This window comes from Watersipora subatra, chromosome 6 (assembly GCF_963576615.1).
Source record: "Watersipora subatra chromosome 6, tzWatSuba1.1, whole genome shotgun sequence".
Taxonomy (NCBI): Eukaryota; Metazoa; Bryozoa; class Gymnolaemata; order Cheilostomatida; family Watersiporidae; genus Watersipora; species Watersipora subatra.
Window position 1 is genome coordinate 54,372,004 of NC_088713.1, and position 523,527 is coordinate 54,895,530.

The 523,527-nt window shown below is 35.7% G+C and overlaps 6 protein-coding genes and 2 long non-coding RNA genes across 8 annotated transcripts in view; 6 read left to right on the top strand and 2 right to left on the bottom strand.

Annotated features, from left to right (window-relative positions):
- The window catches only part of LOC137398366 (M protein, serotype 6-like), a 526,470-nt gene extending 488,185 nt beyond the window's left edge, over positions 1-38,285 (bottom strand). Inside the window, exons 1-2 of the mRNA XM_068084474.1 lie at positions 38,138-38,285; positions 37,241-37,303 (exon numbers count right to left, since the gene is read on the bottom strand). Coding sequence (XP_067940575.1) covers positions 37,241-37,303; positions 38,138-38,285 — 211 coding nt within the window. The remainder of the gene's footprint in view (positions 1-37,240; positions 37,304-38,137) is intronic.
- A 63,300-nt stretch (positions 38,286-101,585) lies between these two features.
- LOC137398367 (ankyrin repeat and sterile alpha motif domain-containing protein 1B-like) lies at positions 101,586-107,557 on the top strand. Its single transcript, XM_068084475.1, has 5 exons — positions 101,586-102,267; positions 103,166-103,228; positions 103,556-103,639; positions 106,890-106,973; positions 107,425-107,557. The coding sequence occupies exons 1-5, from the start codon at positions 101,586-101,588 to the stop codon at positions 107,526-107,528; spliced, it is 1,017 nt and encodes a 338-aa protein (XP_067940576.1). The 3' UTR covers positions 107,529-107,557.
- Positions 107,558-174,526: 66,969 nt separating this feature from the next.
- LOC137398368 (integrin-linked protein kinase-like) lies at positions 174,527-404,279 on the top strand. The gene is made up of 7 exons (XM_068084476.1): positions 174,527-175,211; positions 176,368-176,433; positions 177,166-177,228; positions 177,488-177,522; positions 403,387-403,426; positions 403,649-403,723; positions 404,176-404,279. Exons 1-7 carry the CDS (start codon positions 174,527-174,529, stop codon positions 404,277-404,279), a joined length of 1,068 nt encoding a protein of 355 aa, XP_067940577.1.
- LOC137398936 (uncharacterized) lies at positions 185,823-276,238 on the bottom strand. Its single transcript, XR_010979069.1, has 3 exons — positions 276,128-276,238; positions 274,514-274,625; positions 185,823-185,912 (listed from the first exon to the last, which is right to left on the bottom strand). It is a non-coding gene; the product is annotated as an uncharacterized lncRNA (long non-coding RNA).
- Positions 245,594-246,229, top strand: LOC137398459 (uncharacterized). Its single transcript, XR_010978935.1, has 3 exons — positions 245,594-245,737; positions 245,980-246,054; positions 246,182-246,229. It is a non-coding gene; the product is annotated as an uncharacterized lncRNA (long non-coding RNA).
- Positions 404,280-429,560: 25,281 nt separating the features above from the next.
- LOC137398369 (uncharacterized) lies at positions 429,561-430,310 on the top strand. The gene has a single exon (XM_068084477.1). The coding sequence runs from the start codon at positions 429,561-429,563 to the stop codon at positions 430,308-430,310; it is 750 nt and encodes a 249-aa protein (XP_067940578.1).
- Positions 430,311-462,548: 32,238 nt separating this feature from the next.
- On the top strand, positions 462,549-468,622 carry LOC137398370 (serine/threonine-protein phosphatase 6 regulatory ankyrin repeat subunit B-like). Its single transcript, XM_068084478.1, has 6 exons — positions 462,549-462,653; positions 465,344-466,034; positions 467,009-467,071; positions 467,610-467,693; positions 467,985-468,068; positions 468,519-468,622. Exons 1-6 carry the CDS (start codon positions 462,612-462,614, stop codon positions 468,620-468,622), a joined length of 1,068 nt encoding a protein of 355 aa, XP_067940579.1. The 5' UTR covers positions 462,549-462,611.
- A 40,280-nt stretch (positions 468,623-508,902) lies between these two features.
- LOC137398371 (serine/threonine-protein phosphatase 6 regulatory ankyrin repeat subunit B-like) lies at positions 508,903-519,297 on the top strand. The gene is made up of 9 exons (XM_068084479.1): positions 508,903-508,939; positions 511,471-511,663; positions 515,237-515,336; positions 516,028-516,715; positions 517,857-517,922; positions 518,072-518,134; positions 518,394-518,468; positions 518,605-518,679; positions 519,117-519,297. The coding sequence occupies exons 1-9, from the start codon at positions 508,903-508,905 to the stop codon at positions 519,218-519,220; spliced, it is 1,401 nt and encodes a 466-aa protein (XP_067940580.1). The 3' UTR covers positions 519,221-519,297.
- The last annotated feature ends 4,230 nt before the right edge of the window (positions 519,298-523,527 follow it).

Consider the following 523,527-nt stretch of genomic DNA (forward strand, 5'->3'; position numbering starts at 1 on the left):
ACGGAATTACATCTTTAACAACCTTTACTGTGTATAGACCACATTGTAAAGTTCAGTAGCGGTATTCCTTGTCATGTACATTAATATCTTTTTGAGGAGGATAGTTTATGAGGTAACCAGATCTATTGTGCCCTTTACAATGGATATGGTTGAGGATAGGTTGAGTAGCTATAGAGGTAAATTGTTTACAGTTAGCGACCATTTTAACTTATTGAACTTTGCACTAAGATATGATTGTTTCACAAACCTGTGTTAACAGATTAGCCAACTGTTTAGTCAAATATGTTAGAGCCCAGGCTCTCTTGACATCTTGTGATTAACGCTTATTTTATAGACTAATTGGTTTTGTACTGCATTTTCAATACCTTATCAGCTAGCGTGACAGGCTTGGTTGAAGACAAATGATTAACTGACTTTCAGCATTCATCCTGTGTTTGGATGGACAGATTAGGGGCATTTCAAACACCAGATTTCTGACTATTCACAAAATGAACGAATTATTTTATTAGGCACTGCTTGTGAATGACTAGAGTCCTTCATGCAATTAGTTATAAAACTATTAACAACATAAATATATAGATTGCTGGTTGATACACTTTAAACTGATGATATTTAATGTTGTCATCTAATGTTAAAATCCTGTGTCATTTCTGCAGCTTCCTTGCCTTAAGCGGTAAGAGAGAGGACAATAGATTCTAATACAAATCTATGAAACTGGTCAAATTCTGTACTGAGTCTTACATTTAAATGTTCATGCGAGTATTGAGTAACTATTCACAGAATAAACTGAATTTTTTTAATGAAATTTTGCTTTACTCGCCCTTCGAAATGTCTAAAGGTGTTCACATATTGTTCAAGTTCAACAGCACTCTCTCTCTGTCAAGTGTTGCCTAAGTATTGTAAGTAGGAATACAAGTTTTTAAATTCAGCGATTAGAGTTGTGCCGAGTTACTCAATTATATTTTGTCAGCTAAGATATCGTGATACCAGTAGCAAGCATGATGATTTTTCACCAAATTTAGGTGTGGCATATTGCCCTTTGCTTGGTGTGTGTTGTATTTGTAGTGGACCTAAGCACCTTCTGCCTGAAGTAAAACTTCTAGGCAGAAGCAAGTCCTTAGATGACTATGAGATCAAAAATATTATCCTGTCGGATGACCATGAGATCACAAATATTATCCTGTTCAGCATTAAAATGCATTTAATCTTTGTTACAGTTCTTATGTCAGATAATAACGTGCAAATACGGGAAGTCAGTTAAAGTACCTAATTGTACCCGGCAATACAAACATGATACTGACTAGCATGCTCTTAGAAGCCCAAGTACTTGCTTGCCGTTGTCATGCCAGCAAATTATTATCTATTTTTTCATGTCAGTAATCTCTAGTTTGTTACCTGCAGCAATGATATACAGCCCCGAGGATAGACGACGGCTATCATATGGGCTGGGTTTAATGATGGAGCTCAGTTAGGATTGTGCTAGCCTGGGTTTCGGAGCAAACACAACTCTTGCGGGGCGGTCGCGTTGCCTTGTTAGGTTTTAGAAAACATGACTCGCTGTTATCGTTTCATTAGCTCATTCAGTCAGTAGACCTGCGGTTCATAATAGCAAACCTTGAATTTCTACAATGTAGGGGTGATACCAAACTAACATAATGGATCCATGCAGAATAAAACATTTCAAATTACCTACTTTTAGTAATTTTAAAATTGGTAAAAGTCGTAATATATGCTTAAAGTTGAATATAATTTACCCAAAATTACCCGAACAACGACCTTTTTTTCCTAGTTTTTGATTAATATGTTGCCACCCCTAATAGAAAATGACAAAGTCTTTCATCGTTCTTACTTGTTTTACCTGACCAATAATATGGGTCAGCAGGCAAAGCTGTGCAGTGTAGTTTGTATACTCAAAATCTAAATACAAAACTGAATTTGGGCTATTTTACGATTGTGACTATTAATATCACGAATGCTTGCGAATGGCAACTGACTGATCATAATGGTGACAATATTGGAATACTATACTTATTTGACAACAAAATGAATTCAACAGATAAGTAAAATAACCACTACAGTTCATAATATTTGTAAATTTACAGGGGGCTTTATTCAGCATATTTGTTTGTTCAAGTGCCGTGTTCGGGTTCATCCCAACAGAGCTCCATCATCAAACCCCGCCCATATGAGAGCCGTCGGCTATCCTTGGGGGGCTGTATATCATTGCCCGCAGTGAGGTTTAATGGAAAGCTTTGCAAGTTGAGCAAATCCATATCACTTTTATAGCCTCGTTATCAATGCAGAATCGGTAGCCACCAAGACTACACATAAATGATCAAGTATTTACAACTATTCCATTCAGTATTGACAAATTATCATATATTGCCTTTGCCAACCTAGATCAAATACTTTCAAAATAGCAGGATTCTGCCCGAAAGACGCTAAGCATGTTTAAATACGACAAAAACATTAAATTTTGTAGGTTGGGCAAAATATGTCAGAGTGTCTGCTATCAACTGTGCCCAAGATATGAACCAAGACATATGTAGAAACCACAATGTTACAGGCTACCCTACTCTCATGGTATGGTTCTATTTTGTGATCGTTTCCCTAGCATCACCACTAGCAAATTAAGAAGGGAGGTGACTGTTTAGATTATTGTGTCCTAGTATACTCGCCAGTCCTGTGCATGAGTAATCAGTACACGAATTAGTATAGTCCAAGAAATGCATTACGACGTACAATAAAAGTACCAGTGCAATTCAACATAGTACATATGATGCAACTGCTTAGATTGTGCTATTGTTGGCTTTTATCGTTCGTACACTATGGCTACAAATCGTTTCTTTTTTAATAATAAGAATTTTCATTTAGCAGCAATTTTTCTGTTGTAAAAAGAGTTGCCATATTTAGCGCAATCAAGTCAGTTGCATCGTATTAACTATGGAAAATCAGCGTTGGTATTTTTCTTGCGTGTCGCGTTATGTGCCTCGGACTATATAAATTTCGAAAGTTGCTAGATTCGTGCTCGCTAATAATTTGTTTCTAGCCAATTAAATGCATTTTAGTGTGCATGCACAGCTCTGACAATTCTGTGAAGTTCGGCTGAATAATTCTGTGTTTTTCCTTCATTTCGTGATTTCGGTCAGAACCAGCGAAAAATCGTTACATGTGGCTGTACCTTTCGAATTTCCTACTTTTTTCTGTTCTTGCCTTGTGCAGTCTTTCACATGAATACTGTAAAACCTGTATTTGAATGCCACCTTTATTTGAACGCCACCTCCATTTGAGGACCACTATCGAAGAAGGCTTGAAAAATAGAGAGCCACCCTTTAATTCAACGCCACTTTTACTTGAACGCTACTTCTATTTGACTGATACTATTTGACATTCTCAATCTTTACGAACCCATAATAGCAAGTGATCATCAGAAGTGTCCACAAAATGATGCTAATAATGTCTCAATCACATCAATAACAATTAATTCGTTTGTTGTGTCTTTTCGTATCGAAGTCTATTGCCTAAGTTTTTACGTTTTTTCAATAGAATCTTTGATTGCAACGGCGTAGAAATAATTAGTACATGTCTGCAACTGTTTCAGGCTTATAGTAGTTTTTTGAATGTGCTCTGTATGCTTCAACCTATGTGGGAAATAATAATAATACAGACAAACTCGGATAACTCAAACTTCATGGGACCGAATGACAGCATTCGAGTTATCGGGGCGTTCAAGTTATCAGAGCATTCTCCATGTATTTATGGATAGATAAATGTACATATACAAACTATATACATCAAATGCATAGATGGCTTGTTGCAAATTAAAAGGCTTCTAGTGTAAAGTTTAAAAACAATTTCATCAGAAAGTATAGAAACTTTTCTATCACTTGAGATTGGTTTGTCGTTTTAGGTGATGTGATTGCCAGGATGTTTTCAGATAAAAATTGGCAAAACTTGATCGCTGTTGAAATGCTCAGAAGAAAAGACATCTTTTCTTGGTTGAAAAATGGTTGAAAAATAGAGCGCCGTGGTGTTTAAATAAAGGTTTTACGTGTATATGAGATTTTTTCAACTCGTCAGTATTTATATGTGACTACAGAGTGTTGTCTTCTGTTGGCAGATCCTTCCTTCCCACACCAAGGACACAACCTCTGCTTCACTTATCGACAATAAAATTACCTTATCGAACGAAACTCTTATGAAGTATGTCATCAGTAGAATCAAGGACGCACATCCTGAGGCTATATCCAGGTACCGTGCCCAGTTGCTACTATAAAATAATCATTGCTTACTGAAGATTACTGTAAAACCTTCAATTGAACACCATTGTGCTCTATTCTTCAACCTTCATCTATTAATAATGGCAGTATCACAAGGCAGTAACTTGCTTGAATTACTGCTTGTGTCCCGATTTTCTCGGATGTTGGTGTACTCATATGTTGAGGTATGACTGTAAAGTGGTCCCTTCAGCAGACCCTCATGTCGGCCTTCACAGCAGCACACTATACACAATCTTTTTATGCTTTTTGAATACAAGTCTTTTTTTCCAAAAGTGCAGCAAAATCAAATCTTGTCCAAAAAATATTTGTCGCTCTAGAAAATTATATTTAGTTTTACATAAAACACTAATGCAGTCAACCATGGATAATCTGCCCACAAATAGCTCAAATACATGGTTAACTTGTAAGGTTTTGGTTGCTCCCTTTCCATACAATGAATATATTGCTTTAGATAACTTGAATATAATATTATTAACATCAGACTCCAACAGTTTTTGTCTCTTTTGTTCACACGGAGACATTTGTAAATATGAAAAAGAAGAGCGTTTGGCGTGATGATTTTTAGCTCAGTGGCTGTTGAGACTGGCATTATCATTTCAGAAGATAATTTCATTCCGAGCAATAGAAATGAACATTTACTTGTAATATGTTGTAGAGGCATCAATATTTAATCATGTCCTTAAAGATGTGGTTGCGTCAAATTTGAGTTGATCTTAAAAGAAAGCATTTTTTTTTCTCTATCAGTTGATATGTTGTTTGTTGTGTTACCCGATCTTATACCAAGATATTTGAAGATTAGAATCAAATAAATCTGATCGCGGTAAAAAAGCTCAGGCCACAAAAATGTGCCCAGACTTGCCCAAAATGATGTCACGCTTTATACAACCTGTCTCTATCTCTTGTATTCACATCGGCTATTTGCGATAAAAGTCTAGTCTTACGCGACTCTATTGGCATATATCTTATTTTGTATTTGCTCATGTTGGCTAGAATAAAATTTTAAATCCGGTAGTATTCTTACTGAATACTACCGAAGTAAAATAAGCAAGCCGTGTCTTTGAAAAGAGTATAGACAGGGATAGAGTTTTAAGGATGAGAAGTCTGCTGCAAACTGGATTTGAACTCACATTCTCCAGTTCTGCGGACATCCATATACCATATTCAATTCACTACAATATTCTGCAAATCATGTTTTGCATTATCTTCAACAATATTGTTTAATAATATAATTCTTACAAACAAAATATTTTCATCTCGGCATAAAGCTTTTATTAAGAATATTCATCAAGTCGTGGCCACTCACATAGTTTTAGCTGATACAAAAAAACAAATTCAACAAACATTTGATTACCTTTGCAATAGAAAGAGTTGAACGTACATGCCAGTTTGAAATCTTTGAGAAGGTTGTAGCGGGAGAACAAAACCTATCAGCAATATCATAAAGGGAAAGTTTCTTAAAAGTGCAGTGTTGACATAGGTTAAAAAGAAAGAGAGGATAAAGGCGCTGTGTGACCTGAGTTTATCAAGGCTAAGAGATAGTTCAAGGTGACACTGATCTGGATGGTGTGTTATTGATTCTGGTAGAGAAGTTGAAAAAGATTCAGAGCTTGTTGAACCTGATCCATTTGCAGTAATAGATCTGAACGAGGCTTCAGATGTTTTATAGTCACTAGAGAGTTTAAGAACTATTATAACAGTTCAAAGTCTGTAGCTATACTCAGTTACACTGTTGATTCTTCTCAACCAAACATCTTATTACAGACTACACTTGATAAGTATTTCAGATGTAGCAACTGATCAACTGTAAAACATGCTTTGTTGCAATGGTCTTAATTTACCACCAATAAAGTGCTTCTGTATTTCACTATTGTTTGTGTATATACATGTATCATCTGGTTAATACACGCACTCATGGCAATGCATGGATAACTCGATTGCTCCGATAGACCAAACACCTTCACTCAGTCCCTTTAAGTTTGGGTTATTCATGTTCAACTGCAATTTTTATCAGAAATGTATTCTTGCAGGCCGTACACTCCAATACCAGAAAAGGATGGAAACATAACCACACTGCTCATGGACACTTTAGTCACTGGCAGGAGGTGAGTCCAGATTTGTTCATAGTTGTTTCTCATAAATACATATTGTACTTATGTTGGTATTTCATGAAAGGTTTAGTTAGGTCATTGTCATCAAATTGTGTAATGTTAAGTTGATAAAACCGTTATTGAAATAATATAAACACCGAAAGTCCGTAAATGTTTGTTTCAAAAAAGGCTAAAAGAATTGACTGTTTAAATTTTGTGATTATACATGTAGCTGCGTAAAGTGTACGGTTGATGATTGTATAAACCTTATGGGTGCTGACTGTATAAACCTTATGGGTGCTGACTGTATAAACCTTATGGGTGATGACTGTATAAACATTATGGGTGCTGACTGTATAAACCTTATGGGTGCTGACTGTATAAACCTTATGGGTGATGACTGTATAAACCTTATGGGTGCTGACTGTATAAACCTTATGGGTGCTGACTGTATAAACCTTATGGGTGATGAATGTATAAACCTTATGGGTGCTGACTGTATAAACCTTATGGGTGCTGAATGTATAAACCTTATGGGTGATGACTGTATAAACCTTATGGGTGCTGACTGTATAAACCTTATGGGTGCTGACTGTATAAACCTTATGGGTGATGACTGTATAAACCTTATGGGTGCTGACTGTATAAACCTTATGGGTGCTGACTGTATAAACCTTATGGGTGATGAATGTATAAACCTTATGGGTGATGAATGTATAAACCTTATGGGTGCTCACTGTATAAACCTGATGGGTGCTGAATGTATAAACCTGATGGGTGCTGAATGTATAAACTTTATGGGTGATGACTGTATAAACCTTATGGGTGCTGACTGTATAAACCTTATGGGTGCTGAATGTATAAACCTTATGGGTGATGACTGTATAAACCTTATGGGTGATGACTGTATAAACCTTATGGGTGCTGACTGTATAAACTTACTTTATACTCAGTTACGCTGTTGATTCTTCTCAATCAAACATCTTATTACAGACTACACTTGATAAGTATTTCAGATGTAACAACTGATCAGCTGTAAAACATGCTTTGTTGAAATGGTCTTAATTTACCACCAATAATGTGCTTCTGTATTTCTATATTGTTGGTGTATATACATGTATCATCTAGTAAATACGCGTACTCATGACAGTGCATGGATAACTTGATTGCTCTGATAGACCAAACACCTTCACTCAGTCCCTTTAAGTTTGGGTTATTCATGTTCGGCCGTTACTTTTATCAGAAATGTATTCTTGCAGGCCGTACACTCCAATACCAGAAAGGGATGGAGATATAACCACACAGTTCATAGACACTCTGGTCACTGACAAGAAGTGAGTCTTGATTTGTTTATAGTTATTGCACATAAGCACATATTGTATCTTTGTTGGTATTTCATTAAAAAGTTTAACTTGAGTGGTTTTTTAAACTTGCATAATTTGTAACTTGTGACATTTTATTGAAATTAATTTCAAGAGCTCTGTAAATCATTTGAATTATTTTTAAGGGCAATGTCGTTAACAGTACAAAGCAGGGATGGCATTTGTTGTTTGAAAAGGTGTTATCGACTATCGTTGGAGTTGCCCCACCGATAGCGACGGTATCGAATTAACAATGAGCAGACACTGTTCACCGATAGTTATCGCGTGACTTGGCAGCTGGTAAAACTATCGTATTATCGTGCCTGAAAAGATCGAGGATTGTGGGAAGGGATAGGAAAAAGTGTTAGAGTTATCAGAGCGTGCAAGTTATCAGAGCACTGTCATAAGTCCATGTATTTATTAGTAGATAAATGTACATATGCAAACTATATATAAATCGAATGCATCGATGGCTTGTTGCAAATTAAAAGGATTCTAGTGTGAAAATTAAAAAAATTTCATCAGAAAGTATAGAAACTTTTCTATCATTTGAGATTGGTTTGTTGTTTTAAGTGATGTGATTGCCAGGACATTTTCAGATTACAATCGCCAAAACTTGATCGCTGTTGAAATGCTAAAAAAAACATCTTTTTCTTTTGAGCATTTTAACCAAAATCAAGTTTGCCGATTTTTCTTTAAAACACTTGAATTACATAATTTTTTATCATATATTTCAATACATCAGAGTCTTGACTTTCGAATGAGCCAATGTTTGACATGGTGAGACAGACATTGGTTGATGTTGATAGGATTTCCTCAAAGCTCTACCACAGAATTGTTCAATGGTATAAGCTCGAAACTTGTGACATCACAATTTCCATATTTGGTGTTGTGTGCTCTTACCGCTTATTTTATCGCTTACTGCTTATATTTATCATTTACGATAATGATGGTAGTGGCAGGCGAAAGTAGGACAACTCCACAGAACCAATGAAGATGACAAAGGAATTCGTGTCATTTATTAGCTCCCTATGTACAGATTATTTCTATGATAAATAACTCGGATTCCAAGCACTATACCATGTTTTCCCGATGACATTATGCACTTGCCCTCTCTTTTCATTGTGATGTTGAGGGGCACGACTGAGACTAGTTAATTTTAAACATTGCGTGATCTTGCGAAAGTGATCGACATATAGTCCAGCAACTGCAGGTCACAATTTAATCGATGTGATTTCTTTACCTTTATCAACGACAGTATATTTATTGAAGCATAGTTAATTAACCCTGAACATGTGTTTGTATTGGTCGGGCGTTAGCGCGATCCCGGGCATTGTTGATTATTTAGAATTCTGGTTTATCATTAGCGCTCTCTGGGTTCAACAGCACCGATTGTCACAGAAAAGCGCAGCCTCAATGGCAGCGAAAGGGATCGACTACCTAAGGCTAAATAATAATTATGACATATAATGGGAACCGCAACCAGATGTTTTTCATTGCAGGACATACTTTTGACACCCTGGTTTTCATAGTTCTATTATTTTTGTGTGTATTGAATATGGGCTCATTTAAAAGCCAAGACTGATGTATTGAACTATATAATAAACAAATTATATATTTTGTGTGCTTTAAGTTTATTCGAAGGTTAGCTCACTTTTCCTAGCTTTCGGAGGTCCATCGTTAAGCGGATGTTTGGTAAAATTTGAGTTTTGCAAACCTTTAGAAAAGTCATTAACAAAGATATTTTGCCAATGATGGTAATAACGATGTCTAAGAACTACTAAAAGTTTAGTTTTATCTCTATGTTTCTCTCTACTGTTCGAGTTAACCAAGTTGAGGTCGAGTTATGTAAAGCAATTTGTCATTGCGTGGGAACGGACCAAACAAATCCGTTCAAGTTAACCATATGTTCAAGCTATCCGAGGGCAATAAGTATCAGGTTATACTATTTTTTATTATTCGATAACGATATATTAGTTTCAGATCTTTCTATAGGTTAAAAGTAGGCAACATGTTCATATCGAGAAAGACAACTATCGCAATCGACTATCGAGCTATCGTGCAACCCTAGTATAAAGCTTGAAGGTGATGAGGGTCTAACGATTTGCACTAGGCATGCTAAGAAGCTGAGATATCAATATTCTTTCTGTGAAGTGTATACTGTAAGTGGTCATCAGAATCTCTTTTCAAAATGTCTCAAATGGAATGTAGATGAACGAGATGGTTTGTTAGAACTTTCATGCAACCTCATTCCTCAAAATATTTTCACAAATACAGTGCACCCTCGAGATATGATGTTAATCCGTTCCAAGGTTGGCATCGTATAGTGAAAAAATTGAATGTAGGGGTATAGAAGCCATTGTAATTACATAATGCAAAGATAAATCGTAAAAATTGTCCAAGATTTTATAAAAATGTTGTACATATTAAAAATTAGTAACAAAATAATATGTTAATTTTCGTAGCTATAGTTACCTATAGTAGCTGCATTGTATGAAGTGCACCTAGTGATTATAATCTGCAGAACTGTAAAATGCAACATCATGTGTGTACGAAATGCAGTACGCATGGTAAGGAGTTCTTACTATCAAGACGTACGTACAACATAAGCTTTTAATTCACTTCAAATTTGTTTATCTTACTAAACACACATTCAAAGTTAGTTAAAGCTGAGTTTCAGTATGTATTTTTAACTATTTCATTAAGTTTTAACTTTTCATCACTAAAATCTTTTCGCTTCCCAGCTTTTACTATAGCCTTTAGCGAGTCTGGTTAAAACCTTTTTAAACCTAACTTGACCGTAAAGGCCGTGCGTTGCAATTCTCAAAAGCGGCCTCTCGTACACTTGACCATATAATTGTCATCAAAAAATGAAATTTTATTTACTATACAGTAGTGTACGCACATACCTTTGGAGTAACGTGACTTGAACTGTTGATCAAGTTTATTATTTTTGGGTCGTGAAAAGCAGAAATTGCCAGGAAGACACAACTTTGTTGCTGGTACAGAGAGTGCTCGAAGAAAATAAGCTAACTTATGCGGAGTGCGGATTATTACTTATTGAGGATGACGCTTGCTCGTGCACTGTAAATGCTGGTGCAGTGCAGAAAATTGCTAGCTAGCTAACATTTGTAAAAGGATTCAGAGAAGGTTGTACAGTAGTTTGTCTTGAATGACACGTGCACAAAAATCAATGTGCCCATACATACAAACGTGTGTACGTATTTATACCCTAAACGGCATGGTTTTAGCATCTTCTAGAAAGTAATATGGATGCGTCAACTATCTTGAGTAGCTAGTTATATATTAGTTACATACATAGGATGATTTGTATTTACGTAGTAAAAAACAAGCCCATCTACAAAGACATGGTTAAACAAGAAAATAAAACATAAAATCAAAATGAAATAAATAAAACATAAAATTTATTGAATCAAGCACGAAAAAAATGCCAAACAAGGAAGATAAATAATGATATGCATTGTACAGTAATGTTTTTATGTACCAGTTCACAACGGTAAATCAACACTTCAAACTTTTCTGTCGATGTAGGATTTTATGTCTCTTCTACATCTCGTGTATTGCTTTCAACTCCTTCAAGTCGTCAGTCGTAAGCTCCTCGTGCTTGCTTTAACGAATTTCTTATTTTTAATAATTGCAATTGTTGACTGGTTGCAAACATATTCCTTAGCAATATTAACAATACAGGCATCTTCTTATTTATTTATGGCCTCCAACTCTGTTGTCATGGAAATCATTTTTCCTTTGTCTTGTAGAGGGATTATAACGCTAAAATTGGATACTCGCTCTCGATTATGTGCTTGTCATAAAATTTCCCTTGTGGAATGCTGACTTGAGAGAAGTCAGTCATCGTGTCTCTTCTAAACGTTGTGAAATGTTTTCGGCAGACCGCATTTCGTCGTCTTTGTTATTTTGATGTGCGTTATGAGCACACCGGCTGCCAAATTTTAACTCGGGCAAAACTTTTCTCAAATTCGTATGGTGAAATAAAATTTGCATAGCGAGGTGATGATCTCACGCTGTTCAACTTCGTAAGGTGAAAAAATTGTATATCAGGTACTCGTATCTCCAGGGTGCACTGTATAATAGAGACGTTATACTTACCTGCAGGTACTCTGTAGGTGATATGCTTGCTGGCTGTATTATATTTTAATCTTTATTAATATTTTCACAAATATACTTCATGCATTCAATAAAACCGTGTCTATTGTTCTTACGCATCTATTTCATCATCATTGTAATGCTGTCACTTTCAGCACTGATATCTTATAACCTACCGTGAAAATTCGTTTAATTTTTCAACCCTTGGCTCGAAGGAGTACATATCAATGTCTGATAAACATGACGAGCCTGTTGGTTACCTGTGATAATCAAAAAATGCTGCAAAAATTATTTGTGCTGTTTGGCAGGAAGTATGGGTCACATGATTAAATTATGACTAGACGATTAGACCAAGCCGAAACAAAACTGTCAAGTAGCGAGCATTTATATTTGATATGGGGTCTTCGGTAAAACCCGAAGTTTTTGTCATAAACTAGTGCTACAAGAAGTTTTATATTGAGCCCTTTATTGACCTCTAATTTCACCTGAGAACATTACCTTTCAAAACAATAACGAGTTGGATTAACTACGTCAGAGAAATAAACTGATTCCGATCTACGCCGTTTCGTGATGGCGGCGATTAACTCTTCATTTTTGAGCTTTTAAGAGCGTGTAATCACATTTCCACATATTTTGCACGTACAACATAGCAGAGTAAGACATAGTGAATGTTTTGATACCAAATAACTGTAATGTGAATTTTGTTGCAAGTCAACCTTTAAAGATGATGAGGGTATAATGATATGAACATAGGCATGCTAAGTAGCTGAGATATACATACTCCTTCTGTGAAATATAGACTGTGAGTCATTCTCTTTGATGTTTTAACACATTTACTCTTTTCTATGAGGACTTAGTCTATGTCTTACGCTACTCTATGGTCAAGGAGATCGGAGGTCAACTGGTCATTTCTGAAGAAGCTAGGCATACCCTTTCCAAGTATCTGTATACTATATACATGGTGAGTTCTTGTTTCATGTATCTATAATAATAGTCTGTACTGTAGTATAATACAATGCATGTACTTTGTGTGCTTGTTTATGACTCTAATGCACATAAGTGTGCACTTATTTCATAATAACATCTTACTAAGAGCAGAGGTGATATTGATATTCTGTTGACTCTCATTAAACCTTTTCCACCCCGTTCCCGTAACTTTACGTGTTGAGAGCGCTGTATCAGCGCATCAAACCTGTGTATGCCCGTCGGATCTGAGTCTTCGGTAGGTCATTTTTAAATTCATTTAGTTATTTTAAAAACGACACTAAAATGTTTAACTAATAATTTGAGGAGTTCTAAAAGATATCATACTACTATTTTGAGGCTATATTTAGTCCCTTATACGCATATGCAAAAAGAACACGTCGCTAGAAGTTGAGCGTTCTTCATGGACAGCTTATCATCATGAACGGGCATGATATTTCAAGCGCTGCTAAAAAGATTCGTCTACCGGAACATATCAACTGGTTTGAAAGTGAAGCAGACGATTTTAGTGCAGAAGAATGTGAAGAAGACGATGAAAGTGAAAAAGAAGATCAACAGAGTGAATCGGAGTGTGAAAGTGAAACGGCCAGCGTTGAAAGAGGGTGTCGTGACGGATTTCAAAGAGGAGCCGATTTAAAACCCAAAGAATTTCATTTTGTTGGCAGCTTGGCAGGTGTAAGAAACCGAATTCTTGGACAGATAAGTATTTTTGGCTATTTAAAGCTGTTTATTACATCGGCCATCATGAATGTTATAATTAATGAAACAAGTAGATATGGCCTTCAAAAACATGGCATGCCTGGCAGCTTGTCGATGAAGAAGATATTTGGCGAGTTTTTGGTTCAATTTTGCTTATGGGTATTGTCAAGAAGCCTGCTCTGTCGTCTTACTGATCTACCAATCATTTGTTATCTACCCCAGTGTTTAGTAAAATGATTTCAAGAAACAGGTTTTCAATGGTTGTAAACAGTTTACATTTCACTGACAATTCGGGAAACCCTGCTGGCAATAAATTGTTCAAGCTAGGAAATGTTTTTGCCATGATATGTGACCGATTATCTTCTGTTTTGCTGCCTGGTAAATTTATATCTATAGATGAAAGCTTGCTAGCTTGGAAAGGGCAACTCAGCTGCAGGCAGTATATTCCATCTAAAAGATCTAGATTTGGAATAAAGCTATTTGCTCTCTGCGATGCTGTCTCTGGCTATGTGCACAAGTCATCTGATTACATTGGTGATGAGCGAGAGCAAGCCGAAGGAACTGGTAGAGGAATCACTCACAACATAGTCATGAAATTAATAAGTGGTTTACTAATATTAGGTCATTGTGATTTATGGATATTTTTTATAATTCGCCAGAGTTAGCAGCTGAACTTATAAAAAATAACACTCATATTTGTGGAACTTTGCGTCCAAACAGAAAATGTATCCCCAAAGATTTTAAAATGTGTAATGGAAAAGTAATTAAAAGAGGTGAGACAAGCTTTTCTAATGGAGAAAGTATGGTTGGCTGTTGGAGAGATAAAAAATATATTTCTTTAATTTCAAATATGCATAAAAACATGGAAGTCGCAGAGACAGGCAAAGTAAATTATATATGGGATATAGTTTGCACGTCAGCTGTTAGTTGGATTACAACAAATACACAGGAGGAGTTGACAAATCTGATCAAAATTTGCATATTATAACCATGAAATGATAGAAAAACTGTTTTTTCATTTGTTAGATGTTTGTGTATACAATGCGGCCATAGTTTAGAGAATCCTTAGCGGCTGTAAACTAACTTACTTAGAGTTTCGACAGAAATTAATTCATCAGATATTTGAATATACCGGTTCTTGTCGCAAAAACAGTATTCCACATGCTTCAACTTCTTCTACTCATCGAATAGTGCCAAATAGTTAAGGGAAAGGTAGACCAGCAAAATACAGAATTTGTAGTCACTGCAAAAGGCGCGCTGATGAAAACACCCCTAAGTCAAGCAAAACCAAATTTAAATGTCTAGCATGTGGAGTACCTTTGTGCGAGTCATGTTTTGATGCTTACCATGCTAAATAAATTCATTTCAAATTTTATCTAGCGTCTGCAAATGCTTCATTGCTTTGTATCACTTGCTTTTGTACATACACTTGCTAAAATGTTATTGTCTATGTATTGTATTTGTTGTGCCTTTACAGGTTGTATTTGTTGCAAACCGCCGTTTTTTAGGGCACCCACATTATCAAAGAGTTCAGTTCTCATGCTTTCTAGCAGTCCATGATTTGCTGTTTGTGTTTGTAACAAATGTTGCCTCCTGTCTTGTGCTGCTTCACCAAATGTGCCAATGCAGGCTCACAACTCAATTCTTTTTATGCACAATAATTTGTACTGCAGCACACATGAATTTGTGCAATGTGTTTATATGCAAAATTGTTACATAAATCTAGTTGCAAGAAATGCATAAGATCATAACTAAAGTCAGCAAAAATCATAACTATCAATATATAGATCTCAGGTTGTAAAGGCTTCACAAGCTGTCTGGAGGAGGAAAAAATCAGTCTAGAAAATATCTCGGCTTTCAAATGCATATTCATATGCATATTTCACGAAAGTTATAGCAGAGTTTGAACAGCCATGTCAGGTCTTGTAAGCTATCTCGTGCACTGCTTATCAACATGGCGTCATGAGCATTTCTAAGATCTGCACCCGCAATGCACAGGAGCGCCTGACTCTGCTTTTTTCTGCACTCGGACAACCACTTTTTTTGCTACATATTGCAAACATATATGACACCGTGCAGATGCTTATCATAAACAATTTTCTTAGAGCTTTTGCTTTTGAAAAATGTATCTATTATTGTTATTTTATGGTAAAAAGCTGACAGCTTCGTCCAATCAGAATATTGACCAAAATGTTTACAGCCGATTTGCAGGGAATAATTGGCTGCCTGTTGAGAAATTTCTAAGCTTTCTAATGCATATTCATTTGTAGCTGTATGCCAGTTTGCATGCAAGTTATAGCCAAGTTTAGGTGACCATGTCAAGCCTCCATTTTTCGCTGGTCATTAGCCCTTTTAAACCCATTGTAGCATATATGCTACATGTACTTTGAACCCTTACTGCTCTTTGCTAGTTGGTAATCCATTTGCTTTACTGGCATGAAAGCCCAATGTTGTCCATGTGCTACACAGTTTATGTGAAATATGATTGGACACTGCAGTCATGTGACCAATATCCACCATTTTGAAAAGCAACTGTGACATGTGGACAGACTGAGGAAAAAAGGGCTTTTCTCTGAGTGAATTTTCACCCTAAAAAGGTATGTAATCATATATATTTTGTTTTATTTGTGAAATAGACCTTCTATTTAACAAATGTTTATTGCAGTTTTAGAGATATTTTATACCAGAAGTACAGATTATATCACCTCATTTTCATGTTGCACCGGTGCTACATTGGGCTATTAGCAGCACATGATGATGGAATTCCTCCAGCATAGTACATATGTGCATATGATTGGCATAGCAACTAAATATACATTTTAGTAAAATAGTGAGATAATTGTACATAAAACTTATAATGATGAATAGTACTAATCATAATAAATAAAAGTAGTGATAATAATAATAGAATTTTTGGTAATACTTTTGTATATATATATATAGTAAATTTAGGGTATGTATAGAGTAAATTTGTTTTACATCAAAATTTCAGTAGGAAGAATAACAATTATAATAGCTATATAGACATTAATTATTAATATTGAATTTTCGTAAGAAACTTTCTTCTTTACAATTTATAAATCAATTGCATGAATCAAAAGAGACTATTGACATGTCTAAAAACTTGGTATAAAATAACCATAAATTTTGGATTTTTCACTCATTGTTCCATTTTTTAGCTTTATGGGGCCATGTCTCAACGAATATTAGCTGAAGATTTGATCAACAGGATAAACTGCGAGCAGAGTGAAGACGAACTAGAAGATATTGATGACAGTGATGAGGATGAAAACTACGAGACACCTCAAATTGAAGTGAGACATCGCAAATCTCAAGCTGTACAAACAAAAAACACAGGGTGTTCACATTCTATTTCTTCATTGAGAATCTGTTATTCTGCAGTTGTATACCCCTGTGGCAATAATTCTACCCAAATATGTCATTACTTCTATTGAAAAATGCTTGTATCTCATTCCAGGAACCACAGATGGAGACTGAGGATGACGAAGATGACATACCTTTAGTAAACTTTGCCAGAACTTCAACATCAAGCTGCAACCCAAGATGGCGAAAAAGAAAATTTGCATCACCCAATTCAGTTTTTCTAGGTGCTACACCACAGCCCCCTGTAAGCGCAAAAATCGACACACCCTATGAATATTTTCGACGGTTTACTCCAGACAGCATGTTCAACAATATTGTGAGCAATACCAATTTATACAGCACACAAAAGTGTGGAAAACCAATCAACATTAGCAACAAAGAACTTGAACAGGTAATTGGAATGTACTTTCATATGGGTCTAGTGAAGATGAATTCTGTCCGGCAATATTGGGAAACGGAAACATTTTATCCTCCTGTAGCGAGTGTGATGAGCAGAAATCGGTTTCAGGAAATACTAGCCACCTTGCATTTTGTCAACAACCTTGCAGTGACTGAGGATGACAAGAAAGATAAATTGTGGAAGCTGCGACCTTTTCTTGATCAAATGAAAGAATGTTGTCTGAAACTAACACCTACAGAATTTGTCTGCATTGATGAGATGATGTGCCAGTTTCGTGGCAAAACGAGCAAAATTCGGCAATATCTGAAAGGTAAACCACATCCTTGGGGATTCAAAATCTGGGCACGAACTGATCCGAGCGGAATTCTATATGACTTTGAGGTATATCAAGGTGGCACCGGAGTTCGGACAGAGCATGGTCAAGGCACGGATGTTGTTTTGAAGCTGACATCATCACTTCCTGTCAATGCCAACTACAAGGTTTATGCGGATAATTTTTTTACCAGCATTCCACTACTGAAGAAGCTAAAGGAAAAAGGTATGTTCTACACCGGAACGGTTAGAAAAAACAGACTAGCTGGCTGTCCACTTCTTGAAGACAAAGAACTGAAAACAAAAGGTCGTGTTGCACTGGATTACAGCGTTGAAGAAAACTTTCAAATTGCTGCTGTGAAATGGGAAGACAACAAATCAGTAACAATGCTGTCATCTCTCACAGGTGCACACCCAGTTTTAGAAGCAAAGAGATGGGATAAACAAAAAAAGTCATATGTCAAGATTCCCATGCCATCAGTAGTTGGAGATTATAACAAAAAAATGGGTGGAGTAGACCTTTTGGATTCGTTTTTGGCATCATTCAGGTTCAAGATGCGATCACGCAGATGGTACCTCTATCTCTTCTGGCATTTCATGATGGTAGCCTTAATAAATAGTTGGAATGTCTACAGAAAAGATTTTCAGTTGTTGAAACTACCCAAAAAGGAGATGCTAAGTCGTCGTCGATTTCAGGTATTGTAGAAGCTACATACACAATCAACACTGTCTGACATATTGTGCTACACAAAGTTTGTGATTTCTATACAGGTTGATGTCTTTTTTTAGTCATATCTTGCCTCAACACTAATAAAAGTCAACAGTCAGCCAAAGAGAGGACGTCCCTTGAATGCAAGTTCCAGTCCAGCATCACCTGCGCAACCACAAAAAAAGAGGCGTCATGCTCCAACAGATGATGTACGAAAAGATGGTTTAGCTCATTGGCCATCCAAAATTGATAAAAGAGGCAGATGTCAACTTTGTGAGACAAATTTCACAAACACCATATGCACCAAATGTGATGTGAGATTGTGTTTCAATGAAAGCCGAAATTGCTTCATGGACTTTCATAAATAGTTCTAGTGATATTCATATAAAAACATTTTTTTTGTGCTTCTACAATTTCGTGAACCCATAAATATTTGTGTGCTGCATCATTCATTTATTATCTTTCAGTTTAGTACTATCATTTTTGTAATTTGAGTAATAAAAGTTTGAACAGATATTATGCCCAATGCATATACTGCTATGCTGCTTTATGCCCAATGTTGCGTATATGCAACATTTTGAAAAATAAATCCAGGTTGCTATGATGGTGAAATTTTTATGTATATATGTTCAGTGCATGGTATACAATTAAATAATGCAAGAAAAAAAATTTTAGCATTGGGATTTATACTTGTGGGTTTAAGAGGGTTAAGGCGACACGCTGAGAATTTTGAGCGGCGCTCCTGCATTGCATCGAAGATCATAACTCCACTTTCAATGTTCTTGGACGACCAATTTCTTTTACAAATTGTTGTGAACATATGAATCCATGTAAATATTATTTGTACAACATTGTCAATTACTTTTATTAATTAGAAAACACAATTGAAAATGACGAACAAAAATAAAAATTTGGTAGCTTCAACAAATTGAGACTTGCAGGCAAACAATTGCAAGCTATCTACAAAAAAAGTATGCTTGTAATAAATTGTTTGTAAAATTGTAAGCTTGTAGAGAACTTTCTCAGCATTCCTATGCATGTTAATTTATGTATCTACCTCAATTTTGATGAAAGTTGATGCAGTTTTCACGCAGTCGTGTCGAAGGTTCAAATCTCCCTAGTAAATGCTCTGGTGCGCTGGAAAATTTCAAGCCGTAAGCGCGTGGTCGCTAAAGGGTTAATAGTTACACATTTGAGTGCTTTTCACACAGAATCCGCTATATAATGATATAGATCGGATCTCTTACATTCTCCTGTCAAGGTTTCTTTATCATTTGTTGCATTATGGGAAATCTATGCTGTTCTTTTAGTTTTTCCAGAAGGCAATCAAAAATATCTGAAGGAATACAGCAACTATATTTATCCATAGCCAAGTTGAATGGATCAATCTCACACAGCCTCTGGTCTGACCATCTTCAGGTGTGACAGATACTTCTCTATAATTCATTAGACTTTTCCAGTATTCTACTCCAACTCTCTGTAGTACAGCATATACATGAACAAACTAGACTAGTTGTGACTAACAAAAACCAGCAGCCTTGCATCGGCTTTAATAAATACCTCAGATCAGAATCATTTATGTCCTCTATCACCTCAACTCCCTTTCCTAATAAAATAATTTCCTCAACTTCAACCAGCTTTTGATCAATCGATATCTTATCAGGTGACCGCAGCTTTGTTCAAAATGTGTCCAAGCAAGTTTATTTTTATGTCACCTAATCCTCGAGGGATTATGACTTTGGGGATCTCCTTGGCTGATGAAAATCATAAACCTGAAGATTGTTCAAGTACTACGGTTATTGAGTATAATTATTACTAGTACTCAGGCAGTTCTGTGTGTCATGAGAGATTGTCATATGTAATAACTATGTACACAATTATTCTATTATTATTTAATGACAGTATATTTTATTATGGCTAGTACTCTGGCAGTTTTGTGTGCCATGAGAGATTGTCATGTGTAATAACTATGTGCATAATTATTCTATTATTATTTAATGACAGTATATTTTATTATGGCTAGTACTCTGGCAGTTTTGTGGGTCATGAGAGATCATCATGTGTAATAACAATGTGCATAATTATTCTGATAAGTTTAAAGTTGTAAGCGTAGCTTCGGATGGACAGATACGGCTCCTATTATAGTGAACATTCCTATTGTTATTGTCCTTCTGCACTGAACTTGTAGTATACAGAACTTTAGTCAGTACTTTGTAATTAAACTGTTTTCTAACAATTACACATAATTATTACTAGTACTCTGGCAGTTCTGTGTGTCATGAAAGATCATCATGTGTAATAACTATGTGCATAATTATTCTGATAAGTGAGGACGTAGCTGAGTGGTACAGTGGTTAGAGTGTCGGTATGCAAAGTCAAATATCTGAGTTGAATTCTCATTTGCTGCATTTTCTTTTTAAAGTTGTAAGCGTAGCTTCGGATGGACATATACGGCTCCTATTATAGTAAATATTCCTATTGTTATTGTCCTTCTGCACTGAACTTTGTGGTATAACTTTAGTCAGTGCTTCATAATAAAACTGTTCCCTAAGAATTACACATATAAATATATATTTACAGGCTAGTGGTCTTCTTACTGCTACGGAGTCTCATGCAAAGTTGTTGCGATGTCGGGGAAGTCAAGCTAAATACAGAGGGTTTCCTTGTACCTTGTGGACCCTTTTTCACACATTAACTGTAAATGCAGGTATGTGATTTATTAAACCTGGCCAAATTAAATTTGGAGTAATTAGCACAATATTGTGAGGAAGCAATTCCTCTTGTATTATTTGTTATTTTACTATATTAATGATTCTTAGCCTAATAAAAATACTGATAAAATATTTAATCAACAATGTTATTTTATCTGATAATATGCAAAGTGAAAGGGTCAGTATTCCTTCTGTAAACAATACAGTTGAACCTCAAGGTGTGAATTTAATTCATGATGTTATTAAACTCGTACATCAATCAACTTGAATGTCAATCGAATAAATCCCATTTACAATCACTGATATCAAGTTAGTTTCTGACCTGGAAAAAATGAAATCTGTAATTTAGGGAAATAATCAGGTTTTCTAAATAATAAATACTTAAATATCATCTAACAGTGCATGATAAAAGCAAAGAAAAATTGTTACTGCGTCAAAGAAGGATATTATTTAGTTGTCTAACTTTAGCAACGGATTATTGCAGCCAATAGTAGTGTAGGTGGCTGAAGCAGAGCATTTTCTCAACTTTAAACATGAGGGGCATTTTCCTTGGTGTCAAAATCAACAATGATATCGATTAATTCCATGTTTTTCAACGAATACAAGAAATCATGTATTTGCAAGAGAATAATCTGTTTTATTAACTTTCAACTTAAACTTAACATTGTATATTTAATCATCACTCTTATTGTTAGTTATATTCTCATCGGTTTCAATTTTAGGTCTTTTGAACGAAAATCTATCTAATGAAATTTGCTTTTTCCTGCCTTTTAAACTGTTTCCATCCTGTCTTAGATGGTACGAAGGATGCAGAGTGTTTTATACTTGATGCAGATTAAACGCGTGACATATACCAGTCCTTGATTGGCTTTCACTTCATATACGTCATGACAGCTTGTTAAAATATGACTGGCATTTCAAATTTGACGAAATGAAAAACACAAAACTCAACTTGAATCATGGCTCATAAATCAGAAACGCTTGTATATTGAGCTGCTTTGTTCATAAGTCAAGGTTTGACTGTACGTAACTTTTTGTAGCATCAGCAGCTGCTAGAAAAGATGAGAAGATGAGGAAAACTGAAGATGTCTGCTATGAGGCACTCGAGTCCGTACGTGGTTTTGTGGCACACTTCTTTACCTGCGCTGACTGCAGGATTAACTTTGCTCAGATGGCTGTTGAAATTCCTAAACTGAAGGGAAAGTCTAACAGTGATTGCGCTCTATGGCTCTGGGACGCCCATAACAAGGTGAGATTTGCTTCTTTCTATCTTCCATATCAGGGATCGTTTGGTTCAAATATCATGTTTGTACTAGATATTGATTCATTGAGTTTATTTTGAGTATTTAAGGAAGAGCGAGGAATTTAGTGCTTGTATTAATTTACATTAGCAACAGTTGGTTTATATAATACATAGTTGCACTTTTAATTTAACTGACTTCTAAAAGCCTTTTATTGTGCAAATCACTTAGTATACATAGTAACAATAATTCAATATGATTATTTATAATTTATTACTTTAAATTTTGTAAACATTTGATACTGATTACTGATTTCATGTGGACTGTTGCCTCCCTCCGTGTCACGTTTGATAGAACTGTTGTTATTAATGAGTCTGCGAAGCTGTGAGGATGTGAAATATGTGACGAGAAATAGCAAGAGATTACTGTATTTACATTTGCGAACTGCTGATATCAGAATATGTTAATATAATCATAAGTAGAGGTTCAACTATAGCTCAACTGCATACTCTATAGCAATAGTTAGTTCTGTTATATCAACTGTTGCTATTCACGTCTATAATAACAGAGGTAAAATGATAGTATATATGAAAATTCTTTACTCTTCGTTATCGAAACTTAGTTTATTCATTGTGGCCAGCTTCGTAACCTTGACCCAAAACCTTTTTTCACGGTAAAACTAATCATTTCCAGATCCCTCTGTTTTGCTACATTTTGGTTGGTAGCGTTTTTGATTTTGTGTTAAGATAAGTAAGTAAAGATTTAGCTTTAGCTTAACTGCATACTCCGTTGTTTGGTTTGTAGCGATTTCGGTTTTGCTTTGATCTCTTTGTGTATCAACACAAAGTGTCTAATCATCTACATTTTATTATACTGTCAGGCAAATAAGAGGTTGGCTGGAAAGACCAGTGAGGATCCCGTTTATCCTAAAATTCAGTTTCCTTCTAAAGAGTTGGGTCCTTTATGCAGGAATCCCAAAGGAATGTGGATTCAAGAAACGGTAAGGTTTAAAAGCATCAGTACGTTGAGCTCTCTAGCCTGTGAGCAGGCTTAAGCATGTATGTTTTTGTCTAAACCATCAATCAGTAAAATATTCTATAATTTGAGTCACCCGAATACATAACAATGATATAGACATAGAGTTACTCTCATTGTGAGCTATCACAGTTGTGTTGGTGTATCCATCAGGTTGTTTTCTATCTAAACTATTGTTATTGTCACAGTCAGCTTATTATAAACCTTATCACTCAATCATGATTATAAGCACTGATGATAGAAACTTCCTTAACCTTGTAAGTATGGATACACATCTCTTGTTTTCCTTTCATGGGTTGATTTGTTTGGTGGGTTGACTCTGTTCACTCATCTCGTCATAAAATAGACATAAAAAGTTTGTGGTCAGCAGCCAGATCTGTTTCATTGCTGGGTCAATTTTTGAAAATTGCTTCCCAAATGTTTTTCCAAGTTTTGTTCGAACAATGTTGATGGTGGCACAGTAATATCAGGTTGAACTGTCATTCAAGTGTGTTATTTTTACTGTATGGACGCCTCACAGCAGTTCGTGTCAGCAATTCCCTCTGAAAACTTCTCTTCTTTTGCACTTCACCTCCTTGAAAATTTGTTGAAGCTCTTACTTGCTTCAGATGGAAAATACATGCCAAGATTGGGCGAATAAATCTCTGTAGCAAGATTCACTTTGGCCACTTATGCTTGCGTTCCTTCATGCATGGATCTTATCGGTTTTATCAGCTTGCCAGTGGAAACCTTGTTTTGAGATCGCATCAACGGCCTTGGGTGAAGTCATTGAAAACGGAATGCAAAGGCATGACATGTTGTAGACATTTGTCCTGCATCTATTGAGGTCAAACACTCAAAATATTGTACTACATCCCTCCATTGGTATAAACCCCTCCTCTCCTACATGATTGGTCACGGTCATCATGTGGGCGAGGTTGGGGTTGGGTTATGAACATGTCGAGCTCTGTTTGGATGAACCCGAACATGGCACCAGAACAAAGAAATACGCCGAATAAGGCACCTTACAAATATTTACAAGTTTACAAATATTATGAACAATTATAGTTATTTTACTGATCTGTTGGTTTCATTTTGTTATCAAATAAATATAGTTGCCCGATATTGTCACAATTATGATCAGTCAGTTGCCATTTACAAGCATTCATGATATTAATAGTCGACATTGTGAAATGGCCCACATTTGGTTTTAGATTTAAATTTTGAGTATGAAAACTACACTGCACAGCTTTTCCTGCTGTCCCATCTTATTGGCCTGGTCAAACAATGTGACAACGATGAGAGACTTTGTCATTTTATGGTAGGGGTGGCAAAATATTAATCTAAAACTAGGAAAAAATGCCGTTGATTGTGTGAATTTGGTTAAATTATATTTAACTTTAAGCATATACTAAGACCTCTACCAATCTTAAAATTTGTAACAATAGGTAATTGGAAATGTTTTATTTTCCATGCATTCATTTTTCTGGTTAGGTACTACCCCTACGTTGTAGGAATGCGAGATTTGCTGATTTATGGTTTGTTATCCATTATCAACGCATATCTGCAATAAAAACCTAGACCCAAAAACCTAAAGGCAGCGCAACCACCCAGCGAGAGTTGTGTTAGCCCCGAAACCCAAGCTAGTGCAATCTCAACGGAGCTCGATCAACAAACCCCCCCCCCCCCCCCACATGATGGCCATGGCCAATCCGATGTCAATATCATTGGCCCCTCACAAAATCCATACTATGTCTTGAACAGTATTTTTTATTCTATGGGACAGTTTCTCCATCAAATGTTTTTAGCAGGAGTGTTCTTTTCTTCTTTGGGTGAGAATAAATACTTCTCTGAGACCATGGCAGAATTTTTGTATTGCTGCAATGGGCAGTGGATAGTAGACTTTTTTTTCTGATAATTGTGGTTTTGGCTCTGTGATGTATTGCTGGAGTTTACTCCTTACTGTTAAAAGTTTTGCCTTGGTTCACTCTGGCACAACTCGACAGATACTGACTTCTTGCAACATTTCTCTCTTCAAGTTGGTAGTTTAACTTCACATCGTCCTCTCTGAACCAATCTTGGTGTCTTTCGAACAGTTGGTCCAGTACTTCATATGCTGGGTTTAAAGTCATAGTCTTTAAAGTCCCACATCGTTCAGTGACCTCTTATTATCTTCTCATGTAACTTTCATTTATTTTCTCCTCTAGGCTTTCTCGAATCTTGCTGTATTTTGGCTTTCCAACTTTTAGGTTCTTTCGTGGTTTTGAATGGGTCCCCCCGGTTTCGCATGTATTGCGACTGTTATCATGGAATAGACTATGTTTTGGTCTGCACATCATTATTTATCTCTATGAACACAGGTGTCTAAACATGTCTCCAGTCTACTTACTTTGTAATCACAGTCTAGTAAGTGCCAATGTTTGGACTGTTGACGCATCAATGATGTCTTATGATGACCCTTGTATGTGATGAATTTATGCTCTGAGCAGAAAGCAAGTAGAAGTTCACTGATAGAGTTAAATTTGCCTAGACCAGGAGCGTGCAACATGTTTCCTTTGAGGACCACTTTTCAATATTTGAACAATACCTAGGGCCAGCAACCCATAATGATGTGATCTAATGGAAAATTGTGTCTAGTTGAGGAGACTGAGAAAATGTTGTAATATAAGTAAGTACATTTCTTGCAAACAATAAATACAAATTATTATTAGCATGAATCTTTAATATTGGAACAAGAAGTTGAGACAAAAAATAAAGTGCAGATCGGATAATTAGGGTGAAACTTGGTACTTTACACTTTCACACAACTTTTCAATGTCCGCTTTTACCGATGTAGTTGCAACTCGAAGTTGACTGGTCTGGTGTTCATCGGTGATTTGACTTTGGTACCTGTCTTTAGTCAATTTCATTTTTGAAAAAAAACTTCGCAAAAAAATGTACTGCCAAAAAGTAATAACATGTTTCTAGCATGCAGCTCTAGATTTGGATACTTTCCAAATACATATTTCTCATAAAAGTTACTAAATCCTTATTAGTATATGCTTTCCTCAAATCAGCATTTGATTTTAATTCTATCATCTTCATTTTATAGCGGTCAGGACTGTCTTCAGGTACCATGTCAAAGGGCTGAGAAAGTAGTGTGAACTTAGGTTCACATTTCCTAAAATCAGTAAACTTTGTTGAAAATTCAGAATGCAACTTGTCAAGTTGTTCAGTATATTTGAAGCAATCTCTTCCTGGCAGTTCTGCTTTTCTGACTGCCAAACAAGGAAAATGAGTAAGTTGTGTTTTACTCAGTTGATTCCGAAACAGTTGAAGCTTCTTTTCAAAGGAACATATGTGTTCAAACATCTTGTTTACCAACTGGCATTTATCTGGTAGTTTAACATCTAAATTTGAAATATGTTGTGCGATGTCAGTTAGAAAGGCAAGGTCATTTATTGAGTCATCATCAGTTAAACAAGCAACATCCTGCTGCTTATTAACCATGAAAGTCACAATCTCCTTTCTCAGATTCCCAAATCTTTTCAGTGTACTAGCTCGGCTCAACCAACGCACTGCAGAGAAGTACACAACATCTAGGTAATCTGAATCAAGTTTATCTAAAAATGCCTTGAATTGGCGATGATTGAGTTCTCGAGCACGAATGTAATTCACACATTTAATAACACTTTTCATAGGCTATCAGCCGAGATATAAAAAGTGCTAGTTTTTTGATTTCGTGGCCACCTCCTTTCAGATGGAAGATCCCTTCAATTTATTCTAACTCAAGTATGTAAATTTCAAATCAGATGAGTGACTCTGGATTTGATTCCCATTTCATTGTAAAACCAAATTTGTGTATAAGTCAGCAGTTATCTACACCTAATATATGAACATATGTGATTTTCTGGGCCAAATAGCAATAAAAATACAAGTTAGTGCGAATAACTTACCTGCATGAACAGTTTCAGCTCCCATGAGTTTGTCAAGTACTGTCTCCGATTTTACAAACAAGTATCTGGTGTGTTTCTCGCAGATCGCACATACTCTCTCAGTACATGTTTACTTGTGGACAGCTTCACGTTACTTGCAGATCTTAATGTTTTCTTTGGCGGAGGGGATACTGAAATGTTTCCTGGGTCATCTGCCACTGACAACTGTGGTAAAAAATAAAGATAATTTTTCAAACCACATGACAAAACAGGAACATAACATGCATTCACAAGCCAAATCAACCTTACTGTGATGGTAACCCAATTAGACTGGAAAAGTGGATATCATTTTTTATCTTTTTTAATCTCACTTCTCAAGGACTTAACTGCAGTGAGTTTGTCTGTACTCTGTGCAAAAGGGAATTAAAGAGATACACTGAGAACCTGACACACTACATAATATGACAGGATTTCGGCAGGATTGGATAGTGCTACTTAAAATTACCTCTGAGTAGTTTCTCTCTGCTTTCTCAAGCTTGCTTTTATTAACTAGTCTGGAGTAGCAATTCTTGTGGATAGTTGCTGTAACCACCAGTGAATCTCCTTTTACTTTAGCACACACAGTCTTCTCAGGTTCTTTGTTAAGTTCCATCTGTTGTTGGACAGTATTCTGTAGCACTGGGGATTAATAGTCAGTTAAATTAATTAAGGCACCTTTGTTGTCTTCAAAGTGAGCCACACGAGCCATCACTGACAAGCAACACAGATGAATATCATCATGCTTACAGTTCTGTAATGTGATAACTTGACCCGGCTGACCTGTTCCAATTATAGAATGAAATCTGATTGGTTAAGAAGAAAAAGTTGCCGAAGCTGGTTAATCCTGCGTGCCACTGTAAAACGAAACAAACTGGTTTGTTGCAATAACTGCCTTTTTTCTGGACAAGTGAAATCAGTAAATATCCTCAAGCAACTTTTTACTAATTCTCCATCCCTAAATGGCTTCCCTTTTTCTGCAAGTAACACACAGACTTTGAAGCTTAGGTCAGTTACAAGCTCAGAGTCTTTCTTATATGAAGTAAACACCCCTTGTTGCTTTTTAATTGCCAGGGTCATCTGTTCCAGTTTGTCTAATCTAGCTTGGCCTAACGAGGTGTCATGCGTGGCTGAATGTATTGATGTGTAATGTCGTTTGATGTTGTATTCCTTCAATACAGCAATTGTAGCTTGGCAGATTACACATATAACACCTTTGTTGTGCTCAACAACAAAATATTTGCTACTCAAGTCTTTATTGAAAACTCTGCCATTAACGTCAACTTTTCTTAGTAGCATAGATGTTTAGTTACAAAAAAAATTCACTCGACTGTTGTATTACCATTGCGAAAAACTTTAATGAGTACAATCAGCTGGCACAGAACTGAGCAGAATCGGTAAATTTCATTTAACTTTGTGATATAAGTTTAAGAAAATATTTCTAAAATATTTTAATAAAAATTTATTAAATTTTTGGAGGAATAATCTGGCCCGAAAAGTTAAACTTTATGTTGGGTATTTTACTCCATTCTAACAGAATGCCCAAATACACCCCAGTTTGGAGCTGGTAGTGCCAGTTTAGTCTCCAGCAATACGACCCTCGAAGCAGGTTGTGTATTATCCGATAGCAGGTGCAAGTATCAGGTGCAAGTATCAGGTGCAAGTATCAGGTGCGACGGGTAAAGTTAATATACAGTAGACGCTCCTACACCGTAAACAATCTATTCCAGGAACCTTTACCTTATAAGATTATTTATAGTAGTAATGAATTGTCAAGGCCATTTATTATGAGTGTAGTTGGTGAGTACAGTGACTATCTGTTAGTTATGTACACCCAGTCAACAGTTACCTGTATCAGCTAATATTTATTTGATTGTTTTGTTTCTTCCAGGTTTGTGATTTTCTACATTCACTCTATGCAGATGTTAGACCCTTCAACTTTCCTAAACTCCTCTCTCAGGCTCCGGAGTGGAAACACTTGCCAGGCGTGGACTCACTGCGAGATTGGGAAACCAAAACAGCCATAGGTCATGCAGAGATGTCGATGTGCTATTTATTGTATATCACATCCGCTATTGTAATTGCCGGTTTGTTCTATTTTGTTGTCATCAAGAGAAGACTTCGACTACGCCCCAGAAAGTGTCCCCCACGAGCTGAGTCAAACCTTGACTATAATAAACCAATTTACTAACCAAATAAAAAGCTATGTCACAAAAAATATTTATATTTTTTCTTGCAAATTTTGTGCTAGCATACATGGCATCTTCTTGTATGTAGAAGTTTGTCTACTGGTGCTTCTTTTTTTAGCCAATGAACTTTCTGCTGATCTGTTATAAGTTTTTACACTAGCTTTGCCAGAAAATATATCTGTACCGATATTTTTAAAATTAGCAATAAATCGCTGCAAACGATTGAGTGGATAATAACAGCTATAGTATTATGAGCACATGAGGAGTTGCTGTAGTACTATGGGCAAGGAATCAATGAGTAGGTCCGACTTACTATAGCTGTTCTAGGAGTAGTGGTTAATGTAGAGGGAGCCACCGTTCTACTATGAATAAAAAGGATACTTTGGAGAAACATCAGTACTTTGTGTCTGATGTAAGTTTATTAGAAGCTTACATCAGACACAAAAACTCACAACAGAAACTTACCGTGTGCCAGTGCGAGGCTCATGCTGCAAGATGTTGCTTGATAAGTCAGAGGCAATATCATGAAACTGGGTGAGAATTTTTTTAAATTGGAGGATTTTAATTGACTGATACCAAAATCAATAAAATTGCAGCTGTTCTAGCAACCCCAGCTTCAGGTGTTCTGCAGTTCAATAATACCCATGTTTACACACACTTTGATCTTTGGAGTTGTTGGCACTATCGATTATTGAAGACGACTCCAAATACACTTTGTATTCTCAATTTTGTACCTTGTGAGCACTGCTTGTGCAGCTCACATATCAATCATAGCTTCCATATCAACTGTTTAGTGATGTTTTATGCACATCCTGTAGTACTGAATAACATAAATGCAAGGGTCGTGGCTTTTCAGCCTCTACATGAAATAGATTCTATATTTCTGAGCTAGCTTTCCAGTGAAATTGTCAAATATAAACAGCTGACTAAGACACAATAATATATTTTTACATTGTGTTCTCATGTGATCTATTGGGGTATTTCAACTAGCATAAATATTATTACCTGCAACCTAAGAGAAGGTTATTATATTTTACGACTATAAGAGAAAGCCTCAACTTCCTAGTATTTCATGTGATCCATATGAATAGTCAGTAAATCCATAATGGCCCTTAGTACGCTGTTCTATGAGCTGTCACCTTGTGTCACAATATGTTTTAATGTATATGTACATTAAAACATTTAATGTATATACATGTAAAACACAATTTTAGTTTTAGTATACGAGTCATTCATAGCACTATTATAATACATGTCTTAGCTCTACCTTTTATTGGTTATACTTTATACATTTTATATTTCAACTGACTGAGCAATAAAACTATCAATAGAAATACTCGTACACTCTATGAAAATTCAAATTCCTTCTATCCTTTTAATGTATCTGTTCCATTTGTTACCAACTCATGCTTTTTACAGATTTTCTACAAATTTTTCTATATTGCTAGAATTTTTTCTGTCAACTGCCTACTACTCTAAAAAAATATCTGTAGATCTTTGTGAGTGTTTCTAGATCTCTAAAAGTAATTGTTCATCTAACACAGTAAACTTTATAACTACCCAGGTTCCTAGTCATGTGAGAGTCTGGTAGTTGTCATCTCTCTGACAACATTAATACCAAGCATTATGACAGATATTTAATCACCAACTCAAACAACACACCTCCTGGCATTTAGCTCTAATGTATACAATGTATGTCATTGATTAGCTAATCAGAGATCTGCTCAACATGCCGGCTGTTGCCATGAAGTAGTAAGAAGAACATATTTTTATCTTCATTGCTTTTAAAAATACCATTATATGGTGACAATGCATTTTCTGACTTAAATAGCAAAGCATTTAATATTTTTACTAATCATTTTAAGATAAGAATATGATGACTGCTGCCATAAAGCAATGGGAAAAATATATTTATCTTAAGGATTTATTTCAACTCTTCTTCCTTGTCATGTGGTAGCAGGTGCTACTTTGAATCTGTATAATAAATAGTTCAGTTTTTATGATTCATTCCACGATAAGAATAATATAACTATTTGAGAACCATTGAAACAGTGAAGTAATGTCAGGAGTCCTGTTTAATTGTCATCATAGTAACAAACTTACACTTCAAATACTTATCAAAAGTCTTGGTGAATTACACAATAATTTTTACCAGTAAGACTCTGAGAGCATATATTAACATGACTCATTGCTTTTATAACAACGTATTCTTTCTCTTTAAGATTTGTCTCCTCGAACTTATTACCTCTATTGTTAAAGAGTTAATATTCATAGTCTTCATAAACTTGTCAGCTGCACAGTTACAAATCACTTTCCTATACAAGATATCTTAACTACCATTCAATACCTTATTATGACATCAATAGTGGATCTGTTTAGCTTTCGACCTGCCATGTGATAACTGCGGAGATACCTGCACACTTTGTCAAAGAGATACTAAGTGTTCATATTTGAGTATTAAGTTGCCTTTTGAATAAGTGAATAAAATATATTTCGTTGATCAATTCTAAATCAATACAATAAAGAATGTTGGTACCCATATTTGCATTTTAGACTGCAAAGGTATCACAACTCCTACAGCATCAACTGATTATCTGCATCACATGTCAGCCCTACATATAAAGCTATTAAACTGAATTCTCTAGCTGACAGAGTGAACTTTGTAACTAAGCAGGTGTTTGGTCATGTGAGAGTCTGACTGGCGTCACATCTATGATAACACTGCTATTTTCAGCGTGTCAAATATTTTATCACATCTTAAACGACCACCTTCTGACCTTTAAGCTCCTTATGTAAACAACTTATCCAAAAATTTATCTTATCAGAGTTACACAACACCCAATATGCTGCCTGTTATCATGAAACTCTGGAAACAACTTACTTGGTATTTGATCTCCCACGTATACAAGCTAAGTACTGTAAAACCTTTATTTGAACGCCATGACGCTCTATTTTGCAACCTTTTCCTTAGAGTGGTTCCTTTATTAGAGGTGACATTCAAATAAAGAGTAGCCCTGTATTTTCAAACACCTTGTCAAGTTGTTGAAAATATAAATTTAATCCTTTCACTGGTAAAACGAATGTCACCCGTGTTTTACACTTTTCTTCAGGCAGTGCAACAATAACTCTTTTGGATGCAATAAATTTGCTAGCTTAGCTCCAACTTGTAGATACATGTATATAAATAAATATGCACTTGGAAGCTGATACACATGTCTACCAGTAGATATCTATTGCTTACAATTAACCTACAACAGTTTAATAGCCTGCATTGCAGTTTATTGGAGCTCTAAAGTTTTATATTTTATTTTAAACTTCAAGACATATTTTCATTTCATAACTATATTTAACAATATTGCATAAAACCGTTTGGCACTCATTGATATGTTTGCTACAGTTTGCAGTCAGAACTAGCATTTTCTGTACAGCAACAGTTATGAGCGTTGATCTGTGGTAAGTCGAGTTAGATAACGCAAGGACGCTATCTTATAATAGTTTTTTGCAGATTTGATCTAAATCTTTTAATATGTCTAGATTTATTTTTGTCAACTGCCCACTATTCTCAAAAGATCTATGTAGATCTCTGTAAATCTTTCTAGATCTCTAAAAGTAGTTTGTTTATTTAACAGAGTAAACTTTGCAACTACACAGGTCTCTAGTCATGTGAGAGTCTGGTAGTTGTCATCTCTCTGATAAAATTAATACCAAGCATTATGACAGATATTTAGTCACCAACTCAAACAACACGCCTCCTGGCATTTAGCTCTAATGTATACAATGTATGGCAATGATTAGCTTATCAGAGATCTGCCAGCTGTTGCCATGAGGCAATAGGGAGAACATATATTTATATCCATCACATGAAAAGACCATTATATGGTGACAAGTGAATTTTTTGCTTACTCAGGAATATTTTAGCCTTCATAGTAAGGCATTCCATATTTTTACTATTCATTTTAAGAGGAGAATATGATGACTGCTGCCATGAAGCAAAGGGAAGAATTTATTTTAACTCAGTTATTTAGCCTATTTCAACACCTCTTCTTTGTCATGTGGTAGAAGGTACTACTCGGAATCCACTTACACAATGATATTTACCAGTAAAGCTCTGAGACCATAATTATAGTAACATGACCAATAGCTTTTATATGAAGTAATAGAATCTATTTCTTAGGATTTGTCTCCTCCCACTTAGTACGTCTATTATAGACGTAAAGTGTTTCAACTGTAAAGTTGAAACATATATGTATGCCATAAAGATTAACTCTTTGACAATAATTGTCAAAGAGTTAATCTTTATGGCATACATATATGTTTCAACTTTACAGTTACGAATCACCTTCTTAAGCAAAATTTCTTGACTACCATTTAACATTTGTCACAATATCAATAGGAGATCTTTTTAGTTTTTGAAATGTCCAGTTATAAATTCGAAGACACAAGCAGGACTTGTCAAAAAGGTACTAAGTGTTTGTGTTCAAGTATTTAATTACCCTTTTAATCAGTGAGACATGAAGTTTAAATGAACACAGATTGAACTATGTTTTATGGATCAATTCTAAATCAATACAATTAGGAATATTGGCACCTATATTCAGCTTTATACAGCAAAGGTATTTAAAGTGCAAATATGAAAGTGGACTTCACACTGATGACGAAAAGGTCGACCTTCCTAACCACTCTCTGCTGTGCATACTTTGTTGTAAATATGGTCCAGGAGTCTCTAAGTGTATTACTTAATTAAAAAACAATGAAATCAGTCTCTGCAGATATTCTTGCTTTGAACCAGCCAACACTGAGTTGCATATTGCTATCTCAGCCAAGAATGAATGTGGGGTTCATGCTAGTAAGCACACTGTTTTTACTAAAATGACTAGTAGTCCACTTAGACAAAAGGCTAAAAGTCAGTATAAATATCAAGGTAAGCCAGTATACAGACTTGTGTTTGTATATGTGTACGCTATATGTGTCAATGTGCTAAACAAGGTTGTTAATCCTACAAGTCAGTTCAGTCAATCATTCCAAGGAAGCTGAATCATCGAAAAAAAGCAAAACAAATATCACATATGAACAGTTTGTATGCTCTCAAACATCCATGAAGAATATGCTACAGCAGCCCAGTTTAGTGCTACCTGGTAGACTGAATGGTATATTCAGAGAAGCTACAGATATGTTGGCTTCACACTTGACTAAAATACGTGTACAGCCAATATTGTGAGACAAGTTCTTATGCTGAATCTTTGAAAGTCAGCAGCTCTAGTTTTAATTGACTGTCAAAGTTGCTGTTTCGTGGAGTACACCGCTGTAAACCCATGTCATATTTATGCCGGACTTGTCAGCGGAACGACACCATTATCAACCAGTAAATATTTGACTGTTTGCCCGTATACTCTAATGTGTGATGCGGCTAAATCTTGAATTAGCTTTAAAAACCTTTTTGCAAGAAAATTGGTCAATTTTTTTCTGCTTAGCAACTATTTAAATTATAATAGTTTCAAATTTAAGAACACTTTCCGAGGTCATGACCCATATATTATGTATATTACAATGGAAAGTATAGCATCAGAATTGACTCCTCACAACAACTGGATCTATTGTTGAAGAATTATATGTTCATACCAGACATGAATACTAAGGCTGTGTCATAGATCTGACATGATTAGAAAGGCTTTCTGTCAAAGATTTGACATGAACACCAAGGCTAGCTGTCATGATTGCTAAGGCTATCTGTCATCAGCCTTTGCATTGGCCCTAAAGTATCACGTCTCCTGGTAGCAGCAGACAAGCATGCTATTTGTTGGTATGTGTTAGACATTTTCTCTTTGTTTTAACGTGGCAGTTTTTTAACGCATGTTTACATAAGAGCCAAGAGCTTGGCAAGAGATCATTTGGTGTAACTTGTTTCTCTAATAATACCCATTATCTTTGGCTATTAGAGATGAATTTTACTGCAATTTAGATGGTCTACCTTATCATTAGACAATCATTGATGTTCCTGTTAGCTACTCTCTTACCAATGCTAAGGAACTGTTCATATTTAATGTTAGAAATTTGGCCAGCTGCAGCAGTAAGACCAGCTCTAAAGCATTGAAAGGTCCACATTGAGTAGGGAATAGCATCTGTTAATCCAGTCTACAAGATTTGGAGTTTTGCCAAGCTATGCAGGTGGCATTATATAGCATGAGTTCGGTTCAAAAATGGACGTGTGTGTTCATAAAAATCCCTGCTAGATCAGTAGAAAGGAGAAAACGTATCAAGTACAAATATAAAATTGTATTTACTTATAAATCTTAAACAAGAACTACAAGTGCTTTGCATTAAAAAAAGAGAAAGGTATCAGCTCAGAGGCTCATGAAGCTGGTCTCCTGTCTCGTCTGTATCAGTGGGAGTACGCAGATAAATATCTAGTCTGTTAATTCTCTCCATCATGGCAGCCATATCTACATAAACATATCTTTATCAGTGTTTATTATAAGCAATAATGTAATGTTTCTCTTTTTATGAGAATTGCACAATCTCACAACCACCTTGTGTAAACCAACCTTCAGACTAAGGGAATGTTTACAGAAGATGGTTTAGAGCTGTAACTACTCTAGTCTAATCTGCTCAGTTACTGTACAGCAATACAATTTAGCCTGTGATTCACCTGTTCATAGCTACCAATTTTGAGTGATTTGCTCCATTGGAGCATTAACCAATAGAATTAACTGCTGACCAGCCAATAGCAATGATAAAACAATACTCATCATATCCATTCCTTATAAGTTAATAATTAGCAAGACGAAGTACAGATGAATCATGGCTTATGTACTACTATGAGACTCTACTGTTACACAACTACTTACGGTTAATACTTGTAGTTGTACAGCAAAGTTCCTAAGGGTATCAATTATCATTTCTCCACAACAACAGACTAAAGATATAATTTACCTGCTGTCTTGCAATTATCTGCTTCCTGAAGATCTACAATCTGCTGCTTAGACTCCACTAACTCATATTTTAGTTTGGTCAACTCCTCCCTCTGATTGGCCAACTCTAGAACAACAATACAATCAAGGCTCATGTACTGGTACTGTTACATTTTACAATAAGAAGCAATAAGCAAACGTAACATTACAATTAGACAGCTTTATTAGCAACTGAACCAGAGTTAACACTAGCCAACTCAACACTGAACAAGGTCAGCTGACCAGCTGGTAAGCCAAAAGATAGGGGAATGACTCTTCCTAAGCTATTTATAGATCACTAGCTGCACATGTCTGGGCAGGAACTAAACTGAACTCTAGTGATAGTGCATACATATCAGGTACTACATACAAAGGAGGTGTAAATATGTCATCTATATTTTATGACTAGAAGGAAGTCCAGTTCAACAGAAATTAAAAACTCACCTGCTGTCTTGCGATTATCCTCTTCCTGCAAGGCTCCAATCTGCTGCTTAGACTCTGCTAACTCCGCTCCCTGATTGGTCAATGCTTAAACAATCATATGATAATAATAATAGAACAATCATGGCTCATACATTGAGGAAGTGTAGAAACATCAATATTCTGTTAACAACTATAGAATCATGGCTCATGTACTGTTACTACATGAGACGGAGATATAGAGAAACACAAGAGGATAGACTCAGAACTAGTGCAAAGAGTTTATGGTGAGGAGTAAATTAGTTTTGGTATAAATTTACGAATTAACACATTTTTAAAAACTAACAAGAAATAAAGTTTTGTAAAAAGAGTATTTTCATGAGCTCAGGTACTGTTGTTCCGGTAACGGCTTAAGAACTGTAAATCCTACCTTTTGATTTTTTATTGTCAGCTTTGTGCAGGGCAGCGAATTTTTGGTAAGTAGCTGAATGGGCTACAACAAAGTAAAGATAAAGACTTCATTATAATAAAATGATCAACAGACAAACCATCTTATAGATAGGAAGCCTTCCCTCTTATTTATTCTAGCCTCAGGTACATGTGGAAAGAGGCAACTGGTGCTGTGGGTGTAATGTTAACAATATTAGTTCAAACTATTTGAGCAAATGTTAAAATATAGCCTGAGAAGAGCTTATGGTAAGAGTTATTAAAAATGACAATCAACTAGTATGGCGCAAAACCTTCCTATTGCATGTTGTACTGATCTTCTCTAAGGCTACAACCAGGTGTATGGCATCAGTGAGTAATAGACTAAGAACCTGCCACAAAACTGAAAAAACTTTTGAGTACAAAATTATACAGCCTCACGCTAGTCTCAGGCTCTTTACCTACTGCTATAATTCTAGTAAATAGCTCATGTTTCTATTCAAAACTGTAGTGAGTAATAAGAATATTCATGAATCAGGAGAGTTCAGCTAAGTGCTGACTAATAGCTGCCACAAGGTGTTGAGCTGCTAACATCACTTTAATCCTATCAGTTTTGAATAAGGAATTAAAATACTAAGACTATAATTATCCAAGAGAGAGCAGAGGTGATGAGTGATTAGCAAGGGCTTAGTGTTGGCTGAAGAGAAGAGGCTGAACTGACAACATTTAATACAAATACAGAGCTGAGCTGCTTCTACAGCCCACTGCAGTCTCTATGCAAGGAAAATGTAGATGGAATTCCCCAGGGTATGTTTATAAAAATACCCTGGGGACAAACAATGAGTTATGCAATAGAGTAGTACAAGTGAGTAGCTGGTATCACACTGTATAATAATCCTACCTGCTAATACTGGCTTGCTCCAGCTCTTAAGCAGCTCTACTGACTCTTTTCTCCCCTCAGACTCTGCATACTCCAGAGGAGTTCTACTGTCCTCATTCTTTATATTGAGGAAAGCAGACACTTTATCAGGAGGGATGGAGGTCAGCATTGACTGTAGAGCTGCTGTGTGTCCCCAGTAGGCTGCCTTGTGCAGTGCTGTGTCTAGGTAGTAGTTAGTCTGTATGTTGAGCAGGGAGACTCGTTGCTCTGCTGACAGGTGGACCAGTAGAGTCTCTACTATCTCTGTATCTCCTCTAAATGCAGCCCTTGTTAGAGCTGTCAAACCCTTTCCATCCTTCACTGCTATCAGCTCATACTTCTTACCAGAGGATATAGTATGAAGTATAAGCTCTACTAACCCTCTATCTCCCTTCAATACAGCCCTGTACAGAGCTGTATATCCACCCTCAACCTTCTCAAACAGCAACTCATCTGCTACTCCTCTCAATGGAGTGAGTAACAGATGAGCTACTACAGGGTGGCCCCAGGAGATAGCCAATAGCAGAGCTGTATACGACTCACTGCCTCTGATAGTTGTTATAAGTCGAAGTAGCTGATCAGGAGGGGTGGCTATTAGAGCAGCCCTAAGAGAGGTAATGTCAGGAGCTCCACTAGCTTTAATATATTTCCTAATCCATTGCTCCATTGTCTCCTGTAAAATACTCCACACAGTAAAATATCATAGAGAAATGAAGACAAATTGTGACTCAACTGCTGACTCTGTGTGAGCTGATGACTTATAAAGCTGCCAACCATAACAAAGTTGCTGCAGGTGAACCCTGGATATTCACAGAGTATAAAAAGGAGACTAGGAATGTGATACTCAGAGCTGGGAAATGAAACATAAACACTCCTGCAATTTGCTCTCTCATGTGTTAAACTAATGGAAATAAACTCAACGAAAATTTTATAATGACAAAAGCGAATGAAAAATCAGGAAACAGCAATAAAATTCATGCATTCTCCTACTTTAACCACTAATTTCCTATAAAACTGCTGACTAAATACAATCAGTGGCCTGCAGCTTATTCTGACCAGAATAAAGGCAAGAGAAGCAGCTAAAAACTCTAGTTTCAGAGCTCCTCATTCTATTCATAAGAGGAATATGACATATTTACAGTAGGAAATGTTTGCAGGTACAAAAATGACTGAGAAATGAAACCAGAGACTCCTGACCTTAACTTAACCTCACTAGAGGATACTCTATAAGTCTCCTCAGGGTAGAAAGTGATAGTCTCAGGTCAGAGTTATATTATAATAACACTGACTCAGTCTCTCCTCATCTACTCTATCAATCCTAGTAAGTATAATACCAACAGATGCTAATATAACAGAAAAGTTATACTTACCTGTAGGGTGCTCTGTAGGTGAAATGCTTGCTGGACGCTCCATGTGTTTTATAGCTTGAAAATTTCTCCGCCCCTTATTCAACAATCTGCCTCTTGATTAGCTGAAACAAATACAACTTGTCCAATTACAGAATAGTTCGGAGGCCAGTAATGACAATGAACAGTTAACATTGTAATAGTTTTGAATAATGTACACAGGAAACAACATTTAAATAATTCATCATGTGTGTCTATTATATGAAAAAGACATCTGATGAATGTTTAAAGGTTGACTTGAAACAAAATTCCCATTACGGTTATTTGGTATCAAAAGATTCATCATATCTTACTCTGCTGTGTTGTAGGTGCCAAATATGTGTAAATGTGATTACAAGCTCTTAAAAGCTCAAAAACGAACAGTTAATCACAGCCACACGAGACCGCCGTAGTTTGGATTCCCTTTCCAAAACGGCTCAAATGTGATGTACATTAGTTGTTATAAGATGGTTTCTGTTTACACTTTCATGCAACCTTATTCATCACATTATTTTCACAAATATACTTCACGCATTCAATAAAACTATGTCTATTGTTCTTACGCGTCTGTTTTATCGTCATCGTAATGCTGCCCCTTTTAGCAGTGATATCTTATAACTTACCGTAAAAAATCGTTAAACTTTTTAATCTTACCTCGAAGGAGTACATGTGCATATCATTGTCTGATAATCATGACGAGCCTGTTGGTTACCTGTAATAATCGAAAAGTGCTACAAAAAATATTTGCGAAGTATTGTGTCACGTGATCAGATAACGACTTGATGATTGAATAATGCCGAAACTAAACTGTAAAGTAGTGGTGTATCTATATTTGATACAGAGTCTTCGGTAAAACCCGAAGTGTTGGTCATAAACTTGTACTACGATAGGTTTTATATTGAGCTTTGTATTGGCCTTTCAATTCGCGTAAGACCATACATGACAAGACAATAAACAAATCACGTGGTTACGTCAGAGAAATAAATAGATTACAATCTATGACGGCTTTTCGTTTTTGAGCTTTTAAGAGCTTGTAATCACATTTCCACATATTTGGCACTTACAACACAACAGAGTAAGACATGGTGAACCTTTTGATACCAAATAACTGTACTGTGAATTTTGTTGCAAGTCAACCTTTTTAGCAAATCCATGACTAAAGCTAGTTATATGTGTGAGCCTAGCGTCACTAGTGTTTTGCTGCAGGAGATTACTGCCGGGTCTCACTGCCAATATGGGAACCAAGATTTACATGCTGCTGTCTAAGAACACAGCAATATTATATCCCTATTTCAGTAGTTCAAACATCCACAATTTTCAATATAGTTTGAACTATTGACTAGGTGAACTGTCTATATTACTATCAACTATATTATTATATCAGCTTCCCGACTCATGAAACAGCATAATACTCTTCATTTTCCAACATTCCAGAAATTTGAATATGCCTTAGCTACAAGTAAATGCTTTACATGCGAGCTCTATTTTTCAATTTAACTGCACTAGCGAATTCCTGTACTAGGAAGTTTTGAACTGTCTTCCATCTTTATCAGGAGCTCAAAAAAGTTTTTATATTAATATCGTTGTTGTTAAATATAATTTTTGAACAAAAACTTTGAAGTTATTGCGATCATATAGCTTCCTGCCATATTTTTAAAATCCTAGAGTGTTCAGTGAGTTTAAAAAGTGCATGATAGAATACAAAGGTGTTCAGAGCAAACACTACTATGCTGAGACTTGTACAGATGTCAGTGAAAAAATGAAGCAAATACATCAGGATTTATAAATTGTTCATATGAAAGGTTGTACATATATACTCACCATAACAAAAGTAGATCTCCAGCTCTCTACATCCAACTGAAGCTCTCTCCGCTCCCCTCTAGTGATGAATGTAAACTGACAGTTATAAAGCTATTGCCACACAAGAAGCCCAGACCACTCCGGGGTACCAGATAAATACCAGACAAAAAGGCCACCCAACTGTAACAAGCCACTGTACTTGAAGGCTACATGAAGTAACAATGAGTACACAACTCCAATGTGATATACTGGGAGCAGCTCATCTATCTACAAATATTGAATGGTTGCACTGCTTGTAGGACAAAGATAAACCACTTAATGGATAACAATTCCTCTTTCAGTTTCAGCATATGCTAGAACAGGCTTGTGAAATATGGCCTGTCAGCAGGACCTGCCCTGTTAGATGATTCAATCTGGCCTGGCATCAATTTCTGAGAAAGTCAAAAAAGAAGTGAGTCACTTACTACTGCTCTGCACTGCTATTGTAACTATATAGATAGCCAAGCAACAATTTACTGCAACTGTAATGCATTTCACATATAAACATCAGCAAGTACTTATCAATGTGCAATGCAATTTTTATAATGGACAGAAGCCTGTTGTTAAGACAAGTTGACAAAAATCTAAACATGGAAAAACTATATTAAATCTTGTGTACAAGTCTAAATATAAAGAAGTTAGGCAGTACGAAAACTTGAAAAGTGCTGTGTCTCTATTAAAAAGAGATTTAACAGCTGCACAGTACACGAGCCTTTTAAATTCATCTAATGGTTTCAAGCTGACAAATTTTATTTAAGCAAGAAAAAGATTTTCAGATCACGATTGAAGGCCATTTAGCATAGTTTTTGAGCAGTAGCAAAAGTCAAGGACAACTGCGAATCACCGTTACTATGGTTACAATCTATATGGCAAAGGAAAAAAGATACTCGATGTACTACCTGTATTATTTCTTCAATGTGAAGGTTTAGGGCCATCCAACTCAAGCCATTTCTGCTCTTCGCTGGTGATGAGTGTAAACTGATTGCTATAAAGCTATTAGCACACAAAAAGGACCACTCAAGTGTTAAAAGCCGCTTTATTTAAAGGCATGAAGCGATACCAATGAAAACACAACTCCGATGTGATCTGCTCAGACCAGCTCACTTATCTACGAATACAGAATGGTTTTACTGCTTATAGGACAAAGTTGAGTAACTGAATGGATAGCAATTTTTCTTTCAGTTTCAGCATATGCTAGACCAGGCATGTGAAACATGGCCCGAGGGCAGGACTCTGAGTATGTAAAAAAAGAAGTTAGTCTCCAGGTATTTCCATCAAAATTTGTGATTTTTGAAGATAAATACAATCCAAATGCTTTCTACATCTGCTTGAGAATATGAAATCTGTAAAAGCTCTCATGTCCAGCATTCATGCCCAGTCTGATGCATTGACACGAGTTAGCCACTATAAAAATTGCATATAAAACTAAAAATACAACTATAGTTGTATAATATGCATCTATATAGTTTTATATTTGCAAACTATAACACTTAAGATATTCTAATGCACTATGAAAGTCGCATACGAACACAAAACATCGCATTATTTTCGGACTCTTGTTATACCATTCAGTCAGAAGAAAAATATATCACACATTTATAGAATTTGTGTAAGAGATTTAGGTGTTCATTTTACACTACCACCAGTAATCACAGTACTAGCTTCATAATCACGCGTCACCTTCCATTAATGCATTCTCTATGTGGCAGACAAATAAATGCATGCATCGTTTTAGCAGTTCAGTGAAGCTGTGCAAAAAAGCTTCATTTCTAATGACTCGCTGAGTCAGTTCGAACCGGTTTAAACCGGTTTGAACTGACTCGCTGAGTCAGTTCGAACCGGTTTAAACCGGTTTGAACTGACTCGCTGAGTCAGTTCGAACCGGTTTAAACCGGCCTGCTGATCTCACTGAAGCCTACTGATATTTCTCAACAGGTGGTCTCCATATCCAACAATAATGAAACTAAGTAGGGATCAAGATTAACAAATAAACAAGTGAATGAAATTGTTAAATGTGCTGCCAATCAGGATATCACACCCATAAAGTTATCTCCCCTTAGAGTGATAACTACACGAGCGTTTCCGGTGCCAACAAGGAGCGTTTAGGCCACGCCTCTTTTTTGTGCTAGTCAGTCGTAGTGATTGACTAGATCAATAACATTAGCCATGAGAATGGTTAAACAAGGATCATGAATTTCCAGTTAAGATAGTATTTAATGCTCATATTAAAGAAATGATGATTATAGTTTATTACTATAATATATGCATATTATTTAAAGCAATTCAATACCTACCAGGGATCGCTAAACCTATTATGGAAATGTTAACTTTTCCATATTCATTTCCATAAACATAAATATTTCCATAACTTTAGGGAAATGGATATGAAAATTTTATTTTAGAAATATGAAAATGGTATGGAAATAGAGATAATATGAAAATGAAGTAGGGAAATGCTATGGAAATGGAAATAATATAGAAATGAATTATGGAAATGGAATTAATATGGAAATAATATGGTAATGTTACGGAAATGGAATTAATATGTAAATAAATTATGGAAATTCTATGGAAATTGAAGTAATATGGGAATGAATTATGGAAATGGAAATTGTAACATACACGTAATCCCTGATACCTACATGACTTGTGAAGGCACTGAATAGATAGTGTTAAGTAAGTGAGGTAATGCAATCAGTTACTCATAGATAAGATAGGTAGTCATACTGGGGTTGTATTACATTGGTGTGATGGGAAGCTAATCAACTGCCATAAACTATGAGCTGTACTACTCGGGTTGCCCGAGTAATAAAAAAGTCTTTGGACAGAGAATTTATTTTTATATAACATTTACCATTCTAACTTTTAAACTTCATATCATGAGAAAATATTTTTAAGCAGTTTAAATGAATTAACTCATTCGCAACCAGGCGCGAGTTAACTCGCATATTTATAACGTTGCTATGCACCCAACGAGAGTTAACTCGCATCTGAAATTTGCCAACTCCTTGCATCGTTATTTTCCTTAAATATAAAAGAATAATTTTGATTAATTAGAAAGAACAATTTCTGGCCAATCAGACAAACTTTAAAATATGCCTCTATGACAACTCCAACAAATGTTATAACCAAATTAGTACACCCATCTCCGTTTCTACCAAAACCGGAAATCATCATGCCGACTTGAAATTTTATCGTTTGTGATATTTTTTTCAACTCCAGAAGTAAATATGTAGATTCAGAAGTGGTAAGACATTGAAAGACTGCATAAATCAAATCAAAACATTATTTTTAGGGTTTCAAATTTTTTATTAGCTTTTAATTTTGCCAATTTGAATCGTTATGCTCAAATAAAAATGCACTCTTCACGCTGCCAGCCGTAGTCGGACTAACGTTATCTTTCGGTTTCGATAGGATCATATCAATTCTTAGAGCTGTCTACAAAGTCTGAAAAGTCAAAAACAGAGTTATTGAACATATTTTTATTATTTGAAACATTTTCATGATGTTTTATTTGAGTTATATTGGCATATAGATTTGCAATGATTTTTTTTTAAGGATGATGCTCGTGAGGAAAAGTTCGAAGTTAGAGTTTCATGATTTTCATGTTCATGACTAGCTGCATATGTATATTCGTGTTTCAGTTCAATTCGTGTTTGAATTTTAACATCTACATATTTACTGTTCATCAGTAACAACATGTATTCATTTACCTTCATGCGTACAGCAGTATATGAGCCATGATTCCATTTTTGTTGTAGCATTGCCCAATCAGAGGGAGGAGTCTCAGCAGCAGATTGTAGCCCTTCAAGAAGTAAACAATCAGTTGATGGCAGGTAAAGTTTTTACTCACAGTTCAACTCGTGTTTGAATTTTAACATTCACATATTTACTGTTCATCAGTAACAACATGTATTCATTTACCTTCATGCGTACATCAGTATATGAGCCATGATTCTATTTTTGTTGTAGCATTGGCCAATCAGAGGGAGGAGTCTCAGCAGCAGATTGTAGCTCTGCAAGAAGCAAACAATCAGATGACAGCAGGTAAAGTTTTTACTCACAGTTCAACTCGTGTTTGAATTTTAACATTCACATATTTACTGTTCATCAGTAACAACATGTATTCATTTACCTTCATGCGTACATCAGTATATAAGCCATGATTCTATTTTTGTTGTAGCATTGGCCAATCAGAAGGAGGAGTCTCAGCAGCAGATTGTAGCCTTTCTTGAAGCAAACAATCAGATGACAGCAGGTAAAATTTTTACACACAGTTCAACTAGTATTTGAATTCTAATATTCACATATTTACTGTTCATCAGTAACAACACATATTCATTTACCTTCATGTGTACTTTGTCTTGCTAGTTATTAACTTATAAGGTATGGATATGATGAGTATTGTTTCATCATTGCTATTGACTGGTCAGCAGTTAATTCTATTGGTTAATGCTCAAAGGGAGCCAATTGCTCAAATCTGTTTTTATGGTCGTATGAATTCCATCTAAATTGTATTGCTATACTTAACAAATTAGACTGCAGTGTTTACAACTCCAAACCATCTATTTTAAACATACCCTTAGTCTGAAGGATGATTTACACAATGTGGTTGTGAGATGGTGCAATTTTCATAAATAGAGATGAATGATATTGTTGCTTACAATAGATGCTGATAAATATTTGTTCCTTTAGATATGGCTGCCATGATGGAGAGACTTAACAGAATGGATAATTATCTGCGTACTCCCACTGATACAGACGAGACAGGAGACCAGCTCCATGAGCCTCTGGGCTGATACCTTTATCTTTGTTCAATTTAAATCACTTGTAGTTCTTGTTCAAAATTTATAATTAAATACAATTTCATATTTATACTTGATACATTTTCTCCTCTCTACTCATATAGCAATGATTTTAATGAACACATCTGTCCATCATTGAACTGCACTCATGCTATATAATACCGCCTGCATAGCCTGGCAAAATTCCAACTTTCTTAGACCACCATAGATTAACAGATGATATTCCCTACTCATTGCGACACTTCAATGCTTTAGAGCTGATCTCACTGCTGCAGCTGGCCTAAAAAGGCTCTAAAAATGGCTAACAGAAACAGCCATGATTGTATAATGTTAATGTAGAGTCGTAGACCATCTAAGTTGCAGTAAAATTCATCTCCAAAGATAGTGGGCATTATTGGGAAGCAAGTCGTACTGAAGGATCTCTTGTCAAGCCACACGCTTGGCTCTTATGTAAACGTATTACAAAAAAGTACTTTTTAAAAAAAATAGAAAGTGTCCAAATTGCACCAACAAATAGCACACTTGTCTGCTGTGGCCAGGAGAAGTGATACTGTATGCCAACACTAAGGCTGATGACGGATAGCCTTAGTATCCATGTCTGATCGATGACAGATAGCCTTAGTATGCATGTCTTATCTATGACACAGCCAAGTTTCTATGTCTGACTTATGGTAGGTAGCTTTAGTATTTGTTTGATCTATAATAGATATCCTTAGTATTCATGGCTGATCTATCACAGATATTTAATGAGTCATGCGTGATCTATAACAGATAGCCTAACTATTCATATCTGCCATCAACATATAATTTTTCAACGATAGATGCAACTGCTGAGAGGAGACAATTCTGATCTCATACTTTCCAATATAAAATACATAACATATAATTTAAAAAGTTAAAGTTATAGCAATTGTATGACTTTGTTAGATTTATTATTATATAAATAAAATTTATTTTTGCTGTGAAGGTTATTGACATCAATAAACATGCTGTTGAAATGCCTGGAAAAACTTTGCAGTAGTATAAGCTCTCGTTTACAGCAAGTAATCTGAATCTATTATAACCAACAGGTTTACATACACATTCTATGGAAGTTGACTCGTTGAAGAAGGAAATGTTAGTTAAGAGAATATAATTCCTTGAACAGATTGGGACCAACAAGAAAAACCAACAAGTTCACAGATGGTGAGCATTTCACCTTTCAGTAGAGTTGCCGCAAACACTAGGAGTAACATTAATTCTGGAGATCTTCAGAACTACATTAAATAATTTTAAGATATTTTAGATATTTGGGATGTCTTTAAGATAGTTTTATATGACACTATGGTGCTAAATCACTATGATGACAGGAATAAAGTCAATGTTTTATTGAAGCTCACATTTTGAAATATCACCCCAATTAACTGGAGCGTTTTATTATGGAAGTTGAAAACAGAGTTTGTCACTAAAGGGTATGTCAATAAGTGATAAATATTTAAGGGTATAAAGGTTAAAGTGTATCACTCGGGTGTCTCATGTCAAAAGTAAACATACATATTGGCTTGTATATGTGAGAGTTCAAATACCATGTGAGTTGTTTCAAGAGTTTCATGATAACAGGCAGCAATTTGTTTGTGGTAAAACTCTGATAAGATAAACTTTCATGTAAATTGTATACATAAGGAGCTTAAAGGTCAGAAGGTGGTCGTTTAAGATGTGATAAAATGTTTGACACGCTAGAAATAGCAGTGTTATCACAAATGTGATGCCAGCCAGACTCTCACATGACCAAACACCTGTTTAGTTACAAAGTTCACTCTATCAGCTAGAAAATTCAGTTTAATAGCTCCATATGCATGGCTGACTTGCGATGCAGAGAATCAGTTAATGCTGCTGGAGTTGTGATATATTTGCAGTCTAAAATGCAAATATTGGTACCAACAGTCTTTATTGTATTGATTTAGAATTGATCAGTAAAACATATTTCAATCACTGATTCAAAAGGCAACTTAGTACCCAACTATGAACACATTGTACCTTTTTGACAAAATGCGCAGGTGTCTCCACAGTTATCACATGACATGTCAAAAGCTAAAAAGATCCACTACTGATATCACAAAAATGTATTGAATGGTAGCTAAGGTATTTTGAAGAAGTGATTTGTAATTGTGAAGCTGACAAGTTTATACAGACTAAGAAGATGAACTCTTTAACAATAGAAGTAACAAGTGTGAGGAAATAAATCTTAAAGAGAGGGAATGTATTGTTATAAAAGCTATGAGTCATGTTAATATATGTTCTCAGAGCCTTACTGGTAAATATTATTGTGTAAGTCATCAATACTTTTAATAAGTATTAGAAGTGTAAGTTTTTTAACATGATGAAAAACTTACCATGACTCCTGATACTACTTCACTGTTTCATTGGTTCTCAAATAGTAATATTATTCTCTTTATAAAATGAACCATAAAAATTGAGCTATTTATTATACAGACTCAACATAGCACCTGCTACAACATGACAAGGAAGAATCCGCGAATAAATTCATCATGTAGGGTAGAATAAGTATTAAAATAAATCTTTGAGATATAAATAATTATATTCTTCCCAGTGCTTTGTGGCAGCAGTCATCATATTCTTGTTTTAAAATGAATAGCAAAAATATGGAATGCTTTGCTATTCAAGTCAGAAAATGCACTTGTGGCCATATAATTGTATTTCCATAACTGATGGAGACAAAAATATGTTTTTTCCACTACTTCATAGCAACAGCCGGCATAGTGAGCAGATCTCTGATTAGCTAATCAATGACATAAATTGTATACATTAGAGCTAAATGCCAGGAGGTGTGCTGTTTGAGTTGGTGATTAAATATCTGTCGCAATACTTGGTATTAATTTTATCAGAGAGATGACAACTACCAGACTCTCACATGACTAGAGACCTGTGTATTTACAAAATTTACCGTGTTGGGTAAGAAAATTACTTTTAGAGACCTAAAAATACTCACAGAGATCTACAAAGATCTATTGAGAATAATAGTGGGCAGTTGACAAAAAAATCTAAAGATATAGAAAAATTGGTAGAAAATCTGTAAAAAGCATGAGTTGGTTACAAAAAGAACAGAGATATTAAAAGCATAAAAGGAATTCGAATATTCATAGAGTGTGTGAGTATTTCTATTGATTGTTTTATTGCTCAGTCAGTTAAAATATAAAATGTATAGTGTAGCTAATAAAAGGTAGAGCTAATAAATGTGTAGTGCTTTGAATTACTCATACACTAAAACTAAAAATGTGTTTTACATGTATATACATTAATTAAATGTTTTAATGTACATATACATGTACATAAACTAAAACATAAAATGTACATAGACATGTACATATCATGTACATGTACATTAAAACATCTTGTGCTACAAGGTGACAGCTCATAGAACAGCGTATTAAGGGCCAACATGGAGTTTTTGATTATTTATATAGATCACATGAAATACTAGGAAGTTGAGGCTTTCTCTTAGTCATAAAATATAATAACCTTCCATTAGGTTGCAGGTAATATTTATGCCAGTTGAAATACCCCAATAGACCACATGAGAACACAATGTAGAAATATATTATTGAGTGTTAGTCAGCTGTTTATATTTTACAATTTCACTGGAAAGCTAGCTCAGTAATATAGAATCTATTTCATGTAGAGATTGAAAGGCCATGACTCTTGCATTTATGTTATTCAGTACTACAGGCTGTGCCTAAAACATCACTAAACAGTTAATATGGAAGCTATGGTTGATATGTGAGCGGCACAAGCAGTGCTCACGAGGTACAAAATTGAGAATACAAAGTGTATTTGGAGTCGTCTTCTATAACTTCTAGTGCCAACAACTCCAAAGATCGAAGTGTGTGTAAACACGAGTATTATTGAACTGCGGAACACCAGCTGTGGTTGCTAGAACAGCTGCAATTTTATTGATTTTGGTATCAGTCAGTTGAAATCCTCTAATTTTAATAAATTCTCACTCAGTTTCTTGATATTGCCTCTGACTTATCAAGAACATCTTGCAGCATCAGCCTCATACTGACACACTGTAAGTTTCTAATAAATTTACATCTGACACAAAGTACTGCTGTTTCTACATTGTATCATTTTTATTCATAGTAGAACTGTGGCTCCCTCTACAGCAACCACTACTCTCAGTACAGCTACAGTAAGTCGGACCTATTCATTGATTCCTTGCCCATAGTACTAAAGCAACTCCTCATGCTCGTAGTATAGCTGTTATTATCCACTCAATCGGTTACAGCGATTTATTGCTAATTTTAAGAATATTGGTACAGATATATTTCCTGGCAAAGCTAGTGTAAAAACTTATAACAGATCAGCAAAAAGTTAATTGGCTAAAAAAAGAAGCACCAGTAGACAAAATTCTACATACAAGAAAATGTCATGTATGCTAGCACAAAATTTGCAAGAAAAAACATAAAGATTTTGGTGACATAGTTTTCTATTTGGTTAGTAAATTGGTTTATTAATAATAGTCAAGGTTTGACTCCGCTCGTGGGGGACACTTTCTGGAACGCAGTCGAAGTCTTCTCTTGATGACAACAAAATAGAACAAACCGGCAATTACAACAGCAGATGTGATATACAATAAATAGCACATAGACATCTCTGCACGACCTATGGCTGTTTTGGTTTCCCAATCTCGCAGTGAGTCCACGCCTGGCAAGTGTTTCCGCTCCGGAGCCTGAGAGAGGAGTTTAGGAAAGTTGAAGGATATAACATCTGCATAGAGTGAATGTAGAAAATCATAAACCTGTAAGAAACAAAACAATCAAATAAATATTAGCTGATGCAAGTAACTGTTGACTGGGTGTACATAACTAACAGATAGTCACTGTACTCACCAACTACACTCATAATAAATGGCCTTGACAATTCATTACCACTGCAGATAATCCTATAAGGTAAAGGTTCCTGGAATAGATTGTTTTGTTTTAGAAAGGTCTACTGTATATTAACTTTAACCATCGCACCTGATACTTGCACCTGCTATCGGATAATACACAACCTGCTTCGAGGGTCATATTGCCGGAGACTAAACTGGCACTACCAGCTCTAAACTGGGGTGTATTTGGGCATTCTGTTAGAATGAAGTAAAATACCCATCAAAGTCTGACTAGACTTCCCAGAAAGCGCGCTATGGCTGCACTCGAAAACACGAAAAGATAGAGTTAGTCTTAAGCTAGTCGCAGCAGCAGACCAAAGATGACAGTATGTGTTGACCTGTTTTTTCTTGCTCGATCACATCTCTGTACTGCCAAGATAGGGATTCTAGCAGAGCAAAAACTGGTGTTTCTTTAAACCTTATACATGCAGATATATGGAAATGATTCGAATCAATACTAATCATACCAACTCAACCATCGTCCGGCTAGAACAGGGTTCTAGCTCTGGCGCCATCACTCAGTGAAATATCAGCTAGGAAGGAAACAAAGGAGTAACAAGACCATCTTGATAATTGCAGAAGAGTTCTTGGTAGTGATAGCTCAAATCAATCATAATGAAAAATTGCACTGGTGGCAACAACACTTTAGATCTACCAGATTAATATCACAGCACTCTGCGAGACCCGTTTAACGCTGTCCAAAACAGAACTTTAGATATACTAGATTATTATCGCAGCACTCTGTGAGACATGTCTAACGTTGTCAACAACAGAACTTCAAATGCACCAGATTGATATAGCAGCACTCTGTTAGACCTGTCAAACGCTGTCAACAACATAACTTCAAATACACTACATGTAAATTAATATCACAGCACCCTGTGAGACCCGTCTAACGCCATCAACAACAGAACTTCAGATAAACCAGATTAATATTGCAGCATTCTGTGTGAGACCTGTCTAAAAGTATGGCCACACGTAACGAATTATTCACCAAATCTGACCAAACTCACGAAATTCACAGAGTTCACAGAATTATTAGGCCGAATATAACAGAATTATTTGAGCTGTGCATGCACACCGAGTTCATCGACGAAACGCTTTAAATTGGCTAAACAAGTTATTAGCGAGCAGGATTTTAGCAGCTTTTGCGATTAGTATAGTCCAAGAAATGTATTACGACACACAATAAAAGTACCCGTGCAATTCAGCATATGTAGTACATGCGATACATCTGCTTAGATTGCGCTATTGTTGGTTTTTATCGTTCCTACTCTATGGTTACAGATCGTTTCTTTTTAATAATAACAATTTCCTTTTAGGCCGCAAAAGTTCCGTGGTAAAAGAATTGTCATCTCGAGCGCAATCAAGTCAGTTTCATCATATTTACTATGGCAAAGTGCCGTAATAATTTTCTTGCGTGTCGCCATATGTGCTTCGAACTACATAATTTTTAAGAGATGTAAGACTCGCGCTCGCTAACCAACAATCGTGCAACCTAAGCAGTTTGGTAACTTTAGGCGGTTGAATTGCACTCGTACTTTTATTGTGTCTCGCGATATCTGTCTTGGACTATACTAATTGCAAAAGCTGCTAGAATCTCGCTCGCTAATAACTTGTCTAACGAATTAAAAACGTTTCGTCAAAGAATTTGGTGTGCATGAACCGCTCAGACAATTCTGTGATATTTGACTAGATAAGTCTGTGAATTCTGTTAATTTCGAGGATTCGGCCACATTGAACGAATCATTTGTTACGCAAGGTTGTAACTTAATGATGTCAACAAAAGAATTTCAGATATACCACATTAATATTGCAGCACTCTGTGAGACCCGTCTAACGCCATCAAGGAGTTTAGTGAGCAACAGCAACACATTCTATTAGATTGGCAGATAAGTGCAAAAACAAAAAAGGCTGGAGTTGGCTTTGCTACCAGAAATGACATAGCCTAGGAAATAGAGCATGACCCAATCACAGTGATTGACAGGATAATGACTCTGCACATGCCATTACAGAGAAATATGTACTTGTCTATCATAAATGCCTGTGTTTCCATTATGAAAATTTTTGATAAAAACCAAGAAAACTTTTGCAATCAGTTGAAATGCATGATAAAAATCAACCAAGCAAAAATGAGTTGCTCATTGCAGGTGATATTAATGCGAGAGTTGGATTTGATCACCATAGATGGCAGAGTTATTGGATATCAAGGTCTAGAGAAATTTAACACTAACGGTGAACTTCTACTTGCTTAGATAGAAACATGTATGCTTAGTGCTATGTTAGAGAGCTCAATGTTTTGATACTTTTAAACATAACCGTTTCTTCATTCCACATTCCTTTGGGATTTCTGCACAAGGGGCACATATCTTTAGACAGAAGCTCAATTTTAGAATACACGGGATCCACACTGGTCTTTCCAGTCAACCTCTTATTTGCCTGACAGTATAATAGCTTGTAGATGATTAGACACTTCGTGTAGATACAGAGGGATCAAATCAAAACCAAAAACGCTACCTACCAAAAGGTAGCAAAAAAGAGGAATCCGGAAACAATTAGTATTGCCGTGAATAAAGGTTTTGGGTCAAGGTCACCAATCTAGCCAAAATGAGTAAACAAAGTGCTGATAACTTCGAATAAATAATTATCATATATACTTCCATTTTATCTGTTAATACAGAAGTGATTAGCAACAGTTGATAAAACAGATAAGAATATAACTAATAATAAGAGTGATGATTAAATATACAATGTTAAGTTTAAGTTGAAAGTTAACAAAACAGATTATTGTCTTGCAAATACATAGTTTCTTGTATTCGTTGAAAAACATGGAATTCATTGATATCATTGTTGATTTTGTCACCAAGGAAATTGCCCTTCATGTTTAAAGTTGAGAAAATGCTCTGCTTCAGCCACCTACACTACTATTGGCTGCAATAATCTGTTGCTAAAGTTAGACAGCTAAATAATATCCTTCTTTGACGTAGTAACACTTTTTTTTTGCTTTTATCATGTACTGTTAGATGATATTCAAGTATTTGTTATTTAGAAAACTTGATTGTTTCCATAATTCACAGATTTCATTTTTTTCAAGTAAAAAATTAACTTGATATCGGTGATTGTAAATGGGATTAATTCAATTGATATTCAGTTTGATTGATGTACGAGTTTGATCACAGTATAAATTAAACTCACATCTTGAGGTCCAACTATATTGTTTACAGAAAAATACTGACCCTAACACTCTGCATATCATCAAATAAAATAACTTTATTATTGACTAAATCTTTGACCAATAATTTTGTTAGGCTAAGATTCGTGAATATACTGAAATCAAGAGAGGTACAAGAAGAGTTGTTTCCTCACAATATTGTGCTGACTACTCCAAATTTAATGTGGCTAGGTCTAATAAATCACATACTTGCATTTACAGTTAGTGTATGAAACAGGGTTCACAAGGTACAAGGAAACCCTCTGTATTTAGCTCTACTGCCCCTACATCGAGACTCCAGAGCAGTAAGAAGACCACCAACCTGTAAATATATATGTATATGTGTTATTGTTAGAGAGCAGTTTTATTATGAAGTACTGACTAAAGTTATACTACAAGTTCAGCGCAGAAGAACAATAACAATAAGGATCTTTACTATAATAAGATATGTGTCTGTCTGTCTGAAGTCTCGCTTGAAGCGTTAAAAAAAGAAATGCATCAAATGGGAATTTAACTCATATACAGTCAAACATGGATAACTCGTCCACGTATAGCTCGAACGCATAGTTAATTCGAACGGTTTCTTGTGTGAAGCGCCCAGCATTTGTAATCTTTAGTTACACAGCCCATGAATACCTGTCATTGTGAAACAAAGGAACTCATCATGTTAATCAACTTCTATATTAGTATTTATGTATCCTGTCGTAAGAGCATTATACACCTCTTACGGAACTACTCATCCCCTTTTATTTAACCATTTTTGATATAATTAGGAAACAGCTTTCTGGACTCTTGGTAGCCTGACACGCCGGTTTGTTATTCCAACTTCCTAACACCTGCTATTTTATTGCTTAGCATAATTGTTATCTGCTTCTTTGTACTTACTCGCTTACTTCCTAGGAAGCTTTGCAGCGCCCAATCGTCTGTGATCTACGGATGTAATGATTGCTTGACTGATTAGGCAAACATATATAAGCCTGCGTAGATCAGAAACAATTCGAATTCCATATTTTACTCACGCTCTACGTATCACTCTGCTCTTGTATCACTCTTTATATTTTTAGACTTGCGCAATTAGTATCAGCCATTGACTTGATTAGCCTTCATATATTTTATGTTTTTGCAATTGAAAGTTTGAATTTTTAATAAATATCTGTTTTTAAGTTTTCAGCTAAAACAAACCAGTCTAATTCTTGACCTTAAATCTACACCTGAAATACAGTCCTTTAAATTCGCAAACCATAAACCAACTACTTGAACCACCAATCTAGCACTTATAGTTAATAATCCTTTTAAACAGAGGGTCATTACAATGGTCCCGCGAAGCGGATAGTTGGCAGAAAATTTCAATTTTAATTGTGAAAATTTTTCCTAACAAGTGTATTAAAAATCATGTCTGCTCCTACGACTGAGGATATTTTGAATAGCTTGAAAACATTTAAACAAGAAACTAATGGAAGATTTGAGGAATTGGAAGAAAAGTTGTTAGTTCAGCAAGAGCGGAGTATAGGTAAATTACGTGAGGAAGTCGATGAAACTCTAAACCGACTTGAAAGGACTTTTGGAGATATGGTAACTCGACTAACCGATACTGTGCAGGAAAGTTCGATCTCCTTCAACAACAAGCTGAAGATGCTCGCAGGCTCTGATGCCAAAACAACTCTTGCCAGAACTCCGACCTTAGGAGATCTATCCAACGAAGCAGACGATGCAGACGGTAAGTCAATTATTTCTGAAAACTCTTTTAATTCAAATCCAAAAGACTGGCTAAAATTTTCATTAAAATGTTTTAATGGCGATTACGCCGAATTGACATGGCATGAATTTCTGTGCAAATTTGAGACAAGTTGTGTTTTCAATTCAGTGCCAAATAACAGCAAAGTGGCTGTGCTGGGATTTTATCTGCAGGGTATTCCCAAGACATACTATGACGAGATCATTAGCGATGATAAGTCGATAGAGTTTAGTGGACTGTGCATAAGACTTAGGACTAAACTAGATGCTAGTCGCGGCTCTGATCAAGCTGCGCTGGAGGTATCGGTAACTCACCAGAAACAGGGTGAGCCCGTTAAGGATTATTACCGGAGGTTTCGGCAGGTGGTGGCCAATAGTGGAGCACGCCTTTCCGACCCATTTGTATCATTACATTTTAAGCTTAATTTATGTGATAGCATTAGAGAAAATATGCTTACAGTTTCAGAAAGTTCAATAGAAAAGCTAGTAAAAATGGCATGTTCTGTAGAGACTGGTCAACAAGCAATTAATAGACTGGGCAGTGGCAAAAGTAAAGCTGCCGAAACTAAGGGGTTTGACATGCCACCTCAAAACCGAAATTTTGAGAAATCTGAAAAGGGGTTCAAAGGTCAAAATAACCCATATGATTCATATGAACATCTGCAAAAATTTGGTTTAGCGTCGCGTCATACAGGTGCTGCAACACGGCCCCCATATAACGTTTTCCAACATGGGCCGGAAGAACCATTTGGGCAAAACCACAAACCACCGGATCATTTTCCTGTTTTGAGCAATGGTTGGCAAAATTCAAACCAATACTACGATGTTCCAATGTATTTGCCACCACAATACCCACAGCATCAAAGGGGGCCGACCCCACACCATGACCGCCAAGCATACCCTACTCAGACTAAACCACCTGCCAGACGACCCCCGAATGACAATATGGCTTTAGACAATTGTGCAGTATTTGATTGCAATTCTTTTGTCGAAGTAGTTGATTTTGCTGTGGAAGAGAATAGTGACAACTCCGATGATTTGTGCATCTACTCATTTGATATAGACAGTGACATTGAGCCAGCTGAGACTGACAGTATTTGTGCACAGATTAACTCTAAGAATGCCATCACACTGACTGACCCTATAAGCAATAAATCAACTATTGTTGACAGGCGTAGAGCGTTTCCTAGATTTTACAACCAAATCACTGATGCGCGAACACTACTCACACTTTTGATATTGTTTGTGTCATGTGGTGTAACAAGTGGTCAGAAACCTATGCTATGCAGAACGGATCACGCTATAGCCGGATTTAAATTTCCTGAAATTCCTGTTTGCATACTTCCTGATGTTGGCGCTGTACACAAACCATATGAGCTGAACTTTGACTTGTACAAAAGAAATTTAGTACATTACCGCACCAGTGCTTTCCACTGCAAAATTGTAAAATTGGTGATTGTCATATATGCAGATTTTGTTGTGCAGAAGTCAATTTATAGAACCCTCACGGTACATAATATAGCCGTGCTAGCTGCTGATCTTGCGCACGTGTCACTAGCAATAGTATGCATAAATAGAACAAAGACCAATGCTTTGATAGACAGTAGCGCTCAGACCAGCGCGATGAGTCATGAACTCTGTAAGCAATTAACCTTGGATAAAACGTTGAAATGTAGCTCTAGATCAATTAGATTCGTGAGCAACCATGCAGAAAAAGACATAGGTCAAGCATACCATAAACTACATGTTGAAGATGTAATCGAAACCATTGGGACAATTTTGGTTTCAAGTGACTGCCCATATGCATTAATTATTGGAATGGACTGTTTGAGTAAATTTGGATATGTCGGCGTAGATCATGGCTCAGCAAACCTATGGCTTAGGATCAACGTGCCCTCGCAAATAGATGCTTTAGTTGCTAATGGAAAGTATTAGAAATAAGACAACAGTTTTATTTTTTTACTTTTAAATATATTTTGATATAGAGATTATAGTATCCATGGAGTATTTTATTCGACTTTCTCAATTTGAATTGCGCAGTACCACAATTTTGGCTAGTATATAATTTTGTTTGTATTCCCATTTAGCTATTTTGATACTTATCAGGAATTTCCTCCTTTGACACGCAAGCTAGTTCCCTAAAAAGCAAGATGATTGTTTCTCATTCTGGTACCCTCCCCTTTCAAGCATTTCGTAACCATGCTTTGAGTTTTAGCTTAAAAACAATGATAGTGCTCAAGCCATGACGCAACACATACTTCCTATATGACACCGGAGTCCACCTAACTGAGCTAGCTGGTAGCCAGAATACCAGTCCCATCTGGAGTTTGGCAGGGGTTGTGATATTTCTATAAGCAACCCCTAAATCAGGTACTTTATCCTGTACTCAGAAATGGCCAACTCCTCTGCTAAAAGTTTAATGACAATGTCAAGAGACCCATTGAGCTGCAGCTGCACTGATTACCATTCGCATATAAAAGGAACAAGAACTGTTGTGCTGGCGCTAGAATGATTTATGTTTAGGAAATATAGACACACAGATATTTGGAGGAGTTGCCTTCCCACATTTGCCCCCTCTCAACTATACCATGGAAGATACAGCTATCAACACTATTTCTACGACAATTATGAGGATTGACACTGACTATAACCACATTCATTCACCTGGCGAGTTTCTACGCATATTTACTTTACTTCAAAATGCCGTCACATTAATAACCAACACTAACTACACATCTGCACAGCAGATTGCGATTGAAGGGGGAGAGGAGGAAACATTAAATTTAACTTTATATTTAACTCATGGCATATAAAAAAAAAAAAAAAAGCTATTGAGTCTATAATCTATATTGAACTATATTTCATTGAGTCGAGTAGACAACCCCTTTATTTAGAATTGATTTGTAAAAGCTTTATAATTCCTATTTGATAGCCTACCCCGTTTTGAAGTAGTAATAAAATGTTTTTGATACAGAGGTAGTGCAAAAATATGGATTATAAGGTTTACTTCTATAAGGTCAAATATAACATTATATTAATTAGTTGCATACTTTCTGCTGCTTCACTGTTATTGTAGATCTGCATGGACACAGCACCATTATTGTAAAGGAAGGACAAATCCGACGTGTCAATTACCAATAGTCTAGAAACTACCAATAGTCCAGAAACTACCACTTTAAACTTCAACTACCAAGAACGAACAATGATTCTTATACAATTATTTTTTATCCGACAATGGAAGCCACACTACACGGACATCACCACACGGAATGTGTACCACAAATTATTATACTCTAACTGTCTATATATACCTATATACATTTTTTATTCTTTACTATTCTGGGACAGAATGGGTCTCTAAGCTATATGTAAAGCTAGAGACTCATTGGCTGGGGAGGTGTGAAGCGCCCAGCATTTGTAATCTTTAGTTACACAGCCCATGAATACCTGTCATTGTGAAACAAAGGAACTCATCATGTTAATCAACTTCTATATTAGTATTTATGTATCCTGTCGTAAGAGCATTATACACCTCTTACGGAACTACTCATCCCCTTTTATTTAACCATTTTTGATATAATTAGGAAACAGCTTTCTGGACTCTTGGTAGCCTGACACGCCGGTTTGTTATTCCAACTTCCTAACACCTGCTATTTTATTGCTTAGCATAATTGTTATCTGCTTCTTTGTACTTACTCGCTTACTTCCTAGGAAGCTTTGCAGCGCCCAATCGTCTGTGATCTACGGATGTAATGATTGCTTGACTGATTAGGCAAACATATATAAGCCTGCGTAGATCAGAAACAATTCGAATTCCATATTTTACTCACGCTCTACGTATCACTCTGCTCTTGTATCACTCTTTATATTTTTAGACTTGCGCAATTAGTATCAGCCATTGACTTGATTAGCCTTCATATATTTTATGTTTTTGCAATTGAAAGTTTGAATTTTTAATAAATATCTGTTTTTAAGTTTTCAGCTAAAACAAACCAGTCTAATTCTTGACCTTAAATCTACACCTGAAATACAGTCCTTTAAATTCGCAAACCATAAACCAACTACTTGAACCACCAATCTAGCACTTATAGTTAATAATCCTTTTAAACAGAGGGTCATTACACTTGGGTCTGTTCCCACGTAATGATGAATTGCTATAGATAACTCGAACTCAACACTGTTAATTCGAACTGTTTTTTGCCCAACGGCTACCGAAACGGTTGTTATCGCTTTAAAAAATCATTTTATTCAAAGCCATAGAGGTAAACCTCATCTTTTCGTAATTCATAAGCGTTGTTATTACCACCATCGGCAAAATAATTTTGTCAACGACTTTTCTAAAGGTTTGGTCAAATTTGATTTATACTGCTATACGATTAATAGCACGGGCTTGCCGGGTCACGCGCACAAGGATTTTCGCCACGCACATACAAAACAAAAACAGCATGTTGTTTTGTATGTGCGAGGCGAAAATCCTTGAGTGCTTGACCCGGCTAGCCCGTGACAAATAGTTTTCCGACGTTAAATCTGTGTTGAATCAACGTCGGAATGTTGAATGTTTAAAACGTCTTAAAAATTGTTTTTGTTAAACATATACGTTGTCTTAGCTAAAAAAAATTCATCGTTTGACCTAAACACAGAATACGTGTGTACATTCAATAAGTATCCATTCAAAAAGCGTGAGTGATATACAATGTACCGTTAAACCTCGTAAAACTTTTAATTGAACTGCCTCGGAGTGTTGCTCTTAACGAATCCCAGGTAAAGTAAGGGATTTTTCTTTGGTAACTTTTTCTTGATGTTGCATAAACTTCAAGAAAAATCGGCAAAATTGATCGTGGGTAAAACGCTCAAAAGAAAAAGATGTCTTTTCTTTTGAGCATTTCAACAACGATCAAGTTTTGCCAATGTCAATCTAAAACAACGTCCTGGCAATAACATCACCTCAAACAACAAACCAATCTCAAGTGACAGAAAAATCTCTATACTTTTTGATAAAAACGTTTTAAACTTTAAATTAGGAGCATTTAATTTGAAACAAGCCATTTGTGCTTTTGATTTATATTATAGTTTGCATATGTACATGTATCTACTAATAAATAAGTAAATACATGGACTTGTGACAGTGCTCTGATAACTTGAACGCTCTGATAATTTGAACACTTTTGCTTGGTCCCGTGAAGTTCGAGTTATCCATGTTTGGCTGTATTTGACTTTGCATACCGACACTCTAACCACTGCACCACTCAGCTACCTCCTCACTTATATCAGAATAATTATGCACATAGTTATTACATATGACAATATCTCATGGCACACAGAACTCCAGAGTACTACCCATAATAAAACATACTGGCATTAAATAATAATAGAATAATTATGCACATAGTTATTACATATGATAATCTCTCATGACACACAAAACTGCCAGAGTACTAGTAATCATTATACTCCATAACTGTAGTACTTGAGCAATCTTTACAGTTATGATTTCGTGATATTTTTGTTAATTTCATATTCTATGAATTTTCTTAGAGCTTTCATGCACACGCTCTGTTCTGTTTGGTTTGCTGGAATATAGTCACCGAATTATATCTTAACACATGTTCTCTTGGAGTTCTGTAGTTTCCTACTGTATGTGTCTTCTACTGTTTAAATCATAATTGCCGCGTAGAAGTTTTATTGTATTTTATAAATAAATCAGACATGCTGATTCCGATTTTGTACTCAAAATAAAAATCGGTCCACTAACTTTCAAAGTAATGGAGGCTTTTTTATAGCGTTTTAATATCGGTCTCGAAAACAACACAATCGGCCCAACAAGCCCCACCCATAAATATGTGACGCAGCCTAGCTTTTTAGGACTGGAAGTTAGGGATGTTTAGTTCGAATTAGAATGATACAGATGGGCGTCTTAAAACCCACTATTATCTAAATTCAGCCTTCAAAATAATCTCAGTCTTTTCTTAAAGATAGGTAAACTATTCAAAATTACTTGTAGCTAGTTACAAGATGTTTAATAGGCTGAACATCAAGAAAAATGAGCTGAAAAAACACGATTTTATCACAAACTAACGTTGTTATCGCGCTTTACTGAGCTTATTTTTAAATATGAAATGTTAAATAGCTCATCTACCTTTCAGAAAAGACTCAAATTATTTTGAAAGCTAAATTTAGATAATAATGGATTTTAAGACACCCATCTCCATCATTTTAAATCAGACTAAACATCCTAATTTATGTTCCTAAAAAGCTAGGCTACGTCAAATATTTATGGGCGGAGCTTGTTGTGCCAATTGTGTTGTTTTCGAGACTGATATTAAAACGCTGTAAAAAAGCCTTCATTAGTTTGAAAGTTGGTGGGTCAATCTTAATTTTAAGTACAACAAAATCACAATCAGCGTGTCTGATTGACCTAAAAATATGATAAAAAGTTGTACATGGTAGTTATGATTTGAGCTATGCGGCGTTGGAGTGGCCAAGCTTGTTTACTAAGCTATGGTATTTTGCTTTACTATAATCTCCCATTGTTCATGTATGTGTTCTCAGCCTACAGCAAAAGATTACAACTCCTGATATAAAATAAATATATAAACAACTTTATAGACAAGATTTAACCTATAGAGACACTCCTCAAACTGTCATCAATTGTTCCTAGCCTCACTTCCAACTGTCTTACAAACACTTTGGATGTCATGAAAACTCTACTTGTGCTATAGTAGAAGTAAGGCTAGGCTGGAGGCATAAACATAAATTTGCTTTGAAAAATGTGAACAAAACTGTTGCCAGATGCCGTCACCTGATAAGATATTGATTGGTCGGAAAATGGAAAGCATGTGAGCCAGAAGTTGATGATATCATTTTATTAAGAAAGAGAGTAGATGTGAGGACATCAATGACTGTGATCTGGTGTTTTTGTAAAAGCTGATTCAATGATGTTGACTTTTTTGAAAGCATCTCAAAGTGTTCCTAAATTAGCTCATTTAAAAGATTGAACACTAACTGAAGAGAGAAAACAGGAATAATATATCAGCAAACAATTATAATTATTATTGTTATTCTCTGTTTTATTATGATAACTCTTCTTTGACATGTTTTTATCATGTTTATGTTGTACTACAGAAAGTTGGAATGCAGAACACAGAAAAGCTCAGGCTTGCTCAAACCTTACCATTTATTCATCTGACATTCATTTGCAACTCCTGAAAGAAGGAGACGACTCTCGAGAAGGAAACTCAATTTTAGAATACACGGAATCATCATTTGTCTTTCCAGACCAGCCCCATTCTCACCTGTCAGTATAATAACGTGTATACGAGTAGACCCTGGTAAGTATATTAACAAAAGGTAGCAAATGGATGGAACAGGAAATGACTTTTACTATGTCTAATTATTTAGATAGACTTCAAAATAATATTATGTTTCTGTAATTCTCAAGTCAACTTAAAGAGGTTTAGAGTTGTCTACTCTACAACCTCTAATATTTACTACAGAAAGTTGGAGTAGAATACTGGAATAGTATGATGACTTATAGAGGAGTATCTTTCTTACCTGAAAATGATCATAGAGATTAGTTTATTTAGCATGGCAATGGATAAATATAGTTGTTGTATTTCTTCAGATATTTCCTGATTGCCTTCTGGGAAGAGCTAAAAGAACAGCATTGACTAAATACAATGTGTTCTATGATAAAGATACCTCGATGGGAGAATGTAAAATATACGAATACATATAATTATATGGAGGAGTTTATGTAAACACCTGACTGTATACCTATTAAATGTAAGTCACAGTTAGAATATATAATATCACCTCTGATCCTAGTAAGATGTTATTATGAAATATATGCACACTTATGTGCATTGGAGTCATAAACAAGCATACAAAATACACGCATTGTATTATACGATAATCTATCTATTATTATACAGATCTCGAAGTTTGTGTGGTAGTACTTCATTTTGTCCTGCTATAGCTATTGATATCCTGAAATTAAAAGCTTGCAATCTGCTGGACTTGATCTCGGAACCTTCCGTCGCGAAGAAGATATCTTACTAATCATTCTACACGAGATTGGTGGATTCATTGGGCGGCATATGTCGCTATGTGGGTGAAAAAAGTTACCGCTCTCCGTTACGGCGCAGCGTCATTTCGTGCTTGCTTTCACGACTCTTTTTAGTAAGAGCCGTAGATAACTGCCTTACTCAAATTAACCATTGGCAATGTGCCAGGCTAACGACAAACGTCAAGCAACTACATTACTTGTCATTGTTCATGAGCTGAATTTTAATACTCGTGCAACGCCGGACATTCTGCTAGTACAGGCTATAGATTCATGAAACAACGACTCACCGTTACTATGGTATGAAGATACCTAGAAAGGGTATGCCTAGTTTCTTCAGTCATGACCAGCTGATCTCCTTGACCATAGTGTAGCGTAAGGCAGGGACTACGTCTTCAGAGAAATGAGTAGATGTGCTGAAACAACAGAGAGTCCATATTCTAGTGAAAGAAGATAATTGATATCTAAGCATTCCTAGTTAGAATCATTATACAGTAGGTGCTCCTACAACGTAAATAATCCGTTCAAGGAACGTTTATGTTTTCGGCAATTTATGTTATAAGAACACTAAAATACATGTTAATTGTCTAAGCCATTCCAAGATCTTTCCAAACTCACCCCTTTGGTCATGCAAAAAAGGTAAAAAATTACTTAACTCTTTAATTCATAGGCTGTACCGTAACTGCAGAAATATTTGTTTGCATCAACAACTTTTCTCCTTTTTTTGATCAATCTCACTGCTTTAATAGACCATGATTGTGGTAAATTTACACAAGTTGGTAGGAACTGTACATTTTCGACGTTAATTTACAACGATTTGCGTATTTTTTTAAACGGTAAAGTCTACTTTGCAAAGAAAACTAATAACAAATGTTTTGTATGTCTACAATAAGGCAAAACAACAAAATATTTTTTCTATAAAAAGCAGTTCTACCTGTTCGTCAACTATTACTATCCAGGGGTCAAGGCTACGATAAAGATAATTTTCGACGATACTCCAGCTCGTGACAATAAAACTGGTAAACCGACACTTTAACACCTACACTTACGTATCGCCTTTGTATTTGTGAACCATTGCGCAGCTATTCTATTCGTCTATTTGTCGATGCATTTAACGATTTATTTCGACGAGCTAGAATGTCGCGAAAGTCATATATAATAAATAGTACGCTAAGCGCACAGTGTTTTTTCTTCCGCGAATGCGGCTAAATAAACTAACACTCGACTAACACTTTAATCGATTTTGATTCGAAAACATTTTTAATCGAAAACTTACCCGGCTTGACATTTTACGTTAAATGGAATTTTTTTCGCAGTAGGAAGCAACAACTTCACATAATCTCTTTTACGTTATCTGAATTTTACGTTATAGGAGCGTCTAGTGTACAGTCATCACCCGTACACTTAATACAGTCATCACCCACAAACTTTAGACAGTCATCACCTGTACACCTTATACAGTCATCATCTGTACACTATATACAGTCATCACCCGTACACTTTATACAGTCATCACCCATACACTTTATACAGTCATCACCCATACACTTTATACAGCCATCACCCACACACTTTATACAGTCATAACCTGTACACTTTATACAGTCATCACCCGTACACTTTATACAGTCATCACCTGTACACTTTATACAGTCATCACTCATACACTTTATACAGCCATCACCAACACACTTTAGAACATCATCACCTGTACACTTTATACAGTCATCACCTGTACACTTTAGACAGCCATCACCCACACACTTTATACAGTCATTACCTGTACACTTTATACAGTCATCACCCGTACACTTTATACAGCCATCACCCGTACACTTTCTACAGTCATAACCTGTACACTTTATACAGTCATCCCCCGTACAGTTTATACAGTCATCACCCATACACTTTATACAGTCATCACTCATACACTTTATACAGCCATCACCCACACACTTTATACAGTCATCACCTGTACACTTTATACAGCCATCACCCGTACACTTTATACAGTCATAACCTGTACATTTTATACAGTCATCACCCGTACACTTTATACAGTCATCACCCGTACACTTTATACAGTCATCACCCATAGACTTTATACAGCCATCACCCACACATTTTATACAGTCATCACCCGTACACTTTATACAGCCCTCACCCGTACACTTTATACAGTCATCACCCATAGGGTTTATACAGTCAGCACCCATAAGGTTTATACAGTCATCACCCGTACACTTTATGCAGTTATAATCGTAAACTTTAAACAGTCAATTATTCTAGCCTTTTTTGTCACAAAGCTTTACAAACTTTCGGTTTTAATTTTATTTCAATAACGGTTTATCAACTTAACATTATACAATTCGATGATAATGTTCTAACTAAACCTTTATTGAAATATACCTACCAACAGAAATACAATATGTATTTATGATAAACAACTATGAACAAATCAGGACTAACTTGCTGTTAGTAATTAGAGTGTACATGAGCAGTGTGGTTATGTCTCCATCTTGTTCTAGTACTGGAGTGTACAGCCTGCAAGAATACACAAATAACTATAATTCAACTATTTAACCATGATATATAGAAGTTCAGCTGTAGTTAATACAGTTAAATCTGAATTAGAATGAGTCTACCTTTGTAAAACTTGAGAAAGATGAGTTAAAGGCAAAAAGTACTAAAGATGAAGTCTCCTAAGGCAAACTCCATAAAAATATACCAATTAACATTATGAGCTTTATTATCCAATGTTAACTGATCAATCTAAACCTTCTCTTGTCGTGAAAAACTTGTCAATCCAAAAATATCATGACAAATAGTATTGTAGGAATGAAAGAATAGAGAATGATAGGACTGGGTGATCCTTAAAATATTTTGAATTGCGCAACTGACCAGAGTTTAGTATAATAGGCTGGAACTCTGAGGCTACTACAAAGCTACACTGTGTGAAACTACACAAGCTAATCAATTAGTTAATCAATCCTACATCATTCAAGAACTGATATGATAGAAGCATCATGAGGCCCCAATGAGAAAGCACAGGCTAGCTAATCATAAATCATTGGTTATTGATTGTGAGCATTGTAAGAATGAGTTAAGAATAAAATATGGTAAACATAATAAAACATAACACGTTGGGTTGAGAATTCAAAGATTATTTTTAGATTTTGCAAATAACTAGTCACCATACATTAAGTGAATGCTTTTTGAAATTCTAATGTAGTGTTGTCAGAGTTGAAACATCGAAAGTAGAGTCGGCCGCAAACAGCGTAACAAAAAGCAGCAATCAAGCTAAGATTGGCATCACAAGAATTGTAGTGCTAAAATGAAAGCGTGAAAAACTGCTAAGCTAGAAATGCCTCAGCGCCGAAAGCATGAGAAACCAAGAAACTAGGAATGCGAAGCATTGTACATGACAACTAATAATAATATTGTAATATGGTGTTATAGCAAAATCCAGTTTTACAAATCAGTGGTTGATCATGGTTTGCAGGTTATGGCCAATCTTGTACAAATTATTGACTTAGTATAATTACCCAGGCGCACCGCATCATCATGAAATCTCATAAGATGGCAGATGTCAAGATATATCACATGTCAGAAAATAATGCTGAATGACATCAAAGACACTTTAACTAGGCGTTACAAGAATAGTGTAATATTCGCAAAAATGAACTTAGGCAATCAATGACACTAGGCAATCATCTGAGAATGAGTATATAAGGAAAGGCTGGCAGCGAGCAAAAGAGCGATAAGTTGGCAGCGAGCCAAGTAGCAAAAGAGGGTGCAGCAAGAAAGGAGCCAAGACATAGAGAGGCTAACATAATCCAAAGGAGCCTGCAGCAAATGGCATGTAGAGGATCAACTCATCAAGAAAAAAAACCACACAGCTGACGCAATTTACTCAAAAAGGTGGAAAACCAGGAAACTATAAGGCCCCGAAAAAAGAGAGTTTATTAAGCCTCCCTGCCAACAGAAGGAGCCATCATCGCATGCCTAATAAACACGTACTTATTAAAAGGTCATAGCTAATAGAGCTAAGTATAAATGCATACTGTTCTGTTTGTTTTGACTAGGGGGTAATGACAGAATAATTGTCATTTTTGACCATCTGAAGAAAATAGAGTTCCCATATACTTGGAAACAAAATACTGGCGTGTTATTGTTGATTATAAGATAATAGCTTACAGAGAGTCCTGCGCCTCGCCTCGCAATCTCAAGACTAATTGTTGGAACATCGATACTTATGTTCATTATTGCAACAGCGCGTTACTGTCAAAACTAATTTCAGAAAAAACTATAGTAGTGCCCATCTCCATTGATTGAGTTGTTGTTTCAATTTTGTTTTATAGCAACAGTCAGGTTTTTTTGGGGTAGCAGTGCCACTTTATTTGTGGTAAAAATTTGTCTTGGATGAAATTGAATTCAATGTCCATAGGCTAACCATTACACATAAAATCATTGTAGTATTTCACTCAAAAGAAACACAAAAAAAACAATACATTTCACATCAATATCATAACTAGAAATTAAAAAATCAAAAGTATGATCATTAATATCTAATTCGATATCTAAGTAATAGTATATTATTAGTTAGATATCAATTTAGAAAATTCTGTCATACAGCCCACGACCAGAGTGATAATGGAAAAAGAAAGGGTACTGTTGGTTGTTGATAAAGTAGTTCTCAGCAGGAATTGACAGAGTATAGTGTAAATGAGACTTGTTTGAAATAGAAATGTTCTAGAAATAGCTTGAAAAGCTTGGTTTAATACAATAATAAATCGCACCTAATCACACAAACAATCACACCTAATCTACTACTATCTCAAATATGTTTTACAACGATAAAAACAATATTAATTTAAGCTGTAGGCCTAATCTATTGTAATGTATGTAATTCAACAACAATAACGAAATATGGTTATTATAACTCTGAAATGCAAAATTAGAAGTAAAATGGCAAGCTTCTGTGTACTATACACAGTTTGAAAGTTGGTTGCGTTGAATGTAGAATGGTTTCGATAGCGATCTTTAACAGAAAGCAAGTATGAGCATTCACGCGTCTGAAACTGCAGCAAAATAAAAAAATGTTTTCGTCATAAAGGGGCATTGTAGTTCCGCCCTAGCTTGTACATAAGTTGTAAAGAATTTTGGCTAAAGTTTTAAATAATGCAACCTTCGGTGATTGGACAAAAAACAGGCTGATAAACTGTGTACCACAATTTCGTACCTGTAGTTCGGTCTACGCTTCAAACAGTCTACATTTATTACAGAAACCTTCGAATAAATTCGATTACAAGTAAACAATGTCATAGACTGGTGAAATGGGACGAGTACGACTGGAGTGGCTCAGAACCTGGTCACTTGACAGGGGATTTTCTGTTTTTGTCACATTTTCTGTTCTTGCACATGCCCAGTTGCATTTAATCATGATTAATATTAGACACTGGCCACAATGCTATATTCTATCACAGCAATATTACAATAACCCACTACTAATAACCCAATACTGTTAAGAAATATAAGATAAGATTTTATGGAAAAATGTGCATAAATATTTGCAGAATCTTGCATAAGATTATCGTACACAGAGAGGTATTTGAAAAATGTATAGTAAAATAGAGAAATGTATCAAAAATATAAATGTCAAAAAAATTGGTAAGATTTGCCATGAGATATTAAATATTAGAGAAAAACAGAAAATTCCCCTGTCACGTGACCAGGTTTTGAGCCACTCCAGTTATACTCGTCCGGTAAAACGAGCACGGTTTTCTCGTGAAATGCGCGCTGCTAAATAGTTCTACTATCTGTCGCACGGCTTTATTGGCATATCATAGGCCGGTCTTACCTTTTATTAACCAGGCTTTTCAAGCATTTTTTGGCGATTTTCGTCCACACTAATCTGTCTATTTGTGTATAATCCGATCAGATGGGTAAGTTTTAAGATAATGCCGACGGTTTACAAAGACTTGGTAAAATATTTAAATAGGCTTAAATGTGTTTTGTATCGTTATTATACTTTAACGACTCTACAAAACGATGGTTAAATCTGTTTATGAGATTTCAAAACAAGGGTTCGTCTCATTGTTGATGAATAATTTTCGTAAGTTAAGTGTGTGTGATGCATAGAACAGGATGTCCGGTTTGCGACAGGAGAGAGGAATGCGGCATCTTAACTGCGAGAACGAGAGAGGTAGGAAGCAAGAACTAGGAACTTAAACCAGGTACGTTAGAGTGTGCACATGCATTTATCATAAAAAAAATCTCAAACTTCGTTTCGCTCGTTTGGTTGTGGTACAATATAAAATAGTTATAACAAAAAATTTCTCCCTTGCCTAGGTATGACTAAAGTGTTATTATTATATTTTCCCACCTAGTCGGCACAGCAGGTGCGTAAGGGGCGTGGAAACACGGTGTGTTTACACTAATAAGTGGTTTCAAAATAAGATTTTTTTTTAAATTATATTGTGTTTTTCTATTTATTTATTTATATATACATATATATATATTTATTTATATATACATATATATATATTTTTTTTTTTTTACATCATCTTATCATGATCTTAACTCTCTTAGTGTACAGGGCCAAAAGTACTGATAGAATACATTAGTTCTTATATATGGAGTATAGGTGTTTGATTTTTGGCGGGTTTTGTATCCTATGTTTTCGCATTTGAATGGTGGTTCTATGCCCTCGACAACACATCTTACAAAGAGTTTATGCCTACCCTCTCTTGTTCTCTCCTGTAAAGACTAAACACTTGTATCTTTCGTAATTTTGTAAAACTTATCTGGCCCTTAATGTTAAAAATAAATCGTAGTGCTTTATTTTGAAACTTTTCAAGCTGTTTGACATGTTTACTTTGATAGGGATCCCAGATTTGTGAGGCATATTCTAGCGTTGGCCTTACTAAAGAAAAATAGGCAATCTTTTTTGTAGGGGTATCTGCAGATTTTAGCACCCTTCTGATCATTGCCAACTTCTGTGTAGACTTAGTTGTTATTTTGTCTATGTGTTCAATCCATTTTAGATCTGCTTGTAGTTGTAATCCGAGATAAGGAAAAGAAGACACTTTATTTAGATTTTGTCCACAGAAAGTATATCCAGGGTGGCAATTAATGTTTTTACCAATTTGTAAGAATGTGCACTTGTCAACATTAAATTTCATTTGCCACTTAGAAGCCCAAGCCTCTAATGCAGAAAGGTCTTGTTTTAAAAGCGTTAATTTGTCACACATGTAATACAGTATTGCATCATTGGCAAAAAGACGACACTGTGATTGAAGACAAGATGGTAAATCATTGATATATATCAGAAAAAGCAAAGGGCCCAAAACTGAGCCCTGTGGCACACCTGAACTGACTAGTTTTGTGTTAAACCTCTGACCCTCGATTTCAACAAATTGATGTCGATCGCTAAGAAAGTCAGATATCCAGGAAAACAAGACATTGTTAATACCAATATGTGATAGTGTAAAGATCAGTTTTCGATGATTAACGGTGTCAAATGCTTTAGAAAAGTCTAATATTAAAACATCAGTGGTTTGTTTTTGATCGTATAGGTGTGAAAGGTGTCCAACAGTATGAGCTAATTGAGTCTCGCAAGACCTATGAGATCGAAAACCATGTTGACTGTCTACAAAAATGTTACCTTCCTTAAAAATCTTATACAAATATGAGGAAACTATGTGTTCTAAAAGCTTGCACACTATGCTAGTGAGGGAAATAGGTCTATAATTGTTTGGTATTTGTTTGTTTCCCTTTTTGTGTAAAGGTTGGACTCTACCAAGTTTCCAAATCGAAGGTAGCTTTGCTATTGCCAGAGAGTATGCAAAGATTGAAGAAAGGCTATTATACACTACCGAAGCAAATGTTTTAGCATGATGCCTTGTCACATGCCACTCTGCCACTTGTTACCTAAGTGGCAGACCTTTATCTGTAGTAGACAGTTTTAGATACCTCGGAGTTTTTATATCAAATGATTTTAATTGGGATTTACATATAGACTCAATCATATCTAAGGCAAGTCAGCGATTGGGAATGATGAAACATGTTTTGTTTAATGCGCCGATGAGGGTTAGAAGGGTTGCATATCTCACTCTGTGTAGACCAATATTGGAATATGCGAGTGAAGTATGGGACCCTCATTTGATGCGACAGGTAGCATCATTGGAAGCAGTTCAAAGAAAGGCGGTTAGGTTTATATCTGGTTTGAAAGGTAGGCAGAGTGTTACAGAGGCAAGAATTTTTATAGATCTAGAACTTTTAGAACTAAGACGCAAACATGCAAGAATGTCTCTCATGCTAAAGATTTTATCTGACGACTGCCATGAATCTCTTATCGAAAGTTTTAACCAAATACAAAATGTTCTTCACAGTCATGAAACAAGACTGGTTACGGGGGGGTGCTCCTTCAGCTGTATGTGCAAACACCGGGTTTTATATGAATAGTTTTTTACCTAGAACATCGCGCAACTTGCGCGGCTTACCATAATTTTATGTTTTATTGACTATTCTTAAATAAAGTTCTCAACGGCCTTCTTTTGCCCGATTTCGGGATTTACGGGTTCTTAAAACACCTAGACCTAGACCTAGACATTGTCAGGTCCACAGGACTTGGTGGTGTCCAAGTTATTGAGCAACTGTAGGACTCCTAAGCTATCAATGTGAATTAATGTTTTATCAGAGATATCTTTAGTATTGAGGCTATGACATTGGGTTCCATCATCAACTGTGTTAACGACACTAATTCTATAAAAAAGATTGGCAAGCATGATAAACGTCTTCAATGATTAGCTGTGTAATTAAAACTTCAAGTGGGCTACATGAACTCTTACCTTTACATTTGATTTTCGTTATACACGTGTAGTAAGCATTAGGCTACAGTATTCACTAATTAAATCTCCGATACGCAAAGTCACCACTAGCGCGCGACGCTCATTTCAGTTCCACAATGACATAGCGCAAGTTTCAACAATGCAATATTTAGCTGCTCTGTCTTTTGAGATTCCTCAAACTTCAGAAAGACGTCAACATGTTAGGTCGTGGGTTACGGTTGGCCGAGCACAATTTTGTCTTGTCACTGCATATTTCCGCCTTATTTAAATCAGTCCTTGCGCCGTCAACCTGCTTTCACATTTGTTACTTACAAGTAAATATTGCTATGATAATGTTGGTTATCTACTTTAACCAGTTTTATTAATTGTTAGTTTTTAATTAAATTGAAAACGTTGTACTGAACAGGTTTGTAGACTAATTACATTACTATTTCAAGTTATAGGCCAACGACTGCACTCATTCAGTAAGAGTAGGCTAGATTGCATTTCAAGCTGTGAGTTGTTCTAGAGTATTATGATTTAAAAGACTCATAAATTTTTAATCTATTCATAAAATGTGCAAGGCTTACAAAACACTGTTCAAGAGTAGAATTGTGCAAGTGTGATTGTTGATTGCAAGAGGTTCAGTATGCCTGACATCAGATATATGAGCAATCTTTATTGTGGTAATCAATGCTGAATGATATTCGTTCAATGTTCATTAGTTGCTGTAAAGATATTTGAATGCTGTGATCTATACCACGGATTAGGCAGCCCTAATTGATCACAGCAAACTAATATACATAATGTATTTCTACGTGTGTTTTCAATTCACATTTATTTTGTTTAGACCCAGGATAGGTAGCCAAGTGGGTTAATATCACCAGGTTGATTATATTGCAAATTGTTTCATTGCCATTTACAATGCACCTCATAAGAAGGATATACCCTGATTTGTAACCGAACTATCATAAAAGAAGGCCATGCTGAGATAAGCTAGGGTGTTTTTGGATTTGCTTGGCATAGTTGATATGCTTTTATGGTAATCACCCACTTGATAATTGTATAAGAGTTAAGATAGTTTCTGTGAGGATGAAGATGAAACATGATGGTATGTTAAAAAACAATGGTAAAAGCTTATCAAGGGTGCATTTGTGTGCCTCATCATATTATTTACAAACCATGACCTGAGGTCGTTGACATAATCTATTACTAGAAATTCCACTGTCATACAGCCCACGACCAAAGAGATGGCCAGAGATATTGGCAAAAAAATAAAGGGTACTGATGGTTGAGAAATGCAATATTAGCAATCAAATGGCTCTGCAGTGCAATAGGATAACTGCAATGGTAGCTGTAATGTACTGGGTGTGGGTGTTATTATATACAACAATAAGCAATAATGAATGGAAAAGATGTTTATATTTTCCCCCTGCAACAGGAGAAATGCAGTATTGGCCAATATTAGAGGTAAAATGCACTGATATTCTTAGAATAATCAATTTATTAATATAGTAATAATAGAAAACCAATACACGATTTTGTTTACATTTCAAAACGTCATAGGTAGCATATCGAGAAGTTGTGGTATTTATATAGGTTTTTAGAAAATTTATTTAAAAAGTGTTTGGTCATGACAAACAACAACAATGAAAGGAAAATATTACACGTTTATATCTCTCCCTTGCAATAGGAGAAATGCAATGTTGGCCAATATTATAAGTAAAATGCACTGATATTATTAAAATAACCAATATTGTTAATATAGTAATACAGCAATAATAGAAAACCTATGAGGGTTCATGCGTCTCGAAGATTTCTGCAAACTGCAGCAAAATAAAAGCTGTTATAAAAGTGTTATAAAGCTGTAGGCCTAATTTACTGTAATGTATATAATTCAACAACAATAAAGAAATATGTTTATTATAACTATGAAATGCAAAATTAGAGGTAAAATGGCAAGCTACTGTGTACTATACACAGTTTGAAGGTTGGTTGCGTTGAATGTAGAATGGTTTTGATAAGCGATCTTTAACAGAAAGCGGGTAGGAGCATTCACGCGTATAAAAATGTAGCAAAATAAAAAATGTTCTCATCATGAAGGGGGCGTTGTAGTTCGGCCCTAGCTTGTACATAAGTTGTAAAGAATTTCGGCTAACGTTTCAAATAATGAAACCTTCGGTGATTGGACAAAAAACACAGGCTGATAAACTGTGTACCACAATTTCGTACCTGTAAATCGGCCTACGCCTCAAACGGTCTACGTTTATTACAGAAACCTTCGAATAAATTCGAATACAAGTAAAATGGCCATAGACTGATGAAATGAGCACGGTTTTCTTGTGAAATGCGCACTGCTAAATAGTTCTACAATCGGTCGCACGGCTTTATTGGCGTTTCAATTTTCGGTCTTAACTTTTACTAAACCGAGCTTTTCAAGCTTTTTGTGGCAATTTTCGTTCAAATAAATCTGTCTATTTGTCTATAATCCGATCAGATGGGTAAGTTTTAAAATAATACCGACGGTTTAAAAAGACTTGGTAACATATTTAAATAGGTTTAAATGTGTTTTGTATCGTTATTATACTTTAACGACTTTACATTCCGATGCTTAAATATTTTGATGAATTTTCTTGACGAGGGTTCGTCACATTGTTGATGAATAATTTTCGTAAGTTGTGTGCACATGCATTTATCATAAAAACTCCCACACTTCCGCTCCGCTTGTGTGTTCGTGGGATAAAATAAATAATTAACTATCTCAAACTTATGTCTTACAATAATAAAATAAATATTAATTCAAGCTGTAGACTCAAACTACTGTACGTAATTTAAATAACAACAGCAATAATGATATATGTTTATTATATCTCTTATTATATTGAAATGCAATATTAAAAGTAAATGGCAAGCTGCCGTGTAATATACAATTTGAAAGTTGTTTGTTGGTTAAAATAAATATTAATTCAAGCTGTAGACCTAAATTACTGTAAGTAATTAAACTAACAACAGCAATAATCAAACATGTTTATTACATATCTGAAATGCAATGTTAAAAGTAAAATATATTGTAATATACAGTTTGAAAGTTGGTTGTGTTGAATGTAGAACGGTTTTGACAGCGATATGTAACAGAAATAAATATTAATAAAATAAATATTTAACTATCTTAAACTTATGTTTTACAATAATAAAATAAACATTAATTCAAGCCGTAGACCTAACCTACTGTACGTAATTTAACTAACAACAACAATGCCAACAATAAAGAAATATGTTTATTATATCTCTACAAATGTAAATCTAAATGCAATATTAAACGTTAAGCGGCAAACTGATGTGTAATATAAAGTTTTGTGTAATATAAAGTGTTTGAAAGTTGGTTGTGTTGTGATGAATGTATAATGGTTTTGACAGCGATATGTAACAGAGAGCAAGCGTTGGCATTTACGCGTCTGGAAGTTTTATGCAAACTGGAGTGAAATAAAGAAATATTCTTGTCATAAAAGGGCGTTGTAGTAACGCCCTACCTTTTAGATAAGATGTAAAGAAATCTGGCTGATGTTCTAGATAATTTGAAAAACCTTTGGTAATTGGACAAAACCGTAGGCTGATAAACTGTGTACCACATTTTCGTACCTGTGAATCGGTCAACGCCTCTAACAGTAGACAAACAGTACACAGTAAACAGTTCTACTATCTGTCGCACGGCTTTTTTGGCGTTTCGTAGGTCGGTCGAAACTATTAATAAACCAAGCTGTTCAAGCGATTTGTGGCAAGACTATCGTTCTATTCTCTGTCGCTCGGCATTTCAATTTCCGGTCTTAACTTTTATTAAACGAAGCTCTTCAAGCGTTTTGTGACGATTTTCGTCCTAATAAATCTGTCTATTTATGTATAATCCGATCAGATGGGTTAGTTTTAGGTATTTGCGTCAACCTTCCAAAGGCTTGGTAACATATTTATATAGGGTTATATGCGTTTTGTATCATTATTATACTTAAACGACTTTACTGAAAAATAGTTAAATTTGTTGATAGGATTTCGTTGCAAGGGTTTGGTGACAGCCGTTAACGGATAATTTTTCGGGAGTTGTGTGCACATGTGCATTTATCATAATTCTCCCAATCAATCGTTTCACTCTTGTTTGGTCGTGGAATAAATAGATTAAAGTGGCCGACCACCTGTTGTATAGCAAGTGTGTTTGGTGAATGCTGTTAATATTGTCTGTCGTTAACTCACTAACTATCCTTCAACTAATAGAGTGGTTCAATTACCTCGTTGATTGCTAATCATTGTATGGGGTGTGTAGAGAATAACTCCAAGTTTATGAGTTTGCATGAAGATCTATGATATATTTGACTTATACACGAGGTGGTACTCTTTGGGAACCCAAAAACATTCTTAATTTAATATAAAACTGAGTCGTATTGCGTGACCTAAACTTTATACTCTGTCTTGATAAGCTATTAGGGCACATGAACTATATTTCTCTTTTTAAATACTAGGATCAAATTTGATGTTGCTCAGAATTTCTTTCATTGTCAACACAAATCCATAAACATGTTCATTGAGAACAATTGTCCTTAAATATGAACTTACACAATAGTTTAGTAGATTTCATAAGTGTTCATATTTAATGTGTTACCGGAATGCAGCACTCTTTGCATGAAAGTGTGTTACCATCATGGAACATCAAGTATTTGTTATCAGACTATCATTTTTATTATACTAAAGATGGCCAAGTGGTAGAACTTCGCACTTCTAAACTGAGTGTCGCAGATTTGAGTAGCATGCTGCGAAACGATTGTGAAGTGCTACAATTGCTGTCATTCAGCAGTTCAACATCAGTGTGAGGTTGCATTTTGTAATTGGTAGATTTCAATAGCCTAGTTTGACATAATTTTATGTCAAACATAATCACAATTATTTTAGAAGATTCTATAGTGCAGTATTCCTGAGTCATTTCCACATTTGATGGTTACTTTATTCATAGCACTTTAAGCAAAAAATACAGTTAATCATACAAAAGCTACCGACTCCAGTCATTCAAATAAAGCATTTCAGAGTTCCTCATAGTCATAGGGCGGGCCAACCACCTCGCCAACCTGACATCACTCAAAGAGTCACTGCTAAGGATTGCTGAGCTAGCTGATAGGTGCATATAAGACTCCTTCTGTTATTTTAATCAACTCCATAATTAACTAACAAGTCCATCTGTGCCAGTTTGAGAGTTGCTTGCACTTAGTCGCCTGCAGAGTTGCTAGCCTCAACTATCTGCCAAGTTGTGATTGCTCTCTAGGCATCCGTATTGTCATTATGTTGGGTTATGCTGAGTTATGTGATAACATGGAAATATGTACCTCATTATATTCTATGCATTGAGTGCTTTTGGGTTTCTCAATACATCGGAAGTATTTGTATGCCATATGGGTTCTAATTGTGAATGTCTCACAATTAAAAAGAATTTGTGAAAGATTTTACAATAATGTGGGGGCAAAAATGCTGTAGTTTTTACTATAGTAAAGTCTGTGTCTGTCTGAGGTCAGGGTTAAAGGTCAGGGTAAATGATTGCTTTTCACAGGACTCGATCTCATGACATTCAGTGTGTTATATCGACACTAACACCCGCACTAATCAAGAACTTCTTTAGCAGTTCAGATTAATTGTGCAGATTTTGTACACTTTGCATTTTATGTCAGAAAAAGTATGTGGAAATGACATTTGAAAATCGATGATTTATTGATACTGGAAACTGGACTTTTATAATTAGAAATTTGGATAAAATACAAAATAAAAATTATTAAACAAGAAATCTATTAGTAATTTGAATTAAAAGTTGATTCTTTTATTCAAGAGTGCATTTTTATAAAGGAAGTTTTATTTACTTACCTTTTTGTCAGATGTATGCATTTTGTTATTACATTTACAGGTACTAGTAAATATTGATTCATGATGTTAGGTTAAGAAACCTTGCTTGAGATCCTGGTCAGTGTTTATGGCTTGCAGGCTACTATGTATATCAAGCGTATTTAGTGAAGGTTAAACAGTTTACACTGTATCCATGTACTGGTCATCACCTGATCGGTGAAGTAGTCATTGTGTTGTTTACTAACCCCAATAGTCAATATGGAGAGGATAACTCCTAGCTATTGGCTGTCAGTATCCCTGTGCTAAATATATTCCTTTGAACTTTCTGAGGAGACTTTTATTCACTGTGTAGTGATTCATAGTATTTGTTGCCTCACTAGTTCTCAGTTATGCTTTTGTGGACATTATTTCGTGAATAAAAATATTCACTTTCAAATTAAATTGAACTAAATAACTAAAACACATAAATCTCTCTCATACTCTGACCCTGGGAAATCTCTCAATGAGCATCACGAAGATAGCAGTGGTCATGGTTCAGTTTTTCCTGTCATAATTTGTAAAGTATGAACCTGCAGACTAGTTGTGCATCCACTTCATCATGTTTTTCAAGTGCCCTTGACCTTCAAAATCAACTAATGAACATAAGAAAAAGGAAACCCGCCTACAAACAAAAAAGAGTATTTCTAGTATATTGAAAAAAAAACTGTCTGTGGCAAAAAGGCTGTGGCTGAAGGAATTTACACTTATACAGTATCAATAGCATTATAATTTGACTTTTTATTACTTAAAACCGGGTTGATAAATATTCATATTATCAAAATTTCTTCAAAAGTACATATAGGGATGAGATTACATGGCAGATTTTCACCTATCGTGAGGGTGCTGGTTCCCATTAACTTTGATGAATGAGGGAACCCTGTGAGCACTATTAAAATCCTGATAGATGTATTTTTAACTGTACTTATACTGTGTTGGGCAGCCATCGCATTTGCTTTAGGTTTTTGGTAAAAATAACTTGTATTAAACCCGGCAGTTAATTTTACGACCTCCTAAGGATAAGAGCTTATATGGGAGTAATATTTTGATGTCACAATATTTGGAATTTGGAAGGCAGGCCTGTACTCCCTGGTTGCAAGTTGGGGCGGCAAATCTTAAGCGACTAGTTATGAAAACCTGGAGGTTTGGGGGCAGTGTAACCCCCAACAGGTTGCTCTCATGTAGGTCTTCAACAGGACCTCTCGTGTACCATTTAAAATCTTTTTATCGGAAAGTATAAACATTTTGCTACTATTTGAGATTTGTTGTTAAGGTAATGTGACTGACAGGATGTTTTCAGATTACAATAGGCAAAACCTGATCTCAGTTAAAATGATCAGAAAAAGGCATATTTTTCTTTTGAGCGTTTTAACAAAGATCAATTTTGCTGATTTTATTTTAAGTTTATCCGAAAGTTTCTACGCTTTCGCTGGGCCATTGCCAAGCGGATGTTTGGTAAACCTTGATATTTTGCAAACCTTTAGAAAAATCTTTAACAAGAATATTTTTTCCGATGATAATAACAATGATGCCTAAGAACTACTAAAAGTTGATGTTTATCTCTATGGCTTGGAATAAAGTGATAATCTACAGCGATAAAAACAGTCCCCACAGCTTTTGGGCAAATAACTGTTTGTCCAAATGTTAGACTATAGTTCACAGTGAAACAGACCCAGTAGTTGATACACTGGTTGGCTTCCTAAAAGACCCTCATAGTTGAGATATGGTTAGCTAAAACAAACTGCGCATAAAAGCATAAAAGGTTTCCTCACTTTTATCATATACTGAACATGACATGAAGTGTTTCTAGGCTGCTCTTATTGTCAAAATCTTGCATGTCACACAAAGTATTGGTTTCACAGACATACATAGCCATAACTCAATATGAACACCTATAAGGTTTCAGATCCTGAACTGTGATAATTTACTTTAAAACAACCTTCATAGCTAATATATTTACCAGAACTATTCAATGAGTAAATATCCTGATGAGGGGAAGACAGTCAAGAGGTTCCTTTAAAAACAAAACTATTTTTATATATGATGTAAATCCACAGCATGTGTGTGGACCTGCCTGCACAGTGTGCACCCTTCATCATACCTTTTAAATACCCTTGACCCTCTAAAATCATCTAACAGACAATGAAAAGAAACAAAATTTCTAGGATTCACAGTTTAGTATAATCAGAATCATAGTACTTTACATTTTGATGAGTTTGTTTTTGCAGGTAGAAAGCCTGAGTTTTTTGGCTCTTATATACCTCGGGCAGTTGTCAGCCCAACCACAAGAAACACAAATCCTTCTGAAGTACACTGGCAAGCACACTCTTCTAAACTTCTCCATCGGTAAGTATTGCAAGGAATTCTAATCGCTAAGTTTATCCCCCTAACTTGTTCTATTATGTCTTGCACTTGTCATGTCATGCACCTATTATGTCACGCCCTCGTCCTGTCACGCCCTCGTCCTGTCATGCCCTCGTCCTTTCACGCCTTCGTCCTGTCATGCCCTCGTCCCGTCTTGCACTCGTCCCGTCTTGCACTCGTCGTGTCTGGCACTCGTCATGTCTGGCACTCGTCGTGTCTGGCACTCGTCGTGTCTGGCACTCGTCGTGTCTGGCACTCGTCGTGTCTGACACTCGTCGTGTCTGACACTCGTCGTGTCTGACACTCGTTGTCTCTGACACTCTTCATGTCTGGCGCTCGTCCGGTCTTGCGCTCGTCCGGTCTTGCGCTCATCCGGTCTTGCACTCGTCTTGTCATGCACTTATGACGCCATGCACCTATGACGTCATACACTTATGATGTCATGCACTTATGACGTCATGCACTTATGAAGTCACGCACTTATAACGTCATGCAATTATGGCGTCATGCATTTATGACATCATGCACTTATGACTTCATGCACTTATGACGTCATGCACTTATGATGTCATGCACTTGTGACGTCATGCACTTGTGACGTCATGCACTTATGATGTCATGCACTTATGGCGTCATGCACTTATGACGTCACGCACTTATGACGTCATGCACTTATGACGTCACGCACTTCTGACGTCATGCACTTATGACGTCATGCACTTATGATGTCATGCACTGGTCCTGTCAAGCCCTCATCATGTCTCGGACGAGCCCCTTTGTGTAATTTATTTGTTCTGTCACGCACTGGTCCTGTCATGCCCTTGTCCTGTCGTGTCATGCACTAGCCTTTTTATGCAATGTATTTGTCTTGTTTTACACTTACGATGTCATGCGATGGTCATATCATACATTGGTCTTGTCATGTCATGCACTAGCCCTTTTATGTATATAATTTGCTTGTCCTCTCCTGCATTTATGATGTCATGCACCGGTCCTGTTATGCACTTGTCCTGTCAGGTACCTGTCCTGTCACGTACTTGTCCTGTCACGTACTTTTTCTGTCACGTACTTGTCCTGTCATGTACTTGTCATGTCATGCGCTTGTTCTGTCATGCACTTGTCATTTCATGCACTAGCCCTTTTGTCATTCACTCAGATCCCTGCTGAAAATGTGTATGAATACTTTTTATTAGTTCAATCTGAAGTATATGTGAACCTTATTAAAACATTCAGCAAAAAAAAGTTAAATGTTTAGAACACAAACAGACGCAACACACTAAAAATTAAATATATACATGTAGAGCATGTCACATTATCCTAAGATTTCTCTACATTATACTAATTCAGCTAATATCTATTCACCTGCAGGACCTGCTGTTTAGCTGCCACCTGCTTAGCTTGTCATGTCACCATAGCTGAGAGATGCTTTCAGGTTACTATCAGCAAATACCTGCTTCGTCTGCCATGATTCCTAGCCATAGCTGATATACTGCATTATTGTGGCACGCTTACCACTGTTTTGTACCGTTGATGGAACTGCATAGATATCCATACATAAAATTTACTGCAACTGTAATGCATTTCACATATGGACAGCAGTGAGTACTTATCAATGCACAGTAGTGATTTTATAATAGTCAATAATAGTTCATTTAAATTTTAAATGATTTTTTAATGAGTTTTTGTTTAATTGTTTATAACTTCATTACCTATCTACCTATTCAATTCAGCTCTCACACATAATCTATATTTCTAATTAAGTAAGACATCTTAGTTTTTGAGTATACTTATGTGTAAATGGCTGATGTCTGCTAGGAGTCAGTGTGTTTAATTCTGTCTCTGACTACATATTTGTTCTGAGGGTAATAAGTTCTCATCAGGTAAATAAGTATACAGACTCAGTACCACTAACACACCTTCAATCTCAAAATAAAGACCCGTCCCTCAACCTGTACAGTGCTGTTAAGCTATTATTTCCTCAATCGACTTGCTGAGTTATTTGTATCAATAGGAAATCTTTGTTCATGTCATAGTCAGTAGTCTGACTATTCAAACCATAGTCAGACTATAAAAATATTTCTAGGCACTGTCAGGTGATAGAAATATTTATATCAGGGGATAACCAATGTTTTTTAATGTTTACATTTAAAGTTCCTATTCTATATTCATGTATTTTGAGTGACTGACAGTCATGTTCTGAGTCTATTTGATTGTATCTATTAGCTGGTCTGTGGAACAGGAAGTCAAGTAGTAAATGTATCTCTTCTTGTTAGCTTGGTTCTTGTTCACGTTCATCTTATCATTCATTTTATATTTCCTATTATGGCTCTGTCTCTAGTCTGAGAATGTCATCTCTCCTGATACATCCCTATTAAGCACCCCTTAGTCAAATGATATAAAGATTTCTAGGCACTGTCAGGAGATAAGAAATGCTTTGTAATGTTTACATTTAAAGTTCCTATTCTATATTCATGTATTTTGAGTGACTGACAGTCATGTTCTGAGTCTATTTGATTGTATCTATTAGCTGGTCTGTTGAACAGGAAGTCAAGTAGTAAATGTATCTCTTCTTGTTAGCTTGGTTCTTGTTCACATTCATCTTATCATTTATTTTATATTTCCTATTGTGGCTCTGTCTCTAGTCTGAGAATTTCATCTCTCCTGATTCATTAGCATCTTTTTCTTCTGTTTATGGGCAGGTCATGTGCCACTCCTTCAGTTTTTTATTCTAAAGAAAAGAAACTGGAAGGAAATTTCGGGCTACCCTTAAATCTCTGTTGGACCACTCTACTCGACACTGACTAGATACTTGAGCTACAGACCTCCCATACTATGACTATTCATTGGCTCACAGTCTACAGTCATCTCAACTTCTTTGAACTTTTCTCCTTATTCTCTTACAGCTTCAAAGTGTAAGTTTCAACTTCCTTTTTCTACCTCCTCAACAGACCTACTATGTTTATCCTAGTACATCCTTTCTACTTCTCCAGTGTGACCAATGCTCTTTCTCGTTGTATTTCTGTAGAATTCCTACTAAATATCTAATGCAAACAACCCCTGGTAAAAGCCATCAAGATTTTATATAAGTATTGTCCATTTTAAAGATTTATAACAAAATAATATGTTAACCTTTGTAGCTACAGGTATCTACAGTAACTTTGGTATATTCAGTGGTTGTGATCTGCATTAAAATGTAACTTTACAAGGCACTATGCGCAGTACGTACTGTAAGAAGTTTTTACCTTCGAGGCAGACGTATAACATAAACTTCAAGTTTAGCTTAATGGATTTATTCAACCAAACACCTACTTAGAGCAAAGTTTTAAGTATTTTTATCCATTTTACTGAACTTCAACATTTTTATCGGTTAAAATTTTATTATCTGTGTTTGCGGTTTAATTTTTTCAATGATTAATAACAAATAACGCCAAACTAAGTGATAATAAGCATCATATTATTTCAGTTGTTGTTAGAAGGATTTCAGCAAATAGTATATTGGCATATTAGTAATTCCGACATAATCAGCACACCGGCTGCCAAATTTGAAATCGAGAGAAATTTTGTCATGTTGTATGGCGAGAAATATTTTGTATGGAAAGGACAAACAATCACTTTGTTCTAGATTGTAGGGAAAGAAAATCGTATAACGGGGCCAATCGTAGCCCGAGGGCGCGCTCCAGAGAGAGGTGTGACTGATAGTCCTTCTCCTTGTTGTATCTCTTTCTTGCTTTCTCCCAATATCAGCCTTTCTCTCTCCTGTTCATGAATAACCATGAATAATGTTCCTCTCTTCTCAGGTAACAGACTGATGTAGAGCTGATTATTCTCCTCTAATGAATGTTCTGGAGTAGTGAGAGTTGTGGCATTCTACATCAATAGGTAAGACAACTTGTTTTCTTCATAATATACCTCACTAAAGGTTAATCAACTCCTTTACTGCTATCCTTTGCTACTAGCATTTGTAGAGCTGGGGTTGTGCCATTCTATTTGTAAAGGTAAAAAAATATTTTTTCCTCACAATAAGCCTCAGTTATAAGTATCTCCTTCACTACCATACTGTACTACTAGCATTGGCTTATTGAACACTTCAGATCTGTTAGGACTTTGGTAGCAACACCATAGAAATAATCAATAATTGCATCAGGATAATAGTAGTTCTTTGTTCAACGCAGTCTTGGTACTTATATGGATCTGAAAAATGGTTTACATTTGCGATGGTTTATGAACAACTAGTTTTAGGCTAAAAGTTGTGCCTAGCGCCCATCCGGCTAAAGGTTTATCATTATTTATTTATAAAAGTTTATTATTATTTGTGGGAAAAATGTTGATTTTTGTACCTTATAAATTCGCAGATTTATAGGATATTATTTGATAGCATCCTTGCGTTTATCCTAACTCCTCTTACAATGGATCGATGCTCACAACTGCTTTTCTATTGCGCATATAAAGCTAGTTTTGGCTGCAAGCTGTAGTAAACATAACAATGAGTGCAATGGAATTTTGTACGACATTGTTAAATACAATTATAAAATCAAAATATAGCGAGATTAAACCTTTTGGATGCAATAAATCTGCTAACTTACCTCCGATCTTTCAAAGATCTCCTAATAAATGTACATCGAGAAACACAGAAATATATCTACCAGTTGATATCTATTGTTTGTAATTGACCTGTAATGATATTATAGTCTGTGACCTTCTTTGCAATTTGGCATTTCCAATTTTGGTTTGATTCCAAATTTGAAGACACATTTTGTAAGCAGTAGGTAAGTACCTACTACTTTGATGACGCAATGATTTAAATATTCAGTGGTTTGAATCGCTTCAAAAAATTAAATTTGCAACGTTTGAAACCATTTCCAAACTAAAAAGATAAAAATTATGACAACAATTCATAGCTTGTACAGTGGTAATAGAGTGCAGATATATGCTAGGTCGTTACATAATACACCCGTACTTCCCATTTGATATTCTCTAACAAGAGGAAATAACTCTAAAGCTACCATAATTGCTTCAACTTGCTCAGTTTTTTCATAAGACAACCTTTCTCTCTAATATCAGATGCTGGAGTGTAATTGATTAAGGTATTGTCACCATATTGCTGTAGTCTGTGAAGTATTGAGTTTATCATTATCAAGTACCATCACAATTCCTTTAACACTCTGCTAGGCAAGTTTATTTTCAGAGTTTCCCTTCATGTGGGCAAAATAATTTCAAATAACTATTCGTTACGTTTCACTAATTTAAGCTGACACTAATTTGACCTTTGATTCTCATGAACTATGCAGAAAAGGGATCTGTCAAAAATCAACTACCAAAATACTAATACTAGCACTGATGAGTTTGATACTAATGATTATCAGATGCTTAGCTAATCCGAGCAGATCATTTATCTATAAAATTTGTGGATTTTTAGCCCACATTAACTCCATCTTTATGAACAAGGTTGTGGAATGAACTTTTGCAATTAACGAAAATCTCATTGAGCAGTCAAATTCCAGTTTATTCATTTCTAGTGTTTGCACGGCTTTGGTAGCTCACTTTAAATTTGTTGTGATTCTTTGACCTTCACTCGTCCTTACCAACTCTGACCATGAGTGAATGTTTACTTGATATTTGTCAATCTCGGCCTCTTAAGGACGATTAGATGGTTTCTGCATGCTTGGTTCTCTTCTTTGCTATCGGTAATTAGCAGAGTCTAGACCAGTTGTGATGTCATACACATGAACATACGTACATTTTTATACATTAAGTGCGCGTTGCAGTGACCTTGCTAGGAGGTACCAGCAAGTAAAAGAGATGCTAAGAAGAATAACTGTAAAACTCTACAAATCAGCAGAAACTGCAGGAACCCGAGTCGACCTTAAATTCTCACCATAAGGTCAGTAGCATGTCTCTCATCCCTTATATCAAGAGTGTCAGGTTCGATGTACATGTCTTTATTGATGAGTTAGTCAACACAAGTCATGGTATGCATCCTATCCATGATGCACTTAGACATTTATTCCTCTTTGATAGAGATTACTAGGGTCTTCTGTTCTCTGGCTGCATCCACTTCAAGTTCTGGTATCATCTGTCTCCTGACCATATTGTTACTCTATATAATAAATTGTTAAGTAGTCAGAGGTAATTCAGGGCAAGTTTCCATTCACAGATGCTACCCAACTTCTTAAGTTTTCTCATGAACTAGCAGTCCATTAGGTTCATGTTATCAGACCGAGTCCACTTAACCCTTTTAACCAGTAGCCCATTTATTACAGCCTTGTCCTGGTTCAGCTACCGGGTAGCTAGGAAAGGGAGCAGTGGTTTCTCGGATCTCACGGTCACCAGTGAACTCCCCTAATAACTGAGCTATACTTTCTATATAGATATTCACATAAATAAAATTATATAAGGTTTTTATATAATTTTATTACATAAATAAATATACATTATACATAAATACAATAAATAAATATACAATCTATATAAGGTTAATGTAAGGTCTTTTCTGAACACCATTATTGTAGTTACCCACTGAGAACATCTTGTACCTGTTGTGCTCTGTAGAAAAGCAGGAAGGTAGGCCACAAATTAATAAAGGAAATAAGGAAAGTAGGAAAAAGGTCAGAAATTAATAAAGCAAAATACTTAAAGATTGAATTTTATTGCAGAGTTTTGAGTACGATTAATAACTCAGTCTATTTTTAAATGAAATAGTGTGAATACATGGACGTTATTGCTGTGTATTGCTATTAGCAATAGAGAAGGCAATTTCATGTTGGTTCAACTCAAGTCCTTAATATATTTACTTAAGCATAGTAGAGTGGACAACTCCATCAACTACACCCATCACTCGCTACATCTACAAATGTATCTTGTATCAACTAATCATTTCAAACCTCAACCTGAGTTATTGACTGTAATAAGTTGACCAATCAGAGTTTACAATCATTCTCATCACACGACTGTCTACATTCATCTCTCTTTGTTTCTGGTAGGTTACATCTATGTTTATGACTATCTTCATTCATCTTTATTTGTTTCTGATAGGTTACATCTTTCTGATAGGTTACATCTATGTTTATGACTATCTACATTCATCTCTCTTTGTTTCTGAGAGTTACATCTATGTTTACGACTCTCTTCATTTATCTCTATTTGTTTTTGAATGGCTACCCTAGGACACTTATGTATTCGCGGCATCTAACTTTCGCGTTTTCGCAGTGTCATCCTCTCGCGAAAGTTTCATGTGCGAAACTAAACTATCATAACAAACTAGCGAAAAAGCGAAACTAAATAGCTTTGTTCGTTGATACAGTAGAATGGAATTTTATAACGACATTTATTTTAACGTCTTTAACGACCACCATAGCATCGTTAAAATATAAACCAACAAAATAATTTGACTGCCAAAATTTTATTACGTTATTATTTTGCAATTAATTATGATTATTTTCCCATTAAGAATGATTTATAATGATAAGAATTTGATGTCAATGCGCATGCATTAGTAGCGCTATCGTTTGCTGGGGACATCAATCAATGCAGCGAGCACCGTGTGTTGAAAGAACATAAGACACACTGACACTCGCAGTACTACACAAGCAGCATGGCTCTGAAAAGGTTTGGATTCACCACTGACACCTCTTCAATAACTTGTCATTTTTTGAGATTTGTTTTGTTTTAAGTGATGTGACTGCCGAGACGTTTTTAAATTAAAATAGGGAAAACATGACCGCAGTTAAAACGCTCAGAAAAAAGACATCTTTTTCTTTTGAGCGTTTTAACCAAGATCAATTTTGCGGATTTTATTTTAAGTTCATTCGGAGGCTTTTACGCTTTAGATGGGACATGGCCAAGCGGGTGTTTGATAAAACTTAATCTTCTGCAAACCTTTATAAAAGTCGTTAACAAAAATATTTTGCCTCTGATGATGATAATAATGATGCCTAAGAACTACTAGAAGTTGATGTTTGTCTCTATGGCTTGGAATGAAGTGATATTCTACAGCGATAAAAACCGCGTCCATGGCCGTTGGGCAAATAACTTTTCGAATAAATGATGTTGAGGTCGAGTTATCTGAAGGAATTTATCATCACGTTGAAACTGACCAAACAAATCCGTTTGAGTTGACCTTGTGTTTGAGATGAAATGTTACATTTTATCTGAGGGCGAGTTATCCGAGTTGGACTGTACTTACCGTAAAAAAATTCCCAAAAAGATGGGGCGGCTCAGCCGGCCAGTGAAAACGGGTCTGTTGATAGTCCAAGAAACAAATGGCAGCAAGCGATCAAATTGCATTATCGACCTTGCCCACACCATTCTACCTGCGGTTCACAATTACAAACTAGTCGCAAATTTAATTTTTTTTTCGGTGAACTTAACCTGAGGAATCTAATTATGTTTGTTCCACTGCATTTATTTTCACATCACTATATTTTCGCACTCATCAGAGCTGCGAAATTAAGTTGCTTCGAAATTTTACTCTGTGAGCTACTCACGAAACTAAATACTAGCGAAATATAAGTGTCCTAGGGTACATCTATATTAGGACTGCCCTGTTACCTGCGTCATTACAGCGTAGCATGGTGCAATTTGGCAGAGCATTATGACTTCCACTTGAAATTTTTACTGCACAGTGCCTACTGCCATCTACCATACATTTACTTCCATGACACATTATCTGAAACCAGCCCTTAAGCCTGGTTTCCATATGACAGCGAAAGTCCCGCAACAAGGCGCACGACGTCGTGCGTAGGCCAGCTGTGATATGGAAACGTCAATGTGGGACGATAGCGCGGCGTGCGTACGCTGATCGCAAGGATCCAACAGAATAGATAATTGCGATGGGTGCTGACAGTGATGTATCCCACAATACACCGCTAGACCTTTTCAACCTATCCAACAATTCAAACGGACGGCTGTTTTCCGAAAAAATCAGTCTCCCGTACGAAAGAGTAAGCCTGGTTTTCATATGACAGCGCAATGTCGCAACGGAGGGCTGTTCTTTCCGAAGAAATCTGTCTTTCCTACGAAAAGGTAGGGAAATTATTTAACCGGTCCAATACAAGCATGGCGCCTACGCACAATATGGAGACACTGCATCACTATTTTAATTCACTTGATCACTATTTTAATTCATCTCTTTGTCTCTGATAGGTTACATCTATGTTTACAAATATCTTCATTCACTTCTTTTAGTTTTCGATTGGTTACATCTATGTTTATGACTCTTCATTCATCTCTATTGGTTGATAGGTTACATCTATGTTTACAATTATCTTAATTCATCTCTATTAGTTTTTGATAGGTTACATCTATATTATAACTGCCTGTTACCTGTGTCATTACAGTGTAGCATGCTGTAACTTTGCTGAGCAATACAACTTCTAACGCACAGTAGACATTTACTGTGTCAATATAATCTGCATCAGACTCTTACCTTTGTACATGCGTGTTGCGCAATAGTTAAATTGCTGCCGTAGTATTGCGCAATCCATGGTTGCGTCATACTATTTCTTTATTAACACAGTTCACTTACTCAGTTATTACGCAATATTCTATTTTTAGCAACTGACTAATAATGCTGTTTTTGCTGGAAATTACTGGAATAATGTTTTTAGTATATAAAGACTGACATGCTGCTGGCTAGGGACATTCATTATTCACTTGCAATAAAGGCAATGATAGACCGCGCACAAGGGGTCGTATATAAGAACTTGGGGTGTCACCACATCTACTGCGTGACATACTGCTACCACACACAATTGAGCATCTACTGCACAGTGCCCACTGCCATCGGCCATGACACATAACCTGAAACCAGCCCTTCATGCATGCAGTGAATACTCATTCTTTCAGCAACCACACATTAGTGTGAAGTTCATACTGCAGATCAACAGCCACTGCTGGCTCTCTAAAGCCTGGTTCCCATACCTGTCGCAAATCACCAACGACAGCACCGCAGGCTATTACCATTGTAATGGAAACCTACGTGGTCCTCGGTTGCCGCCGAGGACCGCTGGTAGTTGTCGGCTGCAACGCAAGTGTTTAGCGCTGTTCAAATTTCGCGAAGAGTCGCAGGAAAACCTTCCCGAAATGCATTGTACAGGTGAAGGTCAACATTATCGAAAGGGCATGGCGAGCGAAGATTTAATTCCGTTATTAGCGATGCAGCTTTATGTGAAAATAAGCCGTCGGGCCTAGCGTCGCTAGCGTTTTGCTGCACAATTTTACCGCCAGAGTCTCGCAATCAATATGGGAACCAGGCCTAAGCATCTGCTCTGTAATTTCATTGTTACTGCACATCACACAAAGTTTTCTCCACAGTCGTTGGTGTTTAAAAGTTGAAAATGGAACTAGACTAAGTACACACCTTCAGCTAGGATTACCTCCAGTAATTATCATCAACTAATCAAACCTATGCTTTAACATTCATATCATTTGAAAATAGGGAGTCAGACATTATCACCTGATTCCTTAATTCATTGTGATGAAATTTGGGTCTTTATGTTGTACTGTGATGGACATTGTATATTAAAAGGATAATATATTTTTATTCAACTCTACACAATGTGTTCATTGTGATCAATTTGTTTGTCAACTCACACTCAAATTTAACCAGAATTCACATCTAGCAATTGTATTGTGGTTACACTAATGTCAACTCAATACTTGATTTTGTGATGAGTTTTCACGAACATTTACTGCGCATATATGTACACTGTAACGCCAAAGTTCCTACTACATAGTACACTGCAAAATCTGCACTAGCAACACACCCACTCTATCCAGCGCTACATATTGTACTGTAGATAATACCACCACTATAACAATACTGCTTCATGAGCATTAGCAAATAATGTAGTTGTAATACATTTATAGTGCATATCATGCAGTAGTAAAACTACGCAAAGCTGTAATACTGCTTGGTTGTGGCACGCTTACCACTGTTCTGCACTGCTAATGTACCTACATAGATATCCATGCAAAGATTTACTGCAAATGTAATGCATTTTACATATAAACATCAGTGAGTACTTATCAATGTGCAGTTATAATTTTTATAATCGTCAGATATACTCAGGTGCTTCTAAAGATCATAACATGAGGTAGATAAGATTTAAAGTTGTGTCCCTCCTTCCACTTATATATTGCTGTACTTGCTCTGAACATCGACTAAGATGAGGTATATTCTTATATAAAAATAGGGCTTATGTAGGCACCCCATATTCAGATAATAGAAATCACTCTAAGCACTAATATTTATATAGTAATACTGATAGCACTGTATAAACTACAGTAATTTAATAATTATCAAATATTTAGTAGAGTTTTTCAATATCTGTTCATGTGCCACACATTAAGATGTTGAATCTCACCATATGAAATTGAGTCACTGACAAAGTCATATTCAGGGCTCATTTGAATATGTCTTGTTAGCAGGGCAGTTAGAAAGGAATTCAATTAGTATCATGTCTCATCAGCTCATCATGTTTTGTCTGTATTCATCTTATCATTCATTTTATCTTGTTAATTGTTGTTCTCCTTTAGTCTGATAATATCAACTTTCTAGATTCTTTGGTACCTCTTATATTTTATTTATGGGCAGGTCATGCACCACTGTCGCAGTTTTTATGTTGAAGTTCAGAATCAGGAAGATCTCAAGCTACACATTGAGGACCTCTCCACGCCACCCTACCCTAGATCACTTAAGCTATAGACACCTCACACTAATCACTGACTCACCGTCTACAGTCATCCCAACTTCTTTGAATTCCTCTGCTTCCTCTCCTGCAGCTTCATAGTGTAAGTTTCAACTTCCTTTTTCACCTCCTCACAATACCTACTATGTTCATCCCAGTACCTCCTTCCCCTCAAGTGAGAGGTATGTGACTTATACTCTTCTCCTTGTTGTATCTCTGTCCTGCCTTCTTCCAATGTCAGCCTTTTTCTCTCTCCTGTCTATGAGTAACCATGAATAACATTCTTCTCTTCTCAGGTGATAGGCTGATATAGAACGGGTTATTCTCCTCTAAGGAATGTTTGTATAGTGGGAGTTGTGACACTACTTAAAAAGGTAAGACAACTTTTTCTCAGTGATATACAACCCTAGCAATAGACATTCTTCACTACTACTCTTTGTTGCTAGCATTGTCTTATCAAACACTTATAATATCAACCAAATATTTTTAATTTACACAATTTTATTTTCTTTCCTACTGCTAATTTTTCTCTCTTCTCACTTTCTTATGACTCACTGTATTTTGACAAACTCAGAGTCGTGTCCACAGGCCATATGATAGTCTATAGATATGTTTCATGTGTATTTGGACCATATGACCCACAAGCCATATGTTTCACTTACCTCGTCTAGCATATGCTGAAACTGAAAGAAGAATGGTTATCCATTCAGTGACTCACCTTTGTCCTACAAGCAATAAAACCATTCAGTATTTGTAGATAAATGAGCTAATCCGAGGAGATCACATCGGAGTTGCATACTCATTTTTACTTCCTGAAGCCTTCAAGTACTGTGGCTTGTTATACCTGGGTGGTCCGCTTGTGTGTGGTAATAGCTTTACAAATGTCAGTTTACATTCATCACTAGAGGAGAGTGGAGAGAGCTTGAGGTGGATGCAGGGAGCTGGGATCTACTTTAGTTATGGTGAGAATCTATATACAACATTGCATATGAACAATTTATATTATGATGGAACTAGAACATATTTGTCAATGGAGAAGAGTGGAAAGGGTTTGAGTTGGACGACTTGAAATTGTCACATAGAAAACTAATCCAGCTTTAAAATTTATCATATAGATAGTACACTTCGTAACCATAATAGCATCGAGTCATAATAGTCCTTGACTTTTTCTATGGCTCCAAAGTTTGCTAAATGATGTTCAATGATAATCTAAAAAAAATTTCTGCATGCTTGAAACTTGTCTGTTTAAAACCATTTGATGACTTTCTTAAGGTGTATGCACTGTGCAGCCATCAAATCTCTTTTAAAAGAGAAGAGCTATTTAACTTTTCAAGATTTTATGCAGTAGCTAATAACTCCACGTTTGCACTTTGTGTTAAAACCGAGATTGTTACCATTATAAAATCACACTGCACATTGATAAGTACTCACTGATGTCTATATGTAAAATGCATTGCAGTTGCAGTATACTTTATGTATGAGTATCTATTATTTTGTACATTCATGCGCAGCACATTTTCATAAGATTTTGTACCATAATCAAGTATTGAGTGGAACCTGTTGCAACTAATTCACTAGTGTAAGAAGTAAATGTTGCTCAAACTAGAGTTTGGGTGGGCAAAGAACTTCTTAATCTGTATAAGCGCTTTTAAACTTCAAACTTTTTAAAAGTTTTAATTTAATTGAAAGCCTCCGTACTGTTCAAACGTTCAAATTCCTAGAAAGCTAGTGCTACAATAGCCATTCCAGCACTAGCTTTTTAGTAGTGTCAAGCTCAGGAACTTGGGCTCATAGATCTTTACAAACGATAACAATATATGACGCCCTATTTTAAAGTGATATGGGAGTTAGCATATGAGTTCATATGCGTGGTTGAATACAGCATCTGACATTTTCATAAGATGCAGTGCAGATGCTTAGAAATCCAGCTGTTTTAGGTGATTCACCGTATCAACTTCATACCAATGCGCAGTTGCAGTACATATGCAGTTTCAAGTTATACAAAATGCGCAGTTGCAGTACACATGAATCGCTGGTTTGTAGGTAATGCTTCACACAAGTAGATTGCAGTCAGCAATTTGCAGTAGGAGTGAGTTTGAAGTAGCAGTAATTGTCTACCACACACTAGAAGTTGTAATGTACTGCAAAATGACTGCACTGCAATGACAGAGTGCAGCTCTATTGCGTCACATCCCTGGTTAAAACCAAGTCTAGATTGATTTTCTATGTGATGCCTGTTGAAATGCTAATGCCTCATTCTAGAAAGCATGTGGAAATATTACAAATTGTTCTCTGAAGAAACTTCTTCTGATTACACAAAACATATCTGGTTGCTTTTATCAATAGGCAGTGGCATACAATAGACCTAAATTTCTTAGCAATACTTAGCTGAATAGTAAGTTGGAATCACGACCCACCCATAATTATATTAGTAATATTATCTGTTTTGGCTACAAATGTTAAGCTATTTTAAATAAAGCCTTTCAACATATTTGGTCAACAGCAAATGGCACAACAGCATTGTGTTGCCCTGACCATTGAATTGGAGTTAGTCAAGTAGATAGCTGGCTAAATGACTATAACAGCTCAACTTAATATTTGTCCTTGACATGTGTTATTGATGACTGGAAACTTGTAGGAAACTACTTTCTATTAATATAAAGTTGTTTATAGACTGTTTACTTTGGAGTTGTCACACTTCCTTAAATGCAGGACTAGAATTATATTTATGTAGTTATTTGTTATTTGGTGAGCACAGGTGGTGAACTGTAGTTGAGTCAGGGTCAATAGTTAACAGGGGTCAACCAGGTCTACAGGTTGAGTCGAGTCAATGTAATTAGGGTCATTGTGAACACTTACAAACATGTTTTTCTGTTATGTTTAGGTTTTAGTTTGGAGGAGGTCCTTTTCCAAGGGTTGGAATAAATTAATTTGTATATAGTATTTTTGCATGAAGAAATTTGAATTGACACAAAAGAGAGTTGACATACTCACTTTATCCTGGAACCCATTAAGCTTGTATGTTGAGGTATGACAGTATATGCCTATGGCTGTTGGTTGTTACACCAGTTCCATAACTGGTATCTTTCTCACTGCTATTATATTGTTCATAGACATAATTGAGGTCACCTGCTCCTACATGTCAGAAGTCTACCAGGCGATCATCTTGGCTGTGATTGAACATCACTTTAGTAATAATTATTCTCTACTTCACTGCTAGCTCTGATGTGTGAGGGTTGAGAGAATTCACTGTGGTAAGTACAACTATTCTTTGGTATTCAGTTATAATCAAAACAAGAAGTAGTATAGACACTATTGTTCATATGGTTCAAATTCAATACAGTAGACGCTCCTATAACTTGTACCTCCTATAACCCTAATTCCACATAACGTAAATAACTTATGTAAAGTTTTTGCTTCGTATTACGTAAAAATTCAATATAACTAAAAGCGTCAAGTCAAGCGGGTTCACAAATTCTATTTGAATGTTAATCTAACTCGCTGCATTTGTGAAATAAAAAATGAGTTTATATCATTATATATATTATATATACTGCTTACATCACATTTTAGTTCATCGTGATAGATCGTCACATGTGTCAGCAACACAGAGAATAAGACAGCTGTGCAATTATTCATAAATACAAAGCCGATCGGTGCAGGTGTTACAGCGTCGGTCCATCAATCTTGATGTCATGAGTTGGATTTTTGTCAGAAGTTCTTTTTTATCCCAACCTTAACCTCTGAAAGCAGATAGACGACAAGCAGGCAATACTGTGCTTTTATAATAAAAATAATTTGTTGTTTTGCTTAATTGTAAACGTATAAAATAGTTGTTATTAGTTTTACTTTGCAGAATACACTTTGCTGTTTAGAAGAAAATGAGATAATTTTTTGTAAATAAACATTGAAGTTGTTTGCTCCTTATTAACCTATTGTTGAAGTACTACAATAATGGCATATGAAGCCAGTGAGATGGATCAGAAACAAGAGAAAACTTGTCGATGCAAACCAATCCAATAACACTGCGGTCACAATACAGCCTATAATTAATAATGTTAATTCTAGTTTTTTCCTTTTTGTATGGCGAAGGGGAGAGTTTGGCAAGATCTTGGAATGGTTTAGACAATTTATTTGTATTTTACTGTTCTTATAATGTAAAATACCAATAATGTAAACTTTCCTGGACCAGATTATTCACTCTGTTGGAGTGCCTATTATAGTTTTATCTGCATGAGTTTCATAATTAGCAGATAGATGATGGGTTGTTACATATTACGCACAGACTTCCTATGTAGTATTCTCTAGCAGAGGAGACAACTTCAAAGCTACCATAAGCTATTCTTGTACAGTATATCCATAAGACAACCCTTATCTCTAGTATCAGTCACTAGAATATTATTGATGAAGGTAGTGTCACCCTTTTGCTCCAGTCTGTGAAGCATGGAGAAGATGTGAAGCAAGATATTGTCAAATTACTGGTATTGCTGGAGTCTCTGAACCATGGAGTTTGCCATTATCAATCAGTCAGTTTTTACACAAATTGCAACGTGGTGATCACAACTTAACAGTTCCGTAGCAGTGGGTGGTCTAGAGTTTACTGATATATGGAACACCCTATTTGTAGTCCTTCAGCTATAGCTTTGTTCCTTTCAAATTAGCATTAGTACCGGCATCGAGTAGTGAAAACAGCATAGCAATTTGTGTTAAAATCTATTTGTGTATTTCAGACTATCTAATTGAAAATAAAACAAAGTTCCGGCATACAACTGAATAACATTTTCATGTTTACACCTACCTATGTAACACTAAAACAGGACAGGAGGAGACAAGACAGACTGGAGCTGTAAAAAATAGTGTGACTCTTACTGTCATACTGCTTTGAAATATATAAAATTATTGGAATAATTTGCTGAAGCTAAGGATATACTCTAAAATATTAACTGCTTTTATGTTAAAGCAAAACAACCTAGTTTTTAATGTTTGCTATTCATGAGTGTAAACAGTTTCATATCATCTGCCCCTTTTTTCTCTCTCACTACACTCCTGTAGTCTATCTGCTACTGCCTGTTTCTTTAACCTGGCATCTTATTGCCTTCACAAATGTATCACTATTAGGTGTGATATTTTGAGTAGCTATGGATCATTCTCATGGCTGATGTTATTGATCTAGTCAATCACTACGACTGACTAGCACAAAAAAGAGGCGTGGCCTAAACGCTCCTTGTTGGCACCGGAAACGCTCAGGTAGTTATCACTCTAGGGGGAGATAACTCAATGGGTATGATATCCTGAGTGGCAGCACATTAAACAATTTCATTCATGTGTTAATTTGTTAATTTTGATCACTGCTTAGTTTCATTATTGTTGGATATGGAGACCACCTGTTGAGAAGTATCAGTAGGCTTCAGCGAGATCAGCAGACCGGTTCAAACCGGTTCGAACTGACTCAGCGAGTCATTAGAAATGAAAATTTTTGCACAGCTTCTCTGAACTGCTAGAAACAATGCATGCATTTATTTGTCTGCCACATAGAGAATGCATTAAAGGAAGGTGACGCGTGATTATGAAGCTAGTACTGTGATTACTGGTGGTAGTGTAAAATGAACACCTAAATCTCTTACACAAATTCTAAAAATGTATGATATATTTTTCTTCTGACCAAATGGTATAACAAGAGTCCAAACATAATGCATTGTTTTGTGTCCGTATGCGACTTTTATAGTGGATCAGAATATCTTAAGTGTTATTGTTTGCAAATATAAAATTATATAGATGCATACTATAAAACTATAGTTGTATTTCTAGTTCTATATGCAATTTTTATAGTGGTTAACTCGTGTCAGTGCATCAGACTGGGCATGAATGCTGGACATGAGAGCTTTTACAGATTTAATGTTCTCAAGCAGATGTAGGAAGCATTTGGATTGTATTTATCTTCAAAAGTCACAAATTTTGATGGAAATACCTGGAGACTAACTTCCTTTTTTACATACTCAGAGTCCTCAGGCCATGTTTCACATGCCTGGTCTAGCATATGCTGAAACTGAAAGAGAAATTGCTATCCATTCAGTTACTCAACTTTGTCCTACAAGCAGTAAAACCATTCTGTATTTGTAGATAAGTGAGCTACTCCCAGTGGATCACATTGGAGTTGTGTACTCATTGTTACTTCCTGAAGCCTTCAAGTACAGTGGCTTGTTATACCTGGGTGGTCCGCTTGTGTGTGGTAATAGCTTTACAACTGCCAGTTTACATTCACACTAGAGGAGATTGGAGAGAGCTTGAGTTGGATGTAGAGAGCTGGAGATCTACTTTTGTTATGGTGAGTATCTATGTACAACATTTCATATGAACAATTTATAAATCCTGATGTATTTGCTTCATTTTTTCACTGACATCGGTACAAGGCCCAGCATAGTAGTTTTTGCTCTGAACACCTTTGTACTCTATCATGCTCTTTTTAAACTCATTGAACACTCTATGATTTTTAAAATATGGCAGGAAGCTATATGACTGCAATAACTTCAAAGTTATTGTTCAAAAATTATATTTAACAACAACGATATTAATATAAACACTTTTTTGAGCTCATGATAAAGATGGAAGACAGTTCAAAACTTCCTAGTTCAGGATTTCGCTATAGTGCAGTTAGAATAAAAAATAGTGCTCGCATGTAAAACATTTACTTGTGGCTTAGGCATATTCAAACTTCTGGAATGCTGGAAAATGGAGAATATTATGCTGTTTTATGAGTTGTGAAGCTGATATAATAATATAGTTGATAGTAATATAAACAGTTCAACTAGTCAATAGTTCAAACTATATTGAACATTGTGGATGTTTGAACTACTGAAGTAGGGATATAATATTACTGTGTTCTTAGACACCAGCATGTAAATCTTGGTTCCCATATTGGCAGTGAGACCCGGCAGTAATCTAATGCAGCGAATCACTAGTGACGCTAGGCTCACACATATCACTAGCATTAGTCCTGGATTTGCGATAAAGGTTGACTTGCAACAAAATTCACATTACAGTTATTTGATACCAAAAGATTCACCACGTCTTACTCTGTTGTGTTGTAGGTGCCAAATATGTAGGAGTGTGATTACAAGCTCTTAAAAGTCTATTGTTCTTACGTGTCTGTTTTATCGTTATCGTAACGCTGTCCCTTTTATCACTGATATCTTATAACTTACCGTAAAAAATCGTTAAACTTTTTAGCCTTACCTCGAAGGAGTACATATGATGCTGTCTGATATTCATGACGAGCCTGTTGGTTACCTGTGATAATCGAAAAGTGCTGCAAAAATTATTTGCGAGGTATTGTGTCACGTGATCAGATAACGACTTGACAATTGAATAATGCCGGAACTAAACTATGAAGTAGCGAGCATCTTTATTTGATACGGGGTCTTCGGTAAAACCCGAAGTGTTTGTCATAAACTAGTACTACGATAGGTTTTATATTGAGCTCTGTATTGGCCTTTCAATTCACGTAAGAACATACGTGACAAGACGATAAACAATTTACGTGGTTACGTCAGAGAAATAAATAGATTCCAAACTATGACGGCTTTTCGTTTTTGAGCTTTTAAGAGCTTGTAATCACTTTTCCACGTATTTGGCACCTACAACACCACAGAGTAAGACATGGTGAATCTTTTGATACCAAATAACTGTAATGTGAATTTTGTTGCAAGTCAACCTTTAAACATTCATCAAATGTCTTTTTCATATAATAGACTCACATAATGAATTATTTAAATATTGTTTCCTGTGTACATTATTCAATAGTATTACTATGTTAACTGTTCATTGTCATTACTGGCCTGCGAACTATTCTGTAATTGGACAAGTTGTATTTGCTTCAGCCAATCAAGAGGCAGATTGTTGAATAAGGGGCGGAGACATTTTCAAGCTATAAAACACATGGAGCGTCCAGCAAGCATATCACCTACAGATCACCCACTGGTAAGTATAACTTTTCTGTTATATTAGCATCTGTTGATATTATACTTAATGGGAATAATAGAGTAGATGAGGAGAGACACTGAGTCAGTGTGATTATAATGTAACTCTGACCTCTTGAGACTCTCACTCTCTACCCTGAGGAGACTCATAGAGTCTATCCTTTAGTGAGGTTAAGTTAAGGTCAGGAGGCTCTGGTTTCATTCCTCAGTCATTTTTGTACCTGCAAACAATTCCTACTGTAAATATGTCATATTCCTCTTATGAATAGAATAAGGAGCTCTGAAACTGGAGTTTTTAGCTGTTTCTCTTGCCTTAATTCTGATCAGAATCAGCTGCAGGTCACTGATTGTATTTAGTCACCAGTTTTATAGGAAACTAGTGTTTAAAGTAAGAGACTATGAATCTTATTGCTGTCTCCTGCTTTGTCATTGTTAAAATCTTACTGAGTTTATTCCCATTAGTTTATCACATGAGAGAGCAAATAGCAGGAGTGTTGATACTTGATTTCCCAGCTCCAGAGTATCACATTTCTAGTCTCCTTTTTACACTCTGTGAATATCCAGGGTTCACCTGCAGCAACTCTGTTATGGTTGGCAGCTTTATAAGTCATCAGCTAACCCAGAGTCAGCAGTTGAGTCACAATTTGTCTTCATTTTTCTCTATCATATTTTACTGTGTGGAGTATTTTACAGGAGACGATGGAGCAATTGATTAGTGAATATATTAGAGCTAGCGGAGCACCTAACATTACTTCTCTTAGGGCTGCTCTAACAACCACCCCTCCTGATCAGCTACTTCAGCTTATAACAACTATCAGAGACAGTGAGTCGTATACAGCTCTGCTATTGGCTATCTCCCGAGACCACCCTGGTGTAGCTCTTCTGTTACTCACTCCATTGAGAGGAATAGCAGATGAGTTGCTGTTTGAGAAGGATGAGGGTGGATATACAGCTCTGCACAGGGCTGTGTTGAAGGGAGATAGAGAGTTAGTAGAGCTTATACTTCACACAGTATCCTCTGGTAAGAAGTATAAGCTGATAGCTGAGAAGGATGGAGTTGGTTACACAGCTCTAACATGGGCTGCAGTGAGTGGATATACAGAGATAGTAGAGACTCTACTGATCAGCCTGTCAGTAGAGCAACGAGTCTCCCTGCTCAACATACAGGATATCTACCTGAACACAGCACTGCACAAGGCAGCCTATATGGGACACACAGCAGCTCTGCAGTCTATGCTGACCTCCATTCCTCCTGATAAAGTCTCTGCACTCCTCAGTATGAAGAACAGAGGCAGTAGAACTCCTCTGGAGTATGCAGAGTCTGTGGGAAAGAAAGAGACAGTAGAGCTGCTTAAGAGCTGGAAGCAGCCAGTATTAGCAGGTAGGATTATTATACAGTGTGATACCAGCTACTCACTTGTACTATATTGCATAACTCTCTGCTTGTTCCCAGGGTATCTTTATAAACATACCCTGGGGAATTCCATCTACATTTTCCTTGCATAGAGACTGCAGTGGGCTGTAGAAGCAGTTCAGCTCTGTCTCTGTATTAAATGCTGTCAGTTCAGCCTCTCCTCTTCAGCCAACACTCAGCCCTTGCTAATCACTCATCACCTCTGCTCTCTCTTGAATAATTATAGTCTGAGTATTTTAATTCTTTATTCAAAACTGATAGGATTAAAGTGATGTTAGCAGCTCAACACCTTGTGGCAGCTATTAGTCAGCACTTTGCTGAACTCTCCTGATTCATGAATATTCTTTTTACTCACTACAGTTTTAATAGAAACATGAGCTATTTACTAGAATTATAGTAGTAGCTAAAGGGCCTGAGACTAGTGTGAAGCTGTATCAATTTGGACTCAAAAGGTTTTTCAGTTTTATTGCAGGTTCTCAGTCTATTATTACTCACTGAGGCTGTACACATGGTTGTAGCCTTAGAGAAGATAAGTGCAACATGCAATAGGAAGGTTTTAAGCATTAGGAATTAGGCAAGAATGCAGTAGGAACTTATAAAATATTTGTTCCTATCAACCATACTAGTTGATTATCATTTTATTAACTCCTAACATAAACTTTTAGCGCTAGTTTTTCAGGCTATTATTTAGCATTTGCTGAAATAGTTTTAACTAATAGTAATAACATTGCACCCACAGCACCAGTTGCTTCCTTCCACATATACCTGAGGCTATAATAAATAAGGGGAAGGCTTCCTATTCATAAGATGGTTTGTCTGTTGATCCTTTTATTATAATGAAGTCTTTATTTTCACTTTGTTGTAGCCCATGCAGCCACGTACCAAAAATTCGCTGCCCTGCACAAAGCTGACAATCAAAAATCAAAAGGTAGGATTAACAGTTCTTAAGCTGTTACTGGAACAACAGTACCTGAGCTCATGAAAATATTCTTTCTACAAAACTTCATTTCTTTTTAGTTTTTAAAAGTGTGTTAAAAATGTGTTAATTCGTAAATTTATACCAAAACTAATTTACTCCTCACCATAAACTCTTTGCACCAGTTCTGAGTCTATACTCTTTCGTTTCTCTATATCTCATGTAGTAACAGTACATGAACCATGATTCTATAGTTGTTAACAGAATATTGATGTTTCTACACATCCTCAATATATGAGCCATGATTGTTATATCATTATCATCATATTATTGTTTTAGCATTGACCAATCAGGGAGCGGAGTTAGCAGAGTCTAAGCAGCAGATTGTAGCCTTGCAGGAAGAGGATAATCGCAAGACGGCAGGTGAGTTTTTAATTTTAGTAGAGCTGGATTTATTTCTTGTCATAAAATATGATGACGTCTGTACACCTCCTTTGTATGTAGTACCCATAGACCTATTAACTATACTAGACTGGGCAATCCATTGCATCACGGCTCAGCATTGTGTCCCACTTAAATAGCCACATTCCTCGCGACGTAACGTCAACGCTTTGTTCACTTGCAGCTGGTCAAGCAAGCGAGTCATCATTGTTTACATTGAAAGAATGGCTGAGACAGCTTTGTTGCTACATGTAATTTAACATAACTACTAAAGTACACAAGATATTGGTTTAAAATTTTAGATGCAAAGCTTATACACTATGCTTTTCCTATCCTGCAAATTTGTAAACATAAAGTTGAATATTTCATATGTAAAGTGCCAGTAAAAATGTATATATCTATTCAAAAATATTGCAAAATTATCAATGTTGCCCTATGCTATGGGCTAACATGTCAGATAGCTAGGTGCACAAACTGATTTCAAATGCATACCCACTGGTAAATGGTACACTGATCGCAGTCTGCCATGAATATAAATGTTGGGTCTTAGGTGTTATGCAAACAGCATCAGAAAATAGGTCTATGTTCACTTTGTTGCTTTGTTCACTTTGCCTAGTCCAGGCCATATTTTTAAGTAGGAAGCCATGGAGAGTGGAGCAACTACCAGCACTGGAAATGATTCAAAGGTAAATTTTACTTAAATTGTTTTCAAGTGTGGTTGTGAGAGGTACCTAGATATGAAGAGCAAGAAATCTTGCGGATTTTTTCGAGATATGCATACAAATAATAGTTATTCCAAAATGTTTTCCTAAAGTTCATTGCTGGCACTAATATTTGAAAAGTTGCTTTGCACAAAGAGGTGCCAACCGCGAAGTAGACAAAGTGTTGCCCATTTCATGAAGTTATTCACGACCATGGCAGGTGGACACGGGCTAGTAAATGAGTATGGTGATGACTGCCATACTAGAACCTACTGCTGTACTAAGGGTATTTGATTCTCCGCCAAAATATTTACAACCGACTCAACCAAAGCATAGACAACTGTTATGCCGACCAACACTATCTAAATCATCTCCACCAGACCGCAATGAGCCAGTCCTGGAACCTTCACTTTGCTATGAAGAGCCAACAGCCGCCAAACAATCTGAAGAGATCATTTCCGACCCTCTACATAAGCATACCTCATACCTTGGAATAGGGAATTAAATTTTTCAAACATTTCGCGAGGCCAAGTATTTACTTCTGTACAAGCTTAGACAAGAGCATATAGAAACACTGTCCTCAAAGAATCGGGCCAAGGAAGGTTTCAACAATAATCCAGATATCCGTAGCTTCAAATCTGCACTGAAAGCTCGACTAGTGAAAACACACATCACACCAAGCACGAGTGCTAACTGTCTTGATTGTGATAGCTCAGATGGCCCCTGCTCCCTACTTCTCTCATCTAAACGAAGAAAAATTCTTGTAGAAAGTGACGATGACTTCCATGATTATTTGGAATCAAGCGAACGGCTGGAAATCAATCTGTCAAAATCTGTCTCGGACATAGTGGAGTACATCGGTAGGTAAATACAACCAATTCCTCCAAATTTTCTACAATACAAGAGATCTGGCACACATTGCAGCCTTGCTGCATGTGCTAAACTGCATGACTGCCCATATTGTGGTACATGATTTAGGTATGTACATGTATTTTGGTATTAGCTACTTTCACTTATTGTTAGTCTATAGAACAGATATACAGGTAGCAGAGTGGCTTGGTATAATACTGCAGCAGATCAGTGAGATTTAGGTAAATTTATTTTACGGTTGACACATATACTTTTTATAATAATATTAACATATAATATTTATTTAGCAGGTTATGTGGTACGGAGCTTAAAACTCAACTGCAATGACTGTACCAGCTTTATAGCCTCCTGTTCAGGTTTACGCACCAGGGATGATGCGACACTAATCAGTGTAAAAGATAGAGGTGGTCTGTTTACACTTCATCCTGTCATCACAAAGATATGTCTAGGCTCAGAACAGATTATCCGGCGGTGTGTCGACTTACAAGGAATCACTGCGGACATACACAAGCTGGTGGTCACTAAGACTCTTTTATTGGTTTTACAAAGCAATTTGCATCAGGAATTTCCATGCTCAAGTCACAGCACAGCCAGCGTTAGTTAAAACTATCACATCCAGATATTTCAGAATTAGAATTCACCACAAGGCTACAAAGGTAGCAGCTAACAAAAGTAATCTTAGATCAAAGCTCAGCCGACTGGTCATCTTTAGTCATGTGTAGCCTGTCAAAATAATTATGTCTAGAAAAGTGTACCATTTGTCGTTTGTTTTCTATGATTTTTCTGATGCTGTTTGCATAACACCTAAGACCCAACATTTAAGTTCATGGCAGACTGCGATCAGTGTACCATTTACCAGCGTGTATGCATTTGAAATCAGTTTGTACACCTAGCTATCTGACATGTTAGCCCATAGCATAGGGCAACATTGATAATTTTGCAATATTTTTTGAATAGATATATACATTTTTACTGGCACTTTACATATGAAATATTTAACTTTATGTTTACAAATTTGCAGGGTAGGAAAAGCATAGTGTATAAGCTTTGCATCTAAAATTTTAAACCAATATCTTGTGTACTTTAGTAGTTATGTCAAATTACATGTAGCAACAAAGCTGTCTCAGCCATTCTTTCAATGTAAACAAAGATGACTCGCTTGCCTGACCAGCTGCAATTGAACAAAGCGTTGACGTTACGTCGCGATGAATGTGGCTATTTATGTAGGACGCCGTGGCTTCGCATTGCCCAGTCTAGTATAGTTAATAGGTCTATGGTAGTACCTGATATGTATGCACTATCACTAGAGTTCAGTTTTGTTCCTGCCCAGACATGTGCAGCTAGTGCTCTATAAATAGCTTAGGATGAGTCATCCCCCTATCTTTTGTCTTACTTAGCAGCTGGTCAGCTGACCTTGTTCAGTGTTGAGTTGGCTAGTGTTAACTGTGGTTCAGTTGCTAATAAAGCTGTCTAATTGTAATGTTACACTTGCTTATGTCTTCTTTTTGTAAGATGTAACAGTACATGAACCCTGATTAAAGTGTTGTTTTAGCATTGGCATTAGCATTGTACAATAACAAGCATTAATTGTAAGTATCAGTTGTGTAGCAGTAGAGTCTCCTAGTGGTAGCAGTACATAAGCCATGTTTATATTGTTTTAGAATTAGCCAATCAGAGGGAGGAGTTAGTAGAGTCTCAGCAGCAGATTGTAGCCCTTCAAGAAGCAAACAATCAAATGACGGCAGGTAAAGTTTTACTCGCAGTATAACTAGTATTTGAATTTTAATATCCACCTATTTACTGTTCATCAGTAACAACATGTATTCATTTACCTTCATGTATACTTTGTCTTGCTAGTTATTAACTTATAAGGAATGGATATGATGAGTATTGGTTCATTATTGCTATTGGCTGGTCAGCAATTAGTTCTATTGGTTAATGTGCAAAGTGAGCGCATCGCTCATAATTAGCTGTTGTGAATAAGTGAATCACAGACTAAATTGTATTGCTGTACAGTAACTGAGCAGATTAGTCTACAGTAGTCACATCTCCAAACCATCTCTTGTGAACCTTCCCTTAGTCTGAAGGATGGTTTACACAAGGTGATTGTGAGATGGTACAATTCTCATAAAAAGAGAAACATTATATTATATATTATTGCTTATAATAAACACTAATAAATATCTGTTTATTTAGATATGGCTGCCATGATGGAGAGACTTAATAGACTGTATATTTATCTGCGTACTCCCACTGATACAGACGAGACAGGAGACCAGCTCCATGAGCCTTTGGGTTGATACCTTTCTCTTTGTTTAATTAAAATCACATGCAATTCTTGTTCAAGATTTATAATTAAATACAATTTCATATTTGTACTTGATACATTTTCTCCTCTCTACTCATCTAGCAGTGATTTTTATGAACACATGTCCATCATTGAACTGCACCCATGCTATATAATGCCACCTGCATTGCTTGGCAAAATTCCAAATCTTGTAGACTGGCATAGATTAACAGATGGTATTCCCTACTCATTGTGGACCCTTCAATGCTTTGGAGCTGGTCTCACTGCTGCAGCTGGCCACATTTCTAATATTAAATATGAACAGTTCCTGAGCATTGATAAGAAATTGGCTAACAGGAACAGCAATGATTGACTAATGTTAAGCTAGACTGTCTAAATTGCAGTAAAATCCATCTCGAATAGCCATAGATAGTGGGCATTATTGAGGAAACAAGTTACACCAAATGATCTCTTGGCTCTAAATCCTGGTTTTCATATCACAGTGCAAGGCGTGCAACAAGGCGCACGATGTCAGACGAAGGCTGGCTGTGATGTGGAAACGTCAACGCACGACGACCGTGCGCCGATCGCAAGGATCCAACAGTAGATCCATGCGACGGGTGCGCATAATGATGTATCCCACAATACACCACCCGTCCTTTTCAACCTATCCCACAATTCGAACGGAGGGCTGTTTTTTGAAAAAATCTACAAAAAAGTAAGGAAATTACCCACCCTGTCCAAAGCAAGCATGGCGCCTACGAGCGCTATGGAAACACTGCATCACAGCCCAAGCAATGCATAGCGTGCGATCACTGGGCCGCACGATCAGTGCTCTGTCATATAGAAACAAGGCTTTATGTAAACATGCATTATGAAAATTGCCTGGTTAAATCAAAGGGAAAATGTCTGACACGTACCAACAACTAGCATGCTTGTCTGCTGCTGCCAGGAGATGTGATACTGAAGGGACAATACTAAGACTGATGACAGATAGCTTTAGCAATCATGTCAGATCTATGACAGATAGCCTTGGTATTCATGTCAAACCTATGACAGATAGCCATTCTATTCATTTCATATCTATGACACATAACCTTAGTAGGCCTATTCATGTGTGGTATGAACATATAGTTTTTCAACAATAGATCCAGTTGTTGTGAGGAGATAATTCTGATGCTATACATTCCAATATAACATATATAATATATGGGTCATGACCTCAGAAAGTGTTCCTAAATTTAAAAAGATTATAATTTAAATAGTTGCTTAGCTAAGCAGAGAAAAATCTACAAATTTTCTTACAAAAAGGTTTTTGAAGTTAATTCAAGATTTAGCTACATCACAAATTAGAGTATATGGGCAAACATTAAAATAATTACTGGTAGATAATGGTGTCGTTCCGCTGACAAGTCCAGCATAAATCTGACATGGGTTTACAGCAGTGTACTCCAGGAAACAGCAACTTTGACAGTCGTTTAAAACTAGAGATGCTGACTTTTAAAGATTCAGCATTAGAACTTGTCTCACAATATTGACTGTAGAGGTATTTTAGTCATGTGTAAGCCAACACCTATGTAGCTTTTCTGGATATACCATTCAGTCCACCAGGTAGCACTAAACTGAGCTGCTGTAGCATATTCTTCATAGAAGTTTGAAAGCATACGGACTGTTCGTTTGTGATACCGTAGGACACTTATGTATTTGCCTCATCTAAGTTTTGCGTTTTCGCGAAGTCATTCTCTCACAAAAATTTCATGAGCGAAACTAAACTATTATAACGAACGAGCGAAAATGCGGAATTAAATAGCTTTGTTTAATGATAGTTCAAGAAACAAATGGCAGCAAGCAATCAAATTGCATTATTGATCTGGGCCACACAATTCTACCTGTGGTTCACAATTACAAACTAGTCTCAAATTGTTTTCTTACCGATGAACCGAACCTGAGAAATCTAATTATGTTTGTTCCACTGCATTTATTTTCACATCACTATATTTTCGCACTCATCAAAGCTGCGAAATTAAGTTGCATCAAAATTTTACTCTTTATGCTACTCAGGAATCTAGATACTAGCGAAATATAAGTGTCCTAGTGTATTAATTTTGCTTTTTTTCGAGGATTCAGCTTCCTTGCACTGATTAACTGAAGCTTATATTAGACACTAATAAATATATGTTTATTTAGATATGGCTGCCATGATGGAGAGACTTAACAGACTGGATATTTATCTGCATACTCCTACTGATACAGACGAGACAGGAGACCAGCTTCATGCGCCTCTTGGCTGATACCTTTCTCTTTGTTTAATTGAAATCACTTGCAGTTCTTGTTTAATATTTATAATTAAATACAATTTCATATTTATACGTGATCCATTTTCTCCTTTCTACTCATCTAGCAGTGATTTTTATGAACACACATGTCCATCATTGAACTGCACTCATGCTATATAATGCCAGCTGCATAGCTTGGCAAAATTCCAAATCATTTAGACTGGCATAGATTAAAGGTAGGGCCACACGAGACAAAATTCTCACGAAATCGGCGAAATATGGACGAAACGATTCGTACGAATGGACATTTGGACGGTTTCGTCTATCGTTGTTTGCGCACGATGAACGAATCCTGAATTGGACGAAACGTCAGAAATTCCTCCTGTTTGATTGGTTGGTTGAAAAGGTTAGTTGAATGTTGAAGGCCGTTTTCTTTTGCGCATGTTTGGTCAGATCTAAAAAAGATAACGATTTGCGAGTTTCTAGCCCGCAGTTCCTAACTCGGTTTGAAACTGTGTACGGTGTTGGCGATTATATGTAATCAGTAGTACCATGGACGTAATGGATTTATTTAACAGAAATATAACTGTTTTGTAGCTAGACTAATATTTGCTGAAAAGTCAGGTTCCAATATGTATTTAATAGAAATATAACTGTTTTGTAGCTAGGCTAATAATTGCTGAAAAGTCAGGTTCAAATTTGTATTGTAATTAGAAGAAAAAGTAAAACGGTGTTGTGGGCAAGCCAAAACCTGCTGTAGTCATACAAAATAACCGTTTTGCAATGTAGTACATACGTAATAGTTAGTAATAATATTATCAATGTACAAGCTCTATTCAAAAGTATACTAAAACCATTTACAACAACAGCCTACTACAACTACTCAGTGCAACTAGCATTACCAGTTTTGTAGTTGCGTAGAAACGACCTTATTAACGCGCAGTTATATTGTAGGCCCAAAATTAATTTACGTGTGCATTCCGCAACCGATTTTAGGAATAAGGATATTATAAGGAATAGGAATTTTAGGATTTTAGGAATCGCGACTAGAAACTCACAAATCGTTATCTTTTTTAGATCTGACCCGCATGTTTGTACTGAAGCAAATGATTGAAACGGAATCGGCTTCAATTTATCACCGCGTTATGATTGGCTAGTTGAAAGTTAGTTTCGTACGAATACGTGGTGGGAAAACTCTGTGTGGCAGGTCAGAAATTTGATACGAATGGAATTTCCCAGAATAGTTGAAATTACACGATACGTGTGACCCGGCCTTAACATATGGTATTCCCTACTCAATGTGGACCCGTCAATGCTTTAGAGCTGGTCTCAGTGTTGCAGCTGGCCACCTTTCTAATATTAAATATGAACAGTTCCTTAGCATTGATAAGAAAGTGGCTAACAGGAACAGCAATGATTGTCTAACAATAAGGTTGTGCATATAAATTGCAGTAAAATTTATCTCTAGTAGCCAAAGGCAATGGGCAATATTGAAGAAACAAGTTGTACCAAAGGATCTCTTATCAAGGCAAGTGATTGGTTCTTATGTAAACTTACATGACAAAAAGTGATTAAATCTTTAGAATTGAGACAAAATGTACTAACAAACAGCACATTTGTCTACTGCTGCCAGGAGATGCAATACTGTAGGGCCAATACTAAGGCTGATGACAAATAGCTTTAGTATTCATGATTGATCTGTAACAGATAGCCTTTGTATTCATATCTAATCTGTGACAAATAGCCTTAGAATTAACAAAAAGGTTCAATATAAACAGCAATGATTGGCTAATATTGAAGTAAACTGGTTACAACTAGGTCAATCATCTTCCTTATAACCAGACACACTGGTAATCAGGAATTGTCCAACATAGCAAGGACACCTAATAACTTGTTGTTAAGCCATGGAGAAGGCTCAGGTACAAACTTAGAAAATGTAAAAACATCGAGTGATAACTAGGAATGGGAAGTCAACTAGTCATTTCAAATAATGTAAGCAGTGCTTGCCCAGCGCTGCCAGTGCACTCTGTTCTGTAGGGTCACAATCCGTATATATATTTATCAAAGTATGTGTGTCGTATGTCTGCCTTCCAGCAATAGATATAGCTATAGCGCACGCTGATTATTTTACTATGCGGCACGACGCCATTGTTAAGAATCTTTTTTCGTAGGGTTAAATTACTATATTTGGGGTCAAGGCCAAATTTTTTCGCCTGGACAGTTAAGTTTTTTTCTACGGGAATAGTCTTCGTAGAATAGGAATGTCTCTGTATTCAAAGGTTTGATGGATAGCCTCTGCTAGAACGGCAACTTTTTTTATACGCACACGCTTCCATGCAAGAATTATTATTAATAATTCTACATATTTAAGATTTTTATTTTGTTTTCTCAGTTCGTACTAATTGTATCATAACCAAATTACCAAATCATGATTTATTGTAATCATAGCAAAACCGACTTAATTTAACTATTAATTGCTAATTATTTCACATTTACCTCTAAACTTTTTTATGGTCATTTTATTTTTTTTAATTAATTTGACACGCACAAAACATTTGTCTCATGATATGAGGAAATATGGGTTTAAAAGGTGTTTGACAAAGTTTGAAAATCTTTTTAGCTGTTTTTGGTTTCCATTAAATTATTTCAACTAACAATTTTCTCATGATATGTAGTTTGAAAGTTAAAATGGCAAATGTTGTTATATGTTAAATACAAATCCATTTTCTGATCAAATATTTTCTATTACCCGGGCAACAGCGGTTTGTAAAGCTAGTCTTTTATAAAGCTATGAAAGATGATTCTATGATAATAATACTCTCATGTTGAGAAGGGACCAGTATTTCAAAATGAACTCCATCTAAAAAAATGAAACTGATGTCAACTGTATTACTGATTGACAAAAGTACTTTGTTGTATCTTATCTTCAGAACCTAAAACCTATTTTAAAGAATTTGTTTTTTTATATACCAAAATATCCTTCTAGATTTAAATGGTTTATAGCCATGCTGTACATCCATATCTTCTACAGCTGCTATATTACCAGAGGACTGGTATTGAGAGGGTAGATTATGGTTAAATTATGAATCCTACAGAGAGTGCTTGCAAGTGTTTAGCCCCAGTAATTCTGTGTGACAAACATAAAAGCTCTTTATACATACTTAAGATAATGAACAAACATACCTGCCACTGCACTGTGTATATAATACTTCAGCTATTGTACTCAAATTACCATATAAGGTAATATCATAATCTGCACATCACCATGATATTTTATTACCAAAAGATCGCAGGCTCTCAGAAATCTATTCATCGACCTGACTCTTTCCATTATGTAAGAAGGAATGTGGGATCACCATCTCAGACTACTTCATTGCAAGGGTCCTGCTATTGTTTGAACGTGGTCTAAGATAAATACTACATTGTGGAAGATGAGTATACAATCCCCCAGGGCTTAGCAACCAACCAAGAGAAGAGCAAACATTATTTATTGTCGTCACGGGAGTAAAATTGATCCCTGGATTAGTCCTCTCACATTCGAGAGCCAGTCATAATACAGGGAAGATATGATGATGGGTGGTCTAGAGAGGATGTAAAAACTTGTGTAGGCAGACATGTGTAGAGTAATCCCTCACATGTTTCTATATAAAAGTCTCACACAAACAACCAGGCTAATGTTTATATAATATGGTTTGTACCTCATATTTAACATATTATTTGATGGATTCACAATATATGATATGATAGAAAACTACAGTAATATGCAAAATACAGATATAGGTGTGTAGGCTATTTTGATGTTTTAATTATATTTAGTGAGAGATATATTGTACAATATTTAAGTTATTTAAAAGTCATAACTTGAAAATACAGACAGTTTGTCAATGTTTGAGATATTATGCAATAGTTAATCATTGCTGTCAATCAATGTTTGCCACAACCTTTTAAAGAAATGAAAGTAAATCCTAAGAGATTAAAGTATGTGTTTTTTGTCATTGTTGGCTATGTGAAGCAGTACATCTACACTAATCACAGCTAAGAATATGAGCCCGAGTGTTTTGCTATGGACAAAGATTATATTACAAATATGATTGAAATTATACCTTAATTGACAACATTTTATCCATACTAGTATGATGGTAGCCCATGCACTGAGAGAGATCATCATATATACTAGCATATGAGCACAATTATTACTTCAAGGTAGTAGAGTGATGCAGGGGGCAGTGTGGTCGGTGTGTAATCTGAATATCTAGGTTTGATACCCATGCAGTGCAATCCTTTATCCTAATGCTGTTAGCTTGGTTTCTAAGGAACAAACCGGGCTAGCATTATAGCAAAAATTCTTAACTAATCCATTCAGAGTAAAATGAAGGAAGGGTAGAGAGTCCACCCGTACACATGATTTAGCCACTACTAAATATCATGAGCATAACACAATGAAACATAATGTTAAAGACACTCCCAACCAAAACTGCTAGCTTTTCCACTAAACATTATTCCAAAATTTTATAAGACTTACGTTTGCCCGACTGCTACCGAAGGCCATGAGAAATCTACCTACAACTTTTACTGTTGCTGTTACATCAAGAGCCTATTTGTCATCAACTGAGTGTATATAAAATGCCCAGTTTTGTTTCATTGTACCAGTCTGTAGTTTGCCTTTAGAGTATAATAAATCAAATTATGGAATGAAACTTACCTAAAACCCCACGTATCTAAATAAGGCCAATGCCCCCTTAAAGAAATGAATATTTGTTGAAAGAACTCACCAAAAAAAAGATCGGACTTGATAAATTTGAATAATAAAATAACTCCAGCAAACAGCATTTTTTATAATAGGCCTATAAATTTTAACTAAGCTAAGTTAATCCAAACTGCATGGTTTGAGGAAGATGTAGGAACTAGCATTGTGACATAACGTTAATATATACTTCTGTTAGCACTCCTTGTTTAATCACCAGAGTTTACAGTAATTCAAGTAGAGAGAAGAGTTTTAGCTGACAGCTCCATGGTTCCTAGCATATGCCATGTAGATTAGAACCCGCGACATTTACTATAGCTTTTAGAAAGGCTAAGAAGGTGAATGGATGATGACATGAAGATAGAGATTAGCTAGCCTGGGCATGGCTCTCGGGGGGGATTGGGAGAGAGAGCCTGGGACACATAGCAAAAAAGAGGTAAGATAACTTCTGCAAAACGAGCGACATATGTTACATATGACGCTCAGACTGATACTAATAGAAGCATGTCGTTAGATTCGGATCTCACGATGTATTAGATGTGGCGCGTTTAAAAGCCTATCGTCACGGTCATGTGACTTGATTTAGTAAAATGCCCTATATTTTTGGTAGGCTGGGTGGTTACGTAACACCCCGCTTGATAAAAAAACGATAAGAACCATAGGTTACTATTCTCTAGCGTTTTCACGCTAGCAGTTTTATTTCCTATACTGATAAAAAATGGAGCGATTCAAAAATTACTATCAAAGCTTTTTGCTAGACAAACTTTTCTTTACTAGCAGCTTGCGGTTCATTTTTGTTGTTCTATTGCTATTCGTTTGCTATGTTTGTATTGTTATTGAGAATTTTTTTATTCAATTGATTTAATTTTTTATTATACTTAGGTTAAAACATAATTAATTGAATTTATAAAATAATATAACTCTCGTGATTGATTTATTATGCGACCAACATTTCGTACTTACTAACCAGCGTTTGTTCGCTGCCAATTCAGATTAAAAATAATACATAATACTTGCGTAGATCATAAATAAGACCGTCACATGATACTCCTTCGGAAATAACGATTGTGATATTAGCGACTTCAGAAGTCGACTTTTAGAATTGTCTTCCCCGCATGTGGGTATGTGTCCAGGCCCTCTCTCCCAATCCCCCACGAGAACCATGCCCAGGCTTTTAGAAGGGCTAAGAGGGTGAGTGGATGATGACATGGAGATAGAGATTAGTGACACGGAGAGATTAAGTAATGAATATGATGAACAATGGAATGAGTATTATAAAAAAGGGAAAATAGAGAAACGAATAAGAACCTAATGAGAGAGTTAAAAAGAAAAGAGAGGAAGTTGATGATAGTGTTAACTAGCAGTAACTGTTATTATAAGAAGAAAGATGGTTGCCGGCACAGATGAGTACTGTAAAAGACTGATTGATATTAGCACAAATTTAAAAGAAAAGGACAAGTGTATTCATGAATATGTTAAGTGCACCGAAATTGGCTCCCACCAAAAGTGCATTATTTCTAATTATTGGCCATGCCAGCCATGTCAGTGGTCAGGTGATTAGAGGGTCAGTGAGTCAGATGATCACCAGGTCATGGATCAGTAGTTTTTGAATATATCATTTGCTTTATAACATTTTTTTCATTAAAAAGTAGGGTTAATTGAATCAACAGTTTAGAAAAGTTGGACTTTTTCTAGAAAATATGCAAAAGCTGCTCTCTGAAAAATAACCTTTCCTCGTGTCTATCTAGTCATGCAGTGTGGGCTTACTTGAATATGTTTCAGTTGATTAAAGAGATACATGTATGACCACAACATATGAAGTTTATATTCTAAAAATGTTTGTAATTTTATATTATATAAACCTTAACAGTTATTAGGAGAATAATCTTCAGATAAGAACTCACAACAAGGTGCAGCAACTTTTAATATGAAAACTAGAAGACAAGCTATGAACAATACAAGCAAGAGTGAAATGAAAAAGCCAAGAGTAGATATATGTTTGGTAGAATAGGTTGGTGGAAGAATATAGCTAAAATATTTCAAGTACCTGACATAAGAGTATAAATCAAGATATGTTATAATTGGGGTCATGACCTTGGGTTAGAGTTGTCAGCACCTTCTTATGAACAGGACGTTAGCATAAGGAACTAAAAATAACCATGGCAACCAGTGACCCTACATAGAGAATTCACAGAGCTAGGAACAGTAGTAGCTCAATAGATTTGTTATATATAAATCACTAATCGTCTAAAACTGGGGAGTGAACTAGTTACTATCTGGTTAGATATCTTGTTAAATGTTTATCTTATATGAGTATAACTTACACTTACAAATGTACAATATTTATCATCTATTTTGTAGAAAATGATTGAAGAGAAAGTATACCACTAGACAAAAATTTGTCTTATCTTTATAAACAGAATGCACAACTCCTACTATATAAATATGGTTTAAGGAGATTATCTGCTCTATATCAGTCTGTTACCTGGAAAGGGAGGAACATAACCCATGGTTATTCAAAGGCAGGAGAGAAAAAAGGCTGATATTGGAAGAAGGCAAAACTGTCCAACAAAGATGAGTAAAAGCCACACCTTTCTATCAGGTAAGGAGAAAGAGAATACATCAAAGAGAAAGAGTAGAAGTCACACTGGAGAGGAAGGAGGGAAGTACTAGGATGATTATAGTAGGTCTGGTGAGGAGGTAAAAAAGGAAGTTAAAACTTACAAGAGAGGAAGCAGATGAGTTCAAAGAAGTTAGGATGACTGTAGACTGTGAGCCAATGAATAGTCATAACATGGAGTTGCTGTAGCCTGGGCATGGCTCTCGCGGGGATTGGGAGAGAGAGCCTGGGACACATAGCAACACGCGAGGAAGACAACTCTAAAAGTGGACTTCTTAAGTCGCTAATACCACAATCGTTATTTCCGAAGGAGTATCATGTGACGGTCTATCCCTAAGAGGCATTCTCGGAAATGGCAGGAAGTGGCAACAGAACACCGTAGAACGCACAATTCTAGTAAAGAAAAGCTTATCTAATAATCTAAGTTTTGTTTTATTTATGATCTATGCGAGTATTATTTTTAATCTGAATTGGCAGCAAACAAACGCTGATTATTAAGTATGAAATGTTGATTGCATAATACATCAATCACGGGAGTTATATTATTTCATATGCTTAATTAATTGTTTTGTTTTAATTATAATAAAAAATTAAATGTGTTAAATAAAATCGTTTCACAATAACAATACAAACATAGCAAAGGAATAGCAATAAAACAACAAAAATGAACCGCAAGCTGCTAGTAAAGAAAAGTTTATCTAGTAAAAGTAATCTCAGTTGTATTTTACTCGCGGTACACGCGAGTATTATGATTGATATTTATTATAAAAAAATAATTACTACTCCGTAATATTATAACTTTGATTTGCAGCAAACAAACGCTGGTAGGTAATTATGAAAGGTTGGTTGGATAATAAATCAATCTCGGGAGCTATAGTGTTTTAAATAATTATGTTTTGATTAAATTATAATTAAAAATTAAATCAATTAAATGAAATCTTTTCACAATAATAACACAAACATAGCAAACGACATGAATTTATTTAATTATCAATATAATTTTTCATATTTTCACTCGATCAAGATGTTAATTAAATTAAATATGATGATAATCAATCATTCACTTTATGGACATGAGTTTTTACATAATATAATTAAATATTAATGTTTATATGATCATAGCATTAATTACTATAACATAAAAGTATCTAGTTGCAGGTTTCAGTGACAAAGATAAAGCATCAAACATAAATTTGATATAGTTATAATAACTAATTATAATAATAATGGAATGGAAGTCACATTATAATTATGAGTTTTTTAATCAACAGAACAAGCGGATGTGTAAACATAACATGTTGTCACAAATTTGAACAGCAATGAATACTTGTCATTAGTTCCCATTATTTATTTCTTGGCAAATAAAATCAGTATAACAGCAATAACCTGTATGTGATCGGTTACTGTATTAGGTAGTAATACAACAACATTGTCCTCTTATTTGTTTTAGGTCTTGTCTTTCTCTGTGTATGAGATGAGTAAGCGATTACTAGAAATCTGTCAGTCACCCACAGGTTACACTCCCACTAAAAAAACAATAAGACGTGTTAAACCAAAGGGTGCTCATAGCAAGGTTGTCCAGAATGATATACAGGTAAAGACATATCTGGATTTCTTTTAACATTTTCTATCTCCAATTAACAATTCTCCTTCCTTCTTCTATCAAGATGATGCTACCTAGCCATATGTGTGGTTTTGTTAGCCTGAGAATGGCATTGCCATGCCCAGGTTAGTTTGTATTCCATCTTGCTATCTACCTACTATTAATTAGGCATGCTTCCTCAGTAAACCATGTACATGTTAATATATACTTATCAACAGTTGACATATGTTCCTATCCTTGCATGCTTTGTATTTTGTCCCACTCTGACTATCTCGTTACTTTCTTATTCAGTGGATGACACAACACAGCAAGCTGGGACTTTTCATTGTTTGTGCATAATGGAGCTTTTTTACTTGTAAGTTTTAAGATGGTGGTGTCTCTTTTATGACACAGATTAATCCGGCGCTATAATATTCTGACAGATAGCTTTACTTTGGTGTAGAAAAAACTTCTCTGAAGAGCATGTTGTTTTTACTCAGAAATTATTTTGTTAACATGTCACACTCATTGCAGGCATGGGTTTACGAGAACGTCGAGGTTGCAAAGAACAGGAAGTACAAGCTGTGGTTGCACGTAATTAAAGAGGCACTTATGAACCGCTTCACTGATCGCAGTTTGATCTATGGCGTTAAGGCTGTTTTTCCAGACACTATATATAGCAGAGGGTTTGTTAATTTAAACCTCGCCAACCATTCAAAATAATTCAAATCAATCTTTATCTGCAAGTATAGTTTCAGGTGTGACTTTGTACATACAATGTTGGAGAAAGAATATGACCATATTATTGTTATGTTTATAAAATAAATGCTTGGATGATTCAAACCAGCAACTGTCTATGCTCATGTTTTACAATGTAACGATTAACCAATGTTTGATAGTTTAACCATGGAGTTAACTCTTTGGTTCAACCAAGAATTAACCAATGTTTGATAGTTTAACCATGGAGTTAACTCTTTGGTTCAACCAAGAATTAACCAATGTTTGATAGTTTAACCATGGAGTTAACTCTTTCGTTCAACCAAGAATTAACCAATGTTTGATAGTTTAACCATGGAGTTAACTCTTTCGTTCAACCAAGAATTAACCAATGTTTGATAGTTTAACCATGGAGTTAACTCTTTCGTTCAACCAAGAATTAACCAATGTTTGATAGTTTAACCATGGAGTTAACTCTTTCGTTCAACCAAGAATTAACCAATGTTTGATAGTTTAACCATGGAGTTAACTCTTTCGTTCAACCAAGAATTAACCAATGTTTGATAGTTTAACCATGGAGTTAACTCTTTCGTTCAACCAAGAATTAACCAATGTTTGATAGTTTAACCATGGAGTTAACTCTTTCGTTCAACCAAGAATTAACCAATGTTTGATAGTTTAACCATGGAGTTAACTCTTTGGTTCAACCAAGAATTAACCAATGTTTGATAGTTTAACCATGGAGTTAACTCTTTGGTTCAACCAAGAATTAACCAATGTTTGATAGTTTAACCATGGAGTTAACTCTTTCGTTCAACCAAGAATTAACCAATGTTTGATAGTTTAACCATGGAGTTAACTCTTTCGTTCAACCAAGAATGTCCACTAGTTAGTTGAACATCCTTGGTTCAACTGTATTCATTCAATTCATTTTTATTGATTAAGGTCTTCATTTGCGCATTCAGTGTTCATTGATATGGTTGTTTTATAGATCTTTTTTGGGTATCCAGCTAAATCAAGCCAAGCTTACTACTCAAAGAAGACTTGAATATCCTGATAATGAACCGCTCTCTTGCCTCGTCACAACTTCTGAGGATGATGATGGGAATGTGTTGATAGAACCAGAGTTGGTGTTTGATCAGAAGCAGAATGATGATGAGACAAGTTGCTGTGATTGTCTGACCAACACAGCTAAGTAAGTTTCTGTTGCACAAATCAAGGTCTCCTTACCTGATGCTTTTATAATACAAGGACATTTGAGTGACCTGTTCTGATAATTTGTAGAATATGATATGAGGTCGGCCTACATTTTGATATAAGCTATTGCAATTGTACTTCAAAAGATTTGGCTGTATTCTCCTGCTATAGCTATTACGTTAAAGCAAACTTTAAGGTCAACCAAAGGAAAACCACATTCATATTTATATGTATCTATGTGAATTCATGTTGAAGGTTTGAATGTTCATTGTTATAGACAAATCAAAGAAGAGTTAAAGTTGCTTGCCAGTACAAAGAACCCCTCTATACTTCGTACATCAAACACCAAACTAGACACTATAAGTATAGCAGATATGGAAGATGAGTTTAAGTTAAGGTAAGACTTTATATACAATATCAGTCCATTCGTTGCTTGGGAGTCACGTGTCGCTTCCTGTATAGGTATAAAGGTATAAGTGAGCATAACGAAAGGTCAATCAGCATCAACCATTGCTTCCTACAACCAACAACATACACGGCCTGATATGTATTGCTGATGCAAGCCATACATAAATTGAGATGCAAATGTCATCGTTATTTTGATTTTCATTTCAGAACACCAGCACTCCATTTCATTCTGACAACAGCATTAATAAAAAAAGGCAAGCTGAATCAAGAGAAAGCTACATCAATAATATCTGTGATTAGTAAAATAGCCCATATCAGCTGCCTTCATCTGTCAGCGTATGCCAAGATGGTAGGCTTGAGCCTTCGAACCTCTGGCACTACAAAAAGTCAAATTAACAGAATGAGTAAACTATACGACTGTGTGAGTTACACCAGAACGACTAAAATCTTGGATGATTGTGCTGGTGAATCCAAAAGTCTCATTGAGGCGTGGAAAGGGATACCGGTCACCCATTGTGGTGACAACTTGGATGTGAGGGCCAAGGTTCGCCATGAAGCTGGTGGCATTAGCGGCTTCGATTGCCACATGTATAACAATATGATATATAAACTAAGATTTCCAGTCATGCATCTTAGCCCGGCTCTTCCATATGTTCCCCGTAAAGATGATTTAGATTACAGCCAGTTTCTTCTGAGCGATTCTGAGGAAGAACAGTTCAAGAAATTGATGACATCACAGATTCTTGCCTCATGGCGTCAGAATGACTTGACGACGGCAACTCCATCTTACCCACCAAACAAGTATTCTAGTGAAATGTCATCTAAATCACAGAAAGTATCTATTTTATCAATCTGTCTGTTTATGTTACCCCTGTACTAGGCCAAATTTTCTTTTTGATCCATTTAATGCTTTCAATCAATTACTGACTTTTACAGTCTAAGCTTTCTTACTTAAAGTTGCGTTCAAGTTGAAGAGCTTGAATCTCAGCCCTTATACATAGCCTATGATTTCTCATTATGTTTGACACTTATTTGTAACTCTTATTATTTTCCTTTCTAAGCTACATGCTGGAGTCATCCTGAAAAATGAATCGAAGACTGGAGATATGCATGATATCCTAACATACTGAACCCAATATGTAGCTCCGGAAGAAAAAAAGGTATGTGTGTTTGTTGAGCTCTGATTTTTTTTGTCATTTACGTGAGGCTGCTGTTTTTGAACCACCATCTGGGTGTATCTATGTGTTGCAATATCCAATGTTTTATGACTAGAAACACTCATATTGTAGATACCATATCGAGGAGACGTTGGAACCTACAAGGTAGCGAAGAAGGCTCTGAATGTTTCTGACCAGGACTTACCTTTTGTACCATGTATCGGTCCATTCCATCTCTAGATGGAATGGTGTCAGGTGTGTAATACTTCAGTTACTCCTGTGACATAACTTATCTTATTCAAACCTTTGTATTGTCAAAATTGAATGAACTTTTTTCATGCTTTTGTATTGTGTGTGCTGCCCAATTTGGTTTATGGAACCTTATAAAAGATAGACATTGTTATGTTTGTAGAATTTGAATCTATTTTGTAGCTGGTATTTGATCTTTTCTACGATGAGACCAGAGGAAGAGATACCAGAGCCCTTCATGCCTTGAGAGTGATTCTGAATGCTAAGCAGGTACCTCCACCCACAGAGATAAGGAAGAACTATTACGCTTCAAACCTTTTCCTCGACAAAGTGCTAGATAGCTTCCTAGTGGAGCTGTTCAAATTGAAAGACCTCAGGAATGGTTGTAGTCAGGAAGATGGTAAGTGTTGGCGACCCATTGGTTAATCGTGAACCAATAGTTTTGATTGAACCATGAAAAAAACTGGTGTCTGCTTATTTGGTTTTTCTACATATATCTGCTGTAATCTGTTGGTAGTTCTATTGTTGCGATTTAGTAGGACTGTTGATGTAATTACATGTATATTATAGGCTTTTGTAAAATAATATTAAAATGATGCATTGGTCTCTCACTGGCAAAGCAAGCATTTTACTGTGTTTTTTTTAAATTTCAGTGGACAAAGCTGGTATAGAGGTGTGTGACTTGATCTTCAACAGTAAAAAACTGCCTGAGCTACTCTCAAATCGATGCCCTGTTTGCCAAGGTAGAGGTTACAAAAACCATAACACACTAAGAACTCATATACTGGATAAACACCCTGAGGTATGTCTGATTTGGACGTTGCCTTAATGAATGCATTCAATAAAATTTCTTCTGTCCATCCCATAAGGGTTATCAAAAAGTTTAACTTTAAACTCTAACTTTTAGCTACTTGGTTATTAAGGTTAAATTTTCTAACACCCTTGTGAACGAGAGAGACTGGTCATGATACGAATGAAGGATTGTATTCCCACCAACTTTGACAATTTTTTATCTGTTTCATAGCATTTCACCTTGGAGCGAGACGAGAATCCAGACGCTGTATATAATTCTGCCATGGCCTTGCTCAAGTTCCTCCTCATCAAGCGAGCTTTGAACTGGAGTATAAAGACAGCAAATGGCAACATGGTCACACTACTAATGAAGAGGATGATGATATACTACCGGGTATCAGGAAAGGTACATTATGCCAAAGCCTGCTTTGAGCATGTAGCCCAAGTACAAATATTTTTATCTCAGCGAATGAAAGAGATGGTCATATATGGTGCATTTGTTAACAATCAGGGGGGGATAAGCAACAATATGGGAATGGACCTGGATGTCGAACATAGAAATCGGTTTTTCAAAGAGCATTTCACTCTAACTTCACATGAGCCAGAGAGCAAAGTACTAGACCGCCTGTCATTCTCACAAGATAAACTTCAACTAATGCTAGACAACTTTTACAACCAATTTGCTATCAGGTCTGCTAGGTCAGCCCATAAAATGAACAGGAAATTTTATCATGAAGATGTAGTCAAATTGTGCAGGCAATTAGCAAATCACCAACTTTTCATTCAGACTCCTGGTAGAACACTTTTTAGCTCTAAACTGCTCAAATCAAGCCATGATCCTCTATTGAGGCTAGACATGTACAACTTCAAGCAGTGGTTATCAGTCAGTTATGGCTCCATGTGCAAAGATGTGTTCATTAAGTAGAATCAGGTACCCATAGTTATATATTTTTGTATTCCATTGTTTTAAATACTTATGCTTCAGTGCTCTGCCTAGCCAAGACAATCATTTTAACAGAAACTGAGTGATATATATGTATTTTGGAGACTTTTTTACCACAATACCTAAACCATAGTTATATATGCCATTGTTTCAAATAGTCAATCAGTTTTACAATAACTGAGCGATATATATTTTGTACCGTTGATTTACCACAATACCTAAATCATAGTTTTATATTCCATTGTTTTAAATTCTTATGCTTCAGTGCTCTGCCTCGTTAGCCAAGTCAATCAGTTGAACAAAAACTGAGTGTTATATTTTGTAGACTTTTTTACAATACCTAAATCATAGTTCTGGCTTCCTTATTTTTGTACAATCTGACATTTTGTCTTAGCTTTGGCAAAAGCATAATAAACACAGATCACTTCAAGCTAAAAGTGATATCAAGTACTAATATAAATCAATGCTTCTCAGTCTCTGAGCAGTTTAGCTATGTACGCAACCCTCTCTTTGCATAGTGAATTGTTTGCCAAATTGTCTCCCCTGTATCTAATAAAAAACTTAGACAAGATTTATTGTAATCATGCTATGAAACTTTATTGAGACTTGACATGTATAAACTTAAGCAGTGGCAGAAATGGTATGAAAATATAATATGAGATATGATTTCATTAACGCATGGTTGGCAGAGTTGGTCATCTAGTCAGAATCAGACATAGTTGTATCACTCTCTGTATCAGAAAGCACAAGAGATGCACAAGAATCACACAATGTAAGCTTGCTGTGCTTGTTAAAAACATTTAATATAGCTTGAGCCTGTTCTAGAGAATATGCCCCCATGCCATGATGTTAGCTACATGGTTATCAATGTATTGATGACGTGCCAATATTTTGTCTATCAGTTCTGGATAAATAGATGTAACATTATGAGGTACACTAGTTGTAGGAGTATTTAAAAGGTTCAAATCATTTTTGCAAGCTTGTATAGCAGAAGGAGATAACAAACTTCTACAAATGACTGATGGATCCTGCTCTTTAACCGGTTGCATATAACATGGCATCACAGCCTTGACACAATAGCATTTGATGGCCTTGTCATGGCAGCATGATGTTGCTGTCTTCAAACAATTGTCACAGCAGTTAACAGTAGGCGAAGGTTTCGGCACATTTGAAACGAACGTTTTTAGTATGAAGTGGCGACGGCAATCTTCTGTCTTTACATAGGCCTTAGACTCATCATCTACAGAACCAGATAGAGCATGTCTGTGTAAAATGACAGCGGCTTCACATTCTTGACCATCTCTCCCACCTCGTCCAACTTCCTGCACGTACTCATCTGAAGATGAGGGTGCACCATAATGCACAATGCGCCGAATATCAGCTATGTCCATTCCTAAAAACAACATCTGTCAATAACTAAAGACTTATTACTGCTATGTGTATAAAAGTCTATGCCTAGAATTTTCCAATTTTGCACATAAGCAATGCCTGTATCATCCTAGTCAACAAACACATCAATTCGACTATAAGTAGCCTAGGCATGGCTCTCTTGGGGGTGGGGCCCCCAAGAGAGCCATGCCCAGGCTAGACCATAGGTGTATTATTGCGTCTGATATTCAATCTTCCATTTACCATTAAATTCTGACAGAGTTAAGATAAAGGTTGATCATTAGCTTACCCATAGAAAATGCGCTTGTGCAGACAACACACTTTAACACGGAGTCTTCAGTTGAGCAAAACTTGGCTGTAATATATGCCTTTCCCTGTTCTGATATCCTACTGTGGTACATGGCAATGCTACCCTCTGGCACTTCAGCTTCAAGGTGACGGAATATCTTTCCAACATGATCCAACCTTAAGAACAGAAAGATTGATAAAACATCTATCGTTTGCTTACAGTGTCAGTGACGATAAAAAGCCATGGACAAAAAATGGATTTGGCACAAGTTTGCATGCTTTGTGATAAGCGCTGAACAACCTATACTTTTATAATCCTCAGCTATGGTAACACTCACACAAATTGTTAGAGGCAGTTAGCCTGGGCATAGCTCTCTTGGGGTCAGGCTAAAAGGCAGTGGCTTAATTGCTCATTAATCATATAAGTTCCTAATTCAATTTAGTCTTCAGACTTTACAAATTACAAACTACAAAAATGTACTTACATTCTAACAAACACCAGAGTTTTTGGGCATGTGCCAGAGCTAAGTTCCTTCGAAAGCCATTCAAAACACTTGTCAACACCACCCTCTATCTTCACCACAGAATATCTAGAAAAGAATTACGCTCCACAAAGTTAATCATTTGATAACTAACATGGAATACCAACAGTTAGCTTGATTAGTCTTTATGAATTAAACAGTTTTCCCCCAAATTATTGCATATTAATGTAGTTGTTATATGGTTAGAGGAAAATGGGTGGTCAGTAGTCTGGGTATGGCCCTCTACCGCCAACCCCTCCCCAAACAGAGCCATGGCCAGGCTAAGAGGTCAAGCTTCCTATCTCAATAACATAGTGGTCTAACATTTAAAAACCAACCGTAGATTTGATTTGTCAGGGGATCTCCTCAAGGTCTTATAATCAGTCATCTGCAGTAGATCACAAACTTGTCTCTCCACTGCAACTGTAGCTGTAGCTGTCATGGCTACCATGGCAGCCTCAGGCATTACACTCCGAATTCTACCGATGAGTGCAAACTTGCCCCGGAAAGCAGTGGTACGTTTGTCCGATAATCCCCTGTAATAAACAACATAATATTTACATTCATATACATGTATATGTATACAGTTGAATAGAATACATCATGAAAAAGGCCGCTGTTTACAACACAAGTCAAACATTGCTGGGGCTTGCCAGATTATGATTAATAAAACAATAATAATAGATCAGATAAACTAAAGGCTGCTGCAAAAACTGCTACAAATACAGAGTTATGCCCAAACTGGTAACAAACTAGCAGTAATATCTAAATTTGTCTATCTGTCTGCATATGCATATAATTATGTTGTTGATTTACTCACCAATTGGCAACACAGTGACTCTCATCAACAAAACCATGGCTGAAAAGGGATGTATCTGCAGATTCTATGGCAGCTGGAACAAAGAAGTCACAGAACACTTCTGGTGATATGAAAATGTGGGTGACCATAGCATCCTTTTGTAATACGGAGTGGGCATCATCTGTTGACTTGACTATCACAGCATTAAATCCAGATGAAAGCAGTCTCTGGTGCTGTTGTTTCATGAGCGCCTCCAATGGCATAATTATTATCACCTTTGAAGGTGGGTCTACAACAACAATAAGAATACTACACAAAATCCGAGTTCAGCTCAATGACTGCTGCATCATATCATCAATAGCAAATACTTGATGATGAAGCTACCAGCATGCGCATGGCTTTCTTAGGAGGCATGGGGCCTACCTGCATGCATGTGTGGACAAAACATTGTGTAGGTCTAAAATTTAAGAACATCAATGTCACCATGGATGGGAGGAATGTATCAGTAGCTAGCCTTGGGCCACGCATTCCATATAAGGACAAACATTAAATCTTGGTAACTACAAAATATTCGATTGGACTTCGGGTAAAGTGTGTTTGTAAATTTGTAAGGGGTGATATAGCCCTACTACAACAACACGGTCCCATACATGAATAATACTAAGGCGAGGAAGAATTAATATCCTGTTGTTTTGTCTACCATAATACTCAGATTTTGCAAACTAATTCTGTACCATCACTTCTAATAATTCTATTTCTAATAATTCAAAGTGAATGGCTTAAAATTTTATTAAATCAATTGGGTGATTGATTGAATCAGTAAATTGAAACTTATTTCAACCAAAAATCACAAGATAAAGATTTATGATCCTAGCTTACGATTTTTTATAGGCTTTTTGTAGTCATTTATTTAGTATTAATAAATAACAAACCTATTAAAAGGTTTGTGATTTAGTATTTAGATTAAATTCTAAAATTGTTGGTTGAAGATTTTATTAATTCATAAAATATAAATTTAATAACTTTTTTGGAACGATACCATCTGCCATGAACTTAAGCTGTTGATCCTTGAACGAGAAATTATTCAATTTAGATTCAAGGCTGTGCTAAACCCAGTACCCAGCTCGAAGATAGCATGGTCTTAATTTGATGATGATTGATTAAACAACTCGGACCTACCACTGCAAAACGGTGCCATCTGATAGCAAATACTCTTTCCGAAGCCAGTGGGAAGAACTATAAATTGGTCAAAACCTGCGAAAACATGTTGTAGAGCTTGAGACTGCTCTGGTCTCAGTGTGACTATGCCTAACTTTGATAGATGATCCTTGAATCGCTCCATTTTTTATCAGATAAATGTAATGAAATTGCAAACGTTGAACTACTGCCTTTTACTAGATCGAGTCACGTGACCGTGACGATAGACTTTTAAACGCTCCACGTCTAATATATCGTGCGATCTGAATCTAACGACACGCTTCCATTAGTATCAGTCTGAGCGTCATATGTAACATATGTCGCTAGTTTTGCAGAAGTTATCTTACCTTTTTTTCGCTATGTGTCCCAGGCTCTCTCTCCCAATCCCCGCTAGAGCCATGCCCAGGCTAGAGTTGCTGGCATTCAAGTCAAACAGAGCACTGTTGAAGCCTTCTGTTAAAAGCAAAGAACAAATGCCTTTTGATGGCGTTGTCAAAAAAAGCAAAGACCTTGCTAAAGCATTCCAACAACCTATGACTGAGTGTGAAAGATGAGAAATGGGAGTTATCTTACCAAAAGCATTTAACTCAATATTTTATCAAAATGGTATTGTAAGGTGAGCGAAACGTCCTTTTGGCACAAACCACCCAACAACTCAACTAAATGTTAAAATAGCTTTAGAGTCTCTTAGAGGGTGTGGTTAACCTCTGTATGTTGAGATTGAAGGTGTGTTAGTGATACTGAGTCTGTATACTTATTTACCTGATGAGAACTTATTACCATCAGAACAAATATGTAGTCAGAGACAGAATTGCAAGTACTGACTTCTAACAGACATCAGCCATGTCAGTATATCCGGGTACTGAGATGACCTGCTTTATTACAAATGTAGAGTACATGTAGATGCTGTATTAAAAAGCTAGATTAGGTGCTGCAATTGTAAAAAATTTCAAAATAATCGTTTGATAATTTTTTATGAAAAACTAGCCCAATTCTGGGCATGGCATAGGTATTAAAACAGCTGATAAACAGTGACAGATTATGTAGTCACCTACCACTGTCATTAGCCTGGCACATTGCCAATGACTAATTTGAGTAAGCTACCATCCATATTGCTAAACATACTACTTAGAGCTGTTAGAGCAAGCTTTAGTGACGTTGCATAACTCAGAGTGCTAGGCGCATTTTAACCAGCATTTTAACCACTATAACAACGCATATCACCTAATGAATTCATTGAATCTTGCTTAGCTTAATCGGTTGCACTATCACTGGGCGAATGGGAGGTTCTAAGATCAAATCCAGTACCAAGCAGATCTGTCATTCTCAGATTTCAATAGCTATAGCTAGACACGACAGAGTTTTAAATTTATACATATGCATTATGTAGGCTAACTGACTATTACAAAAGAATCACAACTGTGTATTGATACTCACAGATGCCTGTATGTAACATGCATTGCAGTTGCAGAATGGTTTTCCCTGAATATCGATTTAGTTGCACTAGCTGTGCAGTAGCAAGTGTGTCAAAGCCATGTAGTATACAAAATAATTGCATTGCATTCTTTTACTACTGCATGTACAAAGACATAACACAAAGACCCAAATATCATTGAAATGATGATAATGCCTGACTCCCTATTTTCAAATGATATGGAAGTTAAAGCATAAGTTTGATTAGTTGATGATAATCACTGGAGGCAATCCTAGCTGAAGGTGTTTACCTAGTCTAGTTCCATTTTCAACTTTCAAACACCAACAACTATTGACTATTGATTATGTGATTATTGATTTAATGCACTGCAAAGTTACCAGTCAGTTATTGTGAAAGAACAGAGAGAGCCCGTAACAAACATGTCTTCATATCCATACCTTTATAATAATACTTTTTATAATGAACTTAAAATTTATCTTGTATATACAGTGAAACATGGATAACTCGCCCTCGAATATAGCGAACACATGGTTAACTCGACTGGATTTGCTTGGTCCGTTCCCACGCAATGATAAATGGCTCTATATAACTCGAACTTAACACTGTTAATTCGAACTGTTTTTTGCCCAATGGCTACCGAAACGGTTGCTATCGCTTTAGAAAATCACTTTATTCCAAGCCATAGAGGTAAACCTCAACTTTTCGTAATTCATAAGCGTCGTTACTACCTCCATCGGCAAAATATTTTTGTCAACGACTGTTCTAAAGGTTTGGTGAAATTTGATTTATACTGTTATACGATGAATAGCACGGGCTAGCCGGGTCACGGGCGCAAGGATTTTCGCCACGCACATACAAAACAAAAACAGCATGTTGTTTTTGTTTTGTATTTGCGTGGCGAAAATCCTTGAGTGCTTGACCCGGCTAGCCCGTGATGAATAGTTTTTCGACGTGGATTCCGTGTTGAATCAACGTCGGAATGTTGACTGTTTAAAACGTTTTAAAAATTGTGGTAATTAAACGCATACGTTGTCTTAGCTAAAAAAAACTATTCATCGTTTGACCTAAACACAGAATACGTGTGTACATTCAATAAGTATCCATTCAAAAAACGTTAGTGATATACAATGTACCGTAAAACCTCGTAAAATTTTTAATTGAACTGCCTCGGAGTGTTGCTCTTAACAAATCCCAGGTAAAGTAAGTTAATCTTTGCATAAACTTCAAGAAAAATCGGCAAAATTGATCGTGGGTAAAACGCTCAAAAGAAAAAGATGTCTTTTCTTTTGAGCATTTCAGCAACGATCAAGTTTTGCCAATGTCAATCTAAAAAACGTTCTGGCAATAACATCACCTCAAACAACAAACCAATCTCAAGTGATAGAAAAATCTCTATACTTTTTGATAAAAACGTTTCAAACTTTACATTAGAAGCATTTAATTTGAAACAAGCCATTTGTACTTTTGATTTATATTATAGTTTGTATATGTTCATGTATCTACTAATAAATAAGTAAATACATGGACTTGTGACAGTGCTCTGATAACTTGAACACTCTGATAATTCGAACACTTTTGCTTGGTCCCTTGAAGTTTGAGTTATCCCAGTTTCACTGTAGTTAGTAATTGAATATAGAGTTTTTAGTAGCGGTAAATCATCTGTGACTTTCTAGCTTGACTAGCGCTAAGCTTCATAGCTTGGAACTTTTATCAAATGCTATCAATAACAGCATACCTGATTGGCTGAGTGGTGAAGGAGGAAGCATATGCATTGCCTGGTGTGAATTTATAGCAATCATGGCAGACGAAGCAGGTAGTTGCGGATAGTAATCTGAATGCATCTTTCTCAGCTGTAGTGACATGACAAGCTCAGCAGGTGGCACTAACCAGCAGGACCCGCAGGTGGATAATAAATGATCAGCTGAAATATAGTGTAAGGAAAACATGAGAAAATATGAAATGCTAAAATTTAATTCAAGCTTGTTATTTGTGTTCTGAATGTTTTAATAAGCTCCAGATATCCTTCAGATTGTACTTAATAACGTTTCCATAAGCTTTTTCAGCAAGTCTTTTTATAACTATGATATTCCTCCTCCACAGTTAACTCCCAGAGTTATAGCTGCAGAGTTATAGAATTATAGCACACACAAACAATTACAATAACATTGAACAGCAAGAAAATCATAAAACATCTAAGAATTAGGTAACTAAGAGACGATCCACTGATAATAAATGAAATAACAAAAAATTAAATTTCTTAATAATAAAATAAAATGATAGGGCAAGTACATTATGTCTGGTTCCGATTGCATTAAGCCAGGCATCGAATGCAAGACTCCAACGGTAATATTGCGCAGCAAAACGGTTGGGATGCTAGGCTCAGCGACTTACGTTCCTATGAAGACGCATCGCTAATAACGACATAAAAATGGTCGCTATCCATGCCGTTTTAATAATGCTGAACTTCACCTCTACAGTGCATTTCGGGAAGGTTTTGGCTACGGCATTGCTGCTGGCAACTACCGTCGGTCCTCGGTGTGTAGGTTAATTCCCATTTCACCGCTAATAGCATGTGGTGCGGTCGCTGGTGTTTGCTGCGTATATGGGAACCAGGCTTTACAAAGCAGAGCAAGTACATGGCATGACGAGTTCAAAGAGCAGGACATGCCCAAACAAGAACATACCATGACCAAACAAGGACATGAAAGGGTTAGTATGTGGCATGACAGAGCAAATACATGACCAAACAAGTTATGAAACTTCACTTAGTGCATAGACTTGGTTTCTATACTTACTGATGAGCTGTAGGGGAAGTCTGAAAGAGTGTATTTACCATTGTAATTCAGAAGGAACTGTGTTTCTTGTGGTTGGGCTGACAACTGCTCGAGGTATATAACAGCCAAGCAACTCAAGCTTTCTACATGCACAAACAAACTCATTTCAAACTAGTGGAAAAATTGGACAACATATGAATTATTAGGATTTTAATCAATCTGAACTGTAAATCCTGACATTAAGTATATATCTAGATGTTTTTATTTGAGGGACCTTTGCTTCACCTCATCAGAATATTTATCACTTAAATAGTTCTAGTAATTATATTAGTTATGAAGGTTATTTTAAAGCTGTTTATCACAGTTCAAGGTTTCAAACATTACCGATGTTCATATTGAGCCATGGCTATGTGCGTCTGTGAAACACATGCTTTGTGTGTAAAATGCATTGGCCTAGACAAACAAGTTGGTCTACTAGCCGCGAAAACCGTTGCGTCTATGATGGCAATGGTTTCCCTTCATCATTTAAAAAAAAATGATGAAGGAAAACTGTCAAACCGATGAAAGTCAAGGACATTTAGAAGATATGATGAAGGGGGTGGACAAGCAGTTTATCAGTTTACATTTTAAGAAAGGTAACAGGAGAAACTGAATCATGACAACTGCTATCATAGTGATGCTCATTGAGAGATTTCGCTGGGTCAGAGTATGAGAAAGATTTATGTATATTAGTTATTTTAAATCAATTTAATTTTGGAATAAATATTCTTTATTCATGAAGTACTGAGTACCGAAAAGAGCAGAACAGAGAAGTATTGGAGCAACAGCTACTATGAATCACAACACAATGATTAAAAATGTCCTCAAAAAGTCAAACCTGAATTTAGTACAGGGCTACGGATAGACAACAACTGGAAGTTATCTTCTCCATATTGCCTTTAGTGGTTAGTAAACAACATGATAACTGCTTTACAGATTAGGTGATGACCAGTCAATGGATACAGTGTAAAAACTGTTTAACCCTCACTGATCACACTTGATATACAGATCCCTAATAACCTGCAAAGATCAAATACTGATCTAAGACCAAGTTTCTTAACTCTTTTGCTACCGTAAGCCGATGTATCGGTTTTCACAGTTATATAATTACAGACCATGAGCCGATGTACCGGCTTATCAATAAGGTTTCACTTTTCTTTTCATTGCAAAGCTTACACATTAGCTTGGCCAATCAACTTTTGTCTCCCATGAAACAGCTTTGTTGGCAATCACATGCAGCCAATAAAAATCGAGCCAATATGAAATAGAGTGGTATGAGATGAAATGGAATGAAATGTAATGGTACGAGATGTAATGGTACGAGATGTAATGGTACGAGATGCAATGGTACGAGATGTAATGGTATGAGATGTAATGGTATGAGATGTAATGGTACGAGATGTAATGGTATGATATGTAATGGTATGAGATGTAATGGTATGAGATGTGATGGTATGAGATGTAGTGGTACGAGATGTAATGGTACGAGATGTAATGGTACGAGATGTAATGGTACGAGATGTAATGGTACGAGATGTAATGGTACGAGATGTAATGGTACGAGATGTAATGGTATGATATGTAATGATATGATATGTAATGGTATGAGATGTAATGGTATGAGATGTAATGGTATGATATGTAATGATATGTAATGGTATGAGATGTAATGGTATGAGATGTAATGGTATGAGGTGTAATGGTATGAGATGTAATGGAATGAGATGTAATGGTATAAGATGTAATGGTATGATATGTAATGGTATGATATGTAATGGTATGATATGTAATGGTATGATATGTAATGGTATGATATGTAATGGTATGATATAGCATGATATGATATGTAGTGGTATGACACGTAGTGGTATAATATGGCATGGTAAGAGATAGAATGGTACGATATGGCATAGTATGAGATGGCACGGTAAGAGATGGCATGGTAAGAGATGGCATGATAAGAGATAGCATGGTAACTGAAAACATGGTACGAGATGGCATGGTGAAAAATGGAGTGGTATGAGAGGGAATGGTATGAGATGGCATGGTTTGAGATGGAGTAGTATGAGATGGAGTGGTATGAGATATAGTGGTATGAGATGACACGGTATGAAATGGAGTAGTATGAGATGGCATAGCATAATTTGGAGTGGTATGAGATGTAGTTTTATGAAATGGCATGGTATGAGATGACACAGTAAGTGATGGAATGGTATGAGATAGCACGGTAAGTGATGACACAGTATGAGAAAGCATGATATGAGATGGCATGGTATGAAATGGAGTGGTGTAAAATGGCGTGGTATGAGATGGCATGGTAAGAGAAGGCTTGGTATGAGATGTAGTGGTATGAAATGTAGTGGTATGAAATGTAGTGGTATGAGATGGTATGAGATACCATGAAATGAAAATAAAATGGCATATCGAGCAACAACAATGAGCACAGGCCTAGGCGTAGGTCATCATATGCCATCTTGTGAGACTTTTATGTGAAAAGTTCGTTTTAGTTAAACATTTCGTAACCCAGAAGGTCTTAAAACTTATCACATCAGCAAGTGGATACCATTTTCTGAAACAAAAAATTCTAATATTCGGCAAACCTTCGGAAGCATTTAAACCTCCCTAAGCTATAATATCAGGCTTTTAGAAAGGTGCAAGCCATCCTGCATATCAACTACTGGGTCTGTTTCATTGTGAACTAGTCTAACACCTGGACAAATAAACATGAGGGATTCATTGAAGTGGGAGACAAAACGCAATCTTGCTTTATTCTTGGAAGAATTTAACCTTGACAATTACTGCAAAATAATTCCACTGAAGTCAAGAAGGCGCAGACTAGCATAAACATAGAGTGCCACAATATAATATAGTAAAATATCTACAATCATTCTAGTATTGAAGAAATGGATGAAACGTTGTATGAAATAAAAAAATGTAACAAATTGGTAAACATCTGATCACCTTGTGACTGGTTTGAGAAGGCTGTACAAAACCCAGCTTATTTCCGCAATGATCACCAACAACCATATAAGAGCTTTAATCACCTCGTCTATTGATTGGCGACTGCTCAGGCAAATCTCAATGGTGATTGGCCCAGCTTCTGCAAGTATGGATATAATTGGCTAGTTACTTTGTTAATGCTCAGTTCTCATACTTATACAAAGCATTTACAGATATTGCGTTACAAACATACTACTCATATATAAGCTCTTATTTCTAGGAGGTTGTAAAATTAACTGTTGTGTTTAATATGAACTATTGTCAACAAAAACCTAAAGTGAATGTACAATGGCTGCCCAACACAGTATGGGTACTACTAAAAAGACATCTATCATGATTTCCATATTGATTACAGGGTTCCCTCATTCGTCACAGTTAATGGGGACCTGTACCCTCATGATAGGTGAATGTCTGCAAAGTAATCTCACCCTTATATGTATTTTTGAAGGCTTTATTAATGATTTAACGGTCTTAATACTTATCAACCTGGCTTTATAAGATAAAAAGCGAAATTAAAATGTTATTACTACTGTATATGCATAGAGTCATTCAGCCCATATTCCCTTACTACAGATGTTATTGTCTGATTTTTCAGTCTAAAAAAATTACTTTTTTATTATTTGAAAATGAATTTATTTTGTACTCAAGTTCATTGCGTGCCTTTGAAGGTCAAAGACATTTAAAAGACATGAAGAAATATATGCACAAGCAATATGTAGGTTTATGCTTTACTAAATGTAACAGAAATTACTAAACCATGACTACTGCTATCACAGTGATCCTCATTGAGCGATTCCACTAGGCCAGAGTATGAGAGAAATTCATGTATTTTATTTTTTTAATTCATGCAAATAATCAATTTAATTTTGAAATAAATATTTTTATTCACGAAATACTGAGTCCACAGAAGCAGAATCATAAAATTGTGAGGAAACAACTACTATGAATCACAAGACAGTGATTAAAAATGTCTTCAGAAATGTCCAATGGCATAATTTTAGCACAGGACTATCGGGTAAACATCAACTAGGAGTTGTCTTCTCCATATCGACTTATGGGTTTAGTGAACAACATATTAATTACTATACAGATTAGGCAATGACCAGTACATGGATACAGTGAAAACTGTTTAACCCTCACCTAACACACTTGATATGTACGTAGTAGCCTGCAAGTCATAAATAGTGACCAAGATCTCACGCTAGGTTTATTAACTTAACGCCTCAAATTAATATTTACTAGCACCCGTAAATGTAATAATAAATTAATTTATATCTGACGAAAGGTAAGTAAAAAAACTTCCTTCATAAAATGCCTTCATTTAATCACAAATTCAACCTTCAGTTCAAATTACTAATACATTTCATATTTGATATTTTTTATTTCCCGTTTTATCCAAACCTGTGACTCTAGAGAAGTCCAGTGTGTCATGAGAGATCATCAGGTTGAAATATAAATCAACATATTTCAAACTTCATCGATATTATCTCCACTTACTTTTTCTGTCATAAAACGCAGAGCATATGTATCTGCACAATTAATCTGAACTGCTAAAGAAGTTCTCGATTAGCGCAGGTTTTAGTGTCGATATAACAAACTGAATGTCATGAGATCGAGTCCCGTGAGAAGCAATCATCTACTTTGACCTCTGACTCCAACTTCGAACATACAAACAGAAAAAGACGGATTTTAATATAGTAAAAATTGCAGCATTTTTGCACTTTCGTAAATGCAAAATCTTTCACAAATTATTTTTAATTGTTAGACATTCACAACTGGTAACCAGATGGTATACAAATACTTCCGATATATAGAGAAACCCAAAAGCACCCAATACATAGGATATATGAAGGCACTCTCACTAAACATTGTCCATTATTAGCAAATGATCTCTAATGACAGACCAAGTTTTTATTTACACATTATTTAGTAAAATGAGACTGATGTGATAATTTCATTGCTATGGCAACTTGTTTAGTTAGAGCGGAAGTTATACCTGAAAATATATATTATTATTCAATGACACACGGCTAAATGTTATAAAAATCAAATAAAAGAATTTACAGAATTTCAAATTGCAGAAGCTATATCGTCAGACCCTTTAATAGGGATAGCCTTAGTGTATAATTATGTAAGGGCTAGCCAAAAATGACATTTTAATGTTAGCTCGGACTAGAATTATGCTGCATCTATTCATTAAAATTATAAAATATCGTGTGCTACAAGCCCTCCATTATCATGAAGCTGCAGTACTATGAACAAACCTGATTATTAAGTATTTTCTCTCAGATCTGTAATGGTGAACATTTCAATTGTATCAACACAAAGAAATGAGCTAAACAATTGTTTTTTCTCAATATCACATAATCCAACATATTCTAACAGTTTGTTACAATATGCATTCCTTGAGAGTAAATACATCGCGTCATATGGTTGGCTAATGGCAACAAGTGCAGACAACTTCCAAACAGACACAAAAACACTAGCTAATTAATTATGCGATTAATTAAAATAATAGAGACAGTCTGATATGTGCCTACCAGCAAGGTCAGCAATCCTTAGCCGTGACTCTTTGAGTGATGTCAGGTTGGTTGGGTGGTTGGTCCGCCCTATGATTATGAGGAACTCTGAAATGCTCTGAATGACTCGAGTCTGTAGCTTTTGTATGATTAACTTTACCTTTGCTTATGGTGCTATGAATAAAGTAACAATTAAATGTGAAAATGACTCAAAATACCGCACTATAGAATCTTCTAGAATTGTGAAAAAAGTGATCATGTGTGAAAAAGCATTATAAAAACAGACCCATCCATTTTATTGAAAGTGAAAAAGCTATGCCAATATCAATTGACCATATATGGTAAAAATGTGCTAATGTCTGTCTGATTAAAAACTCAAAAGCCTACCTTAACATGCTTTCAAGATGAACTTTCACAAAATCTTATTATATTCTATCAGAAAGTATCGGTAATTCTCTAACAATTGAGATTGTTTCTCAACTTTGAAGTCATCTGACTACCAGATGTTTCAAAATTAACATAGACAAAACTAAATTGCGATTAAAATCCTCAAAAGAAAAATACATGCAAAATAACATCACTATTTGCGATTGTGAATATAAAACTAGCAAAATGCTGTTACTTTATGATGCAATCTACTAGAATATTGTGTAAGTTCATATTTAAAAATATTTATAACATATAACATTTATATTCATATTTAAAAATTCTGATAACTTCAGATGAAACATACTAAAATTTTGTGTAAGTTCATATTTAAGGACAATTGTTCTCAATGAACATGTTTATGGATTTGTGGTGAATATGAACAAAATTCCAACAAGGATAATAAAGGACAATTGGTGAATCAATCTAATGAAAATATTTGCAGCTTTCTCCTAACACACTTGCTATACAGCGGGTGGTTGGCTACCCTAATCTACTAACACTAAAGTATGACAAAGAACTTAGGCTATGGATTGTAAATAATATGAGGCACACAGATGCACCGTTTAGAAGCTTCTACTATTGCTTTTTAAAAGACCACCTTGTTTCCTCATCATCACAGAAACTATTGTAACCTTATGAGTTATTAGGTGGGTGATTACCATATATGCATACCAACTACACCAAGGAAATCTAAAATTACCGTAGCGTATCTCGGCATAGTCTTCCGTTATGATAGTTCAGTTACAAATCTTGATATATCGCTCTGGTGAGGTGCATTGTGAAAGTCAATGAAACATGTTGTTATATAATCAACCTATTGATGTAAACTCAGATGGTTACCTCCCCTGGGTCAAAACTAAATAAATGCAAATTGAAAACAGACGTAGAAATCCATTATGTATTGGAGTTTGCTGTAAGCAATTAGGCTTGCTTGGTCAATGGTATTAATTACAGCATCACAGTATCTATACAGCAAAAAAGAAACATTTAACATATATTAACTGATTGATAAACAATTAATATTATTGGTATCAGGCCTACAGCTGCACTTCTTGCAATCAACAGTCACACGCGCACAAAATTTTGCACTCTTGAACAGTGTTCTTTAAGCCATGCATATTCCAATAAATTGAATAAAATTTTATAGGCTATTTAAATCAGAACACCCTAGAACAATTCACTGCTTGAAATACAATCTACTCTTAGTGAATGAGTGCAGCCGTTGGCCTATAACTTAAAGTATTGATGTAATTAGTCTACACACCTGTTTGATACAACATTCTCTAATTAGTTAAAATTTAGCAATTAATAATGTTCGTTTAAGTAGGCAACTAATATTATCATTGCAACTTTTCCTTGTGAGTAACAAATGTAAAAGCGAGCAAACTGGTGTCCGAGGTTATTTAAATAAGCCGGAAATAGGCAGTGACAAGACGCAACTTTGCTCGGTCAGTCGTAACCCACGATACAATACCTCGCATTTTCTCATACGTTTTTGCATGACGCCCCGTAAAAGCTTATAAAGCTGAAACTTGTGCGCTTGACCAAGACATAAGCTTCTAATTACGCCTGATACAATTAATATAATTTATTTACCAGGTCTGTGGAAAACGAAATATCAGTTTTCGTAAAATGGAGCAGGAATATTACCACCGAGTGCTGTTTGAACCCTTGGAAAGGGGTGATAGCAAACCATTTTACTCTTTTTATAGGCGGAAAACTGGAAAAAACTCACAAGGCACTGCGGTTTTCAAAAATAAATCAGCCTTAGAATCATCTGAGATTTTTAACGAATTTTTTCAGGGTGTTTTTTCAAATAGTGACTGTTTTTCCACAACTCAAACTGAACTTTCTGCAGATAAATGCCCTATACAAGTAACAAGTGATGGAGTTCTCAAACTTCTAAATACTCTTAAGCGCGGGAAAGCCCCGGGCCCAGATAAGTTTAGAAAAGAAGATCTTTGCCTAGAACCTGAAATTATTAGTAAGATATTGGCGAGCATATTCCAGTACTCGTTGAACATTGGAAAACTTCCAGATATCTGGAAAGTGGCCAATGTAGTTCCGGTACATAAAAAAGGCAGTCGGGAAGATCCGGGAAATTTTAGGCCCATATCTCTGACATGCATTGCTTGCAAATTGTTAGAACATATTGTGCTTAGTAACATCAATAAAGATCTGGTAAATGTCATATATTCTAACCAACACGGTTTCAGAAAAGGCCTATCTTGCTCCACCCAGCTAGTCTCTACTGTGAATGAAATAATGAAATTAGTAGATAACAATAATATAGTACATGCAGCGGTACTGGATTTTTCTAAGGCATTTGACAAGGTGTCTCACGGCTTGTTGATCGACAAATTGATAAAATCAAACATAAACCCGTACATGGTAAATTGGATTAGGGACTTTCTGTCAAACAGACTCCAAAGAGTAGTGATAGAGGGTGCTGCATCTTCTGACCTGCTGGTTTCATCGGGCGTTCCACAAGGGTCTGTCCTCGGGCCCACCCTATTTTTGGTGTACATAAATGATATCTCCGATAATCTAAATTTTTCTACTATCAAGCTTTTTGCAGACGACGCTTTACTTTTTTCTCAGGTAAACACCCTTCAGGATTCAGTGAATTTCCAGGAGGATTTAAACATATTAGACCAGTGGGCCTATAACTGGAAAATGAATTTTAACACTGATAAATGCCAAATCGTTCGTTTTGCAAGGCAGAGTAGCGGAAACCCAGATGTGGTATATTACCTAAGTGGCAGACCTTTATTTGTAGTAGACAGTTTTAAATACCTCGGAGTTTTTATATCAAATGATTTTAGTTGGGATTTACATATAGACTCAATCATATCTAAGGCAAGTCAGCGATTGGGAATGATGAAACATGTTTTGTTTAATGCGCCGATGAGGGTTAGAAGGGTTGCATATCTCACTCTGTGTAGACCAATATTGGAATATGCGAGTGAAGTATGGGACCCTCATTTGATGCGACAGGTAGCATCATTGGAAGCAGTTCAAAGAAAGGCGGTTAGGTTTATATCTGGTTTGAAAGGTAGGCAGAGTGTTACAGAGGCAAGAATTTTTATAGATCTAGAACTTTTAGAACAAAGACGCAAACATGCAAGAATGTCTCTCATGCTAAAGATTTTATCTGACGACTGCCATGAATCTCTTATCGAAAGTTTTAACCAAATACAAAATGTTCTTCACAGTCATGAAACAAGACTGGTTACGGGGGGTGCTCCTTCAGCTGTATGTGCAAACACCGGGTTTTATATGAATAGTTTTTTACCTAGAACATCGCGCAACTTGCGCGGCTTACCATAATTTTATGTTTTATTGACTATTTTTAAATAAAGTTCTCAACGGCCTTCTTTTGCCCGATTTCAGGATTTACGGGTTCTTAAAACACCTAGACCTAGACCTAGCGCGTCTTCACGTTATGAAATATGATCTCATTCAAACGCTTATATCTCTGAACAGGGCTGGTCTACCAAAACACAAATTACACCAAATTGTAGCTGATGGTTTAGCCTTATATTGGTCCTAATTTCTTTCGAATGAGTTCAATGGTGCAATTACATCTTTAATAATGTAAAACTATGCTGAGACTGTTACGCTATAGTATGACATAGTGCCTGTTTAATCATATTAAATATTAGCTTTCGATGATTTCACGGGGCGTCCCCATTAACTCATAAAATAAAGTGACTTGTTAGATTGTCGGTTACGATTGACCGAGCACAGTTTTGTCTTGTCACTGCATATTTCCGTCTTATTTAAATCAGTCTATGTACCCGCTTTCGCATTTGTTACTTTCAAGTGAATATTGCTATGATAAATTGGTTATTTACTTGAACAAACTTTGTTAACTGTTAAATTTTAACTAACTAGAGAGTGTTGTATTAAACAGGTTTGTAGACTAATTAAATTAATACTTCAAGTTATAGGCCAACGGCTGCACTCATTCAGTAAGAGTAGGCTAGATTGCATTTCAAGCAGTGAGTTGTTTTAGGGTATTCTGATTTAAATGACTCATAAATTTTTAATCTATTCATAAAATATGCAAGGCTTAAAAAACACTGTTCAAGAGTCGAATTGTGCAAGCGTGATTGTTGATTACAAGAGGTTCAGTAGGCCTTACATCAGATGCTGAATAATATTCGTTTAATGTTCATTACTTGCTGTAAATATATATCACTGCTGTAATCTATATCATGGATTAGGCAGCCCTAATTGCCCACAGCGAACTGATAAACATAATGTATTTCTACGTCTGTTTTTAATTCGCTTTTATGTAGTTTTGACCCAGGGTAGGCAACCAAGTGAGTTAATATCACCAGGTTGATTATATTGCAAATTGTTTATTGTCATTTTCAATGCACCTCATACTAGGGATATATCCTGATTTGTAACTGAACTACCATACTAGAAGGCCCATGCCGAGATAAGCTAGGGTGCCTTTGGATTTGCTTGGCATAGTCGATATGCTTTTATGGTAATCACCCACTTGATAATTGTATAAGACTTAAGATAGTTTATGTGATGATGAAGATGATACATGATTATATGTTAAAAGCAATGGTAAAAGCTTATCAACGCTGCATTTGTGTGCCTCATCATATTATTTACAAACCATGACCTGAGGTCGTTGTCATAATCTATTATAAATAGATTAAAGTAGCCAGCCACCTGTTGTATAGCAAGTGTGTTTGGTGAACGCTGCTAATATTGTCTTTCATTAACTCACTAACCATCCTTCAACTGATAGAGTGGTTTAATTACCTCTTTGATTGCTAATCATTGTATGTGGTGTGTAGAGAATAACTCCAAGTTTATGAGTTTGCATGAAGATCTATGATATATTTGTTTTATACTATAGTATTATCGCTTGTTACATGTTGGATGTCGTTGGATATTGGTAGAGACTAATTAAGTAACAACCGCAAGCATTGAGTAGTGTGTCGGAAGAGAGGGTGAAGTGTATTTGTTCCGAATACAATCAGCAACATTCGAGTAAACAAATAGCATGTGAACCAAAGTAATATGATAATGCTACATCTCCCTTATCATATAAAGGCACCAACATAGTGTGAGCATAAAACAAAATGATAATATAAAGCGTATCTATTGAACTACTGAGTATAATAAAATGACTAATACAATAGTAAACCTACATCTACAAGTCGAGACGGTTTGTCGGTTTACGGGTTCGAGTGCTCCGATGAGGAGTTGTCGTAACCTGCGGTCTGGACGAGCTAGATAAGTGTGGTCTACTTTCTGTAGGTTCAGGAGTATTAGATATGCGATTGTCAGTACTCTGATTGTCAGGTAGAGGTATTATTTGTATCCTTAGATATCACACCACTTGATTCCATTTCGTCTAACTGTCTCTTTACTATCGGCAGTCTAGGAAGTGAAACATCATACGGAACGTGTAACGCCACAGGTTCGACATCGTACCTAACTTCTATGTTGTATGATTCGGAAAGTTTACCTAAGCCTACAAAAACTTCAGGATATTCCGTTTTAAATCTACAAAAGTCAGTAACATGTGTAGCATCAGTAACATTCATAACATGCTCAGTATCACAATGAACTAAACCTAAAGAAACACAAGCGGTTTTGCTCAACAAATTAGTTTGCTGGTTTTCTACAATGTATAAAACTTCATTTACATGCCTATCAGCTATTCTCAATCTAGCATTTACTTTGCCTAAAACAGGTAATACAGTGTTGCCAAGGCCTATGAGACATCTATCTGACGGGCATATTTGGCTGCTACGCCAACATAAGTCACTACAAACTGACACATCCGCGCCAGTGTCAAGCTTAAAATCATGTTTTACTTCATGTCTGTCATCTAAGGATACAAATAATGATGCAGACCAAGGCTTGTTTGTAATGTTAGCATGTCTAACTTCACCTAAGAACGTGTCAGGTAAGTTTACTTCAGTTACATTAGCAGTTTTCTTATGACACATAATCTTCCAGTGGCCCGCGAGGTTACAAAAGTCACATTTGGATTAGATGGCTGGACAAGACTACTTGTTGTGCTGGGGAGTTTTGCCGCATCGAGTGCATCTAGAGTTATTGTCAGAGTTATGCTGTTTATACGTAGTCTGTGTTTGGGCCCTGTGTTCTGCAGTTTTGGGTCTCTGTGTGTGACTATTCTGGCGTTTATCTCAATTATTGTTGTAACCTTTGGATCTCACCATGTCCACCGTACCGGTACCACCAGCAACGTTAGCTCTTACTACAGGTTGTGATTCCTTAGCAGCTTCAAATCGCCTACATATTTCTACAGCAGCAGCTAGAGTTAAGTCTGCTTCCGACTGGAACTTTTCACTCAGTAGGTCATCACTAACTCCTACGACTAACCTGTCTCTTAATAGTTCTTCTCTCAATGCTCCATACGCACAATTCTCTGCCTGTCTATAAAGTTTATGTATATAACTGTCCATTCCATCTTGACCTCGAATTAGTTCATTAAATTTAGCACGTTCTACTATGGTATTATTTATGACGCCAAAGTAGTCGTTGAAGGCCGTGATCACGTTATCATGTGCGTCTTCATTTATATTCCTGGCTAGTATAATATCTTCTGCTTGCTCTCCTAAAGTATATACTAATGTATTGATTTGTTCGATTTCTGGCTGTTCGGATAGCCTGCTGGCATCCCTATATTGTAACCACCTTGCCCTCCATCTAGTCCATTGAGCCGGATCTGTGAAATCGAATCTATCTGGAGATGTCAATCTTGGTGCATGAAACCTAGGAATAACAGCCGCTTGAGGGTTCTCCTCTTCTCCCATGATGAACAACTGGTCAGGAAGAGGAGTTTCGCTGCCACCATATAGTATTATCGCTTGTTACATGTTGGATATCGTTGGATATTCGTAGAGACTAATTAAGTAACAACCGCGAGCATTGAGTAGTGTGCCGGAAGAGAGGGTGAAGTGTATTTGTTCCGAATACAATCAACAACATACGAGTAAACAAACAGCATGTGAACCAAAGTAATATGATAATGCTACATATACTCAAGGTGGTACTCCTTGGGAACCGAAAAACATTCTTAATTTAATATAAAACTGAGTCGTAATGCTTGACCTAAACTTTATACTCAGTCTTGATAAGTTATTAGGGTACATGAACTATATTTCTCTTTTTAAATACTAGGATTAAATTTGATGTTGCTCAGAATTTTTTTCATTGTCAACACAAATCCATAAACATGTTCATTGAGAACAATTGTCCTTAAACCATAACTGTCACGAACAACTTTTATCGTATTTACTAAGTAAATCAGACACGCTAATTCCGATTTTGTACTCAAAATAAAGATTAGTCCACTAACCTTCAAAGTCATTTAGGCTTTTTTAAAGCGTTTCAATGTTCGTTTCGAAAACAACACAGTCGGCATTACAAGCTCCGCCCATGAATATGTGACGAACCTAGCTTTTTCAGGAACGGAAGTTATGAATGTTTAGTCCGATTTAGAATAATAGAGATGGGTGTCTTAAAACCAATTATTATTTAAATCCAGCCTGTAAAATAATTTCAGTTTTTATGAAAGGTATATAAACTATTTAAAGTTGCTCGTAGCTTGTTACATGACGTTTAAATGGGCTGGACACCGAGAAAAATAAGCTCAAAAAGCGCGGTGTTATCACAAGCTAGCGTCGTTATCGCGCTTTTTAAATATGCAATGTTAAATAGCTCATCTACCTTTCAGAAAAGACTGGTATTATTTTTAAGCCTGAATTTAGATATTAATGGATTTTAAACCATCCATCTCTATTATTCTAAATCGGTCTAAACATTCCTACGTAACTGCTGTTCCTAAAAAGCTAGGCTACGTCACGTATTTATGGGAGGAGCTTGTTATGCCGATCGTGTTGTTTTCGAGACCGATATTAAAACGCTGTAAAAAAGCCTTCATTACTCTGAAAGTTAGTGGACTAATCTTTATTTTGATTACAAAATTGGAATCAGCATGTCTGATTTACTTAGTAAATACGATAAAAGTTGTTCGTGACAATTATGGTTTAAATAGGAACTTACACAATACTTTAGTAGATTTCATAAGTGTTCATCTTTAATGTGTTACCGAAATGTATCACTCTTTGCATGCAAATGTGTTACCATCATGGAACATCAAGTATTTGTTATCGTCACGGACTATAATTTTTATTATACTAAAGATGGCCGAGTGGTAAAATATCGCACTTTTAATCTGATTGTCGCAGATTCGAGTCTCATGCTGTGTTAACAATTGTGAAGTGCTACAATTGCTGTCGTTCAGCAGTTTATCATCAGTGTGAGAAAGTATTTTTGTAATTTGTAGATTTCAATAGCCCACTTTGACCTCACATAATCACAATTATTCTAGCAGATTCTATAGTGCAGTATTCCTAGTCATTTCCACATTTAACGGTTACTTTATTCATTGCACTTTAAGCTAAAGATACAGTTAATCATACAAAAGCTATCGACTCCAGTCATTCAAACAAAGCATTTCAGAGTGCCTCATAATCATAGGGCGGGCCAACCACCTCGCCAACCTGACATCACTCAAAGAGTCACTGCTAAGGATTGCTGAGCTAGCTGATAGGTGCATATAAGACTCCTTCTGTTATTTTAATCAACTCCATAATTAACTAACAAGTCTATCTGTGCCAGTTTGAGAGTTGTCTGCACTTAGTTGCCTGCAGAGTCGTTATCCTCAACTATCTACCAAGTTGTGATTGCTCTCTAGGCATGCATATTTTCTTTTTGTTAGATTATGTTAAGTTATGTGATAACATGGAAATATATACCTTATTATATTCTATGCATCAAGTGCTTTTTGGTTTCTCAATACATCGGAAGTATCTGTATGCTATATGGGTTCCAATTGTGAATGTCTCACAATTAAAAAGAATTTGTGAAAGATTTTACAATAACGTAGGCGCAAAAATGATGCAGATTTTACTATAGTAAAGTCTGTGTCTGTCTGAGGTCAAGGTTAGAGGTCAGAGTAAAGGATTCCTTTTCACGGGACTCAATCTCGTAACATCCAGTTTGTTATATCAACACTAACACCTGCGCTAATCGAGAACCTTTTTAGCAGTTCAGATTAATTGTGCAGATTTTGTATTCTCTGTATTTTATGACAGAAAAAGTATGTGGAAATGACGTTTGAAAAATGATGATTTATTGATACTGAACACTGGACTTTTAGAGTTAGAAGTTTTGGATAAAATACAAAATAAGAATTATTAAATATGAAATATATCAGTAGTTTGAACTAAAAGTTGATTTTGTGATTAAAAGTGCATTTTATAAAGAAAGTTTTATTTACTTACTTTTTGTCAGATATATGTATTTTATTATTACATTTACAAGTACTAGTAAAAATTAATTTATGACGTTAGGTTAAGAAACCTAGCTTGAGATCCTGGTCACTATTTATGACTTGCAGGCTACTATGTATATCAACGGTGTTAGTTGAGGGTTAAGCAGTTTTCAGTGTATCCATGTACTGGTCATTGCCTAATCTGTATAGTAATTATCATTTTGTTTACTAACCATGCAAGTCTTTATGGAGAGGATAACTCCTAGTTGTTGTCTATCCATAGCCTGTGCTAAACTTAGATTGGATGCTATTTGAAATTTCTGAAGACATTTTTAATCACTGTGTTGTGATTCATAGTAGTTGTTGCCTCACTACTTCATGCTTCTGCTTTTTGGCCTCAGTACTTTTTGAATAAAAATATTTATTTTAAAATTAAAATAAGGTAGGGTTGAAAATTAGATTATGCTAGTACGTAGTTACGCTTTTGTAGGCATTACTTTGTGAATAAAAACATTCACTTTCAAATTAATTTGGACTGAATCACTTAAACATATAAATCTCTCTCATACTCTGTCTCAGTTGAATCTCCCAATGAGCATCACTGTGATAGCAGCCATCATGGTTCAGTTTTTCCTGTCATAATTTGTAAAGTGTAAACCTTTACAAATTTATATACTACAACATTTTTATATCACACTATCTTATACCACACCATCTCATACCACACCATCTCATACCACTCCATCTTATACCATACCATCTTATGTCATACCATCTTATACCACTCCATCTTATACCATACCATCATATACCACACTATCTTATGTCATACCATCTTATACCACACCATATCATACCACTCCATCTTATACCATACCATCTTATGTCATACCATCTTATACCATACCATATCATACCACTCCATCTCATACCGTGTAGGATTACATATAAAAAACACAAATTTGAAATGTTCGTTTCTATGTATGTTTTTCTAGCTTCAAATTTAATATAGTGCATGAGAGCTCAGGTTCTCCATCTCTATTCATCTTCAGAGACAGGGATTTTAGCTTGTTTAATTAATCATTTGTCTAATATTGCCTATCAACTGTTTTAGCACTGATCTACAGGAGAAGGTGATTTAGTGGATTTCCTTAACGCAGGTTGGAAGGAAGATTGGGAAGAAACAGAGAAACAGTCAACTTAATTGAAACATGTTTATATTTTATCTTCTGCTTGTTTCCTCACTTTTATTATATACTGAACATGACATGGGGTGTTTCTAGGCTGCTTTTATTGTCTAAGTCTTGCATGTCTTCATTTTCAGAGAGAAAATTGTTGCATATCACACAAAGTATGCGTTTCACCGGTGTACATAGCCAAATCTCAATATGAACATTGATAATGTTTTAGATCCTGAACTGTGATAACTAACCTTCACGGCTAGTATATTGAACAGAATTATTCGATGAGTAAATATCCTGATGAGGTGAAGATAGTCAAGAGGTTCCTTTAAAAAAAGCTATTTTTTATATGATGCAAATCCACAGCATGTGTGTGGACCTGCCTGCACAGTTTTCACCCTTCATCATGCCTTTTAAATGCCCTTGACCCTCAAAATCATCTAACAAACAATGAAAAGAAACGAAATTATTGGGATTCACAGTTGAGTATGATCAGAATCATAATATTCTATATTTCTATGAGTTTGAAATTAGTTTGTTTTTGCAGGTAGAAAGCCTGAGTTTCTTGGCTCTTATATACCTCGGGAGTTGTCAGCCCAACCATAAGAAACACAAGTCCTTCTGAAGTACACTGGCAAGCACACTCTTCTAAACTTCCCCATCAGTGAGTGTTGCAAGGAATTCCAATCGCTGAGTTGATCCACCTAACTTGTTCTATCATGTCATGCACTTATCATGTCTTGCACTTGTCCTGTCGTGCACTTGTCTTGTCATGCCCTTGTCATTTCATGCACTTGGTCTGTCATGCACTTGGTCTGTCATGCACTTGGTCTGTCATGCTCTTGGTCTGTCATGCTCTTGGTCTGTCATGCACATGCCATTTCTTCCACTTGTCATGTTTTGCACTTGTCCTGTCATGCACTTGTCCTGTCATGCACTTGTCCTGTCATGCACTTGTCCTGTCATGCACTTGTTCTGTCATTCACTTGTCCTGTCATGCACTTGGCCTGTCATGCGCTTGTCCTGTCATGCGCTTGTCCTGTCATGCACTCGTCCTGCCATGCACTCGTTCTGCCATGCACTCGTTCTGCCATGCACTCGTTCTGCCATGCACTCGTTCTGCCATGCACTCGTTCTTCCATGCACTTGTTCTGCCATGCACTTGTTCTGTCATGCATTTGTTCTGCCATGCATTTGTTCTGCCATGCACTTGTTTTGCCATGCACTTGTTCTGCCATGCACTTGTTCTGCCATGCACTTGTTTTGCCATGCACTTGTTCTGCCATGCACTTGTTCTGCCATGCACTTGTTCTACCATGCACTTGTTCTGCCATGCACTTGTTCTGCCATGCACTTGTCTGGTCATGCATTTGTCTGGTCATGCACTTGTCTGGTCATGCACTTGTCCTGTCATGCACTTGTCCTGTCTTGCACTTGTCCTGTCATGCACTTGTCCTGTCATGCACTTGTTATATCATGCACTTGTTATTTCATGCACTTGTCATTTCATGCCCTTGTCATTTCATGCACTTGTCATTTCATGCACTTGTCATTTCATGCACTTGTCATTTCATGCACTTTTCACGGGACTTGATCTCATAACATTCAGTTTGTTATATCGACACTAACACCTGCGCTAATCAAGAACTTCTTTAGCAATTCAAATTAATTGTGCAGATTTTGGTATTCTCTGCATTTTATGACAGAAAAAGCATATGGAAATGAAGTTTGAAAAATGATGATTTATTGATACTTGACACTGGCCTTCTAAGGTTAGAAGTTTGGATGAAATACAAAATTAAAATTATTAAATATGAAATATATTAGTAATTTAGACTAAAAGTTGATTTTATGATTCAAGAGAGCATTTTTATAAAGGAAAGTTTTATTGACTTTCCTTTCGTCAGATACATGTATATTATTATTACATTTACAGGTACTAGTAAATATTAATTTATGATGTTAGGTTAAGAAACCTAGCTTGAGATCCTCGTCAGTGTTTATGACTTGCAAGCTAATATGTATATCAACGGTGTTCCATGCAGGTTAAACAGTTTTCACTGTATCTATTTACTGATCATCACCTAATCGGTATAGTAGTTATTGTGTTGTTTACTAACCACAAAAGTCAATATGGAGAGGATAACTCCTAGTCGTGGTTTATCCAAAGCCTTGTGCTAAATTTATGCTATTTGACAATTGGACACTTCTGAGGACATTTTTAATCACTGTGTCGTGATTCATAGTAGTTGTTCCCTCTCTACTTCATGATTCTGATTTTTGGCCTCAGTACTTCTTGAATTAAAATATTTAATTCAAAATTAAAATAAGGGGAGGGTTTAACAAAAGATTATGCTAGTTCGCAATTATGCTTTTCTGGAAGTTACTTCGTGAATAAAAATATTCACTTTTAAAATTAAATTGATTTAAAATAACTAAAATACATGAATCTCTTTTATACTCTGACCCAGTGAAATCTCCCAATGAGCATCACTATGATAGCAGTTGTCGTGGTTCAGTTTCTCCCGTCATAATTTTTAAAGTATCAACCTACAAACTAGTTGCGCATCCACTTCATCACGTTTTTTCAAGTGCCCTTGACCTTCAAAAGCATCTAATGAACATATGAAAAATGAAACTCCGTCTGTGGCAAAGGAGTATGGAGTGTTTTTGTTAGATTGAAATAAACTCAGTCTGTGTCAAAGGAGTGAATGAATTTACACTTATACAGTATCAATAGCATTATAATTTGACTTTTTTATTAGTTAAAACAAGGTTGATAAATATTGACATTATTAAAAATGTCTTAAAAAGTACATATAGGGATGAGATTACTTGGAAGATTTTCACCTATCATGAGGGTGCAGGTTTTCATTAACTGTGATGAACTAGGGAACCCTGTGATCAATACGAAAATCGGGATCTCTTTTTAGCAGTACTCATACTGTGTTGGGCAGCCATTGCGCATTCGCTTTAGGTTTTTGATAAAAGTAACTCGTATTGAACACAGCAATAAATTTTAAGAGCTTATATATGAGTAATATTTTTGTATCACAATATCTGTAAAGGTTTTGTATAAGTATGAGAACTGAGCATTAACAAAGTCTTGTTTGTTGTTAAGATTGTTAAGATATGGTTAACTAAAACAAACTTTGCACATAAAAATATCACAAGATGGCGTATGATGGCCCCCACTTAGGACTGTGATCGTTTTTGTTGCTCGATATGCCATTTCATACCATATCATACTATGCCATTTCATACTATGCCATCTCATACTATGCCATCTCATATCATACCATCTCATACCATGTCATCTCATATCATGCCATATCATTCCATGCCATATCATACCATACCATCTCATACCATGCCATCTCATACCATGCCATCTCATACCATGCCATATCATACCATGCCATACCATCTCATACCATGCCATCTCATACCATATCATCTTATACCACACCATCTTATACCATACCAACTTATGCCATTTCATATCATCTTATACCACTATCTCATATCATGTATCATTACATATGAACACAGAAAACTTTAAATGTTTGTCTCTATGTATGTCTTTCTAGCTTCAAATTTAGTATAGTGGATGAGAGCTCAGGTTCTCTATCTCTATTCATCTTCAGAGGCAGGTATTTTATCTTGTTCACTTAATCACTTGTCTAATATTGCCTATCAACTGTTTTAGCACTGATCTTCAGGAAAATGAGATTTAGTGGATTTCCTAAAGCAGGTTGGAAGGAACAATGGGAAGAAAACAGGGAAACAGTCAACTTAATTGAAACAGGTTTTTATTTTTATAATCTGCATGTTTCCTCACTTTTATCATGTGGGTCATGATCACAGAAACCATGGTTAAGTTGAGATTGTAAGATTTGGAATTATCTACATTAGCAGAAGGAGGAAATTCTTGCTGTTATTTCGCAAAACGAATTTTGATTCTAGCTTAATTACAGCAGATTTTATGGTCAATAAACTGAATGCACGTTTACCATCAGTGCAAAAACATCGTTCTGAGAAAACTGGTGTTAGAATTCAAGAATCGAAAACTAATGCACAATTTTGTTTACGTTTCAAAACGTCATAGCAACCAATATCAAGAAGTGGTGACATTTATCTAGATTTCTGTTTTTATATCCAAAAGGTTATGCTGAATTTAAAAATCTAAACAGATTTTAGCTGGTTGTCATAAAAATACTTGTACATTTATAAGGAAATGTATTACTTAATTTTGCAGATATCAAAAACGGCTTGGCAGCACCGTGATATCGGACGCAGCCAAATTATCAACAAAATCCTTAGAAAAATAACAACAGTACCATATTGCACACCATCGGTATCTACTTCGATCTTGGAAATTCGAATAATTATTCTCATAATTAAATCTGATAATAATCCTATAAAATCGAATAATTATTCTTATAATTAAATATTGTAATAATTTTGTAAGAATCGTTAAGAAAATATCATCGTAATTCCCTTGACTTTCACTGCTTTTGACATCAGTTAGAATACCATAGTACTCATTACATGTGTCCAAAATGTCAGAGTTATCTTTAAAATAGGCAAAAAAGAAACAATAATATTTATCGGATGCCATTTTTCAGTACTTCCTGTTTAGCATAGCAACGGTTTCAAGGATTTTTTTTCGATGGTTAAGGACTTTTATTGGCTAAACTGACTTCAGATTCAGAAAGATCACTCTTTGATTAGTCTAGAGGCACGTGTTACAAAAATCGTTACCGATATTATACATTCAGTTGGTGCAACTTCAAAGTCGGATAACTCAACTTCGTGATTTGCGACTTAACCATGGTTTCTGTGACTGCGACACATATACTGAACATGACATGGGGTGTTTCTAGGTTGCTTTTATTGTCAAAATCTTGCATGTTTTCATTTCCAAAGACGCAAAATGTAATTTAGCAGCTGATAGATTTCTCATTGTCAGCTAAAATGAACCAGAATGAGTTATGAACAGTTTTAATTGACACCCGTGACCTTCACATATCTGTCACAAGTAAGAATATGTATGTCTATAGTTAAACAGCTGTTGTGAAAAGTGTTATACCGTCGTTATTCCAAAAAATTGCAAAAGAATATGCTCACACTGAAGATCATTTAATTTGATTTGCTGTTAGGGTCTTTAAAATAAACTTTTTCATGCAATCATAAACGCATTCATTTCTGTGGCAGGTAGATCAACATGTTTGTTCAGAGAGCCAATGCATTGGTTACACACACGATGCCTATCACTGACATGCGCATACATATCTCAATATGAACATTGATAATGTTTTAGATCCCGAACTGTGATAACTAACCTTCACGGCTAGTATATTCAACGGAAATATTCAATGAGTAAATATCCTGATGAGGTCAAGATAGTCAGGAGGTCCCTTTAAATGAAGATTATTTTTATACTTGATGTCGGTCCACAGTATGTGCGTGGACCGACCTGCACAGTGTGCACCCTTCATCTTGCCTTTTAAAGGCCTTTGACTCTCAAAATCATCTAACAAACAATGAAAATAAAACGAAATTATTGGGATTCACAGTTCAGTATGATCAGAATCATAATACTTTACATTTTGTGGAGCTTTTTACGAGTTGAAATGAGTTTGTTTGTGCAGGTGGAAAGCCTGAGTTTTTTGGTTGTTATATACCTCGGGCAGTTGTCAGCCCGACCACAGGAAACACAAGTCCTTCTAAAGTACACTGGCAAACACACTCTTTGAGACTTCCCCAACAGCCCATCAGTGAGTATTGCAAGGAATTCTGATCGCTTAGTGGATCCCCCTAACTTGTTCTGTCATGTCTTGCACTTATCATGTCTTGCACTTATCCTATCATGCCTTGTCCCGTCATGTACTTGTCATTTCATGTACTTGTCATTTCAAGCACTTGTCATTTCAAGCATTTGTCATTTCATGCACTTGTCATTTCAAGCATTTGTAATTTTATGCACTTGCCAATTCACGCACTTGTCATTTCACGCACTTGTCATTTCACGCACTTGTCATTTCACGCACTTGTCATTTCACGCACTTGTCATTTCACGCACTTGTCCTTTCACGCACTTGTCCTTTCACGCACTTGTCATGTCATGGTCCTGTCATGCACTTATCATGTCATGTACTTGTCCTGTCATGTCCTTGTCATATCATGCACTAGCCTTTTTATGTAATTTATTTGTCCAGTCATGCACTCCTCCGGTCAGTCACTCGTCCGGTCATGCAATTGTCCGGTCATGCACTCGTCCGGTCATGCACTCGTCCGGTCATGCACTCGGCCGATCATGCACTGGTCCGGTCATGCACTCGTCCGGTCATGCACTCATCCGGTCACGCACTCGTCCGGTCACGCACTCGTCCGGTCACGCATTCGTCCGGTCATGCACTCGTCCGGTCACGCACTCGTCCGGTCAAGCACTCGTCCGGTCACGCACTCGTCCGGTGAAGCACTCGTTCCTTCATGTACTCGTCCTTTCATGTACTCGTCTTGTCATGTACTCGTCTTGTCATGTACTTGTCCTTTCATGTACTCGTCTTTTCATGTACTCGTCTTGTCATGTACCCGCCTTGTCATGTACCCGCCTTGTCATGTACCCGCCTTGTCATGTACCCGCCTTGTCATGTACCCGCCTTGTCATATACCCGCCTTGTTATGTACCCGCCTTGTCATTTACCCGCCTTGTCATGTACCCGCCTTGTCATGTACCCGCCTTGTCGTGTATCCGTCTTGTCATGTACTCGCCTTGTCATGTACCCGCCTTCTCATGTACCCGCCTTGTCATGTACTCGTCTTGTCGTGTACTCGTCTTGTCGTGTACTCGTTTTGTCATGTACTCGTCTTGTCATGTACTCGTCTTGTCATGTACTCGTCTTGTCATGTACTCGTCTTGTCATGTACTCGTCGTGCCATGTATTCGTCGTGCCATGTACTTGTCGTGCCATGTACTCGTCTTGACAGGTACTCGTCTTGTCATTTTCTCGTCTTGTCATGTACTCGTCTTGTCATGTACTCGTCTTGTCATGCACTCGTCTTGTCATGCACTCGTCCCGTCATGCACTCGTCCCGTCATGCACTCCTCCCGTCATGCACTCCTCCCGTCATGCACTCGTCTTCTCATGCACTCGTCCCGTCATGCCCTCGTCCCGTCAAGCCCTCGTCCCGTCATGCCCTCGTCCCGTCATGTCCTCGTCATTTCGTGCACTCGTCATTTCGTGCACTTTTCCTGTTGTGCACTGTTTCTGTCATGTACTTTTCCTGTCATGCACTTTTCCTGTCATGCACTTGTCATTTCATGCACTTGTCATTTCATGCACTTGTCATTTCATGCACTTGTCATTTCATGCACTTGTCCGGTCATGCACTTGTCCTGTCATGCACTCTTCCTGTCATGCCCTTGTCATTTCATGCACTTGTCATGTCATGCCCTTGTCATTTCATGCACTTGTCCTGTCATGCCCTTTTCCTGTCATGCCCATGTCATTTCATGCACTTGTCCTGTCATGCACTTGTCCTGTCATGCACTTGTCCTGTCATGCACTTGTCCTGTCTTGCACTAGTCCTGTCATGCACTAGTCCTGTCATGCACTTGTCCTGTGATCCCCTTGTCCTGTCATGCCCTTGTCCTGTAATGCACTTGTCCTGTCATGCCCTTGTCCTGTAATGCACTTGTCCTGTCATGCATTTGTTCTGTCATGCACTTGTCATTTCATGCACTTGTCCTGTCATACACTTGTCATTTCATGCACTTGTCATTTCATGCACTTGTCCTGTCATGCACTTGCCTTGTTATTTCATGCACCAATCATATTATGCCCATGTTCTGTCATTTTAAACCATCGTGATGATGATTTCTGTCTCATTTTCATACTCAGATGTTTTATGAATTTCATGTTATTGTAATTATTTGTGTGTTATAACTCTGTAGCTCTGTAGCTATAACTCTGGGAGTTATTGCTACAGAGCTGTGGGAGTTATATTTTTAGTAAAGTAAGACATTTTAGTTCCTGGGTATACTTACGTGTATATGGCTGATGTCTGTTCGGAGTCAATGTATTCAATTCTGTCTCTGGCTACATATTTGTTCTGATGGTAATAAGTTCTCATCAGGTAAATAAGTATACAGACTCAGTACCAATAACACACCTTCAATTTCAACATACATACCTGTCCTTTAACCTGTACATATGCTCATAGGCTATCATTCCTTAAATCGACTTGCTGAATGATTTGTATCAGTAGGACATTTTTGTTCATGCAATAATGCTTCATCGATGAAGGCTAGAGTTGTTATCCTATGATATGATAAGTTATGTCTGTTTTTTTATTATACACATGCAATACCTGTATGCTGTCCTGCATTAGAAAGTCTCTGTATTCCACTTTTTCTGTCTAACAACTTCATCCAGATTCATTTGAGATTTACCTTAACAGAAGCCCATAACAGTTGTCTAGACTCTCCATATGAGGGCTCTGGCTGGCTGCAGATCAAATATATTTGGACTATGGTTCTTGGACGGTCAGGTGCTTCGAAAGACCATAACATGAGGTGCATAAGATTGGAAAGCGTACCCTCTTCTACTTACATATTGCTGTACTTGCTCTGAACATCAGATAACATACGGTATATTCGTACGCATATAAAGGCTAAGGTAGACACCCCATAGTCAGACGATAGAATTCTTTTTAGGCACTGCCAGGGGACTAGAAATGCTTTGTAATGTTTACATTTAAAGTTCCTATTCTATATTCATGTATTTTGAGTGACTGACAGTCATGTTCAGAGTCTATTTGATTGTATCCATTAGCAGGTCTGTTGGATAGGAAGGCAAGTAGTACATGTATCTCTACTCTGTCTCTAGTCTGGGAATTTCATCTCTCCTGATTCATTAGCATCTTTTTCTTCTGTTTATGGGCAGGTCATGTGCCACTCCTCCAGTTTTTTATTCTAAACTAAAAAACTGGAAAGAAATTTCGGGTTACCCTTAAATCTCTGTTGGACCTCTTTACTCCACACTGACTAAAGACTTAAGCTAGAGACATCCCATACTATGACTATTCATTGGCTCACAGTCTCCAGTCATCCCAACTTCTTCTAACTCCTCTGCTTCCTCTCTTACTGCTTCAAAGTGTAAGTTTCAACTACCTTTTCTACCTCCTCGTCAGAGCTACTATGTTCATCCTAGTTCCTCCTGTCTTTCCCTCCAGTTCGACTAATGCTCTTTCTCCTTGTATCTTGTGTTCTAGATTGTAGGGAAAGAAACTCGTATAGCGGGGCCAATCGTAACCCAAGGGCGCGCTCCAGAGAGAGGTGTGATTGATAGTCCTTCTTCTTGTTGTATCTCTTTCTTGCTTTCTCCCAATATCAGCCTTTCTCTCTCCTGTCTCTGAATAACCATGAATAATGTGCCTCCCTTCTCAAGTAACAGACCGATGTAGAGCTGATTATTCTCCTCTAAGGCATATTCTGGAGTAATGAGAGTTGTGACAACATGCATCAATAGGTAAGACAACTTGTTTTTTTTTCATAATATACCCCACTGAAACACAATCAACTCCTTTACTGCTAGCCTTTGCTACTAGCATTTGCGGAGCTGGAGTTGTGACATTATATTTGTAAAGGTAGAAGAACTTTTCTTTCTTACAATAAGCCTCAGTTATAGGTATCTCCTTCACTACCATGCTGTACTACTAGCATTGGCTTATTGAACACTTCTGATCTGTTAAGACTTTGGTAGCAACACCTTAGAAATAATCAATAACTACATCAGGATAATAGTAGTTCCTTGTTCAACGCAGTCTTGATACTTATATGGATCTGAAAAATGGTTTACATTTACGATGGTATGTTAGCAACTAGTTTTAGGCTAAAAGTTTGCCTCGTGCCCATCCGACTAAAGAATTATCATTATTTATTTATAAAGTTTATTGTTATTTGTGGGAAATTCTATGCGTAAAAGTTATACTCTGCCAAAAAAATAATTCGGATGGTAATATTAACTCGCTTAGCAGTGCCGAAGAAGAGTTGAGGTCAGAAGATATTGTGGAAGGTAATAAACAATCAGAAGATGTTTGTTCCATCGAAAGCAACGATCAGATGGCAACTGGTCGAACAAACGATGGAGATATTTTTGTTTTAAAAATGTCAATTTTTATTTTTGCTTGTGTTATAAATATGGTTAATTTATGTAACTTGTTCTTGAGTGTATTATATTTCCAGTATTTGATAAATTATTATTATATGACTTATAAATTTGCAGATTTGTAGGATATTATTCAATAGCGGTTATCTTAACTCGTCTTACAATAGATCGATGCTCACAACTGCTCTTCTATTGCGCATATATAGCTAGTTTTGGCTGCAAGCTGTAGTAAACATAACAATGAGTGCAATGGAATTTTGTACGACATTGTTAAATATAATTATAAATTCAAAACATGCCTTCAAATGTACAGTGAAATAAAAAATATAAAGCTGTACTAAAATGCAAAGCAGTGCACAGGCAGTAATTCCATCATATCAGCAGATTAATTAAAAGCAATAGGTATGAACTTGTAGAGATATTTATTTGGTTCCAAATGCATATTTATTTAAAGATTTTTGACAAGTTCAAGGTAACTTAGCAGATTTATTGCATCCAAAAAATCTAATGTCGCTCCGCCTGAAGGCGAGTGCAAAATATAGGCGAAATTCACCTCGCCTGTAAAAAGGTTAAATTTTCTTTCTTTATTGCGACGATCTATTTGAGAAATACAATGCCAGCCTCTATTTGAACGCAAGTATCTGGTAAAGGTAAAAAGTAGAGCACCATGGCATTCAAATAGAAGTTTTACAGTAATAGTGACTACGGCAGTGTCCTGACAGTTCTACATGCCATGAGAAATCATCAGGGGTGCCAATAAAGCTCAGAGATATATGTACACTACTATTCTAAAATACCGTAAAACCTCTAAATGAATGCCATGGTGCTCTATTTTTCAACACTTCCTCTGTATAGTGGCAATCAACTGGAGGCGGTGTTCATATAGAGGCTTGCGGTGTATTTTCAAACGGCTCATCAAAATTTTCGGAAGATTAATTTAGCCCTTTTTATCTTTATTTAGCCCTTGTCGCCTATATTTTGCGCTATTTTTTCGGTAGAGCGAGATTAAACCTTTTGAATGCAATAAATCTGCTAACTTACCTCCGATTTTTCGAAGTTCTCTTTATAAATGTACATCGAGAAACACAGAAATATCTCTACCAGTTGATATCTATTGTTTGTTACTGACCTGTGATGATATTATAGCCTGTGTCCTTCTTCGCACTTTGGCATTTTCAATTTTTGTTTTATTTTAAATTTGAAGACAAATTTCGTAAGCAGTACTACTTTGTTGATGCAATGATTTAAAACATTTGATTTGGTTTGAATCACTTCGAAAAAATAAATATGCGTTTGAAACCATTTACAAGCTACGAAGATGAAAATTATGACAACAATTCACAGTATGTACATTGGTGATAGAGAGCAGGTAGATGTTAGGTCGTTACATAATACACACATACTTCCTAATCGATATTCTCCAACAAGAGGAAATAACTCTAAAGCTACCATAATTGCTCCAACTTGCTCAGTTTCTCCATAAGACAGCCTTTCTCTCTAATATCATATACTGGAGTGTAATTGATTAAGGTATTTTCACCCTTTTGCTGCAGTCTGTGAAGTATCGAGTTTATCATTATCAAGTACCATCACAATTCCTTTAACACTCTGCTAGGCAAGTTTATTTTCAGAGTTTCTCTTCCTGTGGGCAAAATAATTTCAAATGACTATTCAATACGTTTCACTAATTTAAGCTGACCCCAATTTCACCTTTGATTCTCATGAACTATGCAGAAAAAATGATGAGTAGAAAATCCACTACCAAATACTAATACTAATACTGATGAGTTTGATACTAATGATTATCAGATGATTAGCTAATCCGAGCAGATCATTTATCTACAAAGTTTGTGGATTGTTAGCCCTCATTAACTCCATATTTATGAGCAAGGTTGTGGAATGCACTTTTGCAATTAACGAAAATCTCATTGAACAGTCAAATTCCAGTTTATTCATTTCAAGTGATTGCACTGCTTTGGTAACTCACTTTAAATTTGTCGTGATTCTTTGACCTTCACTCGTCCTTACCAACTCTGACCATGAGCGAATGTTTACTTGATATTTGTCAATATCTGTCTCCTAAGAACAATTAGATGGTTTCTGCATGCTTGGTTCTCTTCTCTACTATCGGTAATTACCAGATTCTGAACCAGTTGTGATGTCATACACTTGAACATACTTACATTTCTATACATTAAGTGCGCGTTGCAGTGACCTTGCTAGGAAGTACCAGCAAGTAAAAGAGATGCTAAGAAGAAACATTGTAGAACTCTACAAATAAGCAGAAACTGCAGGAACTCGAGTCGATCTTAAACTCTCACCATGAGGTCAGTAGCAGCTCTCTCACTCCTTATATCAAGGGTGTCAGGTTCAATGTACATGTCTTTATCAATGTGTGAGTCAACACATGTCATGGCGTGCATCTTATCCAGGGTGTACGTAGACACACATTCCTCTTTCATAGAGGTAACGTGGGTCTTCTGTTCTCTGGCTGCATCCACCTCAAGTTCTGATATCATCTGTCTCCTGACTATGTTGTTACTCTAGACAACAAGTTGTTAAGCAGTCAGAGGCAATTCAGGACAAGTTTCCATTCACAGATACTACCCAACTTCTTAAATTTTCTCACAAACTAGCACTCCATTAGGTTCATGTTATTAGACCGAGTCCATTTAATCCTTTTAATCAGTAGCCCATTTATCACAGCATTGTCCTGGTTCAGCTACCTGGTTGGCCAGGAAAGGGAGCAGTGGTAGCTGGGATCTCATGGTCACCAACAGACACCCTACCAACTGAGCTATACTTTTTATATAAATATTCACATAAATAAAATTATATAAGTTATTTTAAGGTATTTTCTGGATAACATTATTGTAGTTACCCACTGAGAACATCTTGTAGTTGTTGTGCTCTGTAGAAAAGTAGGAAGGCAGGCCACAAATTAATAAAGGAAATAAGGAAAGTAGGAATAAAGGTCAGAAATTAGTAAAGCAAAATACTTAAGGATTGAATTTTATTGCAGACTTTTGTGTACGATTATTAACTCAGTCTATTTTTATATGAAATTGTGTGAATACATGGACGTTATTTCTGTGTATTGCTATTAGCAATATAGAAGGCAATTTTATGTTGATTCAACTCAAGTCCTTAATATATTTACTTAAGCATAATAGAGTGGACAACTCCATCCATCAACTACACCCATCACTCGCTACATCTACAAATATATCTTGTATCAACAAATCATTTCAAACCTCAACCTGAGTTATTGACTGTAATCAGTTGACCAACCAGAGTTTACAATCATTCTCATCACACGACTATCTACATTCATATCTCTTTGTTTCTGAGGGTTAAATCTATGTTTACGACTCTCCTCATTTATCTCTATTTGTTTTTGATTGGTTACATCTATGTTTACGACTCTTTTCATTAATCTATATTTGTTTTTGAATGGCTACATCTATATTAGGACTGCCCTGTTACCTGCGTCATTACAGCGTAGCATGGTGCAATTTGGAAGAGCATTCCCACCTCCACTTACAGTTTTTACTGCACAGTGCCTACTGCCATCTACCATACATTTACATGTACTTCCATGACACATGATCTGAAACCAGTCCTTAAGCCTGGTTTCCATATGACAACGCAATTTCGCAACGGAGGGCTGTTTTTTCCAAAGAAATCTGTCTCTCCTACAAAAAAAAGGAAATTATTTACCCGGTCCAATACAACCATGACGCCTACGCACAATATGGAAACACTGCATCGCAGCCCAAGAAATGCATTTCGCACGATCACTGGGCCTCGCACGATCTTTGCGCTGTCATATGGAAACCCGGCTTTAATGTCGATCACTATTTTAATTCATCTCTTTGTTTCAGATAGGTTACATCTATGTTTACAAATATCTTCATTCACTTCTTTTAGTTTTCGATTGGTTACATCTATGTTTATGACTCTTCATTCATCCCTATTGGTTGATAGGTTACATCTATGTTTACAATTATCTTCATTCATCTCTATTAGTCTCTGATTGGTTACATCTATGTTTATGACTCTTCATTCATCTCTATTGGTTGATAGGTTACATCTATGTTTACAATTATCTTCATTCATCTCTATTAGTTTTTGATAGGTTACATCTATGTTTATGACTCTTCATTCATCCCTAATGGTTGATAGGTTACATCTATGTTTACAATCATCTTCATTCATCTCTATTAGTTTTTGATAGGTGACATCTATATTATAACTGCCTATTACCTGTGTCATTCCAGTGTAGCATGCTGTAACTTTGCTGAGCATTACAACTTCTAACGCACAGTAGACATTTACTGCTGCCACACACAATTGAGCATCTACTGCACAGTGCCCGCTGCCATGACACATGATCTGAAACCAGCCCTTCCCACATACAGTGAATGCTCATTCTTTCAGCAACCACACATTAGTGTGAAGTTCATACTGCAGATCAACAGCGACTGCTGGTTCTCTAAAGCCTGGTTCCCATACCTGTCGCAAATCACCGGCGACAGCACCACAGGCTATTACCATTGTAATGGGAACTTACGTGGTCCTCGGTTGCCGCCGAGGACCACTGGTAGTTGCCGGCTGCAACGCAAGTGTTTAGCGCTGTTCAAATTTCGCGAAGAGTTGCAGGAAAAATCTCCCGAAATGCATTGTACAGGTGAAGGTCAACATTATCGAAATGGCGAGCGAAGATTTAATGCCGTTATTAGCGATGCAGCTTTATGTGAAAATAAGCCGTCGGGCCGAGCGTCGCTAGCGTTTTGCTGCACAATTTTACCGCCAGAGTCTCGCAATTGATATGGGAACCAGGCCTAAGCGTCTGCTCTGTAATTTCATTGTTACTGCGCATCACACAAAGTCCTCACCACAGTCGTTGGTGTTTGAAAGTTGAAAATGGAACTAGATTAGGTACACACCTTCATCTAGGATTACCTCCAGTAATTATCATCAACTAATCAATCTTATGCTTTAACTTCCATATCATTTGAAGATAGGGAGTCTGGTATTATCACCTGATTCCTTAAATCATTGTGATTAAATTTGGGTCTTTGTGTTACACTCTGATGGACATTGTATATTAAAAGGATAATAGATTTTTATGCAACTCTATACAATGTGTTCATTGTGATCAATTTGTTTGTCCACTCATGCTCAAATTTAACCAGAATTCACATCTAGCAATTGGATTGTGGTTACACCAATGTCAACTCAATACTTGATTTTGTGATGAGTTTTCACGAAAATTTACTGCGCATATATGTACGGTGTAACGCCAAAGTTCCGACTACATAGTAAACTGCAAAATCTGCACTAGCAACACACTCACTCCATCCAGCACTACATACTGTACTGTAGATAATACCACCACTATAACAATACTGCTTCATGAGCATTAGCGAATAATGTAGTTGTAGTGTATTTATAGTGCATACCATGCGGTAGTAAAACTACGCAAAGCTATAATACTGCTTGGTTGTGGCACACTTACTACTGTTCTGCACTGCTAATGCACCTACATAGATATCCATGCAAAGATATTCTGCAAATGTAATGCATTTTACATATAAACATCAGTGAGTACTTATCAATGCGCAGTTACAATTTTTATATTAGTCAGATATTATTTTTTATAATTTTTTAAAATAGATTTTTGTATAGTTTGTTTATAACTGCCACACATAATCTACCTTTTTAATTCAACTTTCAACCATTGTAATTAATTAGGTCATCTTAGTATCCGGATATACTAACATGGCTGATGTCTGCTAGGAGTCAGTATATTCAATTCTGTTTCTGGCTACATATTTGTTCTGATGGTAATAAGTTCTCATCAGGTAAATAAGTATACAGACTCAGCACAACTAACACATCTTCAAACTCAAAATACAGACCCGTCCCTCAACCTGTACAGTGCTCTTAAACTATTTTTGATTTGTTTTCAACAGAAGCCAGTAACACTGCTCTTGTTTCCCTCAGAGCAAGTAGACTTGAGCTATGGTTCTTAGACTTTCAGGTGCTTCTAAATACCATAACATGAGGTACATAAGATTAGAAGGTGTATTCATACTTTTTCTGGTATATTGTTGTACTTGCTCTGAACATCAAGTAGTATGAAGTATAATCAGATGCATCAAAGGCTTAGGTAGACACCAATATTCAGATGATAGAAATCTCTAGCAGTAATATAGTAGTATATAGATTTAGTAATACTGATAGCAATGTATAAACTACAGTAATTTAATAATTATCAAATATCTAGTAGAGTTTTTAAATATCTGTTCATGCGCAACACATGCATTGAGATGTTGAATCTCACCATATGAAAATGATTCACTGACAGAGTCATATTCAGTGCTCATTTGAATATGTCTTGTTAGCAGGTCAGTTAAAAAGGAATTCAATTATTAGTATCACATCTCATCAGCCCATCAGGTTTTGTCTGTATTCATCTTATTATTCATTTTATTTTGTTAATTGTTGTTCTCGTTTAGTCTGATAATATCAACTTTCTAGATTCTTTGGTACCTCTTATATTTTATTTATGGGCAGGTCATGCACCACTGTCACAGTTTTTATGTTGAAGTTCGGAATCAGGAAGATCTCAAGCTACACATTGAGGACCTCTCCACGCCACCTTGCCCTAGATCACTTAGGCTATAGACACCTCACACTAATCACTGACTCACAGTCGACAGTCATCCCAACTTCTTTGAATTCCTCTGCTTCCTCTCCTGCAGCTTCAAAGTGTAAGTTTCAACTTCCTTTTCCACCTCCTCACAATACCTACTATGTTCATCCCAGTACCTCCTTCCCCTCAAGTGAAAGGTATGTGACTTATACTCTTATCCTTGTTGTATCTCTGTCTTGCCTTCTTCCAATGTCAGCCTTTCTCTCTCTCTCTGTCTATGAGTAACCATGAATAATATTCTTCTCTTCTCAGGTGATAGGCTGATATAAAACGGGTTATTCTCCTCTAGGGAATGTTTGTGTAGTGGGAGTTGTGACACAACTTAAAAAGGTAAGACAACTTTTTCTCAGTAATATAAACCCCAGCAATAGACATATTTTTACTACTACTCTTTGCTGCTTGCATTGTCTTATCAAACACTTCTAATATCAACCAAATATTTTTAATTTACACAATTTTATTTTCTTTCCTACTGTTAATTTTTCTCTCTTCTCACTTTGTTTTGACTCACTGCTTTTTGACATACCCAGAGTCCTGTCCATGGGCCATATGATAGTCTATAGATATGTTTCACTTGTATGTGGACCATATGACCCACAAGCCATATGTTTCACTTACCTGGTCTAGCATATGCTGAAACTGAAAGAAGAATTGTTATCCATTCAAGAAATCACCTTTGTCCTACAAGCAATAAAACCATTCAGTATTTGTAGACAAATAAGCTAATCCGATCAGATCACATTGGAGTTGTGTACTCATTGTTACTTCCTGAAGCCTTCAAGTACAGTGGCTTGTTATACCTGGGTGGTCTGCTTGTGTGTGGTAATAGCTTTACAACTGTCAGTTTACATTCACACTAGAGGAGAGTGGAGAGAGCTTGAGTTGGATGCAGAGAGCTAGAGATCTACTTTAGTTATGGTGAGTATCTATGTACAACATTTCATATAAACAATTTATATTATGATGTAACTAGAACATATTTGTCACTGGAGAAGAGTGGAAAGGGTTTGAGTTGGACGACTTGAAGTTGTCACATAGAAAAATAATCCAGTTTTTTAATTTATCATATAGAGAGTACACTTTGTAACCATAATAGCATCATTTCATAATAGTCCTTGACCTTTTCTATGGCTCCAAAGTTTGCTAAATGGTGTTCAATTGTGATCTAAAAAAAAAGTTCTGCATGTTTGAAATTTGTCTGCTTGAAACCGTTTGATCACTTTCTTAAGGCGTATGCACTGTGCAGCCATCAAATCTCTTTTAAAAGAGAAGAGATATTAAACTTTTCAAGATTTTATACAGGAGCTAATAACTTCTCCGCGTTTGCACTTTGTGTTAAAACCGAGATTGTTACTATTATAAAATCACACTGCGCATTGATAAGTACTCACTGATGTCTATATGTAAAATGCATTGCAGTTGCAGTAAATTTTATGTATGAGTATCTATTATTTTGTACATTCAGGCGCAGCACATTTTCATAAAATTTTGTACCATAATCAAGTATTGAGTTGAATCTGCTGCAACTAATTCACTAGTGTAAGAAGTAAATGCTGCTCAAACTAGAGTTTGGGTGGGCAAAGAACTTTTTAATCTGTATAAGCGCTCTTAAACTTCAAACTTTTTAAAAGTTTTAATTTAATTGAAAGCCTCCGTACCGTTTAAACTCCTTCAATAGCCATTCCAACACTAGTTTTTAGCAGTGTCAAGTTCAGGAACTTAGGATCATCAATCAACAAATGATGATAATATCTGATGCTTTAATTTAAAGTGATATGGGAGTTAGCATATGAGTTCATATGCTTGTTTAATACAGCATCTGACAATTTCATATGATGCAGTACAGATGCTTAGAAATCCAGCTGTTTTAAGTGATTCACCGTATCAACTTCATACCAATGCGCAGTTGCAGTAGATATGCAGTTTCAAGTTATACAAAATGCGCAGTTGCAGTACACATGAATTGCTGGTTTGTAGGTAATGCTTCATACAAGTAGATTGCAGTCATCAATTTGCAGGAGTGAATTTGAAGTAGCAGTAATTGTGTACCACGCACTAGAAGTTGTAATGTACTGCAAAATTACTGCACTGCAATGACAGAGTGCAGCTCTATTGCGTCACAACCCTGGTTAAAACCAAGTCTAGATTGACTTTTGTATCTGATGCGCTGTTGAAACGCCAACAACTCATTTTTAGGAAGTGGAAATACTACCAATTGTTCTCTGAAGAAACTTCTCCTGATTACACAAAAAAATATCTGGTTGCTTTTATCAATAGACAGTGGCAAACAATAGACCTAAGTTCCTTAGCGATACTTAGCTGAATAGTAAGTTGGAATCACTACCCACCCATAATTATATTAGTAATAATATCTGTTTTGGCTACAAATGTTAAGCTATTTTAAATAAAGCCTTTCAACATCTTTGGTCAACAGCAAATGGCACAACATTGTGTTGCCCTGACCATTGAATTTGAGTTAGTCAAGTAGATAGCTGGCTAAATGACTATAATAGCTCAACTTAATATTTTTCCTTGGCCTGTGTTATTGATGACTGGAAACTTGTAGGAAACTACTTTCTATTAATATAAAGTTGTTTATAGACTGTTTACTTTGAAGTTGTCACACCTCCTTAACTACAGGACTAGAATTATATTTATGTAGGCATTTGTTATTTGGGGAGCACAGGTGGTGAACTGTAGTTGAGTCAGGGTCAATGGTTTACAGGGTCAACCAGGTCTACAGGTTGAGTCGAGTCAATGTAGGTAGGGTCATTGTGAACACTTACAAACTTGTTTTTCTGTTATGTTTAGGTTTTAGTCTTGAGGTAGTCCTTTTCCGAGGGTTGGAATAAATTAATTTGCATATAGTATTTTTACATGTGGAAATTTGATTTGACACAAAAGAGAATTGACATCCTCACTTTGTCCTGGAACCTATTAGGCTTGTATGTTGAGGTATGACGGTTTATGCTTATGGTTGTTGGTTGTTACACCAGTTCCATTATATGCACCATAACTGGTATCTTTCTCACTGCTATTATATTGTTGATAGACATAATCGAGGTCACCTGCTCCCACCTGTCAGAAGTCTACCAGGTAATCATCTTGGCTGTGATTGAACATCACTCTAGTAATATTCTCTACTTGACTACTAGCTCTGAGGTGAGAGGGTTGAGAGAATTCACTGTGGTAAGTACAACTATTCTTTGGTATTCAGTTATAATCAAAGCAAAATATATAGTATAGACACTATTTTTTATATGGTTCAAATTCAATACAGTAGACGCTCCTATAACTTATACCTCATATAACCTTAATTCCAGATAACGTAAATAATTTATGTAAAGTTTTTGCTTCGAATAACGTAAAAATTCCATATAACTAAAATAGTCAAGTCAAGCGGGTTCACAAATTCTGTTTGAATGTTAATCTAACTCGCTGCATTTGTGAAATAAAAAATTATGACTTTATAGTAATATATATATCTATTATATATACAACTTACATCACATTTTAGTTTGTCGTGATAGACCGTCACATGTGTCGCCAACACAGAGAGTAGGATAGCTGTGCAATTATTCATAAGTACAAAGGCGATCGGTGCAGGTGTTACAGCGTCGGTCCATTAATCTTAATGTCATGAGTTGGGTTTTTGTCAGAAGTTCTTTTTTATTTCAACCTTGACCCCTGAAAGCAGATAGATGACAAACAGGTAATACTGTGCTTTTATAATAAAAAATAGCAAAAATACTTCGTTGTTTTGCTTAATTGTAAACATATAAAATATGTGTTATTAGTTTTACTTTGCAGAATACACTTTGCTGTTTAGAAGAAAATGAGAAATTTTTTTTGTAAATAAATATTGAAGATAATTGCTCCTTATAAACCCATTGCTGAAGTACTACAATAATGGCCTATGAAACCAGTGAGATTGATCAGAAACAAGAGAAAAGTTGTCGATGCAAACCAATCCAATAATACCGCAGTCACAGTACAGCCTATAATTAATAATGTTAATTCTAGTTTTTTCCTTTTTGTATGGCCAATGGGGCAAGTTTGGCAAGATCTTGGAATGGATTAGACAATTTATTTGTATTTTATTGTTCTTATAATGTAAAACCCCAATAATGTAAACGTTCCTGGAACAGATTATTCATGCTGTAGGAGTGCCTATTGTAGTTTTATCTGCATGAGTTACATAATTAGCAGATAGATGATAGGTTATTATGATAGTATATTACACACAGACTTTCTATGTAGTATTCTCTAGCAGAGGAGACAACTTCAAAGCTACCATAGCTGCTCCAACTTGTACAGTATATCCATAAGACAACCCTTATCTCTAGTATCAGTCACTAGAATGTAATTGATAAAGGTATTGTCAACCTTTTGCTCCAGTCTGTGAAGCATGGAGAAGATGTGAAGCAAGATATTGTCAAATTACTGGTATTGCTGGAGTCTCTGAAGCATGGAGTTTACCATTATCAATCAGTCAGTTTTTACACAAATTGCAACGTGGTGATCATAACTTAACAAAACAGTTCCATAGCAGTGGGTGGTCTATAGTTTACTGCTTTATGGAACACCCTGTTTGTAGTCCTTCAACTATAGCTTTGTTCCTTTCAAATTAGCACCAGCATCAAGTAGTGAAAACAGCATAGCCATTTGTGTTATAATCTATTTGTTTACTTTAGGCTACCTAATTTAAAATGAAAAAAGTCTTGGCATACAACTGAATTGCATCTTCAATTTTACGGTTACCTATTTAACCCTAAGACAGATCTGGAGGAGGCAAGGCTGACAGGAGCTGTAAAAATAGTGCATCCCTTACTGTCATACCGCTTTGAAATAAATAGAAAATAAAAAATAATTTGCTGAAGCTAAGGATATACTCTAAAATATTAACGGTTTTTATATTAAAACCAGATTGTTTTGCTTTTTATGTAAAAGAAAAAAAATCTGGTTTTTAATGTTTGCTATTCATGAGTGTAAACAAGTTTCATATAATCTGCCCCTTTTTTCCCTCGCTCACTACACTCCTGTAGTCTATCTGCTACTGCCTGTTTCTTTAACATGGCATTTTATTACCTTCACAAGTGCATCACTATTAGGTGTGATATCCTGAGTAGCAGCACATTTAACAATTTCATTCATGTGTTTATTTGTTAATCTTGATCACTACTTTGTTTCATTATTGTTGGATATGAAGACCACCTGTTGAGAAATATCAGTAGGCTTCAGTGAGATCAGCAGACCGGTTCAAACCGGTTCGAACTGACTCAGCGAGTCATTAGAAATAAAGTCTTTTGCACAGCTTCACTGAACTGCTAGAAACAATGCATGCATTCATTTTTCTGTCAAATAGAATATGCATTAAAGGAAGGTGACTTGTGATCACAAAGCTAATACTGTGATTACTAGCGAAAGCGTAAAATGAACACCTAAATTTCTTACACACATTCTAAAAATGTGTGATATATTTTTCTTCTGACCGAATAGTATAACAAGAGTCCAAAAATAATGCATTGTTTCTGTCCGTATGCGACTTTCATAGTGGATCAGAATATCTGAAGTGTTATAGTATGCAACTATAAAACTATATTGTTGTATACTATAAAACTATAGTTGTATCTATAGTTTTATATATAATTTTTATAGTGGCTAACTCGTGTCAGTGCATCATGCTGGGTATGAACGGTTTTACAGGTTTAATGTCCTCAAGCAGCTGTAGGGAGCATTTGGATTGAGTTTATCTTTGAAGATCACAAATTTTAATGGAAACTGGAGACTCGCTTGTTTTTTGACATACTCATAGTCCTGCCCTCGGGCCATGTTTCACATGCCTGGTCTAGCAAATGCTGAAACTGAAAGAGAAAGTGCTATCCACTTAGTGACTCAACTTTGTCCTACAAGCAGTAAAACCATTCTGTATTTGTAGATGAGCTGATCTGAGCAGATCACATCGGAGTTGTGCACTCAATGGTACCGCTTAATGCCTCCAAATGAAGCAGCTTTTAACACTTGGCTGGTCCTTTTTGTGTGCTAATAGCTTTATAGCAATCAGTTTACACTCATCACCAGCGGAGAGCGGAAATGGCTTGAGTTGGACGGCCCTAAACCTTCACATTGAAGAAATAATACAGGTAGTACATCGAGTATCTTTTTTCCTTTGCCATATAGATTGTAACCATAGTAACGGTGATTTGCAGTTGTCCTTGACTTTTGCTACTGCTCAAAAACTATGCTAAATGACCTTCAATCGTGATCTAAAAATATTTTTCTTGCTTAAACAAAAGTTGTCAGCTTGAAACCATTAGATGAATTTATAAGGCGCTTGTACAGTGCAGCTGTTAAATCTTTTTTTAAAAGAGACACGACACTTTTCAAGATTTCGTACAACCTAACTTTTCTATATTTAGACTTGTACACAAGATTTAATATAGTTTTTCCATGTTTAGATTTTTGTTAACTTATCTTAACAACAAATTACTTATCAATTATAAAAAATGCACTGCACATTGATAAGTACTCACTGATGTTTATATGTGAAATGTATTAGGTTGCAGTAAATTTTTGCTTGGATATTTATGTAGTTACATTAACAGTGCAGAGCAGTAATAAATGACTCACTTCTTTTTTGACATACTCAGAATTTTATCTCAAGCCAGATTTAATCATCCAACAGTGCAGGTCCTGCTGACAGGCCATATTTCACAAGCCTGGTCTAGCATATGCTGAAATTGAAAGAGGAATTGTTATCCATGCAGTGATTAACCTTTGTCTTACAAGCGGTGCAACCATTCAATATTTGTAGATAGATGAGCTACTCCCAGTAGATCACATTGGAGTTGTGTACTCATTGTTACTTCCTGTAGCCTTCAAGTACAGTGGCTTGTTATACCTGGGTGGTCCGCTTGTGTGGTAATAGCTTTATAACTGTTGGTTTACATTAATCACTAGAGGAGAGCGGAGACAGCTTGAGTTAGATGCAGAGAGCTGGATATCTACTTTAGTTATGGTGAGAATCTATGTACATTTCATATGAACAATTCATAAATCCTGATGCATTTGATACAAAAACTTCAAAGTTATTGTTCAAAAATTATATTTAATGACAACGATATTACTATAAAAACCTTTTTGATAAAGATGAGAAATTGTTCAAAACTTCCTAGTCCAGGATTTCGCTTGTGCAGTTAGTATAAAAAATATAGATCCCATGTAAAACATTTACTTGTGGCTTAGGCATATTCAAACTTCTGAAATGAAATGCTGGAAAATGAAGAATAATATGATGTTTCATGAGTTGTGAAGCTACTATAATACATTTGATAGTAATATAGACATTTCAACTAGTCACTAGCTCAAACTATATTGAACATTGCGAATGTGTGAACTACTGTAGCACCGATATAATGTTACTGTATTGTTACTCAGCAGCATGTAAATCATGGTTCCTTTTTCCACTGTGAGACCCGGCAGTAATCTAATGCAGCAAAACTCCTTGTGCTGTTAGACTTACACATATAACTAGCATTAGTCCTGGGTTTGCTTTAAATATTCATCAAATGTCTTTTTCATATAATAGACTCACATGATGAATTATTTAAATATTGTTTCCTGTGTACATTACTCAATACTATTACAAGGTTAACTGTTCATTGTCATTTCTGGCCTGCGAACTATTCTGTAATTGGACAAGTTGTATTTGCTTCAGCCAATCAAGACCCGGATTGCTGAATGAGGGGCGGAGATATATTCAAGCTATAAAATACACGGAGCAGCCAGCAAGCATATCATATACAGAGTATCAACGGGTAAGTATAACATCTCTATTATATTAGCATCTGTTGATATTATACTTACTGGGAATAATAGAGTAGATGAGGAGAGACACTGAGTCAGTGTGATTATAATATAACTCTGACATCCTGAGACTATCATTCTCTACCCTGAGGCGACTCATAGAGTCTATCATCTCGTGAGGTTAAGTAAAGGTCAGGAGTCTCTGGTTTCATTCCTCAGTCATTTTTGTACTTGCAAACATTTCCTACTGTAAATATGTCATATTCCACTTATGAATAGAATGAGGAGCTCTGAAACTAGAGTTTTTAGCTGCTTCTCTTGTCTTTATTCTGGTCAGAATCAGCTGCAGGTCACTGATTGCATTTAGTCACCAGTTTTATAGGAAATTAGTGTTTAAAGTAGGAGACTGTATGAATCTTATTGCTGTCTTCTGATTTGTCTTTGTTAGAATTTTACTGAGTTTATTTCCATTAGTTTAACACATGAAAGAGCAAATATCAGGAATGTTGATGCTTGATTTCCCAGCTCTGAGTATCATATTCCTAGTCTCCTTTTTATACTCTGTGAATATCCAGGGTTCACCTGCAGTAACTCTGTTATGGTTGGCAGCTTTATAAGTCATCAGCTGACCCAGAGTCAGCAGTTGAGTCACAATTTGTCTTCATTTTTCTCTATCATATTTTACTATGTGGAGTATTTTACAGGATACGATGGAGCAATGGATAAGGAAATACATCAGAGCTAGTGGAGCTCCTGACATTACCTCTCTTAGGGCTGCTCTAGCAACCACCCCTCCTGATCAGCTACTTCAGCTTATAACAACTATCAGAGATAGTAAGTCGTATACAGCTCTGCTATTGGCTATCTCCCGTGGCCACCCTGAAATAGCTCATCTGTTACTCACTCCATTGAGAGAAATAGCAGATGAGTTGCTGTTTGAGAAGGATGAGGGTGGACATACAGCTCTGCACTGGGCTGTAGAGAAGGGAGATAGAGAGTTAGTAGAGCTTATACTTCATACAGTATCCTCTGGTAAGAAGTATAAGCTGATAGCTGTGAAGAATGGAGTGGGTTACACAGCTCTAACAAAGGCTGCAGTGAGTGGATATACAGAGATAGTAGAGACTCTACTGATCAGCCTGTCAGTAGAGCAACGAGTATCCCTGCTCAACATACAGACTAACCGCTACCTGAACACAGCACTGCACAGGGCAGCCTACAGTGGACACACAGCAGCTCTACGGTCTATGCTGACCTCCATCCCTCCTGATAGAGTCTCTGCACTCCTCAGTATAAATAACAGAGACAGTAGAACTCCTCTGGAGGAAGCAGAGTCTTGGGGAAGGAAAGAGTCAGTAGAGTTGCTTAAGAGCTGGAAGCGGCCAGTATTAGCAGGTAGGAATATTATACAGTGTGATACCAGCTACTCACTTGTACTACTCTATTGCATGACTCTCTGCTTGTCTCCAGGGTATCTATATAAACATACCCTGGGGAATTCCATCTACATTTTCCTTGCATAGAGACTGCAGTGGGCTGTAGAAGCGGTTCAGCTCTGTCTCTGTATTAAATGCTGTCAGTTCAGCCTCTCCTCTTCAGCCAACACTCAGCCCTTGCTAATCATTCATCACCTCCGCTTTCTCTTGGATAATTATAGTCTGAGTATTTTAATTTCTTAATCAAAACTGATTAAAGGATTAAAAGGATTAAAGTGATGTTAGCAGCTCAACACTTTGTGGCAGCTATTAGTCAGCGCTTAGCTGAACTCTCCTGATTCATGTATATTCTTATTACTCACTACAGTTTTGAATAGAAACATGAGCTATTTACTAGAATTATAGTAGTAGTAATTCTTACAGACAGACACGGCTCTTATTATAGTAAAGATTTTCCTTTGGAGCAGCTCTTGCTCTTGCTAAAGATAGAATCACAATGTTTGAGTAGGCATAAAATATGGTATAGTTTTACGCAAGTTTTTTAACAGTTTAAATGCAGGTTCTCAGTCTATTATTACTCACTGAGTCTGTACACCAGGTTTAGCCTTAGAGAAGATAAGTACAACATGCAGTAGTTTTTAGAATATTTGTAGCCAGTAGCAACACTAGTTGATTCTCATTCACTAGTAATTCCTACCATCAACTCTTAGCTGTGGATTCTAAAGCTATGTTTTTAACTATTAACATACTCAAAGGCTATGTTTTGAGAAATTATCCAATAGCTCTGATTAATAGTATCAGTACTCTAACAGTCCAATGCAGTCAAGTGTGACTTTTTGGTTAATTACTCCTGAATGTTGAAAGGCAGTCACTTAGTGCAGGTTGTACTGTCAGCCTACATAGCTGAAAGTCAAAAGTTTGACTCCTGATGACAGCAATCTTTTTCCCAGACATACCATTACTATCACAATGTGTTACTTTTTTATTGCAATAATGTTTTTGTTTTTCAATTTGGTTCCAACATGGACTGAGGTGGATGACTTCTTATTTTCCTATTTATAAGATATCTGTTTGTTGATTAGATTAAAGTATTTTTTAATTTTACTTTGTTGTAGTTCCTGTCACGCCCGCGTTCTGGAAGTTTGCTGCTCTTCAGGATGCAGATAATCAAAGAGCGACAGGTAAATGATATCTTTAGGCCATTTCTGTGCAGAAGTGATATTTATTACCTGAGGAACTATAATGTACACTACAATCACAAGCATTAATAGCAAGTAATAGTTTCATAACAGTAGGTTCTCAGTCTATAAATTTACTCACTATGTTGTAGCCTTAGCTGAGGCTGTCAATAATTTTACTCACTATGTTGTAGCCTTGGCTCAAGCTGAAAGGAGAATTGGCCGGCTGCTGGATCAAGCTGAGCAACACACAGCAGGTAAACACAACTTTATTATCATGTTAGTAGTAGTACTAGTTGGTTTGTCACTGCTAGCAGCCATTTCTATGTTTCACTATATCAAATCAGAGGGTTGTAACTGTATTTTAGATATCAGAATTAAAAAGTCACAACTTTTGGTTGCTATTTGAAAGGGTTTTTGTGAGGAAAAAGCAACTGATTTTATGAGCAAATTATCAGAGCACAATTAATCAGAGGAATTTTATTCATGTAATTACTATTAATCACTGATAACACATGGCTGATAACTTGGCTCAGGCTGTCAATAAATTTACTCACCATGTTGTAGCCTTAGCTCAGGCTGTCAATAAATTTACTCACTATGTTGTAGCCTTGGCTCAGGCTGTCAATAAATTTACTCACTATGTTGTAGCCTTGGCTCAGGCTGTCAATAAATTTACTCACTATGTTGTAGCCTTGGCTCAGGCTGTCAATAAATTTACTCACTATGTTGTAGCCTTGGCTCAGGCTGAGAGGAGGATTGGTCTTCTACAGGATGAAGCTGAGCAACACGCAGCAGGTAAACACAACATTATTATCATGTTAGTAGTAGTACTAGTTGGTTTGTCACTTCTGGCGACCATTGTTATTTATTTACTCTGTAAAATCAGATGGTTATAACTTTATTTTAGCTAACAGAACATGGAAAAGTTGTAACTTTCAGTTGTTGTTTGTAAGGGCTTTTTGTGAGACAAAAACAACTTTAATTTCAATTTTTCAACTTCAGTATTTCATATTGTATTAGCATTATACAAACCATGATTCTATTTTTGTTGTAGCATTGGCCAATCAGAGGGAGGAGTCTCAGCAGCAGGTCGTAGCCCTTCAAGAAGCAAACAATCAGATGACAGCAGGTAAAGTTTTTACTCACAGTTCAACTAGTGTTTAAATTTTAATATCTACATATTTACTGTTCATCAGTAACAACACGTATTCATTTACCTTCATGTTTACTTTGTCTTGCTAGTTATTAACTTATAAGGAATGGATATGATGAGTATTGTTTCATCATTGCTATTGGCTGGTCAGCAGTTAATTCTATTGGTTAATGCTCAAGGGGAGCCAATCGCTCAAATCTGTTTTTATGGTCGTATGAATTCCGTCTAAATTGTATTGCTATACTTAATAGATTAGACTGCAGTTTTTACAACTCCAAACCATCTATTTTAAACATACCCTAAGTCTGAAGGACGGTTTACGCAAGGTGTTTGTGAGATGGTGCAATTTTTATAAATAAAAATGAATGATATTGTTGCTTACGATAGATACTGATAAGTATTTGTTCCTTTAGATATGGCTGCCATGATGGAAAGACTTAACAGACTAGATATTTATCTGCGTACTCCCACTGATACAGACGAGACAGGAGACCAGCTTCATGAGCCTCTTGGCTGATACCTTCCTCTTTGTTTAATTGAAATCACTTGAACTTGTTTAAGATTTATAATTAAATACAATTTCATATTTATACTTGATACATTTTCTCCTCTCTACTCATCTAGCAGTGATTTTTATGAACACATCTGTCCGTCATTGAACTGCACTAATGCTATATAATAACGCCTGCATAGCTTGGCAAAATTCCAACTTTCTTAGACCACCATAGATTAACAGATGATATTCCTACTCATTGTGGACCCTTCAATGCTTTAGAGCTGGTCTCACTGCTGCAGCTGGCCTAAAAAGGCTCTAAAATGGCTAACAGAAACAGCCATGATTGTATAATGTTAATGTAGAGTCTTAGACCATCTAAGTTGCAGTAAAATTCATCTCCAAAGATAGTGGGCATTATTGGGGAGCAAGTCGTACCAAAGGATCTCTTGTCAAGCCACGCACTGGGCTCTTATGTAAACCTATTACAAAAAGTACCTTTTTAAAATAAGAGAAAATGCACCAACAAATAACACACTTGTCTGATGCGGCCAGGAGAAGTGATACTGTATGCCAACACTAAGGCTGATGACAGAGAGCCTTAGTATCCATGTCTGATCGATGACAGATAGCTTTAGTATTCATGTCTTATCTATGACACAGTCCAAGTTTTTATGTCTGACTTATGGTAGGTAGCTTTAGTATTTGTTAGATCTATAATAGATATCCTTAGTATTCATGCGTGATCTATAACAGATACTTTTGAGTGTTGCGTGATCTATAACAGATAGCCTAACTATTCATATCTGCCATCAACATATAATTTGTCCACGATAGATGCAACTGCTGAGAGGAGACAATTCTGATGTCATACTTTCCAATATAAAATACATAATATATAATTTAAAAAATTAAAGTTATAGCAATTTTATGATTTTGTTAAATTTATTATCATATAAATAAGATTTATTTTTGCTGTGAAGGTTATTGACATCAATAAACATGCTGTTGAAATGACTAGAAAAACTTTGCAGTAGTATAAGCTCTCGTTTACAGCAAGTAATCTGGATCTATTATAACCAACAGGTTTACATACACATTCTATGGAAGTTGACTCTTTGAAGAAGGAAATGTTAGTTGAATGAATATGATTCCTTGAACAGATTGGGACCAACAAGAAAAACCAACAAGTTCACAGATGGTGAACATTTCACCTTCCAGTAGAGTTGCCGCAAACACTAGGAGTAACATTAATTCTGGAGATCTTCAGAACTACATTGAATAATTTTAAGATATTTTAGATGTTTGGGGTGTCTATAAGATAGTTTTATATGACACTATGGTGCTGACTCACTATGATGACAGGAATAAAGTCAATGTTTTATTGAAGCTCACATATTGAAATATCAACCCAATTAACTGGAGTGCTTTATTATGGGAGTTGAAAACAGAGTTTGTCACTAAAGGGTATGTCAATAAGTGATAAAGATTTAAGGGTATAAAGGTTAAAGTGTATCACTCGAGTGTCTCATGTCAAAAGCAAACATACATAATTGGCTTGTATACGTGGGAGCTCTAATACCATGTGAGTTGTTTCAAGAGTTTCATGATAACATGCAGCATTTTGTTTGTGGTAAAACTCTGATAAGATAAACTTTCATGTAAATTGTATACATAAGGAGCTTAAAGGTCAGAAGGTGGTCATTTAAAATGTGATAAAATGTTTGACACACTGGAAATAGCATTGTTATCACAAATGTGACGCCAGCCAGACTCTCACATGACCAAACACCTGTTTAGTTACAAAGTTCACTCTGTCAGCTAGAAAATTCAGTTTAATAGCTCCATATGTATGGCTGACTTGCGATGCAGAGAATCAGTTGATGCTGCTGGAGTTGCGATACCTTTGCAGTCTAAAACGCAAATATTGGTACCAACATTCTCTATTATATTGATTTAGAATTGATCAATAAAACATATTTCAATCACTGATTCAAAAGGCAACTTAATACCCAACTATGAACACATAGTTCCTTTTTGACAAAATGCACAGGTGTCTCCACAGTTATCACATGACATTTCCAAAGCTAAAAAGATCCACTACTGATATCGCAAAAATGTATTAACTGGTAGCCAAGGTATTTTGAAAAGGTGATTTGTAATTGTGAAGCTGACAATTTATACAGACTAAGAAGATTAAGTCTTTAACAATAGAAGTAATAAGTGTGAGGAGATAAATCTTAAAGAGAGGGAATGTAATGTTATAAAAGCTATGAGTCATGTTAATATCTGTTCTCAGAGCCTTACTGGTAAATATTTAGTAATTATAAGTAAATTTTAGTAAATATAGTAAATATTTAGTAAATATAAGTATTTGAAGTGTAAGTTTGTTACTATGATGACAACTTACCATGACTCCTGATACTACTTCACTGTTTCAATGGTTCTCAAATAGTAATATTATTCTCTTCATAAAATGAACCATAAAAATTGAGCTATTTATTATACAGACTCAACGTAGCACCTGCTACAACATGACAAGGAAGAGGTACTAAAATAAATCCTTGAGATATAAATAATTATATTCTTCCCAGTGCTTCGTGGCAGCAGTCATCATATTCTTGTTTTAAAATGAATAGCAAAAATATGGAATGCTTTGCTATTTAAGTCAGAAAATGCACTTGTGGCCATATAATTGTATTTCCATAACTGATGGAGACAAAAATATGTTCTTCCCATTACTTCATAGCAACAGCCGGCATGTTGAGCAGATCTCTGATTAGCTAATCATTGATATAAATTGTATACATTAGAGCTAAATGCCGGGAGGTGTGTTGTTTGAGTTGGTGACTAAATATCTGTCACAATGCTTGGTAATAATTTTATCAGAGAGATGACAACTACCAGACTCTCACATGACTAGAGACCTGTGTAATTACAAAATTTACTGTGTTGGGTAAGAAAATTACTTTTAGAGACCTAAAAATACTCACAGAGATCTACAAAGATATGTTGAGAATAGCAGTTGACAACAAAATCTAAAGATATAAAAAAATTGGTAGAAAATCTGTAAAAAGCATGAGTTGGTTACAAAAAGAACAGAGATATTAAAAGCATAGAAGGAATTTGAATATTCATAGAGTGTACAAGTATTTCTATTGATAGTTTTATTGCTCAGTCAGTTGAAATATAAAATGTATATAGTGTAGCTAATAAAAGGTAGAGCTAATAAATGTGTAGTGCTTTGAATTACTCATATACTAAAACTAAAAATGTGTTTTACATTTATATACATTAAATGTTTTAATGTACATGTACATTAAAACATCTTGTGCTACAAGGTGACAGCTCATAGAACAGCGTATTAAGGGCCAACATGGAGTTTCTGATTATTTATATGGATCACATGAAATACTAGGAAGTTGAGGCTTTCTCTTAGTCGTAAAATATGATAACCTTCCATTAGGTTACAGGTAATATTTATGCCAGTTGAAATACCCCAATAGACCACATGAGAACACAATGTAGAAATATATTATTGAGTGTTAGTCAGCTGTTTATATTTTACAATTTCACTGGAAAGCTAGCTCAGTAATATAGAATCTATTTCATGTAGAGATTGAAAGGCCATGACTCTTGCATTTATGTTATTCAGTACTACAGGCTGTGCATAAAACATCACTAATCAGTTGATATGGAAGCTATGGTTGATATGTGAGCTGCACAAGCAGTGCTCTCGAGGTACAAAATTGAGAATACAGTGTATTTGGAGGCGTCTTTTATAACCAATAGTGCCAACAACTCCAAAGATCGAAGTGTGTGTAAACGCGAGTTTTATTGAACTGCAGAACACCTGCTGTGGTTGCTAGAACAGCTGCAATTTTATTGATTTTGGTATCAGTCAGTTAAAATCCTCACATTTTAATAAATTCTCACCCAGTTTCATGATATTGCCTCTAACTTATCAAGCAACATCTTGCAGCATGAGCCTCGCACTGAAACACTGTAAGTTTCTAATAAATCTGACACAAAGTACTCATGTTTCTACAAAGTATCCTTTTTATTCATAGTAGAACTGTGGCTACCTCTACATTAACCACTACTCCTAGTACAGCTATAGTAACTCAGACCTATTAATTGATTCCTTACCCATAGTACTACAGCAACTCCTCGTGCTCGTAGTATAGCTGTTATTATCCACTCAATCGGTTACAGCGATTTATTGCTAATTTTAAGAATATCAGTACAAATATATTTCCTGGCAAAGCTAGTGTAAAAACTTATAACAGATCAGCAGAAAGTTAATTGGCTAAAAAAGAAGCACCATTAGACAAAATTCTACATACAAGAAGATGACATGTATGCTAGCACAAAATTTGCAAGAAAAAATATAAATATTTTGGTGACATAGCTTTCTATTTGGTTAGTAAATCAGTTTATTATAGTCAAGGTTTGACTCCGCTCGTGGGGGACACTTTCTGGAATGCAGTCGAAGTCTTCTCTTGATGAGAACAAAATAGAACAAACTGGCAATTACAATAGCGGTTGTGATATACAATAAATAGCACATAGACATCTCTGCATGACCTATGGCTGTTTTGGTTTCCCAATCTCGCAGTGAGTCCACGCCTGGCAAGTGTTTCCCCTCCGGAGCCTGAGAAAGGAGTTTAGGAAAATTGAAGGGTCTAACATCTGCATAGAGTGAATGTAGAAAATCATAAACCTGTAAGAAACAAAACAATCAAATAAATATGAGTTGATACAAGTAACTGTTGACTGGGTGTACATAACTAACAGATAGTCACTGTACTCACCAACTACACTCATAATAAATGGCCTTGACAATTTATTACCACTACAAATAATCCTATAAGGTAAAGGTTCCTGGAGTAGATTGTCTACGTTGTAGAAGGGTCTACTGTATACCAACTTTACCCATCGCGCCTGATACTTGCACCGGATACTTGCACCTGATACTTGCACATGCTATCGGATAATACACAACCTGCTTCGAGGGCCGTAATGCCGGAGACTAAACTGGCACTACCAGCTCCAAACTGGGGTGTATTTGGGCGTTTTGTTGGAATGAAGTAAAATACCCAACATAAAGTCTGACTAGACTTCCCAGAAGGTGCTATAGAGTGTGCTATGGCCACACTCAAAGACAGGAAAAAATAAAGTTAGTCTTCAGCTAGCCGCAGCAGCAGACCAAAGATGACAGTATGTGTAGACCTGTTCTTCACTGCATCACTACCTCCTCACTTATCAGAATAATTTTGCACATAGTTATTACGTATGATAATCTCTCATGGCACACAGAACTCCAGAGTACTAGCAATAATAAAAGATACTGGGATTAAATAATAATAGAATAATTATGCACATAGTTATTACATATGAAAATCTCTCATGGCACACATAACTCCAGAGTATCAGCCATAATAAATTATACAGGGATTAAATAATAATAGAATAATTATGCACAGAGTTATTACACATGATTATTGCTCATGACACACAGGACTGCCCGAGTACTAGTAATAATTATACTCAAAAACTGTAATACTTGAGCAATCTTTACGGTTATGATTTTGAGTTATTTTTGTTAATTTCATATTCTATAAATTTTCTTTGAGCTTTTATGCACCTTTCATGCACTTTCATGAAAGTGTTTCCGCTCCGGAGCCTGAGAGAGGAGTTTAGGAAAGTTGAAGGGTCTAACATCTGCATAGAGTGAATGTAGAAAATCATAAACCTGTAAGAAACAAAACAATCAAATAAATATGAGCTGATACATGTAACTGTTGACTGGGTGTACTCAACTAACAGATAGTCACTGTACTCACCAACTACACTCATAGTAAATGGCCTTGACAATTCATTACCACTACAAATAATCCTATAAGGTAAAGGTTCCTGGAATAGATCATTTACGGTGTAGGAGCGTCTACTGTATATCAACTTTACCCATCGCACCTGATACTTGCACCTGATACTTGCACCTGCTATCGGATAATACACAACCTACTTTGAAGGTCGTTTTGCCGGAGACTAAACTGGCACTACCACCTCCAAACAGGGGTATAATTAGGCATCCCGTCAGATTGAAGTAAAATACCCAACATACAGTCTGACTAGACTTCTCAGAAGGTGTGCTATGGCTGCACTCGAAGACAGGAAAAGATAAAGTTAGTCTCAAGCTAGCCGCAGCAGCAGACCAAAGATGACAGTATGTGTAGACCGGTTCTTGCTAGTAATAGCTCAAATCAATCATAATGAAACATTGCACTGGTGGCAACCACACTTCAGATATACCAGAGTAATATCACAGCACTCTGCGAGACTCGTCTAATGCCGTCAAAACAGAATTTAAAATATACCAGATTGATATCGCATCACTTCGTGAGACCCGTCTAACGCCGTCAAAACAGAATTTAAAATATACCAGATTGATATCGCATCACTTCAAGAGACCTGTCTAACGCTGTCAGCAGAACTTCAGATATACCAGATTAATATCACAGCACTCTGTGAGACCTGTCTAACTCTGTCAACAGAACGTCAGATACACCAGATTGATATAACAGCACTCTCAGAGACCTGTCTAACGCCATCAACAACAGAACTTCAGATAAACCAGATTAATATTGCAGCACTCTGTGTGAGACCTGCCTAAAGGAATGGCCACACGTAACGAATTATTTGCTCAATCTAACCGAATTCACGAAATTCAAAGAATTCACAGATTTATTCGACCGAATATAACATAATTATCTGAGCTGCGCATGCACACCGATTTGCTCGGCGAAACGATATCAGCTTTGGCAATTAGTACAGTCCAAGACACGTATGATGACACACAATAAAAGTAGCAGTGCTATTCAACATAGTACACACAATGCAATGGCCTAGATTGCGCTATTGTAGGTTTTTATCGTTTGTACACTATGGCTACAAATCGTTTCTTTTTAACAGATGTTAGAATCATGTTCGCTAACCAACAATAGTGCAACCTAAGCAGTTTCATCAGGTGTAGATGAAGCAGTTGAATTGCACTCGTACATTTATTGCGTGTCACAATACCTGTCTTGGACTATACTAATTGCAAAAGATGCTAGAATCGTGCTCGCTAATAACTTGTCTAACCAATTAGAAACTTTTCATCAACGAATTCGGTGTGCATGCACAGCTCAGATAATTCTGTGATATTCGGTTGGATAAGTCTGTGAATTCTGTTAATTTCGTGAATTCGGTCATATTGAACGAATCATTCGTTACGTGTGGCCGTAAAGAAAGAAAGACTGGAGTTGGCTTTGCTACCAGAAATGACATAGCCTAGGAAATAGAACAAGGCCCAATCGCAGTGGTTGACAGGATAATGACTCCGCACATGCCATTACAGAAAAATGAGTACTTGTCTATCATAAGCGTCTGTATTTCCACTACGAAAGATTTTGAAAAAAACCAAGAAAAACTTTGGCAATCAGTTGAAATGCGTGTTAAAAATAAAAATCAACCCAGCAAAGATGAGTTGCTCATTGCAGGTGATATTAATGCGAGAGTTGGATTTGATCACCAGATATGGCAGAGTAATTGGATATCAAGGTCTAGAGAAAATTAACACTAACAGTGAACTTTTACTTGCTTAGATAGAAACATGCATGCTTAGTGCTATGTTAGAGAGCTCAATGAACTGATGCTTTTAAACCTTACCGTTTCTTCATTCCACATTCCTTTGGGATTCCTGCATAAAGGACACAACTCTTTAGAAGGAAACTGAATTTTAGGATACACAGAATCCTCACTGGTCTTTCCAGTCAGCCTCTTATTTGCCTGACAGTATAATAAAATGTAGATGATTAGACTCTTTCTGTAGATACAGAGGGATCAAATCAAACCTAAAAATGCTATCAACCAAAAGGTAGCAAAACAGAGGGATCTGGAAATAATTAGTAGTGCCATGAATAAAGGTTTTGGGTCAAGGTCACCAAGCTAGCCACAATGAGTAAACAAAGTGTCGATAACGTCGCATAAAGAATTGTCATAGATATTTCCATTTTATCTGTTAATACAGAGGTGATTAGCAGCAGTTGATAAAACAGATGAGAATATAACTAACAATAAGAGTGATGATTAAATATACAATGTTAAGTTTAAGTTGAAAGTTAACAAAACAGATTATTGTCTTGCAAATACAGTTTCTTGTATTCGTTGAAAAACATGGAATTAATCTATATCATTGTTGATTTTGTCACCAAGTGTGCCCTTCATGTTTGAAGTTGAAAAAAGGCTCTGCTTCAGCCACCTCCACTTCTATTGGCTGTAATAATCCGTTGCTAAAATTAGACAGCTAAATAATATCCTTCTTTGATGTAGTAACACTTTTTCTTTGCTTTTATCATGTACTGTTAGACGATATTTAAGTATTTATTATTTAGAAAACCTGATTATTTCCATAATTCACAGATTTCATTTTTTTCCAGCACAGAAATGCATTAACTTGATATCAGTGATTGTAAATGGAATCAATTCAATTGATATTTGGTTTGACTGATGTACGAGTTTGATCACAGTATGAATTAAACTCACGTCTTGAGGTTCAACTATATTTCTTACAGAAAAAAATACTGACCCTTCCACTTTGCATATCATCAAATAAAATAACTTTATTATTGACTAAATCTTTTACCACTATTTTATTAGGCTAAGATTCATGAATACGCTAAAATGAAGAAGTACAAAAGGAGTTGTTTCCTCACAATATTGTGCTGACTACTCCAAATTTAATGTGGCTAGGTCTAATAAATCACATACTTGCATTTAGAGTTAGTGTATGAAACAGGGTCCACAAGGTACAAGGAAACCCTCTGACCCTTTGACTGCCCCTACATCGAGACTCCATAGCAATAAGAAGACCACTAGCCTGTAAATATATATTTATATGTGTAATTGTTAGAAAACAGTTTTTTTATGAAGTACTGACTAAAGTTATACTACAAGTTCAGTGCAGAAGGACAATAACAATAAGGATCTTTACTATAATAAGAGCCGTGTCTGTCTGTCTAAAGTCATGCTTGAAGCGTTAAAAAAAAGAAATACAGATGGGTATATTAAACCCATTATTTTCTAAATTCAGCTTTCAAAATAATATGTCTTTTCTGAAAGGTAGATAAACTATTTAAAATTGCTTGTAGCTAGTTACATGATGTTTAATAGGCTGAACATCAAGAAAAATGAGCTCAAAAACACGATTTTATCACAATCAAGCTGTTCTGATTGTTTTCTGGGAAGAGCTAAAAGAAACGCATTGATTTCACAAAATGTGTTCTATGATAAAGATACCTCGATAGGAGAATGTAAAATATATGGATACATATCATTATATGTAGGAGTTTATGTAACAAAACATCTGACTGAATACCTATTAAATGTCAACAGTTGGGTAGAATATATTATATCATTATATAATGGATTCTGTGTGAGAAGCACTCAAATGTGTACCTATTAAGTGTAAGCCAACAGTTACAATATATAGTACCACCTCTGTCCCTAGTAAGATATTATTATGGAATATATGCACACATGCGCATTGGAGTCAAAAACTAGCATATAAATACCCGCATTGTATTATACGATAACTTATCTATTATTATACATATCTCAAAGTTTGTGTGGTAGTACTTCAATTTGTCCTGCTATAGCTATTGATATCCTGAAATTAAAAGCTTGCAATCTGCTGGATTTGATCTGGGAGCCTTCCATCACCAGGCAAATATCTTACCAATTATTTTACGCAAGATTGGTGAATTCATTTGGCGGGATATGTCGCTGTGGGTAAAAATAAGCTACCGCTCTCCGTTACGGCGCAGCGTCATTTTGTACTTGCTTTCATGAGTCTTATTAGTAAGAGCCATAGATAACTGGCTTATCAAATTAGCCATTTGCAATGTGCCAGGCTAACGGCAAACAACAAGCAACTACAATACTTGTCACTGCTCTTAGTAAGATGTTATTATGAAATATATGCACACTTATGTGCATTAGAGTCATAAACAAGCACACAAAATACATGCATTGTATTACACTACAGTAAATACTATTATTATAGATACATGAAACAAGAATTCACCATGTATATAGTATACAGATACTTAAAAAGGGTATGCCTAGCTTCTTCAGAAATGACCAGTTGACCTCCGATCTCCTTGACCATAGAGTAGCGTAAGGCCTAGACTAAGTCCTCATAGAAAAGAGTAGATGCGCTAAACCATCAAAGAGTCCATATTTCACATAAAGAATAATATTTTAGCATCCCTAGTTAGAATCATTATACAGTTTATATTGTTTATACAGTCATCACCTGTACACTTTATACAGTCATCACCTGTACATTTTATACGGTTATAACCTGTACACTTTATACAGTCATCACCTGTATACTTTATCCAGTCATCACCTGTACCCTTTGACCAGTCATCCCCTGTACACTTTATACAGTCATCACCTGTACACTTTATACAGTCATCACCTGTACCCTTTATACAGTCATCCCCTGTACACTTTATACATGCATCCCCTGCACACTTTATACAGTCATCCCCTGTACTCTTTATACAGTCATCCCCTGTACATTTTATACAGTCATCACCAGTACACTTTACACAGTCATCACCTGTACACTTTACACAGTCATTACATGTACACTTTATATAGTCACCACCTTTACACTTTATACGGTTATCACCTGTACACTTTATACAGTCATCACTTGTACACTTTATACAGTCACCACTTGTACACTGTATACAGTCATCATCCATACACTTTATACAGTCATCACCTCTACACTTTATACAGTCATCACATCTACACTTTATACAGTCATCACCTGTACACTTTATACAGTCATCACCTGTACACTTTATACAGTCATCATCCATACACTTTATACAGTCATCACCTCTACACTTTATACAGTCATCACCTGTACACTTTATACAGTTATCAACCGTACACCTTATACCGTCATCACCTGTACACTTTATATACACTTTAAATACTAACCGAAATACAGTATGTATGAACATAACAACGATCGAACAAATTGGAACTCACCTCCTGTCAGTGACTAGCGTGTCCATGAACAGTGTGGTTATGTCTTCATCCCTTTCTGGTATTGGCGTGTACGGCCTGCAAGAATACATTTCTGATAAAAAGTACAGTCGAACATGAATAACTCAACCTTAAAGGGACTGAGTAAAAGTGTTTGGGCTATCAGAGCATACAGGTTATTCATACACTGTCATGACTGCATGTATCTACTGGATGATACATGTAAATACAACGACAATATATAAGTATAAAATTACATTATTTGTGGTAAACTAAGAGGATTGCAACAATTGAGTTTAGGACCTGCAAGAATAAAATCATAGCCAAACATATTTGCCTTTAAAATAAAACTGATAGAATGTTCTAGAGCGACATAATTGACACCTAGAGTAAAGCAATATTTGTTTTACTGCGCTGCAAAGAAACCAACGACTAAAAATTATGAAAGGATTGCAAAGATTATGTGCACTGCATTGTAAAGATATACAAGAAATTTCACAACTAAAATGGCACACTAGTAACTGTAGTAATGTAATGGAAAACTAGTAAGTCTACTGCTATCACGGTACACTAATAACTGCACAACCATAATTGCATGCTAATAGCTGTACTACTATAAATGTGCACTAATAACTTTACTGATATAATGGTACACTAATAACTCTACTACTATAATGGTACATTAGTAACTCCACTACTATAATAATGGTACACTAATAACTAGAGCTGCACAATGATCGCGCTAATTAAACGATTAATGGCGACTAATACAAATAAACGATTAACTGAGTTGAGCCAATTAATCTTCAATTAAAATGCATGTCATGATTTTGATGTGGTTCCTTTCCTATGTATTGTTTAGTAATACTAACGTAGCAGGTTACTACCATTTAATTTACTAACAAATAAATATTATGACAAGTAACAGTTTCTTACCGATAAATTAAACCACAATTATGTTGCACTCAACTATGAAAACACAGTGAGTCGCTAACATTAAACTTGTTTATACAATACAATGCACAAGCGCCGTGCCGATCTAGCTGTAAGCCGCCATGTTGTTAGTTGTTTGAACATGTTTCTAGGTAATTGCAGTAAAATTGATTTCAGTATTATTTAATATCTTACAGTTTATTTTTGTTTATTTTTAAAAACTTTTTAAAGTAAATTATACATGTATTTTCATTTTTCGAAAAAATCACAACCATATTTCAGCTTCAGAATATTAGTAATATAAGATTGACACTTTATTGGAACATGAAAGCAGAAAAATGTCTTCCACTCTAGGTAGCGCATTTCTGTAAGTTGTTGGAAGCGTAAACAAGAAATCCAAAAGCAGTATATGCCAGAAAGAATTTGCTTACCACCACAGCACATCATCATTAAGATATATTTTAAATAATTCTCATCCTACCGCGCAAAAATCATCACCAGGTGTCGCAAACAATAACTAATAGGCTACTAGTGACTACCGGCACTACTGTCCCCTATGAGCATACCTGCCAACTCTCACGCATTGGGCGTGAGACTCACGCAATCACCCCAAAGCGAAAATAGAAGTGCGTGCGATTTTTGCCCAATTTCCACAATTTCATATATACTATCATTGATACATCAATTGCCCCAAAACCAAATCTCACGCATTGCCCCACTTTTGGGTTGGCAGGTCTGCCTGTGAGCGGCCATTCTCTAAAGCTGGCAATGTTGTATGTAGGAAGAGTGCATCTCTTTATTCAGATAATGTAAATAATACATTGTACATAGTAGACATTGTACATGTACTAACTGCTAATATTGTTTAAAATATAATAAATCTATATGTAGCTGTATTATTTGTTTTTGAATATGCAGGTTTTTGTTAGATTAATTCTAAGATTAATCGAATATTAACCGGTTCAGGCAAGTTATTAATCGCGATCAATTTTATAATCGTTGTGCAGCTCTACTAATAACTATACTACTATAATGTTAAACTAATAACTCTACTACTATTACAGTACTTATAGACGAGTAAAATGTAGCTTCGATTAAAACTGTCAAATCATATGGTGTTGAGGAATTATGGGAGTAGAAGGAAAGTAGAATATGCTGAGTCTTTCCCCCAAACTATGAAATATCTCTGCTCATACAACATGAATATGTTACAAAAACCTTCACCTTTAGTGTGACTAGAATTAGTGTAAAATAGAAAATGTTGAAATTTTTTTCATCAGAACCACCATCTGAACAATACTCAATACGAAGTTGATCATCTAGTCAATCAGGAAATCAAAGAATATCTTCAGGAAATAAAGCAGTTCGTAAGGCACTCTGATGTTTTAACATACAAAGTACATCTTCAAACTACTTAATTTTATATTAAGAGGTCTGGTCACACCAGACCTCTTAATACAAAATACTAAACCTCTTAAAACCAATTGATTCCTAGTTATTTGTATAATACACAAATAACTATAATTCAGTGATTTGACCATGATATATAGATGTTCTGCTGTATTGAATCTCGCTAAATCTGAATTAGAATGAGTCCACCTTTGTAAAACTTGAGAAAGATGAGTCAAAGGCAAAAAGTACCAAAGATGAAGTCTCCTGAGGCAAACTCCACAAAGTACATCAATGTCTAATATTATGAGCTTTATTTATCACTATGAACTGATCAATCTAAACATTTTCTTGTGGTAAAATACTTGCCAATCCAAAATTATCTGGACGAATAGTCTGGTAGGAAGGAATAGAGAATGGTAGAACTGGATAATCCCAAAAAGGTTTTTGCACTGCGTAACTAACAAGAGTTTATGAAAATAGGTTGGAGCTCTGAGGCTACTACAAAGTTACACTGCGTGTAACTACACAAGCCGGTCAATTACATCATTCAAGGACGGATGATTCCGGAAGCATCAATGGCCTCAGCGAGCAAACGCATGCTAGCTCTGCAAAATCCATTGAATTCCGTTACAATTATATTAATCTTAGTTGTTGTTAAAACTTCTTACAACGTTTATTCATCTGTTATTCATCTGTTTATCAAACTGCTAAGCTAAGAATGCGAAGCATTGTAGATGACAGCTAGGAATGCATCAGCGTTGGAAGCATTGCATTGACAGACCGCGTAGGAAACATTGGAAACTAAAAAGCTGAGAGAAATAGCAATCCCACCCGCTGCTACAAACAGTGTAGTAAATGATGTATTACTCCCATGCTCCTATGTATCAAGTAAAGGAGCCATCTAACCAATTCAGCTGATGATAGATATTAATAAGCATGGTAGATGTACGTCCATATATGTAGTCACCACTACGCATGAAGGAGATGTATGACCATATGGTAATCATTTATGATTGTCACTACTACATATGAAGGAGAACAATAGAACACAAGAATTACCAAAGGGTAATCTACAGAGCAAACAACTTTGCAGAGTGACAACACACAAGCAAGTACATATATATACAGTGAAACTCGGATAACTCAAACTTCAAGGAACCGAGCAAAAGTGTTCGAGTTATTAGAGCATTCAAGTTATAAGTCAAAAGGAGGACAGTCATAAGTGCACGTATTAAATCCATCAGTAGATACATGTACATATACAAACTATATATCAATCAAAAGTATAGATTGCGTGTTGCAAGTTAACGGGCCTCTCGTGTGAAGTTTTAAATATTTTTAATCAGAAAGTATAGATATTTTTCTATCACTTGAGATTTGTTTGTTGTTTTAGGTGATGTGACTGCCAGGACGTTCTCAGACTAAAATTGGCAAAACTTGATCGCGGTTAAAACGCTCAGAAAAACTACATACGTATTTTTCTACCAAGCGTTTTAACCAAGATCAATTTTGCAGTAAGTCAGTTATTACAAAACTGCTTTACTATTAAAAGCCCATTATCAATTTTGCCGATTTTACTTTAAATTTATCCGAATTTTACCTCGCTTTTCTCGCTTTCGGAGGGTTATCGCTAAGCGGATGTTTGGTAAAATTTAAATTTTCCAAACCTTTAGAAAAGTCGTTAATGAAAATATGTTGTCGATGTTGGTAATAACGAGGCCTAAGAACTACTAAAAGTCGATGTTTATCTCTATGGCTTGGAATAAAGTGATATTCTCAAGCGATAGCAACAACCGTCTCGGTAGCCGTTTGACAAAAAACTGTTCGAATTAACAGAGTTTCGGTCGAGTTTTCTTAAGCCATTTATCATTGCGTGGGAACGGACCAAACAAATACGTTGAGTTAACCGTGTTTTCGAATTATCTGAAGGTGAGTTATCCAAGTTTCACTGTATATCGAACACTCAACCAGTCATAATCAAATCAAATATTCACAGCACTTTTATAGATACAGCTTTTAGCTTCATTTATTATAAATATTATGACTTTGTAAAAACGTAATATAATATGTTTGGGTTTTGATGTTTTAAAAACAAAAAAAAGATTGACGTAATGGCTCTAGGATGCATGGCAAGAAATATGAATAATCTTTTGCCTTATGTAAGATAGATCATTAGAACTGTCTCAGGATAAGGATTAAAGCAAAATCCATTTTTACAAATCAGTGGTTGATGATGGTTTGCAGGTTATGGCCAATCTTGTACAAATTATTGACATAAATCAAGTATAATTACTCTGGCGCACCCCGACGTCATGAAGTCTCATAAGATACCAGATGTCATGACGTCAGATATCACATGTCAGAAAAGAATGCTGACTGATATCACAGACACTAAAAATAGGCATTACAAGAATAGTGTAAGATTCGCAAGAATGAGCTAAGGCAACCAATGACACTTGGCAATCATCTGAGAATGAGTATATAAGAAACTGGCAGCAAGCAAAAGCAGCGATGAACTGGTGGCAAGCTAGAGAGCGATAAGCTGGCAGCGAGCCAAGCAACAAAAGAAGGGTGCAGCGAGAAAGGAGCCAAGACATAGAGAGGCTAACATAATCCAAAGGAGCCTGCAGAAAATTGCCTGCAGAGGATCAACCCATCGAGAAGAAAACACACAGCTGACACAATTTACTCAAAAAGGTGGAAAACCAGGAAACTATAAAGCCCTGAGAGGAGAGAGTTTATTTAGCCTCCCTGACAACAGAAGTAGTCATCATGACACGCCTAGTAAACATGTATTTATTAAAAGATCATAACTAATAGAACTAAGTATAAAGGCATACTGTTCTTTTTGTTTTGACTAGAGAGTATTGACAGAATAATTGTCATTTTTGACCATTTGAAGAAAATAGAGTTCCCATATACTTAGAAACAAACCACTGGCGTGTTATTGTTGATTACAAGATAATTGCTTATAGAGAGTCGTGAGCCTCACATCTCAATACTACTTGTGAACATTGATATTTACGCTCATTATTGCAACAGCGTGTTACTGTCACAACAAATTTCAAAATAAACTATAGTAGTGCCCGCCGCCATTGATTGATTTGTTGTTTCAAATTTGTTTTATAGCAACAGTAAGATTTTTGTCTGGTAGAAGTGCAACTTTGTTTGCGGTAAAAATTTGTCTTGAATGAATTTGAATTCAAGGTCCAGAGGCTAACCATTACACATAGAATCGTAGTATTTCACTCAAAAGAGACACACAAAAAATTACCTTTCACATAAATATTATCACTACAAAACTTTAAAAAAAAAATCAAAATTATAATCCTTAATATCTAATTTGATAGCTAAGTAATAGTATATTATTACTTAAACATCAAGTAATTATTATTATAAAAACAAAATAAAATAATTATAACAAAATATTTCTCCCATGGGAGTATTGTTAAGGATTTGCCAAACTTAGCTATTTCTAATAGTCACATGATATCAAGCTATCCTGGGATAAGCGTAGTAATATGCAAGCCAGCTTGCATAGAAAGCCAATGGAACACTGTATATAAGGATATGTAAGCCAGTGTAGAACAGGATGGGTAAGAACAAGTAACGAAGGAAGATACCCTAGTGAGACAGAATAACAAAGAGCACGAGATACTATCGACAAGCCACAAAGCTATATATGGACATGTGTGGATAATATGAACTTTAACTCTATCTGTGGAGCTTTAGCTATTATTATTATTATTATTATTATTATTATTATATTTTCCCACTTTGACCGCACAGCAGGTGCGTAAGGGGCATGGGAACACGGTGTGTTTACACTAATAAGTGGTTTCAAAATAAGAATTTTTTTAAAAATTATATTGTGTTTTTCTCATCTTATCATGATCTTAACTCTCTTAGTGTACGGGGCCAAAAGGACTGATAGAATACATTAGTTCTTATATATGGAGTATAGGTGTTTGATTTTTGGCGGGTATTGTATCCTATGTTTTCGCCTTTGAATGGTGGTTCTATGCCCTCGGCAGCACATCTTACAAACAGTTTATGCCTACCCTCTCTTCTTCTCTCTTGTAAGGACTCAACACTTGTATCTTCTCTTAATTTTGTAAAACTTATCTGCCCTTAATGTTAAAAATAAATCGTAGTGCTTTATTTTGAAACTTTTCAAGCTGTTTGACATGTTTATTTTGATAGGGATACCAGATTTGTGAGGCGTATTCTAGTGTTGGCCTAACTAAAGAAAAACAGGCAATCTTTTTTGCAGAGGTATCTGCAGCTCGCGTAATAAAGAGCCATACACATTATCCCAGTCATCTTGCTTGCAACAATTATAGTTGTGCATGACAGCTAATATTATTTCAGTATAAGACAACTTGTAACGACAATCCACTAAGTAGTGATGGTAAGTGCCGTAAGTCGCTATGTTAGCGAGAGGCGAGCGCAAAAATTCACTACAGTATGACTAAAGTGTTAACGATACTAATTATATTAACAAGATTGGCTAGCATGATAAACGTCTACCAATGATTAGCTGATTAATTCTTTAAGTAGGCTACATGAACTCTCACGTACACATTTGATTGTCGCTATATATAGTAAGCATTAGGCTATCGCCAATTAAATCCTCGATATGCAAAGTCACGACCAACCGCAAAGCTCATTTCAGTCTCACCATGACATAAAGCAAATTTCAACAACGCGAAGATCTAGCTGCTCTGACTTTTGAGATTACTCAACCGTTAGTAAGACGTCAACATGTTAGGTCGTGGGTTACGGTTGTGACCGTAACCCACGACAAACCTTTGTAACCTTCTCAAATAACACTCTTCCAGAGTGCAATTATCCATTTCAATGTGCAATCCATTTCAGTGCAATTACCAATTTTATTCAAGCGTCATAAATAAGCCAAAGAGTAGGTACTGCGAAACGACCCAAAGATGTACTAGTGATCTAAATAAAGTTACTTAACATTACTAAGTGTTAGCCAAGAATAACAGTACTAATTACTTCATATGACTTGATGGCTTAAACTAAATGATGCAAACAATAACAATTTAATATTACAAATTCATTCATATTATTTAAGGAAGGGCCATGCTGTAGTTCACACAATGCAGTATGTTTGACTAACTTTATATAGCCTTGGAACTAAAACATAATTAAATAGACAAACAATGAGTGAGTAGACAACTGCTCTTTATTCTAATATTATCAACAAAGTTATTATTCAGGCTGAATCAATCGCTAAATATCCATCCTGTATGATTAGGTGACAATCGAATAAAGCACGAACAGTGTGAGCGAGTAATACAATCAGTTAGCAGAAATTAATCGAACAAACAAACTTCAAATAAAATGAATTTAATAATGAATAGCTTCCACAAACGTTGCGCTATTGGTAGCTCTTAACGACGAAATGAGACATGTCTAAATAGCTTCTGATGTAACTCGCATAAGTGAATTTACAAAGGAAATCACTGTTTTTATTCCCATTTTTTATGTTTACATTTCTCAGCTATTAATTTTTATGAATGCAGTTTAATAGAAAACTAGTACATAGGTTATATAATTCTTGGCTCTTATTAATAAGTATTCCACAGTTGCTCTGATGACTAGTGGTATACAGACAACGAACATCGCCTTAGCGCTCGGACGTGTTTTTCTTTGCACTGCAAGTTACTTACTATTTGTATGTTATTACTATTAGTTAATTACTGCTAGTAGTACACTAGTATATCATATTAATTATTAGTTATTATTAGATTATATAGTGTAGTTAGTTTAATCAAAGTAATAGGATATTTATCAGCGGGTCGGCCGTTTTGGCCCCACCCTTTGTTTGAATCTTGATTAGAGTTTTCCTAGTTCAGGAGGTTGTGGAGGGTTGGTTTTGCGCAGATCTACTGTGTATATTTTACAGAGGAAGTGTGCCTTTCATACTTTTTGAGTTTATTTTCTTTTCGTGGCCTAAACACTTCACTTTTCATTTGTTTTTCCACTTTTGGTGAAAGGCATTTGTTATGATGAGTGGAAAGGGTTATATTACTCCAGTGAGAAAAGGCAGTGCCAGTCTGGGTAGTGCAGTTGTATCTAACACTGGCAACACGGTCATGTTCTACATGTTCAAAAACTTACCAAATCTAACAGTATTTTTTGCAGCAGTTATTCTGGTCAGTTTCATGCACCTTGTCTTGAGTGGTCAAATCCAGAGCTGCTTGTGCTTAGTAAACCTGGTATTCGATGGTATTGTACAGGATGCAGTGACAAAATACCAGACTATGTCTATGTGCCAAATCTGATGACTAATCTAGAATTTGTAGATCTAAAAATGGACTCCATGTCCGGTTCTTTGAAAGCATTGATTGAAAACAATGATTCAGTTAGAGAGGTTTTAACCCAAAATCAAGAACTACAGTTAAAAATTGACTCGGTATCTGGCTCTTTGAAAACACTGAGTGAGAACAGTGAGTCATTTAGAGAGGTTGTAACCCAAAATAATGAGCTAAAAGAAAAGACTGATATAGTTGATAACACCACTTGCGCACTACTTGTGTGTATGGAGACTTTAAAAAACAACCACAGCTTTGCTGTTGTGGTAAAACAAAATAGTGGGATTACTCAGATTGCTAAAAGTGTTGAAACAGGTATTTATAAACAAGCTACTATCATAGAAAAGGAGTCTAAGAAATTCAATGCAATAGTTCACAACCTTGATGAGATTAGCTCTAGACGATATAATGATGAAATTCATAACATTCTTACAAACGTTTCTTTTAATGGCAGAGACCTTAAATATAGTAGAAGGCTAGGTTAACCAGGTGGTAGCAAACCAAGACCCAATAAATTCGAGTTTTTTACTGAATTTGATAAGTGGGTGTTTCTAATTAGATTCAATAGACAAGACAACAACGATAAGTGATAGCATAACGATTAAAACAACAATATAATAAAAAGGACAAGACATACAATAAATAAGAAATGCAGTGTCATGGCCCGGCGTCTACCAAAGTATTATCTCCATTTTATTAAAAAAAATTTTCCATACAAACCAATACAGGTTACCTATACAAGCCTTAAACATACTTATATAAACCTTCAATATACTTATATAGGCCTTAAACATAAATTATAAGACAAAATATAGCACTGAAGCAACTTACGAACAAATTCACCTTACGAACAATCATTCGGGACGTAACTCGTTCGTAGGTTGGGAACCATCTGTATGCAAAAAAATGACCAATGGCAACACAAAGCTGCTATTTAAGTACATTGAAAATAGACGGAAGATGCACAACACTATTAAAAGCGTTGAGAACAGTATAGATAACTCACCCTTACAAATCACAAATACCTTTGCTGTTGCGTTCGCTTCAGTGTTTGCTGAGAATAATGGCCAGTTCAGTCACTGTCTGCCTAAATATAATGTTCAGGTTGCTAATGACTCCATTCAGTTTAATCCACATGGTGTTCATAAAATGCTAATCAAATTAGATGCTAGAAAGGGTTCAGGGCCTGACGGCTTATCTGCTGCAGTGCTCAAGTTTTCTGCAGGTGGAATATATCAAGTTTTGACAATAATTATGCAACACTCCTATGACACCTCAACAGTTTTCTTTGACTGGCGAAATGACAGTTTTCTTTGACTGGCGAAATGCTCGGGTTGTGCCTATTTTTAAAAATAAAGGTAGTAGGGAGTGTCCATTAAATTACAGACCCATTTCTTTGACCTCAATAACCTAAAATTAATAGAACACATAATAGCACATGACATTCGTACATATCTAGAGTCCAATAAAATTTTGTCAGAAAGACAACATGGATTTAGCCCAAAACACAGCTGCGGCTCGCAGCTCCTTATAACAAAATCTGAATTGGTCAACAACTATAACAACAATGAACAAACAGACTTGATAGTGCTAGACTTTTGAAAGGCGTCCGATGTTGTTCCTTTTGCTAAATTGCTTTACAAACTAAAAATAGTAGGAATTCATGACAAGACTGTCCATTGGATTGCAAACTGGTTTTATGATTGGCATATGTCTGTGGTTGTTGAGGGTGTTGACTCAGACCCATGCCTTGTAACATCAGGAGTTCCTCAGGGTTCTGTGTTGGGGCCTCTTCTCTTTCATATATACATTAATGACATGCCTAATGTAATCAAATATGCCCAACTTAGATTGTTTGCTGACGACTCATTACTTTATCACAAAATTAAAAGTAAGCGAGATCAGTTACATCTTCAAGAAGATTTAAAAAACTTGGAGAAATGGTCAAAAAACTGGCAGATGAAATTTAATGTCAGTAAATGTGAGCACTTGTCTATAGCAAGAACTAATCCCATTGTTGCAGTCTATTCATTAAATGGGAAAGACGTACAACAAGTAACATCAATAAGATACTTGGGTATTAATATAGACCAAAAACTAAATAATGATGAACAGGTTCAGTATGTAGCTAAGAAAGCAACCTCTACTTTATATATGTTAAACCATAACTGTCACGAACAACTTTTATCATATTTACTAGGTAATGAAGGCTTTTTAAAGCGTTTCAATATCTTTCTCAAAAACAACACGATCAGCATAACAATCTCCGCCCATAAATATGTGACGAAACCTAGCTTCTTAGGAACAGAAGTTACGTAGGGATGTTTAGACCGATTTAGAATAATAGAGATGGGTGTTTTAAAATCCATTAATATCTAAATTCAGCCTTAAAATAATATCAGTTTTTTCAGAAAGGTAGATAAGTTATTTAGCATTGCATATTTAAAAAAGCGCGATAACAACGCTAGCTCGTGATAAAACCGTGCTTTTTGAGCTCATTATTCTCGGTGTTAAGCCCATTTAAACGTCATGTAACAAGCTACGAGCAATTTTAAATAGTTTATACACCTTTCATAAAAAACTGGAATTATTTTACAGACTGGATTTAGATAAAAATGGGTTTTAAGACACACATCTCTATTATTCTAAATCGGACTAAACATTCCTAACTTCCGTTCCTGAAAACGCTAGGTTTCGTCACATATTTATGGGCGGAGCTTGTAATGCCGATTTTGTTATTTTCGAAACGGATATTGAAACGCTTTAAAAAAGCCTAAATAACTTTGAAGGTTAGTGGACTAATCTTTATTTTGAGTACAAAATTGGAATCAGCGTGTCTGATTTACCTAGAATATATGATAAAATTTGTATGTGACAGTTATGGTTTAAGTTTCATCATTACGCCAATGTCATATACATATATAATCAAGAGTTACCCATAAGGAGAATCACATATATACTATTTAACAATCTCCTGGATGTGTTGTTAAGGTAAATGTTATATCTTTCATTTTATGTGTTTTATTTTATATGCTACCAATAGCTTTACAGATGACCAACTGTATAATTAACATACTTTCAATAACTTTTATCGGCAATCAGGTTATTATTTTATTGCAGTTTCACGGTAAATTAGTTTCACGGTTTCCTAGTAAATACGATAAAAATATGAATCAGCGTGTCTGATTTACCTAGTAAATACGATAAAAATTGTTCGTGACAGTTATGAAAATTAAAAAAAGACAGCATTGACATGTACTTTATTCATTTTGTTTTTACTCCTTCGATCCTAATTTTAACATCCACAATATAACAATTAACTGAAAAAAATGAACGGGTGGATTTTAACTATTATCAAAGGAATCACAAGCTCTTAAACCAGTCAATTTCAAAATTCTGGTATTTTGAAGAGTTGTCCATCATTTAACATTATACTTTTTTATATGAAACTGTAGACAAAATGGTAGCTCTATATCAAAAGTGCTAATAGATCAATAATATTTAGACAAAGACTAACAGTTTTGACTTCTAAATCTTAATTTTCATTAGTAAAAATCTCATGTTTTCTTTCAAGACTACTACATGCATATACACCTGTCACAAGTTTGTATTCGTATTTTAACATATAAAATAGGAGAAAGTATTGTTAATGTTTTATAAGTGAAAGATTCAATAACAAAAAAGTTGCAAAGACACATTGTGTACTTTGTAATGTAGTGCTGAGTGCTGAATCCATATAATAATCTAAACTAAAACACACCTTTGAGGCAAATCACTCTAACTTTTTAGCAATGCTGTCACATTTTTCCAACTATATGAAGCTGATGTAAAACCACAACGGTTTGGTTATGCCTAAACTGAATTCTTTAAACGGAATGCTGGGATAAGACAAGCAGCATGTAAATTGTCCTGTTCATAGCCTATCAATATAAGGCTCATAGCATCAGAAGAACACTCTTGCAATCTTGCATAAGATCAAATCTTGCACATAAAAATAAAAAAACAGTGTATTGAAATACAGTTAAAATAGTGTTATCAATATAATCATCGAATAACACTGAAAAAACTACTAGAAGAAATGTCTTTAGATGTAAATGATCAAGTAGTGGAAAATTGAAATAACTGAATTGCTTACAGCTTACTGAAATACATAATGTATTTCACCGTCTGTTTCCAATTTTTATTTACTTAATTTAGACCAAGGGGAGGTGACTAGGAGAGTTGATGTCATTGGGTTGGATCTATAACAACATGTTTCATTGTCTTTCACGATGCGCCTCACAAAAGTGACATATAATGCTTTGTAACCGAGCTATGTCTACAGCAAACTTTGGGTAGATAGGTAAGCTAAGTTACATTTGGATTTCCTAGGTGTAATTAGTATGCTTCTATAGTAATCACCCATGTAATATTCGTAGAAGGGTTACAATAGTTTGTGTGATTATGAAACAGAATGGTATTCTAAAAAAGATGGTAGAAGCCTCTAAATGGTGGATTTGTGTGCATCATATTATTTACAAACCATAGCCTGAGCTCTTTGTCATAATTTATTATTAATAGATCAGGGTAGCTGACCACCCGCTGTATAGAATGTGTATTTTGTGAATGCTGCAAATATTGTCATTAGATTAACTCGCTAATTATCCTCCAACTTATAGAGTGATTTAATTACCTGGCTGATGGCTAATCATTTACCGTGTTGTGTAGAGGATAACTCCAAGTTTAGGAGTTTGCATTAAGCTATATGATATATGTGACTTATGCTCTAGCTGGTACTCCTTTGGAACCCAAAAACAATTTTAATTGGATATAAAAAAGTGAGCTGTATTGCTTGACCTTAACTTTCTACTCGGTCTTGACAAGGTATCAAGGTAGATGAGTCATTTTACTGATATAGTAGGATACTAGGATTACTAATACTAGGAATTGCTAGGAAACACTAGGATTAGTTAGACGATGCCCATAATTTCTTTCATATTCAAAACAAATCCATAAACATGTTCATTGAGTACAATTGGATCTAGGCAAAGTTCTCTTCTGGGGGGTTTAATCGTGATCTAGTTTTTCCGGTTTTATTCTTGTAATATTCTGGCTGTCAAATCACCTTAAAGATGAGAAACAATTTCAAATGATAGTAAAATACCGATTTTTCCTAGTAGAATCTATTAAAATTTTGCGAAGGTTGATTTTAATGCTCGTGAAGGAAGATTTTTGAGTTTCTAATCAGACAGACAGCACATTTATACCATATTTAGTCAATTGATCCTGACATAGCCTTCTCACTCTATATAAGCCATAGTGAGTCAGTTCTTATCATACTGTCACATGGGAATTGGTTACCGTCACGGAACATCGTGCTTGTTATACTAAAGACGGCTGAGTCGTAGAATGGTGTACAGGGTTGCAAGGTTTTTCTAATGTCAGTAAATACCATTGAGAGAAATATGGTTTTTATGTAAAGAAGTGCTAATGTCGTACTACTAAGACGAATTTAAAGATTTGATCCTCCTGTTGCGCAACAGTTCTGAAGGGCTTCAATTATCGCCATTCATTCAAGATTTCATGGTTAGAGTTTTATAATATTATGAATATTATAGATAAACAGGCGAGGCAGTGTTTTATAATTTGTAGATTTCAATATCCCACTCTGACCTAACATGATCACAGTTTATTTTTGAAGATTTTATAGTGCAGTATTTTGAGTCATTTCCACATTTAATAGTTACTTTATTCATAGCACCAAAAATACAATCAATCATTTACAAGCTACAGACTCCACCAGTCATTCAAACAGGGCATCTCAGAGTCCCTCATAATCATAGGGTGGACCAACCATCCAACCAACTTTAACCTTTAGAACTAACCTTTAGCCTTTGAATTAGCCTTTGAATTAGCCTTTGCACACTAACGGCCAGTTTTCCGGCATTGCGTAGGGCGTGTCAGAATCCCTAAAGGCCAGAACTCTGCAATCACGTGGTTTCGTTTACAAAAGATGTTTCTACGTTACAACATGAACCAATCAAAGTAATTTTTGCACAGCATTTTTGACCAAAAATTTCACTTCTATTTGTAACATTTTTTAAATATCTTTACCTATTTCCTCCGTTTTAATAACAAATTTTATTAGAAATATATCGCGAAATTTTTTTTGTTTTGCGTCAAAGGTTTTTGGGTTTCTTTATTCATATGAAGTAGGCCTGTCTGTCTGGTTTCCAATTGCACTTATCGTTTCATACACTTATCGTGTCATGCCCTTCTCATGTCATGCTCTTGTCATTTCCTGCACATTCACACCAGGCAATGCATATGCTCCCTCTTTCACCACTCAGCCCATCAGGTATGATGTTACTGATAGTACAGTACCTGCTCCTACAACATAAATAATCTGCCATAGTAACGTTTACATTACTGTACATTACGTAAGTTTACATTACTGGTACATATAATTATGTTGTATCAGTTGTACTGAATTTAATGTATAATGCATAATGCCCAGTAGTAACAGTACACAAAACAATATACTGCATGGTTGTGGCACGTTTACTACTGTTCTGTACTGCTAATGCAACTACAGAAATATTCAGGTAAAAATTCACTGCAACTGTAATGCATTTCACATATGGACATCAGTGAGTACTTATCAAGGCACAGTTGTGATTGTTGTCATGGTCAATTATAAATTTTTTATAAATTTTTAAAATGATTTTTTGTATAATTCTTTTATACTGCAGTATCTAATTGACCTTTTCAATTCAGCTCATACATGTAATCTACCTTTGTAATTAAATAGTCATCATAGTACCCAGATATACTAACAAGGCTGATGTCTGTTAGGAGTCGGTGTATTTAATACTGACTCTGACTACATATTTGTTCTGATGGTAATGAGTTCTCATCAGGTAAATAAGTATACAGACTCAGTATCACTAACACACTTTCATTCTCAAAATACAGACCCGTTCACCAACCTGTAGAAGTACTCTTAGACTATTATTCCTTCAATTGACTTGCTGAGTGTTTTGCACCATTTTTGTTCGTGCAATAATGCTTCATTGATGAGAGCTGGAGTTGTCTTCCTGTGTTATGATAAGTTATGTCTCTTATCAGATTTGACACATGCAATACTTCTGCGTTGCCCTGTATTAGAAAGTCTCTGCTTTCAACCCTTTTTGTCTAACAACATCATTTAGACTCATTTGAGATTTGCCTTTAACAGAAGCCCATAACAGTTGTCTAGACTCTCCATATGATTGTTCTGAATGGCTGCAGATCAAGTATACTTGGATTATGGCTCTTGGACTGTTAAATGCTTCTAAAGACCATAACATAAGGTGTATAAGATTTGAAGGTGTATTCATACTTTTATTTGTATGTTGTACTTGCTCTGAACATCAAATAGTACGAGTTTTAATCAGATGCATACAAAGGCTTATATAGACACTAGGGTTGCACGATAGGTCGATAGTCAAATTGGAGAGTCGATAGTTGTTTTCTTGATATGAATATGTTGATTATTTTTGGCCTAACGAAACATCCGGAAATTATTTATCATCAACAAATAATAAAAAAGAGTAAACCCCGATAGTTTTGCAGATAGTTTTTGTTGTTTTTCTGCAGACTTTTTTCTGCAGCTTCTCCTTTTCCCGTCCCCAGAGCCATATAGTTTTGCAGATTCCCGCGACCAGCAGAAGCGTATATGGGAGCTCGTTCGATTACAAACAAACAGGCCACGCCTACTAATTTTATATAAGTTATAATGGTGAGACCGCAAATTATTCGACCAAAAATTAGTCCCCATTGACAGTCGCTTTAAAATTGATTGTTGTATCATACACCATTTATAAGAAAACAAATTTCCTACAAAAATCTACTAGTAACAATTTTGTAAAAACGTAAAGTAAATGCAAAAATGAGCGGTATTGAGAGCGAGGTATGAATATTCCATTTGAGATCAGTATTTCGATCGGGTTTGTTTGGAATCAAGCGTTTTTGTTTCCGTTTATTAATACAGGACTCTGTGAAACTATACGGCTCTGTCCATCCCTTCTCACAATCCTTTATCTTTTCAGACACATTTGGTCATCTGGCTAGTAAAGTTGTACGAAAGTATGGCATTAAATTGTCTTGTGAATTTGGAGTTATGTTCTCGATAATACGATAGTTTTACCAGCTGCCAGGTCATACGATAACCTTCGGTAAACTCTGTCTGTTCATTGATAATTTGATACTCATTGATAATTCACATTACCATACTCGTCATCAATTACTATCACTTCCTGTACCCAAACATCTAACTTCTGATGGTCAAATATCCTATAATTTTGCTACACCTGTGCTGTGGAATAAGCTGCCGACTGTTTTAAGATAAATAAAATCTCTAAAAAATTTAAGGTGAAGCTGAGGTTGTATCTTCACTCTATCGGGTGATCGTTGTTATCTTGCTTGTTGCTGCTGACTCGGGCTCGCGTACTGCTGGCTTTGCCATTTCGCAATGGACCCCATCATCATCTCGTCGAGTTATTTCTTTTTCCACACCCGACTATATGTTTTCTGCTCTTTATTATTATAACTTTAATCTGTGTTTATTTTTTGTTTGCTTGTTGATGAAATAAACACACGCCCACACGCACACTATCGGTATCGGTCGCTGTCGATGGGAGAACTCCAAAGATAGTCGATAACACCTTTTCAAACAATAAATGCCATCCCTAGTAGACACTCCATAGTCAGACGATAGAAGTCTCTCTAGGCACTGTCAGGGGATTAGAGATGCTTTGTAATGTTTACATTTAAAGTTCCTATTCTATATTCATGTAATTTGAGTGACTGACAGTCATGTTCAGAGTCTATTTGATTGTATCCATAAGCAGGTCTGTGTCGGACAGGAAGTAGAGTAGCACATGTAGATCTTCTTGTTAGCTTGTTTCTTGTTCATATTTCTTGTTCATGTTATCATTAATTGTATTTTGCCCATTAAGAATTAGTAACAAAATAATATATTAACCTTAGTAACTACAGTCATCCACTGTAACTTTTGTGTGTTAAGTGGTTGCGATCTTCCATAACATGTAATGCTACAATGTACTATGTGCACTACGTACCTTATGAAGTTTTTACCTTTAAGACAGACGTATAACATAAGCCTTTAATTTAAATGAATTTAGCTTACTAAACACATTATACTTAAAGCTAAGTTTTAATATGTTTTGTTTACTATTTTACTGAACTTCAACATTTCCACCGGATTAAATTTTATCTTCTATTTCTCTTTGGTTTTGGTTTTTCTTTCTTGTTTTGTTTTCAAAATAACTAATAACACATAACGCTAAACTGAGCGAGATCGAGCATTGTATCTCTTTCATTTGTTGTTAGAGAGATTTTGGCGAATAGCGTATCGACATATTTGTTATTCCGACGTAATCAGCACACCAGCTGCCAAGTTTGAAATTGAGAGAATTTTTTGTTGATGTCGTATGGCAAAACTTATTTCGTATGAAGAGAGCGAAATTCATCATGTTTCACATCGTAGGGTGAAAACAACATATAACAGGGTCATCAAAGCTCGAGAACGCGCTGTACCTTCATCCTTTTATTCCAGAGAGTAAATTTATTGCATCTAAATGGATTAATGTTGCTTCACCCGAAGGAGTGCGAAAAATGTAGGCTACATTCGCTTCACCCATAAAAGGGTTTAATTTCCCATTCAAAATTTTTTACAAGCTTTCTGAAAAATACAATGCCAGCCTCTATTTGAACGCCACGTCTATTTGACCGCTAGTATAGGGGAAGGGTTAAAAATAGAGTGCTGTGGTATTCAACTAGATGTTTTATAGTTATAGCCATTATTGATACTAGTATTCTGGCAGTTCTACGAGCCATGAGAAATAAACAGGGCTGTCAATAAAGCATAGAGATATACGTTCACAACTGTTCTAAAATAGTTGGATGCAAGCGATTAGTGCAGCAGGTAGGGGCTGGTATGCTACACAGTATGTAGTGAGTTCTAATATTGTACGATGCTAGAGTTTTGCCCAATTTCCTCCCGTGACTCGAGGCAGACGGACAGACATGACTAGTATTATAGTCAAGATTAGTGTCCTGGCAGCCACGTATGCTGTGAGAGATTGTCATGTGGTTACACTGAAGATTATTGTTATACATGCATATGGTTACATGTATACTTGCCTGAGAAGAAACAGTCAACTAAATATATGATTGACTACTACCTTGAGGTGGGAGGATTGGGAAGTTTTTTTTGGGGTAAGAGCATCAATTCTTTGGTATCCAGTTACAGACAAAACAACAAATATTACCCACAATGCTGTTTAGATAATTAAATTCATGTAGTCGTGGTAACATAGAGAGCAGATAGATGCTAGGTTGTTACATAATACACACATACTTCCCATTTGATATTATCTAACAAGAGGAAATACTTCTAAAGCTACCATATTTGCTCCAACTTGCTCAGTTTTTTCCATAAGACAGCCTTTCTCTCTAATATCAGATGCTGGAGTGTAATTGATTAAGGTATTGTCACCATATTGCTGCAGTCTGTGAGGTATTGAGTTTATCATTATCAAGTACCATCACAATTCCTTTAACCCTTTACCGACGGCCTGCTTACGGCTGGGAAAGTACCAGCAGACGGGGGGGGGGGGGGGGGGCGATTTGAGCTTTCGACATGACTGCATAAAAACTGCAATAACTTTCATCACAGTTGTGGTAATTACATCAATTATTATGCATAAGAAAGCTGAGAAATTTCTCTACAAGCTGATATTTTCTCTATGCAGATAGCTTGCAAATGCTTACCAGCAAAAATCTCAGATTTTTGAAGCAATGATTTTTTTATTGTCATGTTTCATTTTCTATTGCATTTTTCTAATTGTTAAATGTAAATGACAATATTGTATAAATACTGGTTGCAAGGATTCATAGGTTCACAAAAATTTGCAAAAGAAAGTGGTCGTTGGAGAGCCTTGAAAGTGGAGTTATGAGCTCCGAAGTATTACGGAAAGGCCATGCGAAATTCTCAGCGACCAACCCAAAAGACCAGCAGAAAATTGAGGCCTGACATGGTCGCCCAAGCTTTGCTATAACTTACATGCAAATTGGTATGAAACTGCAAATGAATATGCATCTGAAAGTTGAGATATATTCCTACAGACTGAGATCTTTTCCTCCAAGTAGCTTGCAAGTCTTTTCATTTCGAAATATTTTTATTCGCAGTTATGATTTTCTGCAGTCAGATGTATATGTATTTATTGAAACTATAGATATATGTACCAATAACAATTTTGCATATAAACTCATTGCACAGATTCATGTGTGCTGCAGAAAAAGATTAGCTGTTTGTGTGCAAGAAAAATTGAGTGGGGAGCCTGTATTCACACATTCGGTGAAGCAACAAAAGACAGGAAGCAACATTTATTATAAGCAGAAACAGCAAATCATGGACTGCTACATTGCAAACAATATAATAACTGAACTCTCTGATTAGGTGAGTGCCCTGAGGAGAGCAACAAACCACAAATACAACATACTAATGCACAACAAATACAATAGATTATGACATTTCAGCGAATGCAACGATGTACAAGCTAGCAATACGAAGCAAGGAAGCATTTGTAGAAACTAAACAATACACAATTTGTAAATAAATCTAGTTAGCATGACAAGGATCAAAACATGACTCGCACAAAGATACTCCACAAGTGACTCCACTGCGCCTTCAGCTTGCTCTCGCTCCTCACCGATGTATACAGACAACTTGTGCACATAGCGAGAGACAGCATCGCAGAGTGCAATTAACTTTACTCCAAATCTAGATCTGTTAGATGGAATATACTGCCTGAAGCTGAGCCATCCTTTCCATATGCCAGCTTTCATCTATAGATATAAATTTACCAGACAGCAAAACAGAATATAACCGGTGGTATATCATGGCAAAACATCTTCCAACTTGAACAATTTATTGCCAGCAGGCTGTTCAAAATAGTCAGCAAAAAGAAAACCTGTTTCTATTTTGTTGCTATTTTTAATTTCTATTAAAAATCAGCGTAGATAATAAAGGATTGTGGAGCAGTAAGACAACAGAGTAGGTTTTCGAGAATATATATGCATAGCTAAACCAACAACTCGCCAGATGTATTTACCATCAACAGGCTCCGAAGCATCGCAATGTTTTTGAAAGCCATATTTATTCGTTTCGTTAATTATAACATTTACAATGGCCAATGTTATAAAAAGCTTTAAATGATAAAAAAACTTACCTGTTCATAAATTCAAACTTTTACTCCGGCCAAGCTGTCAGCAAAACGTAATTATGTTGGTTTTAAGTCAGCTCCTCTTGGAAATCCGTAAATACTCCCGGTTTCATCGCCGGCCGTTTCACTGTCACTTTCGCAATCCAATTCACCCTTTTGATCTTCTTTTTTAATTCCATCGTCTTCTCCACATTTTTCTGACCTAGTATCTTCTTCTTCACTTCCAACCCAGCCGATGTCTTCCTCTAAACAAACTTTTTAGCAGAGCTTGAACAATCGCGTGCGTACATGATGAATAACTTTTCAAAAAGGAAGATCAAAACTTTTACAACGTGTTTTGCTTGCACATGCGTATTAGTGATTATTTATAGCCTTAAACAAGCAGTATAAAGCCTACCGAATTTGATGGAACTATTAATTTAAAATTTTAACAATTTTTTTTTAAAGAATAAAATATTTTTAAAAAGGCCTATCGTAGACTGAATTTTAACGTGATTTCACGGGGTTCGGCCTCTGAGACATTGCCCGTTTGACGGGCTTTCACGGGCTTCGTCCTTAAAGAGTTAACACCTTTCTAGGCAAGTTCATTTTTAGAGTTTCCTTTCCTGTCGGCAAAATAATTTCAAATGACTATTTGTTACGTTTTACTAATTTAGGCTGACCCTAATTTGACCTTTGATTCTCATGAACTATGCAGAAAAGGGATCAGTCGAAAATGCACTACCAAATACTAATACTAGTACTGATGAGTTTGATACTAATGATTATCTGATGATTAGCTAATCCGAGCAGATCATTTATCTACCAAATTTGTGGATTGTTAGCCCACATCAACTCCATTTTTATGAACAAGGTTGTGGAATGAACTTTTGCAATTAACGAAAATCTCATTGAACAGTCAAATTCCAGTTTATTCATTTCTAGTGATTGCACTGCTTTGGTAGCTCACTTTAAATTTGTTGTGATTCTTTGACTTTCACTCGTCCCTACCAACTCTGACCATGAGTGAATGTTTACTTGATATTTGTCAATATCTGTCTCCTAAGAATAAATAGATGGTTTATGCATGCTCGGTTCTCTTCTCTACTATCGGTAACTACCAGAGTCTAGACCAGTTGTGATGTCATACACTTGAACATATGTATATAACTATACATTAAGTGCACATTGCAGTGACCTTGCTAGGAGGTACCAGCAAGTAAAAGAGATGCTAAGAAGAATAATTGTAGAACTCTACGAATCAGCAGAAATTGCAGGAACTCGAGTCGACCTTAAATTCTCACCATAAGGTCAGTAGCAGCTCTCTCACTCCTTATATCAAGGGTGTCAGGTTCAATGTACATGTCTTTATCGATGAGTGAGTCAACACAAGTCATGGTATGCATCCTATTCATGGTGCACTTAGACACACATTCCTATGTGATAGAGGTTTCTTGGGTCTTCTGTTCTCTGGCTGCGTACCTCAAGTTCTGATATCATCTGTCTCCTGACTATATTGTTACTCTATACAACAAGTTGTTAAGCAGTCAGAGACAATTCAGGACAAGTTTCCATCCATAGATGCTACCCAACTTCTTAAGTTTGATTATGAGCGTCGCTCCAGTAGCTTCATGAAATCAGACCGAGTCCATTTAATCCTTTTAACCAGTAGCCCATTTATTACTGCCTTGTCCTGGTTTAGCTACCGGGTAGCCAGGAAAGGGAGCGGTGGTAGCTGGGATCCCATGGTCACCAACAGACACCCTACAAACTGAGCTATACTTTCTATATAAATATTCACAAAAATAAAATTATATTAGATATTTTATGTCTGTTGATAGTGGCATCCTTGCAGTTACTCACTGAGATCAACTTGTACTCTTTGTGCTCTGTAGAAAAGCATGAGGTCACAAATTATTAATCAAAATACTTAAGGGATGAACTTCAGTGTAGACTTTTGTTTACACTTATTAACTCAGTTTACTTTTGTATAAAATAGTGTGAATACATGAATGTTGTGGCTGTGTATTTTTATTTGCGAAAGAAAACTTAATTTCATGTTGGTTTAACTCAAGTCCTTAATACATGTACTTGAGCACAATATAGTGGACAACTCCATAACCTACGCCCATCACCCGCTACATCAACATATCATTTCAAACCTCAACCTGAGTTATTGACTGTAATCAGTTGACCAATCCGAGTTTACAATCATTCTCATCAGTTGACTATCTACATTCATCTCTCTTTGTTTCTGATAGGTTACATCTATGTTTGCGACGCTCTTCATTCATCTCTATCTGTTTCTGATAGGTTATATCTAAGTTTACGACTATCTACATTCATCTCTTTGTTTCTGAGGGTTACATCTATGTTTACAACTATCTTCATCAATCTCTATTTGGGTCTGATAGGTTACATCTATGTTTATGACTATCTTTCTTCAGATAAAATATGGTTTTTGATAGTTTTACATCTATATTTACAACTATATTCATTGATCTCTATTTTTTGATAGGATACATCTATGTTTATGAATATCTTTATTCATATCTATTGGTTTTTGATATGTTAAATCTATGTTTACAACCCTTTTCATTCATTTCTATTTGTTATTGAATGGCAACATCTATATTATGACTGCCTTGTTACATGTGTCATTACAGTGTAGCATGGTGCAATTTTGCAGAGCATTACAACTTCTAATTACAACTTTTACTGCACAGTGTCCACTGCCATCTTCCATGACACGTGATCTGAAACCAGCCCTTCCCACATACAGTGAATGGTCATTCTTTCAGCAACCACACATTAGTGTGAAGCTCATACTGCAGATCAACAGCCACTGCTGGCTTTCTAAAGCCTGGTTCCCTTACCTTTCGCAAAGCACCGGCGACAGCACCGCAGGCTGTTAGCGGTGTAACGGGAACCTACGCATCGGGTACCGCCGAGGACCTCCGGTAGTTGGTCGACAAAAATGGCGAGCGAACATTTTGGTCGTTATTAGGGATGAGCTATATGTGAAAATAAGCCGCCGAGCCTAGCGTTGCTAGCGTTTTGCTGCACAATTTTACCGCCGGAGTCTTGCGATCGATATGGGAGCCAGACTTAGCATCTCCTCTGTAATTTTATTGTTACTGCACAATCTCCAATGTTCTCACCACAGTTGATCCTGTTTAAAAGTTGAAAAAACAACTGGATTAGGTACCCACCTTCAGCTAGAATTGCCTCCAGTAATTATCATCAACCAATCAAATTTATGCTTTAACATTCATATCATCGGAAAATAGAGATTCATGCATTATCGCCTGACTCCTTAAATTATTGTGATGAAATTTAGGTCTTTGCGTTACACTCTCATTGACATCATATATTAAAACGATAATAGATTTTTATTCAACTCTACACAATGTGTTCATTGTGATCAATTTGTTTGTCCACTCACGCTCAAATTTAACCGGAATTCACATCTTGCAGTTGTATTGTGGTTACACCAATGTCAACTCAATACTTGATTTTTTGATGAGTTTTCACGAGCATTTACTGCGCATATATGTACACTGTAACGCCAAAGTTCCTACTACATAGTAAACTGCAAAATCTGCAATAGCAACACACCCACTCCATCCAGCACTACATATTGTACTGTAGATAATACCACCACTATAACAATACTGCTTCATAAGCATTAGCAAATAATGTAGTTGTAGTGCATTTACAGTGCATACCATGCAGTAGTAAAACTACGCAAAGCTGTAATACTGCTTGGTTGTGGCACGCTTACTACTGTTCTGCACTGCTAATGCACCTACATAGATATCCATGCAAAGATATTCTGCAAATGTAATGCATTTTACATATAAACATCAGTGAGTACTTATCAATGCACAGTTATAATTTTTATATTAGTCAGATATTATTTTTTATAAATTTTTAAAATAGATTTTTGTATAGTTTGTTTGTAACTGCGGGACGTAATCTACTTTTTAATACAGCATCTACATGTAATATACCTTTTTAATTATGTAGGTCATCATAGTACCCGGATATACTAACATGGCTGATGTCTGCTAGGAGTCAGTATATTCAATTCTGTCTCTGGCTACATGTTTGTTCTGATGGTAATAAGTTCTCATCAGGTAAATAAGTATACAGACTCAGCACAAGTAACACATCTTCAAACTCAAAATACAGACCCGTCCCTCAACCTGTACAGTGCTCTTAAACTATTTTTAATTTGTTTTCACCAGAAGCCAGTAACACTGCTCTTGTTGGCCTCAGAGCAAGTAGACTTGAGCTATGGTTCTTGGACTTTCAGGTGCTTCTAAATACCATAACATGAGGTACATAAGATTAGAAGGTGTATTCATACTTTTTCTGGTATATTGTTGTACTTGCTCTGAACATCAAGTAGTATGAGGTATAATCAGATGCATACAAAGGCTTAGGTAGACACCCCATATTCCGATGATAGAGATCTCTAGTAGTAATATAGTAGTATATAGATATAGTAATACTGATAGCAATGTATAAACTACAGTAATTTAATAATTATCAAATATCTAGAAGAGTTTTTCAATATATGTTCATGCGCAACACATGCATTGAGATGTTGAATCTCACCATATGAAAATGAGTCACTGACAGAGTCATATTCAGTGCTCATTTGAATATGTCTTGTTAGCAGGTCAGTTAGAAAGGAATTCAATAATTAGTATCACATCTCATCAGCCCATCAGGTTTTGTCTGCATTCATCTTATCATTCATTTTATTTTGTTAATTGTTGTTCTCTTTTAGTCTGATAATATCGACTTTCTAGATTCTTTGGTACCTCTTATATTTTATTTATGGGCAAGTCATGCACCACTGTCACAGTTTTTATGTTGAAGTTAGGAATCAGGAAGATCTCAAGCTACACATTGAGGATCTCTCCACTCCACCCTGCCCTAGATCACTTAAGCTATAGACACCTCACACTAATCACTGACTCACCGTCTACAGTCATCCCAACTTCTTTGAATTCCTCTGCTTCCTCTCCTGCAGCTTCAAAGTGTAAGTTTCAACTTCCTTTTCCACCTCCTCACAATACTTACTATGTTCATCCCAGTACCTCCTTCCCCTCAAGTGAGAGGTATGTGACTTATACTCTTCTCCTTGTTGTATCTCTGTCTTGCCTTCTTCCAATGTCAGCCTTTTTCTCTCTCCTGTCTATGACTAACCATGAATAATATTCTTCTCTTCTCAGGTGATAGGCTGATGTAAAACGGGTTATTCTCCTCTAAGGAATGTTTGTATAGTGGGAGTTGTGACACTACTTAAAAAGGTTGTGACACAACTTAATATACAACCCTAGCAATAGACATTTTTCACTACTACTCTTTGCTGCTTGCATTGTTTTATCAAACACTTCTAATATCAACCAAATATTTTTATTTTACACAATTTTATTTTCTTTCCTTCTGCTAATTTTTCTCTCTTCTCACTTTCTTATGACTCACTGTTTTTGACAAACTCAGAGTCCTGTCCACGGGCCATATGATAGTCTATAGATATGTTTCACATGTATGTGGACCATATGACCCACAAGCCATATGTTTCACTTACCCGGTCTAGCATATGCTGAAACTGAAAGAAGAATTGTTATCCATTCAGTGACTCACCTTTGTCCTACAAGCAGTAAAACCATTCAGTATTTGTAAATAAATGAGCTACTCCCAGTAGATCACATTGGAGTTGCGTACTCATTGTTACTTTCTGAAGCCTTCAAGTACAGTGGCTTGTTATACCTGGGTGGTCGGCTTGTGTGTGGTAATAGCTTTATAACTGTCAGCTTACATTATTCACTAGAGGAAAGTGGAGAGAGCTTGAGTTGGATGTAGAGAGCTGGATATCTACTTTTGTTATGGTGAGAATCTATATACAACATTTCATATAAAAAATTTATATTATCATGTAACTAGAGCATATTTGTCACTGGAGAAGAGTGGAAAGGGTTTGAGTTGGATGACTTGAAGTTGTCACATAGAAAAATAATCCAGTTTTTAAATTTATCATATAGAGAGTACACTTTGTAACCATATTAGAATCGATTCATAATAGTCCTTGACCTTCTCTATGGCTCCAAAGTTTGCTAAATGATGTTCAATTATGATCTAAAAAAAATTTCTGCATGCTTGAAATTTGTTTGCTTGAAACCATTTGATGACTTTCATAAGGCATATGCACTGTGCAGCCATCAAGTCTGTTTTAGAAGAGATGATATATTAAACTTTTTAAGATTTTATGCAGTAGCTAATAACTTCTCCGCGTTTGCACTTTCTGTTAAAACCGAGATTGTTACCATTATAAAATCACACTGCGCATTTATAAGTACTCTCTGATGTCTATATGTAAAATGCATTGCAGTTGCAGTATACTTTATGTATGAGTATCTATTATTTTTGTACATTCATGCGCAGCACATTTTCATAAAATTTTGTACCATAATCAAGTATTGAGTGGAATCTGCTGCAACTAATTCACTAGTGTAAGAAGTGAATGCTGCTCAAACTAGAGTTTTGGTGGGCAAACAACTTCTTAATCTGTATAAGCGCTTTTAAACTTCAAACTTTTTAAAAGTTTTAATTTAATTGAAAGCCTCCGTACCGTTCAAACTCCTACAATAGCCATTCCAACACTAGTTTTTTAGCCGTGTCAAGTTCAGGAACTTAGGCTCATCAATCAACAAATGATGATAATATCTGAAGCTTTATTTTAAAGTGATATGGGAGTTAGCATGTGAGTTCATATGCTTGTTTAATACAGCATCTGACAATTTCATATGATGCAGTGCAGATGCTTAGAAATCCAGCTTTCTAAGTGATTCACCGTATCAACTTCATACCAATGCGCAGTTGCAGTACATATGCAGTTTCAATTTATACAAAATGTGCAGTTGCAGTACACATGAATTGCTGGTTTGTAGGTAATGCTTTATACAAGTAGATTGCAGTCAGTAATTTGCAGGAGTGAATTTGAAGTAGCAGTAATTGTGTACCACACACTAGAAGTTGTAATGTACTGCAAAATTACTGCACTGCAATGACAGAGTGCAGCTCTATTGCGTCACAACCCTGGTTAAAACCAAGTCTAGATTGACTTTTGTATGTGATGCGCTGTTGAAACGCCAACAACTCATTTTTAGGAAGTGGAAATATTACCAATTGTTCTCTGAAGAAACTTCTCCCGATTACACAAAAAATATCTGGTTGCTTTTATCGATAGACAGTGGCAAACAATAGACCTAAATTCCTTAGCAATACTTAGCTGAATAGTAAGTTGGAATCACGACCCACCAATAATTATATTTTTAATGAGGTCTGTTTTTGCTACAAATGTTAAGCTATTTTAAATAAAGCCTTTCAACATCTTTGGTCAACAGCAAATGGCACAACAACATTGTGTTGCCCTGACCATTGAATTTGAGTTAGTCAAGTAGATAGCTGGCTAAATGACTATAACAGCTCAACTTAATATTTTTCCTTGACCTGTGTTATTGATGACTGGAAACTTGTAGGAAACTACTTTCTATTAATATAAAGTTGTTTATAGACTGTTTACTTTGGAGTTGTCACACTTCCTTAAATGCAGGACTAGAATTATATTTATGTAGCTATTTGTTATTTGGTAAGCACAGGTGGTGAACTGTAGTTGAGTCAGGGTCACTGGTTAACAGGGGTCAACCAGGTCTACAGGTTGAGTCGAGTCAATGTAGGTAGGGTCATTGTGAACACTTACAAACTTGTTTTTCTGTTATGTTTAGGTTTTAGTCTGGAGGTAGTCCTTTTCCGAGGGTTGGAATAAATTAATTTGCATATAGTATTTTTACATGGGGAAATTTGATTTGACACAAAAGAGAATTGACATCCTCGCTTTGTCCCGGAACCCATTAAGCTTGTATGTTGAGGTATGACAGTATATGCTTATGGTTGTTGATTGTTACACCAATTCCATTATAAGCACCATAACATGTATCCTTCTCGCTGTTATTATATTGTTGATAGACATGATTGAGGTCACCTGCTCCCACCTGTCAGAAGTCTACCAGGTAATCATATTGGCTGTGATTGAACATCACTCTAGTAATATTCTCTACTTGACTACTAGCTCTGAGGTGAGAGGGTTGAGAGAATTCACTGTGGTAAGTATAACTATTCTTTGGTATTCAGTTATAATCAAAGCAATATATATAGTATAGACACTATTGTTTATATGGTTCAAATTCAATACAGTAGACGCTCCTATAACTTATACCTTTTATAACCTTAATTCCAGATAACGTAAATAATTTATGTAAAGTTTTTGCGTCGTATAACGTAAAAATTCCATATAACTAAAAGCGTCAAGTCCAGCAGGTTCACAAATTCTATTCGAATGTTTATCTAACCCGCTGCATTTGTGAAAAAAAAAATTATGAGTTTATATCATTATATCTATTATATATACAACTTACTTCACATTTTAGTTCATTGTAATAGTCCATCACATGTGTCGCCAACACAGAGAGTAGGATAGCTGTGCAATTATTCATAAATACAAAGGCGATCGGTGCAGGTGTTACAGCGTCGGTCCATCAACCTTAATGTCATGAGTTGGATTTTTGTCGAAAGTTCTTTTTTATCCCAACCTTGACCCCTAAAAGCAGATAGATGACAAACAGGTAATACCGTGATTTTATAATAAAAATACTTTGCTGTTTTGCTTAATTGTAAACATATAAACTATTTGTTATTAATTTTACTTTGCAGAATACACTTTGCTGTTTAGAAGAAAATGAGAAAAATTTTTGTAAATAAACATTGAAGATGTTTGCTCCTTATCAACCCATTGTTGAAGTACCACAATAATGGCCTATGAAACCAGTGAGATTGATCAGAAACAGGAGAAAAGTTGTCGATGCAAACCAATCCAATAACACTGTGGTCACAATACAGCCTATAATTAATAGTTTTAATTCTAGTTTTTTTCCTTTTTGTATGGCCAAAGGGGCAAGTATGGCAAAATCTTGGAATGGATTAGACAATTTGTTTGTATTTTATTGTTCTTATAATGTAAAATCTCAATAATGTAAACGTCCCTGGAACAGATTAAGCATGCTGTTGGAGTGCATATTGTAGTTTTATCTGCACGAGTTACATAATTAGCAGATAGATGATAGGTTATTATATATTACACACATACTTTCTATGTGGTATTCTCTAGCAGAGGAGACAACTTCAAAGCTACCACAGCTGCTCCAACTTGTACCGTATATCCTTAAGACAACCCTGATCTCTAGTATCAGTCACTAGAATGTAATTGATGAAGGTAGTGTCACCCTTTTGCTCCAGTCTGTGAAGCATGGAGAAGATGTGAAGCAAGATATTGTCAAATTACTGGTATTGCTGTAGTCTCTGAAGCATGGAGTTTACCATTATCAATCAGTCAGTTTTTACACAAATTGCAATGTGGTGATCACAACTTAATAAAACAGTTCCATAGCAGTGGGTGGTCTATATTTTACTTCTATATGGAAAACCCTGTTTGAAGCTCTTTAACTATAACTTTGTTCCTTTCAAATTAGTACCTGCATCAAGTAGTGAAAACAGCATAGCCATTTGTGTTATAATATATTTGTGCACTTTAGGCTACCTAATTTAAAATGAAAAAAGTCTTGGCATACAACTGAATTGCATCTTCAATTTTACGGTTACCTATTTAACCCTAAGACAGATCTGGAGGAGGCAAGGCTGACAGGAGCTGTAAAAATAGTGCATCCCTTACTGTTATACTGCTTTGAAATAAATAAAAATATAAAATAATTTGCTGAAGCAAAGGATATACTCTAAAATATTAACGGTTTTTATATTAAAACCAGATTGTTTTGCTTTTTATATAAAAGAAAAAAATCTGGTTTTTAATGTTTGCTATTCATGAGTGTAAACAAGTTTCATATCATCTGCCCTTTTTTCTCTCTCTCTCAATACACTCCTGTAGTCTATCTGCTACTGCCTGTTTCTTTAACATGGTATCTTATTACCTTCACAAGTGCATCACTATTAGGTGTGATATCCTGAGTGGCAAAACATTTAACAATGTCATTCATGTGTTTGTATGTTAATCTTGATCACTACTTTGTTTTATTATTGTTGGATATGGAGACCACCTGTTGAGAATTATCAGTAGGCCTCAGTTACATTAGTAGACCGGTTCAAACCAGTTCAAACTGATTCAGCGAGTCATTAGAAATAAAGTATTTTGCACATATTCACTGAACTGCTAGAAACAATGCATGCATTCATTTGTCTGTCACATAGAATATGCATCCAAGGAAGGTGACATGTGATCACAAAGCTAATACTGTGATTACTAGCGAAAGCGTAAAATGAACACCTAAATCTCTTACACACATTCTAAAAATGTGTGATATATTTTTCTTCTGACCGAATAGTATAACAAGAGTCCAAAAATCACGCATTGTTTTGTCCGTATGCGACTTTCATAGTGGATCAGAATATCTGAAGTGTTATAGTATGCAACTATAAAACTATATTGTTGCATACTATAAAACTATAGTTGTATCTATAGTTTTATATGTAATTTTTATAGTGACTAACTCGTGTCAGTGCATCATGCTGGGTATGAACGCTTTTACAGGTTTAATGTCCTCAAGCAGCTGTAGGGAGCATTTGGATTGAGTTTATCTTCGAGGATCACAAATTTTAATGGAAACTGAAGACTCGCTTGTTTTTTTGACATACTCATAGTCCTGCCCTCGGGCCATGTTTCACATGCCTGGTCTAGCAAATGCTGAAACTGAAAAAGAAAGTGCTATCCACTTAGTGACTCAACTTTGTCCTACAAGCAGTAAAACCATTCTGTATTTGTAGATAAGCTGATTTGAGCAGATCACATCGTAGTTGTGCACTCAATGGTACCGCTTCATGCCTTCAAATAAAGCAGCTTTTAACACTTAGATGGTCCTTTTTGTGTGCTAATAGCTTTATAGCAATCAGTTTACACTCATCACCAGCGAAGAGTGGAAATGGCTTGAGTTGGACGGCTCTAAACCTTCACATTGAAGAAATAATACAGGTAGTACATCGAATATCTTTTTTCCTTTGCCATATAGATTGTAACCATGGTAACGGTGATTCGCAGTTGTCCTTGACTTTTGCTACTGCTCAAAAACTATGCTAAATGACCTTCAATCGTGATCTGAAAATATTTTTTTTGCTTAAACAAAATTTTTCAGCTTGAAACCATTTGATGAATTTATAAGGCGCGTGTACTGTGCAGCTGTTAAATCTCTTTTTAAAAGAGACACAACACTTTTCAAGATTTGGTACAACCTAACTTCTCTATATTTAGACTTGTACACAAGATTTAATATAGTTTTTCCATGTTTAGATTTTTGTTAACTTATCTTAACAACAAATTACTCATCCATTATAAAAATTGCACTGCACATTGATGAGTACTCACTGATGTTTATAAGTGAAATGCATTAGGTTGCAGTAAATTGTTGCTTGGATATCTATGTAGTTACATTAACAGTGCAGAGCAGTAATAAATGACTCACTTCTTTTTTGACATACTCAGAAATTTATCTCAAACCAGATTGAATCATCCAACAGTGCAGGTCCTGCTCACAGGCCATATTTCACAAGCCTGGTCTAGCATATGCTGAAACTGAACACCTTGGCACTCTGCACACCTTGGCGCTCTATGATGCTATTTTTGAACTCACTGAACACTCTATGCTTTTCAACATATGACAGGAAGCTATACGACCGCAATAACTTCAAAGTTATTGTTCAAAAATTATATTTAATGACAACGATATTACTATAAAAACCTTTTTGATGAAGATGAGAGATTGTTCAAAACTTCCTAGTCCAGGATTTCGCTTCTGCAGTTAGTATAAAAAATATAGATCCCATGTATAACATTTACTTGTGGCTTAGGCATATTCAAACTTCTGAAATGCTGGAAAATGAAGAATAATATGCTGTTCTATGAGTTGTGAAGCTGATATAATAATATAGTTGATAGTAATATAAACATTTCAACTAGTCAATAGTTCAAACTATATTGAACATTGTGGATGTTTGAACTACTGAAGTAGGGATATAATATTCCTGTGTTCTTAGACACCAGCATGTAAATCATGGTTCCTTTTTCCACTGTGAGACCCGGCAGTAATCTCATGCAGTAAAACACTTGTGCTGCTAGACTCACACATATAACTAGCATTAGTCCTGGATTAGCTTTAAATATTCATCAAATGTCTTTTTCATATAATAGACTCAAATGATGAATTATTTAAATATTGTTTCCTGTGTACATTACTCAATATTACTCATATACAATGTTAACTGTTCACTGTCATTACTGGCTGGCGAACTATTCTGTAATTGGACAAGTTGTATTTGCTTCAGCCAATCAAGAGGCAGAATGTTGAAAAAAGGGGCGGAGACATTTTCAAGCTACAAAATACATGAAGCGGCCTGCAAGCATATCATATACAGAGTACCTACAGGTAAGTATAACATCTCCATTATATTAGCATCTGTTGATAATTTACTTACTGGGAATAATAGAGTAGATGAAGAGAGACATTGAGTCAGTGTTATTATAATATAACTCTGACCTTCTGAGACTATCACGCTCTAACCTGAGGAGACTCATAGAGTCTATCATCTCGTGAGGTTAAGTGAAGGTCAGGAGTCTCTGGTTTCATTCCTCAGTCATTTTTGTACCTGCAAACATTTCCTACTGTAAATATAACATATTCCTCTTACGAATAGAATGAGGAGCTCTGAAACTGGAGTTTTTAGCTGCTTCTCTTGTCTTTATTCTGGTCAGAATCAGCTGCAGGCCACTGATTGTATTTAGTCACCAGTTTTATAGGAAATTAGTGTTTAAAGTAGGAGACTGTATGAATCTTATTGCCGTCTCCTGCATTTTTATTCGCCATTATTAAATTATTATTGAGTTGAGTTTATTCCCATTAGTTTAACACATGAGAGAGTAAATACCAGGAATGTTGATGCTTGATTTCCCAGCTCTGAGTATCATATCCTAGTCTCCTTTTTATACTCTGTGAATATCCAGGGTTCACCTGCAGCAACTATGTTATGGTTGGCAGCTTTGTAAGTCATCAGCTTACCCAGAGTCAGCAGTTGAGTAACAATTTGTCTTCATTTTTCTCTATCATATTTTACTGTGTGGAGTATTTTACAGGATACGATGGAGCAATGGATTAGGGAATATATTAGAGCTAGTGGAGTTCCTGACATTACCTCTCTTAGGGCTGCTCTAACAACCACCCCTCCTGATCAGCTACTTCAGCTTATAACAACTATCAGAGATAGTAAGTCGTATACCGCTCTGCTATTGGCTATCTCCCAGCGCCACCCTGTGGTAGCTCATCTGTTACTCACTCCATTGAGAGGAATAGCAGATGAGTTGCTGTTTGAGAAGGATAAGGATGGATATACGGCTCTGCACTGGGCTGTATTGAAGGGAGATAGAGAGTTAGTAGAGCTTATACTTCATACAGTATCCTCTGGTAAGAAGTATGAGCTGATAGCTGAGAAGGATGGATGGGGTTACACAGCTCTAACAGAGGCTGCACGGAGAGGATATACAGAGATAGTAGAGTCTCTACTGACCAGCCTGTCAGTAGAGCAACGAGTCTCTCTGCTCAACATACAGACTGAGTACTGCTTAGACACAGCACTACACTGGGCAGCCTACGAGGGACACACAGCAGCTCTACAGTCTATGCTGACCTCCATCCCTCCTGATAAAGTCTCTGCTCTCCTCAGTATAAAGAACAGAGACAGTAGAACTCCTCTGAAGCTAGCCGAATCTGGGGGAAGGAAAGAGTCAGTAGAGCTGCTTAAGAGCTGGAAGCAGCCAGTATTTGCAGGTAGGATTATTATACAGCGTGATACCAGCTACTCACTTGTACTACTCTATTGCATAACTCTCTGCTTGTCCCCAGGGTATCTTTATAAACATACCCTGAGGAATTCCATCTACATTTTCCTTGCATAGAGACTGCAGTGGGCTGTAGAAGCAGTTCAGCTCTGTCTCTGTATTAAATGCTGTCAGTTCAGCCTCTTCTCTTCAGCCAACACTCAGTCCTTGCTAATCATTCATCACCTCTGCTCTCTTGGATAATTATAATCTGAGTATTTTAATTCCTTATTCAAAACTGATAGGATTAAAGTGATGTTAGCAGCTCAGCACCTTGTGGCAGCTATTAGTCAGCACTTAGCTGAACTCTCCTGATTCATGAATATTCTTATCACTCATTACAGTTTTGAATAGAAACATGATCTATTTACTAGAATTATAGTAGTAGTAATTCTTACAGACGGACAGGGATCTTATTATAGTAAATATTTTTCCTATGGAGCAGCTCTTGCTCTTGCTAAAGATAGAATCACAATGTTTGAGTAAGAATTAAATATGGCGAAATTTTACTCAAATTTTTTAACAATTTAAATTCAGGTTCTCAGTCTATTATTACTCACTGATGCTGTACACCAGGTTGTAGCTGTAGAGAAGATAACTACAACATGCAGTAGTTTTTAGAATATTTGTAGCCAGTACTACTGGCTACAGTGCTACTGGCCCAGTAGCAACGCTAGTTGATTCTCTTTCACTAGTAATTCCTGCCATCAACTCTAAGCTATGGATTCTAAAGCTATGTTTTAACTATTAATATATTCAAAGGCTATGTTTTGAGAAAATGCCCATTAGCCCTGATTAATAGTATTAGCTCATTCGCACCCGACGAATTTCTAGGCGATTAGCCCCAGAAACCACTTATTTTTCAGAAAAATGTCGTAATTCAAATTACTACTACAGGAGACAGACTTGAGATAATTTATTCAATCAAATTTCAAAAGAACCAACCAAGTCTCCTCTTTCAAAATATATTACATTCATATAAACACCTTGTATCCCTTTTATCTAGATCCGTGCTTCAAAGAAGGTAGTTTCAGGACATTTCCAATTTTGAAAAAATTGTCATTTGATGAAACAAAGTTAGATTTGCACCATAAAAATTACAAAATATACAAAGTTTGACTGAAATTACTTATTTATTACAGACAATACATATTTATGATTATTATTTATACATATGCAGTTAGTCATGAACATGAAAATTCTGAAACTCTAACTTCGAACTTTTCCTCACGAGCATCATCATTCAAACAAAATCATAGCAAATCTATATGCCAATATAACTCAAATAAAACATCATGAAAATGTTGCAAATAATAAAAATATGTTCAATAACTCTGTTCTTGACTTTTCGGACTTTGTAGACAGCTCTAAGAATCAATATGATCCTATCGAAACTGAAAGATAACGTTAGTCCGACTACGGCTGGCAGCGTGAAGAGTGCATTTTTATTCGAGCATAACGATTCAAATTGGCAAAAGTAAAAGCTAATAAAAACTTTGAAACACTAAAAATAATGTTTTGATTTAATTTATGCAGTCTTTCAATGTCTTACCACTTCTGAATCTGCATATTTACTTCAGGAGTTAAAAAAAAATTATCACGAACGATAAAATTTCAAGTCGGCTTGATGATTTCTGGTTTTGGTAGAAACTGAGAGGGGTGTACTAATTTGGTTATAACCTTTGCTGGAGACGTCATAGAGGCATATTTTAAAGTTTGTTTGATTGGCCAGAAATTTTTCTTTCTAACTAATCACAAATTCTTTTATAATTGAAAAATAACGATGCAAGGAGTTGGCAAATTTCAGACGCGAGTTAACTCGCGTTGGGTGCATAGCAACGTTATAAATATGCGAGTTAACTCGTGCCTGGGTGCGAATGAGTTAGTACTCTAACAGTCCAATGCAGTCAAGTGTAACTTTTTGGCTAATTACTCCTGAATGTTGAAAAGCAGTCACTTAGTGCAGGTGGTACTGTCAACCTACATAGCTAAAAGTCGAAAGTTCGACTCCTGATGACAGCAATCTTTTTCCCAGACATACCATTACTATCACTATGTGTTACTTTTTTATTGCAATAATGTTTTTGTTTTTCAATTTGGTTCCAACATGGAATGAGGTGGAGAACTTCCCATTTATAAGATATATGTTTGTTGATTAGATTAAAGTAGTATTTATTTTTACTTTGTTGTAGCCCACGCTGCAGCCACTTTCTGGAGGTTTGCTGCCCTTCATGTGGCTGACAGACACAAAACAAAAGGTAAACTTAGGATAAGATTGCTTTGAAGACTAAAGTCTACCGATCTTGAAACTTAAACTTTTTCCCAGAAATTGGATTAAATCAAAGTAATCTTTAATTTTTCTAATTTAGCATTTACCGAAGCTTCATTTTTTTTCTTTGTAGCACATGCGGCTGCCACTGATGAGAAAATTGCTTCCCTTCAGCACGCTGACAGACACAAAACAAATGGTGAGCATAGAATAAGATTACTTTGAAAACGGAAACCAGCAGTATCAGAGGCTATACTGAGTGATGAGGAGGTCTTCTTATCTATAAGATGAATTGTCTGTTAATTATAACAACATCTTATTCTTTATTTTGTTGTAGCCCTTGCTGCCGCTGACAAGAAAATTGCTGTTCTTCATGAAACTGACAGACACAAAACAAAAGGCAAGCATAGAATAAGATTAGTTTTATTTTATAGTTGATGCTGCTGCTGTTAAAACAATTCATCAATTTGTAATAGCAGAATATGAGCCCTGATTATGTTGTTATTTTAGAATTGACCAAACTAAAGGAGGAGTTAGTAGTCTCAACGACAGATTGTAGCTCTGCAAGAAGCGGATGATCGCAAGATGGCAGGTGAGTTTTTAATTTCAGTAAAAATGGATTTATTTCTTGTCATAACATAATGATGACATCTTTACACTTCCTTTGTATGTAGCGCCTGTTATGTATGCACTATCACTAGAGTTCAGTTATGTTCCTGCCCAGACATGTGCAGCTAGTGCTCTATAAATAGCTTAGGATGAGTCATCTCCATATCTTTTGTCTTACCAGCTGGTCAGCTGACCCTATTCAGTGTTGAGTTGGCTGGTGTTAACTCTGGTTCAGTTGCTAATAAAGCTGTCTAATTGTAATGTTACATTTGCTTATTGCTTCATATTGTAAGTTGTAACAGTACCGGTACATGAGCCTTGATTCTATTGTTGTTGTAGCATTGGCCAATCAGAGGGAGGAGTCTCAGCAGCAGGTCGTAGCCCTGCAAGAAGCAAACAATCAGATGACTGCAGGTAAAATTTTTACACATAGTTCAACTAGTATTTGAATTTTAATATCTACATATTTACTGTTCATCAGTAACAACACGTATTCATTTACCTTCATGTGTACCTTGTCTTGCTAGTTATTAACTTATAAGGAATGAATATGATGAGTCTTGTTTCATCACTGCTATTGGCTGGTCAGCAATTTACTCTATTGGTTCATGTTCAAAAGGAGCCAATCACTCAAAATTGGTAGCTATGAACAGGTGAATTACAAGCTAAATTGTATTGCTTGGCTCAGCAGATTAGACTGCAGTTAGTACATATCAAAACCATCTCTTGTAAACATTCCCTTAATCTGAAGGATGGTTTACACAAGGTGGTTGTAAGATGGTACAATTCTCATAAAAAGAGAAACATTATATTATATATTATTGCTTATAATAAACACTGATAAATATATGTTTATTTAGATATGGCTGCCATGATGGAGAGACTTAACAGACTGTATGTTTATCTGCGTACTCCTACTGATACAGACGAGACAGGAGACCAGCTCCATGAACCTCTGGGCTGATACATTTATCTTTGTTTAATTTAAATCACTTGTAGTTCTTGTTCAAAATTTATAATTAAATACAATTTTATATTTATACTTGATACATTTTCTGCTCTCTACTCATCTAGCAGTGATTTTTATGAACACATCTGTCCATCTTTGAACTGCACTCATGCTATATAATGCCACCTGCATAGCTTGGCAAAACTCCAAATCCTGTAGACTGGATTAACAGATGCTATTTCCAACTCAATGACATCATTCAATGTTTTGGAGCTGCTCTCACTGCTGCAGCTGGCCACCTTTCTAATATTAAATATGAACAGTTCCTTAGCATTGATAAGAAAGTAGCTAACAGGAACAGCAATGATTGTATAATGTTAAGGTAGACCATCTAAATTGTAGTGAACTTCATCTATAATAGCCAAATATAGTGGACATTATTGGAGAAACAAATTGCACCAAAGGAACTCTTGTCAAGCCAAGCTCTTAGCTCTTATGTAAACATGCATTACGAAAATTGCCTGGTTAAACAAAGAGAAAATGTCTAACACGTACCAACAAATAGCATGCTTGTCTGCTGCTACCAGGAGATGCGATACTTTAGGGCCAATACTAAGGCTGATGGCAGATAACCTTAGCAATCATGTCAGATCTGTGACAGACAGACCATATGACAGACTGCCTTGGTATTCATGTCAAATCTATGACACATAGCCTTAGTATTCATGTCTGGTATGAACAAAATTCTTCAACAATAGATCCAGTTGTTGTGAGGAGACAATTCTGATGCTATACTTTCCAATGTAATATACATATATGGGTCATGACCTTGGAAAGTGTTCGTAAAATTGAAACTCTATTAATTTAAATAGTTGTTAAGCACAAAAAAATCTACAAATTTTCTTGCAAAAAGGTTTTTGAAGATAATTCAAGATTTAGCTACATCACAAATTAGAGTATACAGGCAAACAGTCAAATACTTACTGGTTGATAGTGGTGTCGTTACGCTGACAAGTCTGGCATAAATCTGCCATGGGTTTACAGCAGTGCACTCCAGGAAACAGCAACTTTGACAGTCAATTAAAACTAGAGCTGCTGACTTTCAAAGATTCAGCATTTAAAATTGTCTCACAATATTGGTTGTACACATATTTTTAGTCATGTGTGAAGCCAACACCTCTGTAGCTTCTCTGGATATACCATTCAGTCTACCAGGTAGCACTAAACTGGACTGCTGTAGCATGTTTTTCCTGGATGTTTGAGAGCATACGGACTGTTCATATGTGATATTTGTTTTGCTTGTTTTCGATGATTCAGCTTCTTTGGAATGATTGACTGAACTGACTTGTAGGGGTTAACAACCTTGTTCAACGCATTGACACATATAGCGTACACATATACAAACGCAAGTTTGTATACTGGCCTACCATGATGTTTATACTGACTTTTAGCCTTTTGTCTAAGTGGATTACTAGTCATTTTAGTAAAAACAGTGTGGTTACTAGCATGAACCCCACATTCATTTTTGGCTGAGATAGCAATATGCAACTCAGTGTTGGCTGGTTCAAAGCAAGAATATCTGCAGAGACTGATTTCATTGTTTTTTAATTGAGTAATACACTTAGAGACTCCTGGACCATATTTACAACAAAGTATACCCAGCAGAGAGTGGTTAAGAAGGTCGACCTTTTCGTCATCAATGTGAAGTCCACTTTCATATTTGCAATTTAAACATTTTTGCAGTATAAAGCCAAATATGGGTGCCAACATTTCTAATTGAGTTGATTTAGAATTGATCAATAAAACATATTTCAATCTATGTTCATTCAAACTTCATGTCTCACTGATTAAAAGGGTAATTAAATACTTGAACACAAACACGTAGTACCTTTTTGACAAGTCCTGCTGGTGTCTTTGAATTTATAACTGGACATTTCAAAAACTAAAAAGATCTATTGATATTGTAACATATATTAAATGGTAGTCAAGAAATTTTGTTTAAGAAGGTGATTTGTAACTGTAAAGTTGAAACATATATGTATGCCATAAAGATTAACTCTTTGACAATAGACGTATACTAAGTGGGAGGAGAGAAACCCTAAGAAATAGATTATATTACTTCATATAAAAGCTATTGGTCATGTTACTATATGGTCTCAGAGTTTTACTGGTAAATATCATTGTGTAAGTGGATTCCGAGTAGCACCTTCTACCACATGACGAAGAAGAGGTGTCGAAATAGGCTAAATACCTGAGTTAAAACTAATTCTTGCCTTTGCTTCATGGCAGCAGTCATAAATATTCTCCTCTTAAAACGAATAGTAAAAATATGGAATGCCTTACTATGAAGGCTAAAATATTCCTGATTAGGCAAAAAATTCACTTGTCACCATATAATGGTCTTTTCATGTGATGGATATAAATATATGTTCTCCCTATTGCCTCATGGCAACAGCCGGCAGATCTCTGATAAGCTAATCAATGATATAAATTGTATACATTAAAACTAAATTCCAGGAGGTGTGTTGTTTGAGTTGGTGATTAAACATCTGTCACAATGCTTGGCATTGCTTTTATCAGAGAGATGACGCCTACCAGACTCTCCCAAGACCAGGCATCTGTGTAGTTGCAAAGTTTACTCTGTTAAATAAACAAACTACTTTTAGAGATCTAGAAATATTTACAGAGATCTACATAGATCTTTTGAGAATAGTGGGCAGTTGACAAAAATAAATCTAGACATATAGAAAGATTTAGATCAAATCTGCAAAAAACTATTATAAGATAGCGTCCTTGCGTTATCTAACTCGACTTACCACAGATCAACGCTGATAATTTCTGCTGCACAGAAAATGCTAGTTCTGGCTGCAAACTGTAGCAAACATATCAATGAGTGCCAAATGGTTTTATTCGATCTTGTTAAATATAGTTATGAAATGAAAATATGTCTTGAAGTTTAAAATAAAATATAAAACTTTAAAGCTCCAATAAACTGCCATGCAGGCTATTAGATCATTGTAGGTTAATTGTAAGCAATAGATATCAACTGGTAGACATGTGTATCAGCTTCTTAGTGCATATTCATTTAGATATCTACAAGTTGGAGGTGAGTTAGCAAATTTATTGCATCCAAAAGAGTTATTGTTGCACTGCCTGAAGAAAAGTGTAAAACACGAGTGACATTCGTTTTGCCAATGAAAAGATTAAATTTATATTTTCAACATTTTGACAAGGTGTTTGAAAATGCAGGGCTACTCTTTATTTAAATGTCACCTCTAATAAAGGAACCAATCTAAGGAAAAGGTTGAAAATAGAGCATCATGGCGTTCCAATAAAGGTTTTACAGTATTTAGTTTGTATAGGTGAGATATCAAATACCAAGTAAGTTGTTTCCAGAGTTTCATGATAACAGGCAGCATATTGGGTGTTGTGTAACTCTGATAAGATAAATTTTTAGATAAGTTGTTTACATAAGGAGCTTAAAAGTCAGAAGGTGGTCATTTAAGATGTGATAAAATGTTTGACACTCTGGAAATAGCAGTGTTATCATAGATGTGACACCAGTCAGACTCTCACATGACCAAACACCTGCTTAGTTACAAAGTTCACTCTGTCAGCTAGAGAATTCAGTTTAATAGTAGCTCTATAGGCCTATGTAGGGCTGACATGTGATGCAGAGAATCAGTTGATGCTGTAGGAGTTGTGATACCTTTGCAGTCTATAATGCAATTATGGGTACCAACATTCTTTATTGTATTGATTTAGAATTGATCAACGAAATATATTTGATTCACTTATTCAAAAGGCAACTTAATACTCAAATATGAACACTTAGTATCTCTTTGTCAAAGTGTGCAGGTATCTCCACAGTTATCACATGGCAGGTCGAAAGCTAAACAAATCCACTATTGATGTCATAATAAGGTATTGAATGGTAGTTAAGATATCTTGAATAGGAAAGTGATTTGTAACTGTGAGACTGACAAGTTTATGAAGACTATGAATATTAACTCTTTAACAATAGAGGTAATAAGTTCGAGGAGACAAATCTTAAAGAGTAAGAATATGTTGTTATAAAAGCTATGAGTCATGTTAATATATGCTCTCAGAGCCTTACTGGTAAATATTATTGTGTAAGTCATCACTATTTTTGATAAGCATTTGATGTGTAAGTTTGTTACTATTAACACTTAAACAGGACTCCTGACCTTACTTTACTGTTTCAATGGTTCTCAAATAGTTATATTATTCTTATCGTGGAATGAATCATAAAAACTGAACTATTTCTTATACAGATTCAAAGTAGCACCTGCTACCACATGACAAGGAAGAAGAGTTGAAATAAATCCTTAAGATAACATATATGCTTCCCAGTGCTTTATGGCAGCAGTCATCATATTCTTATCCTAAAATGAGTAGTAAAAATATGGAATGCTTTGCTATTTAAGTCAGAAAATGCACTGTCACCTTATAATGGTATTTTTAAAAGCAATAAAGATAAAAATATGTTCTTCCCATTACTTCATGGCACCAGCCGGCATGTTGAGCAGATCTATGATAAGCTAATCATTGATATAAATTGTATACATTAGAGCTAAATGCTAGGAGGTGTGCTGTTTGAGATGGTGATTAAATATCTGTTACAATGCTTGGTATTAATTTTATCAGAGAGATGACAACTACCAGACTCTCACATGACTAGAAACCTGTTTAGATACAAAGTTTACTGTGTTAGATGAACAAATTACTTTTAGAGATCTAGAAATACTCACAGAGATACTCACAGTTACAGTTATTTTTGAGAGTAGTAGGCAGTTGGCAGAAAAAAATCTCGCAATATAGAAAATCTGTAAAAAGCATGAGTTGGTAACCAAAAGAACAGAGATATTAAAAGCATAGAAGGAATTTGAATATTCATAGAGTGTACAAGTATTTCTATTGATAATTTTATTGCTCAGTCAGTTGAAATATAAAATGTATAGTGTAGCTAATAAAAGGTAGAGCTAATAAATATGTAGTGCTTTGAATTACTCATATACTAAAACTAAAAATGTGTTTTACATGTATTTACCTTAAATGTTTCAATGTACACATACATTAAAACATCTTGTGCTACAAGGTGACAGCTCATAGAAAAGCGTATTAAGGGCCAATATGGAGTTACTGAATATTTATAATTATGGATCACATGAAATACTAGGAAGTTGAGGCTTTCTCTTAGTCGTAAAATATGATAACCTTCCCTTAGCTTGCAGGTAATATTTATGCCAGTTGAAATACCCCAATAGACTACATGAGAACACAATGTAGAAATATATTATTGAGTGTTAGTCAGCTGTTTATATTTTACAATTTCACTGGAAAGCTCACTCAGTAATATAGAATCTATTTCATGTAGAGGTTGAAAGGCCATGACTCTTGCATTTATGTTATTCAGTACTACAGGCTGTGCCTAAAACATCACTAATCAGTTTATATGGAAGCTATGGTTGATATGTGAGCTGCACAAGCAGTGCTCACGAGGTACAAAATTTAGAATACAAAGTGTATTTGGAGTCGTCTTCAATAACCAATAGTGCCAACAACTCCAAAGATCGAAGTGTGTGTAAACATGAGTATTATTGAACTGCAGAACACCTGCAGTTGTGGTTGCTAGAACGGCTGCAATTTTATTGATTTTGGTATCAGTCAGTTAAAATCCTCCAATTTTAATAAACTCTCACCCAGTTTCATGATATTGCCTCTGACTTATCAAGCAACATCTTGCAGCATGAGCCTCGCACTGGCACACGGTAAGTTTCTGTTGTGAGTTTTTGTGTCTGATGTAAGCTTCTAATAAACTTACATCAGACACAAAGTACTGATGTTTCTACAAAGTATCCTTTTTATTCGTAGTATAACTGTGGCTCCCTCTACATTAACCACTACTCCTAGTACAGCTATAATAAGTCGGACCTATTCATTGATTCCTTGCCCATAGTACTACAGCAACTCCTCATGTGCTCATAATACTATAGCTGTTATTATCCACTCAATCGGTTACAGCGATTTATTGCTAATTTTAAAAATATTGGTACAGATATATTTTCTGGCAAAGCTAGTGTAAAAACTCATAACAGATCAGCAGAAAGTTCATTGGCTAAAAAAAGAAGCACCAGTAGACAAAATTCTACATACAAGAAGATGGCATGTATGCTAGCACAAAATTTGCAAGAAAAAATATAAATATTTTAGTGACATAGCTATCTATTTGGTTAGTAAATTGGTTTATTATAGTCAAGGTTTGACTGCGCTCGTGGGGGACACTTTCTGGAACGCAGTCGAAGTCTTCTCTTGATGACAACAAAATAGAACAAACCGGTAATTACAATAGCGGATGTGATATACCATAAATATCACATAGACATCTCTGCATGACCTATGGCTGTTTTGGTTTCCCAATCTCGCAGTGAGTCCACGCCTGGCAAGCGTTTCCGCTCCGGAGCCTGAGAGAGGAGTTTAGGAAAGTTGAAGGGTCTAACATCTGCATAGAGTGAATGTAGAAAATCATAAACCTGTAAGAAACAAAACAATCAAATAAATATGAGCTGATGCAAGTAACTGTTGACTGGGTGTACATAACTAACAGATAGTCACTGTACTCACCAACTACACTCATAATAAATGGCCTTGACAATTCATTACCACTACAAACAATCCTATAAGTTAAAGGTTCCTGGAATAGATCGTTTACGGTGTAGGAGCGTCTACTGTATATTAACTTTACCCATCGCACCTGATACTTGCACCTGATACTTGCACCTGCCATTGGATAATACACAACCTGCTTCGAGGGTCGTATTGCTGGAGACTAAACTGGCACTACCAGCTCCAAACTGGGGTGTATTTGGGTATTATATTAGAATGAAGTAAAATACCCAAATAAAGTTTAACTTTTCGGCCAGATTATTCCTCCAAAAATTTAATAAATTTTTATTAAAATATTTTAGAAATATTTTCTTAAACTTATATCACAGAGTTAAATAAAATTTATCGATTCTACTCAGTTCTGTGCCAGCTGATTGTACTCATTAAAGTTTTTTTGCAATAGTAATAGAACAGTCGAGTGAAATTTTTTTGTAACTAAACATCTATGCTACTAAGAAAAGTTGATGTTAATGGCAGAGTTTTCAATAAAGACTTGAGTAGCAAATATTTTGTTGCTGAGCACAACAAAAGTGTTGTAATACGTGTAATCTGCCAATCTACAATTGCTGTATTGAAGGAATACAACATCAAACGACATTACACATCAATACATTCAGCCACGCATGATACCTTGTTAGGCCAAGCTAGATTGGACAAACTGGAACAGATGACCCCGGCAATTAAGAAGCAACAAGGGGTGTTTACTTCATATAAGAAAGACTCTGAGCTTGTAACCGACCTTAGCTTCAAAGTCTGTGTGTTACTTGCAGAAAAAGGGAAGCCATTTAGGGATGGAGAATTAGTAAAAAGTTGCTTGAGGATATTTACTGATTTCGCTTGTCCTGAAAAAAGGCAGTTATTGCAACAAACCAGTTTGTCTCATTTTACTGTGGCACGCAGGATTAACCGGCTTTCGGCAACTTTTCTCTTCTTAACCAATCAGATTTCATTCTATAATTGGAACAGGTCAGCCGAGTCAATTTATCACATTACAGAACTGTAAGCATGATGATATTCATCTGTGTTGTTTGTCAGTGATGGCTCGTGTGGCTCACTTTGAAGGCAACAAAGGTGCCTTAATTAATTTAACTGACTATTCATCCTCAGTGCTACAGAATACTGTCCAACAACAGATGGAACTTACTAAAGAACCTGAGAAGACTGTGTGTGCTAAAGTAAAAGAAGGAGATTCATTGGTGGTTGGAGCAACTATCCACAAGAATTGCTACTCCAGACTAGTTAATACAAGCAAGCTTGAGGAAGCAAAGAGGAACTACTCAGAGGTAGTTTTATGTAGCACTACCTAATCCTGGCAAGTTCCTGTCATTTTATGTTGTGTGTCAGGTTCTCAGCGTATCACTTTAATTCACTTTCGCACAGAGTACAGACAAACTCACTGCAGTTAAGTCGTTGAGAAGTTAGATTAAAACAATAAAAAATGATGTCCACTTTTCCAGCACTAATTGGGTTACCCTCACAGTAAATTTGATTTGGCACGTGAATGCATGTTATGTCCCTGTTTTGTCATGTGGCGTATAAATTTATCTTTCTTTTTTACCACAGTTATCAGTGGCAGATGACCCAGGAGACACTTTAGTATTCCCTCCGCCAAAGACAACATTAAGATCTGCAAGTAACATGAAGCTGTTCACAAGTAACCCTCTACTGTAGAGAGTATGTGCGATCTGCGAGAAACACACCAGATATTTGTCTGTAAAATCGAAGACAGTACTTGCCAAACTCATGCGAGTTGAAACTGTTCATGCAGGTGAGTTATTTGGGCTATGATTAGAAATAGTCATAAAAACAGACTGCACTCAGAACTTTAGCAAGGTTGTGTTTTCTCGTATCATGGAGTATAAATTCAAAACATTGTACTGTTACACAAAGACATGTAATATGCTTTCTGCTTTGTAGGTGGTCTAAAAGATGCAGCAAAACAGAAACTAGATAACCGCATATGTATGCACTTTGTCAAAAATATTATTGCTTCAAAGATGCATTATCACAATAAATGCCACAGAGATTATACCTACATATTTGATGCTGAAAGAAAACGGTATGGCAGATTTCAATCACCCATTCAAGTTCAATAAAATGCGCATGACAAAGTTTGAATCTGGTAAAATTTGAATGATGTATCGTTTTTATGTATCATTCCATTCATTTGTTAAGTCTTTTCTTGTAAAATGAATCTATGGTAACCAGGTGTTACGTTTTAATTGATAATTATTGTCTTTGAGCATGAAATAAGCATACAGGTAAATTCTGTCACTGTGTGAGACTAATTGTGTGTTCAGAATGATTGTGAATAACATTAACCTGCTAACAAATCGCAATATATCAGTTTCCATGTTTCTTTTCAAATAATGATTTAGAGAACTGTGTGCTTTGGTGCCATTCCTGGGACCATCCATATATTTGGTGGGCTGAGCTGTGTTCTTATTGTTATTATGGGTTAAGGAATGGTAATGTTCACTGAATATGACTGGCTCACAAATCATATGATTTGATGTGTTATTGACATCGTAATATAATTTTCACATCCCCTTTTTCTTTGTTTAACATTGATACTCAGCAGCATGATATAGGAGAAGGAAGTAATCAGCTCCCTCAAGAATTTTGCTTAAAGATTGAACAGAAACTGTTGTCAGAAAATATCCTTATGACCATTAGGGGTGTCATCAAACTGTTTAATAAGTACAGTGACACTAAACTTGAAATTCAGTAATAAGATGATAGTTGGATATTTTGTGTGCTTGTCTCAGACTATCTTATGTGTATTATTTCAAAGGTTGCAGGTTCATCAAGTGATGACTGAGAGCCATAGGGGTTTGGGAGGGGAAATGAATTTGCACACAGTTACATTTACTGTTTTAGAAACTGGCAGATCAAGGCCAAGCTTGTGCAGAAGTACAATAACCTCACTTTTGAAAAGTCTATGAGATGCAATGAGAGGGAGATAATCTACTGCTAAGATGCGAAAATGGGTGATTTGATACAGTCAATACTGAGCGGCAGCTCCTCTGTGGAGGATTCTGGATAAGAAATAGGTGACAATCCGCCGGCATAGATATCTTTATTAGATAGCATCAACATAAGGAGCATACCTACCTCCATATCTGAGACCGATCCCAGCATAAGAATAAACTCTCGACACTCAAGCCATGCAAACATCAATGCAAAATCTGTGCAAAATCTATTGTATAATGTAATACCATCCGTTGTATGCAAATGCAAGAAAGCTGGCTGTATGAGCAACAAATAAGTATGCAAAACTGCCAAGCTACTGTGTACTGAGCTCTGTGGATGCCTTGATTGCTGAAATGCTAAAGACACAGAATCTGATGAAGATGCAAACGAGGACAGTGATGCTGAAAGTGACAGGGAATAACTCTAAGTGATATCCAATTTGTGTGAAGTTATGCTAAGTTTTTTTATTCATGTCAGGCACAGAGTTTCTATTGGAGGCTGGAAGATGATAAGGAATATAATATATTTTGCAATAACTTGTATTTTTATTGCTATTTGGTCCAGAAAATCACATATGATCATATGTTAGGTAGAGATAACTACCGCTTTATACACAATATTGGTTTTACAAAAAAAATGGGAATCAAATCCAGAGTCCCTCATCGGATTTGAAGTCTACATACTTGAGTTAGTATAAATTGAAGGGATCTTCTATCTGAAAAAGAGGTGGCTACGAATTAAAAAAACTAAGCGCTGTTTTATCTTGACTGATAGCCTATGAAAAGTGTTCTTAAATGTGTGAATTACATTCATGCTCGAGAACTCAATCATTGCAAATTCAAGGCAGTTTCAGAAGAACTTGATTCGAATTACCCAAATGTTGTGTACTTCTCTGAAGTGCATTGGTTGAGCCGAGCTAGTACACTGAAAAGATTTGGGAATCTGAGAAAGGAGACTATGGCTTTCATGGTTAACAAGCAGCAGGATGTTGCTTGTTTAACTGATGATGACTCAATAAATGACCTTGCCTTTTTAACTGACATCGCAGAACATCTTTCAGATTTGAATGTTAAACTACAAGACAATTGCCAGTTAGTAAACAAAATGTTTGAAGACATATTTTCCTTTGAAAAGAAGCTTCAACTGTGTCGGAATCAACTGAGTAAAACACAACTTACTAATTTTCCTTGTTTAACAGCCAGAAAAGCAGAACTGCCAGGAATAAATTGCTCAAAATATACTGAACAACTTGGCAAGTTGCATTCGGAATTTTCAACAAAGTTTACTGATTTTAGGAAATGTGACCTAAGTTCAAACTACTTTCTCAGCCCGTTGACATGGTACCTAAAGACAGTCCTGACCGCTATCAAATGGAGATGATAAAATTAAAATTACATGCTGATTTGAGGAGAGCATAAACTAATAATGATTTAGTAACTTTTATGAGAAATATGTATTTGGAAAGTATCAGTAGTATGTAGAGAGCAGATCTACACACGTTTGCACTTAAAGTGAGATTTTGGGTACATTTTAGCCCGAGAAGCTGGGGGCATGGTGTTGTCTGATGGAAAGTTTGGGGGGGCTAGGTGTGTGAGTGTTGGGAGCTAAGGTTATGAAGTGCTCGCTGAGTCATGCTGAGTCATGGTGTGATGAGGTGAGGTGAGTCACGCGGTGTGAGGTGAGTCACGGTTGTTTTTGATTTACGGGAACTTGTGGGGTTCCAGTAGAGGTCGCTCTTCCGGGCCGTTTTAGGGGTTGATGGGGAGCTCGGTGGCGGCGGGTTGGCGGACGGTTTGCGAGAGCGTTGGCGTTCGTACGTCTTCTCTTTCTTTGCCGTTCCCGAATGAGAATGACGTGTCTGCAATGGAATTATACGTTATTTTTAGAACTCGAATATATATTGAGTGGTAGTATGATATAGGAGATGAGCTACGGAAGGGATGGTATATAAAGTCAGTTGGAGCTCGATAATCGCGAAATTCAATTTCGCGAAATTCAATTTCGCGAAAGTTGACTATATAATATATAATGTGTAATTTCGCGAAATTCACTTTCGCGAAATTCAATTTCACGAAAGTTGACTATATAATATATATAATGTGTAATTTCGCGAAATTCACTTTCGCGAAATTCACTTTCGCGAAATTCAATTTTGCGAAAGTTGACTATATAATATATATAATGTGTAATTTCGCGAAATCCAATTTCGCGAAATTCACTTTCGCGAAATTCAATTTTGCGAAAGTTGACTATATAATATATATATAATGTGTAATTTCGCGAAATTCAATTTCACGAAAGTTGACTATATAATATATATAATGTGTAATTTCGCGAAATCCCATTTCGCGAAATTCACTTTCGCGAAATTCAATTTCGCGAAAGTTGACTATGTAATATATATATAATGTGTAATTTCGCGAAATTCAATTTCGCGAAAGTTGACTATATAATATATATAATGTGTAATTTCGCGAAATCCAATTTCGCGAAATTCACTTTCGCGAAATTCAATTTCGCGAAAGTTGACTATATAATATATATAATGTGTAACTTCGCGAAATTGAATTTCGCGAAACTCACTTTCGCGAAATTCAATTTCACGAAAGTTGACTATATAATATATATAATGTGTAATTTCGCGAAATCCAATTTCGCGAAATTCACTTTCGCGAAATTCAATTTCGCGAAAGTTGACTATATAATATATATAATGTGTAATTTCGCGAAATTGAATTTCGCGAAATTCACTTTCGCGAAATTCAATTTCGCGAAAGTTGACTATATAATATATATATAATGTGTATGATATCTACAATTAAATCAACCATACATAGAACATAATATTAACAAAATTAAGTAAAGAAGAGAACGTACAAAGTAATCCTGAGCATGATATCTACAATTAAACCAACCATACATAGAACATAATATTAACAAAGTTAAGTAAAGAGAAGGTACAAAGTAATCCTGACCATGATATCTACAACTAAACCAACTATACATAGAACATAATATTAACAAGATGAAGTAAAGAAGGGAAGGTACAAAGTAATCCTGAGCATTATATCTACAATTAAACCAACCATAAATAGAACAAAATGTTACCAAAATTAAGTAAAGAAGGGAAAGTACAAATTAATCCTGAGCATTATATCTATAACTAAACCAACCATACATAGAACATAATATTACCAAAATTAAGTAAAGAAGGGAAGGTACAAAGTAATCCTGAGCATGAAATCTACAACTAAACCACCCATACATAGAACATAATATTACCAAAATTAAGTAAAGAAGGGAAGGTACAAAGTAATCCTGAGCATGAAATCTACAACTAAACCACCCATACATAGAACATAATATTAACAAAATTAAGTAAAGAAGGGAAGGTACAAAGTAATACTGAGCATGAAATCTACAACTAAACCAACCATACATAGAACATAATATTAACAAAACTAAGTAAAGAAGGGAAGGTACAAAGTAATCCTGAACATTATATCTACATTTAAACCAACCATACATAGAACATAATATTAACAAAGTTAAGTAAAGAAGAGAAGTTACAAAGTAATCCTGAACATTATATCTACAATTAAACCAAACCTACATAGAACATAATATTAAGAAAATTAAGTAAAGAAGGGAAGATACAAAGTAATCCTGAGCATGAAATCTACAACTAAACCAACCATACATAGAATATAATATTAACAAAATTAAGTAAAGAAGAGAAGGTACAAAGTAATCCTGAGCATGAAATCTACAACTAAACCAACCATACATAGAACTCAATATTAACAAAGTTAAGTAAAGAAGGGAAGATACAAAGTAATCCTGAACATTATATCTACAATTAAACCAACCATACATAGAACATAATATTAACAAAATTAAGTAAAGAAGAGAAGGTACAAAGTAATCCTGAGCATGAAATCTACAACTAAACCAACCATACATAGAACATAATATTAACAAAATTAAGTAAAGAAGAGAAGGTACAAAGTAATCCTGAGCATGAAATCTACAACTAAACCAACCATACATAGAACTCAATATTAACAAAGTTAAGCAAAGAAGGGAAGATACAAAGTAATCCTGAACATTATATCTACAATTAAACCAACCATAAATAGAACAAAATGTTACCAAAATTAAGTAAAGAAGGGAAAGTACAAATTAATCCTGAGCATTATATATATAACTAAACCAACCATACATAGAACATAATATTACCAAAATTAAGTAAAGAAGGGAAGGTACAAAGTAATCCTGAGCATGAAATCTACAACTAAACCACCCATACATAGAACATAATATTACCAAAATTAAGTAAAGAAGGGAAGGTACAAAGTAATCCTGAGCATGAAATCTACAACTAAACCACCCATACATAGAACATAATATTAACAAAGTTAAGTAAAGAAGGGAAGGTACAAAGTAATCCTGAGCATGAAATCTACAACTAAACCAACCACACATCGAACATAATATTAACAAAGTTAAGTAAAGAAGAGAAGGTACAAAGTAATCCTGACCATGATATCTATAACTAAACCAACTATACATAGAACATAATATTAACAAAGTTAAGTAAAGAAGGGAAGGTACAAAGTAATCCTGAGCATGAAATCTACAACTAAACCAACTATACATAGAACATAATATTACCAAAATTAAGTAAAGAAGGGAAAGTACAAATTAATCCTGAGCATGAAATCTACAACTAAACCAACCATACATAGAACATAATATTACCAAAATTAAGTAAAGAAGGGAAGGTACAAAGTAATCCTGAGCATTATATCTACAACTAAACCACCCATACATAGAACATAATACTAACAAAATTAAGTAAAGAAGGGAAGGTACAAAGTAATCCTGAGCATTATATCTACAATTAAACCAACCATACATAGAACATAATATTAACAAAGTTAAGTAAGGAAGAGAAGGTACAAAGTAATCCTGACCATGATATCTATAACTAAACCAACTATACATAGAACATAATATTAACAAAATTAAGTAAAGAAGGGAAGGTACAAAGTAATACTGAGCATGAAATCTACAACTAAACCAACCATACATAGAACATAATATTAACAAAACTAAGTAAAGAAGGGAAGCGTTGTTGTTTATCCGTTTTCTTTCTTTTGGAAATGTGATCTCAAAATCAAGATTTCGACGATAGTAGAATTATGAATATCACGAACTGAAGAATACCTTTTATAGTGAACCCAAAAAGATTAGTGGCTTATCTGAGTCATAATCCTACATGCGATGAATTCTTAATTTGTTTCCTCTGCACTTTTACTTCGGATTCAGGAATTATTCATCTCCACATAGAACTCCTATATCTGAGTCAGCTCTTCTAATTATGTTACTCATAACCTGTGGTCCATTCTTTCAAATCCTCTATTACTAATGAAAAATTCAATATTAGAAAAGCTAGGTAACTCAATTTTTGTAATTATTACAGCCATATTATGGTAAGAAGTTGGTTCTTTAATTTTCCTATGAGGTCTTGGAGAAACAATAAAATTTGTCATTTCCTTTCCTTGTGATTATCTGAATCATTTTTGAAGATTACACTTGTTGACTCATTGAAGCTGGAATATTAACTAACTCTTCGGAGCGATATCTATCAATATAGTCTTGAATGGGAATCGATTGTTGTAGAACTGGAAACTAAAAAAAGTTTACTTTATTGTTACTTCGGAATTGGTCATTTTTTTTTTTCAAAAATATTGATTTGACTTCAACAATGTTGTAGTAGTTATTATGTTGTAGTAGTTATAGTTGTAGTAGTTGTAGTAGTAGTTGTAGTGTAGTCAATGTTGTAGTAGTTATGTTGTAGTAGTTATGTTGTAGTAGTAATTCTTTACACATAGGAATATTGAGTTCTTTGGATCACCATTACATCACTGTTTATTCTCATTCTCGGTATTATTCAATCATTCGGTTTCATTTAACATTATTCTGAGACATCCGTATGAAACAATAAAGTTGCATGAAGAATTGTACTTGCACTTGCTCCAAGCAGAATATCTGAGTCGATTCCATGTAGAGCACAAGACACTGAACTACTTGGGAGACTAAATGAGTCAGAGCTGATAACAAATCCAATTGATAAAATTCTGAAATAAGTATATCTTGAAGTAGTGTTCGAGATTTTGCAAATGCTCTATTCGGTTATAAGTCGAAGTTACAGATTATGAATCACCATTCATAAAATGAAGGTAGGTTTGAACAATAAGATAGACAGACTATAGGCGACATCACGTGACTTGAGGTAGGACGAGAGTTCAGTTATGGTTGTAAAGGCAAAGCCATTACGTAAACAGAAGTAGGTGCGTACGCTTGCTGATCCAATCATTAGCTGCATCCTATACATCAACAATGGTAGAGCACATGCTTTTGTTTACGTTTTGACTACAACAATACGGTGGACTGCTCGAGTCGTCATTAGTTAATAACAGAGAATGTACGTATCGCCTCTACCCTATCTATCTCATTGGAATGATGTAATTTTCCCGTTCATCAAGAAGAGACGAATCTTAAAATGGAATCCAAAACTTGAAAAACTTTTCAGTTGCTATCTATATGATGTAACCAATGACAAAAGCTGAACGACAAACGAATTGAATATTTTCGAATAATTACAAAAAAAATTCACTCATTCAAATATTCCCCCAACTAATCCAAATAACACCAGAATCTACTCGCATCACATTCTAACTGATATCTTCAAAATATGGAAAAGACTGTGAAGTGATATATAATACACAATCTTTCGATAAAATCATGACAAAATACTTTTGGTAAAGAGAACCCTGTTATCATTCATCAATCTTTGAGAGAATAAATGATACATACTACATTTATTCAAAACAATACATATATTCATTTTCTTTATATTCTCTTCAAAACGAATACTTACCTATACCTACCTTAGTACAATTCCTCCATCTGTCCATTGGGCCTTCTTTTTTTTTGCTCATCCCTCTATTTACTGGGCAAGAGACTGTTATGGAATGGTTAAGCCAAACCAAACAGGAGAATTCCATAGGCAAGCCTAGGAAAACACTCAGGTCGATTGCCAAGGCGCTTGTCCACACGACAGCCTGAACACAGCGACACTCAACGAACTTAATCGCGAGTAGCCGGCTAACAGAATTCTAGCTGAAGCATACAAGCCTTATGGTATCAACGCTCGATTGCCCCAAAATCTCAATCTGTATATAAGTAGGCATCAGGAGCAGGACTAATTAAGTGATGAAAAGGAAAATTACACTGAGCAAGCTTCTTATACAGAGTATTGAAAAATAGTGGCGTATCCAACAGAATCAATGAAGCGAAAATAGTAAACAGATTTTCGCGAAATTGAATTTCGCGAAAGTGAATTTCGCGAAATTACACATTATATATATATTATATAGTCAACTTTCGCGAAATTCAATTTCGCGAAAGTGAATTTCGCGAAATTACCCATTATATATATTATATAGTCAACTTTCGCGAAAGTGAATTTCGCGAAATTGGATTTTGCGAAATTACACATTATATATATTATATAGTCAACTTTCGCGAAATTGAATTTCGCGAAAGTGAATTTCGCGAAATTGGATTTCGCGAAATTACACATTATATATTATATAGTCAACTTTCGCTAAATTGGAATTCGCGAAAGTGAATTTCGCGAAATTACACATTATATATTATATAGTCAACTTTCGCGAAATTGAATTTCGCAAAAATTACACATTATATATATATTATATAGTCAACTTTCGCGAAATTGAATTTCGCGAAAGTGAATTTCGCGAAATTGAATTTCGCGAAATCTGTTTATATATATCATTAGGTCACAAAATTAATGAACCACGTCAACACTTCTACTTGTTATAAAACCTTCGATCGAATATGCCTTTTCAATTCAGTTCATAACTTCACAATGAGTACCAGAGACAACAGAAAAAGGATATTTCAAGAACGATTACAATGTGCAGATAAATGTGTGAAGCGATGGGGTTACTGCTCTCATGGAATGGAAATAAGCGACCGGAATCGAAAAGCTTGTCGATTTCTCTTACGTGAAAAGTTCTATCAAGATCTCAACGAAAGATTACGGTTTACAGTAAGTACTACAAATTCAATCTAGATGTTATGTAGGAATGTTACAATGTATCTTCTCTTCTGAGTAGTAACTATGTGTTCTAGGCTGATTGTATTCATCGTAATTGCAAACTCCAATATCTTAGCAAAGTGTATGTTATATCCCTACTCAGATTAAAACAGATGAATTTGGTTCTTCTGAGTTAATTGAATGAGATGGTTTGAATGTATATTGTAGTCTGACTGTAATCAATGCTATTGTAGATTCCCATATCTCACCAGCAAAATGGATATATCCCTAAACATAGTCAGAAAAGGATGGAAGAATTTGCTTCTTCAGTAAGTATTACATGTATTTATTTCCTTAGTTCAACTGAATGAACTAATTTGTCTGAATGTTTTAGTTTTACTATAAGTCCTATTTTGTCATAGTCTGTCTGTATGTCCTATTGGGATATTCTTTCAGAAAATACAACTTTTCGAGACTCGTCATCTCAAGGAGTTCAAAGCACCATCTATTTTCTACTATCACAATGTTGGAACAAGTGAATACAAAGATGCTGAAGGCAAGGTAAATGTGGTACCAACTGTAGCATTTTCAACCAAAGTTGATGGAGAGGAAGTTCAAGCAACTTTAACGATGCCTTCGAGATATGCCCTTTCGTTGAAGGAAAATTATCCGGGTATCATTATATACAAGGGACTAGTAACATCTCACAATACTCGCGAATACCACGATGTAGTAGTCATGGGACATGAAGAAGCAAGCAGATTTTACGAGAGTTCGGCACAATGCAAAAAGGATTCTGCTATCATAGATATTTCCGATGACGATGAGTGATTGATAAACATCTCGATACAAACTTCGTTTTAAAGATTGTACATGAACATTTTCTTATATATATATTCAATGTTTCATTTATACTATATTATCTTTATTGCGACCTATCTACTTGAACATTTTCATATATTTCAAGTTAAACATAAACTATTTTATTTTTATTGAAACAAAATGATGATGGAAATAATGAATAATACATATAACGATGCCTTCGAGATATGCCCTTTCGTTGAAGGAAAATTATCCGGGTATCATTATATACAAGGGACTAGTAACATCTCACAATACTCGCGAATACTACGATGTAGTAGTCATGGGACATAAAGAAGCAAGCAGATTTTACGAGAGTTCGGCACAATGCAAAAAGGATTCTGCTATCAGAGATATTTCCGATGACGATGAGTGATTGATAAACATCTCGATACAAACTTCGTTTTAAAGATTGTACATGAACATTTTCTTATATATATATTCAATGTTTCATTTATACTATATTATCTTTATTGTGACCTATCTACTTGAACATTTTCATATATTTCAAGTTAAACATAAACTATTTTATTTTTATTGAAACAAAATGATGATGGAAATAATGAATAATACATATAAATATATCTTTTAAAGTGAATGATTTTGTAATAAAACTGATCTTTCATTCAACATATTAATTTCTCCAACAAATTTCAATCTTACATATATACAAAAAAAAACCGAAAATAATTTCCTTAAAATTCTTAACCATTCAAGAGCTTCAACATTACAAAAACATCAAATCTTCAAAAAATAACTTTGTACATAAACACTTTCTCATATATATTCAATGTTTCAAATATATAACAATCTCCGGAAAATCAACCCCTCGGTGTCCCAGATATTAACCCCCTCACTCATCCGGTAATCTCTCGCTCTCCTCGATAATCCGCGAGATCCACTCCGGAAAACCAACCAGCCCTCGATGTCCCAGATATTCACCCCCCCCACTAATCCACCGATAATCCGCGACGATTCGGCCGACTAATCCGCAACGATTCCCCCGACTAATCCCGCGATAATCCACGTTTAATCGGATGACTCATCCCCCACTAATCGGATGACTCATCCACAGATAATCCGCCGATTACGCCGGGAGCGGATCCATACCCCCTCAAATTCAACCCCCTACTCTACACCACAATTTCCCCCCAAACCCCAACATCTCATTCAACTCCACGCAATTCAATCTACACCCCTAGCCAATTTAATTCGCAACCCCCTTTTTCTATCCCCCCGCTGGATCCGTCACTTTTTTGTGTAGATCTGCTCTCTACATACTACTAGTATCCAAATCTAGAGCTGCATGCTAAAAACATGTTATTACTTTTCGGCAGTACATTTTGTTGCGAAGTTTTTTTTTCAAAAATGAAATTTACTAAAGACAGGTACCGAAGTCAACTCAACGATGAACACTTGACCAGTCAACTTCGAGTGGCTACTACATCGGTAAAACCGGACATTGAAAAGTTATGTAAAAACGTACAGCACCAATTTTCACACTAATTATCCGATCTGCACTTTATTTTTTGTCTCAATTTCTTGTTCCAATATTACAGATTCTTGCTAATAATAGTTTGTATTTATTGTTTGCAAAAATGTAATTTCTTATATTACAATATTTTCTCAGTCTCCTCAACTCGACACACGATTTTCCATAAGATTACATTATTATGGGTTGCTGGCCTTTCGTGTTGTTCAAATATTGAAAAGTGGCCCTCAAGAGAAACATGTTTCGCACCCCTGGTCTAGGCAAATGTAACTCTATCGGTGAACTTCTACTTGCTTTCTGCTCAGAGCATAAATTAATCAAACACAAGGGTCATCATAAGACATCATGGATGCGTCAAAAATCCAAACATTGGCAACTACTAGATTGTGATTACAAAACAAGTAGACCGGAGATGTGTTTAGACATATGTGTTCATAGAGGTACATACTGATGTGCAGACTGCAACACAGTCTATTCCATAATAACAGTCGCAATACAAACAAAACTTGGAGAGATCCATCCAAAACCACCAAAGAACCTAAAAGTTGGAAAGCCAAAAGACAGCAAGATTCGAGAAAGGCTAGAGGAGAAAATAAATAAAAGTTACATAAGATAATAAGAGGTCACTAAACGATGTCGGAATTTAAAGACTAAGACTTTAAACCCAGCAAATGAGGTACTAGGCAAATTGTTCGAGAGACACCAAGATTGGTTCAGAGAGGACGATGTGAAGCTAAACTAGCAACTTGAAGAGAGAAATGTTGCATGAAGTCTGTATTTGTCAAGTTGCGCAAGAGCGAACCACGGCAAAACCTTTAATAGTAATGAATAAACTCCAGCAATACATTACATAGCTAAAACCACCTTTATCAGAAAACGAAGCCTACCATCTACTGCCCATTGCAGAAATATAAAGAAATCTTTCTATGGTCTAGAAGAGAAGTATTTTTTCTCACCCAAAGAAGAAAGGAACACTCCAGCTAAAAACATTTGGTAGAAAAACTGTCCCGTAGAATAAAAATTACTGTCCAAAACACAGTATGGATTTTGCGAGGGGTCAATGATATTGACAAGGATTGGTCACGGCCATCATGTGGGTGGGGTTTGTTGATCGAGCTCGGTTGAGATTGCACTAGCCTGGGTTTCGCGACTAACACAATTCTCGCGGGGCGGATGCGTTTTCTTGCTAGGTTTTTGGGTCTAGGTATTTATTGCAGATATGCGTTGATTGCGGATAACAAACCACGAATTAGCAAACCATTAAATCCTACAGCGTAGGGGTAGTACCTAACCAATAAAATGAATCCATGAAAAATAAAACATTTCAAATTACTTATTTTTACAAATTTTGAGATTGGTAGAGGTCTAAGTATATGCTTAAAGGTAAATATAATTTACCCGAATTCACCAGAACAACAGCCTTTTTTTCCTAGTTTTTGATTATTATTTTGCCACCCCTATAATAACATGACAAATGACATTGTTTGACCTGGCCAATAAGAGGGTACAGCAGGCAAAGCTATGTAGTGTAATTTTCATACTCAAAATGTAAATCTAAAACCAAATGTGGGCCATTTCACAATGGCGACTATTAATATCTTGAATGCTTGTGAATAGCAACTGACTGATCATAACTGTGACAATATTGGGCAACTATATTTAATTGATAACAAAATGAAACCAACAGCTCAGTAAAATAACTATCATTGCTAACAATATTTGTAAATTTGTAAATAATTATAAGGTGCCTTATTTGGCATATTTCTTTGTTCTGGTGCCATGTTTGGGTTCTTCCCATCAGAGCTCAACATGTTCATAACCCAACCCCGACCTTGCCCACATGATGACCGTGATCATTCCTGTAGGAGAGGGGTTTATACTAATGGAGGGACATAGTACAATATTTAGAGTGTTTGGCCTCAATAGATATAGAACAAACGCCTAGAACATGTCATGCCTTTTCATTCTGTTTTCAATGACTTCACCCAAGGCCTTTGATGCGGTCTCAATACAAGGTCGCCAGATGGTATTGAAAAAGTTAGGCTGCACTGACAAGATGATAAAACCGATAAGATCCATGCATATTATGAAGAAATGCAGGCATAAGTGGCCAAGGTGAATCCTGCTTCAGAGATTTACTCACCCACTCTTGGCACGTATTCTTCATCTGAAGCAAAATAGAACTTCAACAAATTTTCAAGGAGGTGAAGCGCAAAAGAAGAGGAGTTATCAGAAGGAATTGCTGACACGAAGCGCTGCGAGGCGTCTATGCAGTACATTAGAAATAACACACTTGAATGACAGTTCAACCTGATGTTACTATGCCACCATCAACATTGTTCGAACAAAAATTAGACAAACATTTGGGAGGCAAGTTTCAAAAATTGACCCAGCAATGAAACAGATCTGGCTGCTGACCAAAAACTTTTTATGTCTAGTTTATGACGAGATGAGTGAACAGAGTCAACCCACCAAACAAATCAACCTATGAAAGGAAAACAAGATATGTGTATCCATACTTATAAAGTTAAGGAAGTTTCTATCATCAGTGCTTATAATCATGATTGAGTGATAAGGTTTATAATAAGCTGATTGTGACAATAACAATAGTTTTAGATAAAAAACAACCTGATAGATACAGCACACAACTGTGATAGTTCACAATGAGAGTAACTCTATGTCTATATCATTGTTATGTATCCGGGTGACTCAAATTATAGAATATTTTACTGATTGATGGTTTAGACAAAAGCATACATGCCTAAGCCTGCTCATACGCTAAAGAGCTCAACGTACTGATGCGTTTAAACCTTACCGTTTCTGGATTCCACATTCCTTTGGGATTCCTGCATAAAAGACACAACTCTTTAGAAGGAAACTGAATTTTAGGATACACGGGTTTTTCACTGGTCTTTCCAGCCAACCTTTTATTTGCCTGACTGTATAATAAAATGTAGATGATTAGACACTTTGTGTTGATACACAAAGGGATCAAAGCAAAACCGAAAGCGCTACAAACCAAACTACGGAGTATCCAGTTAAGCTAAAGCTAAATCTCTACTTACTTATCTTAACACAAAATGAAAAATGCTACCAACCAATAGGTAGCAAAACAGAAGGATCTGGAAATGATTATTGCTGGAAAAACCTACTCTTGCAAATGTAAATTAATACGAGCACTAAATGCCTCACTCTTCCTTAAATACTCAAAATAAACTCAATAAATCAATATCTAGTACAAATATGATGTTTGAACCAAACGATCCCTGATATAGAAGATAGATAGAAGCAAATCTCACCCTGTTATGAACATCCCAGAGCCATAGAGCGCACACACTGTTAGACTTTCCCTTCAGTTTAGGAATTTCAACAGCCATCTGAGCAAAGTTGATCCTGCAGTCAGCGCAGGTAAAGAAGGGTGCCACATAACCACGTATGGACTTGAGTGCCTCATAGCAAACATCTTCAGTTTTCCTTATCTTCTCATCTTTTCTAGCAGCTGCTGATGCTACACAAAGCTACATACAGTCAAACCTTGACTTATGTACAAAGCATCTCAATATACAAGCGTTGTGATTTATGAGCCATGATTCAAGCCGAGTTTTTTGTTTGCCATTTCGTCAAGTTTGAGATACCAGCCAAGCTTCTTTTAAAAAGCTGTCATGACATATAAGAAGTGAAAGCCAATTAAGGACTGCTATATGTCACGAGTTTATTCTGCATCAAGTATAAAATATTCTGCATCCTTCGTATCATATAAGACAGAATGGGAACAGTTTAAAAGGCAGGAAAAAGCAAATCTCATTAGATACGTTTTCGTTCAAAAAACCTAAAAGTGAAACAGATGAGAATATAACTAACAATAAGAGTGATGATTAAATAAACAATGTTAAGTTTAAGTTGAAAGTTCACAAAACAGATTATTGTCTTGCAAATACATGATTTCTTGTATTCGTTGAAAAACATGAAATTAATTCATATCATTGTTGATTTTGTCACCAAGTGTGCCCTTCATGTTTAAAGTTGAGAAAATGCTCTGCTTCAGCCACCGCCACTACTATTGGCTGTAATAATCCGTTGCTAAAGTTAGACAGCTAAATTATATCCTTCTTTGACAGAGTAACAATTTTTCTTTGCGTTTATCATGTACTGTTAGATGATAATTAATTATTTATTATTTAAAAAACCTGATTATTTCCCTAAATTACAGATTTCATTTTTTCAGGTCAGAAATTAACTTGATATCAGTGATTGTAAATGGGATTAATTCGATTGACATTCAAGTTGATTGACGTACGTGTTTGATCACAGCATGAATTAAATTCACACTTAGAGGTTCAACTGTATTGTTTACAGAAAGAATACTGACCCTTTCACTTTGCATATCATCAGATAAAATAGCATTTTGAATTAAATATTTTATCAGTATTTTCATTAGACTAAGAATCATTAATATAGTAAAATAACAAATAATAGAAGAGGAATTGCGTCATCACAATATTGTGCTGGTTACTCCAAATTTAATGTAGCCAGGTCTAATAAATCACATACCTGCATTTACAGTTAATGTGTGAAAAAGGGTCCACAAGGTACAAGGAAACCCTCTGAATTTAGCTTGACTGCCCCGACATAGCAACAACTTTGCATGAGACTCCATAGCAATAAGAAGACCACTAGCCTGTAAATACTTATTTATATGTGTATTTGTTAGAAAACAGTTTAATTACAAAGTACTGACTAAATTTCTGTATAATACAAGTTCTGTGCAGAAGGGCAATAACAATATGAATTTTTACTATAATAGGAGCCATATCTGTCTATCCGAAGCTACGCTTACAACTTTAAAAAATAAATGCATCAAATGAGAATTCAACTCAGATATTTGGGTTTGCTTACCGACACTCTACCCACTGCATCACTCAGCTAGCTTCTCACTTACCAGAATGATTATGTGCATAGCTATTACATATGATGATCTCTCTTGACCCACAGAACTCCAGAGTACTAGTAATAACAAAAAATACTGTCATTGAATAATACTAGAATAATTGTGCACATAGTTATTACACATGACAATCTCTCATGGCACACAAAGCTCCAGAGTACTAGCTGTAATAAAATATACTGGCATTAAATAATACTAGAATAATCGTGCACAGAGTTATTACACATGACAATTTCTCATGGTACACAGAACTTCAGAATACTAGCCATAATAAAACATACTGGCATTAAATAATAGTAGAACAATTGTGCACGTTGTTATTAAATATGACAATTTCTCATGGCACACAGAACTCCAGAATGCTAGCCATAATAACATATACTGGCATTGAATAATAATAGAATAATTGTGCACATAGTTATTGCACATGATGATCTCTCATGACCCACAGAACTGCCAGAGTACTAGTAATAATTATACTTCATAACTGTAGCACTTGAGCATTATTTAGGCTTATGATTTTCATCAGCCACACACAGAGATCCCAAAGTCCCAATCTCATAAGGATTGAGTAATAAAAAAAAACTTGGTTTGGCAACAATAACTGTGGCCGAATGCCGCCACCTAATAAGATAGAAGATGAAAAGAGAGTGACCAGAAGTTGAGGAAATTCTTTCATTAGGAAAGGGAGTTGAGGTGATAGAGGACATAAATGATTCTGATATGAGGTATTTATTTAAGCCGGTGCAAGGGTGCTGGTTTTTGTTAGCCGCTAACAATAAGCTTTTACATTGAAAGCATCTCAGAGTGTTCCTAAATTAGCTCATTCAAGAGAATAAACATAACTATTCTCTAGTTAATTATTTTAACTTTTGTTAGTCACAACTAGTCTAGTTAGTTCATGTTTATGCTGTACTACAGAGAGCTGGAGTAGAATACTGGAAGAGTCTAATGAATTATAGAGAAGTATCTGTCACACCTGAAGATGGTCAGACCAGATGCTGTTTGAGATTGGTCCATGTAACTCGGCTATAAATAAATATAGGTGGTGTATTCCTTCAGATATTAACTCATTGTTTTCAAGGAAAAACTGAAAGAACAGCATTGGTTTCCCACAGTGCGATAAATCATAAATATACAGTGACAGAAAATGTAAAAGATTTAATCGATGTCATGCTATAGTAGACTCTGTGTTACATCTGTGTGGTTATCTCTATCCTTTTGTGGTATTGTTGTGTACAGCCTGCAAGAATACATTTCGAATAAAAAGTACAGTCGCACATGAATAACCCAAACTTAATGGGACCGAGTGAAAGTGTTTGGTCTATCAGAGCACACAAGTTAACCATGCATTGTCATGAGTGCATGTGTGTGTGCGTGTGTGTACATGCGTGCGTGCGTGTGTGCATGTGTGTGTGTGTGTGTGTGCATGATTTATTTCATCAAATGTATAGTACATACAATTACATACACACGAACAAGAAAACAAAGAAAAGTTTCAAACAATTGTATATCAAGAATAAACAGAAGCAGAGATTATGGGGCCAGTGCGAAATAGCCGAGCTAACCACTCGCAGGCATGAATCGATCGGAGTATTTACCAGTTGATATATGTATATACGACAACAAGATAGAAATATAGCAGTAATCTATTTGTGGTAATTTAAGACCACTGCAACATTTGAGATTATGACCTGCAAGAATAAATTTATGATCTAACATATTTGCCTTTAAAATAAAACTGATAACACTTGAAGCAGGATTTGTTTTTATTGCATTTCAGGAAAAAAACACAGGCTAAAAATATAACAGTAACTGCAAAATTATTCATAATTCCACAAAGGCAGCCATTTATGCAGATGTTACAATCTACTTCTACCATGCAAAACCTCATGACTTGGAGTCACGTTGAAAGTGATGTTTTATTCTAACCTCTCAGGCTTGGCTGGTCAGACAGATGGAAAAACATTACTTTTTATTATGGTAAATATAGTTTTTGCATTATTCCATTTTAGACCATTTTTTCTTTTCAGAATAGATCTTGATGTATGGAAGAAGGGAAAAAATGGATTTAAATTACCACGGAAATTAGAACTTTCTTCAGCTTAACAAAAATAGTTATAATTGTGAACCCTGAACCAGGAGAAGATGATTAGTTGACAGACAAAAGTTGTAGACACATTCAATAGTGGCACAGCTACTGTACAGTCATTAAATTGAAGAGGTAAGTTCATTTTAACTACATGTATTCCCATTATTATCACCTGGGTGATAATCATTGCAAAGTTCATCGTTCACTCAATCAAAAAGCAAAAATTTATCCAGAGGAAATGAAGTTTCAGTTCCTTAATCAACAATAATAAAACAAAGCAGTGCTCAAGGTTAATAAATAAACACATGAATGACATTGTTAAATATTCTGCTACTCAGGATATCACACCTAATAGTGATGCACTTGTGAAGGTAATAAGATGCCATGTTAAAGAAACAGGCAGTAGCAGATAGACTACAGGAGTGTAGTGAGAGAGAAAAAAGGGGCAGATGATATGATACTGTTTACACTCACGAATAGCAAACATTAAAAACCAGATTGATTTGTTTTAACACAAAAGGCAGTTAATATTTTAGAGTATATCCTTAGCTTCAGCAAATTATTTTATTTATTTATTTTTATTTCAAAGTAGTATGACAGTAAGGGTTACACTATTTTAATAGTACTGCACTTGTGAAGGTAATAATATGACAAGTTTAAGGAGCAAGTAGTAGCAGGTAGATCACTGGAGTGTAGTAAGATAATAAAAGGGGTGATGATATGAAATTTGTTTACACTCGTAAATAGCGAGCAATAAAAATATGATTGAGTACCTAGATGAGTACAATATTCGTACCTGGTAGGCTTTTGACCACTGAGAGCAGGTGAGCTAAAATGTGTCTATCAACAGTATTATAGCAGAGAAAGCGATGCTTGTTATAACGTAACTGGTGTAAAAAGCAACAACAATATGCATATTAAAGAAGAATAATAATGAAAGTTATCAGCTATTTCACTCTGATTCAGGGTTGTCTCACCTTGTTAGTGGGTGACCTACAGTCAAACCTCAGTATTCAACAACAAGGTACTGTGCTGAGTATCTGCATCAACTCACACCCAACTGTGCTCGTACCCAGTATGAATAAATGAACAAATATTGAAACAGTTGCTATGTAGCTTCAATATTCAATTGTTCTTGTGATTATTTTATCAACAAATTCCTGGTCTACTGGTTGTTTCAATCAATGTTGGATTGCTGGTCTTCTTTTTCTAGCTGTATCCCCGGTTGTTAGCGGTCTACAAAGCGCCAAACAAGGAGCTCAAGGCCAGATATCCGGCATAACGAGACAAGCTGTACGTGACCGACAGGCAGCTGTGCAATCTAATCCTGATGCTGGCTGGACTGAGGTTATTGTTGACCTGGTTGAGGGTGAGAGCTATGAGCTTGCTGATGATGTGCCAGATTTTACAGTGCAGCAGCCTGGTTTCACAAACACACCTGATGATCGTGTTACCCCTCTCCAATTTTTCGAACCATTAATCACAACCGCATTCATTTCAATTATAGTTAGAGAGACAATTAGGTACTGAACTATGATAAAACTGTTACAAACTTCATGGATCTTCAGTTGCAAAATTTTCAGTCAATTTATTGATAATGACTTGAATTACATGAGTCTTTGGGGTTGTCATTCAGAAAATTTCATCTCTGGCTCAATCATGGCATGAATTGATTTTACCTTTAATTCCTTTTAGTTAGCATACATTTGAGCTACATAATTTTTATCATGTAGGTATGCAACAGGGTCTGCAGCTTCACTAGGCTCACTGAAACCTGACACTCGGTTTCGTCACTGGAAAGACCATACTGCTGAGGAGATGAAAAGGTACACTGCACTCGAAATAAACATGAGAATAGTGAAAAAAAACCACCTATGACTACTGGAGAAAATAGTTCCCTAACATGAACACACCATTATTTTGTTAAGCGACCTCACATCAAATTTACATTTGTATTTTAGTTACGCTACGAAATTACGCAGATATTTATAAAAGAAAATATTTATAACACATGTCATGAATTGAATGTGAATTGGAGCCTACAGGCAGTTGTGGTATTTACACGTATATCTGCATAGTGCAGTTTTTTTCAAATAGATGATCAAGTTTGTGTGAAAGCTGAGTGAAACTTGACACAAAATTATACGTCAACAAACCTGTAGAATTTAGAAAAACAGTGTGCTATCTGAAACGATGTTACAAACATGGAGAGTTTTCAATAGAAATAAAATCATTATTGCTGTAGGAGAAAAAATTGCTTAGGTGCTCATGTAAACATGAATTTAGTTCATTTAACATGTGCATGCAATATTTCGAATTTTGAAGGTCAACTTTGCACGCATCTTAGTGTCTATGTTAAACTAGAAATTCAATTTTCATCTATAACTGCATGCAAACATACACATAATGGTTCTGTATGCTCATAGTATTTCTTTCAGGAATACGATGAGCTATAGCTGGTTTGTCCTAATTCATAGATTCTTTCATCTATGCAACAATTAACGGCAACCTCGACAAGGAGATCAAGGCCTTGATTTCTGGTACTAGATGTGAAATCTTCTCAACCCAGTCAATCATTCCTTCAAGCAATATTTTTGTTCCTATCAGCTTGCTTCTATTGATGAGAGCATAGTAGGCATGGACAGCGGAAACATTTATATCCACTAAAAATCATAAATCATAAATCTCCCAAACAATCACTTTGCTCGTGTTTGGTCGTGGAAATATTTGTCAAATAAGCACCACTCAAGATTGGCCAAAAAGAAATTCCAGCTGGGCGATAGTAAGGCAGGCTATGTGATGCACATAGAGCTTTATTCCTCCAAGCGTTTGACCATCAATCTGAAGAGGGGCAAGCGATTGCAGTTTTCAAACAAAAAATGTCTAGTTGTAACATGTATAATAAAGGCTATCATATGGTAACCGATAATTGTTGCACAAAGCCTTCACTCGCAGAAGATCTGTTTGCCCAAGGTACTATGCTGTTTGACTGTTCGACAAAACTCTCAAAGCTACCCGAAATCATTAGGTGATGCCTGCCTACAATTCCAAGACTCAAAGTATATGAAGGGTGGCTCTGGCATTATCTTAGCTTGTGCTTATTGTGATAAGCTATCCAAGCGCAAGCCTGTGTTGCTGCTTTCTACTGGCACAAAACCCGTCACCCATCGTACTTCTCGCAGGGCTCGTGATCAGAAAAAACCTGCCATAGTTTTGCTTTACGATAAAGGTATGGGTGGTGTAGACATAAGCAATAAGAAAGTTTATCATATTGCAGCCGAACGTGCAACAAAAACATATTGGGTGAAAGTTGCCTAAAACTTGATAGACATAGCGCTTCGTAACAGCCACAAACTTTTTAAGCTGAAAAACCCTGACACTAAAATGAACATCACCGGCTAGGTGTTTGAAATAGGGATGCCATTAGCGGGCCCTTAGTTGATAACGAAAAAGAACAGGACACTGTTGATGGCCATGAACTAACTCAGGTTCTCGAAAAATGGGAAAACGATTGTGTTGTGTGTTCTAATCGGTCTGCCAACATTCGCAAGCCTTCCCGGGCGTCATGTGCATCATGCAAAATGAGCTGCCATTCAGGCTGCTATGAGAACCTCAATTGTAAACTCTAATTACTTTAATTAGTATTATTCATACTAATATTGTATTAATTAATATCAATTTATTGTAATTCTCTGTTTGTGTTCATCTAGTTTAGTCTGCATAATCAAATATTGCTAGTTTATATTTTCTCCTTAATTTTCCGTTCATCGGTTGAAAATAAAACTGCAATAAAAGGAAAAAATAATGAAGTTAACCCTCAGAAATTTGGTGCAGATATTTTTCAAACTTATTCTCACATGATTCTGTAACAAGATCTCCAACAGAAGGGCAGTACATTGGTCTACAACTCCTGTAACTCAGGAAATATTTTAAGAAATCATCTCACTATGATGTATGGTCAAATATAGTGTATCTAATGAACATTTACAACCCAAATTTTGGTCTAGTCCGATTCTTCACTTTGTCAGCTTTCAGAAAATGCATGCATTGTCAAAGTGTAATTGACAACAATTTGAATTATTGGGATTATAGCCACTTGCCTCCATTATCCCTAAAATAGATGGTCATTTGAGAAACTTTCATGGTCGGTATTTGGGTTAAAACTGAATACTAAAAGTTATTAAACCCTTGTTGACGGAAATACAACAAAACTAGCCAAGAGCCCCAAAAACTAAAAAACTCCAAATTGAAAAGTGGAAAAATATAGTTCCACTCTTGGGCACGAAGGCTAACTCTCAACCCATATGTAAGAATGCATATTCACTCATGTACTTCACTCTTTCAATACAGCTTCATCATGGCAGGCAGACATGTCAGCAGATTAAGTGGAAGAGTCATCTTTAAGAGAACAAAGGGGCGACTATATTTTAAGTCTCTAGAAATTACTTTTATAATTTTATGAGTATAGTCTAGAGTGCAACTTATTATATATTTTTTCTTGTTCTTTAATAAGTCCTAAGGTATTGTTAACTGCTAACAAAAACCAATCCATCGGTTTTTTTGATGCCATCACCCTGTTTGCACATGCGGTCGTTCACGAAAAAACCGCCATCTTCCCACGACCAAATGAGCGGAGCGAAGTTTGAGAGTTTTTATGATAAATCCATGTGCACACAACTTTCGAAAGTTATTCATCAACAATGTCACAAACCCTGGCATCAAAATCTCATAAACAAATTTAACCATTTTTTTATAGAGTCATTAAAGTATAATAACGATACAAAACACATATAAACCTATTTAAATACAGTGGTGTGCATAAACTTGGAATCACATTGTTTTGTTCACTCTATATCGAATGGATCTTCCATTTGCTTTCTATTTTCCGCCAATTATGATGCCATGCCAGATATTATATATCAATCTGATCAGCAGAAGATGTGCTTTCAAACAATGCATTGATTGATTTAACACAATCATTTCTGAGTGATTTATATTAATCCTTGGCATCACATCATCACTCCTGAAGAGCTCAGAAAGTTGGTAAACGGCATGCCTCGACGGTGTCAGATGGTGATCAAGAACAAGGGCTGGCCAATAAAATACTAATGCTCAGCTCAAGACACCTTACCAGTCCTTCTGAAGACCAACAATAACCCAACGGCCCTTTTCAGGGCCACCAATTTGTATAAAAGAGTTTGTTTGTATCCTATTTTATCAATTTTCACTAACAACATTCATAGCCTGCAATAAGTCTGCCTTTCGGTAGATCCACCCCCAGCGATAAAAATCTGAGAATATTTTCGAATATTTGGCATCATCTTGTTCTTCAGAATTTTCCCTTTCAAATGATATATATATATTGATGGGGTTGAGGCACTTAACTCCAAAGAATTTCTTAGACAACAGCATATAAACATACATATTTGACGATTTAACTGGTGATTCCAAGTTTATGCACACCACTGTATGTACATGTATGTTATCAAGTCTATGAAATGTTACCACAATATCTTAAAACGAACCCATCTGATCGGATTATACATAAGTAAACAGAATAATTCGGCCAAAAATATTTATTAAAACGGGCCAAGCTTTACTTTTATCAAAATTATGACTGGCAAACGAAACACCGAGCGACAAAGAATACAACTATTAGGTTGTGCACATTTCACACAAAACGTGCACATTTCACCAGTCTATAGCATTGTCGAATTGCCGAAGGTTTTTGTGATTAACCTAGAAGTACTGAAATCGTTTCTTTTTTGCTGATTTCAAAGTAACTGACATTTTGGACACATTTGAGTATTTTGGTATTTTAAATAATGTCTAAAGCAGTGAAAGTAAAGGAAATGACGATGATATTTTTTTTCTAACAATTCTTATGAGATTATTACCATATTTAATTATAAGTTTGGATGACTATTGAAGTCTTATAGTCACACTAACAACATCGATGATGGGCACTATGTTACTGTTATTACTTTTTCTAAATAGTTTTTTTTAAAAGTCCATATAAATATTGCAACTTCTTGATAATTTTAGCTATGACATTTTGAAATGTAAACAAAATTGTGCATTGGTTTTCTATTATTACTGTATTAGTATATTAATAATATTGGTTATTCTAATAATATCAGTGCATTTTACTTCTAATATTGCATTTCTCCTAATGCAGGTAGATAGATATAAACATATAATCTTTTCCTTTCATTATTGCTGTTTGTCATGACCAAACACTTTTTTAAATATATTTTCTAAAAATCTATATAAACATCACAACTTCTTGATATTGTTAACTATGACGTTTGGAATTGTAAACAAAATTGTGCATTGGTTTTCTATTTTTATTATATTAATAATATTGGTTATTTTAATAATATCAGTGCATTTTACTTCAAATATTGGTCAATATTGCATTTCCCCTATTGCAGGGGAGATACATAAACATATAATAATTTCCTTTCATTCTTGTGGTTTGTTGGATATAATAACACTCACACCCAGTACACTACAGCTACCATTGCAGTTATCCTATTGCACTGCAGTGCCATTTGACTGCTAATATTGCATTTCTCAACCATCAGTACCCTTTCTTTTTTCCAGTATCACTTTGGTCGTGGACTGTATGACAGGGGAATTTCTAGTTGTAGAAAACGGTCGTAATTTTTTTGATTAATAATATTTTGTGGTGTTGTTTTAACACAAAAATAAAAAATTTGCAAACAAAAGCATTGTCTGCAATAATTAATTGCAGAAGCTTCGGGCTTTTAATGATAAAACTATAAAGATGGCAGACAACGATAGAATGACGTCACAAACAAAAACCAATATCTTGGCATCAGCTTTTATAAAAATAACACCAGATCAGAGTCATTGATCAGCTATTTTACCTCAACCCTTTTTCTTAGAGAAATAATTTCATCAACTTCTTGCTCACACACTCTCCAGCTTCCGAATAATCGATATCTTCAGGTGACCACATCTGGTCACAATTTTCAGAACATTTCCAAAGCAAGATTATATTCATTATAAGTTAATCCTGGTGAGCCTTGGACTTTAAGAATCTTCCTGGTTAATGAAAATCATAAGCCTAAAAAATTTTTAAGTGTTGTAGTAATATTTTTTATTTTCTGGTATTTATGGAGGATTGTTATTATTATTGTTCTGCTGCACGGCACTTGTAGTATTACTTCAGTTTTTCCTTAACAATCTATTTGCTTTCTACCAATAGAGATCTTCATGTCTGATGACAAATGGAAAAAAAACGCTCGTTATAAATTGCTTCATTTTAAATTTGGAATTTTTTTGGTAACAAAAACTAAAAGTTGTTCTAAGTTATACTTAAACTTAATACTTTTTTCCAAATTCACTTTACATACAATGTATGTTAAAATTTCATATATTAGTCCTAGGTAAACTTCCCCATCATGCTGATTTTAACATCTGGTTGTGAGTATACATTATGATCATATGATAGAGGTGTGCAAACAAATATTAAAGTTTCTGTATTAACCATTGTCCTTACCAAAGCTGAATGTATCAGAATACGGTTAAAAAGCACTACTAAAACTCTGTAACAAGGAAGAGGTCAGCAGCAGCTGGGGGTGAGAAGATGAACTGTTACATCATATTATTGTATCGCATTTACAGTCACCTGAATAAAAGATTGTTGAATCATATAAGCATTCTGATTGATTCATGGTGTGTGAGAAAGCAGATTGTGGTAATCATAACTCTTGTAACTTCCAATATTTATTCACTAAAATACTAAGTTACTGTAAAACCTGTATTTGAACGAAACCTTTAGTTGATTGCCACCTTTATTTGAACACCACCCCTATTTGAGCGCCACAATAAAAGAAAGGTTGAAAAGATTGCTACATTTTGATTAACCGCTCCTTCTATTTAACTGATATTATGTGACATTATTAATCTTTACAAACTCGTACAGCAATTATAGTGATTAGTGCCAGTGTGTAAAGCCAAGTATCGGAATTAAATTCCCGCTTGGTGCATTTAATTTTTTGTAGTTTTTAGGCGGGGCTTCGGATCGATAGATGGGGCTGCTACTATAGTGAATGTTCCTACTGTTATTGTCCTTCTGCACTGAACTTGTAGTATACAGAACTTTATTCAGTACTTCGTAATTATACTGTTTTCTGACAAATACACATATAAATATATATTTACAGGCTGGTAGTATTCTTATTGCTACAGAGTCCCATGCAAAGTTGTTGCGAGGTCGGGGCAGTCAAGCTAAATACAGAGGCTTTCTTTGTACCTTGCGGACCCTTTTTCATACCTTAACTGTAAATGCAGGCACAGTGTGCCCTCAGGATACGATTATCCTGATATACAGTTGTATCATTATACGAAGTGGAGCATATGAGATTTTCACCTCATCATACAAAGTTTATCTTACCATGCAAATTGAAAGAATTTTTCGTTTGAGTTCAAATTTGGTAGCCGATGCGCTTACTACCTACATCAAAAAACAAAGACACCAAAATGGGGCCTGCCAGATGCATCTTCACAACATTTAAAAGAGAGACAATGACCGACTTCTTTCAAATCAGCATTTCATGAAGGAAATTTTGTGAGAAGTACACAAGCGAGAACAAATATTCATTTTTAGCGTTGTACTTCTTTTTACTATGAACTTTTATTAAGCATATGTATACAATCACAAAAATTTCTATTTACCTCGTTAGCTATGGAATCTTACACCAACACAACTACTACAATATGCAGGAAAAATGATTCCATGACGGCATAACTGTAGGTCGTAAAAATGGGAAAAAGGCTCTCAAATTTTTAATATTGCTGAGGAATATGATCGCAACCAATCAAAAGTGGCAGTTGTTATTAAAGACAAGAAACTTGTTAAAGCAAGCGTAAGGATGAGCTCACGACTGACAAATTGGAAGAGTCGAAGGCCATGCACGCGATCAGTATTCAAAAGGTGCAACCAATTAGTAAAGGCGAGGAAGTAGAAGATACAAAAAACCCTACATCTGCAGAAAAAATTTGAGTGTTTAATTTACTGATGTAGACTGGTACATAAGAGCAATATTGTACAATGTATGTATATAGTGTATATCGTTAGTTTATCTTCTTTGTGTCACTTTTTTATATATTTTGTTCGTTTCATTTTATGTTTTATTTTATTTCATGTTTTATTTGTTTCTTTTTTGCTTTCATGTTTTATTTTCATGTTTTTGCCTGTTTGTACTACATAGATACAAATCATCGTACGCATGTAACTCATATATATTTAGCTACTCAAGATAGTTGAAACATCCACATTACTTTCTAGAACTTGCTAAAGTCGTGCCCTCAATGATGTAAATACGTACAAACTATATACGTATGTATATATATATATATATATATATATATATATATATAAATATATATATATATATACATGTATATATATATTTTTTTCTTTCGTTGGTGTTTCGTTCCAGCCATAGCTATTTGAACGTGGTCTTATCGATTCATCAGTCAACAATTTTGTGTCCTAATTGCATATCTTCAACTGTAGTTGCTACTGTCTGTCCTAGTGTAGATCTGAGCCAGAGAAGTGAAAAAAGTCTGAAGCCAAATTTTATTCAAAAATTCAGAATAAATGTGCAAACAAATTTGCATTTTTTAGTAAAATAAATTTGGAAACTGTTTTAAAATGATATTGAAAAAAAGTGTCCTTAAGAAAGATGCCCGATTCGATATATGAAAGTAAATTTTTCAATTCAATTTTTGATGTGTGATTGGCAAAAAGAAATTAGGGGTGGTAGAAAAAAAGTGCAATTAAAACGGAACTAAAATAGCTAAAACTCCTCAAATACTTTTATATGCCATAATTGAACTAAAAGATGCATTTTTTATTGGCGTAGTCATTGATCCAGTTGATCATGTTTTGATTTATGTTCGGTAAGCGGAGGTAAGAACAGAGTTGAGGAGGGACATGAAAAGCTTAATGCCATTCACTCGCAGGTATGACAAAGACTCCTTCATCTAGTTCATGTTTTCTTGAACAGTAAGAATTAACTTCTCCGTTCAAATCCTTAAAATGTTTTACCTGCAAAAAAACAGAATGTCTGAAATATAAAGTGACAGACCAAGTAAGCTTTATTTAAGCATTATTTTGACTTGTCAGCAGTAGTTTGAGCAGTGATAAGTGATTTGACCTGTCAGTTACATCGTCACTTGCCAATAGCAGGATGATATATCAATGACATTATTACCTATTGCTGACATTATTACCTATTGCTGCCATTATGACCTATAGCTGAAACTACGACCTATTGCTGACATTGTCACCTATGGCTAAAGTCATGGCCTATTTCTGGCATTATAACCTATCGCTGCCATAATGACCTACTTCTAACATTTTACCACATCTTTAATGTTATGAATTTCCACTGAAATCATGACCTATTGCTACCTTGTTGTTGATGTTATGTCTTGAACGAAATAGGCTATATATTTACATATACTATTATATTGGCAATTACTTCATTTCAAAAAAATTGTATCATCACCAAAATACCGAATCATCATTTAATGTAATCGTAGCAAAACCGACTCCATTTAGCTATTACATGCTAATTAATTCACATTTACATCTAAACCTTTTTATAATCGTTTCATTTTTTTTAATTTATTTGGCCTTCATGAAACACTTTATTCATGATTATTACTATTTATTATTCATTTATTAAATATGACCTTGAAAGTTGTTTGACAAACTTTGAAAACCTTCAGAGTTGTTTTTATTTTTTACTATATTATTTGAACTAACACTTTTTTCATGATATTCAGTTTGAAAGTTAGAATGGCAAATGTTGTTATACATGTATGTTAGATAAAAATCAGTCTTCTGACTAAAGTCTGTTTTATTACCCGGGCAACGCCGGGTAGCACAACTAGTTCGTATATGAAGAACTTGCTGTTGTGAATATATTTGTTACTTATATCATGATACTGTAAATAATATGTATTGATGTACGCAAATTTTTTGTAGTGACCTCTGGATGTTAATGTAGAATGTGTACCAACTAGTAAATTCTCACCATTACGTTAATGTTCGTTGCCATTACACAAGCCTTTCATAACCATATAATCAAGAAACTATGTATTACACTACCTGAGTTCCGATCAGTTAGCACTACTGGTCATCCCATTTAGTTGCTCAAGTTTAATCATAAAACATTACAGGAGTTAGTAACTCCTAATAAATGCTCACCTCTTCTCAGAAGTGTTGTTCTTTGAGCTCTGGATAGTTCCACCATGTTCGGTTCATGCTGTAATAAAAAAGTTTAACTCCGAGGTTCACTTCCTTGGAAAGTATCATTTCTATAGATCTTTTTGATAAGTCTCCTTTTGAGTTTAGATTTAACCCGTAGGACTTGTAAAAAATATCAAGGTAGGCACAGTGGAACTTTCTTTTCAACAGAACTAGTGAAGCTTCTAGCTTGTCATAGAGCATTATAACATCTGCTCTGGGAACAAAATGAAAGCACAATAGTTAAACTGTCAAAAAATGATATTTGAGTGTAGTAAGAGTTTATATTTGAGATATTTGCATAGTAACAAAGAAAAATTTGTTTAGTGGTCAGTAGACATGCATGTGAAGCAAGTACGATAATGCTTGTTTGTGATATTAGATGATAACAATTTGTCAATTTGAAACTGATGTAAGCTGATGGAAGATTACTAATACTATTTGTGCATTATTTACACTTCTGTTTTCCTACATTTGTCTTGTTTATTATATGAGTGGTTGTCCTTTTTTATTGTAACATTTTGTTTGAAAGTTTAAAAGGCATATTCCGAGTTGGCTGAATGTCTCTCGCTCTTACGAATGAGAAAAAAGGTGGCTAGCAGTTACATGTAAGTATATAGTTTCAGCTGGCCACACATCTCCCAATGAAGTTTGGTGTTTGAAATGGTTTTAATAATCATTTAGTATTATTTGAGCTGCAAAAAGGAATTTAGTAAATAAAAGCTCATCGTATCTACTATATAAACGGCAATCGCTGTGTGTGTGCGTGTGTGCGTGTATTTTCATCAACAGAAACAATACAGAAAAATAAACTGCAAATTAGTAAATATATCAGGTTAATTACAATTTAGTGAGAAAATGAAAAGAGTATAGCAAAATTCACTCAACCTGAGCACCAAATAATGATGATGGAGCCATAGGTGCGCTGTAGCCCAGCTAATGTTGCGCAAGCCCCAAAAACAGTCAACAGCGGCAGAACAAAGGCAGGCCTCAGCCCACCCTAGTCAGAGAGGCAGGAGATAGCATTTTACTTGTTTTTTGAAGTCAAATTTGTTTACAATTTTCTTCAATCTGTCAGGTAAGTTATTCCAATAAAAGGTTGTTTGATATTTAATAGTTTTTTGCCCAGCACTAGATGTAAACAAGGTAATATGAAGATTTAGAAGAGAGTGACGAGTACTATAAGAGTGTGTTGGTCCCCCATTCCCAGATGAATAAAATACAGTATGACCCCTTAGCAGCAGCTTTAACGTATATAACTTACCTATAGGTAAAATTATTAGTTTGAGTAAACAATTCTTTTGATGGATAGTCAATGGGTTTATGACATATAATTCGTCAGAATTATATGTCATAAACCCATTGACCTACTAGCTTTTTCTGAAAGACTTTAATTTTATTTAAAAATATGTCAGGCGAATTGCCCCAAGATTCGAGGCAGTAAATAAGTTTAGAATTCACCAAGGAGTTATATAATGTAATCATTATTTCTCGTGAGAAGTCCTTTGATAACCTATAGAAAGGTCCAACCGCTGGACGAAGGTCCTTTAGTATGTTAGATATATGAGTAGACCAATTCAGATTATTATCAAGCCAAACAGCTAGGAATTTAAAATGATCGGTCTGTTTTAATATGTTATTTCCTAAATGCAGTGAGTGCATTTTTAAATTAAATTTGTTCTGCGGATTTTTCATAAGCATATAATTAGTTTTCTCAATATTAATTGTGAGTTGGTTACTGATGCGCAAGCATCGGAAGATTTCCAAATCTTCATTTATCTGAGGTAACATGCTGTTAAGGTTACTTGATTCTAAAAAAAGAGTGGTGTCATCTGCATAGAGAATAGGTTGTAAGTATTTTAATGATTTGCAAAGATCGTTTATATAAATCAAAACAGTGTTGGGCCCAAAATTGAACCTTGTGGAACCCCACAGGTTACGCGTTTTTCAGTAGATAGTAGTACACCACTAATTTTTGTTCGTTGAAATCTGTCGACACGAAGCATTTTGTGACACAAAGTGACAACTTTTAGAACAGTGTATTAAGGGCCAATATGGAGTTACTGACTATTTATGTGGATCACATGAAATACTGGGAAGTTGAGGCTTTTTCTTATAGTCGTAAAATATGATAACCTTCCCTTAGGTTACAGGTAATATTTATGCCAGTTGAAATACCCCGATAGACCACATGAGAACACAATGTAAAAGTATTTTATTTAGTGTTAGTTAGCTGTTTATATTTGTCAATTTCACTGGGAAGCTAGCTCAGTACTACAGAATCTATTTCATGTAGAGGTTGAAAGGTCATGACCCTTGCATTCATGTTATTTTGTACTACAGACTGTGCATAAAACATTACTAAACAGTTGATATGGAAGCTATTTATATACTACTACTGCTGTTAGTTAGTTTTATACTGAGTTTAGTTCACCTTAGACTAGTTGATTTCTTTTATCATGTTAATTGGAGGTGAAGAAGACTATATTTTGGTTTACGCAACTTTGATATGGCATAATTATACTAATTTTGTCTCTACCGCACTCTATGTAGTACTGAGTTGTTATTTCTTGTTGTGTCAGTTATGAGCTGCCCAAGCAATGCTCACTAGCTACCAAGCAGGGTTCAAAGTTGAAAAGCGTATACAGTTTATTTGGAGTTGCCTTTTAAAACAAAAAGTGCCAACAACTAAACAGATCAAAATGTGTCAACCTTAGTACAGTAGATGCTCCTATAACGAACTTTCCGAATAGTGTAAAATTTTATGAAAAGATTTTACTTCGTACTACGTGAAGAATTCCATGTAACGTTAAGTGTCAAGTCGTGGAAATTTTTGAAATCGATTTAAATGTTAGTTTATTTTGCTGCACTCAAGTAAGAAAAGATGCCGTACGCACATCAGGATATCTATTATATGTATATAACTTTCGCGACATTCTAGTTTGTTGTAATAGATCATTAAATGTGTTGACAAAAAGGTGAATAAGATAGCTGCGCAATTGTTCATAAACACAAAGGTGATCAGTTGGTGCAGGTGCTTTAGCTTCGGTCTACTAGTCCTAGTGTCATGAGTTGGAATATCGTCGAAAACTATGTTTATTCTAACTTTGACTCCTGGATAGTAATAAATGAACAAACAGGTAGAACTGCTTTGTATAGTAAAAAGTAGCCTTATTGTAGACATACAAACTATTTGTTATTAGCTTTTCTTTGCAGGATAGACTTTGTCGTTTAGAAAAATAAGCAAATCATTGTTAGTGAACGTCGGAAATCTGAAGTCCCTATCAACTTGTTGTAAATTTACCGCAATCATGGTCTATAAAACCAGCGGGATTGATCATTGAAAGTTGTTGATGGTGAGCAATAGTTCTGCCGTTACAGTACAGCTTAGAAATTAAAAGAGTTAGGTAAAGTTTTACCTTTTTGCATGGCTAAAGGGATGAGTCTTGAAAGATCTTAAAACAGATTACGCAATTTACATGCATCTTACTGTCCTTATAACGTAAATTCCTTATAGCGCAAATGTTCCTGGAACTGATTATTTACATTATAGGAGCGCCTACTGTGTTGTTGAAGTGCTTCAGAGCATCAAATGCGCTTGCTAGAACCGCTACAATCTTATTGATTTTGGTAACAGTCAGTTACAATCCTCCAAATTTAATAAATTCTCACCCAGTTTCATGATGTTGCTTCTGACTTCTCAAGCAACATCTTGCAGCACGATCCTCACACTGGCACACTATAAGTTTCTAATAGGTTTACATCTGACAGAAAGTACTGCTGTGTCTACAAAGTATCCTTTTTATTCATAGTAGAACTGTGGCTCCCTCTAAGTTAACCACTACTCCTAGTACAGCTATAGTAATTAAGTCAGACCAACGCATCAATTCCTTACCCATAGTACTACAGCAACTTCAGCAAGTACTAATAGTACTATAGCTGTTATTATTCACTCAATTTGTTGCAGCGATTTATTGCTAATTTTAAGAGTGTCCGTATAGATATATTTCCTGGCAAAGCTAGTGTAAAAACTTATAACAGATCAGCAGAACGTTAATTGGCTAAACAAAAGAAGCACCAGCAGACAAAGTTCTACATACAAGAAGATGGCATGTATGCTAGCACAAAATTTGCAAGAAAAAATATAAATAATTTGGTGACACAGCTTTCTATTTGGTTAGTAAATTGGTTCATGATAGTCAAGGTTAGACTCAGCTCGCGGAGGACACTTTCTGGAGCGCAGTCGAAGTCTTCTCTTGATGACAACAAAATAGAACAAACCGGCAATTACAATAGCGGATGTGATATGCAATAAATAGCACATAGACATCTCCGCACGACCTATGGCTGTTTTAGTATCCCAATCTCGCAGTGAGCTCACGCCTGGCAAGTGTTTTCGCTCCGCAGCCTGAGAGAGGAATTTAGGAAAGTTGAAGGGTCTAACATCTGCATAGAGTGAATGTAAAAAATCATAAACCCGGAAGAAACAAAACAACCAAATAAATATCAGCTGATACAAGTAACTGCTGACTGGGTGTACATAACTAACAGATAGTCACTATACTCACCAACTACACTCATAGTAAATGGCCTTGACAATTCATTACGCCTGCAGATAATCCTATAAGGTAAAGGTTCCTGGAATAGATAATTTACGTTTTAGAAGGGTCTACTGTATATTAAGTTTAACCATCGCACCTGATACTTGCACCTGCTATCGGATAATACACAACCTGCTTCGAGGGTCGTATTGCCGGAGACTAAACTGGCACTACCAGCTCCAAACTGAGGTGTATTTGGGCATTCTGTTAGAATGAAGTAAAATACCCAACATAAAGTTCGACTAGACTTCCTAAAAGGTGTGCTATGGCCACACTCAAAAATAGGAAAACATAAAGTTAGTCTTAAGCTACCCGCAGCAGCAGACCAAAGATGACAGTATGTGTAGACCTGTTCTTGCTCGCTAGATTACATCTCTCTACTGCCAAGAGAGGGACTCTAGTAAAACAAAAACTGTTGTTTCTTTAAACCTTATACATGTAGATATATGGAAATGACTCAAATCAATACTAATCATACCAACTTGACCATCGTCCGGCTAGAACAGGGTTCTAGCTCTGGCACCATTACTCAGTGAAATATCAGTTAGGAAGGAAACAAAGGAGTAACAAGACCATCTTGTTAATTGCAGTAGAACTCTTGGTAGTGATAGCTCAAATCAATCATAATGAAAAATTGCACTGGCGGCAACAACACTTTAGATCTACCAGATTAATATCACAGCACTCTGCGAGACCCATCTAACACGGTCAAAAACAGAACTTTAGATATACCAGATTATTACCGCAGCACTCTGTGAGACATGTCTAACGCCCTGAACAACAGAATTTAGATATACCAGATTAATATTGCAGCACTCTGTGAGACATGTCTAACGCTTTCAACAACATAACTTCAAATGCACCAGATTAATATAGCAGCACTCTGTGAGACCTGTCAAACGCTGTCAACAACATAACTTCAAATATACTAAATTAATATCACAGCACCCTGTGAGACCCGTCTAACGCCATCAACAATAGAACTTCAGATAAACCAGATTAATATTGCAGCACTCTGTGTGAGACGTGTCTAAAGGAATGACCACACATAACAAATTTTTCGCCTAATCTGACCAAATTCACGAAATTCACAGAATTCACAGAATTATTCGGCCGAATATAACATAATTATCTGAGATGTGCATGCACACCGAATTCGTCGACGAAACGCTTTTAATTGGCTAACAAGTTATTAGCGAGCACGATTTTAGCAGCTTTTGCAATTAGTATAGTCCAAGAATTGTATTACGACACACAATAAAAGTACCCATGCAATTCAGCATATGTAGTACATACGATAATTCTGCTTAGATTGCGCTGTTGTTGGTTCTTATCGTTCGTACAATGTTAATCGTTCGTTCGTACTATGGCTACAGATCGTTCCTTTTTAATAATAACAAATTCCTTTTAGGTGCAAAACTTCCGTGGTAAAAGCATTGTCATCTTTAGCGCAATCAAGTCAGTTCCATCATATTTACTATAGCAAATTGCCGTAACATTTCTCTTGCGTGTCGCCATATGTGCTTCGAACTACATAAGTTTTGAGAGATGTTAGAATCGTGCTCGCTAACCAACAATAGCAAAACCTAAGCAGTTTCATCAGTTTAAGCGGTTGAATTGCACTCATACTTTTATTGTGTGTCGCGATATCTGTCTTGGACTATACTAATTGCAAAAGCTGCTAGAATCGTGTTCGCTAATAACTTTTCTAACGAATTAAAAACGTTTCGTCAAAGAATTTGGTGTGAAAGAACAGCTCAGATAATTCTGTGATATTCGATTGGATAAGTCTGTGAATTCTGTTAATTTCGTGGATTCGGTCATATTAAACGAATCATTTGTTACGCATGATTGTACCTTAACGCTGTCAACTAAAGAATTTCAGATATACCACATTATTATCGCAGCACTCTGTGAGACCCGTCTAACGCCATCAAGGAGTTTAGTAAGCAGCGGCAACAAATTTTATTAGAGTGGCAGAGAAGTGCTTAAACAAAAAAAGGCTGGAGTTGGCTTTACTACCAGAATAGACATAGCCTAGGAAATAGAGCATGACCCAATCACAGTGATTGACAGGATAATGACTCTGCACTAGCCATTACAGAGAAATATGTACTTGTCTGTCATAAGCTCCTGTGTTTCCACTATGAAAATTTTTGATAAAAACCAAGAAAACTCTTGCAACCAGTTGAAATGCATGATAAAAATCTACCCAGCAAAAATGAGTTGCTCATTGCAGGTGATATTGATGCAAGAGTTGGATTTGATCACCATAGATGGCAGAGTTATTGGATATCAAGGTATAGAAAAAGATAACACTAACAGTGAACTTCTACTTGCTTAGATAGAAACATGCATGCTTAGCGCTATGTTAGAGAGCTCAATGTTTTGATACTTTTAAACCTTACCGTTTCTTCATTCCACATTCCTTCTGGATTCCTGCATAAAGGACACAACTCTTTAGAAAGAAGCTCAAGTTTAAGGTACACAGAATCCTCACTGGTCTTTTCAGTCAGCCTCTTATTTGCCTGACAGTATAATAGCTTGTAGATGAATAGACACTTCGTGTAGATACAGAGGGATCAAATCAAAACTAAAAACGCTACCCACCAAAAGGTAGCAAAACAGAGGGATCTGTAAATAATTAGTATTGCCGTGAATAAAGGTTTTGGGTCAAGGTCACCAAGCTAGTAAACAAAGTGTCGATAACGTCGCATAAAGAATTGTCATAGATATTTTCAGTTTATCTGTTAATACAGAAGTGATTAGCAACAGTTGATATAACAGATGATGATATAACTAACAATAATAGGAGTGATGATTAAATATACAATGTTAAGTTTAAGTTGAAAGTTAACAAAACAGCTTTATAGTCTTGCAAATACATAGTTTCTTGTATTAGTTGAAAAACATGGAATTAATCCATATCATTGTTGATTTTGTCACCAAGGAAAATGCCCTTCATGTTTAAAGTTAAGAAAATGCTCTGCTTCAGCCACCTCCACTTCTATTGGCTGTAATAATCCGTTGCTAAAGTTAGACAGCTAAATAATATCCTTCTTTGACGTAGTAACACTTTTTCTTTGCTTTTATCATGCACTGTTAGATGATATTTAAGTATTTATTATTTAGAAAACCTGATTATTTCCATAATTCACAGATTTCATTTTTTCCAGCACAGAAATGCATTAACTTGATATCAGTGATTGTAAATGGGATTAATTCAATTGATATTCGGTTTGACCGATGTACGAGTTTGATCACAGTATGAATTAAACTCACATCTTGAAGTTCAACTATATTGTTTACAGAAAAAAATACTGACCCTCCCACTTTGCGTATCATCAAATAAAATAACTTTATTATTGACTAAATCTTTTACCACTATTTTATTAGGCTAAGATTCATGAATATGCTAAAATGAAGAGGTACAAAAGGAGTTGTTTCCTCACAATATTGTGCTGACTACTCCAAATTTAATGTCGCTAGGTCTAATAAATCACATACTTGCATTTGCAGTTAGTGTGCGAAACAGGGTTCACAAGGTACAAGGAAACCCTCTGTTTTTAGCTCTACTGCCCCTACATTGAGACTCAAGAGCAGTAAGAAGTCCACTAGCCTGTAAATATATATTTATATGTGTAATTGTTAGAAAACAGTTTTATTATGAAGCACTGACTAAAGTTATACTACAAGTTCAGTGCAGAAGGACAATAGCAATAAGGATCTTTACTATAAATAAGAGCCGTGTCTGTCTGTCTGAAGTCATGCTTGAAGCATTAAAAAAAAGAAATACAGATGGGTATATTAAACCCATTATTTTCTAAATTCAGCTTTCAAAATAATATGTCTTTTCTGAAAGGTAGATAAACTATTTAAAATTGCTTGTAGCTAGTTACAGGATGTTTAATAGGCTGAACATCAAGAAAAATGAGCTCAAAAACACGATTTTATCACAATCTAGCGTTTTTATCACACTTTTTTGAGCTTATTTTTAAATATGAAATGTTAAATAGCTCATCTACCTTTCAGAAAAGACTGAAATTATTCTGAAGGCTGAATTTAAATAACAATGTGTTTTAAGACATCCATCTCTATCATTCTAAATCAGACTAAACACCCCTAATTTCCGTTCCTAAAAAGCTATGCTACGTCAAATATTTATGGGCAGAGCTTGTTGTGTCAATTGTGTTGTTTTCGAGACCGATATTAAAATGCTGTAAAAAAGCCTTCATTACTTTAAAAGTTAGTGGGTCAATCTTAATTTTAAGTACAATAAAATCACAATCAGCGTGTCTGTTTCACCTAGAAAATATGATAAAAGTTGTACATGGTAGTTATGATTTGAGCTATGCGGCTAGCAAGAGTAGCCAAACTTGTTTACTAAGCTATGGTATTTTGCTTTACTACAATCTCCCATTGTTCATGGAAGTGTTCTCAGCCTACAGCAAAAGGTGACAACTCCTGATATAAAATAGGAATACAAACAATTTTATAGACAATATTTAACCTATAGAGACACTCCTCAAACTGCCATCAATTGTTCGTAGCCTCACTTCCAACTGTCTTACAAACACTTTGGATGTCATGAAAACTCTACTAGTGCTATAATAGAAGTAAGGCTGGAGGCATGAAAATAAATTTGCTTGGAAAATGTGAACAAAACTGTTGCCAGATGCCGTCACCTGATAAGATATTGATTGGTCGGAAAATGGAAAGCGTGTGAGCCAGAAGCTGATAATATCATTTTATTAGGAAAGATAGTTGATGTGAGGACATCAATGACTGTGATCTGGTGTTTTTGTAAAAGCTGATTCAAGGATGTTGATTTTTGTTAAGCTTTATATTGAAAGCATCTCAAAGTGTTCTTATATTTGCTTATTTAAAAGATTGAACACGAACTGAAGAGAAAAAACAGGAATAATATATCAGCACATTGTTATAATTATTATTGTTATTCCCTGTTTTATTATGATGGCACTTGTTTGACATGTTTTATCATGTTTATGTTGTACTTCAAAAAGTTGAAGTGCACAACACAAAAAAACTTAGGCTTGCTCATTATATGCTACAGAGCTCAAAGTATTCATGTTTTTAAACATAAATACCATTTATTCTTACCATTTATTCATCTAACATTACGCTGTGAGTCCTGCGGAGAGGACACAACTCTCGAGAAGAAAACTCATTTTTAGCTTAAACGGAGTCGTCATTTATGTTTCCAGATCAGCCTCATGTTAACCTGTCAGTATAATAACATGTATATGAATAGACCTGGTAAGTACATTAACAAAATGTAGCAAATCGATGGAACAGGAAATAACTTGTACACTGTCTGATTATTCATGCCAACTTCACTATACATTTTTTGTAATTATCAAGTCAATTTACAGAGGTTTGGAGTTGTCTATTCTACAACCTCTAATACGTAATACAGAGAGCTGGAGTAGAATACTGGAAGAGTATGGTGAATTATAGAGAAGTATATCTCACACCTGAAGATGGTCAGAGTGGTTAGTTTAATTGGCATGGCAATGAATAAATATTATTAGTTGTTGTATCCCTTCAGATATTTTCTGATTGTTTTCTGGGAAGAGCTAAAAGAAACGCATTGATTTCACAAAATGTGTTCTATGATAAAGATACCTTGATAGGAGAATGTAAAATATATGGATACATATCATTATATGTAGGAGTTTATGTAACAAAACACCTGACTGAATACCTATTAAATGTCAACAGTTGGGTAGAATATATTATATCATTATATAATGGATTCTGTGTGAGAAGCACTCAAATGTGTACCTATTAAGTGTAAGTCAACAATTACAATATATAGTACCACCTCTGTCCCTAGTAAGATATTATTATGGAATATACGCACACATGCGCATTGGAGTCATAAACTAGCATATAAATACACGCATTGTATTATACGATAATTTATCTATTATTATACAGATCTCAAAGTTTGTGTGGTAGTACTTCAATTTGTCCTGCTATAGTTATTGATATCCTGAAATTAAAAGCTTGCAATCTGCTGGATTTGATCTGGGAGCCTTCCATCACCAGGCAAATATCTTACCAATTATTCTACGCAAGATTGGTGAATTCATTTGGCGGGATATGTCGCTATGTGGATAAAAATAAGCTACCGCTCTCCGTTACGGCGCAGCGTCATTTTGTACTTGCTTTCATGAGTCTTATTAGTAAGAGCCGTAGATAACTGGCTTATCAAATTAGCCATTTGCAATGTGCCAGGCTAACGGCAAACAGCAAGCAACTACAATACTTGTCACTGCTCTTAGTAAGATGTTATTATGAAATATATGCACACTTATGTACATTGGAGTCATAAACAAGCACACAAAATATGCATTGTATTATACTACAGTACAGACTATTATTATAGATACATAAAACAAGAACTCACCATGTATATAGTATACAGATACTTAGAAAGGGTATGCCTAGCTTCTTCAGAAATAACCAGTTGACCTCCGATCTCCTTGACCATAGAGTAGCGTAAGGCATAGACTAAGTCCTCATAGAAAAGAGTAGATGTGCTAAAACATCAAAGAGTCCATATTTCACATAAAGAATGATATTTTAGCATCCCTAGTTAGAATCATTATACAGTTTATATGGTTTACACAGTCATCACCTGTACACTTTATACAGTCATCACCTGTACATTTTATACGGTTATAACCTGTACACTTTATACAGTCATCACCTGAATACTTTATACAGTCATCACCTGTACCCTGTGACCAGTCATCCCCTGTACACTTTATACAGTCATCTCCTGTACACTTTATACAGTCATCACCTGTACTCTTTATACAGTCATCCCCTGTACACTTTATACAGTTATCCCCTGCAGACTTTATACAGTCAGCACCTGTACCCTTTGACCAGTCATCCAATGTACACTTTATACAGTCATCACCTGTACACTTTATACAGTCATCACATGTACACTTTATATAGTCATCACCTGTACACTTTATACGGTTATCACCTGTACACTTTATACAGTCATCACCTGTACACTTTATACAGTCACCACTTGTACAATGTATACAACAGTCATCATCCATTCACTTTATACAGTCATCACCTCTACACTTTACACAGTCATCACATCTACACTTTATAGAGTCATCACCTGTACACTTTATAAAGTTATCAACCATACACATTATACCGTCATCACCTGTACACTTTATATACACTTTAAATACTAACCGAAATACAGTATGTATGAACATAACAACGATCGAACAAATTGGGACTCACTTCCTGTCAGTGACTAGCGTGTCCATGAACAGTGTGGTTATGTCTTCATCCCTTTCTGGTATTGGCGTGTACGGCCTGCAAGAATACATTTCTAATAAAACATACAGTTGAACATGAATAACTCAACCTTAAAGGGACTGAGTGAAAGTGTTTGGGCTATCAGAGCATACAGGTTATTCACACACTGTCATGAGTGCATGTATTTACCTTATGATACATGTAAATACACCGACAATATATAAGTATAGAATCACATTATTGGTGGTAAACTAAGAGGATTGCAACAATTGAGTTTAGGACCTGCAATAATAAATTCATGGCCAAACATATTTGCCTTTAAAGTAAAACTGATAGAATGTTCTAGAGCGACAGAATTGGCACCTAGAGTAAAGCAATATTTGTTTTACTGCGCTGCAAAGAAACCAACGACTAAAAATTATGACAAAATTAATAAGATTATGTGCACTGCATTATAAGGATATACAAGTAATTTCACTATTTAAATGGCACACCAGTAACTCTAGTACTGTAATAGAAAACTAGTAAGTCTGCTGCTATCACGGTACACTAATAACTGCACCACCATAATTGTATGCTTATAACTCTACTACTGTAACGGTACACTAATAAATCTACCACTATAATGTTACACTAGTAAATCTACTACTATTAAAGTACTAATAGATGTGTATTGAGTGTAGCTTCAATTAAAACTGGCAAAGCATATGGTGATGAGGAATTATCAGAGAAGAAAAGGGTAAAATACGCTGAGTCTTTCCCCCAAACTATGAAAAATCTCTGCTCAAACAACATGAAGACTTTACAAAAACCTTAACCTTTAGTGTGACTAGTTACTCTCCATGATAAATTTAGATAAGAGAAGATGCAAAAACTGATAAATAACACAATAAAATAGAAGACGTTGAAATTTGTTTTCATCAGAATCACCATCTGAACAATAATCAATACAAAGTTGATCATCTAGTCAGTCAGGAAATCAAAAAATATCTTTAGGAAATAAAGCAGTTGGTAAGGCACTCTGATGTTTTAACATACAAAGTACATCTTCAAACTACTTAATTTTAGATTAAGAGGTCTGGTCACACTAAACCTTTTAATACAAAATACTAAACCTCTGAAAACTAATTTATTCCTAGTTATTTGTATAATACACAAATAACTATAATTCAGTGATTTGACCATGATATATAGATGCTCAGCTGCATTTAATATAGTTAAATCTGAATTAAAAGGAGTCCATCTTTGTAAAACTTATTCGAGCGCCATAAACTAGTACAAAAGTTACCCCACTTATCTTGTTTTTGCTATTCTTCTGATCTTTTTTCAATTAAATCTAATTATGGTCTGCCCCAACAAGGATGATGAGGTGATTACTTTCCTGGACTTTGTTATCGATACCAACACTTTTCGAAAAATAGGTGGCAAGCCTTAAAGGTTGACTTGCAACAAAATTCACATTACAGTTTTTTGGTATAAAAAGATTCACCATGTCTTACTCTGTTGTGTTGTAGGTGCCAAATATGTGGAAATGTGATTACAAACTCTTAAAAACTCTAAAACAAAATTTCGCCGTAGTTTGGAATCTCTTTATTTTTCTGACGTAGTCATGACAGTTTGGTTATTGTCATAGATATAGTAAACCCTAGATTGGCGAATAGCTATCCTTACAATGGAGCAAAAGTGAGGCCTATAATTGGCTGTTGTTTTCACGACGTTACATCGCAGTGATGTGCATCACAGCATCAGAGCCTTCTATTGATCAATGAGTTTAGCAGTGAAAGCATGCTTGTCACACTAGTTTTTAAGTCATAAACGTAACAGTAAGACCATATTCTTAGTTAAATGTCACCAGAGGTGACTACAACACCCCAGATATATCATGAATTGTCCATAACAAGACAGAACTTCATCTCAAAACAAGAAGTTCTCAACAATATCATAAGCTATCTATGCTAATTAAAGACACCAAGCTGAAAGCTGCTAGTGGAAAATAATAGGAAAACCTTCATCGGTTTTGAGTCAGCAGCCAAATCTGTACATAGCATTGCTCAATATCTTTTCAGCGACTACCCTTATATCAACTACTTCATAACCTTTAAGATCAACCAAGATCACATTGAGACTCTGTTTTCCACTATACGATCTATCATGGAAAAGGTAGGGTGGCTATAACAATAACCTGGATGTGCAGTGCTTTAGATCTGCACTTCAAGCACTGCTCATAAAGGCAGATATCACACCAAGTCCTAATGCTAACTGTATTAATCTGGATGTGAGCAGTGTAGAAATAATAACTGTAGCCATTTTTGTGGTCTCTATGATGACCGGATTATTGTGTGTTATTATGTCATACTCTGTCTTTGTGTGGTCTCCATAATGACCTTGTTATTGTGTGTTATTATGTCATACTCTGCCTTTGTGTGGTCTTCATGATGACCCTGTTATTGTGTGTTATTACATCATACTTTGCCTTTGTATGCTTCTGTGTGGAATAAAATCAGTCAGCCAGTAAACATCCAAGTGAGCAGAGGGAATTTCTTCACGCACTTTCAACAGGTTATGGGCCCAGTTCACAATGGCTTCTGAGGATAGATACACAATTGACAAACTCACAACACAGAACTACTCCACATGGAAATTCCAAACGAAACACCTCTTGCTAGCCAAAGGATTATATTCTATAGTCGATGGTAGTGAAGAAGAGCCTACAACAGGGGATGATGCTAAAAAGGACTACCAAAGGAGAAAACAGAAAGCATTTTCTCACCTAGCACTTGGTATGAGCAGTGTATCTTGGTGTGAGCAGCAGTATTAGCTAGTGTATCTAATATCTGACTGTGAAGAACCCAATGAAGCTTGGAAAAGGCTGAAAGAACACTTTGAAAGAGACACAGTAGCAAATAAACTCTTTCTAAAGAAACAATACTTTAGATCCGTCATGAGAGAGGGAGAATTGATATCTAATCATATAAAGCATATGAAGGAACTTACGGATAAGTTAGCTGCTATAAAAGCTCCTATTTCTGAGGAGGATCAAGTCGTAACCCTTCTTGGAAGTTTGCCGGACAGTTTTGAGAATGTCGTAACTGCACTAGAAGCAAGGGTTGATGACTTGACTCTAAACTTTGTTCACCAGACATTGATAAATGCTGAACAAAAGAGATCAGCATCATCGACAACTACTGACACCGCCTTAATGTCGACACCGCAACATCGAACACTACCAAGAGCAAGAGCATGCTATAACTGTGGCTCAATGACTCACCTGCAACGTAAATGCCCGAAAAATCGTTATAAAACCGCCGACAGATCAAAACACAATGCAAAGCATGTTTCGACAGAACAGTCGTCTGATGACAGTAGCAATGGTGAAGCCTACACAGTCTCCGAGACTGTTGATCAACAGAATAATGCATACATGGCATGGATTATTGACTCCGGTGCATCGAAACACATGACTGCAAGTAGACAATTATTTTGTGAATATGAGGAACTAACAAGCCCTGAGAAGGTAAGCGTTGGAGATGGTAGAATCATTGATGCTGTAGGTGTTGGTAATGTCAAGATTGCCCTGACACATCGTAAGGTTAAAAAACACGTTACCCTGTATGACATACTCTATGTTCCTGATTTAGCTGTAAACTTGTTCTCTGTACGTGCTGCAACCAGTCATAACAAGACTGTGGAATTTGGTAGTAAAATGTGCTGGATTAAGGATAGCAAGGGACGTGTTAGAGCTAAGGGTGCTCTTGTTGGTAGAATGTTTCACCTTGACTGTCAACCGATCATAAACACGGCTGCTGTAACCGGTGACATTTGGCATCAAAGATTAGCTCATGTCAACAACACAACTCTCACTACAATTAGTCGTGATAAAGACAATTGCATTCCAAATATAGATAAATCTGAGTTGACTTTCTGTGAGGGTTGTGTCGAAGGTAAGATGGCACGTCAGCCATTTCTCCCTGTGGGAGAAATTCGATCAAAACGCCCGCTCGAACTAGTTCACACTGACGTATGTACAATGGACAGTGAATCAATAGGTGGCAGTAAATACTTCGTCACATTTATCGATGACTATTCTCGCTGTTGTGCCGTGTTCTTCATGAAACGCAAATCAGAGGTACCTGAAAAATTCAAGCAGTTCTTAGCTCGTACTGCAGGATGTGGTGAAAAGGTAGGCACACTACGATCTGATAGAGGTGGAGAATACATGTCTAAGTCATTCAAAGACTTTCTAACTGATCAAGGTATCAAAATTGAGTTCACTGCACCAGATTGCCCACAACAAAACGGGGTTGCAGAGAGAATGAATCGAACACTGTGTGAAGCTGCTCGAACGATGATGTCACACGCTAACCTACCTAAGAGTTTTTGGGCCGAGGCCGTAAACACAGCAGCCTATACTCGTAATCGTCTCCCTACGTCGTCGCATGACACTACGCCGTATGAACATTGGTATGGCAAGAAACCTGATCTGTCTCGCCTGCGTGTGTTTGGTTGTATTGCATATGCCTATGTACAACAAAGAAAGAAGCTTGATAAAAGGTGTGAGAGTTAGATTTGTTGGATATAGTATGCAATCCAAGGCATATAGAGTATATTATGTAACAACTAACAAAGTGAAAGAACGCCGTGACGTAATATTCAATGAAAAGGACTTTGGTGCAGGTAATGCTGTTAGTGACACGGTTACATGTGATACCATGACAACATCATCTGTTCGTAATGAATAGACCAGCGAAGAACCTGAGCCAGAAACAAAACCACGTCGCTCGTCTAATCGTCCACATGTACCACCAGTTCGCTACGGAATTGATGAGTATGCTCAGCATGTAGCCTATCATGTGAGCGATGTGCCAGAACCGCTTACGTTTGGTGAGGCAGCGCAGTCAGCTCACTCTAGCCAATGGTTGAATGCTGCCAACGAAGAGTATCAATCACTAATAGACAATAAAACGTGGGATCTGGTACAGCTACCCCCTGGTAGAAAAGCAATTGACTCAAAGTGGGTATTCAAAACAAAGTATAGGGACACTGGAGAAGTAGAAAGATACAAAGCTCGCCTAGTTGCAAAGGGTTTCTCACAGAAAAGTGGAATTGATTACAATGAAACATTTTCACCAGTAGTAAAATACTCGTCAATTCGCACTCTACTCGCTTATGGACTGAAACGAAACATGACTATTCACCAAATGGACGTTGTATCAGCATTATTAAACGGTGAATTAGAAGAGGAGATATATATGAAGCAACCAGAGGGATATGTTAAATCAGGTGCAGCAAACAAAGTATGCCGACTCCGTAAAGCGTTGTATGGATTAAAGCAATCACCACGCTGCTGGAACGCCACGCTTGACAAGTTTCTTAAGGGATTGGGCTACGTTCGATCAAACGCCGATCAGTGTGTCTATATTAAAACTGACAATGAAAACCAGTCCATCATCGCTGTATATGTCGATGACCTGATAATCATGACCGACAATGCCACTGATATGAGTTCTACTAAAAGAGCTTTGGAAGCCAGGTTCAAAATGAAGGACTTAGGTGTACTTCACTATTGCTTAGGCATTACAGTGCAAAGAAAGGAAAATGTCCTAGAACTTCATCAAAAGTTCTATTTACAGCAAGTACTGGCTCGTTTCAACATGGAAAGTGCTAATCCAGTGTCAACACCCGCCAACATGTCCGTGAAGCTCCAAAAGGATGATGGTGTGAGTAAACCTGTTGATGCAACTATGTACCAGGCTATGGTTGGAAGCCTGCTCTATGCGTCAGGTGGTACACGACCCGACATAGCTCAAGCAGTGGGAGAAGTGTCAAAATACAATAACTCTCCAAATGAAAGCCACCTAACTGCCGTAAAACGTATCATGCGATATCTGAAAGGGACTATAGACCTCAAACTGACATACTCCACAGATAGTAAACCTGTAGTAGCATATGCTGATGCTAACTGGGCTGGAGATTTGGATAACCGTCGATCGACAACTGGCAATGCTTTCGTACTCGCTAATGGTGCTATCAGTTGGCTGTCAAAGAGACAATCTGTCGTGGCAACATCTACAGCAGAGGCTGAATACATCTCAATGTATCACTGTGCACAAGAAGCTATAGTTGTAAAACGTCTGCTAAATGAGATTAGTCAAACAAAACCACACATAGCACCTGTAACCGTTTACACAGATAGTCAAGCTGCCATATCAATTGCTCATAGCACTAGCAATAAATCTAGAGCAAAACACATTGACATTAAATACCATTTCGTGAGAGATGCCGTGATAAACAACGACATAAAACTTGAATACTGCCCGTCTGGCAGTATGACTGCTGACATTCTAACCAAATCGATACCACGAAACCAGTTTGAGAAGCTACGTACCAAACTGGGTCTTATGTATTGACAATAGACTCTGTTATCTGTATATCTACATATTGTACTACATGGCATATACATATTCTCATTTGTTTAGCTAGCTTGTGTTGTGTTTGTTTTTTGTTTTTGTGTGTTAATCATGATATTGTTAATTCTGACGAAAGAACTTATGTTCTTCATTATTGTGTTGTCTGTATGGTTCAACCCTTACACCATATTATAGCAAAAAGGGCTGACAGTAATGTGGGAGTGTAGAAATAATAACTGTAGCCATTTTTGTGGTCTCTATGATGACCGGATTATTGTGTGTTATTATGTCATACTCTGTCTTTGTGTGGTCTCCATAATGACCTTGTTATTGTGTGTTATTATGTCATACTCTGCCTTTGTGTGGTCTTCATGATGACCCTGTTATTGTGTGTTATTACATCATACTTTGCCTTTGTATGCTTCTGTGTGGAATAAAATCAGTCAGCCAGTAAACATCCAAGTGAGCAGAGGGAATTTCTTCACGCACTTTCAACAAGCAGGGCTGAAAAACCTGGCCAACTCATGCTACATTCTCTGGCTAGAAAGGAGAAGGAAGAGACAAAAGCTGATAAAGGTGAAGATGAGGAGTTCGGTGATCAGGAAACTTTTCTAACTTTAATGTAATGACTGTAGCAAGTTCTTGCCCGATGTAGAAATAGTGGGAAGTAGAAGTAGTGATGAAATAACTCTAATCTCAGTTAAAAACAGAGGAGGATTTGTGACACCATCGATACGTCAGGCCGAATATGTATTGCTGCAGAAAAGTGCTTACGTTCATACATGGAGAGCTATGGTATCACACAGAGAGCTTTTAAACAAGTAACATCACAGACAATAACATATATGTCTTATTACATAGCCTCAAACCGGGTTTTACATGCACAGTGCAGGCCAACAGTCTACTCAAAACTATAGTAAATCGTTATACATGTAATAAAATCATAATACACTATGCCGCTTCAAAGCAGGATTTTAGTTCAACCAACCTTAGACAAAAGCTACCTCATCCAGTTATTTTCAGTCATGTCTAATGGGTTTTTAATACTGTGTTCCAACTTAACTGCTTCTAAATCTCATTTGATTCATTAGTTTGTTATTAGTTTAATTTCTATTTGGTCACTCTTTGTATTATCAATGATATAGAAGCTGTGCATATAGTTATTACACATGATAATCTCTAACGGCACACAAACTCCAGAGTACAAGGCATAATAAAATATACTGGCATTAAATAATAATAGAATAATTGTGCACATAGTTATTACACATGACAATCTCTCATGGCACACAGAACTCCAGAGTACCAGCCATAATAAAATATACTGACATTAAATAATAATAGAATAATTGTGCACATAGTTATTACACATGAAAATCTCTCATGGCATACGGGACTATATGACTGGGCGCTCATGGCACCCAGTCATTGCTATTGGTATTATCCATTACCATGTGTGTAAGATTCTTGCCTTTTTCATCCAAAGTCAGTTTTATATATTTTCAACAAAATATGCAGTCTTAGATGCGCAAGCTATAGGAAAATTGTGCAGTTTTTAGTGCTAAGTCAATAGGAATTCATAGATCAGCTGATTCACTTTGCACATCACCACGACGTTGCGTCAAGCTAATTATAGGCCTCACTTGTTTTGATTATTCGCATGTCTAGGGTTTACTATATCTATGGTTTGGGCTATCGGAGCAATCAAGTTATCCACACACTGTCATGACTGCGTGTATTTACATGATGATACATGTATATACACTAACAACCTATAAGTACAAAAGCAATATATTTGTGGTAATGTAAGAGGATTGCAACAATCGAGTTTAGTACCTGCAAGAATAAATTTATGGTCTAACATATTTGCCTTTAAAATAAAACTAATAGAATGTTCTAGAGTGACAGAATTAACACTTGAAGTAAAGCAAGATTTGTTTTACTGCACTGCGAGAAAAACCACCTACTAAAAGTTATGAAAGGATTGAAAAGATTATGTGCACTGCATTGTAAAGATATACAATAAATTTCACATTTAAAATGGCACACTAGTAACTCTAATACTGTAATGCAAAACTAGTAAGTCTACTGCTATCACGGTACACTAGTAACTGCACACCATAATTGTATGCTAAGAGCTCTTCTACCATAAATGTGCACTAATAACTCTACTGATATAATGGTACACTAATAACTCTACTACTATAATGGTACACTAGTAACTCTACTACTATAATGGTACACTAATAACTAGAGCTGCACAATGATCGCACTAATTAAACGATTAATGGCGACTAATACAAATAAACGATTAACTGAGTTGAGCCAATTAATCTTCAATTAAAATGCATGTCATGATTTTGATGTGGTTCCTTTCCTTTGTACTGTTTAGTAATACTAACATAGCAGGTTACTACCATTTAATTTACTAACAAATAAATATTATGACAAGTAATACTTTCTTACCAATAAATTAAACCACAATTATTTTGCACTCAACTACGAAAACAAAGTGACTCGCTAACATTAAACTTGTTTATACAACACAATGCACAAGCGCCGTGCTGATCTAGCTGTAAGCGGCCATGTTGTTAGTTGTTTGAACATGTTTCTAGGTAATAGCAGTAAAAGTGATTTCAGAATTATTTAATATCTTACAGTTTATTTTTGTTTATTTTTAAAAGCTTTTTAAAGTAAATTATACGTGTATTTTCATTTTTCGAAAAAATCGCAACCATATTTCAGCTTCAGAATATTAGTAATATAAGATTGACACTTTATTGGAACATGAAAGCAGAAAAATGTCTTCCACCCTAGGTAGCGCATTTCTGTAAGTTGTTGGAACCGTAAACAAGAAAGCGAAAAGCAGTATATGCCAGAAAGAATTTGCTTACCACCACAGCACATCATCATTAAGATATATTTTAAATAATTCTCATCCTACCGCGCATAAATCATCACCAGCTGTCGCAGACAATAACTAATAGGCTACTAGTGATTACCGGCACTGCTGTCCCCTATGAGCATACCTGCCAACTCTCACGCATTTGGCGTGAGGCTCACGCAATCACCCCAAAGAGAAAATAGAAATTCGTGCGACTTTTGCCCAATTTCCACAATTTCATGTATACTATCATTGATACATCAATTGCCCCAAAACCAAATCTCACGCATTGCCCCACTCTTGGGTTGGCAGGTCTGCCTGTGAGCAGCCATTCTCTAAAGCTGGCAATGTTGTATGTAGGAAGAGTGCATCTCTTTATCCAGATAATGTAAATAAACTGTGCTGCCTCAACTCTTGGCTGCTTAATTATAGAGTTTCATTGACAGTTTTCATACTCATAATAATTATTACATTGTAACTTATGTACATTGTACATAACATGTACTACTGCTAATATTGTTTAAAATATAATAAATCTATATGTAGCTGTATTATTTGTTTTTGAATATGCAGGTTTTTACTAGATTAATACTAAGATTAATCGAAAATTAACTGGTTCAGGCAAGTTATTAATCGCGATCAATTTTTATAATCGTTGTGCAGCTCTACTAATAACTATACTACTATAATGGTACACTAGTAACTCTACTACTATTACAGTACTTATAGACGAGTAAAATGTAGCTTCAATTAAAACTGGCAAATCATATGGTGTTGAGGAATTATGGGGGTACAAGGAAAGTAGAATATGCTGAACCTTTCTCCCAAACTATGAAATATCTCGGCTCATACAACATGAAGATGTTACAAAAACCTTCACCTTTAGTGTGACTAGAATTAGTGTAAAAGAGAAAACGTTGAAATTTTTTTCATCAGAACCACCATCTGAACGATACTCAATACAAAGTTGATCATCTAGTCAGTCAGGAAATCAAAAATATCTTCAGGAAATAAAGCAGTTCGTAAGGCACTCTGATGTTTCAACTCACAAAGTACATCTTCAAACTACTTAATTTTGTATTAAGAGGTCTGGTCACACTAAACCTCTTAATACAAAATACTAAACCTCTGAAAGCCAATTCATTCCTAGTTATTTGTATAATACACAAATAACTATAATTCAGTGATTTGACCATGATATATAGATGTTCCGCTGTATTGAATCTCATTAAATCTGAATTAGAATGAGTCCACCTTTGTAAAACTGGAGAAAGATGAGTCAAAGGCAAAAAGTACCAAAGATGAAGTCTCCTGAGGCAAACTCCACAACATACACCAAAGTCTAATATTATGTGCTTTATTTTTCACTATGAACTGATCAATCTAAACATTTTCTTGTGGTAAAATACTTGCCAATCCAAAATTACCAGGACGAATAGTCTGGTAGGAAGGAATAGAGAATGGTAGAACTGGATAATCCCAAAAAGGTTTTTGCACTGCGCAACCAACAAGAATTTATGAAAATAGGTTGGAGCTCTGAGGCTACTACAAAGTTACACTGCGTGTAACTACACAAGCTGCTCAATTACATCATTCAAGGACGGATGATTACGGAAACATCACATGGCCTCAGCGAGCAAATGCATGCTAGCAAATCAGAATCCATTGAATTCCGCTACAATTATATTAATCTTGGTTATTGTTATAACTTCCTACAACGTTTATTCATCTGTTATTCATCTGTTATTCATCTGTTATTCATCTGTTATTCATCTGTTATTCATCTGTTATTCATCTGTTTATCAAACTGCTAAGCTAAGAATGCGAAGCATTGTAGATGACAGCTAGGAATGCATCAGCGTTGGAAGCATTGCTTTGACAGACCGCGTAGGAAACATTGGAAACTAAAAAGCTGAGAGAAATAGCGATCCCACCCGCTGCTACAAACAGTGTAGTGAATGATGTATTACCCCCATGCTCCTATGTATCAAGCAAAGGAGCCATCTAACCATTACAGCTGATGATAGATATTAATAAGCTTGATAGATGTACAACCATATATGTTGTCAACACTACACATGAAGGACAAGTATGACCATATGGTAATCAATTATGATTGTCACTACTACATATGAAGGAGAACAATAGAACACAAGAATTACCAAAGGACAATCTACAGAGCAAACAACTTTGCAGAGTGACAACACACAAGCAAGTACATATATATATATATATATATATATATATATATATATATATATATATATATATACAGTGACACTCGGATAACTCAAACTTCAAGGAACCGAGCAAAAGTGTTCGAGTTATTAGAGCATTCAAGTTGTAAGTCATAAGGAGGACAGTCATAAGTGCACGTATTAGATCCATCAGTAGATTCATGTACATATACAAACTATATACAAATCAAAAGCATAGATTGCTTGTTGCAAGTTAAAGGGTCTCTTGTGTGAAGTTTTAAATATTTTTAATCAGAAAGTATAGATATTTTTCTATCACTTGAGATTTGTTTGTTGTTTTAGGTGATGTGACTGCCAGGACGTTCTCAGACTAAAATTGGCAAAACTTGATCGCGGTTAAAACGCTCAGAAAAACTACATACGTATTTTTCTACCAAGCGTTTTAACCAAGATCAATTTTGCAGTAAGTCAGTTATTACAAAACTGCTTTACTATTAAAAGCACATTATCAATTTTGCCGATTTTACTTTAAATTTATCCGAATTTTACCTCGCTTTTCTCGCTTTCGGAGGGTTATCGCTAAGCGGATGTTTGGTAAAATTTGATTTTTCCAAACCTTTAGAAAAGTCGTTAATGAAAATACTTTGTCGATGTTGGTAATAACGAGGCCTAAGAACTACTAAAAGTCGATGTTTATCTCTATGGCTTGGAATAAAGTGATATTCTCAAGCGATAGTAACAACCGTCTCGGTAGCCGTTTGACAAAAAACTGTTCGAGTTAACAGTTTCGGTCGAGTTTTCTATAGCCATTTATCAATGCGTGGGAACGGACCAAACAAATACGTTGAGTTAACCATGCTTTCGAGTTATCCGAAGGTGAGTTATCCGAGTTTCACTGTATATCGAACACTCAACAAGTCATAATCAAATCAAATATTTACAGCACTTTTATAGATACAGCTTTTAGCTTCATTTATTATAAATATTATGACTTTGTAAAATCGTAATATAATATGTTTGGGTTTTGATGTTTTAACAACAAAAAAAGATTGACGTAATGGCTCTAGGATGCATGGCAAGAAATATGAATAATCTTTTGCCTTATGTAAGATAGATCATTAGAACTGTCTCAGGATAAGGATTAAAGCAAAATCCATTTTTACAAATCAGTGGTTGATGATGGTTTGCAGGTTATGGCCAATCTTGTACAAATTATTGACATAAATCAAGTATAATTACTCTGGCCCACCCCAACGTCATGAAATCTCATAAGATACCAGATGTCAAGACGTCAGATACCACATGTCAGAAAAGAATGCTGACTGATATCACAGACACTAAAAATAGGCATTACAAGAATAGTGTAAGATTTGCAAGAATGAGCTAAGGCAACCAATGACACTTGGCAATCATCTGAGAATGAGTATATAAGAAACTGACAGCAAGCAAAAGCAGCGATGAACTGGTGGCAAGCTAGAGAGCGATAATCTGGCAGCGATCCAAGCAACAAAAGAAGGGTGCAGCGAGAAAGGAGCCAAGACATAGAGAGGCTAACATAATCCAAAGGAGCCTGCAAAAATGGCCTGCAGAGGATCAACCCATCGAGAAGAAAACACACAGCTGACACAATTTACTTTTTCGAAAAATAGGTGGCAAGCCTTAAAGGTTGACTTGCAACAAAATTCACATTACAGTTTTTTGGTATCAAAAGATTCACCATGTCTTACTCTGTTGTGCTGTAGGTGCCAAATATGTGGAAATGTGATTACAAACTCTTAAAAACTCTAAAACAAAAATTTGCTGTAGTTTGGAATCTCTTTATTTTTCTGACGTAGTCATGACAGTTTGGTTATTGTCATAGATATAGTAAACCCTAGATTGGCGAATAGCTATCCTTACAATGGAGCAAAAGTGAGGCCTATAATTGGCTGTTGTTTTCACGACGTTACATCGCAGTGATGTGCATCACATCATCAGAGCCTTCTATTGAGCAATGAGTTTAGCAGTGACAGCATGCTTGTCACACTAGTTTTTAAGTCATAAACGTAACAGTAAGACCATATTCTTAGTTAAATGTCACCAGAGGTGACTACAACACCCCAGGTATATCATGAATTGTCCATAACAAGACAGAACTTCATCTCAAAACAAGAAGTTCTCAACAATATCATAAGCAATCTAAGCTAATTAAAGACACCAAGCTAAAAGCTGCTAGTGGAAAATAATAAGAAAACCTTCATCATCGGTTTTGAGTCAGCAGCCAAATCTGTACATAGCATTGCTCAAAATCTTTTCAGCAACTACCCTTACATCAACTACTTCCTAACCTTTAAGATCAACCAAGATCACACTGAGACTCTGTTTTCCACTATACGATCTATCATGGAAAAGGTAGGGTGGCTATAACAATAACCTGGATGTGCAGTGCTTTAGATCTGCACTTCAAGCACTGCTCATAAAGGCAGATATCACACCAAGTCCTAATGCTAACTGTATTAATCTGGATGTGAGCAGGGCTGAAAAACCTGGCCAACTCATGCTACATTCTCTGGCTAGAAAGGAGAAGGAAGAGACAAAAGCTGATAAAGGTGAAGATGAGGAGTTCGGTGATCAGGAAACTTTTCTAACTCTAATGTGATGACTGTAGCAAGTTCTTGACCGATGTAGAAATAGTGGGAAGTAGAAGTAGTGATGAAATAACTCTAATCTCAGTTAAAAACAGAGGAGGGTTTGTGACACCATTGATACGTCAGGCCGAATATGTATTGCTGCAGAAAAGTGCTTACGCTCACACATGGAGAGCTATGGTATCACACAAAGAGCTTTTAAACAAGTAACATCACAGACAATAACATATATGTCTTATTACATAGCCTCAAACCGGGTTTTACATGCACAGTGCAGGCCAACAGTCTACTCAAAACTATAGTAAATCGTTATACATGTAATAAAATCATAATACACTATGCCGCTTCAAAGCAGGATTTTAGTTCAACCAACCTTAGACAAAAGCTACCTCATCCAGTTATTTTCAGTCATGTCTAATGGGTGTTTAATACTGTGTTCCAACTTAACTGCTTCTAAATCTCATTTGATTCATTAGTTTGTTATTAGTTTAATTTCTATTTGGTCACTCTTTGTATTATCAATGATATAGAAGCTGTGCATATAGTTATTACACATGATAATCTCTAACGGCACATAGAACTCCAGAGTACTAGCCATAATAAAATATACTGGCATTAAATAATAATAGAATAATTGTGCACATAGTTATTACACATGAAAATCTCTCATGGCATACAGGACTATATGACTGGGCGCTCATGGCACCCAGTCATTGCTATTGGTATTATCCATTACCATGTGTGTAAGATTCTTGCCTTTTTCATCCAAAGTCAGTTTTATATATTTTCAACAAAATATGCAGTCTTAGATGCGCAAGCTATAGGAAAATTGTGCAGTTTTTAGTGCTAAGTCAATAGGAATTCATAGATCAGCTGATTCACTTTGCACATCACCACGACGTTGCGTCATGCTAATTATAGGCCTCACTTGTTTTGATTATTCGCATGTCTAGGGTTTACTATATCTATGGTTTGGGCTATCGGAGCAATCAAGTTATCCACACACTGTCATGACTGCGTGTATTTACATGATGATACATGTATATACACTAACAACCTATAAGTACAAAAGCAATATATTTGTGGTAATGTAAGAGGATTGCAACAATCGAGTTTAGTACCTGCAAGAACAAATTATCAAAGCCCATTATCAATTTTGCCGATTTTACTTTAAATTTATCCGAATTTTACCTCGCTTTTCTCGCTTTCGGAGGGTTATCGCTAAGCGGATGTTTGGTAAAATTTAAATTTTCCAAACCTTTAGAAAAGTCGTTAATGAAAATATGTTGTCGATGTTGGTAATAACGAGGCCTAAGAACTACTAAAAGTCGATGTTTATCTCTATGGCTTGGAATAAAGTGATATTCTCAAGCGATAGTAACAACCGTCTCGGTAGCCGTTTGACAAAAAACTGTTCGAATTAACAGAGTTTCGGTCGAGTTTTCTAAAGCCATTTATCATTGCGTGGGAACGGACCAAACAAATACGTTGAGTTAACCGTGTTTTCGAGTTATCCGAAGGTGAGTTATCCGAGTTTCACTGTATATCGAACACTCAACCAGTCATAATCAAATCAAATATTCACAGCACTTTTATAGATACAGCTTTTAGCTTCATTTATTATAAATATTATGACTTTGTAAAATTGTAATATAATATGTTTGGGTTTTGATGTTTTAAAAACAAAAAAAAGATTGACGTAATGGCTCTAGGATGCATGGCAAGAAATATGAATAATATTTTGCCTTATGTAAGATAGATCATTAGAACTGTCTCAGGATAAGGATTAAAGCAAAATCCATTTTTACAAATCAGTGGTTGATGATGGTTTGCAGGTTATGGCCAATCTTGTACAAATTATTGACATAAATCAAGTATAATTACTCTGGCGCACCCCGACGTCATGAAGTCTCATAAGATACCAGATGTCATGACGTCAGATATCACATGTCAGAAAAGAATGCTGACTGATATCACAGACACTAAAAATAGGCATTACAAGAATAGTGTAAGATTCGCAAGAATGAGCTAAGGCAACCAATGACACTTGGCAATCATCTGAGAATGAGTATATAAGAAACTGGCAGCAAGCAAAAGCAGCGATGAACTGGTGGCAAGCTAGAGAGCGATAATCTGGCAGCGAGCCAAACAACAAAAGAAGGGTGCAGCGAGAAAGGAGCCAAGACATAGAGAGGCTAACATAATCCAAAGGAGCCTGCAAAAAATGGCCTGCAGAGGATCAACCCATTGAGAAGAAAACACACAGCTGACACAATTTACTCAAAAAGGTGGAAAACCAGGAAACTATAAAGCTCCGAGAGGAGAGGGTTTATTTAGCCTCCCTGTCAACAGAAGGAGTCATCATGACACGCCTAGTAAACATGTATTTATTAAAAGATCATAACTAATAGAACTAAGTATAAAGGCATGCTGTTCTTTTTGTTTTGACTAGTGAGTATTGACAGAATATTTGTCATTTTTGACCATTTGAAGAAAATAGAGTTCTCATATACTTAGAAACAAACCACTGGCGTGTTATTGTTGATTACAAGATAATTGCTTATAGAGAGTCGTGCGCCTCGCATCTCAATACTACTTGTGAACATTGATATTTACGCTCATTATTGCAACAGCGTGTTACTGTCACAACAAATTTCAAAAGAAACTATAGTAGTGCCCGCCGCCATTGATTGATTTGTTGTTTCAAATTTGTTTTATAGCAACAGTAAGATTTTTGTCTGGTAGAAGTGCAACTTTGTTTGCGGTAAAAATTTGTCTTGAATGAATTTGAATTCAAGGTCCAGAGGCTAACCATTACACATAGAATCGTAGTATTTCACTCAAAAGAGACAAAAAAAATTACCTTTCACATAAATATTATCACTACAAAACTAAAAAAAAAATCAAAATTATAATCCTTGATATCTAATTTGATAGCTAAGTAATAGTATATTATTACTTAAACATCAAGTAATTATTATTATAAAAACAAAATGAAATAATTATAACAAAATATTTCTCCCATTGGAGTATTGTTAAGGATTTGCCAAACTTAGCTATTTCTAATAGTCACATGAAATCAAGCTATCCTGGGATAAGCGTAGTAATATGCAAGCCAGCTTGCATAGAAAGCCAATGGAACACTGTATATAAGGATATGTAAGCCAGTGTAGAACAGGATGGGTAAGAACAAGTAATGAAGGAAGATACCCTAGTGTGACAGAATAACAAAGAGCACGAGATACTATCGACAAGCGACAAAACTATATATGGACATTTGTGGATAATATGAACTTTAACTCTATCTGTGGAGCTTTAGCTATTATTATTATTATTATATTTTCCCACTTTGACCGCACAGCAGGTGCGTAAGGGGCGTGGGAACACGGTGTGTTTACACTAATAAGTGGTTTCAAAATAAGAATTTTTTTTTAATTATATTGTGTTTTTCTTATCTTATCATGATCTTAACTCTCTTAGTGTACAGGGCCAAAAGGACTGATAGAATACATTAGTTCTTATATATGGAGTATAGGTGTTTGATCTTTGGCGGGTATTGTATTCTATGTTTTCGCCTTTGAATGGTGGTTCTATGCCCTCAGCAGCACATCTTACAAACAGTTTATGCCTACCCTCTCTTCTCCCCTGTAAGGACTCAACACTTGTATCTTCTCGTAATTTTGTAAAACTTATCTGGCCCTTAATGTTAAAAATAAATCGTAGTGCTTTATTTTGAAACTTTCCCAGTTGTTTGACATGTTTATTTTGATAGGGATACCAGATTTGTGAGGCGTATTCTAGTGTTGGCCTTACTAAAGAAAAACAGGCAATCTTTTTTGTAGGGGTATCTGCAGCTCACGTAATAAAGAGTCATACACCTTATTCCAGTCATCTTGCTTGCAACAAATATAGTTGTGCATGACAGCTAATATTATTTCAGTATAAGACAACGTGTAACGACAACCCACTAAGTAGTGATAGTAAGTGCCGTAAGTCGATATGTTAGCGAGAGGCGAGCGCAAAAATTCACTACAATATGACTAAAGTATTAACGATACTAATTCTATTAACAAGATTGGCTAGCATGATAAACGTCTACCAATGATTAGCTGATTAATTCTTCAAGTAGGCTACATGAACTCTCACGTACACATTTGACTGTCGCTATATATAGTAAGCATTAGGCTATCGCCAATTAAATCCTCGATATGCAAAGTCACGACCAGCTGCAAAGCTCATTTCAGTCTCACCATGACATAGAGCAAGTTTCAACAACGCGAAGATCTAGCTGCTCTGACTTTTGAGATTACTCAACGGTTAGTAAGACGTCAACATGTTAGGTCGTGAGTTACGGTTGGCCGAGCACAGTTTTGTCTTTTTCACCGCATAAATTCTACCCATTCAAATCCGCCTTTTTGCCTGTTTGTTCACGCGTGCGCGTACATTTACTACTTGTAAGTAATAATAATATTAGTAATCTGATTAGACAAGCAATAACATTTATTGGAAATTATAGTTGCACAAAGCATAATGTACTAAATTATTTATAAACTTGATAATTGCATTGAGACTCAAAAGTATAGCAGGCCTGCTAACCCAAGAGTGGGGCAATGCGTGAGATTTGGTTTTGGGCACAGGTGTCCTTTAGCGGAGATATTGCCGAAGCCGAGACCGGGCCGTAGTCTACACACACAAAATAACAACAAAGGTCCACGTAGTTATGAGCCAAAACAAAAGTATCCACCTAAATATCTCACCAATCCGTTGAGCAGCACACACAAAAACTAAACCAATCGACTGAGCCACCCATCATGTCAAAATATTCCAAGTTTCAAGTCATGTCTTACACAACTCACCTTATGGTTTATCAAAAGTTGTCCCAAAGTCCCTATTAATTCGAGACTGTCTAATTGCTGTTTTAGAAATGGTCGCGGCTGGCCTAACCTAACGTCCTAATTCAACATCTCAGTAACTATTGGGACATTGCTGAGTGCTCCCGAACTTTTCGATTCCCTCTTTTAGCAATGCCCTGATAGTTACTAAAATGTTGAATCAGGACGTTAGGCTAGGTTAGCGGCGACCATTTCTAAAACAGATATTGGACAGTCTCAAATTAATAGGGACTTTGGGACAAGTTTTGACAAACCATAAGGCGAGTTGTGCAAGACATGACTTGAAACTTGGAATATTTTGACATGATGGGTGGCTCAGTCGATTAATTTAGTTTTTGTGTGTGCTGCTCATCGGATTGGTGAGATATTTGGGTGGATACTTTTGTTTTTGCTCATAACTACGTGGACCTTTGTTGTTATTTTGTGTGTGTAGACTACGGCCCGATCTCGGCTTCGGCAATATCCCCGCTAAAGGACACCTGTGGTTTTGGGGCAATTGATGTGTCAATGATAGTATATATAAAGTTGTGGAAATTGGTGCAAAAATCTCACGCATTTTCATTTTTTCTTTGGGGTGATTGCGTGAGTCTCACGCCCAATGCGTGAGAGTTGGCAGGTATGCCTACACCTAACGGCTGCACAGCCTGCACTCATTCAGATAAATGAGATTATATTTCAAACAGATAATTGTTCTCGGGTTCGCTGATTAAGATGGCCCACAAACTGTTATAAGTTGTGATAATTACCTAAATGTTGTCTGGTTAGTTGATGATGAAACCTAATGGCTGGCCAGCCCTAAACTATCTAGATGATGTCAATCGTTAAAGATTAATGTTACAGTCGTAATTTATTTAGCTTTCTAGCATTTCATCAGATCCTCAGGAAGTGCTATTCTTGGTTGCACCATGGGAAGGTCTTGTAGCATCATGGGAAGAAGGGTAGACGACTCTTATCCAGACTGATTATCATTTACTAATTAATAAAGATATGATAACTCTAACAATATACAACATCCTTCCTTTCCTCGGAAGTTTAGATCCAAAACATAAAGTCTTTAAACGATTAACAATTAATACAAAGAACATATATACAGTTAAAGTAGCAGCTGGGACAGCTGCTAATACATTTTGTAGGAGTCGTAGTTTGAAGGAAGCTTGCCACGATTGCTACGTGCACTTGTTCGTTGCGTTGACTTTGGAGTGTCTTGCTTCTTCGGTGTGCTACCGGGAGCTAAGTCTTGTGATTCATCAGGAATAGCTCGTTCATTCATGGTTGTCATTTCATCTGTTTCATCGGGTATACTTTGGACTGGCTTGATATGGGTTCTAGTTCTACGAAGGTGTGATGTGCCAGTGTCTACCATATAAGACCGTGGATGTGGTGTTTTACTTAACACTTGTCCTCTGCTCCATTCATTTTCGTCATCTGTTCTGATGACTACCTCTTCTCCTTTATGTAAAGGAAGCAAGTCTCTAGCCTGTCTATCACTGCTTAACTTTTGACTTCTTTGTCTCTCTGATAGCAAGGGATATGCGTCAGGAATCAATGGTTTTAAGGTCCTTCTAGTGTAAGGCAATGGACCGCGAATACATCTGTTAAAGAGCATTTCAGGGTGACTGAAAGGTAGACCTTGGACTGGAGTTTGTCGGTAGGCTAACAATGATTGATAAATGTCCGACTTAGATTCATCAGCAGCTGCCTTTTTCAAGAACTGCTTAACTGTTTGAACGTATCTTTCGGCCATACCGTTGGATTTGGGATAATGTGGACTAGAAGTTGTAATGTTAAAGCCCCATTCGGATGCAAACTGACGTAGAGCCATACTACCAAAAGGCATGTTGTCTGCAACTACATCAATAGGTACCCCATGAACAGCAAATATACTTTTTAATGCTAGTGTGACATCTTTGGCAGTCTTCCCTTTGATGATCCTTAGTTCTGGATAATGAGAATAAAAGTCCACCACTAGTAAGTAGCTGTTGTTTTTAAACTCTAGTATGTCCATTCCAACTTTATTCCATGGTAACTTAGGTACTTCATGTGGTAGCAATGGCATTTTCTGTTGTCTATTAGAAAATCTCAGGCATATAGGACACTCAGCTACAAGTTGCTTAATCTGTTGATTCATGCCAGGCCAGTACATGCTTTGTTTCGCTCTCTCGATGCATTTATCTATTCCCAAGTGTCCTGAGTGAAGCTTCGTGAGGTATGGGCGTTGCTGAGACTTAGGGATCACTAGACGCTCACCTCTGTAAATCAATCCATCACTGAGATATAACTCATCACGTACACCCCAATATGGCTGTAACTCAATTGGAACCTGTTTTTTTACAGCCCAACACCAACCACTTAGAATTGCCGATGTTAGGAGTTTCATGGTATCATCCATGGCATAATGCATCTTTATTTCTTCTCTGGCGGACTCTTCTAACTGAAGTGAGTGAATCATGACAACATCATCTTCAATGTTATCGCTGATGCCCTCGAGATATGCCTGTGACAGAGTGTCAGCTAAGTATAGATATTTGCCAGGCACGTAGTGGATCTTTTCAACTCTGTATCTTTGTAATCTTACAAGAAGTCTCTGTAGTCTAGGTGATGCTTTGCAAAGTGGTTTCTGAACAATGGAGACCAGAGGTTGGTGATCTGTCTGAACATCAATTCCACGTCCATAAGTATAAGTGTTAAATTTTTCACACCCATATACTATAGCTAGTAACTCTTTATCAATTTGTGGATAGCCCTCTTCAGTCTTAGTTAGAGCCCGTGAGGCATAAGCTACTGGTTGATTCGCTTAAAGCAAAACTGCTCCTAGACCACCCTGAGAAGCATCTACTTGCAAAACAATGTCTTTCTCTGTGTCAAAATACTTCAGAACTTGTTCATTAGTTAGAACAGCTTTTATTTTAGTCATAGCCTCTTCTTGTTGATTTTCCCATACCCATGGAGTATCTTTCTTTAGTAGGTCTCTAATTGGTTGAGTTTCCTTTGATATATTTGGAATATATCCTCTCAGAAAATTAAGTGATCCCATGAGCCTTTGAATTCCTTGTCGGTCTACTGGGTTTGGCATCTGCTTGGTTGCTCTGACCTTTTCTGGATCAGGTTGTAGCCCATGCTTGGACACAATGTGGCCCAAATAGTTAACTTCCGACTGATTATGTTGAATTTTGTCCTTGTTAAATTTAATGTTGTTCTCTCTTGCCCGTTGTAGCAATCTTCTGAGTTTTCTATCATGATCTTCTTGGTCTGTACCAGCAATAATCAAGTCATCAAAATAGATGCAAACATCAAGGTCACCAAATACTTCTTCGACTCTCTTTTCAAATACCTCTGCACTAGAGTTAATCCCAAAGGGTAGACGCTTGTAGCAGTACCTGCCAAATGGCGTATTGAAAGTTGTAAGTAGCTGTGATTGGCGATCAAGTGGAACATGCCAGTATCCTGCTTTCATGTCTACAATGGTGAAAACAGATTTTCCTGTGAACTTGAATGATATGTTTTCTAGCGTTGGAATATGATGATGCTCACGAAGAATCGCTTTATTTAACTCTTTTGGATCTAGACATATTCTGACACTGCCATCTCGTTTCTCTACCACCACCATACTGTTTACCCATGGTGTTGGTTGGTCAACTTTGGCAATTATGTCATTGGCTTCCATTTTGTCTAGCTCAGCTTTCACTTTGTCTACCATACTCAGAGGTATGCGTCTTGCTCTGTTGATAACTGGTTTCACTTCAGAATTTACCCTAATAGTATGTTCTTTTTCGAGACAGCCCATTCCCTGAAAAAAATCTGCATACTCCTCTAAAATGGCTTGATTGTTAACACTGTCAATTCTCTTGACTATATTCAGTTCTACACATGCTTGAAGGCCTAATATTGGTACAACATCCTCGTCAACGAGCTCAAATACGAGTTCATCTTCTGTTTTGTCAGTATTTAGCTTTAGTGTGGTTTTGCCAGCATTTGGTAGGACATCATTGGAATATGTTATAAGTCTTGCAGTGCTTTTTTGTATGATAGCCTTCAGATCTTTGGCATACTTCAATGGTAAAACATTTGCCTGTGCACCAGTATCTACTTTAAAAGTGATTTGTTTTGAAGCAGAATCATGTGAAAGTTTGTATGATTTATACCATCCTTTTTTCGAATCTCTATCGTTGGCTATCATTCCAATGAATAGGTCACTAACCCCAATATCCGATCTTTTTACCGTGACTGAATTTACTTCCTTCTTGGTACCAGTACACTTTTTTCTAAAATGATATTTCAAGCCACATTTATTGCATGTCTCTCCATAGGCAGGACATTTCCCTTTAAAGTGGTCATAACCACAGAATTTGCAGTCAATAATTTTCCTAGGCGCTGGTATAGGAGGTCCTTTACTTGTTCCGTTGCTTCTGTTTACAACTGCCACCACTTTTTCACTAGCCATTTCAGCTAACTGATTTTTTGTGACTTCTGATGCTCGGATCATATCAATGGCATTGTTCAGGTTTACGTCTCTATTTTGCAACAATTTTTTCTTGAGCCTCTGATCTTTTATTCCAAACACACAGCGTACTAATATCATCATGTCTCGTGGTTCAGCAAATTCACATTTATTAGCTTGAGTTTTTAGCCTTTTAACAAACATATCAATAGGTTCACCTTCGGTTTGAGTCAAAGACATAAAAACATACCATTCATACAGTAGGTTTCTCATCGGGTTGAAGTAACCTTCAAATTTTGCCAAGACATCAGGAAGGCGAGTCCTAACTTCAGGTGGCTCTGCCTCCTCATCAAATTCAAATTGATCTAATATTTCCACAGCATCTTCGCCAATGCAATGTCGTAGTATAGCTATTTGTCTCCTCCATATTGCATTATTTGCCGGTGGCCAAGCCCCATTTTCATCAGCAGGCCCAGCAATGAGGTTTATTGCATCCAAATAATTTTCAAAATTCCTCCTCCATTTCCTCCAGTTTTCCGCCAAATTTCCATCCATGCACAGCTCAGCCGGTGAGGTTAATCCAAAACCATCCATAGCAACACACAAGCAGTACACAGAAATTGGAAAACAAATAAGAAGCACGCCTAATCAGCTGATATTCAAAATATATTACTTGGCTGGGTTCTCATCAATCAGCAAATCTTGATGTATTTTGCTGCCACCATGTTATAAGTTGTGATAATTACCTAAATGTTGTCTGGTTAGTTGATGATGAAACCTAATGGCTGGCCAGCCCTAAACTATCTAGATGATGTCAATCGTTAAAGATTAATGTTACAGTCGTAATTTATTTAGCGTTCTAGCATTTCATCAGATCCTCAGGAAGTGCTATTCTTGGTTGCACCATGGGAAGGTCTTGTAGCATCATGGGAAGAAGGGTAGACGACTCTTATCCAGACTGATTATCAATTACTAATTAATAAAGATATGATAACTCTAACAATATACAACACAAACATTTACTAGATTTTTGAGGAGATGCTAGGCTCAAATAACACTCTTCTAGAGTGCAATTATCCAAGATTGACAGTTAATTGCAAGGCGTTCAGTAGGCCCGATATCATATATGTTCATTTAAGTGTTAGTTAATTGTTGCTAAAGTGTTGGAACGCAGGAATCTATGCCAATAGTGTTTTCGTTGTTTATATAGTATAACACTTAGTGTCGTAGAGAACATCAGTTGTAATTCTTTTTATCTCAAGCGTCATAAATAAGCCAAAGAGTAGGTACTGCGAAACGACCCAAAGATGTACTAGTGATCTAAATAAATGTACTTAACATTACTAAGTATTAGCCAAGAATAACAGTACTAATTACTTCATATAACTTGATGGCTTAAACTAAATCATGCAAACAATAACAATTTAATATTAAAAATACATACATATTATTTAAGGAAGGACCATGCTGTAGTTCACACAATGCAGTATGTTTGACTAACTTTATATAGCCTTAGAACTAAAACATAACTAAATAGACAAACAATGAGTGAGTAGACAACTGCTCTTTATTCTAATATTATCAACAAAATTATTAATCAGGCTGAATCAATGGCTAAATATCCATCATGTATGATTAGGCGACAATCGAATAAAGCACGAACAGTGTGAGCGAGTAATACAATCAGTTAGCAGAAATTAATCGAACAAACAAACTTCAAATAAAATGAATTTAATAATGAATAGCTTCCACAAACGTTGCGCTATTGGTAGCTCTTAACGACAAAATGAGACATGTCTAAATAGCTTCTGATGTAACTCGCACAAGTGAATTTACAAAGGAAATCACTGTTTTTATTCCCATTTTTTATGATTACATTTCTGAGCAATTCATTTTTATGAATGCAGTTTAATAGAAAACTAGTACTTAGGTTACATAATTCTTGGCTCTTATTAATAAGTATTCTACAGTTGCTCTGATGACTAGTGGTATACAGACAACGAACATCGCCTTAGCGCTCGGACGTGTTTTTCTTTGCACTGCAAGTTACTTACTATTTGTATGTTATTACTATTAGTTAATTACTGCTAGTAGTACACTAGTATATCATATTAATTATTAGTTATTATTAGATTATATAGTGTAGTTAGTTTAAATAGAGTAGTAGGATATTTATCAGCGGGTCGGCCGTTTTGGCCCCACCCTTTGTTTGAATCTTGATTAGAGTTTTCCTAGTTCAAGAGGTTGTGGAGGGTTGGTTTTGCACAGATCTACTGTGTATATTTTACAGAGGAAGTGTGCCCTCCATACTTTTTGAGTTTATTATCTTTTCATGGCCTAAACACTTAACTTTTCATTTGTTTTTCCACTTTTGGTGAAAGGCATTTGTTATGGTGAGTGGAAAGGGTAATATTACTCCAGTGAGAAAGGGCAGTGCCAGTCTGGCTAGTGCAATTGTATCTAACATTGGCAACACAGGGTCATGTTCTACATGTTCAAAAACTTACCAAATCTAACAGTATTGTTTGCAGCAGTTGTTCTGGTCAGTTTCATGCACCTTGTCTTGAGTGGTCAAATCCAGAGCTGCTTGTGCTTAGTAAACCTGGTATTCGATGGTATTGTACAGAATGCAGTGACAAAATACCATACTATGTTTATGTGCCAAATCTGATGACTAATCTAGAATTTGTAGATCTAAAAATGGACTCCATGTCCGGTTCTTTGAAAGCATTGATTGAAAACAATGATTCAGTTAGAGAGGTTTTAACCCAAAATCAAGAACTACAGTTAAAAATTGACTCGGTATCTGGCTCTTTGAAAACACTGAGTGAGAACAATGATTCAGTTAGAGAGGTTTTAACCCAAAATCAAGAACTACAGTTAAAATTGACTCGGTATTTGGCTCTTTGAAAACACTGAGTGAGAACAATGATTCAGTTAGAGAGGTTTTAACCCAAAATCAAGAACTACAGTTAAAAATTGACTCGGTATCTGGCTCTTTGAAAACACTGAGTGAGAACAGTGAGTCATTTAGAGAGGTTGTAACCCAAAATAATGAGCTAAAAGAAAAGACTGATATAGTTGATAACACCACTCGCGCACTACTCGTATGTATGGAGACTTTAAAAAACAACCACAGCTTTGCTGATGTGGTAAAACAAAATAATGAGATTACTCAGATCGCTAAAAGGGTTGAAACAGGTATTTATAAACAAGCTACTATCATAGAAAAGGAGTCTAAGAAATTCAATGCAATAGTTCACAACCTTGATGAGATTAGCTCTAGACCACATAATGATGAAATTCATAACATTCTTACAAACATTTCTTTTAATGGCAGAGACCTTAAAGATAGTAGAAGGCTAGGTAAATCAGGTGGTAGCAAACCAAGACCCAATAAATTCGAGTTTTTTACTGAATTTGATAAGTGGGAGTTTCTTAGTAGATACAATAGACACAAACAAATCAAAACCTCCTTTGCAACAATAGATCTTACTCAGAAGGAAAGAGCAAAGGAGTTTGAATTACGTCAAAAAAGGGAGCTTGCTAACACACATGAAGGTGTGAGAAAATGTGTGTTAGAAATGGTGTAATTCAAAAGTTTGAGAAAGATGCATGGTCAACTGTTACACAATAGGTTTATTTGGTAATAAAATAAAGTTTCTTTTATGGAATGCAAATGGTCTGTGAAACAAGACACATTACTTGCAACATATAATTGATAACCAGCATCCATACATTTTAGCAATTACCGAAACAAAGCTAACACCTAGTGTAGGAGATGCTGAACTTTGTTCAGGGTATACATATTATAGAAGAGATAGGTGAACAGGTATAGGATTGGGGGGAGGAGTGTTGATCGCTGTCTCCAATAAGTGTCCTTAGATAGTTACTGATTGTTTTGTATCTGAAAGTTCAGAAATTTTATCTCTGTGCTTGGATTGTAGTGGATACCGTTTTAACTTTGCCTGTTACTATAGACCACCGAGGCAGTCAGATTTTAATGACCTACTGGTATGGTATGAGGAAGCAACATGTCCCAACACCATAGTAGCTGGAGATTTTAATCTCCCAGCAATAAACTGGTCTACTGAAAAGGGTGTTGCTAATAAGCCCAATGATAATAGAGTAGCATTGCACAAAAAATTTACTGATTTTGTTGAAATAAATGGCTTAAGTCAGACAATAACTACCCCTACTCATATAGATGGAAATATATTAGATCTGGTCATAACAAACTTGAATATTGATGATACCTCATGTGAGCCTAGTATTAGCGATCATCACATTATATTCAATGAAATAATAATTCCAAGTAAACATAACATTAAAGACGCTGTGCATACTCCTCGACCTGGCTATTTTCAGTTTAACAAGGCAAATCACGAAAAAATTAGATCAATCTCTTTCTGATATATACGTTAAAATATGACATCTGTCAACACAATCAAATACCAGTACAGATCTATTGCAGTCTACTTTTAGTGATTTATTTATGAGAGCAGTAGAGCAAGCTGTACTTCGTGGGACACCAGGCAATCAACGAAAGCCGTGGATAACACATAGCACTATTCGGCAACTGAGAAAACGAAACCGACTATTCAAAACCTTTGTTTTAACTAAAACTGAAGAGTCTAAAGCACGACTGAAACATCATGTTAAACATTGTAGAAAATTGGTTGAAGCCGACTATAGAGGGTACATAAATAACCATATACAGACGGTTCCCTACTTACGAACATTCGAGTTACAAACAACGGTACATACGAACGTATGTACCGTTGTTTGTAACTCGAACAACTTTTCAGTTATTTGTTTGAACTTTACATACGTATTGTAAGGGATTTGCCGGCCTTTACTTGGCACAATCTCTACTAATAAATAAAGAGAAGAGAGTACCTGTAGTTTCATCAATGATATACAGCCCCCCAGGGGGGCTGTATATCATTGGTTTCATTCAGCTTTTAATTAGCAAAGGAAATTTCACTAGCCGAGGAGCGTACAGCTATCTGCTCAACTAAATGAGCGCATTCATTTATATACAATAATATCAACCGTTCCGGCAAACGGTAAGAACACCGGCTAACAAGGTGAATAAGTAGGACCGCTAGCGCAATAGTATGACAATAATATAAGTGACGATAAGTGATAGTGTTATAACGGTATATCAGATATAACAATAGCATAACGAGTGAAACAACGATATAATAAACGGACAACACATACCAAAAATAAGACAACAACGATAAGTGATAGCATAACGATTAAAACAACAATATAATAAAAAGGACAAGACATGCAATAAATAAGAAATGCAGTTTCATGGCCCGGCGTCTACCAAAGTATGATCTCAATTTTATTAAAAAATATTTTCTGTACAAACCAATACAGGTTACTTATACAAGCCTTAAACATACTTATATAAACCTTCAATATACTTATATAGGCCTTGAACATAAATTATAATACAAAATATAGCACTGAAGCAACTTACGAACAAATTCACCTTACGAAAAATCATTCGGGATGTAACTCGTTCGTAGGTTGGGAACCATCTGTATGCAAAGAAATGACCAATGGCAACACAAAGCTGCTATTTAAGTACATTGAAAATAGACGGAAGATGCACAACACTATTAAAAGCATTGAGAACAGTACAGATAACTCACCCTTACAAATCACAAATACCTTTGCTGTTGCGTTCGCTTCAGTGTTTGCTGAGAATAATGGCCAGTTCAGTCACTGTCTGCCTAAATATAATGTTCAGGTTGCTAATGATTCCATCCAGTTTATTCCACACGGTGTTCATAAAATGCTAATCAAATTAGATGCTAGAAAGGGTTCAGGGCCTGACGGCTTATCTGCTGCAGTGCTCAAATTTTCTGCAGATGGAATATATCAAGTTTTGACAATAATTATGCAACACTCCTATGACACCTCAACAGTTTTCTTTGACTGGCGAAATGCTCGGGTTGTGCCTATTTTTAAAAATAAAGGTAGTAGGGAGTGTCCATTAAATTACAGACCCATTTCTTTGACCTCAATAACCTAAAATTAATAGAACACAGAATAGCACATGACATTCGTACATATCTAGAGTCCAATAAAATTTTGTCAGAAAAACAACATGGATTTAGCACAAAACACAGCTGCGACTCGCAGCTCCTTATAACAAAATCTGAATTGGTCAACAACTATAACAACAATGAACAAACAGACTTGATATTGCTGGACTTTTAAAAGGCGTTCGATGTTGTTCCTTTTGCTAAATTGCTTTACAAACTAAAAATAGTAGGAATTCATGACAAGACTGTCCATTGGATAGCAAACTGGCTTTATGATTGGCATATGTCTGTGGTTGTTGAGGGTGTTGACTCAGACCCATGCCTTTTAACATCAGGAGTTCCTCAGGGTTCTGTGTTGGGGCCTCATCTCTTTCATATATACATTAATGACATGCTTAATGTAATCAAATATGCCCAACTTAGATTGTTTGCTGACAACTCATTACTTTATCACAAAATTAAAAGTAAGTGAGATCAGTTACATCTTCAAGAAGATTTTAAAAACTTGGGGAAATGGTCAAAAGACTGGCAGATGAAATTTAATGTCAGTAAATGTGAGCACTTGTCTATAGCAAGAACTAAACCCATTGTTGCAGTCTATTCATTAAATGGGAAAGACGTACAACAAGTAACATCAATAAGATACTTGGGTATTAATATAGACCAAAAACTAAATAATGATGAACAGGTTCAGTATGTAGCTAAGAAAGCAACCTCTACTTTATATATGTTAAACCATAACTATCACGAACAACTTTTATCATATTTACTAGGTAATGAAGGCTTTTTAAAGCGTTTCAATATCGTTCTCAAAAACAACACGATCAGCATAACAAGCTCCGCCCATAAATATGTGACGAAACCTAGCTTTTTAGGAACAGAAGTTACGTAGGGATGTTTAGACCAATTTAGAACAATAGAGATAAGTGTTTTAAAATACATTAATATCTAAATTCAGCCTTAAAAATGATATCAGTTTTTTCAGAAAGGTAGATAAGCTATTTAGCATTGCATATTTAAAAAAAGCGCGATAACAACGCTAGCTTGTGATTAAACCGCGCTTTTTGAGCTCATTTTTCTCGGTGTTAAACCCATTTAAACGTCATGTGACAAGCTACGAGCAATTTTAAATAGTTTATATACCTTTCATAAAAAACTGGAATTATTTTACTGGCTGGATTTAGATAAAAATGGGTTTTAAAACACCCATCTCTATTATTCTAAATCGGACTAAAATTCCTAACTTCCGTTCCTGAAAACGCTAGGTTTCGTCACATATTTATGGGCGGAGCTTGTAATGCCGATTGTGTTGTTTTCGAAACGGATATTGAAACGCTTTAAAAAAGCCCAAATAACTTTGAAGGTTAGTGGACTAATCTTTATTTTGAGTACAAAATCGGAATCAGCGTGTCTGATTTACCTAGTAAATATGATAAAAATTGTTCGTGAAAGTTATGGTTTAATGCAGGCACTAAACAGAGCATCTAGCAGAACAAGGTCACAAGCTTTTAAATCTATCTGTAGGCCCATAATAGAATATGCTTCATGCGCATGATCTCCTCATCAAGCGAGGCATATTCAAAAATTGGAGAGCATTAATATAAAATCTTTCCGATGGGCATATAAGATCAAATGGAGAGACTCAATTTTATTGAAAATGAAAGTTTTAAACTGGCATACTTTAGAAGACCGAAGATCAGAAATAGATAGAAATATGCTCAATAGAATTTTTAGTGATAACATAGCCATTGATATAAAGGACCATGTACTATATAGCAAAATGAGTGGAACTCGAAGAGGGGTAATTAGAAAAGCAATATCTTGTGATGTGGCCAAATATTGTTACTTTAATCGTATTATGGCCTTGATTGGATCTGAGCCCAATGCCTTGTCAGCAAGCACAGTCTCAAAGTAAAACTCTGATGACAATATTCTATTTACTATGTATTTGTTGATTCTCTTGTCGCCTTGGAGAATTTGGTCGTCTTGTCATGATATCAATAGCGTAACAATAATAACAATAACATAAGTATTTGTAAATAAATTTAAAAATTAAAAAAAGACAGCCATGACATGTACTTTATTCATTTTGTTTTTACTCCTTTGATCCTAATTTTAACATCCACAATATAACAGTTAACTGAAAAAATGAACGAGTGGATTCTAACTATTATTAAAGGAATCACAAGCTCTTAAACCATTTCATTTCAAAATTCTGGTATTTTGAAGAGTTGTCCATCATTTAACATTATACTTTTTATATGAAACTGTAGACAAAATGGTAGCTCTATATCAAAAGTGCTAATAGATCAATAATATTTAGACAAAGACTAACAGTTTTGACTTCTAAATCTTAATTTTCATTAGTAGAAATCTAATGTTTTCTTTCAAGACAACTACATGCGTATACACCTGTCACAAGTTTGTATTCATAATTTGACATGAAAAATAGAAGAAAGTTTTGTCAATGTTTTATAAGTGAAAGATTCAATGGCAAAAGAGTTGCAAAGACACATTGTGTACTCTGTAATGTAGTGCTGAATGCTGAATCCATGATATGATCTAAATTCAAACACCTTTGAGGCAAATAACTCTCAACTTTTTAGCAATGCCATCACATTTTTCCAACTATATGAAGCTGATGTAAAACCACAACGGTTTGGTTATGCCTAAACTGAATTCTTTAAACGGAATGCTGGGATAAGACAAACAGCATGTAAATTGTCCTGTTCATAGCCTATCAATATAAGGCTCATAGCATCAGAAGAACACTCTTGCAATCTTGCATAAGATCAAATCTTGCACATAAAAATAAAAAAACAGTGTATGGAAATACAGTTAAAATAGTTTTATTAATATCATCATTGAATAACACTGAAAAAACTACTAGAAGAAATGTCTTTAGATGTAGATGATCAAGTAGTGGAAAAATTGAAATAACTGAATTGCTTACAGCTTACTGAAATACTGAATACTGGGCTATGTCTACAGCAAACTTTGGGTAGATAGGTAAGCTAAGTTACATTTGGATTTCCTAGGTGTAATTAGTATGCTTCTATAGTAATCACCCATGTAATATTCGTAGAAGGGTTACAATAGTTTGTGTGATTGTGAAACAGAATGGTATTTTTAAAAAAGATGGTAGAAGCCTCTAAATGGTGGATTTGTGTGCATCATATTATTTACAAACCATAGCCTGAGGTCTTTGTCATAATTTATTATTAATAGATCAGGGTAGCTGACCACCCGCTGTATAGCATGTGTATTTCGTGAATCCTGCAAATATTGTCATTAGATTAACTCGCTAATTATCCTCCAACTTATAGAGTGATTTAATTACCTGGCTGATGGCTAATCATTTAAAGTGTTGTGTAGAGGATAACTCCAAGTTTAGGAGTTTGCATTAAGCTATATGATATATGTGACTTATGCCCTAGCTGGTACTCCTTGGGAACCCAAAAACAATTTTAATTGGATATAAAAAGTGAGCTGTATTGCTTGACCTTAACTCTCTACTCGGTCTTGACAAGGTACATGTATCAAGGTAGATGAGTCATTTTACTGGGATAGTAGGATACTAGGATTACTAATACTAGGAATTACTAGGAAACACTAGGATTAGTTTGAGGATGCCCATAATTTCTTTCATATTCAAAACAAATCCATAAACATGTTCATTGAGAACAATTGGATCTAGACAAAGTTCTCTTCTGGGCGGTTTAATCGTGATCTAGTTTTTCTGGTTTTATTCTTGTAATATTCTGGCTGTCAAATCACCTTAAAGATGAGAAACAATTTCAAATGAGAGTAAAATACTGATTTTTCCTAGTAGAATCTATTAAAATTTTGCGAAGGTTGATTTTAATGCTCGTGAAGGAGGATTTTTGAGTTTCTAATCAGACAGACAGCCCATTTATACCATATTTGGTCAATTGATTCTGACATAGCCTTCTCACTCTATATAAGCCATAGTGAGTCAGTTCTTATCATACTGTCACATGGGAATAGGTTACCGTCACGGAACATCGTGCTTGTTATACTAAAGACGGCTGAGTCGTAGAATGGTGTACAGGGTTGCAAGGTTTTTCTAATGTCAGTAAATACCATTGAGAGAAATATGGTTTTTATGTATAAAAGTGCTAATGTCGTACTACTAAGCTGAATGTTAAAGATTTGATCTTCCTGTTGCGCAACAGTTCTGAAGGGCTTCAATTACAGCCATTCATTCAAGATTTCATGGTTAGAGTTTTATAATATTATGAATATTATAGATATACAGACGAGGCAGGCAGTGTTTTATAATTTGTAGATTTCAGTATCCCGCTCTGACCTAACATGATCACAGTTTATTTTTGAAGATTCTATAGTGCAGTATTTTGAGTCATTTCCACATTTAATGGTTACTTTATTCATAGCACCATAACCAAAAATACAATCAATCATTTACAAGCTACAGACTCCACCAGTCATTAAAACAGGGCATCTCAGAGTTCCTCATAATCATAGGGTGGACCAACCACCCAACCAACTTTAACCTTTAGAATTAACCTTTAGCCTTTGAATTAGCCTTTGCACACTAACGGCCAGTTTTCCGGCATTGCGTAGGGCGTGTCAGAATCCCTAAAGGCCAGAATTCTGCAATCACGTGGTTTCGTTTACAAAAGATGTTTCTACGTTACAACATGAACCAATCAAAGTACTTTTTGCACAGCATTTTTGACCAAAAATTTCACTTCTATTTGTAACATTTTTTAAATATCTTTACCTATTTCCTCCGTTTTAATAACACATTTTATTAGAAATATATCGCGAAATTTTTTTTGTTTTGCGTCAAAGGTTTTTGGGTTTCTTTATTCATATGAAGTAGGCCTATCGGTCTGGTTTCCAATTGCACTTATCGTTTCATACACTTATCGTGTCATGCCCTTCTCATGTCTTGCTCTTGTCATTTCTTGCACATTCACACCAGGCAATGCATATGCTCCCTCTTTCACCACTCAGCCCATCAGGTATGATGTTACTGATAGTACAGTACCTGCTCCTACAACATAAATAATCTGCCATAGTAACGATTACATTACGGTACATTACGTAAGTTTACATTACTGGTACAGATATCTATGTTGTATCAGTTGTACTGAATTTAATGTATAATGCATAATGCCCAGTAGTAACAGTACACAAAACAATATACTGCATGGTTGTGGCACGTTTACTACTGTTCTGCATTGCTAATGCAACTACAGAAATATTCAGGTAAAAATTCACTGCAACTGTAATGCATTTCACATATGGACATCAGTGAGTACTTATCAAGGCACAGTTGTGATTGTTGTCATGGTCAATTATAAATTTTTTATAAATTTTTAAAATGAATTTTTGTATAATTCTTTTATACTGCAGTACCTAATTGACCTTTTCAATTCAGCTCATACATGTAATCTACCTTTGTAATTAAATAGTCATCATAGTACCCAGATATACTAACAAGGCTGATGTCTGTTAGGAGTCGGTGTATTTAATACTGACTCTGACTACATATTTGTTCTGATGGAAATGAGTTCTCATCAGGTAAATAAGTATACAGACTCAGTACCACTAACACACTTTCATTCTCAAAATACAGACCCGTTCACCAGCCTGTAGAAGTACTCTTAGGCTATTATTCCTTCAATTGACTTGCTGAGTGTTTTGCACCATTTTTGTTCGTGCAATAATGCTTCATTGAAGAAAGCTGGAGTTGTCTTCCTGTGTTATGATAAGTTATGTCTCTTATCAGATTTGACACATGCAATACTTTTGCGTTGCCCTGTATTAGAAAGTCTCTGCTTTCAACCCTTTTTGTCTAACAACGTCATTCAGACTCATTTGAGATTTGCCTTTAACAGAAGCCCATAACAGTTGTTTAGACTCTCCATATGATTGTTCTGGATGGCTGCAGATCAAGTATACTTGGATTATGGCTCTTGGACTGTTAAATGCTTTTAAAGACCATAACATAAGGTGTATAAGATTTGAAGGTGTATTCATACTTTTATTTGTATATTGTTGTACTTGCTCTGAACATCAAATAGTATGAGTTTTAATCAGATGCATACAAAGGCTTATGTAGACACTAGGGTTGCACGATATGTCGATAGTCAAATTTAAGAGTTGATAGTAGTTTTCTTGATATGAATGTGTTGATTATTTTTGGCCTAACTAAACATCCGGAAATTATTTATCATCAACAAATAATAAAAAAGAGTAAACCCCGATAGTTTTGCAGATAGTTTTTGTTGTTTTTCTTCAGACTTTTTTCTGCAGCTTTTCCTTTTTCCGTCCCCAGAGCCATATAGTTTTGCAGATTCCCGTGACCAACAGAAGCGTATATGGGAGCTCGTTCGATTACAAACCAACAGGCCACGCCTACAAATTTTATATAAGTTATAATGGTGAGACCGCAAATTATCCGACCAAAGATTAGTCCCCATTGACAGTCGCTTTAAAATTTAGTGTTGTATCATACACCATTTAAAAGAAGACAAATTTCCTACAAAAAGCTACTAATAACCATTTTGTAAAAACGTAAAGTAAATGCAAAAATGAGCTGTATTAAGAGTGAGGTATGAATATTCCATTTGAGATCAGTATGTCGATCGGGTTTGTTTTGAATCAAGCGTTTATGTTTCCGTTTTTTGATACGGGACTCTGTGAAACTATACAGCTCTGCCCATCCCTTCTCACAATCCTTTATTTTTTCAGACACATTTGGTCATCTGGCTAGTAAAGTTGTACGAAAGTATGGCATTAAATTGTCTTGTGAATTTGGAGTTATGTTCTCGATAATACGATAGTTTTACCAGCTGCCGGGTCGTACGATAACCTTCGGTAAACTCTGTCTGTTCATTGATAATTTGATACTCATTGATAATTCACATTACCATACTCTTCATCAATTACTATCACTTCCTGTACCCAAACAACTAACTTCTGATGGTCAAAGATCCTATAATTTTGCTACACCTGTGCTGTGGAATAAGCTGCCGACTGTTTTAAGATAAATAAAATCTCTAAAAAATTTAAGGTGAAGCTGAGGTTGTATCTTCACTCTATCGGGTGATCGTTGTTATCTTGCTTGTTGCTGCTGACTCGGGCTCGCGTACTGCTGGCTTTGCCATTTCGCAATGGACCCCATCATCATCTCGTCGAGTTATTTCTTTTTCCACACCCGACTATATGTTTTCTGCTCTTTATTATTATAACTTTAATCTGTGTATATTTTTTGTCTGCTTGTTGATGAAATAAACACACGCCCACACGCACACTATCGGTATCGGTCGCTGTCGATGGGACAACTCCAACGATAGTCGATAACACCTTTTCAAACAATAAATGCCATCCCTAGTAGACACCCCATAGTCAGACGATAGAAGTCTCTCTAGGCACTGTCAGGGGATTAGAGATGCTTTTTAATGTTTACATTTAAAGTTCTTATTCCATATTCATGTAATTTGAGTGACTGACAGTCATGTTCAGAGTCTATTTGATTGTATCCATAAGCAGGTCTGTTGAACAGGAAGTCAAGTAGTACATGCATCTCTTTTCATTACAACAGTAGTACATTTGTCTCTTCTTGTTAGCTTGGTTCTTGTTCATATTGTTATCATTAATTGTATTTTGCCTATTAAGAATTAGTAACAAAATAATATATTAACCTTAGTAATTACAGTCATCCACTGTAACTTTTGTGTTAAGAGGTTGTGATCTGTAATAACATGTAATGCTACAATGTACTATGTGCACTACGTACCTTATGAATTTTTTACCTTTAAGACAGACGTATAACATAAGCCTTTAATTTAAATGAATTTAGCTTACTAAACACAATATACTTAAAGCTAAGTTTTAGTATGTATTGTTTACTATTTTACTGAACTTCAACATTTTTACCGGATTAAATTTTATCTTCTATTTCTCTTTGGTTTTGGTTTCTCTTTCTTGTTTTGTTTTCAAAATAACACATAACGCTAAACTGAGCAAGATCGAGCATCGTATCTCTTTCATTCGTTGTTAGAAAGATTTTGGCGAATGGCATATTGGCATATTTGTTATCCCGACGTAATCAGCGCACCAGCTGCCAAATTTGAAATCGAGAGAATTTTTTGTTGATGTCGTATGGCAAAACTTATTTTGTATGAGGAGAGCGAAATTCATCATGTTTCACATCTTAGGGTGAAAACAACATATAACAGGGTCATCAAAGCTCGAGAATGCACTGTACCTTCATCCTTTCATTCCAGAGAGCAAATTTATTGCATCCAAAAGGATTAATGTTGCTTCACCCAAAGGAGTGTGAAAAATGTAGGCTACATTCGCTTCACCCATAAATCGGTTAAATTTCCCATTCAAAATTTTTTACAAGCTTTCTGAAAAATATAATACCAGCCTCTATTTGAACGCCACGTCTATTTGACCGCTAGTATAGGGGAAGGGTTAAAAAATAGAGTGCTGTGGAATTCAAATAGATGTTTTATAGTTATAGCCATTATTGATACTAGTATTCTGGCAGTTCTACGAGCCATGAGAAATAAACAGGGCTGTCAATAAAGCATAGAGATAAACGTTCACAACTGTTCTAAAATAGTTGGATGCAAGCGATTAGTGCAGCAGGTAGGGGCTGGTATGCTACACAGTATGTAGTGAGTTCTAATATTGTACGATGCTAGAGTTTTGCCCAATTTCCTCCCGTGACTCGAGGCAGACGGACAGACATGACTAGTATTATAGTCAAGATTAGTGATCTGGCAGCCACGTATGCTGTGAGAGATTGTCATGTGGTTACACTGAAGATTATTGTTATACATGCATATGGTTACATGTATACTTGCCTGAGAAGAAACAGTCAACTAAATATATGATTGACTACTACCTTGAGGTGGGAGGATTGGGAGGTTTTTTTGGGGTAAGTGCATCAATTATTTGGTATCCAGTTACAGACAAAACAACAAATATTACCCACAATGCTGTTTAGATAATTAAATTTATGTAGTTGTGGTAACATAGAGAGCAGATAGATGCTAGGTTGTTACATAATACACACATACTTCCCATTTGATATTATCTAACAAGAGGAAATACCTCTAAAGCTACCATATTTGCTCCAACTTGCTCAGTTTTTCCATAAGACAGCCTTTCTCTCTAATATCATATACTGTAGTGTAATTGATTAAGGTATTGTCATCATATTGCTGCAGTCTGTGAAGTATTGAGTTTATCATTATCAAGTACCATCACAATTCCTTTAACCCTTTACCGACGGCCTGTTTACGGCTGGGAAAGTACCAGCGGATGGGGGCGATTTGAGCTTTCGACATGACTGCATAAAAACTGCAATAACTTTCATCACAGTTGTGGTAATTACATCAATTATTATGCATAAGAAAGCTGAGAAATTTCTCTACAAGCTGATATTTTCTCTATGCAGATAGCTTGCAAATGCTTACCAGCAAAAATCTCAGATTTTTGAAGCAATGATTTTTTATTGTCATGTTTCATTTTCTATTGCATTTTTCTAATTGTTAAATGTAAATGACAATATTGTATAAATACTGGTTGCAAGGATTCATAGGTTCACAAAAATCTGCAAAAGAAAGTGGTCGTTGGAGAGCCTTGAAAGTGGAGTTATGAGCTCCGAAGTATTACAGAAAGGCCATGCAAAATTCTCAGCGACCAACCCAAAAGACCAGCAGAAAATTGAGGCCTGACATGGTTGCCCAAGCTTTGCTATAACATACATGCAAATTGGTATGAAACTGCAAATGATTATGCATCTGAAAGCTGAGATATATTCCTACAGACTGAGATCTTTTCCTTCAAGTAGCTTGCAAGTCTTTTCATTTCGAAATCGTTTTATTCGCGGTTATGATTTTCTGCAGTCAGATGTATATGTATTTATTGAAATTATAGTTATATGTACCAATAACAATTTTGCATATAAACTCATTGCACAGATTCATGTGTGCTGCAGAAAAAGATTAGCTGATTGTGTGCAAGAAAAATTGAGTGGGGAGCTTGTATTCACACATTTGGTGAAGCAACAAAAGACAGGAAGCAACATTTATTATAAGCAGAAACAGCAAATCATGGACTGCTACATTGCAAACAATATAAGAACTGAACTCTTTGATTAGGTCGGGTTCCCATATACGTCGCAAAGCACCGGCGACACACCGCAGGCTATTAGCGATGAAATGGGAACGTATGCGCCGAGGACAATGTATACAGACAACTTGTGCACATAGCGAGAGACAGCATCGCAGAGTGCAAATAACTTTACTCCAAATCTAGATCTGTTAGATGGAATATACTGCCTGAAGCTGAGCCATCCTTTCCATATGCCAGCTGTCATCTATAGATATAAATTTACCAGACAGCAAAACAGAATATAACCGGTGGTATATCATGGCAAAACATCTTCCAACTTGAACAATTTATTGCCAGCAGGCTGTGCAAAATAGTCAGCAAAAAGAAAACCGGTTTCTATTTTGTTGCTATTTTTAATTTCTATTAAAAATCAGCGTAGATAATAAAGGATTGTGGAGCAGTAAGACAACAGAGTAGGCTTTTCGAGAATATATATGCATAGCTAAACCAACAACTCGCCAGATGTATTTACCATCAACAGGCTCCGAAGCATCGCAATGTTTTTGAAAGCCATATTTATTCGTTTCGTTAATTAAAACATTTACAATGGCCGATGTTATAAAAAGCTTTAAATGATAAAAAACTTACCTGTTTAAAAATTCAAACTTTTACTCCTGCCAAGCTGTCAGCCAAACGTAATTATTTTGGTTTTAAGTCAGCTCCTCTTGGAAATCCGTTAATACTCCCGGTTTCATCGCCGGCCGTTTCACTGTCACTTTCGCAATCAATTCACCCTGTTGATCTTCTTTTTTAATTCCATCGTCTTCTCCACATTTTTCTGACCTAGTATTTTCTTCTTCACTTCCAACCCAGCGGATGTCTTCCTCTAAACAAACTTTTTAGCAGAGCTTGAACAATCGCGTGCGTACATGATGAATAACTTTTCAAAAAGGAAGATCAAAACTTTTACAACATGTTTTGCTTGCACATGCGTATTAGTGATTATTTATAGCCTTAAACAAGCAGTATAAAGCCTACCGAATTTGATGGAACTATTAATTTAAATTTTTAACAATTTTCTTTTAAAGAATAAAATATTTTTAAAAAGGCCTATCGTAGACTGAATTTTAACGTGATTTCACGGGGTTCGGCCTCTGAGACATTGCCCGTTTGACGGGCTTTCACGGGCTTCGTCCTTAAAGAGTTAACACCTTGCTAGGCAAGTTCATTTTTAGAGTTCCCTTTCCTGTGGGCAAAATAATTTCAAAAGACTATTTGTTACGTTTTACTAATTTAGGCTGACCCTAATTTGACCTTAGATTTTCATGAATTTTTGTATAGTTTGTCATAAACAAACTATACAAAAATCTATTTTAAAAATTTATAAAAAATAATATCTGACTAATATAAAAATTATAACTGTGCATTGATAAGTACTCACTGATGTTTATATGTAAAATGCATTACATTTGCAGAATATCTTTGCATGGATATCTATGTAGGTGCATTAGCAGTGCAGAGCAGTAGTAAGCGTGCCACAACCAAGCAATATTACAGCTTTGCGTAGTTTTACTACTGCATGGTATGCACTATAAATGCACTAGAACTACATTATTTGCTAATGCTTATGAAGCAGTATTGTTAAAGTGGTGGTATTATCTACAGTACAGTATGTAGTGCTGGATGGAGTGGGTGTGTTGCTAGTGCAGATTTTGCAGTGTACTATGTAGTAGGAACTTTGGCGTTACAGTGTACATATATGCACAGTAAATGTCCGTGAAAACTCATCACAAAATCAAGTATTGAGTTGACATTGGTGTAACCACAATCCAATGGCTAAAGGTGAATTCCGGTTAAATTTGAGCGTGAGTGGACAAACAAATTGATCACAATGAGCACATTGTATAGAGTTGAATAAAAATCTATTATCGTTTTAATATATGATGTCAATGAGAGTGTAACGCAAAGACCTAAATTTCATCACAATAATTTAAGGAGTCAGGCGATAATGCATGAATCTCTATTTTCCGATGATATGAATGTTAAAGCATAAATTTGATTGGTTGATAATAATTACTGGAGGCAATCCTACCTGAAGGTGTCTACCTATTCCAGTTGCTTTTTCAACTTTTAAACAGGATCAACTGTGGTGAGAACATTGGGAAATGTGCAGTACCAATAAAATTACAAAGGATATGCTTAAGTCTGGCTCCCATATCGATCGCAAGACTCCGGCAGTAAAATTGTGCAGCAAAACGCTAGCAACGCTAGGCTCGGCGGCTTATTTTCACATATAGCTGCATCCCTAATAACGACATAAAAATGTTCGCTCGCCATCCCGTTTCAATAATGTGGACCTTCACCTGTACAATGCATTTCGTGAAGGTTTTGCTTGTGGCTCTTCGCAAGGTTTGAATAGCTGTAAACTCTTGCGTTGCCGCCGACAACTACCGGAGGTCCTCGGCGGTACCCGATGCGTAGGTTCCCGTTACACCGCTAACAGCCTGCGGTGCTGTCGCCGGTGATTTGCGACAGGTATGGGAACCAGGATTTAGAGAGTCAGCAGTCACTGTTGATCTGCAGTATGAACTTCACACTAATGTGTGGTTGCTGAAAGAATGAGCATTCACTGCATGCATGAAGGGCTGGTTTCAGGTCATGTGTCATGGCAGATGGCAGTGGACACTGTGCAGTAAAAGTTGTAATTAGAAGTTGTAATGCTCTGCAAAATTGCACCATGCTACACTGTAATGACACATGTAACAGGGCAGTCATAATATAGATGTTGCCATTCAATAACAAATAGAAATGAATGAAAAGGGTTGTAAACATAGATTTAACATATCAAAAACCAATAGATATGAATAAATATATTCATAAACATAGATGTATCCTATCAAAAAATAGAGATCAATGAATATAGTTGTAAATATAGATGTAAAACTATCAAAACCAATTTTTATATGAAGAAAGATAGTCATAAACATAGATGTAACCTATCAGACCCACATAGAGATTGAGGAAGATAGTTGTAAACATTGATGTAACCCTAAGAAACAAAGAGAGATGAATGTAGATAGTCGTAAACTTAGATATAACCTATCAGAAGCAGATAGAGAGGAATGAAGAGAGTCACAAACATAGATGTAACCTATCAGAAACAAAGAGAGATGAATGTAGATAGTCAATTGATGAGAATGATTGTAAACTCTGATTGGTCAACTGATTACAGTCAATAACTCAGGTTGAGGTTTGAAATGATATGTTGATGTAGCAGGTGATGGGTGTAGGTTATGGAGTTGTCCACTCTATTGTGCTCAAGTACATGTACTAATGACTTGAGTTAAACCAACATGAAATTAAGTTTTCTTTCGCAAATAAAAATACACAGCCACAACATTCATGGATTCACACTATTTTATACAAAAATAAACTGAGTTAATAAGTGTAAACAAAAGTCTACAACGAAGTTCAACCCTTAAGTATTTTGATTAATAATTTGTGACCTTATGCTTTTCTACAGAGCACAAAGAGTACAAGTTGATCTCAGTGAGTAACTGCAAGGATGCCACTATCGACAGACATAAAATATCTAATATAATTTTATTTTTGTGAATATTTATATAGAAAGTATAGCTCAGTTGGTAGGGTGTCTGTTGGTGACCATGGGATCCCAGCTACCACCGCTCCCTTTCCTGGCTACCGGGTAGCTGAACCAGGACAAGGCAGTAATAAATGGGCTACTGGTTAAAAGGATTAAATGGACTCGGTCTGATTTCATGAAGCTACTGGAGCGACGCTCATAATCAAACTTAAGAAGTTGGGTAGCATCTGTGGATGGAAACTTGTCCTGAATTGTCTCTGACTGCTTAACAACTTGTTGTATAGAGTAACAATATAGTCAGGAGACAGATGATATCAGAACTTGAGGTACGCAGCCAGAGAACAGAAGACCCAAGAAACCTCTATCACATAGGAATGTGTGTCTAAGTGCACCATGAATAGGATGCATACCATGACTTGTGTTGACTCACTCATCGATAAAGACATGTACATTGAACCTGACACCCTTGATATAAGGAGTGAGAGAGCTGCTACTGACCTCATGGTGAGAGTTTAAGATCGACTCGAGTTCCTGCAGTTTCTGCTTATTTGTAGAGTTCTACAATGTTTCTTCTTAGCATCTCTTTTACTTGCTGGTACCTCCTAGCAAGGTCACTGCAACACGCACTTAATGTATAGAAATGTATGTATGTTCAAGTGTATGACATCACAACTGGTCCATACTCTGGTAATTACCGATAGTAGAGAAGAGAACCGAGCATGCATAAACCATCTAATTGTTCTTAGGAGACAGATATTGACAAATATGAAGTAAACATTCACTCATGGTCAGAGTTGGTAGGGACGAGTGAAGGTCAAAAAATCACAACAAATTTAAAGTGAGCTACCAAAGCAGTGCAATCACTAGAAATGAATAAACTGGAATTTGACTGTTCAATGAGATTTTCGTTAATTGCAAAAGTTCATTCCACAACCTTGATCATAAAGATGGAGTTGATGTGGGCTAACAATCCACAAATTTTGTAGATAAATGATCTGCTCGGATTAGCTAATCATCTGATAATCATTAGTATCAAATTCATCAGTACTAGTATTAGTATTTGGTAGTGCATTTTCGACTGATCCCTTTTCTGCATATAGTTCATTTGCCACACATAATATACCTTTTTAATTCAACATCTACATGTAATATACATTTATAATAAAGTAGGTCATCTTAGTACCCGGATATACTAACATGGCTGATGTCTGTTAGAAGTCAGTGTATTCAATTCTGTCTCTGGCTACATATTTGTTCTGATGGTAATAAGTTCTCATCAGGTAAATAAGTATACAGACTCGGTATCACTGATACACCTTCAAACTGAAAATACAGACCCGTCCCTCAACCTGTACAGTGCTCCTAAACTATTTTTTATTTGTTTTCACCAGAAGCCAGTAACACTGTTCTTGTTGCCCTCAGAGCAAGTAGACTTGAGCTATGGTTCTTGGACTTTCAGGTGCTTCTAAAGCCTGGTTTTTATATGACAGCGCAAGGCGCGCAACAAGGCGCACGACGTGCGTAGGCCAGTTGTGATATGGAAACGTCAATGCACGACGGTCGCGCGACGTGCGTACGCTGATCGCAAGTATCCAACAGAATGGATCCTTGCAATGGGTGCGTGCGATTATGTATCCCACAATACACCACTAGACCTTTTCAACCTATCCCACAATTCCAGCGAAGGGCTTTGTTCCGAAGATATCGGTCTCCCGTACAAAAGAGTAACGAGCCTTATTAGCTTGTTTTTTATATGACAACGCAATTTCGCAACGGAGGACTGTTTTTCCGAAGAAATATGTCTCTCCTACGAAAAAATAAGGAAAATATCCACCCTGTCCAATGCAAGCATGGAGCTTACGCGCGATATGGAAACTCTGCTTCGCGGCCCAAGAAATGCATTGCGCACGATCACTCGGCCACGCGCGATCATTGTGCTGTCATATGGAAACCAGGCTTACATACCATAACATGAGGTACATAAGATTAGAAGGTGTATTCATATTTTTTCTGGTATATTGTTGTACTTGCTGTGAACATCAAGTAGTATGAGGTATAATCAGATGCATACAAAGGCTTAGGTAGACACCAATATTCAGATGATAGAAATCTCTAGTAGTAATATAGTAGTGTATAGAAATAGTAATACTGATAGCAATGTATAAACTACAGTAATTTAATAATTATCAAATATCTAGTAGAGTTTTTCAATATCTGTTCATGCGCCACACATTAAGATGTTGAATCCAACCATATGAAATTAAGTCACTGACAGAGTCATATTCAGGGATCATTTGAATATGTCTTGTTAGCAGGTCAGTTAGAAAGGAATTCAATTAGTATCACGTCTCATCAGCTCATCAGGTTTTGTCTGTATTCATCTTATCATTCATTTTATTTTGTTAATTGTTGTTCTCCTTTAGTCTGATAATATCAACTTTCTAGATTCTTTGGTACCTCTTATATTTTATTTATGGGCAGGTCATGCACCACTGTCACAGTTTTTATGTTGAAGTTAGGAATCAGGAAGATCTCAAGCTACACATTGAGGATCTATCCACGCCACCCTGCCTTGGATCACTTAAGCTATAGACACCTCACACTAATCACTGACTCACCATCTACAGTCATCCCAACTTCTTTGAATTCCTCTGCTTCCTCTCCTGCAGCTTCAAAGTGTAAGTTTCAACTTCCTTTTCCACCTCCTCACAATACCTACTATGTTCATCCCAGTACCTCCTTCCCCTCAAGTGAGAGGTATGTGACTTATACTCTTCTCTTTGTTGTATCTCTGTCTTGCCTTCTTCCAATGTCAGCCATTTTCTCGCTCCTGTCTATGAGTAACCATGAATAATATTCTTCTCTTCTCAGGTGATAGGCTGATGTAAAACGGGTTATTCTCCTCTAAGGAATGTTTGTATAGTAGGAGTTGTGACACTACCTAAAAAGGTAAGACAACTTTTTCTCGGTGATATGCAACCCTAGCAATAGACATTTTTCACTACTACTCTTAGCTGCTTGCATTGTCTTATCAAACACTTCTAATATCAACCAATGTTTTTAATTTAAACAATTTTATTTTTTTCCCACTGCTAATTTTTCTCTCTTCTCACTTTCTCTTGACTCACTGCTTTTTGACATACCCAGAGTCCTGTTCACGGGCCATATGATAGTCTATAGATATGTTTCACATGTATGTGGACCATATGACCCGCAAGCCATATGTTTCACTTACCTGGTCTAGCATATGCTGAAACTGAAAGAAGAATTGTTATCCATTCAGTAACTCACCTTTGTCCTACAAGCAATAAAACCATTCAGTATTTGTAGATAAGTCAGCTAATCCGATCAGACCACATTGGAGTGGTTTACTCATTGTTACTTCCTGAAGCCATCAAGTACAGTGGCTTCTTATACCTGGGTGGTCCGCTTGTGTGTGGTAATAGCTTTACAACTGTCAGTTTACACTCACACTAGAGGAGAGTGGAGAGAGCTTGAGTTGAATGCAGAAAGCTGGGATCTACTTTAGTTATGGTGAGAATCTATATACAACTTTTCATATGAACAATTTATATTATGATGTAACTAGAACATATTTGTCACTAGAGAAGAGTGGAAAGGGTTTGAGTTTGACGACTTGAAATTGTCACATAGAAAAATAATCCAGTTTTTAAATTTATCATATAGAGAGTACACTTTGTAACCATAAATGCATCGATTCATAATAGTCCTTGACCTTTTCTATAGCTCCAAAGTTTGCTAAATGATGTTCAATTGTGATCTAAGAAAAACGTTCTGCATGTTTGAAATTTGTTTGCTTTAAACCATTTGATCACTTTTTAAGGCGTATGCACTGTGCAGCCATCAAATCTCTTTTAAAAGAGATGAGATACCGTATGAAACTTTTCAAGATTTTATACAGGAGCTAATAACTTCTCCACGTTTGCACTTTGGGTTAAAACCGAGATTGTTAACATTATAAAATCACACTGCACATTGATAAGTACTCACTGATGTCTATATGTAAAATGCATTGCAGTTGCAGTATACTTTATGTATGAGTATTTATTACATTATACAGTCAAGCGTAGCACATTTTCATAAAATTTTGTAACATAATCAAGTATTGAGTGGATTCTGACGCAACTAATTCACTAGTGTAAGAAGTAAATGTTGCTCAAACTAGAGTTTGGGTGGGCAAAGAACTTTTTAATCTGTATAAGCGCTTTTAAACTTCAAACTTTTTAAAAGTTTTAATTTAATTGAAAGCCTCCGTACCGTTCAAACTCCTACAATAGCCATTCCAACACTAGTTTTTTAGCAGTGTCAAGTTCAGGAACTTAGGCTCATCAATCAACAAATTATGATAATATCTGACGCTTTAATTTAAAGTGATATGGGAGTTAGCATATGAGTTCATATGCTTGTTTAATACAGCATCTGACAATTTCATAAGATGCAGTGCAGATGCTTAAAAATCCAGCTGCTTTAGGCGATTCACCGTATCAACTTCATACCAATGCGCAGTTGCAGTACATATGCAGTTTCAAGTTATACAGAATGCGCAGTTGCAGTACACATGAATTGCTGGTTTGTAGGTAATGCTTCATACAAGTAGATTGCAGTCAGTAATTTGCAGGAGTGAATTTGAAGTAGCAGTAATTGTTTACCACACACTAGAAGTTGTAATGTACTGCAAAATTACTGTACTGCAATGACAGAGTGCAGCTCTATTGCGTCACAACCCTGGTTAAAACCAAGTCTAGATTGACTTTTGTATGTGATGCGCTGTTGAAACGCCAACAACTCATTTTTAGGAAGTGGAAATATTACCAATTGTTCTCTGAAGAAACTTCTCCTGATTACACAAAAAATATCTGGTTGCTTGTATCGATAGACAGTGGCAAACTATGGACCTAAGTTCCTTAGCGATACTTAGCTGAATAGTAAGTTGGAATCACGACCCACCCATAATTATATTAGTAATAATATCTGTTTTGGCTACAAATGTTAAGCTATTTTAAATAAAGCCTTTCAACATCTTTGGTCAACAGCAAATGGCACAACAACATTGTGTTGCCCTGACCATTGAATTTGAGTTAGTCAAGTAGATAGCTGGCTAAATGACTATCACAGCTCAACTTAATATTTGTCCTTGATCTGTGTTATTGATGACTGGAAACTTGTAGGCAACTACCTTCTATTAATATAAAGTTGTTTATAGACTGTTTACTTTGGAGTTGTCACACTTCCTTAAATGCAGGACTAGAATTATATTTTTGTAGTTATTTGTTATTTGGTGAGCACAGGTGCTGAACTGTAGTTGAGTCAGGGTCAATGGTTAACAGGGGTCAACCAGGTCTACAGGTTGAGTCGAGTCAATGTGGAGACGGGTCATTGTGGGGTCATTGTGAAAACTTACAAACATGTTTTTCTGTTATGTTTAGGTTTTAGTCTTGAGGTAGTCCTTTTCCGAGGGTTGGAATAAATTAATTTGCATATAGTATTTTTACATGGGGAATTTTGATTTGACACAAAAGAGAATTGACATCCTCACTTTGTCCTGGAACCTATTAAGCTTGTATGTTAAGGTATGACAGTTTATGCCTATGGTTGTTGGTTGTTACACCAGTTCCATTATATGCACCATAACTGGTATCTTCCTCACTGCTATTATATTGTTGATAGACACGATTGAGGTCACCTGCTCCCACCTGTCAGAAGTCTACTAGGTAATCATCTTGGCTGTGATTGAACATCACTCTAGTAATATTCTCTACTTGACTACTAGCTCTGAGGTGAGAGGGTTGAGAGAATTCACTGTGGTAAGTACAACTATTCTTTGGTATTCAGTTATAATTAAAGCAAGATATATAGTATAGACACTATTGTTTATATGGTTCAAATTCAATACAGTAGACGCTCCTATAACTTATACCTCCTATAACCTTAATTGCAGATAACGTAAATAATTTATGTAAAGTTTTTGCTTCGTTTAACGTAAAAATTCCATATAACTAAAAGCGTCAAGTCAAGCGGGTTCACAAATTCTATTTGAATGTTAATCTAACTCGCTGCACTTGTGAAATAAAAAATTATGAGTTTATAGTACTATATCTATTATATATACAACTTACATCACATTTTAGTTTGCCATGATAGACCGTGACATGTGTCACCAACACAGAATAAGATAGCTGTGCAATTATTCGTAAATACAAAGGCGATCGGTGCAGGTGTTACAGCGTCGGTCCATCAATCTAAATGTCATGAGTTGGGTTTTTTGTCGAAAAAATTTTTTATCCTAACCTTGACCCCTGAAAGCAGATAGACAACAAGCAAGCAATACTGTGCTTTTATAATAAAAATATTTTGTTATTTTGCTTAATTGTAAACATATAAAATATTTGTTATTAGTTTTACTTTGCAGAATACACTTTGCTGTTTAGAAGAAAATGAGATAATAAACATTGAAGTTGTTTGCTCCTTATCAACCCATTGTTGAAGTACCACAATAATGGCCTATGAAACCAGAGAGGTCGATCAGAAACAAGAGAAAAGTTGTCTATGCGAACCAATCCAATAATACTGCAGTCACAATACAGCCTATAATTAATAATGTTAATTCTAGTTTTTTCCTTTTTATATTGCCAATGGGGCAAGTTTGGCAAGATCTTGGAATGGATTAGACAACTTATTTGTATTTTATTGTTCTTATTATGTAAAATCTCAATTATGCAAACGTTCCTGGAACAGATTATTCATGCTGTAGGAGTGCCTATTCTAGTTTTATATGCACGAGTTACATAATTAGCAGGTAGATGATAGGTTATTATATATTACACACATACTTTTTATGTAGTATTCTCTAGCAGAGGAGACAACTTCAAAGCTACCATAGCTGCTCCAACTTGTACAGTATCTCCGCAAGAGAACCCTGATCTCTAGTATCAGTCACTAGAATGTAATTGATGAAGATATTGTCACCCTTTTGCTCCAGTCTGTGAAGCATGGATTTTATCATTATCAAATACCATCACAATCCATTCAAATCTTTCAATTCTATGCTATAGCTGAGGTAAACCTCAGTCAGGTTTTACGCAAATTGCAATGTGGCGATCATAACTTAGCAAAACAGTTCCATAGCAGTGAGTGATCTAGAGTTTACTTCTATATGGAAAACCCTGTTTGTAGCCCTTCAACTATAGCTTTGTTCCTTTCAAATTAGCACCAGCATCAAGTAGGGAAAAGCATAGCCATTTGTGTTATAATATATTTGTGTACTTTAGGCTACCTAGTTTAAAATGAAAAAAGTCTTGGCATACAACTGAATTGCATCTTCAATTTTACGCTTACCTATTCAACCCTAAGGCAGATCTGGAGGAGGCAAGACAGACAGGAGCTGTAAAAAATAGTGCATCCCTTACTGTCATACCGCTTTGAAATAAATAGAAAATAAAAAATAATTTGCTGAAGCTAAGGATATACTCTAAAATATTAACAGTTTTTATATTAAAACCAGATTGTTTTGCTTTTTATATAAAAGAAAACAATCTGGTTTTTAATGTTTGCTATTCATGAGTGTAAACAAGTTTCATATCATCTGCCCCTTTTTTTCTCTCTTATTACACTCCTGTAGTCTATCTGCTACTGCCTGTTTCTTTAACATGGCATCTTATCACCTTCTTTATCATGGCATCTTGTTGGATATGGAGACCACCTGTTGACAAATATCAGTAGGCTTCAGTGAGATCTGTAGACCGGTTCAAACTGGTTGGAACTGATTCAGAGAGTCATTAGAAATGAAGTTTTTTTGCACATATTCACTGAACTGCTAGAAACAATGCATGCATTAATTTTTCTGTCACATAGAATATGCATCTAAGGAAGGTGACATGTGATTGTGAAGCTAGTACTGTGATTACTGGTGGTAGTGTAAAATGAACACCTAAATCTATTACACAAATTCTAAAAATGTGTGATATATTTTTCATCTGACCGAATAGTATAACAAGAGTCCAAAAATAATGCATTGTTTTTGTCTGTATGCGACTTTCATAGTGGATCAGAATATCTGAAGTGTTATAGTTTGCAACTATAAAACTATATTGTTGCATAATATAAATTTATAGTTGTATCTATAGTTTTATATGTAATTTTTATAGTGGCTAACTCGTGTCAGCGCATCATGCTGGCTATGAACACTTTTACAGGTTTAATGTCCTCAAGCAGCTGTAGGGAGCATTTAGATTGAGTTTATCTTCGAGGATCACAAATTTTAATGGAAACTGGAGACTCGCTTGTTTTTTTTTGACATACTCATAGTCCTGCCCTCGGGCCATGTTTCACATGCCTGGTCTAGCAAATGCTGAAACTGAAAGAAAAAGTGCTATCCACTTAGTGACTCAACTTTGTCCAACAAGCAGTAAAACCATTCTGTATTTGTAGATGAGCTGATCTGAGCAGATCACATCGGAGTTGTGCACTCAATGGTACCGCTTCATGACTACAAATAAAGCAGCTTTTAACACTTGGGTGGTCTTTTTTGTGTGCTAATAGCTTTATAGCAATCAGTTTACACTCATCACCAGCGAAGAGTAGAAATGGCTGGAGTTGGACGGTCCTAAACCTTCACATTGAAGAAATAATACAGGTAGTACATCGAGTATCTTTTTTCCTTTGACATATATATTGTAACCTTAGTAACGGTGATTCGCAGTTGTCCTTGACTTTTGCTACTGCTCAAAAACTATGCTAAATGACCTTCAATCGTGATCTGAAAATATTTTACTTGCTTAAACAAAATTTGTCAGCTTGAAACCATTTGATGAATTTATAAGGCGCGTGTACTGTGCAGCTGTTAAATCTTTTTTAAAAGAGACACAACACTTTTCAAGATTTCATACAACCTAACTTCTCTATATTTAGACTTGTACACAAGATTTAATATAGTTTTTCCATGTTTAGATTTTTGTTAACTTATCTTAACAACAAATTACTCATCAATTATAAAAAATGCACTGCACATTGATGAGTACTCACTGATGTTTATATGTGAAATGCATTAGGTTGCAGTAAATTTTTGCTTGGATATTTATGTAGTTACATTAACAGTGCAGAGCAGTAATAAATGACTCACTTCCTTTTTGACATACTCAGAATTTTATCTCAAACCAGATTGAATCACCCAACAGGGCAGGTCCTGCTGACAGGCCATATTTCACAAGCCTGGTCTAGCATATGCTGAAACTGAAAAAGGAATTGTTATCAATTCAGTGATTTACCTTTGTCTTACAAGCAGTGCAACCATTCAATATTTGTAGATAGATGAGCTACTCCCAGTAGATCACATTGGAGTTGTGTACTCATTGTTACTTCCTGTAGCCTTCAAGTACAGTGGCTTGTTATACCTGGGTGGTCTGCTTGTGTGTGGTAATAGCTTTATAACTGCCAGTTTACATGCATCACTAGAGGAGAGCGGAGACAGCTTGAATTTGATGCAGAGAGCTGGAGATCTAATTTTGTTATGGTGAGAATCTATGTACATTTCATATGAACAATTCATAAATCCTGATGCATTTGATGCAAAAACTTCAAAGTTATTGTTCAAAAATTATATTTAATGACAACGATATTACTATAAAAACCTTTTTGATAAAGATGAGAAATTGTTCAAAACTTCCTAGTCCAGGATTTCGCTTGTGCAGTTAGAATGAAAAATAGAGCTCACATGTAATACATTTACTTGTAGCTTAGGCATATTCAAACTTCTGAAATATTGGAAAATGAAGAATAATATGCTGTTTTATGAGTTGTGAAGCTGATATAATAATACATTTGATAGTAATATAAACATTTCAACTAGTCACTAGCTCAAACTATATTGAGCATTGCGAATGTGTGAACTACTGTAGTAGGGATATAATGTTACTGTATTGTTACTCAGCAGCATGTAAATCATGGTTCCTTTTTCCACGGTGAGACCCTGACAGTAATCTCATGCAGCAAAACACTTGTGCTGCTAGACTCACACATATAACTAGCATTAGTCCTGGGTTTGCTTTAAATATTCATCAAATGTCTTTTTCATATAATAGACTCACATGATGAATAATTTAAATATTGTTTCCTGTGTACATTACTCAATATTATTACAATGTTAACTGTTCATTGTCATTGCTTCCCGGCAAATATTCTGTTATAGGATCAGTTATATTTGCTTCAGCCAATCAAGACCCGGATTGCTGAATGAGGGGCGGAGATATATTCAAGCTATAAAATGCATGAAGCAGCCAGCAAGCATATCATATACAGAGTACCTACAGAGTATCAACAGGTAAGTATAACATCTCTGTTATATTAGCATCTGTTGATATTATACTTACTGGTAATAATAGAGTAGATGAGGAGAGACACTGAGTCAGTGTGATTATAATGAAACTCTGACCTGAGACTATCACTCTCTACCCTGAGGAGACTCATAGAGTCTATCCTCCAGTGAGGTTAAGTTAAGGTCAGGAGTCTCTGGTTTCATTCCTCAGTCATTTTTGTACCTGCAAACGTTTCCTACTGTAAATATGTCATATGCCTCTTATGAATAGAATGAGGAGCTCTGAAACTGGAGTTTTTAGCTGCTTCTCTTGCCTTTATTCTGGTCAGAATCAGCTGCAGGTCACTGATTGTATTTAGTCACCAGTTTTATAGGAAATTAGTGTTTAAAGTAGGAGACTGCATGAATTTTATTGCAGCTTCCTGCTTTTTTATTTGCTATTGCAATTTTTGATCGAGTTCATTTCCATTAGTTTAACACATGAGGATTGGTTTAGCATAACACATTGGTTTAACACATGAGAGAGCGAATAGCAGGAGTGTTGATGCTTGATTTCCCAGCTCTGAGTATCATATCCTAGTCTCCTTTTTATACTCTGTGAATATTCAGGGTTCACCTGAAGCAACTCTGTTATGGTTGGCAGCTTTATAAGTCTTCAGCTCACCCAGAGTCAGCAGTCGAGTCACAATTTGTCTTCATGTTTCTCTATCATATTTTACTGTGTGGAGTATTTTACAGGATACAATGGAGCAATGGATTAGGGAATATATTAGAGCTAGTGGAGCTCCTGACATTACTTCTCTTAGGGCTGCTCTAACAACCACCCCTCCTGATCAGCTACTTCAGCTTATAACAACTATCAGAGGCAGTAAGTCATATACAGCTCTGCTATTGGCTATCTCCCGAGACCACCCTGTAGTAGCTCATCTGTTACTCACTCCATTGAGAGGAATAGCAGATGAGTTGCTGTTTGAGAAGAAGGATGGAGATACAGCTCTGCACAGGGCTGTAGTGAAGGGAGATAGAGAGTTAGTAGAGCTTATACTTCGTACTGCATCCTCTGGTAAGAAGTATGAGCTGATAGCTGAGAAGGATGGAGTGGGTTACACAGCTCTAACAGAGGCTGCATGGAGAGGATATACAGAGATAGTAGAGTCTCTACTGATCAGCCTGTCAGTAGAGCAACGAGTCTCTCTGCTCAACATACAGGATATCTACCTGAACACAGCACTGCACAGGGCAGCCTACATGGGACATACAGCAGCTCTACAGTCTATGCTGACCTCCATCCCTCCTGATAACATCTCTGCTCTCCTCAGTATAAAGAACAGAGGCAGTAAAACTCCTCTGGAGGAGGCAGAGTCTGAGGGAAGGAAAGAGTCAGTAGAGTTGCTTAAGAGCTGGAAGCAACCAGTATTAGCAGGTAGGATTATTATACAGTGTGATACCAGCTACTCACTTGTACTACTCTATTGCATAACTCTCTGCTTGTCCCCAGGGTATCTTTGTAAACATACCCTGGGGAATTTCATCTACATTTTCCTTGCATAGAGACTGCAGTGGGCTGTAGAAGCAGTTCAGCTCTGTCTCTGTATTAAATGCTGTCAGTTCAGCCTCTTCTCTTCAGCCAACACTCAGCCCTTGCTAATCACTCATCACCACTGCTCTCTCTTGGGTAATTATAGTCTGAGTATTTTAATTCCTTATTCAAAACTGATAGGATTAAAGTGATGTTAGCAGCTCAACACCTTGTGACAGCTATTAGTCAGCACTTAGCTGAACTCTCCTGATTCATGAATATTCTTATTACTTACTACAGTTTTGAATAGAAACATGAGCTATTTACTAGAATTATAGTAGTACTAATTCTGACAGACAGACACGGCTCTTATTATAGTAAATATTTTCCTATAGAGCAGCTCTTGCTGATCATAGAATCACAATGTTTGAGGAAGCAAAAAATATGTTATATGTTTACTCATATTGTTTAACAGTTTAAATGCAAGTTCTCAGTCTATTGTTACTCAGTAATTGTTAGTAGTAGTAATTCTGACAGACAGACATGGCTCTTATTATAGTTAAGATTTTCCTATAGAGCAGCTCTTGCTCTTGCTAAAGATAGAACCACAATGTTTGAGTAAGAATTAAATATGGCGAAACCACAATGTTTGAGTAGGCATAAATCGAAACATGAGCTATTTACTAGAATTGTAGTAGTAGGTAAAGGTCATGAGACTAGCGTGAAGCTGTATAAGTTTGGAATCAAAGGTTTTTTTAGTTTTATTGCAAGCTCTTGGTCTATTACAATTTACTGAAGCCAAAGGCCTAGTTGTAGCCTTAGAGAAGATAAGTGCAACATGCAGTAGGAATGTTTTGCGCATTAGGAATTACATATGTAGGAATGCAGTAGGAGCTTAAAGAATATTTGTTCCTATCAACCATACTAGTTGATTCTCTTTTCAATAACTCCTAACATAAACTCTTAGCACTAGTTTCTCAGGCTACATTTTAACATTTGCTCAAATAGTTTTAACTAATAGTAATAACATAACACCTGCAGCACCAGTTGCCTCCTTCCACGTATTCCTTAGGCTATAATAAATAAGGGGGAAGGCTTCCTATTTATATGATGGTTGTCTGTTGATCATTTTATTATAATGAAGTATTTATCTTTACTTTGTTGTAGCCCATTCAGCTACTTACCAGAAATTCGCTGCCCTGCGCAAAGCTGACCAACTAAAATCAAAAGGTGGGATTTACAGTTCTTAAGCTGTAGTTAACTTACTGCTTACTTTAAGTTCTTAACTGAACATTTTCTTGTCATTAAAGAATGGATATTTACACCTCCTTTGTATGTAGTTCCTGATATGTATGCACTATCACTAGAGTTCAGTTTTGTTCCTGCCCAGACATGTGCAGCTAGTGCTCTATAAATAGCTTAGGATGAGTCATCCCTCTATCTTTTGTCTTACTTACCAGCTGGTCAGCTGACCTTGTTCAGTGTTGAGTTGGCTAGTGTTAACTCTGGTCCAGTTGCTAATAAAGCTGTCTAATTGTAGTGTTACATTTGCTTATTGCTCTTTATTGCAAGATGTAACAGTACCAGTACATGAGCCCTAATTACATTGTTGTTTTAGAATTGGCCAATCAGAGAGAGGAGTTGACCAAACTAAAAGAGGAGTCGGTGGAATCTAAGCAGCAGATTGTAGCCTTACATAAAGCAGATAATCACAAAACGGCAGGTGAGTTTTTAATTTCAGTAGAACCGGACTTTATTCTTGTCATAAAATATGGATGACATCTTTACACCTCCATTGTATGTAGTTCCTGATATGTATGCACTATCACTAGAGTTCAGTTTTGTTCCTGCCCAAACATGTGCAGCTAGTGCTCTATAAATAGCTTAGGATGATTCATCCCCCTATCTTTTGTCTTACTTACCAGCTGGTCAGCTGACCTTGTTCAGTGTTGAGTTGGCTATTGTTAACTGTGGTTCAGTTGCTAATAAAGCTGTCTAATTGTAATGTTACATTTGCATATTGCTTCCTATTGTAAGATGTAACAGTACCAGTATATGAGCCTTGATTCTATTGTTGTTTTAGAGTTGGTCAATCAGAGAGAGGAGTTGACCAAACTAAAAGAGGAGTCGGTGGAATCTAAGCAGCAGATTGTAGCCTTACATAAAGCAGATAATCACAAAACGGCAGGTGAGTTTTTAATTTCAGTAGAACCGGACTTTATTCTTGTCATAAAATATGGATGACATCTTTACACCTCCATTGTATGTAGTTCCTGATATGTATGCACTATCACTAGAGTTCAGTTTTGTTCCTGCCCAAACATGTGCAGCTAGTGCTCTATAAGTCGTTTAAGATGACTCATCCCCCTATCTTTTGTCTTATTTACCAGCTGGTCAGCTGACCTTGTTCAGTGTAGAGTTGGCTAGTGTTAACTCTGGTTCAGTTGCTAATAAAGCTGTCTTATTGTAATGTTACATTTGCTTATTGCTTCTTATTGTAAGATGTAACAATACCAGTACATGAGCCCTGATTACATTGTTGTTTTAGAATTGGCCAATCAGAGGCAAGAGTTAGTAGAGTCTCAGCAGCAGATTGTAGCCTTGCAAGAAGCAAACAATCAGATGACGGCAGGTAAAGTTTTTACACGCAGTTCAACTCGTGTTTGAATTTTAATATCCACATATTTAATGTTCATCAGTAACAACATGTATTCATGTGTAATTTCTCTTGCAAGTTATTAACTAATAAGGAATGGATATGATGAGCATTGTTTCACCATTGTTATTGGCTGGTCAGTAATTAATTCTATTGGTTAACGTGCAAAGGGAGCACATTGCTCATAACTAGCTGTGGTGAATACGTGAATCACAGGCTAAGTTTTATTGCTGTACAGTAACTGAGCAGATTAGACTAGAGTAGTTACAGCTCTAAACCATCTCGTGTGAACCTTCCCTTAGTCTAAAGGTTTGTTTACACAAGGTGGTTGTGAGATGGTGCAATTCTCCTAAAAAGAGAAACATTATATTATTGCTTATAATAAACACTGATAAATATCTGTTTATTTAGATATGGCTGCCATGATGGAGAGACTTAACAGACTGGATATTTATCTGCGTACTCCCACTGATACAGACGAGACAGGGGGCCAGTTCCATGAGCCTCTGAGCTGATACCTTTCTCTTTGTTCAATTTAAATCACACGCAATTCTTGTTCAAGACTTATAACTAAATACAATTTTCTATTTATACTTGATACATTTTCTTCTCTCTACTCATCTAGCAGTGATTCTTATGAACACACACATGTCCATCATTGAACTGCACTCATGCTATATAATGCCACCTACATAGCTTGGCAAAAGTCCAAATCTTGTAGACTGGCATAGATTAACAGATGCTATTCCTACTCAAAGTGGACCCTTCAATGCTTTAGAGTTGGTCTTACTGTTGCAGTTGGCCACCTTTCTAACATTAAATATGAACAGTTCCTCAGCATTGATAAGAAAGTGGCTAACAGGAACAGCATTGATTGTATAATGTTAAGGTAGACCATCTAAATTGTAGTAAAATTCATCTCTAGTAGCCAAAGATTGTGGGCATCATTAAAGAAACAAGTTACACCAAATGAGCTCTTGTCAAGGCAAGCTCTTGGCTCTTATGTAAACATGCGTTACAAAAACTGCCTGGTTAAAACAAAGAGAAAATGTCTAACACGCACCAACAAATAGCATGCTTGTCTGCTGCTGCCAGGAGACGTGCAACTTTAGGGCCAATACTAAGGCTGATGACAGATAGCCTTAGCAATCATGACAGATAGCTTTGGTATTCATGTCAAATCTATGACAGAAAGCCGTTCTATTCATGTCAGATCTATGATACAGCCTTAACAGTCATGTCCGGTATGAACATGTAATTCTTCAACAAGAGATCCAGTTGTTGTGAGGAAACAACTCTGATGCTATAATTTTCAAATGTAATATACATAATATATGGGTCAAGACCTCAGAAAGTGTTCTTAAATTTGAAACTATTATAATTTAAATAGTTGCTAAGCAGAAAAGAAATCTACAAATTCTCTTGCCAAAAGGTTTTTGAAGCTACGGTAATTCAAGATTTAACCACATCAGACATTAGAGTATATGGGCACAAAGTCGTATACTTACAGGTAGATAATGTTGTTTTTCCGCTGACAAGTCCAGCATAAATCTGACATGGGTTTACAGCAGTGTACTCCAGAAAACAGCAACTTCGACAGTCGATTAAAACTAGAGCTGCTGACTTTCAAAGATTCCAATCATTTAAACTTGTCTCACAATATTGGCGGTACACGTATTTTAGTCAAGTGTGAAGCCAACACATCTGTAGCTTCTCTGGATATATCATTCAGTCTACCAGGTAGCACTAAACTGGGCTGCTGTAGCATATTATTCATGGATGTTTGAGAGCATACGGACTGTTCATATGTGATATTAATTTTGCTTTTTTATATGATTCAGCTTCCCTGGAATGATTGACTGAACTGACTTGTAGTGATTAACAACCTTGTTCAATGCTTTGACACATATAGCGTACACATATACAAACACAAGTCTGTATACTGGCTTACCATGATGTTTATACTGACTTTTAGCCTTTTGTGTAAGTGGATTACTAGTCCTTTTAGTAAAAACAGTGTGCTTACTAGCATGAACCCCACATTCAATTATGGCTGAGATAGCAATATGCAACTCAGTGCTTGCTAGTTCAGAGCAAGCATATCTGTAGAGACTGATTTCATTGTTTTTAAATTGTGTAATACACTTAGAGATTCCTGGACCCAATTTACAACAAAGTATACAAAAAAGAGAGTGATTAAGAAGGTCGACTTTTTCGTCATCAGTGTGAAGTCCACTTTTATATTTGCACTTTAAATACCTTTGCAGTATAAAGCTGAATATGGGTGCCAACATTCCTAATTGTATTGGTTTAGAATTGATCCATAAAACATATTTCAACCTATGTTCATCTAAACTTCATGTCTCATTGATTAAAAAGGAAACTAAACACTTGAACACAAACACATAGTACCTTTTTGACAAGTCCTGCTGGTGTCTTCGAATTTATAACTGGACATTTCAAAAACTAAAAACATCTATTGATATTGTAACAAATATTAAATGGTAGTCAAGAAATTTTGTTTAAGAAGGTGATTTGTAACTGTAAAGTTGAAACATATATGTATGCCATAAATATTAACTTTTTGACAATAGACGTACTAAGTGGGAAGAGACAAATCCTAAGAAATAGATTATATTACTTTATATAAAAGCTATTGTTCATGTTACTATATGGTCTCAGAGATTTACTGGTAAATATCATTGTGTAAGTGGATTCCGAGTAGCACCTTCTACCACATGACGAAGAAGAGGTGTCGAAATAGGCTAAATAACTGAGTTAAAATTAATTCTTCCCTTTGCTTCATGGCAGCAGTCATCATATTCTCCTCTTAAAATGAATAGTAAAAATATGGAATGCCTTACTATGAAGGCTAAAATATTCCTGAGTAGCCAAAAAATTCACTTGTCACCATATAATGGTCTTTTCATGTGATGGATATAAATATATGTTCTCCCTATTGCCTCATGGCAACAGCCGGCAGATATCTGATAAGCTAATCAATGACATACATTGTATATATTAAAGCTAAATGCCAAGAGGTGTGTTGTTTGAGTTGGTGATTAAATATCTGTCATAATGCTTGGTATTAGCTTTATCAGAGAGATGACGTCTACCATACTCTCCCATCACTAGGCACCTGTGTAGTTGCAAAGTTTACTCTGTTAAATAAACAAACTACTTTTAGAGATCTAGAAATATTTACAGAGATCTACATATATCATTTGAGAATGGTGGACTGTTGACAAAAATAAATCTAGACATATAGAAAGATATAAAAAATATAATTTGATAGCGTCCTTGAGTTATCTAACTCGACTTACCACAGATCAACGCTCACACCTTCTGCTGCACATAATTTGCCAGTTCTGGCTGCAAACTGTAGCAAGCATATCAATGAGTGCCAAACAGTTTTATGCAAATTGTTAAAGAATAGAGAAAGCATAATATTATTATGCTTTATTAGTTATCTTGAGGTGTTGACTGATGTTCTAAAAAAAGAATCAAGGAGATTGACCCACTAGAAGCTGAGATATAGACAGCCAAACACAGGTCTACCTAATAACGAATCAGAGGAAAACCCTTCGAAAACCCCGAAAACTGTGACATATAAAATTGACTTAATGGTCATGTGCCGGAGTTGCGCACCCTTACCGCCGTTATGTATAATGATTGTTTTGGCTACGAGATGTGAAACGCTTCTCGCGATAGTAAATAATTTACATACTAGCTCTGGTTTCTCAGGAAAATCATCCAAACATTGTGTGGTAAAGGCACTTGCCCACAACCCCTCGCCATGATTTTTTAAAGCAGAAGAGCAGATTTTGACTATTGTGCTTCAAATTTTAACTCGATCTCCACGGATATGCTCCGAAGATCATCTGTTCAACGAACGGCGCGTGTATAGTCTATATGCGATATCCGCGATTGCAGTTTGTTTAGAATAAGAAATAGGAATGGGACTTTTTGTTCCTTCATCATTTTTCTACTGTGTATCTACTGCAGCATTCAGTTGATTTTCATGATTATCGTCACTATTAACAGACTGTAAGTTCACTACAGCCATAATCTTAAAAAGACTAACTTGACCGTGCTGCTCTTGCTATAAGAAAAGAAGACGATAACTTTTGCTTTGATTTTTCTATTGATCTATTATCTTATCTATGATTATTTTTTATGATTTATATAATATTCATAATGCATATTATACAAAATAATAATATAACTGCGTATAGAATAAATGATGTAACTAATATAATTTGTAGAAAATTCCAAATGATAACCGAGATTGATGATTGATTTAATCGATTCTATTTATTAGCTATAGTTAAAAAATCTGAACAACGCTAAAGATGAGTCTGAATAGGGAAGCTAAGTAGGAGAACAACAAAACTGAGCTGAACTAGCAAGATAGCGAAATGTTGCGAAATAATAGATGCGTGTAACTATTTTATGCTAAAACTAATCTACACGTCAGAGGGACTGGTTCGGAATTCTAGGAGCGATGATTGTTAGGCCCAATTTGATTGTTCTATACTTCCAGGGATTAATCCAATTAAAACGCCGTGATTGTTATAGGAGAGCGCATTAGTTGGCTTAATTGACCAATGGCATACAAGTCGATTTCATACGTCACATATTGATGATTACCAAAACACTTTTGTTTTTTGGTAGACCTGTGTTTGGCTGGCTTTATCTCAGCTTCTGGTTGGTCAATCTCCTTGATTCTTTTTTTAGAACATCAGTCAACACCTCAAGATGAATAATAAAGCATAATAATATTATGCTTTCTCTATTCTTTAAATATAGTTATGAAAGGAAAATATGTCTTTAAGTTTAAAATAAAATATAAAACATTAAAGCTCCAATAAACTGCAATGCAGGCTATTAAACCGTTGTAGGTTAATTGTAAGCAATAGATATCAACTGGTAGACATGTGTATAAGCTTCTTAGTGCATATTTATTTAGATATCTACAAGTTGGAGCTAAGCTAGCAAATTTATTGCATCCAAAAGAGTTATTGGTGCACTGCCTGAAGAAAAGTGTAAAACACGGGTGGCATTCATTCGCCAGTGAAAGGATTAAATTTATCTTCTCAACATCTTGACAAGGTGTTTGAAAATACAGCCCTAAACTTTATTTAAACACTACCTCTAATAAAGGAACCACTCTAAGGAAAAGGTTGAAAAATAGAGCGTGATGGCGTTCAAATAAAGGTTTTACAGTATTTAGCCTGTATACGTGGGAGATCAAATACCAAGTAAGTTGTTTCCAGAGTTTCATGATAACAGGCAGCATTTTGTTTGCGGTGAAACTCTGATAAGATAAACTTTTATGTAAATTGTATACATAAGGAGCTTAAAGGTCAGAAGGTGGTCATTTAAGATGTGATAAAATGTCTGACACACTGAATATAACAGTGTTATCACAAATGTGACACCAGCCAGACTCTCACATGACCAAACACCTGTTTAGTTACAAAGTTCACTCTGTCAGCTAGAAAATTCAGTTTAATAGCTCCATATGAATGGCTGACTTGCGATGCAGAGAATCAGTTGATGCTGTAGGAGTTGTGATACCTTTGCAGTCTAAAATGCAAATATGGGTACCAACATTCTTTATTGTATTGATTTAGAATTGATCAACGAAATATATTTTATTCACTTATTCAAAAGGCAACTTAATACTCAAATATGAACACTTAGTATCTCTTTGACAAAGTGTGCAGGTATCTCCACAGTTATCACATGGCATGTCGAAAGCTAAACAGATCCACTACTGATGTCATAATAAGGTATTTAATGGTAGTTAAGATATTTTGTATAGGAAAGTGATTTGTAACTGTGCAGCTGACAAGTTTATGAAGACTATGAGTATTAACTCTTTAACAATAGAGGTAATAAGTTCGAGGAGACAAATCTTAAAGAGAAAGAATACGTTGTTATAAAAGCAATGAGTCATGTTAATATATGCTCTCAGAGTCTTACTGGTAAAAATTATTGTGTAATTCACCAGGACTTTTGATAAGTATTTGAAGTGTAAGTTTGTTACTACGATGACAATTAAACAGGACTCCTGACATTACTTCACTGTTTCAATGGTTCTCAAATAGTTATATAATTCTTATCGTAGAATGAATCACAATCACTATGTGTTGTGCATTCTGTAATCTCACAAAGTCAAATAGTTTGGCATAAAAAAATAAAAAATGAATAAAATAATAAAATGAATAAAAAAATGAAAATATCTTTTCGTTTTTTATTCATATCAGTTGCATATGCCTTTCGATTGAGATAAAAAATAAGTATGGATTGTTATGTGATGGAATTTTGCTTCATATTAATCAGTAGAAAATTCCGCATCTAATGGTATATGGTTTATGATAGTTTTTTGTAAAACTAAGTCAGTAAATCATTGCTACCACCTTGTCTCTTAAAATGTGAGGTGGTCTCATAATTTCTGACATCACTGTATATGTATTTTTAAAAGCAATGGAAATAAAAATATGTTCTTCCCATTACTTCATGGCAACAGCCGGCATGTTGAGCAGATCTCTGATAAGCTAATCATTGACATAAATTGTATACATTAGAGCTAAATGCCAGGAGGTGTGTTGTTTGAGTTGGTGATTGAATATCTGTCGCAATGCTTGGTATAAATTTCATCAGAGAGATGACGCCTACCAGACTTTCACATGACTAGGCACCTGTGTAGTTATAAAGTTTACTGTGTTAGATAAACAATTACTTTTAGAGATCTAGAAACACTCACAAAGATCTACAGATATTTTTTTAGAGTAGTTGGCAGTTGACAGAAAAAAATTCTAGCAATATAGAAACAATTGTAGAAAATCTGTAAAAAGCATGAGTTGGTTACAAAAAGATCAAAGATATTAAAAGAATAGAAGGAATTTGAATATTCATAGAGTGTACGAGTATTTCTATTGATAATTTTATTGCTCAGTCAGTTGAAATATAAAATGTATAAAGTATAACCAATAAAAGATAGAGCTAAGACATGTATTATAATAGTGCTATGAATGACTCGTATACTTAAACTAAAATTGTGTTTTACATGTATATACATTAAATGTTTTAATGTACGTATACTATAAAACATATTGTGACACAAGGTGACAGCTCATAGAACAGCGTACTAAGGGCCATTATGGATTTACTGACAATTCATATGGATCACATGAAATACTAGGAAGTTGAGGCTTTCTCTTATAGTCGTAAAATATAATAACCTTCTCTTAGGTTGCAGGTAATAATATTTATGCTAGTTGAAATACCCCAATAGACCACATAAGAACACAATGTAGAAATATATTATTGAGTGTTAGTCAGCTGTTTATATTTTACAATTTCACTGGAAAGCTAGCTCAGTAATATAGAATCTATTTCATGTAGAGGTTGAAAGGTCATGACCCTTGCATTTATGTTATTCAGTACTACAGGCTGTGCCTAAAACATCACTAAACAGTTGATATGGAAGCTATGGTTGATATGTGAGCTGCACAAGCAGTGCTCACGAGGTACAAAATTGAGAATACAAAGTGTATTTGGAGTCGTCTTCAATAACCAATAGTGCCAACAACTCCAAAGATCGAAGTGTGTGTAAACATGAGTATTATTGAACTGCAGAACACCTGAAGCTGGGGTTGCTAGAACAGCTGCAATTTTATTGATTTTGGTATCAGTCAGTTAAAATCCTCCAATTTTAATAAATTCTCACCCAGTTTCATGATATTGCCTCTGACTTATCAAGCAACATCTTTCAGCATGAGCCTCGCACTGGCACACGGTAAGTTTCTGTTGTGAGTTTTTGTGTCTGATGTAAGCTTCTAATAAACCTACATCAGACACAAAGTACTGATGTTTCTAAAAAGTATCATTTTCATTCGTAGTATAACTGTGGCTCCCTCTACATTAACCACTACTCCTAGTACAGCTATAGTAAGTCGGACCTAATCATTTGTTCCTTGCCCATAGTACTACAGCAACTCCTCATGTGCTCATAATACTATAGCTGTTATTATCCACTCAATCGGTTACAGTGATTTATTGCTAATTTTAAAAATATCGGTACAGATATATTTTCTGGCAAAGCTAGTGTAAAAACTTATAACAGATCAGCAGAAAATTCATTGGCTAAAAAAAGAAGCACCAGTAGACAAAATTCTACATAACAAGAAGATGGCATGTATGCTAGCACAAAATTTTGCACAAAAAATATAAATATTTTTGGTGACATAGCTTTTTATTTGGTTAGTAAATTGGTTTATGATAGTCAAGGTTAGACTCAGCTCGTGGGGAACACTTTCTGGGGTGCAGTCGAAGTCTTCTCTTGATGACAACAAAATAGAACAAACCGGCAATTACAATAGCGGATGTGATATACAATAAATAGCACATCAACATCTCTGCATGACCTATGGCTGTTCTGGTTTCCCAATCTCGCAGTGAGTCCACGCCTGGCAAGCGTTTCCGCTCCGGAGCCTGAGAGAGGAGTTTAGGAAATTTGAAGGGTCTAACATCTGCATATAGTGAATGTAGAAAATCATAAACCTGGAAGAAACAAAACAATCAAATAAATATTAGCTGATACAGGTGACTGTTGACTGGGTGTACATAACTAACAGATAGTCACTGTACTCACCAACTACACTCATAATAAATGGCCTTGACAATTCATTACTACTACAAATAATCCTATAAGGTAAAGGTTCCTGGAATAGATCGTTTACGGTGTAGAAGGGTCTACTGTATATTAACTTTAACCATTGCACCTGATACTTGCACCTGCATGCTATCGGATAATACACAACCTGCTTCAAAGGTCGTAATGCCGGAGACTAAACTAGCACTACCAGCTCCAAACTAGGGTGTATTTGAGCATTACGTTAGAGTGAAGTAAAATACCCATCAAAGTCTGACTAGACTTCCCAGAAAGTGTGTTATGGCTGCACTCGAGAACAGAAAAAGATAGATTTAGTCTTAAGCTAGCCGCAGCAGCAGTCCAAAGATGACAGTATGTGTAGACCTGTTCTTGCTAGATTACATCTCTCTACTGCCAAGAGAGGGATTCTATAGTAAAGCAAAAACTGGTGTTTCTTTAAACCTTATACATGTAGATATATAGAAATGACTCAAATCAATACTAATCATACCAACTTGACCATCGTCCGGCTAGAACAGGGTTCTAGCTCTGGCGCCATCACTCAGTGAAATATCAGCTAGGAAGGAAACAAAGGAGTAACAAGACCATCTTGATAATTGCAGAAGAGTTCTTGGTAGTGATAGCTCAAATCAATCATAATGAAAAATTGCACTGGTGGCAACAACACTTTAGATCTACCAGATTAATATCACAGCACTCTGCGAGACCCGTTTAACGCTGTCAAAAACAGAAATTTAGATATACCAGATTATTATCGCAGCACTCTGTGAGACATGTCTAACGCCATCAACAACATAACTTCAGATAAACCATATTAATATTGCAGCATTCTGTGTGAGACCTGTCTAAAAGTATGGCCACATGTAACGAATTATTCACCAAATCTGACCAAACTCACGAAATTCACAGAATTATTAGGCCGAATATAACAGAATTATTTGAGCTGTGCATGCACACCGAGTTCATCGACGAAACGCTTTAAATTGGCTAAACAAGTTATTAGCGAGCAGGATTTTAGCAGCTTTGCAATTAGTATAGTCCAAGAAATGTATTACGACACACAATAAAAGTACCCGTGCAATTCAGCATATGTAGTACGTGTGATACATCTGCTTAGATTGCGCTATTGTTGGTTTTTATCGTTCCTACTCTATGGTTACAGATCGTTTCTTTTTAATAATAACAATTTCCTTTTAGGCCGCAAAAGTTCCGTGGTAAAAGAATTGTCATCTTGAGCGCAATCAAGTCAGTTTCATCATATTTACTATGACAAAGTGCCGTACTATTTTTCTTGCGTGTCGCCATATGTGCTTCGAACTACGTAATATTTAAGAGATGTTAGAATCGTGCTCGCTAACCAACAATAGTGCAACCTAAGCAGTTTCATCAGTTTAAGCGGTTGAATTGCACTTGTACTTTTATTGTGTGTCGGATATCTGTCTAGGACTATACTAATTGCAAAAGATGCTAGAATCTTGCTCGCTAACAACTTGTCTAACGAATTAAAAACGTTTCGTCAAAGAATTTGGTGTGCATGAACCGCTCAGACAATTCTGTGATATTCGACTAGATAAGTCTGTGAATTCTGTTAATTTCGAGGATTCTGTCACATTGAATGAATCATTTGTTACGCATGGTTGTACCTTAACGCTGTCAACAACAGAACTTCAGATATACCACATTAATATCGCAGCACTCTGTGAGACCCGTCTAACGCTATCAAGGAGTTTAGTGAGCAGCGGCAACAAATTTTATCAGAGTGGCAGATAAGTGCATAAACAAAAAAGGCTGGAGTTGGCTTTGCAACTAGAAATGACATAGCCTAGGAAATAGAGCAAGACCCAATCACAGTGATTGACAGGATAATGACTCTGCACATGCCATTACAGAGAAATATGTACTTGTCTATCATAAGCGTCTGTATTTCCACTACAAAAATCTTTGATACAAACCAAGAAAATTTTTGCAACCTGTTGAAATGTGTGTTAAAAATAAAAATCAAACCAGCAAAGATGAGTTGCTCATTGCAGGTGACAATAATGCGAAAGTTGAATTTGATCACTATAGGTGGCAGAGTTATTGGATATCAAGATCTAGAAAAAGATAACACTAACGGTGAACTTCTACTTGCTTAGATAGAAACATGCATGCTTAGTGCTATGTTAGAGAGCTCAATGTTTTGATACTTTAAACCTTACCGTTTCTTCATTCCACATTCCTTTGGGATTCCTGCATAAAGGACACAACTCTTTAGAAGGAAACTGAATTTTGGAATACACGAAATCCTCACTGGTCTTTCCAGCCAACCTCTTATTTGCCTGACAGTATAATAAAATGTAGATGATTACACTCTTTGTGTAGATAGAGAAAAATAAATACAGAGGGATCAAATCCAAACCAAAAACGCTACCTACTAAAAAGTAGAAAAACAGAGGAATCCGGAAATAATTAGTATTGCCGTGAATAAAGGTTTTTGGTAAATGTAGATGACTACACTCTTTGTGTCAATACAGAGGGATCAACACAAAACCAAAAGTGCTATCAACCAAAAGGTAGCGAAACAGAGAGATCTGGAAATAATTAGTAGTGCCGTGAATAAAGGTTTTGGGTCAAGGTCACCAAGCTAGCCACAACGAGTAAACAAAGTGTCGATAACGCCGCATAAAGAATTGTCATATATATTTCCATTTTATTTGTGAATACAGAAGTGATTACCAGCAGTTGATAAAACAGATGAGAATATAACTAACAATAAGAGTGATGATTAAATATACAATGTTAAGTTTAAGTTGAAAGTTAACAAAACAGATTATTCTCTTGCAAACACATGATTTCTTGTATTCGTTGAAAAACATGGAATTAATCCATATCATTGTTGATTTTGTCACCAAGAAAAATGCCCTTCATGTTTAAAGTTAAGAAAATGCTCTGCTTCAGCCACCTCCACTTCTATTGGCTGTAATAATCCGTTGCTAAAGTTAGACAGCCAAATAATATCCTTCATTGACGTAGTAACACTTTTTCTTTGCTTTTATCATGCACTGTTAGTTGATATTTAAATATTTATTATTTAGAAAACCTAATTATTTACCAATTCACAGATTTCATTTTTTCAGGTCAGAAATTATCTTGAGATCAGTGATTGAAAATGGGAATAATTCAATTAATATTCAGTTTGATTGATGTACGAGTTTGATCACAGTATGAATTAAACTCACATCTTGAGGTTCAACTGTATTGTTTACGGAAAGAAATATTGACCCTTTCACTTTGCATATCATAAAACAAAATAACTTAATTATTGACTAAATCTTTTACCACTATTTTTGTTAGGCTAAGATTCATGAATATACTGAAATGAAGAGAGGTACAAAAGGAGTTGTTTCCTCACAATATTGTGCTGACTACTCCAAATCTAATGTGGCTAGGTCTAATAAATCACATACTTGCATTTGCAGTTAGTGTGCAAAACAGGGTTCACAAGGTACAAGGAAACCCTCTGTTTTTAGCTTGACTGCCCCTACACCGAGACTCCAGAGCAGTAAGAAGACCACTAGCCTGTAAATATATATTTATATGTGTAATTGTTAGAAAACAGTTTTATTATGAAGTAATGACTAAAGTTATACTACAAGTTCAGTGCAGAAGGACAATAACAATAAGGATCTTTACTATAATAAGAGTCGTGTCTGTCTGTCTGAAGTCATGCTTGAAGCATTAAAAAAAAGAAATGCATCAAATGGGAACCTAACGCATATATTTTACTTTGAGTACCGACACTCCAACCACTGCACCACTCAGCTACCTCCTCACTTATCAGAATAATTATGCACATTGTTATTACACATAATGATCTCATGGCACACAGAACTGCCAGAACACTAGCAATAATAAAATATACTGACATTAAATAATAATAGAATAATTATGTTCATAGTTATTACACATGATGATCTCTCATGACACACAGAACTCCTGAGTACTAGCTATAATAAAATATACTGGCATTAAATAATAATAGAATAATTATGTACATAGTTATCACACATGATGATCTCTCATGACACACAGAACTCCAGAGTACTAGTAATAATAAAACATACTGGCATTAAATAATAATAGAATAATTATGTACATAGTTATCACACATGATGATCTCTCATGACACACAGAACTCCAGAGTACTAGTAATAATAAAACATACTGGCATTAAATAATAATAGAATAATTATGTACATAGTTATTACACATGATATCTCTCATGGCACACAAAACTACCAGAGTACTAATGATAACTATACTCCATAACTGTAGTACTTGAGCAACCTTTACGGTTAAAATTTTGAGTTAATTTCATATTCTATTAATTTTCTTTGAGCTTTCATGCACCTGCTCTGTTCTGTTTGGTTTGCTGGAATATAGTCACCGAATTATATCTTATCAAGGTCACATGTTATCTCAGAGTTCTGCTAATTTCTTACTGTATATGCCTTCTACTGTTAAAATCATAACTGCCGCATACAACTTTTATCGTATTTTCTAGGTAAATCAGACACGCTGATTCCGATTTTGTACTCAAAATAAAAATTGCTCCACTAACCTTCAAAGTAATAGAGGCTTTTTTATAGCGTTTTAATATCGGTCTCGAAAACAACACAATTGGCACAACAAGCTCCGCAAGTCTTTTCTGAAAGGTAGATAAACTATTTAAAATTGCTTGTAGCTAGTTACAGGATGTCTAATAGGCTGAACATCAAGAAAAATGGGCTAAAAAAACACGATTTTATCGTAATCTAGCGTTGTTATCACACTGTATTGAGCTTATTCTTAATTATGAAATGTTAAATAGCTCATCTACCTTTCACAAAAGACTGAAATTATTTTCAAGGCTGAATTTAAATAACAATGTGTTTTAAGACATCCATCTTTATCATTCTAAATCAGACTAAACATCCCTAATTTCCGTTCCTAAAAAGCTGTGCTACGTCAAATATTTGTGGGCGGAGCTTGTTGTGCCAATTGTGTTGTTTTCGAGACCGATATTAAAACGCTGTAAAAAATCCTTCATTACTTTGAAAGTTAGTGGGTCAATCTTAATTTTAAGTACAATAAAATCGCAATCAGCGTGTCAGTTTCACCTAGAAAATATGATAAAAGTTGTACATGGTAGTTATGATTTGAGCTATGCGGCTAGCAGGAGTAGCCAAACTTGTTTACTAAGCTATGGTATTTTGCTTTGCTACAGCAAAAGGTGACAATTCCTGATATAAAATAGGAATACAAACAATTTTGTAGACAATATTTAACCTATAGAGACACTCCTCAAACTGCCATCAACTGTTCGTAGCCTCACTTCCAACTGTCTTACAAACACTTTGGATGTCATGAAAACTCTACTAGTGCTATAATAGAAGTAAGGCTGGAGGCATGAAAATAAATTTGCTTGGAAAATGTGAACAAAACTGTTGCCAGATGCCGTCAGCTGATAAGATATTGATTGGCCGGAAAATGGAAAGCATGTGAGCCAGAAGCTGATGATATCATTTTATTAGGAAAAAGAGTTGATGTGAGGACATCAATGACTGTGATCTGGTAATTTTGTAAAAGCTGATTCAAGGATGTTGATTTTTGTTAAGCTTTACATTGAAAGCATCTCAAAGTGTTCTTATATTTGCTTATTTAAAAGATTGAACACGAACTGAAGAGAAAAAACAGGAATAATATATCAGCAAATTATTATAATTATTATTGTTATTCCCTGTTTTATTATGATAACACTTGTTTGACATGTTTTATCATGTTTATGTTGTACTTCAAAAAATTGGAGTGCACAACACAAAAAAGCTTAGGCTTGCTCATTATATGCTACAGAACTCAATGTATTCATGTTTTTAAACATAAATACCATTTATTCTTACCATTTATTCATCTAACATTACGCTGTTAGTCCTGCGGAGAGGACACAACTCTCGAGAAGAAAACTCATTTTTAGCATAAACGGAGTCGTCATTTGTTTCCAGATCAGCCTCATGTTTACCTGTCAGTATAATAACATGTATATGAATAGACCTGGTAAGTACATTAACAATATGTATAAAATGGATGGAACAGGAAATAACTTGCACACTGTCTGATTATTCATGCCAACTTCACTATACATTTTCTGTAATTATCAAGTCAAGTTACAGAGGTTTGGAGTTGTCTATTCTACAACCTCTAATACGTAATACAGAGAGCTGGAGTAGAATACTGGAAGAGTATGGTGAATTATAGAGAAGTATATCTCACACCTGAAGATGGTCAGAGTGGTTAGTTTATTTGGCATGGCGATGGATAAATATTATTAGTTGTTGTATCCCTTCAAATATTTTCTGATTGTTTTCTGGGAAGAGCTAAAAGTAATGCATTGATTTCACAAAATGTGTTCTATGATAAAGATACCTCAATAGGAGAATGTAAAATATATGGATACATATCATTATATGTAGGAGTTTATGTAAACACCTGACTGAATACATATTAAATGTCAACAGTTGGGTAGAATATATTATATCATTATATAATGGATTCTGTGTGAGAAGCACTCAAATGTGTACCTATTAAGTGTAAGTCAACAATTACAATATATAGTACCACCTCTGTCCCTAGTAAGATATTATTATGGAATATACGCACACATGCGCATTGGAGTCATAAACTAGCATATAAATACACGCATTGTATTATATGATAATTTATCTATTATTATACAGATCTCAAAGTTTGTGTGGTAGTACTTCAATTTGTCCTGCTATAGCTATTGATATCCTGAAATTAAAAGCTTGCAATCTGCTGGATTTGATCTGGGAGCCTTCCATCACCAGGCAAATATCTTACCAATTATTCTATGCAAGATTGGTGAATTCATTTGGCGGGATATGTCGCTAAGTGGGTAAAAATAAGCTACCGCTCTCCGTTACGGCGCAGCGTCATCTTGTACTTGCTTTCGTGAGTCTTATCAGTAAGAGCCGTAGATAACTGGCTTATCAAATTAGCCATTTGCAATGTGCCAGGCTAACGGCAAACAGCGAGCAACTACAATACTTGTCACTGCTCTTAGTAAGATGTTATTATGAAATGTATGCACACTTATGTGCATTAGAGTTTTAAACAAGCACACAAAATATATGCATTGTATTATACTACAGTACAGACTATTATTATAGATACATAAAACAAGAACTCACCATGTATATAGTATACAGATACTTAAAAAGGGTATGCCTAGCTTCTTCAGAAATAACCGGTTGACCTCCGATCTCCTTGACCATAGAGTTAGCGTATGGCATAGATTAAGTCCTCATAGAAAAGAGTAGATGTGCTAAAACATCAAAGAGTCCATATTTCACACAAAGAATGATATTTTAGCATCCCTAGTTAGAATCATTATACAGTTTATATGGTTTATATGGTTTATACAGTCATCACCTGTACACTTTATACAGTCATCACCTGTACATTTTATACGGTTATAACCTGTACACTTTATACAGTCATCACCTGTACATTTTATACGGTTATAACCTGTACACTTTATACAGTCATCACCTGTACACTTTATACAGTCATCACCTGTACTCTTTATACAGTCATCCCCTGTACACTTTATACATGCATCCCCTGCACACTTTATACAGTCATCACCTGTACCCTTTGACCAGTCATCCAATGTACACTTTATACAGTCATCACCTGTACACTTTATACAGTTATCACCTGTACTCTTTATACAGTCATCCCCTGTACTCTTTATACAGTCATCCCCTGTACACTTTATACAGTCATCACCTGTACACTTTATACAGCTATCACCCATAGGGGTTTATACAATCATCACCCGTACACTTTATACAGTCATCACCCGTACACTTTATACAGTCATCACCCGTACACTTTATAAAGTCATCACCCGCACACTTTATACATTCATCACCCGTACACTTTATACAGTCATCACCCGCACACTTTATACATTCATCACCCGTACACTTTATACAGTCATCACCCGTACACTTTATACAGTCATCACCCATACACTTTACACATTCATCACATGTACACTTTATATAGTCATCACCTGTACACTTTATACGGTTATCACCTGTACACTTTATACAGTAATCACCTCTACACTTTATACAGCCACCACTTGTACACTGTATACAGTCATCATCCATACACTTTATACAGTCATCACCTCTACACTTTACACAGTCATCACATCTACACTTTATAGAGTCATCACATGTACGCTTTATACAGTTATCAACTGTACACATTATACGTCATCACCTGTACACTTTATATACACTTTAAATACTAACCGAAATACAGTATGTATGAACATAACAACAATCAAACAAATTGGGACTCACTTCCTGTCAGTGACTAGCGTGTCCATGAACAGTGTGGTTATGTCTTCATCCCTTTCTGGTATTGGCGTGTACGGCCTGCAAGAATACATTTCTAATAAAACATACAGTTGAACATGAATATCTCAACCTTAAAGGGACTGAGTGAAAGTGTTTGGGCTATCAGAGCATACAGGTTATTCACACACTGTCATGAGTGCATGTATTTACCTTATTATACATGTAAATACACCGACAATATATAAGTATAGAATTACATAAATTGTGGTAAACTAAGAGGATTGCAACAATTGAGTTTAGGACCTGCAAGAATAAATTCATGGCCAAACATATTTGCCTTTAAAATAAAACTGATAGAATGTTCTAGAGCGACAGAATTGACACCTAGAGTAAAGCAATACAGTGAAACATGGATAACTCGCCCTCGGATATAGCGAACACATGGTTAACTCGACTGGATTTGCTTGGTCCGTTCCCACGCAATGATAAATGGCTCTATATAACTCGAACTCAACACTGTTAATTCGAACTGTTTTTGCCCAACGGTTACCGAAACGGTTGCTATCGCTTTAGAAAATCACTTTATTCCAAGCCATAGAGGTAAACCTCAACTTTTCGTAATTCATAAGCGTCGTTACTACCTTCATCGGCAAAATATTTTTGTCATTGACTGTTCTAAAGGTTTGGTGAAATTTGATTTATACTGTTATACGATGAATAGCACGGGCTAGCCGGGTCACGGGCACAAGGATTTTCGCCACGCACATACAATACAAAAACAGCATGTTGTTTTTGTTTTGTATTTGCGTGGCGAAAATCCTTGAGTGCGTGACCCGGCTAGCCCGTGATGAATAGTTTTCCGACGTGGATTCCGTGTTGAATCAACGTCGGAACGTTGAATGTTTAAAACGTTTTAAAAATTGTGGTAATTAAACGTATACGTTGTCTTAGCTAAAAAAAAATTCATCGTTTGACCTAAACACAGAATACGTGTGTACATTCAATAAGTATCCATTCAAAAAACGTTAGTGATATACAATGTACCGTAAAACCTCGTAAAACTTTTAATTGAACTGCCTCGAAGTGTTGCTCTTAACGAATGCCATGTAAAGTAAGTTAATCTTTGCATAAACTTCAAGAAAAATCGGCAAAATTGATCGTGGGTAAAACGCTCAAAAGAAAAAGATGTCTTTTCTTTTGAGCATTTCAGCAACGATCAAGTTTTGCCAATGTCAATCTAAAAAACGTCCTGGCAATAACATCACCTCAAACAACAAACCAATCTCAAGTGATAGAAAAATCTCTATACTTTTTGATAAAAACTTTTTAAACTTTACATTAGAAGCATTTAATTTGAAACAAGCCATTTGTGCTTTTGATTTATATTATAGTTTGCATATGTTCATGTATCTACTAATAAATAAGTAAATACATGGACTTGTGACAGTGCTCTGATAACTTGAACACTCTGATAATTCAAACACTTTTGCTCGGTCCCTTGAAGTTTGAGTTATCCGAGTTTCACTGTATTTGTTTTACTGCGCTGCAAAGAAACCAACGACTAAAAATTATGAAAAGATTGATAAGATTATGTGCACTGCATTATAAGGATATACAAGTAATTTCACTATTAAAATGGCACACTAGTAACTCTAGTCCTGTAATAGAAAACTAGTAAGTCTGCTGCCATCACGGTACACTAATAACTGCACCACCATAATTGTATGCTTATAGCTCTACTACTGTAAATGTGCACTAATAACTCTACTGATATAATGGTACACTAGTAAATCTACTACTATTACAGTACTAATAGATGTGTATTGAGTGTAGCTTCAATTAAAACTGGCAAAGCATATGTTGATGAGGAATTATCAGAGAAGAAAAGGGTAAAATATGCTGAGTCTTTCCCCCAAACTATGAAAAATCTCTGCTCATACAACATGAAGACTTTACAAAAACCTTAACCTTAAGTGTGACTAGTTACTCTCCATGATAAATTTAGATAAGAGAAGATGCAAAAACTGATAAATAACACAATAAAATAGAAGACGTTGAAATTTGTTTTCATCAGAACCATCTGAACAATAATCAATACAACGTTGATCATCTAGTCAGTCAGGAAATCAAAGAATATCTTCAGGAAATAAAGCAGTTCGTAAGGCACTCTGATGTTTTAACATACAAAGTACATCTTCAAACTACTTAATTTTAGATTAAGAGGTCTGGTCACACTAGACCTCTTAATACAAAATAACAAACCTCTTAAAACCAATTGATTCCTAGTTATTTGTATAATACACAAATGACCATAAATCAATTATTTAACCATGATATATAGAGGTTCAGCTGCATTTAATATAGTTAAATCTGAATTAAAAGGAGTCCATATTTGTAAAACTTCTTCGAGCGCCATAAACTAGTACAAAAGTTACCCCACTTATCTTGTTTTTGCTATTCTTCTGATCTTTTTTCAATTAAATCTAATTATGGTCTGTCCCAGCAAGGATGATGAGGTGATTACTTTCCTGGACTTTGTTATCAAATACCAACACTTTTCGAAAAATAGGTGGCAAGCCTTAAAGGTTGACTTGCAACAAAATTCACATTACAGTTTTTTGGTATCAAAAGATTCACCATGTCTTACTCTGTTGTGCTGTAGGTGCCAAATATGTGGAAATGTGATTACAAACTTTTAAAAACTCTAAAACAAACATTCGCCGTAGTTTGGAATCTCTTTATTTTTCTGACGTAGTCATGACAGTTTGGTTATTGTCATAAATATAGTAAACCCTAGATTGGTGAATAGCTATCCTTACAATGGAGCAAAAGTGAGGCCTATAATTGGCTGTTGTTTTCACGACGTTACATCGCAGTGATGTGCATCACATCATCAGAGCCTTCTATTGAGCAATGAGTTTAGCAGTGACAGCATGCTTGTCACACTAGTTTTTAAGTCATAAACGTAACAGCAAGACCATATTCTTAGTTAAATGTCACCAGAGGTGACTACAACACCCCAGGTATATCATGAATTGTCCATAACAAGACAGAACTTCATCTCAAAACAGGAAGTTCTCAACAATATCATAAGCTATCTATGCTAATTAAAGACACCAAGCTGAAAGCTGCTAGTGGAAAATAATAAGAAAACCTTCATCATCGGTTTTGAGTCAGCAGCCAAATCTGTACATAGCATTGCTCAATATCTTTTCAGCAACTACCCTTACATCAACTACTTCCTAAGTTTTAAGATCAACCAAGATCACATTGAGACTCTGTTTTCCACTATACGATCTATCATGGGAAAGGTAGGGTGGCTATAACAATAACCTGGATGTGCAGTGCTTTAGATCTGCACTTCAAGCACTGCTCATAAAGGCAGATATCACACCAAGTCCTAATGCTAACTGTATTAATCTGGATGTGAGCAGGGCTGAAAAACCTGGCCAACTCATGCTACATTCTCTGGCTAGAAAGGAAAAGGATGAGACAAAAGCTGATAAAGGTGAAGATGAGGAGTTCGGTGATCAGGAAACTTTTCTAACTCTAATGTGATGACTGTAGCAAGTTCTTGACCGATGTAAAAATAGTGGGAAGTACAGTAGAAGTAGTGATGAAATAACTCTAATCTCAGTTAAAAACAGAGGAGGATTTGTGACACCATTGATACGTCAGACCGAATATGTATTGCTGCAGAAAAGTGCTTACGTTCACACGTGGAGAGCTATGGTATCACACAGGGAGCTTTTAAACACGTAACATCACAGACAATAACATATATGTCTTATTACATAGCCTCAAACCGAGTTTTACATGCACAGTGCAGGCCAACAGTCTACTCAAAACTATAGTAAATCGTTATACATGTAATAAAATCATAATACACTATGCCGCTTCAAAGCAGGATTTTAGTTCAACCAACCTTAGACAAAAGCTACCTCATCCAGTTATTTTCAGTCATGTCTAATGGGTGTTTAATACTGTGTTCCAACTTAACTGCTTCTAAATCTCATTTGATTCATTAGTTTGTTATTAGTTTAATTTCTATTTGGTCACTCTTTGTATTATCAATGATATAGAAGCTGTGCATATAGTTATTACACATGATAATCTCTCACGGCACATAGAACTCCAGTGTACTAGCAATAATAAAATATACTGGCATTAAATAATAAGAGAATAATTGAGCACATAGTTATTACACATGACAATCTCTCATGGCACACAAAACTCCAGAGTACTAGCAATAATAAAATATACTGGCATTAAATAATAAGAGAATAATTATGCACATAGTTATTACACATGATAATCTCTCATGGCACACAAAACTCCAGAGTACTAGCAATAATAAAATATACTGGCATTAAATAATAAGAGAATAATTATGCACATAGTTATTACACATGATAATCTCTCATGGCACACAAAACTCCAGAGTACTAGCAATAATAAAATATACTGGCATTAAATAATAAGAGAATAATTATGCACATAGTTATTACAAATGAAAATCTCTGATGGCACATAGAACTCCAGAGTACTAACAATAATAAAAGATACTGGCATTAAATAATAATAGAATAATTGTGCACCTAGTTATTACATATGATAATCTCTCATGGCACACAGAAATCCAGAGTATTAGCCGTAATAAAATATACTGGCATTAAATAATAATAGAATAAGTGTGCATAGTTATTACACATGAAAATATCTCATGGCATACGGGACTATATGACTGGGCACTCATGGCACCCAGTCATTGCTATTTGTATAATCCATTACTATTGGATAACTATTGGTATTATCCATTTCCATGTGTGTAAGATTCTTGCTTTTTTCATCCAAAGTCAGTTTTATACATTTTCAACAAAATATGCAGTCTTAGATGCACAAGCTATAGGAAAATTGTGCAGTTTTTAGTGCTAAGTCAATAGGAGTTGATAGATCAGCTGATTCATTTTGCACATCACCACTACGTTGTGTCATGCTAATTATAGGCCTCACTTGTTTTGATTATTCGCATGTCTAGGGTTTACTATATCTTTGGTTTGGGCTATCAGAGCAATCAAGTTATCCACACACTGTCATGAGTGCGTGTATTTACATGATGATACATGTATATACACTAACAACCTATAAGTACAAAAGCAATATATTTGTGGTAATGTAAGAGGATTGCAACAATCGAGTTTAGTACCTGCAAGAACAAATTTATCGTCTAACATATTTGCCTTTAAAATAAAACTAATAGAATGTTCTAGAGCGACAGAATTAACACTTGAAGTAAAGCAAGATTTGTTTTACTGCACTGCGAGAAAAACCACCTACTAAAAATTATGAAAGGATTGAAAAGATTATGTGCACTGCATTGTAAAGATATACAATAAATTTTACAATTAAAATGGCACACTAGTGACTCTAGTACTGTAATGGAAAACTAGTAAGTCTGCTGCTATCACGGTACACTAATAACTGCACCACCATAATTGTATGCTAAGAGCTCTACTACTATAAATGTGCACTAATAACTCTACTGATATAATGGTACACTAATAACTCTACTACTATAATGGTACAGTAGTAACTCCACTACTATAATAATGGTACACTAATAACTAGAGCTGCACAATGATCGCGATAATTAAATGATTAATGGTGACTAATACAAATAAATGATTAACTGAGTTGAGCAAATTAATCTTCAATTAAAATGCATGTCATGATTTTGATGTGGTTCCTTTCCTTTGTACTGTTTAGTAATACTAACGTAGCAGGTTACTACCATTTAATTTACTAACAAATTAATATTATGACAAGTAACACTTTCTTACCAATAAATTAAACCACAATTATTTTGCACTCAACTATGAAAACACAGTGAGTCGCTAACATTAAACTTGTTTATACAACACAATGCACAAGCGCCGTGCCGATCTAGCTGCAAGCGGCCATGTTGTTAGTTGTTTGAACATGTTTCTAGGTAATAGCAGTAAAAGTGATTTCAGTACTATAGAATGTTCTATATCGTACAGTTGATTTTTGTTTATGTTTAAAAACGTTTTAAAGTAAATTATACATGTATTTTCATTTTTCGAAAAAATCCCAACCATATTTCAGCTTCAGAATATTAGTAATATAAGATTGACACTTTATTGGAACATGAAAGCAGAAAAATGTCTTCCACTCTAGGTAGCGCATTTCTGTAAGTTGTTGGATGCCTAAACAAGAAAGCGAAAATCAGTATATGCCAGAAAGAATTTGCTTACCACCGCAGCACATCATCATTAAGATATATTTTAAATAATTTTCATCCTACCGCGCAGAAATCATCACCAGCTGTCGCAGACAATAACTAATAGGCTACTAGTGACTACCAGCACTACTGTCCCCTATGAGCATACCTGCCAACTCTCACGCATTGGGCGTGAGACTCACACAATCACCCCAAAGAGAAAATAGAAATGCGTGCGATTTTTGCCCAATTTCCACAATTTCATATATACTATCATCGATACATCAATTGCCCCAAAACCAAATCTCACGCATTGCCCCACTCTTGGGTTGGCAGGTCTGCCTGTGAGCGGCCATTCTCTAAAGCTGGCAATGTTGTATGTAGGAAGAGTGCATCGCCTTATTCAGATAATGTAAATAAACTGTGCTGCCTCAACTCTTGGCTGCTTAATTATAGAGTTTCATTGACAGGTTTCATACTCATAATAATTATTACATTGTAACTTATGTACATTGTACATAACATGTACCACTGCTAATATTGTTTAAAATATAATAAATCTATATGTAGCTGTATTATTTGTTTTTGAATATGCAGGTTTTTGCTAGATTAATTCTAAGATTAATCGAAGATTAACTGGTTCAGGCAAGTTATTAATCGCGATCAATTTTTATAATCGTTGTGCAGCTCTGCTAATAACTATACTACTATAATTGTACACTATTAACTCTACCACTATTACCATACTTATAGATGTGTAAAATGTAGCTTCAATTTAAACTGGCAAATCATATGATGTTGAGGAATTATGGGAGTAGAAGGAAAGTAGAATATGCTGAGCCTTTCCCCACAAAGTATGAAATATCTCTGCTCATACAACATGAAGATGTTACAAAAACCATCACCTTTAGTGTGACTAGAATTAGTGTAAAATAGAAAACGTTAAAATTTTTTCATCAGAACCACCATCTGAACAATACTCAATACAAAGTTGATCATCTAGTCAGTCAGGAAATCAAAAATATCTTTAGGAAATAAAGCAGTTGGTAAGGCACTCTGATGTTTTAACATACAAAGTACATCTTCAGACTACTTAATTTTATATTAATAGGTCTGGTCACACTAGACCTCTTAATATAAAATACTAAACCTCTGAAAACCAATTGATTCCTAGTTATTTGTATAATACACAAATAACTATAATTCAGTGATTTGACCATGATATACAGATGTTCCGCTGTATTGAATCTCGTTAAATCTGAATTAGAATGAGTCCACCTATGTAAAACTTGAGAAGGATGAGTCAAAGGCAAAAAGTACCAAAGATGAAGTCTCCTGAGGCAAACTCCACAAAATACACCAAAGTCTAATATTATGAGCATTATTTATCACTATGAACTGATCAATCTAAACATTTTCTTGTGGTAAAATACTTGCCAATCCAAAAATATCAGGACGAATAGTCTGGTAGAAAGGAATAGAGAATGGTAGAACTGGATAATCCCAAAAAGGTTTTTGCACTGCGCAACCAACGAGAGTTTATGAAAATAGGTTGGAGCTCTGAGGCTACTACAAAGTTACACCGCGTGTAACTACACAAGCTGCTCAATTACATCATTCAAGGACGGATGATTACGGAAGCATCAATGGCCTCAGCGAGCAAACGCATGCTAGCAAATCAGAATCCATTGAATTCTGTTACAATTATATTAATCTTAGTTGTTGTTACAACTTCTTACAACGTTTATTCATCTGTTATTCATCTGTTATTCATCTGTTATTCATATGTTTATCAAACTGCTAAGCTAAGAATGCGAAGCATTGTAGATGACAGCTAGGAATGCATCAGCGTTGGAAGCATTGCTTTGACAGACCGCGTAGGAAACATTGGAAACTAAAAAGCTGAGAGAAATAACAATCCCACCCGCTGCTACAAACAGTTTAGTAAATGATGTATTACTCCCATGCTCCTATGTATCAAGCAAAGGAGCCATCTAACCAATTCAGCTGATGATAAATATTAATAAGCTTGGTAGATGTACGTCCATATATGTTGTCGCCACCACACATGAAGGAGATGTGTGACTATATGATAATCAATTATGATTGTCACTACTACATATGAAGGAGAACAATACAACACAAAAATTACCAAAGGGTAATCTACAGAGCAAACAACTTTGCAGAGTGACAACACACAAGCAAGTACATATATATACAGTGAAACTCGGATAACTCAAACTTCAAGAAACCGAGCAAAAGTGTTCGAGTTATTAGAGCATTCAAGTTATAAGTCATAAGGAGGACAGTCATAAGTGCACGTATTAGATCCATCAGTAGATACATGTACATATACAAACTATATACAAATCAAAAGCATAGATTGCTTGTTGCAAGTTAAAGGGTCTCTCGTGTGAAGTTTTAAATATTTTCAATCAGAAAGTATACATATTTTTCTATCACTTGAGATTTGTTTGTTGTTTTAGGTGATGTGACTGCCAGGATGTTCTCAGACTAAAATTGGCAAAACTTGATCGCGGTTAAAACGCTCAGAAAAACTACATACGTATTTTTCTACCAAGCGTTTTAACCAAGATCAATTTTGCAGTAAGTCAGTTATTACAAAACTGCTTTACTATTAAAAGCCCATTATCAATTTTGCCGATTTTTCTTTAAATTTATCCGAATTTTACCTCGCTTTTCTCGCTTTCGGAGGGTTATCGCTAAGCGGATGTTTGGTAAAATTTGATTTTTCCAAACCTTTAGAAAAGTCGTTAATGAAAATATTTTGTCGATGTTGGTAATAACGAGGCCTAAGAACTACGAAAAGTCGATGTTTATCTCTATGGCTTGGAATAAAGTGATATTCTAAAGCGATAGTAACAACCGTCTCGGTAGCCGTTTGACAAAAAACTGTTCGAGTTAACAGTTTCGGTCGAGTTTTCTAAAGCCATTTATCATTGCGTGGGAACGGACCAAACAAATACGTTGAGTTAACTGTGCTTTCGAGTTATCCGAAGGTGAGTTATCCGAGTTTCACTGTATATCGAACACTCAACCAGTCATAATCAAATCAAATATTTACAGCACTTTTATAGATACAGCTTTTAGCTTCATTTATTATAAATATTATGACTATGTAAAATCGTAATATAATATGTTTGGGTTTTGATGTTTTAAAAACAAAAAAAAAGATTGACGTAATGGCTCTAGGATGCATGGCAAGAAATATGAATAATATTTTGCCTTATGTAAGATAGATCATTAGAACTGTCTCAGGATAATGATTAAAGCAAAATCCATTTTTACAAATCAGTGGTTGATGATGGTTTGCAGGTTATGGCCAATCTTGTCCAAATTATTGACATAAATCAAGTATAATTACTCTGGCCCACCCCAACGTCATGAAATCTCATAAGATACCAGATGTCAAGACGTCAGATATCACATGTCAGAAAAGAATGCTGACTGATATCACAGACACTAAAAATAGGCATTACAAGAATAGTGTAAGATTCGCAAGAATGAGCTAAGGCAACCAATGACACTTGGCAATCATCTGAGAATGAGTATATAAGAAACTGGCAGCAAGCAAAAGCAGCGATGAACTGGTGGCAAGCTAGAGAGCGATAATCTGGCAGCGAGCCAAACAACAAAAGAAGGGTGCAGCGAGAAAGGAGTCAAGACATAGAGAGGCTAACATAATCCAAAGGAGCCTGCAAAAATGGCCTGCAGAGGACCAACCCATCGAGAAGAAAACACACAGCTGACACAATTTACTCAAAAAGGTGGAAAACCAGGAAACTATAAAGCCCCGAGAGGAGAGGGTTTATTTAGCCTCCCTGTCAACAGAAAGAGTCATCATGACACGCCTAGTAAACATGTATTTATTAAAAGATCATAACTAATAGAACTAAGTAAAAAGGCATACTGTTCTTTTTGTTTTGACTAGGGGGTAATGACAGAATAATTGTCATTTTTGACCATTTGAAGAAAATAGAGTTCCCATATACTTAGAAACAAACCACTGGCGTGTCATTGTTGATTACAAGATAATTGCTTATAGAGAGTCGTGCGCCTCGCATCTCAATACTACTTGTGAACATTGATATTTACGCTCATTATTGCAACAGCGTGTTACTGTCACAACAAATTTCAAAAGAAACTATAGTAGTGCCCGCCGCCATTGATTGATTTGTTGTTTCAAATTTGTTTTATAGCAACAGTCAGAGTTTTGTGTGGTAGAAGTGCAACTTTGTTTGCGGTAAAAATTTGTCTTGAATGAATTTGAATTCAAGGTCCAGAGGCTAACCGTTACACATAGAATCGTAGTATTTCACTCAAAAGAGACACAAAAACATTACCTTTCACATCAATATTATCACTACAAAACTTAAAAAAATCAAAATTATAATCATTAATATCTAATTTGATATCTAAGTAATAGTATATTATTACTTAAACATCAAGTAATTATTATTATAAAAGCAAAATAAAATAATTATAACAAAATATTTCTCCCATGGAAGTATTGTTAAGGATTTGCCAAACTTAGCTATTTCTAATAGCCACATGATATCAAGCTATCCTGGGATAAGCCTAGTAATATGCAAGCCAGCTTGCATAGAAAGCCAATGGAACACTGTATATAAGGATATGTAAGCCAGTGTAGAACAGGATGGGTAAGAATAAGTAACGAAGGAAGATACCCTAGTGAGACAGAAGAACAAAGAGCACGAGATACTGTCGACAAGCGACAAAACTATATATGGACATTTGTGGATAATATGAACATTAACTCTATCTGTGGAGCTTTAGCTATTATTAATATTATATTTTCCCACTTAGACCGCACAGCAGGTGCGTAAGGGGCGTGGGAACACGGTGTGTTTACACTAATAAGTGGTTTCAAAATAAGAACTTTTTTAAAAATTATATTGTGTTTTTCTCATCTCATCATGATCTTAACTCTCTTAGTGTACGAGACCAAAAGGACTGATAGAATACATTAGTTCTTATATATGGAGTATAGGTGTTTGATTTTTGGCGGGTATTGTATCCTATGTTTTCGCCTTTGAATGTTGGTTCTATGCCCTCGGCAGCACATCTTACAAACAGTTTATGCCTACCCTCTCTTCTTCTCTCCTGTAAGGACTCAACACTTGTATCTTCTCGTAATTTTGTAAAACTTATCTGCCCTTAATGTTAAAAATAAATCGTAGTGCTTTATTTTGAAACTTTTCAAGCTGTTTGACATGCTTATTTTGATAGGGATACCAGATTTGTGAGGCGCATTCTAGTGTTGGCCTTACTAAAGAAAAACAGGCAATCTTTTTTTGTAGGGGTATCTGCAGCTCGCGTAATAAAGAGCCATACACATTATCCCAGTCATCTTGCTTGCAACAATTATAGTTGCGCATGACAGCCAATATTATTTCAGTATAAGACAACTTGTAACGACAATCCACTAAGTAGTAATGGTAAGTGCCGTAAGTCGCTATGTTGTTGTAGCTTATTTTGTTGTAAATGAGCTATCTACCTTCAGTATTAGTATGAGTCCAAATCTCCTTATATATGGATAGTCTTCACTTCAGTTGTGTTTGTCGTTAGGGCAGAGGGCTCTGGTTAGCTGGTGCTATAGTGTTATTCACCGTCTATGTGAGTGCCAATGCCGATAGGTGGGAGGTAGTCTAGTGATGGTCAGGTTACGGTTCTACAACAAGGCTAATCCAATGCTATAGTTCATGTAACGATGCCTCATATATACGCCAATGTACGTACACCTCCAACCAACCCTCTAAAGACTGGGTTGGGGTTAGATTAGCAGTCTAGACGTAAGATATTATGATATAATATACATGTTGATCGATCAACTATTAGTATACAATTAAATGATGTTGCTTCCTTAGTTGCTAGACATGGAATGAATATAACTATAAAGCTACTTCTATATAAATGGATAGACTGAATAGGAGTTGTGTTCCTACTATAGTGTTGCTATGGACTGAGTAAGTAATTCCCAACTCCACAATCAAATGGTAAGAATATTGTACACGTATGCAGCATGTAAACAATGGTTGTTGATGCATACTTGTTTCCGTTAGTGGGAGATAATATATGCTGTAGGAATGTATTGTAACTGCTAAGTTTCCTACCTATTAACTAATCTCTTGACATTTACGTTTGTGGGAACATTGCTAATATACAGCTATTTCAAAAACATGATTTTCAGCTATAACATCCACCCGGTCAATAAAATTTCTACTCCTGTAGAATCACACAAATTATCTCTTGGACTAGCGGCGATTTTAGCTACAGTTATAGTTACCTACATATGCTATTACATGAAAGATTATCTAAAACTAGAGTACAACTGGGTGTAGCTGGTACAACATAAATTAAAGAGGATGCGTCACGTTGTGGAAGCATATCCAATCATCAAAACTATGCTAACTAAATGGGGCATGCACTGGGCTTGAAGATTATAATACAATTGATAGTCTGATTGCTACGTAACCATAGCTTTAATGGATATTATGTAAATTCATAGACTTAAAGTCATCTAAATTTCAAACGCCTAATTTATGGGAGGAAATGCATGGGCTTCTTGAAGTGAAACAAACGGCGTTTAATGCATTAAAGCAATACATCGCTTACCAAGTTACATCACAATGGATGGACTGGAAATTTAATGGAAGATTAACATAAGACAAATACACAATACCCCTCAAGTTCAAACAACTGATAAAGAGTTGTTATTTTTTTTTGTGTGTTTTCTTTTTTTAGCAGTACCCAAAACCAAACTGGTTTTCAAACATGGAATGGTTTATTCCCTTTCATAGGCAACATGAAGCATGAAAATGCGTTAGTATAAGCACATGAAAAGCTTTAGCCTTAATACTGATTAGGTTGCTAGGAGATTTTATGATAACACTGCCACACTGGCACGAATGTAATTTATTGAGCAAGTTAATAACATTCCTTTTACAGACACCTGGTCGATGCGGTGACTCACTTTTCCTGCATTTAATTCTAAACCTCTCCTTTACTGCTAAACGTGCTTTAAATGACTGTTAGGTTTTTACGATGCAGCTGATGCTGCAATTGGATGCCTTCACCCTAATTTCATAGATAGAAATTTTCCACATAGATTTGAATAATTTGCATAAAATTTTTCAATTGTCTCGACAAACGTGTGTCACCCAGCTGCGTAATTTGTCACTTTTATATTATGTGGTCATAAAGATAAAATATGTGAGCTATTGGGATACATAAAAAAACTATGTCTTGTCAATTACCAATAGGGGTATAGGTAAACAAAAAGTTTGAATCAAAATACTTTCTGCGCTTCGAAAAACTGACATGAAATCTGAGTTTTGTATTGAACAGTGAACCCTAGATCTCTGTGGTGAGCTATTGATACTCAAACGCAACTACCAACTCACGAACATCTATTTCCAGATGTCAATCCCTGGAAAGTAAAAGCAGGCCTCAGTACTTTTAAACTGAGTCTCTGTCACAATTATAAGTTAAGTCTTCAGCTGTCTCTACGACATTTACTGAGAGCTCTCCAGCTTTCCAAAACATTTATTTTACTGCTCTGCAACACTGCTGTAGGCTTCTCAATCTCTCAAGCTTGAGATTCATTTGTCCCTTAACCAAATACCTGATGGCCATTAGTGCGTCATGGCCCTGTAATAGCTCATGCGCAATTGTTGCCTCTGTGGGCACAAGGGTTTACAACCCTATCTTGTAGCAGCTACCATGTAATAAATATCACTCGAAACAACATGTAATAATAAAGAATTGTAGTGGACGCAAACAAGAACGAAACTGTTTGTTTTCGGTGCCTCAGCCAGCACTAGTACACGAAGATGTACTACTACGAGTTTCAGTGACACGGGCTTCGTAACGTAACGATTGTGTCAAAGTTAGTTTCTTTTGGCCATTCATCAGATCCCGATCGATCGTTTGTACCTAACCTGCAATTCCTGTAATGAAAGAATGTTTAACATTTCATGCATAGACAATTAAAAGTAAATTTAATAGTCATGGGATCTATATATAACTGGGTTGTAGACTAATTAGTCATAAATGGGTACTATTAGTTGTGTAATACACTAATTACAGAGCATTCCTTCCATTAACTTCACACATCATACCCTGACACACACTTTCAAGCTTCAATCACATTCGCTAGGCGCCCGTGTTGCGCTTGCGCGTGTATGTGGGTCTATGGCTGTGGTAGTCAGTCTACAGCCCCAAATTCAAAAGTGTGAATGTCTGTGTAGTCATTAAAGTAGAGTTCGTGTACACGTAAAAAGTTATGTTGTTTCACTGCAGTGCCTGATCAGGATTTATGTTTGTCCATGGTGTCAGCATTATGAGCTCAATTCCTTTAAATGGTTGGCGACTAGTACGCCACCTGTTTAAAAAGATAGTGGATTGTTGTGACATCAAAAGCTTGCCAAAAGTGATCACTTTAAAAGATAAAATATCTTGTAGGTTATTCCACATCTACTTATTTCCATAAAATTAATGGCCATGTTTGTTATTAAAACAAAATATAAAATCTTTGTGCAACGATGCACATCCTATTTTAGCCAAAAATAGTTTCATCAATCTCATCTGGACCCAGTTTAAAAAAAAAAGGTTTTATCCACTTCTTCAAGTGTGGACATACACTGTAAATTGTAGAGAGAGAAAAAAAACAAAAGGTAAAACAGAATTATTCTGAACAATAACCCTCATCAGCATCTGTTGGGTTGTGTTTTTCAAACACATTGTCATCGTGCTGTAAATCAGATTCCAAACCAGATTCAACTAGATCTTTATTGTGATTTATTGAGGTATCAAGGGAAGAGTCATGGGTCATTAAATTGAGAGATATACCTTCATATACTGCCAGAAGAAAGGAAGTAGCTACCAATTGAATGCCGTAATTCATCAGATCAATGTCAGAAGTTTTGGGAAGTGCAAGATTCATTCTGTCATTAAACTCCTGATTAATGGATAGCGATTTTTGATCACAATCGAACTGTGGGTGCAGATGCACACAAGATTCTATTTCCCCACTCAACTTTGATGTGGTTGCCATGGGCAACCGTTCAGCTATGTCACTGCTATAGACAGATTGTGTAGGACTTTCAACGGCAGTGTAAATCTTTAGAGCCAAGCTGTCACCACTTTCCATTAGCGGTGCCTGAAATATGCTTACTTCGGCCTGTGAAGGCAGACCACAGTCTACTGGTTGGGCAACAAACAATTCTTCACATTGTATATGTTCTTCTGCCACTACATCCTTACAAACTTCCCATTGCTCATTCTGAAGAGTCAAATCATAAGCCTGGACCTGTGGGCATTGAATGTGCATGAGTAGAATGACTTTGGGACATTGTTTACACTTCTCTACATTTTTCATAGCTGCATTGTCGGGGTCATAATGCACAAAAAACTTTATTTGTTCATACATTTTACAAAATTGGATTAAACTCATGTAATCCAATGGGGCTCTTTGTCCTAACGTACTATCCAATACAAACTGCTGCATTGGCTCGGGAACTCCTGACATTATGGTGTCAAAAATGAGTTGATCCTGTACTACGGTGGGCAAGTAATACAAATCTCTTACCTCAAATTCTACTCTCAAGCCAAATTCTCCTACTGATTCATTTTTTTCTAGACAAAGTTTTGCCAGATTGGCTGTTCTAAGAGGATGGTAGAAATTGAACTTTTGGTCAAGTGCAATTATGAGATTTTCAAATGTCCAATTTGACAACTGTTTGAGAACTTTGATGTAGAGAGTTTTTGCTAGACCAACTAAACAAAGATGAAAGCAGCAAACCCTTTGATGATCAGAAAGAAACAAAGCATTAGCACTTGTGAGAAATTCCAATTTTGTTTGATACCAATTATCTGTTGGCTCAAAAGAGAATGGTCTAACATAGTACCCACTGTTTCTGCATGAAAACAAATGTTGGTAGTCATTACAGACTGTAGCCATATTTGCTGTCAAAGACAGACAATACAATATGAAACACTAACCTGTACTCTCCCGGCAAACAAAAAAAACGTGCGTCCTCGCACGCAACAGCCTCGCGACAATCGACAAAGAATGTTCAGCGAGAATTAGATAGGGGCGTGTACTCCACCAGGCAAGCAAACGGCTTGCCAATAGCTTGGCAACGAGCTGGAGAAGGTCCGGCGCCTCCACCAAATGTTGTAGCTTATTTTGTTGTAAATGAGCTATCTACCTTCAGTATTAGTATGAGTCCAAATCTCCTTATATATGGATAGTCTTCACTTCAGTTGTGTTTGTCGTTAGGGCAGAGGGCTCTGGTTAGCTGGTGCTATAGTGTTATTCACCGTCTATGTGAGTGTCAATGCCGATAGGTGGGAGGTAGTCTAGTGATGGTCAGGTTACGGTTCTACAACAAGGCTAATCCAATGCTATAGTTCATGTAACGATGCCTCATATATACGCCAATGTACGTACACCTCCAACCAACCCTCTAAAGACTGGGTTGGGGTTAGATTAGCAGTCTAGACGTAAGATATTATGATATAATATACATGTTGATCGATCAACTATTAGTATACAATTAAATGATGTTGCTTCCTTAGTTGCTAGACATGGAATGAATATAACTATAAAGCTACTTCTATATAAATGGATAGACTGAATAGGAGTTGTGTTCCTACTATAGTGTTGCTATGGACTGAGTAAGTAATTCCCAACTCCACAATCAAATGGTAAGAATATTGTACACGTATGCAGCATGTAAACAATGGTTGTTGATGCATACTTGTTTCCGTTAGTGGGAGATAATATATGCTGTAGGAATGTATTGTAACTGCTAAGTTTCCTACCTATTAACTAATCTCTTGACATTTACGTTTGTAGGAACATTGCTAATATACAGCTATTTCAAAAACATGATTTTCAGCTATAACAATGTTAGCACGAGGCGAGCGCAAAAATTCACTACAGCATGACTAAAGTGTTAACGATACTAATTCTATTAACAAGATTGGCTAGCATGATAAACGTCTACCAATGATTAGCTGATTAATTCTTTAAGTAGGCTACATGAACTCTCACGTACACATTTGATTGTCGCTATATATAGTAAGCATTAGGCTATCGCCAATTAAATCCTCGATATGCAAAGTCACGACCAACCGCAAAGCCCATTTCAGTCTCACCATGACATAGAGCAAATTTCAACAACGCGAAGATCTAGCTGCTCTGACTTTTGAGATTACTCAACCGTTAGTAAGACGTCAACATGTTAGGTCGTGAGTTACGGTTGGCCGAGCACAGTTTTGTCTTTTTCACCGCATAAATTCTACCTATTCAAATCCGCCTTTTTGCCTGTTTGTTCACGCGTGCGCGTACATTTACTACTTGTAAGTAATAATAATATTAGTAATCTGATTAGACAAGCAATAGCATTTAATAAAAATTATAGTTGCACAAAGCATGATGTACTAAATTATTTATAAACTCCATAATTGCATTGAGACTCAAAAGTATAGCAGGCCTACACCCAACGGCTGCACAGCCTGCACTCATTCAGATAAATGAGATTATATTTCAAATAATTGTTCTCGGGTTCGCTGATTTAGATGGCCCACAAACATTTACTAGATTTTTGAGGAGATGCTAGGCTCAAATAACACTCTTCCAGAGTGCAATTATCCATTTCAATGTGCAATCCATTTCAGTGCAATTATCAATTTTATTCAAGCGTCATAAATAAGCCAAAGAGTAGGTACTGCGAAACGACCCAAAGATGTACTAGTGATCTAAATAAAGTTACTTAACATTACTAAGTATTACCCAAGAATAACGGTACTAATTACTTCATATGACTTGATGGCTTAAACTAAATCATGCAAACAATAACAATTTAATATTACAAATTCATACATATTATTTAAGGAAGGGCCATGCTGTAGTTCACACAATGCAGTATGTTTGACTAACTTTATATAGCCTTGGAACTAAAACATAACTAAATAGACAAACAATGAGTGAGTAAACAACTGCTCTTTATTCTAATATTATCAACAAAGTTATTATTCAGGCTGAATCAATCGCTAAATATCCATCCTGTATGATTAGGTGACAATCGAATAAAGCACGAACAGTGTGAGCGAGTAATACAATCAGTTAGCAGAATTTAATCGAACAAACAAACTTCAAATAAAATGAGTTTAATAATGAATAGCTTCCACAAACGTTGCGCTATTGGTAGCTCTTAACGACGAAATGAGACATGTCTAAATAGCTTCTGATGTAACTCGCACAAGTGAATTTACAAAGGAAATCACTGTTTTTATCCCCTTTTTTTATGTTTACATTTCTCAGCTATTAATTTTTATGAATGCAGTTTATTAGAAAACTAGTACTTAGGTTACATAATTCTTGGCTCTTATTAATAAGTATTCCACAGTTGCTCTGATGACTAGTGGTATACAGACAACGAACATCGCCTTAGCGCTCAGACGTGTTTTTCTTTGCACTGCAAGTTACTTACTATTTGTATGTTATTACTATTAGTTAATTACTGCTAGTAGTACACTAGTATATCATATTAATTATTAGTTATTATTAGATTATATAGTGTAGTTAGTTTAAATAGAATAATAGGATATTTATCAGCGGGTCAGCCGTTTTGGCCCCTCCCTTTGTTTGAATCTTGATTATAGTTTTCCTTGTTCAGGAGGTTGTGGAGGGTTGGTTTTGCACAGATCTAGTGTGTATATTTTACAGAGGAAGTGTGCCCTTCATACTTTTTGAGTTTATTTTCTTTTCATGGCCTAAACACTTAACTTTTCATTTGTTTTTCCACTTTTGGTTAAAGGCATTTGTTATGATGAGTGGAAAGGGTAATATTACTCCAGTGAGAAAAGGCAGTGCCAGTCTGGCTAGTGCAGTTGTATCTAACACTGGCAACACAAGGTCATGTTCTGCATGTTCAAAAACTTACCAAATCTAACAGTATTGTTTGCAGCAGTTGTTCTGGTCAGTTTTATGCACCTTGTCTTGAGTGGTCAAATCCAGAGCTGCTTGTGCTTGGTAAACCTGGTATTCGATGGTATTGTACAGAATGCAGTGACAAAATACCAGACTATGTCTATGTGCCAAATCTGATGACTAATCTAAAATTTGTAGATCTAAAAATGGACTCCATGTCCTTTTCTTTGAAAGCATTGATTGAAAACAATGATTCAATTAGAGAGGTTTTAACCCAAAATCAAGAACTACAGTTAAAGATTGACTCGGTATCTAGCTCTTTGAAAACACTGAGTGAGAACAGTGAGTCATTTAGAGAGGTTGTAACCCAAAATAATGAGCTAAAAGAAAAGACTGATATAGTTGATAACACCACTCGCGCAGTACTCATGTGTATGGAGACTTTAAAAAACAACCACAGCTTTGCTGATGTGGTAAAACAAAATAGTGAGATTACTCAGATTTCTAAAAGGGTTAAAACAGGTATTTATAAACAAGCTACTATCATAGAAAAGGAGTCTAAGAAATTCAATGCAATAGTTCACAACCTTGATGAGATTAGCTCTTGACCACATACTGATGAAATTCATAACATTCTTACAAACATTTCTTTTAATGGCAGAGACCTTAAAGATAGTAGAAGGCTAGGTATATATAGTTGATAACACCACTCGCGCAGTACTCATGTGTATGGAGACTTTAAAAAACAACCACAGCTTTGCTGATGTGGTAAAACAAAATAGTGAGATTACTCAGATTTCTAAAAGGGTTAAAACAGGTATTTATAAACAAGCTACTATCATAGAAAAGGAGTCTAAGAAATTCAATGCAATAGTTCACAACCTTGATGAGATTAGCTCTTGACCACATACTGATGAAATTCATAACATTCTTACAAACATTTCTTTTAATGGCAGAGACCTTAAAGATAGTAGAAGGCTAGGTAAACCAGGTGGTAGCAAACCAAGACCCAATAAATTCGAGTTTTTTACTGAATTTGATAAGTGGGAGTTTCTTAGTAGATACAATAGACACAAACAAATCAAAACCTCCTTTGCAACATTAGATCTTACTCAGAAGGAAAGAGCAAAGGAGTTTGAATTACGTCAAAAAAGGGAGCTTGCTAACACACATGAAGGTGTGAGGTTCCGTGTTAGAAATGGTGTAATTCAAAAGTTTGAGAAAGATGCATGGTCAACTGTTACACAATAGGTTTATTGGGTAATAAAATAAAGTTTCTTTTATGGAATGCAAATGGTCTGAGAAACAAGACACATTACTTGCAACATATAATTGATAACCAGCATTCATACATTTTAGCAATTACCGAAACAAAGCTAACACCTAGTGTAGGAGATGCTGAACTTTGTTCAGGGTATACATATTATAGAAGAGATAGGTGAACAGGTATAGGATTGGGGGAGGAGTGTTGATCGCTGTCTCCAATAAGTGTCCAGTGATAGTTACTGATTGTTTTGTATCTGAAAGTTCAGAAATTTTATCTCTGTGCTTGGATTGTAGTGGATACCTTTTTAACTTTGCCTGTAACTATAGACCACCGAGGCAGTCAGATTTTAATGACCTACTGGTATGGTATGAGGAGGCAACATGTCCCAACACCATAGTAGTTGAAGATTTTAATCTCCCAGCAATAAACTGGTCTACTGAAAAGGGTGTTGCTAATAAGCCCAATGATAATAGAGTAGCATTGCACAGAAAATTTCCTGATTTTGTTGAAATAGATGGCTTAAGTCAGACAATAACTACCCCTACTCATATAGATGGAAATATATTAGATCTGGTCATAACAAACTTGAATATTGATGATACCTCATGTGAGCCTAGTATTAGCGATCATCACATTATATTCAATGAAATAATAATTCCAAGTAAACATAACATTAAAGACGCTGTGCATACTCCTCGATCTGGCTATTTTCAGTTTAACAAGGCAAATCAAGAAAAATTAGATCAATCTCTTTCTGATATATACTTTGAAATACGACATCTGTCAACGCAATCAAATACCAGTACAGATCTATTGCGGTCTACTTTTATGGATTTATTTATGAGAGCAGTAGAGCAAGCTGTACTTCGTGGGACATCAGGCAATAAACGAAAGCCGTGGATAACACATAGCACTATTCGGCAACTGAGAAAACGAAACCGACTATTCAAAACCTTTGTTTTAACTAAAACTGAAGAGTCTAAAACACGACTAAAACATCATGTTAAACATTGTAGAAAATTGGTTGAAGCCGACTATAGAGGGTACATAAATAACCATATACAGACGGTTCCCTACTTACGAACATTCGAGTTACGAACAACGGTACATACGAACGTATGTACCGTTGTTTGTAACTCAAATAACTTTTCAGTTATTTGTTTAAACTTTACATACGTATTGTAAGGGATTTGCCGGCCTTTACTTGGCACGATCTCTACTAATAAATAAAGAGAAGAGAGTACCTGTAGATTCATCAATGATATACAGCCCCCCAGGGGGGGCTGTATATCATTGGTTTCATTCAGCTTTTAATTAGCAAAGCAAATTTCACTAGCCAAGGAGTGTACGGCTATCTGCTCTGCTCAACTAAATGAGCGCATTCATCTATATACAATAATATCAACCGTTCCGGCTAACGGCAAACGGTAAGAACACCGGCTAACAAGGTGAATAAGTAGGACCGCTAGTGCAATGGTATGACAACAATATAAGTGACGATAAGTGATAGTGTTATGACGGTATATCAGATATAACAATAGCATAACGAGTGAAACAACGATATAATAAACGGACAACACATACAAAAAATAAGACAACAACGATAAGTGATAGCATAACGATTAAAACAACAATATAATAAAAAGGACAAGACATACAATAAATAAGAAATGCACTGTCATGGCCCGGCGTCTACCGAAGTATTATCTCCATTTTATTAAAAAAAAATTTCCATACAAACCAATACAGGTTACTTATATATGCCTTAAACATACTTATATAAACCTTCAATATACTTATATAGGCCTTAAACATAAATTATAATACAAAATATAGCACTGAAGCAACTTACGAACAAATTCACATTACGAACAATCATTCGGGACGTAACTCGTTCGTAGGTTGGGAACCGTCTGTATGCAAAGAAATGACCAATGGCAACACAAAGCTGCTATTTAAGTACATTGAAAATAGACGGAAGATGCACAACACTATTAAAAGCATTGAGAACAGTGCAGATAACTCACCCTTACAAATCACAAATACCTTTGCTGTTGCGTTTGCTTCAGTGTTTGCTGAGAATAATGGCCAGTTCAGTCACTGTCTGCCTAAATATAATGTTCAGGTTGCTAATGATTCCATCCAGTTTAATCCACACGATGTTCATAAAATGCTAATCAAATTAGATGCTAGAAAGGGTTCAGGGCCTGACGGCTTAACTGCTGCAGTGCTCAATTTTCTACAGATGGAATATATCAAGTTTTGACAATAATTATGCAACACTCCTATGACACCTCAACAGTTTTCTTTAACTGGCGAAATGCTCGGGTTGTGTCTATTTTTAAAAATAAAGGTAGTAGGGAGTATCGATTAAATTACAGACCCATTTCTTTGACCTCAATAACCTAAAATTAATAGAACACTTAATAGCACATGACATTCGTACATATCTAGAGTCCAATAAAATTTGTCAGAAAGACAACATGGATTTAGCCCAAAACACAGCTGCGACTCCGCAGCTCCTTATAACAAAATCTGAATTGGTCAATAACTATAACAACAATGAACAAACAGACTTGATAGTGCTAGACTTTTAAAAGGCGTTCGATGTTGTTCCTTTTGCTAAATTGCTTTACAAACTAAAAATAGTAGGAATTCATGACAAGACTGTCCATTGGATAGCAAACTGGCTTTATGATTGGCATATGTCTGTGGTTGTTGAGGGTGTTGACTCAGACCCATGCCTTGTAACATCAGGAGTTCCTCAGGGTTCTGTCTTGGGGCCTCATCTCTTTCATATATACAGTACATTAATGACATGCCTAATGTAATCAAATATGCCCAACTTAGATTGTTTGCTGACGACTCATTACTTTATCACAAAATTAAAAGTAAGCGAGATCAGTTACCTCTTCAAGAAGATTTAAAAAACTTGGAGAAATGGTCAAAAGACTGGCAGATGAAATTTAATGTCAGTAAATGTGAGCACTTGTCTATAGCAAGAACTAATCCCATTGTTGCAGTCTATTCATTAAATGGGAAAGACGTACAACAAGTAACATCAATAAGATACTTGGGTATTAATATAGACCAAAAACTAAATAATGATGAACAGGTTCAGTATGTAGCTAAGAAAGCAACCTCTACTTTATATATGTTAAACCATAACTGTCACGAACAACTTTTATCATATTTACTAGGTAATGAAGGCTTTTTAAAGCGTTTCAATATCGTTCTCAAAAACAACACGATCAGCATAACAAGCTCCCCCCATAAATATGTGACGAAACCTAGCTTTTTTAGGAACAGAAGTTACGTAGGGATGTTTAGACCGATTTAGAATAATAGAGATGGGTGTTTTAAAATCCATTAATATCTAAATCCAGCCTTAAAAATAATATCAGTTTTTTCAGAAAGGTAGATAAGCTATTTAGCATTGCATATTTAAAAAAGCGCGATAACAACGCTAGCTTGTGATTAAACCGCGCTTTTTGAGCTCATTTTTCTCGGTGTTAAGCCCATTTAAACGTTATGTAACAAGCTATGAGCAATTTTAAATAGTTTATATGCCTTTCATAAAAAAAACTGGAATAATTTTACAGGCTGGATTTAGATAAAATGGGTTTTAAGACACCCATCTCTATTATTCTAAATCGGACTAAACATTCCTAAGTTCCGTTCCTGAAAACGCTAAGTTTCGTCACATATTTATGGGCGGAGCTTGTAATGCCGATTGTGTTGTTTTCGAAACGGATATTGAAACGCTTTAAAAAAGCCTAAATAACTTTGAAGGTTAGTGGACTAATCTTTATTTTGAGTACAAAATCGGAATCAGCGTGTCTGATTTACCTAGTAAATATGACAAAAATTGTTCGTGACAGTTATGGTTTAATGCAGGCACTAAACAGAGCATCTAGCTGAACAAGGCACAAGCTTTTAAATCTATCTGTAGGCCCATAATAGAATATGCTTCATGCGCATGATCTCCTCATCAAGCAAGGCATATTCAAAAATTGGACAGCATTAATGAAAAATCTTTTCGATGGGCATATACATGTAAGATCAAATGGAGAGACTCAATTTTATTGAAAATGAAAGTTTTAAACTGGCATACTTTAGAAGACCGAAGATCAGAAATAGATAGAAATATGCTCAATAGAATTTTTAGTGATAACATAGCTATTGATATAAAGGACCATGTACTACATGTATATAGCAAAATGAGTGGAACTCGAAGAGGGGTAATTAGAAAAGCAATATCTTGTGATGTGGCCAAATATTGGTACTTTAATCGTATTATGGCCTTGATTGGATCTGAGCCCAATGCCTTGTCAGCAAGCACAGTCTCAAAGTAAAACACTGATGAGAATATTCTATTTACTATTTATTTGTTGGTTCTCTTGTCGCCTTGTAGAATTTGGTCGTCTTGTCATGATATCAATAGCGTAACAATAATAACAATAACATAAGTATTTGTAAATAAATTGAAAAATTAAAAAAAAGACAGCATTGACATATACTTTATTCATTTTGTTTTTACTTCTTTGATCCTAATTTTAACATCCACAATATTAACTAAACTATTAACAATTAACTGAAAAAAATGAATGAGTGGATTCTAACTATTATCAAAGGAATCACAAGCTCTTAAACCAGTCAATTTTAAAATTCTGGTATTTTGAAAAGTTGTCCATCATTTAACATTATACTTTTTATATGAAACTGTAAACAAAATGGTAGCTCTATATCAAAAGTGCTAATAGATCAATTATATTTAGACAAAGACTAACAGTTTTGACTTCTACATCTTAATTTTCATTAGTAGAAATCTCATGTTTTCTTTTAAGACTACTACATGTGTATACACTTGTCACAAATTTGTATTCATAATTCGACATAAAAAATAGGAGAAAGTATTGTCAATGTTTTATAAGTGAAAGATTCAATGGCAAAAGAGTTGCAAAGACACAATGTGTACTCTGTAATGTAGTGCTGAGTGCTGAATCCATAAAATAATCTAAACTAAAACACACCTTTGAGGCAAATCACTCTCAACTTTTTAGCAATGCTATCACATTTTTCCAACTATATGAAGCTGATGTAAAACCACAACGGTTTGGTTATGCCTAAACTGAATTCTTTAAACGGAATGCTGGGATAAGACAAACGGCATGTAAATTGTCCTGTTCATAGCCTATCAATATAAGGTTCATAGCATCAGAAGAGCACTCTTACAATCTTGCATAAGATCAAATTTTCCACATAAAAATAAAAAAACAGTGTATTGAAATACAGTTAAAATAGTGTTATCAATATCATCATCGAATAACACTGAAAAAACTACTAGAAGAAATGTCTTTAGATGTAAATGATCAAGTAGTGGAAAAATTGAAATAACTGAATGCTTACAGCTTACTGAAATACATAATGTATTTCACCGTCTGTTTCCAATTTGTATTTACTTAGTTTGGACCAAGGGGAGGTGACTAGGAGAGTTGATGTCATTGGGTTGGATCTATAACAACATGTTTCATTGTCCTTCACGATGCGCCTCACAAAAGTGACACATAATGCTTTGTAACCGAGCTATGTCTACAGCAAACTTTGGGTAGATAGGTAAGCTAAGTTACATTTGGATTTCCTAGGTGTAATTAGTATGCTTCTATAGTAATCACCCATGTAATATTTGTAGAAGGGTTACAATAGTTTGTGTGATTATGAAACAGAATGGTATTTTAAAAAGAGATAGTAGAAGCCTCTAAATGGTGGATTTGTGTGCATCATATTATTTACAAACTATAGCCTGAGGTCTTTGTCATAATTTATTATTAATAGATCAGGGTAGCTGACCACCCGCTGTATAGCATGTGTATTTTGTGAATGCTGCAAATATTGTCATTAGATTAACTCGCTAATTATCCTCCAACTTATAGAGTGATTTAATTACCTGGCTGATGGCTAATCATTTAAAGTGTTGTGTAGAGGATAACTCCAAGTTAAGGAGTTTGCATTAAGCTATATGATATATATGACTTATGCCCTAGCTGGTACTCCTTTGGAACCCAAAAACAATTTTAATTGGATATAAAAAAGTGAGCTGTATTGCTTGACCTTAACTTTCTACTCGGTATTGACAAGGTATCAAGGTAGATGAGTCATTTTACTGGGATAGTAGAATACTATGATTACTAATACTAGGAATTACTAGAAAACACTAGGATTAGTTCGACGATGCCCATAATTTCTTTCTATTCAAATTAAATCCATAAACATGTTCATTGAGAACAATTGGATCTAGACAAAGTTCTCTTCTGGGCGGTTTAATTGTGATCTAGTTTTTCCGGTTTTATTCTTGTAATATTCTGGCTGTCAAATCACCTTAAAGATAAGAAACAATTTCAAATGATAGTAAAATACCGATTCTTCCCAGTAGAATCTATTAAAATTTTGCGAAGGTTGATTTTAATGCTCGTGAAGGAGGATTTTTGAGTTTCTAATCAGACAGACAGCACATTTATACCATATTTGGTCAATTGATCCTGACATAGCCTTCTCACTCTATATAAGCCATAGTGAGTCAGTTCTTATCATACTGTCACATGGGAATTGGTTATTGTCACGGAACATCGTGCTTGTTATACTAAAGACGACTGAGTCGTAGAATGGTGTACAGGGTTGCAAGGTTTTTCTAATGTCAGTAAATACCATTGAGAGAAATATGGTTTTTATGTAAAGAAGTGCTAATGTCGTACTACTAAGCTGAATGTTAAAGATTTGATCTTCCTGTTGCGCAACAGTTCTGAAGGGCTTCAATTATCGCCATTCATTCAAGATTTCATGGTTAGAGTTTTATAATATTATGAATATTATAGATAAACAGACGAGGCAGTGTTTTATAATTTGTAGATTTCAATATCCCACTCTGACGTAACATGATCACAGTTTATTTTTGAAGATTCTATAGTGCAGTATATTGAGTCATTTCCACATTTAATGGTTACTTTATTCATAGCACCATAACCAAAAATACAATCAATCATTTACAAGCTACAGACTCCACCAGTCATTCAAACAGGGCATCTCAGAGTTCCTCATAATCATAGGGTGGACCAACCACCCAACCAACCTGTCATCACTCAAACAGTCCCTGCTAAGAATTGGTAACCTTGCTGGCGGGCACATACCGTACTGTTTCTCTTACTTTAATGAACTCCATAATTAACTAACAAGTATATCTGTTCCTTGTAAATGTAAATTGTTCATTGCACTGCAGCTTCATGATCGTGAAAAACTCGTGGCACACAGTCTTTAGATACGTTTAACTCAATCGCACCCATACTTGAGTCAACTCGCTATTTATAACGTATGCTATGCACCCAACGCGAGATGTCTCGCCTCTGAATTTTACCTACTCACTGTATCACTATTTTTAAACTATAAAAGAAAATATTTGATTAGTTAGAAAGAAAAAGCTCTGGCCAATCAGACAACCGTACAAATATGTCTCAATGATGTCTTTGGCAAAAGTTATGACTAAAGTAGTACACTCATAACTATATCTACCTAAACCGGAAATCGTCATGGCGACTTTGAATGTTATCATTCGCGATAATTTTTTATCAATTTCAGATGTAAATATGCAGATTTAAAAGTGGTAAGAAAATGAAAGACTGCATAAATCAAAGCAAAACATTGTTTTTAATCTTTCAGTTTTTATTGACTTTTAAATTTGCCAATTTGAATCGTTATGCTCGAATAAAATGCACTTTTCAGGCTGTCAGTCGTAGTCCGCCTAAAGTTTGCATTCGCTTTTGATTACATCATATTGATTCTTATAGCTGTATATGAAGGCTAAAAAGACAAGAACAGAGTTATTGAACATTTTTTTAATACTTGAAACATTTTTATGACAGTTTATTTGAGTTGGCATGTAGGTTAGCTATTTTTTGGCTTGAAGGATGATACTCGGGAGGAAAAGTTCAAAAATAGAGTTTCATAATTTTCATTTTCAAGACTAACTGTATATGTATAAATAATATTCATAACTGTATAGTGTATGTAGTGAATGACTATTTTAGTCAAACTTTGTATATTCTACAATTTTTATGGTGCAAGTCTAACTTTGTTTCAGCAAAAAACAATTTTTTTCAAAATCGGAAATTTTCTGAAACTACTGTCTTTGTAACACAGATCTACATGAAAGGGATATGAGTTGTCTATGTGAATGTAATAGCATTTGAAAGAGGAGACTCGGCTGGTTATTGTACAATTCTAAGGAGTAAATTATCTCAAGTCTATCACCTTTAATAGTAATTTGAATTATGACAACTTTCTGAAAAATAACTGGTATTTGAGGTTAATCGCCTTGAAATTAGTCGGGTGCGAATGAGTTAAATCAGACATGTCCAAAGTCCAGCTTGCGGGTAAAATGCGGCCCGTGGTCAATTTTCATGCGGCCCGCAGCCTCCGTCACAAAAAATCAATAACGTCTGGCCACCTGTAGAATTAACCTTTAGCCTTTGAATTAGCCTTTGCACACTAACGGCCAGTTTTCCGGCATTGCGTAGGGCGTGTCAGAATCCCTAAAGGCCAGAATTCTGCAATCACATGGTTTCGTTTCTACGTTACAACATGAACCAATCAAAGTAATTTTTGCACAGCATTTTTGACCATAAATTTCACTTCTATTTGTAACATTTTTTAAATATCTTTACCTATTTCCTCCGTTTTAATAACAAATTTTATTAGAAATATTTCGCAATTTTTTTTTGTTTTGCGTCAAGGGTTTTTGGGTTTCTTTATTCATATGAAGTAGGTCTATCTGTCTAGTTTCCAATTGCACTTATCGTGTCATACACTTATCGTGTCATGCCCTTCTCATGTCATGCTCTTGTCATTTCCTGCACATTCACACCAGGTAATGCATATGCTCCCTCTTTCATCACTCAGCCCATCAGGTATGATGTTACTGATAGTACAGTACCTGCTCCTACAACATAAATAATCTGCCATAGTAACGTTTACATTACTGTACATTACGTAAGTTTACATTACTGGTACATATAATTATGTTGTATCAGTTGTACTGAATTTAATGTATAATGCATAATGCCCAGTAGTAACAGTACACAAAACAATATACTGCATGGTTGTGGCACGTTTCTGCACTGCTAATGCAACTACAGAAATATTCAGGTAAAATTCACTGCAACTGTAATGCATTTCACATATGGACATCAGTGAGTACTTATCAAGGCACAGTTGTGATTGTTGTCATGGTCAATTATAAATTTTTTATAAATTTTTAAAATGAATTTTTGTATAATTCTTTTATACTGCAGTACCTAATTGACCTTTTCAATTCAGCTCATACATGTAATCTACCTTTGTAATTAAATAGTCATCATAGTACTCAGATATACTAACATGGCTGATGTATTTTAGGAGTCAGTGTGTTCAATTCTGTCTCTGGCTACATGTTTGTTCTGATGGTAATAAGTTCTCATCAGGTAAATAAGTATACAGACTCAGTACCACTAACACACCTTCAATCTCAACATACAGACTCGTTCAACAACCTGTAGAAGTACTCTTAGGCTATTATTCCTTCAAATGACTTGCTTAGTGTTTTGCACCATTTTTGTTCGTGCAATAATGCTTCATTGATGAAAGCTGGAGTTGTCTTCCTGTGTTATGATAAGTTATGTCTCTTATCAGATTTGACACACGCAATACTTCTGCGTTGCCCTGTATTAGAAAGTCTCTGCTTTCAACCCTTTTTGTCTAACAACGTCATTCAGACTCATTTGAGATTTGCCTTTAACAGAAGCCCATAACAGTTGTCTAGACTCTCCATATGGTTGTTCTGGATGGCTGCAGATCAAGTATACTTGGATTATGGCTCTTGGACTGTTAAATGCTTTCAAAGACCATAACATAAGGTGTATAAGATTTGAAGGTGTATTCATACTTTTATTTGTATATTGTTGTACTCGCTGTGAACATCAAATAGTATGAGTTTTAATCAGATGCATACAAAGGCTTATGTAGACACTAGGGTTGCACGATAGGTCGATAGTCAAATTTGAGAGTCGATAGTAGTTTTCTTGATATGAATATGTTGATTATTTTTGGCCTAACAAAACATCCGGAAATTATTTATCATCAACAAATAATAAAAAAGAGTAAACCCCGATAATTTTGCAGATAGTTTTTGTTGTTTTTCTTCAGACTTTTTTCTGCAGCTTTTCCTTTTCCCATCCTCGGAGCCATATAGTTTTGCAGAGTTCCGCGACCAGCAGAAGCGTATATGGGAGCTCGTTCGATTACAAACAAACAGGCCACGCCTACTAATTTTATATAAGTTATAATGGTTAGACCGCAAAATATCCGACCAAAAATTAGTCCCCATTGACAGTCGCTTTAAAATTGATTGTTGTATCATATACCATTTAAAAGAAGACAAATTTTCTACAAAAAGCTACTAATAACTATTTTGTAAAAACGTAAAGTAAATGCAAAAATGAGCGGTATTGAGAGCGAGGTATGAATATTCCATTTGAGATCAGTATGTCGATCGGGTTTGTTCGGAATCAAGCGTTTTTGTTTCCGTTTTTTGATACGGGACTCTGTGAAACTATACGGCTCTGCCCATCCCTTCTCACAATCCTTTATCTTTTCAGACACATTTGGTCATCTGGCTAGTAAAGTTGTACGAAAGTATGGCATTAAATTGTCTTGTGAATTTGGAGTTATGGTCTCGATAATACGATAGTTTTACCAGCTGCCAGGTCATACGATAACCTTCGGTAAACTCTGTCTGTTCATTGATAATTTGATACTCATTGATAATTCACATTACCATACTCTTCATCAATTACTATCACTTCCTGTACCCAAACATCTAACTTCTGATGGTCAAAGATCCTATAATTTTGCTACACCTGTGCTGTGGAATATGCTGCCGACTGTTTTAAGATAAATAAAATCTCTAAAAAATTTAAGGTGAAGCTGAGGTTGTATCTTCACTCTATCGGGTGATCGTTGTTATCTTGCTTGTTGCTGCTGACTCGGGCTCGTGTACTGCTGGCTTTGCCATTTCGCAATGAGCCCCATCATCATCTCGTCGAGTTATTTATTTTTACACACCTGACTATATGTTTTCTGCTCTTTATTATTATAACTTTAATCTGTGTATATTTTTTGTTTGCTTGTTGATGAAATAAACACACGCCCACACGCACACTATCGGTGTCGGTCGCTGTCGATGGGACAACTCCAACGATAGTCGATAACACCTTTTCAAACAATAAATGCCATCCCTAGTAGACACCCCATAGTCAGACAATAGAAATCTCTCTAGGCACTGTCAGAGGATTAGAGATGCTTTTTAATGTTTACATTTAAAGTTTTTATTCCATATTCATGTAATTTGAGTGACTGACAGTCATTTTCAGGTCTATTTGATTGTATCCATAAGCAGGTCTGTTGAACAGGAAGTCAAGTAGTACATGCATCTCTTTTCATTACTACAGTAGTTTATTATCTCTTATTGTTAGCTTGGTTCTTGTTCATATTGTTATCATTAATTGTATTTGGCCTATTAAGAATTAGTAACAAAATAATATATTAACTTTAGTAACTACAGTCATCCACAGTAACTTTAGTGTTTTAAATGGTTGTGATCTGTAATAACATGTAATGCTACAATGTACTATGTGCACTACGTACATTATGGAGTGTTTACCTTTAAGACAGACGTATAACATAAGCTTTTAATTTAAATGAATTTAGCTTACTAAACACAATATACTCAAAGCTAAGTTTTAGTATGTATTGTTTACTATTTTACTGAACTTCAACATTTTCACCGGATTAAATGTTATCTTCTATTTCTCTTTGGTTTTTGTTTCTCTTTCTTGTTTTGTTTTCAAAATAACTAATAACACATAACGCTAAACTGAGCAAGATCGAGCATCGTATCTCTTTCATTCGCTGTTAGAGAGATTTTGGCGAATAGCGTATCGACATATTTGTTATTCCGACGTATTCAGGGCACCAGCTGCCAAATTTGAAATCGAGAGAATCTTTTGTTGATGTCGTATGGCACAACTTATTTTGTATGAGGAGAGCGAAATTCATCATGTTTCACATCGTAGGGTGAAAACAACATATAACAGGGTCATCAAAGCTTGAGAGCGCACTGTACCTTCATCCTTTCATTTCAGAAAGCAAATTTATTGCATCTAATGGGATTAATGTTGCTTCGCCCGAAGGAGTGTGAAAAATGTAGGCTACATTCGCTTCACCCATAAATGGGTTAAATTTCCCATTCAAAATTTTTTACAAGCTTTCTGAAAAATACAATGCCAGCCTCTATTTGAACGCCACGTCTATTTGACCGCTAGTATAGGGGAAGGGTTAAAAAATAGAGTGCTGTGGTATTCAAATAGATGTTTTATAGTTATAGCCATTATTGATACTAGTATTCTGGCAGTTCTACGAGCCATGAGAAATAAACAGGGCTGTCAATAAAGCATAGAGATATATGTTCACAACTGTTCTAAAATAGTTGGATGCAAGCGATTAGTGCAGCAGGTAGGGGCTGGTATGCTACACAGTATATAGTGAGTTCTAATATTGTACGATGCTAGAGTTTTGCCCAATTTCCTCCCGTGACTCGAGGCAGACGGACAGACATGACTAGTATTATAGTCAAGATTAGTGTCCTGGCAGCCACGTATGCTGTGAGAGATTGTCATGTGGTTACACTGAAGATTATTGTTATACATGCATATGGTTACATGTATACTTGCCTGAGAAGAAACAGTCAACTAAATATATGATTGACTACTACCTTGAGGTGGGAGGATTGGGAGGGTTTTTTTGGGGTGAGGGCATCAATTATTTGGTATCCAGTTACAGACAAAACAACAAATATTACCCACAATGCTGTTTAGATAATTAAATTTATGTAGTTGTGGTAACATAGAGAGCAGATAGATGCTAGGTTGTTACATAATACATACATACTTCCCATTTGATATTATCTAACAAGAGGAAATACCTCTAAAGCTACCATATTTGCTCCAACTTGCTCAGTTTTTCCATAAGACAGCCTTTCTCTCTAATATCATATACTGTAGTATAATTGATTAAGGTATTGTCACCATATTGCTGCAGTCTGTGAAGTATTGAGTTTATCATCATCAAGTACCATCACAATTCCTTTAACACCTTGCTAGGCAAGTTTATTTTCAGAGTTTCCTTTCATTTGGGCAAAATAATTTTAAATGACTATTCGTTACGTTTCACTAATTTAGGCTGACCCTAATTTGGCCTTTGATTCTCATGAACTATGCAGAAAAGGGATCGGTCGAAAATGCACTACCAAATACTAATACTACCACTGATGAGTTTGATACTAATGATTATCAGATGCTTAGCTAATCCGAGCAGATCATTAATCTATAAAATTTGTGGATTTTTAGCCCACATTAACTCCATCTTTATGAGCAAGGTTGTGGAATGCACTTTTGCAATTACGAGAATCTCATTGAACAGTCAAATTTCAGTTTAGTCATTTCTAATTATTGCACTGATTTGGTAGCTCACTTTAAATTTGTTGTGATTCTTTGACCTTCACTCGTCCCTACCGACTCTGACCATGAGTGAATGTTTGCTTGATATTTGTCAATCTCTGTCTCCTAAGTACAATTAGATCATTTCTGCATGCTTGGTTCTCTTCTCTACTATCGGTAATTACCAGGGTTTGGACCAGTTGTGATGTTATACACTTGAACATACGTATATTTCTATACATTAAGTGCACTTTGCAGTGACCTTGCTAGGAGGTACCAGCAAGTAAAATAGATGCTAAGAAGAAACATTGTAGAGCTCTACAAATAAGCAGAAACTGCAGGAACTCGAGTCGATCTTAAACACTCACCATGATGTCAGTAGCAGCTCTCTCACTCCTTATATCAAGGATGTCAGGTTCAATGTACATGTCTTTATCAATGTGTGAGTCAACACATGTCATGGCGTGCATCCTATCCATAGTGTACGTAGACACACATTCCTCTTCCATAGAGGTAACTTGGGTCTTCTGTTCTCTGGCTGCATCCACCTCAAGTTCTGATATCATTTGTCTCCTGACTGTATTGTTACTCTAGACAACAAGTTGTTAAGTAGTCAGAGGTAATTCGGGACAAGTTTCCATTCACAGATGTTACCCAAATTCTTAAGTTTTCTCATGAACTAGCACTCCATTAGGTTCATGTTATCAGACCGAGTCCAATTAATCCTTTCAACCAGTAGCCCATTTATCACAGCCTTGTCCTGGTTCAGCTACCAGGTAGCTAGGAAAGGGAGCAGTGGTAGCTAGGATCTCACGGTCACCAGTGAACTCCCCTACCGACTGAGCTATACTTTCTATATAGATATTCACATAAATAAAATTATATAAGTTATTTTAAGGTCTTTTCTGGATAACATTATTGTAGTTACCCACTGAGAACATCTTGTAGTTGTTGTGCTCTGTAGAAAAGAAGGAAGGCAGGCCACAAATTAATAAAGGAAATAAGGAAAGTAGGAAAAAGGTCAGAAATTAATAAAGCAAAATACTTAAGGATTGAATTTTATTGCAGACTTTTGTGTACGATTATTAACTCAGTCTATTTTTATATGAAATAGTGTGAATACATGGACGTTATTGCTGTGTATTGCTATTAGCAATAGAGAAGGCAATTTCATGTTGGTTGAACTCAAGTCCTTAATACATTTACTTAAGCATAATAGAGTGGACAACTCCATCAACTACACCCATCACTCGCTACATCAACAAATGTATCTCGTATCAACTTATCATTTCAAACCTCAACCTGAGTTATTGACTGTAATCAGTTGACCAATCAGAGTTTACAATCATTCTCATCACACGACTATTTACATTCATCTCTCTTTGTTTCTGAGGGTTACATCTATGTTTACGACTCTCCTCATTTATCTCTATGTGTTTTTGATTGGTTACATCTATGTTTACGACTCTTTTCATTAATCTCTATTTGTTTTTGAATGGCTACATCTATATTAGGACTGCCCTGTTACCTGCGTCATTACAGCGTAGCATGGTGCAATTTGGCAGAGCGCTACGACCTCCCCTTACATTTTTTACTGCACAGTGCCTACTGCCATCTACCATACATTTACTTCCATGACACATGATTTGAAACCGGTCCTTAAGCCTGGTTTCCATATGACAGCGCAAGGCGCGCAACAAGGTGCACAACAGATCACTGCCCAAGAAATGCATTGCGCACGATCACTGGGTCTCGCACGATCTTTGCATATCATTGTGCTGTCATATGGAAACCAGGCTTTAATGTTGATCACTATTTTAATTCATCTCTTTGTCTTATATAGGTTACATCTATGTTTACAAATATCTTCATTCACTTCTTTTATTTTTCGATTGGTTACATCTATGTTAATGACTCTTCATTCATCTCTATTGGTTGATATGTTACATCTATGCTTACAATTATCTTCATTCACTTCTTTTATTTTTCGATTGGTTACATCTATGTTTATGACTCTTCATTCATCTCTATTGGTTGATATGTTACATCTATGTTTACAATTATCTTCATTCATCTCTATTAGTTTTTGATAGGTTACATCTATGTTTATGACTCTTCATTCATCTCTATTAGTTGATAGGTTACATCTATGTTTACAATTATCTTCATTCATATCTATTAGTTTTTGATAGGTGACATCTATATTATAACTGCCTATTACTTGTGTCATTACAGTGTAGCATGCTGTAACTTTGCTGAGCATTACAACTTCTAACGCATAGTAGACATTTACTGCTACCACACACAATTGAGCATCTACTGCACAGTGCCCACTGCCATCTGCCATGACACAAGACCTGAAACCAGCCCTTTATGCATGCAGTGAATGCTCATTCTTTCAGCAACCACACATTAGTGTGAAGTTCATACTGCAGATCAACAGCGACTGCTGGCTCTCTAAAGCCTGGTTCCCATACCTTTCGCAAATCACCGACGACAGCACTGCAAGCTATTACCATTGTAATGGCAACCTACATGGTCCTCGGTTGCCGCCGAGGATCGCTGGTAGTTGCCCGCTGCAACCCAAGTGTTTAGCGCTGTTCAAATTTTGCGAAGAGTCGCAGGAAAACCTTCCCGAAATGCATTGTACAGGTGAAGGTCAACATTATCGACATGGTATTAATAATTATAATCAATAGTCGATAGTTGAAGATGTTTGAAAGTTGAAAATGGAACTAGACTAGGTACACACCTTCAGCTAGGATTACCTCCAGTAATTATCAACTAATCAATCTTATGCTTTAACTTCCATATCATTTGAAGATAGGGAGTCAGGCATATTCAGGTATACTGAATATACAGGTATACATAGATATCCATGCAAAGATATTCAGCAAATGTAATGCATTTTACATATAAACATCGGTGAAAACTTATCAATGCACAGTTATAATTTTTATATTAGTCAGATATTAATTTTTATAAATTTTTAAAATAGATTTTTGTATAATTTGTTTATAACTGCCACACATAATCTACCTTTTTAATTCAACATCTACATGTAATATACATTTGTAATAAAGTGGGTCATCTTAGTACCCAGATATACTGACATGGCTGATGTATATTAGAAGTCAGTGTGTTTAATTCTGTCTCTGGCTACATATTTGTTCTGATGGTAATAAGTTCTCATCAGGTAAATAAGTATACAGACTCAGTACCACTAACACACCTTCAAACTCAAAATACAGACCCGTCCCTCAACCTGTACAGTGCTCTTAAACTATTTTTAATTTGTTTTCACCAGAAGCCAGTAACACTGCTCTTGTTGCCCTCAGAGCAAGTAGACTTGGACTATGGTTCTTAGACTTTCAGGTGCTTCTAAATACCATAACATGAGATACATAAGATTAGAAGGTGTATTCATACTTTTTCTGGTATATTGTTGTGCTTGCTCTGAACATCAAGTAGTATGAGGTGTAATCAGATGCATACAAAGGCTTAGGTAGACACCCATATTCAGAGGATAGAAATCTCTAGTAGTAATATGGTAGTATATAGATATAGTAATACTGATAGCAATGTATAAACTACAGTAATTTAATAATTATCAAATATCTAGTAGAGTTTTTAAATATCTGTTCATGCGCAACACATGCATTGAGATGTTGAATCTCACCATATGAAAATGAGTCACTGACAGAGTCATGTTCAGTGCTCATTTGAATATGTCTTGTTAGCAGGTTAGTTAGAAAGGAATTCAATTAGTATCACGTCTCATCAGCTCATCAGGTTTTGTCTGTAATCATCTTATAATTCATTTTATGTTGTTAATTGTTGTTCTCTTCTAGTCTGATAATATCAACTTTCTAGATTCTTTGGTACCTCTTATATTTTATTTATGGGCAGGTCATGCACCACTGTCACAGTTTTTATGTTGAAGTTAGGAATCAGGAAGATCTCAAGCTACACATTGAGGATCTCTCCACGCCACCCTACCATAGATCACTTAAGCTATAGACACTTCACACTAATCACTGACTCACCGTCTACAGTCATCCCAACTTCTTTGAACTCCTCTGCTTCCTCTCCTGCAGCTTCAAAGTGTAAGTTTCAACTACCTTTTCTACCTCCTCACAATACCTACTATGTTCATCCCAGTACCTCCTGCCCCTCAAGTGAGAGGTATGTGACTTATACTCTTCTCCTTGTTGTATCTCTGTCTTGCCTTCTTCCAATGTCAGCCTTTCTCTCTCTCCTGTCTATGAGTAACCATGAATAATATTATTCTCTTCTCAGGTGATAGGCTGAGGTAGAACGGGTTATTCTCCTCTAAGGAATGTTTGTATAGTGGGAGTTGTGACACTACTTAAAAAGGTAAGACAACTTTTTCTCAGTGATATACAACCCTAGCAATAGACATTTTTCACTACTACTCTTTGCTGCTTGCATTGTCTTATCAAACACTTCTAATATCAACCGAATATTTTTAATTTACACAATTTTATTTTCTTTCCTACTGCTTATTTTTCTCTCTTCTCACTTTCTTATGACTCACTGCTTTTTGACAAACTCAAAGTCCTGTCCACGGGCCATATGATAGTCTATAGATATGTTTCACATGTATGTGGACCATATGACCCACAAGCCATATGTTTCACTTACCTGGTCTAGCATATGCTGTAACTGAAAGAAAAATTGTTATCCATTCAGGGAATCACCTTTGTCCTACAAGCTATAAAACCATTCAGTATTTGTAGACAAATAGGCTAATCCGAGCAGATCACATTAGAGTTGTTTACTCATTGTTACTTCCTGAAGCCTTCAAGTACAGTGGCTTGTTATACCTGGGTGGTTCGCTTGTGTGTGGTAATAGCTTTACAACTGTCAGTTTACATTCACACTAGAGGAGAGTGGAGAGAGCTTGGGTTGGATGCAGAGAGCTGGGATCTACTTTAGTTATGGTGAGTATCTATATACAACATTTCATATGAACAAATTATATTATGATGTAACTAGAACATATTTTTCACTAGAGAAGAGTGGAAAGGGTTTGAGTTGGACGACTTGAAATTGTCACATAGAAAAATAATCCAGTTTTTAAATTTATCCTATAGAGAGTACACTTTGTAACCATAATATCATCGATTCATAATAGTCCTTGACCTTTTCTATGGCTCCAAAAATTGCTAAATGATGTTCAATTGTGATCTAAAAAAAATGTTTTGCATGTTTGAAATTTGTCTGCTTGAAACCATTTAATCACTTTTTTAAGGCGTATGCACTGTGCAGCCATTAAAACTCTTTTAAAAAAGATGAGATACTGTATTAAACCTTTCAAGATTTTATACAGGAGCTAATAACTTCTCCGCGTTTGCACTTTGTGTTAAAACCGAGATTGTTACCATTATAAAATCACAGTGCGCATTGATAAGTACTCACTGATGTCTATATGTAAAATGCATTGCAGTTGCAGTATACTTTATGTATGAGTATTCATTATATTGTACAGTCAATCGTAGCACATTTTCATAAAATGGGCTGTTCAAACTCCTACAATAGCCATTCCAACGCTAGTTTTTTAGGAACTTAGGCTCATCAATCCACAAATGATGATAATATCTGACGCTTTATTTTAAAGTGATATGGGAGTTAGCATATGAGTTCATATGCTTGTTTAATACAGCATCTGACAATTTCATACGATGCAGAGCAGATGCTTAGAAATCCAGCTGTTTTAAGTGATTCACCGTATCAACTTCATACCAATGCGCAGTTGCAGTACATATGCAGTTTAAAGTTATACATAATGCGCAGTTGCAGTACACGTGAATTGCTGGTTTGTAGGTAATGCTTCATACAAGTAGATTGCAGTCAGCAATTTGCAGGAGTGAATTTGAAGTAGCAGTAATTCTGTACCACGCACTAGAAGTTGTAATGTACTGCAAAATTACTGCACAGCAATGACAGGATGCAGCTCTTTTGCGTCACAACCCTGGTTAAAACCAAGTCTAGATTGATTTTTTATGTGATGAGCTGTTGAAACGCAAACAACTCATTTTTAGGAAGTGGAAATATTACCAATTGTTCTCTGAAGAAACTTCTCCCGATTACACAAAAAATATCTGGTTGCTTGTATCGATAGACAGTGGTTAACTATGGACCTAAGTTCCTTAGCGATACTTAGCTGAATAGTAAGTTGGAATCACGACCCACCCATAATTATATTAGTAATAATATATGTTTTTGCTACAAATGTTAAGCTATTTTAAATGAAGCCTTTCAACATCTTTGGTCAACAGCAAATGGCACAACAACATTGTGTTGCCCTGACCATTGATTTTGAGTTAGTCAAGTAGATAGCTGGCTAAATGACTATCACAGCTCAACTTAATATTTGTCCTTGACCTGTGTTATTGATGACTGGAAACTTGTAGGAAACTACTTTCTATTAATATAAAGTTGTTTATAGACTGTTTACTTTGGAGTTGTCACACCTCCTTAACTACAGGACTAGAATTATATTTATGTAGCTATTTGTTATTTGGTGAGCACAGGTGGGGAACTGTAGTTGAGTCAGGGTCAATGGTTAACAGGGGTCAACCAGGTCCACAGGTTGAGTCGAGTCAATGTAGGTAGGGTCATTGTGAACACTTACAAACTTGTTTTTCTGTTATGTTTAGGTTTTAGTCTGGAGGTGGTCCTTTTCCGAGGGTTGGAATAAATTAATTTGCATATAGTATTTTTACATGGGGAAATTTGATTTGACACAAAAGAGAATTGACATCCTCGCTTTGTCCCGGAACCCATTAAGCTTGTATGTTGAGGTATGACAGTATATGCTTATGGTTGTTGATTGTTACACCAGTTCCATTATAAGCACCATAACATGTATCCTTCTCACTGTTATTATATTGTTGATAGACATGATTCAGGTCACCTGCTCCCACGTGTCAGAAGTCTACCAGGTAATCATTTTGGCTGTGATTAACCATCACTTTAGTAATATTCTCTATTTGACTACTAGCTCTGAGATATGATGGTTGAGAGAATTCACTGTGGTAAGTACAACTATTCTTTGGTATTCAGTTATAATCACAGCAAGAACTAGTGTAGACACTATTGTTTATATGGTTCAAATTCAATACAGTAGACGCTCCTATAACTTATACCTCCTATAACCTTAATTCCAGATAACTTAAATAATTTATGTAAAGTTTTTGCTTCGTTTAACGTAAAAATTCCATATAACTAAAAGCGTCAAGTCAAGCGGGTTCACAAATTCTATTTGAATGTTAATCTAACTCGCTGCATTTATGAAATAAAAAATTATGAGTTTATAGTACTATATCTATTATATATACAACTTACATCACATTTTAGTTTGCCATGATAGACCGTCACATGTGTCGCCAACACAGAGAATAAGATAGCTGTGCAATTATTCATAAATACAAAGGCGATCGGTGCAGGTATTACAGCGTCGGTCCATCAATCTTAATGTCATGAGTTGGGTTTTTGTCGAAAGCTCTTTTTTATCCCAACCTTGACCCCTGAAAGCAGATAGATGACAAACAAGTAATACTGTGCTTTTATAATAAAAATACTTCGTTGTTTTACTTAATTGTAAACATATTAAATATTTGTTATTAGTTTTACTTGCAGAATACACTTTGCTGTTTAGAAGAAAATGAAAAAATAATTTTGTAAATAAATATTGAAAATGTTTGCTCCTTATCAACCTATTGTTGAAGTACCACAATAATGGACTATGAAACCAGTGAGATTGATCAGAAACAAGAGAAAAGTTGTCGATGCAAACCAATCCAATAATACTACAGTCACAGTACAGCCTATAATTAATAGTGTTAGTTCTAGTTCTTTTCCTTTTTGTATGGCCAAGGGGAGAGTTTGGCAAGATCTTGGAATTGATTAGACAATTTATTTGTATTTTACTGTTCTTATAATGTAAAATCCCAATAATGAAAACTTTCCTGGAACAGATTATTCACGCTGTAGGAGTCCCTATTATAGTTTTATCTGCATGAGTTACATAATTAGCAGATAGATGATAGGTTGTTACATATTACACACAGACTTCCCATGTAGTATTCTCTAGCAGAGAAGACAACTTCAAAGCTACCATAGCTGCTCCAACTTGTACGGTATATCCATAAGACAACCCTTATCTCTAGTATCAGTCACTAGAATGTAATTGATGAAGGTATTGTCACCCTTTTGCTCCAGTCTGTGAAGCATGGAGAAGATGTGAAGCAAGATATTGTCAAATTACTAGTATTGCTGGAGTCTCTGAAGCATGGAGTTTACCATTATCAATCAGTCAGTTTTTACACAAATTGCAACATGGTGATCATAACTTAACAAAACAGTTCCATTGCAGTGTGTGGTCTAGAGTTTACTTCTATATAGAAAACCCGGTTTGAAGCTCTTCAACTATAGCTTTGTTCCTTTCAAATTAGCACCAGCATCAAGTAGTGAAAACAGCATAGCCCTTTGTGTTATAATCTATTTGTGTACTTTAGGCTACCTAATTTAAAATGAAAAAAGTCTTGGCATACAACTGAATTGCATCTTCAATTTTACGCGTACCTATTCAACCCTAGGACAGATTTGGAAGAGGCAAGACAGACAGGAGCTGTAAAAAATAGTGCATCCCTTACTGTCATACCGCTTTGAAACAAATAAAAATATAAAATAATTTGCTGAAGCTAAGGATATACTCTAAAATATTAATGGTTTTTATATTAAAACCAGATTGTTTTGCTTATTATATAAAAGAAAAAAATCTGGTTTTTAATGTTTGCTATTCATGAGTGTAAACAAGTTTCATATCATCTGCCCTTTTTCTCTCGCTCACTACACTCTTGTAGTCTATCTGCTACTGCCTGTTTCTTTAACATGGCATCTTATCACCTTCACAAGTGCATCACTATTAGGTGTGATATTTTGAGTAGATAACTCTATGGGTGTAATATCCTGAGTGGCAGCACATTTGACAATGTCATTCATGTGTTAATTTGTTAATCTTGATCACTACTTTGTTTCATTATTGTTGGATATGGAGACCACCTGTTGAGAAATATCAGTAGGTCTCAGTTACATTAGTAGACTGGTTCAAACCAGTTCAAACTGATTCAGCGAGTCATTACAAATAAAGTCTTTTGCACATATTCACTGAACTGCTAGAAACAATGCATTCATTTATTTGTCTGCCACATAGAGAATGCATCTACGGAAGGTGACCCGCGATTATGAAGCTAGTACTGTACTTACTGGTGGTAGTGTAAAATGAACACCTAAATCTCTTACACAAATTCTAAAAATGTGTGATATAATTTTCTTCTGACCAAAGAGTATAACAAGAGTCCAAAAATAATGCATTGTTTTTGTCCGTATGCGACTTTCATAGCGGATCAGAATATCTGAAGCGTTATAGTTCGCGAATATAAAATTATATAGATGCATACTATAAAACTATAGTTGTACCTCTAGTTTTATATGCAATTTTTATAGTGGGTAACTCGTGTCAGTGCATCAGACTGGGCATGAATGCTGGACATGAGAGTTTTAAATGATTCAATGTTCTCAAGCAGATGTAGGAAGCATTTGGATTGTATTTATCTTCAAAAGTCCCAAATTTTGATGGAAATACCTGGAGACTAACTTCCTTTTCTACATACTCATAGTCCTGCCCTCGGGCCATGTTTCACATGCCTGGTCTAGCAAATGCTGAAACTGAAAGAGAAATTGCTATCAATTCAGTGACTCAACTTTGTCCTACAAGCAGTAAATCCATTCTGTATTTGTAGATAAGTGAGCTGATCTGAGCAGATCACATCGGAGTTGTGCACTCAATGGTACCGCTTCATGCCTTCAAATAAAGCAGCTTTTAACACTTGGGTGGTCCTTTTTGTGTGCTAATAGCTTTATAGCAATCAGTTGACACTCATCACAAGCGAAGAGTGGAAATGGCTTGAGTTGGACGGCCCTAAATCTTCACATTGAAGAAATAATACAGGTAGTACATCGAGTATTTTTTCTTTTGCCATATATATTGTACACTATTTAACCGTAGTAACGGTGATTCGCAGTTGTCCTTGACTTTTGCTACTGCTCAAAAACTATGCTAAATGACCTTCAATCATGATCTGAAAATCTTTTTCTTGCTTAAATAAAATTTGTCAGCTTGAAACCATTAGATGAATTTATAAGGCCTGTGAAATGTACAGTTGTTAAATCTCTTTTTAGAAGAGACACAAAATTTTTCAAGATTTCGTACAGCCTAACTTCTCTATATTTAGACTTGTACACAAGATTTAATATAGTTTTTCCATGCTTAGATTTTTGTTAACTTGTCTTAACAACAGGCTTGTGTCCATTATAAAAATTGCACTGCACATTGATAAGTACTGTACTTGCTGATGTTTATATGTGAAATGCATTACAGTTGGAGTAAATTGTTGCTTGGATATCTATGTAGTTGCATTAGCAGTGCAGAGCAGTGGTAAGTGACTCACTTCTTTTTTGACATGCTCAGAAATTGATGCCAGGCCAGATTGTATCATCCAACAGGGCAGGTCCTGCTCACAGGCCATATTTCACAAGTCTGGTCTAGCATATGCTGAAGCTGAAAGAGGAATTGTTATCCATTAAGCGATTTATCTTTGTCCTACAAGCAGTGCAACCATTCAATATTTGTAGATAGATGAGCTACTCCCAGTAGATCACATTGGAGTTGTGTACTCATTGTTACTTCCTGTAGCCTTCAAGTACAGTGGCTTGTTACAGTTGGGTGGCTTTTTTGTCAGGTATTTGTCTGGTACACCGAAGTGGTCTGGGCTTCTTGTGTGGTAATAGCTTTACAACTGTCAGTTGACATTCATCACTAGAGAGGAGCGGAGACAGCTTGAGTTGGATGCAGTGAGCTGGAGATCTACTTTTGTTATGGTGAGTATCTATGTACAACATTTCATACGAACAATTTATAAATCCTTATGTATTTGCTTCATTTTTTCACTGACATCTGTACAAGGCTCAGCATAGTAGTGTTTGCTCTGAACACTTTTGTACTCTATGATGCTCTTTGTAAACTCACTGAACAGTCTAGGATTTTTAAAATATAGCAGGAAGCTATATGACCGCAATAACTTCAAAGTTATTGTTCAAAAATTATATTTAACAACAACGATATTAATATAGAAGCTTTTTGGAGCTGATGATAAAGATGGAAGACAGTTCAAAACTTCCTAGTACAGGAGAATATTATGCTGTTTTATGAGTTGTGAAGCTGCAATAATAATACATTTGATAGTAGATAAACAGTGCAACTAGTCAATATTTCAAACTATATTGAACATTGTGGATGTTTGAACTACTGAAGTAGGGATATAATATTGCTGTGTTCTTAGACACCAGCATGTAAATCTTGGTTCCCATATTGGCAGTGAGACCCGGCAGTAATCTAATGCAGCAAAACACTAGTGACGCTAGGCTCACACATATAACTAGCATTAGTCCTGGATTGGCTATAAAGGTTGACTTGCAACAAAATTCACATTACAGTTATTTGGTACCAAAATATTCACCATGTCTTACTCCGTTGTGTTGTAGGTGCCAAATATGTGTGAATGTGATTACAAGCTCTTAAAGCTAAAAAAGGAACAGTTATTCGCAACCACACGAGACCGCCGTAGTTTGAATTCCCTTTCCAAAACGGCTCAAATGTGATGTAGTTGTTACGGGATGGTTTCTGTTTACACTTTCATGCAACCTTATTCGTCGAATTATTTTCACAAATATACTTCACGCATTCAATAAAACTATGTCTATTGTTCTTACGCGTCTGTTTTATCGTCATCGTAATGCTGTCCCATTTCGCAGTGATATCTTATAACTTACCGTAAAAAATCGTTAAACTTTTTAACCTTACCTCAAAGGAGTACATATCATTGTCTGATAATCATGACGAGCCTTTTGGTTACCTGTGGTAATCGAAAAGTGCTGCAAAATTTATTTGCGAAGTATTGTGTCACATGATCAGATAACGACTTGACGATTGAATAATGCCGAAACTAAACTGTAAAGTAGCGAGTATCTATATTTGATACGGAGTCTTTGGTAACACCTGAAGTGTTTGTCATAAACTAGTACTACGATAGGTTTTATATTGAGCTTTGTATTGGCCTTTGAATTCACGTAAGAACATACGTGACAAGACGATAACCAAATTACGTGGTTACGTCAGAGAAAGAAATAGGTTACAATCTATGAGGGCTTTTCGCTTTAGAGCTTTTTAGAGCTTGTAATCACTTCGTATTTGGCACCTACAACACAACAGAGTAAGACATGGCGAGTCTTTTGATACCAAATAACTGTAATGTGAATTTTGTTGCAAGTCAACCTTTAAACATTCATCAGATGTCTTTTTCATATAATAGACTCACATGATGAATATTCAAATATTGTTTCCTGTGTACATTATTCAATATTATTACAAGGTTAACTGTTCATTGTCATTACTGGCTGGCAAACTATTCTGTAATGGGACAAGTTGTATTTGCTTCAGCCAATCAAGAGACAGATTGTTGAATGAGGGGCGGAGACATTTTCAAGCTATAAAACACATGGAGCAGCCAGCAAGCATATCACCTACAGAGCACCCACAGGTAAGTATCGCTTTTCTGTAATATTAGCATCTGTTGATATTATACTTATAGGGAATACTAAAGTAGATGAGGAGAGACGCTGAGTCAGTGTGATTATAATATAACTCTGACCTCCTGAGACTATCACTCTCTACCCTGAGGAGACTCATAGAGTCTATATATCCTCTAGTGAGGTTAAGTTAAGGTCAGGAGGCTCTGGTTTCTTTCCTCAGTCGTTTTTGTACCTGCAAACATTTCCTACTGTAAATATGTCATAATCCTCTTATGAATAGAATGAGGAGCTCTGAAACTAGAGTTTTTAGCGGCTTCTCTTGTCTTTATTCTGGTCAGAATCAGCTGCAGGCCACTGATTGTATTTAGTTACCAGTTTTATAGGAAATTAGTGTTTAAAGTAGGAGACTGTATGAATCTTATTGCTGTCTCATGCTTTATCATTATTAAACTTTTACTGAGTTTACTCCCATTAGTTTAACACTTGAGAGAGCAAATAGCAGGAGTTTTGATGTTTGATTTCCCAGCTCTGAGTATCACATTCGTAGTCTCCTTTTTATACTCTGTGAATACCCAGGGTTCACCTGCAGCAACTCTGCTATGGTTGGCAACTCTATAAGTCATCAGCTCAGCCAGAGTCAGCAGTTGAGTCACAATTTGTCTTTATTTTTCTCTATCATATTTTACTGTGTGGAGTATTTTACAGGATACAATGGAGCAATGGCTTAGGGAATATATTAGAGCTAGTGGAGCTCCTGACATTACCTCTCTTAGTTCTGCTCTAACAACCACCCCTCCTGATCAGCTACTTCAGCTTATAACAACAATCAGAGACAGTAAGTCGTATACAGCTCTGCGATTGGCTATCTCCCGAGACCACCCTAAAATAGCTCATCTGTTACTCACTCCATTGAGAGGAATAGCAGATGAGTTGCTGTTTGAGAAGGATGAGGGTGGACGTACAGCTCTGCACTGGGCTGTAATGAAGGGTGATAGAGAGTTAGTAGAGCTTATACTTCATACTGTATCTTCTGGTAAGAAGTATGAGCTGATAGCTGTGAAGGATGTAGGGGGTTGGACAGCTCTAATATGGGCTGCATGGAGAGGAGATACAGAGATAGTAGAGACTCTACTGATCAGCCTGTCAGTAGAGCAACGAGTCTCTCTGCTCAACATACAGACTCCCTACCTAGACACAGCACTGCACTGGGCAGCCTACTGGGGACACACAGCAGTTATACAGACTATGCTGACCTCCATCCCTCCTGATAAAGTCTCTGCTCTCCTCAGTATAAAGAACAGAGACAGTAGAACTCCTCTGGAGTATGCAGAGTCTGAGGGAAGGATAGAGACAGTAGAGCTGCTAAAGAGCTGGAAACAGCGAGTATTAGCAGGTAGGATTATTATACAGTGTGATACCAGCTACTCACTTGTACTACTCTATTGCATAACTCTCTGCATGTCCCCAGGGTATCTTTGTAAACATACCCTGGGGAATTCCATCTACATTTTCCTTGCATAGAGACTGCAGTGGGCTGTAGAAGCAGTTCAGCTGTGTCTCTGTATTAAATGCTGTCAGTTCAGCCTCTTCTCTTCAGCCAACACTCAGCCCTTGCTAATCACTCATCATCTCTCTTCTCTTGGATAATTATAGTCTGAGTATTTTAATTCCTTATTCAAAACTGATAGGATTAAAGTGATGTTAGCAGCTCAACACCTTGTGGCAGCTATTAGTCAGCACTTAGCTGAACTCTCCTGATTCATGAATATTCTTATTACTCACTACAGTTTTGAATAGAAACATGAGCTATTTACTAGAATTATAGTAGTAGTAATTCTGACAGACGGACACGGCTCTCATTATAGTAAATATAGTAGATAAAGAGCCTAAGACTAGCGTGAAAAAAAAATTTGAACTCAAAAAATTTTTTTTCTTGTTTTGTTGCAGGTTCTTAGTCTATTATTACTCACTGAGTCTGTACACTTGGTTGTAGCCTTAGAGAAGATAAGTGCAACGTACAATAGGAATGTTTTGCGCATAAGGAATTAGGCAAGAATGCAGTAGGAACTTATATAATATTTCTTCCTATCAGCCATACTAGTTGATTCTCATTTTTAATAACTCCTAACATAAACTCTTAGCACTAGTTTTTCACGCTATATTTTAACATTTGCTCAAATAGTTTTAACTAATAGTATTAACATAACACCTGCAGTACCAGTTGCCTCCTTCCACATGTACCTGAGGCTATAATAAATAAGGGGGAAGGGTTTCTATTCATAAGATGGTTTGTCTGTTGATCATTTTATTATAATGAAGTCTTTATCTTTACTTTGTTGTAGCCCATGCAGCCACTTACCAAAAATTCGCTGCCCTACACAAAGCTGACAATCAAAAATCAATAGGTGGGATTTACAGTTCTTAAGCTGTTACTGGAACAACAGTACCTCAGCTCATGAAAATATTCTTTCTACAAAACTTCATTTCTTTTTAGTTTTTAAAAATGTGTTATTTCGTAAATTTATACCAAAACTAATTTACTCCTCACCATAAACTCTTTGCACTAGTTCTGAGTCTATCCTCTTGTGTTTCTCTATATCTCCCTCTCATGTAGTAACAGTACATGAGCCATGATTCTGTACTTGTTAACAGAATATTGATGTTTCTACATATCCTCAATATATGAGCCATGATTTTTATATTATTATTATCATATGATTGTTTAAGCATTGACCAATCAGGGAGAGGAGCTAGCAGAGTCTAAGCAGCAGATTGGAGCCTTGCAGGAAGAAGATAATCGCAAGATGGCAGGTGACTTTTTAATTTCAGTTGAACTGGACTTTCTTCTTGTCATGAAATATGGATGACATCTATACACCTCATTTGTATGTAGTACCTAATATGTATGCACTATCACTAGAGTTCAGTTTAGTTCCTGCCCAGACATGTGCAGCTAGTGCTCTATAAATAGCTTAGGATGAGTCATCCCCCTATCTTTTGTCTTACCAGCTGGTCAGCTGACCTTGTTCAGTGTTGAGTTGGCTAGTGTTAACTCTGGTTCAGTTGCTAATAAAGCTGTCTAATTGTAATGTTAAATTTCCTTAATGATTCTTGATGTAAGATGTAGCAGTACCAGTACATGAGCCTTGATTGTATTGTTGTTTTAGAGTTGGCCAATCAGAGGGAGGAGTTGACCAAACTAAAAGAGGAGTTAGTGGAGTCTAAGCAGCAGATTGTAGATCTTCAGGAAGCAGATAATCGCAAGACAGCAGGTAAATTATATCTTTGGTATGTTGCTGTGGAGAAAATGATAGTTAATACCCGAGGAACTTTGCTGTACAACCACAAGCAGTAACTGTAAGTAACAGTTGTGTTACAGTAGAGTCTCATAGTAGTAACAGTATATGAGCCATGTTTATATTGTTTTAGATTTAGCCAATCAGAGGGAGGAGTTAGTAGAGTCTCAGTGGCAGATTGCAGCCCTTCAAGAAGCAAACAATCAGATGACAGCAGGTAAAGCTTTTACTCACTGTTCATCAGTAATAATACAGATTCATTTACCTTTATGTGTAAGACAGCAGGTAAGTTTTGTTTAGGCTTTTGCTGTGTAGATGTGGTAGTTTACACCTGAAGATTTTTAATGTACAACCACAAGTATTAACTGTAAGTATCAGTTGTGTAACAGTAGAGTCTCATAGTAGTAACAGTACATGAGCCATGTTTTTATTGTTTTAGAGTTGGCCAATCAGAGGGAGGAGTCTCAGCAGCAGATTGTAGCCCTTCAAGAAGCAAACAATCAGATGACAGCAGGTAAAGTTTTACTCACAGTTCGACTAGTATTTGAATTTTAATATCTACATATTTACTGTTCATCAGTAACAACACATATTCATTTACCTTCATGTGTACTTTGTCTTGCTGGTCATTAACTTATAAAACAATGGACATGATGAGTTTTGTTTCAGCATTGCTATTGGTTGTTTAGCAGTTATTTCTATTGATTAATGCTCAAAGGGAGCGCATCGCTCATAACTCGCTGTTGTGAATACGTGAATCACAGGCTAAATTGTATTGCTGTGCAGTAACTAAGCAAATTAGACCACAGTAGTTACAGCTCCAAACCATCTCTTGTAAACATTCCCTTAGTATGAAGGATGGTTTATACAAGGTGGTGGTGAGATGGTGCAATTCTCATAAAAAGAGAAACATTATGTTATATATTATTGCTTATAACAGATACGGATAAATATATGTTTATTTAGATATGGCTGCCATGATGGAGAGACTTAACAGACTGGATATTTATCTGCGAACTCCCACTGATACAAATGAGACAGGAGACCAGTTTCATGAGCCTCTGGGCTGATACCTTCCTCTTTGTTTAATTTAAATCACTTGCAATTCTTGTTCAAGATTTATAATTAAATACAATTTAATACTTATACTTTATACTTGATACATTTTCTCCTCTCTACTCATCTTGCAGTGATTTTTATGAACACACATGTCCATCATTGAACTGCACTCATGCTATAATTATAATGCCACCTGCATAGCTTGGCAAAATTCCAAATTTTGTAGACTGGCATATATAGATTAACATATGGTATTCCCTACTCAATGTGGACCCTTCTGATGCTTTAAAGCCGATCTCACTGCTGCAGCTGGCCACCTTTTTAATATTAAATATGAACAGTCCCTCAGCATTGATAAGAAAGTGGCTAACAGGAACAGCAATGATTGTATAATGTTAAGGTAGACCATCTAAATTGTAGTAAAATTCAACTCTAGTAGCCAAATATAGCTGACATTTTTGAAGAAACAAGTTGCACCAAAGGATCTCTTGTTAAGGCAAGCACTTAGCACTTATATAAACATGCAGTACAAAAGTTACCTAATTTAAACCAAAAAAAAGTCTAACACACACCAACAAATAGCACGCTTGTCTACTGCTACCAGGAGACGTGATACTTTTGGGCCAATACTAAGGCTGATGACAGATAGCCTTAGTAATCGTGTCATATCTGTGACAGACAGATCATATGACAGACTACCTTTGTATTCATGTCAAATCTATGACAGATAGCCTTTATATTCATGTCAGATCTATGACAAATAGCCTTAGTTTTCATGTCAGGTATGAACATATAATTCTTCATTAATAGATCCAGTTGTTGTTGATCCAGATTTACAGATAAAAATCTTTATTCGATGTGGACCATTAATGCTTTAGAGCTGGTCTCACTGCTGCAGCTGACCACTCTTCCAATATTATTAAATACCCTAGGACACTTATGTATTCGCGGCATCTAACTTTCGCGTTTTTGCGGCAACAGCCTCTCATGAAAATTTCATGAGCGAAACCAAACTATCATAACGAACGAGCGATAACGCGAAAATAAATGGATTTCTTCATTGATATTCACAATAAAATTGTCATACTAGAAATGCAGGCAATTTTCGTGTGTGGTTGGCTCATTGGGCAAGTTTTGCTAAACTCATTATAGCTAATACACCGACTGAGCAGCTTGGCAGAACAAATTAAGATAATAAGTTTTTTTTGGAAAAGCCTGGACAAATGATGAAGATGATAATATTAGTTTAGTCATTGAATTTGTAACTGATGAGGATGACAGTCTGGTAGGGAAAGTCATAAAATTGAATAATAATTATTGTGGTGATGAATTTTATTACCAACCAAAAGCAATAACAACCCGGGGCCATGGCCACCGCCGCACCGCGTGCTATAAATATATGAATTCTAATATTGGTACAACATCAGTCACTGCAGCAGGGACCTTGACGTCATTGATAGTCCAGGAGACAAACTGCAGCAAGCGATCAAATTGCATTATTGATTTTGTCTACACATTTCTACCTGTGGCTCACAAATACAAACAACCGTACTTTTCGGATGATTAGCCGCTACCGTTAGTGCGCTAGGGCGCACTAACGGGAATCTCCAATTAGTGCACTTCTAGCTGTGAAAGAAAATACGAAACAATGCCTCATGGTACTGTCCCGTTAGGCACTAAGTTAAAAAGCGTCGGATAATACGAAACTGTGACGTTCTGCACTGTTCCGTTTTAAATGGCAAAGTTGCTGCCACATTAAAAAGCACAGTCCTTAGTTCTGGGGCCTATAGTAAGGTGCGGCTTATGTATTGTTTTATTATCGTTTTTGGAAAATAAAGCACATGCAGCTTATATAAAGGTGCGGTTTATAGTCCAAACAGTACGGTAGTCCCAAATTGAAAAATATTCCGTACCAGTGAACTGGACCTGAGGAATCTAATATTTGTTCCACTGCATTTATTTTCACATTTTCATTTTCGCACTCATCAGAGCTGCGAAAAAAAGTTCCAGCGAAATTTTACTCTGTATGCTACTCACGAAACTAAATACTAACGAAATATAAGTGTCCTAGGGTATGAATAGTTCCTTAGCATTGATAAGAAAGTAGCTAACAGTAACAGCAAAGATTGTCTAATGATATGACCATCTAAATTGCAGTAAAATTCATCTCTAAATTCCTCAATTCTAAATTTAAAAATCTCTGATACATTTCTCTTTGTTTAATTTAAATCACTTGTAGTTCTTGTTTAAGATTTATAATTAAATACAATTTCATATTTATACTTGATACATTTTCTCCTCTCTACTCATCTAGCAGTGATTCTTATGAACACACACATGTCCCTCATTGAACTGCACTCGTGCTATATAATGCCACCAGCATAGCTTGGCAAAATTCCAGATCTTGTAGACTGGCATAGATTAACAGATGCTATCTCTACTCAATGTGGACTCTTCAATGCTTTAGAGCTGGTCTTACTGCTGCAGCTGGCCACCTTTCTAATATTAAATATGAACAGTTCCTTAGCATTGATAAGAAAGTGGCTAACAGGAACAGCAATGATTGTATAATAATAAGGTAGACCATCTAAATTGTAGTAAAATTCATCTCTAGTAGCCAAAGATAGTGGGAATTATTGAGGATACAAGTTGCACCAAATGATCTCTTGTCAAGGCAAGTGATTGGTTCTTATGTAAACTTACATGACAAAAAGTGATTAAATCTTTAGAATTAAGAAAAAATGTAGCAACAAACAGCACATTTGTCTACTGCTGCCAGGAGATGCAATACAGTAGGGCAGATGTTAAGGCTAATGATGAGTAGCCTTAGTATTTGTGTCTGATCTGTGACAGATGGTCTTAGTATGTAGGCTATCAACAAACCTTAAGGTAGGCTTGCAACATAATTCACATTACAGTTATCTGGTATCAAAAGATTCACTGTCTTATGTCATTATGTCACTGCAACCCTGGAGTATGGTAGGTGCAAAATGTGTGGAAATGTGATTAAAAGCTAAAAAACGAACAGTTAATCGCGGCGATCACAAGACTGCCGTAGATTATAATCTCTTTTAAAAATGGCTCAAATGGGACGTAGTTGTACAAGATGGCTTCTGTTTACACTTTTACTCAACCTCGTTCATCAAAATATTTTCACGAATATACTTCAGGCATTCAATAGAATCATGTCTATTGTTCTTACGCGTCTATTTCATCATCATTGTGATGTTGTCATTTTGAGCACTGATATCTCAAAACCTACAGTAAAAATTCATTTAATTTTTTAACCTTAGCTCGAAGAAGTGCATATCATCATCTTATAAACATGACGAGCCTGTTGGTCACGTGCGAAAGTCGAAAAATGCTGCAGAATTTAATCGCACTGTTTGCCAAGAAGTATGGGTATATGATCAGATTATGACTAGACGATTGGACCAAACAGAAACAAAACTGTAAAGTAGCGAGCATCTATATTTGATACGGGGTCTTCGGTAAAACCCAAAGTGTTTGTCATAAACTAGTGCTACGAGACGTTTTATATTAAGCTATTTTTTGGCGTTTCAAATCACGCGAAACATCACATGACAAAACAATAACCAAATGTAATGACCACATCAGAAAAATAATCTGATTTCAATATACGGCAGTTTCATGATGGCAGCGATTAACTGTTAGTTTTTGAGCTTTTAAGAGTTTCTAATCAGATTTTCACACATTTGGCACCTACAACACAGCAGAGTTAAACATGGTGAATCTTTTGATATCAAATAACTGCAATGTGAATTTTGTTGCAGGTCAACCTTTAACAAAAAGGTTCAACATGAACAGCAATGATTGGCTAATACTGAAGTGAACTGGTTACAACCAGGTCAAACATCTTCCTCATAACCAGACACACTGGTAACAAGGTATTTTCCAACATAACAAGGACACCTAGTAACTTCGTGTTAAGACCTGCAGGTGACTCAGGTCAGAATCATCTAGGAATGAGAAGACATTTTAAATAATGCGCTAATTTAACGTTACCAGGTCACATGCTGATTTAGGGGCACAAGCTTTTATAAAGCTATCATATAAGATTCTTTGACAATTACACTCTCAGGTTGCGAGGAGACAAGTCTTCAAAAATGATCTCCATTTGAAAAGATGACAGTAATATCAATGAGAAATTTTACCTTTCGTCAATTGTCGCCAATTGACAAAAGTTCTTTGTTGTAGCTTAGCTTCAGAACCTAAACCTCTTTTTCAAAGCATATCCTTTTGTATACACCAAAGTATCATCCTATAAGTAAATAGTTTATAGCCACGCTGTACATCCATATCTTCTAATAGTGCTATATTATCAGAGGACTGTTATGGAAAGAGTAGATTATGGTTAAATTATGAACTCTACAGAGAGTGCTAGCAACCGTCTAGCACTAGTTGATATGTGAACTGGGCAAACCAGGTCTTGATATATACATAAGAGAAAGAACAAACATAACTGCACTGTGAATATTGTCCTTTCAGCTGTTGCACACAAAACACCATCAAAGGTATTATAATAATCTAGACAGCGCTATGTTATTTTAGTAGCAATCTATAGAATGCTCACAGTAAGCTATTCATAGATCTGACTCTATCCATTATGTGAGAAGGACAAAGGAATGTGATTAACATCTCAGACCAATGTAATAAAATAATGCTGCTATTGTGTAAACTTAGTTTAGAACAAACACTACTTTGTGTGAGGCGAGTATCCATTTACTTAGCGCCTAGCAACCAACAAATAGACAAGCAAACATTGTTTATCCTCATGAAAGAAAGTTAAATCTGTGTAACCTCCATGACTAGTCCTCTCACACCCGAGAGCCATTTTAGATTTTACACTCCATGCTATTTTAGTAACAAACTATAGCAGGCTCAAAGTAAGCTATTCAGAGGTCTGACTCTATCTATTATGTGAGAAGGACAAAGGAATGTGATTAACATCTCAGACCATTTTATTAAAACACTCCTGCTATTGTGTGAATTTGGTCGAGTATAAATACCAGTCTGTGAAAGGTGAGTATCCATTTACTCGGTGCCTAGCAACTGATAAACACACGCAAGCAAACATTGGTTGTTCTCATCATGAGAGAAAGTTGACTCTTTGTAACCTCCATGACTAGTCCTCTCACATTCAAGAGCCAGTCATCATATAGTAGAGTATGATGGTAGGTGGTCTAGAGAGGATACAAAAACTTGTGTAGGCCGACATGACATTATGTGATGTCATAAATGCTGCCATATTTGATAACAGTTACTAGACTATTCTCAGACACTAAGGCTATTTTCACTCATGATGTTTCCTAATGAGAATAAGACTTATGACTTATCTTAATCTTAAGACTTGACCTCCTCTCAGTCTCTAAGATTATTCCCATGTGTGAAGTTCTTTTCATGAGAATAGAGCTCAGGTAAACCTCTTTATTTCATGTGAAGGACTGAGTTCCTATAAGTAAGACCAAATGTATGTAAATAAAATGAGCCACAAAATATTTAACACTTTTTAGGGTTATTTTAATTTGAATGTAAATTTTAATTTAAATTGTTTAGCCTGAATAAATGTGCAATTCTGAATACTTAGAAGCTTTTTTTAACATCTAATTTCCTAACCTGCAGGTTATAAGTTTATGGAATGTGGTCTGTATTTCATATTTAAGATAAACTTACACAAAACTGTATCAGATTTTATCAGGAAAATCAGTATTGTTCTGTCACTTACGATTGTTATTGATGTTTGAGGTGATCTGACAGCCACAATGATGCCTGATTGAAATTAACAATGCTTGATTAAGGGTATTACGCTCAGATTGAAGTGAAGTGTGATTATGACCTCTATTATAGTTGCAGTGTGGAAACAGACAGATGGTATAAAGATGCATAAAATTGCAATCACAATAGCTGATTTCATACCGGATATCACACCAGCTGATTTCATACTGGTTATCACACCAGCTGATTTCATACCGGTTATTACACCAGCTAATATCATACTAGTTTTCACACCAGCTGATTTCGTACCTGATATCACACCAGATGATTTCATACCCGTTATCACACCAGCTGATTTCATACCGGTTAATGTACCAGTTGATTTCATACCGGTTATCAAGCCAGCTGATTTCATACTGGTTATCATACCAGCTGATTTCATATGGGTTATCATTCCAGCTGATTTCATACCCGTTATCACACCAGCTGATTTCATACCGGAAGGTATTGTAGGTCGTCGATTAGTACGAGCCATAGAGTGTCGATCTGCCAAGCGAAATGTTGTGAGTTCGAGTCCTGTAAAAATTGATCTTTCATGAAACATACTAATTACTGTATATATATTATTTTCTTTGACAGTTTCAAGATTACAAGATAAGAGTCAGATATAACTTTAAGCAATTAGCTCTTCTGACTTTGCTTAGTAATATTTACTATAATAAGAGCCGTGTTCAGCCAAAAGATCCAAAATGTAAAAATTCTCCCAAGAAAGAAGAGTTATACTAGCAGACCAACAGAACTCAATGTGTTACCTACAGCTTGTTTATTGTGAGAAACAGACCAACTCCAAGTGACATCTGGCTAAGTTGGCAATCTTAATTAGAACTTTTGTTTTCAGTGCCAACACTCCATAATATACCACAATAGCAAATCATGATTGCACAGTAACATGCAAGAAGGATAACTCCCCTCAAAGAAAAAATTCATGAATTGTTGTTAAAAAAGTAGTGTGGAAATGTGGGATAGAAATAAACCTGCATGCGGCTGATTGAAATACAGTGAAACTCGGATAAATCGCCCTCGAATATATCGAACACATGGTTAACTCAAATGAATTTGCTTGGTCTGTTCCCATGCAATGATAAATGGCTTTAGAAAACTCAAACGAAACTCCGTTAACTCGAACAGTTTTTTGCCAAACGGCTACCGAGACGGTTGTTACTATCGCTTTAGAATATCACTTTATTGCAAGCTATAGAGATAAACATCGGCTTTTAGTAGTTCTTAAGCCTCATTATTACCAACATCAGCAAATATTTTCATTAACGACTCTTCTAAAAATTTGCAAAAGTCAAATTTCACCAAACTTCCGCTTAGCAATAAGCCCTCCGAATGCAAGAAAAGCGAGATAAAATTTGGATAACTTTAAAGTAATATCGGCAAAATTGATAATGGGTTTTTAATAGTAAAGCAGCTTTGTAATAACTGACTTACTGCAAAATTGATCTTGGTTAAAACGCTCGGTAGCAAAATACGTATGTATTTTTTCTGAGCGTTTTAACCGCGATCAAGTTTTGCCAATTTTAATCTGAGAACGTCCTGGCAGTCACATCACTTAAAGCAACAAACAAATCTCAAGTAATAAAAAAATATCTATACTTTCTGAATAAAAAATATTTAAAACTTCACACGACAGACCCTTCAACTTGCAGCAAGCAATCTATGCTTTTGATTGATATATAGTTTGTATATGTACATGTATCTACTGATAAATATGTGCACTTATGACTCTTGATAACTTGAACGTTCTAATAACTCAAACACTTTTGCTCGGTCTCTTGAAGTTTGAGTTATCCGTGTTTCACTGTATTGTTATTTATAAATAACAATCACTTGAAAGCACAAACCGATGGATCTAACATGCACAGCAATGATTGGCTAATATTGAAGTGAACTGGTTACAACTAAGTCAAATATCTCCATTCTGACTAGACATATTGATAACCAGGTTTGGTCCAACATAACAAGGATACCTAATAACCTCGTTTCAAGACATGGAGGTGACTCAGGTGTAAACATAGAATATGTTGAAACATACTGTTGAGGCTAAGATAATAAGACAAATCTTGTAAGTAATTTAAGTTGTACTCATTTCACGAGAAAAACGTGCATATTTCACCAGTCTATGGCATTATCCAATCGCCGAAGGTTTCTGTAACAAACGTAGAAGTACTCGTAATCGTTTTTCTTTTGCTGATTTCAAAGTAACTGACATTTTGGACACTTATAATGAGTACTTTAGTATTCCAACTGATGTCCAAAGCAGTGAAAGTAAAGGGAATGACGATGATATTTTTCTAACGCTTCTTATAAAATTATTAGGATGTTTAATTATTAGAAAAATTATTCGATTTTATAAGATTTACTTATAAGAATAGTTATTCGAATTTACAAGATCGAAGTATATAGTGACTGATGTTTGGAAAAATGTTACATTATTTTTTCTAAATAATTTTGTTAAATAGATTTTCTAAAGAGCTCGATAAATATCACAACTTTTTGATATTGTTAGCTATGACGTTTTGAAATGTAAACAAAACTGTGCATTGGTTTTCTATTGTTACTGTATTACTATATTAATAATATTTGTTATTCTAATCATATCAGTGCATTTACTTCTAATATTGCATTTATCCTATTGCAAATGGAAAATATAAACATATATTCATTTCCTTTCATTATTGCTGTTTGTTGTACATAATAACACTCAATAAATTACAGCTATCATTGCAGTTCGCCTATTGCACTGCTGTGCCATTTGACTGCTCAAATTGCATTTCTCAACTATCATATCCTTTCTTTTTTCAATATTACTTTTGTAGTGGGCTGTATAACAGGGGATATTCTAGTCATAAAACATGGATGACATATTTACACCTTCTTTGTATGTAGTACCAGTACATGATCCCTGATTATATTGTTGTTGTAGCATTGGCTAATCAGAGGGAGGAGTCTCAGCAGCAGATTGTAGACATTCCGAATGCCAACAATCAGATGACAGCAGGTAAAGTTTTTACTCACAGTTCAAATAGAGTTAGAATTTTAATATCTACATATTTACTGTTCATCAGTAACAACACGTATTCATTTACCTTCATGCGTACTTTGTCTTGCTAGTTATTAACTTATAAGGAATGGATATAATGAGTATTGTTTCATCACTGCTATTGGCTGGTCAGTAATAAATTCTATTGGTTAATGTTCAAATGGAGCAAACCACTCAAAAGTGGTTGCTATGAACAGGTAAATTGCATCTACATTGTATTACGTGGCTCAGCAGATTAGACTACAGTTAGTGCATCTTCAAGCCATCTTTTGTAAACTTACCCTTAGTCTGAAGGATGGTTTACACAAGGTGATTGTAAAATGGTACAATTCTCATAAAACAAACATTATATTATATATTAGTATGTATAGATAGAGAGTAATTATACTACTGCTTATAATAAACACTGGGCCTATAATGAGCCTCTGGGCTGATATCTTCCCCTTTGTTTAGTTGAAATCACTTGTAGTTTCTTTTAGGATTTATAATTAAATACAATTTCCTATTTATACTTGATACATTTTATCCTCTCTACTCATCTAGCAGTGATTTTTATGAACACACATGTCTGTCATTTAAAGATGTGGTTGCGTCAAAAAATTCGATTTATTGAAATTAAGACCCAAAAAAGGCTAAAACATCAGCTACTATTAATTTGATGTCATTTTGGTCTTGGTAGACCATCGCTGTCCAGAGATATATGCGTTTGAATGAGGCCCTCTTTTAAAAAAATCGCGTTCCAGCAAGTGCTTCTTATGTGACGTCACAAGCAAAACATCTGAAAAGAAACCACGAGCGATGAATAAGAGGTCGCTTCCTTAGCCAATCATCAAAGCGATTTTTTTATATAGGCCGTAATAAATGTTATCACTCGTAAAACGCGTTGTCTGTGAATTCAAATTTAGGAATTTTACTCTATTGTTAAATCGCATTAACATCGGTATTTACTAAATTAATTAATATCGTTATTTTAATTAATGACTCAATCGACTTTTTTTGGCAAACAAATAATTGTAAAAATTGCTGTAAACTTACTGCGAAGGTGACTCCGAGTTTTCTTGGCATCAGGTAGTTACAATTCTACGGAGGAAGATCGGAGAATGGAGGTAAATTTATTTTTCAATTTGAGTCTCCTGTTGAGTTTACATTCAGATTATATTTCTCTATTTGAGGCTAAAATGTAATTTCCTGCGCGTGTGAGAATCAGATGTGCAGGAGTTCTTGGCGGCTTTTATTTAAATTTTTATCATCTAGCAACACAATGGCTTAGATTGATGAATATACTAAAGGTGATATTTTAGTACTCATTAATACACATACTAATTAATAAAATTTTAACTTTTTGCTATCACTAATCGTCGGTTTATGTTTTTTATCGTTTCACCTAGCTAAATTTGCTTCAAATTTTCTGTGGCAGTTTTATCTAGTAAATTAGTTTTATGATTTGACTTTAAATGTTCACTTTTTACCTGTAGAAAGGGAATTAAATCGATTGATCAATGCAAATCTTTAACTTCCAGAACCAAAGCTCCGAATCGTTGGCTTGGCGTACTTGTGCGTTTGTTAAACATTTACTTGTTTTTAAAACTACACTCACAATATATCAAACTCCCAATTTGAAAGCTTTCAGTAGATATGCTTCAGAATGACATATCTATAAATGACATATATTTATTGCATTTGTTTACTGATTACAGGATGTTCATGTCGTCCCACCAGCCAAAGAAGCTTTGTCAGTGTGGAAATTGCCATGAAGGGGAAAGAGAGACTTGAATGTGTGCTGCATAAACTATAATGTTTTGTTTGTCTTTGTTGCAGTAGATGAATTTGTCTTATTGTATCAGCTAAAACTATGTGAGTGGCCACGACTTGATGAATATTTTTAATAAAAGCTTTATGCCGAGATGAAAATTTTGTTGCTTGTAAAAATTATATGATAAAATTATATTGTTGAGGATAATGCAAAACATGATTTGCAGAATATTGTAGTGAATTGGATACGGTATATGGATGTCCACATAACTGGAGAATGCGAGTTCAAATCCAGTTTGCAGCAGACTTCTCATCCTTAAAACTTTATCCCTATGTATATTCTTTTCAAAGAAGCAGCTTGCTTATTGTACTTACGGTAGTAAGAAACTAGTTTTTGGTGTGGGCAATGATATACAGCCCCGCCCCAAGGATAGGCGATGGACATAATGTGGGCGGGGCTTTTGAGAGGCTGTGTATCGTTAGTGTGTGTCGCGGTGGACCAGCAGAAACGTATATGGGAGCTTACTCATTTTCAAGCAAACAGGCCACGCCCACTATTTTTTTTATAAGTTATAATTGAAAGGCCGCAACATCAACAAAACAAAAAAATTCCCATTGGTAATCGCTTTATAATTGATTATTGTATTATACAGCATTTGAAATAAAACAAATTTTCCTGCAACAACCTACCAATATTTTTTTGTAAAAATGTAAAGTAAATGCAAAAAGGTGAGATATTGAGAGCGAGTCAAGATTATTTCATTACTGATCAGTATGCCAATCGGGTTTGTTTGGAAACAAGCGTCTTTGTTTTTAGTTTATGTTTGCTGGACTCTGTGAAGCTATATGGCTCTGGCTATTGTGCAACATAACAAGTACACCTAATAACTTTGTGTTAAGACATGCAGGTGACTCAGATGTAAACATAGAATATGTTAAAACATCATGTTGTAACTAGGAATGAGAAGACAACCTGTTTATTTAAATAATGCGCTTGTCAAACATTATCATGTCACATGGTGCTGTAGAGTTATACGAGCTAATATATATATAGTTGTGAAATAACTCTATGGCAATGATACTCTCAGCTTAGGAGAGACCAGTCTTCAAAAATGGAACGCGCAGCATATAATTTACAACATTAAGGATATATATAGTTTTTCTTTGTGTCAAAATCACCAATGTCAGTGGAGATTTTAAATTCAACAGTTTCGAAGACTGCCACAGGCTAGCGATGTCAAAGGCTGTCTCAATTGTGTGACTGATTAGCCAAAGTTCTCTATTGTACCATAGCCTCAAAGCCTATTATTTATTAATCTTAGTTATTTTTATCAAGGTTGAAGCAAATATATGTAGTTTATAGCAGTTCTGTTCATTCTTGTTTTTTACAATTACTGTATTGCTAGAAGATTGTGTTTGAAAACCCTACAGAGTGTACAGATGTTTACCGTCAGTGATTTTGTAAAACATACACTGCCAGCTTTTATGTGCATAAGAAAAAGTCGCAATATTACAACAGTATAGGAAGACAAATTGTTGATTTAGTAGGGTGCTAGCTTAGCGTTACCAGGTCGCACAGCGCTGTAGGTCTACATGCTTTTATATGGCTATGAGAGATGGTTCTTTGACAATAGTATCTGCCAGTTCAGAGAAGACCAGTTTTCCAGTATGGACTATGCTGCACTCATTTTATAAACCTGGGGTACAGTAGATTCTCAAATGACGTGAATTCTAGGTATGATAAATATTTTATGTAAAGTTTTTGCTTCGTACTATACCAAAGATTTCATATTTGGTGAGCTCTCAAACTTCTTTTCAATGATAATCTTATTTCATCGCACTCGCGTGACAAAAAACGATGTGCGTATATCGTCACAGCATATTTATTGTACTGCATATACGGATTTCGTGACATTCTAATTTGTCGTTATAAATTATCAAATGTGTCGTCAAAACAGAGAACAGAGCAATTGCGCAACTGTTCATAAATACTCAGAAGCCATAAATTGGTGCGGATATACAGCGTCGATTTACCAATGAAAATGTCGCAAGTTGGAGTATTGTTGAAAGTGACATCCTATCCTAACTTTGATCCCTGGGTACAGATAGATGATGAACAGGTAGTACCAATATTTTTATAATGTAAATATGTTTTTGTTGGTTATTGTAGACATATAAAATATTATCATTAGTTTGACTTTGCAGAATCGAATTTGCTGTTTATAAAAATGAACAAACCGTTGTAAATGAACCTAGAAGTCGTCCGCTCTTGTATCGACATATTATGAAATTACTGCAATCATGGTCTATAAAACCAGTGAAGTTCATCAAAAAAACAAGAGAAAAATTGTCGATGTGAACCAATAATACTGTGGTTATGTTACAACCAAAAAATTAAATAATTTAGTCTAGCCCTTCCTTTTTGTATGACCAAAGGGGTAAGCTTGGAAAGATCTTGGAATTGATTGCACAATTTTTATGTATTTTACTGTTCGTATAACCCCTTTAACGTAAGCGTTCCTGGAACAGATCATTCAGGCTGTAGGAGCGCCTACTGTGTACTTATTTGTAGTTTTTCTTTCACTTAAAAATATACCAATAATGTCAGCGGAAATGTCGCAAAGAATGTCTCACTTGTGTCACTGATTGGTAAATTTGTTCGTTCATATTTTTAGGGGCGATTCATTACCAGAGGGTTGTTATTGAGAGGGTACACTACAATTAAATTATAAACCCTACAGAGAGTGTTAGCAAATGTTTACACTACTAATTAGGTAAGATGAGGGTATCAGCCCTTTATATATACTCAAGAGAAAAAACAAACATACCTGTCACTGCACTGTGTATATAGTACTTCAGCTGTTATACTCAAATTACCATATAAGGTAATAGCATAACCCAGAAAACCTAATATTTTTACCAAAAAGATAGCTGGCTCCCAGAAAGCTATTCATAGATCTGACTATTATGTGAGAAGGAAAGGCAGGTGGGTTTAGCATCTCATACCACTTTATTGAATGAGCCCTGCTATTATGTAAACTTAGTCCAAAATAAATACTACAGTGTGTATGATGTGTATCCAATTGCTCAGCGCCTAGCAACAAACAAACAGAAGAGCAAACATTCTTTGTTGTTGTCATGAGAGTAAAATTCATTCTTAGAGTGGTTCTCTTACATTTGAAAGTCAGCCATAATACAGGGAGGCCTTGATGGTGGGTAGTCTAGAGAGGATGTAAAAAACTTGTGTAGGCAGACATGTGTAGAGTAATGTTTCACATGTTGCTTACATTAAAGTCGCGTGTAAACAACCAGGCTAATAGGAGTGCCTACTGTGTACAGATTTGTAGTGTTTCTTCGACCTAAAAAGATGCCAATAGTGTCAGTGGTAATGCTGCAGAGGATGTCTCAAGTGTGTCACTGATTGGTAAATTTGTTTATTCATATTTTAGGAATGACTCATAACCAGAGGACTGGTATTAAGACGGTACGCTGCAGTTAAATTATAAACCCTACAGAGAGTAGGACTACTTGGAAATGTTTACACTTGTGAATATGTGAGATGAACATATAACAGCCCTTTATATATACTTTAGAGAAAGAACAAGCATACTTGTAATTGTACTGTGTATATTGTACTTTAGCTGTTATATTCAAATCATCATATAAAGTAATAGCATAACCCAAACAGCCTAATATTTTATTACCAAAAAGATAGCAGGCTCCCAGAAAGCTATTCATAGAACTGACTATTATGTGAGAAGGAAAGGCAGGTGGGTTCAGCATCTCATACCACTTTATCGAATGAGCCCTGCTATTATGTAAACTTAGTCCAAAATAAATACTACAGTGTGTATGATGTGTATCCTATTGCTCAGCGCCTAGCAACAAACAAACAGAGGAGCAAACATTTTTTGTTGTTGTCATGAGAGTAAAATTCATTCTTAGAGTGGTTCTCTTACATTCAAAAGTCAGCCATAATACAGGGAGGCCTTGATGGTGGGTAGTCTATAGAGAGGACGTAAAAACTTGTGTAGGCAGACATGTGTAGACGAATCTCTCATATGTTTTTACATGAAATTCGCCTGCAAACTACCAGGCTAATGTTTATAGAATACGGTTTGTACTCCATATTTAACACATCATTTGATGGAATCACAATATATGATATGGTAGAAAACTACAGTAATATGCAATGCACAGATATAGGTATGTATTGTGAAGTTTTAAGGTGTCAAAATACTGGCTAGCCTGTTGCCTGCCAGTAAACTAGAAGGTGGTCAATTAGTACCGGTTATAGAGTGTCGATCTACCAAGCAAAATATTGTGAGTTTGAGTCCTGTTACAGTAGCAGTCGATCTTATTTATTTATATATATTTGAAGAATTCACCATAAAGGTTAACCTGATAGTATATGGAAGGTGGTCAGTTAGTACGAGTCATAGAGTGTTTACCTACCATGTGAACTGTCGTGAGTTGAGTCCTGCAACAGTCGATCTTATTTATTTATATATATATATATATATATTTGAAGAAGTCACAATACTAGGTAGCCTAGCAGTAAACTGGAAGGTGGAATATTAGTACAAGTCATAGAGTGTCCACCTCTCATGCTAATAGTGTGAGTCGAGTCTCGTAGAAGTCAATTTAAAAAAAGGCTATAATAGCTGTATATATAATTTTTTGACAGTTTTTGATAGGAGGTTTTAAGATTACAAAATCAGAGTGACCTAACTTGAAGTAATTTTTTGCAGAAATTTTAATGTGTTGAAATTTAAAAAAATCTGATATGGGGGTAGCGTTATAATAGCAGACTGTGAGAGCTCAATATGTTACCTACAGATTATTAAATGCAAAAAAAACTGCTATACTCCAAACAATGCGGGGCTCAGTAATCTTAGCTAGCACTTTCGTTTTGCATGCAAATTTGCTCACATTTATCAGATTAGCAGCTCATGAATGTATCTTCCCATGTGTTAAGGACAATTCTCCTCAATGAACACATTCATTCATTGTTGTCATGAAAGCGCTGTAAAAACATGCATTCAAAATCAACACACGAGCTGTTTGATAACTGATTGCAACTTAAAGAAAACTCAAACAACACAAGCATTGCTGAAAGTTAATAATAAATAAAAAAGTGTCTTGAAAACCCAAACAAAAAGATTTAACATGAACTGCAATGGTTGGCTAATATTGAAGTGAACTGATTACAACTAGGTAAAATATATCCCTTCTGAACATGTCGTGTTATGAAATGGGTGAATCAGGTGAAAACATATAATATAAGCAAGAATGTTATTAGCATCTCATATCCAATTATTAAAATAATCCTGCCATGACAGGATGTGATGTCATAGACAATGTCCTATGTGATATACAGTTATTAGCCTTCTCTCAGTCTCTTAGATTATTCGTATGCATGACGTTCTTTTTAGAGAATAGCGCTTAATTGCACCTGAGTACATTCTGAGATAGACTGAGTTTCTATAAGTAGGACTTTATGTATGTAAATGGAATGAGCCATGAAAGGGTGCTCATGTTTTAGAATAATTTTAAAAAATTAGAAATGTTTTTAGAAAGAATTTCATGTGAGGGTAAAGTTATAGTCGCAGACTGCCAGAGCAATATGTCACCTACAGATCATTAAATGTGAAAAACACTCGTGCTATTGTGTGAACTTAATCTCATATAAATACTAATGCATGTTAGACGAGTATCCATTTACTCAGCGCCTAGCAACCAACAAACAGGCAAGCAGACAGTGTTTGTTCTCATCGTGAGAAAAAATTGACTCTTTGTAACCTCTATGACTAGTCCTCTCACATCGGAGAGCCAATCATCATATAGTAGAGTATGATGGCAGGTTCTCGGTGATTTTGAAAGATTTGGCAGCGTCTCCCATAATTCTTTGTAGATAGTTTGTCATCGCTCAGAGGTACCTGAACATCTGGTACAGCACCTTAGACCCTACTCGAGTGCTGCTTGGCCAGGCTGAAGCTCCTAGGTAGGATGAGCCGCGATACCAGGGCATGTAGGGGCATTAAGCGGGATGATCCACTGTCTGTTCACCTGTTTAACACTATGATCGAGATGTGTACTGCTGAGCTGGGTGATAAGACCAATTTTAAGTTTGGCAGTAGTAGTCAGGCCCGAGGCGACCTTAATGGCCTACGCGGCCGACAAAGTACTTTACAGCCGTACTGATTCTTGGCTGAAGGGGAGTTGTGCCATTCTTGGCGGTGAGCCAAGAGGCAATCTTATCTAGAACTTTTGTTTGCCATGTAAATTCGCCACCATATACCTGACAGAAACTCATGAACGCATCCTTGCATGCATTAAGGACAATTGTCCTAAATGAACACAATCATTCATTGTGGTAGTGAAAGCGCTGTAAGAATTTGTGTTAAAATCTACAAGCGGGATGCAGACTATCTGATTGATAATTAAAGAGATATCAAGCGATGCTGGAACTACTGCAAGGTATTCATACATAACAGTGGCTGGATTGCCCAAACAAAAAGGTTTAATACGAACAGCAATGATTGGCAAATATTGAAGTGAACTGGTTACAACTAGGTCAAACATCTCATTCTTGATCAGACACACTAAAAACCCCTGACTAGGTATTGTCCAACATGACAAGAACACCTAATAACCTCGTGTGAAGACATATGACTCAGGTGTAAACATGGAATATGTGAAAACATCTTGTTGTGACTAGGAATGAGAAAACAACTTGTTAAATAATATGATTGTCAAACATTACCAAGTCATATGGTGGTGCAAAGTTACAAGCTTATATCTAGCTATAAAGCGATTGTTCTATGACAATAATACTCTCAGGTTAGGAAGAAACTCTTCCAACATTGATTGTATAGCATACAATTTAAAACAGTAAAAGTATATATAGTTTTTCTTTGTTTTAAAAACGAGTGTCAAGGGCTGCCACAGACACTCAGTGTCAAAGGCTGCTATAGGCCGACTGTGTCAAAGTCTGTTTCAATTGTGAGATTGATTAGCTAAAGTTATTTATTGTACTTATTATTTAATAAACTTAGTTATGTTCATATATTAACGTAGCCTCATGGAAGCGAATACACGTAATGTATAGCAACCTGAAATTTTATCATTGATATAATCTGGTAACAATGTGCCAATAATGATCAACATAGAGCTCCACAGACTATATACATACCAGAAGTTAAGCTAGCCATAGAAACAGAATATACACCTGTATCATGAGATACCAGACAAAACTCATGAAGCGAGCTGCTGATTTGATCTACATAACAATATAGAAAGCGCTGGAACAAAGGTAGAGAATAGAGAGAGTACAAAGGTGAGACAACCTCTAAAACATTGGTTAGACTTATGGAAGGGACTCAGTAATCCATTCAGAGAAGAAATAAACTAAACATTAGATACTCATTTAGGTCATGAACTTTACCTATATACTTATATATCTATATATCAATCTATATGTTTGTCTATATCTATCTATATCTATCTATATATAAATCTCAGTGTTTGTTATACTGTAAATTGGTGTGTCCAGCTATAGCTATTAAAACTTTGGAATAAAACGCTTGCATCGTGCTGGATTTGAACTCACGAAGATTGTGACAGCATGTTTGTAAACCAATCATCTAACCACAATTCTACAAAGGTTTTGACAATTCCATTGCTTTTACAATAATTATATGTATCAATAAAAACCTTTACTTTTTATAAAACCTTCTACATTGACAGATGGAAATGTTAATTTAACAATTTCAAATTTTAATACTTACCATAGAAAGGAATGAAAAGCTTTTAAAATAGTTTAAAGTATGAAAATAACCTTCTGACGCTACCTTCAGACAAGCATTAAGGTACCTAGTGAGTACAGTTACTCAGACCTTGCAGTGTTGTATAAAGACAAATATAGACAGATTTATAATATATATTTATTCACCCCTTACCATGGTGTTCATAGAGACCCATCGAGAGTTATCTTACCATCACCAAAGGTGGAAATTAAAATTAATCTCTTCATAGATAGAGAGACCACTAGCCAATCATCACCATCAATGCTGCACTTCTTTGTTCCACCAACTGGTCACAATGTGCTATAAAACATAAGCATATAATATAGTGGTATATCTTCTCATTGGGAACAAAACTGCTGATTTATGTCACACGACCTGTTTTTGAAGATACTTCACTATAAATAGTTTCGTATCAGAATTTACTGAACCTTTGGGAACATATGAAATAAAAATATGAAGTTAAATTTTTTGAAAATGCTAATAAAGTGGTTCAGATGCCTGCAAAACAGCCAGCTAATACACATATTAATATAACTTTATTTTCTTATTATATTATTATTATTCTATTGCTTTGTTTTATAAAAGAGCAAAATTGCATTTCAAGTCTTTATTATAAAAAAAGCTGTGTCTGTTCATTGGAAGCCATGGATTGAGGCTGTTAAAAAAGATTACATGGTGTGAGATTTGAACTCAAGTCCTTCAGCTATACAGCTTGATCCTCTAACAATTGTGCTAAACATCTTTCTAGGATTGTATCATAATTGTGCAGATAGTTATTAGATCTGATGATCTCTTACAAGGCACTGGAATACCTTAATACTATCAGTACATAAAAATAAAGCAGAGCTACCCAATGAACCTGAATAACATCAACTACTTTATTATATTGATTGATCAATATGTAATATTTCTCAACATTTATTTATCCATGACTTACACACTGCAGAGTGTCAACAGAATGAGTGTAGTAAGTAGTAATAGGTAGGGCAAAATAAATACAGCACTGTCAACCAGAGGCTCTGATATGGTAGGTTGTTACTTCACACAAACTGTAAGGCGGACTCACATAACACGATGCAAGCTGGCAGGCTGCCTTGCATCACTCATAGTTAACATTATGGGTAGTGTGTGCGTAGTAGCAATAGATTGACACAATGGCAAATGTTATGCTAAGCGATACCCAGATCCCAGTTTTAAAGTTTTTTTCATCACAAGGCTTTACACGTATTATTAAATTTCTTTTTTATCACAAAGCTTATCCATCAAACAACTTTTTGACAAATTTCTATAACTGAGGAATAAATGAGTTCAGGTAAAATTTGACCTTGTGTGTAGAATAATACATGAACTGATTTACGCAAGTAAGGTATTGTGATGACAACTCCCAAGTCACAATCTTTACTACAAGAAAAGCTATGTTTCTCTGCCTGAAGACAAGATAGGTCTTCGGAAAAAATTGTATTGTAAATGATTCGAACTCACTACTTTCAGCCACATAGATCTACCCTCTAACAACTGCAACAATCAACTGTCTACTGACATTACAGAATAATTATATGTTCATGTCTAGCTATTACACATGACAGTCTCTCACGACACACCGGACTTTCAGGTTATTAGTTAGCAGTATTTACTATAATAAGAGTACATATATAGAGAATACATTACATAAATATTTGATATAGTTGATGTGTACAGCTTGAACTGCACTGGGTTACTAGTCTAACTGGTAGTATATTGAAATACCAGAGTAGATACGTAACCACGTGTAGTGAAGCACAATATTAATAATATTGATAATAAACACTCATTTACCCCTTACATAGAGACCCATTGAGAGTTGTCTTACCAGCTCTGAAGGTGGAGGTTAAATGAATCCATTCATAGATAGAGAGAGTCTATGATAACCAACAACGTTGCATGACATTTTTTCACGTAATATCCATACTAGTGCTGAGCATGAGTAATCAAACTCGTTCAACCTGCGGGTTTATCTTCTCCTGAGTATAGGGTAATGGAAATTTTAAGCATTTTGAGCTTGCGGATTTGGGTTTTGATTTGTGAGTTCAGGTTTTGGTACACAAATCCGTCGAGTAAAGTGGTCAAGTAGAGAGGATGAAAACTCGGTCTGATGCGCCTGTGTAATGTGCAACGAGTTTCACAGCTCGCTTTTTATGTTCCGAGCATGAACACCGGTTAATAAAAATAGTAAAAAAGCAATAAATAAATTGAATAGAATTATAAGTGCATTGTAAATGTTAAGATATGTCCGATGTTTGAAAATCTTTCCCGAAGAACAGCAAAACTATTACAAACCCGATATCCAAAAAACCCGTTGGCCAAGACGTACCCGATACTTGATACTTCTGATATTCGAACGAAAAGGGGAGTATAAATGGAAGTATAAACTTGTTCGTTGGCAAAAAAGTACTCATGCCCACCACCAGTACATGCTGTACTATAAAAATATATGCATATAATACGGTGATATCCATTCTCATTGAAAACACAACTTCTGGTTTATGTCACACAAAATATTGTTGAAGACATTTCACTTCAAATCTTTTCAAATTGAAATTTAATGAATTTCTAGGAACATGCATATATACATGTAAGATAAAAATATGAAATAAACCTTTTCAAAAATGCTAATAAAGTTGTTGAGATGCCTGCTAACAAACATACTAGTATAATTTTATTGCTTTATTAGTTTTTCTAAAACAATAAAATTGATTTTTAAATATTTACTATAATAAACGTTATGTGTGTCCATCTGAAGCTATGGATGGATGTTGTTGAAAAGGATTACACTGTATAGGATTTAAGCTCAGGCCATTCGGCTATGCAGCCCTAAAGGGCAAACGCTCTAACGACTCCGCTAAATCTCTTTCTAGCATTGTATCATAATTGTGCAGATAGTTGTGAGACCTCATGATTTCTTACAAAGCACTGGCATAACTTAATAGTATCAGTTCATATAAATAATTTTAATATCTGGGTGACCCCCAAGTATTGACCTCCAAGGTAGTAGTTATTTAAAACACTATAACCTTGTTTTGTGTTATTCATAGCAAGTGCAGTTCGTACTTTGCTAATAACCAGGCAACATCTGGTACAATACTAACAAATCTATTTCTGAATTAAAATTTGGAGTTAACTAACTAAATAAATTTGATTGCCAGTCGGAAAACTTATCTTTTGGAAGAATAGCCTTCAACACTGAGTTCCAATACCTACTAGTGTTAATATTACGGGTAGTGTGCATAGTACCGATATAGATCGACACTATGTCAGATTGCTAAGCTAAGGGGTACTCAGCTCCCAGTTCGATCTTTTTTTCTGACACGAAACTTTTCCATCAAATAAAATTCTGTCAAATTTCTAAAACTGATCCAATGGCTGAGTTCATCTTTAGAAACATCTTCAATAGTCAAGGTAAAACTTATTCTTGTGTGTAGAAAGATTCCTTGATCGATTTATGTTAGGTGAGTTATTGGGATGAAAATACTCAAGCCAAAACCTTTACTACAAAAAAGTTGGGTTCGTCCGTCTAAAAAGAAGGCTGGAGGTTTGGAAAAAACTTGCATTCTACAGAAATCAAACTTGCTACTTCCAGTGATGTAGATCTACACTCTAACAGCTGCATCAATCAACTGTCTACTGACGTTACAGAATAATTGTATGTTCATGTCTAGTTATTACACATGACAGTCTCTCACGACACACCAGACTGTCAGGTTATTAGTTAGCAGTATTTACTATAATAGGAGTCGTGTCTGTCTGGAGCCATGATAAGAGAGTAAGGAATAAAGATTATACCATACGGGAGTCCATCTTAGATATTCAAATTCTCAGCCAAGCGTTAGTATCAGCATCACTTGACCACCTCTCCATAGTTAGGAATAGTTATGCTCATAGTTATTACATATGATGATCTCAAATGGAGAAACTCAAATTTGAGTTTCACTAAGGAAAAGTACTACCTTGAAAATACAGACAGTTTGTCAATGTTTGGGATATTATGTAATAGTTAATCACTGCTGCAGATCAATGTTTGCCACAAACTTTAAAGAAATAGAAGTAAAGCCTAGGAGATTAAAGTAAGTGGTTTAGTCATAGTTGGCTATGTGAAGCAGTACATTTACACTAATGACAGCTAAGAATATGAGTCCGAGTGTTTTACTATGGACAAAGATTATATTACAAATTTGCTTGAAATAATATATCAATAGACAAAGCTTTATCCACACTAGCATGATGGCAGTATCCTGCACTGAGAGAGATCATCATATATATATTAGCAGATGAGCACAGTTGTTACAATTCATGGTGGTAGAGTGGTACAGGGGGCCGTGTGCTCAGTGATTAATCTGAATATCTAGGTTTGATACCCATGCAGTGCAATCCTTTCTCTTAATGATGTTAGCTTGGCTTCTGAGGATCAGACAGGGCTAGCATTATAGCAAAGATCCTTAACTGATTAATTAAGAGTGATATAACAGAAGGGCAGAGAGTTCACCCGTACACACGGAATGACCACTACTAAATATCTGAGCAAAACACAATGAAACAGAATTTTAAAGGTACTCCCAACCAAAACTGCTAGCTTTTCCGCTAAAAATTATTTCAAAATTTTAAAAGACTTGTTTACCCGACTGCTACAGAAGGCAATGAGAAATCTACCTACAACTTTTACTGTTGCTGTTACAGCAAGAGCCTATTGTCGTCAACTGAGTGTATATAAAATGCCCAGCTTTGTTTCATTGTACCAGTATGCAGTTTGTCTTTAGAGTATAATAAATCAAATTATGAAACAAAACTCACCTTAAAACGCTACGTAGCTATATATAATTTCAATGCCCCCTGAAAGCAATGAAGATCTTTTGAAAGAATTCACCAAAAAAGATGTGAATTGATAAATTTGAATAACAAAATCACTCAAACCAACAGCATTTTTTATAATAGGCCTATAAATTTCAACTAAGCTATGTTAATCCAAACTGCATGGTTGGAGGAAAATACAGGAACTAGCATTGTGACATAATGTTAATATGTACTTATGTTATCACTCCTTGTTTAATCACCAGAGTTTACAGTAATTCAAGTGGAGAGAAGAATTTTAGCTGACAGCTCTATGGTTCCTAGCATATGCCATGTAGATTATAACTCGTGACATTTACTAGCTTTTAGAAAGGCTAAGAAGGTGAGTGGATGATGACATGAAGATAGAGATTAGTGACACGGAGAGATTAAGTAATGAATATGATGAACAATGGAATAAGTATTATAAAAAGGGATAATAGAGAAACAAATAAGAACCTAATGAGAGAGTTAAAAAGAAAAGAGAGGAAGTTGATGATTTTTCCACCTTCTTAAAACTGACTCAAATCAGATCTAATCAAGACATCTAAGAAACATAGTAAATTTACAAGTATTAACTAGCAGTAACTGTTATTATGAGAAGAAAGAAGGTTGCCGGCACAGATTAGTACTGTAAAAGACTGATTGATATTAGCACAAATTTAATAGAAAAGGGCAAGTGTATTCCTGAATATGTTAATTGCACTGCAATTGTCTCTTACAAAGGGTGCATTATTTCTAATTATTGGTCATGCCAACCATGTTAGTGGTCAGGTGATCAGAGGGTCAGTGAGTCAGATTATCACCAGGTCATGGATCAGTAGTTTTTGAATATATCATTTGCTTTATAACATTTTTTCATTAAAAAGTAGGGTAAGTTGAATCAACAGTTTAGAAAAGTTGGACTTTTTCTGGAAAATATGCAAAAAGCAGCTCTCTGAAAAATAACCTTTCCTCGTGTCTATCTAGTCATGCAGTGTGGGCTACTTAAATATGTTTCAGTTGATTAAGGAAATACATGTACAACCACAACATATGAAGTTTATATTCTAAAATTATTTGTAATTTTATATTATACTAACCTTAACAGTTAGTAGGAGAATTGAATAGGAACGAGAGGGGAAAATGGTAAAGCGAAAAGTAAATATCTGTTTGGTAGAATTGGCTGGTGGAAGCATCCAGCTCAAATATTTCAAGCACCTGACGTAAGAGTATACATCAAAATATGCTATGGCTGGGGTCATGACCTTGGGTTAGAGTAGTCAGTACCTTCTTTTGAATAAGATGTTAGTATAAGGAACTAAAAATAACCATGGCAACCATTCACCCTACATAGAGAATCCATAGTGTTAGGAACAGTAGTAGCTCAATAGATATGTTATATATAAATTATTAATAGTCTAAAACTAAGGAATGAACTAGTTACTATCTGATTAGATCTCTTGTTAAATGCTTATTTTCTATGAGTATAGCTTACGCTTTCAATTGTAGTATATTTACCATCCATATTGTAGAGATTGATTGAAGAGAAAGTTAACCACAAGAGGAAAAGTTGTGGTACCTTTTTAAATAGAGTGTGCAACTCCCATTATACTATACAATTATTCCTTAGAGGAGAACAATCAGCTCTATTTCAGTGTGTTACCTGAGAAGAGAGGAGCATTATTCATGGCTATTAATAGAATGGTGAAAAAAACACTGACCCTAGAAAAAGGCAAGACTCCAACAAGAAGACGAGTATAAGTCACACATCTCTATCTGGAGAATAGGGAGGTACTGGTAGCATGATAAATTGAGTAAAGAGGTAGAAAGTCACATAGTAAGTCTGGTGAGGAGGTAGAAAAGAAAGTTGAAACTCACAAGAGAGGAAGCAGAGAAGTTCAAAGGAGTTGGGATGACTGTAGACTGTGAGCCAATGAATAGTCATAACATGGAGTTGCTGGCATTCAAGTCAACCAGAGCGCTATTGAGGTCTTCTGTTTAAAGCAAATAACAAATGCTTCTTAATGACTACTTAATATATACAGAACATGCCACCGAAAGGAAGTAAATCGTCTGCATCACCAGCGATTATCGAGGATGATGAGAAATTTAAGAAACTGGATTCAAAGCTAGATGTCATTATCTCTCAACTCAGTGAGTTCAATGTAAGAATTACATCGGTTGAACGCAAAACAGCAGAGTTTGAAGACACGTTCGAATACCTCAGTAAGGAAATTAGTGACCTAAGAGCTGAAGTTAAAGAGTTAAAACAATCTAAAGCCAATGTGGAGAAAAAGCTTGACTCTTTCGATAGTTTAAGCGGGAAGGTAGATGCTAGCGAGCAGGCATCCCGTGGCAAATGCATTGAATTGAATGGAATTCCACATTCTAAAGATGAGAATTTACTTGAAGGCTTCAAAAAGATTCTAAAAAATCTGAAATTGGACTACATAAACCCAATGTTAGACATTGACAACATGTACCGTATACGCCAGACATCACGAGTGATAATTCGTTTTCTACACACCAGCAAAAGAGACAAGTTTTTCATCGATTATCGCAGGAACATTCAGGATACGTCTTCTCTTGGATTTTCAGATAAAGCAAAGATTTATATCAACGAAGTTCTTAGCCGATCACAAAATGAACTCTTCTGGAAGACTAGAAACTTTAAAAAGGAACATAGTTATAGGTTTATATGGACATTTAAGCAAAAGATTTACTTAAGGAAGACTCCGGATTCCGATGCTATCGAAATCTCATCTGAACAGGACTTAGACACACTGAAACTAGTATAAATTTTTGTTTATAATATAAGCATAGAAATGTAGATTTATGGATATGTACATAACATGCACTGATTATGATCTTGATAAACTTGATACTTTTTCACCTAACTCTTTGACTATTTTGAACGCTAATATTAGAAGTTTGCGGAGGAATTTTTCTCATCTTGAATCTATTGTGTACAGCACTAGTAAACCAATTGATATAATATGTCTTACTGAAACTTTTACATATGATCATGAAATATCTTTCTATCACCTGGATGGTTATATATTTTTAGGCGTTCAACGTAAGACAAGAAGTGGTGGTGTTGGAGTCTACCTGCGCAGTGGCATTGCTGGTGGGGTGGCTGGCGTCGCGGTTGAGTTGGCCGGAACGGAGGCTGTCACTTTCACTGTCGGAGGTGGGGTTGTTGGCATGTTTCAGACTGGTCTTACCATGACGGTAGTTTACAGGCAGCCCAGTGCTAGTGTTAGTGACTTTTTGCATGACCTGGACAACTATCTTCAATCTATATCACCTTCATCTAATCATATTATGGTAGGAGATATTAACATAAATACTCTTGAAGAAAGTCATACCTCTTCAGAATATTTAAATATTCTTTCCAACTATGCGTTTGTAAACGTGATAAATATTCCTACAAGAATAAATACGTGTCTGGACCATATAAACATTAATTTTCATAACCACATTATTGTGTCAGGCACGTTGTACACACCATTAAGTGATCATCTACCAACTTTCATTAACATTGATAGCCCTTCACGTTTTTTGAATGTTTTTGACAGCGCAAGCTTTTCATTCCGGGATTACAAAAAATTTAATGAGAACTCGTTTTTGAGAGATTTGGCAGACCTTGACTGGAACCATTTGTTAAACAACCAATCAACACTAGATGAAAAATATGATACCTTCTTACAAAGTTTGTTACATGTTTGTAATACTCATGCACCCAATAAATCTTTTAACTCGCAGTCACAGGCAAAACACCAAAAAAGAAAAGCTTGGATTACCACAGAGGTTTTAGACTTAATAAAAAGAAAAAATTATCTATATCGCAGAACATTAAATTCTCCGTTAAACATGAAATTAATAAATAAATACAAAAAAATTAGGAACAACCTAACAACAGCTCTACGGCTTTCTAAATCCAAATATTTTGAAGAGAAGCTTAAGGCTGCCTCAAATGCTAAACACTTATGGAATATTGTTAATCAGGAACTAGGAAAAAGCACTGTAACATCACCGGTGCCTAAATTAATTATTGACGATCGAAACCAGGTTTTAGAAGATGAAAAAGGTATTGCCGACCATTTCAACAGTTATTTTGTAAATGTTGGACCAAACTTAGCTAAAGCGTTTGGTAATACCTTTCAAGAAGAAAAAATACTATTGCACAGTAATCTGTCAATTCCAGAGTTTCAATTTAAAAAAGTTGATAGCACCAAGGTGAAAGCATATTTGCAAGATTTAAATATAAAAAAAGCTACCGGTTTAGATAATATTCCAGCAAAGCTATTAAAGCTTGCTTGTTCCTCCATTTGCAATCCTTTGACAAAATTAATTAATGAATCTTTAGAAAGTGGCCAAATCCCAAAAGCTCTTAAAATAGCCAAAGTAAAACCTTTATTTAAAAAAGGCTCAGTAAAGCTTTGTTCAAATTATCGGCCTATTTCAATACTGCCTGTCATAAGCAAAATACTGGAAAAGATCGTGAACACACAAATAATGCAATATTTAGAAAGTAATAATTTGATTCATGAAAACCAGTTTGGATTTCGGAAAAATAAAAACACTACACTAGCTCTTACTCAATTCACAAATCAAATTTTAAAAGCATTTAATGATGGGAAATCCGTACTCGGAGTCTATCTTGATTTTAGTAAAACCTTTGATACCCTTGATCACCAAACTCTTTTATATAAGCTGAAACAGCTAAAGTTTAGTTCAAATTCTATTAAATGGGTGGAAAACTTTCTTTCTCAACGAAAGCAAGTCACCATTATTGGACAATCTGTTTCTGATGAACTAGGCATTACATGTGGTGTTCCCCAGGGATCCATACTTGGCCCTACAATTTTTTTAATTTATATTAACGATTTACCAAACATTTTAACAATTTTTACTCCCATTTTGTATGCCGATGATACAAACTTATTTTTAGAATCCAAAGACTTAGATGAGCAAATTTCCGCAGTAAATAATGAACTGAATGAAATCCAAAAATGGTGTACGATGAACAAACTAACATTAAATGTAGACAAAACAAACTTTATGATATTCAAAAACAATCAGAATAAATATGAATTCCCGAGGACCGCTTTAACTTTGCATGGTAAAATTTTAAACCAAGTCGAAAGTGTAAAATTTCTGGGTGTTCACATTGATACAAATTTATCATGGAAGGTTCACATAGAAAAACTTTTTAATAGTGTTAGACCTTTGTTAGGACTCTTATATAAATGCTCAAGGTATTTACCCCACAAAATTTTGGTTTTAATTTACAACGCATTTATTCATTCTAAATTCAGTTACTGTATTGAGGCTTGGGGGAACGCCCCAGATAAATACTTAAACAAACTTCAACTTCTACAAAAACGAGTTCTCAGAATCTTACATAAAAAACCTAAATTAGAACACACCCGCCCACTTTTTCAAAAATCTTTAATACTGACTGTGAATAAACTCTATAAATTTCGAACTCTCATAGCGTCTCATCAATTATTCTACAGCCTTAAATCACATAGCGTTCATCAATATCCCACTCGCTGCTCTTCCTTAAATCTAAAGCTACCTCCCTCTGAATCTGCTTTGGGTCATTGCAGAATGTCATACCAGCAGTCAGCACAATGGAACGCTCTGCCTGATGAACTGCGTAGGGTTGTGAGTATGCCCACTTTTAGACGTGCCCTCAAGCTGTACCTGTTGAGCGGTGAATAAATAGTTTCTGGCTGCTTGCTGTTAACTTGTGGCCCAGCGCCTTGACTAGCAATGCTACTGCGCAGTTTGGGCCTCATCATTATTTCTTTTCTTTTTCTTTTTGTTCTGTTTTCATACTTTTTGTTGAAATAAAACAAACAAACAAACTTCTTTTAGTTTTCGATTGGTTACATCTATGTTTATGACTCTTCATTCATCCCTATTGGTTGATAGGTTACATCTATGTTTACAATTATCTTCATTCATCTCTATTAGTTTTTGATAGGTTACATCTATATTATAACTGCCTATTACCTGTGTCATTACAGTGTAGCATGCTGTAACTTTGCTGAGAATTACAACTTCTAACGCACAGTAGACATTTACTGTGTCAATATAATCTGCATCAGACTCTTACCTTTGTACATGCATGTTGCGCAATAGTTAAATTGCTGCCGTAGTATTGCGCAATCCATGGTTGATTCATACTATTTCTTTATTAACACAGTTCACTTACTCAGTTATTACGCAATATTCTATTTTTAGCAACTGACTAATAATGCTGTTTTTGCTGGAAATTACTGGAATAATGTTTTTAGTATATAAAGACTGACATGCTGCTGGCTTGAGACATTCATTATTCACTTGCAATAAAAGCAATGATAGACCCGCACAAGGGGTCGTATATAAGAACTCGAGGTGTCACCACATCTACTGTGTGACATTTACGGCTACCACACACAATTGAGCATGTACTGCGCAGTGCCCACTGCGATCTGCCATGACACATGACCTGAAGCCAGCCCTTCATGCATACTGTGAATGCTCATTCTTTCAGCAACAACACATTAGTGTGAAGTTCATACTGCAAATCAACAGCGACTGCTGGCTTTCTAAAGCCTGGTTCCCATACCTGTCGCAAATCACCGGCGACAGCACCGCAAGCTATTACCATTGTAATGGGAACTTACGTGGTCCTCGGTTGCCGCTGAGGACCGCTGGTAGTTGTCGGCTGCAACGCAAGTGTTTAGCGCTGTTCAAATTTCGCGAAGAGTCGCAGGAAAAATCTCCCGAAATGCATTGTACAGGTGAAGGTCAACATTATCGAAATGACATGGCGAGCAAAGATTTAATGCCATTATTAGCGATGCAGCTTTATGTGAAGATAAGCCAGTGGGCCTAGCGTCGCTAGCGTTTTGCTGCGCAATTTTACCGCCTGAGTCTCGCAATTGATATGGGAACCAGGCCTAAGCGTCTGCTCTGTAATTTCATTGTTACTGCACATCACACAAAGTTCTCACCTCAGCCGTTGGTGTTTGAAAGTTGAAAATGGAACTAGACTAGGTACACACCTTCAGTTAGGATTACCTCCAGTAATTATCATCAACTAATCAAACTTATGCTTTAACTTCCATATCATTTGAAGATAGGAGTCAGGTATTATCACCTGATTCCTTAATTCATTGTGATGAAATTTGGGTCTTTATGTTGTACTCTGATGGACATTGTATATTAAAAAGATAATAAATTTTTATTCAACTCTACACAATGTGTTCATTGTGATCAATTTTTTTGTCCACTCATGCTCAAGTTTAACCAGAATTCACATCTAGCAATTGGATTGTGGTTACACCAATGTCAACTCAATACTTGATTTTGTGATGAGTTTTCACGAACATTTACTGCGCATATATGTATACTGTAACGCCAAAGTTCCTACTACATAGTAAACTGCAAAATCTGCACTAGCAACACACCCACTCCATACAGCACTACATACTGTACTGTAGATAATACCACCACTATAACAATACTGCTTCATAAGCATTAGCAAATAATGTAGTTGTAGTGCATTTATAGTGCATACCATGCAGTAGTAAAACTACGCAAAGCTGTAATACTGCTTGGTTGTGGCACACTTACTACTGCTCTGCACTGCTAATGCACCTACATAGATATCCATGCAAAGATATTCTGCAAATGTAATGCATTTTACATATAAACATCAGTGAGTACTTATCAATGCACAGTTATAACTTTTATATTAGTCAGATATTATTTTTTATAAATTTTCCAAATAGATTTTTGTATAGTTTTTTTATAACTGCCACACATAATCTACCTTTTTAATTCAACATCTACATGTAATGTACCTTTGTAATTAATTAGGTCATCTTAGTATCCGGATATACTAACATGGCTGATGTATGCTAAAAGTCAGTATATTCAATTCTGTCTCTGGCTACATATTTGTTCTGATGGTAATAAGTTCTCATCAGGTAAATAAGTATACAGACTCAGCACAACTAACACATTTTCAATCTCAAAATACAGACCCGTCCCTCAACCTGTACAGTGCTCTTAAACTATTTTTAATTTGTTTTCACCAGAAGCCAGTAACACTGCTCTTGTTGGCCTCAGAGCAAGTAGACTTGAGCTATGGTTTTTGGACTTTCAGGTGCTTCTAAATACCATAACATGAGGTACATACGATTAGAAGGTGTATTCATACTTTTTCTGGTACATTGTTGTACTTGCTCTGTACATCAAGTAGTATAAAAGTATAATCAGATGCATACAAAGGCTTAGGTAGACACCCTATATTCCGACGATAGAAATCTCTAGTAGTAATATAGTAGTATATATGTAGATATAGTAATATTGATAGCAATGTATAAACTACAGTAATTTAATAATTATCAAATATCTAGAAGAGTTTTTAAATATCTGTTCATGAGCAACACATGCATTGAGATGTTGAATCTCCCCATATGAAAATGAGTCACTGACAGAGTCATATTCAGTGCTCATTTGAATATGTCTTGTTAGCAGGTCAGTTAGAAAGGAATTCAACTAGTATCACGTCTCATCAGCCCATCAGGTTTTGTCTGTATTCATCTTATCATTCATTTTATCTTGTTAATTGTTGTTCTCGTTTAGTCTGATAATATCAACTTTCTATATTCTTTGGTACCTCTTATATTTTATTTATGGGCAGGTCATGCAACACTGTCACAGTTTTTATGTTGAAGTTAGGAATCAGGAAGATTTCAAGCTACACATTGAGGACCTCTCCACGCCACCTTGCCCCAGATCACTTAGGCTATAGACACCTCACACTAATCACTGACTCACAGTCTACAGTCATCCCAACTTCTTTGAATTCCTCTGCTTCCTCTCATGCAGCTTCAAAGTGTAAGTTTCAACTTCCTTTTTCACCTCCTCACAATACCTACTATGTTCATCCCAGTACCTCCTTCCCCTCAAGTGAGAGGTATGTGACTTATACTCTTCTCCTTGTTGTATCTCTGTCTTGCCTTCTTCCAATGTCAACCTTTTTCTCGCTCCTGTCTATGAGTAACCATGAATAACATTCTTCTCTTCTCAGGTGATAGGCTGATGTAAAACGGGTTATTCTCCTCTAAGGAATGTTTGTATAGTGGGAGTTGTGACACTACTTAATATACAACCCCAGCAATAGCCATTTTTCACAACTACTCTTTGCTGCTTGCATATTCTTATCAAACACTTCTAATATCAACCAAATATTTTTAATTTATACAATTTTATCTTCTTTCCTACTGCTAATTTTTCTCTCTTCTTACTTTCTTATGACTCACTGCTTTTTGGCAAACTCAGAGACCTGTTCACGGGCCATATGATAGTCTATATATATGTTTCACATGTATGTGGACCATATGACCCACAAGCCATATGTTTCACTTACCTCGTCTAGCATATGCTGAAACTGAAAGATGAATTGTTATCCATTCAGTGACTCACCTTTGTCCTACAAGCAATAAAACCATTCAGTATTTGTAGATAAATGAGCTACTCCCAGTAGATCACATTGAAGTTGTGTACTCATTGTTACTTCCTGAAGCCTTCAAGTACAGTGGCTTGTTATACCTGGGTGGTCCGCTTGTGTGTGGTAATAGCTTTACAACTGTCGGTTTAAATTCACACTAGAGGAGAGTTGAGAGAGCTTGAGTTGGATGTAGAGAGCTGGATATCTACTTTTGTTATGGTGAGAATCTATATACAACATTTCATATAAAAAATTTATATTATCATGTAACTAGAGCATATTTGTCACTGGAGAAGAGTGGAAAGGGTTTGAGTTGGACGACTTGAAGTTGTCACATAGAAAAATAATCCAGTTTTTAAATTTATCATATAGATAGTACACTTTGTAACCATAATAGAATCGATTCATAATAGTCCTTGACCTTTTCTATGGCTCCAAAGTTTGCTAAATGATGTTCAATGGTAATCTAAAAAAGATTTCTGCATGCTTGAAATTTGTCTGCTTAAAACCATTTGATGACTTTCATAAGGCGTATGCACTGTCCAGCTATCAAATCTCTTTTACAAGAGAAGAGATAATAAACTTTTCAAGATTTTATACAGGAGCTAATAACTTCTCCACGTTTGCATTTTGTGTTAAAACCGAGATTGTTTCCATGATAAAATCACACTGCACATTGATAAGTACTCACTGATGTCTATATGTAAAATGCATTGCAGTTGCAGTAAATTTTATGTATGAGTATTTACTATACTGTACAGTCATGCGCAGCACATTTTCATAAAACTGACACATAATCAAGTATTGAGTGGAATCTGCTGCAACTAATTCACTATTGTAAGAAGTAAATGCTGCTCAAACTAGAGCTTGGGTGGGCAAAGAACTTTTTAATCTGTATAAGCGCTTTTAAACTTCAAACTTTTTAAAAGCTTTAATTTAATTAAAGGCCTCCGTACCGTTCAAATTCCTTCAATAGCCATTCCAACACTAGTTTTTTAGTAGTGTCAAGCTCAGGAACTTGGGCTCATAGATCTTTACAAACAATAACAATATCTGACACCCTATTTTAAAGTGATATGGAAGTTAGCATGTGAGTTCATATGCTTGTTTAATACAGCATCTGACAATTTCATAGGATGCAGTGCAGATGCTTAGAAATCCAGCTGTTTTAGGTGATTCACCGTATCAACTTCATACCAATGCACGGTTGCAGCACATATGCAGTTTCAAGTTATACAGAATGCGCAGTTGCGGTACACATGAATTGCTGGTTTGTAGTTAATGCTTCATACAAGTAGATTGCAGTCAGCAATTTGCAGGAGTGAATTTGAAGTAGCAGTAATTGTCTACCACGCACTAGAAGTTGTAATGTACTGCAAAATTACTGCACTGCAATGATGGAGTACAGCTCTATTGCGTCACAACCCTGGTTAAAACCAAGTCTAGATTGATTTTCTATGTCATGCGCTGTTGAAATGCCAACAACTCCTTTTTAGAAAGCAAGTGGAAATATTACCAATTGTTTTCTGAAGCAAGTTCTTCTGAATACACAAAACTTATCTGGTTGCTTTTATCAATGGACAGGAGCAAACAATAGACCTAAGTTCTTTCGGAATGTTCAGCTGAATGGTAAGTTGGAATCACAACCCACCCATAATTATATTAGTAATAATATATGTTTTTGCTACGAATGTTAAGCTTTTTTAAATAAAGCCTTTCAACATTTTTGGTCAACAGCAAATGGCACAACAACATTGTGTTGCCCTGACCATTGAATTTGAGTTAGTCAAGTAGATAGCTGGCTAAATGACTATTACAGCTCAACTTAAGGTTTGCCCTTGACCTGTGTTATTGATGACTGGAAACTTGTAGGAAACGACTTTCTATTAATACCGTACAGGATGAAAATATCCGATGGATATAAAAATTCGCGATTTCGCGAACGGTCAACTCCGCGAATTATTAAATTCCGTGAATAATTAGTTCTATTTTTTATCACAAGGGAGAATAACTACTGCATCAAATTGAAAACTAGTCGCTAGGCTAGGTTTTAATATAACTACTAAACGTAGGTGAGTTCCAAAACATTTTTAAAATCATTGCCTAGGCTTTGAGCTAACACCATTGCCAATGCATCACATTTATTTACAAAATTATTCAAGGTTGTCACAAGATAGGCAGAATGGCGTCATAGCGAAAATAGCCACTAGGCAGAAGTACTAAACGTAGCCGAGTTCCAAAACTTCTTTAAAATCCTCGCCGGGGTTCGAGTTTTATTGCCATTGCAGCAAACTTTACAAAATTATTCAAGGTTTTTACAAGTAGTTCGGTCGGCATGGCTTCATCATCGCAAAAAAGCTCTCCTAGTCTTTACACATTGAAATCAACTCCATCAATCTCGAATACCGAAGTTGAGGACGATCATGATTCTGATCTGGACATTATGGTATGTATTTGATGTGCTGTGCAGATACGTTTTTCCATTATTAACTGCATTAGTTAATTCTTTTGTTTAAAAACTGATCGCTTTCATTAAATACTTCAGCTATTGTTTTTGTACTTCCTTGACACTTGTTAAGATTTTTTTATTTTTTGTGTTCACTGCAGATTGAGAACAAAACAACCTACTCCGATTACGAAAACTAGAGACGAGTAGTAATATTCATCGAGGCAGGAATATTGGCGGAGAAGTAACCAGTCAACCTAGACCCCTTCATTGACAACAACTCCTTGATATCGCTGCAGCAAACATGATTAAATTATATATTTTATTTCATGTATAGATATATTATAATTTATTACAAACTTTAGTGTACAAATAAAATTTTACAAACGATGAATGGAGTAAATATAAACAGTTTAGTCTATATTGCGGTTGTCTAGAGCAATGAAATTAAACTGATACTCTTGATAAGTAAATACTAGCGTGTAATGGCGCTCTCTGACTAGTTATTTTGGTAATAGCAGCTCTATATACATCGCTGTCACTGTCTTGGGTAGATGTTAAAGGCGATTCTCTTGCTACTACATGGCTGGTAAGGAAGTTATCATCAGAACTCTCCTCGTAGCTTACTATTGCAAAGTTCTGCCGGCTGGCCAAAGATTTGTGCTCGTAAAGGCGTATTTGCTCTTTTTTTAAATCAGATATATTCTCTTCGTAAGTAGCTGCGGTCACTTCTATCTGAATTTCCAGACTTCCCTGAATGATTCGGGATCTTCTAAAAATGACATACACCACCCTTGCAATCATTGTTCTTCCGTGTATGATGAAAAATCTCTCTCTCACACTAAAACAAATAATGAATTGGTAGGGATGGAAAACATGAATATTGCGTTTTACCGAAGAACCAAAGTAAGATTCAACTAATTTAGTAAATGTGAAAAACTCATTACTTACCACAAATTGTTGGTTCATCAAAGGCCTCCAAATCTGTGAATATTCGTAAAAACCTCTGAACGCAACAAAGAATTTATAGCTTAGTACGATCCACCCGCAGTTGTAAGCTAAATAGAAAACGAGACGCGCAATGCGCGCAGCCGCGCATGCGTAAGGTTAACTCTATTGCTAGACGTAATAGAGTTAACTTTTCCTAGAGAGTGGCAGTTTTCAGCCGCGAATAAATTCATCCGCGAATATGCATGAAAAGACAATTTTCGCGAAATATAACTCCGCGAATAAATTCATCCTGTACGGTATAAAGTTGTTTATAGACTTTACTTTGGAGTTGTCACACCTCCTTAACCACAGGATTAGAATTATATTTATGTAGCTATTTGTTATTTGGTGAGCACAGGTGGTGAACTGTAGGGCTGGGTCACTGTAGGGTCATTGTGAACACTTACAAACAAGTTTTTCTGCTATGTTTAGGTTTTAGTTTGGAGGTGGTCCTTTTCCGAGGGTTGGAATGAATTAATTTGTATAGAGTATTTTTCCATAGGAAAATTTGATTTGACACAAAAAAGAATTGACATTCTCGCTTTCTCCTGGAACCCAGTAAGCTTGTATGTTGAGGTATGACAGTATATGCCTATGGTTGTTGGTTGTTACACCAGTTCCATTATAACCACCATAACTGGTATCTTTCTCACTGCTATTATATTGTTGATAGACATAATTGAGGTCACCTGCTACCACATGTCAGAAGTCTACCAGGTAACCATTTTGGCTGTGATTAACCATCACTTTAGTAATATTCTCTATTTGACTACTAGCTCTGAGATATGATGGTTGAGAGAATTCACTGTGGTAAGTACAACTATTCTTTGGTATTCAGTTATAATCACAGCAAGAACTAGTGTAGACACTATTGTTTATATGGTTCAAATTCAATACAGTAGATGCTCCTATAACTTATACCTCTTATAACCTTAATTCCAGAAAACGTAAATAATTTATGTAAAATTTTTGCTTCGTATTATGTAAAAATTCCATATAACTAAAAGCGTCAAATCAAGCAGGTTCACAATTTCGATTTGAATGTTAATCTAACTCGCTGCATTTGTGAAATAAAAAATTATGATTTTATAGTAATATATATCTATTATATATACAGCTTACATCACATTTTAGTTTGTCGTGATAGACCGTCACATGTGTCGCCAACACAGAGAGTAGGATAGCTGTGCAATTATTCATAAGTACAAAGGCGATCGGTGCAGGTGTTACAGCGTCGGTCCATCAATCTTAATGTCATGAGTTGGTTTTTTGTCGAAAGTTCTTTTTTATTTCAACCTTGACCCCTGAAAGCAGATAGATGACAAACAGGTAATACTGTGCTTTTATAATAAAAAATATCAAAAATACTTCGTTGTTTTGCTTAATTGTAAACATATAAAATATGTGTTATTAGTTTTACTTTGCAGAATACACTTTGCTGTTTAGAAGAAAATGAGAAATTTTTTTGTAAATAAATATTGAAGATAATTGCTCCTTATAAACCTATTGCTGAAGTACCACAATAATGGCCTATGAAGCGAGCGAAATCGATCAGAAACAAGAGAAAAGTTGTCGATGCAAACCAATCCAATAATACCGCAGTCACAGTACAGCCTATAATTAATAATGTTAATTCTAGTTTTTTTCCTTTTTGTATGGCCAATGGGGCAAGTTTGGCAAGATCTTGGAATGGATTAGACAATTTATTTGTATTTTATTGTTCTTATAATGTAAAATCCCAATAATGTAAACGTTCCTGGAACAGATTATTCATGCTGTAGGAGTGCCTATTGTAGTTTTATCTGCATGAGTTACATAATTAGCAGATAGATGATAGGTTATTATCACTGCGTTTCCATGACCCGCATAATTCACAAATTAGAGCCAATCCACAAGTTATATGCGTCATGGAAACGGCATAAATCCGCAAGTTATCCGCATAAATTCGCAAGCTAAGCGAGTTTTGCGATCCGCAAAACTTTGTCGAATCCATCGTGCTTGCGAATCATGGAAACGGTATTTGCGATTAATGCGCATTTGATTATCGTTGGCTATTACATTAAAAACATTTTCACGCTTCAGTCGTTTTTATTTCGATTTCAGCAGTCTCAACGCGCCAACGTTCGCTGCTAAGCTAAGCGTGACAAGACTGCTTAGCTATTTATAGAGTCATTAATTAGGCTAATACTTGACCTATGGGGTCAAGTACTGGTGTTAAATCTGCATCAGCAGGTGTTCATTGAAACGCTCGATTGCTAAGTAACTCAACTTGCAGATCGTTCGAATTATGTGAAACATGCGGATTATGCGAGTCATGGAAACATAGTGAGTATATTACACACAGACTTTCTATGTAGTATTCTCTAGTAGAGGAGACAACTTCAAAGCTACCATAGCTGCTCCAACTTGTACAGTATATCCATAAGACAACCCTTATCTCTAGTATCAGTCACTAGAATGTAATTGATGAAGGTATTGTCACCCTTTTGCTCCAGTCTGTGAAGCATGGAGAAGATGTGAAGCAAGATATTGTCAAATTACTGATATTGCTGGAGTCTCTGAAGCATGGAGTTTACCATTATCAATCAGTCAGTTTTTACACAAATTGCAACGTTGTGATCATAACTTAACAAAACAGTTCCATAGCAGTGGGTGGTCTATAGTTTACTTCATTATGGAAAACCCTGTTTGAAGCTCTTCAACTATAGCTTTGTTCCTTTCAAATTAGCACCAGCATCAAGTAGTGAAAACAGCATAGCCATTTGTGTTATAATCTATTTGTTTACTTTAGGCTACCTAATTTAAAATGAAAAAAGTATTGGCATACAACTGAATTGCATCTTCAATTTTACGGTTACCTATTTAACCCTAAGACAGATCTGGAGGAAGCAAGGCTGACAGGAACTGTAAAAATAGTGCATCCCTTACTGTCATACCGCTTTGAAATAAATAGAAAATAAAAAATAATTTGCTGAAGCTAAGGATATACTCTAAAATATTAACGGTTTTTATATTAAAACCCGATTGTTTTGCTTTTTATATAAAATAAAAAAATCTGTTTTTTAATGTTTGCTATTCATGAGTGTAAACAAGTTTCATATCATCTGCTCCTTTTTCTCTCGCTCACTACACTCCTGTAGTCTATCTGCTACTGCCTGTTTCTTTAACATGGCATCTTATTACATTCACGAGTACATCGCTATTAGGTGTGATATCCTGAGTAGCAGAACATTTAACAATGTCATTCATGTGTTTATTTGTTAATCTTGATTACTACTTCGTTTCATTATTGTTGGATATGGAGACCACCTGTTGAGAAATATCAGTAGGCTTCAGTGAGATCAGTAGACCGGTTCAAACCAGTTCAAACTGATTCAGCGAGTCATTAGAAATAAAGTCTTTTGCACATTTTCACTGAACTGCTAGAAACAATGCATGCATTCATTTGTCTGTCACATAGAATATGCATCTAAGGAAGGTGATATGTGATCACGAAGCTAATACTGTGATTACTAGCGAAGGCGTAAAATGAACACCTAAATCTCTTACACACATTCTAAAAATGTGTGATATATCTTTCATCTGACCGAATAGTATAACAAGAGTCCAAAAATAATGCATTGTTTTTGTCTGTATGCGACTTTCATAGTGGATCAGAATATCTGAAGTGTTATATTATGCAACTATAAAACTATATTGTTGCATAATATAAATTTATAGTTGCATCTATAGTTTTATATGTAATTTTTATAGTGGCTAACTCGTGTCAGTGCATCATGCTGGGTATGAACGCTTTTACAGGATTAATGTCCTCAAGCAGCTGTAGGGAGAATTTGGATTGAGTTTATCTTCGAAGATCACAAATTTTAATGGAAACTGGAGACTCGCTGGTTTTTTTACATACTCATAGTTCTGCCCTCGGGCCATGTTTCACATGCCTGGTCTAGCATATGCTGAAACTAAATGAGGAATTGTTATCCATTAAGTGATTTATCTTTGTCCTACAAGCAGTGTAACCATTCAATATTTGTAGATAGGTTAGCTACTCCCATTATATCACATTGGAGTTGTGTACTCATTGTTACTTCCTGTAGCCTTCAAGTACAGTGGCTTGTTACAGTTGGGTGGCCTTTTTGACTCGTACACTGGAGTGGTCTGGGCTTCTTGTGTGGCAATAGCTTTATAACTGTCAGTTAACATTCATCACTAGAGAGGAGCGGAGACAGCTTGAGTTGGATGCAGAGAGCTGGAGATCTACTTTTGTTATGGTGAGTATCTATGTACAATCTTTCATATGAACAATTTATAAATCCTGATGTATTTGCTTCATTTTTTCACTGACATCTGTACAAGGCTCAGCATAGTAGTGTTTGCTCTGAACACCTTTGTACTCTATCATGCTCTTTTTAAATTCGCTAAACACTCTAGGATTTTAAAAATATGGCAGGAAGCTATATGACCGCAAAAACTTCAAAGTTATTGTTCAAAAATTATATTTAACAACAACGATATTAATATAAAAACTTTTTTGAGCTCACGATAAAGATGGAAGACAGTTCAAACTTTCTAGTCCAGGATTTCGCTAGTGCAGTTACAGTGAAAAATAGAGCTCGCATGTAAAACATTTACTTGTAGCTTAGGCATATTCAAACTTCTGAAATGTTGGAAAATGGAGAATATTATGCTGTTTTATGAGTTGTGAAGCTGATATAATAATATAGTTGATAGTAATATAAACATTTCAACTAGTCACTAGCTCAAACTATATTGAACATTGTGGATTTTTGAACTACTGAAGTAGGGATATAATATTACTGTGTTCTTAGACACCAGCATGTAAATCTTGGTTCCCATATTGGCATTGAGACCTGGCAGCAATCTAATGCAGCAAAACACTAGTGACGCTAGGCTCACACATATAGCTAGCATTAGTCCTGGATTTGCTATAAAGGTTGACTTACAATAAAATTCACATTACAGTTATTTGATACCAAAATATTCACCATGTCTTACTCTGTTGTGTTGTACGTGCAAAATATGTGGGAATGTGATTACAAGCTTTTAAAAGCTAAACAACGAACAGTTATTCGCACCCACACGAGACCACCGTAGTTTGGATTCCCTTTCCAAAACGGCTCAAATGCGATGTAGTTGTTACAGGATGGTTTCTGTTTACACTTTCATGCAACCTTATTCGTCGAATTATTTTCACAAATTTACTTCACGCATTCAATAAAACTATGTCTATTGTTCTTACGCGTCTGTTTTATCATCGTAATGCTGTCCCATTTCGCAGTGATATCTTATAACTTACCGTAAAAAATCGTTAAACTTTTTAACTTTACCTCGAAGGAGTACATATCATTGTCTGATAATCATGACGAGTCTGTTGGTTACCTGTGATAATCGGAAAGTGCTGCAAAAATTATTTGCGAAGTATTGTGACGCGTGATCAGATAACGACTTGACGATTGAATAATGCCAAAACTAAACTGTAAAGTAGCGAGTATCTATATTTGATACGGGTCTTCGGTAAAACCCGAAGTGTTTGTCATAAACTAGTATGGGGTGACATCATATTTATATTCAAATAATTGTCCCAGCAATGTTTCAGGAATGTTACTTTTGAATGTTTGAGTGTTAACATTCATATATTTAGGTTGCTTTGGAGAGGTAATGTTGGTGGAATGTTGTATAGCTTAAGGAAAAAATATTGTCGACGGTTATGCTCGGTACATTATAGTAACGTTGTACGCGATTCATTAGAAGATCATTTTGTGAAACATCAAAATGTTAGAAATTGTCTACACAGTTACACCCAACTAATTTTCTGGACGAAAACGTTCCTGGGATGTTAGCTAATATGTTTGAGGCAACATCATGGAAGGCATGCTTGTGGAATATTATGTAACATATTCTCCCCATGTCATAGGAATTTTGCACCAGATCACCTGCTCAATGTTCCATAATGGTTAAACTCCATACTGTTCCGAATATATCAGAAAACAATATTATGTGAATGTTTACACCCCAACATTTCAAAGTAGCAATCCTGTAAAATTGCTGAGACATTCAATAGCAATGTTTTGTAACAACATTATAATAACGTTAGTAAACCTTTTCCTCTAACTTTCTAGCTAAAATGGTACAAAAACGCATGATTTAATTTTTGGAAGTTGTCACCCTTTCATAATAAAAAATTATTTAAAATGATGCAAATTGAAGATTTTATAAATTTTTCATTACAGATATAGAAACAAACAAAATAATGAAAAACAATAATGATAATTTTGAATGACTTATGTAAATGAATTGAAAAGTCACTACAAATTTCAATTTTCGCACTTCATTAGACGTCTCGCAAAAATGACTAGGGTCCATTAAGCTTCTGGGTGCAGTAAAGTGTCATACCATGACGCGACAGTGTGAGTGCATCGCAACTGATCACACCACCACAAGTACGGTTGGTTTCAAGTGTCATGTGCTAGTCTATTTCACGATAGATTATAGCTATGATGTCTGTCCGACTAGCTAATGAGTATAAAATCATTACTTTCGTTGAGCGAACCCAATGCCCAACCATGTGTCAACAACTTTTCTGCCTTTAAATTTTGTTTCAGCTCAACGAACTAACGCGGAAAGGAAAGCGATGCCTAATAGCTAGGAATACTACTATATATCGTGGAATAATACGCATTGTTCTCCCAATATTGTGGGAATGTTATGCGAGATCATTTGCTAACATTCCAGCAACGTATTTCCCGCAACGTTGTAGGGACATTATGGAAAATACGTTCCAGCAAAGTATTTCCCACAACATTGCTGGAACGTTGTGAGAGTTACGTTCCAGCAATGTATTTCCCACAACGTTTCTGGAACGTTGAAAATGTGTCTACAAATAATCTTGTGACAACGTTACGATGAAACGTTTCTGGGACTTTTTGGAACATCCCTGGAACGTTCTGGGAACGTAAAATTGTTAGTTGGGTAACGACTTGACGATTGAATAATGCCAAAACAAAACTGTAAAGTAGCGAGTATCTATATTTGATACGGGTCTTCGGTAAAACCCGAAGTGTTTGTCATAAACTAGTACTATGATAGGTTTTATATTGAGCTTTGTATTGGCCTTTCAATTCACGTGACGAGACGATAAACAAATTACATGGTTACGTCAGAGAAATAAATAGATTACAATCTGTGACGGCTTTTCGTCTTTGAGCTTTTAAGAGCTTGTAATCACTTTTCTACGTATTTGGCACCTACAACACAACAAAGTAAAAACATGGTGAATCTTTTGATACCAAATAACTGTAACATTCATCAAATGTGACCTCTCATGTGAAAATCAACCAAAATGGGGGATTTTCTGAATTTGAGTTAGTAACACAGCCAGATGCAGAATTTTGTGGAGCATTTAAAGAATTTTGAATTTTTGAGTTAGCTTAAGTAGTTCATGAAATATTGCGAATTTTTGGAAGGCACATCAGCCAACACTCCCAAAATCTGAAATGGAGAAAATCGCGAATAAAGACGCGACGCAAAGAAATAGGTTGTTTACGTTAGGTTCTCCTTGGATACGGTAATTTGTCAGTAGTATATAGAGAGCAGATCTACACATAAAAGTGACGGATCCAGCGGGGGGATAGAAAAAGGGGGTTGTGAATTAAATTGGCTAGGGGTGTAGATTGAATCGTGTGGAGTTGAATGAGATGTTGGGGTTTGGGGGGAAATTGTGGTGTAGAGTAGGGGGTTGAATTCGAGGGGTTCGGATCCGCTCCTGGCGTAATCGGCGGATTATCTGTGGATGAGTCATCGGATTAGCGGGGGATGAGTCATCCGATTGAACGCGGATTATCGCGGGATTAGTCGGGGGAATCGTCGCGGATTAGTCGGGCGAATCGTCGCCGATTATCGGTGGAATAGTGGGGGTGAATATCTGGGACATCGAGGGCTGGATGGTTTTCCGGAGTGGATCTCGCGGATTATCGAGGAGAGCGAGAGATTACCTAGCGGATGAGTGAGGGGGCTAATATCTGGGACACCGAGGGGTTGATTTTTCGGAGATTGTTATATATTTGAAACATGGAATATATATGAGAAAGTGTTTATGTGCAAAGTGGAGAATGTTATATATTTGAGAACGTTCAATATATATGAGAAAGTGTTTATGTACAAAGTTATTTTTTTTGAAGATTTGATGTTTTTGTAATGTTGAAGCTCTTGAATGGTTAAGAATTTTAAGGATTTTTATTTTCGGTTTTTCATATATGTTGAATGAAAGATCAGTTTTATTACAAAATTATTCACTTTAAAAGATATATTTATATGTATTATTCATTATTTCCATCATCATTTCGTTTCAATAAAAATAAAATAGTTTATGTTTAACTTGAAATATATGAAATGTACAAGTAGATAAGTCACAATAAAGATAATATAGTATAAATGAAACATTGAATATATATAAGAAAATGTTCATGTACATTCTTTAAAACGAAGTGTACAAGTAGATAAGTCAGAATAAAGATAATATAGTATAAATGAAACATTGAATATATATAAGAAAATGATCATGTACATTCTTTAAAACGAAGTTTGTATCGAGTTGTTCATCAATCACTCATCGTCATCGGAAATAAGTGAGATAGAAGGATCCTTTTTGCATTGTACCGAACTCTCGTAAAATCTGCTTGCTTCTTCATGTCCCATGACTACTACATCGTAGTATTCGCGAGTATTGTGAGATGTTACTAGCCCCTTGTATATAATGATACCCGGACAATTTTCTTTCAACGAAAGGGCACATCTCGAAGGCATCGTTAAAGTTCCTTGAACTTCCTCTCCATCAACTTTGGTTGAAAATGCTACAGTTGGTACCACATCCACATTGCCTTCACCATCTTTGTATTCACTTGCTCCAACATTGTGATAGTGGAAAATAGATGGTGCTTTGAACTCCTTGAGATGACGAATCTCGAAATGTTGTATAAGTTTTTCAAGTTTCTTCGATCTCAGATTGGCTAGAGTACGTTTCATATCTGAGGGAGTTGAGGTTCCTTCTGTTACTCTTCTTAAATCATGGTAACTTCCCTGTCCATTAGCCTTAGGTTTTAATCCAAGATATACCATAATACTTGGATAAGACAGCGATCCATCCAGAAATCGTTTTGGAGCAAATACAGCAGTAGATTTACTAATCCCATTTTCCACATAGTTGAAGTGAATGATACAGCACGCTCCATGGATCGAATGAGCTTCTTCCGTTTTTGTCACCTCCATAATCAATCCTATTGAAAGATCTGACATTCTCTGCAGTGATTTTGCTTCCATTAAAGTAGCCTTACTTAATGTTCTTAACTTGTCTGCCACATCTTTTACCCTTTGCTCCAAATTCGTTTCGATTTGGTTGGATTTCTTCTTCTTCGTTGAAGGAGCCGTGTTAGAAAGAGTTACAGGTGAAATTCTCTTTTTCGTCATCTTCACTGAACTATTCGATCCAGGTTTTATCACTCCAGATTGAGTATTATCCTCCATAGTTGTGTAGTGTGTTAATTCTCTGAGTTTGAATGAAGAACTGATATCGTTTTAGTAAAATTCTGCTGGTTATATACAATTCTCCTCATCAAATGATTAATGAGTTTTGATAAATTTAGTTGCATCATCCATAATATCAGAAGACTTTTCGCGAAATTGAAAATCGCGAGATTCAATTTCGCGAAAGTTGACTATATAATATATATAATGTGTAATTTCGCGAAATCCAATTTCGCGAAATTCACTTTCGCGAAATTCAATTTCGCGAAATTACACATATAATATATATGATAATTATATCACGAAATCGCGATAATTTCGCGATAATATCGCGATATCGCGAAATTGCGATATCGCGATATTATCGCGATATCGCAATATCGCGATATCATATATCGCGATAATATCGCGATATATGATATCGCGATATTTGGAAATCATATATCGCGATATTATCGCGATATATCGCGATAATTATTTCGCGAAATCCAATTTCGCGAAATTCAATTTCGCGAAAGTTGACTATATAATATATATAATGTGTAATTTCGCGAAATCCAATTTCGCGAAATTCACTTTCGCGAAATCCAATTTCGCGAAAGTTGAGTGAGACAAGTTGGATTAGAAGTGATTTATAGCTTTTGTGCAGGTTCCACCTCCTTGAACTTGACTAGTATAAATACAGCCAAGTTTGATGGACTCACCATTATCGAGAGTTTTTTTCGAACTATTTCTATACCTAACTGGATTATATATCTCACAAAAGTTTGGATTAATTCTACAATTTGGATATCTACGTATAATCTTCTCTCAGAACTTTGGATTATATTTCTCCGAACTAACTGGATTATATATCTCACAAAAGTTTGGATTAATTCTACAATTTGGATATCTACGTATAATCTTCTCTCAGAACTTTGGATTATATTTCTCCGAACTAACTGGATTATATATCGCACAAAAGTTTGGATTAATTCTACAATTTGGATATCTATGTATAATCTTCTCTCAGAATTTTGGATTATCTCTGTTTCACTGGATTATATTTCTCCGAACTAACTGGATTATATATCTCACAAAAGTTTGGATTAATTCTACAATTTGGATATCTATGTATAATCTTCTCTCAGAACTTTGGATTATCTCTGTTTCACTGGATTATATATCTCCGAAATTTGAATACATCAAGGAAATGTATCCGGCATCTTCCCATTCAGAAGGAGACTGGAGCAAATCTGATGAGGTGAGTTGATTTACAATAATTGGTGGAAAAAATTTTTAATGAATGAATAAATGTAGAGAGAATAGTAAAATGAGATTTTTAATTCTTGGCAGCTGGAAATCTTCCTCAAAGATGTTCAAGCTTTCACGAGAGCATAATTTAATTTCATCGGAAAATTCTGCTCCTTCCACTTCAATTGATAATAGAGAAAGAAGCAGAAGTAGGGAAAAAAGTGTATCATCCGTTTCAGCTAATAAATATATCTGCTTAGAATGTTCGACTTCATTTAACAAAAAATCAAACCTCAAAAGACATGTTAAACACATTCATCTCCAATCGAATGAAAGTTCAGAATCGTTTACAACATCAACTAATGATTCTTCGGAACAATATCACGAATATGATGATGATGATGATGCCTCGATTATTATACAAGTTTCCAATCCCCCTTTCATTTTCGAAAAAGTAAAGATTGTTTCTCATCATTCTTCATTTCGTTCTGCTTCAACTCAAATTGGAAGAGGAGATCTTAGTCGATCTAAGATAACAGTAACTCCTATTACTCGAAATCTTGCTGATGATGAATCCGATGAATCAGATGTATCAGAAGAAGAAAATACAAATGAAATCGAAGAAAATAGATATTTATCTGATCAACCTACAAATCAAATCGAAAGAAACGAAAATGAAGTGGACGCTGATGATGACAATTTAGTTGGTATTAATGATAGAGTCGAGCCCATCGTTCCTATCGAAAATGAAAGAGAACAAGATAATCAGGATATCATTCCTGTTAATGATGATGAGGAATGGGATGAGTTAATAAGAAGATATTGGAATGCTATGAAAACAAAAAGACGACGAGGAAGAGTTGTTGAAACGTTAAACGTAAATTTATGGAATGGAAATATTCCTCAAGCAGAACTTCCAACTCCAAACCATTCGGAAAGAATATGGAACGAGATGTTGACAACTTGGAATGGGTTACAAACAAGAGCTAAGTTAAATTGTAGTGTGGGATGCATTCTTGAACATAAAACTTCAGGAGAATTAAGATATTTTCATGCTTCATCGAATAATGCTACAATTTTCAAAAAAGCAAAACTGATTACAACAAGACAGGAACTACAGAATTTCTTTGAAGAATTGACAAGACAAGATCTTGCTGCTATAGCGATTCGAGAACGCCCGAATACAGCTTGGAAATTGAATGTAATTACCAATATTTCATTCTATTTCTATAAATTGATTGGAATGGGGCAAATAGGAATGGCTTCAGATCTTCCGACTCACATTCTTAACAATCGACATGTAATCACTATGCATAACATTCCTCATAGCTGCACTCCTTACACAGACAATCTCTGTTTCTTCAGATGTTTAGCATTGAAGGAAATGTGTAAGTGTTCAAACCGATGTAGTTGCACCAGACAAAGACCAAAACAGCTACTTGTGAAGGTGCTATTTCAAAAGTACTCGAATCACATTCGTTCTTCCTCATCCAACAAAGTTCTGATGAATAATTTTCCTGGAATTGAGTTAGGAGACTTAATTTCTCTTGAGAAATGTTTTGACCTCCGTATAACCGTATTTTCTCTGAATGCTGATGAAACCTCAACAGTCATCTGGACATCGTCCCAAACAGAGGGAAAGGAACTCTTCCTCGATTTGCAGAACTCTCATTTCAGTTTCATCAAGGATGTTAATGCTTATACTAAAGGGTTTAGTTGTCCTTCCTGTGAAGTGAGCTTTACAAAAAGAGGAAATTTCAATAGACATAAATGTAGTCAAGAAGTAGTAACAAACTTCATCTTCGAAGGAGGAAAGTTTAAGGCAACACCTACAATTTTCGAACAACTGAAACGAGAGATAGGAATATCCGTGGCTGAGGAAGATACTTATTATCCCTTTTTAATCACCTATGATATCGAGTGTTATCTTCCAAAATCCGACCTTCCACCAAATTCCAATTCGGTTACATTCACATCGAGACACGAATTGATGAGTATATCAGTTTGTTCAAATGTACCCGGATTTAAGGATCCAAAGTGTTTTGTAAGTGAGGGAGATACTGATTCTTGTATATCTTCTTTTGTTCAGTATATTTCCCAAATTGCTGATGAAGCCCGGGATATCCTTGAAAAAAAAACTTTACTACATTAGACAGTTGATGAAGGCAAAAGCTGAAAAGCAAGGAAAAGTTGAAGAAAGATTTAAATCCTGCAAATTTTCCAATCCTCGAGTATACCATTCAAGAGAGGAATTTTGTCATTTATTTAATCGTTTCGACAAATTCATCTCATGTATTCCGATTCTAGGATTTAATTCACAAAACTACGACCTGAATGTGATGAAAGGACCTCTACTTCGATGTCTTCAAGACACAGAAGACGAAGATTTTGATTTTGTAGTGAAAAGAACAAACAAGATGAGCTGTATTCAATCAAGAAGATTCAAATTCTTGGATATTTCCAACTTCATTGCTCCAGGATTTTCTTATGCAAAGTATCTCAAAGCTTTCAAATGCTCTCAACAAAAAGGATTCTATCCTTATGAATATATGGATGATCTTGAGAAGTTGAAACAACCGTTTCTACCAGCTAAAGAATGCTTTTACAGTTCTTTGAGAGATGAACATATTTCGGATGCTGATTATGAAATCTGTTTAAACATTTGGAAACAAGAGAAGATGAAAACGTTAAAAGATTTTCTAGTATGGTACAACAATCTCGATGTAGTACCATTTGTTGAAGCTGTAGAAAAACAAAAAGAAGTTTACAGAACCATGGGAATCGATATGTTGAAAGATGCCATTTCACTTCCTGGATTGGCAGTAAAATGGATGTTGAAACTTTCAGATTCGCCTCCTCATCCTATGAGTTCTCATCATCAGACAATCTCATCACATCATTTCAAAGCTTGTCAACCTGTCTGTCTGATCAAGGAAAGTGATAAAGATATTTACTTTACTATCAAGGACAATATCGTAGGTGGACCTAGCATTGTTTTTCACAGACTTCATGAGTCGAAGAAAACACTGATTCGAGAAAGAAAGTTTGGAAAGGAATCCAAACTTTGTGAACTTATTCTAGGAGTTGATGCAAATGCATTATATTTGTGGAGTATGATGCAAGAAATGCCTACTGGAAACCCTAGAATAAGACGATTCGAAAATGGATTTGCATACACTCATTCTCGAAAAAATAGCATGGCTGCTCATGGATGGTTACAATTTTTGACTTGGAAGGACAATATTCAAATCTTACATGAAAACAACGATAAAGAATTTAGAATTGGACAACATAATCTTCCTGTTGATGGATATTGTGAAGAATCGAATACAGTGTTTCAATTTCATGGATGTTTCTGGCATGGACATAACTGTAACAAGACCAAAGGAATAAGTATACATCCATATAAGAATCGACCCATGAGTGAAGTTCTGGAGGAAACGATAAAGAAGGAAGAATATGTTAAAGAACTTGGATATCGTTTAGTAAGAATCTGGGAGTGTGAATGGAACAAGATGATTGAGGATAACACCGAGATTAAGAACTTTATTAGTATCTTCAACGAAGAGTTTTATCCTTCCAATTCCTTTGCCACCGAGGATGAGATTATTCAGCAGATTATAAAAGGGGAGATATATGGATTCATTGAATGCGATATATCTGTTCCTGAAAACTTATACGAAAAGTTTTCAGAAATGAGCCCCATTTTCAAGAATACATCTTTGAATAGAAATCATCTTAGTGAAAGTATGAAAGAATTTGCTGAAAAGGAAGGAATGCTACCTCAAGAACAACGAACTTTGGTGGGGAGTATGTTTGGACAAAAAATTTTACTACTCACCACTTTAGCAAAATGGTATCTTAATCATGGATTGATTATAACCAAAATATATCAAGTCATAGAATACACCCCTAGATAAGTTTTCCAGTCATTTGGAGAATCTGTCTCAAATGCTAGAAGAGCTGGTGACAAAGATCCTGACCAAGAGTTGATAGCCACAACCAATAAACTCATTGGAAATTCATCGTACGGGAAAACAATCACTGAGAAATTAAAACATCGAAATGTCAAGTATATTCAAGGAGATTATGAAGCATCCTTGAGAATACGATCACACAGATTTGAATCTTTGGAGGAAATCGATGATAGCTTCTATGAGTTGACTCAACACAAGCCTTCGGTTAGTAGTATATATTTATTATCTTATTGATATAATTGAATCATAATGAAAAATTTACTTGAGCTAATATATGTAAAGGAATCTAATAGGACTGTATATATATTTATTCAGATGAAAATGGATATACCTGTACATATCGGATTCTCCATATTACAACTGGCTAAACTTCGGATGTTGGAGTTCTACTATGACTTCATGGATAGGTAAGTAATCTCATTTGTATCTTTTAGAAAAAATATGTATAATGGTAAACATTTGAATGATAATTTTTGAAATGGGAGTATTATAATACTAAGATAACAAGAATTAAGGATTGAAATTTTTTTATTTTAGATACTTCGACAGGAAGGACTTCCAGTATGTGGCGATGGATACAGATAGTGCCTACATGGCTCTTTCAGCACCTATGGATAATATCGTTAGAAAAGAGATCGCTGATATATACTACAAAGAATATGGAAAATGGTTTCCTAGGATGTATTGCGATCGACACGCGGATGATTTCCAACTCTGTAAATCTGTTCCTACAAAGTTGTGGGAATTACAAAATTGTTGCAAAGAAGTATATCAATATGATATAAGGACTCCTGGTTTATTCAAAGTAGAATTTTCAGGACATAGAATAGTAGCCTTAAATTCTAAGACTTACTTTTGCTGGAATGATGAAACTCATTCTACAAAGCATAGCAGTAAAGGATTAAGTAAAACTACGAATAGTTTTACAAAAGACACTTTTTTAAAAGTATTACATTCAAGATCTCCTAAGGAAGGGGTAAACAAAGGTTTTGTAAAAAAAGACAATAGAGTGTTCTCATACACTCAACTTAGAACTGGATTAACATATTTTTATTCAAAAAGAAGAGTATGTAACGATGGAGTGAGCACAGAATATATTTTAGCATAATTTTTAGAAGTGAATTTGTTGTTAAGTATATATGATAGTAGAGTTTTGCTCCTCGATGTATTATTACTATAAAATTTTATTTTCTTCATTGGCTCTTCTTTTCGTATATACAATATCAATAATATATAACTAAGCTCATATAAATTCAATATACTATCCAATGTAAAATCATTTCGAATGTAGACTTTCTCATAGTAACATGACTCAAAACATTCTGATTAAAGATTTTGTTCCATTCGAGGTTGCAGAAATAATCCCAGATAACATCTTGGTTCATCTTGACAAAAATGAACAAATTCGTACACATCTTACCGAGGAATGTTTATACTACATTCTAGGAACAGCTGCTTTTAGAAAAGTTGTGTCATTGAAAAGATTAAAGTCCAACTGTGTCTGCAGTGCGTTGGAATGCAGGGAATGTTTGGAATCAACATTATGTGTAAAAGAAATATCGATAACACCCTCAGATTTGAAGATGACCTTTGAATGGGTTGATCTTGAAGCTACCATTCGAGAAGGTAAAATTGGAAAAGAGGTTGATTTAGAATGGATTAACAGATTTATCGCGACCGATTTTAAAACGATGGAAGAAACGATTTTTGAAACCGTGTTTTGGAATAGAATTCGGCACTACATGACTCATCCTACTCAACGTGATGAAACGAAACAACTGCTCTTCAGAAGACTCATTCATATAGCACAATTTCCATTAATCGGAGAAAGAGTGGAAGAGGAAATCGAGCATGAAATTGATGATGTAATTATAGATGAAAAATCTGTTGGATGAAAATAAAAAAAAAAGATTCGGAATGATATTAAGTCTACTCCTCTAGATTTCTCCACCATTCTTCAATTTAGCTCTGTTGGTGAAGGAACCAAAAAAAAAAAAACGAAGAAAACAAAAACAATGTCGGTTATATTTCTAGAGGAGTTTATTCCAGCTCATCTTAAGGATGGACAATTATCAAGAGTGGTTGTAAAGAAAAACACAAAAAAATTCATCAGAAGAGTTACTGAAGAAACTTTTTACTATGTTATCGGATTCTATATCTATAAACGTTTCGTAACATATTTAGAAAGTCGGTGTGGATGCTTCGAGGGAGCTCGAGGATGTCAATATTGTATTAGAATAATGCAAATACGATATGGAAATGAAGGATTGACTCGACAAGAACTTCATGAGACTTTTGCCGAACTCGATATTGGAACGTGTTTGGAATCTGCTCAAATCGGACCAAGGAGTGACAAAGTCCAACTATCATTATTATCCTCACTTGATTGGAACACACCTTCAAACATAATATTAACCGAAACAAGACTTTATCCATATTTGAGAGGAGAAACCAATGATCAACATGCTACAAATCGTTACTTCAGTGAACTCCTACATATCAATGGGAAGAATTGATAATCATCACAGTTAGACTTTGCATAATTCTTTATATTTAATCACTTTATATCCAAGAAGGATTGACTCATCAAATAGAATTGAATAACTTTTTTTTGTATAGTATTTCAAGATAATTTTGAAAAATGAACTATATATATTATATTGACATACTTTTTTATGCATTTTCTTTGCCTACTTCAGTCAAGAGAGTAGTATTTTAAAAAGACACTATGACTATAATGAATTTGCACATTATAATATTTCTCATTTTACGCTTTACGGGAATAATAAATGGAAATCAAAGAATTCAATATGTTACCGATGCGAATAACTGCTTAAGCAGAACACTCAATGAATTTGAAGTTTCATTACTACTTCCATTCGAAGAAACTACTTTATATCACAAGAATAATGAAACATGTTGAAGAATATTTCCATTGGACTACATTCATTGTGGTTATCCATTACCAGGCAATCACAGATTTGCGTGTAAAGAACTACTAAATGAAGATGAAACAGATGGAAAAAAACCTATACCTTAATCCTATAGTGTCAGCTTCATCGGAGCAAGTTCTAACATATTCTGAATGTGAATATTCAGTTCAAAATTCCACAATCGATATTCTAATTGATTTCAAATTATTCTACAGAGGAGAATTATGTGGATATAACTCTACTCTTTCAATGTTGCAATGTCCTCCAGGATCGAATTTTCAAGATATTGACTTTATCTGTAATCTTCAACCTATTTCAAATTCTACTACACCTAAAGATACCTTCATATATGATAATATTGGAAATAATGAAGGATTAGATTTGTTACTTCCTGTTCAGTTTCTCAATTCTTTGGGAAAATCAACTCTTATTTTAGTTCTTCGATGTGACACAGAAATTGAGGAAAGATGTATTCCAAAACTTTCCTTTTTAAAACGAATGACAGAATGATTTTGAATGTTTTGTAACATTTATAGTTTATATTTTATAATAAAAACTTATCTCTCATTCAACCAAATATATAACAATCTCCGGAAAATCAACCCCTCGGTGTCCCAGATATTAACCCCCTCACTCATCCGCTAGGTAATCTCTCGCTCTCCTCGATAATCCGCGAGATCCACTCCGGAAAACCATCCAGCCCTCGATGTCCCAGATATTCACCCCCACTATTCCACCGATAATCGGCGACGATTCGCCCGACTAATCCGCGACGATTCCCCCGACTAATCCCGCGATAATCCGCGTTCAATCGGATGACTCATCCCCCGCTAATCCGATGACTCATCCACAGATAATCCGCCGATTACGCCAGGAGCGGATCCGTAACCCCTCGAATTCAACCCCCTACTCTACACCACAATTTCCCCCCAAACCCCAACATCTCATTCAACTCCACACGATCCAATCTACACCCCTAGCCAATTTAATTCACAACCCCCTTTTTCTATCCCCCCGCTGGATCTGTCACTTTTATGCGTAGATCTGCTCTCTATATACTACTTTTGTCTTTCACTGACTAAGGTGAAACTTGGTCTATAGGGTAAGTAAGCATGCTGAAACAGCTGGTGCACATCATTTTAAGGCCAGGACAACAGAAGACTTATAAACCCTGCTCTCAAATTGAAAAAGAATTGTCATTTTTATGCATCCGTACTTTACACTAACCGCACAATAGGAATAAGATGAGAAGCTCCTAGGTATTTCACCACTAACTGATAGGCTTCAGGATTTAACATCACATCTGAAATCCATACTGAGGTTTATTTTGCCAAAACACTGAGTGTAAAAAACACAAGGGGTATCAGACCCAAAACCACGATTACATTCCTACTCACATCTGACTCAGAAAAAGGCTAAAATTCATGCTATGGTCACGCTCTACGTCTTTTACCATAAGGCTTCAGGCAAACTAAACCCTCAGTGCCAAAACGGCAAAATTCTCGAATGTTATTATACAAGTATTCTTGGCGGTCATAGTCTAAACCTTCAGGTTTTATCACATTCGGCAGTCCATTGATACCTTCGAGTCTTACATCATACTTCATGGCAGGGAAGTCTAGATACGTCTGAACTTTTACTTTTCCTAAACAAAACAAAAACATGGCTGTGCATCAAAGTGATCCTGGTAGCATGGTTAGCAAACAGTACACACAACAACCTATGATAATAACATGTCATCGTAGCAGAGTAAGCTTGGTTGAATGAAAACTTGTGAAAGCTCTTAATTCCTTTAATTTAGAATTAAATCCTTAAATACCTTTAAATTAAAATTAAACTCCTTTAATTTAGAATTTTTTTTAGTTCATAATTAATTTAGAAAAAATCTAAATAATGAGCTAATGAGGTGATTGGCAACGGATTCTGACTCTGAGACACTTTTACGAGTAATCGACTTAGTGGCCTAGTGATCGTGTGACGAAGGGATTGGTTGCTCATGCCATAGGATTAATGTCAGCAGGCAAAAAAATAAACACACAAGCATTGACCCATTGAATAAGTCATGTGGCAACTGGCAATCAATTATGAATGAAAACACACCTCAGGCCAGTGAGTACGACTGATCACTGAGTCATGTATTGTATGATGTAATTTTATGTGACTCAGGGAGGCATACACTGGGCCAGCAACTAGTAGGCTACTACACCTATACTATTACTACCAAAAATGAACAGGGTTGATCAGAAAAAATTCAATAAGACTCACCATGATATTTAAAATTGCATCTAGGCTTTTTTCTGATCTTCTCCTTATGCTCGAAAGTTTTTGTGGTGTTTCTATCATCCACACAAGTAGAAATTTGGCCCATGATAATCAAATCTAACTCTGTCTTTGAAATTCCTTTATTGTAAGTCAGCTGACTGAAAATCAGAGTTCTATCAAATTTGTTGATGCAGTCACACTTGCAACTGAAGCTAATAGGTTTATCAGGCACCATAGGATGAGTTGGTAAGCTAGTAGCAGGTGATTCTGAGTCATTAACCGGAGTACTATACGAGTGAATAACAGTTAATCCTTCGGTAGGTTCAAGATCGTCTTCTTCATCGTTAATAAATTTGGGCATCCGAGCTTGCAGGTCATCAGTAACATAAAAATCTGTATCTCTAGACATTGTTTCTCCATATTCAGCATCAATATCATTGAGCAATGTGCCAAGTTCCTCAGATTCATCAGATTAAAAAAAAATTCGAAGTTTTAGAATCTTCACGAGTCGCCATTTTGATGACGTCACGATCGCATAGCAACGACTTCGATCGCAAAATTTCGGCATAAGGAGCCAATAAAATCACTTTTTGACTTCAGAAATGAATTCCTCACACTCTGATTGGTCTAGGGTAAAATAATAAACAAAGTAGCCATGTGCTCCCCAATAAACCTAATGCAAACTTCGAAGCTACATTACTAACGATAGTGAATGCCGACTTTTGGTCGATTTTCACGCGAGAGGTCACAAATGTCTTTTTCATCTAATAGATTCACATGATGAATTATTTGAATATTGTTTCCTGTGTACATTATTCAATATTATTACAGTAATACTTCAACTTAGGAGTGCTATAATATACGAAAAACTTGAGATACGAGCCAGCTTTTAAGCAAGTTTTAGCACTAACTTATGAGCCATGTTTGAGATACGAAAACGTGAGTCAGTTGCCAAGTATGCCGGAGGTGTTTTATGACAACAGCATCAATCTGTATTTTTCAACTGCTCAGGCTATATTTTTGTACCATGTTTTTGTGCGCGCTTTTCAGTGCAGAATTATGTGAATTAAAAGTAGTGCGCGTAGACCAAAAGTTTGCCAGTAAAATGAAAAATAATGCAAAGAAAAAGCAAATTATAACAATTGATATTAAACGGAAAATTATTAAAAATATGCGAAATGTGTATGCGTGATTGAGCTAGCTCAGAAATGTGACAGAAATACATTCTCAATTATCAAACAGAAGGATTATATTCAGGGCATTTAGCTTGCAAAAGGACTAACCATAGTTTCTAAACGGCGCAACAATTTTCACCGTCGCTGATTGAGAGACCGCTCAGGCATTGGATAAAAGATAAACAATTGGCCGGTGACAGCGTAACTGAAATGACGCTATTTGAAAAGGCTGGTGTTATCTATCAAAACTATAAAAATAGACATTCGGACAAGTTGGCTAGTGGTCGTGCATCAAACCTTTGTGACGACACCTGTGTTCGTCCTAATCGCAACATGTTGAAAGGGCGACAAAAGCAAACGTCCTTAGATAGGTTCATCTTAAAACGGCCGGCTAGTCGTGAAAGCGAAACAAAGGAAAAATTAGCTAACCAGTGAGAAACTTTAAACTACGAACGCCGAAGAAATTTTAATTACGTCAAGTTAAAAATGAAAGTTTGCTTTTAGATTAGCTTCTGAGTTTGTCTTTTAAGACTTTGATAAAATCCAGATATATCAAAGTCAACTGTTGTAATGAAGGATAACTTATATCTCCCTTCCTGGAAAATGCTAGCGTTGGCTGCTATTGTATGTATTTAATTTTACATTTCAATTTCTCACATTTCCTTGCATTATTTATTATTTGTTTTTTAAAGCCCGTGGTAAGTTAGGACAATAACCAACATGTTCTTTCTGTTACAATATTTTGTTTTGAGTGTTTTATTTGCATTTTAAAGTATGTAAACCAATCAATACATATTTAATTGTTCTATATATAAATAAATTGCACCAACATACGAGTAAATTGACATACGAGCTCAGTCTCGGAACGCATTAAGCTCGTAAGTCGAAGTATGACTGTACAAGGTTAACTGTTCATTGTCATTACTGGTCTGCAAACTATTCTGTAATTGGACAAGTTGTATTTGCTTTAGCCAATCAAGAAGCAGATTGTTGAATAAGGGGCGGAGACATTTTCAAGCTATAAAACACATGGAGCAGCCAGCAAGCATTTCACCTACAGAGCACCTACAGGTAAGTATCACTTTTCTGTTATATTAGCATCTGTTGATATTATACTTACTGGGAATAATAGAGTAGTTGAGGAGAGACACTGAGTAAGTGTGATTATAATATAACTCTGACCTCCTGAGACTATCACTCTCTACCCTGAGGAGACTCATAGAGTCTATCATCTAGTGAGGTTAAAGATGTAGTTGCGTCAAAATTTAAGTTGATCTTAAAAGAAAGCATTTTTTTTTCTCTATCAGTTGATATGTTGTTTGTTGTGTTACGCGATCGCATTGCCAAGATATTTGAAGATTAAAACCGAAAAAATCTGATCACCGTAAAAACGCTCAGGCCACAAAAACGTGCCCAGCCTCGCCAAAAATGATGTCACGCGTTTGGCAACCTCTCTCTATCTCTCGTATTCACATCGGCTATTTGCGATAAAAGTCTAGTCTTACGCGGCTCTATTGGCATATATCTTATTTTGTATTTGCTCGTGTTGGCTAGAATAAAATTTTAAATCCTGCTACATATGCATTATTATGAATGTTTAAAAGGCCTCAAATAACGAAAATTGAAAGTTTGTTCTACTCACTTTCTCCAAATGTTGTGTAAACATTTGGGTACCGACTACCAATTCTACCGGTCTACGGTAATTCTGTCTAGTCACTTTATGTAGAACGCGGTCTTTGTATCAGCACAGTTCTGCAGCTACCCATATAAACGATATACAGCCTCCCATAAGCCCCGCCCACATTATGTCGCCTATTACCTATTGCCTACGTACTAGTTTCTTACTAGTTTCTTACTACTAGCAAGCCACCTCTTTGAAAAGAATATAGACAGGGATAGAGTTTTAAGGATGAGAAGTCTGCTGCAAACTGGATTTGAACTCACATTCTCCAGTTCTGCGGACACCCATATACCATATCCGATTCACTACAATATTCTGCAAATCATGTTTTGCATTATCTTCAACAATATTATTTTATTATATAATTTTTACAAGCAAAAATATTTTCATCTCGGCATAAAGCTTTTATTAAAAATATTCATCAAGTCGTGGCCACTCACATAGTATTAGCTGATACAATAAGACAAATTCATCTACTGCAACAAACTCAAACAAAACATCATCCAGCACGCATTCAAGTCTTGCTTTCTCCTTTATAGCAGTTTCCACACTGACAAAGCTTCTTCGGCTGGTGGGACGACATAAACATTCTGTAATCAGTAAAACAAGTAAATGTAAACAAAGTAGATGCAATAAATATGTCATTCATAGATATGTCATTCTAAAGCGTATCCATTGACAGCTTCCAAATTGGGAGTTAAATAGATTGCGAGTGTAATTTTAAAAACGAATAAACATTTAATAAAGGCACAAGTACGCCAAGCCAACGATTCGAAGCTTTGGTTCTGGAAATTAAAGATTTGTAATGATTAATCGATTTTACCCACTTCCTACGTGTGAAAATAATTTGTAATCATGATTCTAATTTACCAAAGAAAATTCGAAAAAAATATTATAGCTAGGTAAAACGGCAGATAAGCTATGAAACGATGATTGGAGATAGCAAAGAATTATCATTTTATTAATTAGTATATGTGTTTATGACTATAAAAAATATTACATTTACTAAAGTATAGAAGACTCTAAGTTAATTTACCTCCATTCTGTCTTCTTCTGCAGCAAAACGCTGCTGACGCCTGTCAGCTTTGGCCATAGGCTGTCTACTCTAATCTTTTACTAAACGTTGCTCAGATAACTCTGAGTAGCGGTCGCTCGAACTTGAAGCCATTTTAAAACTATGTATAACTTAGTAATTGTTGAAACGCGTTGAATCAGTAACGATGAGCATGAATTCTCTAGCGATGAGACTCTTCGAGATCACAGACAACGCGTTTTACGAGTGATAACATTTATTACGGTCTATATAAAAATTTCGCAATCGTGATTGGCTAACGAAGCGACCTCATATTTATCTCTCGTGGTTTCGTTTCAGAAAACAAGCTAGTGACGTCACGAAATTGGCACCCGCTGGAACGTGAGCTTTTTAAAAGAGGGCCTCATTCAAACGCATATATCTCTGGACAGGGTTGGTCTACAAAGACAAAAATGGCATCAAATTGTAGCTGATGTTTTAGCCTTTTATGGGTCCTAATTTCATTTTTGACGCAACTACATCTTTAAGTTAAGGTCAGCAGGCTCTGGTCTCATTCCTCCAGTCATTTTTGTACCTGCAAACATTTCATATTGTAAATGTGTCATATTCCTCTTATGAATAGAATGAGGAGCTCTGAAACTAGAGTTTTTAACTGCTTCTCTTGCCTTTATTCTGGTCAGAATCAGCTGCAGGCCACTGATTGTATTTAGTCACCAGTTTTATAGGAAATTAGTGTTTCAAGTAGGAGACTGGATAAATCTTATTGCTGTCTACTGCTTTGTCATTTTTTTAAATTTCACTGAGTTTATTTCCATTAGTTTAACACATGAGAGAGCAAATTGCAGGAGTGTTGATGCTTGATTTCTCAGCTCTGAGTATCATATTCCTAGTCTCCTTTCTATACTCTGTGAATATCCAGGGTTTACCTGCAGCAACTCTGTTATGGTTGGCTGCTTTATAAGTCGTCAACTCACCCAGAGTCAGCAGTTTAGTTACAATTTGTCTTCATTTCTCTCTATCATTTTTACTGTGTGGAGTATTTGACAGGATACGATGGAGCAATGGATTAGGAAATATATTAGAGCTAGTGGAGCTCCTGACATTACCTCTCTTAGGGCTGCTCTAACAACCACCCCTCCTGATAAGCTACTTCAGCTTATAACAACTATCAGAGATAGTAAGTCGTATACCGCTCTACTATTGGCTATCTCCCATGACCACCCTGTGGTAGCTCATCTGTTACTCACTCCATTGAGAGGAATAGCAGATAAGTTGCTGTTTGAGAAGGATTTTGGTGGATATACAGCTCTGCACTGGGCTGTATTGAAGAGAGATAGAGAATTAGTAGAGCTTATACTTCACACTGTATCCTCTGGTAAGAGGTATGAGCTGATAGCTGTGAAGGAGATGTGGGGTAACACAGCTATAACACGCGCTGCTCATAGAGGATATACAGAGATGGTAGAGACTCTACTGATCAGCCTGTCAGTAGAGCAACGAGTCTCCCTGCTCAACATACAGACTAATCACAACCTAAGCACAGCACTGCACTGGGCAGCCTACGCAGGACACGCAACAACTCTACAGTCTATGCTGACCTCCATCCCTCCTGATAAAGTCTCTGCACTCCTCAGTGTAAAGAATCGAGACAGTAGAACTCCTCTGGAGGATGCAGAGTTTATGGGAGCGAAAAAGACAGTAGAGCTGCTTAAAAGCTGGCAGCAGCCAGTATTTGCAGGTAGGATTATTATACAGTGTGATACCAGCTACTCACTTGTTCTACTCTATTACATAACTCTCTGCTTGTCCCCAGGGTATCTTTATAAACATACCCTGGGGATTTCCATCTACATTCTCCTTGCATAGAGACTGCAGTGGACTGTAGAAGCAGTTCAGCTCTGTCTCTGTATTAAATGCTGTCAGTTCAGCCTCTTCTCTTCATCCAACACTCAGCCCTTGCTAATCACTCATCACTTCTGCTCTCTCTTGGATAATTATAGTCTGAGTATTTTAATTCCTTATTTAAAACTGATAGGATTAAAGTGATGTTAGCAGCTCAACACCTTGTGGCAGCTATTAGTCAGCACTTAGCTGAACTCTCCTGATTCATGAATATTCTTATTACTCACTACAGTTTTAAATAGAAACATGAGCTATTTACTAGAATTATAGCAGTAGTAATTCTGACAGACACGGCTCTTATTATAGTAAAGATTTTTCCTATGGAGCAGTTCTTGCTCTTGCTAAAGATAGAATCACAATGTTTGAGGAAGCAGATAAGGAAAAATAGGGGATATTTTTTACCTTTTCAAGTGCAGGTTCTTAGTCTATTATTACTCACTGAGGTTGTACACTTGATTGTAGCCTTAGAAAAGATAAGTTTAACATGCAATAAAAATGGTTGGCGCATTAGGAATTAGGTAGGAATGCAGTAGGAACTTATATAATATTTGTTCCTATCAACCATACTAGTTGATTCACAATTTTAATAACTCCCAACATAAACTCTTAGCACTAGTTTCTCAGGCTATATTTTAACATTTGCTAAAATAGTTTGAACTAGTTGTATTAACATTACACCTGCAGCACCAGTTGTCTCCTTCCACATATACCTGAGACTATAATAAATAAGGAGAAGGGTTCCTATTCATAAGATGGTTTATCTGTTGATCATTTTATTATAATGAAGTATTTATCTTCACTTTGTTGTAGTCCATGCAGCCACTTACCAAAAACTTGCTACTCTCCAGGAAGCTGACAAACTAAAGTCTAAAGGTATGATTTACAGTTCTTAAGCTGTTACTGGAACAACAGTACCTGAGTCCATGAAAATATTCTTTTTTACAAAACTTTATTTCTTTCTAGTGTTTAAAAGAGTGTTAAAAATTTGTTAATTCTTAAATTTATACCAAAACTAATTTACTCCTCACCATAAACTCTTTGCACTAGTTCTGAGTCTATACTCTTGTGTTTCTCTATACCTCCTTCTCATGTAGTAACAGTACATGAACCATGATTCTATAGTTGTTAATAAAATATTGATGTTTTTAAACCTTATCAATACATGAACCATGATTGTTAAATTATTATTGTTATTATATTGTTATTTTAGCATCAGGATGAGTCATCTACTTATCTTTTGTCCTACTTACCAGCTGGTCAGCTGACCTTGTTCAGTGTTGAGTTGGCTAGTGTTAACTCTGGTTCAGTTGCTAATGAAGCTGTTTAATTGTCATGTTACATTTGCATTTTGCTTCTTATTGTAAGATGTAACAGTATCAGTACATGAGCCTTGATTGTATTATTGTTTTAGCATTGACCAATCAGAGAGAGGAGTTAGTAGAGTCTCAGCAGCAGATTTTAGATCTTCAAGAAACAAACAATCAGATGATGACAGGTGAAATTTTTACTCACAGTTCAACTAGTGTTTGAATTTTGACATTCACATACATTTACATATTTACTTATATTTATATACATATTTACTGTTCATCAGTTACAACACGTATTCATTTACCTTCATGTGTAAGATGGCAGGTAAATTTGGTTTAGGCTTTTGCTGTGTAAATGTGGTAGTTAACACCTGAAGATTTTTAATGTACAACCACAAGCATTAACTGTAAGTATCAGTTGTGTAACAGTAGAGTCTCATAGTAGCAGTACATGAGCCATGATTTTATTGTTTTAGAACTGATTAATCAGGGAGATGAGTTAGTCCAGTCTCAGCAACAGATTGTAGCCCTTCAAGAAGCAAACAATCAGATGACAGCAGGTAAAGTTTTTACTCACAGTTCCACTCGTGTTCGAATTTTGATATCTACAAATTTACGGTTCATCAGTACGGTTCATTAGTAGCAACGCGTATTCATTTACCTTCGTGTGTTTTGTCTTGCTAGTTATTGACTTATAAGGAATGGATATGATGAGTATTGTTTCATCATTGCTATTGGCTGTTCAGTAATTAACTCTATTGGTTAATGATCAAAGGGAGCAAATCACTCAAAATTGGTTGCTATGAACAGGTGAATCACAGGCTAAGTTGAATTGCTTGGCTCAGCAGACTAGACTACAGTTAGTACATATCAAAACCATCTCTTGTAAACCTACTTTTAGTCTGAAGGATGGTTTACACAAGGTGACTTTGAGATGGTTTAATTCTCATAGATAGAGAGTAATTCTATTATTGCTTATAATAGACACTGATAAATATCTGTTTATTTAGATTTAGCTGCCATCACGGAGAGACTTAACAGACTAGATATTCATCTGCGTACTCCCACTGATACAGATGAGACAGGAGACCAGCTTCATGAGCCTCTGGGCTGATACCTTTCTCTTTGTTTAATTGAAATCACTTGTAGTTCTTGTTTAAGATTTATAATTAAATACAATTTTATATTTGTACTTGATACATTTTCTCCTCTCTACTCAACTAGCAGTGAATTTTATGAACACGCATGTACATCATTAAACTGCACTCATGCTATATAATGCCACCAGCATAGCTTGGCAAAATTCCAAATTTTGTAGATTGGATTAACAGATGCTATTCCTACACAATGATACCCTTCAATGCTTTAGAGCTGATCTTACTGCTGCAGCTGGTCACCTTTCTAATATTAAATATGAACAGTTCCTTAGCATTGATAAGAAAGTGGCTAAAGGTATAAACACACTAGGCGATTTTGTCGCGAGCGTCACGAGGAAGGCGGAGTTATCGCTGGCGTGTGCATAAACACACTTGAGCGATTCACTAGCAAGTGATATAATTGGCACGCCCACAAGTTGCCAATAAAATTTCGTATCATTAGTTTCTTCGGAGTTGTTAATAAATTTAGGTTAGTCAATATGGCGCCGTCTAGGCGACAACGTAAACAACTTACGCATTTGTTATTAAATCTATCTCACTTTCACGGATTGTAAACTGCCTACACTACAAGAAGACATAAGAAAAACGATTATGTTATTTTTAACTAATATTTTTTACTATTTTTATACATATTTTATTTTGCAGTGTTTTTTTTTAAATATTTACCGTTCTCAAGATGGTCAACCTGCGCAACGATTGACTCCAAATGTTGGTTTTCAAATCGGATTTTTGTAATTTTTTTATTATGGTGTACAGGGCTGGGAGTGCTATTATTAAATTTATGAACAATCCAGTGTTTGTTCTGAAGATGTTTCAATTGTAACAAAATAGAAAATTGTCGCTGCTGTACGTTGGTGAACAGCGATAAGAAATAATTACCCGCCATAAAATTGCATTCTGGTAAAATCCAACCAATCGAAATGCATCTCGCTAGCGATAAAGTTGTGCAGAGAAAGTCTAGCGTTATCGCTCTGGATGAGCACGCTGGGCGAATTCTAGCGTAGATTAGCGCCACACAGCGCGATATCGCTCTAAATATCGCCGAGTGTGTTTATACCTTAACAGGAACAGCAATGATTGTATAATGTTATAAGTTGTAGTAAAATTCTTTTCCAAAGATTGTGGGCATTATTGAAGAAACAAGTTGCACCAAATGATCTCTTGTCAAGCCACGTGTTTGGCTTTGATGTAAACGTACTTCAAAAAGAACCTTTTTGAAATAAGAGAGACTGTCCAAAAAGCACCAACAAATAGCGCACTTGTCTCCTGGGGCCAGGAGATGTGATACTGTAGGGCCAATACTAAGGCTGATGACATGTAGCTTTAGTATCCATGACAGGTAGCCTTAGTATTCATGTCCTATCTATGAAACAACCCGAGCTTTTATGTCTGACCTATGGTAGGTAGCTTTAGTATTTGTTTGATTTATAACAGATAGTCTTAGTATTCTTATCTGATCTATGACAGATAGCTTTATGATTCATGTGTGATCTATAACAGGTAGCTTTACTATTCATATCTGCTATCAACATATAATTGTTCAACAATTGATGCAATTGCTGAAAGGAGACAATTCTGATGTCATACTTTCCAATATAAAGTACAGTACATAATATAGGCCTATAACTTAAAAAACTAAAGTTACAGAAATTGTATTATTTTGCCAAATTTATTACTGTATAAATAAGATTTTTTTTGTGAAGGTTATAGATATCAATAATCAGCAAGTAATCTGGATCTATTAAACCATCAGGTTAACATACACACTCTATGGAAGTTGACTCTATGAAGAAGGAAATGTTAGGTAAGAGAATATAATTCCTTGAACAGATTAGGACCAACAAGAAAAACCAACAAGTTCACAGATGGTGAACATTTCACCTTTCAGTAGAGTTGCCGCAAACACTAGGAGTAACATTAATTCTGGAGATCTTCAGAACTACATTAAATAATTTTAAGATATTTTAGATATTTGGGGGTATAAAGGTTATAGGTATATTTAAGGGTATAAAGGTTCAAGCGTATTACTCTGGTGTCTCATGTCAAAAGTAAACATACATAATTGGCTTGTATACGTGGGAGCTCAAATACCATGTGAGTTGTTTCAGGAGTTTCATGATAAAAAGCAGTATTTGGGCTGAATATAGCAGTGTTATCACAGATGTGACGCCAGTCAGACTCCAACATGACTAAGTACCTGTTTGGTTACAAAGTTTGCCTTGCCAGCTAAAGAATTCAGTTTAATAGCTCCATATGCATGGCTAACTTGCGATGCAGAGAATCAGTTGATGCTGCTGGAGTTGTGATAGCTTTGCAGTCTAAAATGCAAATATGGGTATCAATATTCTCTATTGTATTGATTTAGAATTGATCAATAAAACATATTTCAATCACTGATTCAAAATTCAACTTAATACTCAAATATGAACACATAGTACCTTTTTGACAAAATGCGCAGGTGTCTCCACAGTTATCACATGACATGTCGAAAGCTAAAAATATCCACTACTGATATCACAATAATGTATTGAACAGTGGTTAAGATATATTGTATAGGGAAGTGGTTTGTAATTGAGAGACTGACAAGTCTATGAAGACTATGAAGATTAACTCTTTAACAATAGAGGTAATAAGTGCGAGGAGATAAATCTTAATGAGAGGGAATGTATTGTTACAAAAGCTCTGAGTCATGTTAATACATGCTCTCAGAGCCTTACTGGTAAATATTATTGTGTAAGTCATCAGGACTTTTGATAAGTATTTGAAGTGTAAGTTTTTTAACATGATGACAGCTTGCCATGACTCCTGACCTTACTTCACAGTTTCAATGGTTCTCAAATAGTAATATTATTCGCTTCATAAAATGAACCATAAAAATTGAGCTATTTATTATACAGACTCAATGTAGCACCTGCTACAACATGACAAGGAAGAGGTATTAAAATAAATCTTTGAGATAAAATATATTCTTCCCAGTGCTTCATGGCAGCAGTCATCATATTCTTATTTTAAAATGAATAGTAAAAATATGGAATGCTTTGCTATTTAAGTCGGAAAATGCACTTGTGGCCATATAATTGTATTTCCATAACTGATGGAGACAAAAATATGTTCTTCCCATTACTTCATAGCAACAGCCGGTATGTTGAACAGATCTCTGATTAGCTAATCATTGACATAAATTGTATACATTAGAGCTAAATGCTAGGAGGTGTGTTGTTTGAGTTGGTGACTAAATATCTGTAGCAATGCTTGGTATTAATTTAATCAGAGAGATGACAACTACCAGACTCTCACATGACTAGAGACTTGTGTAGTTACAAAGATAGACAAATTACTTTTAGAGACCTAAAAATACTCACAGAGATCTACAGAGATCTTTTGAGAATAGTAGTCAGTTGACAGAAAAAAATCTAAAGATATAGAAAAATTGGTAGAAAATCTGTAAAAAACATGAGTTGGTTACAAAAAGAACAGAGATATTAAAGGCATAGACAGAATTTTAATATTCATAGAGTCTACGAGTATTTCTATTAATAATTTTATTGCTCAGTCAATTGAAATATAAAATGTATAGTGTAGCTAATAAAAGGTAGAGCTAATAAATGTGTAGTGCTTTGAATTACTCGCACACTAAAAAGGTGTTTTACACGTATGTACATTAGAACCTTTTGTGACACAAAGTGATGACTCATAGAACAGCGTATTAAGGGCCAACATGGAGTTACTAAATATTTATATGGAACACATGAAATACTAGGAAGTTGAGGCTTTCTCTTAGTCATAAAATATGATAACCTTCCCTTAGGTTGCAGGTAATTTTTATGCCAGTTGAAATACCCCAATAGACTACATGAGAACACAATGTAGAAATATATTATTGAGTGTTAGTCAGCTGTTTATATTTGACAATTTCACTGGAAAGCTAGCTCAGTAATATAGAATCTATTTCATGTAGAGGTTGAAAGGTCATGACCCTTGCATTTATGTTATTCAGTACTACAGGCTGTGCCTAAAACATCTCTAAACAGTTGATATGGAAGCTATGGTTGATATGTGAGCTGCACAAGCAGTGCTCTCGAGGTACAAAATTGAGAATACAGTGTATTTGGAGGCGTCTTCTATAACCAATAGTGCCAACAACTCCAAAGATCGAAGTGTGTGTAAACGCGAGTATTATTGAACTTAAGAACACCTGCTGTGGTTGCTAGAACAGCTGCAATTTTATTGATTTTGGTATCAGTCAGTTGACATCCTCTAATTTTAATAAATTCTCACCCAGTTTCTTGATATTGCCTCTGACTTATCAAGCAACATCTTGCAGCATCAGCCTCACACTGACACACTGTAAGTTTCTAATAAATTTACATCTGACACGAAGTACTGCTGTTTCTACACTGTATCCTTTTTATTCATAGTAGAACTGTGGCTCCCTTTACAGTAACCACTACTCCTAGTACAGCTATAGTAACTCAGACCTATTAATTGATTCCTTACCCATAGAACTACAGCAACTCCTCGTGCTCATAGTATAACTGTTATTATCCACTCAATCGGTTACAGCGATTTATTGCTAATTTTAAGAATATCAGTACAGATATATTTCCTGGCAAAGCTAGTGTAAAAACTTATAACAGATCAGCAGAAAGTTAATTGGCTAAAAAAAGAAGCACCAGTAGACAAAATTCTACATACAAGAAAATGGCATGTATGCTAGCACAAAATTTGCAAGAAAAAATATAAATATTTTGGTGACATAGCTTTCTATTTGGTTAGTAAATTGGTTTATGATAGTCAAGGTTTGACTCCGCTCGTGAGGGACACTTTCTGGAACGCAGTCGAAGTCTTCTCTTGATGACAACAAAATAGAACAAACCGGCAATTACAATAGCGGATGTGTTATACAATAAATAGCGCATAGACATCTCTGCACGACCTATGGCTGTTTTGGTTTCCCAATCTCGCAGTGAATCCACGCCTGGCAAGCGTTTCCGCTCCGGAGCCTGAGAGAGGAGTTTAGGAAAGTTGAAGGGTCTAACATCTGCATAGAGTGAATGTAGAAAATCATAAACCTGGAAGAAACAAAACAATCAAATAAATATGAGCTGATACGGGTAACTACTGACTGGGTGTACATAACTAACAGATAGTCACTGTACTCACCAACTACACTCATAATAAATGGCCTTGACAATTCATTACCACTACAAATAATCCTATAAGGTAAAGGTTCCTGGAATAGATCATTTACGGTGTAGGATCGTCTACTGTATATTAACTTTACCTATCGCACCTAATACTTGCTCCTGATACTTGCACCTGATACTTGCACCTGCTATCGGATAATACAGAACCTGCTTCGAGGGTCGTATTGCTGAGACTAAACTGGCACTACCAGCTCCAAACTGGGGTGTATTTGGGCATTCTGTTAGAATGAAGTAAAATACCCAACATAAAGTTTAACTTTTCGGGTCAGATTATTCCTCCAAAAATTTAATAAATTTTTATTAAAATATTTTAGAAATATTTTCTTGAACTTATATCACAGAGTTAAATAAAATTTATCAATTCTACTCAGTTTTGTGCCAGCTGATTGTACTCACTAAATTTTTTTGCAATGGTAATAGAACAGTCAAGTGAATTTTTTTGTAACTAAACATCTATGCTACTAAGAAAAGTTGACGTTAATGGCAGAGTTTTCAACAAAGACTTGAGTAGCAAATATTTTGTTGTTGAGCACAACAAAGGTATTATACGTGTAATCTGCCAAGCTACAGTTGCTGTATTGAAGGAATACAACATCAAACGACATTACACATCAATACATTCAGCCACGCATGATACCTTGTTAGGCCAAGCTAGATTAGACAAACTGGAACAGATGACCCCGGCAATTAAGAAGCAACAAGGGGTGTTTACTTCATGTAAGAAAGACTCTGAGCTTGTAACAGGCCTTAGCTTCAAAGTCTGAGTGTTACTTGCAGAAAAAGGGAAGCCATTTAGGAATGGAGAATTAGTAAAAAGTTGCTTGAGGATATTTACTGATTTCGCTTATTCTGAAAAAAGGCAGTTATTGCAACAAACCAGTTTGTCTCGTTTTACTGTGGCACGCAGGATTAGCCGGCTTTCGGCAACTTTTTTCTTCTTAACCAATCAGATTTCATTATATAATTGGAACAGGTCAGCCGAGTCAATTTATCACATTACAGAACAGTAAGCATGATGATATTCATCTGTGTTGTTTGTCAGTGATGGTTTGTGTGGCTCACTTTGAAGGCACCAAATGTGCCTTAATTAATTTAACTGACTATTCATCCTCAGTGCTACAGAATTCTGTCCAACAACATATGAAACTTAGCAAAGAACCTGAGAAGACTGTGTGTGCTAAAGTAAAAGAAGGAGATTTATTGGTGGTTGGAGCAACTATCCACAAGAATTGCTACTCCAGACTAGTTAATAAAATCAAGCTTGAGAAAGCAAAGAGAAACTACTCAGAGGTAACTTTAATTAGCACTATCCAATCCTGCCGAGATCCTGTCATATTATGTTGTGTGTCAGGTTCTCATTGTATCACTTTAATTCACTTTCGCACAGAGTACAGACAAACTCACTGCAGTTAAGTCCTTGAGAAGTTAGATTGAAAAAGATAAAAAATGATATCCACTTTTCCAGCACTAATTGGGTTACCCTCACAGTAAGGTTGATTTGGCTTGTGAATGCATGTTATGTCCCTGTTTTGTCATGTGGTTTGAAAAATTATCTTTATTTTTTACCACAGTTGTCAGTGGCAGATGACCCAGGAGACATTTCAGTATCCGCCAAAGAAAACATTAAGATCTGCAAGTAACGTGAAGCCGTCCACAAGTAAGCCTGTACTGGAGAGAGTATGTGCGATCTGCGAGAAACACACCGGATACTTGTTTGTAAAATCGGAGACAGTACTTGAAAAACTCATGGGAGCTGAAACTGTTCATGCAGGTGGGTTATTTGCACAAACTTGTATTTTTATTGCTATTTGGCCCAGAAAATCACATATGTTCATATATTAGGTGTAGATAACTACCGACTTATACACAAATTTGGTTTTACAATGAAATGGGAAACAAATCTAGAGTCACTCATCAGATTTGAAATCTACATACTTGAGTTAGTATAAATTGAAGGGATCTTCCATCTGAAAGGAGGTGGCCACGAAATCAAAAAATTAAGCACTTTTTATATCTCGGCTGATAGCCTATGAAAAGTGTTATTAAATGTGTGAATTACATTCGTGCTCGAGAACTCAATCATCGCCAATTCAAGGCATTTTTAGAAGAACTTGATTCAGATTACCTAGATGTTGTGTACTTCTCTGCAGTGCGTTGGTTGAGCCAAGCTAGTACGCTGAAATTATTTGGGAATCTGAGAAAGGAGATTGTTACTTTCATGTTAAATATGTTTAAAGTTAAATATAATTTAACCAAATTCACACAATCAACGACCTTTTTTCCTAGTTTGTGATTAATATTTTGCCACCCCTACCATAAATGACAAAGTCTCTCATCATTGTCACATTGTTTGACCTGGCCAATAAGATGGGACAGCAGGAAAAGCTGTGCAGTGTAGTTTTCATACTCAAAATTTAAATCTAAAACCAAATGTGGGCCATTTAACAATGTCGACTATTAATATCATGAATGCTTGTGAATGGCAACTGACTGATCATAATTGTGACAATATCGAGCAACTATATTTATTTGATAACAAAATGAAACCAACAGATCAGTAAAATAACTATAATTGTTCATAATATTTGTAAACTTGTAAATATTCATAAGGTGTCTTATTCGGCGTATTTCTTTGTTCTGGTGCCATGTTCGGGTTCATCCGAACAGAACTCGACATGTTCATAACCTAACCCCGACCTCGCCCACATGATGACCGTGACCAATCCTGTAGGAGAGGAGGGGTTTATACCAATGGAGGGATGTAGTACAATATTTTTAGTGTTTGACCTCAAATGATGCAGGACAAATGTCTACAACATGTCATGCCTTTGCATTCCGTTTTCAATGACTTCACCCAAGGCCGTTGATGCGGTCTCAAAACAAGATCTCCACTGGCAAGTTGATAAAACCGATAAGATCCATGCATGAAGGAACGCAGGCATAAGTAGCCAAGGTGAATCTTGCTTCAGAGATTTATTCGCCCACTCTTGGCATGTATTCTTCATCTGAAGCAAGTTAGAGCTTGAACAAACTTTGAAAGAGGTGAAGTGCAAAAGAAGAGGAGTTATCAGAGGGAATTGCTGACACGAACCACTGCGAGGCGTTCATGCAGTAGAAATAACACACTTGAATGACAGTTCAACCTGATGTTACTGTGCCACCATCAACATTGTTCGAACAAGTGTTAGAAAAACATTTGGGAAGCAATTTTCAAAAATTGACCCAGCAATGAAACAGATATGGCTGCTGACCACAAACTTTTTATGTCTATTTTATGACGAGATGAGTGAACAGAGTCAACCCACCAAACAAATCAACCTATGAAAGGAAAACAAGGGATGTGTATCCATACTTATAAGGTTAAGGAAGTTTCTATCATCAGTGCTTATAATCATGATTGAGTGATAAGGTTTATAATAAGCTGACTGTGACAATAACAATAGTTTTAGATAGAAAACAACCTGATGGATACAGCAACACAACTGTGATAGTTCACAATGAGAGTAACTCTGTCTATATCATTGTTATGTCTTCGGGTGACTCAAACCATAGAATATGTTACTGATTGATGGTTTAGACAAAAACATACATGCTTAAGCCTGCTCATACTATAAAGAGCTCAATGTACTGATGCTTTTAAACCTTACCGTTTCATCATTCCACATGCGTCTGGGATTCCTGCATAAAGGACACAACTCTTCAGAAGGAAACTGAATTTTAGGATACACAGAATCCTCACTGGTCTTTCCAGCCAACCTCTTATTTGCCTGACAGTATAATAACATGTAGATGATTAGACACTTTGTGTTGATACACAAAGGGATCAAATCAAAGCCAAAACCGAAATCACTACAAACCAAACAACGGAGTATGCAGTTAAGCTAAAGCTAAATCTCTACTTACTTATCTTATCACAAAAACAAAAACGCTACCAACCAGAAGGTAGCAAAACAGAGGGATCTGAAAATGATTAGTTTTACCGTGAAAAAAGGTTTTGGGTCAAGGTTACGAAGCTGGCCACAATGAGTAAACTAAGTTTCGATAACGAGGAGTAAAGAATTCTCATATATATTATCATGTCATCTCTGTTATTATAGATGTGATTAGCAGCAGTTGATATAACAGAACTAACTATTGCTACAGAGTATTCAGTTAAGCTATAGGTGAACCTCTACTTATGATTATATTAACATATTCTGATATTAGCAGTCAGCAAATGTAAATACAGTAATCTCTTGCTATTTCACGTCACATATTTCACATCCCCACAGCATCGCAGACTCTTTAATAGCAACAGTTCTATCAAACGTGACACGGAGGGAGGCAAAAGTCAACATGAAATCAGTAATCAGTATCAAATGTTTACGAAATTTAAAGTATTAAATTATAAATAATCATATTGAATTATTGTTACTATGCATACTAAGTGATTTGCACAATAAAAGGCTTTTAGAAGTCAGTTAAATTAAAAGTGCAACTATGTGTTTTATAAACCAACTGTTGCTAATGTAAATTAATACAAGCACTAAATGCCTCGCTCTTCCTTAAATACTCAAAATAAACTCAATGAATCAATATTTAGTACAAATATGATGTTTGAACCAAACGATCCCTGATATGGAAGATAGAAATAAGCAAATCTCACCCTGTTATGACCGTCCCAGAGCCATAGAGCGCAATCACTGTTAGACTTTCCCTTCAGTTTAGGAATTTCAACAGCCATCTGAGCAAAGTTGATCCTGCAGTCAGCGCAGGTAAAGAAGTGTGCCACATAACCACGTATGGACTCGAGTGCCTTATAGCAGACATCTTCAGTTTTCCTTATCTTCTCATCTTTTCTAGCAGCTGCTGATGCTACAAAAAGTTACGTACAGTCAAACCTTGACTTATGAACAAAGCAGCTCAATATATAAGCGTTTCTGATTTATGAGCCATGATTCAAGTTGAGTTTTGTGTTTGTCATTTCGTCAAATTTGAAATGCCAGCCATATTTTAAGAAGCTGTCATGACGTATAAGAAGTGAGAGCCAATTAAGGACTGGTATTTTCTGGACAGATTTATTGTCTTGCAAATACATGATTTCTTGTATTCGTTGAAAAACATGGAATTAATCCATATCATTGTTGATTTTGTCACCAAGTGTGCCCCTCATGTTTAAAGTTGAGAAAATGCTCTGCTTCAGCCACCTCCACTTCTATTGGCTGTAATAATCCGTTGCTAAAGTTAGACAGCTAAATAATATCTTCCTTTGACGCAGTAACACTTTTTCTTTGCTTTTATCATGCACTGTTAGATGATATTTAAGTATTTATTATTTAGAAAACCTAATTATTTCCCTAAATTACAGATTTCATTTTTTCCAGGTCAGAAATTAACTTGATATCAGTGATTGTAAATGGGATTTATTCGATTGACATTCAAGTTGATTGATATACGAGTTTAATAACAGCATGAATTAAATTCACACCTTGAGGTTCAACTGTATTGTTTACAGAAAGAATACTGACCCTTTCACTTTGCATATTATCAGATAAAATAACATTATTGATTAAATATTTTATCACTATGTTTATTAGGCTAAGAATCATTAATATAGTAAAATAACAAATAATACAACAGGAATTGCTTCCTCACAATATTGTGCTAATTAATCCAAATTTAATGTGGCCAGGTCTAATTAAACACATACTTGCATTTATAGTTAGTGTGTGAAAAAGGGTCCACAAGGTACATGGAAACCCTCTGTCTTTAGCTTGACTGCCCCGACATAGCAACAAATTTGCATGAGACTCCGTAGCAATAAAAAGATTACTAGCCTGTAAATATATATTTATATGAGTAAATGTTAGAAAACAGTTTAATTACGAAGTACCGACTAAAGTTATACTACAAGTTCGGTGCAGAAGGACAATAACAATAGGAATATTTACTATAATAGGAGCCGTATATGTCCATCCGAGGCTACGCTTACAACTTTAAAAATAAATGCCTCAAATAAGAATTCAACTCAAATATTTGACATTGCATACCGACAATCTAACCACTACACCAATCAGGTACGTCCTCACTTATCAGAATAATTATGCACACAGTTATTACACATGATGATCTCATGGCACACATAACTCCAGAGTACCAGTCATAATAAAATATACTGTCATTAAATAATAATAGAATAATAGTGCACTTAGTTATTACATATGATAATCTCTCAGGACACACAGAAATCCAGAGTATTAGCTATAATAAAACATATTGGCATTAAATAATAGTAGAATAATTGTGCACATAGTTATTACAAATGACAATGTCTCATGGCACACAGAACTCTAGAGTACTAGCCATAATAAAATATGCTGGCATTAAATAATAATAGAATAATTGTGCACATAGTTATTACAAATGACAATGTCTCATGGCACACAGAACTCTAGAGTACTAGCACTAATAAAATATACTGGCATTAAATAATAATAGAATAATTGTGCACATAGTTATTACAAATGACAATGTCTCTTGGCACACAGAACTCTAGAGTACTAGCAATAATAAAATATACTGGCATTAAATAATAATAGAATAATTGTGCACATAGTTATTACAAATGACAATGTCTCATGGCACACAGAACTCTAGAGTACTAGCAATAATAAAATATACTGGCATTAAATAATAATAGAATAATTGTGCACATAGTTATTACAAATGACAATGTCTCATGGCACACAGAACTCCAGAGTACTAGCAGTAATAAAATATACTGGCATTAAATAATAATAGAATAATTGTGCACATAGTTATTACAAATGACAATGTCTCATGGCACTCAGAACTCTAGAGTACTGACCATAATAAAATATACTGGCATTAAATAATAATAGAATAATTGTGCACATAGTTATTACAAATGACAATGTCTCATGGCACACAGAACTCTAGAGTACTAGCAATAATAAAATATGCTGGCATTAAATAATAATAGAATAATTGTGCACATAGTTATTACAAATGACAATGTCTCATGGCACTCAGAACTCTAGAGTACTAGCACTAATAAAATATACTGGCATTAAATAATAATAGAATAATTGTGCACATAGTTATTACAAATGACAATGTCTCATGGCACTCAGAACTCTAGAGTACTGACCATAATAAAATATACTGGCATTAAATAATAATAGAATAATTGTGCACATAGTTATTACAAATGACAATGTCTCATGGCACACAGAACTCTAGAGTACTAGCAATAATAAAATATGCTGGCATTAAATAATAATAGAATAATTGTGCACATAGTTATTACAAATGACAATGTCTCATGGCACTCAGAACTCTAGAGTACTAGCACTAATAAAATATACTGGCATTAAATAATAATAGAATAATTGTGCACATAGTTATTACAAATGACAATGTCTCATGGCACTCAGAACTCTAGAGTACTGACCATAATAAAATATGCTGGCATTAAATAATAATAGAATAATTGTGCACATAGTTATTACAAATGACAATCTCTCATGGCACACAGAACTCTAGAGTACTAGCACTAATAAAATATACTGGCATTAAATAATAATAGAATAATTGTGCACATAGTTATTACAAATGACAATGTCTCATGGCACTCAGAACTCTAGAGTACTGACCATAATAAAATATACTGGCATTAAATAATAATAGAATAATTGTGCACATAGTTTTTACAAATGACAATGTCTCATGGCACACAGAACTCCAGAGTACTAGCAATAATAAAATATGCTGGCATTAAATAATAATAGAATAATTGTGCACATAGTTATTACAAATGAGCATGTCTCATGGCACACAGAACTCTAGAGTACTAGCCATAATAAAATATGCTGGCATTAAATAATAATAGAATAATTGTGCACATAGTTATTACAAATGACAATGTCTCATGGCACACAGAACTCTAGAGTACTAGCACTAATAAAATATACTGGCATTAAATAATAATACAATAATTGTGCACATAGTTATTACAAATGAGCATGTCTCATGGCACACAGAACTCTAGAGTACTAGCCATAATAAAATATGCTGGCATTAAATAATAATAGAATAATTGTGCACATAGTTATTACAAATGACAATGTCTCATGGCACTCAGAACTCTAGAGTACTAGCAATAATAAAATATGCTGGCATTAAATAATAATACAATAATTGTGCACATAGTTATTACAAATGACTATGTCTCATGGCACACGGAACTCTAGAGTACTAGCCATAATAAAATATAATGGCATTAAATAATAATACAATAATTGTGCACATAGTTATTACAAATGACTATGTCTCATGGCACACGGAACTCTAGAGTACTCGCAATAATAAAATATACTGGCATTAAATAATAATAGAATAATTGTGCACATAGTTATTACACATGATAATCTCTCAAGTCACACAGAACTCTAGAGTACTAGCAATAATAAAATATACTGGCATTAAATAATAATAGAATAATTGTGCACATAGTTATTACAAATGACAATGTCTCATGGCACTCAGAACTCTAGAGTACTAGCAATAATAAAATATGCTGGCATTAAATAATAATAGAATAATTGTGCACATAGTTATTACATATGACATTCTATGATGGCACACAGAACTCTAGAGTACTAGCACTAATAAAATATACTGGCATTAAATAATAATAGAATAATTGTGCACATAGTTATTACAAATGACAATGTCTCATGGCACTCAGAACTCTAGAGTACTGACCATAATAAAATATACTGGCATTAAATAATAATACAATAATTGTGCACATAGTTATTACAAATGACTATGTCTCATGGCACACGGAACTCTAGAGTACTCGCAATAATAAATATGCTGGTATTAAATAAAAATAGAATAATTGTGCACATAGTTATTACAAATGACAATGTCTCATGGCACACAGAACTCTAGAGTACCAGCCATAATAAAATATACTGGCATTAAATAATAATAGAATAATTATGCACTTAGTTATTACATATGACAATGTCTCATGGCACACAGAACTCCAGAGTATTAGCCATAATAAAATATGCTGGCATTAAATAATAATAGAATAATTGTGCACATAGTTATTACAAATGACTATGTCTCATGGCACACGGAACTCTAGAGTACTCGCAGTAATAAATATGCTGGTATTAAATAAAAATAGAATAATTGTGCACATAGTTATTACAAATGACAATGTCTCATGGCACACAGAACTCTAGAGTACCAGCCATAATAAAATATACTGGCATTAAATAATAATAGAATAATTATGCACTTAGTTATTACATATGACAATCTCTCATGGCACACAGAACTCCAGAGTATTAGCCATAATAAAATATGCTGGCATTAAATAATAATACAATAATTGTGCACATAGTTATTACAAATGACAATGTCTCATGGCACACAGAACTCTAGAGTACTAGCAATAATAAAATATACTGTCATTAAATAATAATAGAATAATTGTGCACATAGTTATTACAAATGACAATGTCTCATGGCACACAGAACTGCTAGAGTACCAGTCATAATAAAATATACTGTCATTAAATAATAATAGAATAATTATGCACATAGTTATTACACATGATGACCTCTCGTGACACACAGAATCACCTGAGTACTAGTAATAATTATACTCCATAACTGCAGTACTTGAGCAATCTTTACGGTTATGATTGTGAGATAATTTCATATTCTACGAAATTTCTTTGAGCTTTCATGCGCCTGTTCTGTCCTGTTTCGTTTGCTAGAATATAGCAAACACATGGCAGCTATGATTTGAGCTATGCGGCTAGCAGGAGTAGCCAAGCTTGTTTACTAAGCTATGGTATTTTGCTTTACTATAATCTCCCATTGTTCATGGATGTGTTCTCAGCCTACAGCAAAAGATGACAACTCCTGATATAAAATTGGAATATAAACAACTTCATAGACCAGATCTAACCTTTAGAGACACTCCTCAAACACTTTGGAAGTCATGAAAACTACTAGTGCTATAATAGAAGTAAGGCTAGGCTGGAGGCATGAAAATAAATCTGCTTTAAGAATTTGAACAAAACTGTTGCCAGATGCCGTCAGCTGATAAGATATTGACTGGTCGGAAAATGGAAAGCATGTGAGCCAGAAGTTGATGATATCATTTTATTAGGAAAGAGAGTTGATGTGAGGACATCAATGACTGATCTGGTGTTTTTGTAAAAGCTGATTCAATGATTTTGATTTTTGTTAAGCTTTTACATTGAAAGCATCTCAAAGTGTTCCTAAATTAGCTCATTTTTAAGATTGAACACGAACTGAAGAGAGAAAAAAGGAATAATATATCAGCACATTATTATAATTATTATTGTTATTCTCTGTTTTATTATGATAACTCTTTTTTGACATGTTTTTTATCATGTTTATGCTGTACTACAGAAAGTTGGAATGCGGAACGCGGAAAACCTTAAGCTTGCTCATCATATGCTAGCAAGTTCAATGTACTGTTGCTTTCAAACCTTACCATTTATTCATCTGACATTCCTTTGCAATTCCTGAAAGGAAGACACGACTCTCGAGAAGGAAACTCAATTTTAGAATACACGGAATCATCATTTGTCTTTCCAGACCAGCCCCATATTCACCTGTCAGTATAATAACGTGTATACGAGTAGACCCTGGTAAGTATATTAACCAAAGGTAGCAAATAGAATGAACATGAAACGACTTTTACGATGTTCAATTATTTATATAGACTTCAAAATAATACTATGTTTCTGTAATTCTCAAAGCAACTTAAAAAGGTTTAGAGTTGTCTACTCTACAACCTCAAATATGTACTACGGAAAGTTGGAGTAGAATACTGGAATAGTATGATGACTTATAGAGGAGTATCTTTCTTACCTGAAAATGATCATAGAGATTAGTTTATTTAGCATGGCAATGGATAAATATAGTTGTTGTATTTCTTCAGATATTTCCTGATTGCCTTCTGGGAAGAGCTAAAAGAACAGCATTGGTTTCACACAATGTGTTCTATGATAAAGATACCTCAATGAGAGAATGTAAAATATACGAATACATATCATTTTATAGAGGAGTTTATGTAAACACCTGACTGTATACCTATTAAGTGTAAGCCGACAGTCGGATAGAATCTATAGTATTACTTCTGCTCCTAGTAAGATGTTATTATGAAATATATGTACCCATGCACATTGGAGTCATATAAACTAGCATACAAATACATGCATTATATTATACAATAATTTATCTATGATTATACAGATCTCAAAGTTTGTGCGCGTGTACTTCAATTTGTCCTGCTATAGCTATTGATATCCTGAAATTAAAAGCTTGCAATCTGCTGGATTTGATCTCGGAACCTTCCATCACCAGGCAAATATCTTACCAATTATTCTATGCAAGATTGGTGGATTCATTGGGCGGTATATATCGCTATGTGGGTGAAAAAGCTACCGCTCTCCGTTACGGCGCAGCGTCATTTCGTGCTTGCTTTCACAACTCTTATTAGTAAGAGCCGTAGATAACTGGCTTACTCAAATTAACAATTGGCAATGTGCCAGGCTAACGGCAAACGTCAAGCAACTACATTACTTGTCATTGTTCATGAGCTGAATTTTAATACTCGTGCAACGCCGGGCATTCTGCTAGTACAGGCTACAGATTCATGAAACAACAACTCACCATTACTATGGTATGAATATACCTAGAAAGGGTATACCTAGCTGCTTCAGTGATGACCAGCTGATCTCCTTGACCATAGTGTAGCGTAAGGCATGGACTACGTCTTCAGAGAAAGGAGTAGATGTGCTGAAACAACAGAGAGTCCATATTCTAGTGAAAAAAGATAATTGATATCTAAGCATTCCTAGTTAGAATCATTATACAGTAGGCGCTCCTACAACGTAAATAATCCGTTCAAGGAACGTTTATGTTTTAGGCAATTTATGTTATAAGAACACTAAAATACATGTTAATTGTCTAAGCCATTCCAAGATCTTTCCAAACTCACCCCTTTGGTCATGCAAAAAAGGTAAAACATTACTTAACTCTTTTAATTCATGGGCTGTACCGTAACTGCAGAAATATTTGTTTGCATCAACAACTTTCCTCCTTTTTTTGATCAATCTCACTGGTTTTATAGACCATGATTGTGGTAAATTTACACAAGTTGGTAGGAACTGTAAATTTTCGACGTTCATTTACAACGATCTGCTCATTTTTTTTAAACGGTAAAGCCTACTTTGCAAAAAAAAGCTAGTAACAAATATTTTGCCCGTCTACAATAAGGCAAAACTACAAAATGTTTTTACTATGAAAAGCATTTTACCTGTTCGTCATCTATTACTATCCAGAGGTCAAGGATACGATAAAGATAATTTTCGACGATACTCCAGCTCGTGACAATAAAACTGGTAGACCGACACTTTAACACCTACACTTACGTATCACCTTTGTATTTGAGAACCATTGCGCAGCTATTCTATTCGTCTATTTGTCGATGCATTTAACGATTTATTTCGACGAGCTAGAATGTCGCGAAAGTCATATATAATAAATAGTACGCTAAGCGCACGGCGTTTTTTCTTCCGCGAATGCGGCTAAATAAACTAACACATTAATCGATTTTGAAAACTTACCCGGCTTGACATTTTACGTTAAATGGAGTTTTTTTCGCAGTAGGAAGCAAAAACTTCACATAATTTCTTTTACGTTATCTGAATTTTGCGTTATAGGAGCGTCTAGTGTACAGTCATCACCCACAAACTTTAGACAGTCATCACCTGTACACTCTATACAGTCATCACCTGTACACTTTCTACAGTCATCACCCACACACTTTATACAGTCATTACCTGTACACTTCATACAGCCATCACCCGTACACTTTATACAGTCATAACCTGTACACTTTATACAGTCATCACCCAGACACTTTATACAGTCATCACCCGTACACTTTATACAGTCATCACCTGTACACTTTATACAGTCATCATCTGTACACCATATACAGTCTTCATCTGTACACTATATACAGTCATCACCCGTACACTTTATACAGTCATCACCCATACACTTTATACAGTCATCACCCATACACTTTATACAGCCATCACCCACACACTTTATACAGTCATCACCTGTACACTTTATACAGCCATCACCTGTACACTTTATACAGTCATAACCTGTACACTTTATACAGTCATAACCTGTACACTTTATACAGTCATCACCCGTACACTTTATACAGTCATCACTCATACACTTTATACAGCCATCACCAACACACTTTATACAGTCATTACCTGTACACTTTATACAGCCATCACCCGTACACTTTATACAGTCATAACCTGTACATTTTATACAGTCATCACCCGTACACTTTATACAGTCATCACCCGTACACTTTATACAGTCATCACCCATAGACTTTATACAGCCATCACCCACACACTTTATACAGTCATCACACGTACACTTTATACAGTCATCACCCGTACACTTTATACAGTCATTACCCATACACTTTATACAGTCATAACCTGTACACTTTATACAGCCATCACCCATACACTTTATACAGTCATCACCTGTACACTTTATACAGTCATCACCTGTACACTTTATACAGTCATCACCTGTACACTTTATACAGTCATCACCTGTACACTTTATACAGTCATCACCCATACAATTTTTACAGTCATCACCTGTACACTTTATACAGTCATCACCCGTACACTTTATACAGCTATCACCATAAACTCTAATGACTGGCATTAAATCACCTTTAACCAATGCATCTAACTTTTTTGCATCAAACATTTACAGATAAACGGTATTTATAATGTTTCAATAAAGGTTTTAAACTGAACATTATATAATTTTAATATAATGTTCTAACTATACTTAAAATAAAATTCTAGAGAAAATACAGTACGTATGAATAAAGCAACAATCAACAAATTGGGACTCACTTCCTGTCAGTGTCTAGGGTGTCTATGAACAGTGTGGTTATGTCTTCATCCCTTTCTGGTATTGGCGTGTACGGTCTGCAAGAATGCATTTCTGATAGAAAATACAGTCAAACGTCAATAACCCAAACCTAAAGTGACTGGAGTGAAAGTGTTTGGGCTATCAGAGTATTTAATTTATCTGTGTACTGTAAATGAGTGGATGTATTTACTGGACGATACATGTATATACACCAACAACATATAGGAATATACACAGTGTATATTTTAGTAAAAGAATATTCATATCTCAGCATTTCTAGTTAGAATCATTATACCTTCAGCACCCATAAGGTTTATACAGTCAGCACCCATACACTTTATACAGTCAGCACCCATAGGGTTTATACAGTCAGCACCCATAAGGTTTATACAGTCATCACCCGTACACTTTATGCAGTTATAATCGTAAACTTTAAACAGTCAATTATTCTAGCCTTTTTTGTCACAAACCTTTACAAACTTTCGGTTTTAATTTTATTTCAATAACGGTTTATCAACTTAACATTATACAATTCGATGATAATGTTCTAACTAAACCTTTATTGAAATATACCTACCAACAGAAATACAATATGTATTTATGATAAACAACTATGAACAAATCAGGACTAACTTCCTGTTAGTAACTAGAGTGTCCATGAGCAGTGTGGTTATGTCTCCATCTTTTTCTAGTACTGGAGTGTACAGCCTGCAAGAATACACAAATAACTATAATTCAACTATTTAACCAGATATATAGAAGTTCAGCTGTAGTTAATACAGTTAAATCTGAATAAGAATGAGTCCACCTCTGTAAAACTTGAGAAAGATTAGTCAAAGGTAAAAAGTACCAAATATGAAGTCTCCCAAGGCAAACTCCATAAAAATATACCAATTAACATTATGAGCTTTATTATCCAACGTTAACTGATCAATCTAAACATTCTCTTGTCATGAAAAACTTGTCAATCCAAAAATATCATGACAAATAGTATTGTAGGGAATGAATAGAGAATGATAGGACTGGGTGACCCTTAAAATATTTTGAATTGCGCAACCGACCAGAGTTTAGTATAATAGGCTGGAGCTCTGAGGCTACTACAAAGTTACACTGCGTGAAAATACACAAGCTACTCAATTACATCATTCAAGGACTGCTGATGGTAGAAACATCATGAGGTCCCATCGAGAAAGCACAGGTTAGCTATTCATAAATCATTGGTTATTGATTGGGAGCATTGTAAGAATGAGTTAAGAATAAAAGATGGTAATCATAATAAAACATAACACGTTGGGTTGAGAATTCAAAGATTATTTTTAGATCTTGCGAATAACTAGTCACCATACATTAAGTGAATGCTTTTTGAAATTCTAATGTAGTGTTGTCAGAGTTGAAAACATCGAAAGTAGAGTCGGCCGCAAACAGCGTAACAAAAAGCAGCAAACAAGCTAAGATTGGCATCACAAGAATTGTAGTGCTAAAATGAAAGTGTGAAAACTGCTAAGCTAGAAATGCCTCAGCGCCGGAAGCACTGACAAGTCAGCATGAGAAACCGAGAAGCTAGGAATGCAAAGCATTGTACATGACAACTAGGAATGCATCAGCGTTGGAAGCATTGCTACGACAGACCATGTAGAAAACATTGGAAACTAAAAAGCTAAGATAAATGGCAATCCCACCCGCTGCTACAAACGGTGTAGGAAATGGTGTAATATGGTGTTATAACAAAATCCAGTTTTACAAATCAGTGGTTGATCATGGTTTGCAGGTTATGGCCAATCTTGTCCAAATTATTGACTTAGTATAATTACCCAGGCGCACCGCATCATCATGAAATCTCATAAGATGGCAGATGTCAAGATATATCCCATGTCAGAAAAGAATGCTGACTGATATCAAAGACACTTTAAATAGGCATTACAAGAATATTGTAATATTCGCAAGAATGAACTTAGGCAATCAATGACACTTGGCAATCATCTGAGAATGAGTATATAAGGAGAAGCTGGCAGCAAGCAAGAGAGCAATAAGTTGGCAGCGAGCCAAGTAGCAAAAGAGGGTGCAGCAAGAAAGGAGCCAAGACATAGAGAGGCTAACATAATCCAAAGGAGCCTGCAGCAAATGGCATGCAGAGGATCAACTCATCGAGAAAAAAACATACAGCTGACACAATTTACTCAAAAAGGTGGAAAACCAGGAAACTATAAGGCCCCAAGAAAAGAGAGTTTATTAAGCCTCCCTGCCAACAGAAGGAGTCATCATCACCTGCCTAATAAACATGTACTTATTAAAAGGTCATAACTAATAGAGCTAAGTATAAAGGCATACTGTTCTTTTTGTTTTGACTAGGGGGTATTGAACGAATAATTGTCATTTTTGACCATTTGAAGAAAATAGAGTTCCCATATACTTGGAAACAAACCACTGGCGTGTTATTGTTGATAAAATAATAGCTTACAGAGAGTCCTGCGCCTCACAATCTCAATACTAATTGTTGGAACATCGATACTTATGTTCATTATTGCAACAGCGCGTTACTGTCAAAACTAATTTCAAGAAAAACTATAGCAGTGCCCATCTCCATTGATTGAGTTGTTGTTTCAATTTTGTTTTATAGCAACAGTCGGGCTTTTTTGGGGTAGAAGTACCACTTTGTTTGCGGTAAAAATTTGTCTTGGATGAAATTGAATTCAATGTCCATAGGCTAACCATTACACATGAAATCATTGTAGTATTTCACTCATAGTTCTGAATTCTTACTAGAATAAAGCAAGATTGCACTTGGTCTTTCACCTCAATGAATGGTTCTTGTCTATTTGTCCAGATGTTAGACTATAGTTCACAGTAAAACAGACCCAGTATTTGATATACTTGGTCATAGTTAAAATATGGTTAACTAAAACAAACTTTACACATCCATACAATCTCACAAAATGGCGTATGATTGCCCAACACTTGGGGCTGTTCTTGTTGCTCGATATGCCGTCTCATACCATGCTGTCTCATACCATGCCGTCTCATACCATGCCGTCTCATACCATGCCGTCTCATACCATGCCGTCTCATACCATGCCGTCTCATACCATGCCGTCTCATACCATGCTGTCTCATACCATGCCGTCTCAGATTATGCCGTCTCATATCATGCCGTCTCATATCACGCCGTCTCATATCACGCCGTCTCATATCACGCTGTCTCATATCACGCCGTCTCATACCATGACACTTCATACCATGACACTTCATACCATGACACTTCATACCATGACACTTCATACCATGACACTTTATACCATGAAACTTTATACCATGACACTTTATACCATGACATTTCATACCATGACATTTCATACCATGACATTTCATACCATGACATTTCATACCATGACATTTCATACCATGCCATTTCATACCAATACATTTCATACCATGCCATCTTATACCATGCCATATCCTACCATGCCATCTCATACCATGCCATCTCCTACCATGCCATCTCCTACCATGCCATCTCCTACCATGCCATCTCCTACCATGCCATCTCCTACCATGCCATCTCCTACCATGCCATCTCCTACCATGCCATCTCATACCATGCCATCTCCTACCATGCCATCTCCTACCATGCCATCTCCTACCATGCCATCTCCTACCATGCCATCTCCTACCATGCCATCTCCTACCATGCCATCTCCTACCATGCCACCTCCTACCATGCCATCTCCTACCATGCCATCTCCTACCATGCCATCTCCTACCATGCCATCTCCTACCATGCCATCTATTTCCATTTCATCCCATTTCATACCATACCATCTCTTACCGTTTCATACCATCTCATACCATACCATTTTATACCACACCATCTTATACCATACCATCTTATGTCATGCCGTCTCATACCATATTATACCGTACCATACCATCTCATACCACTCCATCTCATACCGTGTATGATTCCATATAAAAAATGCAAATTTTAAATGTTCGTTTTTATGTATGTTTTTCTAGCTTCAAATTTAGTACAGTGCATGAGAGCTCAGGTTCTCTATCTCTATTCATCTTCAGTGGCAGGGATGTTAGCTTGTTTAATTAATTACTTGTCTAATATTGTCTATCAACTGTTTTAGCAATGATCTACAGGAGAAGGGAATTAGTGAATTTTCTAATCCAGGTTGGAAGGAAGAATGGGAAGAAAATACAGAAACAGTCAACTTAATTGAAACAGGTTTATAGTTTTATATTCTGCTTGTTTTCTCACTTTTATCATATACACGTACTTAACATGACATGGAGTGTCTCTAGGTTGGTTTTATTGTCAAAATATTGCATGTCTTCAATTTTAGTGACGCACAATGTAATTTGGCTGCTAATTGATTTCTCACTGTTAGCTAAACTGGTCTAGAATAAGTTATGAACAGTTTCAATTGACACCCATGGCCTTCACATAGTTGACACAAGTAAGAATATCTATGTCTATAGTTAAACAGCTGTTTGTAGAAAGTGTTTTATCATCGTTATTCAAAAAAATGCAAAAGGATGTGCTCACACCGAAAATTAATTAAATTGATTTGCTGTTAGGGTTTTTACAAAATAAACTTTTTCATGCAATCATGAACGCATCGGTTTCTGTGGCAGGTAGACCAACATGTTTGTCCAGAGAGTCTTTAGCCAATGTATTTGTCACACACACGATGCCTTTCACTGACATACAGAAACATATCTCGGTAAGCACATTGATAATGTTTTAAATCCTGAACTGTGATAACTAACCTTCACAGCTGGTATATTCAACAGAAATATTCAATGAGTAAATATCCTGATGAGGTCAAGATAGTCAAGAGGTCCCTTTAAATGAATATTATTTTTATACTTGATGTCAGTCCACAGTATGTGTGTGGACCTACCTGCACAGTGTGTACCCTGCATCATGCCTTTTAAATGCCCTTGACCCTCAAAATCATCTAATAAACAATAAAAAAACAAAATTGCTGGGTTCACAGTTCAGAATGATCAGAATCATAATTCTTTACATTTTGTGGAACCTTTTTTGAGCTTGAAATGAGTTTGTTTGTGCAGGTGGAAAGCCTGAGTTTCTTGGCTGTAATATACTTCAGTCAGTTGTCAGTCCAACCACATAAAACACAGCTCATTCTGAAGTACGCTGGTAAACACACTCTGTTAGACTTCTCCAATCAGTGGCTCATCAGTGAGTATTGCGCGGAATTCCAATCGCTGTGTGGATTCTCTTAACTTGTTTGGTCATGTTATGCACGTGTCCTCTCAGTCCCTTGCTTTCTTATGGCATGCACTTGCTTTGCCATTTTATATCATCAGTGTGATGGTCATTTCCTGTTCACCTAGTTCTCAGATATTTTATGAATCTCATGTTGTTTGATGTTATTTAGACACTTTGTGTGTGCTAAACTCTGCAGCTATAACTCTGAGTTAACTGTGGAGGATGAATATCATAGATATAAAAAGGCTGTTGCTGGAAATGCATATGGAAACCTTATTAAGTACAATCTGAAGGATAGCTGAAGCTTATTAAAACATTCAGAACACAAATTGACACATACTGAGCTAAAATTAAATTTTAACATTTCATATTATCTCAAGTTTTCTTTACACTATGTTTCAGCTGATTTTCATCTACCTGCGCGACCTACTTGTTAGGTGCCATCAGCTGGTTAGATGCCACCTGCTTAGCTTGTCATGTCACCGCAGCTGAGAGATGCATTCTAGTTAATATCAGCAAATACCTGCTTCTCCTGTCATGATTCCTAGACATTCACACCAGGCAATGCATATGCTCCCTCCTTAACCACTCAGTCCATCAGGTAAGCTGCTACTGATATTACAATACACGTTCTTACAACATGATAATCTGTTTCATAACATTTACGTTACTGGAACAGATTATTATGTTGTACCAGTTGTACTGCATTTATAATGCATACTGCCCTGTAGTACCGCGTTATTGTGGCATGCTTACCGTGGTTTTTGCACTGCTAATGCAACTACTTAGACATCCAAGCAAAGATTTACTGTGACTGCATTCCATTTAACATATGGACAGCAGTCAGTACTTATTAATCTGATATTGCGATTTTTATAAACGTCAGTCATAATTTTTTTTTATAAGTTTTTGTGTAATTTTTACAACTGAAACATATAATCTACCTTTTAATTCAGCACCTACATGTAATGTACCTTTGTAATTAATTAGGTCATCTTAGTATCCAGATATACTAACATGGCTGATGTATGTTAGGAGTCAGTGTGTTTAACCCTTTAGCGACCGCGGGTTTACGGCTGGAAATTCCCCAGCGCACCAGAGCATTTACTATGGCGATTTGAGCCTTCGACACCACTGCGTAAAAACTGCATCAATTTTCATCAAAATTGAAGTAGAAACATAAATTAACATACATAGGAATGCTGAGAAATTTCTCTACAAGCTAATACTTTTTTATGTTGCTAGCTTGCTTTTGCTTTCCTGCAAAAGTCTCAATTCGTTGAGGTTACGAGTTTTTCATTTTTGTACGTCCTTTTCAATTGTATTTTATATTGACTAAAAGCAATTGGCAATGTTGTACAAATAACTTTTGCATGGATTCATATGTTCACAGCAAGTTGCAAAAAATCTAGTCGTCCAAGAGCATTGAAAGCGGAGTTATGAGCTCCGATGTATAGCGGGAGCGCCACTGGAAATTCTCCAGACACCTTGTATATAAGCAGCGCAAGGCAGTCACCCGACAAGGTTGCTCCAACTTTCATGCAAATTGGCACAAAACTGCAAATAAATATGCATCTGGAAGCTGAGACATTTTCCTGCAGAATGAGATTTTTTCCTCCACACAGCTTGCAAAAACTTTGCAGCTAGACATCTATATATACACAGTTACGATTTTTTGCTCTGAATTTTTATGCATTTCTTGAGACTATAGATTTATGTAAAAATTTTGCATATAAAGTCATTGCACCGGTTCATGCGAGCTGCAGCAAAAGATTAACTGGTTGTGTGCAAGAAGAATTAAGTGGTGAGCCTATATTCACACATTTGGTGAAGCAGCAAAAACCAGGAAGCAGCATTTATTATGAGCAGAAACAGCAAATCATGGACTGCTAGATTGCAAAACAATATGGAAACTGAACTCTTTGATTAGACTGCTGCTCTGAAGATGGCAGTGTGCATCAAATACAGCACACCAATGCACAACTAATACAATAGATTAGCAAATGTATGTACAAAAGCTAGCAGTACAAAGCAGTGAAGCATTTGCAGAAACTAAATAAAATACCATTTGTAAATAAATTTAGTTAGCATGGTAAGGATCAAAACATGACTCGCACAAAGATATTCCACGAGTGACTCCGCTGCCAGTGCATTCAGCTTTCTCATCGACGATGTATACAGACAACTGGTGCACATAGCCAGAGACAGCAACGGAAAGCAAATAACATGATTCCAAATTTAGATCTTTTAGATGGAATATGCTGTCTGAAGTTGAACCAGCCTTTCCATGCCAGCAAGCTTTCATCTACAAATATAAATTCATCAGATAGAAAAACAGGATAGAACCAGTCGCATGTCATGGCAAAAACATTGTTAATTTGAACAATTTATTGCCAGCAGGGTCTTCAAAATTGTCAATAAAGTGTAAATTTGCTTCTAATTTTTTTTCAATTTTTAAACTGATTAAAAATCAGCGTAGATACTAAAGGATTGTCGACCAGTAAGGCAACAGAGTAGGCTTTTTGAGAATACCTATATGCAAAACTAAACAAGCAACTCGCCAAGTATTTATCACCATCAGGCTCCGAAGCATCGCAATGTTTTTGAAGGCCATATTTATTCGTTTCGTTAAATATAACATTTATCATGGCCGATGTTTAAAAAGCTTTGAATAATAAAAACACTTACCTGTTTAAGAATTCAAACTTATACTCCTGCCATGCTGTCAGCAAAATGTAATTCTTTTGGTTTTAAATCGGCTCCTCTTTGATATCCGTCAATATTCGCCGTTTCAACGCCGGCCGTTTCAGTCTCACTTTTGCAATCCAATTCATTCTGTTGATTTTCTTTTTTACTTTCATCCTCTTCCTCACATTTTTATGGTCTAAAATCTTCTTCTTCACTTTCAAACCAGTCGGTATCTTCCTGTAAACGAATCTTTTTAGCAGCGCCTCAAATATCGCGTCCGTTCATGATGATCAGCTTTCCATAAAGAACGTTCAACTTCAAACAACGTGTTCTCTTTGCACATGCGTAGAAGGGACTAATTATAGCACCAAAATAATAGTATGATATTTTTTAAAACTCCTCAAATTATTAATTAAAAATTTTAGGGTCGTTTTTAAAATAAATAAATGTATTTAAAAAATACCTATCGAAGACTCAGATCTGACGGGCAATTACGGGTTTGGTACGCTGAGACTGCGCTCTCTGCCCGTCAGATTACGGGAACGGTGTGGAAAAGGTTAAAATGCGCCTAGCACTCTGCGTTATGCAATGTCACTAAAGCTTGCTCTCACGGCTCTAAGTAGTATGTTTAGCAATACTGTTAGTAGCTCACTCAATTTAGTCATTGGCAATGTGCCAGGCTAATGGCAGTGGTAGGTGACTACATTACCTGTCACTGTTTATAAGCTGTTTTAATACCTATGCCACGCCCACAATTTGGCTAGTTTTTCATAAATTTTTGTACAGAGTATTTAACTCTGGCAGTTAACTGTGAAGGATGAATGCCAAGGTTATAAAAAGACCATTACTGCAAATGCTTAATGGAAACTTTTTATCGATACAATCTGAAGTATATCTGAAGTTTATTACACAAATAGACCCAAAGCACTAAAAATTTTAATAGGCCTATAGCTTTTCATATTATCTTAAGTTTTCTTTACACTGTAGTTCAGCTGGTTTCTATCCACCTGTGGGACGCGCTGGTTAGGTGCCACCTGCTGAGCTTGTCATGTCACCACAGCTGAGAGATGTATTCATGTTACTATCAGCAAATACCTGCTTTCACCCGCCATGATTCCTAGACACCACACCAGGCAAGGCATATGCTCCCTCCTCCACCTGATAGTACAGTACGGGCTCCTACAACATAGATAATCTGTTCTAGTAGCGTTTACATTACTGGAACAGATTATTATATTGTACCAGTTGTACTGCATTTATAATGCATACTGTCCAGTAGTAACAGCACACAAAGCAATATACTGCATGGTTGTGGCATGCTGACTACTGTTTTGCGCTGTTGATAGAACTGCATAGATATCCATACATAGAATTTACTGCAACTGTAATGCATTTTACATATGGACAGCAGTGAGTATTTATCAATGCACAGTAGGGATTTTTATAATAGTCAGTTATAAATTTTTCATAAATTTTTAAAAGGTATTATTGTATAATTTTTTCATAACTCCATTACCTATCTTCCTATTCAATTCAGCACCCACATGTAATCTATATTTCTAATAAAGTAAGACATCTTAGTTCCCGGGTACACTTATGTGTAAATGGCTGATGTCTGCTAGGAGTCAGTGTATTCAATATTGTCTCTGGCTACATGATTGTTCTGATGGTAATAAGTTCTCATCAGGCAAATAAGTATACAGACTCAGTACCACTAACACACCTTCAATCTCAACATACAGACCCGTCCCTCAACCTGTACCGATGCTTGTAGGCTATTATTCCTTTAATCTACTTGCTGAGTGATTTGTATCAGTAGGACATTTTTGTTCATGCAATAATGCTTCATCGATGAAGGCTAGAGTTGTCATCCTGGGGTATGATAAGTCCTGTCTATTGTTTTATTATCCACATGCAATACCTGTATGTTGTCCTGCATTAGAAAGTCTCTGCTTTCAACCCTTTTTGTCTACCAATGTCATCCAGGTTCACTTGAGATTTACCTTTAACAGAGGCCCATAACAGTGGTCTAGACTTTCCATATGAGGGATCTGGCTGGCTGCAGATCAAGTATACTTGGACTATGGTTCTTGAGCTGTCAGGTGTTTCTAAAGACCATAACATGAGGTGTGTAAGATTGGAAAGTCTTTAACTTACATGTTGCTGTACTTGCTCTGAACATCAGATAACATATGGTATATTCGTATGCATATAAAGGCTTAGGTAGACACCCCATAGTCAGGTGATAGAAATATTTCTAGGCACTGTCAGGGGATAAGAAATGTTTTTTAATGTTTACATTTAAAGTTCCTATTCCATATTCATGTAATTTGAGTGACTGACAGTCATGTTCAGAGTCTATTTGATTGTATCCATTAGCAGGTCTGTTGGATAGGAAGGCAAGTAGTACATGTATCTCTACTCTGTCTCTAGTCTGGGAATTTCATCTCTCCTGATTCATTAGCATCTTGTTCTTCTGTTTATGGGCAGGTCATGTGCGACCCCTTCAGTTTTTTATTCTAAAAAAAACTAAGGAATTTTCGGCAGGCCCGTATTCTCTGGGGCGGCTGGCCAGCTGAGCCGCCCCAACTTTTTAGGAATTTTTGGCGGCTAAATACAGTCAAACTAGGATAACTCACCCTCGGCTAAAATGTAAAATTTTATCACGAACACTTGGTTAACCTGAATGGATTTGTTTGGTCCGTTCCCACGCAATGATAAATTGCTTTAGATAACTCGACCTCCACAGCATTAACTCGAACAGTTATTTGCCCAACGGCTATAGGAACCGTTTTTGTCGCTGTAGAGTATCACTTTATTCCAAGCCATCTAGATAAACGTGTACTTTTAATAGTTCTTGGGCGTCATTATTATCACCATCAGCAAAATATTCTTGTTAACAACTTTTATAAAGGTTTGCAAAATGTCAAGTTTTAACAAACATCTGCTTGGCAATAGCCCCACGAAAGCGTAGAAACCTTAGGATGAACTCAAAATAAAATCGGCAAAATTGATCTTTTTTGAAACGTTAAAAAAAAAGATGTATTTTCTCTGAGCTTTTCAACTGGGGTCAATTTTAGCCTATTTTAATCTGAAAACATCCTGGCAGTCACATCACCTAAAACAAACAAATCTCAAATAATAGAAAAAAATGTTTATACTTCCCGATAAAATTTTTTAAAACTTTACATGAAATGCCCGGATGAGGCCCTACATAAAAGAAACTGTTGAGGGGGGCTGACACGATCCTTCCAAACCCCCAGATGCTCATAACTAGTCGCTTAACATTAGCTGCCCCAACTTGCTTAGCCGCCCCAACTTGCAACCAGGAATACAGGCATGAATTTCGGGCTACCCTTAAATCTCTGTTGTACCTCTTTACTCCACACTGACTAGATACTTAGCTACAGACGTCCCATACTATGACTATTCATTGGCTCACAGTCTACAGTCATCCCAACTTCTTTGAACTCCTCTGCTTCCTCTCTTACAGCTTCTAAGTGTAAGTTTTAACTTCTTTTTCTACCTCCTAATCAGACCTTTGTTCATCCTAGTACCTCCTCTCTTCCCCTCCAGTGTGACTAATGCTCCTCCTTGTTGTAACTCTGTCATGTCTTCTTCCAATATTAGCCTATCTCTCTCTTGTCTAGGAATAACCTTGAATAATATTTCTCTCTTCTCAGGTAACAGACTGATGTAGATCGGAGGATCTCTCTAAGGAATGTTTTCATAGTTGGAGTTGTGACATTACTTGAAAAGGTAAGACAACTCTTCTCAGTAAAAGTCAACCCCAGCAATAGACATCATCTTCTTTACTACTAACCTTTGCTGCTAGCATTGTCTTATCAAACGCTTCTAATCTCAACCAAATATTTTTATTTTGCACAATTTTTTCCTTCCTACGTTCCTCTCTTCTCACTCTTTTTTGACTCACTTATTTTTTTTTAAATAGCATTGTTATTTTTACCAGAATAGTTTCTAACGAATACTCACTTATATGGAAATTGTCTCATTGACGCTGATGTCGGTTAGGAGTGGGTGTGTTCAATTCTGTCTCTGGCTACATATTTGTTCTAATAGTAATAAGTTGTCATCAGGTAAATAAGTATACAGACTCAGCACCACTAACACACCTTCAATTTCAACATACAGAGGTTACACACACCCTCTAAAAGACGCTAAGTCTATTTTGACATTTAATTGAATTGCTGAATAGTTTGTACCAGAAGGACATTTTTGCTCAACTTACAATACCAAATTGATAAAAGCTGGAGTTATCTGTTATTGGTAAGATAACTTCCATTTTTCATCTTTCACATGCAGTCAATGGTTGTTGGAATGCTTTTGCGAGGTCTTTGCTTTTTCTAACAACTCCATTAAGAGGCATTTGTTATTTGCTTTTAACAGAAGACCTCAACAGTGCTCTGGTTGACTTGAATGCCAACAGCTCCTTGTTATGATTATTCATTGGCTCACAGTCTACAGTCATCCCAATTTCTTTGAATTTTTCTACTTCTTCTCTTGTAAGTTTCAACTTCTTTTTTCTACCTCCTCATCAGACCTACTATGTTTATCCTAGTACCTCCCTCCTTCCTCTCCAGTGTGACTAATGCTCTTTCTCCTTGTTGTATCTCTTTAGCAATTCATAGTAAATATCTTATTCAAACAACCCCTGGTAAAAACCACCAAAATTGTGTATATATATGTATTGTCAATTTTAAAGATTTATAACAAAAATAACGTGTTAACTTTTGTAACTACAGGTATCTACAGTAACTTTGGTATATTCACCGGCTGCCAAATTTGAATTCGAGAGAAATTTTGTCAGCGTTGTATGGCGAGAAATATTTTGTATGGAAATGACATTCATTGTGTTCTAGATTGTAGGGAAAGAAGATCGTATAACGGGGCCAATCGTAGCCCGAGGGCGCGCTCCAGAGAGAGGTGTGACTGATAGTCCTTATCCTTGTTGTATCTCTTTCTTGCTTTCTCCCAATATCAGCCTTTTTCTCTCCTGTCCATGAATAGCCATGAATAATGTTTCTCTTTTCTCAGGAAACATACTGATAAAGAGCTGATTATTCTCCTCCATGGCATATTCTGGAGTAGTGGGAGTTGTGACATTCCACATCAATAGGTAAGACAACTTCTTTTCTTCTTAATATACCCCACTAAAAGCCAATCAACTCCTTTACTGTTATCCTTTGCTACTAACATTTGTAGAGCTGGAGTTGTGACATTCTATTTGTAAAGGTTAAAGAACTTTTCTTCCTTACAATAAGCCTCATTTATAGGTATCTCCTTCATTGCTGTACTACTAGCATTGGCTTATTGAACACATCAGATCTGTTAAGACTTAGGTAGCAACACCTTAGAAATAATCAATAACTACATCAGGATAATAGTAGTTCCTTGTTCAACGCAGGCTTTATTCTTATATGGATCTGAAAAATGGTTTACATTTACGATGGTATATGAACAACTAGTTTTAGGCTAAAAGTTGTGCCTAGCGCCCATCCGGCTAAAGGTTTATCATTGTTTATTTATAAAAGTTTATTATTTGTGGGAAATGCAACACCTAAAAGTTATACTCTGCTGAAAAAATAGTTCGGGTGGTAATATTAACTAGCGCATCAGTGCAGAAGAAGAGTTGAGGTCAGAAGACATTGTGGAAGGTAATAAACAACCAGAAGATGCTTGTTCCATCAAAAGCAACGATTAGATGGCAACTGGTCAAGCAAACGGTGCAAATATTTTTGTTTCCAAAATGTTGGCTTTTGTACCTTATAAATTTGCAGATTTATAGGATATTATTCGATAGCATCCTTGCGTTTATCCTAACTCCTCTTACAATGAATCGGTGCTCACAACTCATCTTCTATTGCGCATATAAAGCTAGTTTTGGCTGCAAGCTGTAGTAAACATAACAATGAGTGCAATGGAATTTTGCACGACATTGTTAAACACAATTATAAAATCAAAATATACTTTTAAATGTACAGCGGAATGAAAAATTTAAAGCTTTACCAAATTTCAAAGCAGGGCACAGGCCGTAATTCCATCATATCAGCAGATTAATTAAAAGCAATATGTATGAACTTGTAGAGATATTTATTGGATTCCCAATGCATATTTATTTAAAGATTTTTGACAAGTTCAAGGTAACTTAGCAGATTTATTGCATCCAAAAGAGTTGATGTCGCCTATATTTCTGAAGGCGAGTGCAAAATATAGGCGACATTCGCCTCGCCTGTAAAAGGGTTAAATTTCTTTATTGCGACGTCATATTTGACAATTACAATGCCAGCCTCTATTTGAACGCCACCTCTATCTGATTGCCACTATAGGGGAAAGGTAGGAATGTAGAATGCCACGGCATTCAAATAGAAGTTTTACAGTAATAGTGATTATGAATACTAGTTCCCTGGGAGTGGTGTGAATAAAGCTCAGAGATATATGTACACTACTATTCTAAAATACCGTAAAACCTCTAAATGAACGCCATGGTGCTCTATTTTTCAACACTTCTTCTGTAGTGACGGTTTACTGGAGGCAGGGCTCACATAGACGCTAGCGGTTTATTTTTCAAATGGCTCATCAAAATTTTCGGAAGATTAATTTATCCCTTTTTACTTTTATTTAGCCCTTGTCGCCTATATTTTGCACTATTTTTCTAGTAGAGCGAGATTAAACCGTTTGGATGCAATAAATCTGCTAACTTGCCTCCGATTTTTCAAAGATCTCTTAATAAATGTACATCGAGAAACACAGAAATATCTCAACCAGTTGATATCTATTGTTTGTAATTGACCCGTGATGATATTATAGCCTGTGTCCTTCTTTGCACTTTGGCGTTTTCAATTTTAGTTTTATTCTAAATTTGAAGACACATTTCGTAAGCAGTACTACTTTGTTGACACAATGATTTAAAAAATCGGCGGTTTGAATCACTTCGATAAATTAAATATGCAATGTTTGAAACCATTTACAAGCTATGAAGATGAAAATTATGACAACAATTTGTAACATGTACACTGGTGATAGAGAGCAGATAGATGCTAGGTCGTTACGTAATACACACATATTTCCCATTTGATATTCTCCAACAAGAGGAAATAACTCTAAAGCTACCATAATTGCTCCAACTTGCTCAGTTTCTCCATAAGACAACCTTTCTCTCTAATATCAGATACTGGAGTGTAATTGATTAAGGTATTGTCATCCTGTTGCTGCAGTCTGTGAAGTATCGAGTTTATCATTATCAAGTACCATCACAATTCCTTTAACACCTTTTCTAGGCAAGTTTATTTTCAGAGTTTCCCTTCTTGAGGGCAAAATAATTTCAAATGACTATTCGTTACGTTTTACTAATTTAGGCTGACCCTAATTTGACCTTTGATTCTCATAAATTATGCAGAAAAAAGGATCAGTCGAAAATCCACTACTAAATACTAATACTAGTACTGATGAGTTTGATACTAATGATTATCAGATGATTAGCTAATCCGAGCAGATCATTTATCTACAAAATTTGTGGATTGTTAGCTCTCATTAACTCCATCTTTATGAGCAAGGTTGTATAATGCACTTTTGCATATAACGAAAATCTCATTGAACAGTCAAATTCCAGTCCAGTTTATTCATTTCTAGTGATTGCACTGCTTTGGTAGCTCACTTTAAATTTGTTGTGATTCTTTGACCTTCACTCGTCTTTACCAACTCTGACCATGAGTAAATGTTTGCTTGATATTTGTCAATCTCTGTCTCCTAAGAACAATTAGATGGTTTCTGCATGCTTGGTTCTCTTCTCTACTATCGGTAATTACCAGAGTCTGGACCAGTTGTGATGTCATACACTTGAACAGACGTATATTTCTATACATTAAGTGCACCTTGCAGTGACCTTCCTAGGAGGTACCAGCAAGTAAAAGAGATGCTAAGAAGAAACATTGTAGAACTCTACAAATAAGCAGAAACTGCAGGACCTCGAGTCGATCTTAAACTCTCACCATGAGGTCAGTAGCAGCTCTCCCACTCCTTGCATCAAGGGTGTCAGGTTCAATGTACATGTCTTTATCAATGTGTGAGTCAACACATGTCATGGTGTGCATCCTATCCATGGTGTACGTAGACACACATTCCTCTTTCATAGAGGTAACTTGGGTCTTCTGTTCTCTGGCTGCATCCACCTCAAGTTCTGATATCATCTGTCTCCTGACTATATTGTTACTCTAGACAACAAGTTGTTAAGCAGTCAGAGGCAATTCAGGACAAGCTTCCATCCACAGATGCTACCCAACTTCTTAAGTTTTCTCACGAACTAGCACTCCATTAGGTTCATGTTATTAGACCGAGTCCATTTAATCCTTTTAACCAGTAGCCCATTTATCACAGCCTTGTCCTGGTTCAGCTACCTGGTAGCTAGGAAAGGTAGCAGTGGTAGCTGGGATTTCACGGTCACCAGTAAACTCCCCTACCAACTGAGCTATACTTTCTATATACCACATTATTTGAAACCAGTCCTTAAGCCTGGTTTTCATATGACAGCGCAATTTCGCAACGGAGGGCTGTTTTTCCGAAGAAATCTGTCTTTCCTACGAAAAAGTAAGGAAATTATTTACCCGGTCCAATACAAGCATGGCGCCTACGCACAATATGGAAACACTGCATCACAGCCCAAGAAATGCATTGCGCATGATCACTGGGCCTCGCACAATCTTTGCGCTGTCATATGGAAACCAGGCTTTAATGTTGATCACTATTTTAATTCATCTTTTTGTTTCAGATCATCTATGTTTACAAATATCTTCATTCACTTCTTTTAGTTTTTGATTGGTTACATCTATGTTTACACTTATCTTCATTCATCTCTGATAGTTTTTGATTGGTTACATTTATGTTTATGACTCTTCATTCATCCCTATTGGTTGATAGGTTACATCTATGTTTACAAATATCTTCATTCACTTCTTTTAGTTTTTGATTGGTTACATCTATGTTTATGACTCTTCATTCATCTCTATTAGTTTTTGATAGGTTACATTTATGTTTATAATACGACCACTATAACAATACTGCTTCATAAGCATTAGCAAATAATGTAGTTGTAGTGCATTTATAGTGCATACCATGCAGTAGTAAAACTACGCACAGCAGTAATACTGCTTGGTTATGGCACACTCACTACTGTTCTGCACTGCTAATGCACCTACATAGATATCCATGCAAAGATATTCTGCAAATGTAATGCATTTTACATATAAACATCAGTGAGTACTTATCAATGCACAGTTATAACTTTTATATTAGTCAGATATTATTTTTTATAAATTTTTAAAATAGATTTTTGTATAATTTGTTTATAACTGCAGCACTTAATCTTCCTTTTTAATACAGCACCTACATGTAATATACATTTGTAATAAAGTAGGTCATCTTAGTACCCGGATATACCAACATGGCTGATGTCTGTTAGGAGTCAGTGTGTTTAATTCTGACTCTGGCTACATATTTGTTCTGATGGTAATAAGTTCTTATCAGGTAAATAAGTATACAGACTCAGTACCACTAACACACCTTCAATCTAAAAATACAGACCCGTCCCTCAACCTGTACAGTGCTCTTAGACTATTTTTTATTTGTTTTCACCAGAAGCCAGTTACACTGCTCTTGTTGCCCTCATAGCATGTAGACTTGAGCTATGGCTCTTGGACTTTCAGGGGCTTATAAATACCATAACATGAGGTACATAAGATTAGAAGGTGTATTCATACTTTTTCTGGTATATTGTTGTACTTGCTGTAAACATCAAGTAGTATGAAGTATAATCAGATGCATACAAAGGCTTAGGTAGACACCAATATTCAGATGATAGAAATCTCTAGTAGTAATATAGTAGTATATAGATATAGTAATACTGATAGCAATGTATAAACTACAGTAGTTTAGTAATTATCAAATATCTTGAAGAGCTTTTCAATATCTGTTCATGTTTCACCCAATGAGATGTTGAATCTCACCATATGAAAATGAGTCACTGACAGATTCATATTCAGGGCTCATTTGAATATGTCTTGTTAGCAGGTCAGTTAGAAAGGAATTCAATTAGTATCACGTCTCATCAGCTCATCAGGTTTTGTCTGTATTCATCTTATCATTCATTTTATCTTGTTAATTGTTGTTCTCTTTTAGTCTGATAATATCAACTTTCTATATTCTTTGGTACCTCTTATATTTTATTTATGGGCAGGTCATGCACCACTGTCCCAGTTTTTATGTTGAAGTTAGGAATCAGGAAGATCTCAAGCTACACATTGAGGATCTCTCCACTCCACCCTACCCTAGATCACTTGAGCTATAGACACCTCACACTAATCACTGACTCACAGTCTACAGTCATCCCAACTTCTTTGAATTCCTCTGCTTCCTCTCCTGCAGCTTCAAAGTGTAAGTTTCCACTTCTTTTTCTTCCTTATCAACAGACCTACTATGTCCATCCCAGTACCTCCTTCCCCTCAAGTGAGAGGTATGTGACTTATACTCTTCTCCTTGTTGTATCTCTGTCTTGCTTTCTTCCAACGTCAGCCTTTTTCTCTCTCCTGTCTATGAGTAACCATGAATAAGATTCTTCTCTTCTCAGGTGATAGGCTGATGTAGAATGGGTTATTCTCCTCTAAGGAATGTTTGTATAGTGGGAGTTGTGACACTACTTAAAAAGGTAAGACAACCTTTTCTCAGTGATATACAACCCAAGCAATAGACATTTTTCACTACTACTCTTTGCTGCTTGCATTGTCTTATCAAACACTTATAATATCAACCAAATATTTTTAATTTACACAATTTTATTTTCTTTCCTACTGCTAATTTTTCTCTTTTCTCACTTTCTTATAACTCACTGCTTTTTGACAAACTCAGAGTCGTGTCCACGGGCCATATGATAGTCTATAGATATGTTTCACTTGTATGTGGACCATATGACCCACAAGCCATATGTTTCACTTACCTGGTCTAGCATATGCTGAAACTGAAAGAAGAATTGTTATCCATTCAGTGACTTACCTTTTTCCTACAAGCAATAAAACCATTCAGTATTTGTAGATAAATGAGCTACTCTCAGTAGATCACATTGGAGTTGTGTACTCATTGTTACTTTCTGAAGCCTTCAAGTACAGTGGCTTGTTATACCTGGGTGGTCCGCTTGTGTGTGGCAATAGCTTCATTACTAGAGGAAAGTGGAGACAGCTTGAGTTGGATGTAGAGAGCTGGGATCTACTTTAGTTATGGTGAGAATCTATTTACAACATTTCATATGAACAATTTATATTATGATGTAACTAGAACATATTTGTCACTGGAGAAGAGTTGAAAGGGTTTGAGTTGGACGACTTGAAATTGTCACATAGAAAAATAATCCAGTTTTTAAATTTATCATATAGAGAGTACACTTTGTAACCATAATCGCATCGATTCATAATAGTCCTTGACCTTTTCTATGGCTCCAAAGTTTGCTAAATGATGTTCAATTGTGATCTAAAAAAAATGTTCTGCATGTTTGAAATTTGTCTGCTTGAAACCATTTGATCACTTTCTTAAGGCGTATGCACTGTGCAGCCATCAAATCTCTTTTAAAAGAGATGAGATACCGTATTAATCTTTTCAAGATTTTATGCAGGAGCTGATAACTTCTCCTTGTTTGCACTTTGGGTTAAAACCGAGGTTGTTACCATTATAAACTCACACTGCGTGTTGATAAGTACTCACTGATGTCTATATGTAAAATGCATTGCAGTATACTTTATGTAGGAGTATCTATTATTTTGTACATTCATGCGCAGCACATTTTCATAAAATTTTGTAACATAATCAAGTATTGAGTGGAATCTGCTGCAACTAATTCCCTAGTGTAAGAAGTAAATGTTGCTCAAACTAGAGTTTGGGTGGGCAAAGAACTTTTCAATCTGTATAAGCGCTTTTAAACTTCAAACTTTTTAAAAGTTTTAATTTAATTGAAAGCCTCTGTACCGTTTAAACTCCTTCAATAGCCATTCCAACACTAGTTTTTTAGCCGTGTCAAGTTCAGGAACTTAGGCTCATCAATCATTTAATGATGATAATATCTCAAGCTTTATTTTAAAGTGATATGGTAGTTAGCATATGAGTTTATATGCTTGTTTAATACAGCATCTGACAATTTCATACGATGCAGTACAGATGCTTAGAAATCCAGCTGTTTTAAGTGATTCACCGTATCAACTTCATACCAATGCGCAGTTGCAGTACATATGCAGTCTCAAGTTATACAGAATGTGCAGTTGCAGTACACGTGAATTGCTGGTTTGAAGGTAATGCTTCATACAAGTAGATTGCAGTCAGCAATTTGCAGGAGTGAATTTGAAGTAGCAGTAATTGTTTACCACCCACTAGAAGTGGTAATGTACTGCAAAATTACTGTACTGCAATGACAGAGTGCAGCTCTATTGCGTCACAACCCTGGAAGTGGAAATATTAGCTGGTTAGGAAGTGGAAATATTACCAATTGTTCTCTGAAGAAACTTCTCCTGATTACACAAAAAATATCTGGTTGCTTTTATCAATAGACAGTGGCAAACAATAGGCCTAAATTCCTTAGCGATACTTAGCTGAATAGTAAGTTGGAATCACGACCTACCCATAATTATATTAGTAATAATATATGCTTTTGCTACAAATGTTAAGCTATTTTAAATAAAGCCTTACAACATCTTTGGTCAACAGCAAATGGCACAACAACATTGTGTTGCCCTGACCATTGAATTTGAGTTAGTCAAGTAGATAACTGGCTAAATGACTATAACAGCTCAACTTAATATTTGTCCTTGACCTGTGTTATTGATGACTGGAAACTTGTAGGAAACTACTTTCTATTAATATATAGTTGTTTATAGACTGTTTACTTTGGAGTTGTCACACCTCCTTAACTACAGGACTAGAATTATATTTATGTAGTTATTTGTTATTTGGTAAGCACATGTGGTGAACTGTAGTTGAGTCAGGGTCATTGGTTAACATGGGTCAACCAGGTCTACAGGTTGAGTCGAGTCAATGTAGGTAGGGTCATTGTGAACACTTACAAACTTGTTTTTCTGCCATGTTTAGGTTTTAGTTTGGTATTGGTATTTGGTATTTCCGAGGGTTGGAATGAATTAATTTGTATAAAGTATTTTCCCATAGGAAAATTTGATCTGACACAAAAAGAATTGACATTCTCGCTTTCTCCTGGAACCCAGTAAGCTTGTATGTTGAGGTATGACAGTATATGCCTATGGTTGTTGGTTGTTACACCAGTTCCATTATAACCACCATAACTGGTATCTTTCTCACTGCTATTATATTGTTGATAGACATAATTGAGGTCACCTGCTCCCACATTTCAGAAGTCTACCAGGTAACCATTTTGGCTGTGATTAACCATCACTTTAGTAATATTCTCTATTTGACTACTAGCTCTGAGATATGATGGTTGAGAGAATTCACTGTGGTAAGTACAACTATTCTTTGGTATTCAGTTATAATCACAGCAAGAACTAGTGTAGACACTATTGTTTATATGGTTCAAATTCAATACAGTAGACGCTCCTATAACTTATACCTCTTATAACCTTAATTCCAGATAACGTAAATAATTTATGTAAAATTTTTGCTTCGTATTATGTAAAAATTCCATATAACTAAAAGCGTCAAATCAAGCGGGTTCACAATTTCGATTTGAATGTTAATCAAACTCGCTGTATTTGTGAAATAAAAAATGATGAGTTTATAGCATTATATCTATTATATATACAGCTTACATCACATTTTAGTTCGTCGTAATAAATCGTCATATGTATCGCCAACACAGAGAATATGATAGCTGTGCAATTATTCATAAATACAAAGGCGATCGGTACAGGTGTTACAGCGTCGGTCCATCGATCTGAATGTCATGAGTTGGGTTTTTGTCGAAAGTTCTTTTTTATCCCAACCTTGACCCCTGAATACGAATAAACGACAATTAAAGTAATAATGTGTTTTTATAGCAAAAATGTTTTGTTGTTATGCTTTGTTGTAGGCAGACATATAAAATATTTGTTATTAGTTTTATTTTGCAGAATACACTTTGTTGCTTAAAAAAATGAGCAGACTTTGTATATAAATGTCAAAGATGTTTGTTCAATCAACTGATTGTAAAAGTACCACAATAAGGACCTATTAAATCTATATGGAATAGCTTTGTTCCTTTCAAACTAACATTAGTCCGAGCATCAAGTGGTGAAAACAGCATTGCAATTTGAGTTAAAATCTGTTTGTGTACTTTAGGCTATCTAATTTACAATGAACAAAGCTCTGGCATACAACTGAATTACATCTTCGTTTTTACACCTACCTATTTAACACTAAGACAAGGCAGGAGGAGGCAAGACAGACAGGAGCTGTAAAAGATAGTGTAACTGTCACTGACATACTGCTTTGAAATAAATATAAAATACAAAATATTTTGCTGAAGTTAAGGATATACACTAAATATCAACTGTTTTTATATGAAACCATAACATTCTTATTTCATGGCATCGCAACACAGAACAATGTTTATGTCATCACCCCTTTTATTCTCTATCGCTAAATTCTTTGTGGTCTACCTGCTCCTTAAACTTATCATCTTATTACCTTCACTAGTGCATCACTATTAGGTGTGATATCTTAACCCTTTCGTGGGCGAATTTTCAAAACTAAATCAGACTCCCATGGGCGAATTAATTTTCCGAAAAATCAATTTTTTCCGAAAGGTTCATACACTTTTCTGTGTGTTATTATGTGCATATCTCTATGTTTAAAGGTGCATATGTATACATGTATATGTCCATAGGCATATATATATTATAAACAAATAAAAATGTATAACATAAAATATATGCTTTTCATAATACTTGTCTATTTACGAATGATATTTTCGAAAGCATTCTCTTTTACAAAGGCCCACATCACAGTCTTTGCACCATGTACTTATTCGTGTAACAAAGAGCTCCCACAAAAATATACTTCCTTGATTGACAGGCTCAAAAAACTTTTCAAAATACTCTACTGGTTGAGCATCTACTGGAGTAAATACTGGGCCTGTCACTGCTATAAACTGCTGAATTGTAGGAGATTTATCTCTGTTTATGTTGGTTATATTCTTCCAGGCACTGGCATCACTCCTACTCACATCCTCATGATTACTGCTACCAGCCTTTTCATCACTGTCACTTCTAGATGTAAAGTCATTACAATCACAATTCAAACCTGATTCACTGTCATCTCTTGCTACTAAATCTAAAAAGTCACTGTCATCTCTGAATCTCTTAGTAATTTCGGTGTTATATCTCGTTTTGTCAGTTTCTGCTTGCCGAAAAGGAGTTGTCTCCTCATTGCTGGGAAATTCGACCTTTACATTATCTAAGTCGGAACTGCGTAGGAAATTGCATTATGGTTTGGATCCGCCATCTTGTAGTCCACGTTGGCATTCGCTATAGTGTATTAGGCACGATTACTACGACCAATAATATTGCGTAGCTGGCCTACGTCACATTGGTATAGCATGAGTTATTTCTCTTAATAGGGGCAGTACTGATAACCTCCCCCGTCACAATTCTTGCACTCGTTGGTCTTCAGATGCAACATCTAACCGGGAGATTTAGAACTATCCTTCCTTCTTTTTGGGATGAACTCTCGACCGGTGAAGACCACTTCCACGAGACGGTGATCGCCCTATACATTACTATCCAAATCCATGCCTTGTCACGGCAGGCTGTGTACGTCCAAGAAGGAGTGACCAGTCTGCAGTGGACGATCACTAATAAAAAGGTAAATTACTGTTCTAACATATTTTCGTAATTAAAGTCATATTTCTATTGAATCATGCGTCCCACAATGTAATAGCTATAGGGTTCACGCTGTAATATTATTAAGCTCTGCTTAATAATATTATGTAATAATAATAACAGCCAACGGCTATCTCTCTCTCGCATGCTCAGCGAGCTGTTGAATATTGTGATATGAAGAGAATTTAAACATCGTACAATTTCAGTTATGGATAACTGAATAATACCGAATTCTATCATATCATCGGTACTAGTACTTGCTTTATGAGAATAATCTCGGGAGGTTCTTTTAGAAGTCGCCATGACGGTAAACTAAAGTCAAACTCTCAAAAAATTCGGTAAATAAAAGCTAAAACCGAAGCAAGAAAAATAAAAGTTGATAAATTATTTAGAACAATTTTCTAATTTTTTTCGAAAGTTTATTTATTCATCACTGCTAAAAACGATCGTTTTTTTTCAACCTTTAAGTCAATTTTTGAGGCTAACTGAAACTACTATATCGTAGCTTGCTATTGGTAAAAAAAGTAAACAAAAAACGAGATTTAGCTAACCAGAAACGGCAATAATAAAATACGTTACCGAAACGACAAAAACGTCGCACTGCCCACGAAAGGGTTAAATAGCAAAACAATTAACTGTAGTCTATCCTGTAGTCTATCTGCTACTGCCTGTTTCTTTAACATGGCATCTTATTACATTCACGAGTACATTACTATTAGGTGTGATATCCTGAGTAGCAGAACATTTAACAATGTCATTCATGTGTTTATTTGTTAATCTTGATCACTACTTGGTTTTTTTATTGTTGATTATCAAGACCACCTGTTGACAAAAATCAGTAGGTCTCAGTAAGATCAGGAGACCGGTTCAAACCGGTTCAAACTGATTCAGTGAACTAGTAGAATTGAAGATTTTTTGTGCAGCTTCTTCACTGAACTGGTAAAAGCAAAGTGCTCATGCATTTATTTGTCTGTCACATAGAGAATGCATCTAACGAAGGTGACGGGTGATCATGAAGCTAGTACTGTGATTACTGGTGGTAGTGTAAAATGAACACCTAAATCTATTACACAAAATCTAAAATGTGTGATACTATTTGCTTCTGACCGAATGGTATACCAAGAGTCCAAAAATGATGCATTGTTTTGTGTTCGTTTGCGACTTTCATAGTGGATCAGAATATCTAAAGCGTTATAGTATGCAACTATAAAACTATATAGATGCATACTATAAAACTATAGCTGTATCTATAGTTTTATATGCAATCTTTATAGTGGCTAACTAGTGGCATTGCATCAGTCTGGGCATGAATGCTGGACACGAGCGCTTTTACAGATTTCATGTACTTAAGCAGATGCAAGGAGCATTTAGAATTTATTTATCTTCAAAAATCACAAATTTTGATGGAAATACCTGGAGACTAACTTCCTTTTTTACATACTCATAGTCCTGCCCTCGGGCCATGTTTCACATGCCTGGTCTGGCATATGCTGTAACTGAAAGAGAAACTGCTATCCATTCAGGGACTCAACTTTGTCCTACAAGCAGTAAAACCATTCTGTATTTGTAGATGAGCTGGTCTGAGCAGATCACATCGGAGTTGTGCTTTCATTGGTACCGCTTCATGCCTTCAAATAAAGCAGCTTTTAACAATTGGGTGGTCCTTTTTGTGTGCTAATAGCTTTATAGCAATCAGTTTACACTCATCACCAGCGGAGAGTGGAAATGGCTTGAGTTGGACGGTCCTAAACCTTCACATTAAAGAAATAATACAGGTAGTACATCGAGTATATTTTTTCCTTTGCCATATATATTGTAACCGTAGTAACGGTGATTCGCAGTTATCCTTGACTTTTGCTACTGCTTAAAAACTATCCTAAATGACCTTCAATCGTGATCTGAAAATCTCTTTCTTGCTTAAATAAAATTTGTCAGCTTGAAACCATTAGATGAATTTATAAGGCTCGTGTACTGTGCAGTTGTTAAATCTTATTTTTAAAAAAACACAACATTTTTTAAGATTTCGTACAGCCTAACTTCTCTATAATTAGACTTGTACACAAGATTTAATATAGTTTTTCCATGTTTAGATTTATGTTAACTTGTCTTAACAACAGGCTTGTGTTCATTATACAAATTGCACTGCACATTGATAAGTACTCGCTGATGTTTGTATGTGAAATGCATTACAGTTGGAGTAAATTGTTGCTTGGATACCTACGTAGTTGCATTAGCAGTTCAGAGCAGTGGTAAGTGACTCACTTCTTTTTTGACATACTCAGAAATTGTTGTCAAGCCAGATTGAATCATCAAACAGGGCAGGTCCTGCTCACAGGCCATATTTCACAAGCCCGGTCTAGCATATGTTGAAACTGAAAGAGGAATTGTTATCCATTAAGTGATTTATCTTTGTCTTACAAGCAGTGCAACCATTCAATATTTGTAGATAAATGAGCTACTCCCAGTAGATCACATTGGAGTTGTGTACTCATTGTTACTTCCTGTAGCCTTCAAGTACAGGGGCCTGTTATACCTGGGTGGTCTGCTTGTGTGTGGTAATAGCTTTACAACTGTCAGTTTACATTCACACTAGAGGAGAGCGGAGACAGCTTGAGTTGGATGCAGAGAGCTGGAGATCTACTTTTGTTATGGTGAGAATCTATGTACAACATTTCATATGAACAATTCATAAATACTGATGTAATTGCTTCATTTTTACTGACATCTGTACAGGGTTCAGCATAGTAGTGTTTTTTTCTGAATACCTTTGTACTCTATCATGCTCTTTTTAAACTCACTGAACACTATGACTTTTAAAATATGACAGGAAGCTATATGACCGCAATAACTTCAAAGTTATTGTTCAAAAATTATATTTAACAACAATAATATTACTATAAAAACTTTTTTGAGCTCATGATAAAGATGGAAGACAGTTCAAATCTTTCTAGTCCAGGATTTCGCTTGTGCAGTTAGAATGAAAAATAGAGATCGCATGTAAAACATTTACTTGTAGCTTAGGCATATTCAAACTTCTGGAATGTTGGAAAATGGAGAACATTATGCTGTTTTATGAGTTGTGAAGCTGATATAATAATATAGTTGATAGTAATATAAACATTTCAACTAGTCACTAGCTCAAACTATATTGAACATTGTGGATGTTTGAACTACTGAAGTAGGGATATAATATTCCTGTGTTCTTAGACACCAGCATGTAAATCTTGGTTCCCATATTGGCAGTGAGACCCAGCAGTAATCTAATGCAGCAAAACACTAGTGACGATAGGCTCACACATATAACTAGCATTAGTCCTGGGTTTGCTTCAAATATTCATCAAATGTTTTTTTCATATAATAGACTCGCAAATAAATATTAATAAATTAATAAATTAAATATTGTTTCCTGTGTACATTATTCAATATTATTACAATGGTTAACTGTTCATTGTCATTTCTGGCCTGCGAACTATTCTGTAATTGGACAAGTTATATTTGCTTCAGCCAATCAAGAGACAGATTGTTGAATAAGGGGCGGAGACATTTTCAAGCTATAAAACACATGGAGCAGCCAGCAAGCATATCACCTACAGAGCACCCACAGGTAAGTATAACTTTTCTATTATATTAGCATCTGTTGATATTATACTTACTGGGAATAATAGAGTAGATGAGAAGAGACACTGAGTCAGTGTGATTATAACATAACTCTGACCTCCTGAAACTATCACTCTCTACCCTGAAGAGACTCATAGAGTCTATCATCTAGTGAGGTTAAGTTAAGGTCAGGAGTCTCTGGTTTCATTCCTCAGTCATTTTTGTACCTGCAAACATTTCCTACTGTAAATATGTCATATGCCTCTTATGAATAGAATGAGGAGCTCTGAAACTGGAGTTTTTAGCTGCTTCTCTTGTTTTTATTCTGGTCAGAATCAGCTGCAGGTCACTGATTGTATTTAGTCGCCAGTTTTATAGGAAATTAGTGTTTAAAGTAGGAGACTATGAATCTTATTGCTGTCTCCTGCTTTGTCATTGTTAAGATTTTACTGAGTTTATTCCCATTAGTTTAACACATGAGAGAGCAAATAGCAGGAGTGTTGATGCTTGATTTCCCAGTTCTAAGTATCATAATCCTAGTTTCCTTTTTATACTCTGTGAATATCCAGGGTTCACCTGCAGCAACTCTGTTATGGTTGGCAGCTTTATAAGTCATCAGCTTACCCAGAGTCAGCAGTTGAGTCACAAATTGTCTTCATTTTTCTCTATCATATTTTACTGTGTGGAGTATTTTACAGGATACAATGGAGCATTGGATTAGGGAATATATTAGAGCTAGTGGAGCTCCTGACATTACCTCTCTTAGGGCTGCTCTAACAACCACCCCTCCTGATCAGCTACTTCAGCTTATAACAACAATCAGAGATAGTGAGTCGTATACAGCTCTGCTATTAGCTATCTCCCGAGACCACACTAAAGTAGCTCATCTGTTACTCACTCCATTGAGAAGAATAGCAGATGAGTTGCTGTTTGAGAAGGATAAGGGTGGACGTACAGCTCTGCACAGGGCTGTATTGAAGAGAGATAGAGAATTAGTAGAGCTTATACTTCATACAGTATCCTCTGATAAGAAGTATGAGCTGATAGCTGTGAAGGATGGAGGGGGTAACACAGCTCTAACAGAGGCTGCAGAGAGTGGATATACAGTGATAGTAGAGTCTCTACTGATCAGCCTGTCAGTAGAGCAACGAGTCTCCCTGCTCAACATACAGACTGAGTACCTAGACACAGCACTGCACATGGCAGCTTACATGGGACAAACAGCAACTCTACAGACTATGCTGACCTCCATCCCTCCTGATAAAGTCTCTGCACTCCTCAGTATAAAGAACCATGACAGTAGAACTCCTCTGGAGGATGCAGAGTATAAGAGAAAGAAAGAGACAGTAGAGCTGCTTAAGAGCTGGAAGCGGCCAGCATTAGCAGGTAGGATTATTATACAGTGTGATACCAGCTACTCACTTGTACTACTCTATTGCATAACTCTCTGCTTGTCCCCAGGGTATCTTTATAAACATACCCTGGGGAATTCCACCTACATTTTCCTTGCGTAGGGACTGCAGTGGGCTGTAGAAGCAGTTCAGCTCTGTCTCTGTATTAAATGCTGTCAGTTCAGCCTCTTCTCTTCAGCCAACACTCAGCCCTTGCTAATCACTCATCACCTCTGCTCTCTCTTGGATAATTTTAGTCTGAGTATTTTAATTCCTTATTTAAAACTGATAGGATTAAAGTGATGTTAGCAGCTCAACACCTTGTGGCAGCTATTAGTCAGCACTTAGCTGAACTCTCCTGATTCATGAATATTCTTATTACTCACTACAGTTTTGAATAGAAACATGAGATATTTACTAGAATTATAGTAGTAGTAATTCTGACAGACACGGCTCTTATTATAGTAAATATTTTCCTTTGGAGCAGCTCTTGCTCTTGCTCTTGCTTAAGATAGAATCGCAATGTTTGAGTAGGCATAAAATATGGTATAGTTTTACTGAAATTTTTTAACAGTTTAAATGCAGTTTCTCAGTCTATTATTACTCACTGAGTCTGTACACCTGGTTGTAGCCTTAAAGAAGATACATACAACATGCAGTAGTAGAATTTAGAATATTTGCAGCCAGTAGCAACACTAGTTGATTCTCATTCACTAGTAATTCCTACGATCAACTCTTAGCTGTGGATTCTGAAGCTATGTTTTAACTATTAACATATTCAAAGGCTATGTTTTGAGAAATTATTCAATAGCTCTGATTAATCGTATTAGTACTTCAACAGTCCAATGCAGTCAAGCGTGACTTTTTGGCTAATTACTCCTGAATGTTGAAAGGCAGTCACTTAGTGCAGGTGGTACTGTCAGCCTACATAGCTGAAAGTCAAAGGTTTGACTCCTGATGACAGCAATCTTTTTCCCAGACATACCATTACTATCACTATGTGTTACTTTTTTATTGCATTAATGTTTTTGTTTTTCAATTTGGTTCCAACATGGAGTGAGGTGGAGGACTTCCTATTTATAAAATATTTGTTTGTTGATTAGATTAAAGTATTTTTTAATTTTACTTTGTTGTAGTTCCCGTCACGGCCACTTTTTGGAAGTTTGCTGCTCTTCTGGATGCAGATAATCAAAGAGCGGCAGGTAAATGATATCTTTAGGCCATTTCTGTGCAGAAGTGATATTTATTACCTGAGGAACTATAATGTACACTACAATCAAAAGCATTAACAGCTAGTAATAATTTTATAACAGTAGGTTCTCAGTCTATAAATTTACTCACTATGTTGTAGCCTTGGCTCAGGCTGAGAGGAGGATTGGTCGTCTACAGGATGAAGCTGAGCAACACGCAGCAGGTGAACACAACTTTATTATTATGTTAGTAGTAGTACTAGTTGGTTTGTCACTTCTGGCAACCATTGTTACTTATTTACTCTGTAAAATCAGATGGTTATAACTTTATTTTAGCTAACAGAACATGAAAAAGTTGTAACTTTCAGTTGTTGTTTGTAAGGGTTTTTTGTGAGACAAAAACAACTTTAATTTCAATTTTTCAACTTCAGTATTTCATATTGTATTAGCATTATACAAACCATGATTCTATTGTTGTTGTAGCATTGGCCAATCAGAGGGAGGAGTCTCAGCAGCAGGTCGTAGCCCTGCAAGAAGCAAACAATCAGATGACAGCAGGTAAAGTTTTTACACACAGTTCAACTACTATTTGAATTTTAATATCTACTTATTTACTGTTCATCAGTAACAACATGTATTCATTTACCTTCATGTATACAGCAGTATACAAGCCATGATTCCATTGTTGTTATAGCATTGGCCAATCAGAGAGAGGAGTCTCAGCAACAGGTCGTAGCCTTGCAAGAAGCAAACAATCAGATGACAGCAGGTAAAGTTTTTACTCACAGTTCAACTCGGGTTTAGATTTTAACATTCACATATTTACTGTTCATCAGTAACAACACGTATCCATTTACCTTCATGTGTACTTTGTCTTGCTAGTTATTAACTTATAAGGAATGGATATGATGAGTATTATTTCATCACTGCTATTGGCTGGTCAGCAGTTAATTCTATTGGTTAATGCTTAAAGGGAGCAAATTGCTCAAATCTGTTTTTATGGTCGTATGAATCCTGTCTAAATTGTATTGCTATACTTAACAGATTAGACTGCAGTTTTTACAACTCCAAACCATCTACTTTAAACCTACCCTTTGTCTGAAGGATGGTTTACACAAGGTGGTTGTGAGATGGTGCAATCTTTATAAATAGAGATGAATGATATTGTTGCTTACAATAGATACTAATAAATACTTGTTCCTTTAGATATGGCTGTCATGATGGAGAGACTTAACAGACTTGATATTTATCTGCGTACTCCTACTGATACAGACGAGACAGGGGACCAGCTTCATGAGCCTCTGGGCTGATACGTTTTTCTTTGTTCAATTTAAATCACTTGTAGTTCTTGTTTAAGATTTATAATTAAATACAATTTCATATTCATACTTGATACATTTTCTCCTCTCTACTGATCTAGCAGTGATTTTTATGAACACATCTGTCCATCATTGAACTGCACTCATGCTATATAATGCCACCTGCATAGCTTGGCAAAATTCCAACTTTCTTAGACCACCATAGATTAACAGATGATATTCCCTACTCATTGTGGACCCTTCAATGCTTTAGAGCTGGTCTCACTGCTGCAGCTGGCCTAAAAGGCTCTAAAATGGCTAACAGAAACAGCCATGATGGTATAATGTTAATGTAGAGTCGTAGACCATCTAAGTTGCAGTAAAATTCATCTCCAAAGATAGTGGGCATTATTGGGAAGCAAGTCGTACTAAAGGATCTCTTGTCAAGCCACACGCTGGGCTCTTATGTAAACGTATTATAAAAAGTAACTTTTAAAAAAATAGAAAGTGTCCAAATTGCACCAACAAATAGCACACTTGTCTGCTGTGGCCAAGAGAAGTGATACTGTATGCCAACACTAAGGCTGATGACGAATAGCCTTAGTATCCATGTCTGATCGATGACAGATAGCCTTAGTATGCATGTCTTATCTATGACACAGCCAAGTTTCTATGTCTGACTTATGGTAGGTAGCTTGAGTATTTGTTTGATCTATAATAGATATCCTTAGTATTCATGGCTGATCTATCACAGATATTTAATGAGTCATGCGTGATCTATAACAGATAGCCTAACTATTCATATCTGCCATCAACATATAATTTTTCAACGATAGATGCAACTGCTGAGAGGAGACGATTCTGATCTCATACTTTCCAATATAAAATACATAACATATAATTTAAAAAATTAAAGTTATAGCAATTGCATGACTTTGTTAAATTAATTATTATATAAATAAGATTTATTTTTGCTGTGAAGGCTATTGACATCAATAAACATGCTGTTAAACTGACTCGAAAAACTTTGCAGTAGTATAAGCTCTCGTTTACAGCAAGTAATCTGGATCTATTATAACCAACAGGTTTACATACACACTCTATGGAAGTTGACTCTTTGAAGAAGGAAATGTTAGTTGAGTGAATATAATTCCTTGAACAGATTGGGACCAACAAGAAAAACCAACAAGTTCACAGATGGTGGAAATTTCACCTTTCAGTAGAGTTGCCGCAAACACCAGGAGTAACATTAATTCTAGAGATCTTCAGAACAACATTAAATAATTTTAAGATATTTTAGATATTCGGGATGTCTATAAGATAGTTTTATATGACACTATGGTGCTGAATCACTATGATGACAGGAATAAAGTCATCATAGTGACATCATAGTCATCATACCAGGAATGTTTTATTGAACCTCACATATTGAAATATCAACCCAATTAACTGGAGTGCTTTATTATGGGAGTTGAAAACAGAGTTTGTCACTAAAGGGTATGTCAATAAGTGATAAAGATTTAAGGGTATAAAGGTTAAAGTGTATCACTCGAGTGTCTCATGTCAAAAGCAAACATCCATAATTGGCTCTTGGAGGGAGATCAAATACCAGGTGAGTTGTTTCAGGAGTTTCATGATAACAGGCAGCATTTTGTTTGCGGTGAAACTCTGATAAGATAAACTTTCATGTAAATTGTATACATAAGGAGCTTAAAGGTCAGAAGGTGGTCGTTTAAGATGTGATAAAATGTTTGACACGCTGGAAATAGCAGTGTTATCACAAATGTGACGCCAGCCAGACTCTCACATGACCAAACACCTGTCTAGTTACAAAGTTCACTCTGTCAGCTGGAAAATTCAGTTTAATAGCTCCATATGTATGGCTGACTTGCGATGCAGAGAATCAGTTGATGCTGCTGGACTTGTGATATCTTTGCAGTCTAAAATGCAAATATTGGTACCAACAGTCTTTATTGTATTGATTTAGAATTGATCAGTAAAACATATTTCAATCACTGATTCAAAAGGCAACTTAATAACCAACTATGAACACATAGTACCTTTTTGACAAAATGTGCAGGTGTCTCCACAGTTATCACATGACATGTCAAAAGCTAAAAAGATCCACTACTGATATCACAAAAATGTATTGAATGGTAGCTAAGGTATCTTGAAGAAGTGATTTGTAATTGTGAAGCTCACAAGTTTATACAGACTAAGAAGATGAACTCTTTAACAATAGAAGTAACAAGTGTGAGGAGATAAATCTTAAAGAGAGGGAATGTATTGTTATAAAAGCTATGAGTCATGTCAATATATGTTCTCAGAGCCTTACTGGTGAATATTATTGTGTAAGTCATCAATACTTTTAATAAGTATTAGAAGTGTAAGTTTTTTAAAATGATGAAAAACTTACCATGACTCCTGATACTACTTCACTGTTTCAATAGTTTTCAAATAGTAATATTATTCTCTTCATAAAATGAACCATAAAAATTGAGCTATTTATTATACAGACTCAACGTAGCACCTGCTACAACATGACAAGGAAGAATCCGCGAATAAATTCATCATGTAGGGTAGAATAAGTATTAAAATAAATCCTTGAAATAAAATAAATATATTCTTCCCATTGCTTCGTGGCAGCAGTCATCATATTCTTGTTTTAAAATGAATAGCAAAAAGATGGAATGCTTTGCTATTCAAGTCAGAAAATGCACTTGTGGCCATATAATTGTATTTCCATAACTGATGGAGACAAAAATATGTTCTTCCCATTACTTCATAGCAACAGCCGGCATGTTGGGCAGATCTCTGATTAGCTAATCAATGATATAAATTGCATACAATAGAGCTAAATGCCAGGAGGTGTGTTGTTTGAGTTGGTGACTAAATATCTGTCGCAATGCTTGGTATTAATTTTATCAGAGAGATGACAACTACCAGACTCTCACATGACTAGAGACCTGTGTAGTTACAAAATTTACTGTGTTGAATAAAAAAATTACTTTTAGAGACCTAGAAATACTCACAGAGATCTACAAAGATCTGTTGAGAATAGTGGGCAGTTAACAAAAAAATTCTAAAGATATAGAAAAATTGGTAGAAATCTGTAAAAAGCATGAGTTGGTTTAAAAAAGAACAGAGATATTAAAAGCATAGAAGGAATTTGAATATTCATAGAGTGTATGAGTATTTCTATTGATAATTTTATTGCTCAGTCAGTTGAAATATAAAATGTATAGTGTATAGCTAATAAAAGGAAGAGCTAATAAATGTGTAGTGCTTTGAATTACTCATATACTAAAACTAAAAGTATGTGTTTTACATGTATTTACATTAAATGTTTTAATGTACACATACATTAAAACATCTTGTGCTACAAGGTGACAGCTCATAGAACAGCGTATTAAGGGCCAATGTGGAGTTACTGAATATTTATATGGATCACATGAAATACTAGGAAGTTGAGGCTTTCTCTTAGTCGTGAAATATGATAACTTTCCCTTAAGTTGCAGGTGATATTTATGCCAGTTGAAATACCCCAATAGACCACATGAGAGCACAATGTAGAAATATATTATTGAGTGTTAGTCAGCTGTTTATATTTGACAATTTCACTGGAAAGCTAGCTCAGTAATATAGAATCTATTTCATGTAGAGGTTGAAAGGCCATGACCATTGCATTTATGTTATTCAGTACTACAGGCTGTGCCTAAAACATCACTAAACAGTTTATATGGAAGCTATGGTTGATATGAGAGCTGCACAAGCAGTGCTCACGAGGTACAAAATTGAGAATACGAAGTGTATTTGGAGTCGTCTTCTATAACCAATAGTGCCAACAACTCCAAAGATCGAAGTGTGTGTACACACGAGTATTATTGAACAGCAGAACACCTGCTTTGGTTGCTAGAACAGCTGCAATTTTATTGATTTTGGTATCGGCCAGTTGACACCCTCTAATTTTAAGAAATTCTCACCCAGTTTCTTGATATTGCCTCTGACTTATCAAGCAACATCTTGCAGCATCAGCCTCACACTGACACACTGTAAGTTTCTAATAAATTTACATCTGACACAAAGTACTGCTGTTTCTACACTGTATCCTTTTAATTCATAGTAGAACTGTGGCTCCCTCTACAGTAACCATTACTCCTAGTACAGCTAGAGTAAATCGGACCTATTCATTGATTCCTTGTCCTTGGTACTACAGCAACTCCTCGTGCTCGTAGTACTATAGCTGTTATTATCCACTCAATCGGTTACTGCGATTTATTGCTAATTTTAAGACTATTGGTACAGATATATTTCCTGGC

Coding starts and splice junctions, on each gene's coding strand:
- LOC137398368 (XM_068084476.1), top strand. CDS start 174,527: ATGGAGCAATGGATAAGGAAATACATCAGAGCTAGTGGAGCTCCTGAC. Junction 175,212..176,367: donor GAAGCGGCCAGTATTAGCAG/GTAGGAATATTA, acceptor ACTTTGTTGTAG/TTCCTGTCACGCCCGCGTTC. Junction 403,427..403,648: donor AAACAATCAGATGACAGCAG/GTAAAGCTTTTA, acceptor TTATTGTTTTAG/AGTTGGCCAATCAGAGGGAG.
- LOC137398369 (XM_068084477.1), top strand. CDS start 429,561: ATGCCACCGAAAGGAAGTAAATCGTCTGCATCACCAGCGATTATCGAG.
- LOC137398371 (XM_068084479.1), top strand. CDS start 508,903: ATGGGTCAACCAGGTCTACAGGTTGAGTCGAGTCAAT. Junction 515,337..516,027: donor CACCTACAGAGCACCCACAG/GTAAGTATAACT, acceptor AGTATTTTACAG/GATACAATGGAGCATTGGAT. Junction 517,923..518,071: donor AGATAATCAAAGAGCGGCAG/GTAAATGATATC, acceptor ACTATGTTGTAG/CCTTGGCTCAGGCTGAGAGG.
- LOC137398367 (XM_068084475.1), top strand. CDS start 101,586: ATGGAGCAATTGATTAGTGAATATATTAGAGCTAGCGGAGCACCTAAC. Junction 103,229..103,555: donor TGACAATCAAAAATCAAAAG/GTAGGATTAACA, acceptor TTATTGTTTTAG/CATTGACCAATCAGGGAGCG. Junction 106,974..107,424: donor AAACAATCAAATGACGGCAG/GTAAAGTTTTAC, acceptor CTGTTTATTTAG/ATATGGCTGCCATGATGGAG.
- LOC137398370 (XM_068084478.1), top strand. CDS start 462,612: ATGGAGCAGCCAGCAAGCATTTCACCTACAGAGCACCTACAG. Junction 466,035..467,008: donor GCAGCAGCCAGTATTTGCAG/GTAGGATTATTA, acceptor ACTTTGTTGTAG/TCCATGCAGCCACTTACCAA. Junction 468,069..468,518: donor AAACAATCAGATGACAGCAG/GTAAAGTTTTTA, acceptor CTGTTTATTTAG/ATTTAGCTGCCATCACGGAG.